General features: G+C 38.0%; 8 protein-coding genes and 4 long non-coding RNA genes across 19 annotated transcripts; 4 read left to right on the forward strand and 8 right to left on the reverse strand.

The window, feature by feature from the left end:
- Nucleotides 1-23,873: 23,873 nt before the first annotated feature.
- On the forward strand, nt 23,874-84,050 carry LOC102693010 (sodium-coupled neutral amino acid transporter 3). Of its 4 annotated transcripts, XR_001478425.2 has the most exons (17): nt 23,874-24,140; nt 47,902-48,079; nt 50,189-50,282; nt 51,130-51,245; nt 58,071-58,144; nt 59,053-59,145; nt 60,128-60,209; nt 68,204-68,286; nt 71,773-71,831; nt 72,238-72,411; nt 73,804-73,883; nt 74,789-74,889; nt 75,599-75,723; nt 76,196-76,340; nt 79,150-79,253; nt 79,555-80,797; nt 80,834-84,050. XR_001478425.2 is itself a non-coding variant. In XM_015347350.2 (16 exons), exons 2-16 carry the CDS (start codon nt 47,985-47,987, stop codon nt 79,657-79,659), a joined length of 1,530 nt encoding a protein of 509 aa, XP_015202836.1. In that variant the 5' UTR covers nt 23,874-24,140; nt 47,902-47,984; the 3' UTR covers nt 79,660-84,050. The 4 variants fall into 4 exon arrangements, 3 of the variants coding, with proteins under 3 accessions (XP_015202836.1, XP_015202838.1, XP_015202840.1); XM_015347350.2 differs by having other exon boundaries at nt 79,555-84,050; XM_015347352.2 differs by having other exon boundaries at nt 23,874-24,073; nt 79,555-84,050.
- On the reverse strand, nt 69,321-87,607 carry LOC138238438 (uncharacterized). The gene is made up of 3 exons (XR_011189479.1): nt 87,495-87,607; nt 69,956-70,063; nt 69,321-69,403 (listed from the first exon to the last, which is right to left on the reverse strand). It is a non-coding gene; the product is annotated as an uncharacterized lncRNA (long non-coding RNA).
- Nucleotides 87,608-93,225: 5,618 nt separating this feature from the next.
- On the forward strand, nt 93,226-193,438 carry LOC102693211 (guanine nucleotide-binding protein G(i) subunit alpha-2). Its single transcript, XM_006630683.3, has 9 exons — nt 93,226-94,174; nt 164,400-164,442; nt 167,637-167,778; nt 172,652-172,812; nt 181,272-181,400; nt 187,499-187,628; nt 188,837-188,990; nt 191,539-191,755; nt 192,531-193,438. Exons 1-8 carry the CDS (start codon nt 94,057-94,059, stop codon nt 191,727-191,729), a joined length of 1,068 nt encoding a protein of 355 aa, XP_006630746.1. The 5' UTR covers nt 93,226-94,056; the 3' UTR covers nt 191,730-191,755; nt 192,531-193,438.
- Nucleotides 155,816-166,004, reverse strand: LOC138238439 (uncharacterized). Of its 2 annotated transcripts, XR_011189481.1 has the most exons (5): nt 165,826-166,004; nt 165,550-165,708; nt 165,109-165,271; nt 157,158-158,726; nt 155,816-156,493 (listed from the first exon to the last, which is right to left on the reverse strand). It is a non-coding gene; the product is annotated as an uncharacterized lncRNA (long non-coding RNA). The 2 variants fall into 2 exon arrangements; XR_011189480.1 differs by lacking the exon at nt 165,109-165,271.
- Nucleotides 193,439-195,366: 1,928 nt separating the features above from the next.
- On the reverse strand, nt 195,367-207,128 carry LOC107077379 (cadherin-related family member 4-like). The gene is made up of 11 exons (XM_069187837.1): nt 207,099-207,128; nt 206,909-207,011; nt 206,187-206,390; nt 205,663-205,802; nt 201,313-201,454; nt 200,912-201,117; nt 200,314-200,453; nt 199,953-200,006; nt 198,945-199,026; nt 197,132-197,159; nt 195,367-195,969 (listed from the first exon to the last, which is right to left on the reverse strand). Exons 1-11 carry the CDS (start codon nt 207,126-207,128, stop codon nt 195,914-195,916), a joined length of 1,185 nt encoding a protein of 394 aa, XP_069043938.1. The 3' UTR covers nt 195,367-195,913.
- A 1,126-nt stretch (nt 207,129-208,254) lies between these two features.
- LOC107077377 (uncharacterized) lies at nt 208,255-210,078 on the reverse strand. Its single transcript, XR_011189320.1, has 3 exons — nt 210,006-210,078; nt 209,090-209,193; nt 208,255-208,380 (listed from the first exon to the last, which is right to left on the reverse strand). It is a non-coding gene; the product is annotated as an uncharacterized lncRNA (long non-coding RNA).
- A 7,352-nt stretch (nt 210,079-217,430) lies between these two features.
- inka1 (inka box actin regulator 1) lies at nt 217,431-223,170 on the forward strand. Its single transcript, XM_015347307.2, has 3 exons — nt 217,431-217,554; nt 217,681-217,727; nt 222,139-223,170. The coding sequence occupies exons 2-3, from the start codon at nt 217,725-217,727 to the stop codon at nt 223,048-223,050; spliced, it is 915 nt and encodes a 304-aa protein (XP_015202793.2). The 5' UTR covers nt 217,431-217,554; nt 217,681-217,724; the 3' UTR covers nt 223,051-223,170.
- A 3,076-nt stretch (nt 223,171-226,246) lies between these two features.
- Nucleotides 226,247-306,939, reverse strand: uba7 (ubiquitin-like modifier activating enzyme 7). The gene is made up of 25 exons (XM_015347304.2): nt 306,364-306,939; nt 305,901-305,949; nt 305,100-305,268; nt 304,241-304,375; nt 303,500-303,606; nt 301,972-302,062; nt 300,135-300,267; nt 299,929-300,026; nt 299,512-299,658; nt 298,665-298,826; nt 297,512-297,622; nt 296,633-296,713; nt 294,663-294,818; nt 292,971-293,136; nt 292,055-292,251; nt 290,201-290,265; nt 286,920-287,115; nt 284,737-284,811; nt 283,838-284,027; nt 283,637-283,725; nt 282,077-282,169; nt 279,514-279,705; nt 235,189-235,290; nt 232,252-232,346; nt 226,247-226,740 (listed from the first exon to the last, which is right to left on the reverse strand). Exons 2-25 carry the CDS (start codon nt 305,945-305,947, stop codon nt 226,608-226,610), a joined length of 3,030 nt encoding a protein of 1,009 aa, XP_015202790.2. The 5' UTR covers nt 305,948-305,949; nt 306,364-306,939; the 3' UTR covers nt 226,247-226,607.
- Nucleotides 306,940-308,573: 1,634 nt separating this feature from the next.
- On the reverse strand, nt 308,574-320,853 carry traip (TRAF-interacting protein). Of its 2 annotated transcripts, none has more exons than XM_015347314.2 (16): nt 320,582-320,853; nt 319,496-319,606; nt 319,130-319,187; nt 318,641-318,727; nt 317,383-317,422; nt 316,779-316,906; nt 316,349-316,443; nt 314,295-314,408; nt 313,643-313,730; nt 311,963-312,052; nt 311,485-311,573; nt 311,046-311,201; nt 310,308-310,353; nt 309,967-310,086; nt 309,682-309,732; nt 308,574-309,255 (listed from the first exon to the last, which is right to left on the reverse strand). In XM_015347314.2, exons 2-16 carry the CDS (start codon nt 319,591-319,593, stop codon nt 309,139-309,141), a joined length of 1,377 nt encoding a protein of 458 aa, XP_015202800.1. In that variant the 5' UTR covers nt 319,594-319,606; nt 320,582-320,853; the 3' UTR covers nt 308,574-309,138. The 2 variants fall into 2 exon arrangements, with proteins under 2 accessions (XP_015202800.1, XP_015202801.1); XM_015347315.2 differs by lacking the exon at nt 320,582-320,853 and adding an exon at nt 320,118-320,136.
- Nucleotides 320,854-323,374: 2,521 nt separating this feature from the next.
- On the reverse strand, nt 323,375-397,334 carry LOC102697681 (caM kinase-like vesicle-associated protein). Of its 2 annotated transcripts, XM_015347389.2 has the most exons (12): nt 396,977-397,334; nt 394,046-394,168; nt 339,353-339,460; nt 338,991-339,122; nt 336,554-336,628; nt 335,102-335,240; nt 334,460-334,580; nt 331,538-331,613; nt 330,023-330,159; nt 329,609-329,687; nt 329,203-329,290; nt 323,375-328,631 (listed from the first exon to the last, which is right to left on the reverse strand). In XM_015347389.2, the coding sequence occupies exons 3-12, from the start codon at nt 339,445-339,447 to the stop codon at nt 328,272-328,274; spliced, it is 1,302 nt and encodes a 433-aa protein (XP_015202875.1). In that variant the 5' UTR covers nt 339,448-339,460; nt 394,046-394,168; nt 396,977-397,334; the 3' UTR covers nt 323,375-328,271. The 2 variants fall into 2 exon arrangements, with proteins under 2 accessions (XP_015202875.1, XP_006630769.1); XM_006630706.3 differs by lacking the exon at nt 394,046-394,168 and having other exon boundaries at nt 396,977-397,330.
- Nucleotides 359,579-362,584, forward strand: LOC107077382 (uncharacterized). 2 transcript variants are annotated; one of them, XR_011189321.1, is made up of 4 exons: nt 359,579-359,650; nt 360,305-360,397; nt 361,809-361,917; nt 362,291-362,584. It is a non-coding gene; the product is annotated as an uncharacterized lncRNA (long non-coding RNA). The 2 variants fall into 2 exon arrangements; XR_001478428.2 differs by lacking the exon at nt 362,291-362,584 and having other exon boundaries at nt 361,691-361,830.
- A 2,640-nt stretch (nt 397,335-399,974) lies between the features above and the next one.
- Nucleotides 399,975-401,388, reverse strand: LOC102697878 (uncharacterized). The gene has a single exon (XM_006630707.3). It carries the CDS (start codon nt 401,273-401,275, stop codon nt 400,079-400,081), a length of 1,197 nt encoding a protein of 398 aa, XP_006630770.3. The 5' UTR covers nt 401,276-401,388; the 3' UTR covers nt 399,975-400,078.
- Between the last annotated feature and the right edge of the window lie 148,471 nt (nt 401,389-549,859).

Below are 549,859 nucleotides of genomic sequence, written 5' to 3' on the forward strand. Positions count from 1 at the left end.
TGATTTTCAGTAATCTTTCATTATTTTTGTTTCTTCTATGACGTCCTGCCTTTTCATTTGTGTGCGTTCAAAATGTACAGTTTGTATTATAGATTTTTTTTTGTACAGACCAAATTAGTGTTGTCTGAATGTTTTTTTTCCATCTAAAATAAACAAACTGAATCCAACCTCAAAGTCTTGTTTTATTCTGAATGGGCTGCCTTGATTGCACTAGCATAATAAACCAGTTGTTCCCAACCCTGGACAGGGCAGATCTGTTTTCTGTTTTTTACTCCAGCCAAAATCTTAATTACAGGCTTATTTTGGTTTATTTAGGCCCGTATTTTAAAATTTGTTTTTAACTTACATTTTTTAACGGTGTTTGTAATCTGTTTTAATGAGGTAAGAATTTTTGAGTTTCAGAACTCCTTGTGTTCCTTCATATGGAGAAGAGTTCTGAAACTCAAAAATTCATACCTCATTAAAACAAATTACAAACACAAGGAAAAAAACTGTGGGAATGTTTGATAAATTTCATTTTACAGTATTGATCTTATATTGCATATCAAGTCAGAAATGAGGGTAAGTAAGTCAAGATAACTGTAGAAGTCCATAATTGTGATCAAATATGCACTGGTGATTTAGATATCAGGTAAATTGAAAACCAGCATAATGGTCCCCTAGTACCAGGTAATAACTTCTTTAAACGCATAGACTCCTGTTCTCATTTTTGAAATATGCTCAGAAGCTCCTTTGGTGCCTCTAGCTTTTTGAGTGGAGGTGTTGGGCTCCATTACCATGAATTCCACTCCTCATGGATGATCTATCGGATGCTGATTTGTTACCTATTAGCTTAAAGCCAAATGGCCTATGACATTTGGGTAGCATGATTTGCTGTTAGGGCAGCATGGTAGTTTACTGGTTGGCATTGCTGCCTCGCAGAGCTGTGGCCCTGGGTTCACTTCCTGGGGTGCTATGTGTGTGGAGCTTTTATGTTCTCCCCGTGATGACTGGGTGCTTTAGCTTACTCCTACAGTCCATAGACATACTGGTAGGTTAATTTGCTTCCCGTGAAACTGGCATTGTGTGGCCTGTGATGGACTGGCTTCCCATCCAAGGGGTATCCTACCTTGCCTGTGACTGTCAATGGCATAAAGCAGTTAGAAAATGGAAGAAAGTCCTGTTTAGATATATGCAAAGAGTATGTATCATTTATCCATGGCCTGGATTCACAGAACTTCCACATTTTGTTAGAAGACACTATGAGCAATGCAGCCAACAAAAGCTGCTCGATATGTAAGAAAAGAGGTTTAGTTTTGAAACTCTGGAAAGATTACGTGATGTAGTGTTAGGAAAACATTGTGAACACTAGATGGCAGTATAACCATAATTTAATCCATTGTGTTTTTCCAAAGATGAAGGTCACAGACTGCAGACAATTTCTTGAAATGCATCCATTATAGAAGACATCTACACTCAAGCACATATGAAAGAGTGTGAAGAAAGTTTGGAGTAAAGCTTAAGGACATTATTATGCACAGTTCATGTTGTGTTTTTAGTGAATTGTTTCTCTTTGGTATTCATCTTAAGATATGAAACTGTAGGACAGATAAAGGGATTTGAATAATTATCAGTAGAAATGTTTTTTTGTGGCACATAAATCAAAAGAAATGCTTATATTCAAAGGAAAATCATAATTTTCTTTTGTTACTGACTGTGCAACACCTTCCTTTGACTTTGCTCTCTTGAACATTAATAAATGAAAGAGCTCAACCAAATTGTACCTCTGTGAGCCTAATAAAGTAGCCATATTTCATGTTTAATGCTATAAACCCTTTCAAACCTGATGTTTTATCTTGAAACTGTGATTGTACTCAAAAAGCATAATACGGTCTTTAAGGAACAGGTTACAAATGCCTCTGACATGGAAGTCACCTGAGTATTCAAAGTATTCATGTCTGCAGCTACCTTGTGATGCTGTGGTGGTTGAGAATTGTGTGCAGTGCTTGCATTGCTTAGAGGATGTGCTCTGTGCTGCAGAAAGACCACCTTTGCCAGCTGCAAATTTGAATTTTGTACTGTCCAGTTCTGGTTTGAAATTACCTCTGTTGGGGGTGCTTCATATTCTTTCTGACTGTGGTTCGGGTGAACTGTGACTTTCTTCTTTTCATTCTAGCTGAGCTAATTGATGCTTGTTTAGACATTTGTTTTCCTGTTTCTGCATTCAGTTCTTATTCTTCAAAATACTTGACTGCATGATTATTGTTCCTCAGCTTCAGCACACAGAATGTTATGCAGATTCTCCTCAGCTTGTCAAGACTTGAAAAGAGGTGAGACTAAATCAAATACTCCCATACTCTGAAATTGGTACGGGGTTGATGACAATTACATTTTAGTCCCATTTTAATCTTTAAGGGACTAAAGCAAATTTAAAGCATTTCTCAAATTTGATTGATGATTTCTTGTCTGCTCTCCAGTAGATACAAGGGTCTCCTTGGACCAGGACTGGAAGCCACTATACAATACAATTTTGGACAACTGGCAACTGTTTTGACATGTACCAAGCCCTTCTTTCTATTACAAGAAACATTTTGGGGTGTCAGGAAATGTTCTGTGCTTGCACAGATTTTCCTTGGCTTAAAATTAAATGTGTCTCCAATAAATCTGTGTAGTATGATCTACCAATAATGCTGACCATGTCGAGAGGCAAAATGGGACTGCAGGGACCTTGATCTGAGTTTCAGTGTTTAACTGAACTGTTCTGCTGTTAAGGAAGGAAGGCTGGTTTCTGCTGTGATGTGGACTCCCAGGTACCAAATAAGTGAGGTCACAGGGACACCGGACTTCTCCAGCTGCTCTCTTGGTTGCCTTCTACTGCGTAATCTGGAGTGAGGGTGACTCACACAGGAATCTGATGGTAATTAATAATAATAATTGCTTACAGTTATATAGCGCTTTACTGGTGATGGGGACTCACCTCCACCACCACCAATGTGTAGCCCCCACCTGGATGATGCGACGGCAGCCATAGTGCGCCAGAACACTCACGACACATCAGCTATCAGTGGGGAGGAGAGCAGAGTAATGAAGCCAATTCATAGATGGGGATTTTTAGGAGGCCATGATTGGTAAGGGCCAATGGGAAATTTGGCCAGGATGCCGGGGTTACAGCCCTACTCTTTTCGAGAAACACCCTGGGATTTTTAATGACCACAGAGAGTCAGGACCTCAGTTTTACGTCTCATCCAAAGGACGGGACCTGTTTACAGTATAGTGTCCCCGTCACTATACTGGGGCATTACGACCCACATGGACTGCAGGGTGAGTGCCCCCTGCTGGCCCCACTAACACCTCTTCCAGCAGCAACCTTAGTTTTTCTCAGGAGTTCTCCCATCAGGGTACTGACTAGGCTCGAGAAGTGATAGTAATAGATGATGAATACATGTTTGATAGCCCACATTTCTATTAAAGTGAGGAAAAAGTTGAAGACCCCAACAAGCCTAAGCTTGTATAGCTATTTGAGAAGGCGTGAGCTCATTTTATCCTGTTCAAGAAGCTGAAAAATCTTCAGATCCTGAAAGGACTACTATAAGATTTCATGGATTAAATTGTTTAGAGGTAGCTGTCTAGAGTAGCTTCTAAAAGGCATGTTCCATCTTTGACACAGTTTTACAACACCAATTGAGGTCTATTAATAACCTTATTTCTTAATGTATTTGAAAAAAAAAGAAAGTCCTTTGTTTTTCAACAAGCCATGGCACAAGATGTGCTCATGTGATTTGATGCCTCAGTCTAGCCCAGTTTGTTCTGATTGATGATGATAAAAGGCTAACTGAAAATATTTTCATGACAGCATCCTTTTTGTTTCAAGTTGATTAATTTTATGAATGCAATTGCAGATACTGTATATCTTAAAGAATGAGCAGTGAATAAAACAAAGGCTGTTATGTCTGGCTACCTTCAAGGCTTCTTGCTGAAACCAGACTCAGATTTTCAAGACATGTGCTTGAATAGTGTTAAAAACCCCATTATTGTTATTGTTGTAATCCGTTGTGGACCGTTTCAATCTAGTTATCAACCACACTGCTGTTACTGTAGTGTTCAGTTAGTCAAATCTGTAAAAGACCTGGTACTGTATATCTTTATCAGCTCCCTTGTCTCCTAAGTAAACAGCGGCTGGTAATTAACATTGACTGAATCCCTGAATCTCCATAAAATAGATTGCTTTTTCAAGATAATCACTACTGAGGCATTGTTATATGTTAAATTAGTTATTTTTCAAAAATCAAAAAGACACCTTCATTAAGGGGCTATGTAAATAAGCTAGATAGTAAAACAAGAATATGAGTCTTATAAGGATGTGAATGTCTGAATGTCAGCAATTCCTGATCTGCAATGTCAGCTGCATTGCTCTGGCCAGTGTTTGAGACATTGGGCAAAAGTGTATCTTCGTTTCTTGCACTACTTTTGTTAAATAAGAGTTTGGCAAAGACACTGAGGTTAGTAAACCCATTCTTCGCAAAGGGTCGTGGAATCATTAAAAACAGCAGGTTGTCAAGTTATCTTGGGTTGCTGCTTACTAAAATGAGTGACATTTATGACAGCATAGTGTTCTCCTTCAACACAGTGGAGAACAAATGAACAAACGTCACCTCCTGGACCACCAAAGCCACTATCACTTCTATCACCCACATGCTTGGACACAGAAGGTGTGAGATTCAAAATGTATATTCAGATGCGGTGTCACATGAGACTGCTCCATGAGAATTACAAAATGATAATTTTTGTTGAATAGGACAGAGAAAAAAAATGTTTCTGTCTGGGATTATGTAGGCATGGACATCTTGTTGGGCCAGCAGCCATATCACCGTGCAGCTCGCAACTGGCTACCCACTGAAGCTAAGCAGGGTTGAGCCTGGTCAGTCCCTGGATGGGAGACTTCCTGGGAAGCTATGGTTGCTGCTGGAAGTGGTCTTAGTGGGACCAGCGTGGGGCGCATACCCTGCGGTCTGTGTAGGTCCTAATGCCCCGATATAGTGGTGGGGACCCTATACTGTAGTGGGTGCCGTCTTTCAGATTAGACATTTAAGCGAGGTCCTGACTCTCAGTGGTCATTAAAGATTCCTGGGCATTACTCGATAAGAGTAGGGAGTTATCTCGGTGTCCGGGCCACGTTTCTCCCCTCAGCCTTTACAATGGGCTCCAAATTGTCCCCATGTATGATTGGCTTGCACTTGCCCTGTGATGGACTGGTGCCCCGTCCAGGGTGTACCCTATGTTGCGCTCATTGCTTGCCAGGTAGGCTCCAGCTTCCCGCGGTATAAAGCGGTTTGGCAAATGACATGACATGACGTCTGTTGAATCACGTTTGCATGTTCTTTCTGTCATGGGCCTTATCTTGACAATCCCTGCCCAGTGCATCAGTTTGCTCAGGCGAATCCCTGTTGAAGCTCCAATCAGAAACTTTGGTCTTCAAGTGGCTAATGGTCAGCATTTTAAAAATGGCACTAGAAAAACCGAGAAAAGGTACAGTAATCTCCTTGTCGATATGTGCCTTTGTGTATTTCAAAATGCATTAAGATACAGCTAGCTTATAACATGGTAAATAGGCAAAAATCACATCCAGATATGAAAGAAGACCACCCCCTACCCTTACAACAAACAGAACACCGGATAAAGTTAATCTGATCACTCTGACAAAAGCCTGAAGGTCATATCATCATATTATTACCTGCATACACATTTATGTGAGATCTGCAAAGCAGATTGTGCAGAAGTGCTTTTGGTTTCATTCCTGGAATACTCATTTCAAGAACAGATCCAGGTTTTGTAGAAATTGGTAGGTGTTTTCTTCCCGTTTGAGTGTAGTGTGAGCTACTTATTGCCTAGTTCTGCTTTAATTATAATTCACACTCTTATGAGTCTTTTGATGATGCCACATATTTCTGGCTTTAAAAAACATGGCCATTTTCACAAGATTGTGTCCTCATGTAAACTAAAATCAAGGTTATGGTGTTGAAATGGCTGTTGTAACACCAGGTTGTTGTCCTAGGGTATTTCATGTTTATGTTCCACAGGTTACCTGTACTCTCTGTACAGGGGATGCTGGGCTGATTTGGGTTAATATTAATCTCAGTAATACGTCTAGAGCACTGGTTGCTTATCCTGGTCCTGGAGTGCCCCTGTCCAGTTAGTCAAATAGCCACATAAAACAAAAAGTTTGGAAAAACTTGGACATTGTTGTTCATTCAAGCAAGTAATTTGTTCAATTAAGGGAGTTCTAGTCTTTATGGATGAAAGATTTTCTGATTTGTGTTCCACATGATCTGAATAATTGATCCAGGTCCTCAGGTCCTTAGATGTTAATGATGTAGCAGTTGTCTACAAAACCTGTCTGACAGGTGCTCTCCGGGACTAGGGCTGAAATCCACAGAGGCTATTGTGTACTTTGGAATATTCAGCTCACGTGTGAAAAGTACTACTTGGCTCAGCATTGAATGACATTTGTAGCCCTTCCTATCTTTATCTTCTCTACAATGTCATCTACAATGACCAAAGGAAAGCAGATTCGCTAAAAAGACAAACTGAATGTCATTGAAAGTGAAGATAGCATACTTTAGCATAGGAGTGTACATGATCTTTAACATCTGACATTAAAACAATCTGCAGTTTGTCTTTTTAATGGGAGTTTGCAATTAGCATGTGCTCCTTTCAGAATCGCAATAGTAGAAGTCTTCAATGATAAAAAGTCGCTCCCTTGATGTCAAAATATCTTCCTATTCTTTGAATCTCAATTAACCTACCAAAAGTTTCCAAAAGCAAAACCACTTCTTTATAGTTTTATCAAAATGGCTATTAAGGTTAACACTTTCTGACCTGTCAGATTTCCCATCCTTTCATTTAATTTAGAGAGGGGTTAGGAAACATTTTTTTTCTTAGAATTGTTTTTAAAACGGTCTAGTTATATTGGTGTAGTTTATGAAACTGCATACTTTTTTTTTAATGGGGACTATTGGTGCTCTGAAAAAAATTGCTTCTGCATCAAATGCATCATTTCTATTTTGTAGGCAAGTGATGATGAGGCTGATAAATGTAATCTGTGCCCATTATTTTTGGTGTTAAATCCTTAACTGACCTTTGAAGGACATCCTCTTATGAATCCTGTTTCCATTGTTTGGGTTAATAGCATTCCTCTAACTCTTTCCAATGAGACATACTGACTTTTAATGTTCTGCTTTGTGGTGAATGGCATTGAGCCACTGTCAATCAATGAGACCTTTCTCTCTCCCTGCTCTAAGGCAATATACTGTGCACTGAGAATCTTTATGTAATTACAAAAATACACTGTAATACATTCACTGATTTTTTTTTCCATTCATCGTATTAAAGGTAGAATTTCGAGAGTAGTCATTTTCTGGTTATGCATTAAAAGTTTTTGGTAGGTTTTTCTCATTCTGCTGGGGGTATTTGTAGCAATCCTGTGTTTTCATAAGAGTAGCTGAAGCCAGGTGTCACAGTGGCGCCACAGTGGATAGATTACCTTCTGTATGGAGTCTGTGTTATGCTCAAAGAAATAGATTCAAAATGTCTTTCAAGGGCCATGCACCATGGTTAAAAGGGATATAAAAAAGTTCAATAAACCTGTATTTTAAATAGCAGACTGTAGTACTGGAGTTTGACAGTTGGATGGAACTTTGACGCAGTTAGAAAGTCAAATACAACCGTGTATCGTCGTGTTCCCTCAGAAGTAAATGAGCCACAGCCGATACTTGATCCAGTTATCCGGTGACTTCATTTCTGCTTTTTTAACAGGTTAGTTATTTAAATAACTAACACTCCCCAGCCTGTTCAATGCACTGATTGCTTTGCCTAGAGTTGGTATGATATTTTGTTGATTTTAGACATTTTTTGAACTCTTGTAATAGCCGATGGTTTTACCGTTAAATTCCGGTGGCGTGAATCGAGGCAAAGCGGCGTTTGCGTTGTATTCTAAAAGTACATTGCGCTGGAGATTGTCACTGATAATAAAAAATCAATGCCTGTGATTTGTGTGAATAGACATTTGCAGTTCTGTGATCCTCTTAATTATGAAGTGTAAAGAGATGCCTTAAATATCACATTTGCTCAGACTGTGAAAGTGTCAAATGTCCTATTCGCATTTGGTATTTTTTGGAATGTTTGAAAACTATTTTACCCTAGACGTAAATGAGGAAGACCACACGCTACAGATAATTGTATCCCGTGCCTTTATTTCTAATATTTTAACAGTAACACTACCTGTTATTTTAATTTCTCCCTACGACTTGTAAGATTTGCGTGTTCTCCACCTGTCCATTTGTGAATTCACCAGGTCCTCTGGCTTCCTCCCAGCTCTCTGACACAGATTGGCTTGGTTAATTGGTCTCTTGCCTGGCACACAGTGCTTTAACGGTAAACTGCAGGTTGCTGCAAACCATACTTGGAATAAGCTGCTTTTCAGTTATAGATGGATGGACTACAGTATATGAAACCTTAAAAGTTTAATACTGTACATCTTAGTGAAATAACATTGAAGCATTTCCATTCATTTAGTTGATGCTTTTATCCAAAGCACCTTACATTTGCACTCATCAAATCATGGTAAAATGGAAAAAAACGATAAAATAAGCCCTGATTACAAACCTAAACACCAGACGTTTTCTTGAAGCAAAGCATAAACTCCCACCGTGTTCTTCTGATAATTATTTCTTCAGTGTTGGTAGATTTCCCACCATTTTCAACAAACCACCAGTCTGCTATTTTTATAAAGCATCATGCACTGTTTTACTGCCAATAAAATATTGTTGTAATATTACAGAATAAAACAACAACTAATTACATTTCTTCAAATCTAAACTGTTTAAAGCAGCTCTTTCAGAATAGCCTGTAGAGGACACAGTAAAACTCTAACCTGTGTAACTACTTTTGATATATGCTGGTATATAAACAGTTATGAGTTTTATAAACAAACTGATTTTTACGGCATATATATTCTGGACACAGTCCCTTCTCTCCAGCCATCAAAGCTTGTTTCCTCACTAGCTGGGCTCTTCTCAGAACAGGATTTCAAGAGATTTTACATTGATTTATTGCTCAAGTTGAAGTAGCTGAAGTAAACTCATGCAGGATTTGATGCAACGTACTATTTAAGGCATTATACTTTCCTTAATTGCAATATGTTTAGTTTTCCTTTTAATACAACATAAGAAGTTCTAGATGTGGTAAAGTGCTCTGTCTCAGGGAGAAAGAGGACAAGTAGTGTCTTGGTGATAATTGTTTTCTTTGTCTTTAATGGCTGTTTTTGGTCTGCATGGGAGGCCTGTATGCAATTATTTTGAATCCATGCAAACAGACTTTTTTTTTAATTTGAAATAAATTTGAGTATTTATTCCAGCATGCTGGAGCTAGTCCTTTCTTCTATGAAATTGATGGTTGTAGCTGTAAAAAAAATAATACCTTCCATTGTCCTTGTTATTTTAGTGAATGCTTCTTAAATGACATTCAATCAAATTTAAGAGGCATCTTCCAACAGATACCAGAATTTAATTTTCCCACATGAAGAACAACTGTGATGTTGATTTTCTGTATTTGATTTATGTGTTTGCCTGACTAAAGCTCAGATAACTAAAAAAAAGTTTTGACTTTAAAAACTGAAAAATGCTTCTACTTTGAAAATTGCTGGTGTACAGCAACATCTTTTTTTTGGTTACTGACACACTTTATCCTAGCTAGAATAGCTGTCCACTCCCTAATTGTCGGATGAAGAGGAATACTTGCAGTGTACTGATGAAGTGTTAATTATTTATGTTTTGGATGCTGTATAAGATTTAAAAAAATGAAAAACACCCTTTCTTCTTTAGTCTCTGGAATCTTTCAGCTTTCTGCCCCTTGAGAAGAATATTATGTTCTGTTCTAGGTTAGTGTGCATTCATACAGCTCCCAATCACTAACAACAATGAGCCTGGTGTAAAACCCAGCCAGCTTATGAAACAAATACATCGCTTAAAGAGGATCTGGCTTCCAGACGTTATTTTGTATCTCTTTCCTGTATTTCAGAAGGAGAAAATGCTGCACATTGTGCAGAACTAATATATAAGAAATCTGCAACAGCATCTCCCTCAATTATGCATTTTTGGTACTGAATTAGTATAACTAAATGTCCGTTTAAGAACACAAGAAAGGATACAAACAAAAGGAATCCAGCCAGTCCATCTGTCCTATTTGGAAAAGGGACATTAAGTGAGAACAATTGTTCATCTACAGTCAAACATCTTTTTATACAGCTGGGTGTTATACTGGAACAGAGATACTGTAGGTACAGCAGTAGTAGGGCCATGCTTTGGACTTAAACCCATGAATCTCTAATTACAAGACAAGAGCCCAGTCCACTACTCCACATACCTGCCTCCTGTTAATCCTATTATTTTATTAAGTCCTAACAAACAATTATAAAGGGCAAATATGCCTTTCACTATTGACCAGATAGTTAACCTGTTAATCAGATACCAACCTGTTGAGGATGCTGATCTTAAACAAAAACCAATGCAGAGACATTCTTCTCCTTCAAAGTTGATGTTAGCCTTCCTTCTTAATTCAGCTATTCAACAGACTCTAAGAGGCCTACTCATCCTTTTAACATTCTGCTGAGTTGGCTTGTAGGTTAACATGTTTGTATTCCCCTCTAGTTTCCATACCAGGAATACAGATATTCTAGAATCTTGTTTTTTGGCCTTATTTGTCTTCACCACAGTGTAAACATTTAGATGAAGAGAGAAAGACATAGGAAGCCAGGAAAATTCTGTCATGTTGGCCTGTGAAAAAATTCTCCTTGATGCATTTTAGCTGAGAGGAATAATAAACAAAAAGCCACATCAGAATGTAAGAAGTCTTGCAATGATAAAATGTTTAGTGCTGACAGTGGCCAGAAAAGCAGAATGGAACAAGTCTTGCTAGGCTTAATAGCATGAAAACAATTTTACAACTTGGTTGTAGTGCGCTGCGTATCTTTTGAAAATGGATTTTGCAATGATTGTATCTCACTGATTTTTGAGACATATATTTGCTGTTTCCTAGTAAAACTCTCTGTCCTTTGCTTGTGAGCTTGTGATGGTAACCACTCAGGAAACACCAGGTTTCGCAGTGGACCAATGTCCTCCTGTTTGCTTAGCTCTCTGCTTATTTTAAACAAGGCCCATAGAGAGAGGATCCTCATTGCGTCTGATTGTCAAGGCCAAGGCCAGGGGTCATGGGCAGGTGCCAGATTGATAGGAACAGTATGAAAGTCCATTGGCACAGAGAAACCAAATAACAGCCAAAGTTGACTGGGAGAGCAGGGATTGTGGATCTCTCTGTTCCTGGAACCTGAATGAAAATCACTATCTGTAGAGCTGCACTTAAACCTCAGTCTTAATATGATCACTGTGCCATTAAATTATTAAAAAAAACGTTCACATCAGTAATGACAACACCTTCATTTTTGCTTGTGGATGATAAACAATTATTCCCTGTTACAGTGCAGTTTATTTAAATGATCTAGATCATGGTTTAGTAAGTAAAACTGGTTAAGTTTGTAAATACTGAATTAGGAGGATCAGGAATCTAAAATAGTGTGGCTGGTTTTTACCAGCTACTCCCTACAAAGTGGTTTGTGTCTTCTGAGGTACTGCCAGTTGAACACATGTAGCAGAAGATGAAAGTACGATTCTCAGGCCCTTCAAAACTACCAGCATCGAATGAGAAAACCAGACGGAGTGAGTCACAAACAGCAGCCACTCTGCAAGGAAAGGTATGGAGATAATGAAAAATGAACAATGAATGAAATCTGGCTAAACACATACAGAATATAAAAGAGAAACATAATTTGACAAATGCAGAGCATGGCAAAATTATCACATTAAACTTAATAAAATCATAAAATGAGGAATCCCATTCCCTAATCCTTAAAATACTTGGCTGCTGTCCACGGGTTCATTGGCAAAAGTCAAAAAGAAAACGCTTTGTGTGACCAACAAATGTGTAATATTTGCTTTGGTTAGATATACAGTCTCTCAAGCACATTACAAATGTGAAAGGTTAGGCTACGTTCATTGTTTCCTCTTACTTTTTGATTAAATAACAAAAGGGGAAAATGTTTCACAGCATAACTGATTTTTCATGAGACTGCAAACTATTCATAGGAAACTTTCACATACCAAAGATCTGTATCTCTATCATTTCAGCCTTATCTGAAGTGTTTGCGAAATTATCACATTCTAGTAGAGATCTTCCTTTTGATTTAGCAAAACGTACTTTATTTAGCTTTAATGTGAAAAACCATCCACCACTATTGAAATGGAACACCAGCCAGCATATGTTCTTATTTCTTTCCCAGAATTGCTTACTCATCAACTATAGTTGAAACTATAGTAAAAACAGCCTTATGTGACCGTAATAACAGTAATTCAGAAGGGTCATAGAGTTTATCCCTAAGGATAATCTGAGTTTAGACTTGAGTAAAACAGTGAGAGGAATTAATTCTGTCAAAGCAGTGTTTTACACAATTTGCCTTGAATCAGTCAGTCTTTATTGATTTATGGTTCCTTTAACAAATATCACTGCAAAGTGCTTTACTTGAATTAATACATTGACAAAAGTAAACAGAGAAAACATAAGAAAGGTTATAAACAAGAGGTAGTAATTCATCCCATCCAGGGCATTTGGTTACAAGTAGCTGATTGATCTGAGAAAGAACCATTGCAGGCTAGCAGCTTTGGCAGCATGGCTCAGTAGCTTTCACACAATGTCTATACTGTAGGTAGAAAATATGTGTCATTATGAACATCTAAGTCTTTTCCACTTATCTTATTCAAGTTTAGTGTAAATATAAAAATATATTTCAAGTAGGCGGTTGTGTCAGCATGCGTAGGCTGCAAAGGAACAAGTAAAGGTTCATTCCATGCAGAAAGGAGAAGGAAAGAAACACAACGTTTCCGCTGTGGAGCCTGACACTCCAAGAAGGTTCTGTAGCCAAAACTCTGTGTTTCTTTTCTCCTCTTTTCTTCATGGAATAAACCTTTACTTGTTCCTAAAAATATATTTACCTATGTAATTATAGCTCAATATAATTTTTTAATATATGGTGTATATAAACATTATAGTTAATAGTTGTGCTACTTTCATACAACACTGTACACTTGCCTACTTTAAATGTCATTTAACACGTGTCCCCTGTCTTGGATTTTGTTTGAGTGTTTCTGAATTTCCTTTGCAGCTTCTACAATGTTGGCTAATCATATTTCGGTATAATCTCAGTGTTCAGTGATCAGTGATCTTATCTGCTAAAAAGACTCTAGATCTCTAGATAGAATCTAAATCATTTACATAATTTAGCAAGAGCAGTGGTGCAAGAACAGTACCCTGAGGTACTCCATCACCCCAATCAGAGCATTAGCCTCTTTTCCTGTACTCTGTTTTTTCATCCATGAACAAATTCTCCTTGCAAGTATACACATCCTATAATGCCCACTGTTAGCAGTCTTATAATTAATATTTTATGTGGACCTTTATCAAAAGCCTTCTGAAAAAAATTAAAATGCTATATCATATACTCTGTATAGAAATACTGTATTATTACTGTTGGGTCTAACAAGTTAAACAAAACGAGTCTTTTCTAAATCCATGCAGACTATCCTGCAGAATCTTATCATCATTCAAATGATCCTCTTGTTTAGTGCTAATTATTGTTTACATATCCTTACACATAATAGAAGAAGTAAAGTAGCACTTAATAGTTAAAAATCATGATGACATAGGTGTAAAAGGAATGAGACAATAGCAAAAAAAAACAGCTGTGAAGAAAATAAAGTTTAGCAAAATAAAGAAATAGAAAAAACAATTACATTGAACTAGCAATAAACAAATTAATCCAAGAGTTAAACACACTTCCATTACAAAGATGGGTATCTCATTCCATAATTGTAGCATAGCATAGAAACAATACAATATATGAACATTTACAGGCTCTAATTAAAAAGTGCTTCTAAACTTGCAGGACCTCAGCACCTGAGGGCCAGAGTTGTCTACCACTGCATTAGAGGGTTAAAAATGTTATGGGATGGATGGGGCATAAAACATTCATAATTGTGATTTATTTGCTGCAGTTGACATGAGTTCAGAACCTCCTGGTTTGTTAGGTAATTTCTTCTAAATCCAAGGAGGATACCACAGAAGTTTGTTTTGTGGCACAAACAAGCATGATTTGGAATGTTTGGGTTGTACAGTCCAGTGTCATTATTGTTAACTGGGCTCGTGTTCTGTGTAATTTAGAATTGTAAAATTATAGGGCTTTGAAGGCATAGAATATATATTTTTTAAAGTTTCCTTTTTTCTTGTAAAAGGCATGGAAAAAGACATACATATATACCAGCCTTTTATCTAAAGAAACCACTGTATGGTAATTTGATTCTCCCATTGTTTCAAATTTTCCCCAAATAATTATATGTCCATGAAAGTGATATTCAAAATGTGTATGCTAGACAATATCTGGGGTAACAAGGAGTATTTAATGTTAAGAATAACTTCGATTATCAGATATGATATATTTTATTTTAAAATGCAGCTTTAAAATTAAGTGGACAAATTCAGAAGATAACAAATGTTTTCAGAAATAGTTTGTAAATTATTGTGTACACTAATCCTTAAACACTTTGACTTATATTTAGGATAGTTCCCACAATTTAAAAACGCTGCAGCTAATTGTGTTAGTAGATATCTAAGCTCAATGTCTTAAGTGCGGAATGCTGTTAGTAGTACGGTAAATTTATTCCCATTTGAGTTTTTAGACAGATATAAAATGACAGGTTATGTTTTCTCATCTGCGTCTGACTCGGGCCTTCCTTCGTATTTCTAAAGACTTTAAAAATACAGCAGTGCCTATGTAGAATACCCCTACTCCAACACTTCTGTGTGTCTCTAGCATTTTTTGGGATTTGTTCAATACACACACATGATTTGTCAGTGATGTCAGTGGCTATGTGCTCTCTAACCTGTTTCTTCCTTTCCCGTCTTAAATTGTGAGTTATATCATATCCTGTACCTTTTCATGTGGTGTTGTGTTGATTAGGATTTTTGCATATTCTGAGCCTTGAGTATCCATATATCAAATCCATATACAGTATATATATATATCCTAGAAGAGGCTGAACTGCAGCATTCCAAATCATTTCAGCCTAGTCAACAACTCAGAATCATCCTTTTACTTGTGTATTTTCCAACCACTTTATCTAATACAGGTTCATTGGGAACCAAAGGCTGCCCTGGCAAGCGACAAGCACAAGGCAGGATACACCCTGAATTAGGCCCCAGCCTCTTGCAAGGTCCACAGATACAGATGTTAACACTAGTTCTATCAGAAGCCAATAAACCTACCAGTATGTCTTTGGATTGTGGGTGAAAACCAGAGCACCCTGAGAAAACCCACACAAAAATGGGGAGAACATACAAACTGCACACAGATAAAACCCCAGTTACAGAATTAAACTCAGCACCCCAGTGTTGCCCATAACTTCCTTTTATATATGGTGAAATGTAACTACCCACCTTACCACCTCTATATTTATAGTCCGTTCTTCTTTTAGGTTACACACTAAGCCAGACTATTTATCTTCCTTCACTTGTAAACATTAAGATCAAAGTTCCCTAAATCATGAAGGTCACCAACACCTTTCTTAATAATATTATAACTACTATGCTGTCAGACTCTATTGATTCCAAAATTGTATTTTTAAATACTCCTTTAAAGATGCAACACAGAAGATAAGTTACTAGTAGTGTTAAGCTATTTAATGCCTTATTACAGTCTCTAAAACTGTGACAATTATTTTTTAAATGTTTTACAGACTTGTCTGAAACCAGTTTAATATTTATAGAAAAATGTTTAAAATACATACTCCTATAACAAAATATGCTCAAGTAGGTTGCTGCATCAGCAGCTAAACCTTTACTTGTTCCTTTGTAACAAAATATGCCTACCAAAAACAATAAGGAAAGATAATTCTTCGATTCTAGAGTTCCTAATTCTGGCATCTCTAGGAATCTGTTATACACACAGACCTCACGAGTTACCAGAAAGTTCAGTCAGTCCTTTAAATATTATGTTTGATGTAGTGAATGTGGGTCTGGTTAGCTGATGTTTCACTTGAAAGAGCATGCGGGCTCCTTTTAACAGTGTTGACTTAAGTGACAAAACAGGAATTTAGATGTTTCTGTGAAGTGTGTGCATTCCAGCAATTGGCTACTAATTAATGACATTGTGGAAGAGCAAACACAGGACAGGATTGCTAAAGCCTTCCCTGATTGCTTTTTGAAGCAATCTGTAGCATTATATTGACTCTGTGTGTACAAAAATGTTTTGATAATATCATCAAAGCACAATGTTGCAGGTTTTGAAACGTAGTTAAGTACCCTCCTAAGGTTAGAAATTAGGAAACTGATGACATCATAATACCTTGGGTAGACTTTTAGGTAAACTGTTTTGCTTTAGTATGGTGTCCATAAAGCTTCCATGTTTGGTGTCAGTCTTGGAAGGCAATTTTGCAGATCAGCTCTGCCTTCAATTTTATTACTTCTGCAAACTAGAATCATGGACTTCAATTCTTATATCGTTCCGTGTGATTTGAGAAGATTGCTAGCAGTTTACTTGTAAGTTAAACACAGAGCAATGTGAAACAGTTTTCTCTCATGATAACCCAAATGCCTATTGTGTAATCAGCGTCATGTGTTGACTGAGATGAGTGACTTGTGTTACTGCCCTGACAGAGCTTGCACAATACAATGCCTTGCTAAAAGCAGTCAGGGACAGAGGAATGTTAACACTTTACTGGACACTCGGAAGGGCCTTTATTAACACCTGGAGTGAATTTTACTGACAAGAACTATTTGAAATGGTAATGCGTGTCATTCCTTTTACTGTTTTTCAAGTTGCAGACGTTGGTCCTGCCAAAACCTCTGGTTGCCATGGTGATAAAACTATGGAACAAAACATTGTGTCAAACGCAAATTATTGTCCCAACTATGATACAGTTTCCTGGTTGTGGCTGTCCTGGAATTGCAGTTTCTGGACTGGACATTCTACATATGCATTTTTTATGTCTTGTCATGTCTCAAAGTGTAAACATAGAGGACCTAAGTTTAAAACAAAACCTAGATTACAAGTACTGAATTACACAACACTGTTTAAAAGCTAATTATACTGCAGGATCAATAGTCAAAACAGTGTCCATAAAGTTTAGCTGCACCAACTAGTGATTATGTTTGAGAAAAATTTGTGACTTTGTATTCATCTCTCACCCATGTCCTCCATATTTGCTTCCTGTCATTTGACTTCTCATATGAAATTATGAGTGATGGAAGAAAATACTCACTTCTTCCTGTTTTGTTGCTGTGGACAGTACAAGGTCTAGGCTATAATTTTCAGAAATAAAAAGATTACAGATCTGAAACCAGCATGATTTGTCTCTATAGAGAAACATCCTGATACATTTTCAAATAATGTCAATGAATCTCAACATAAAGGATCTTTGACTTGGATTGGATAAACAGAACACAGGTCTGAGTTTCTATTGCATTAACCTTTCATGGTTTTTATCCTTCGATGTATAACAGTTTAAAGCAATGAAATGAAATCTGATAGTTTAGTATTTTTGTGGGTTACTTCTGTAATCCATGAATAAGGGAATACTTATTGTGTATTCAAAATGACAGCTGTATTTTTTATCTCTTCATGAAAGGTCAAAAATATAACTCTGTCTCTCTAAATATCAATGGCTGGTGAAAACTAGTCCATGCTTGGCATCATTCTACAGCAGACTCTAAATCACCAAAGTACATTGGATCTGGGCAATGTGCTATAAAAAGCCTCTTCACAGAAATCCACTGCACTGTCTCGTCGTTGACCTTTTCAATAACTATATAAGGACTCACAGCATTCAAACATGGAAAAGGACTGATTTGTTGGCAACTTCCCATCTGAGCACCTCAGAGACATTGAAATTAGATGTCACTCTATTAACAGCAAGGACCTTTCTGCCAACTGCAAATACCACCTCCCCAAGACTGGTGGCATTAACCTGCGTGGCATCCAAGTGACATCCCTGGTCAAGTGTACTGTACCTTTACATTTGCACTGTGTGAAGGTCCTAGAGTCATGAATAAATATTGAAGGTCCCAAAATTCCTAATCAAGCTGAGACACACAAATGCTACAGAGAGACAATCAGTGCACTTCTGAGATGTGACAAAGCTAATCTTAATGTCAATCATAGAGCACATTTCAGGGCATGTCATGTTGTGTACATGGGCTGTCTTGGTGTAGATTTGTGCCAGCCTGTAGAGGTGTTACATCCACTCATAGTGAACCAGACTTTTTGTTTGTGAGCACATTTTTACTTTTTCTTTGTTGTGTGAGTGTTTTTGCGACCACCACAGATTCTGCTCCTTCAAACTGATTAGCCAGGTTCTTCTCTGATCTAGTGTGTGGGATGGGCTGGACCATTGTCTTCGATGCCTGCTAGACCTGCACACAGAACTAGTGAATATTTCTAAAAACATACCACAAGACTTCCACACCAATGTGAGAACCTCTATGGAGGGCACATGCCTTGCAGCTATTGATGCTAACGGTGCTAACGGTAGCCATGCAAGAGCTTGACTCTGTGACGTACAGTATATCACCTATGTAATGTTACAGAGACTAAGACATAGACGTTGAAGACTCGGATGACTGAGATGTATTCAGTTTTTGGGGAAATGCTTCTTCCATTGCCGATTAAATTAATTGAAGATTAATTTTTGATCACAAGATGTTTCCTACCACAGTCCAAAGACGTTGCTTGGTGGGATAGACTCCGGCTCCTCCCGTGTCCCTTAATGAGATGAAGCGGTTAAAAAATGGATGGGTGGAAGTTTTCATACTGAGCTACATTTCCATTCACATTAAAAATGTAAAAGGTAAATAAAAATCACCTTTATTGCTTCTGTGTTACGGGCACTTAAAAAGTATTTATACTGCCAGCTTCTCATGTTTGAGAGACATTTTGTTCCACAGCATTTTGTTCCTTCAGTGCTTATGGCTTTTTTGAGGAACCAACAATTTTGTATTTATTGTTGGGAAAATCAAGCGAATAAACGACTAGCAAACTAAATTGTCATTCTGAAAACCGGTAATAAAAATTCCTGTTTTTTTGTCTCTGTCTGAAAGACTGCACAAGTCATAAGGGAGGAAAATGAGATGTTGCTTCTTCTCATTCCAAAAAATATTGTGTGCCAGTATTGTGCTACTCTGTGAGTAAATCAAATAAATCCAATTTTGCAGTTCAAAGTTATTATTCTAAGTTCTGATTTGTGTTAACTGTACCAGACTATAATAGTTTTTCTTTTTGTGTGTTCCGTTATAATTAATGTAAAACTTACGCATCCTGAAAAAGCAGAAAGATAGATCCTGATCGAGTCTGACCATATAGGCAAATGCTTTCAATGGGGTTAATTATCTGTACCATAATCTTTTGAGCTCCTCATTAGCTGCTATAGTGAGCACATGAATAGGGGGTCTGTGGAGTAGAGTGTGTGGATTTGTGAGGTCTCTTGCTTGTTTTGGCCGTTTGATATTACATTCACCAAGCTTAGCCAGTCCTTGCCTTGAAAATCCATCAACCCTCTGTGGGACTTTCCTGCTCCTCTATTTTCTTTGGCTGGACATTTAGTATCTTGTGGTACTGACAAGTCTCTCTCCTTCCTGATTTGTGATAGACTTGGGCCACATTTCTGTGTTTCTACTCAGCATGGGAACATTTCTCCTGTCATACCCCAGCTGGTGCTTTCAGCTGTGCTTCTGAAAGTCCAGTTATCTCAAACGTAACTGCGGCGGGATGGACATCCAGCTCCTGCATCACAGGAGTTTTAAAGTCCTCCAACGGGCAGGGTCATTTCCTCATTCGGTTTCTCTGAATATTTAGGTGCTTGTTAACAAACGCAAGTCAAAACGTTTCGCCTGTTGGGATGTCTGTTAGCTGTGATTTTTCAGCTCGCCTTCCGCTGTGACTTGAATACCAGCAATGAGCTTATGGCCAGCTGCATCATGTGAGCCTAGCATGGGATCACAGCTGTGTGATGCACTGAACTTGCAAAGTGCAAAGCTGTGGCTAAGCAAAGAGACTGCAGGGCCTCTCAGAACAAACTCTGGCTGGTTGCATTATGTGTTGGATTATTGGCTGACTTAATAACTGTAGCTTTCTTATTACATCCAAGGCTTTACCAGAGGGAAGATGGCAGGCAAGATAACATTTAGGAAAAATACCTTCATACATTTTCAATGTACAGTACAACAGTAATCATCACAGTACAGTTCTATTTTAACGCTGAAAGGGTACATTTCTTGTTTATAGTTGTTATGGCTATTTATTGATTATAAGCAACTTCGAATTAATCCTAAAGTGTGTATATCTGAACACACTGGAATTGTGTTGGATTTTGGACCTTTCTTGTGTCAGGAAAAGCAAATTTAGTGCAAATTGTAAAACTGAAATGACAAGTACCATATCAGCCCTAATCATACCCTGATCACAGATTACTCTATGTTGAAGAAAGTCATTATCAAGTCATTTTCGTTTGTTTATGTGCTCATGCTATTTGTGCTGTTAGCTGTTAGATATTACAGATATCCTTTGTAAGCACACATCTTTTGCAAACATTTGTAGGCATAGTGAGGAAGCAAGGTTTGCTATTAAGTACAGTAATTATGAAAAACAACTTTAGCCTTAGCGAAGCTCTCTTTATGAATTGAATGATGAATTAAATAATTCCGCAGATGAGGAGCTACTTCACTGCACTGGTCGGCTGCTGTGATGGCCTTTAATCCTTTCTTTCACTGTTCCTCTCTTGTTCACCTGGACTTCACTAAGGTGGAACATTCAGTTACTTTTCAAACTATCAATTCCAAACGCAAGCTATCTTCATTACACAAGAAGACATTTTTATTGAATAAACGAGTCTCTCATTATGTTGACTAACCAAATGCAAAGTGAAGTAAAATTATATAATTTTGTTATACTACTATACATCTTAATATTCTTGAAATATCACATTGAATATGTCTCATGGATGTTTTTAATGCTGTTGAAACAGAAATCAATCTAATATCCTCTTGTCATCAATCTGTGTTAATTCTTCTGTGTCACCACAGGGGGTTAAGGATACAAATGTTAATAGTTAATAATGCCTCACATCCACTACACTCTCAATTTGAAAATTTACCATTCAGATGGCATTTTAAAGTCCTAAAGCATACAAAAACATTTTAAGAAGTCATTCCTTTTGAGTGTCATTATTCTTTTAAACTCTGATGTTCACAGCACAGCAATGCATTGAGAGCATATTACATTCTATTGTCCTGTATGGTATTGTTATTTATATTACATTGATTGTATACACCTGTAAAATTAGCTAAATGTTTTGTTTACTTTGTGTATACAAAATTTTATTGTTGCCTCATTGAGGCCAAAGGAAAATTAGCTGTGTATGTGGACAATAAAGTAGATTATGATTAGTGTCAGTAGGCTCTTGTACAGAGCACACCTCTTGGACGATTATGTAACCACCCTTCACGAGACAATAATAACACTTGTTATTTTAAAATAAGATTCCCACAGTGGAGAGTTCAGTCAGCTCTGTGGGAATCTGTGCTCATCTTTCGTGAAGTACAGGTTCATTAAATATATGCTATTTGTGAAAACATAACTCTGTCGCAGAATAATGGCTTTTAACATGCAGCCTATGCAGAAGACCTCCAATTCCTAATTAGGGTAACATGCCTCCTCCTGTAATTAAGTTTATGGACTACCAGTACCGATAGTTACCTTGCTTTATGTCTAGGACAAATGTCTCTTGTAGTCTATCTATATGGGTACCACTATTGATTATGGCACTGGACCTGAAATGTCTAATGGACATGACTGAAATAAGTTTTAAAAATAAATATTGTATATGTATAAAAATGTTTATTTTATTCACATGGTAAAAATGTGATATTAATACCGTAATGTGCTTTCACCGTAGTTCAGCAGCACCCATCCCTAGTACTGGCATCCTGATGTGGGAATTCTAGATTTCATTAAAACACCTGAAATGCAGGGAAAAGTTGTACAGTTCATCGAATGGAAACTAGAAAGAGCTGGTCAGAGTCATTCATGCCTGAGCTGAACTAAAAAGCCACAACAGTGCACCATTCTGTTTGTCTGAGGCAACAATGGAGTGGTGAGCACTCTGGAACATAGTGATTGATAGCTGAGTTTCCCATGTGCTTCATCAATTTCATTTGCATTGCCTTAGGAACTGGACTCCCGAGTTAGTAGGGTCATAGTGGTATTTGTGCAAGGCTGGCAGACAGAGGAGAGCCATTTACCTGGGACTGTGGTGTACAGTAAACAGAGAAATCAGCATTGCTGTATCTGCAACCTTATCTTTCCAATCCTTCCTCACAAGCAAGCTGTGTGACGTTACTGAGCTGTGGATGTGCCGTTTTTCATGAGTCACTCCCCGTGTACCACAGGCTACGAGCGTCCTAGAAAACTTAATGTGTGTTCAACAGCCTTAAGGGCAAGCACGGGAAAATAAATATCCCCTTAGCATCTTTGTGTCAGCTCGACTCAAGCAGTTTCAACTGGCTGTTTATTTCACCTTTAACAGGGAGTTACTGTGAATAATCTGTCAAGCGGATTTGGTAAAAAAAAGAGGGGCCAGCGGTAAAGTGTATTAGTTTTTCATGGCAGACTGTATTCACAAAGATGTACTGTTGCGGATAATATGCCGCTAACACGTGGTTAATATTTTAAGGATCTCGCGAGTGATTTATGATTTGGCTTATGTTGCGTGTCATGGCTGACCTAGGACACACATCTGTTTTATTGTGTATTGTGTGGTATTGTGCCATATGACTTTTTCAATTTTGTTTTAAACTTTTCACGCTTTGTGAAGTATGATTTCATCGGAATGTGTTATATTTAAATATAGTTTCACTATATTGCAGCGCTATGTAGTCCGCTTCTTTACATACATTCATAGTTCTTGCATAATTTCACTGGTGTAGTTTTTAATACAACTTGGCAAGACTGCATTTCTTTCTTTAAAACCGTTGTATATCCTAACATTCCAGTTGACCCCAAGCACAAGAGAAGACTTCGGAAAACATTTATCACAAAAGCGATCTGTAACAATAGCTACAAGTAATATTTGCCGCTTGACTTCTGTGGTTTATCTTTGCTTTGACACGCAGGCTGGATAAAATTAAGAACTTCTACTATAGCGCCTTCAAAAATGTGCTGTTGTTCGTTGCGTGATGACCATCACGGCACTAGAAGCACCACTTTAGAGACAAATGAGAAATCCTAGGAGGATTAATGTACGGTATATGTAGGCGATGCCACCCGTTTTGTGTGACATCATTTTATAGTTTCCTTTAATGAAGGATTTACCGCTACCAATGCTATATCAGTAAGCCATATACATTGAAATATAACTTGAGATATTGACACATAATGAAAGATGTAATCGGTACAATCCCCAATTATATTGCTTGGAATTAACACCAGAGAAAACGCTTCTTCCCAATCCAGCAGAGTACAAAACGCTTTGCACTGGCAATTGTATCCCTGCTGTCCGTCGACGGCAGTCGATGACATTCAGCGATGAAGAGTGTATTCACTTATGATTTAAATATCCCCGTGGACGTCGAGTCTGAATCATGCAATTCATTAGCAGGCAGCATGTGCCTTTAAATACACTTGCGTACTCCATGCTGTACAGTTTTCTTTACTCCCCGCTCCCCCCTACTAGCTCCCCCACACCGCTCGGTCTCTCCGCGGGCTGGGTGGCTCTGTGGAAGAGGGACCGGTGATTGGAGATCCAGTCCGGGAGGCGGATCACGACCCTAGTTTTACTGTTGAAACCCCTTTTCAAACACTATATTGCCTCGGCAAAGAAGTCCTAACGGGGTTGATTGAAGTGCCGCTTGAGAGGAACATATTCATTAAAGGCTCTGATAAGAAGAGGTAAAAAAATAATAACAATCGGGGAATTTATTAAAATCCTGCGTGACGACATATTTCCTTTAGACTGGTAAGGATACTAACTTAATGAAATGGCTTATAGAACTGTGGAAAGAGTTGTGTCATGGCTTGAACAAAAGTCTTTTTAGATGTTTTTTTTATTTTGCGATTTGGATTTTGGTATCCTGAAATCATCTCATTCTGAGCTTTTATAACGCATTTATTCTATAATAACTACAATTACGGAATGTTTATTTTTTTATTATTGTTGCTACAATATTACAACAATAGGCTTCTTTCTTTGCTACTTAACCTATATACTGTAGCTAGCCGTCATAACTTGCATTGCACTCTGAAGATCTGTTATGTATTCTCCGAGACTGGAAGATGTGCTACAAAGTATTTCGTTACATCATGTTGCTGTATACGGTAAATATAAAGACTTTTTTAAACTTTGGTGAAATCGTCGAAATCCTTGATGATCCAGATTAATCCATTAATCCAGTCACATATAAAAATAGATTGGTTACTACTTCTATACCAAGCACAGTTCTTGTGGTTCATGTCCCCGTTGATTAAGGTGGAAAGATTTAATTTCAATGAGTCTTGAACCTACACCCTAGTCTATGTGAGGTGAATAAATGGATTTGCTCATGCCGAGTGCAAGTGACACAGCCATGTGCTCGGTCCCTGATAATGCGCCTGACAGTTCTCCGTGTATAATTGGATAGATAGCTTTCAATTTTGAAATTAACTTTTCATTTGAGCTTGTGACGGAAGGGACGGCACTGTGTTTCTATTTGGAATCGGTTTTTATTGATTTCATAAGTGATATCTGGGTAGTTTTGGTGAACTCCTTTGTGTAAAATCCTCAAGGGTACTACGTGATCATAACTGGGGGGTTCGTAAATCTGGTGTAAAGTGAATGGGCACAGACAAACTTTAGTTTCCGTTTGTGGGTTATTATTTTTCAAAATTACTTTGGAGACGTGAAATTAAACCAGACTGGGTGTGGATCTGAAACGGGTGAAGGTACAGATTGTATTTCTGTACCTCCAGGGACAGTTCAATTTTCCGTGTCTATTTCATATCGGATTATTTCGTTTATGTGGGAATAAAGGGTGAATGCTCGAATGGTTTCTTTACAAGGCTGGCTTTGTGTTATCGATTTGTAATTATTAAGTTTGACTTTCTTTGTTTTAGGATCTTATTTTTTGGTTTATTTGCTCGTTGATGTTTAGGGACACCAAGAGACTAAATCGGTGCTAGATGCTTTAAAACCCCGTTTTCTATATATACATACAGTATGTTATTCTTATTATACTTTAAATGTATAATACTACATGATATTTCCATGAACTCTTCAACAGTCTGTTCTTTTCCATGCGCTGAAGCCATCTGGATTCTATGGTGAAATCTGATCCACGTGGAATTCGCCCCGTGTATCATTTTTCCAAAGAGATTTTTTTGCTCCTGTCTACTCCTACGGCGAACGCTGATTTGATGGGACGGTATTACATCGCCCCTCCCCTTGCGTTTTCGGCCCCTCTGCTTGAGGACAGGAGTGTTTTAGGGCTCCAGCTTTCTTGTACAGAACAGAATGAGCGGTTAGACGTCCGGGGAACGCTGGCAGTAACCGATCCTTTTTAAATACTTTAACTGTATTTTTAGTAAAAAGGCAATATGATATGAGCTCGAAAAATACTGAAAATAATACGCCAAGTGTAACAAGTGGTTTCTCTTACACTGTCTGATCAGTCTCTATTTTCTCCGGTGCTATGAACTTGGTTTGTGGTTTGGTTGGTGGTACCGTTCTTGGCGAATTTACCGTGAAATTAGGTGAGATAATATCACTGAAATTATATGATATATTCTAGTGGTGTTGCCAGGAAATTAAAGCCTAACTTCTAGAGGCTGTAAAATATTACAGTACTTAGAACTGTAGCAGGGTATTAGTACATACACATATAATACAAGATGATTTCATAGTTAATGTAACGATACTAAATTGCTGAATAGTGGTCATTTTGCTTTGTTTAGTGCTGATCAATTAAATTCATATTGGTGCTATGGCAGTATTTGTATAGAATGCTATGCTTTTGGAAACCGCAGTACCTGTGCCATGTCCTCGCAGCTCCTCAGAAATTAACATGAGTGTACGGTTAGATACTTTTTTGTCTATTTGATTTGACATCGCGGGTCATGCATGCGTAATAACGGAGTTTCTTTATTAAAGGAGACATCGCACTGACTGCAAGAGGCAAAAGTTGTCAAGCGCGTTTTTCATATTCGATACATGTCAACTAAAAGCGAGCATCTTATTAGACTGACAGGATTTATATCCTCTTTATTTCTGCATCTTGGCTCAGATTATTTAATTACTGTAACATTAAATGATAAAGGCTTTTTTTTTACAAACAGCCGAAGTACGGAGATTTCATTAGTAAAATATCAGACTGAGAATTTAAATGTAAGATTACATTTATTTTTTACAATGCTATTTGTGTCACAGTTTTTCCAGAGTCTGATAATGACTGGGGACATTTCATTTTTTTGTAATTTTTATATAATCTACATAGAATAAATGCTAACGCTTTCGTTTTCTTTTGTGTTACGTGAATGCAAGCCTCGTGTGTTCTTGGAAGACGTACAGCTGCATTTCTACGAGAACTGTGCTCATCTTTGCATGTACGTGTCTCAATATTGCAGTATATTGCGTTTACTATGTATAACAACAAGGGGGATGTGGGAATAAATGTATGCATGTTCTAGCACTGTACTCTTTATTTTGTGCAGGCTGATGTGTTTTCTTGTTTTACTCTCCTGTAAGCACACTTGCGTCCTACTATTAAGTAAAATTAGCACCGAAAAATTTACCACTTTTATCCCTAATCCCAATTTTTCATCAACCAGCATATTAATTCCTGGAAGGAATATTTGACTGGCCCTGACAGTAGTGAACAAGACTGTGTATTAAGAGTATAATCCCAAAACATCATAGCTTCTGGGCACTCTGAAAGTAAAATGACACAATTGCTTAAATGAATATGAGTAGTGCAGCACTCTAATGTGACTTTAGATTTTTGTGTAGCATTTATTACTATACGGCTGAAAGGCATTTAAAAGCAATTCAAAAATAACTAGCACTTTATTCCTAATCATCTCAGAAGGTATCACTTTGTAATTATTTCAGGAAGGAAGAAAAATTTGACTATAATATAAAGATATACGGAAGAACCAAATAAAAACCTTTTTGTTTGTCAAATGGGATGTTGTCTCTAGAGTTTTTTTCGAGTGTTTTCGCATAACAGGTGACACTGACCTAAACTGGCACACCCACAAGACAGATTACTGAACTCTTTTCAGGTCATAGAACACAATGCAGTTGCAGAGTTTACAGAAAAGTGCTGAAATGCCTCACAAAAATACTACAAGTAAATCAGTGCCATGTTTATGGGAGAACAGTGCCCTTTTTATTTCAGCACTGTTTAATTGGGAAACTTTTTTACGGTACTGTAAGATCTTAATTAGTTTTGACCCTATAGCACAGCAAACCGTCTGGTGTTAATTCACCTCTGGCAGAGTTCAAAATAGTGCTTCAATGTTAATTTTAACTCCATCAGGGCCAGCTTGAACCTTTTTGCTGTGGGTGTCAAGGTTTATTGCTTACCTTAAAAGAGGAGACTTCAACTCTGTCACACAGCCTGGAGATGCTGCTGAAAGCAATATGTTGCCATTATCCCAGGCAGGGTTTAAATTTGTTCCAGCACCCAGAGACATGTCTGACTTATTAAGCACATCAGTCCAAGCTATTTACCTGATAGGAAAACAGCAAGTCAGGATCACATCTTGTGCATTTACCTGGTAGGGTGTGATATGCACAAGCTGTGGATATCACACACATATATATGGTGTTATTAGTCTCCCTGTGTTTGTACAAATGCTTGTTGTACAGTATGTTGTAGTGCTCAACATTTAATTAAGCTTTTATCTTTTCCAAATCATTTGACAGGAGCCCAGTATAGCAATGGATCTATTATCAGTGTTGGCTCAAGAGTCAAGTATAAAAACTCAGCAAAAAGCACCACACAAGGACCATCAGTGCCAATTATTGGAATAATCTCGAGATGCACACGATTGTTCAACAGTTACATGAAATTATCTTCTCTGCTGGTCAGTTTACACTTGGAGTGAAGACCTGAGGTCATTTCTGAATTGGCTTATGGTATGATTTCTGAAAATAGAGGTACTGTATATTGGTCCAGTGAGTGTTGACTTGGACACATGGAAGGTTCTTTTTCTGTGTGACAGTCAACAAGCCATTTTTAAGTCACTCAAGGATTATGTGTAGTAGCCGATTGCTTGATTTAACTATAAAAGCCCTGGCAGCCAGGGGCTTAGACATGTATATATCTGATTAGTGGTATAACTAATTAGGATCAGGCCATTAATGCAAACGTCTTAGGCATGCAGTTCAAATAGAGTTGGTTTTACAATTCCTCCTATATACATACCAGCTGGCAAATGAATATTGTATTAACTGGGTCTTGACTCCAGATAGTCATTGCGTCTCATGTGTCACATGCTGCCCGTATTCTGCTGTTTATGTGTAACATTTAAAAAAATTAATAGCTTTGAGTGACTTTGTGTCTTACAGCTCAAGTTCTGTTTCGCAGTAACACAGAGAGTGCAATATTAATGTAGACCTTGTAGATAACAATCAGATGGAAAACCATGAGCATATTTGTTTGGATTTATTCCTGGCAAGAGTCCAGGAAACCCATGGCCTATCACAGACGTACAGAGCAGAAAGCAGTACAACAGCCTGACTGGAATATCAGTCCAACAGAGGACACCCACACAAAGGAACAATTTAGGAACACTAAGTAAGCTAATGAGAATGTAGTTGAAAAGTGGGAGGAAACCACACCATCAGGCAAAATCAGCCCTCATGTTCGCAGAGAGAACATGCAAGTTCCACACAGAAGGGAATCCCATCAGTCTGGAATTTAACCCAAGACTCAAGAGCTGTGAGTCAGCCACATTAACTGTCTTACCATTGTACTGTACTACCCTTGGAAATCCCTGCAGTATATTCTAAAATTCAGTCATTCTAAAATGAGAAAACTCTTATTCTTTAAAACTTAAAAAGTGACTTAAAAAGAAACTGTGTTTGTTAGAGGTGTGCTTAGTATGAAAGAAGCAATTTTATTATAAAGAGGAACAGAAAACATTGAAATTATTTCATTTCATTTTCATGATTGATTTAGGATTGTTGTCTAAATGTCTATTTTAAGGACAGCTGAACATTATCCTGTATCATAACATCTTAACTACTTATCCAGTGCAGGAGGTGTTAAATATTCAGGGATAAGGCAGAATATAATAATAATAATAATAATAATAATAATAATAATAATAATAATAATAATAATAATAATAATAATCAGTCATATTGTGTAGGAATGATCACCACACATCAGCTATCAGTGTGGAGGAGAAAAGAATGACGAAGCCAGTTCATAGTTGGGGATTAATAGGAGGCCACAATTGGTAAAAGCCAGGGGAAATTTGGTCAGGATGCCAGGGTAACAGCCCTAATCTTTTTTTTAATGTACATCCTTCAACCATTGGATGTTTTTTGTGCTTCTTAATCAATTAAAAATCTGTGGTCCCACAAATGACACAGGATCGTAATGCTCTGGTTGATGATACAGTATATGAATATGGTGTGGCAGGTATTCATACAGTATTTAAAACTTAATGAAATGATGCTCACTTTATAAATCCTGTAAAGGTCTGGACTTTGAATAGGTAGGTTGAATCTGAGAACCTTTACTTGGAGGGACTTTGAATGCTTATTTCACAGTAGCACAGAAAAAGATGTACGAAGAGAAGTGTAAATTCCTTTTCACATCCCTTTGCACAAACAACCAAAAATTATTACTTTCTCAGCGTTCTTTTCTGCTTCCTCACGGCTTGTGGTTCAGTGTTTTTTTGCCCATAACATACTTTCTGGAATTTGCAGTATTTTGATCTTTTTAATCTTTTTACACATTACATGTTCAAACAGACCTTTTATGACTCATATTGAGTTAGAATTTAGGGAAAGTTTCTGTACTGTTTCCACGATTTTGTTAAAGCACAGTCCTTGAATGTGGAAAAAAGAAAACAAGCATGCAGATTTTCTGAAAAAGCAAGATTATATTAAGAAACCTCAATGCTTTACTGAATATGGGGACATCTTTTAGATTCCACAGAGAGATTATAAAGTGTCACATTGGCATTTCACTGCCTAATCACTTACCACTACAGTACTCGAGCATTTCAAGGCATTTAGGACTACAGTAAAAAGTAAAGGACTTTTTTTTTATCCACACTCAGTGTGGTTGCTTCTCAAATACATCTTACTACACTAGATTGAAGTTGTAAAGAATTTCTGTATGAATATAACACACAGGTTGGATAATATAGTGAGTTGGTGTGTACAAATTAAGTTGGTATGCAAAACTGTTAGCAACCCTAGTGCTACTTCAAAATCTAGAGCTACAGTGAAAGTCAGAATGAATTGAGTGCAGAAAAACTGCATTTTATTCTTACAAAAACTGGACCTCACAAGGATCAGACTTCTCTGCTGTGAGTCAGTGTGACAGAGTGGTTTAGTCGGCGTCCATCAGATCCATGATTGTGGACGTAAAAAACATAATTCAGAAAGTTTTTTAAGCTTTTCATACTAAAAAATGTCAGTAATCCTTTTTATCCTCTTGTGGGTGGCCAGATCTCCAGGATTTTCTGCTTACGCTTGGTAAAGGATTAATTAGGGGAATATCTTAACAAGGCCCTGCCTGAGCTGGAGCTAAACATCTTGCTCATGTTTAAAATCTTGTGAAATGTTTCATGGCATTTTATAGTTTACTGTAAACCAAATTGTAAAAGAGAATGGATGGTACTTTTTTTTGCATTTGCCAGCAAAGTGATTTAGTTGAACTAACCAATTTAGAGGCTATCCCAGCAAGAAGTGGGCACAAGGCAGGGTACACTGCCAGTCTATTGCAGGACACACAGGCACAATCATGCACACACACACACTCCCAAAAACCAATGAACCTACCAGTATTTGTTTGGACTGTGGGACGAACCAGAGTACCAGGAGAAAACTTAAGCAAACACAGGGAGAACATGCAAACTCCACACAGATAACACCCTAGGAATTTAACCCAGGGCCCCAGGAGGCAATAAAACTAGCCCCTGTGCCACCATGCTGCCTGGCCTTTTAATAATATGATATGGAATTAATATGATTTGACCTGTAGTCCTTCTCAATTCCTAAAGTTGAATTTAGAAATGTAAAAACTGCCTCTTAATAATTTTTCACCTTTATCAATGAAGAGTTTTCACTCTTCAAGACATTCCAGACAGAACCCATGACAAAAAGAGAGGTGTAGTATGTATGACTTTTAAAATTTAAGAGTTTCTCTTTTGGACATCTGGGAACTCTCTGGTAAGTCATTCCACAGTTGTCAGCTTTCCCTTTCTCTTTTCCACAGTGATGGGATTATTAATGGTAGTTAAAGAGGTGCAGGGCCTGTGCTTGTAAAGGCACCAATGTTTTTCTGACAAAATGCCACCCAAGATGATGGCAATAACAGATGATTAATATTCCAGTTAAAGACTGGCAGTCGTGTGTGCTTATTTGGGATGACTTCAGAGCGCAGATCCTCTCTTCAGTGGATTCGGTGTTTTTAGAGGTCTGCAGAGGCAACGCTCCTGAGCTCGACTGCGTCACCTCGGTTGGGATGTACCAGCAGGGGAGCAGAAGCACAGCTGGGCATGATCTCGTGATGGCTCCTTCTTGCCGCTGAGGTGGAGGGGGAGCAGGAAATGACCACTTCCCCTTTGTTACCAGGGACTGAGAAACTGGCACTGCCTGGCCTGGCCTGAGTGGCGAGTACACTGCTTGCTGGGAGGCTGCCATTCTGTTCTTGCTCCTGATAGAGCGATGTGAGGATGCTCCCTCACCAGCACGTGGCTTCTCAGTAAATGTTCTCCTTCTATGTGCAAAACAGAAGCAGCCAACCTCTGGGGCCAGAATCTGACATTCTCAAAAGTGGGGAAAATGAAGTAGTCTTTTTGAAACAAAAAAGTATATTTTTCAAATTCCGCTGGTACACGGTGAAGTTGTTTTTGTTAGATAAAAACAAAGCTTGTGGTGGAGCTAGAGATGAATCCAGTAGAACACATCATCTCAACAGGTTATGTATTTGAAGTATTGTACATCTAATAACAGTGGAACGTACACATCTGTTTTAGTTAGTTTAAGCCCTAAAGCTTGTTATTGTGTACTGTATTTGTTGAAAACCCAAAGCTTTGGTTTTTGTCCCATGGCTGTACAAGTACCTCTCCTTAGTACTGTACTGGCAACAACACCTTTTCTGGCTCACCAGGCCGCAGTGCAAGGATTGATTTTGACGTTTGGCAGTGTGGAGTTACAGAGATGTTTTGGAATATGTGATTATACAATGACCTTACTTTGGTCCAACAACCAATAAAAGGTGAATTGTTAAAGTAAATGACATCATTTTGGACAAAAATTATCATTCTTCACGAACTAGGTTTCCTTTAAATTAGTGCATGACTTGCTTCATTGAGTAATTACAAGTGTTCTCATTGTTTAGAAACAGATGAATTAGAGTGACCTCTTACTTACGGGATAGGTGCTCTCTCCTGGACCAGGGTTAGAGACCTCTGATCTAGAAGTTGTACCCCTCCTTTGCGAAAACTCAGAACAATAAGGTTTTGTTGGTATAGGATTTTCTTCTTTGGAATACCTTGGTTTTATAATAAACTGACTTAGAATCAGATTTGGAGGAACAAATAGGTTAACAAAGGTAACTGTTATTTCTTATTCAGTTTTATTAGTAGTGTTAAAGTTTGGCGGGAGCTATTAGGTTGTGCAGATGTGAGAAACTTGCCAGTTTCTCAGTGGAAAAAAAAGTTTTTTCAACTTCTGATTCTATTTTTGCTTCCTGCCCCCCTATCTGATCCTCATCAGGCATTCTAGGAACCTGCTTCCAGCGGATTACTGTGTGTAGCTTGCTGGGGGCATTGTCGTTGGTCAGAGCCTGAATTTTTCCATTTGAGGCACTGTTCTGAGAGTGAACAAAACCTGGCCCGTACGCCTACAAACACTTAAAACATCTGTGTCCACAGAGGTGTATCAAGGCACGAAGCCTGAGCTGAGAAAAGTGATAGGACACACAGCTGGCCGATATCAGCTGTAGCTGAAGGGGTGGGGGCATGCACTCTACAAGGTTGTATCTACTCCCAAAGAAAGAAATAAACTTCAGCCCTGCTGTGTTTAAAGAGCTGGTGGACAGTTGTGCACAGCAGAGGTGCAGTGCATGAAAGAGGATAGTGTTCGTTCATGCAGTGGAGGTTGTGTAAAGTGAGGCCAGGGTCAGCAGGGAGAAGTATGTTAAAAAATGAAAGCCAAGCAGACAGAGTGCAATGCTCCGACATGTTTCGTATGAGTGTAAAGGTGTAATTATTTTAAAATACAAAAATTATAGTTTGAGTTGTTACTATAAAAATATTCTTATGACGGTTGACCTGATAGAAACAGTATAGTATATATATAGAAGTATTATATCCAGTATATCTTGCAAAAGGCAGAAGAAAAGAAACACAATGTTTTGGCTGTGAAGGCTCTTTTCTTTTCAGCATGGAATAAACCTTTACTTGTTCCTTTGCTGCCTGCGCATGCTGACCCAGTTAACTACTTGAACTATATTGGAGAAGTATTACAGTACAGTACGTCTACAGCAGAAACAATCTACTTAGAACACAGTGGATTCTGCATGCTCTACACTTCACAAATTCATCATTTTGGACTGGAAGCAGTGGTTCCAGGTGCTGCGTTGCTACTAATAAGCAGATTGTGTTTACTAACCCAAACCAATGGGAACTTTCAAAGTCATACACAGCAGAAACATTTGAGAAGTTCACTTTTAGCTTCATATGTCCACTACAATACATCGATCCGTCTGCCTGCCAGTGTTAGTCATCGGTGCCAGTCCGATACAAAACTGGAAAACTACTGACACTTCCCTGCTATCCCACCTCCTGCATCTGTCGTCATCAGGACAGAGCGGGCACTCATTACTTGGAGATAAAGCTCCCGATGTAGATAGAAACTTGTCAGCCGGGTTTGAATTTCCAAGCCATCAGCAGCAGCTGGTATCGTGATGAACACCTGTTATGTAAGAAGATATAATAAAGCATCTGAAAAAAACTCTGCCCTAGTTACTTGACTACTTTTAGCATGCGGTTTTATTCTGCTGTCTAGCTCCATAATCTGTTTTTAATAAAATACACAACAGAACAGGGCTCTTTGCCTTGGCTTGTCTTAACCCTTTTGCTCTGTTGTGTTGCTGGAGCTTGCTGTTCGACCGTTTCTTTAAGATTCGGTTTCAAAGGCACAGATTCTAAATCACAGCTACTCAACCAGCACTACTTCTAATCTGCTTCATTACAGAATTTTGCCATCAAAAGCTTTCTTTATTAATTGATGATTACCAGGATCAATAGAGCGATTAAGGTGCTGGTTGTATCAAAGTATTTAAAATGAATACATAAGAAGGCCTGTAAGCTGAGTAGTCCTGTTCTATCATAAGGACCTTATAATAACATAAGGACTTCAATAAGGCCTCTGCACTAAAGCAAACTCAAGCACAGAAAATGGCAAAAGAATGAAGGATAAAAGCCCAACAAAGAAAACATGTATTTTTTGTTATATGCACACAGCTTCTTTTTGTTCCTTTTTTATGTTAAGTTTATAATACATTGTTAAGCATTATAGCTGTGATAGTTTGTAAAGAACAATAAAAGAACCATTTGTTGGTCATTATCTAGATGATAGCCACACAATTGTTGGCAGAGGGGCCAGAAAGTTGAAGAAGAGATGGAGGAACTCGTGGATCAGATGAAACAGAATCAGGCAGTAACCAGTCCTCTTCAGTAAAGCTGCTTTTCAACTTAGAAGGGTAACAATGCAAAGTGATCCTGACCACCAGGAGAATGTAGGTGCTGATGACTTTTTAAGAAACAGATGATGAAAGGAGTGTGCAAGAACTCATTACATTCCTTCAGAACAAAGTACACAGAGCACAGAGTGACTCGGCATGGCATCTACAGCTACACAGTGCACAGATTCCTCAAGGCCTAGAGACAGCAGCCATATTTCGGTACATGCTAGTCCACAAGTCAGAGAACTGCTTTGAGCTGGCAGTTGCAATCTGAAAAGCAAAACAGAAAAAGATAGGAAGATGCATCTGTGTGTTTGGGACACAAGGACTTTATCAATCTTCTTTGGACAAAAAAAGAAACTTTGGTAGAATGCACCTATATTATTGATGTTTTCAGATCAATTTATTAGTGAGTGCAAAGTGCCAGAGCCAACCGATAGCTTCTGGTCCACTAGGATGTGCAGTCTAGGATGTGCTGCCAAATTTGCTCCATCCCACAGGAACAAAGAGGGCTTGCACTGATCCCCCATCTATAGAATTTGGCAAGACATGACCAGTCCTAAACTTGTTATGTCCACTTTGATGTAAAGGGGCTGGGAGTGTTGCAGCTACTGTTGTGTCCACCATATTGCAAGTGTAACATGCCACGGGCCACACCTCCACCGTCCTGCCTGTTTTGAACAGAGTGCCAGGGACACAAGATACTCAGCGCACCTGGCTATCATGAGAAGTCATACTGCATCAAATGCTCCAGATTGTTTAAGATCTGCTTAGCTTCTCCTTGGCAAACCGGCATTGTGTCACCTGCATCCGTGTAACCGCCAGTTAGCCTTCCAAGCAGAATGAGTCCTCCCCGCCTCATTCCTGTGTCCCTGTGTGCCTGGACTTTCCCTGTATCTGTCCTGGCAAAACATTCTGGAGTGCGCCAGCCTCTCCCCTGGACTGCGATGCCCTTCCTCTTGAGTCCGTGATGCCCTATAATCCAGAACTAAAAACCAGATCAGAGAGTGGACTGTGCAAGATGATGTGTTCTTCAAGACAACTGATCTGAATCTGTAAGAGCTGTGGACACCAAGGAAGATTATCTGAAAAGGACACACTTGTAGTGTAGCAAGCATTATGGTGGTGTTTTCTGCGAGAGATTTGGCAGACTATAGAGACCTATGAAACATATTGTAAAGGGTATCTCTTCTCTTTTAACACCTTGGCCCAGTTCTGTCTGAAGTAGAGACCATTCTGAATTCTGAGCTGTTTTTTCAGAGTGATGTTGCCAAACCTCATTGACATCAGCACATTTCCTACTTGGATAAAGACTACCTTCATTACCAGCTTAGAAGTTTCTAGGTGTTACCAACTCCTACCTTCCAACCAGGAAGAAGCCCTGGTAGTAGAATTACTGGCAAAGACTTGTAAACAGTTTGTCGACCAGCTGGTGAAAGAAGTAATTGCATGATCTCAAGTCATGGCATAGGAGCAGCAGATCACAGCCCACCTTGTTGCCCGTGGGTGACCCAAGAAACAGATGTGCAAAAGCACGAGTCCTCTTTTCCTGGACATGATGGACCAGTGCCTAACTTTAACTTTTGCTCACTCCAGAAATTTACGAGTGATAAAACAAAAAAAAAATTGTGCCAGAGGATGTTGTAATTTTACTTTTTGGATGTTGTAATTTTACTTTTTGGATGTTGTAATTTTACTTTTAACTTTGTGTGTGAAAGGTTCATGGTCATTTATTTTAGTGAATTAAAGCTTGTAATAGCCAAAAGCATTTTCAAGCACTGCAAAACAGAAAGTAGGAAAAAAAGAAACGATAAAAAAGAGGGGAAACACCTGGTATTTCTGCGTGTAGAGATCTGTTTCGCTTATTTTTTTTCGTAATTTGGCAGGTTATTAATGCATTATCTGTGACAATTTGCAAAGGCCAATAAAGGAAGGTTTTGAGTTTTAAAGAAGACTAGTAGTTTGTTATTTAGACAATAGCTACACTATATTTTAACTGCATGGTTTGTTTTTAATTTCTCATATGTTAGGGGAAGAAATATTAGTAGGCCAAAGAATTTTGTAGAAATGTGTTCCATTTCAATTAAGTGATAAGAAGCATATCTTTAAATGTAAATTAAGTACTATAATTTAATCAGTAATGAAAATAGAGAGCTCCAGAGCTTGCTGATGAATGAAAGATAAAATCAGTGCTGCTAGTGGACAAAAAAGGGAAACACTGGTGTCAAGTCACTTAATAAGACATTTTCCCACCATGTGAGGCCATTATGGTCTGTATGCATAAAGGCATAGAGTCTAAGAGTGGTATATTGTAGGAAGGATGTAACATCATTGTTCCATGAGAAGATCAATCAGCTCCTGCTTGGTTAGCACACTGTCTCAAACGTTGTTCCAGAATATCTAATTAATTCTCAGCTGGATTCAGATCTGGTGAGTGAACCTCAGCATCAAGCTCAGACTAATGGGCAACTTTCTCTGTCAATGGCGGCAATCATCCTGGAAGAGACCCTTTCAGAGAAGAAAGAAGTGCTGCAACATGAGGTGAAGATCACTCGGTACCGTTAATAAGCAAGTAGCATTGACCTTGCCTTCAAGGGGAATGAGTACAAACCATGTCAAGAAGATGAAAATGCCCTCTTCTCTTTGAACCAAACATTCAGGGCTGGAATTCTTTGGATGGGCATCACACATGCACTTGCCTGTTTGTCACGTTCATGGTGAAGGATGATTTATCTGACCATATCACATTTCTCCTTTATTAGACATTTTTTATGTTGTGAGCAGGTTGTACACCAAACTACCAAACCAAACTACTATTTTCTGCTCTGTGGAGCAATTGTGGTTGCTTACCCCTGAAGTGGATATTTGCAGTCAAAATATTTGCTTTGTACCTTGAATTAATGCACTGATCCTGATCCTGGAGAATGCACCTCTGTCCACTGTTGTCCTTTGCAGATGATTTTTTCCCCTGGGAGCTCCCTGCTGACATCATGTTAGACATTGTTACTCGTGACACATCAACCAGATGAGCTGTCTTGGTCAATGAAGCTTCTGCCAAATGCAGCTCAATAATAACCCCTCTTTCAAAGTCCCTGAGATCTCCTCTTGTTGTCATGCTAGCCATAATAATAGGAACCCAGGCCTGTCCAGGTTTTTTATGCATACCGGGACTGTATTTGTTTAATTAATAAATGAGCCACACGTCTGGAATCGCTCTTTCAATAATCTTGGTTTCCCTCATTTACACGGGCGTTTCTATTTTGTGTCTGCTACCTTTATATATTCAGGAATATCTGTATTGTATTTTGAAACTTAGTTTAAGTGACACTGTGTACCTTTAGCCCCATAAATAAACTGTATTTTCAGTGACTCAGAATGAGCTGCCTCACTAGTCTGCTCCAGGGGATTCAAAGCTTGTCAGAATGATAAAAGCTAGACATTTACGAATGCAAGAAAAAAAGCCACAGATTAAAATATCTCAGGTTTTACCTGCAACTTGCAGTTGTGAGAAGATTTTATGTTGATTTATCTGTCACAAAAATGTCTAAGATGTTAACTGTACATACATTTGGAAATAGCATTTAACATTAAATAATGCAATAATTGCAGTAATTTAAGTAGTTAGCTTTGTCAGCATACAGTACATAGGCTGCAAAGAAACAGGTAAAGCTTTATTCCATGATGAAAGGAAAAGAAAAAAATTGTCTCTTTTCTTTTCCTTTCAGCGTGGAATAAACGTTTACCTGTTCACTTGCAAAAATTTGTTTTTTATTGCATGAATGTACAATATTAATAGAGGTCTTTAAATGCCTAAATTATTACCATTTTTTATATGAAGGAACTTCCTTCACCTCAGACACCAGTAAGGCCAACATAGCTAGATAGAGGAGGTACTTTCACAGCTGTAGTGGTATCTACTTAGATAACAGCTCAATCTGAGAAGACACCAGATGCCTAAAACACTTATCAGGCTGAAAATTTCCAGAAGATGACAGTCAAGAAAAGGTATTAAGCACTCAAGGGACTTTTAATTTTACGGAAAGAAGAAGTATTTTCAAGCTGATAAACCTATTTAACTTTCATTTTTAAATCTACAAGGCTAAGTCTGTTAGGCATATTTATTTGGATGCACAACTGTAGTAGTAGTAGAGGAGTTTATTGCCATATGTACATGTACATTGGAATTCTTATTTGCACTGATCTCTAGGGACATATACAGTACATCACCACACAATGTAGACATTACAAACATAATAAATAATAACAACAGGAACAATAAATATGTTGTGGGACAATAAATAAGTTGTGGTGAGTAAAAACAACAACATGGTAGACCATGCAAAAAGTGTATAGTGCAGATGTGTATTGAGTCTGAGGCATTGCAGGTAGCTGTTGAGAATGAGTACTGCAGTGGAATAGACGCTGTTCTTGAGACTAGTGGTCCTTGCTTTAATATTGCAGTAGCACTTCCCAGAGCGCAGGGGGGAGAACAGTATGTGGCCGGGATGGTTGGTGTTATGGGTTCGGTAATAGGGACCGAACCAGTAAGTGAACCCACTTGCAGGAGCGAACAAAACCAAGTCGTAATCCGAAAGCAAACCGTAATCGTAGCCGAGAGTCCAGGGGAAGCCAGATATCCGAAAGGGAACGAGTACCGAAGCCGAAGCGAGATCCGAAATCGTAGTCCGTAGAGCAATCCAAGAATCCAGGGGTAGCCAGTGATCCAAAACAGAGCGAAAGTAACCAATCCAAGCCGAGATCTGAAAAGCCGAAGTCCAAAGGGAAAAACCGCAAACCGAAAGCCAAGACGAACACAGAGTAGAAGTAGCGCAACCAGGAAGCTCGAAAGGGAAAACCAATACTGAGCAACGAGGTAGGGAAGGACAGGTGTTTAAGTAGGATGAGACGGGGGTGTGGTGGTGAATGGGAAAACTGATAGGTGAACTGATGGATAGGGGCTAAGCCTACTTCTGCCTCCTCCGTTGCCGGGAGGCAGGGATCGTAACAGTTGGGATCCTGAATGATGGATTGGCCTTCACTGAGACAGTGGATGGTGTGAATCTCTCCAATTGATGGTAAATTGCATAGTATAATCCTCTGTGCCGCTGCCACACCCCTTTGTAGTGAGTCTTTATCATGTATGGTAGAATTGCTGTACCACACAGTGATACCACTGGTGAAGATACTTTCTGTGCTGCTGTGGTAAAAGTTCATGATGAACTGCTTCCTCATACTGCATTTTGTTTAAGCACTGCAGAACGTGCAGTCGCTGTTGTACCTTTTTCAGACTAGCTTAACTTAACTATTGTTAAAGAAACTTAACTGTTGTTAAGTTTGTTACATTAGTATTGTTAAATTCTCAAAATTATAGTATTGTTAAATACTTAAGTATTGTTAACAATTGTTATTGTTAACTTAACTATTGTTAAGTTATTCTCCTTCAGTGGGTTTATTGGACAGGCATACCTGTGAAAGATATTCAATGTTTGCAAACAGTCCTACTTGCCCTCATATAGATGTCCACTTTTAAATGCATTATGGTGGTCAGTGCTAGGGATCCAGAGGGATAGGATATATAAAATGAAGGGATCTAAGAAATCACTGATTGAAAATAATAATTTGTAAATGTTATTGTGTTGTTTGTATCTTGTGTTTGCATTACTTTAATACCAAAACATTGCAAACAGAAGGGCAGTTTTAAATGATTCATAAAGGTGATCACATGCCTGCCATTTCAGATACTGCAGACACCTGCTATTCCTTGAACAGACCAATTACCAAGTGCATCATAGGAGGTGTCCCTGTGACCTTTAGTGCAGACAGAACCAATCTAATTATACAGCTGTTTAGAAAAATCAAATCTCTTTAAGAAAACAGAGTGACAATCACATGACTAAACAGCAGTTCTGCTTTTGTGTAATGTTTTTTTAAACACTGTATGGGTGGTCCTATGATAACTAAGAAAATGTAATCCTTTCAGGTAGAGTGTCCGTAGCCGAAGATACACATCTCTCAGATCCTGGGTTCAATTCATGTCTTGGCTGTCCAAGACCAGTTTCCTCCCACCTTTCTGTCCTGTCCAGAGAGGTGTAGTACTGCCCTGTGCCCTGTGCTTTCAGGCTAGACTCTGGGTTACTACTGCCTTTACTAGGAACATGAGGCTTTCTGATGGGGTGGATGAATGAAAAAAATATATTTTTTTCTATAATTAATAATGGATTGTAGTCAAAAGATACAGATAATATATCAACCAAATATGTGTTTTAATTACTGAAATATTTATTCGTGTTGTTTAAAGAAGGTACTGTTGCCTCTTTCATATGTATGTGTTCTATTATAGACTGCACGTGTTGATTTTTAGTTTTATAGATCAATTATTTTCACCCATCAATATTTATAGTTATGGAACATATAATAACTCTTACATATAAAGTATTAAATCAGGACCATCTGTTCCTTTTAACTAACTAACCTAACCATTTTCGTGTTGTGAATAAATATGTACAAATGTACGTGACATTCCCCACTGAGAGCAAATTTGCCTGTAACAAAATCTCACATTTGCACAACATGCTGCCTTCTGAGCACATTCGGAAAGATTAATAAAATTTTCAATTCTTGTAGAACACCAAGGTTATTTGAAGGTTAATCTCATATCTGTTGGAATGCTGAAGTTTGGAAAGAACACTTGCCATATCTCAAGTATATATCATTCCTCAGAGCATCCCAGGAAACCAAAATCTGGAGATTTTCTTTTATAAGCAAGGGACAGTATTGCACCTTATCTATCCACTCTAGAATAAACTCTATTCCGCAATAAACCAGTGATCGTTTCAAAATGTGGGCACCACTTGAATATAGCTTGTCTATAATTGTTTTTACAATAGTTTTTATAGAAAACATAGCTTTTTGGAAGCTTTTGTACATTTCTAAAGTTTTTTTATCAGGTCATTTATGAAAACACCCTTTTTTCTAAAATTACAATATGCTAACATTATTTTAATAACATATGGGACCCTGACGAGACACAGTCATTGTTTATCCTAATTTGCTTCTCCACAAAATCTTCCCTGCTTGTTAGTTTTGTAATATAAGCGCATACAGATCCCAGTGTCAGCCATTTTGCTATCTGCAGGAAATGTTTGCATGAGCCTTTCTTGTCTATTATGTGTCTATTGGCAGCTCATCAGTAAATGGAGCAATCTGTAATCTTTTAATCTTTCTATTCCACTTCCTGCATTGAAAATGAATTGAATGAATCAGCACTAAGGATGAGAGAAGGTTCTGTTACTCAGTTTTGCGAGATCTAGACAACCTCCCCTGCGCAGTACTGTTCATTTCCTTCCCTGTATTTCTTTATCCCACCTCCTGAGCTGAGAGGATGAGCACATCATCTTAAGATTCCTTTCCCTCCAATTTCCGTAAGCCTCTGTAGCTGCATCTTCTGTGTTATTTCTCTGTGGAGCACCGGACCAGCAGTTTGATTTTTTCTACTTTTTCCTGCTTACAGTTCCTAGTTCACCTGTGTCTCCCAGCCCTGGGTGACAAAAAGTATTGCCATCAGAGGAATTGTCAGCTCAACATTTCTCTGGCAAACAAAAAATACCACAGCTGAGCTTTCCATGGAAACCTGCAAAAAATAGTCCTTTTTATGATGTGAGAGGCAGTGACGCTTGTTTTGCTGCAGGGCTTAGCTAATCCTTCATCCCTAATGATAAACTAGAGCCCCTTTAACTTATCAAATGCCCAGGATATTGTGGTACACTTAATGAAGCTTAGAGACTAGAAGCCTTGATCACATCCTATGGTGTAATGCAGGCAGATTATTCCTGTAGTCACCGATGTGACAGTGTAATCAGGAACAAAACACTGTGTATCTCTGCTCATTTCAGCTAGAGGTTCTTTAAGGAGCAAGAGGCGATATTGTAGGGGCTGTGAGGCATGAGTGATTATACGTCTGGCTAAATTAATATTCACTGTGCTGAAACCAGCACAATCGCATTAGGCCTGGATTAGACTCACCAAATGAACCTGTCTCCTGTGCTCAGCTCTCTTAATTTCAAAAATCGAAATGTACAAGGGCATCCGGTTTGGGCTGTTTTCATTCACGAAAGAGTCAGGGGTTTGGAGTGGAGCAAACAACCACAGCATAACACTTGTGGGGGGAACTGGGAATTGATTTGCATCCATATAGAAAAGGAACCCGTTCTCTGTTATGTAACCCATTGCTTTTGTGCTGTTGTTAGTGCTGGACCCCTGGGGACATTTGCCTTCTGTTCCAATCACGGTGTAGCAGCTGCCCACAACAGGAGAAAGCCCCTTGACACAGCAGCACACAAGTAAAATAAATGGACACCACTGCCATTTTGGTTTATCTTACATAATGCTAGAAAGGCAGCTGCAAAAATAAGCATAACACTGACCATCTTATTTAGCAGCTTTATGTAATTATAGTTCACACTGAAAAAGAAACACACTTTTGTTCCCTTATTTAATTTCACAGTAGCCAATTGGCTTGTAAAAAAGACTGTAAAAATGGGAAAGTGTTAAAAAGGAAAAGCCTGGTAATCTGTCAATGACATCTGTATTAGGATAATCAGTACCTTGCAAAATGATGAATAGGTGGTAGTACGTATGTTACATTAAATAGCTTTTTAGTAAAATTGCTAAACTTATACCATATTCACGGTGACAAAGCCATAATGTGTTTTCAATTCCAAAATTAACCTGGTTAAATCTTGGTACTTAGTGTAGCATCTTGTTGGAGAATGCGCTGTTGTGTTCTTGATACAATGACATTTCATATACAGAGTCTGTGTCTTTGAGGGAAGTCATCTCATATTGCTAGAGCTACAGAGTTAAATTTTTATTGTGTTTCAATAGCAGAACAGATAAGTAAAAATGAAACATTCCTGCCTGCACATGATTGCTTTTTGTAGACAATGAACCCTAATGAACCCCGTCTACAGTAGATTACAGTGTAGAAGGAGGCTAGACCTTCAATTTCTGTTGCTTATACATTCTAGTTACTGGAGAACAAGGAATCCATTTTGCTCCTTGGTATTGAGATGTAGCCTGAAAGGAAATGTTAACTGCAAAAGCTATAAATCTATTGCATTCTTAATTGATTATTGCAGTATTACTGTAATAAAACTGATGATTATATCATTACTGCACTTTAACAATAGACTTTCAGTTTATTATAATTTAACTAAATGTTTTAGAAAGCTCTGCTGACTCTCAGTTCACCACAATTAAAACTGTTGTTCTTTCTTCAACTCACTTTGCCTGTTAATAGGGCGGTGAACTGAACATATGCTCTGTTTTCACAGAATAGATCTCATGACAAGAACTCACGACATCCTATCGGCTGGAAATCAGAGGGGGAATTAGAAATGTATTGTCCCCAGTTTTACTGGGTTGAAAAGCATGAGGGTTGAAAAGTCCACTGGAACTGGTCTTGCAGAAACTGCCACAACCCTGACCTACCCAGCTCTCACCTAGCTAAGAGCTGGTCCTGTGACCAGTCTGGCTGCCAGGACATTTGTAAAAAAAGGGCCATATAAATAAACAGCTTTATATAAATACCCACCCCTAGACCCTGATCTTTTAATAACACTGTTTTTGTATTTATTTCTGGCAGTCTAAATATACAGTGGTAGTAATAAATCAACACGACAGAGGGCTACACAGAGGCCATATAGGAAGACAGGGACATGGTTCTCTAGGTCCCTCTGTCCTCCTCCACTGTCCTTTTACAGAGATTGAATCTTTTCTTCATGCCAAATCTTTTCTGCTGCACATAGGTTCCTTTTTACGGAGGTATGTTTTCCAGCACAGGTAGCTTTGGTTTATCTTCTTTGCAGGCAGATGGCGGAGCAAGTTTTGGTTTTGGAAAGCAATAGAACTCCCGTACCGTTGATCATAGGTCCCTTTAGAGTGAGCGTGCTGACATACTGTATATTTGTCGCCTTGCTGATGGCTGCACTGTGAGCGTATACACTTACCTCTCACATTGTGTAGGAGGTTGTTGTCTGTGTCCACCAGGCCTGAGGCCTGCTTGATAGAGAGAGCCTCTAGTCCTGCCAAGACCTCACGTTTTTCCAAGCCTGAATTACTCAGCTATCTGTCTTTGCCTGTGAGTGGGGGAGCTCGGGGAGGGCTGGGTGGCCCAGTCCACAAGGGAGGGAGCCCAGCTTTGCTGTCCCAGCGTGTGCTGCGTGAGCTGAGGTCCTGGTGGGAGCTGGATTTAAGGTTGCCGTCTTTTCAATTAGGCAAAAATGAATTACCTTTTCAGCCCTCGAGTGGCTCTGCAAGCACCAGCCAAGGGGGCCCAGCAGTATAATGCTGCTGATATAATAGCTCCACTGTTTCCCTGGCAGTTCCCAGGAAACGACACAACGTGCGCCATTGTGTGTGGTGTTTTTGCTGCCCATCCACGTTGCCCAGTTTTAGCCAGGCGAACAGAAGGCCCTAACTGTGCAGTAAGGCACATAACGGGGCTTGGGGAACCGGTAACAGGGGGGAGTGAAGGAAACGCGGCAGGGTTTTCAGATGTACCATCGCTGCTTCACCTCCCTGGCTGTTTGATGTATAATAATAATTTTAAAAACAGCTACACATTTAAAAGGAGAAGTTGGAGGGAACCTGAGGACTGTGCCAGGAAAAGGTTTAAAGCACTGAGAATGCTGGCTTTATGTTAAGTCCTTCCTAATTAAAAGAGGAAAACAAAACTGAAGCACAAAGAGAGGCCAGCAATGGCCAGAACTAGTTCTGAGCTGGTCAGAGCTGGTTCTGCAGCTTTTCATCTCGCAGGGTCCTGCTGGTTCAGAGTCCGCTTGTTTATGGAGGAACTCAATCAAATGACCCTTTTGCTGCAATTGGAATGGTCAATCAAGACAGTCCTTTTATAAATTAGCTGGGACACCTTCAGGAAACCTGGAAGTGCGTGTCATTAGCCAGCAGATTTTTTGGACTGAGAAGGAAGAATAGAGGTTGGGATGCAATGGTGTGTCCAATTCATGAGAATGGAAACCGTGGAAAGCGATTCCTAAAGCTTTAATATCCAAATGTCGACACCACTTGTGTTTTTTCCAAAAGAAGAAAAAAATCAGTTGTCAGATCGATTAGAAAAGAGCAGCTTGTTGATGCAAGAGACAGACCCTGTGTATTCCTCTGCCGCCTGTTCCTGGGTTTGATCTAGGGTGGACATCTCCGCTGAAGTAAAAGCTGAGGGAACTGGTATTTTTAAGTTATCTAATGTCTCACTTGCTATTGGAGTCTTTGTCTATTTGTGTAAACAGATTTAAATGGTTTGGGGCAGTAGAACACTTTTTTACCTTGCATGTTTTTTTTACCATGATACAGTACTAGTCCTTCTTTTATTGTAATTGTAAAGTGACTTAAAGCTAGAATATTTATCATCTGTGTCACCAGTGTACTGAAGGGTGTCATAACTGAACACAATGAAACAAAACGGGTAAACTCACACATTTACAGTATCCATACTGTATATACAGTAATGGCTATCCCATTTCTTAAATGTACTTGACAGTATTATTCATTCTGATTTTCTTTTCTGAAAGTTTAATCAAATTGGTTTGATTCAGTTCAGTACTTAAAAGAACTACCATGTGCTGTATTGTAAAACTATTTACATATTAACACTGCCACATTTCTTTGGTAGCACTGTTCATTATTTTTATGTGTGCTTTTTTGTGTTTTGGAGTTTGATTTTTAATTATTAAAAAATATAAAGGGTGAACTTTAAACTCATTCATTGCAGGGACTTTATTGCCTTGTCATCGATTGATACTACTAATGTAATTTTGACTCCATCCAAAACATAGCCCTGTCTTATTAGAACTTTGCTGTCTGTTTCTTATACAACGTTTAAGAACAATGAGACTATCTTGTTAGGTTTGCTAAACTTCCACATGTGATAATGGTGCAGCTTACCTGTCTTGCCTTAACTTGGATATTTTTCTCTCAGCTATTTTTCAAACTCACCATGTTACCATAGATTAGGTTGGACTTCTTAAGATTATGTGTTGCATAGATGGTGTGTTTTTCTTTCATGTTCTATTTACCACAATGTATCCAGACCATGGTCAGTCCTGGGATGAGGACTATAGGTGTCTAACCTGTAAACCTGTAGGTGGCACTAATCCTTTAGGACCACAATTTCAAAACCAATTCTTCATTATTGTGACAAGGACACATTGTGCCATATGATAAACCTAGGTCATGAGTGTTAGCTATTAAATATTGCATGGCACTGTACATAAGAGAAAGGGTGCCAACTGTGTTGTGTCCTTGCTAAATTTCCACTTGGGAACAAGACAGCCTTACTAGTTGGTCTTTGTTGTCATAGTAAAGTTCATCCTTCATTCGGTCTTGGAGATGGACTTTCTCTACTTATTTGCTGTATCAATGGAAGTGTGTCCTGTGTGTGAAGTGCTTGGACAGCCTTTGGCACGAATAGCAACAGGAAATGCTTGGCATTATTCATTCTTACAATAAAAGTAACTGTATGAAATGGGAAATGGAAATAACTGAGAACTTACGCAAATACATCAGCATGAGAACAGCTGAGGAACGTAACAATTGCCATTGACAGACTGAAGAAACACCTTCTGTAAATACTGCTGCGCAGCACACATTATATTGCATTGTTCAGGGTGTGGTTGTAGATTAACAGGATGGTCAAAGGAAACCAAACACTCACTGGCAACCAGCTTGTGGTATAGAGTATACCAGTTCGTGAGCAGGGTGGCACTGTTATTAATTATTGTTTCTTTGTTACAGTCCCTAGGAAAAAGTAAGAACACCCACTTCTTGGTGTTGGAAGGAACCTGGGCTTTAGTGGGTTGGAAGTACAAGCAGGAGCCATGGAGACTGCTGAGTCCGAGATGAGCATCATACCCAATGGAAAGCACTGCGAGGACATGACCATGCCAGTCAAAATGCTGCCGGAGGACGACCAGTAAGCAGCGTTCACGATCGTACCATTTGTCAGTCCCTTAAAGAAGCTAGTAGCTTTTTTGGGGTGTGCTTTTTAATTCTGAAAGCAATTTTCTCGTGTTAAGAGTGATAGTAAATGTATCAGGACTGCTTCGCTTCAGAAATCTAGATTCTGGTGTAGTTAATAAATTAGTCAAGACTTCAGATGATACCAAAATAGGGGGGTCAAGTCCACATAACAGAAGCAGTTTAAGACATTTAAAAAGACTGAGGCAAAATTCAAGACTGAGAAAACACACGATAGATTTAATGTAATGTGAACAAATGCGTACTTTTTTACGCAAATAGCAAAAAATGAACAAGGAATGCAAGCCTGAAGAAACTACTATGAAAGGGGTTGATATATCACTCTGCTTCTCATGACAATGTGGAGATTCAATAAATAGCCAAGCAAGAATGTTAGGATATATAATTTAGTGATTAAATTAAATCAAGAGAAATGTTATGTTTTACTGTTGTAAGTTTTACAGCATGCTAATAACAGTTCATTTAGATCATGTTAGAAAAAAGTGCTGCTCTGGAATCAGTCCAGAGAAAAGCCAACAGATACATTTCCTGGCCTAAAAGAATGTCTAGCACTCAGAGGCTAAAATAACTCAACCTTTTTAGTCTTGAACACAGAAGGCTAACAGAGGGAAGCTGATTCAATTATACAAAAATCCTCAAAGGCACTGACAAAGTCAAATGAGTGGGCTTCTACAGATTAAAAAATGCAACACAAACCACAGGAAATAAGTGAAAAACTGAGGAGGAAATGCTTTTAAAACCACTTTGCATGAGGACAGAGGGCACTAAGGACTGTGGGAGTCTGTAAGAAGCTACCAAGTCATGATATTTTAAGAAATACGTAGCTAGATGAGTTCTTTGCATCAATTTATTGGCAAACAAAGACATCAGATTGTTTTTTTTTTGTTATTTATAACCTTTCTTATGTTCCTAAAGTGTTAATGAGTGACTTTCACCCTGACACTAAATGTTTTAAATAAGGCTGCTTTCCTTTCAGTGTAGGGAATTGTAAATCACTTTTTTAAATCTAAATCTAAACTAATCTAAATCTAAAGTTTAAGTGAGGCAGGAATTGAAAGTGAAGGATTTTGAAAGCAGCACTTGGTTCTCAGCATTAAGACTGATTTGAAACAGTTCACTAGCCTTTTAAAACTAAGCTTTTGTTCCTTAGCTTTCAGTACTAATAGATGTTGACTTAAAGATGGTTTCTTATGTATGGAAGCTCTAGCATTCTGTCCCTTCAGTAAAAAAATATTTTCTTCAGCATTAATTTAAACTGCTTAATTCAAGGACCCAGTCTATGTGACTAACTTTTTGTGTAAAAGATGTAAATATTTCTGAGGCAGAAATGTTCTGTTTTAAAAATTGAAAATAAAGTAAATAAAAGATGATTGTCTTTTTGTTTTAGAGCATAGAAGCAAAATACTACTTTATGTTAAATAATGTTTAGGGAGAGCTAGAAACTTGGAATTTCTTTTAGACTGGGATGTGACTGGGCTTTTTCAGTACATTGTCTGTCTCATGATAAGACATATGACTGAAATGTGAAGCTTTGCATGCAAGGAATTAAGGAAAACAATGACAGCCTGGTTTCATGTAAACAGCCCAAGGAGAGGTCAGTTATGTTCTGAAAGGTGAATGATTTGTAATAGCCCATGTGAAAAGATGAAAAGGACATTTGGTAAATGTATTTTTGTAAACTGAGAACAAAGACTTATATAATTTTCATTAAAAGCATTTAAAATGTTTTAAAATCACACTCTAGTAGGTGGAGAGAAATCTAAGAATGTTCTTATTTCCTCCTTTGCATGACAGGATACTTTTTCTCTCAATTTTCTTTGAGAGGAATAACTTTGAGAGCTGTGGTCAAATGTTTAACAATATATGCTGAATACTAAGAGCAAACAATCTAAACAAAACGTTTTTTTATTTTACTGGAGAACAATATAGAAGAATTTGAATACATAATATCCAATCCATAACAATTCTGAAACACCCGGTTAAAAGTAGTGCTGGCTATTTTTCTTGCAGGTCCTTTTTTTTTTACTGTAGTTTGCACTTTCAGTCCCCGCAGGTTTGAAGATGCAGAAGGGAATTTAGCAGAGAGTGAGGAGTTCCTCCCCAGCACCGAGGGCAAAAAGCCAACCCGCTTCACCGATGTGAGTTACTTGAAATGGACAACGTCACTGTATACTGTGTATGCAAACATTTCAGATTAAACACCCAGGAATCGGTATTGTCATCAGGTTATTTAGAAGCGTGCAGTATAAGCCCAATGAATGCAAACAAACAGATGTAATTTAAGTTTTGCAACACCAAACGCTAGATTTATGATAAGTTATAATGGATTACTATGTAACTAGATAATGCTAGGACAATGCCCTACAATGTATATTGCATTGGTACTATCATGTCAACGATGATTGAATCAGTTAGATAAATATTGAATACAAAAGCCTTTATTCGGTTACCCTGTTCATGACATGATTCTTTTTGTGTCTTTGATATGGTTTGTTTCTGTTCACCCTGTGCTCAATTAAATATTAAGAGAATATGTTGCGCTCAGTAGCCAGTATATGAATTTTTTTGTTGCAACTTAACAACCAAACTGGGCTCCCACAGACAAGAAAGAGGTAGGTTCTGAAACTAACCCACCTAAAAGTCTGCAAAGTCATTGCCTTCATTTTTTTAAAGGTCTGCTTTGTGGTTAGAATATTGAAATAATATTGAATTATATTGAAATCCTAATTAGTATACAGAATATTTACCAAGCGCATACTATGAGCTGAACATATTGGAACATTGTACGAAAAGGAAAAATAGAAAACCAAGTTTAATTAAGACAGGAACAATTAGCGTTTCAGTTTATCCAAAAGTTCAGTCTGTTTTTGGTTTAGTTCAGCTCTCTTAACCAGTAAAGGTTTTGCTAAGGTTGTGTAAAGTATCTGTAAGTCCCGGTTTTGAGGTTAAATTCAATCAAATAAAAATGATCCTATTCATTTTCAGTTTGATGGAAAGACCTCCTTTGGCATGTCTGTCTTCAACCTGGGCAATGCCATCATGGGCAGTGGGATCCTGGGGCTGGCATACGCTATGGCCAACACTGGCATTGTCCTGTTCCTGTAAGTAATGTACTGTATGAATAGTGTGGTAAAGTGAATCAAGCCCTGTCAGTTTTGCCTTTTTGACCCAACTCAAACTAGTGGCCCCTCTCTGCCAAGCAACATGGAGTCTGGCTGTTTAGTTCCCTGATCCTCTGAAACTCTTTCGCTACCTGTGCAAAGAATTGCAAAGCTTTTCTTGTATTCTCCTTTCTTTCCCTGTAGTGTAACAGTGGGGTACACAGTACAAAGTCTGCATTCTGTGCCTTTCTGTTTAAATATTCACGGTATATTATACCACATATATTTTACTATAGTCATTCATGATATATTTAATTAGAACAACATAATTATCTATTAATAATGAAAAGCAGCATAATAATAAGAAAAAAGCAATCTTTAAAAGTATTAAGAAGTTCTAATCAATTTCAATAAGACTAATTCCAATGGTTCTCCTAAAAGGCACTCCGTCCAAGTGTGTATGACAAACACTTAAAACTATTATTTATATTACATTTCCAAATCTGCATGAACCCACTTGCACAGACTCCTGAGATGATCCCTGAACTACTATTTGCTATTACTGGGCAGAATCAGTGCGTTCTTTAACGCAGTGCTCAGATTAGTGAAATAATGCTGTTATGTAATGAAAACTCTGGGTTTAGCTTCAACTGCTAAAGATTTGGCACTGTCCCTTCTTTGTTTCTTTTAAACTTCAGGGACAGACAGAGAGAAAATCTTCACTCATTTGTCTGCATATTTTCTTCCCTAGAGTTGTCTATCGACAAGAGTCCAATCTCAGTAGAAACTAGCACATTCTGACATTTCCCTCCCCTGAAGGATCCCCAACCCCACTCCTTGTGTGTGTTCTGCTTTAGTTTGCAAAAGGTTAAATAATGGAAAGGAAATATTTTTGAGAGTTTCAGGGCTTTGGATGCAGGCTTCCTCTCTTTATCACACGAGGGGCGCACAGATGGGGGAGCTGAAATCACTACGACCTTCGGCGTAAGGGCAGAGCTGAGCTCCAAGGAATGTGAGGGCTGAAGCTGTGCTCTTGGTGGGGTATGGGGAATGGAGAGGGGAAGGGGCCAGAGCAGAGTAAGTAGCGCCATCCTCTGTAAACCAGCAAGAAATGTCTTGAGTCAAGGTTATATCAGACTAGCCACAGAAATGTCTCTTGAAGCCACTGTTATTACCGTTACTGGTTTTCACTACAATCTTTTAACGCAAACCTTTGTAAGTGCCCAAAATGCGACAGAAAATAGTTCCCCTTTGCTGCAAGCAGCGGTCTGGCCTTTCCTTTTATGGCCTCGTGAAGTATCTATAGCACTTGTCCATTGCTGAAGGGAAACCTACTACAGTGGATCAAGAACTGCTCCATTGAGAGAGATCACTTTATTTCCCATATATAATTTCTTGCATTAGGAATTTGACTTTTTCACATACCCCAACTTACCCTCCATGAGACACACAGACAGAGAAGCTTGGGGTCAGAGTGCAGGGTCAGCCATTTACTGTATACGGCACACCTGGAGTGGTTGGGGTTAAGGGCCTTGCTCAGGGGTCCAACGGAGTAGGATTCCTGTGCCAGCCGGGTGATACAAACCGGCAACCTTCCAGCCACAGGCGCAGATCCTTAGCCACAGCTCCCAGAATATTGCTTTCTGATTCCTCACAGTTTAGAGGATATCTCATTGCAGTGGTTTCCACCTGACTGGGAATCAAATCTCTCGCTGAATGCCAATTCTTACCAAGGAATACTTTACACTGTATTTACTCTGCTTTTAGATGGAACTTTAAGATCCATTTCGATTTCAAAAAGCAACAAAATATACATAAGAGACACAATTTACTTTGGGGTGGCTTGGTAAGGGGGAGAAAAGCAGTGAACTCCTGGTAGGAAGATAACAAAAAGATTTGTATAAAAAGGATCTTTAATAATATGAGCGTGGATTGGAGATGCAGCAAAAGAACCGATTAAATTTAATGACCTTTTATAATAGGAGACTCACTCATTCTCCTGACTTGAGCCTGTAGAATAGCAGTTGTTTCTGACTATGAGATAAGCCTTACACATGCACCCTTGGAGTCTTATGTAGATGCAATAACTGTAACAATTTAAAGGAAATCTGCAGCCTCAATGGGAGATTCTGATATATTAAAGATTTTTTGCTCTATAGTGTGCTTTAAATTCTCAATTATATTGCAAAAGCCCAGCAGTGAGGAGTCAGTGCTTTAGCAAAAACCTTTGGATTTTCATATTGTAGTGTTATACTGATGGAAAAATGGATTGTATGAAGGCTAAATCCCGTTCTATGAAAAAATGCAGATGTCGTAAGGTTAAGTAATGCTATTTTTATTAGAAAATTTAGATTGTCAAGGGATTTGTTTTCCAAGACCTGGTGATATTGGAATGGCTCTCCAAGGAACAATTATAGCATGAGTGTGTAAAGGCCAGCTTTATTCCCTTAGTTCCAAACACTTGTGGAAATAGACCTTTTCTGGTATAGACAACCTAATGTAATGACATTTCTACAGATAAAAGTTTTTATCTTACTGTATTTCATCCATGACACTGATCTGAGTCATCAGAAGCACAACAGCCTAGGTGGTGACACAGTAATAGCCAAAATGAGAACTTCTACTTGTAAACTTTTGATCCCTGTTTATATCCTGAAAAAATAAAATCCTCTTCAGTTTGTACAAAGTCTCCAACCTTGTTCCTGGAGAGCCCCACTCAAGCAGATTTTATACTTAGTTTTTAAATCACCAGTATATAAAGGCCTAGAACAACTTAATTATGATCAGTTGAATAGGTGGTGTGGTCAATTAAGTAATTTATAAATCATTTATATTGTAAGTATACTGTAAGCATATCTGGACTGGGGCTCCGCAGAACCAGACCTGTAGACCTTCATCATACTGACATACAATATGTCTTGGAGTGCAGAGCCATGCCTTACGAAACAGCTAGATTGTGTGATAGCATTCCTTGTGCTTAACTTTGGTGTGCCTGTGGATTCACAGGCCTCCTGTGCAAAGACACTGTAGGAAATGTACCCATTTGTGAGGGTGCCACTTGTGCTGGTTTGCTAAACAGAGGTTATTTCTCCTTACTTTATAAAAGGTGTGTCTGTAAAGAAAAGACACGTTTCCTAAATTATAGAATGCAAAATGAATATTCATCTTCCCATTATAATTGCAACCTTTGATTTGTGGAGCATGATCATTACAACTTTTATTGTTAAATAACCATATCTATATAGAGCTCATTATGTCAATACTATTTACCCTTTTTTCTGGAGTTATTAATAAGAAAAAAAGTTAAAACTTAATTTCGTTTTTTGTTTACAGTCGTATAATTTTTATTTGGATCAGGTTTGGTACTGTTTGATGTGTTAGGTTTTAAATCATGCACAGATACAGAATCAGTTTCCACAGCTTTGGGTTGTCTCTTTCCTACACTTTTGGACAGTGGTAGAAGCAGAGGTGAGCAGCACTGCTGTTGTCTTTGCTGAGCTGTCTTATGATCTGCTAAAGAGGGATGAGAACAGCAAGCAGGGCATCTGTTTTTTTTTGCTCTGGTGGTGTGTCTTTGTAAATCCCAGATGATGTGTCCTACAGGGGCAGAGGACCTAAATACAGTATGTATGCACCACCTCTCAGCAGTTTTCTAGAAACAAAAAAACTGCAAATTTGGGAGACCAAGCAAACAAACGGGCAAAACAATACACCTCTGGATTTTGTTTTTTATCTGTAGCTTGGAGGCTTGGCAGGAGAACTATACACCCGAGGCCAAGATTTTTTGTAAATTGAGAGGAATTCCAAATATCTACCTCTGGGCCCACGTCTGGGTCTGAAAACAAGATGCTTTAGTTGACAAATCTGAAACAAATGGTGGCCCTTGTCCGACTTGTGAGGCGACATAACTCAGGGCATGGGAACTGGACAGAGTGACCGACTGAACTTCAGGATCACTGGGATCCGTGTGTTCGAGACCTGCTGCTCTCCAAGACACCTCTTGGCGCAGGAAATATGAAAGGCTGCTCCTTGACTTTTAGAGAAACAAAGGACTGGTTGTGGGAAGTTGCTGTGCCTCTCATACCTCAGAGACTGAAGCCTCTGAGTGTAGGAGCCTGACCTTTAGAAAGTGGGGCAGGTTGAGAAGAAAGGTTTGATAGTCAATCCTAGAGATGCAGGCACAGGAGTCCAAACACTGTGAAGGTACAGTAGGGCAACCTCTTTATAACTGAGATAATGGGGTACACATGAGGGTAACTGGTTACAGGTTGCAGGTGGGAAACCAAATGCCCTGGCTAAAGTAACTGTACATTTTTTTGTACAATTTTCAATAGGTTTTTAGCATGTTTTCTGACTTGACCTATAATATGTTTTCTTTTCTACATACTGTACCATATTCATCTATATGTGCTCTAACCTATAGTGATATTATATCAGTTCTATCTAAATTTAAATAGTTGCTATAGCAACTAATAATAATAATAATAATAATAATAATAATAATAATAATTGCTTAAACTTATATAGCCAATTTCTGAACACTCCACTCAAAGTGCAGGTAATGGGGTCTCCTCTCCACCACCACCAATGTGTAGGCCCCACTTGGATGATGCGACGGCAGCCATAGTGCGCCAGAACGCTCACCAAACATCAGCTATCAGTGGGGAGGAGAGTGATGAAGCCAATTCATAGATGCGGATTATTAGGAGGCCGTGATTGGTAAGGGCCAATGGGAAATTCGGCCAGGACGCTGGGGTTACACCCCTACTCTTTTCGAGAAACGCCCTGGGACTTTTAATGACCAAAGAGAGTCAGGACCTCGTTTTTATGCCTCATCCGAGGGATGGCGCCTTTTTACAGTATAGTGTTTCCGTCACTTTACTGTGGCATTAGGACCCACATGGACAGCAGGCTGAGTGGCCCCTGCTGGGCCCACTAACACCTCTTCCAGCAGCAACCATAGCTTCCCAGGAGGTCTCCCATCCAGGGACTGACAAGGCTTAACCCTGCTTAGCTTCAGTGGGGTGCCAGTTGCGAGTTGCGGGGTGAAATATACAGTATGTAAAACACTCACTATGGGTCAAAAGGCTTCCCCTGTTCTGTAACCGTTGTTTTATTTACCCTACAGAATAAAAAGTCTTCATGCTGAAACTTCTGTTTCTCCTGGACCACAGTCAGATCCCTGCATTGTATTGCAGAATAGTGACAGACTGAAATATATATTTTATGTGTTATGATATTTATTTATTTTTTAAATTAAAAATCTCCTCCCTGCGGCTGAACTTTGCCTCCACCAAATGTAAGTTGAATTTGAGGTGAAGTGTCTCCAGAGTCTCCAGGGAGCCTAGTGGTAGTTGCTGGGAGTAACCTAACAAAAATAGCTTGGATAACAGGGGCATTGCTTTAGCTAGCTAAAGCACACATTAGACTGTTCCCTTTAGTCCAGATTGTGGTTTTGGTGCAGATGTTGCAGACTTGAGAGGTAGCCTCTCGATTGAAACTGAAGCAGTAGTTTGAAATATGTATACTGTATCAAGTGCCATTCTATGAGGACATTTTGTTTGTTTTTTTGCTTTAATGTTTATTTTCTGCCTCTAATCACTTTTGTGGCTGCTGTTCTCATTTTAGAGTAGCAGCTGCTCTATTATTATCTTTCTATTAATATCCTTGTATTAATAAACATACCCATGGGGAAATGTAAAACAGTTAACATACACAGAATGTGAGCTGGCCAATGGTTTTGCTGGTTTTGTCACACATTGTTATCCTCATAGAAAACCCTTTGATGGCCTGTATGTGTGTGCTTCTTTCCCCAAAGTTAGTTATGAACAAAAAGGACAGGCTGATTTTTTTTCTTTCAAATATAATTTGTTTGTGGTGAGTCACATTATTCACCTCTGGCTTGTAACATACAGTAGCTCCTGAGTGAAACTATGCTAAAGGAAACTGCCGTTATAGACGGTATAATACACATTCATTGAAAAGCTTAAAATATTTTAAATCTCAGCAATTTAATTTAGCTATATCTCCAGGATTGCAGTTTCAGCGATAGTGAAAAGTGCTTTATAGTGATTTGGAAACATCAGTAGGAGTTGGTATTGTAAAATTGCCTGAATGCTCACCACAGTGGGTAGATATGAACCAGAATGAGGATATATGAGATTAACTCGAATAAGAAAACAGATAACAGATGTTGAACAATATTGATAACTTTTGAGAATGTTGAATTGGACATTTCATGTAAAGATCCCAATCGTTGTACTTCTCCTCGTATACAACAAATGTGACTTAATGTGTGAAAACTCCAAGAAAAGCCAAAGACTGACATAAAAAGTAATCAGCAAAGTCATTCTGTGCCACTGATTAATCCAATATAGTAACATGTTTGTGACTGTTAAATTATATTCAGTGTAAGATGCTGTGACATCACAGTAATTGCTAAAAACAATAAAATAATTAATTAACCCATAATTCTGCATAAAAATTATATCTTACATCTTATATGTTACATTTTACATCTTACCCTACCATTTAAAGTTGCTTCTTTAGTTTATTTTGCCGTGTATTTACTCCATCTTTCATTTTGTTTCTTCTTGTTACACGTAGTTCACTTAAAATGTTATAGCTGACCTCAGATTTGTGAAGAGGGAGAGTTTGTGGTGTTCAGGGATACAGACATTTCTCACTGTCATATTAACTGTAATGCTACCCATTGCAGGAAAAAAAAACATAGAATGATGGTTGCGGCTAGTTTAAAAAATGTCCCTGTAAAGATCCGTCTCCACCAAACAATTAAAGATAAAAAAATGTTTGTTTTTCCTGCAGTTTTCTTCTCACGGGCGTGGCAGCTCTGTCCTCCTATTCCATTCATTTGCTGCTGAAGTCTTCAGGTGTTGTGGGTGAGTGAGCGTTGTAGAAGAATTAGATGTGTCCTACCCCTGGCACAGTAGGCTTGCTCTACTCTGGGCACAGTAGGTGTCCTCTATCACTGCTACAATACGTGTGCCCTACTCCTGGCACATTAAGCATGCTCTACTCCTGACACAGTAGGTGTGCTCTACCACTGCTACAGTAAGCATGCCTTACTCCTGGCGCAGTAGGCTTGCTCCACCCCTGGCACAGTAGACATTCCCAAATCCAGGCACACTAGACATGCCCTCCCTTTGGCACAGACGGTATGCCCTGCTCCTGGCACAGCAGATGTGCCCTGCCACTAGCAGAACATATGTGCCCTACCCCTACCACAAGAGACATTCCCTAACCCTGCCACAGAGGGTCAAAAGTCTGAGGACAGCCTAAATGTTGCTCAGACAGATCCCTGAATAAAAACAACAGTGTGTTGTTCTTTTAGGAATATTAGATCTGTTGGTCTCTCATAACATACAGTACAAAGAGATAAATGCATTATTTATTATCTTTCAGTAAAAAAGTCACAGGACTTGTTTATTTGAACCTAACAGGCAGCTGTCTGAGTTTTGGAAATGGTTTGGAATTCAGACACGTTTGCTCTTCAGATGTTGAAGTGAGAGGACATTAACCGTCATATGTTCTCTTTAATATCCACTCTCAATAGGTACAGAGTAGACAGTCTGTCCCAGGAAACAAATAAGAGGCTTTTATGAAAGTACTTACTTATTAAAAATAGTATGCTTTGTGTGTGTAACTGCTCTGTAAAGATTTCCTTCACACACACTGTCTTTTTGTGACTGCAACTTTCAAGGACACAACCCATGCAGATGTTATCAACCACTCTTGTTGCTGTACATGGTTGATGATTGGGATATGTGTGTTTTTTCTCTTCCCACAGGGATACGGGCCTATGAGCAGCTTGGGTTCAAGGCCTTTGGCACACCAGGCAAGCTGGCAGCTGGGATTGCCATCACCTTACAGAACATTGGAGGTCAGGCCTCATTGAATCCAACTCGTCCGACACATTCATTTTGTTCCAATTCCTTTGATTGCAACACAACACTAGCACCATGGTGCATGTGTTCCTCTTTCATACTGAAGCTGTAAATCTAAGCGGTTGCTTTTTCTATCACATCACATCCTGTTCTTTCCTTTCTTTTAAGATTCTTTTTAAAATATAAAAAGACTGATATGTACAGCTTGGATTTTTGGTGATCCACAAACTTTTTTGTTAATTGTACATGTTGAGCATCTTTTCAAAAGTTGGAGAGATGTTTTTGTCTGTTGTTAGCGTATAACAGAGGCTGAGAATTAAGAGGTGTGGGGAGCAACCTGTTTTCTTTTGTCTTGGGAGTGAGCTGCGACAGCCCATTTGACAAACACCAGTCGAACCGTTTGGTTTGTCAGTGTAACCTTAAATAATGTCACACCCTGATAGTAGGACTGGTGAAAGTTTAAACTGAATTGGAACTGGCACCCTGGCAAAGACCTGATTGTTTGAAAACATTTTAGATGGGCTTTGTGACGTATATTATGGAGGCCAAATCGCAGGTACACATGATTGGATTTTGAAAAGGATTTATAAAACAAATGTTTAACAACAACTTTAAAGGAACACACCCAAACAACAGAAATTAATCCAAGGTGACGTTTAAATCTGAATTGTAAATAAAAATACATAAACATTGTTTGGAGAGCTCTTTTGGTATTTTTGTTGTGTGCACATGAGCAACGCTGATGGTCATGTACCGTTCTTTTCTGAAACCATTCAGAACACCCAACGGGCATCTCCCTTTGATAAACGAATAACAAACTAACTCCCAGAGAGGGGACATTTGTAAACAAAAAAGGATCCGACAGCTGGGGTGTGAATTTTATTTATGTTATATATCTGTGGTATCGCTTGGTTTTAGCTTTTGCACGATGCACCAAGATCACCTGTTATGTTAACCAACCTCTTTTTCCCCACACAGCTATGTCCAGTTACCTGTACATTGTCAAATATGAGTTCCCTCTTGTCATCCAGGCCTTTCTGAAATCCAGCACCTCATCTGAGTAAGTATGTCTGAAGGACTTACTGAGACCAATTCACACAGTATTTCACTGCAACGTGTCATCAGAGGCATCTGATGACCTCTGGCTGTGGAAAGTGCATTCCACAATAAGCATCATAGAACGCCCATGATTTATTTAAGCTGCTTCTTCAGTTTATAATATTAAACTCCTGTTGAATACCTCAAAACATTCTAAACCCAAAAGTATTGATATGCACTGCATAGCTCACAAGACATTGACAGCATTAAGTTTGATTCATGTTGCTTTTCCTGAGCCCATGGATGTTACTATCCCTGCTAATGAACTGTTATGGTGATGGCTGAATTTGCACCCAGTTCACAACAGTATAAATGTCCTTGCACTGGGAGGCTTGGTGATCATACCCAAGAGGCCAGGAGCTAAGGTGCTCATGTGGCACCATATCAGCCATTCTAACTCTGGTAACAGGGTCTGGTCTGGTAGTCTTCACAGCTGCATTCTCAGCTACTGGTTTTTAGAACACAGCTGTGTCCTTGGCTCCCATTAGGAAACAGATAAACTCTGCAGAGAAGGTGGGTGAGCATTCAGGCACCACTATTGGTCAGAGAGGGAGAGGATGTCTGACATTGTTGGCATGGTGGAGCCCCTGGTGTGCTGACAACCGTTCATAACAACAGCGTTGTCATGCGGAGTGTTTCCAAACTGACAGCAGCACTTAAACTGGGAGTTATGAAGTGGATGGTTACACTCGTGACTGCAGGTCAGTGTACAACGCGAGCCACAAGCAATGGGAAACTGTCCATCTTTTGCTTGTCCTAAATGCTTTGTCTGTTCTGTCTCAAATATATGTTTTTGGCTCCTGGCGTAAGAATGTCTTAAAGAACTTGGTTTCCAGTCAGGCGGTGGTGGGATGTGTGTGTATACATACAAGTGCTTTTCACATTGTGATCTCGATTCTAACCATCAAAAACAAAATAAAGCGCTTAGCAGGATTACAGAAATACTATTGAGTCTAGAGATAGTGATAACTGGCTAATGGTCACATATTTAGTTCTGTCTAATTGTCTTGATAATGTGCAAAGGTCTTGGAATGAGGTAGATTTCCTTTTCAGGAATTGGTGTCTGTTAGTAGGAAAAAAGCAGTGTTTAAAATGGATTTCATGACCATTTGTCATTCCACAAAGGATATTTAAAAATGTATTTCTTTCTATGCCATAGAGAGCAAGTGGTATGATGAAGGTAGGCCATTCTGAAAGGCGGGTGGCACCTGAGTTTGGTGTCAGCATAAAGTGGGATCAAGGCATCTGGGAATGTTTCTGAGAGTCTGGGGATGTCCATAGATATTGAGGGAAAGGTAATTCACAGTCAAATCCAGCAACAGATTACTGGTAATGGAACTGCAAAACCATCAGGCTGATGGACTTCGGAATAGCAGTTCTGTTTCAAGTAGAAAATTGGGAACCATTGTCACAGTACAAGATGTTTGTACTCTTTTACAGCAAGACACTCAAGTGGTGTGATGTCTACCTTACTCACATAGTGGAGCTTTTTTGGAGCTTCTCTTGGCTAATGAGCCATGAAGAGTCTACAGGATAGAGGATATGTACTGTACAGAAATGACCTGGTTATTGGCCTCTTCCTGGTTATCCTCCTGAAATGGACAGTTTTGTTGGTTCTAGAGGTGTGGAAACACAATTGCAAATGGCTGCACAGATCTCTTTTTTAGCATATTAATTAATTGTAACATACAGGGGTTTTAGTCATTTTACCTTGTAGTATCTTATGTTGTACATATTGTAAATAATGGTAATGATTCTGAAATTTTGTATTTCAAATCTTGACTGGTACTGACCGTTTACCTAATCAATCCAGTCACGTTGCTTAGAGTGTTTTATGTGACTTCATTTAAAAACAAACAATTTTGCGCATTGTGTTTTGAATCATGTTTGAAGTACAGTAGCTACAACATAGAAGAGTTGCAAAGGAAGCTGGAGTGATGCATTTATGGTCATTTAAATTTCTGTAAATACATATTTTCAGAGCATTTCCTGATTCTTGTTTTCAAAACACATTGCTTTTTCATATGAATTCATATGAAGACACACTACATGTGGAATACAGGCTACTTTGAGGAGTCTCTCGCTACTTTAAAAAAAAGGCTGCTGTGTTGTTCTGGATAAAAAAAACAACCATTGACTGAGACTTTGTGAACTTAGTGGTCACAGAAGGCAGAGGGAGAGTAATTTCATATACAGGCCTCACTTTGACATAGAAGGGCTATGTTTATTGGATACAGTAGGGGCAGTCAGCCACGTGTATCTATATATATAGAGCTCTTTTTGTAGTCATCCCCTAATTTGTCTGTGTTTGGTTTCTTGTGTCAGTCAAAAGGGATTCTGAGGATAGCAAAGAGCATGTCATCAGAGGCAGCATCTTTGCCTTTCTTTACATTAAAGTTGTTTTATACCCTTGTTAACCCTCTTGGGTAACTCTGTTCCTCTGACCAAAATGATTAGACAGTAAGTCACCTATAACTGGATTTTTAGTATTTTGGGGATTTGGGATTTAGTATTAATTTTTAATATGACCCCAGATTACATGACCCTTCACTTTTTTTACAGAATACAATATAATTTCTTCCACAGCATTATTTATTTTCTAAAATAATAATATTAGTTTTCATTTCTTTGACCCTGTGGGTTTGTCAGGAAACTGAAATGAAATCTAGAAATAAAAACTCTGCAGACTCCAGTGTCCTGTCAGTCTCTCCTTGTTTTTAACTACTAATCCTTACAATGTGTTTGTTTTTATTTCAGTCTGTTTTTTATTAGCAATTATAATGTCGTGTAGTTTACAATGTCTGTCAGCCTGCCTGACTGGTATGAGATACAAAGTTTTTTTTTTGCTGTTCCAGAAAATAAAAACGCAGATAGTTATTAAAAATGACAGCAAAAAATACACTTACAGAAAGGGGTTAGCAGCTTGTCTGTCTAGAGTTAGGCTTGACCATGGTGGAGGATATGGCATATTTCAGAAGCAAAAGGAATTTTCTGGGCAATTGCCAGGTGGCAGACAACACATTTGCTTGGTTTTTTTTTCAGGTCATGCGTTTTTTGCTCGAAGGAAAATGAAAATGCATAGAGGCACCCCCTTCCCCCTCCCCCAGAAATCCCAAAAGTTGTGATGTGAGGGAGGTCCCCCCCAGAAAAGGAAAGGGTTGTCAGACAGTCTGAAGTCGCAACACTGGAGCGACGTCCTAGAAAAGGAAAGTATCTTGAAGACTGGAAGCTCTTTGTTAGGAGGTCCATGTTTGAATAGAGAGAGGTTAAACAACCATTTTAAAGCAGCCAGACTGAGTGCTGCCTCCTTGGCTTGTGCTATAGCCCTCACAGAAAACTGGCTGTAAGTCTCTCTATAAATCTTTTCAGTGAGTGTAAGAATTAGATGGTGTAGATCTGCTCCAGACAGCCCTGGAGAGCTGGCCTGACGTGACCTGAGTCCAGAGCCTGTCTGCAGGCATTTTCTGCAAAACTGGATGCCTCTTTAAGATCAGACCACAATTGGGTTAAAAGGTCAACAGCAACAATGTCTTGAGTCGACTTTCAGTGGACTTTGTCTAAGGTGGGCTTAGAAGTGTCCCAAACTAGTGCAACAATGTCTGTTTAAACTGCCAGTGTTTCATCTGAGCCTACTTTAACTGTTGTCAGAGCACATAACACCATTAGTTTATGTTTAAAGTAATCTTTTATGACATTTACTTTTCCTATTAACTATGCTTTAGTAATAGTCGGGCTGATTAGGCTAAACATATGGTTCTCTTTGTCAAAATTTATCAATGGAATTTGTCAGTGGAAGATGTATAAAGACCAGCACCATTTTAAAAACTATAGTCAAAAGTCAAAGACATTTACTAATGAAGAAGACAGACATAGTAAGCATTTTTTTATAATGAAAATATTATTTTGATATTCTGGATTCCCTTTATCCATTTTGGAACTTTGAACTAGGACATGATTTTGTTTTTTAATCGTATTAAGATTGAGCTTTTTTTGCATTCTGTTATGTTTACTCAGTGTGTCTACTCAGTCTGTTCTGCACACTGTACTTAGTTGGAAGAGAAAGAGCTCTGGGAGATGTAGGATTTCTGAGGTCAGTGTTACCTCCCTTTTCCTGAGACACAGCAGTTAATGTGTTTGCTCATACTGAAGGAAAAACTATACTGTAAATACTAAAGTGCCAGATTGTTTGGTGACTCTGAGAACATATGTAAGACAAATGTTTTATGAGTCACACATTTAAAGGCCTATTTTAAGAACAAAATCTGAAGGTGTGGAAATAATTAAATTTCTATAGCGCTTTTCATCACAAAGTGCTTTACATAGGAGGAAACCCATTTCATCTTCAATATGCAACAGCCATTACATAGCAGACAACCCAATGCACTTCAAACTAGGTAGATAAATGAGGCATTGCTTCACCAATTCATGGTGGTCAGAATATTCAAACCCTGACGCTTAACCAGGATGCCAAGGTTAACACCCTTATTTGTGTAATCAGTGGAGTCGTAATGACAAAGTAGTCAGGGTTAACATATAAACTGAAGGATGGCACCTCCTACAGCAGTGTCCCCAGTGAACATACTGGGAAATTGGCTTGGAAATTGTGGTTCAGTGGGAATTGTGCAACCTATTTGTCGACAAGCACCATTTACAGCATTGACCTGGTTTTCCTTAGAGGTCAAACCAGGGCTGACCAAACCATGATTTTCAGTTAATTTCTATCAATTTCCATCTCTCCATCCATTTTCTAACTGCTTTGTCCAAACAGAGTGTCACAGAGAGAGCTGGGGCCTATCCTGGCAAGTGATGGAAGCAAGGCAGGATACACCCTGGATGCAGGCCAAATCGACACTAACAAGGACATATTCAAGCTAGGGCTAATTTTCCCAGAAGCCAGTGATCTATGAGTTACAGTACTATGTCTTTGGATTGTGGGAGTAAACTGGAGCACCTGGAGGAAATTCACATGAACACAAAGAGAACATAGAAACTCCACACAGACAGCAATTCAGAATCTTTAAAAAATAACAAAAGAAACAATTGTGAATGATCTCATTTCATTTGTTATTTTGGAGGACTAACTGTAGCCTTGAGAAGCCTTTGTACTCTGGTTTAATGAGAAAAAACAACACCAAACCTACAGTATCTGTCTGAATGGTCCAGTGATACCCTGGTATTTAGGTAGTGAGAGACCAATGGACATCTAAGTCTACACCAGGCTGGTTCTATGTTTCCTCCATTTCTCAGTTCCTGGAACTGCAATTGATATCAATGATCAATCAATAAGATATCAATATTTATCGTGCTAAATGGACTGGTTAAAGATCTCAGTCAAGAGACACTATTTTCTGCCTTATTAAATTTTGTATCTTGATAGCATCTGGGTCTTTCAGAACATTTTACATTTAGTCTGTGACAGACTTCTGCGCTATATTACAAAGAGCTAGATTAGGCAGCTTTTTTCTTCCTGTTTCTTTTAACAGTAGGAGAATAATACTAAGCAGCAAAATCTTTTCTGCTGCCATGATTTATAGTTTGGGGAATAACGCTGTTGTTCTCTGTTGTGCTCCCATGTCCATTTCTCTCAACTGGAAATACCTTTGAAAGAATGTCGACATTTAAACAAAGAGGTTTCATTAATTCCTCCAAAGGATTGGTAAACTGTCAAAAGGCAAATTTATAGGTCTGACTCGGAAAGTGTAAGTCTGCCAAACACACCATGTTGTGACCAGCGGTCAAGAAAGGCAGACAGAGTACCTTATTATTTGGTAGTGTGTCTGTTTGTCTGTTTGACTGAATTTCTAAGAAATGGGACTTTGATAAGAGTTTGGTGCATGCTATTACCAAATGAGTAATAACTAGGAATAGCAACACCCAAGAATTAAGTGTATTAAAAATATTTTTTGTGTGTTTTAGTTGTAGTAAATTGACACATCCCATGTGCCAGGGCTAATCTCTTGGCCGTAGGTAAATGAACCTGGGACCCTTGTGTGGAGTGAGGAGTGACCAAGGGGTTTGCTGCTAAGGTGGAGATGGGGTGGAGATGGGATGCAAGAGATGAATGCAAGGGTGAAAAGGAATGATTACAAATTAGACCAGCTGAGGCTATTTGATTTCTTGTGAACTGTCATTAAAAACTTCATTTGGTGGCACATTGTACAGGCCACTTATGATCTAGGTGTTTTGAAGATTACTTGAAGATTATTTCATTATTGATTACTTAAAGACTGAAAAGTGCTCTAGGAAGCATATCAAATTTGTCTTTTAAAAGAAGGCTGATGTTAGCACTGTGCACTTCTTAATCTATGATCTGGCAGCAGGTTTGCAGAAGACAGTAGAACAGATGCCATGGCAAGTTAATTAATTTTTTTTTCCCACTGATGCTTAAATTGAGTTTAATGAAAGCGCATTGAACAGATGAGAGTTTTTTGCTCCATGAGTAATTAGAGATTATGATTCACAGTCACTTTGCGGTACTAATTTGCAGTCTGCTAAGTCTTGTAAAATAAAGTGTTTTAAGATTTTACTTGTTCTAACAAAGCAGCACATCTTAGTACACACATCAGTATTATAGATCGCTTTTGCAATTGTCTGGTGGATATTTTGATAGAGTAGCTGAGACTAACAATGGAGCTTCACTATTCTTAGCTGAAGTCTACCCTAAGCTTGATTAGGGGGGTTGATTGGTGGTTTCCAATCACTACTTTTTGTGTCTAGGTTGCTAGAGATCACAGATCACAGATCACAGATTGAAACCAGCTCTTTAACACATTTTCCTTTACCTGCTGAGATGTGGAGCTACAGCTGTTGTGTCTTTAATAGACAGTCTTTTCCATTGTTCTAAACCAGACAGTAGCTGAAAAAAAAGATAAAGGTTTAAATGAAGGAATTCATTGATTTAATCTTTTCATTTTCTGATTTACCTTAGAGCAGATTCTTGGCGGGATTAAAACATTGATAAACAGCGGATTTAGATTTTCCAGAAGATTGTAATAGTGAAATGTGCAGCCTGTAGTTTGTGGTCCTCATAGAAATATTATTATTTGCTGTAAATAAAATCTACATCCAATATTTTCGATAAACATTTAATGATATCTGCCAATCAATGTTTTTATTTTTTATATTTTATGTCTTCTTAACAATTTTGCTTTGTGAGCAGTTTAGCTGGAGATCCTAACGTAGTTATTGTCAGGTGTAACTTGCCCCATGTTGATTTCTTCTTAAAATTTCTCTGTGTAGTTTACCCTGGGTCATCCTCCACCTCACTGGTGCGATAGTGACTTTTTTTAATTTTCCTTTTTCTGAGCAATAGTAGAAAGTAGTCTTACACTAAACTTTGTTTACATGACATTCAGAGCAGTGTACCTGTCACAGGAGTAATTCCTGAAAATGTGTATTTGTATTGTTCTTTTTTTAAGGCACACAACTTTTCATAAATTACAGAAGGGATTATAATGGGCAATACCTTCTAATGTAATGAACACTACTATTCTATAAAGTGTCGTTATTAAATTGTACACCAACAAAAATACAGAATGCATAATGTACATTATATTAAAATAATGTGACAGACATGTCAATTGTTGCTGCGTATAAATTGAGGATAAGTTGTGAAAAGGTAAATGGAAAATTTCAAATTTTCCACATCCTCCCCAAATCTTCCCTCACAATAAAAAGTCAAACTAAAGGAAAGGGAGACAGACATAAAAAGTGGCGTAACAAAATACGAATTGTACAAAAATTGATGTGTTTTTAAAAGATTAGGGAATAAGAATTCCGTGCAGGAAGGTTTGCTTAGGCACGATAAAGGGAATAATTACATGGTTTTGAACACAGAGAAAAGAATGAAAATTGCAGTTCAAGTCTATTGTGGAAAAAGAGCTGGAGACTTTCCTTGTGCTGAAGTCGGGATTGGCTTTATGCTTGCTTGCTGACAACAGTCTTTTGTTCTTCTAGGGAGTGGTACGTGAATGGCAACTACCTGGTCATCCTGGTGTCTGTCTGTGTCATCCTGCCTCTGGCTCTCATGAAGCAGCTAGGTGAGTTTCTGGTTTGAACTACCATGATTCAGGAAGCCTTGCTTGTACAGTATGTTGGAGTACATGTTCAGGCTTAAAAAGGATGTCTCCATATTTCACCTTTAATCTAACCTCACAGCTGCTTTGGAGTCAGTGTGAACTGTGGCATATGACTAAATAAATACATTCCATGCTGAAAAGAGAAGAAAACACACAAATTCCATTGTAGGTCCCTGCAGTGTTTATAGCCATATACAGAATGTAAGGCTCCACGGCCCAAGTGTTGTGTCTCTTCTCTTCTCTTTTCAGCTTGGAATAAACCTTTACTTGTTCCTTTGAAGCCTACGCATGCTGATGTAGCTACCTACTTCAAATAAATACAGTACATGCTGCTTTTCTCATAATGAAAATATATTTTAGGGGACAATTTGTTATGTTTTGTAGTGTTCACACACAGCAAGCAATTAGGTGATTTTCCACAGGACAGACCTAAAAGACATGACAATTTCTGACATTCAGTATTACAGTTGCAGTTACAGTGTAGAGGAGGCCAAAATGATGGCGCAGTGCTCATCTGTGTGGAGCTTGTATGTTCTCCCCGTGTTTGCATGGATTTCCTCTGGGTGTTTCAGTTTCCTTCCACAGTCCAAGCACATACTGGTAGGTTAATTGGCTAATGGGAATATGGGCCCTAGTGTGAGTGTGTGTCTCTATGTGTCTGTTCTGTGATGGACTGGCGTGTCTTCCAGGGTGTGTCTGACCCTGCGACCCTGTATTGGATTAAACAGTAGGAAAAAGGATGGATATGTAGAGGAGCAAAGGAGTAACGAGGCTGCTAGGAATCTGCAGTGTTGTGCTGTGGTACTTGTGTTTGTAGTTGAGGTAGCCAGTTTTGTTGCCTTTCAGATGTACATTCCAGACTTACACACACCACTAAAGGCAATAATGTAAGACGTGCAAGTAAAAATCATCCCTTCCTGAATTATGATATCTAACAACTTTGCGGTCTTCTTAAATGAGTAGTTTAATTGCCTTAACCGCAATCATTCTTGTCATTCCTGCTTTCTGAACTTGTATTGAAGCATACCATTCTTGAAGATCTGCCCACAGATCTCTGTGGTGTCCTGCATCTTAGGTTCTAGTCAAAGAAATTGAAAATAAATCAGTGGGCTTTAATGGACATGTAGCATTGCTTAAAGTAACACACAGTGCTGTGCTTAGAAAACTAGATTTTTGCTCTAGTGTCATTCTTGGGTATTGTTCCTTTCAAGAAGAACCATGGTTTCTGTGTAGAGTGTAATCTCTACTGAAGGATTACTGGCACAGAGACAGAGTAGGAGTTCTCTTGTGCCTCATTTTAAACATGTTTTGCAGTCAGGAATATTGCCATCCTCCTATGTTTGTCTCAACCTAACACAGGCCTCTAATTAATTGAACATACTCCACTTACCCTCCAGTTTGCTCTGAAGGCAAATTCTGTATTGATATATTTTTTTGTCTCCTACTATACTGAACATTTTCATTAATGAAGCACAATACATGCATAAAAAAACAAATGCCTTATACAAAGTGGGATTCTTTGAGTTAATGGCTACACCCCATGAAAGTACAGTATGTACTGTATTGCACACTTTCCTGACAAATGAAGTCTCTCTCAAATATACATCATCACCCTCTGATGCAGATGTACCTCTCATTCTGCTTCTGAAGTATAGTAATGCTGCTTTCTTCAAATACCTGTCTTTCTCTGGACAGTATTGTTCAGGATTCCCAATATACCGAAAGTGTCAAACTAACTCTGAAACGAAAAAAACATTCAGATAAAACCTGTAAACGTGAAGTTAAATTAGACCACTTTACCAAGAAATGTTTTGTAGGAGTCTTCTGGGAATCTTGAGCTCCAGTGCATGCTTGAAACATAAAAAAAATCTGTCTTCTTGAGTGTAATGGAGAAAGGGCTAATCATTCTCAGAGAAGCCATCCAAGTTCAGACTATTAATGGTGCATACCATGTGCTCCATTAATTAATCTTGTGTTTCAGGAAGTATTCGTGCATTACTTAAACATCTGGACTAGTCTGTGTGGTTAGTGAAGAAGTGGCGCTCCCATTGTGGAAACTGTGACGTAATCTCTGTATCTTGATTGGACACAGAGACACTTTGAGCCTCAGACTCATGTTTCAGTTTTACTGGTTACATGGTAAATCCAATGTCTTTCAGTTCAACTGACACAAAAACAGTGTAGTGACTGGAAAGGCTGTGATCCTAAATTTGCCTTTATTATCTAGGACTTTCATAGATTCACTGCCTTTCCACACTTGGAAGGATCCTTGGCAATCCTATTTAAAAATATATTAATAATAATAATAATAATAATAATAATAATAATAAACTTTATTTTATATAGCGCCTTTAAAGGTGGCTTCTCAAAGCGCTTAACAGGATGACAATAACAATAAATAAGAAGAATACACAAGATAAGACACAATTACAATTACAACAATACAACAATGACAATAGATGAGACCGTGGAAGGTGGTGCTAAGAAGAGCAGAGGGGTGAAGAATGGAACCAGTTAAGTAAAGGCTTTTCTGAAGAAGAAGGTTTTGAGTCTGGATTTGAAGGAGTTTAGAGAAGGTGACTCTCTGATATCTTTGGGCAAAGAGTTCCAGAGCTTGGGGGCATAGCAGGAGAAGGCCCTGTCACCCATACAATGTAGACGGGTTTGGGGGACAGTAAGGAGGGCAGAATTTGAAGAGCGGAGGTTGCGAGGTGGGGAGTAGTGCGATAATAGTTCAGACAGATAATAGTTCAGATAATAGTTCAGACATAAATATATGTGATCTATATATACACATATATTTAATATGTATATACTGTACCACAGTAATAAGATACATTCTGGTCACACTTTCAATCTGCTTTATAACTGTCTATAAACAATCTATTTATACAGTAGTTCAGGTGGGTAGCTGCGTCAGCATGCGTAGGCTGCAAAGGAACAAGTAATAGGTTTATTCCATGCTGAAAAAAAGAAGAAAGAGAACACAACGTTTCGGCCGTGGAGCCTTAAGAAGGCTCCACGGCCGAAACGTTGTGTTCTCTTTCTTCTTTTTTTCAGCATGGAATAAACCTATTATTTATACAGTATGTTGTTATTGCTGTTATAAACTGTTATAAAAATGATTATATATCCCTAAGGTTCTGGCTCAAACTGTGGTCAAGATTATGCTTTTGATACTAAAATTCAGTTAATCTATCAGTCTATAAATACTTTAGAAATATATACCTTAGGACCCCAAAAAGTATTGTCCCTAAAGTAATGCAAAAATTGTGTTTAATTTTGTTATTTTGTTTAAAGTACACAACAAGTAAGCATTGTTTCTTTATGTTATGTTGCCAAAAATAGAGCAGTTTGACCTCACCATAAAAATGTTCTGATAGTCCAAGCAGATGAAGCAAATATATTTTTCTTTATATCAAACTGGTGCTGTTTTTTCAACTACAGGCTACCTGGGCTACACCAGTGGGTTCTCACTAAGCTGTATGGTGTTTTTTCTCATTGTGGTAAGTGCTACCTGTCATAGCTTCATGCTGTAAAAACACATTTTAAAGCTACTTATCTATAAAGCAGTCCACTTTGGTCTTAGAATTCACAGGCATATTGAAATTTAAAGCAATAACATGTTCTTTTACAGTACGTATCACACTTGGACACATGATGGATTTTTTAAAAAGCTTGAAAAGGCAGCAAACATTTTGATTCTGTGCCTTTGTTTTAGATCTGTGTTTGCTCTTATTCTTAAATATAATTGCTGAAAGAGCTGTGGTGAGGTTTTTTGACGGAATTATAGTTTTTATCAGTTACCCTTATCTCCTTATGTTTTCTCTGCAAAGCATGTCTGCAATGGTGCTGCTGGTAACATGTAAGTGATGGAAAACAATGTTTTTTAACATTATTGATTGCCTGCAGGTCATCTATAAGAAGTTCCAGATACCATGCCCCTTTTATGACTATAAACATAACGCCACAGAGGTTTTTAACACAAGCACAAGTCTGGATCACTCCAGTGGCTACCTGAATGGCCACAGTCAAGAGACAGTAGAGCATGACTGCAGCCCTCGTATGTTCACCCTCAACTCCCAGGTACAGTGAAGCAGCCAGCACCTCTCTCTACCTTACGGATGGTAATTGTGCCCTTCACATTGAACCTCTGTATTTTCAAAGCTAAGAGTTGTGCTCATTCTTACAGCTGACTATTTTACAGAGGACATCTGTGGAATTACAGACACACGCACAACAGCTGTACCATACTAGGGATTTGAACTTGCAACCCTCCAATTAGGGGAGCAAGAACCCTCACTTCTAGTAAAAGCCGCTTACTAGCAAGCTGCAGTTCTGTGTCTGAGTAGATTAGCCAATGAACACAAAGCCCCATCTATATTTTGTAAAGAAGATCATCAGCATTTCTGCTATCTATTATTTGGGTCCAGTGAGCAATTTTGAAGGTGGGGCTTAATTGTCTGGCATTGGTTCTCCTATTGTTTCAAATTCATTACTAGTTTGTTGGCAAATACCAGAGGAAAAGCAAGTAAGAGGAAAATCCGCAGACATCTAATTTGGGTAATTGATTGCTCAGTATGTCAACCCCTCCACCTCCCGCAGTCATCTCTGACTAATGGTTCCAGACAAGTTTAACTGAGCTGGTATTACCATCATTCTAGTTATCTTAGAATTATGTTTTTAAGACCTCATTATGTGAGCACAGTGAGTATCTATGAAGCAGATTTTTCAGAAAAGGTTTGAAACCTAATTATGCATTTATTTCTTGCCTTTTTGTTATCATATAATTGGACCATTGTTCTCTGCGGAAGTCTATGTCTAACTCACTGAAGACTGAAATTTCTTGTCCAAACACCTGCAATGTGAACATGACACCAAGCCCCGATGTTTTTTATCTGCATTATGCTGATATGTTGATGCTTTATGGTTTCTTTTGGTTACCTTTTACAGTTTGATTTCCTGAAAGTAGTATTTGACAGTTCTCTTTTATGAGAATATGAGAGTATGATTTCCTCAAAAGTCACTATTTCCAAAATATGGAAACAAAACAAGTGAATTTGATAGGAACACACATGCAGAATTTCTAAAATGTGAATCCTGCAATTATCTGAATTCAGTTAACACTTGAGAATGATTACTCATACTAACTGTAATACACACAAAGCAGCAAGAAATAATAAATGCTGTAAATGTCAAGCCTGTGGCTGTACTGTATTGTAATTTTAAAGTGGAGCATTAAACACATGAAAGAGAAAATAGTGTGCGACAGTGACACAATAGCAAAGGACAACATGAGATTTTTTACTTTAAATTTTTAAGCACTGAAGTCTAGGTGTGCATTCTATTCATTACATGCCATTAATGTAATGAACATCCTGGTTTTATGAATGTACATTTTTTTAAAACATGAAAAGGTTTTAAAGGTTGTGCATTGTAATGTCTTTTACCTTATGTTATGCTATGTCTTTGTTCCAGACGGCCTATACCATACCAATCCTGGCGTTTGCCTTTGTGTGCCACCCAGAGGTTCTGCCTATCTACACTGAACTTCGCAAGTATGTGTGGTTGAAACAGTAGACTTATGTAGTGTCTGTCTAGTGCAGCACTTTTTTAATCGTGGTTCTGCAGGACCCCATACTTTCTATTTTTTTGTTCTAACAAAGCTTTTCAATAATTACAATTATTGAACCCTTAATTTACCCAACCATGTACTTTTTAACCCTGTTCCTGTACTCAAGTTTCATTGTCATTATTCTCATTTATGTGTATCTGTGTCCAAGAAATGTTGCAAACAGATCTCTCTTTCAGCTTGGTTTAAAATGTCAGTGATGTATGTACCCACTGTTTAAATTCCATCCTGGAACGGTAGACCTAACTGAGGAAAAATCAGAATCCCAGTTTCTCATACAGGGTTGACGCTAATTGCTTCCACTATCCAAAATCTGAAACTGAATTTCTAAGAGTAGTTTAATTAAAGTCTCACTGATTTACAGTATAGTGTCAAGTCCTCTCCACCTGCAAAGCTTTACTCTTTTGTGTCTGTAGTGTTTTGATCATGCGTTACATTCTTTAGCTTCTCAATTGCAGGGCTCCTTCAGATTGGTAATGCAGTGCCAGGCCATTATCAAAGCTAAAACACACAAAGCAATTCACCGCAATTACTCAACCAACTCTCCATGCCGGAATTGGTTGTATAGAGTGGTTGCCAAGCAACTCTTAGCTCCCTTGGCCTAATATTTGACTAGATAAATTATTTGTGTTATAATTTAAAAAAATAACCCTTTAAATCCAGAAGTAGTGTCTTTCCAAAGAAGCAACAATACCAGATTAAAATGTTGATATTTCAGGGATTTGTGTTGCTTCCTCCTGGGTCACATTCCTTTTCTCCAAGTGTGCGAGTCTGGACGCGCTGTGTTATTTTCTCTCTCGTTGTTTCCATGCCCATCTTTTCTAATTTCAGCCCCAGCAAGAGGAAAATGCAACGCGTCTCTAACATCTCCATTGCTGTCATGTACACCATGTACTTCCTAGCAGCTCTGTTCGGATACCTGACTTTCTATGGTGAGGTTTCTCCTGCATTAGTCAGGCAGTGTGCCAGAGGCCCCAGCCCAGTGCCTTCAGGGATAGCTCTCTTTGCTTCGGCACGCAGAAGTCACACTTACTTTTTCCTTATTCCTGAGGGAGGGTCCCTTCTACTTTTGCCCAACATGGTCGAATTCAAATTGCACCGCTGTTTAGAAATGAGGGACTGTGTTTTTGTGAGGGTAGGCATTGGCCAAATATTTTGTCTTTTACGGAGTGGACAGCGACAGATTCACCTCACTGTAGTTTAAACAGTTAAAATAAAAAGATTTCAGAAAAGTGTCAAGGGACTTTTTGTGAACTTCACTGTTCTCTTACTTTTTATTATTTCCCTCTTGCCTGTGGCCTGAAAGAAAAGGAAATATAATGTTACAGCACCACCTGGTGCTCACTTCCTAATACTACTCTGGTTGTTGTATGTATGAACCTTGTAATTCAGGCTCATGATTAAAAATACCATATATTTTCTGTAACGTTGAATTCACCTGTCTTACAGAGAGAGTTGAGTTTTTATGTATAGTATTCCTCTCATTGTGCTCGAAATTGGGGTACTAGTTCTAGAGGCACTTTTTCACTGTTCATTGTGAAGTCAGCTGGGTTGACTTTGTCAGTGCCTTTGACAAATACCTGAATACTCGTAACAGGAATAGTCATTTCTGTTCAAGACACACTGTCTGTCTCTCTGCAGGTAATGTGGAAGCTGAGCTGCTGCACACCTACAGCCGCATTGACCCCTATGACACGCTGATTCTGTGTGTGAGGCTGGCTGTGCTCACTGCCGTCACTCTAACTGTGCCTATCGTCCTGTTCCCGGTGAGTGGGACACCTGGGCCTTCAGCCAACAAGGGCTTTAACTTAGCTCAGGTCCCATCGTCAAGACTTCTTTCCCACACTTACAGGTGTGGTGTTAATCTGGAAATCAAAGGACAAAAACTACACGCAGTGTACTTTAGTCACCAAAAAGTAAACTAAAAACATCATTGCTGTGCCATGTTAATGGAGATTTATGAAAAGAGGTTTTGGGAAATAAAACAACGTATTTGATCATCAAAACTTTCAGCACTGAGTTTAAAAATGTGCATGCTATTCTTCAGGAATTGCTATAGGAACTGCTTGGCCAGAGTACCGTGTAGAGTTAATAAAAACATCTTTGGATATTATGTGCCATTTATTGGTACATGATTTTTGGGATGGTAGTGTAGGTGCCTCAATGCCTCAGCTGTGCTTGCTGGCCTGCTGTCACTCCTCCCTCTCCAGGCCCAGTGATTTACTCTGTACCCTGCAGGTGCGGCGAGCTATTCAGCAGATGCTGTTTCCCAACAAGACCTTTAACTGGCTGCGCCACGTCATCATTGCCGTGTGCCTGCTCACGCTCATCAACATGCTCGTCATATTTGCACCCAACATCCTCGGCATCTTTGGGATCATTGGTGAGTCTGATTGGTCGCCTTCTGGCTCTTGAACTGGCACAGGGCTCCAGCAGAACTAACCCTGTAAAATGTCGTGCTTACGGGAACTTTAATAATTAATTGCTGGATAAATAGTTGCTGGACCCTGTTTTGTAAGGATGGATCCTTGATTTTGTTTGTCCTGCTTTAATCCATTTTAAACTGAATGAAAGTGAGTGGCATGGTAGTGCAGTAGTTAGCATAGCTGCCACACAGTGTTGGGGCCCTGGATTAAATTCTGGACCTAGGCTGCTATCTGTGTGGAGTTTATATGCTCTGTCTGTGTTTGCGTGGGTTTTCATCAGGTGTTCAGGCTGTTCACTGTCTAAAGATATATTGGTAGGTCAATTGGCTTCTGGGAAAATTGGCCCTGGTGTGAGTGTGTGAGTGTCTGTGTCTGTGTGTCCCCTGTGATGGACTCGTGTCCCGTTTAGGATGTACCCTGCCTTGCTTCCGTTGCTTGCCGGGGATAGGCTCCAGCACCTCCCCAACTCTGAATTGGAAGATATGGTTAGAAAATGAATGGACAGATGAATATACCTAAATGTACAGTATTGGAAATATTCCTGGAACACAAAAAAAACAGATATAACACAAAACGTTAATCTCATTTCATGTGGGAAAATGAAATGCACCATAATAAAGTCATGTGTTGCTATAATACTCAGCAATTTAGAAAAGTGCCACAGCCACATAAGGAATATACAAGTATATGTGGTGATACCACAGTACCGTGAGGAATGTGTGCTGATTTCTATGGCTCCAGGGAAGGACATATGACAAGCACGTAGAAATCGTACATCTTCATGTGACAAATTGTAGCCTGGCTCCATGTTTCAGCAGTATATGCAAGACCCTTTTGAGGGTACTCAGAACTGGAACTGTTGATAATAGAAGTCAGGGTACAAAGCCCAGGCTCTCCTGATATTATGTTAAATACCTCAGAGTATGTACTGTACTGTGCGTGACAGATGGCTATCCACCAGACTTGGAGTGAAGTGTAACTTGCATTCCATGTCATTATCATTCCAGTCCAAGCCTGAGCCATGAGTTGCAAATTCCTTCTTTTGAAGGCCTTATCAGAATCTCAAGTCCTACAAACAAACATAATCAAAATTTCCATTCAATTCGTGCAGATCTTGCTAATGACCTGATTTGGTGCCTGAAAACCAGTACTGAGGAGAAGAAATTAAGCAAAAAGGCAGAAATGGGCTACCAATGTAAAATACATCCATTAGGACTCATTAGCAGTAGTATATGCCTTACCGTTCTGTATTTAAGATGAACACTTGTACTTGAATCTAGTTCATTGCTGGATTGTTGTTTATCACCCAACACCCTGAGGTATTTAATATCACTACTAATATTATATATAAAGATATCTACAGTAAATGTTCTATAACAAAACTTTTTTTAACTATTGATTTTTAAAGAAAGGTTCGGAAGGAGGTCAAGACCTAATCTTGCCCACTGCCGGCTACCTTACTGCCTCTCTTAGAAACTTACTTACTGAGTCTTACCGACTTTCATTTTCATATCACTCTCTCCGCCCCATCTTTGCCCTTCCAGCAGCAACTTCCCTCATTCCTTCATTAAAGGGGGGGTGAAGGGGCTCTGACAGTTCAGTCCTTACAGGCAGGTTGTTGTTCTCCTCAGCCAGGTGAATTACCTTAAGAAGCTTCCCTTTCAAATCAAGCCTCTTGTCCTAATTAGTGTCTAACTGAACGACTGGACTGTAGCTGGATGTATTGCTTTTATTTTGTCATTTATATTACTGATCACATCGTATTATAATGGCCGAGATGACTTCTGTGGCTTGCAGGTATCGAGTCATGACAAAGTTAAAATCTCAGTAAATGTTTTGCGGAGCCCACCAGCTTGATAACCCCACCTGCCTTGCACTTCACGTGGCATGAACTCATCTGCCTGCCCTCTGAAACTGGCAATGACATGTAGGTGTGAGGTGAGGTCAGGAAACTCTCCCAGACTAGATAAACACTCTGTCCTGTTTACTGAGACTTCAAACCTGAAGCAGCGCGCTTGCGTTTGTTTTAACCACACACTAAAATGCCCCTAACCTTTTCCAGCATCTGTTCCAAAGACTACTGCAATTACATAAATGCTTATTTGCCTTTCTGGAAATCAGTGTCATGCCACTAAATGGTCACGTGTAGGAGTATAGCCCTTTTGTGAAACAAAATAAATGTTTCTTGGTAAAAATAACTCAGACTGCTGCTTTCAAAACACAACATGCCAGAAAGAACTCTGTTCTGTCTGCCATTTTAATTTCACTCACATGTGAAGAACTGGTTTTGATCTCTTCAAACTAGTGATATTGTTAAAGTGGAGGTCTCTTACTGAACCTAGGAGGATACAGACTTATCATTCCAGCACAGAGCTCTGCAGAACCTGTGAGAGGCCCTCTATTCTAGCCCGTCAGCCTTGCTGTTTCTCTAAATTTCTCAGTTTAGTTCATAGTTGCCTGGCAACCTGAGTCTCCTTTCGGCCATGCTTAATGATGCTCCGTCCTTCTGTCACAATTTGTTTCAGCTGTGCCCCTCTGATTCCCCCCACATACTAATGGCTTACTGCTTATATTCTGCTTGTGTGCTCTATGATGGATTATCTGTTGGTTTTATCCTAATACCCAGTGTTATTTGTCTTTTGTTTTAGGTGTAGTTTTGCTGTCTGAATTTGTGTTTGGGCAGTGCAATGTTGAATTTTGGAGACAACTTTGCCTTCTCTGTGTCCCCATTACCACTTACTCTCTCTCTTTCTCCCTCCTTGACAGGCGCAACATCTGCTCCCTGCCTCATATTCATCTTCCCTGCTGTCTTCTACATCCGCATCGTTCCAAAGGACGAGGAGCCTATGCGATCCACTCCCAAGATCCTGGTAGGCTGCCCATCCTCACCAAAATGAATTCTGCCATTGTAGCAATTACACTCAAACAACATACTGTATAATCTAAAATAGTGCTTCATGCATTAATGTTATTTGTCTTAACTTAATTTTAACATTTCTACTTAGATATCACACTTTTTTAAGTGTTTCTAAAAATTAGAGTACACATAGATGATATGCAATTTAAAACGACTCCCAGTTTATATATTTACAGAGCTCTTTAATATATGTTACAGCACATTGAGACATCCTTCTAGGCACTACTCATTGATTATTTCTTCTCATTTTTCAGGCTGCCTGTTTTGCCGGGTTGGGAGTCCTCTTTATGATAATGAGCCTGAGTTTCATCATTATTGACTGGACAACAGGGAGCAACAGTGCTGGTGGTGGCCATTAGGCCCCACCCCTATTTGTGGGGAGTTAAGAATTATTGCTGTTTTGTCACTGTTTAGAGGATGCACCATCTCTTCGGATAGGAAATATCAACCAGGGCTGGACTTTTTCAAGCTTTCCTCAGCTGTTGAAAGATCCAGCACACAGTGTACAGTTAATTATTGTCCTGTGCCTGGACAGATGGGTTAAAGTCAACACATGAGAACCACCATACCTCAGTGAAGGGCCTTCGGTTGATTAGCCCGATCCATGACTTGAACTTGTTAGAAATCCTTAATTATATTAATTCTTTATTTACTTCATGAAAACCTCCCTTCTTAGTCCATTGCCTTTAAGTTCACAAGAATTAATTGATGTGATTTGGCAGAGAGGATAGCAGATCTACAGTTTAGTTCCTCTGGGAAATTGATATGTGGAATCCTAAAACATTATTTTTTGCTTGCTTTTCTGTTTTTTCATGTTAAAGTGAGAAACAAAAATTAAAAGAGAGATTCGTTGATTTGGGAAGGTAGTGATTACCATTTAAATTCAGAACCTAGGTAAAGTTGTACAGTATACCAAGGAACAAACAATGGTTATTTCTACACTGTAAAGCAGAAAAAAGAAAGACAACATTTCATCTGTTGAGCCTCTTCAGATAGTAGTTTGAAAATCGTGCGTAGCTCTGTGAATTCTCAAATGAGAAAAACTTCCAGCACAGAAACTAGAACAGAAATTAAAAAAGACACTCACTGGAACATTTCAGTGGTTTTAGTTTTCTATTTTTAATTGCCAACGATTTAATCATTTCTGATACACATGTGACGACATCTAAACTCCTTGCAAATACTTGCTAGGAGCTGAGGTAAACGCAATAAAGCCAACAGTGGTTTTAACATTGGAAGATCTATGGTGCCATTGTAGCAATTCCAAAGGTAACCCTGCCTGAAAATACAGAGTAAAGCTGAGACTGAACAGACATTCAGAAAAGGGATAGTGCATCCTTGCAAACATGACGGAAGTAGACATTCAAGCTGGCTTGCTGAAATTGCAACCTTTCTCCCCGGTAGCCCTTAATTACCCTGAACTAACCTTTTTCCTAACCCCTGAACCTTGTGAACTACAGCTAGTACTGTACAGAGGCAAAGAAAGAGCACAGTTAAGTTTTGTAATACCAGAGCATACACTACAAATGTTAGGAGTGTAGAGTGTTATTTAGTATTTTTATATAAAGGCTATAATGATAAGTTATTTTGTAAGTAGGACTGGGGAAATATAATGTGCAATAGAAAAGAAATGGGCAGTCAATTGTACTGGAGCAATATCTGTGGCATTCCAGGTACTCTATTCATCTGCTTCCTAGACTGCCATTCTATTTTCAGAAAACATGAACAAGGTCATAAATGAATGTTTGGCCCATGTAGCTCATTTAGGTGATAATGGCTTATCCTTCTTCCTGGAGTACATTGTCATTTATTCATTTTGTGTGTTTTCAGCACAAGAAAACAAAGAGTTTTGAGCTTTGCCATAGGTGTAGCAAGCACATTTTGTGGCAGCTCGGTCTCATTTTTGTGCCATATTTGTGGTTTGGACTGTGGCGCAGTGGTTAACATTTCTGCTTCGGCACTGAGGTGGCGGGTGGATGTTCTTCCTGTGTTTCTTCGCATGCTCTGTTTTCCTCCTGCAGCCCAAAGACATACAGTTAATTAGCTTCTGGGAAAACTGGCCCTGGTGTGAGTGTGTGTCTGTCTGATGACTTGACTTGGCAATGAAACTAAAACATTTGATCAAACAAAGTATATACTCTGAACTGTCTCATCATTGTGGGCTTTGGTGTAAGCTACTCCAGTGAGTAAGGTCTGTCAAAACAAAAGAAAAAATAATTTTGAATTAGCTATTAATGGTTAAATAAGAGCAATACTATATAAGGAAAAGATGAATTTTGCAAATGGCTTTTAGACTTACATTTTACTTAGGGGAAATATCTCATTTCAACAGGTGTTGAAATTCAAGGTTGTCTCATGTTTGATGTATCCAGTATAGACTATAATTAAGATGACTTAGTGTTGAGATATTTCAGATATTATATATTATATACGTTTATTATTAAATCCAGGAAAATTACATTAGTGTTACATACAAACAGTGAATCAAACAGTATATATCAGGAAAGAGGTAAAAAATGCTAGAAGCTTCATTTCATAATTACAATCCAGTGAAGTAAAACAAAGCTTCTTTTAAGTGTCCTTTGGATACTTGTATTCAAACTGCCATTTCATATTTTAAATAATTTTTAGTATTGAGTATTAATCGGTTATACATTTAAAATGTGTACTATATTAATTGCAAATCTTTGCAGTGTTGAACAAATATTGCACACATGTAAATCATTTTATACTTTGTATTTAAAGCTATCTGTCAGGTTTGATGGACAATATTTCTCAGATTTTAATGCTTGTAAAAATTGAAATGCTTCTCAAAAAACAAGTTACATTTCTCAGACACTATATGATAGACCATCTCTGTTTTGGCTTAGGAGCTGAGAAGCTAGCTTTCTTCGCCGAGCTAGATATATTTGCTTGAAAACAAAATGAAATCTGAAAAATGTGAAACTTAGTAGTTTTTAGTAGTTTTATTTTTAATCAGCAGAAAAGAAATGGTTAGGAAGGACAGCCTTTGTCTTCTTAGAGCAAAACTGAACTAGTGCCATATTCAGGAAATGAACGCAAACTTCTCAGAAACAAGTTTTTTTTTTCATTTTTGGTGCAGCAACACTGAAGACAGAATGTTGAAACATTTCTTACACACCATTTTCTTATTGCTGTATTATTCAAACCAAGTGGTTATATTATTTAAGGTTTATATTATTATTATACTGTAATAATATATATTATTGGTGTATAACTCTACATTATAAAGTTACATAAAGAAGGGTATCCTGTCCTCAGTCTCCTTCTGTTTTCCATTGTTATTGTTTTATCTGAACTATTGTTTTATCTGAACTCACCTGCCAGAGCTCTGCTTATATTTAACCCCAGTCCTACTTAAGAAAATTGTTGTGTTATTGTTGTTTTTATTGTATTTTATTGATTTCCACATTTGTGGATGTTTTAGTTTATAATGTACAGTAGTTGATTTTCGTAATTTATAGAGGTGGGTGTGTCTGAGAGTTTCACCGCATTTCAAAGTGCGTTCTTGTGAACTGCAAAAGTTGTGGTTCACCTAAACAAGCATGCCCTTTCACCAGCTTGCAAGTCCCATTTTAGGAAGAACACGTTCACAACTGGACATTGGTTTTAATGGTGAAACCCTACAGTATATCCTTTGTTACAGAGCAGTGACTGGCGTACAGTAACTGAATGCTTATACTAGTCTTTTCTGTCAGTCTTTCAGTCTGGTCTCTACAGCACCATCCTTTTTTACTTTAACTGGCACTTATTTCAAATTATGTCACGTCAGTGTTCAAGTATCACGTCGAAATATACCATGATACTTTTTCAAAATCCTAATTTTCAACAAAATATATACAATTTCCTCATCTACATACTAGTTTATTTCATATTCATGTTACAGGAGGATGGTGAATTGATGTTATTCTCCTGTACTGTAACCTAAACTTGTACTGGCTTCCTAACAAGGGGATAAGGAATGTTTATTACTTATGGTTAACAAGTTTAATCCCAGGCTGTTTAATATGCCATCTATTAGAACTATCATTGTCCACAACAGACTGTCAGCTATTTATTAATTGATGCAAGCAATGATTGATGTCATGGTTGAAGAGCTGGTTAAAGCCTAAGTCTGGAAAGGGAATTGATAGAAAGGACTAGCTGACTTGATATCTGAGAATCAATGTGAACAATTTGGCATGTTTTTATGTCATGATATGAGCGGTAGTGTGCAAAAAAAGTCCATGTAAAAATGTAAGATTGTGTTGCCAGACACATACTGTACCATGTTAAAGAACCAGGGCAGACTTTGTTAAAACTGATTGCCAAATGGTGCCTGGGTAACTGGGTACTCTCACAAAAACTCTTGTTTTCTTATTGTATTTTTGGTCTACTACTAAAATAATGAAATGGCAATGAGTGAATAACAATATGTATGAATTTTGGGCTTACATGTCAGCATTTATAAATAATGTATATATTTAATAAAAAAGTAAACCCTTTATATTCTTGATGCATATCTAGTTTGTATAGTGTAAATAGACAGCAGGGACAGTTTTAGTTTGACAATAAAATAAAAGTAGTGATTTTTAAAAGTGTTTAATCTTGTTTTTTCTAGATTTCTTTACTTTTCATTATAAATACATTCACGGCACTTACTATAGCTAATGCAAAGAACAAAAACATTCATACCACATCCATCTTGTACAAGGGTGAATGAATTCTGAATAAAATTTTGTTAAAACAATAGGAAGGTACCTTTTTTTTCCTTTCAGGTTTTTCTTTAAAAAGTGGGCACAAGTTTTTTCCACACCTATTATGAACAGACGGTTTACGTTTCTCCTCCTTACCAAACTAATATGAGCAAGGAAAATAACAAATTGCTGTGTCTTTTACTCTCACAACATGCAAACTTCATCGATGTAACCCAGACCTTTTCTGAACTTGTTTTTGAGCTGTTAAAGTTGACCAAGGCAGACCTCTCTGTAGACTGTTTCTATCACCAGCACATGAAGAAAATCCAAAGGTCAGGTTTATGGTGCTCAAATTCAGTCTTGATCAGATTTCTCACTGATGTGCTAATCAGTGCTTCCAGAGTGGTACTACACTGAGGATTTCACATAGTAAAATGAATTTTGTCTTCACAAGCAGATAGCTATAAGGGTTAAGAGGAAATGGGGTTAAGAGTTCAGCTTTGAAAGCAACAGCTTGGGTTCAGTGGAAATGGCAGATAGTAGGTGAAAGAAAAGGCATATATAAGTTGTCACTTCCAAGATCCCATAATGCTGTGTTTGCTTTTCAGAGAAGCACATGGGCAATGCATGTCACTCATAAGTGCCATCACGCAGTCAGGTGGTTCTCCACTCCACACAATCACACACACACACAACACCTTCCCACACCCCACAGTTCCCCTCTTATTTTCCCATTCTGCAGACATGTTTTTCTCTGTCACACCACCACTGAAGTGTTTATGGTAAAGCATTAACCTGAACAAACTCCTTGGAACTGCCCCAGTTATTAAAACAAACGTCTAGGTCCTTGTTCACTTGTAACTATGATATGTAAAGCACACTGAACCATTAAAAGTTACTTTCTCATTTACAGTAGTCTGTGTTGAGGAGAATACTATCATGTCCATATTCGGTGAAACTACAAAAATCCAAAACTCTGATTTTCATGAATAATATTACTGATAAGTTATTCATCTTACACTCTTCATTTCTTAACATTTTAACTGGCAAACATGGAACAAGAGAAAGCTCTCTTATGCCTAAACTAAACCAAATATCTAAATCTGCAAAATTTGAAACTGGAGAAGTACATTTTTGTTCAAACTAATTCCAAAATGAAAGCGCAGATTTCATGCCAGTTTTAGTGACAGTGAGTTTAAGCGTTATTTACTTAGGAATATTCTCAAGATTAGGAAACATGTGGCTACAGTATGTGATTTGGAGCAAAGCCATTTGTTAATATGAGGTTTAAAATTATGTTTGACCTCGAAATCTGGTGATTATGATGTTTACATGATGTTATGTAACAACTTTGACTATTTTATGTTATAGCCTTTTATATTCCGAAATTTTCAAGAAATTCAATGCACTTTAAAAATGTAGTATTTGGGGTTCCATTACTTTGGTATGATAGACAGTACAATATGTTTATTGAACTAAACCTAATTAATATAGCAGGCCCCACTGCTGCTGATAGCTTATCAAACAAATCAGCACTCTAATACATGAACACTCTTAATGTTGATATTCCTTTATTTGTTGTGCGCTTTCAAACTTTTTAATGCTTTAATGCTTCCTGAAACTGTAAAGATGTTGTACATTTTCTGTTTGGGTAATCCTAATAGTGTTTGTAATCTTACATAATGGTTACATCTTACATCTACAGTATTACCTTATAAACTCAACTGCAACCTGTCAAAACAGATAGATTTTACCTGGCACATTTTAGATCTGTGTTTTGAAGTATAACCTTGGTTCTTCTTTATAAAACATTTTACATTCTAATAATCTCACTGTTATTGCCGTGTTGGCACGAATCCAAGCAAAAAAGAATTCTATTATGATAAAAGTAAAATTACACAAGGTACAAATCTAAGCACTCAGAATTACATTAACAGTTTTTCTGTCCTAGGTTAACAAAATCAACATTTACTAAGGGTTCAAGGTCCAAACATAAAATTGCCAGTCGCTGGCAATTCTTCTTAAATGATATTTTTAGTGAATTCTGAAAAAAAAATTGGGAAAGTGTGATTGAGTAGGTGTCATGGACGTCCAAAGGGACAAACCTTGGGGAGCAGGAGAGCGGAAAAAGACCCATATGCGTAGCAGCGAGACGGGAAAAAGGCCCATGCTCATTAGTGCAAAGAGTTCAGGAATGCCGTATAGAAACCTATGCCCTCAGAGAGCGGACGTGGGGCGCCCTGGTGCTAGGCGGGTCTCAGGACATCCGAACGTCAATGCTGAGCGAGGGCAGAGTGCAAGACCCGGAAATATATAGCCCAAGGGAAAGAGAGGGACCGGAAGGACAGCAGGCAGGAAACTAGGGACAGGACAGAGAAGGAGTGCCCTCTGGCTGCAGAGGGCATGCCAGTAGGGGACAAAAATGGTTACACATCAAACCAGGATTGTTCCTCCTATCATCTGCTATAACACATGGTATTGCAGGGGAATATGTGAAAATCCAGCTTTTGGTGCTCATGACTCTGCTGAAAGTATAGAAAGTGGAATAAACTTTTAAATCAACTTAAATACAGACGCTTGCTGGAAGCTTATTTTTATATTGAATTGTTTATAGCCAAGAGGACTAGCTGTGGCTAATTAATGCTAGAGGTATGTGCCGGCTTTGAAAAAATATTCAGCCTTTTTTGTGATCTGATTTAGAAATACACACATAAAACCAGACAATGGTACTGTAATAATATCAAAGTACTCGAAACGCCCTGCTCTACAGTTGTGTGCACTGGAACCATTGTCTAATATTCTCTTCATCACACCGACTATGCTCATGTGCACAATACAAAATGACATTTATCTGATAAGCTTGAAAGAGATTTATTCACTATAACACTTGACAATTTTGGTCAGCCCTGCATAAGTTCAGCCTCTAGAACGATGTTCAAGATAAGGCCTGGATTTTGAAGACACTCGCATACTGGAGTTAGGATTGTGAGGATGTTTATAGTGAACATGATCGATATTCCAACAAGCTGGTCATGAAAGGGTATGTGTATGCTACTGGAAGACACAGATAGATTGGAAAGTCATTCTTCTTTAAGTGTGAAAGTATTCACGGCTAAGCCTGTTCAGACAAGGTTGAATTCAACACACGGACCTTCAAAACGCCTGTTCAGACCCACAGTGGCTCATCATACAAAGGTCAAAGCTTCTCATTATTTGAATATTCTGAGAATATTCTGAGATTCAAATTCCCTAGCTCATAAAATAACAAACAATAGTGTGCCACTCTAAGGGTGTACAGAGAAGATGCATAAAGCTTCTTTCCAAGTAAACAAGAGCTTAGATTACTGTTATTACTTTTTCACTTGTCTGAAGCTTTTCCCCAAAGCGGCTTTGGATCAGCAATGCAGCAGTATGTATTTTAGCCAAAGGAGTGTGATTCAGAATTACAGTGCAATACATTTGTGATTATAAAGTGCCATGATGGAAAATTCACTTACCAATGTATTTTATCTTGTATTTTCCTTTCTCTGACATTGTGCTCCTTGATCTTATTCACACTATGCGCTAAATTCCCACAGATTTCAGTTGAGTGGACATCACAGTAAAACAAATAAAATGAATGTCCTAGGTTAATTATTGCAAAACACTTGTAATGTTGACACTTTAGGCTCTCCAATCATTACTTTTCTCAGAAGTTAAGGTGTCATGTAAATAAATCTCTTTCCAAAACAGGAAACAATACCATCCCAGTTGTACTTATTTACCTTTTATGAGTGTCCTTGATTTAGCTGTTACTTCTGTTTATGATAGTTTGACAACTCTGACCCTTATTTTCAGGTGTTTAATAAACCCAACATGAAAAAGAACAGGTCAGTCTTGTTAACGTTTCATATATATATAGGTATAGGTTACAGTTTAGGGAAAAAAAACAACAACATTTGGACCCTTTTTGTATGTATGTTTATGTATGTTGTCGTTTGTAAAAAATCGAGTTCAAAGTTTTTTTCCAATTAAACTTTTCAACAAAAGAATATGGTAGTGATGTAAGCAGTATCGATAAATTATAATACTACAAAGATATGAAGCGCATCTAAAAGTCGGAAATTCGTTAAGGACACTAATTTTAATAGAACCTTAATAGGTCTTGTAGAACACATGTCCAATATAAATAACAGAACATTATATACTCATATATAACTGTAAAATAAAGTTGCAAGGATCTCTAGAGCAATACTAAAATGGGGGATCTCTAACAGAATACAGAATGAAACACCGTATTCTGTACATTAGACAGTAAAGAAGCAATATACAGTACAGAAGCAGAATGCGTAATTCAATATGAGTAACCGATAGTAAAACTACAGTACTGCAACTGGCTGTGCGCGGCAGTACAAAATTTCAAAATAAAGCACCTGCAATCTGATCTTCAATGTAGACGTGTAGTGACAGGATAGATTGTAGTAGTTTTTTGTGAAACTGTGAAAGAGGTATATAGACTATAGGCCGTGTATGTGAAACAGCGTGAACAAGGTAAACTGGAGGAGGAATGATTCAATCGCAGAACACGATTAATGGAACGCACTAAACCGGTAGCGGACGCAGAAGAACAGGGAAAGGTACAAGTGAAACCGGCGCAATACTATTATGATGGATTTTTCAGATCTTTATTGTTGGCATGAAACACATTTGAAAACACGGAAGAAAAAGTAACTTTGTTTGGATACATTAAGGATGGCTTTGTCTTTTTTCATTATGATACCCTTCTCTTTCCAGGACTCTGCTGTGCTTCTCTAATTCTCGAAGTTAATGGTCCGTTCTGTGTAATAACCTCTTAAAATCTCATTACTGCTTTCTTTATGCCTTAACTATCTACTAATGAAGAGTAAATAATTATTCAAGAGAGATTCAACAGGTTTTTTAAAGTGAGATGTATTAAAGGAGGAGTTATTTATATTTCTAGATATTGTTTTTGATCTGTAGGAAATCCTCGAGTTTTGAAATTAAGTTTCAACTCTCCATGTAATATAGTCCATCTTTCCATTATCGGAAATGTCGTAGTATGGACACAGCCTAGAGACTAGAGGGCCCAGAAACACAGGACGCAAGGTTACACTGAGACCATGGACTGGACAGCGGTCTATTGCAGCCTAGCGAAACTGGTAGAGAGTTGTCTTTTCAATTAATAATAACACAATATATGTAAATTTGCATGAACCGATGCAGAAAAGAAAACATTAGCAGAAATAGATTGTCCAGGAAATATATACAAGAAAAAAATCTAGTACACCTACGCTATCGATACAAACATCACATCATCATCACTTATCCAATTCAGTGACATGTTGGCCCGGAGCCTATCCTGGGAAGCACCCAGCACAAGGCGGGATGTTCTCTGGACAGGATACCAGTCCAGTGCAGGCCACAGACAAACACGCACACATTCACACCAGGGCCAGTTTTTTTTTTAATAGAAGCCAACCTGTTTTTGAACTGTGGGAGGAAACCGGAGCACCTGGAGAAGAACGATACAAACACCGAGAGAACATGTGAACTCCATGCACAAGGCACTCCAGGGATTGAACCAAGGACCCCAGATCTGCGAGGCAGCAATGATAACCACTGCGTCTCCGTGCCCCCTTTTTAACTAAACAAATACAACTTTAATTGTTCTTGCTGTTAACTTCACGTGATTAATAAAGTATCTTTGGACTCATAGGTGATCTTGCAGTAAGTACTGATGCAGCAACACAAGAGAGCGCTGTGGTACAGGAATGTTTCGTTTATCGTTGCGTGTTAATTTAAATTTATAGAAAGCATAATTTAACAACATAGTGGAGCAAATGAAAAATTCAATTTTTTTCGTTGTATGCCTTATGAGAAAATAATGCTTTATGAGTTACAATTTATATAGCACTTTTTCGATTCACTGTCTTATTTATTGCCCAGAAGATACTTCCACAGTTTTCGTTTTATTGTGACAGAGCTTGACATTTTACGCATAAATGCATATTTTAAAAAACGTAGAATAGTCGCTGGAACTATCAACTATGTATTACTTTGAAGTAAAAGGCAGATATTTTGGCAAACTTTAGTATCTCATTTTTTAAATAAAATGAATGGGATATGTAAAGAAATGTTTAAACCAACATTAATTTATATTATTTATTTTGAATATTTCTGTTTAATCTGTTTTTACCCATCAAGGCAAGAAAATAAGCATTGTGTTTTTAATATAATTGTTATATCATTTCTAAGAACATTGGTGGAGTTTTTAGTAGTTGCTTTTATGCTCCAGAAGACGGTCACATCTTGTAATCTATAGCGATTGAAGACTATAATTTAGTTAAAACAATCCTTTTATCTCAGGTAGAGCTCTGGTTTTATAATGTACCCAGAAAGAAAAAACATCAAGGCGGCCACGGAGTAGGTTATTTGCTTAAGTACTGTTTTCAGCTGAGTTTCTCCCTGATGAGTGCGGTGATTATGATTAATGTTCAGGCCTTCCCTATTCTTGGCAGTACGCTGAGTTTTGCAGTACACAGTTTTTACTGTCCTGATGTTGACATACGCAGGTATATTATAGTATAGTGCATAAGCGGATTAAGCGAGTAAATATGTATAGGGTAGCCTATTGTAAATAGCTGTCAAAAAGGTGCGCGCTAAAACCATGTCACTAAGAATAGCAGATCAAGCAGACATCACATTACTAAAGCTAATTAATGAAGAAAAACATACTGTTAATAATTTTATTTTGAAAATGCTGTGAAGGGAGGAGATGTTTTCTTTTTATCGGTGACTACTTTTCCGTCCAGTATATCACACTAAACTTCAAGGTAGTTATTTTAACTTTTGCATGACAATTTATATAAGGTTCCAATGTTGCTACAGTCCTTTACGATTGTGTTAGTGTTAGTGCAATTTTGTTAGTGAACTGTGTTAAACTTAATTGTATTTTAATTGCAAGTACTTCACAGTCAGGTATAACTCGAAATGCCCCCGGATAAATAAAAGGCTGAACACTTTGACATTGTATCTGACGAAATGAATTAAAATAAACGAGGGTGTTTAAACGTTACAGAAAAGGTGCACTACCATTGGAAAATGAGATCTGCGCTTCCGAATTCTGTTGAGATATTACTGGTTCACAAAACATGCCTAAAACGGCCAGACCCAAATGGATAATGACTGTCACAGAAGACCGAAAACCTTGGACAAAAACATCATGACCCGATCAGATACTCGCTTGTGTTTAATAGGTTTAGATCAGTATGCGAGTTAAATTTACCGCGTGCTAAATATTGAACACAATATGGTTACATGGAAGACCGATCCATTGGTCCATTAAGCCCACTACTTCAGATTAACTCCACAAGTGGGTACATACTTGGACTCTGCTTTCACCAACATCTCCTGTGGCATCACATAGGCTGAACATAAACCACTGAAAAGAAAAGTGTAACACTAAATCACAATACTACAGCTGCCATCTCTCCGTTCACAGTAATGGACGTTGCAAGTTGATTAAATAATAATTGAGTCTTGAATCTCTTGTAACTCCCATGCTTGGAAAAAAATTATAGACTTATAGAAGCAGAAGTAATATAAACATTCTAGACAAGGAACGTTCGCTACTAATTTACTGGATGCCTTCGGCAGTTAGATGTAATGTCATTTTGGTCGCAATGCAGGTTACAAAGTGGTAATGTTGTTAGAAAGTGATAGATACTCTGCGCTTGCCCTGTGATACTTGACTGTGAGCGCTTATCAGAGCTTGGTAATGAAAATGGGAATCGAAATGATTAATACAGTTTAATCTAACGTGACACAAAACGCGCCTTATTTTTTAATACAAGTTAGGAAATACAAAGATAATAAACACATTGTTTTATTTGCCGTTATTTATATTATTTCAGAGTGCAAAGGAGAAGACTGTTAAATTAATAGAATGAAATGATAATGTGTTTCAATTCAATATTGTAATTAGACTTCCAGCAATGAACAAAAGGCTTTTACTCATTAGGAATTCTTGTTTTTTTTTTCACTGAGGTTTTTTCCCAAACCTCTCTGTTAGCCCGAAAGAGTACAGTTGGTCTTTTTATGGAAAGATGCTTAAACAGTAACGAATAAACAGTTACAGTAAATGTCACCTGTTTAATGTGCGAAACAGTGAGAAGGATAATTACCAGAATTCCTCATCCCAACATTTTTTCGACATTGCGCTTATCAAGTTTTGATTTGCAGCCATTTTCTGTTTTGTTGAAATGCCATGACCTATATAATGAGCTACTGTAATTTATAGCTCATTGTCTCTGCTCACGTGTTAAACTTGTTTGCCGCATGGCAGTTGTTCGACGGGGCGAATAATCTTTACAAGAGCCATCACGCTTTAGGGTTTTCAGTACATACTGTAGCTGGTGCTCTGGCCTACATCCTTGCTGATGTTGTGGAGTTAAGGGAAAACCACGCATTGAAACGCGCAGTGTAAGGCAAATCCGAATTTTGCATTTTTGCTTTGCTTAAATGTAAATCAAGTAAACACCAGAAACGGAAAGGGAAACCAAATGGTTGTTCGTAAAAGTGTTTTACATGATATGACGAAAAAAACGGGAAAGCAAAATTCTTAAATAGTAACTATAATTACCAACGTCGAAACCACAGGGAAATCGAGCGTCTACGCTTCTCGGAGTGAATTACCACGCTAAACATATTTGACCAAAGATTACTTTCACAGCATTATGTCGAAGAAAAGTTTCTAAATTAAACATCGGCTTAATTTAGTCAACCAAAGACAGCCTGTCTCCGTCTTTATTCCATCCATTGATGAAGCTGGTTGTTTACTGTGAAGTGCAATTTGGTCAAGTTTTTTTTTTAATGCTCAGTGTCTTAGCCTACGCAAGAACTTCTGTGAAAGTTGCACAAATTGAACGGATCCAAAGGGAACCAAAGTCATTTAAAACTCATTGGTATGTTGTATACCAAGGGAAAAGTAGAGTAAGCAATAGACTTATCTGTTATTAGCTATATAATGCATAGCTGATGTTTATGGACAACTGTTTATATCAGAGTCTGTGCATAAATCTCAAATTGTCCTTACAAATCAATACAATATAATTGTGTAACCTGAAATGCGCAGAACCGAATTTCTGTGGACTTTGTCTCCGCAGAAGACTACACTTCCCACGATGCAGCGCCAGTGGGCGTGCAGACGGAGGTAGGCAGAGTGCGGTGCGGGGAGCTTCAGATTTTTCTCTCTTGCTTTTCAGGCAGAGAGGAACTTCTCAGCGGGTTCGGGTGTGGCGTCAACAGAAATACTGCAAATAAATCAAGACTAGAGGATTATTTCATTTGCATTGCCGAGTCCTGATCGGAGCCGGGAGGCTTTGCAGAAATTTGATAGCAAAGGGAAAAGGAGGATTGGTGTGTATGTGTGTGGTTTTTTTAACTGTTGGTGTACCAATTTGACTTTTTTTTTCTTATTTTATGGTAATTGATTTGACTCTGTATAGCTGTCCAGCTGGTGGAATATAGTTGAACAGTTACTCATTTCCTCCTATCTTGTTCTCTGCGTGCAAGAAGCTGTACGGGGAAATCTTAACTTCTTTGAATCTTAATGTGACTTTTAAAAGAAGTTCTTGCTGGCCCCTTATATTGATTATTGCGAAGACCAGCTTAATAGTGTGGTTTGCTTGCTCTTCTTGCACCTTTCGCTTTTTGGTTATTTCTCAAATCATCGTGTTCCAGCTGAACTGTGATTAATGGAGCGTTACATGCGTACAGGAAATTAAAGATTTCTCCGAAAACACAAGAAAAAAGAAGGGCATTTCTGATTTTTTCATAACTTTTTTTCCCCCACGAAGATTTTTGTGTATGTGTGGATAAACCTTATTTTTTTCTTCGTTTTGTCATCAGAATAGGAATTTGCCAGTTCTTGATTGTGTGAAGGATCCAGAATAACGCGGGACTAGTTCTTAGCACCTGTTTTTTTTTTTGTATTCAAGTGTATACATACATTTTTTTGTGAACCATTATTCGTACCTGCGTGTGTGTGCAGTTGGAGCCATGGGTTGTACAGTAAGTGCTGAAGATAAAGCGGCGGCCGAGAGATCCAAGATGATTGATAAAAACCTCCGGGAAGATGGGGAGAAAGCCGCTAGAGAGGTGAAACTGCTGCTTTTAGGTAAGAAGGAAGGCTTTCACTCTCATTAAAATGTTATTTTCCCTTTTAGTTTGACTGTCTCGCAGGCGCCTGTCCACGACCGTTCAAAGACGACAAAAGCATCATTGTTTGTATTGTGTGATTTAGATGTAGATTTGTGCCGCGACCATTAGAATAAACGGACTTGGTCAGCTAGCGGATGCTGACATGAGGAATTGAAATCTATCTCAGGTGAATGGGTTTTATCCCCCAGTAGGAGAGATGTTTTTGTACCGCGGTCTCTGTGCGGGACTTGGCCAAGCTATTTAGGAATAGGATGAAATGCTCTGGCTTAATTTACTGCACAGAACAGTGATTCCGTGGTTTCGTTTGATGGAAACCAAGTTAATGTAACGTGCTGTGTTATTTTACATGTGTGACCAGTGTTACGTCCCTCGCTTAGGTAAACGTATAGGATTGACATTTTTACCGTGCAGGCTGTGCGCGTATTCATCCTGCGAAGACTCGTTGTCCTTCGCACAATGATGTGCTCGTTATTTTGTAAAGTGTTGGAAACATTTCTGAATGAGTTAAGTTCAGGCTCTTTGTTTCCCTGGACAGATAAGCTGTGCTTGCGGTACACGTCTTATTTAGTGTATTTAGGTACAGGCGGATTTATGAAGCGCACGTATTGACGCTGCAGTGCGCGTAAAACTGCCACAGGCTTGCAGTGCCTGTGCTGTGTATGTCATCTATAAGCTTCGGTCCTGAAATTTTTTGACTGTGGTAATGATTCTGTGCCGTTGCAGTGCACAAGTAAAAATATAGCCTTGATAATAGCTAAGGTTTGCTCTAATTAAAAGCACAAGGGTAGGTCAGCCTTGTTTACATTACCAAAGGTTCCCTAGAAAAAGGAGTAGAAAGTCATTGATTTTATAATTGTTTACCACAACGCCAACAGCTTCATTAATAGGTCTATATTCTTACAGTGTCTGCAGTGAAGTGTGAAGCCTGCTTTTCAGTACACCACAGTTTCCCTGCTCTGCAGGCGAAGGTGTAAGTCTAATTAAGATCCCCATAATCTGTGGTCTTTTTTAACCTTTCTGTCAGTGGCAGCAGACCTGTCATAAGTGTTGATAGTGACTTTTAAAGAGGCTGTACAGCTTCACTTTTTGATTTTGTGGTTTAGTGCCACTGGTATTCTAAATGTTGGAGCTGTGAGCTCAGTCTAGCCCATATTCAGTTGATTAGCAATAGGTTAGGGTAAGGTTTCCAAGAAATGTGCTGACTCTCTAACCCATAAACCCTGGGTCAGCTTTGTTCCTCCATACATATAAAAAATCTTCTAGCCTCATCCTGAAGGGCTCTGGTTTTCCCATGATGCTTCAGTCTGACCTAGTGACTCCACATCTTGAAAATAAGTTATCCTCCTTCTGCCTGATTTATTTACAGTAGGCTGGCTTTGTATGTTCCTTATGTTTAGGAGAACTGAGTGAAATGGTAGTACTGACGTACTGAGATGTAGTTGCTCCAGAATTCAGATTTGGCCTTTTGTCATTCTGGAGAAACGGGTTTCATGCCTGCTTCATATGTGTGTCTCTGAAATGAGTCCTTGGCTTGGTGTACTAACTTAAACTTCATGGTTAATGGTTACCTGACTTCAGTCATTGAAAAAAGGACTTTCGGAATCACTTGAGTATGATTGCTGGTGGAAACAGACAGCCTGTTTACCATAATAAAAACCAGTTCTGCCTGCTGAAAAAGTAGATAATGGTATACTTTCAGGATAAACTGACCTCTCTGTAGCCTGAAAGACGGCTTCTTTTAAGGTAAAATAAGAACAGAATAAAGGCTTTTGCTTAGACGCAAGGAATAATGTGATTATTAATTTAGCTGTCCTAATTATTCATGCTGTGGGATACAGCTGAGGAGAGTAACGCATGTTACAGTGTCCAGTTTGTCCCTGGATGAGCCTGTTCTTTTTACCCTTTTCAAAGAGTTTTGACAGTGTCCTCCACCACACCTAGAGAACATTTCAAACAAACCAGAGACCTGGCAGGTAAGAGGCCTCACCACAGATGAAACAGAACAACCTCACAAAGACAGTTTTGGCAGTCGCCACTGTGTAGTCTGAGTTTAAGAATGGCAGAGTGTCCCTGATCTTAGACAAAACGTGTGGAAGAACGGATGTCATTCTGCTCATCTTTTTCAAACATTTTTTGAATGATCTGAAAGTGCAAGTTTGAAACTGCCTGTGAACGGATGTATCTAGATTTATTTGTGATTTGGAAATGAATGGGCCTTTGCCTGTGCAGCTACTAAGATGGAAGGCACTTAAGCTTCAGAAAATCAACCATCATGCAGATAAGGGATTTAAGTTACTTTTGTTTTGAGCCACATTCTGTCTCAGACGTGTCTCGCTTCCTCAATTTGAAACACAAATGCTTAGTTACAAAAACACTTTTAAAGGCCCAGTCCCCCGCACCCAACGTGCATGCGTGCTCTCATCCTGTTGAAAATCATCAAAGTCTGCAATACAGAGCCTTATTCTGTTAAAACTGACCATTTTAATTCCTAATTTCCTAATTATGAAGAGTCAGACCATCTTATTTCCAGGTCAGTTAATGGCAATACGTTTCTGATTCTGATTTCACATTTGGGTTTTGGTTGTTTTACATTGTCTTGCCCTGCAGAAGTGAGAAGGGATTTGAGAAAGAGCATTGTGTTCTCATGTTGTGCAATTATTTGGAGTATTATGAACAGTTATGATAATCAGAATTCATAAAAGGTCTTGTTGCTCTGGAATCAGTTTAAAAAAAAGCAGCAAGGCTGAATGGACTGTCCTCCATTGATAGGTTACAAGAACTTACTTTTTTGAGTCATGAAAAGAGAAGACTATGAGGAGACCTGATTCAGTCCTTAAAGGCACTGACAAAAGCAACCCAGGATTAGGATAAGATAAGATCACTTTATTGACCATATACAATTTTTCTTGTATAAGGAATTTGTCTTTCGACATACCCCAACTTGCTCTCCATGAGACACGCATACAGGGAGAGAAGCTTGGGATCCTAGCATAGGGTCAACCATTTATACGGCACCCCTGGAGCAGTTGGGGTTAAGGGCCTTGCTCAGGGGCCCAACAGAGTAGGATTTCTCTGCCGGCCATGGGATTCGAATCAGCAACCTTTCAGCCCCAAGCACAGATCCTAAGGAGTGAATCATAAACCATGGGACACAAGTCGAAGTTAAATTGGAAGTCGATTTAAAGTTGGGTACAAAGAGGCACTTTAGTGCTCAAAGGATTGTGGGAGTACACCTAGCCATGTTGTTGACCAATACCTTCCTTCTATAATAGAAAGACTGGAGGAGTTGATTGGATCTGTTAGCTCCTACCAGATAAATAAACTGGGGCCAAATGGCTTCATTAGCAGGCTTTCTAATGCTGGTTTAATATGAATAATATGTCCTTTGATAAATGGACAAATAAGTGGTAGTCATCCAGAAAGTCTTTTAATGGTTTTGAAGGGGATAGTTGTTTTTATTATGTGCTATAAATTGGCCACTATAAATGAAAACAGGATTTAGGTGGATGCATTTAGGAGGATGTGCTTTTTAGTCTGTTAGCATTGCATAGACTCCATGGGTAGGTGTGACAAACTCTGCAAAGTTCTACTTTCATCTCCAAGAAGCCCTTGAGATTTGCAGGTGTGAAAGCCTGGTTATCAGACGGTTAAGTGTGTATCTCCCTCCAGACTGTTAAGAGCCAAGTGGTCTCAGATATTTTAATGAAATCTTTTTTTTTCTTCCTCTGATCCAGAGTATTAGTAGGAGAACAGTGTCACATTTAATTAAATTATGCAGTCAGTCGCTATCTCAGAACAATTTTAATACAAAGGGTGAGGTGCAGTCATATGCAGAGATAAATCTGACTTACTGCTTCAGGAGTAGCAAAAACTAGTCCGACATAGCCTGCTTCTAAATGTTATTTCACCAGGGTATAATTTGTAAGTCCCCAAGAAGCTGTTAAAGAATTGAGAAAGTTGGTGGGAAAAACTTTTAATCCGCTAAAGCTGTCTTTTACAGTTCTTCTCAAATTCTGGACTCTGACCCTAAATTAATCCTATTGGCAACTTGATCCCCAGCAAATTCCACTTCTGCTGCTTTTATTTTTGGGATTAATCTCACCCAGCCTTGGTGGAAGGTCAGCTGAAATGGAAGTTTCCTTGGCAATTCCCTCTCCTCACAGTGTGATTCCATTGTCCGAGTGAGCCCGCATGGCCACCTTCATCTCTCCTCCTGCCTGGATACACACACGCGTACAGAAGTCACTGTGCATCCCCCAGTGTCAAAGAGAGTGTTGTGTGTTGTTCTCCCTTTTAAAGATTAAAACTGCATAATCCGGGTTGAGGGTATGGGGATATTTAATCCTTCAGTTCCTCATTAAGATTAATCTTCTGACCCTCCCCTCCCTTCTCACCACGCTCTCTCCCAAATGTAAATATTTCTCTGTCACGGATGTAAATATTACTTCTGAAAACAGTCCTGCACTCTGGTGACACCAGGAGGGTAACATAAAGAAAACAGCCGTTGGCTGCCTGGAGTGTCTACCTGCACTCCTCTTTGAAAGTGACCAACACACTGGCCAGTGTGTAGAGTTAATGCCTGGAAGTCCATATGCTTATCATTCCCATGCAGACGACTTCCAAAAATGTCAGAGAAGCGTTATTTCCGAATGACCACAGCTCCCCAGAATGAAACAGGGGCTCCGAATTTGGTCTGGAGCAGTTAAAGCTTTGCTTTCCTTCTTGCTGGTACCTCCTGTTCTGAGCAGCCTTCCCTCTCTACTGTTTCAAGAGAAAGAAAGGTTCCAGAACTGTGGTGAGCAGAATTCTGAGGAAGGAACGACAGGGTTCTGAAACTCTGCTTTTGTTCCATCGAAACAAAGGAATGGGAAGCAGTGTGGAGTGTGAGGTAACAAGTTTTTTGTCAGTGTGTTGTCTCCTAGTGCCAGCATTTCCAATTACATCAGCAGTCTTGATTCTCTTTGATGGCCAAAGAATTTAAACTGAACAGTGTGATTTTAATTGAATCTCAGTGGCTATGAGTGCAAGGGCCTAAATGCCAGAGGGAGAGTGGACTTCAGTGAAGAAGATTATAACAAAGTGATTTGGCCTCAAAATATGGATTTGTTTTCATGACTCGGCTTGTGTCGCGAATGCTGCGGGTGGAATTGAAAAATGTTCATCAAGCTTGGTTGCAAAAAAGGGGAATATATATATATTTTTTTACCACAACCATAAATATTAAAAAAACAGATGGTATTTGCTTGCCACTTCATTCTCCTTACGTTCTTGGAACGGAGTGATTATTTTTCCCTTGTAAATGGTCACTTACGCTTCAGAGTTTTATTACAGAACAGTTTCAGGTGACATGGGGTTCCTGATGTTGAGATAGTGGGCAATTTCACACCACTGTTATTTCGCTTCCGACATCAGGAGGAAACGAAGGCCTGTAAACCTACTTTAGGCAATTAATCTGAACTCTCCCTTTTCTAATACTTCTTTACCTTTATGAAGGTTTGCTTTTTCTCCCAGCAACTGTACTTTGATAGCTGTGAGTGTGGAAGCCCCAATTCCCAATGGAAGAAACAGATTTGCCCTTGGGGTCCCAGTTAATCCCAATTCGCCTTAGTTTGACCCTTCAAGAGTTTTCCAGTGCCGAGTGCTAAACAGCAGGGTTTTCTCTTGGCACCACTTCCCTGCAGGTGCCAATTATTTTCAGTTACTTCTAGTCCATTTCATTTCCTAACAAAACATCATGCTAACTTGGTACCGAATCCACATTTTTCCCACTTGCCAGCGACCTCAGGACCAAAATAAGATGTGTATTAGTCTGAACTGCAGAAGCTTGTCTTCTCGTAGTGCTTTGTAGATCCTCTGGGTTTCATGACGGGAAGTTGAGTCATGCACTGTGACTCCATACAGAAGTGGGCATACGTATTGATTCAGTTTCTGATCAGATGGTTCTGGAAGAAGAAAGAAAGTCACATGCCTGCACACTGCCCCTGATTCCTGTGTCCTTTAGAGGTTGTCAAGAAATGGACAAAAGAAAAAGACTTGAAAGTACTTGGGTGTTCTCTAAACCTTTGTAGGTTACGACGTGAAAACAGTAGTGAATAAAAAAGCTTCAACTAAAGCAAATGACTTGTTCCATATTTTTAGTAGTCATTTTTGTTATTATAGTATAATGCATGTAAGATCAGTCGTTCAGTAGGAAATTTCGAGGAATACTCAGTGTTCCGTATTGCTGCTCAGCTAACATTTAATTCCTCTGCCCCTTTGAGCAAGGTTTCTCTGACCTTACAGCCCACCCAGGGAGGCGGGTGGGGGCTTGGGGGCAAACTGAATAGCACCAATGGCCCTTGACATGATTCCTTGACCCCCTCTACAGCTAGGATAAATCACTGTCCTGCAACAAATGGGAAGTCAATTGCTTTCTACTCAAATCTTAACTGTGCAATAAAATTGTACAGCCCTAAACTGTGCAAACATTGCACTTTATGGCCGTGCAGTTTGCCATTGCCTTGTGCAATGGAAAAAGAAACAGGGGGTGGTGGGGGTGGTGGTGGTGGGGGGGTGTATGTGAATTCCTGCAGCAGCAAAGGCTTCAGTTGGGTTAATGAATGACAGAAGAGAGCCTAGAGTTAGTTCTGTGCTTTGATTGTGGTTAAATGCTGGGGATTTTTCTAATGTATCAGATAAAGGATTCAAGTCATTAAGTTGAACTGAAGTCTGCTAGATTGATGATTTGGAATTGCTGTCACACTGTGACTGCGATCTGCCCTGGGCTTTGCGTATCCCAGTAGCACGCTTGCTGTGTTTCAGGTCTGAGCTGCTCACTTGTCCGTTTAGGACTAACAAGACTAAAGACCCCTAATATGAGTTTGCTATGCTAAATGCCTGCCATTTTTGAAGTTTTCCATTGGTTTTACAATGTTGGTACGATGCATTTACTTTGTTTTGCCTCTTTTTCTCACGTTTCTTATCATGGTTTACCATAGAGTACATATATGTTACTGTGATGTCACAGCTATTCTGCTTTTACCATCATATGCAGCAATACACTTTGTAACAACGATAAGAACTGAAGGTACAAAAATCTAATCATTTCATCTAGGTACAAGTACAGATACTTCACCAAGAAGCAGTGGCTTAGCTGCTTCGTAGTTGAACTAGATACAGATATTTAGATTTTTGTTTTGCAAAGAAGAAAAAAGCCCTTTTCAAGATGTTTTATGTAGCGTCTACACATCAGGCATGCGATTATATACCTCCAGAATGATTTCTGTTTTGCATTGAAGGCTTTTCAGCTTGTGGTTTAAACTTGCAGGGCATTTTAGCTCTGCGTTGAGAGGAGCTGAGGGATTTGTAAATCAGGGTCTCTAATCTGACCTGATTACAAATGAGTTCAAAGATGATTGTTTCATGTTGTTTTTTTTCCCAAAGATTGAAGCGAAGAAAGCAGAGAGCTTTAAAGAATATTTACTTCAATTTACATAAGAATATGTTGCCAGCATTTGCCAGAAAGAAATGTGAAGATATATTGTTTATAAAATATTTGTTCCAGTTGTTCAACTGAAAGTTTAGAGTTTTTACTGAGTGAAACAACTTGCTTTTTTTCAGTGAAAGCTGTTTAACATTTTGGAAGTAAAATATATATCCTAAATGACAGACATTTACTTTTGTACAGATTACTAAATTTATGGATCCTGTTGCAGGAAAATTAACAAGATTTATATATTTTGAGGGTTACTTTTTAGACACTAGAGTTTTTATTAAATAAGTAGTAAAGACAAATGGGTAAATGATTAAAAGCTGTATGTTTGATGGGATGAACAGGATAACAGTACATCAGGTTCTAAAGGGCAGAAGAACAAAAGGGGAATTTGCATGGCAGCACTTTATTTAAAAAGGTTAATGAGCACCTTGTGTGTTAATATCAAGGTATGAGACATTAATGGATACTTTTGCGTGCCTTCAGGAAATAAGGTACTTGGATATCTTGAATATCTTTAATGTTTGTGCAGGTGTTTTTTTGCTTGCAGAGAAAACAAAGCACCATCTTTATTTCTCTTAAGAGAGGAAAACAGGCTCATGTTCTCTCAGCTTAAGCCTGGTATTATTGATTGAGTTCCTCTCTCTTTTCAGTTTTTTTTTAATTCATTGACCTGCAGTTGGTGACTGGCAACCTGCAGGTATAAAATACTACATTTAACAGGATAGAGAACAGAGATGATGAAGTGAAGATCCTAGCTTCAGATCAGCAGTTTCTGTTTAAATCTGAACTAGCTTTACAGTAGCAGCCCACTTTAAAATGAAAAAGCAAAAAACAAAAGGAAAATACTTTAGCAAATGTTGTGTTAACATTGTCTGGCATTTTGAATGGAGTAATGGAGTTAATGTAACATGATGGTAAAGGGCAATATTTTTAAACTTGAATTGTTCATTAAATTTGCTTTCATTGAGTGTAATTTTAGAAACATAAATAATTCTACTACTGCAAGCAATTGTCCAGATGGCAGAAGCTTTTCTGCAGCTGGGCTCCTGGCCTGGGCAGTTCTAAACTGAAAAACATTACGTCAGGCATCTCCATCGCTCGCAGTGAATGCCACTCAGTTTGCTCAGTTTGTTAAGGGAGTCTGGTGCGGTAATGAATTTGACTGGCGGTTCTGGAAAAGAAGCACTTAAAATTAAACCTTCTGCACCCAAAATAGAGTGCAGAAGCCATGAGCATTTTAAATAACAAAAGCATTTTTCTTTTATCTGAAATGTGCTTCAACAAGTGAATTTCAGTAGGTGAATCTTTGTTGACTTCATTGTTGGTGGAGGGATGCCTATTTCACTACTTTTGTTACCCGTTTTATCACGAAAGTGGCAGAAATAATAGCAAGGGAGTGTACGCCAAACTGCGCATTCACACTTAATTACAGTACTGCAGGGATTACAGCATCCAAACTGCTTAGACAGGATTTAGAATGGCGTGCCATTACAGACATGAAAACATGTCTCCAATCTACTTAAAAAAAACAGTTTTAGTTTTTTCTTTAATTTGTAAACTATAATGGATTTACATCACAATATTAGCACATTATAATGTAAATTAGCAGTGAATGATGGCACTTTAGACACTCTGTTTAACATGTCGTTTGTTGGAAAGAAACAGACGTTTGAAGTTTAGAAATAAATTGTTATATTACAGTGACAGCTGGTTTCTCTGTTTTCCATGACCAGGTAGAATCTTTTAGGTTTGCTGTTCTTTGTATTTTTCCAGGTAGCTTTGCATTGGCAGTTCGTGTTTGACAACAGGACAAAAGACAGTGCTGTAGTTTTTGTGAACGATAGTAGAATTGCTAGCACCCTGCTTTTGTTGAGAAAATAACTGCAAGGGTTCTGTTGTCTTTCTTGCTTGAAGCACTACCGATGCCCCATTTTTGCAGCTTACACAGCTGGGACAGGAATGGTGAACCCTTAGACAGACAGTTCTTTCTCCTCATATCTTAACTTTCACTCTCTTGACAGTTAGGTTTTAAGTGAAATTTGCAGAGCTGGTTTCCCTGGACTGTAAATTGAGCTCTAATGGGGTTGCGGAAAAAAAAGCAAAGCAGGAAAAATTCAATGAAATGCGGCCTTTGTGTTTTGCACTTTGAAGGCTGGCGTTACTATTGATTGTGCGGTCCAAGTGTTAGCAGCAAAAAGGTGAAGACGTAGTGTCAAGTAGTTGTTCTGAAGGAGCTGAAGGTAAAATAAGAAAAAACAGAGGACAATCAAGCAGTTAGAAACACAGTAAAAGCTGAATTCACAGTGTGGAGAAGCTGCACCAGATGCAGGTTAATTCTCCAGAGACCTGTCTGGGTTAGCAGTTCAAAGCTAAGGCTTCAAGAGATGGCTGGCAGGCTCACATGCTCCTTCCCAATTACAACTGAAGAGCAAACATCTAGATGGATTTTGACTTCTGCAATAGACTTGGCTCCACTGACAGGACAGCCCAGAGACACTCACACCAGTGAGAAGCCACTTGTCGTTCTGGTGGGTTATGTTTTCTAAACCTGTAAAGACTAGATGCTGTGTCAAATGGAGCTTTGGTGCAATAACAGTGTCTATGTAATAAGCAGTCTTTTCAGCACATTGTAGGACTCTTTAGAAATGAAGGCCCAAAATCATATTTGATATAGTTCAGTTTAAGATCCAGGTGAGTGGTTTTAATATTTCTGAGCCTCCAGGTTGGCGTCACAAAATGTTTTGAGCCTCTTTTAAATTTTTCATTCAACTCATGTGAATCATTGGCATTTTTGTGTTTTTTAAGCAATTTTCAATTTCAGTTCCCTTGCTGGCCCTGCTGTGCACATACAGTAATCATGCACAAAAAAAAAATTATGTCTACCAAATTCCATTCTGTGCATAATAGTTTCCTGGGTAATATTTAAACACAATCCCGCATTGTTTAAGTCATAAATACTTAATTGCATAAAACAGCCACTGAGATTATGTTCCTAGTGCCACTAATAACTGATCTCAACCTCTTCAAAAATCTTGTTGATATTTGGCAGGGGATGTACAGTGTTTTAGAGGAGGGGAAAACACACGGCTGAGAAATCGTTGTGTCAGTCAGCTTTTTGTTGCGTTCTTTTTCTGTAGAAATATACCCCCTTTAGTCATGCAGTTTCTCTCCTGACTGTTCAGTATTAAAAATATCTGGCAGAAACTGATGAGGAAGTGGGTTGATTTACAGACTGCAATTGAGAGGCATTTTGTCTGTGCTGTGACTTAGGGCTGTGCAGAGCGGAACAGTTCTGCTTGATGCACGCAGACGCAGATTTTAAAGTTCGGCTAAAAGCTGGGAGAATGATAGAATTTTTGCAGCTCTCTTTGCTTTCCAGTGTAGTTGATCAAAATAGAAAACAAGCAGTGTTTCTCTTCATTATCGTTTGAGTTAAGGGACCCATGAATTCTCTCCCAGGTGCCAATCTAAAAATATTTTGCCCATCCTGGGCAAATATTTTGTTAAGTTTAGAGTCAGTACTTTACCTTTTTTATGCTTCCATATTTGGGATACGCAATCCTTAATCAGCTCAGCTACTGTACCACCTAGTACCGATTTAAAAGAAAAAGACATGTCTAAAGAAAGAAACCTTCATTTTGCTGGCTGTGCAACTTGGTGAAACGTTTATTATCATAATAGTTTGAATTGTCCAAAGAAGAAATCATTTTTTTGCTGATTTAAAAAAAAAGTAATAATTGAATAATAATGGAACAGGCCATCAGTTTATTTTCTTTCTCCTGTCTGCAATAATTTACTGTACCAAGAAGCAGGATTTCATTGTGTCTCTGGCTCCCTGATGGGAAGATAATTGAGTGTTCAACAACTATGTGGGTAAGCTGGAATCAGCTTACTTGTACTGTATGTATTCGGCAATCTGTCAACATGTTCCCTGTGAAGGAAAAAAATACAAAACACACGGTCAGAGTCAGAATATTATGTCTGGTGATCTGAGTTTTCTAGCAGTGGTAAAATTGAATTGTTTCAGGCAGTGTATATGAGACAGGAGCCTATTTTTTGCACGTTTTTGGCTAAGCAGGCTTATAAACGTGGTGATCGGAGCCAAAGCTGCAGTCACAGTTTTCACATTTGAGTTTTCACATCTTTTATTCTATTTCCAGGTAGTTTTGATTAAACAAGCATGTTGGCGATAAGCAAACAAATCGAGACAATTTAGATGTAGGCAATATAGGCAATGAATAGGCAATACAAGCAAACTATATATTGACCTCCCTCCTCCATCACCTAATTTGTTGCTTTTTTCATACTAGGCCTAAAGCTAACACTACATTTTTTTCAAAGGAAGGTAATTGTCAGCCTTTTCATTTCTCCCTCATGAAATTGAACGCCATTGAACGCTCAAGAAATATCAGCTGTCCTGCTTCGGTTTGAAATCTTTTGAGCAGAGGCTCGTCTAGGATCTCAGAGTCGTGATGCTCTGTGAGGTATGTAGGAGTGAGTGTGACGAGCACCGTGGCAGAGGAGTAGATTCAGAGGTGCTAATTACTGTCTGGTGCGGAGCATTGCATGGTGACATTTAATTTGTGCACTTCCCTTACTCCCTCCCTCCTCTGCTAAAACTGTTATCACACTTGACTCCCCGCAGAGCTTTTAAATGCCGTCTCTCCGTTATTTTGCCTGGAACGAGTCATTGGATGCTATATTAATAGAGGTCGTCTTTGCCCTACCCAGGTGTCTGACACCCCACAAAGTGGATCCCTTAAATAGTGTGGTTGGTAATGTCTAAGTCCGTGCGTCTGGGTGTTAATACTTGCCAATTATTTTTATGCAGCTGCAGTGCCCTGGAAACTGTCGAAAATATTTCCATGCCGGTGATTCAGATGTTCAGCAGTCAAAGGTCGCTAACTGACTCCTGATGCCCATGGGAAGGCCGGCCAGGATGACTGCAGTGTTGGAAAGGAGGGCTTGAGTGGGCTATGGCAGCCATGATTGGCTTCCTGTGTATCAGTGACTCCTGTGACTAAACAGGTGCCAGTAAGTTTTACTGGAGAGACCCCTGAGGACGTGGAGCGGGGCTGAACTTAGCTTCTGTCATAGTGGTATTAAATGTCTGGGCTGTCATGGTAGACAGTAAAGCTTCCTTTGCCTCCTCACATCCTGTTCAAGATTCAAGAGTTTTTATTTGCCATATACAACAAGTGTATTGGAATGCTTACTTGTTCAGCTGTACCCAGTAAGAGTATAAAGAAAAAAATGGGTACAAATGGCAAACAGACATGGACAATAAACAGTGCAGTACTTTAAAGTGCATGTGCTAATTTGAGCTGTCAGCTCGATGGAGGGTAGCTCGGATTTTCTGCGTGGACCTAACAACCCTCTGTATGGCTTTCCTGTCCTGTACTGTGGCTCCACCATACCACATCGTAATACCACCGGTCAGGACACTCTCAATGGTATTACGGCACAAATTGGTGAGTGTTGCTCATCCCCCACTTCCTTAACTGTCTCGGGAAGTGAAGGTACTGTACTGTAATATCTACAGTAACAGAGCAGACTGTGTTAATGTGTGAAGGTAAGACAGTGTCATGAACTTTCTCCAGATTAAATGAACCATGGGACATAGTTTATGTGACTCTTGCTGGATTGACACAGATCCCCCTTTTAGTGATACAGTTTGTGCAAGTACTGCATTGTGGCTGTTGTGTTGGACTGCAGATGTGCGTGATCTGGAAATCTCAGCCTTCACTGCTCACACTGAAATCTGGACCACGATGCACTGTTATGCTGGGTTATAATTGCTTCTCAGTGGTTAACAATTCCTTCACTTTGCAAACGGACTCAATCGTGAGACTTTCTGGTGCTGAATGAATTGCTCTAGCACTCCTGGGATGGGCCACATACAGGACAGTGGCTGCAGAAGACGGTGTTTGGGTTCATGGGGAAAAAGGGGTCTCCTACTTAAGCGGAAGGCAGGGCCATCTGTCTTTGTGATCCATTCTTTGCCTCCTGTTTCCACACTGAAACAATCCTAATTGTGTTAAAACACTGTGCAAATGGCCATCTGCATCCTGACCAATGCGTGTGGCTGTAAATGGAAATCACAGTTGTTTTTCTAGGCCTTAAAGTCTATAACTATTTCTTAAGGTACATGTTGCTCACTTCAGTCTCTTTAGTATTAAAATACATTTTACAAAATTCCCAGACATTTCAGAGAAACAGGTTTTTCTTCTTCTGTGAAACCAGGATAAATAAAATATATTTTTTTCTGAGGACAGGCCTTGGTCATGACCCATTATTGTAAAATTATTCGCTGTATGAATGGATGAGTCAGCTAAATTTTTTGTAAAAATCCCTTTTAGTAGTTATTTACCAGAATATTCTTTAGGTTCTACCTAGCTTTCATGTAGGATAATGCTACTTTTTTTACATGTATTTTAAAGTTATAAGGGTATAAAATTCTATATCAACCCAAAATGTCTCACTTTTGGAAAGCAGGTTCAGTTCTTGTGTAATATTAGTGTTTTATTTTTTTCCCCTGAATTGTCCTTTTCGAGAGAGGTCTAGTGAATAAATGCTTTAATTCTCAGCTAATAATTCTTAAATGCTGTGAAACCCTCTGGATGAGGACATTTATCTCAGAAAATTGATCCTTGCGAAACCTGCACCCTTCTCTCACTCCCTAGTCTGCATTGCAGTTTTCTGACATGTTTCAGGGCCTGGGTGTTGACTCTTTTGCTGGTCAGGACACTGCCCTGTGGTCCTTAAACCTCCACCCTCATTTTGTGACAGAAATTGCTTGGCCTTTTTTCAGTTAAAATTTAAGCTGCTATGGAAACTTGCAGAAGTGATGTATTTTCCTGAGACCCAGTCCCCACCTCCTTCACTTCCTCTTTTGGTTATCTGCTGTTACAACTACACAGAAGCCGTGGTTAACCCTTCGTTGTCTGAAACAGGAAGCGTTGACGCCCATCCTGTACAGTTTGGCCTGGCTTTCAGCGGGGCAGGGTTGGAAAGATCTGCCGATTTAATCATTTAATCATACGTCTGCTCTGCTCTGCACTCTAAGTTTGAAAGGGACTCGGATTTCCAGTATTCTTGTTTGTTTGTGCCTCTTGGAAACGGCTTACAATTACAGCATGTGAGCCCCACAGGAAAAAAAAGAAGATTATTTTCCAAGACGTGTTGCGCTATTGAGACTACACTTTTGTAACTTTTTAAGACGGATGTTTTACTTAAATGCATTCACAGATCTCCCAGTTCAGTGTTTGCTTACAGAATGTTTTTATTATGTGTAATAAAATATCCCTGGATTGTTAGTTTGCCAATATCCCATTTTCTGGTTGCAAACTCTAAAACGTGAGACTTTTGCCTTGCATCAATTGTCTGCCAGTATGACTGATAAGCAGCAGTAGCTCTTGATCTTCCTTAGCTAGTTTTCAAGAACATTAGCATTTTTCTTTTGAAGGTGGGCAGGGTTGGGTTTTTCCCCCAACCTGCATGAAAACAAAATCGCAGAAAAGTGTGGGATGTGCGTTGTGAGTTTTAGCAATCCCCTGCACCTGGCGAGATCCGAGGTCTTTCCTTGTGTTTGAGCTGGCTTTGTTATATCTCATTTAAACACAGAGTGTGTGCTAATGAATTCTTGAGATGGTTATTTGCTCCTGGCCTGAGAGTCCTCTTTATTCTGTCTTCCTTCTGCTGAAGTGATAATGCCGATATTGGTGTGTGGTAAGAGCTCTTTTGTTTGCTGCGGTGTGAAGATGGTTTTGATTGTTAAGGAATGAAGAGAATCCAAGTCCTTTCTTCAAACAAATAACCCCATTAATTTGAACACACTAGCCTTTTATTTTCCTATAATGCTCCCAAGTGTAAATCTTGCTGTTAGGCCAGAGTGAGCCCTATGGAGCTATTGCCACTTGGATTGTTCACATGCACCTACTGTACATTCATTGTCCCTTTGTTGCGTGAGCCCAGTGTGAATATTTCTGTTAAGTGTGCTGCCTGCTGTGATAAAGGTATTAAGAGTTCAGCTGCATAGATCTACCCAACCGCAAATGCTTGTTTTTGATCATGTGTAGGATATGCTGTCTTTGAGTGGCACTGTCAAATTAAAAAGAACACCCTTTGCTTGCTCTGGAAGTACAAAAAAGTAAACCTTTGCAGTTGTCAAAAGAGCAGGGATTTAAAATCAGTCCCGCTGACATTTTACCGTGCTCCCATCTTGGGTTACGGAAAGTTTTTGAATAAAGCTTCTCTATTTTAGGGTTAGCTATTGTTGTTTTCTTTCACCTCATTAAAAAAGAGGGGAAAAAAGACAGTTGCCCAGGACAGCCAAAAGTGGGGTGGGGATGTCAACCATTTGCTCCAGCTGTAAAAGATATGTTTTTCCAGGTGTTAGCAGCAGGAGCCCTAGATGTGACTAATTTAGAAAGAAAAAACAGCAGCATCAACTTTTGAACGGTCTTGCACCACGTTATGGCTTTGCGGTTAGCCTGTCACCCCCTCTGCCCTGTTTTGTTTTTCAGGGATTGGCAACAGAGAAACAATCTCTTCCCTGAAATGTTCTTTAAGTGCTTTGTGGTTGATAAAATGGAAGGTTCTTAAGAAGGAAGAGATATTACCTATGTGATTCCTGAATTCCCGGCATTCCCTAAATGTGCTAAACAATTAATAATTTCATTATTCTGACAAATGTGGAGCTTAGTCCTCACGTCTCCATTATGCATGAGGATTATGGCTTCCTGGAAAAGGTTTAAGTGTGTGGTTGGAGTTGCAGGGAACGGCTGAAGTAGTAAAGATCAGTGCCAGTGTTATGTGAAGGCAAAAGCCTCACAGTGCCCAGAATTTTTTTTTTCAAGAGAATGTCTTCTCTGCCATGTATACTGTAACTTCCTGTAGACACAATGTTGCTTTGAAGCACTAGCTTCAACAGAAACAAACTTTTAAATGAGCATAGATTAAAATGAATGGATGTGTCTTACACTATGTCAGTTTTGTTAGAAAATATAAACTACTTTATATTTTGGATTTTGTAGGTTGTCGCATATTGTACTTTGAGGTGTGCTTGTTAACTCCCTCATATTAGAATTATCATTAGGACTTAAAAGCTGAATGTTGAATGTTTATACTAACCCGTTGTTATTATAAATTAGGGGTTCAGAATTCAGGGTCTTCAAGGGCTGGAATCTAGCCCTGTGCTTCTCCTTACGTTATAACAGTCGTTCACCTGGAAAAAATGTGTAATTGATATAAAGAAGGTTCAATCGGACTTATTTTGTTCTTTTCCGTAGCTTGCAGCTGTCACCGATTTAAAGAATGGATTTTAAGAATTGGAATGATGAACCTCTGGTTTGAACTGTTGAAATGGCTGTCCTTTTTATAAATGTGCTGACAAAAACGTTGTTGCTGCATCATATACTGTTTTCTGTCCTCTTGCCTCACAGCTGATAAACAAAAAATAAAATAAAAAAATTTAAGGAGTGCTAGCTTTTATCCATTCAAAGTTTTCTTGAGGATCCATCCAGTGTTTAATGAGTTAAGCGTGGTTCATATGAACTATTTACAGTATAAACCAGTACCATTTGTTTAAATTGTGCAATGTGATCAAATTCCGTTTTTGATTACTAGTTTATGACATTACCGTGACTCACAGCGCTTCCTTGTATACACAACACATTTTATCATGGTAAGAGTAACCTTGGTAAGTCTCATGATGGATAAAGGCATGAGCTGAGTGAATATTAAACAAGAGTGGTTTTAGAAAGTGATAGGTAAATGTTTTTTTGGGGGTATGTACAATAAGTTTGGTGAACACTTTTGGAGATTTACACTCGTGTGAAGGGATTTCATGTGTCAATGCTGAACATTTTTTTTTTCACAATATGGATAGTCCTTTTGTATTTCTTTTGTTCCCTCCGGAAGAAATGTTTTACACTCTTTATGGATGGGAGCTTGACCCTGGCTTCAATACTTCATTTTCTTTTGTAACATGAGCTACTCTACTTTTTGTGCCATTTGGCTTGTAATTGAAGAGTCCTATTTTAATTGTTGTCAATACCTAGATTTCTTCCATATAATCCTATGTATCAATTGTTTTATTCTTTACATTTCTTGCACAATTTATAATTTATATTTCATTGTTCTTGAACTCACACAATGTAAACACAACAGTGATATATGGTGTAGATAGTAGATTCTGATTTGTGTGTTAATGTGGCACTACCTAGGCTGATTAAATTGTTCACCTCTTACTCCTCCATCTGAACTACTTTGGGATCTTTGTGAGGTCCAAGCAGTTAATATTGTTTCATACATTTCTAATGATTCTAGTTGCTGTAAAGCTCACCCTGTGGTCTGTGTGGGTCATAATACTGTTGCAATTCTCTGTGGAAAGCGAAGGGCCTGACAAGGCACAGAAAGGCGTCATGGCCATCCACTGCAACCAAGGAAGTCTCCAGTCAGGGGGACTATCCATACCACTGGACCCAGGCTTCTGAGGTCGAGAGAGTGGGACTGCCCCAGTGCAATGGCTTTTCCACTTCAAAAAGCTCCCCCACACAGGTTTCTTTGTGCAGCTCATCTTCCAAACAGATGAGCTGCACCTACACTGTAGTGCAGCTGTCATCGTCCGACACGACAGACAACCATCATATTAAATTAATGATCACAAATCAATTGTAATGACCGCAGGTTTCAGTACGGAATGGAGCAGGCATGGGACACAGGGAATGGGGTTGATGAACACATTTATTAACTCGAACCGGGGAAAGGTACACACACAGGGACAGGGGTTACAGTGCTACACCTTCACTAACACACACACACAAAGGGAAGAAGCCGTCTCCCAGCCTCCAGCCCACTATATACTGTACAGTTCCGTAGTCCACCCCAAGGCGCTGTTCTCAGCCAGCCTTGAGTGCGCATGGCTAAAGCACATGGCGCTATACTATTTACCAGTATAGCAGTTTTATACTACTCGCAGTGGTGTGTAGCATATGAACCCAATTGCTTTTATTGTATTTGAATATTATACCATTTTATGATCCATTTTAAAGAGATGAAGATATACAGTGAACGGTGGCTATAATCACCATTATAGTGCTAAAATAAAAAGACTAAGCATCCACTCAAGGAGATGCTTCCAAAAAAAAAAGGATGACATTTCAGAAGATCATCTGACTAATTACCTCACCCTGAGCTGTAGTACTGAAATGTACGTTACAAAGGTAAAGCAGCATTCTTTCCAAATTACATGTTTGATTTGGCTTTGTGAGTAATTGGGTTGTTTGCTTTTCATATATTTGATGTGAGGGATTTTAGTATACAATAGAACAGTATTAAAAAAAATAGAATTTGTACTTTAACCAGTAGCAGGGCTCTATTATTTTGTTGAAGGCAACGGGATTGCAGTTGGCTTCTCTCAATGTACTAAATAACATTTCACTGTGGTGTAATGGCATGCAAAGCAGTGCTGAGCGTCATTGTGTAACTGAAACAAAGGCAGAATTACAGATGTGTGGCAGAACCTGTGGCTTACTGCCTCTTTGTGTATTGCCAAATTATGTGCTTAAAAAATAGCTACAGTGTCACTGCAGGATAAGCTGCAGTGGGCTCTTGTTTGTTCTTTTGGATCTCCTGCACTGCCACAGAATAGTAATGAGGCACAAATCAATGAAAATACTGGACTAATCGCTCATTATAATGGTTCAGGGTCCATTCAGAGCTGCACAAATGACGAAGTCTTTGAAAATATGCCATCTTTGAATGGCGTATTCAAAGGTGCCTTGTGAGATTGTGTCCATTTTCAATGCATTTTGATTTGTTGTGAAGCCTATTTCAACTTTGTGGGGTGAGTGGGGAACAAAGAGAGGAGATAGTTTGTCTCGCTGTTGTTTGTTTGCATATGAGATGGATCTATTACACAGGACATTTGTTCTAGTCTTCGTTTAACACAAACCTCCAGAATTATTTTGGCAAAAGTATGCATTTCTAAACACAAGTGTTGAGATGTGTGAAAGTAAGAAGAAATGTGACGGTGTTATGAACCACTAAAGGGGATAATGCAGTGTTGGAATGCCAAGCACAAGCCACTCTTCCTCCTCATCATCGGGGTACTCTTATAAATATGCAATTTAACTCAGTGGTACCATATACGGCAGCATTGTGGTGCAGTGGTTAGCATTGATGTCTCACAGTGCTGGGGTCCTGGGTTAAGTTCCGGACCTGGGGTGCTATCTGTGTGGATTTTCTGTGTTCTCCCCGTGTTTGTGTGGATTTCCTCTGGGTGCTCTGGTTTCCTCCCGCTGGTAGGTTCAGTGGCTTCTGAAGAAGTTGGCTCTGGTGTGAGTGTGTTTGTGTCTGCCCTGAGATGGACTTGCGTTCCTGTGCCTGTGGCTTGCCAGGATAGACCCTGGCTTTCAGGTGATCCGGATGGGAAAAGCGGTTAGAAATGGTAACATGCTTCTTCTTGGGCAGTTTTTTTTATTTTGATTTTATACACTTGCAGTTAAAACATAAGAGAGGTTGCATACGAGAGAGGATTATTTGGTTCATCTAGCCCATTTGTTTGCTAGTATTGGATCCAAGGACTCCATTCAGCCATTTCTTAGAAATAGCCAAGGAAACTGCTTCAAAGACACATCTGGGGGGGTAACTTGTTACATTCTTCCACAACCGTTTGTGTCAAAAAGCATCTCCTTTGCTCACTTGTGAATGCACTTTCTTGTAGTTTCCACTTGTGTGATGTAGTTGGCATCTCACTGTTGGTCTATGGGGTTGACACTGTCAGTGCCTTTGAAGATCACAAATAATTCTTAGTTCAACCCTGTCACTTTTAAAAGTGAGTGGATTATGGTGACTCGGTGGGCTGTGTAGTGGCTCTGTGGCTAAGGCCCGCGCCTATGCCTGGAAGGTTGCCGGTTCGTATCCAGTGGCCAGCAGAGGAATCCTACTTTGTTGGGCCCCTGAGCAAGGCCCTTAACCCCAGCTGCTCCAGGGGTGCCATATAAATGGCTGACCCTGTGTCTGACCCCAAGCTTCTCTCCCTGTCTGTGTGTCTCATGGAGAGCAACATGGGGTATGTGAAAAGACAAATTCCTAATCTAAGAAATTGTATATCGCCAATAAAGTGATCTTAATCTTAGAATCTCAACAAATTTTGATGATTCTTGTCTGTATTGGTTTCTTTTTTCGCTGTAAAGATCCCTAGGAGGTTGAATAGTTTATCTTGCACTGCATTTAGAAAAGCTTAAAATTTAAAAGATGTTATCATAAAAACGTGGTCTTAAAGTATTGGATGGAAAAGAGCTGTGATCTTACTATACATACAAAAAATACAGAGCCCTGCCATTCTGGCACTGGCACCTTGATGCAGAGGTGTTTGGCTTGTGTGACAACACTCTCCACTAATGGGAGGAGTCAGTAACAATGTGTTAGACATTATCTGGTGCATCTTGCAGTGCCAGATGTACAGTAGATAGTTCTGTAGAACAATGACGATATATCATAAAACAATTAAAACAATTAGTGCTTAGCATTGTTCATTTTTTAAATAATGTAGGGGTATTATCTAAATTTCCTTCCGTATGTGTTTAATCTCAATTTGAAAAGGTTAATAATATGAAAACAAAGTAACAAAGAGTCTGGGCATAGTCCTGATCACCTCCCTTTCACCATTATTTACTGCGTTTCTTACCCTCCTTATAGGCCTCTCTGTAATTTCAGGTGTTGGAAGACCCAATCAGGAGAACTCAGGGCTCAGTAATGCGGAATCAGGGATTTTGCTCTGTGTGCTACAGTGGTGTTCACTGTCAGCCTTGTTTGAGACACAGCAGTTCAGCAGGTCGAGTCACCTCGGTTTAGCAGCTTTGAATTTAAATGTTTTTATTCTGCTGGCTCAAGGCCAGGCCCTGACCTGCTGTGATGCAGTCTCAGCCACAGCAGTGTTTAGTCACATGGCTGTGGTAAAGAACAGCAGTGCTTTCAGTAGTTTACAGGTTATTTTCAGCCCGTTCCTTCATGGAACTAGAAAAACATGTCTTTTTTTCCATTTCTTTGCTCCTTCCACTTCTGGGAGGCTGGTAATGAGCCGTTCTGTTTATTGGGAAGGCACTGAAGTGGTCAGGGTTCAACATTGTGTGCTGGGCTGCAATCATTAGAATAAGAATGTAGTGGTCTAGGCAGTGTGTTTACAGTGCATAGAGCCCCTGATAAGGTGTATGCCTCCAGCTTAAATAAAAGTCAGTGTTGCTGTCTCTTTTTATGGCTTTAGATTCAAAGACGGTGTTTGTTGTTTGTTCATAAGCCAAATTATGACTGAAGAAGTCCTGTTCATTATGAACAGTCTGGTGAGTAATAATAAACAACTTAGCAGGAATTGCTGAGCACTGGGAACTCAATGTTATTCATTTTTGAGTAGGGCATTTCAAACATGCAGATAATATGAAATTATGAGGGCTTTTGGAATGCAATATATGCCTGTCAGAAGGACGTTCATCAAGTTCATGCACTGTGTTTTCTCCTTTATAATTCATGGCAATTATTTTGACATTTGTTCATTTAAGTATGTCTTCTCAAGATATTTCTGGGTAGTATAGATGGTTAATGGTGGTGGAATAGCCAAGCAGCCAATAGCCAAGTGATTGTTTCCGTGTTAATTACAAAGAACAAAACAGTCAGTAATACTATAGTCATGTTTAAGCTGAAAGAAAGGAGGTGAAGGAATTGAGTATTGTAATTGAATGTGCTTGCACACAAGAATGTTAACCCCCTTTATCTAGAGAGAAAATGTGGTTATGTAAGCAGTTGTGCTGCTGTGTATAATCACAGGTTTGCCAGTTATGCAGAGATGGAATGATCTTGGTTCATTTCCCTGCGGAACAAAACAACTGCTGTTACAGCTGCAAAGCACCCGTTAATTTGACCCTTTCGATGACGCAGACCTAAATCAGGCTTCTGTCTGCAGGGATCACACTGTTTTTGTGTTTGTATCTTTTCACTTTTCCCTTAACCCTCTTTGAATGCAATCTAGAGCAACCTGCATGTGAGCCAGTGGGAAGACGGATTAGTGGCTGTTGTCCAATTTCTTCTCCGTTTTTCAATTTCTCCATGTCTTGTTCCGTGCCAGGGAATCTTAGACGTCAGTGCTGCCGAATGGACAGGCTTCTTGGCTTCTTTCTGTTGGACTGTAAAGGTTTGCTGCAGTCTGACCTTGCTTCTTTCCTAAGGCCATCCGGTAAAGGAGTAAAAAGGCATCTTTAAGGCATCCGTATTGTGAAAGTTACTCAAGCTTAATGATTCCTGCATGTTATATTCCAATAAAACCACCAGAAATGCTGTTCCCTTTCTCATATCCCATAAGGCACCAGCTTCCTCTGTGAGTCCAGGAAAGTGGCTGTTGAGATACCCCTTATGGAAGCTGGCTGTTTTGCATTTTGAATTGTTTATGCAACTTGATTTTCTTAAGTGTATCAGGCCTTTTTTTTTTATAACATGCCACGTGAATACCTCAAGGGTACTCAAGGATGAAATCTGTGATTGAAAAAAAAAGAACAGATTTGTTGTACTGTAAATGTTACTGCTTCTATAGGTAACGGCTGTTAACTGCTGGAGGGGACTCAATTCAATTATAATTGACTTTCCCTGAAGTATGCTTGCGCTTCTTTTTGGTTTTTGTTATTAATGAGTTTTAATGAAGTGAAGCAAGTCTAGTGTGTTCTTTTGTGTTTTAGCTTAAATTTAATTTTGGGCTTTTCTCAGTTGGAGTTATGGTGGTCTGGTTCTCCACTAGAAATTTCTAAAGCATAATTGTTGTCCAAGTTTGAATAGCTAACAGACATTAAAATGACTTTTAAAAAGTCGTATCTAACTCAGAGAAAAGGTTATTTTATGTGTTCGTTTCAGGTTTATGTGTGGGGCTTGGGTTGCAGTGAGTATTATGTAACTGCCTTTGACACTTTTGAGTTTCGAGTTAACACCCCTTTTACAGTATATCTGGTTTTGGAGAATTTGGAATGGGAAATTCACCACAAGCACTTGGCTTGACCACCTGCTTCTTCTCCGATTGAGTAAACTGCGCAGTGTTAGTGTTGAACACAAGAATGGTGTGCACTGAGACCAGGTGTCATGTGTACTGGCCAAATGTGCAGAGTGTAAATGTGTGCCCGCTGTTTGGACAATCCCAGTTAGCTATCAACATGGCAGCAGGCACTCATTTGAGCCCTGTAGTCCAGAGACATCTGGTTTGAATCTGGGCCATGTTGGTATGTGGGCTCAAGTCTTAAGTTCAGGCCACTACACTCAGGTTTTTTTTCCCCACTTTCCTATAGTTTTGTATTACTAAACCCAGAGCACATGAATGAGAAGTCAGGCAAACTATTTTCTATAGCACATTTTAATAACCTAAAAGACCCAGGAAGAAATGGACATTTCCATTTGTGTAAAATGAAAAGTAACATGGGCAGTATGCAGAGTATTTGCTGTATATCTGAACTGGGCTTGAGTTTTTATGGCTTTCACACTGCCTAGTTAAAAAAAAAGTTAGCCCTGGGCTCGCCTGCTGTAGCTTTCATTACAGCACTCTTTTTCATGTGGTGATAAGGTGCAGGGATTGATTTCCTCTTCTGTCGTGAAGCTCTGCGAATGCCTTGCAGCTGGAAGATGGCAAGGCGATGGCAGCAGCATTCTAATGCCTATAGCGCGATCATCGAGAGAGACTTGCAGCTCCTGATTTGCAGTCCCTTGCTTCCACTGTGATAGCTGGAGTAAAAGAATACCTGAACATGCAGGAACTATTGTTCAGTAAGCAGGAAACCGTTATCTGTGCCGCAGGCTGAGACAATATCGAGCAGACAGGATATGCCACACCTTGCTTGCTACATATACAGTACAGTACCACAAAAGCTCTGAGCATCACCCGAAATGATGCTTGTAATTCTTGAGACTCCAGAATCCAAAATCACAGCCTTTTTTTCTGGTAACACCCTTTCTATACTCAGCTGGCTGGCCCTCTTTTGTTCCTGCGTAATCCAACTGAATTACAAAGCTAGGGAATTCTTTAGTCCAATGAATAAACTTCTTTTTTGTGGGACATTGGCATCATTTAAAGAAATGTTTCTGTCTATAAAGGAACTGCAGTTAACTGTTCATTTTGTGTGTTTTTTTTTCCATACACATCTAAAATCAAACAATTGTGCCACTGCTGAGTGACACTGTGGCCCTGAAGGCCTACCTGGCAGTGCATCTTTGATTTTATCTGCACAGCGTCTATCACTATCACTGTGTCTGCTCTTGGCTGCAGCAGCTTAGGAATCCACAAAGGCACACTGTCAATGAAATTAGGCCCCCAAACTGGTGTTCAGGCAACAACGCCACGTCCTGCTCCCCGCTGTCCTGATGTGCCACAACACGTCAAAATAAGTGGCTGTCAGTGTCTCCCGCAGGAAGATTAAACCTGTCTGAAAGAAGAGCTACAGTGACGTTCTCTCAGGGGGTATAAAAAGACTCCTCTCGCATGCTTCAATCGCGCTTTCCTCCGGTTTTTGTGTGGGCTGTTCCTGAGCTCCCATCTTGGCATATTAATCGGTTCTATGACAACTCTAACATGTATAGGCGTGCTAATGCGCATAATGTACGCTTGCTGATGCTGCTTCTGTTGCCGAATAGAAGGCGAAAGCCGATAAATGCGTTAAAACTAATTTTTCTGTCTGCTGTTCATATACATATCAGTTTGTAGAAAATAATTAGTTAAGGAAGTGGACAGATCTGAAGAAGCAGTGTCTCTATACTGCACTCCTTCAGGCTGTATCTGTGAAGCCTTTCTGGGGAGACGCAATTCAGCCATATATTTAGCAAAACGGCCCTTTAAGTGACAGGCAGGAGGTTTGGGTGTAACAGTGAAAGGAGAAGCCCTTTTTTTTTTTGCTTTACTTAGAAACCAAGCAAAGCACCAGAATATCTACAGGGCACGTTTTTACTAAAGGCTTTATTATGATTTGTAATTATGTGGTGTGCTGCAGGGCATGGAGTTGAGTGGAAAGGCTCTGTTCATTGTAAATGCATAACGTGAGAGGACGGTGAACTGCAGGAGCGGGAATGGGAATATTAACCCTAACAACACACGAGACCCGCAAAGCGTGCTAAAGCCCATGGGAAAAACTGGGCCTTTGCACACCCAGTGAGAACAGCATCAATACACACAAAAAAAGGTGGTACAGCAGCCCATGTGGCAATGATATGATATATGAATTGTTTACAGGCTCTTTATGAGCTCTTGCCTCATAAAGAGCTTTTCTTTCCAGAAAATTCAATTTGGGCATGCGCCTCTTTCAAATGAGAGCAAAGCAGGCATCTTCTAATGCATTTGTCCCGTGAAAAGGGTAATATGTGAGCGAATGAATTATAGATGCCATAAGCAGTGTCCACCCAGTGAGTCAGTAATCCTGGCTGCCTGTCAGATTTCCACAAGAGCTTTAAAATTTCTTAATGCTGAATGTGCAGTTTAATGGGTTTTCACATTCTTTCTATTTCTGCATACATCTTCTGCACTAAATGGGCTAGCTCAAAACTGAACTGTATTTCTGCATGGTACTGCAGTGTATCCTTTGTATGTGTCTTCTTGCTGTTTATTCTTTTTTGCATTACCTGTCTAATTCCTATGCTGTTGGGTTTCTTTAACTAATATGTGCCACCTTTCCTGCAAAAATACTTTTTAATACTAGCAGGACAGAAATAAAAGATATTATTAATTAGAGTTGATCTTATTCCCAAACCCTCTAATTCATGCTCCTTACGACTTTGGTCAAACAACAGCATTGAAAATAATGAATAAGATACCACTTTCCATGTCTGTAATTCAACTTAAAACTAGCAGGAAGGCCAGTGAGGAACTGAAGTGTGAAGAACAGTATATATTTGTAACCTTTGATAAACCCATGTAAGTCCTGACACGCTTATATAACTCCCAACGGTAGCTCAGAGTGCGAGTCTCTGTCATTAATATGACAACAAAGGCTGTTGTCCCAAGAATTGTGATGGGGGTAAGTGATAGCCTACTGTATGTATTCAGACTAAGAGGTTTCTATTCAGAGCTGTTTGTGGTGTGTGCGATTGTGTCTGTGTGTCAGTGAGTGATGAAGTCCTTGCAGTAGGAGTCAGGTTTCCAAGCAGTCGTGTGTACTGAAAGGAGTCTTTCTTATTACAGTATGTCTTCCTCTGTTACTGCTCCCTCTGGAATCCCTCTTAAAAAGATTACTTTACCTCACTCTCAACCAGCAGGAAGTGTTGAAATCTTTAAACTGTAAATGCCATAATGTCAGTTATGGCTGACAATCATTAGAAAATAAACAGGAAGCTGAAGAAAGGTGGAAGGAAAAAAAGCGTTTTTAACCCCTAAAACACTCTAGAGGGAGTAAAAGGAAACACTTTATGCACTGTGAACAGACAGCTTGTTATCCCTCCCACTAACCTTCTGCAGCTCTGCTTACCCCTGATGTTCTCATCATTTGGCATCCATTGTCAGTGTACCAGCTCTCTGAAAAGGAAATGAATAGTTTTGAAAGGTCTTCTGAGATCTGTTGTGCTCCTGCCATGGAATATGGTAAGAGACAGGTAAGAAGCCCTGTCTAGTACCCTACAATGTTAAAATCATGTAACTGAATAAGACGAAATCTCTGTAATCTGTTAAAAGAAATTATTGTGGTCTGAAAAGGAAGACAGCATAAATGCTTGGTGCTGTGCGTGTACTGCACTTATGTTCATCTGTGAAATGACACCACCATAAAACTTGCCAATTTATGTGTCTTAAATGGGTGATAAATGGTATTTTAGCCCACATGTTGTCAGTTTTCATTCCGTTCTTTAAGTCTTTTATCCTGGGATTTGTCCTGCTTCACATATAGCTTTGTTCACATTCTGTTGTCGGGATGGAAATAATTTAATTTTCTTCCTTTTGTTCCGATAAACTCACAGTTGTGACCCCTTTCCCTTTTGAGCCCTTTTTTTGCTTGGCTGCTGTAACTACAGTGGAAAAAAATGGGCAATGACAATAGTTTTAATGGCATTTAAAACTCAAGCAATAGTGAACAGGAAAGGAGGAGATCAGGGAGTGGGTTGATACATCTAGTGCCTGCTGTTGTACAGTACATGTTTTTAACTCTTTTAGTATGGAGTCAAGCCCATACTGAGAGTAAGAGTGACCAAGTGATATGGACATGTAGTGGCTCTGGAATTCAAATATTATCCTGTACTCATGAGAAAAATGTGATTTTTTTAATGTGTATATAGTTAATTGTATTAAATCAAAATAGAGAAATAAAAACTCCTCACATTCTGAGGCCAGAGGTGTGTGATAATACTAGGCTAGTAGGTTTTCATAACTTATATATCGCACATTAAAAAAGATAACTTGTATGGCAGTGCTTTGAACAGTCATCTGATAATTCATTGATTGGCTGACAAGTTTCCTAACAAGGTGCCATTGATTGTGCTGCTAGTGTAAGCTACAAAAAGCTAAAAAGCTAAAAAAGTTTTGAAGGATATGTAACCACTTTGAACTTTATCAAAGCTACCTAAAATAAACCTAACTGAACAGCAGTAAATCTTATATTGCTTATTATTTGAGGTGTGTTTTTGTGTTATTAGTCTTCGGGAATTAGTTCACACAGTGTTCTCCACAACTCTCATCCACTGCTGTCCTCCAGGATGTCCAGGTAGTGTGATCATAATATTATGTTGTGTTGCTGTGTTTTTTTTTTGTACTGTCACAATGGAAAAACAAAGGCAGAAACGTAACCATAGATACTGGCTGTGAGCTTGAAATTCCTATATTAAAAAAAGCAACATTATTAAATATTATTGAAATCTTTTAATTTCTGTTTGTTAATAGCTATCTATGTTGTCATTTTGAAGACTTCTGTTTTCACAGCGTCAGTCATAGTCTTCATTGTTTGTTCATGATTTACCTCCTTTTCAGTTTTGCATTGAATGGAAAACCTACATTATATTTCATTGCTCCCTGACAGCCAAATAGTGTTTGCTTTTCCTTTTGACTTGAATGGTATTACATATTCATACTTTGTATGTTTTTTTTTTAATCATACCCAGTGTGATACTGCATTTATCTCCATTTAGATAGACTAACATCTACTTGGCATAAAACCCTGCATTAAACATGTTTGTGTTTTAGATGCTCCAAGCCTTTGAGGTTTGTGTGGGATTCATTCTTAATTTTTGTGTCATTTTGATGGGAAAAATGTGTTGCTGAATATGATACTAGATGAAGGGTGATGTATCTTAAAGCCAGCAGCCATATCACCCTGCAACTCACAACTTGCAACCAACTGAAGCTAAGCAGGTGTGAGTCTGGTCAGTACCTGGATGGGAGACCTCCTGGGAAGAACTAAGGTTGCTGCTGGAAGAGGTGTTAGCGGGGCCAGCAGGGGGCACTCGCCCTGTGGTCTATGTGGGTCCTAATGCCCTAGTATAGTGAGGGGGCCACTTTACTGCAAAAAGGCGCTGTCCTTCAGATGAGATGTAAAACGCGAGGTCCTGACTCTCTGTGGTCATTAAAAATCTCAGGGTGTTTCTCAAAAACAGTAGGGCTGTAACCTTGGCATCCTGGCCAAATTTCCCATTGCCCCTTACCAATCATGGCCTCCTAACAATCCCCATCTATGAACTGGCTTCATCACTCTGTTCTCCTCCCCACTAATAGCTGATGTGTGGTGAGCGTTCTGGGGCACTACTCATCCAGCTGGGGCTGCACATTGGTGGTGGTGGAGGGGAGACCCCATTACCTGTAAAGCTCTTTGAGTGGACTAAGCATTTATTAATTATTATTATTATTATCTTGACCCTTCTTTGAGAAGAAAAGTCATCTTTACTCGTGTTTTGTTTGATCCCTCATGTTTATCGTTACTGTGGCTGTGTTAATGACACAATACTTTCTTCCTTTTTTGTCCTTTGATTTTCACAGATTGGTGCCTTCAGTCTCAGTCTCTTCCCCATAGAACCCTTTTCAGATAGATGTTTGTTCCTTTGTGCCACCCACGTTAAGAAGCACCTGAAGCAGGAATATGAGAATTTGACAATCAGTAAAAACCCAGGCAACAATCCCTGTCAGTGTCAGGTGCAAGCAGGTTGTCTTGACAGGAAAAGCTGTGGATGTTTACACAGTTACTCCTCGGCTCTGACACCCAAGAACCCTCTGAAGTCAACAAGCCCCTGGAGTGGTGTTTTCCACATTTGTGTGCTTTTGGAGTCAGTGGTGTGATGATTGGTTAGTTTGCATTAGCCTCCCAGAGTTCTTCTAGAAAGCACGGCCAATTTTGCTTTTTGGCAAAGTGGCCCACCATTTTGTTGGTTCTTCACATTTCACTTACACTGCTGTTTTTTTCTTGGTTTGAGTTCTGGAGTAGTGTGCGTGTGGATTTTTTGTGCTGGGAATACAGTCCTTATTGCCCGGTACCTTAAGATGGTGACAGAAATGATGCATACACTGATCGTAATACTCAAATGTTTTGTTTCTTTAAGAGTTTTCTGTGTTCATTTGCTCTATAGCATTTTATTGTGGATAATTTACTTTTCTAGTGAAAAACAAAGGAAACCAAAACTACTATTTGTGAGCTACTGCTTGCGTCAGTTACCATGAATAGTGTGTTGCTGCCCAGCAGTGTTTTTTTTAACTCTGTCACTGTGTAATTATCTTCTGATTTTTCTCCTTTTGAACCTAATTACGGGGGGAGGGATTATAGAGACATATATTTGCAAATTCTATATACTACCAATATAGTTCTTTGTTCTATAATTGCTAGCTGAAGCTTGCCAAAGGCCTCACAGCCGCCAGACGAGAAACTCTCTATTTGTTTTGCCTTTTCCATGGGTGTTGCACTCTAGGAATATGAGTGGTGTCACATTGAAGATCTTGCTTTTAACAATGTGTAGTCATGTAATTTGGTGTGAGAGATGCAATGCAACAGTGAGGTAGGACACCAGGACAGACTTAAAAATCATCTTTTATGGTTTTAAAACCATAGTCAGTGCATCTAGCATCTCCTCTGCAGAAGATTTAACCAGTCCTATCCTTAAATAATATTAATCAAGATAATTTAATTCTATTTAGACAATACCACCTTATTAAGAGTATTACAGAAGGTCTAATTAATAACTAGTCAAAAGCTATGTACACTACCTGTAAATGGGGAAACTCCCCTGTAATGAAAAGGAATAACTTAGGGATACTTGACTTGCAGTGTGAGTAAAGTTTGGAAGAAGCATTTCAGTTCCAAGACTGGTTACGGGGGGAGGGGTTTTCATAACCATCTGGAAACATGTGGGAATAGTTTCCACATCTGTCTTTTTTTTTACAAGTTGAAATAGGAAGCAACATTCGGATTGAAATGTGTTGAAATTGATGGTAAGAATGTTTTTTTTCATTTGCTTGCATTGTGCTCTAATCCCAGTGCATACTAAAGGTCAACGCGTGAATGTTAAGAGGTGCTATGTCAAGTTTGAGGTAGCCTTCTTAATTTCAGCACTGTTTAACCTAAATACCCCCAGAGGGTTTGAACTTGAATTGAGTAAAGCTCTTAAAAAAAGGAGGCTGAAGCTTGTGAAAGTGAGTGTTTCGTCACGGACAGCTGTCTTGCATAAAGCTCTTTTTGAGAACGCCTGAAAACAATTATGGGAAGGAATACTAACTCAGTCTGAGGCAAGAGAGGAGAGCGTGATTTTAAGCAGGACTCACAGAGGAGGTAAAACTGGTTGACAGGCCAGCTGCTAGGGAGGAACAGGACCTGACTTTAATGCTCAGGAGATGGGTTCCCTAATGCCTTTTTTGAACAAGGAAGAAGGGATTTTTGACTGCTCTACGTGGCAGCCCCTGGCTCTTTTCGCTATGTTGCTGAGTGGCGGGGGTGAGATCATGGTGTGTCTGCTACTGAATTTGGCTGGCCAGTGTGCTCCTAGCTACATAATACAGGGAGAGATGCAGAGACCTGTCAGCAACTGTTTGTCCAAGGAACCTTTACCTCTGCATCTGAAAGCTCTCTCCCTCATCTATCCTCCCTTTTTTGTAGGAGTAGCAATATTATGCTTTTGAAGGAAAAACGTCAGCTGCCTTTTCCTTGTTGTCTGTCGAAATGGCGGAATTCAGCCATGGGAAATGGTTCATTCTGACTTGAACCTCTCTAGTTACTGAACAGGCCTGGGCACTGACAGATGTGATTTTCTTTTTCCATAGCATTAATCGGTGATTTCAATCTTTTTATTTCTTTGGAGTTTTTTGCAAGGTTGGCAGGGGGAATGAAAAAACAAAGGAAAAAGACAAATCTTAACCTAGCTGGACAGTGCTGAATTTCAGAGTGCTGGGAGGAGTACTCAGGTAAACATTTGGAAAGAGGTTAGTGTAATGGCTCTCAATCACCAAACATTACCTCTTCTAGAGGACTGACATCTTGTCATTTTCTGTAGAATGCCAGAAGCTTATTTCTTTAAGTTGAAGACATCTTGAATCAGGGACATTGGCTTCCCTTAGCATTGTAGCTACAGTTATTACTTTACCACCAACACCGTCACCAAGGAAACTGAAATCAGACAGCCCTGGGGTGTTCTCTCTTAATTCCCATTTTTTCTCAACCAGCATTGTCAGTTGTCACTCCAAACAGCTAAGATTTACAGCATAAATAAACTTGCCGCCATGAGCTTATCATACAGTAAACAAGAGAACTGTGATGTCACCCTTTTTATTTTCTGCTGGTTTGGAGTTTTTCCATTTTATTACTTCCAGAATTTTATTTCTGTGATAGTTTCACTATCGGTTCCCCTGTCTTGACAAGTTTGCTTGAGTGCTTCTATTATTTATTATTCGTGATAAGAGTGTTGATATTTAATACGTTCTTTGTTTAATTTTTAGAATATGAGGTTAAAAACATTGTCACCCACTTCAGCACCGTGTACTTATATTTTTAGTGTCTCTGTGATGCCACCTGTCTTTTTTCTCTCGGGAAGTAACAGGAAGAAAAAACTGAAGCTCTTTTCACATATTTGAATAAATATATAGTACTCTTGTATAATAAATGTTTTTTTTAAAGCTGAAGACATTTCATATTTATTATACAAGCTTCAGGTATTTTGCAATGAGGAAGACTGCAGTTGACCATAGACAAAAATGAAGCTCAAAAGCTCTGGAAAATACCATCAGGTAGTCAGCAATGTAAAAAGAAATGAATTATGTCAAACCAACGAAGCATAAAGTATTCGAGAGAACTGATCAAAGATTCACCAGAACGTGGTGAGCTGTGTTTTCAAGAACTGTACATTTGCTTTCTTTTTTTGGGGATCCCAAAATCCCAAAATGGGGAGGGAGTTCAAGAAGAAGGCAAGCACCACATTGGTAACAGAAATGGCCGCCGTATGAGAACGAAGTGCAGAGTGGGCAGGTCCTTACAGCATCTACCGCAGGTACAAAACGTGACACCATCAAGGAGCTGTGTTGAAGGCGTAAAGGCGGAGTGTTTTACAAGGTTTGCTGTACCTGAGGAACAGAAATTCTGTGAACTGAAAGAGGAAGAATACCAGAGAGGACAGTAGTTAACAACATGCAAGCTTGGGTGGTTGGAATAGGTGTGGTCATAACAGGGTTGTGCTTTTGATGTGCCCCCGTTACCCCTCAGATCCCTACCTAAGAACTGAGGCTTACCTAACAGAACGCTGTCTGTTAACGACCCTGTCTCTGGGTGTTTGCATCAGTTTCCTGTTGACAAGACAGGAAGACACTGCATCACTCACCTCAGAAGACTGGCAGCTTTTAGAAAGCAATTGAAAAGCCACATTTTTGCACACCCCAGATTTGTGATTTAGTACAATTGCTTTTTATTCCCCCCCCCAATGCCTTTATTGAGCAGGTTTAATCACTTTGTCAAAATATTCAGTATGGAATCTTTTTAATGAATTGGAATTGTAGCGTGTCTAAGCCATGGTTTAACAAAATATGCTGCTATCTTATCTGAAGCACCTGCATGTGGTGATTTATAGGGGAACTGCCGCAATTGAAAACCAGGGCGCTAGTTAATGTTTCCAAAAGTGGTGTAATTTTCCTGTTGTTGCTTTCATAGGCAGGAAACACACCTTAAATCAGACAGGAGTAGTAAATTAAAGAGACCATATGCAGAACTGAAAAGCAATTTATTCAGAGAACAACACTTCAGTACCTGGAGTTTTATAGAACTGGCCTCAGTTGGAATGGATAAGGGTCATGATTTAAAACAGCAGTAATGCTATTGACCATATCAATGTGTAAATTATATTAAGAATAATTCCCTATTTTTTTTTACTAAAAGGTTTGATGTGTGTTTTTGAGGGTTCATTATTCAAAACTTTCTTTGCTGCTTTAAACTCCTTATTCACCACGGAGAAGTGAAGTGCCTTATAGGTTATCGGCCCAGTTATTGGACTTCAGGCACAATCTGCCCATAGTAATGCCTGTAGTAGTGTAGTAGTGCCTGCATCATCTGTAGCAATCTAAATAAGGGAAGAGAAGCTGAAAACATCACTTCTTCTTTTTTTCACCTGTCCTGTTAACCATGATTTATATCTGAATGCACATATCCTTTAGAAATGTTAAATGGCTAATCTGAATGAGCAATGAGTTTTATTTTTTTTAAATGAGTCATTAGACTATTTATCATGAGAAGGTAGTCTCATGCTTCACACTGAATTCTCCCTATACATTTGCAATTTGAGTATGGAACATTGCCAATAGTATAGTCCCTATAGTGTGGCTTTAAGCCATGGAAGCTGTTTAATCGAAGATTTAACCTATTCAGTACTTCAAATTGGTCCTGTTTTGTCAATTTCCTTTTTGTAGTTTATATAATATTCATTTGGAAGGTGTCCATATGAAGATAGCTACCGGGCCTCAAACAGAAAAGAAGGTTGGAGGCAAGTGTTCTGAGTAGCAATTAGGTTTGCGTGTGATAGTTCCTGCGGACTGTGTCATTCATACCCCTGCAGTTCTATTTCCTGTCCTTAGTTTCATCTTCCTCTTTCTCTGCCTTTCCCACAACTTCAGCTGTCCAGCAGCCTTTGTGTTTGAAAAGATCGCCTCCTGTGCTGTGACCTTTTGTCACTGCTCATATTTCTGGATTTGGCCATCTTTTTCAGTGTTAATCCTGCCTTGGTAATATCCTGTCTCCCATTGCCTTTCCTGGGCTACACCGTCACATGACGAGGAACCCCTATACATTGGAAAGATCCTACAGTAAATAGAACATTTAACGCACCATGTTGACGTTCCTTATGCTCAGAATCTAAATAATACCAAGAACAGATCACACCACAATGTTATTCAAATGCTTTCAGAATATTTAAAGCAGTAGGGAGTGATTACCATTTTGAGAAAAGGTTTTTCTTTTTAATGTTTTCTTTCTTTAATGATTTCTTGCTCTCATCTTCTATTTTAACATGAAATGAAGTCTGAAAAGCATTGGTTACAGAAATATGAGGACTTTTGAAAGGCCTTGGTAAAAGAATAGTGAATCACAGAGTGGTATGGTAAAGCAGGATGCAAACTGTGTCTAACTGTTGGCAAATGAATGAAACAAACATTACATAAACAATGTACAGCCATTGGAAAAAGCGGTAATGTACTGGTAATTGTTCATGGGAGAGAAACCAGCTTCATACATAATCAGCACAGTGCAGTGATCAGCTCTTTCACTGCTTCCATTGAGCATTCATTAAGCACAGTTTTGTTTCAGAGCTGTATCTTCTGTTGTACTCTAGTACTGACCCCTTTTTTCATTTACCAAAAGCCATGTTCAAGTCTTTCTGTCCTGCTCTCCCTCAGGTCTGCTGAGTACACAGAGCAGTTGCATGCGTATTCCTCTCTCCAGTTGTAGGCCTTGATTTTCTGGTCACTTTGTACTGTAGGCCAGAAAAGAAAACCCTGGGTGTTCTCTTGTGTGGCAGTGTTGGGACAAAGGCCGCACTGTTGCACTCCAAAAAGCTTTTTACATTTACATGCAGTAGTCATGAAGACTGGGAAAAAAACATCTCTGAATAAATGTTTCTTGTCAGAGCTGTTGACCTGTTGTTGTACCTTCATATCATCCACTGGAAGGTGCAGCAAACTTTCACCCTTTGGCTAGGCGCATTAAATAATTGAATTTCACCATTTTAAAGGCAGTAGCCACTTATAATGAAAGGGGGGATATTGGATTTGTTTGTGACTTTAAGTAATGGGCACTCCAGAATGTCCCAAAGCATATCCAGTTGTAAAAAATCAAACCAGTCGATCCTGTAACGTTTATTGTTGAAGTAATGTTGTAATACGTAATTGAGTTAATCCGAAATTCATGTTTGGCAGGATGGTACAAGAATTTCAGCATTTAGCACAGACCTTTCACCACCATTGTAAATTAGAAGGAAGAAAAAAACTGTGTCCATGTAATAAGAATCTAATGGTGACTTTTGGATCTTTAGGGAGTGCTTGTGTTGACATCTTGAAGTTCTTTATTTTTTCTTTGGAATGGAAAATGCCAAACATGAGGGAACAATGACAGTGGCTTTGTGTGAAGAACATTAAGCTTACTCTCATCAAACCACACACACACACACACAGTCTGATGAACACCCCGGGCTATGTATATCCAAAGACAATTAACTGAAAATCCTGTTGCACAGCCCTGGCCTCCCAGTTGCTCTTTAATTTTAATTTGTGCACGAAGAACAATCTTGTAAGGATCCCAAAAAGAAAGTCAGATGCAGTTTCCTTCTTGCCAACTGGACCTATTTATGTATTCCCTCTGACGTGCAAAATAACAGCATTATGTGTTCTTGCGCAAGAATAATAACATTGTTTTAGCGATTAGCAGTTGACACTCGAGTAGTTTAAACTTTCTAATTGCTATCGTGGCAGATGGCTAATTTATTTCAACAGCAAGGGAGCATGGACAAGAAATAAGGATTTATTGCCTAGGTGCTTGTGGGACTGCCGAATGTGCTGGATTTGAATAATCCAGGACTGGTGGGAAAACTTTCAATACTGATAACTCAGCAAGCACACCTGTACTGTAAACCTGCACTGGTGTTGCAGAACCTTGTAGTGTTAAGGAGCTAGGGAGGGCATGTCCTTAAAAAGAAATGACAGCCTTACAAAGGAGAAATATCTAGCCAAAGCTCTGTTTCACCCTTCATTTTCAAAACCAACTTGCATGTGATATTAAATAAGTAACTCATGGAGTTAATTGTTAAGTAACCTGTGTAGTTTTATTTCAAGCCACTTCCTGGACCTGTGGCAGCTGGTCGTATTTAGGTTAAGAGCAGTCAGAACTCTGGTGACTCCCTTTAGTTTTGTGAAGCCTGCAGCTGGCATGTGACCACAGAGCTTGAGCTCCAGCAGAAGAAACATGTTAGCTTCAGTGCGATCAGCTGTGTGGCTTTGTCGGACAGGCTCAGAGGAACAAGTGCTGTGCTGTTCAGTCAAGGGCCACCCCTGGTGACTATACAAGGCACTGCCCAAACCGTCTGAAGTTCCCGATAATGCTTTCTCCTCCAAACAAGACTTTGTGTGAATGCTGATGCCACTGGAGTGCTAATCTCCAGCTCAATACAGCTCTGAGCAATGCTTGGTGCTTGAGGCTTCTACGTGCCCCAGCCTGCAAAAAACACACCATTGCGGTGTGCTCCTCTTGAGATATAAACTACTTTAAGGTGTCTGGAACCGTCAAAGCACAAAATATTTGCATTCAATACCAACACAATTTAATGAAGTGGCAATCTAATAAGATGATCTGGTCTTAATGGGCAACGATGTTAGTTTAATCATAAAACTTTGTTAAATCCATTCTTTAGCTCCTCTGTAGCTGTAATACAGTTATAAATTGTATGAGGTAGACCTACTCATTTCAGTGCCATTTGTCCTGTTTGATGCCGTGCTTCACTACTTTGGTAAGTTTCTGAAATGTATTGTAACCCTGGTGTTCAGTGCCTGTCTGGGTAAGCTGCCTGTCCTTTTTTTTTTGTTTGAAAAAGTTTCCTTTTTAGAATGGCACCTTCTGCCCCCCTTTTCACTTCCTGTGGTTTCTAACAGCATGTTGAAAGTTGCCATAGTGACGGGGACATGGGATAAACTTCGTGTCTGTGCTTTGTGGTCTGGTGTTCTGCCTCTTATTTTTAGCCGTGTAACACTGATATTATTTATATTTCAACAAAATGTAAATGTTCATACGTGAAATCATTTCTAAAAATGAAGCATGGGTACCCGTTTTAAGTAGCTTATCTTACCTTATTGTTTGTCATTCTTTTTGGTATTGAGTATTATTGTCTAAAAACTATTTCTAATGGTAACTGTTAGTAACGTGATGAACGTAATGCACCTCATGTTCAAGTCAGGTTCTTTCTATTTGTGTCTGTTTTTTTATATTAAAATCTCAGTTCTGCTTTCTGAGAGAAATAATTCCTGTCTAAACTGGCACCTGATAGGGCACGCTTCCTCCTCTTGAATTTTAGAAAAATAGGAAGGCTACTGTAGTATTAACTTTTCATGACAGCAGCAGCCTCTTTGCATTTAATCTCATTAGGTGAGCCGTGACTAGATTAGACCGGTAAAGTGTCTCTCTGCTTCAATTAAGCATCATCTGTTTTTATTAATTTATTTTAATCAGTGTATTAAAAATAAAAAACAAATCTCGCATACAGAAAACACTAGCGAACTGGAAGTGCACGCCGATCAAAGGAACCAGTTTCTCCTACTAAAACGTCCATTTTCTGGTACTGCAAGGTGACCTCAGTATTACTTCTATGTGAGCACCTGTACTTACAGTCATCAACTTTTTTCCACTCTCCTTCACGTTACTGGGTGGGGTGCAAAACAATATGAGTCTTTAATTCTTAAGTCTTTCGAAAATCAACATTACAGGGTTTTGATTTTTCCATCGATGCAAAGAACTTTATAAGTCAACGTTGGAAGATGCCAAAAACATTTTTAAAATTAATTTTGGCTTTCTGAAAACAGTGTGAAAAATATCTTGGTTTTATAAACCTGAGTTGATACATACGTCAAGCACATTTTTATAGATTCAACCAATAATAAGGGCAATACATACAGTTAAAACTGTTGGTCAAATAGCAGTTTCTTCTGGATTCTGTGAGCAAAGGTTTCAAGGTTATGTTAATAATAATGTATCGATTTTTATCATGGTCCTTACATGATTTCTCCTGGACTCTGTTATTGCAAAATATGTTTTGCTATACTGTATTTCTGTTTTTGTCTTATTTCTCTGTTGCTACAGGTGAATGCATTTGTGGTCAGGATAGTTTTGACTTGTCATTGATTCAATTAATTTTGAAATAAGCCTTTCCTGTAACTGCCTTTTCCTTGTAGTGACTCCTGTGTCCTCAGACACCTCACAAAAAGAACACAAGAGCAGGCAAACATCCAGCTCAGTGTTTTATCAATGACTGTTCTTTTCCACTTGTACTTTAAATACAATAATCTGCAAAAACAAAAAAAGGCCCCATGTCAATTTCTGATTAAAGCACCGTGTTCAAGAATTACTTCAAATTATTTACAAACTTTCTGTTTTTGATCTGTGCAAATGTGTAATTGCAAAATTCAAAATTTTAGGAACTTTTATACAAATGCCTTCTTATGTATAAAATACATCCCACCAAGAGAGTCTTATATTTATGATGGCCTAGTTTTTGCTGATGACCCCAGGAGGTCAGTTTTGCTTAATTGATCGATGCAAAATTAGACTCCTAAAATAAAGAAATTGAATGAATGGTAAATTAAAAACAGAAACTGTGCCTATGCAATGATGAACCACAAGCACAAGAAAAATGTTGATCTTGTAACCTGTTAGGCTGCTGACAGCACAGCTCATTGGTCTAGCAGTAGCACAATAAAATGGAAGGGAAAACAGAAAATTATGCCCTTTTGAACCAAAACAAATAAAAAAAAAGATTGTACACATTCCCAATAGTCTGATGACAATACATTTGCATTGCTTTAAAAAAAATCACACAGCAAGGACTTTAAACAAACTCCTGAAAATGACAGGAAGGTCTTTTAAGTTTTGGGACTGGGGACTGCTAGTTGCTACACAAAAGAACTTGAGTGCATTTTGTGAAAAACAAAAAATTAGTTTCTCTGAGAATTGCTTTACCTCTTGGTATATTTTATAAAAAGAGCTCAACAGCCTTGAATTAAACAAAGTGCCTGCCTGAAAACTGTTGGAATAAACTAAACCCAAAGAGCAGAAATTAAGGAAGATGAATGCAATAACAAAACCCATTGAAATCGGCACGGGCTGCACAGAAAGTCAGTTTGTCATTGAAAACATTCCAAGGTGCTGCTGTGCAAATTATGGCAGTTGAAAAGTTCCTTCTGCAATTTTTCTAGGAATAAGTCATGTTAGGAACTGAAATCCATTTTGTGTAATGTAGTGAAGAGTGAATGGTGAAGAAAACTGGTGTTTTTGAGTCAAGTCTGGTAGATGTCTGATTTTCTATAGGCTGGCTGTTGGTCTCTTCTGTTCATTCCTGCTATCTGAGGTCACTGTGGTTTGAATGACTTTTTGTGTGTGTGAGCTCCTTAGAGACGTTGGCTTTATGTTTTTCTGATAAACCCCACAGTTTTAGGCAGCGGCTGGATCTGTGCACCTTTCCTTTAGGGTGGAAGAGGTGCATAGAGCAGCAATTTTGTCCACCAATGCAATGTTAAAGTCTATCAGAGATCCAGTGCCTGTTACAGTTTTACTGATATTCTCATTCTTAGGTATTTATAACAGCACATGTTCACATTGTTTTTTAGGAATGTTTCTGGAAGTAGATGACTTACAGATTAGGCACGGCATCATCAATCTGCTGTTTTTTGCAGTGCAGAAAAGCTGTCTTAACTCACAGCCAAAAGTCATAGATTTAAATCTTGACAATTTTGAACCTAGAACATTTTTCACTGTACAACAGAATTTGATGGAAAAGTGGGTTACATAATACAATACGTAATCAGTTTAAAACCCCCAAACTGGTAACCGTTTCAGTCAATCCTGTTTTTAGTTTTCTCCTGGACGTGTTTCCCTGAGTTCTGTCAGCTATGTTTTTAAAGGGTTAATCAATGTAAAATATCTGCTTGCCTTCTGCTTTTAGGAGAAGAGAAAAGATGGCTGTGGTTGGAGTGAGGCATCTGAGCAGGCAGCTTACTAGCATTCGCATGACACCCTGTCCCCAGGGACAGTTTAGAGGAAGTGAAGATGCTTACACAGCACACTGCTTTTAAAAGGCATTCCAAATACCACTGGCTCTCCTCTGTGTTTTTAAGTGTAATTGGAACTAAGAACCAAAGGTTAAGTTTTTCCTCTCAAATGACGTGACTTCCTACATGTCTCATACAGGAGTGTCCAGCGTGTCCTTCACTCCTGTGTTTGTCCAGCCTGTGGGGAGGTTAGAGGTCTGATCTCTGTAATCTTGCAGGGCAGTGTGCCAGCTCATTTCCTCTGCGGTACAGGTCAGAAACACACACGCGCTTGTCCAGGGGGCCAGGAATCTGTCACTTCAGGAATCAGCCAGGCTGTCTCCATTCTCTTCACGTATTGCAGAGGGGAAATTCAAGATTTAGTTCCCCTTTGGAGTGTCACACTCACCTATATTTAAAATTAATTTTAATTTAATATAAAATAACACATCGAATGGGCTGGATTATATTATTTCTGCATGCTATATTTTCTTTCTATTCTTTCACAAGAATGGACATTTTTTAAGGAAAAATATTCTGCTTAGATCTTATTCTTTCACATACAGTACCAATATATTACAGTTTTAGAGTCACTGATTTCATTATTTTGAGCTGTTATTAGGATCTTCATTGTGAGATACTGTATATTTTAGCTTTATTCCTTATCTGCTTTGCTGTGGAAAAAAAACATGGAAAAATAATCAGATATTTTATAGTCTGGATAATTGGTCCTGAAGGGTTTTAAGTTCTTTAATTTAGGGCATAGTATAAGGCCAATTTTATCAGAATTTTACTGGTGCAGCAACTTCATGCTCATCTACAATTAAAATGTGGTACCATTCTTGATTAATATATAAAAGCATCCGTCTGTCTGTTTGGCAGTAGTGTTGCTATTGTGGGTTGTTGGGTATGTTAATGCAGTTTAAAGGAGCTTTATACCTGTTTTCTAATCCCTTGTTTGTTATTGGGCTGAAAATGTAATCAAAATAAAGTAGAAATAGGGTTGCAAAAGAAACGTAAATCCATTAATAAATAAGAATAAGTAAATGTCCATCAAAGGAGAATACTGGCAATGTAATTACAACTGTTGCCCAGTAGTATATCTGAAAGAAATTAGGTCCAGTTAAACTGAGTCACAAAGATAAATAATACATAACTGAATAGATTTTAGGTGCTAACACTACCTCATGTGTATCCTGGACAGATTTTGAATATCACAGTGATAAAGAAATAAGCTTATTAAAATATTGGAACTTGACTGAAATTGCATATTTATTCTTAGACTTATTCTGTGGCAGACTTATTCTTATAATGCTGGACCTGAGTTTAGTTTGTCTCTCATTTAGATTAACTGCTTTATTGATACAGAGGTAATAACATTTTCTGCTGCAGTTTTAGCAGTATCAGTGTGAGCTTGGAAGCTGCCCAGTTATCTGTGAAAGCAGTGTTTCAACATGCTTTTAAGGTCTGTTCTGTGTGGAAAGAGGGTGTTGCTTACTGGGTTTTGTAAAGAATATTTTGGAGTCTGGAACAAGCTGCCCAACCATACTGTCAAAGTTGATACCATCACTTCTTACAAAAAATGGCTGCTCCAGATCCTTGTTCTTATTTGTTTCACATACTTACAAACCTACAGAAGTGGAAGTTTTCAGACAAGATATAATTCAGAAGTTGCTTCTTTGGCTGCACCCACATGTTTGATTTTAAAACCTTCCTACATGAGACGGTACTAAGAGAATACCACTTTTTTTTCATGGAAAAAAGTACATCCTTCCCCCTCTTAATTGCAGACCACCCCCTTGTACAATGTCAGAGTGGGATTGTTCTGCACACCCTCAAAGTGTTTTTCTGTATTACTTAAAACAGTTCTGTGAGGGTGTTCAAAGCTTTAGATCTCTTCATTGAGTACTTTAAATCTTTCTCAGTCACGTTCAAGTCTGACAGATGCCATTTCTTTTACACGATACAAAAAAAATCTTTCTGTAGTTTTAACTTTGTCGGTCTGCCAAGTCAATTGCATTATGCAATTTTCTCCCATCCACTGGTTTGATTTTCTTGCTTGAAATAGTTTAGCTGTCATTTAGATCCATCCATCATATCCACTTTATCCAATGCAGAGTCGCAGGGGAGCCAGAGCCTCTCCCAGCAAAGAGTAGGCACAAGACCTGGACTATACTGGGGGGGGATGCCAGTCCATCACAGGGCACACAAAGACACAAACATGCACACACTCACACTGGGGCCAGTTTTCCCAGAAGCCACTTCACCTACCAGTCAGTCTAGAAGATGGGAGGAAACCAGAGCACCAGTAGGAAACCCACACAAACACAGGGAGAACACACAAACTCCACATGGATAGCACCCCAGGAATTGAACCCTGGACCACAGGAGTGCAAGACAGCAATGCAAACCACTGCACCACCATGCCATATTGTTCCTTGCCTTTCTGTTTGTTACAATTACTGGGCCTGACTGTCCTGGTCGCGGCAGGTAGCACAATATAACAACCATGAAGAAAATCATTTAGATATATGCAAGTCTGAAAAACCCATTATTCTGGTTAGTTCACAATTTAAAAAAAACCCAACAGCTAGTGCATTTGGACATAAAAAATGACCAGACAGTTCCTAGTTACACTGAGACCATTTGTCATCACTCTTTAAGTAGCTTTTACCTTGACATTAAATATTCCATCAGCTCTGTTACTGTCTGGGGAGAAGAATTTTAGCATTCAGCCCACATATTATATTTGCTCTTTGTGCTGCAGTTCAAATGCTTGTAAGGGCTACTGTGCCGTTTGGAGGCTTCTCATTGTTTGTCTGTGCCTCTGGCTCTTTCCGTAGCCTGGCTTAGCAGGAGCTGCAAAGTGACAGGCCTCAGCAGCTACGATAAGGGACCAACATTTAGCACCATATTACTGACAGCTCCGCTCATCGCTGGGGACAGGAAAACACTCCTGAGTAATGAACTGTAATTAAGTGCTCCTCCTGGGTTTTGCTTTGAATCATTTGATTAGCAGCCCATAGGAGCACAACATTATGCCCAGGCTGTGAGTACAGTTCTCCAGAACCCTGGGAAAAGATGTTTAATCCTTCCACCCACATTTAATTTGAATTTGGGTCCTTTTCCACACTGAGTGACATGAATCAAGCCCTTATTCCTTTCCAACTCAAGCTGCAATGTGCTTGGTATATTTAAGACTTGCGTACAGGAGAAATTAGTACCTCACCCTATATTTGACATACTCTGAGCTAAGAGTGGAAGGATTTTATACTTTTTCTGGCCCATAGTGTTCTAACCATAAGTTAATTTAGCATAGCTTTGATGAACTAATGACAGAGGTTGCAGTGAAGGCCGTTATAAAATGGCTTAAGTCTCACCCTGAAGAAAGTGAATCAGTATGGTTCTCTCACAAGGCCTCTTTATACTCCTAATACAAAGAAAAAAAAACTTTGGCTTTATTCCTTTGGGATTGTACACCAGAGGGAAACCACAAAAGCCCACGTTTATGTGTGTTTGGATGTAAGGTATTCCATGGAAAGCCTGAGAAGCTGCAGATGGATGGTATTCTGTGATATGACATGGCATTAACAAAGGAGAGAGTAAGAAAAACAGATAGATAGCCAGAGTACACAAGCAAAGGTTCCTAAACGTCCACAGCACTAATGAGTGAGCCCACATCACAGGCTTAGCTGTTGCTCCTTGCATTTCAAAAGCAGTTGAATAAAGGGGGCACAGTTCTTGCTTGATATCTTTTTCAATCCAACATAAATATTTTAAACTGGCTGATTTAACAATTTAGTCATCCTCATCCTCGCCATTATGCTCCCCCTCAGTAGCAGTGAACCAGAGGGATCAACCTCATAACTGACATCTGCTGCTGTCTCACCTGGGATGTTACCACTATTGCCCGTTCACAGATAATATCAGAGTTTTCTTCACCTCTTCATTTGATTAGAGTAGTTTACAGGATTCAACATTAGAAGAGAGACTCATTGTTGTACCATTTCATGTACTACGCAAACAATATCTGACTAGCTGGTGTAATGGATGGCTTCGTAATTCTCTGGTTAGAGGTGTATAATGGCCTAATAGTGGATGTTTAACACAGAAACATTTAGGACTAATGAATAAGCACATAAGAAAATTTGCAAATGTGACAATGACATTTGGCCCATCTTGCTCATTCGGTATTTACCTGCTAAGTGAACGTGAATTTTGGCTCGTAGTTTAAACACTTTGGTAGGTGTCTAGATGATTCTAGATAACAGAACATTCTATATAAACAACCAGATTTCCTTCATGTCCGTTTTCCTGTATCTTAGAATCACCCATATTAATATAGTGGTACTATGTTATATGTGGTCCTACTTCCAGCATGGATCAGTTTGCTCTTATCAGTGTTAAGTTTAATTTGCCAAGTGTCAGGGCACTCAATGATTGCCCTTTTTTTTCTGCCTTAGACCTTGGACGCTGTGCTTCCAGGAGAGGCTCTGGGGTGCTGCAATTCTTATCAGAAATAAGTGGCTTTCTGATAATGGACAATGGCCAGCTAATTGTGTGATTTTTAGAATTGTGTTTCGACAGTACTGAAGAATTCCCTGGTTTTAACACTGCCACAATTGACAATGGTGTTTGTTCATAGCAGAATAACAATTCTCTCTTTTTGTATTATGAGTGTCTTATTAATTGTGAGTCTTATTCACTTATGCTATCTGATGTTCAAGCACATGTTCCAGTATTGACTGCACGCTAAACCACATGTAGAAAATGCTAGGTGCTGCTTCAGATCCAGGTATTGCTTGTGTGTTTTCACTCTGAAATTTCAATTTGGTTTGGTTAAGTTCTAAGTACAGCGTCTCACGCATCCTCCTTAGCAACAAAAAAAGTTTACAAAGTAAAAGTTTTTCAAGCAAAGCTTTGAGAATTACAGGTGTTTCCTTATTCAAGCAACAAAGCCTGAAGACACACAAGGACATTTTATGAGTAGAAAACACAGCTCATTTGAAACAGATTTTAAAAGGGTGCTACATAGAAGTTTCTGAAAGGTGACTGATGTTTCATAAGCAGGAATGGAAAAAAAAACACATTCCACTAAAGCTTTCAGTAGCAGGTAGGTTTTGTCTATTAATAGATGTCTCCTCTAATAGAAGACAAGTTTAAAGTGCAGTAAATAAGCACCGTTTGTTTTCCACTAAGTAATATGGGGTCAAGGGTTAGGGAGTGGGCTTGTGGAAAGATTTTCTCAGATGTAATATGGTGTTCTCGAAGGGTTATGGCTGTTGCTGTACACTAGTTTTTTAGTACAGAGCAAACCTGAAATGGGATTGGTTTTGGAAGCTTTTAATTAGAAATGTTAATGTCGGATAGCCTTAAATAGTCGGTAATCATGACTCAAATGCTTAACAAATTAGACATACAGTATATCTTTAAATTACAGGTGTACAGATTATAAATTACCATGCAGGGCAGGTTAAGGTGCACCCTCAGTAGCACTCATGGGTGGCTGCGATAATTTAGGATTCAGAAGGATCTTCATCCCATATTCATTGGTTCTGTTGGAAAAGTGAGTTGAGGAGATTGTTTAAGTGTATGCCCCAAAATCTGTAAGAATGTGTGTCTCTCTAGACTAGTAAGGTCTGTGTAAGAACATATCTTTCTAGAGTAGTCTCCTCTGTCCTTCACGCCTTATTGAATTACATTCCTGCAACTAGGAAAGACGACTCTGTAAATAAAAAGCATTCAGGTATGCCAGCCTGAGACGGGTCAGAATTGTTTATGGTTTGAGGAGGCCACATCCTAAGTTTAATTAAAGCAATGCAGCTGCTTTTGAGAGTATAAAGCTGGAGGCACTGTATTACTTCTGCATTCATATTAGTCTGCTGGATTCCCCAGTCCTTTTCTGTTTTTTTTATTTCACACAGTTTCCAAGGTATTCGTGTTCCCAGCTGCTCAGTGTTGGGGATGTTCCCCCTGCTGAGCGGCAGATGCTGTCCGTGTGCTTTTCCCTGATCGATGGCCTCTCAGGCCCGGATTCATCTTCTTTCCAGGACAGCGTGTGGTGTTGGGGAGATCAGCTCCCGTCTGTTCACTTCTAGGGGCTCTCCTGCGGCTTCAAACGCAAAAAAGCAAAAGCTAAACAAAAAAAACACACAGTCAAGGTGTGAAATTAAAACCACCCCTAGAGCCGCTCAGATTAGGATCTGGGATTTCAGCCCCAGAGGGACAAGGCCAAGATGTGGATTGGTGATGCATGTTTATCCAGCTAAAAGCCCTTTTTTTGGCTAACTTGCTACTGCACTGGGCTCTTCCTGTGTGATCTTACAATGCTGTGCAAGAACAATAACTTTGGCAGAAATCAGAGCAGCCACAGCCCTATACTGAACAGCAGGAATGGGCTTTCTTACTGCTTAAAATTGTCTTCACTGGACTGAAGCTGATCAATTTTATTTTTATTTTTTGTTATGAGCTGCTCAGATTACTCTGGTGTTTTTTTTTATATTGGAACAGTTTTCCTGCACAATGTAACTTCTTCATTGTTGTTCATTGCAGAACCCTCGTTCATTGTTCCTGGTCTTTTTGCTCACAGCATTAGTCTTAACCACTTTTCTTCAGAAAGGTTTGCTTTGACCGAGCCAAGCTAAAAAAACTGGAGTGCAGTTGCATATGCATCGCTTTCATGAGACATGCTGTTCATCTCTTGCTATAACTTTTGTTTGTTTTTCTAATCCCCACGTGAAAAGACGTGTCTTTTTCACAAAATGGAACATTCTGCAAACCATTAAACTATGTCCATTTTTGGAAGTTGTATATCTGTGTTTATTTATGGAACATTTTAATTGCTTGTGCTTCTTTAACACAATCCAAACTCCCTGACCTTGGAGGAGTTCCCTCCTCATGAATATGAGGGAAACAGATGACCAGTCGACGAGGTCAGTAATGTTCAGGATTACACAGCATTGCCAGGCAAGAACATCACATGAGTTCTAGTACAAACTTACAGTCTCCCACATGGAGCTTTTAATCAACATTCCATAATAAATTCTGGAGGACTTAATTCAGATACAGCTTTAGTGACTTAAAATCTCAAGAGAAAGGTCTCTTTGAAGGGAGGATTTTGTGTGCTTCATTACATCCTGAGCCATTACAGATCATTTACTGTGAAACTATCTACAAGAGTGCCATTTTTTTTGTTGATTTCTTTGTACATTTTGAATGTCTCCTTCAGGATATTATTGCATCTTCTACTGTTTGCAAAATGTCACCTCGATCAACAAATTCTGGAACAAAATAGATTGAGCCAAGCTTTAAAGGATACCTTGCGTCCAAGACTCAGTCTTCACCAGGAAATTGAAACGAAAGATTAACGTTAACCCAGCAGTTTGTTGAGGGCAATGAAATTGATTTATCTGCGCCGTTATTGTTCTCCGAATTGCACTCATGTCCAGGCTTTGTGATCATTGACACTTTACAGATCCAGCGTGCATTTTATCAAGCTTGTGTAGATTGTCATAACCTGAGGTGATGTCATAGAAATTTATTAACCAGCAGTCTGAGATAGAAATGGATTGAAACAAAAGAGCTGCTTGTTCTGCTTAAACAGTGGAAGACAAATATTTGAATAGTCTTGCTAAGTTCTGTGTATCGTTTGGTTGTTCTTAAGATTATGTATCGAGTGATAATTGGACTTTATCTTTTGCGAGTTCTTTTTTTCAGGCTGTTCTGACCTAGACTTGCCAGTTCCGTTGTGACTGTATATACTTACTGTAAGACCAGCAAGGAGAGTGAACAACACTTTTAAGCACAAAGCTGCAGTTGTTGAAACATGCTCATACAGAAACTATATAGTGTTCCCATACAGTTTTTACCAGTTATTTAAAAAGTTTACATAAGCATTAATGCTCAGCCTGTTTCTTTGGCCAAAAATTATAGCTGCTTACATTCAATTTGAATGGCCTTTCGGATCATTTTTTCTTTATTCAGCTAGCCATGAATCATAATAGGATGACGTGACAAATGTCTGCTGTATTTCACAGAACCTTGAGATGCTGTGCTGTATTTAAAGTGTGTAATAGAAGTCTTTTGTTTTTATTGCTGTCCCATATGCAGTATGCATTTCCCTGCTCAATGCCACCCTAATGGAAAAATTGATTTTTCCCTTTTCTCCTCACAGATGATTTTTGTGAGGGATCTGGAATGTGTTAATTGGTACACATACCTTTAGGATTATACAGTACACATTAAAAGGCTTGATTTTATTGCTGGTCAGCGTATGTTGATCAGGGTGACACAGCACAGCTGATCCAGAGCACATTGGATTTGCTGAAAGTTGGGTGAGAAGACTGCAGGACTGCTTTCCTTTGATCAAATGGCTGGTAGTGCAAGAATCAATGTGACTCTGCATTGAGCTGTCTAAAATACTTGCCTATTCCTGTAGGTAATCATTCACTTAGCCCTATCTCTTATGTCTCACTACCAAATCAGATGAGAAATAATTCCAAGGCAAAAATCCAATTTGTCCTGCCTTCGATGGTTTTCTGTCAAGGCAGAGGTGTTCTTCTGTGACCCTCTTCCTGAACACAGTTGTTTTAAATAATCCTGACATTTTACAACAGCAGATTATTAAAGCTTTAGAATAACCTATGAATCAATGGAAAGCCTTTTACATCGTCATATTTTTAAGGAAGTGACACTTCCAATCAGAAACATTCAGAAAAATAGGAAAGATAACATCAGCTACTGAACCCTTTCAAGCATGTTTTCGATAACTGATTTAAACTGACATTCTGAGCTCATGATTCCAATGCGTTTTACCTGTAAGTAACTATAATGGAGTTGCTTTTTTTCCAGCTTCTGCTATGCATGAACACATATGCTTATTTGTTACATATTAATTGGTTTATAAAGGACAAGCATTTTAATCCTTATTAAGTTAAGTATTCTTCTACAATACAAAAAAAATGAAAAGGACCTTGAGATTTTACTGACTGTTTTCTTTAGAGGAGTCAAAATTCAGCTGCTCTGCTGTGTAATGAATATGTAAATATAAAGGAAGGGGTAGTTGCTGCACTTAAATATTTTTTAGTTTAAGATTGCCCTGTAGACTGTTTCATGTTAAAGCTGTTTGATAAGCTGTTAAAAAGTTTATCATCAAAACAGGAAGTTTTTAGAAAGAAACCTTGTGCAGTACTTACAAGAAAATAGCACATGTCTGCTCTGCATTTGTAATTTCTTGTCTCAAAGGCCTAAAGCCCATTTTTGGATGTTTTTTTGTTTTCCCAAAAGTCAGACACTGCTATTTGTATACTAAAGCCCTTAACATAATATGGCAAAAATGATCATTTCTCAAAACTGGTCATTATCCACTGGAACCGTATTGTAATTTCAAAACCTCATTTTACCTACAGTAAGTGGTGTTTCTGTTTGTTATGGTTAGTCGTTTGGCTTCAGAAATTGATATTGTAATTGTGTGGTACTCTTTTGCTGACACCTGAAAGTCTGAAAATAAACCAAACCTCTTCATTTTTGGAAGTCATTGACTCTTCTCTTGAATTACCCTGCCAGCAGGGACTGGTTTATTCACTTTAATCTTGTTTATCTCTCAATTGAATACATGATGTTTTTGTATCCTCGCTGTGGAAAACGACTGACAATTAACAATCATTGAGAAGGTGAGCATCCTTCCACGCTTACCATATTGATATGAGACACGCATCTTTAGGGCAGAGGTAGTCTGAGACACATCTTTCACCATACAGACCTGAAAAGGCCTGTTATCTTAAAACGAGAAGAATGACAAACCCTACTTGCTGGAATTGTTTATCCTTTATCTATATATAAAATGTGTGGGTTGTGATTAAAAAATAACATAATGTATGTGCAAGTAACTGTCTCTTTCTGCTTGGGAATTTCGGACCAAAAAGCCCTTTTTTACATGAGAGTGTGCCTTTTGTTTTGCTCGTACATTTTAAAAAAAGTCATTAGGCTACCCTTGGCAGGATCTCCTTTGTACTGCCTTGAAGTGATGGATGCACAGAGCAGGATGTCTGACCACAGAGCAAATCCATATGCTAACTGGTTGCAAACTAAAAATAATATAATACACCAGCGCTTCATCACTCATTTTTATAGTTATCCAACAGTGCTAATAGCTGTTATCAATAATACTTAAGTCTACTTAGTATGTAAGCTGTGCTTAATCAGTCTCACACAGTAAATGGTCATAGTAATATACTGTTAAACTCAAAAGGGTTTTAAGTAATTTGTGTTTAAAACTTTCTCTTTTAAGTTTTTCAGTCATTGTAATATATTGAAAGGATGGGTGGGTGTGCAGACCGACCTGATGATGAAGAGGGTTTTTCCGCAATGATGATTTGAAAGTGAGCATTTTCCCCTTTTGTAGTAGTGATCACGTGTCCAGATTGTCCTTCTGGGCAGCTCCAGTGCTACCTGGTTTGTGAAAATTGGAGTTGTTCATTACTCTACCATGCAATTCCAGAATGAGTGGAAATGAGGCAGGTTAACACCTCCTACCAGGAGTTTGGTGACTTCAATGTTCTGGAGCACTTCCTCTTTTGGTTCCAACCTCCAAACCCTGAGCTGTTTCAATTCAAACCTCTGCAGGCCATGCTCCGCCTTAAATACACTTTTGTTATGAGTGTGCATTGTACTCTGTTTTTTACCATTTAAATGTTGCAACAAGAAAAAGCAGCAGGTAATTTATTTACAAAATGTTTTCAGGATGTTTAAACAAAGGGGTCTCTTAGTTGTTTCCAGTAAGGCCTCTGTGAGTGACAGTATTAAAACATTCCCATTAGCTTGTCTGCTTGAGAATAAATGGATCTATTTTAGTATAATATAGGTTCTTGTACAAATGGATGACCTCATGTGCAAGGTTCATCAATGTACTTAGAACATATTATTGCATTTGACTTAGCAGACATAAGCCAGATACAAAATAGCTTTATTTCTGGTTTGTTATGTTCTGGGTGGGGTTACAACGCCCCCAGATCTGTGATTCTAATTTTGTACCCTGTGGCCAAAAATAGAAAAGGAATTCAAAAGGAATTAATTTCAACCATGCAGGGCACCTGATTTACAAGAAATGCTTATAATCATGGGAAATGTTTGGATTGGCAATATTCCTAATGCAAAACAAAACACTTTTTCAAGTGGCCATCTTTTTATCTTTGGAAATTCCCAGGTCAGGATCAAGTGCTAACGAGATTCCTTTGAGGTTATTTTTGTTAGAACTTTTGACATTGCAACAAATCTTTAAACATTTGGTGAACATCAATTATAAATGCCTTCCATCTGCCCCTCTTAAGGGAAATGTGTGTTGTGGTTTTTTTTTTACATTACAATAAGCAGCACTGTTAGAGTGCCGCACTTTAACAGCAGGACCGTAATACTCACCCAAATTAAAAATGCCTCAATACAGTAAGAGGTAGGTACGTAGGTACAGACTAAAATTTTAACCATTGCTTAGTTTTGAACTCCATGGCTAACAAGGGTGTTTCTCTTTTCTGCTTTGGCGAATGCATTAGACATCCTGCTTTGTTTCTTATCATTGGAATCTCCAGAAGCACACTTCCCCCTGGTGACAAAAGCAGGTGTTTAATAGATAATGCCTTGTTAGCATCCTCTGTTCTCTGTTTCTCTAATTAGAGAAACATATTTTCCCCTAATTACTGTAACAGCAACTTGGGGGCTGCAGGTGAGGGAGGAAAGAGTGGCCCAGTGTGGTTTAACGAGGAGGTGGGAAGGAATCGGTAGCTAACTGGAACAAACTACACTGTGCACTGCTGCTTGACAGCAGAGCAGATCAGATTGTTTCAGGATTGACGTGTCTGTGAGAAAGTCATCCTTCCTGCTGCTATTGCAGCCCTTGTATTGTGATTTCCTGAAGCACTGTCAACACAAATCAAATGTGTGATACTATTGATTTTGCATGCTGCCTGAACAGGCGTAAACACAGTGCTCTTTGCATCTGGGTACTCCCTGAACAGTCTGTGAAGACCCCTGGGGTCTCCAGAACCCTAGTTGAAAACACCTTTACTGCAACCTAAAATGTATGTCTTCTCCCCTAACAAATAAAACAGTACTTGGGTTTTACTGTAGATTAAGGTTTTTTGTTATAGTTTGTCAGTCCACAGTGCCTTGAATGTACTTAGTCTGTAGTGTCAGAAGCAAAGAGTAGATGTTTCTGTTCTTGCTTGTGAAGTTCTAGGTTTTAATGTTAAGCCCCTTTTGTCAAATGTTTTCTTCAAACTGTGCACTGTTTCTTAAAACAAGACATCTGGCTTAACATGGGATTCACATGCTCTCACCTCTTTTGGAAAGCACTCAGGAGCAGGGCTTGGATCCTACTCTTGCAGTGCAGCTCAGTTTGTAGTTCTGCTTTTCTATTTTCCCTCTGTTCTTCCCAAGCTTTATTTCAGAAGGCTGTGAGGTTCTGGACAGGATCAGCAGGGTAATCTATTTAAACGTCAAGTGTTACTCTGTGGCCATAGAAAAGCTGATGTTTTATTTGTCTGGATTTCCTGCTAGGATGCCAAGTTCAGTCCCACCTGTGCCTCAGAACAATCCTCTTCAGTAGCACATCTGCTAGTTCCTGCTTTTTCTTAACTAACTGGCCAGTTATGAGACTGTGCAGCCCAAAATAGCAAAGGCAAGGGACTTTGTCTCCGGCATTGTGGGAAAGAGATGACAAGTAAGGGGATACAGTGTTCATTCCTAACCCGGATAGGGCATGAAGGGCAGTTAGGTACACTCATACAATAAACACTGTTATTTAAAGGAGCTTTAATTTCCTCATCATTTATTAATTATTGATGCTGTTATAGATTAGGAGCTCAATAGAAGTTACCCTAAATAGCCCCAAAGTTTTAAGATCAGTGTCTAAAAGCTGCCAGTCCAAGGTCAGGAGTGAACGATTCTCCGTCACAGTTTTTTCTTTGATTGTTCAGCCAGAACCGTCTCTACAGCACTGTGTTTATATTCTTGACCTTAATGCAAATGCAAATGTAATATGTTCCAGTGAAAAAAGCAGAAACAAATTGTCCTAATACATTATCCCTAACACAAGTCTCCATTTTTAAAGTAAAGGCTAATAACTCTGTAACATCAGTAGTAATGCTTTTTTTTTTCTTTTTAACTTTTATGGCCCACTTTTAGATGACTCTTTGGATTGAAGTACTATGCAGGAGAGTGAGGCATAACTGGGACTTCTCCACTGTCGAAGTACAAAGAGTATGACGTTCTTTTAGGCAGAATCATCTTAAAAAAGACTTCTAAGTGTCCTCCTGAGTCCTGAGAATCCCATTGATATCCCATTTGTTTGAGAGGCTTGTCTTTTGTAAAGGTCCAATTGTCTTGTCTTTCAATGATTTTTGATGATCGAAAATAACAGTCACTCTTGATTTATGAACTACTTTGCCTTTCTTTTCTCTTATTCCTGCACTATATCTCTTTCTTTCAGAGATGCCCCATTTCCAAACATGCCTAAGCTTTGAGGCAATAGTAACTAACCCCTGTGCTATTGTGCCATCCATCAACTTGGGGATGAACACAGTGTTCTGACTTTGTCTTCATTTTCCACTGTTAAAGTTACAAACTCCACCTCCTAGAATGTAATGTATTGTTTTGCACAGGCAGATGGACTGCACACTTTTTATATATTCTGTGTTACTTATCCAGTATAAACATGCCCGAAGAAGATTTTAATCTGCACGGTTTATTTCCCTTAATGTAGTGATTATTTGAATATCAGGCATCTGTTGGAGAGCACAAAATAGCTCCTAACAGTGCTCCTCCACCTGATTACAATTGCTCAGTTGTCAGTATTTTCTTTCCTTGTGACCAAAGACATTTTCCACACACAAGTCCAGTGAAATTGAAAAACATTCCCTTCACTCACTAGATGATGACTGATAGTTGAGGATTTTCTAACATCATCTGCATTATTGCCATCTGTTATGCACTCTCCGGTACTGAGGTAGTCACTCTTTATAATGCATCAATAGACTTTGACATACAGAATTTACTTCTTTTAGCAGATGCACAAAATCACTTGTGGCGCCTGGTTAATATATTTGTATGCGTGTCGCTGTGGGTAACTACAACACACCATTATTGTTTTTGGCTTTCAAATTTGTACGGCAGTCACTGGCGCAACTCTTAACATAAATGGGGGTTTTCCTTCCTGGAAAAAACAAAAATGAATGAGGTGTACCCGATTCAAAAGACTGTGCATTTATTCCTGGAGCCTACAAATGGCAGATTTAGCTCCCTGGGTTTGTCAGACATGGAATACTATGTAAACCTTTCACCCGTCCAGCCATTTTCTACAGCTTCTTACAATTCAGGGTAGCCAGAGCCTATCCCAGCAATAAACTGACACAAGGCTGGACAGCACGCTAGTCCTCTGCTGGGCGAACACAGACACAAGAGCCAGCTTTGCCAAAAGCCAGTTAATCTAGGATGTCTTTGAATGGTGGGAGGGAGCGGGCGCACCCAGAGAAAACCCATGTGAACATGGCGAGAACATACAAACTCTACACATATAGCACCTCCAGGTGGATGCTGCACATTGGTGGTGGTGGAGGGGATACCCCATTACCTGTAAAGCGCTTTGAGTGGAGTGTCCAGAAAAAGCGCTATATAAGTGTAAGCAATTATTATTATTAATTATTACCTCAGGTCAGAACTGAACCCAGAGCCACAATGCTGCAAAACAGCAGTGCTAACCACTGCACCACTGTGCGTCCCGCTGTGTAACTTAAACTTTTTAAGTTTAATACTACATTGTATTAATTTAAAACTGAGCCAGCCCAGGGCTGTGGTTATTAAGGGTCTGGAAGACTACCCTTGTCTATTAGTCCTCGTTACATGCCATACACAGTCTAAACTCTTTGGAAAGAGTAAGAAGGATACTGTGTTGGGGGAAAAAAAGAGAAGAATCAGCACAGCGTCTCTTTAATTTCCCTAAAGATTGTTGTTTTGTTGCACTGCAGTGTTGTACGGATAAGCTGAATAAGAAGTGCTGTGCTTTCTGTCTTGGAGATTTGTCAGAGGAGCTGCCAGAGGCAAGGCCAGCGTTTCACCAACTCAGCCTTTTTTCCACTGAGCTCTCCTCGCTCTGCTCTTAACAAGCTGCATTAATGCATTACGGTGGTACAGCCTTGCTCCACTGTGATTTCCTTCCTCTGCTTCACATCCCTGATTCTCCCATCTCTTCCACACTCAACATGGAAACCCAGTACCACTGCATAAGGAAATCAATCAGTAGAATTAACATATTCTATTCACAAGCAGGCTCTGATCCTGTAGCCTTAATTAGTTGGCTCTTCTGCAGTATTGAGCTTAATATGGTGTGATTTGTCCAAACATATTTAAATACTTATGTTAATTTTCAGTTTTGGAAACTGGTTTTGTAGAATGCCAGTTGTCTAGTGGTGTCAAAACATTTTTTTTAACTCCTTAAAAAGTTATTGAATGAAGATTATACCATCCTTTACCAATACTTTCTTACCTAAATTAAGATATAATTTTGACCTTAAATATTAAATTATTGTGTTTTTAAGGCTGAAGCTGTTACATCTTCATGGCAGAATGGATGTTTTAATTCCTTTTAATTGACTTAACTGTTGAAAAGTCCTTATGTATTTCTCTACACATCTTTTGGATCCTACTAAAAAAATTGTAATACTACAACATCTACAGTACATTTGGACATGGATACAGTTAAAAACACTGTAAGCTCTTGTGCGTATTTCACTAAAGAAGTGGTGATCTCCTCTATGTGCTTTATGTTTCTCTCTCTCTCTCTCCCTCTTTCTTGATAAATAATTAATAGTCTGCCCATTTTTGCCATTCTTTGAGCCCGCACCCAGCTTATTTTCCTAGCTGTGGAAGAAGGTGAGGAAAAGGTTACACTCTCTGCTGCAGCACACCAACTTGACTTAGCTTTGAGACTTCCTGGCCCTGCTCCTCGATCTTTATCCATTCCAGTCACATGGGACACACATACAGAGAACGCTGCTGGAAAGGGCATCGCTTTGTTCACAAAAGATTCATTAAGTCTCTGCTTCCAAGCGGAATTTTGTCGTTCAGCAGTAAAACCTTTTTTTTGGTTTTAATTTTTTTTTCTGTACCTCACTTTTGTGACTAAACTATCTGAATACACATATCAGGACCAAGTTAAATATGTTCCTTAATCTCTTGTAAACAAGAAACTATCAAAGAAGGTTGAGTTTGCAAGCTCACTTCACTTGCATCTTTGAAATCGTGTTGTCAATATCAGTGAAAGGGTTTGAGTGGTATTGAACAACGGTGTATAGGAAATGGACACAATCTGATTACAACCTGAAGCCAGTTTTTGGTTTAGCCTCACGGGTACATTGATGCATGGTCTCTAGAAGTTATTGAGGACTGAACTGGTATAAAAAATAGGTGTGGAGTTATTTTCTCAAAGAAAATGTTTGCAGGTTAGGGTTTAGCGAAGGCAATTTGGCCTCCTAAGTTACAGCATTCTAGAACTCCAGGCTTCTAGAACATTAGGGAACTTCAGTGCTTTTAAAAAGCTTAGCAAAATGTTGTTTCTAGATTTGATCTGAGGTTTTCAAAAGTACTGCATAAGATGAGAAACCACTGTTAGGTAATATTCCTGAACTTAACATTAGTCTGGCAAACAACTGTTTCTGACTTTCACATATCCCTATCATAAGTTTCTGCAATACGTTCTTTCAATATTACAGATACTGTAAATTACTGTATGTGTTTTTGCTGAATAATTGGCTCATTGGATAGAGTCTGAAAATAATGTACCTTACCAACCATCAGCTGTCCAGCTGTCCAGGATTAGCACAAATATAAGAAATCTCTTTTAAACCCTTGCTAAATATAAGGACTGCGGGGCTGTGTTACAAAGCGTCTGTTCTGACTCAGTGCTGCCTCCTTAAAGCACCAAGAAAAGAAAAAAGGGATTAATTTTATACCAGTGCAAACTGGAGGAAATCACTGTACTCTGTCAGAATGCATCCAATTAGAATCATCTGTACAAGGAGGCTTTGTGGAAGGAGTTTGTTGGAAATGAAAGGAGACAGGGGGTTCCCTGTGTTAACGGGGGGAGTTAACATCACTGTGAGCTGTGAATAGGGTGTAGAATGCGCAGCCAATCGCGGGAACACGTGATCTGTTTTTTTCTTTCTCTCTTTCTCTTTCTCTTGGTAAAATGTATGAGCGATACAGAGTGAATAACAGGGGCCCTATTTTGCTAATTGCCAGAAAGCAATTCTGGAGCAAGTTTAGATGTTATTGTTTGAGCCTAAATGACAGTAAACAGAGAGGGCCTTTCTCTGTCTCCAGCTCCATCCACAGAACTGTCTTTGTCACTCTATCATCAATCTCAGCGATGGTTTTGTGTTCAGGGCTGCCTGTGGGTAACGGAGTTAAAGTGAAGCACTGGGTGGCTGTTATGAGATGTAAGATAATCCATTCCTTTAAGGGATAAAAAAAAACATTTGTGCTGTACCAACATAATTAGTTCACCCACCCATCCTTGACAGATCTACAGGGGTCAGTTAGCCTTTTGTATAGGTAGTGTTTTGTGGGTAGATGTTAGGTTTTAGTATCATACATCTTTTCACTGTGTATAAAATACATACCCTGAAGGGATTATACCAAATACACAATGCAGTACAGTACACACAATAAAACACCTTTTCTTTGTCTCATGCAATGATTAATATGAAGAAATTTCGGAGACATTATTAACAATGAGCAGACTCGAATGAGCAGATCTTAAGAAAAGTTATAAACGGAGGGGAGTCTATCATCGCTGCCTCAGTTTACTTCCTCAGCAGAAGAGCTTCATATAAAAAGCCTGGTAAGGTTCTTTGCCAGATTGTATGAAATGACATTCCAGCAAGGAGAGGTGTTCAGTTTTGTAAACAAACATCAACTACGATATCTGATGAATACTAATGACACACATTACTCCATATTAGGCAGAGCTGGCACTCATTTCCAAATGAAATCTTCTGAAGTGTGGGATGTAGAGATATACAGTTGGTGAGAGAAGTTGGCACATCCACTAAAAGATCTTTAATTTCAGTTTTGTTCCCTATGTCTTTGCCTAGTTTGCCATTTTAATATCATTCCAACACACAGATGTGGCTCCAGAGACTTGGGCTTCTATTAATGACATCTCTTCAAAGCTCATGAAAATACTGTAGATGTCAGGTCTCATGTCTTCCTACAGAAGGCCTGCTCTGTCCATCAAGAGTTTTATGAATTGAGATGCTGGGGCTCATCGGGTGATTTTTACCAGGAGGTTACCAATTTAAACCCGAACTCACTTCGTGCCGCCCTGCACAATCTACAGAATCTGCTCATCCTTGGAGTCAGATGAAAAGGATTTGAAAGACTGTGTCCTGCCGAGAGCGATTCTGCAGCATCAGTTTTTGATAACATCCTGTAGTCTACCCCCTATTCTCTGTAACTTTTTTTGAAGGGATGCTTGAGCTAAAGTATTAATTAATTTTGCTAGTAAAGGCGTGTGAAACATTATCAATGTACTGTTCAAGTCTTAATGCATGTAGGGAAAGAAAAGGGAAGAAGTGATGATACCACATATTTAATTTCCAATTTATTGGCTGGTTGTGCAGTATATCTGGTTGCACTGTGTGTGGTTTTTTAACAAAATGCAGGGTCTGAAATTGTTCTGTAGTCATTAACGAGCACACAGTTCGACAGAATAAGCAGCAAAGGCAGCAGAGAATCCCGTACGATAAAGAATATAAGTTTTGTTTGATGTTTTAGCATGATGCTACTGTAGATATCCTTAAATAGCTTCAAAACCAAGAATTGCTTCATATCTTGTTTGAAGCTGCGCATTTGCGGCTAAGAAAATTAAGAAATTCTAGTGATTACCTTTTCTCTCTGCAGCACTATAGTATACTACAGTGAAAGATAAACTCAGTGAGTGAGGGTCATACCAAAAGACACAGGTCTTTAATATAGTACTGCAGTCAACCTTTCCTGGCTTCTACATCCTGTTGCTAATGAAACCTTGTTTTTTAATAAGCAGGGCCTGTTTTAGTACTAGATAAACAACAGGACTGTTATTTCCTGATGTCCCAAAGGGATCAATTAAACCTTCGTAGTTGGCCATTAGTAGTTATTTGTATTGTAATCTCCCCACTGGAATGGCTTAACTGTGCTCCCAGTGCAATTATTTCTTATTGTATTTATATATTAAATACTTTTTTTTATTTTTTACCTCATGAAGCTGTGTTGCCTGCTGTTTCCTACAAAGAGGTCTAATTCTCTGCTCCTCTGCCTTCTCACTGCTGTACAGTAATATTAGAGCTGTGCGGCCTGGTGTTCACTCTACTACTGTTGTCATGGGTCTCAAAGCTGTAGTTGTAGGTCCGTGTTCTCCTCCTTTCTCCTGCCAGTCTCTGACTCTGGCCACTTTGGCGTAACTGGCAAATCTGCCATTATCTGCCCAGCAATCTTCCCAGGTGTCACTCATGCTCTTTTCCTAGACTGTCTTTATCTCTGTAGGGCCACCTAGAAGACTTAAATCCTCTATAATCCTGAGATAATAGTTTCAGAGCAGCAACCATTAGATCAACAAAGTGATGAGCCTTTGTATTAGAGGATCTGTCCATATCATTGCTGGGCACTTTCTGATCCTTATAATTTTTGTGGGCAAGTTACCCATCTCATTAATTTGCTGTGAAGTGGGAAATTTGCTCACAGCAAAAAACAAGGCCCACTGTTCCTTCATCCTCAGGCAGCTGTGGAGAGCTACGCAGAGATTAGGGGTACACAGGTGGACCGGTGTCATGTAAAATATTGTGAGGAGTAAACTGTACGTCTTTTAATGGTGCTGAGAGAAATATTTGTACATGAGCAACGCAGATTTTAAGCCAGGCGTTGGCTTTTTTGTTCATCTTATCTAGAGCAACTTTAATATTGAGATGCTGGAGGGTCCTGATTTAATATTGATTGTATCTTTAGAGAAACCTGTTTATGCACGTGTACATGGAACCCTGCAGACCTATGCCCCATCCTGAAACTCGGTTATTTACAGTTACTCGAGCTGTAGATTGTGCCCCTTTGTAGTCATGTGGGAATGTAGTCAAGGATTTGTTGGGGGAATAAACTGCATTTTGCTTTGCTTTTTTTATCCTTACAATTAAGTCAGAGCATGTCTGTTTATTGTATCAAAATTCAGCTAGCATGCCTTTTTTTCTCTGCCTAAATGACTGTATATCATTTCAAAGGCATCTGTGGCAGTTGTTTTGTGCTCCGTTCAAGTCTCCTTCTTCAATCAAATTAACCGTGCCTTGTTCTTAACTGAACTAGCATATTGAAACTGGTCTTAACAGTCTGACTGCTTCCTTGGTCATGCAAAAGCAGTGGGCCTCTCAAAATTCACAATACCCTTGCAGGCTAATGGCCCTCTTCCTATTTTCTGGAATATTATTTTTGTTTAATCAGTGTGGGGAAAGTGACAAAAGCGTGACAGAAATACAGATCACGTTAATCATATTCAATTGGGCTGGGAAAGGAAACTCATTTAATTCAGTGGCTAAAGCCCCCCACCACTACCTTTTTTGTGAAGAGCCTAGCTCACTGTATAGCACAAGCAAATTGCTGTGACCACCACAAGTATCTCTGAATTGGCAGTTGCTAGGCAGCCAGGAGTGTTTGTTTTCTACATATTCAAGGAATCCAGAGATCTGTGTAAATAGAATACAAGAGCTGTTTTTTTCTTATTAATATTGGTGTTTCTTGCACCAACAAGCAACTTTTGCAACTGATAAATTGGCTTAACATAATCATTCTCTTTCCTGTGTTCTTTTGAATGCACGCTGCGAAAATGAATTCAGTAGCGTTTATTGTAGGCACCGATCCTGTTTTCCTGAAAAAAAGGAGCACTTCCAGTTTGTGGAAATACCCTGTAAGGACACAATTGCTCTGTTTGGACTAGACCATTTACACTTCATGTTAGGATCAAGCTCAGTATAATATTTAACAGTGGGGTTAAGAAGTCTTTATAGCAAGACCTTTAGAAACTTAAACAATGCAAAAGTGTTCATGGGTTTAGTTTAGATTACATGCCCCAAAAAATCAGTTTTCTTGCTCTTTAAAAACAGATTACTGGCAAAAAGAAATATCCTTGATGCAACAGCTATGAACCACATACAGTTGTATACAACACATGAATCTGTGTTAGATTTACTGGTTAATTTGAAGTGGTGATACCTTTCTGGATGTGTTGCCCCAGCTTCAAGTGTATGCCATTAAAGGTTAGGTTTGGGAGAGTAGATTATTTATTAAATCAAAAGGAAAAAGAGTTCTTGGAGACATTTCCTCAGAGCATCCTCGTGTACAGAGTCCATCTGTGAGGCTGTCAGTGTGTGTTGGGGGGGCAGAGCAGTGGGTGTTGAAACTGGGTCTTGGCCATCTGTGAGCAGCAGTGTGGCATCTTGTGTGGAGGCTTGTGGAGGCACATTGCTGGTGGAGAAGTGCACTTCCTTCTGTGTGACTTCTGATTTCTGCAAAGAGAAGAGCAGGCTAAGCCTCACACTGCCTTCCAGCCCTCTAAGGCTCTTTGATTGCTTTAACCTCTTCAGGCTCCTCATCAGCCCTGAAAGTATATTGCAGTACCTCTGCACTAACAGCCTTCTTAATCAGCGCTTAATTTGTAAATCATGTGGTGCTGAAGCTCAATGCAAATGTCAGAGAGAGGATGTACTGTATGAGAGGCAAATGAGGTACCAGAGTGCTTAGCTGCAACATGCGCACAACATCAATGCATAGCACTCTCGAAGCATTTTCAAGGCACTACAGTTAATGACATGCTAAAAAAAGCAACTTTTTAATGAAAACATTTTTAAAGTCCTTCCGTTTTTCAATGAAATTTTTATGACCTGGACCTGGGTCGCCGAATCTTTAGAGTTTCAAATATATGACTGTATGATCTCACACCAGCCCCTCAGCTGTGTAACATGTAGCCTATGATATAAAAAATTATCATTTCAGCTTTAAAATTCTTCTCTTTTCCTTAAAACAACTTTTTTTTTTGTTCAAGTTTAGTAGCATCATCTAGCATTAGCCAGATTTGGGGAGTGAACGGTACCAGAGGCTCTCACAACTCTCACAACCATCACATTTCAGTCCTGTTCAGATCCTGACAATCACTGCGGTTAAGTTATTCACCTTTCAGTGCTTCTGTGGAAACGTCATAGGGGATTCAGTGATAAAAGAGCAACAGTCTTCACCTTGTTTATGAGTTTTCATGACACGACGAGGAGTCCGGTGTGCAGACAGTCTCAAATAAAGAGGTACAGGAGCTGAGCACAGACACAAACTAAGCACAGGCTTCATTGCAGTTCCTCTGCAGCAAAAGCAGGGGCATTTTAGTATCTTTACATTTGAATACCAGTGTGGAATTACAAAGAACCCAGCACAGCGTGGGAAAACCTTGCATTTTTAAATCCATGTTCTGTAAGTGAAAGAAGATACATAAATGAAGGAGTCATGATGCAGGGTGGGGGTGGTGGGTGATAGTAATTTCACCAGAATTTCACGAGAATTACAGTGACCAGCCATGGCTTTCGTTTGAACTGCAGGCACTGTAGCTGCAGTAGAACAGCTACATTCCTGGAAGTCGCAGGCCAAGTCGGATGGGAAGAAATGTGCCTGTACGTGTTTTGGGTGTCAAAGGAATGTGAATACACTCAGATAGATTGAAGCACTTCCGACGAATTTGGCATAGTGGCACTGACTGGCAGGAATCTGATCATGGACTTTATTGAAGTTTTTGTGACAAGAGCATAACTGTATATTGCAAATTAAGAATTCTCTTTGACAAAATATGTGCCGCTTTTGATGTAGTAACTCAAACATAAAAACATGGCCTTTTTAAAAATATCACTGGGAGATTTCTCAGGTTTATGTGGCTCACTACACCATTGAAAGACGCTCCAATGTTATAATACATATGGTAAATTGCCACCATGGTGGGCAATAAAGTATCTGTCTCTGCTTTTTTATGTATCTTCTTTCATAAAAGCACAAAACACACAAGCAAAACATAAAAGTCACATAAAATCACATAAAGTACAAGAAATCACAACAACAGTATGTCATGCATAAATAAATGGATAAATAAATACAGTAGGTAGTGAAGGGGACTACATTTACATCCATTCATTGAGCAGTTTTATTGCACAGAGGACAAAAGACTTCTTATAAAAGTTTTTTATTTGAATTTGGTACCCTATACCATCTCCCCGATGGGAGCATTACGAATTGAGAGTGGAGTGGGTGTATGGAGTCAGCTCTGACGTTCCTTGCCATTCTGAGAACTGTATTGTGATATAAATTGCTGAGCTGGGCCTGCTGTTTCCCAATTATTTTTCCCTGCCATTTTCACAATCCTGGACAGTCTGGCTTTATTTTTCAACCCCAGGTTTCCATACCAAATTGTCATGTTAACTGCCAGGATGCTCTCAACAAGGCATTTATATGCCATCTCTAGGACATTTTGACTAACATTAAGGTTTAGTCTTTAAATTAAAAACAGCTTGTGATTTGCTGTCTTAAAGATATTGACCATATTCTCAGTGTAACTCAGCCTCCGGTCAGGGTGTGTTCCCAGATATTTGAAATTGTATTTAAAAGATATGATTTGAGGTTCACAGTGGCGCAGTTCTGATGGATTTGAGGAAGTTCTCCACATCTCTCTCGTCCCTCTTCATCCGGCTACACTGCTACAGTACATTACTGGAAATGGAGACAGCAAGGATTTGTTGTGTGGGGGGAGAAGAGATGAAATGGTTTCAATTAAGATAGAATCAGCACTCACTGGGAAAGATAAACAGTCCTGCATTATTACATTAGTCTTGTGGGGTTGTTAAAGGGGACTTGCTTGCTGCTCTTTTGCACAAACAGTTGGCTTTGCCTGGTGGTATAATTCGACAGTTTTAAGGTTTTTCTGAATAGGCAGAAGTTATGCATATTCAATTGAGGGAACTAATTAATGTAATTGCATGCTTTTATTATCATAATTACTTTTTACTTTGCCATCTTGCTTTTTTATTTCATTCAATTACCATATGCTGCATAATCAGGTGCATCTCTATATCTAAATCACATTCTTTGCCTTCTCAGTTTTGAGAAGCTGACATTTTCTAAATGAAAGGTCACCTTTCTGCTGAGAATGTCAACTACTGTCCATTGACACTAACAGTGGCCAGAGGCTGCAGCAAACTGCGGGAAGTTTTATTCTGCCTGTTAGATAGGGTTTTCTTCTCCATATTTTTTCATTATGCAGAGGATTTCCAAGAAGACAAATTCTGTTCATGATTCCAGAATTTTGTGCCGCAGGCGAAAGAGTAGCGTGTATTTCATTGTAATTGATTGGTGGTTGTTAAGTCTGTTCTCTGGTAGTCTTTTTTGCAAAGCAGAGTGCTGAGTGACATACTCGCCCCAACTTGACCTCGGCAGCTATTCTTAACAGGACGGAAATGTTCACAGACCTGAACCCACCTTTCACAACCACGTTAATCTGTTGGTTCATTAGGAGCGGGATTAATTGTAAATATTACAGTTTCATGGGTGAATGAAGTCTCTCTGTGTTCATACTGTGGCTGCCCATGCTCTTTGTGGAAGGACTGTATGGTGGCTTTTGGCCAAGTCCCTCTATAAGATGTGTCAAGTTCATTGAGGTAGAGTAGCTGGCCTCTGTTTAGCCTCTGATGCTCTGCATTCCTAGAGCACTGTCTTTTTATGGCTGGTTCTGTAAACCTGCTGTCTCTGGAGATTTTGCCTTATTAAGACGCACAGCAGATCTGAGAATATATGGAGCCTAGAATCTCTTTAGGCCTTGCCAAGGTTAACACCTATTGTATTAAGACATACTGTGGCGTTCTGTAGTAAATTACAAAGATGGGCTCCCAGAGGAGAAGAAAGTTCTTTATTTCTGGCACAGCTTTGCACCACAAAGCTGTCGGGTGTTCTATACGTGAATAATATTGTTCTTTCTCTCGTGGTAAAAAAAACAGATATTGAAGATGTCTTTACGAAGGGCTTAGAAATATGACTCAGCTGCAGGACTCTGTTTTGCTTTTCTTAGATCAGACACATTTCTTCATATCCTTTAAGATCTTGTTTTTGTTTCTGCTTCTTCCTTTAATTTTTCGCCTCTTAAATGACCACTCTGTGTTAGGAAGTACTTCCTCTTCTTCACAATAGTTGGATAAGTTTACTGAAAGCATCCTATTTAGACCTTTGTATGTCATTCCCGTGTTTAATTTTTCTTGGTTTACATGACAGTAAAGTGTCTTCAGTAATAGTATGTCGTCTGTGTTATTCAGGATATTTTAATCTGTTTGTTTTGATTTGTGCAGTGGCTTGTGGAGAGCCAAAACTTTAAATTAAAAGAGTTTTATTATTGTATTTTTTCATTAGGTCTTTTCTCTCTTCTTTCTAATATTGTAGGTTCCTTTCATGCCATTCAGTAAGTCATAAATTAAGAAACTGTAAAATGGTTGGGTTAATCCATTGCACTTTGAAACTAGTATGTTAAAGGTGTTTTCTAGGGTATTGAAATTCACAAGTTATTGTCAACAGTATTTATTAATACTATCCATCCATTTATCCATTTTCTAGCCACTTTATCCAGTACAGTTTGGTGGGAGAGGCAGAGCCTATCCTAGCAAGCAAGGGGCCAACCCATTGCAGGCCATAATTTATATTACTTATATAAATATTAGCTTTGTTTTTTTTTCTCCAGAAGCAATATTGTAAGTAAAATTGTTAAACTTTTAAATTGCAGCTCATTTTTTTGCCCAACTGTCCAAATTCATGAACGTAGAGTGTGACTTGTCATTATTTAGTCTTTGTCCGCTGGATCCAGGTTAGACTGTCATTTCAGAAACCACACTACTACCTTTTTTAATACATAGTGTGGGTACGCTTCCCTGTTGTACAGGATAATCGTGCTTCCCTAAATGTGCTTTATCATTTCATCTTTATTAGAATGGCCAATTAAAGGCGGCTCCAAAGGTTCTTTTTTTATTGCACCTATACTTTTGTCAAAAGACAATAAAAGAAAAGCCATTGAGCAATTATGTTGCCTCATTGAGAGTTTTGTCTGTGCTTTAGAGAAAATTGTTCCAAAGACCACATGTTGTAGAACTTTTTTTTTGTCAGATAAAGACATTTACCCACCTTTAGTTTTTTTTTCTCTCTATTGACTTTACTGCTATGGCAGTAGAAAAACAGGAAAACGTCTTCTTCCAAACAGACAATAAACTCTTTCCGTCCCAAACGGAATGCTTTTTATTTGTGTCAGTTTCCAATTTTCTAGCAGTTGAATATTGCTGAACTATGTTTTGTTATTTGCACACTGTCCTGTTAAATAGCTCTATTAAAGCCTGTTGCATTGCTGAGAAGATGATCAATGTGGAGACAGTTGCTGCCATTGATTTTCTGCTACCTGACAGCCAGATAAAGGAGCCTGGGTGAAATTCTACCCCTCCTTTGTCACACACACATTTATCAGTGTGCCCTGGCACCAGTTTTTCCTGCCAGCTTCTCATTACTTAGATCTGCGACTGCTCTCTCTCCCCCACCCGTCTCCTGAAGCCTTTCAATCTGTCTTCCCAATTGCCCTTCCACATCGTACTCAATAAATATACAATGCAGGTGTAAGCCTGCTTCTACCTCAGAAGTCTGGTAGCATTTACTGCATGTTAAGCAAAAGGGTGCACTGTTTGCTGTTTAAATTGGTTTAAAACCAGCACAAAAAAAGAAGTGTGGGGACACCATTTTGCCACACCTCAGGCCTGACCTGCAGGGATCTAATTTTTCCCTTTTAACTGAAAGCAGATTCCTCCCCATGGAGGCTGCTGGCTTCCTGCATGGCTTCTGTAACTGTCTGCTGTCATCCAAGGATGTAGAGAACTAATTACTTGTGCGGGGCTTTCTCCAGACCAGCTTCTTTTATGGTTTATACAGATTTTATGACTGCCTGTTTGAAGTTATAGATGTCATTTGGAGTTCTTAAAAGTACACCAAAGAGCCACAGGGTTTCTTGATGATTAAACGAGAGCTGCTGCGATTGTCAAAGAACGGCCTTTGTTCCCTCCTTACAACTTATCCGGGCTACAGACTCTTCCTGAAAATGAGTTTCTTTGCGGTGAAATGCTGAACAAACCTTAAAGGTCCGGTCTGCTTCTTCACCTTTATGCTGTTGTTCCATAAGACTCATATCCTATTATATCTTCTCTCTGGGGTCTTATTATTGAGACTGTATTGGCCATGTGGTCCCATCAAGCAGCGGGAGCTCTTGAAAAGACTTTCTTGGGTGCGGACACACATCAGAGTGACACAGAGCTTGAACTCTCAGAGGGATGCTGAGTGCACCGAAGTCAGCGGGTCACAGATATACTTTCCCAACTCCTTTCATCTTCTTTATCCATAAGGGGTCTGTTGAGAGACATTGCTTGTCCTGCTTGGTAGGCAGGGTGGCACATTACAGAGCCCCGTCGTGTGAAAACGAGAAACCTCAAACACTACTCCATTCAACAATTATTGCACATAGTTGTAAATCAGATATATATCTTTTAGCCAACCATTGCTTACAGAGCCCTGAGTAGGTACCCATACATCATCTAATTACTGCTGATGACGGGCTCTAATGAAGCAAGTGTGCACATGTCAGGATTGCAATGTCTTTATCAGTAGCTTATTGTATCTTTAGGATAACTAAATTGGAGCTACACATTGCTCCTGCATCACTGCTCTATCATGCACAGTCTGATTCTGGAGACAGGGATTAGTGTCCTTTTCAGCATGGATACAGTCACTGTAGGAAGAGTGTTCGAGATGGGGCAGATAGCCAGGCAGAGAACGCAGGGCGGTTATTTAATTGATGAGTTAGAAGGCTCAAGGTTGGGAGAGACCTGCTGTGTCTCTCCTGCCAGGTGCAAATTGGAGCTTTTCTCCACATGATTTATTTATTGGAAAGTTAAAGATCAAAGGATTTAAGATCCCCATGTTATCCATATTTTAAATAAACGTCAGTGAAAATGTGATGAGAGAGGGTGTTTGGAAGATTGTCTCTAAAGCAACGTTTGCCATTCACCTTTCTATGTTTTTAGAAAAGGCTTCTGAAAGAGAGGTGATGGGGTGCAGGCTGGCTCGTGATTTTGCTGGCTTTCTTAATTAAACCTCTAGCCAACATTATGCAATAGCTCCGTGTAACAGGTCTTTCTGTGCTGAGCCTGTGAGTGTTCATTTGCACAGGCTTGCATCCAGTGTGTCATGGAGTGCATCATTAACTAGATGTGTGGATTAAACAAGAAATTCTTTTTGTCTCGCAGAAGTCTGGCATCCTTGTCTACTGAGCTTTAAGCATTTAAATAGTTTCTCATGTAGTACTGTCCTGATCCTAGAAGAAATTCAAGTGACAATCTGCACTCAGAAGCTCTCATTAGATGGTGCAGAAATGGTACAGTATGTGTGTTGGTTGTCACTAAATGTTACAAAGAAAAATTAAACTGCATTTTCATGACTGCCCTTTGGCGATGTTTGAGGTTTCACAACAGTTGTTTTTTGCGTTAAGCTCACTATGATTAGTTCACTATAATGTGGGAACATTTTCTGTGGCTTTTAATAATCAGCAATACATGGAAGCTTAACTGCCAAAGGGCCTTTTGGAAATAAACATCAAAGCTAGGGAATGTGACATGTGGCGTGATAGGAAAAGCAAAAAGGTTTATTTGATTTTAAAAAGAGAGAGCTTACTAAGTGGATGGCATGGTTTGCCTTGCTGTGCTGGGGCTCTGAGTTCAATTCCAGACCTCGGGTGCTGTCTGTGTGGAGCTTGTATGTTCTCCCCGTGTTTAAGTGCCTTTGCTCCCACAGTCTAAAGACATGATACCGTAGGTTAATTTGGCTCTGGGAAAATTGCTTCTGGTGTGTGGTGGTGTGCACACTTTGATGAAATGGCATCCCGTCCATGATGTATCCCGCCTTGTGCAGGTCCTTGCTGGGATAGCTGTGGCTTCCAGCTGTATGGATAAATGGAAGCTTTCTATGTGAGAAGGTCCTACTTTGTTGAATCGGTGAAATTGGGACAAAAAGGGTAATGCGTTTTAGTCATTGTAATTGGATTTAAGATTTTCTGCAAACTATTTTCTTTGAACGTTAATTCTAGTATTAACTACAGCATAAAAGGCATAAGAACTCCCCTACTGTGTACAAGGCTGAAGGCCATTGATTGTCGAACATGAAACAGCTATAAATACATCAAACACAAGGCCAAACCTCAGCTGATTCTGTCACATTAAGGAAAGGGCCCAGATGTGGCAAGCCACTGCAGTAATTGTTCAAGTTAGCCACTAAAGTGATCATATACTGTATTTTTAACCTTTGACTGTTTGTTTGCAGGTGCGGGAGAGTCAGGAAAGAGCACCATTGTGAAGCAGATGAAGTGAGTAAATGTCTTTCCTTTGTTTTTCCCACACTCACTTCTTGTTGGGAGCCCCTTCTAATTCTTGTTTGAATTGGAAACATCAGCCTCACGGCAGCAACCAGAGCCATTGATGACCACATCCTGGCAGGAATCATGTGATCGCCACAAGGCTTCTGTAGCTTTGCGAACTGCTGTATTTTATATCAGTGTCGGTTCATCCTGTACTTGTCTCTAATTATACAAAATGTGGTCAAAACAAAAGTTTATAAGCCATATTCACAACATGTGTAAGGTTAGCAATGCTTTTTGGACAGACTGCAGCAGCTGTGGATATTTTGAATTTTTTGCGGTGTTTCTGTTTTGATACTTAATACAGATGTATGGCTAATGTGCAGCTACAGTTTAATAAAAGCTTAAAGAAGCTCTTGTCTACTTCAGAATTTATTAAATATACCAAAAATAATATGGGGCCATGACAAGTCATTAAAGTGTGGCGTGCCATAGTTAAACATAATTTTGTTTTATATATATATATTTTAAGATTTTAAAGGAGCTCATTTAAGAATGAATGCAATTTTAAGATCTACCAGCATTCTAGGGTCTTGACAGAAATGGCACCACTGCCTGTAATGTAAATTTCACTAAAACCCCCGATCAGACTTTTTGAAAATCTACTGTTCTTACTTAGTCTTGAACTCCTGGTCTCTTGTAGCCCAGCTCTGATGTCTGCACTCTTAGCGGTGCTGTCAACACTGTGATTACTGTAATGTACCGAGTGCCTCCTCGTCCGGTACAGCAGCCACTTTCTCGTTGCCCCATGGTTTCAATTGCCTTGTTATCCAAAGTCCTAAGGACAAGGCAGGCTTTCACTCCTCCATTCATCAGCACACACAGAAAGCCCTTAAACCTCCTGCAATTAAAGTCGCTCCCGGAGAGGTACTGTACTGTAGAAAATTGAGTAAAACTGACATTCTGCATTCTCTGATTTTCCACATCAACATAGTTCTTGACACCTTTTCTCTCTATTTCTTCTACTAGAAAAATAGTGGCATACACTACAGTTTAAAAAATCTTATTGGTATTTTTATACTTATATTTAGTACTGTTAATGACTTATTGAGGTACCTGTTAGAGCCCTTAAATTGTCCATTCGTCCACTATCAGAAAGGTGCTCCTTCCTGGGAAGGTTTCGGACAATCCAGAATCTATCCAGGAAGGTGGAATCACATCAAATATTGTTCTCCGCGCTGCTCTGATGTGAAGACCAAATTAATACAACTCTAGCTATATTGTGAAAATAAAAATGAAAAAGAGGTATGTTCTTAAAATTCCTAAACCTCTTTTTTAAGGCAGTGTGGTTCAGAAGTAGTTTTTAAGCTTTTGATAAATATTTATACTTACTCCAGTTGTCCTCTGTGCTTTGTCTCGATCTCAAGGCCAGACTGCGTTCCATCACTATTTGTTTACGTTCCAGACTCGGATTTCTGCCAGTCTTATCCTCTTTAACTGGGCCAGTAACACACACAGTCTACAACTCAAGATCTCCACTCAGGCATAACAAGAGACTGGGACACTGTGTCCCCTGCACTACTTACTTACTGGCTTGTACTGTGGTGACTGATAAATTAAGGGCTTGTCAATCCCATGCTAACAGGTTTTATGTGACCTTGAATCCTATAAAATGCAAAACTGACAGCACTTAACTTTAACTATAACCTCCCCAGTGTAAAGGTAGAAGGCTGCTTTGGAAGCAGTTTGCATGGTTTTCAATGTACAGTACTATAGTGTCGAATGATGTAAAATGTGAATAATGAATAACCTGGGATTTACATTTTAGAGTTAGATGACCTTGGGTTGAGGTATGTTGTCTGTGAACAGATTTCCCATCAGCAGAGACCTGCATCTTTCTCTTTTTTTCTGTAATATTAGCAACTTTTGAATAAAGTTTAACCTCCTCTAAAAAAGATTGTCTACTGTATACAGAGGGTATAGAAATGCTTAATGAAGAAAAGGCATTTGAACTCTATTGTAGAAAAGTAATACAAATAGGAAAAAAACTACAATAAACAATAGGATTTGGCCAGCATGAGGCTTCTTTCAAGGAACAGGTGGATGTGACATTCTGACAAATTAGCTGCAAACAGCCAAGCAAAATACAATGGCTGTATGTCCTTCTCTCGTTTGTTGTTTTTTTTACATAGGTGGTTTGGAGAACTAGGATATTTTGAAGAAGCAATCATTATTCTTGTTTTAGCTGTTATAATCTTATTTAAATTGTATCAAATGTATAATTAGTAGTAGTATTATTCAACCATTTTCAATAGCTTGTAGTTAGGGCAATACAGGCTCTCAGTGAACCGCCAGATTTGAACCCAGGACCTGAGAGCTGTGAGACCGCAATGCTGATCACCCACATTATTGTGTATCCAAAACAAACTTACTTTTGTTATTGGCTAGGACCTTGAACCTGGTTAATGCTGCACCGGTCTTGCAATGGAAATAATCTCTCTTCATAAAGTGGACATTAACTATTTTGTTACCTCGAAACAGATGCTTGAAGTTTAAATGTTCAGATTGCTAGTATGATTGAAAAGAAAAGAAACAGAGATACTTTGCTACAGTCCTGGCTTCACCTGAAACAATATTGGTTTAGAAACCACAATCTTCTTTAAGATGCTTTCTAATACTGTTTAGAATGTTTAAGTGATCAGATGGCTCATATGGTACAAAATGTGATACAAAATAAAAGGAACATTTCTTTAACATGCCTACTAATAATATCTAAAAATGGACATAAATAGATACAATGAGATCAGTAGCTTACCTGACTTAAGAGACTTCACAATATGAGAGACTTTGTGCAAATACATTGCCCTGTGTTTCAGATGAGTTGCTCAGATGTGAGCTACATTTTAATTGAAAATGATGACAAAAGTCACTTGATTAATCAGTACATTGACCATAAATATCAAAAGTATGTTTTTAAAAGTTGCGTCGTTTTTTTTACTTTGTAAAGCAATGACATCAGTGCAAAGCTATTTATACCCCCCCCCCCTTTAGTAATTTCTGGAGCATTGGTTCTGTTTAATTATTTAAGGGATTATGACTTCTCTGTTTAATTGTCAGCAGGGCAGCTATATTCTAAAAGTCTTGGGAGTGCAGATTGTAGTGTTGTTACTCTGTGTAAATGACCAGTTTCCCTTCCCTTTCAGGATCATCCATGAAGATGGCTACTCAGAAGACGAGTGCAAACAGTACAGAGCTGTGGTGTACAGCAACACCATCCAGTCCATCATGGCTATCATCAAAGCCATGTCCAACCTCAAGATCGACTATGGAGAGGCTTCCAGAGCGGTAAGTTCACCCCAGAGGTCACAGCTTGTACTGGCGGTTGGTGGGGCAGGTTGACTGAATGGTCACTCATTTTCTCTGTTATATCCAACAAGTGTAGGAGTAGTCAGCGCTACTGCAAATCTGCTGTACTGCAGGTGGAGAATGAAGGCCTCCACCACACCCTTCTTTCAGAGCTGCACTGTGCCTCAGAGGAGAGTTAACACAGTGTGGAGGAGGGGTGAATCTCTGACTTCATCGACATCAGTTTAAACAAAAAATCAGGGAATTACACAGATCCAGACCCACCAGGTCCTCTTGGATGGTATAAGTGATATGTGAAAGTAAACAGCCATCAAACTTGACCTCAATTTGATCTGGCAAGTACTCAGCAAGCCCTAGGAGTCACTTTTGCACAACATGCCAAGAAAAACCATACCTGATTCTGACCTCTCCAACCCCCCATGGTGTTCAGCCAAATGTGACACCACAGCTTCGGGAAATCCCAGTCACGGTCAGCTGCATAACCCAGGCAATCAATTCAGCCTGCAGTGCCTGGACGTCTGGTTTCAAGCTGTGCATGCCAGCATGTGAAATGTTGATTAGTTTAGTTAGTTCAGCTGTATTCTTCCTTCTATGTTGAAATTCTTCCTCTAAAGTAAGTGAGATGAGATGACGGATTTCATCCTGAGGGGAAAAAAATAAATTTAATATCATTATGTTTCTGAGGCCTGAAATGACTTGAGGAATCAGATAACTTACGCTGAGCTCCAGGAATCCTTTTTATATTCAATATGAGAGGATTCTTGTTTGCATTTATGTGCATATCTCTGTTGTTTAATCCCCTCTGCTCTCTGTTGACTCTGCAGGCTTTGCTAGCTGGTCAATATGTTTACACATCCCTGAGGTGGCTTCAAGCTGCGACAGCAATCACTAAATCTAACTTGTAACTGGGCTTTAAGAGAAAAATGCTCTCACTGAGGCTGTTTCCATCTGTGTGCAAATATCATTCGCGCTCCAGTAGACACTAAGTAGGTCTGTTGGAATGATAATGCCAGAGATTAATTGTCACATGGTGAGATATTTGTGGGGAAATCAACAGCTACTGAAAAGCTGAATCAGCATTTTACTACGTCAGGTCTTTTGTTTCAGTTTGCATTTATCACCTCGGTCTGGCTGTTTGTGGTAAACACTAGGGTGTGTATTTAAATGGTCTTTTCTTTTACCTTAAAAGAGGAATGGTCATGTTTTCGCTAAACTCTGCCAAGAGAACTCATCTTCTGTGCTTCAGGTGTGACAGGGTTCAGTAACAATGACTATAGGTGTCAAGGTGGCAGATGCTATATATACATCAGCAGCTATATGACCCTGCAACTCACAACTGGCAACCCACTGAAGCTCAGCAGGTGTGAGCCTGGTCAGTACCTGAATGGGAGACCTCCTGGGAAAAACTAAGGTTGTTGCTGGAAGAGGTGTTAGTGGGGCCAGCAGGGGGTGCTCACCCTGCAGTCCATGTGGGTCCTAATGCCCCAGTATAGTGACGGGGACACTATACTGTAAATAGGCGCCGTATATATAAAAGCACTATATACTGTAAGTGAAACGAATTATTATTAATTAGATGCTGACCAGAAAATTAATCATTGATAGAAATACAGTACCTGTTGAAACCCAACAGAAAGGGGTCCAAAACCACAAGTGCTTTGGCCAGTTAATCCTTGTGCCTGAAATTAGTTTATTGAAGCATGACGGATCCAGTTCTTTCTACCGATCTAATTTAGTCTTTTGATATGGATGGTGTGCTTTAGGATATTAATGGATGTTTAAAGTTATTAAACATTCCAAGAAATGTTTCTCATTCCTCAAAAATTCCTCTTTTTCTCAAAAAAGATAAATCCAACTCGTCTAAACGCACTGCCGTAAATAATGAATACGAATAGAATAGATCTAGGAAGCTGCAAATTCTTAATCTTAACGATTAAGACAGTATTTTTGTATTTATTCAGCGGCATTAATTTCTTTGGCAGTGTCTTATATTGGATAGAAAATGATGAGATACAATTTAGTTTCTTACCATCTTCGATTGCTTCTCTCCTTTAACTTCATGTTGGCCTCTAGGATCTGAAACTATGAAAATCTAGGAATCACAAACTAGAGGTGAAGTTCAGCCCACTTCTGGTTAGTTTGTGGAGCAGAACTTTTTGTCCCCATCCCCCTTGATCCACAGTCCTTTCCCGAGACGATCTTTTGCAGTCACCTTATTCAGTAACTCGTTGCCCTTCACTTCAGCACCACAGTACCACATGTTGCCTTTTCGTATCCATTAACAAAGTACTGAGATATAATTCGAGAACCTTCATCTTTAAGTGATTGCATTTAGTTTTGCACATCTGATGCAACACTCTCTACGTGCATTGAGTTTTTAGATTGTAATGCCTTTTTTTTCAGTTCCCCTTCTCGTTGGAGTTGATTTCCAGTCACCGGATCTAAATTTTTAATTGGCCTTGGAAATACTGCCTTCCTCACTGCCACTCGTTTAGTGGTCTGCTTTGCACATCTCTGATGGTTTTCTCTCTGCAGCTTGCGTTCCGTTTCATCCATTGAACGCTACCTGCCCAGGCCCTCTTTGGTCAAAACAGTCCTGCATAACTGGCAGTCATCTTCATAGCTGCATACACACGTCAACAGAAGCCCAATTCTCTTTACATCAGCACTCTGTCAGCATTGTAGAAAATTGTAATAGCACCTTGCTGGAAGGGATGTTAAAAGATGAGAAGCTGAAAAGTCAAGCAGATTACAGGGATTTTCAAAAGCTCCTGATTTAAAAATCCCTTTAGTCAAAATGATTTAATTTTACTTGTTACGTTCTGAATTTGTCCCCTAAGATTAAATGCAGTTGTTCTTTTGCCTCCGTTTTTTGTGTGCATTTCACTATCACATCAGCTCTACCAAACGAGAAAAGTCAAGAGCTGCTTTTACAGTGTGCTTTCAAGTTAACCCTCTGAAGGCTCGCCCGAGTTATTTGGCTTCGTTTTTGTCTGTTTTAGAAATTGTTTGTTGAATAAAGCAATCCAAAATGCTGCCTTAACTGTAGAAGTACTGTAGTAAGCAGCCCCTTTCAAGATTGGTTGCTCATTATAGTTGACACTAGGATTTGGGTGAGCTAGACTTTGGGGGTTGCAGAGTTAAAAAGATAATCTTTGCTGACTTGTTCGGTGAGGGATAACAAATTGAATCCTGTGCTTTTTTGTTTCTCTTCACTGAGTTTATGATTTCTGCTATAAGGTGTCAGTCACCTAACATATAAAAGCAAATATAAATCTCCTCCTTGATCCATTTATTTTTTTGCCTGCTGTTTGCCGAGATATTGCTTTGCTTCTTTAGTTCCAAGTTATGTAATAGAAATGCTTTCCTAAAGGCCAAGATTAAGTAAGAACAAGTGATATATAATTGAGGTCTTTGTATATGCAGTAGGTAGTGTTTTACTTTCTGACCTTCATGTACAGAAAGAATATTGTGATTGTTAAATTAGTGTTTTTAGTTATTTAAAGAAAGAAACTGGAGTTCTGAACAGTTCTGCGACCAATGATTAAATTGTTATGAACCCATTATTATCTTCAAAAGATCCAGTCATTTCTTCAACCTTCCCCCATTGGCATTTTTTGCGCTTGCAAGGGCATGATGTGATAATTGGTGCTCGTTTTTATTGTGGGATGAGAATCGTGCTGAGCCATTTCATAAAATGAACCTGGTGATCATTAGGGTGGTCAGTCCCTAATGCAACAATGAGACGTGTCGGAGACTGTGTTGTCGGCCAGCCTCTTTCCGCACTGCAGATACAGAAACCCTGCCCTCCAGAGCCACCAAGTGTCAGTCAGACTCCACTCCTCGCTTCACCTGATGTTCTTCTCTGCTCTCCCAGCGTCTGAATGCATAACGATCTATTACAGCTTTTAATTACAGATTGATATAGTAATAATTTATTTGAAACATCTGTGTTCAGCACCTACCCAGCTTGTGAAGTTGACCTACTTTCAAAGTAAATGGGCTGGACAGTGATATTTTCAAAGGGATTAGTACCTTGTTTGTTTTGTATGATATATCTACGAGTGCTACAGAATTTTCATTAAGTAAATGAAATTCAAGAGCTGGCTAGAAATGGCTGGCTGGTGTTGTATGTGCATTTCTGTAGCTATGTGGTGGTTTGCCCTGCAGGGGACAACTTCTGGACAAGCTGGAATAAAGCTTTAATAGCTTTAATAAAGCCGTTGGGGCAGAAGGTCCCGCTCCACCAAGTGGGCAAACAGCCTGATGCCAAGCCGTGAGCAAGCTCTTCTCAGACAGTCCGACTTGTTTGGCTGGAGACTCAAGTTTGAATTATACTTGTTTCCTCGACTCCATTGATATTTTTTACGACCTCTGTCCATTGTGTTTTCTGTCAAATGATAGGTCTGCAGTGCAAAAGGACAGTTTTCAGAACACTGGTGCCCAAGAACAAACCCTACCACACATGATCTGGGAATAAATTGCAGGTCTTACGTGTGCACATTGAGAAGCTAATTATATCTGTGTTTATCTACCCATCTATTAATTCTGACATTTATCTTCCTTTTTTGTTAGTGTCTGGATAGCCACCCTTTTGTCTATAAGAAGGTTGGATGAGCTCCTCAGATGAATCAGCTACTACCCAACAGGCTAAAAGCCCTGAATGGCCTCATTTCGTTTTGTACCCTTTCTTATATTCTTGAGAAGTATGGAATTTTCAAATCTGTTTTTAAAAGTTTCTTGGCTGTAATTCAATTCTGAGGCCTGTGCTACAGCCTGAGTATGCCTCCCTGTGGCAAGGTGCCACTCCCTCACCATGTGCTGATTTTTTGCTCCATTTTGCCCCCTACAGGATGATGCCCGTCAGCTCTTTGCCCTGGCCAACACAGCAGAGGAGCATGGCAACATGCCCGAGGACCTGTCTAACGTCATCCGCCGGCTGTGGGCCGACAGCGGGGTGCAGGGCTGCTTCACCCGCTCTAGGGAGTACCAGCTCAATGACTCTGCTGCCTAGTGAGTACTCCTGGCTCCTACAGAATTGTCCGGACCATGAATTGTCAGCTCCAGCCTTCAAGGATTAGGCTCCTACAGGTTTCATAGGTTTTCAATCAGCAGTTGGTTCAGACTTGAACACACTAGTAACATGATTTTTAATCCAAAAATGAGTGATGAAGTCATTAAGATCAGAAGGGGAATGACAGCCAGAGCCCCCCCGGGTGCTTGGAGACCAGAGTACCGCTTCCTGACGTGCCGTCTGGTCAGGGGCCTGAGAAGAGGGCAGGGTTCTCGGGTCTTTGGAATTGGCAGTACCTCGATTAAGTGGTACCGAGACCCGGGATTCTGGTAGCCAGACCTCAAGATTTGTCAATCCCTGCTTGGCTGAGACATCAAACTCGACCATGGCCATTTCCAAATGTTTATTATTATCAGGCTCCCTGCTTTAAAAGCACTCAAGGTAACACCCAGCTCATTAATCCTTTTGGATTACAGTGCTGCACATATCTTCCTTGCTCCCCATTATCTCTGGTCAGTCTCTTTGATGTCCATGCAAGCTTAACTTTAAAAGGAGCCTGTTTTACTCATTAGTACTAAGACTTTAATTATGGCTGCTCGTAATCGTTAAGGAAAATTATTGAGTGACTTTGCCTTTTTACCACCTTTCTGCTTGAGTTAAAGGTAGGCTTTCTTGTTCCTAATTGCTGAATTAGATTGAAGAGTTCTGGCTGCTTTACAGTATGGCACAGAGACAGGCCCTAGAATCAGGAGGGCCTGTGAAGGTCCTCCTTAAAGTTCTGTTCTGTATTTCTTACATTTTAGATCACACTAGTATGGTATGTTCTGGACACTTGGTTTTAAATTAACACACAATGTTTTGATGTTTTTCTTGATTTCTTCTTATTTTACTGGACCAGAGTTCTTGGCACTGTAGTTTAGTGACCATAATGCATGGTAAATTGCTCCCATGTGACTAATTTTACCCCATAAATCCTGGTGACTTAATTCTGTGTAAGGCATTAAGCTCCAGTAGCATTAATGTTTAATTGTATTGTACTTAAACCTAAGCTGCACAGTCATTACGGAGATAGTACAGATTTGAAAGAAGTTAGGGCTGAAGAGGCAAAAAATTATATATACATGTATATCAGTGGGTGCTTGTGAAGAGGTGGTCTTTTTCATTTTTCCATTCAACCATGGTTTCATTTCAGATATCACAATAACGAAATTTATTCGCTCGTGTTCATTATTTATTTTATTGTTATTATTTAAAAAGTAAAAAAAAATCAACTTGATGCCATTGCAGTGCTCACAATTATCTAAATAGAATAGGTGGGCATTTATCGAGACAGCTGCATTCTCCAATTTTATTTTATGCCTTTGCAGTTGTTCAAGTTGTAGTAGGTGCTGCAGTTTAAGCAATTTTAAGGTCAGTCACTTTGCTACATAAGTGATTAAAACAGGCTTGTTCCATCGTGAAGTTCAGAGTTTGCATAAAATACTGTATTCTGTATTTTTCTGAATGTATACTGTATTTTGCGTAAAATACTGTATCTGTTAAATCTGTTAACTATCCAAGACATCTCAGCAGCATAAGAATTAACAATCATGCCTTTTCATTTGCTAAATACTCTCATGCTGTGGAGAGGCTTCAATGTAGATGAAAAATATTCAAAACTTCAGGCAGTTAATTTAATAATCGTGCCCATTTTTATTATGATATTGACAGTGTATCAAAGAGCAAAAATTCTAAATATCCTGGAGGATCTGCACTGTAGTTGCCCAACATATGTAGTAATATAGACATGCTTCACAGTCAATATTACTACACTTAATTGGAATTTGATATTAGCGCCAAAAATGTTGGAGATTTGTTTATTCATAAAAACCATGGAATAAAGGGCTTGCCAATATTTAAGGGTTTGCCAGTAATTAAAAGCACATTTTTGGCTTTATTGCCGAGTAGCCTGTCTGTCCCAGTGCTTGGCAATGACAAAAACACAACTTCCAGCACAGAGCAGTTTTGACTTGGCTAAACAGCCTCAGATTAGAACAAGTGGAACTATCTATATACTGTGGTTCTTGTTTATGTGTTAGTCACTACAAAGCCTGTGTGTACCTGGCCCAAACATTAGGAATCCCCAGTTAAATAAATAGGCCAGGAGTAGACAACTCTGGTCTTCAAGTGCAAGGTTCCTGCAGGCTTTAGAGGCCTTAGGTTAGATCCTTAAGATAGGATCTTAGATTAGGACCTGGAAAATCCATCTGATTTGACTTCTTATCCATTTATTTAGTTCCAGTAAGATATTAAGGTCTCTGAGGGAATATGGTCCAGAAAGAAACAAGAATCAGGGCTGCCCAGTCATTGACTGGCCTGAGAAGCATGAGACAGAGCTTCAACACCTCGTAGAGCACAATTTCATTTCCAGATACTATTGCCGGCTTCCAACAGCCAACAATGAAGAAACATAGAATGAGATTGCACTGCAGATATTTCAGAAACTTGTAGCACACAATTTACACCCTATTCAAGTTGTTGCTGGACCTCTGTGACTGCAAACAAATTAGTTGCTACTGTACAGTATGTTTTCATAATATTTTAGCCAGGTAGTATATCTTAAAAAAGGGTTATACATTTTTTTACTGCCATTTTGTTTTACAAAACAACCTCACAGTTCCTTATTAAGGTCACAGATTTAAAAACTTGGAAGAATGCACATGTCCAAAGTCTCTATGCATTCATATAGACCTCAGTTAATTTTGGACGCCAGTGTGAATGGTACATTTACATATTAATTACCTCCTTTAACTGAAGTTTAAGAAATTGCATTTCAAGGTTATATTACCTATGAATCTATTGCCTTTTGAGTGAACCACAGATATTTCTGTTTATTCAGTTTTTTACACAAAACTGCCAGTTTCATATGGAGAAACTATATTCAATGAAACCAGATTAAAATCCATTTGTTCTTCCTATGGGACGAGATGCAAGACTTTTTCAGTGACGTCAAACTGTATAATTCTTTAAGGATCTTAACAGGAAAGGTTGATTTTGTCTTTTTTCTATGAAACCAAGACTGTATTTAAAGTGGCCTTAATGGTTCACCTGTGTTAGACAGAAATATACAAAGAGGTTTAAAAATATGTCTGAAAATCAAGTTTATATTTTTATTACATTTTCAGGCTTTTCTCTTTGGTTGAAGTCAGCTCATGTTTTACCTCTTCATTTTTTAAATATTTGGTTCCAGAACCTAGGAGATAAATTATTGGGCAAAACAAACACACAATAAGCCTCATACCTGCCTATACCTTGATATCTAATTTAGATGGGGTTAGACAGGTAAGTATTTAGATGGGGTTAATATGAGGGCAAATTCTCAGGAAACAGCAATAGCAAGCTATAGAGAACCACAAAGTATTTTAAATTGGAGAAGATTCAATGCATTTAGAGCAGGGTGTCAGATGAAGTCCATTTGATCTGACATCTGTCTGTCTGGGCAAAGAGAAGGGAGGAGCAGAAACCTTAAGATCTATAAAGCTATAGCTTTAATGTGGCTTGCCTTCCACAAACCAGACTCTTCAAAGTCAATCTTCAAGCTTACAGTTTTGATTCTGGCAGTACTTTATAAGACTAAATCTGGAAAAGTAATAAACACTATTGATGGCTGCTTTAAACTCCCTCATGATAGAAATACATAAAAACTCATCTTTGAGGACTGACCTTGAGGAGCCTGACTTTGGAGGATCAGGTCACTTGAAATACGGATGAGGATGATAAGGTTTACAGTTTTTTGGGGGCATTTCCAGAACAAGTATGAAGTTTTTGTCCTACAAATGTGGAGTAAAAAAAAAAGATAATCCAGAAATATTATATGAATGTTCTTATTTAATAAGAATGAAATCTCTGCAAATAAATTTAATATCTGTCTCTTCAAAAAAAACATGGTGTGCAGGAGTTTACAGCCATGGATTTAAGTTAGATTTTGTTTTCCAAGTGCATTCGAGAGTGAGGTGTTTCATAACCAGCCTAATTCTTTGTAGAGGTATCAAATTTCCTACTGAATTAACATTTGCATAGTGCATAAAATAGAACACAATCTTAACTGACATGCGCTGTTGCTTATATAATCTTTCTTGAGCCAGAATGATCCAGAATACAATTGATGAGTCATTTTGCCTAAATCGCACCATTGTTGAGAAAACAGTGGGAAATATAAACACAGCTGTTTCTGTTTTTGTCAAACATAAATCCACGAATTTGTACAGTTATTTCATTCAGGTAACGATATACCTGAACTCTTATGGACAAGGCAATAAGACCAGTTCTGTGTTAAGTCTTGATGTTGCCCACATTAGGTCTGTTTGATATTTCTGTTGTTTGTTCGGTTTTGCACACCTCTGTGAAGTGGCCTGCTTAGTTGACTGACTTCCAGGTATTCACACTAACATTGCAAGTTCATAGCACTCCTTTAACTTTAAAAATGAGGAGGAACATTTTGGCTCGTCACCGACTGCTGGATGCACAGCACATTCCATTCCACATCATGGCGGGATACTTAGTTGTGTGAGATTTGTGTGAAAAGCACACACAGTGAATCTCCTTCTGGCAATTAAAACTTAAATGATTGCTACTTTCTTATTAATTAGGGTTGGAGAACTCTCAGCTGGTACGACTGTTTCTGTTCCCCCACCGTCCCAGAAGTGCCGATCTTCAGCTTCTCCAGGGCGCTCTGTTCTAGGCCCTGGTGCGTGCCAGGGCCTGTGTCTCAAGGAGAGGATGATGTCAGCTCGGGGAACCACTCGACTAATTAAGTCAAAGCACGACAAATTCCCTGCTTATTAATACATCTCAATTCATTAATTGGCCATTGTCTATAATTCCTGCATATCAATCAGATTTGGGCTGAAGCATCGGCCAAGTAAAAATGTCAGTGTTTTAGATGTTATCGGGACCAGTAAATTCACCCCTAGTACTCCTTTTAAATTTCTGCATTTCCCACTGTTACTGTAATATTCAACGATAATTCTGTAACTGGAGATGTGGACAATGCTTCTCATTGTCAGACCATAGTATTTCTCATATATATATGTAACTATAATGAAGGTTAATTTAAAACAGAAAGTGCAATGAAAAATTTGGATTCCAAAGATTTGTTTTCAGTCATTATGAAAGCCTAGGCAAACCGTATACCTGTAGCAACTTCTACCAAGTACTAGCAGCAATAAAACTATATTGCAGTCATTTTTTTATTTTATTGGCTCTAGTAACTTAATTATATACTTGCCTGAGCTCCCGTGAGATGCCTTGCATCACTGTATTTTATATTTTTTATTGATCACAGCTCTACTAGTACACAGCTACTTAATGCATTAAGCAATCTGGCACTTTCTAAAGTTCCATTTTAATCCCCACTAAAGAGTAACAGCTGTAAGAGCTCAACAATATGAGATTTGTTTGTTTCGCTCTTCGTTATACCACAAAATATTGATTTATAACAGCAGGTTTGAAATGTTGATCATGACATTCCTCTGCAAAGCTATTTGAATTGAAAAATTCTTCCTAACACCTCTAATAAGAATTTCGTCCTGTTGTCAACAGTAGCTCTATTTTGATTAAGAAAAAAAGTAACCCAAAGTGCTAATGACAACTATAAGAATTTAGCTGTGGCAGCACACTTACAAGGACCAATAGTTGAAGCACCAATAGTTTCAGTAATCCTTTAGAAAGATTTTCACCTGTCTGTCATTACAGTACTGTTTTGCTAGTCTTTGGATCTCTTGCACAATTTTCTGTCCATCTAAATACTTCAGTTCCTCCCTGTGAACTACAGAGATTTTTTTTTAGGTTTTCCCTCCTTTATTCTGACATTGACTCCCTGCAGGCTGTCTGCTCTGAGTGCATTGTGCAGAGCTGTCCTCATTGGCAGCCAGCTGCTGTTGAAAAGATTTCACTTCTTCCTTGAGCCTGTCACCTCCCCTGTCACTCAGGACACAGCAGTGCCTGTTCTGTATGGGTGATGTGCATTGCCTGGGTGGTGTTATAGAGGAATGGCTAAAACATAGAGTTGTGCAAACCCTTTCTTGTCCTTGCATTACACTGAAGCAAGCCTTATGATGACTAAAACTAGCACCCATTTCAGATATTAAACTAACACCCGGAATACAGATATTTTGGGGATACATATTTTGTACGAGATTAAATACCAAATACAGTAGGTAGGCATGATGGTGCAGAGGTTAACGTTGCTGCCTTGCAGCACTGGTGCCCTAGGTTCAATTTCTGGGGTGCTGTCTGCATGGAGTTTGTATGCTCTTCACATGTTTGCATCCAGTTTCATCCCACAGTCCAAAAACATACTAGTAGGTTAATTAGCTGTAAAAAAAAGGTGTCCCATCCATGGCGTATCCTGCCTAGATATAATGAATGAATGGATGGGTGAAATGCCAAATACACATAAAGCATATCAAATCTTATTAAACACTGTAATGGTAATGCTGTGCTAGCTCAATGTAAGCACAGTAAACTGTACTTACTAGCACTCTTCACAGAGACATAAGAGAACCAACTGTTAAATGTTAAAGTTTGGTGTGATTCCGAATTTGGATTAATGACCCCTTGCTGAGTTCTTGGTTTGACGTGGTCTGTACCCGTCTACTCAGTGCAAAAAAAAACCTCAAGTACCATTTCCTGCATATGGTGTTTTTTGAATGTATTCCTTGATTTCTCTTCAGGAAGGTGTGACAGCTCTGTGATGGATGAATATTTACTGTTGCTTCAGTAAGGTAGACTTTTCTAGTCTTTATCCCTGCAACATACTGTAATGCATGGAATCAGTCAGGAGCAAAATGGAACAAAAAGCTGTCAAAATGTGTATAGGAAACCTTCTAACATCAAAATGTAAGAGCCCTTCAAATCCATCTTTAAATATTCTGTGTGTATTGAGCAGTGAAATATTAAGGTTAAATTGGAGCCTAAAAACAGTCAAGCAGTTAAGTTAAACAGTTAGGCTAATTCAGGGGTTTAATACTATTTTGACATTACTTTCCAAACAGTTGTTCCAGTGTGAAACCACCCCAAAGCGCCCGAGCAATATAAAAGTGGTTTGTTGACCAAAAAGAAGAGACTGTGCTGGAATTAATGTCCTACAGATGGCTATATATTTCAATCCAAACACCAATGTGTCCAGACACGTTGAAGAAAACAAATGACAGTAATTTTATCAAACCTGTTAGAACAACAACATCAGGGCATCATGAAATTTGTTAATGACTGCAGCCCTGTAATATGACATTAAAGGTTAGAAAAGTACAACATCAATGTTGGGGTTGAGTCATATTCTCCCATTTTGGGAAAATAACATTTTTGAGAACTGTTTCCATGTCTAATTGTCTAATTGTCTAAGAAAAGCATGTTTGAAAAAACTGGGCTTGGTGACTATCTTGCTGTTGTGATGATACATTAAGTTTCATCCTTTTGCCTCCTCTCCAAAATAAACAGGAGCTGAAAAGGTCAGGAAGGAGCAATACATAGAGCAGCTGCCCCCAACTCCACCACCACTACACACACACATTTGCTCTTCAATAACAGGCCTCTGATTAAAGACAAGTGCTCCTCTCTCTCAGCCCCGGGAGATTAGCTTCCCTCTTGGAAAGAAGAGAAATTATTGGATATTAATCTAATTACAAATGGAAAAGGTCACTGTTAATTGGCAGTGTTTTAAGAGGTAGGGGAGCATGCACCGAGATTGGAGGATGTGCTTTTTAGACCACACAAGGCCCAAACCTGGAAACAGTAGTGCTGCAGTGACTGTATCATTGGATAATGATCAGAAATGTGGCTTATTTTAGCAGTACGGCTTGTTTCTGTCCCGTGTGGTTTTGCTAGGAAAGGAGATGCTTAGGAAATGTTAGCCTTACAAGCTGTTTCAGTTAAAACAGCAAGTAAACAGCTAGTAAAAAGACCACAGACAAAAAAACAATATATTTGATTGCATTAACATATCAGGACTGTCAAGCCCCTGTCCAAATTAAAAAGAATAATAGATATGATTCCCGACCTCTGAGCGGTGAATTATTTTAAAATTATTTTTCTTTTTAAAGCAAATATCAAAAGAACCACAAATAATGGTTTGCAAATTCATGTTAAACTGCCCAGCATTCTTGTCTCTGAATAATTTAATAATTGCCTTTTGAATGTGCTATAGAAACGAGAATTGAAAATATTTCTGCTTGATCTAAGAGTGTCTAAATGAAGAGCCAACACTTTTGTACAGACAAAACACTAGCCTTTTCAGGAAAGAAAGAGTAAACATTTATGAAAAGTGCTACTTTTTCTTGTGTTTTTCTGTCTGAATAAATGTCTTTGTGTTGGAGGCACTGAAGGTGCCCATCTTTCACAATGGCTTAGTATCCATGGGGTGGTGCAATAAGATGGGCAGAGTTATCTTTGAGCTGTTGATCTGTGTGTTCTTTCGCAGTTACCTGAATGATTTGGAGAGGATAGCCAGACCGGACTACATTCCTACCCAACAGGACGTTCTGCGGACCCGAGTTAAGACCACTGGCATTGTGGAGACGCACTTCACCTTCAAAGATCTGCACTTCAAGTAAGCAGGGAGGGCCTATCTTGTCTTTCAGTCCTTCTGTTCCTTGCCACTAGACTGTTAGAAGATCCTAGGCAGGCCTACATATCGAAAGTTTCAGTCCATCAAACAGAAGAGAACTATAGGAGGCCAGAGGCAATTCATTCAACACCACCAATCTTGTGCTAGCTGGATAACATACTGTATAAAATGATAAAAAGGAAAAATGTCCTTTTTTTCAACCAGTTATTTGAAAAAGAATTGTGCAACATGAGGTTATGGTGAAAAGAGTTTTCATAATTTGTCATATTGGATGTCGAAGTACCAGGGCTCATTATGCAAGTGATGTCTTCAGCCATTTTAAAAGAACAATATCTGAGGGCTCCTGTATTATACTGTATTTCTGTAGGGAAAAAAGTATTTCATCTGTGAAAGAAAAAAAGTCACAGTTTCTTTTTAGCAGTAGTTCATCGCTGTACTCTGTGTCACAGCAGCTGAGAAAAGATGATCTCCAGGTTAGCCGTGTCGGCCAGTCACAAACAGGCGGTCATAGGAAGAATGTTATCTGGCCGCTGGGCTCCGACACACTGAGACGCACGTCTGTTTCTGTGCAACTGCGCTTTCTGAGGTCAAGGATGACGCAATGCCTTGCTCTGTGAGCCAGATTTCAGTATAAACATTTATATACCATAGCGTTCTCTCTAAATAGAGCGCTGTGTCCGTGTGCCTGGAGACGTGACAAGCAAGCTGAGCAGCCTGCTGTCTCGGATCACCAGTCGTCCGCTGGCCAGCGGCTGTGTCCTGGTTTGTTATTTGCTCTTTAGCCGCACTGTTTTTGTTGTGTCGATCCTTGATGCTGCTGACAGTGCCTGTGCTTGCTATCTAAAATTGGGAGACATTAAGAGGCCTTTTTTATCCCTTTTACACTTAATGTGAACCTCGAGCAAGCTGGAATGAGCTTATAAACATAATTCAGTCTCCAGTATCACCTCAGTTCCAACAGCATTAACTCAACAGGACAGCCTCTTCATCATCAAGCTCCGCTGACTGTTGAACAATGTAAATTTACGCAGTAGCTCACAGCCACCTATAGTACTGAATGAATACTCTCATAATTCTGCCAAGAGATAAATGATTACAAATTACTTTGATACTTACATTCCAGGTAATAATTAGAAAAAAATGCTGTAAATGCTTACTTGCTGTAAACCTGTCCAAAATTATTCTTATACCACCTTCCTTAATGGTGATTGATTTGTTTTCTTTGATTTTCTTGATTGGGGCTTGATTTTGAAGATTCTCCATTTATTCACCAGGATGGCCGTTGCCTTGGCTTAATTAAAGAGAAATCGGATGTTAACTGGTAAAGCAATACCCCAGTCACAGATTAAATTACATCCTTTTAAAGATATGAGGACTTACAAACCTTGTAGTAAAGAAGACAATGGCTTTTATCATTGTTTCGGCTTTCAGATCAAATCCAGGTGCATTGCTTTAATGAAAATAATTACAAATGCTAATTCAATATAGCTCTATAGCTTTCACTGGCCTGAGGAATTGCAATTTTACAAAAGCATTAATGTACAGAAAGCATTTACTATATGGGAAAGTGTAACATTGGGATTCAAGTGTGATGATATATGAGCCAGGGGATCCCAGGAGAGATTTTATAATTGGATCAGAACTCGGGTTTCCCTCTCAGTTTAAAATTATAAGACATTCACATTTAAAGTAGTATTCAGGAAGTGATTTTGCAACTTTTTAAGGTGCTCTCTGGCATTCTTTCAGTGTGCTCTAATTTTAATAAAATCCCACAATGTCATTTCCTTCCAGAAGCTGTCTTACATGTAACCTGGATTCCTCTCCCCACAAAGCTGTGTGAACATTGTGTTGATACTAAAGGAGATGCCTTGTGTTCCATTCTTTTTCACCGCTGTAGTGAAGATGACAGGCCAACAAACACTTGAGTGCAACTGGCACAGTCGCAGGTCTTTTGTAACCTGGAAACTTAGATGGAAAGTCATCCATGTGAGGAGGGCTTGAATATGAAGTGCTGTAAGATCTCACTCAGATAGATCAATAAGATGCTTTAGTAAAATGGTTACAATTCAAGTTATTTTGCCCTGACAATCTCTGCTGGGCTATTCCTTTTATTTCTTCATCTTCACTTAAAAGAAATAAAAGATGAAGTATAATGAACCAGATTTAAGAAATAAAAACAAATGTTTTGTCTAGATGGTGAGGAATGGAACTTTGACTGAGGTAACATCGGTATCATAAAGAGGAATTAAAAGTCGATTTCAGTAGATATAATCATTAGGAAAGTAGTCCGCACAAATGCTACTGTTTCTTTAATTAATGATTTCTCACTTTTCTGCTTCACTCACTTGCTTTCATCTTAAACTGTGCTCTGCAGATTTGACAAATGCCTCAAATGCCCATTTGTGGTGGAAAACAACCAGCCGGGCACTGATAGAGCAGTTAGTGTTAGGATTGTAGCGATACGTGCTTCTATCGCATTAAATGCTGCCTCCCAATGAAGAGCAGCAGAATGTTTTCCGCTGCATTAAAAAATAGAACTGTTCGTTTATTAATGTACATGTGCAGATAAAAAGGTTAGTCAGCAAGCTGTTCCGGGAGACTAATAAAATTTAACTTCTGACCCCTCTATAATGTGCACTACTTAGTTATTTTAATATTTATATTCCAGGGAAAATCAGGGGTATAAATTGTATTGACAAACAAAAAACAAAATTGATTTTTGGAAGAAAATATCTCTTTGTCAAAGGTTGAAGTAACTGTGAAGAAGAAACACAACATCCTCGTATAGAAACGTAATACTGACAATAAACTATCACTGAATATTCTAACAAAAACACAGAACAAATTTATGATATGGAGAGTAACTCAGTACTGTGTTGATCTTCACATTTCATACTGAAAACCCGACCAATATTAACTTAATACTCAATAGCATCATAAATGGCAGTGTTAACAGATAGACCTGTTCAGCCTTATGACAGATTTGCTGCACAAGAAAATCAGATGGGAAGATTTGACCAGCCATAGTTGTGTTCTATTGATAGAATTGGTGAGTTGATCCCACAGAAGTGAACTCAGGTCAGACAAGAAGGCTGGACTGCAAAACCTCAACGTTGAAGTCGAGAAGTTGCTGTGCATTGCCCCACTTCAAAATCAGCATTTCCAGATTGGCCTGAAAGAAGATAAAGTTGTTACATCAAACTTTCACTCACAATTCTGGTTGCCCTGAGCACACCAGTCAGAATAAGACTTCCCCCATGTTGTCTTCTGTCAGGTTTGTCAATGGCAAAACATTGTTAGTCAGTGGAAGAAACACTCTGTGTCGCCACCTCAAATTATCGCTTTTAGCTTACAGGAGATGAGGAGTTTGGCTTTCAGCTGTTAATGTTACCAGTGACTGGTCTTTGAGCATGCAGAGCCTTTTCATGCAAGCTAGTCATTTGGCTGATTGGGCATGGGATATTTCTGCTTGGAGTTTCCGGTGTTAATAGTCAGTTGAAGGTGTCTGAAAGTGATTATGTTGATGAATCAGATGGATGTGATAATTCTTGACTGGTGTGTTGACTTTCTGTTTTTCAGGACATTACTTGTCCTTTATGTTTTTTATATAGAGATTATTTTCTTGGTTCAAATTCTCTGGGCAAATGTTCTTTCAGACAGACCGCCTTCAGTCATGGTGATAACTCCCAGTGATCCTCATTACAAACGCATGGTACAGGGCTGTGTCTTCCATTGTTCATTTGAAAGGGTTACTGGTTCTTTTTGAAGTAGTCTTGACAATGTTAACTCAATAAAAAAACATCACACACTCAATTTTTAAAATAACATGACTTGAGTTCAGTATTTGGTTATCCCAAGGAATAATGCAACCCCCCAAAATTTCTGCTCACTATTTAAAATGTTAATAACATTTTTGTGTCAGCCCAATGAACTATTGAGGTAAAAATCAAACTCTTGCATTTTCATTGTACATCAGTATAGTTACAGTGAATAAATGTCAAAACTACTGTAACATTTTTATTCTCTCCACCTAGTTATAACCATGGCAACACAATTGTAGGAAAATGCCAATAGATGCCACAAAAATGACAACATCTGCATTGACAGCATGCATTCACTATTGACAGATAAAAAGACAGTAGACCTCTTATTTAAAAATCTGAAATGCAGGCCAGCTTTTTAGATGAGTGACTTGTACGTGTTTCCCTGACACTTTAGAGTGGGAGCCAGGCTCTTTGTACTCTTTAATTCTTTGGTCAGTATTGTTTTGCAAAGGAAATGCTCCCTAACTCGTGTTCTGCAGTTGTGACAGGCATCTCTGGTTTGTTCGTGAAAGAGGACAATAAATGACTTGAGGGTAAAAATAACTTTTATATGATGCACAGAAGACTTGAAAAGGCTGCTGTAATTAGTCTAGCTCTTTGTTCTCCCTAGTGCAGAGTTTAATAACAGTTTTACCTCTCACAATGTTATTGATGCTCTCAGCTACCACTCCTTTTCTGCTTTGTATAGCTAAATAATTACATTTTCTCTGCATTAAAAAATCTAGAAGCATAATGTAGCTGGTTAGCTTGTCCCTGTCAAACAGCTTCAGGTACTTCGATTATCATTTCTCTTACAGTGAACAATCACTGCTTGAACTTTTGCTTTCTATAAAGTACTTAATTCCTCTCATCTTTTGCTATTACTTTGAAACAACTAACTTGGAATCTTTGAAGATTTGAAGTCTGTAATGGATTTTTAAGCCGCATATTAAGTCTTGATATGAAAGAGCAGATGGATATCAACTTGATTTTCACTTAATGTCTTTATTTTTCTCTCTCACATACTAAAGCAATCCCCACACTTTTTCCAGGCATAGCTTCTGGCAGTGATTAGAACAAAAAGGGATATCTGAAAACCTGCCAGTGTTATTATTCTGATGTCAGAACAGCCCCTTTTAAAAAGTACATTAGGTAATTACGGTCACTGTTGTCCATTAGTCATACTTTAAAACACTGGCCCAAAAGTTATTGAAAGGTAGAACACAGTTTCCTCTGTGAATCTGTTCATCTTACTCTTTCTAAAAAAATAGATTGCATAGATTTGCATAGATTGTACTGTAATTGTGTGTTTTAATTTTTAAATTTATTTTTATTTTTAATGAATTATTTCTTTTCCAGCCAATTGCACATGTACATTTTCTGGGAAGAGCATTCTGTGCCTCAGACTCATTGTTCTTGAAGAGCGTTTTATCATCATATAATTGATGTAATCCCCTTCAGGAAATATGACAAATTGATGATGCACCTCTTGATGTTTACCAAGCCACCACATATGCAAAACCCTAGGGGTATGCCATGGAGTGATACTGAGATGAGGTTGTCATTTGCAGTCTCCTCTGTCTTTACTAGTCTATACTAGCTCAGCTAATGGGGAGCAGTTCTGCCTCAGGAGTGCACTTGTCAGGAGCTCTGCAAAGTTAGGATTCCTTGTTGACCAAAAACATTAGACTTTCAGGACTTCAGCATGCAAGAAAAGGAGCTCTTTTTAAAAACAAATTCATCCACTGCCTGTGCTGTCAATATGTAAAATACTATTGACTTCTGTGCTCTTGCTGATAACCCCTCTGAAACAAAGGCTCTAGATCACAACTGAAAAAGCATGCCAAATGCAACCAAATGGGTTTGATGAATGTGTGAGGCATGTCATTGTTGGTCACTGCAATATCTCTGCTTTTAAAAAGTACGGATGAGTATCCACAGACGATAATGTTTTTTACAGAGCTTGTTTTACAGGCTTGTACATGCACCTTATGGAAAAGAACAAGCCAAGTAAACACAGGTTGTTGTGCAGGCCCCATGGGGTGGCACACAACAAGTTCACAGAAAGAAAACCAAAGAGCTCCACCTTCTTCGGGAGTCTTAAATCCATTTTCCCCACAGGAAAGCCAGGATCCACCTAAACAAACTAAAGGAACAAGAAGATTATTTTCCAGTGATGTTTTCTTCTTCTGCCTGACTAGGCTTTAATGTCACTGTGAGGCCCAATACTGTCGGGTGGTGCCATTCTCACCCCTTTGCTTGCTGTTCTCCCCTCAGGATGTTTGATGTGGGGGGCCAGAGGTCTGAGAGAAAGAAGTGGATTCACTGCTTTGAGGGAGTGACAGCCATCATCTTCTGTGTGGCTCTGAGCGCGTATGACCTTGTCCTAGCGGAGGATGAAGAGATGGTAAGGAAAGACAGTCTTTGGCTAAGTGTCTTACCCTTCTATGTTGACTGTCATACTTCTGCATTTTTGGCACAACATCTGTTTAAACTTATTTTTTCTTGATTCTAATTCCCAGTTAAAAAAAAAACACCAAAAGGGAGAACAAGACCAGAGCTGTTTTTCACTTTGTATTAAAGCCCGGCAATTGTTTTGTTTTATCAGTCCCTCAGAGGTTACAGTTTACCTATCCCTATCTCTAGTGCCCACTGAACTTGCATTTCATTCCTTCAGGCTACCAGCTGATAATTGTGTACTTAGTTCCGAATTTCTTTTCACTAGTTGAACGAGATGCCCCAGCAATATTCTTTTCAACAGAATTTACAATATGCACAACCATAACCTTGAGGACAATTTTTAATTATGATCACATCACGTGTGGCACAGAGATGCAGTGGATAGCATTGCTGCTTTGCAGCGCTGGGGCTCTGGGTTCAATTCCAGCCCAGGAGTGTTGTCTGTATGGGATTTGTATCTTCTCTTCGTGTTTGTGTGGGTTTCCTTCAGGGACTCTGGTTTCCTCCCGTAGTTCACAAACATACTGGTAGGTTAATTAACTTCAGGGAAAATTAGCCCTGGTGTGAATGTGTGCGTGTCTGTGTATCTGCCCTGCGATGCACTAGTGCCCTGTCTAGGGCGTATACCACCTTGGGCTCGTTGCTTGCTGGGATAGGCTCTGGCTGTCCCATGACCCTGAATTTGAAGAAGTGGTTAGAAAATGGATGATAAAATGGACCTTCCTTTACCCAGAGGGCAGTGAAGGAGCTTAGCTAAACTGGTTCTCATAAAGACGCTGACTTTGTGGTTCCTTGTAAAGGAGGTATGGCATTGTAAAGTAAGCACCATAAATGCAGAGCACTAATCATACTTCAAAGTTTTCGTTTATTTTTTGAAAATTATTTATGGTCTTTTTGGTTTCTTACAGACTGTTGATGTTTCTTCTCTGCAGAAACATACAAGAATCTAGAAATGCAGTACTTGTTTGGAAAATAATATATTGGATTGAGTGTCTTACCTTTTAAATTACATAGAATTAGTGAATGTCTAACTACAATTTTTGTTAAAATTTTGGTGATTGCTTTTCACAACAGAAAAGCCCCTCCTCAGCCTTTGGTGGAAAAAGTGCCTTAAATTACTGATGATCACTGAAACCCCCTCTCTTCTGTCTTCAGAACCGCATGCATGAGAGCATGAAGCTCTTTGACAGCATCTGCAACAACAAGTGGTTCACAGAGACCTCCATTATCCTCTTCCTGAACAAGAAGGACCTGTTTGAGGAGAAGATCACCCGAAGCCCCCTGGCCATCTGCTTCCCAGAGTACTCAGGTACTGTAGTGACCTCAGTCGTCAACCTTGAAAGAGGCCATTTTAACACATAGTCCAGAAGCTCTTTCATGATGTTATTTTGCTGTAGGGAAAAGATGTATATTTGTCCTTTGGGACATTTTGATTTTTTAAATATTTTTTTAAATACAGGTGGCATAGTGGTGCAATGGTTTGCATTGTTGTTTTGTGTGGATGTGTGGAGCTTGTATAGGGTTTCTCGGAATTCTTCCAGCAGTCTGAAGACATGCTGGTCGATTCATAGGCTTCTGGGAAAAGTGGGATGGTGTGAGTGTGTGCATGTCTGAGTTTTTCTCTGTGCCCCATGGTGGACTGGCATCTCGTCCAGGTTGTATCCAGCTCCCCTGTGACTCTGAACTGGACAAAGCAGTTGGTGGATGGATGGGAGTATGTACAGTACTAGTGTGGAGCACACTGAGAGTTCAATGTGCTGTAGTTCCGAAACTGAAGAGCTCCATGACTCTACATTCTAAAGGAGATGGAGTCGGTTACATTTAGCTGGCTTTCCTGTCCAAAGACAAAACTTACAGCTTGCATTAGCTACATTTGCCAACAGAAGTATTTTTTTCCTAGCTACTGTGCTATAATAAGCTACACAGCAGTTGAAATCTGCAGGGAGCTCTCAGTGATTGATTTTGCAATAGCTTTTTTTTTTTCTTCAACTTTATTGTTCATTTCAAAGAAACAGGAAGCTTGACACGACTGATACTGTGGTGAGGCCGGAAGCAGGCTGTTTTGGGGTGGGTGCATCGGGCTCTTGCTGATTAGTTGGCAGCTGCTGTTACTGGTATTACGACATTAAATAAAACCACCCTGTTCTGGGTCCTAGGTACAGGAAAGAGAAAAAAAATGCCTTTAGCAAATCTGACTGGGGGAATCGAACGACTGTGGCTCCTGAATCGTGCTTGCCAACTTGAAAACTAAAAGAAATATCTGTCAAAAAAAAACAGTCTCTCTGCGATCTCAGCGATGGTGCTGGCAGCTTGTAGCTTGTGCAGAACAGTCTGGTAGTTTTGGAAAGTCATTGAGATCAGACGCCCTTTGTAGTTTTCCTCACTTGAATATTCATTGGCTTAATTAAGAAGCAAGAAACAGGGCAGTTCTCCCAGATTTGTGGGATACCTTGTTATACTGCCTTACTCCAGTAACACCTTCAAACATTCTCCCTTGGGGGAGATCAAAGCCCTTGGTTGTGGAAACAATCCATTTGTCATGCTGAAGCTCTGATCATGCTACTGAATTACAGTGGATCTGAAAGCTGGGGATTGGATTATAGACGTTTAGCATTTCGTCATTTTCTGCCCCAGCAAGTCTGTTTTGTGGTTCTAGGGAATGCGTTGTTTACCAAGGAACGCAGTTAGTCAGGTGTTCCTTTGACTCGGAAGTGACACAGATAAATCTACAAGAAGTATGTTATGCCAGAAAAAAACATCCCAGTCTTAACCAAACTGATGTGTAGATAATTGAATGTGGATACATTTATGGAAGCAGGCAGCCATAACCGTTTAGTGAAAGTGATGTGTACAATATGTCAGTATGTTATTTGTGCTTCCTAGTAGTTGTGAACTTTGCTTGGCTATTACAGAGCTCCCCCCCCCCCCGTGTTGTAAAACTATAAATGTCCTACTATTGGGAGACAGGCTATGAAATGTTTCTCGTCACGCCTCTTTCAAGGTTTTTATTGCTTTCTTAGAATCTATAAGCTGGGAACTAAAGGAAGCCTGACCTAAACCAGGCATAACTGGTCAATATCATTCCCACATGTATTGTACAACACAGGAGCCTGATAGAAAAGGCCACTTTGATGACAATGGGGTGATGCAGAGGGACAGGGGACCTGTCTGTTCCCACTGCCTGGACTTCATTCCTCCATGGAAATACAGTCCCCCAGAGCATTACATTGTTACCTTTTCCTGCAGTAACATAAAAATCCTTAATCTGCTTTATTTATTTCATGTTCAGGAATGAAAACAATAATCCCAATTTAACATTTTTCTCACTCACATATTTCCACCAAAAGCATAAAAAACATGAGTTCTACAAATGCCACTGACTATTGATGCCCATTATTTTGTAAAGGTCTAATTTCTTCTAATTCTGGTCTCCTATCTGTCCCCCGAGCCCCTCTACACTCTATGGGTGACAAGGCCTTCTCCTGTTATGCCCCAAAGCTTTGGAACTCTATCCCTAAGGATATCAGAGAGTCACCTTCTCTAAACTCCTTTAAATCCAGACTCAAAACCTTCTTCTTTAGAAGAGCGTTTACTTAACAGGTTCTATTCTTTACCCCTCTTCTCCTACTATACTTAGTACCACCACCTACTGTCTCCTGTATTGTCTTCATGCATATCTTGTGTATTTTTTTATTGTTGTTGTCATTCAGTAAAGCTCTTTGAGAAGCCACCTTTAAAAGCGCTATATAAAATAAAGTTTATTATTTGTAGTCGTAATCGAAACATCCTGGTTGCTTTTACTTGGCATAGTTACTGCTCTGGTAATTAAAGACAATCTCTTAAAAACTGCCCTGCAGGAGCCAACAAATATGAAGAGGCATCGAGTTACATCCAGGCCAAGTTTGAGGACCTGAACAAGAGGAAGGACACCAAGGAGATCTACACTCACTTCACCTGCGCCACCGACACCAAGAACGTGCAGTTTGTGTTCGACGCTGTCACTGACGTCATCATCAAGAACAACCTGAAGGACTGCGGACTCTTCTAGAAAGAGGGCCTCTGGGAGGGACAAAGGTGAGGGGTCACAGAGACAGAAAGTAGTTTGAACACACAGAGGTGCCCACACATCCTTAGCTTGCCATTTGCCATATTTAATCCAGACGTTGATGTGGCTATAATGCAGTAGAAAATTATCACAGCAGTTGTCACACTGCCCACAAGCCATAAATCCATTGGTTACTTAATGGCTTAAAGCATTCTTTTACTTTAGGAATCCTGCCCACTCAGCCTTCCTTCAGTCTGCGAGTAGATGTCAGTGGCTAGGTGTTTGACGCTGATTGCCGTTAACTGGCCTGGTGAAGCCTTTTACACCTCAGACAGGGGCTCACCTTCCCTCCTGAGACCTCATCATTGTCAGTGACAGATGCAGTGCCACCTCTTGCTGCCGACAACTCACTCAAGATATCTGCAGACAGCCGTCAGAGCAGATCCGACAAAAGAGAGCCCCACTCTTTGACCGTGTCAGTTGTTTTTGCACAGATAAGTCCTTTGAATCAGGAACTGGTTATTCAATAGCATAGCCCAGAACTGGATCTCAGGCTCAACACCCTGTTTTCAGGTTCTGGAGTGTGGAGGTTTTTTCAGAGGTGAACCTTATGAACGTACTAGGGATCTGTGTTTTTTCAGTATGATATCCAGACTCGAGTTTAACACTAATGCCATGTTTCCATTGGCCCGCTTTGAGCTGCACTTTAGCCTGTCAGCTCTATCTAGAAGTCGCTGATGAAATAAGTCATAACTTTTGGAATGTGACTGTAGGGAAGTGACATTGTTCCTGTGTTCCTTTCAGGATTACTTGAACTGCTCTCATGACCAGAGAGAAGAGTGGACACACCATGACAGACTGCACTGGCTAATGATTCCTGCTTTTATCTGCTTTTATAAAGAAAACAGACTGAGAACTTGGAAAGCCTTGCAGGAGTTTAAGGATTGCAAATTCCCCAATTACCATGTGTGCTTGTTCTTTTTCTTTAATTGTTTGATATTTAATTTGAAGGGGGTTCCATATTCATCTTATTTTAACTCCTTTAGGCCAAGACCACAAATCATTGTTTTTTTTATTTTGTTTCTTCCATTTTTAATTGATAGTTAGCAGATGCAAACAACATGTTTTTATGTAAATGCATTCACGTTACTTCTACAAGATTGGATGTGAAAATTTTATGGAACATTTGAAGTGCAGAAGACTTATTTTTAAAATAAGGGGAGTGAAAAGAAAAAGATAGAAACCGCTTTTTATAATGTTTACATAAAGTCCTCATTCTTAGCAAAATCTGCATATTGTGCTGCATGGTCGCTGATAGTCAAAATTTATTAGTTCTGTACTCTGCACAGACCAGCATAACATTCCTTTTAAAAAAAAGAAATGCTTCAAAACCTGGGGGAAGAATGGTAAAAGTTTTCTTTTAACATGTATTTAAGATGTGTATCTAACATTCTTTTCTTTTTTTGGCGTTTTCCATTCCGTGTCTTTTGCAGTAAGTTTTGTGCCTTGACTTCTCTGTTTACGTCTGAAAACTTGTCGTAAAAATTTGCTTTATCAATAGTGTTGGCCTAATTTTTTTTCTTCCATTTTCTTCACACCACAGTAAAAATGAAATTAAAAATCTAACAAAATAAGGTAGTCTTTTGGTAAAGAATAAAATGCTTTAAAAGTCATAAAATGATTTAATTTAAATAAAAGGTCCGTCACTAGAATGGTGGTCTCTATTATTGCTTCTTTTTAATAAGTTGAAATGCCACTGTGTGATTGAGTTGCATTGATGGTTGCATTGAAGTTTTTTTTTTTCAAGTAATGCCCTATCTGAGGGGAATTTCTAAGAGTTTAATGGTACAGTGTAAGGTGTTATGTACAGTATATGCAACAATGACAGTGAAACAATTTCAAAGAAAAAAATAATGTAGAAAAAGACTTATAACCTCCTCTCTCTGCACTATTAGGCCAACATACTGTATTTGAAGGAACAAAAATCCAAAGGTTTTATTTGTGTTTTGCTTGTACAGTAGATATTCTGTCATCTGGACATTAGTTGAAAGATCCCATGAGTCTACTTCATCAACAGGGCTGGGCAGTTTGTTCCAGAGCACTGCAGTGCTGTGTGTAAAGACCTGTGTGGAATTCACACAGTACTCCAATGGTCCAAGAGAAAGGCTTCTTTCTTGTAGAGCTGGAGATGCTAGAATTAGTGATAGCAATATCATATGTATCAGAGAATGTGTTTCAAAGATTGTAGAAATAAGCTGTAGGGAGATCTTTCATTTTACTTAATAAAGAAGCTTGAATAAATTGCTCTTAATAAAAACAGCATCCTTTTACGAGACATCATGGGTGGTGCTATCTACATTATAAGATTTTATCAGGAGATCAGGGAGGAAAGAATAATATCTTCCTTCTAACACCATTCGGAACCGATTCACAGGACCAGGTCTTAAGGCCTCAAAACTGAGGGTGAACATTTTTCCTCCAATTTGATAGGTGCATGTTTGACAGAGTCTGAATGTACACAGTTTTTGAGCCTTAAATGTCACAATGTTGCTATAGTAACCTGTGCAAACTACCTAAATTAAGATAAACTACATTTTTAATATCCATGAACAGTCTGCAGGGATATAATTTGAATAGTGATTAAATTACAAACAGTCTGAATTTACTTTTGATCTCCTAGACTGACGCTGCTTGTGTATGTCTGAGTCTGAGAGTGAGAGACTATGATACTGGAGACAACTGTAGCTCATGCAAAGTATCATGGTTTAAAAATCGATTCTCAAGAAAGCCAAGTCCGTTGTGTCTGAAATTCTTCAAAACAAGCAGCCCAGCAATGAAAAAATGCAAGAATCATTTTACATTTGCAAGTAATGATCAGGAACTTTTTGTAATAGAGAATCTCAGGCTAAGATAAAGCAAATCAATTAAAAGTGTCTAGACGTGATTGGTATACAGTATATATTCAATTTGTTGGGACCAAAACACATTTTTTAAATGTTTAAGATTAGGGTTGGATCCTTGAATAAAGTTCCAACATTTGAGCAAAAAAATAAATCCATCACTTCTTGATTTATCATGTTGGATGATGTCTATCAAGACATTGAATTGGTCTTTATTCAAATTAGCTGATATGTATGTGTTAGAGAAAAAAAATATTTTAAATTGTGTAATTTAGTGCTTAGGTTCACAAAATATCCAGCATTTACGGTTTGGTTTTCTGATGTATTGTGGGTTATTTGAATTGATGAACACTGACAATGATTGTATTTGTTTGAGGAAACACTATGCCCCTGAGCTATAAGAAGTGAAATTTCTGATCTTCTGTTTTTTTATTTTTAAAGTAACCACAGATATATCTCCCTGTATATGTCAGAAAGATTTTTAACATCAATGTACAGTAGTTTTGCACACAGCGCCATGGCTAAAAGATCAGGTTGCATATATTTTCCTTTGAAAGCTATAGTATTTCTACTGCAGATCATTTGCATTTGACAGATGTTTTCAAATATGACTTTTTAAAACTCTGAGCTCTTGTTTTTTAATAGATAAAATACCTAGAACATTTCATCCTTCCCCCAGTATCTTGAGGTCTGATTTCTTGAAAATATCTGAGAGGGATCAAAAAATTACTGTTTCCATATTGAATGTTTCTTGTGATTTTATTATGATCGATATTTAATTCAGCATCATTAGCAAACATTGCTTGCTCATTTTCCTTAGAAATATGACTTATAACATAGGCCTCAGAATTCAAATACATATGGTACATACATATGTACACATGTATACTGCCATCTGCTGGTTAAAAAAAAGAAAAAAGTGCCACCAGGCCCAAGAGATTGTTACGTTCCTTACTTTACTTAGCTGATATTTTCCTCTAAATATTCTAATCTCATCTATTTATACAACTGGGTATTTTACCGAAGCAACCAAAGTAAAGTTCTGTATTAAAAAGAACAGCAGCTGTTCACCTAGAATTAGAACCCATTTACCTTATTAGAAATTTAGGACAGTCTCTTACTACTAGAAATGCATAATACTGACACATTTAGTAGATACATCATTATAAACCTTTAGTAATGAAGTTATCATCATTAATTAATGAAAAATCACATATATGAAAATGCAGCCATGGAATTCCTTGATGGGCACTCTGAAGCCATTATCTTTATGCATTGTCTCAGCTCCTAGATCCACCTCCTCTGTCCTGTTTGGGAGTTAAACAGATAGTGTCTTCCTGTAACTAAGGAAATAATATTCATATTAGCCACAAGGGACACAAAGGAAGGGTTAACATGATCACTATCTAAAATCTCAAAAGCCTAAAAACCTACCTAGAGGACTTCACCAGACTCAGTAGCGATAACAAAGACAAGCATGATAATGGAGGGGGTATGCATTTAGGACTAAAAGCATGCAGTACGTCTTTACGCTAATGGTTGTGTGGGGGTGGTACAATCTGCAATGCGATGTTGATGAAGTTCTGAAGCTAAGCAGGTGTGAGCCTGGTCAGTACCCGGATGAGAGACCTCCTGGGAAAAACTAAGGTTGCTGCTGGAAGAGGTGTTAGTGGGGCCAGCAGGGGGTGCTCACCCTGCGGTCCATGTGGGTCCTAATGCCCCAGTATAGTGACGGGGACACTTTACTGTAAACAGGTGCCGTCCTTTGGATGAGACATAAAACTGAGGTCGTGACTCTCTGTGGTCATTAAAAATCCCAGGGCGTTTCTCGAAAAGAGTAGGGGTGTAACATCGGCGTCCTGACCAAATGTCCCATTGGCCCTCACCAATCATGGCCTCCTAATAATCCCCATCTATGAATTGGCTTCATTACTCTGCTCTCCTCCCCACTGATAGCTGATGTGTGGTGAGCGTTCTGGCGCACTATGGCTGCCGTCGCATTATCCAGGTGGATGCTGCACATTGGTAGTTGTGGAGGGGAGTCCCCATTACCTGTGAAGTGCTTTGAGTAGAGTGTCCAGAAAAGCGCTATATAAGTGTAAGTAACTATTATTATTATTATTATTATTATTATTATTATTATTGAATGGTCCGAAGAGATCCTTGGATCAATAAGATGCCAGGGGGAACAAGTGGCCCCCTCTTATTTCTAACTTTCTTCCATTATTTGGTTCTGGCAGGAGATATGCAGCTGTGTTTCAAGCGGTTCTTTTGTCATGTGCTGGTACCTACTTAACGATGCTGATATTGTAACTGTCAATAGTTGGAGAGTTCTGACACCTTCTGCATTCTGACTATCACGGCACTCTGGTAACCAAAACCCACATTTTATGTTTCAAACTCACAAAAGTCTATTCATACTGCATATGGCATGTTCACAGTGCCTCATAACCTGCACAACACAAAACCTTCTCCTTCCCTGGCACCAAAAGAAAAGAAGAATACCTGGATCTTGTGCTTTCCCGTCAAATCTCTGCAAGCAGAAATAGCAATGAAAAAAAACTTTCAAAATACATTCTTATCACACTAATTAACAGTGTCTTATCAGGTGCTGAGTTATTTTAGTCCATTTTTTTGCACAGAAAATAACTTCAGTTCTTTGTTGTTCGTCTTCACAAAGGGAGATCTCCATCTAGTGAATATTGGAATATAACATCTCAAAGAGAGATAATCCAGTAAACCCTACTAAAAACACAAACTGTGCATTTTTTAAAATGTAAAACACTTCCAAAGCAGCACTCTCACTAATGAGTTCAGATTCATGTAGGTCACAGCTGTACTGTTCACATACATCCATGTATAGTGACACTTTTTAGAGTTTTTTTTTTAGGAGACCTACACAGAATCAGGTTCTGTTCTGTGTAATTTTTGTTTTCGTGTTCTGGTAGAGGTGGGACTGGTGTCTATAAAGAAAGACAAATTAGCCTTGAAAAAATGATTGGGGGAATTTTTTTTTTAAATGATCAGTCTCCAGGATCATAACATCGGTTCTCATGTTGAATCAGGAAAGACGTGGTCTGCATATTCACAAGAGCTACTGGGGACACAGTACATGGATCAGGAAAGCTGTGCAGCTTGTGTGATAACAGAGAAGCCTAATGAGATGAGATATCTTGACATTTCCACTCTCCCCTTCAACTTCAACTGAATACAGGAAGAACACAGACACATTACTGCTGGAGCAGGATGATGCCAGTAGCACAATCAACTTACATCACTATTAACACATGTGAGTACTTATGAAGTGTGCAAATGTCCTACAGTTGAATGTGTACTCACAGAGGGTGAGATCATCTGTTATGTATAATATATTTTGTAAGTGTACGTATATACATATTGACATATAAGTGTCAGACTCATGTGTGGGGATGTTGCAAACAAAGAAAACACAGTGAAGGATGTGGGTCTTATTCCGCAATGAAGATTTGTTTTTATTCTTTATGCCGAAAGGTCGAATTCATCCCTTTCCCAGTCTTTTCTTGCTGCAGGATCCTTTTCATTTGTAGTTGTGATGAAGGAGATGGTGAGGTGGAATGTTCAAGGCCACAAACAGGGACTGGGAATTCAACACTATTGGCTACTCTGTCATCAGTGGGAGTGGTTTCTCCATCAATCCCGAGAATGGTCAGTTATGCCAGATCATTGATATGTTCCTTTGAAATGCCACCCTTGGTAAATACGAGACCCTGTGCACTGGGCAAAAACATATCTAATTTAAAGGTCAAATATCCTTTTTGTAATCCAGTGCTGCTAACACTTATTTCACTCTTCCACAAGTTCAACTACAAATAAACCTTTTGGTTTTAAGTGTTTTGTGATATAAACAACAAGAGGTCCTCTCATAGAAGAGAGAATGTTTTAAGCTAAATTGTTATTGATCTGGTTTTCTTCACCTGGAATTTGCTGGTGGCTGCATATCGCATTTACAAACCCACACTGAGATGTGAAGCTTTTTGTCCTCAAAGAAGGTGAATGAAATCGGACTCCAACTTCTCAAGCCAACCACCCATTAACTACTCCTGAGAGAGTCTATTTATTCATCTGGGGTTCATAATATTTTGTCTTAGTGAATGTACAAGACCATAGTCGGTTTAACATCAGCATGTTTCTCAGACATCCCTTTACTCTTTTCACTGTATGGTAATGAGGAGGAACTCTGCCCTCATCTTTTACTTCTCAAAGGTTTGTATAATCTCTCAACCTATCTCATTTCTCTTTGCTTGGCCACTGTTATATTTACCATCCTCTGCTGTATTACCTTTATCACTGGATCAACTTGAAGACCGTGGACTGATGCGGCTATTTCCTTAGTCCTAATTTCATCAGCGCTGTTCAGAATCCTGTCATAAAGAAGAAATGGTAACATTCAATATGATGATAAAAATGATAACACACTAAACTCTCTGTAGTCCACACTCTAAACCAACAGATAACGTTTGAAGGGAGACATTTACTGTATACTTACATTTTTATATTTCAATACAAACAAATAGGTTTGACCTGAACCCCTTAGATTATTTCCTTAATTATATTAATAGTGGCCAAGAAGTCGTGTCCTGACATTTGACGAACTGCTTTATACCATACAGTGTCATGGGAAGCCGCAGCCTACCTGGCAAGCAAAGAGCGCAAGACAGGGTACACCCTGGACGGGGCGCCAGTCCTTCGCAGGGCAAGGGCAAGCCAATCATATTCATGGGGACAATTTGGAGGCCACAGTAAAGGCAGAGGGGGGAAATTTGGCCCGGATTCCGAGATAACTCCCTACTCTTATTGAGAAATGCCTGGGAATCTTTAATGACCACTGAGAGACAGAACCTCGATTTAACATCTCATCCAAAAGATGGCGCCCACTGCAGTATAGTGTCCCCGCCACTATATCAGGGCATTAGGACCCACACAGACTGCAGGGTGGGTGCCCCCCACTGGTCCCACTAACACCACTTCCAGCATCCATAGCTTCCCAGGTGGTCTCCCATCCAGGTACTGACCTGGCTCAACCCTCATTAGCTGCAGTGGGTAGCCAGTTGAGAGCTGCAGGGTGACATGGCTGCTGGCATTTGGCCAAGAAGTGCAAAACAAATCTATAAAAATGAGAGAACAAACAAAAAAGACTGTACGAATAAAAATAAGTGCACAAACATGTGTTTAAAGTGGAAAAAGGTTCTCCACAAGGGACATGACATCTTTTGTATGTTTTGCACGTCTGGGCCAACACAGTATTTAGAAGTACTGTAGCATCACTGTCGTTCAGCATCACACTCACTTGTCATTCAGCAGGTGCTCTGACATGACTAGTGGCCTTCCACAAACTGAAGTCCTGGGAATAAAAACAAAGACTAAAATAAGGAAACCCATACTTAAAAAATAGTACATTTTGTGGCCTTCTGAAGCCAAAACGAACAGTTTGTAGCCTTTGTTACTGCTGTGTGTTGTTCCATTTTATGAACAAATTCCAACAGTATTCCTTCATCCTTGGAAAAGGAAAATTCTGTCTGACACATCTGCGTGTCTGATTCATTTTGCCACACTAAAGGATAGCTTTTACGTAGCCAGTGAGGTTATATGAGAACAGATTCCAGGTAACTTTACTTCCTGTTGAACAGAGTGGTGGGGGAGATAGTTACCATGTGAGGAGCTTCCACATAAGAAGACCCAGAGAGATCAGAGCCAGAGCCCCTGTGATAGTCAGGACAAGCACGAACCACAGATCAGGATCCCAGTACTTCTGCAGTGAAGTCACAACCAGGGGAGCCCTGGAATGAGTCTGCTAGAGCAGAAGATAGTGTGAGAATCACATTCAGAAATGAAGAAGACGGAAAACCTATCTATACACCTCTGCATATAAGTATGATGAGACTACTGTTCACAATACTTTTTAGATTATCAAAGAAGCAGAGAATAGAATTATGGGAGTAATGAAGTGGACCAAGAAAGAAGTTGCTTTCCCACTTCACTGACCAAATGTTTCACAGTTTGCACAGAATCCTGTTTCTTAGTAAGGATCCATTGGGTATCATTTGAGCAGAAAGGCATCAAAATAACACCTGAGAGTTTAGGTCAATCTACCCTGAAAGGCAGTCCAAATTTCATGAATCTGTATAGTGCATGTTTCACATGGATACAGAATAATCTGATGGCAGTCAAATATCTGGGTAATTCGCATTTGCTCTGTGTTTGAGTATAGAAAGGACTCTTTGTCACCTGTGTCTGTGTCAGACTCACCTCGGTGGTTGTTGGGTTGGTTGTCGTGGTAGTTGTCCATGGAATCACACGAACCACAGCCAGGACCTTGGTGGAGTGTTTACCATCTGACACCTCAATGGCGACCTCAAACAGTGTGTGGTCAAACAACCCTTCAGGATTGTAGGAGAAGGTGTTTTTGGAAGAGAGACTCATGCCATTCATTGAGAAACGGTCAGTTACTGCACCTTAGTGAGACATATAGCAAAGACAAAAGCAAAGTGATGATTAATCTCAACTAAGAACATTTAAATGCATTCATGCATTAATAAATGAAAAGAGAAAGCTATTTTCTGTTTCCCGTCTAATTATTAACAATCTTTTAAAATGTCTGTACTGTACAGCATTAAAGAGATTAATTTCCTCTTCGTGCACAGCCATACCGTTTGTTATAGTTGCAGTTAATTCATCATCATCAATGTCTGTGCAGCTCAATGTGATTATTGGGATTCCTGCTGCAAGTGTGGAATAAATTGTTGACTCATACACAAATGGATTGCATACAGGTGGATTATCGTTAACATTCTGTAAAGGGGAAAAAATAAAGAGCTATGACATTTCCAAAGGCACCATATTTATCACTTATATAACACTACTACTGTAAGTTTTGCACTGCTCAGATAGTTTCATACAGCAATGTGACTGACATTTATTAAAGCCACTAAACAGCATTATTTTATCATTTCAGACTACTGTTCTATATGTTGCAAAGTCAAATTTTTGTTTCCTGAGTGAACAAAACAGAATCCTAACTTTATACAGTGCCTTGCGAAAGTATTCGGCCCCCTTGAACTTTTCAACCTTTTGCCACATTTCAGGCTTCAAACATAAAGATATAAATTTTTAATTTTATGTGAAGAATCACCAACAAGTGGGACACAATTGTGAAGTGGAACGAAATCTATTGGATTTTTGAAACTTTTTTAACTAATAAAAAAATGAAAAGTGGGGCGTGCAAAATTATTCGGCCCCTTTACTTTCAGTGCAGCAAACTCACTCCAGAAGTTCAGCGAGGATCTCTGAATGATCCAATGTTGTCCTAAATGACTGATGGTGATAAATAGAATCCACCTGTGTGTAATCAAGTCTCTGTATAAATGCACCTGCTCTGTGATAGTCTCAAGGTTCTGTTGAAAGCGCAGAGAGCATCATGAAGACCAAGGAACACACCAGGCAGGTCCGTAATACTGTTGTGGAGAAGTTTAAAGCCGGATTTGGATACAAAAAGATTTCCCAAGCTTCAAACATCCCAAGGAGCACTGTGCAAGCGATCATCTTGAAATGGAAGGAGTATCAGACCACTGCAAATCTACCAAGACCTGGCCGTCCCTCTAAACTTTCAGCTCAGACAAGGAGAAGACTGATCAGAGATGCAGCCAAGAGGCCCATGATCACTCTGGATGAACTGCAGAGAACTACAGCTGAGGTGGGAGAGTCTGTCCATAGGACAACAATCAGTCTTACACTGCACAAATCTGGCCTTTATGGAAGAGTGGCAAGAAGAAAGCCATTTCTCAAAGATATCCATAAAAAGTCTCGTCTAAAGTTTGCCACAAGCCACCTGGGAGACACCCCAAACATGTGGAAGAAGGTGCTCTGGTCAGATGAAACCAAAATCGAACTTTTTGGCCACAATGCAAAACGATATGTTTGGCGTAAAAGCAACACAGCTCATCACCCTCAACACACCATCCCCACTGTCAAACATGGTGGTGGCAGCATCATGGTTTGGGCCTGCTTTTCTTCAGCAGGGACAGGGAAGATGGTTAAAATTGAGGGGAAGATGGATGCAGCCAAATACAGGACCATTCTGGATGAAAACCTGTTGGAGTCTGCAAAAGACCTGAAACTGGGACGGAGATTTATCTTCCAACAAGACAATGATCCCAAACATACAGCAAAATCTACAAAGGAATGGTTCACAAATAAACGTATCCAGGTGTTTGAATGGCCAAGTCAAAGTCCAGACCTGAATCCAATCGAGAATCTGTGGAAAGAGCTGAAAACTGCTGTTCACAAACGCTCTCCATCCAACCTCACTGAGCTCGAGCTGTTTTGCAAGGAAGAATGGGCAAGAATTTCAGTCTCTCGATGTGCAAAACTGATAGAGACATACCCCAAGCGACTTGCAGCTGTAATCGCAGCAAAAGGTGGCTCTACAAAGTATTAACGCAAGGGGGCCGAATAATTTTGCACGCTCCACTTTTCATTTTTTTATTTGTTAAAAAAGTTTCAAAAATCCAATAGATTTCGTTCCACTTCACAATTGTGTCCCACTTGTTGGTGATTCTTCACATAAAATAAAAAATTTATATCTTTATGTTTGAAGCCTGAAATGTGGCAAAAGGTTGAAAAGTTCAAGGGGGCCGAATACTTTCGCAAGGCACTGTACATCTTTCTGAACTGGCTCCCATACTGGATTAAAACAAAAAGATTAATATAATAGTCTTCCAATATTTTTATGTATGTCATTCAATCAATTTGGGGGTTCATTGAGTATTTCTGGTTTTTGGGCTTTTAATTTTTGGAACTTTCCAAAGACTGTATCCATGGAGCTAAAACACAAACAATTAGATCATGGGAGTCAGCAGTTATCTTGTTTAAATCTCTTTAATTTGTCTGTATTTCGCCATGTTTTTATGTATGTATTTAAAATGTAGATAATCATGGGGTATTTGAGTGTGTTATTTTTTATTCTCCTTTTTGGGTGTGGATTGTTGTTGTAGGGATGGATGGCAGGAGGTCTGGGAGGTTGTTTTAATTTTGTTCTCATTTTTATTGCAGTTTTTTTATTGTATAATAGATATAAATAAATATTAAAAATCTAAAAATATTTATACAAAACTGGGGGTATCACAGGGTAGTGGGTAGGTCTCTGGACTCCTAACTCCTATGGCTGATTCACAAATGTATAAATGCATTTGTTTTTGACCACATAATTAAACAGGGTTAAACCTACTGAGAAGACTCTTCTCGTACTTTGAGCAAAGTACGTTATCCCACCTCTCCAGTCCACACAGCTCTATAAATGGAGATCAGCATGTCTGAGAGTAATCCCTGTGAGGGAGTCTTATGCTCTCTTGCCTATTTAATGCCAAGGAAACCAAGTTCTGGCCTGAAGGGCTGGCATAGTGCAGATATTGAAAATTACTTAGTAATCATTAGGCTGAAAAAAATGCCTTTAAAATGTTCTGTTCTTACAGTATTTCATCATATAATTATCTGCTAGAGGATCTCAGTTCTTTCTACTTTCAATAAATGACATGCAGTGAGAAAGCTCACAGTTGCTCTGTACTTTAAACAATGTCTTGTTCACACAGTTTCTGGTGATGAATTTATTTAGGACTTCTTTTTTAGAATCACTTGAAAAGTGTCTTCAGAAAACAACAAAATGGTTTATACAAAGCAGATATTGAAATTTAATGCCGATGAAGTTTCTATAATGTACTAACCATCGTGTAAGGAGGTTTTTAGGGAAAAATGCTTCTTTTAATAAAGAAAACCTGCTTTCATGCTTTTATAAAACCCTTTCTTTTATGACTTGTATTAAATAACCTCTACCCACAGTAAAAAATACCGACTACGCTCATTGACTCTTGTGTCCTGCCACTTTTAAGGGGAACTGCAGTTGCAATTTCGCAGACCAGTTAATAAATCTTGGTAACAAAATGAATTTAAAGTATAGAAAAAATGTACAAATCTCGCATTTAGTACAAAATCATGAGCTTTGTGCAAGTACTGTAAAGTGTCATGTTGTTGCAAACCCCATGTGTTATCGGGGGCAAGAGCAAGAGTTCCCATGACTGTGACGCAATACAGCCCTTCCTGCTCACTAGTCACTGTAACAACTAATGTAATGAGATATGTGTGTGAATTGAGTACATGTTGTGCAGCAGATATTTCACTACAGAAAATTACCAATGTGATCTGCAGAGGTATCAGTAAGTTCCATTTATCAGCAAGTCTTGATGTTGAGGGGAATATTTATATTGAATTAAAAGAGATGTATTCACAAGTAGTTCAAGAAGGTACCTGCGTTAGCCAGTGTACCTGCAAAGGAACAACTAAAATGTTATTCCATGCTGAAAAGAGAAGAAAAGAAACACAATGTTTTGGCTGTAGAGCCTTCTTCTCCCATACCCAAAGAAGGCTCCACAGCCGAAACGTTGTGTTTCTTTTCTTTTCAGCATGGAATGCTGGAATTTTACTTGTTCATGATGTATTCGCAGGCCTGCCTCTTTACAATGTAATAAGACTGCATCACGTCACAGAAAGTTTTGTTGCCTTGTTCTGAATCGCTTAACATGGCGCATACCTGCAAATGTAATCTATTTTGCGCTGTAAATTGAAGGTTTTATAAGTTAATGCATACATTTTGCTTTTATTGTGGTTTGAAAAGCACTCATCAATACTGGTTCTTTGTAACCTCGAAATATAAAAATTGTGATATTTAAATAAGTTCCCCTTTAAATATTTGCCACCTGCCACTGGTCCTCTCTAATAATCACTGTGGACTACAAAAAGCCACAGATTTATCAATTTGTAATTTTCAGGAAGAAGAAAACACTGTCCCTTTTCCACTGAGAAAAATATTGGCCTTTGCTTTAGGTCTCCAGCTCAGAAACTACCTGCATGGCACACCATGAAAAAGCACAGTCAAGCCTCCCTGCTGCACAGTATCAATAAGACAGTCTGCTCGTCTTGGGAAGAAAAAGCAACTGGGTGAGAAGAACCTGAACATGGATGGTGATCTCTTGATTGGCTGTCCTCTGGTTGCTAGGATCTACATCCTGGTTTAGGTCTACAACTTGCACCTTCAAGAGGTGTACCTTCTGGGTTTCAAAATCCAAGCTTCTTCTGAGATAAAGTTCTCCTGCCAATAGAGAGAAAATTAACCACCAAGGAACATAAAAAACAACAAACCTGTTTTTCAGAATTTCATTATCATTCCAGAACGTGGGTTTGTAAATGTGATATGCAGCCACCAAGAAATTCCGGGTCAAGAAAACCAGATCAATAGCAATCTTGCTTAAAACTTGTATGAGACATCTTGTTGTTTATATGATCAAAGACTTAAAATCAAAAGGTTTATTTGTAGTTTAACTTGTGGCAGAGTGAAATAAGTGTTAGGAGAACTGGATTACAAAAAGAATATTTGACTTTTAGATTGGATATGTTTTTGCCCAGTTTACAGGGCCCTTTTATTTACCAACAGTTGTATCTCAAAGGAAAATACCAATGATCTGGCATAACTGACCATTCTTGGGATTGATGGAGAAACCACTCCCACTGATGATGGAGTAGCGCATAGCACTGAACTCCCAGTCCCTGTCTGTGGCCTTCACTGCGCCAATCACAGCAAGCCTGGGTGCATTCTCAGGCACACTGAAAGCCAGCGGGCCCTGGAACTGAGGTGTATACTCATTAACACGGGTCACTGTGACCAGCACAGGCACAGCAGCTGAAATGCAAAACACAGAGGAACCTCAGCCTTTTTTTCTGCATGGACAAGAAAAAAAATCAACATGCAGCCTTTTCATATGGAGTAGCATATGATGCATTAAAATATGTAAACTAAAATAAAAAGCATGAGTCCAAACACATTCTTTTTCCTGCCTAAAGATCTTCCAATGTCCATACCTTGCTGAATTAAATCATTGGCCTACAACATTCCCCAAACTTTCTTTGATGTTTCACAGAGAGCAATATGTCATTGAGCTTGTTTTGCTTTCCTTGATTGAGAGCTCATAACATTTTCTGAATGTCACAATATTTTTGGTCACAAGCCACAAATCTGAAGCTACAGTTTATACCATTGTCACATAATGAGATGCTCAATAAAAGTGCCGTGAGAAATTGTAACAACTGGACTGATTCCAAAATGTATAAATGCATTTGTTCTTGACCACGGGGTCATATATAACAAACAATTGTTATTTAGCAGACCAACAATACTAATAACCAAGGTGCCATACTGACTTGTGAGGGAGGGTATACCACTGTCATTGACCCATACAGTGGCCTGGTACTGGAAGTTATTATTTGCAACCAGAGCATTATCGTAGTCCAGAGTGTTATTCACCTGTAAAAAAAGAAATGATTATATGCAAGGATTGGGTTTTTATAAAGATATAAAGACAGATGTTTATACAATAATTTTTTGACATACACTGTTACAAAGTGATTCTGCCTTTAACATTCAAGATTGAAATCCATAGTGTTAATAAATACTTGTTGTGTTTAAACTCCATTGTCAAGGGTTTTTAACCCTGTGTGGAAAAACAAAGGAATAAGTCTGAAAGCAGAATCAAAATAAGTTTGCTGGTATGCAAATTCCTGTCGTGTCACAGTGAATTAAGCCCAGGTGTATCAGTGTATCTGTCACAGCGTCTCCCCATCATCTGTAAATCTTACCCTAAGACAGCCGTTCTCAAGACGGAAACTGAAGAGAGATAAATTGTTCGGTTGTAGCTGATAAGAGAGAGCAGTGTTGGTGATGTCGACATCATGGCAGGTCAGTGTACCCAGGCTGGTGCCTACTGGAGTTGTCTCTGATACCATTAGCCTACAATGAAACCATTTATAGTGACAATATCAGCCAGACTTTTGCTGCAGAATTTAATTTAGTCTCTACGACTATGAGAAGATCAACTATTTTGCATGGGTATACAGTAGGAGAATGAGGTGATGACAATGATTTTGGAAAGGTTTTGGGCTCATTTAAAAACTATTAAACTCCATCCATTACATCTTGGCTTAACGGACTCCATTACTTTATACACTGTGGCTCTTAGTCCTTTCTCCATTCATCGCTCGCAACAGCTCCCACTACAACTGATCTTACACAAAGACAGAAGGGAAGCAGAGCGGGGGGTATTCATTGACATCCAGCACGGTGACAGTAACAGTGGCAGTGGCACTGCGACGATCTAACCGACTGTAGGCTCGCACTTTCAGGACACTAAACTGCAAGGCCAGGTCTGCTTCAAGGTCAAGATTGTAAGCTGTTCGGATGATCCCACTATCTGCAATAAGTGACAGAGGAATGCTGTTAGTGCAATGTCAGGATTCCTGATAGGCCCAGCTGGTCAGCTCAATACTCCACCTGTGGGCATTTCCTGTGAAGAATGAAGAGAAAAAAATATTGTATCATAAAAGACCAATCAATGTGTTACATTTTCACCTATTTTTAAGCTCCTTATTATATTTTTTGATCAAATCTTGTGAATGCTGTCACTGAAAAATTAAAAATGTGTTATTTGAAACCATGCTTTTCTATCTGAGTGCACGAACCCATCCATGGCTTGATCCCGTACATACCTTTGTCTATCTTATATGGTGGGTAAATTTCCACAAAGGTGTAACTTATATCAGAGGCGTTGGCAGTGACAGTCGCCACAAAATCATCATTGCCTTTATTCTCAACGATGGAGACATTCTGGGAAGGATGTCTAAGATAAAAAGAAGAGGAATCATCACAAATGGCAAATAAATGACAATCTAGATATTAATTCTGCATTATATACTGTATACTGCATATATCCATCCATTTTCTAACCACTTTATCAGTTAAATCACAGGGTTGCAGGAGCGCAGGAGTCTATCCCAAAAGACAACTGGCATAAGACAGAGTGCAAGTCCATCACAGGGCACACACAGATGCAGACACATGCACACTCACACCAGGGCCAATTTTCCCAGAAGCCAATTAACCTTCCAGGACGTCTTTGGACTGTGGGAAAAACCCATGCCAACATGGGGAAAACATACAGACTCCACACACATAGCACCCCAGGTCTGGAATTTAACCCAGGCCCCCTGCGCTGTGAGGAAGCAATGCTATCCACACTACTATACACATTTATGATTTAATTCTAAAACAAGCCACATTAATCTTTGACAATCGTACTATCTTAAATTTAATAGTCGCTGTCTTATTTTCTTTCATGTTTTTGCTCTAATGACGGAGTAATCATCACTAGCTGCATTATTCTACATCTGCCAGCTCTGCAACGATACGCTTTCATGACATATTGCAAAGAAAGCCCTGTTTATTTTAAAGTACCGGGAAGGAAAGACAAGCCAGGGAAAGCTGCTGCTTTGTGGTCTAGAGGTGGCAGGCTTTTAGTAGCACAAATTCACAAAAAGTGCTGTACTTACATGAATGTGAGGGGATGAATAAAGACTTTAAGGACCTTGATGTGGATGGTGCCACTGCAGTTTGCACCATGTTGGTCACTGACAGTCACAGAGACAACAAAATCCTAAATGACAGTGGAGACAGAGCTAGCATTAGTGTCTCTTTCACTCCATTTATTTCTCACAGACATTCGGCCTCCCACTCTTCACCTGTTCACCCCAGAGCAAATGGCAGGAAGACAGGATAACAGGTGGGGTAAAAAAGTACAAGTGTGCAGTATTTTCGCACTTGTGATTACAGTACATGTCTTGTTTTCCTATCTGCGCCTTTCATTTATTTTTCAGTGCAGGGCCTTAAGTTCGTTCTGTATTTTGAGGCACACATTAGTAGCATACTAAATACTGAGTAACAATAATATGCAAGTCCTTTGGGAAACGGGTGCAATTCCGTAATTTATCATGAAGTGTTTTAAAGTGTTACCATGTTTTATTTGTTTCAGTATGGTATGGTGGCTTTACGCAGGAGGACAGAAACTTATTTATTGGAAAGCCTGAGCATATCAGAATTTCAAACTGGGGTTCAGACCGTTTGCTGCCCCTCTGTGGTGGAAATGTGTTTAATGGAATGATTAAAAACATCCTCATCATCTTTTATAACTCTATCAGTTCGTCATACTATCATAAATATATAATAAACTGAATTAACCATTTTTCTGGAGCCGTAGATGAACAAACTGGTACTTCTATTTGAAATAAAAATATCCACTCACTGAGAATATGTGAATTTGAGAGAGGTAACTATTGACTGTTAAGCAGTACTTATTTATTAATTGAAGTTACAATGTTCTGGTGCACTAACATATACTGTATGCTGGTAACTGCCTTCAGGTGTGAAGCTAACACACAAAAAAAACGACGAAATAAAGCTCAAACTTACTTGTGGCCCATTTTGGTAATCAAAACTTTGATTAGAAGTCACAACACCAGTGCCATCAATCTGAAATTGTTTTCTAGATGAAATGGGCTGCACTTTGCTTATAGTGTACTGAATGAAAAGAGAAAGAAAAATAAATGAAAAGAGAAAGAAGAATAGACTTGTGTATCCAGTAACCAGGAGCGTTCATTACAATATATAAACAAGACCGCATTGAGATGTGGATGCTGGGTAGTGGGAACTTGGGCAGGGGGCAGAGAGAGGCTCGCTCACTAGTTAGATTCATCCCATGATCCTTGCCTATTGCGCGGCTAATTTGAAAGTTGCACTTCACAACCTTCGGCTTGGTTTTATCCTGCTCTGCTGTTCTTCCGCTCAAGACCCAGAATCGCAAACAAGCAAATTCCCAAATGTTAAATTTGCAAATATCGAGACCCTGCTGTATAACAAATGTGTCATTTCACAAATAGTTGGGGGACAAAGATAGCAGTAGAGGGTCACCTTCAATTTCTGAGTTCTCCTCTATATTACCACCGTTCTGCCTGGTAAGCCACATCTCAGACGCTTTGCAAGGCTGGTCCTGTCACTACTGGGCTAGTAGCCCACAAAGCAAAACCAGGTTGCTGCTGCAAGTGATGTTGATATCCCAGCAGGTGGCGGTCTTTTTTCTGGATCAAAAGTTCCAAACCAGTGCTCTTGTATGGTGAAAGGGTACACTGTGCACCAGGAAATAGACTGAGATGTTACACCAAAGTCCTGACTACTTGGTCATTAAATTTAGTTATTTATTTATAAGATTACTTTTGCTCTGTGTTTTTTTTTTGCAAGCCCCACATGTCCCTGAAAGGAATAGTCAATTTATGGACAAAGCGATTTTTAGTGATGCACCAGAATGTGTCAGTACAAGTATGTTCTCCTTCTTGTCCAAGCAGAAAGCATTTTTTGGGGCTCAGGAGGCTGTACTGAGAGGACTGATTGACAAAGACATATGGCATTGGAATAATTTCCCAGACTGGGTTTATAGAGAAGTTATTGTCTCCGAACAAGCAATTATCATAAAATGATATACTGTACAGTGATACACTCTGAACTGCAGTATGGTATAGTTTGTGTGTGACTTTTGGTTTGAACCAGTTTTCCCTCTAATTGAACGGAAAAAGCAAATGACACCAATGTCCACTCCAAGTCCTCTGCTTACAGTGAGCATGTCCTTCTCATCAGGGTCGGATGCCAAGACATTGTAAACCCTCACAGGGACAGATAGACTCTCAGGGATCTGGACTTCTGCACCTACAAACAAACACATTTTATCCTCTCTGTTAGAGCATTTCACTACCGTGAGGTGAAGGAACTGCCATCACAAAACTCACATGGGTCTCACAAGAAAGGTCTCCATTCTCCATAACATAGCCTAAAGTGGCACTTCTAAATAATGAAGGAATGACCTACAGAAATTATTAAAATATTAAAATGTAACCACAATTCCATTATTATAAATATTTTTGTTACTTAGAATGCCACTCCCTGCATGTCTTTCTCTCAGTATGTGACAATGAATAAATACTATCGTATATCGCTTAAAATTATATAGTATGTAATAAATAGAATCTTATGGACATATATTCCTGAGGAATGAGGAATATATGTCACAGAAAGCACACAATGGGTGTTGTGTTGGGGTGACATAGAGGTGCAGTGTTTAGCATTGCTGCCTTGAAGCACTAGGGCCCTGGGTTCAAATTCTGGATAGCTATCTGCGTGGGGTTTCATGTTCTTCTTGTGTCCACATGGGTTTCCTCCAGGTGCTCCAGTTTCTACCCACACTCCAAAGACATACCAGTAGGTCAACTGGATTCTGGGAATACTGTGCCTGGTGTAAGTGTGCGTGTATTTGTGTTTGTGCTTCACCTGTAATAGACTGGCATCCTATCTAGAGTGTATCCTCATTTGTGTCTTTGGGATAGGCTCTGGCTCCCCCAAGACCCTTAGAAAATGTATGAACGGCTCGGTATTGTGTTGGGCAGCAAATGCTAAATATACAGTATCTACTGTAGTTATTTTCTTTTCTTCAGCTGCATCCAATAGTGTTTTCACCGCGAGAAGACAAATTAACGTCAGCATGTACAAGATTCAGTACCTGGGAACTGAAAGAAATGGTCACACACTGGTGGCTCATTGACATCTGTAACATGCACATTGAAGCTCTGCTGTACAGTACCATTGGCAGAGTCCACCCTTAGGTACACAGTGTACATGCGGACTCTCTCAAAGTCCAACGAAGCATTGAGTCTGATCTGATTGAGGGGAATAGAAAGAATAGAAAGATTGATTTATTCCTGCCATGACAGTGTCAGATCTCAAAGAAAGCAAGAGTGAAGGACCATACCATGAAATAGTTTACCTCAACACTGAATACTTCAAGGTCAAGTGTTGGATTGACAATGGGCACCTCAAAGACATTCTGCGGTGTCACGGAAATGATCTGCACTGAGAAAGGGGGACTCAGCACTCGAACTCCAAACTGTTGCACAAGAGTCCTGGGACGACTGTCTTCCATAATGTCAACAGAGGGCTGGAGGCCTATGAATTCTAAAGAGAATTCCATTTAGATTTTAGTTCTAACCCCGGGTAACTTGCAATTTCACTGTGCACCACTAATTCACTACAAATTCTGATAAGACTGTTGTCAAGTAATGGATATCTGCATGACTCCTGCATTAATATATAACTTGGTAGCCAAACAACACCTTACGTTTATGTAATATTTTATTGTATACATCTTGAACCACCTTGTGTCATATTTGCTTCAATGGGTAATGACTGTGCTAATAAAAATCTGCAAGCACTCAAGATCACACTAGCAGACACAGCTAAACTATGTGGAAATTAAAATAATTATCTCTATACTGTATGTCTTAAAAGTATAAAAGCCACTCATTCGTTTTTCCTGCACATAGGATTTCATAAAACTTTTTCCTGGGCATAGTCACATCCTGACACACACAATCCAGCACAAATAACAAATGTCAATGGGGGGAACACTGCAAAAAACAGGATAAAACAGGTAAGCGAAAATGATACAGCAATTAAAATGATTTTTTTGGAATTATCTGTTTTCCAATAAATAACTCATCATATTAAATGATGAAGCTAATTTACTTAGACCTAATGTCTGAGAGTATCCCTGACACTGACACTGTCGTTATGTCATGATGTTCCAGAATTTATCATTGCTCGGTGCAGTATAAAACATTTGTATTATTAATATTGTGTTATTATTTAATATATTATTTATTTTTAATTATAATTCCACCACTTTACAGAATTCAAGTCTGTTTTATCTGCTTTGCAGAAAACTTGTAAAAATGAACCCAGGTCAGGTAGGAAGAAGCAACAGCGTTGATGTACAGTATTTTAAAATAAACTGATCATACAACATTTGGTGGTGGCATTTTAATTAGCTAAACATAACAAACAGTATTACTGCTGTCACACTGTTGGTGAAAGAGAAACAACCTAATCTTTATGATGACAAAAGCTTAACAATACAGCTGTTAACATTTACACTCGTTAATGCAATTTAGGACACAAATGTAAAAGAAAGAACAAAGTTAGAGCTAAAAGGAAAAGCTAATCCAACGTTCTCACCTTGAAGCAGACAGACATGAAAGAGAGCTGGGAAAAGCAGCCCATAAGAAGACATCTGACCCATCTTATTAGAGCTTTTCTATTGCTCTCAGTCCAGAATCCAGTCAGCGGTGCAAACACACTTTTACTGATCTTGTCCTGGAGACTGAGAATTTTGTTGTCTTTAGCTGTAAGCCCAGAGGGTTGCCAAGTGCCATGAAGATCAAACATACCTTCTCTATACACATAACTGATCTGTAATTCACTGTTATATAAACTTAGATCTGCCTGGTCTTGCCTGGTTTACAGCTTTCTGATGACGTTGTCCGCTGTATTTTATCATTTTGAGTTGGGATTGCAACCAGATGAGGCAGCTCACACTCTGATGGCATGCATCAGGGAATAAACTCAGATAAGTAATTGGTGGAAGATAGCTCTGTAGCCCAAGGTGCATTCAAAGACATTTTTTTCCACATTCTTTCTGAAAATTATTTAAATCTTTGTGTTTGTATATTTATTGCCATAATTTATTCTGTAACATTTTCTCTTTCAGAAACGGTCCTGGAATATTTACCACACATCAACAATATCTTTGAAGCGTTGTCACAATCTGTTATTGATGTAGAAATGTTAACACATCTTTTATTCACATCATTATTAAGTACAACCTAATATGCAGTAATAAACACTTTGTTTATTTTTAAGTCAGGAGGTCGATGTGGTTCCTTTGAGAAGCATGATGCCAAAATCATATTGATTTTTCTTAGTGACCTTGAAAATCCCTTTATTCCCACCCGTTCCAAGTAAAGCTACTAGAGGGCAGTATTAACACAGTGAAAAGGCAAAGTCCGCAGCTGTTATTGTGGTGGTTAGTTGTTATTCTCAAGAACAATATTATTATCGCTATTATTTAAAATTTAATTATATTATTGTTGTAAGCAAACAATATTATCGACTTATTCTTAACCATAATATTATTGTTATTACTACTTACAGTTACTGTTTTATTATTAATGTTGATACAAACAACACTTATTTTTTAAATATAATAATACAGTATTTTCTTTGCGTCTTTAACAAAATCTAATATTGCAAGCAGTACCATTTCTACTTCATTGTTGCAACAGATATGCTACTAATCGCTAAACGTGGACGCATTATCAGATTCAAACAAGGTCCATTTAAAAACAGATACGTCGTCGATCCGTCATTAGACTATGCAACACGAAAGAACATTATTCGCTTGTATATTAATAAGACTGAAAACTTCTTAACGTTTTTAATGAATGGCGTCTCTTATAATAGCCCAAAATTGTGTATCAAGAGTTAACTTGAAGGAACTATTTAGACACTAAATACAGACTGAAATCAAGAAAGAAGAATGATTTTTCTTAGCAAATGACATCACACAGTACTACGCTCTGAGAAACTGCACGTGGAATACTCTCTTCAAGGATCTACGAGTAGCTGTTATGCTTATCGTATTCTATAAAACAGCTGTTCACAATTTGTGTAACATTCCTAAGGCCAGGCTGACATCTTTGCATAAGGTAACTGCTTGTTAACAGTCTTATTTACATTGTAAAACAGCGATGAACGCGAGAATGTTCGGAATGTTTACGGGAATGTAGCACTGATGAGTTTTCACACCATTTTACATCCGCGTAGCTGCTGATACACAAGAATGAAGCCTGTGGTGTATTTACACTGCCTCTGCGTTTAAAATCAGACGCTAGATGGGGGTAGTCCACTGTGCTTGAGAAAGGCGCAAAGAGCGAAGAAGAGAAATTTGATTTTAAGGAACGGACCTAAATTGGAGAACGCTGCAGTTTCACTTTAGATAAAATGTCTTTCACAGAATGTTGATTAAATACAATATAATATAATATCTACATACGGCTTACGAATGCATAATTTAATATACCCCCTTAAAGTAGATGTCACGTTAGTCTAATATATTCATGCAAAACGTAGACCATTTTGTGATGGGGAAAATTACCTTTAAAAACTTATATGTGCTCTAATCAGCTATTTTACAAATCCCCTAAACAAGTAAAATATGTCTCTACATATTGAAAAAAAATATAATATTTATCCCATCAAGGTTTGCTTTTACAGCGATATAATTTATTATTAGTTATTATCGTGTTAGAATCGCGGTCAACTACCCAATCATTAGTGGCTGTTTTGCTTAGAATATCTATCCGTGCATTATCAATAACCGCTGAATCCAATACGAGAAATATGTTTCAAGAAATACAGTATCTGGGCACTGCTTGACATGAAATGGCTATCACACGACAAAAGGCATACTATAATATTCCAGAAACTCAGAAATCAGCAACTGGCGCACTTTGCAATACAGATCAGTATGGGTGTTCTCTTAATTATACTGTACGTACTGTAGATAATGGTGAAAGTGCTATGAAGATGTTTTCAGTAGCATCTTATCTCATAGGCTACACACTGTATGTCCTTTTCTTCTTGTCAGCGATCAACAAAATGTTCGTTTTTGAGTTGATAGGTTTATTCTCTTATGTACTGTACAACCCCTATAACAAGGCGTAACTGTACATGTAGCTATGATTAAAAAAACGTTCACAGTATATCTAAACACAGCACGGGATAAGCTAATAAAATATTAAATCTAACCCCTAATGTAGGATTAATACATAAAGCATGCGTGCTTTCCATTATAAGAACTGATATTATGTTTACAGACTGTTATGCGAGCTTATATAAATCTAAAACATTGGGATACCCCAGTCACGTCACTTCATTGTCTAGAAACGAAGCACATCGATTTAAGCATGTATTATTTTAAAGTGAAACAAGTTTTCAAAACACGGTTTAATAGGTGATGTTTGTAGAATAAACATGCGCATTTAGTAAAGCAGAAAATGTTTTCGGAAGACAAAAGCAAGTCAGAACTTTCAGGTGTAAATCGTACGTATTATACTTAATTCTTGCAAGAATTTCCTTAGCAGTTTTCATACGTTCTTATCAAAATCAAATTGAATATAGCATATCTGAAAAAATGCCTTCAATTTTACATAGAGTAAATACATTAACAGTGCATCTGTTCACTCAGGAAAGATCTCGAGATGGTTAAAAGATTAATTTAATAATATTAACTTATTTTGATCCTGACATTGGCGCATGGTTCATTAGGAAAGCTGAGCATATATCACACTGCTGCAAAACAAGCTAATATTACTGCAAATAAAAACACGGATGGATTGACCAACTTTAGTTCATATTTGTAGTCTCTGTGGGTTATAAAAACAGTTATTCACTATCCGCTATTCCATGTAAATTATTTGGGCTTTAGTAACAGCATGTTCAAACCATTTTAGAAAGGAATGCCATGCTGAAGGGGTTTGTGTAGCTTATTGAATTGTGTTCTTACTGTACATAGAATTCACCCCAGGTAGTTTTCGGGGAGATGTTGAAACGTGCTAGCCATCTACTTAGAGACCGAGTGACAGCAGGAAAAAAACCAACAATTCATTACGTGTTCCATATCGCCCTATTTATTTTTCTAAACTGCCAGATATCCACTGAACAATACCATCTCGGCACCTGGCTGCTCCTGTGTTGAGCCCCTGTGGGTAACCCCCTCACGAAGGTGTTGCCTGATAATCTGCTAGTTGGGGTACACCTTGGCGAGGTAAAACCGTGCTCCACATTGTCTCGGATTTCAGGAGCGCGGGTATTGGCTGAGAGGGTGATGCACGTTTCCTATTGGTGGAGAGTCCCACGCTGAAATGGGGACAGATTGGACAAAAACGCTGAGGGAGATTTAGACCTGCATTATAATGCTTTAAAGGTTGAAAGGAGTACTGAAACGTCTGCAGATACATGTGTACTTGTAGAGCGCATTAAGGACTACGCGTACGCATCTGGAAACGAATCACATACCAATGTAAGTTTCTATATATATATACATTTCCATTTCTATATACACAATTCCTTATATATAATCGGTAAATATTCTAATTGGGTTCATTTCTGTACGGTCAGCGATTAAACATCCTTTTCTTTCTTTCAGGAAAACTGGTTAGCTGTAACTGGCTGCTGTTAACTAAAAAGGAAATGGTGAGTTTTAAAACTAATTTTAAAATTGGATTATATTTACTGTGAAAAACAACATCGATACATGCAATGCCTTTTGACTTTAATGGGAGTTAGAATAATCATAATAACGTTACGATGCTGGATCACCGAAAGCATGACTAAGAGAAGTTTGAGAACTGTCAGTTTGTGTGGGACATGTATCCGATAACCACCATGCTATAGTTATTTGAGAAACTATATGTTACCATTCTCGGAGACTGCAGAACATGCAGGCAATGCAAGGAAGTATGGGTTATCTTTGAAAAAAGCACCTTAATTAGCACATTAGCAGTAGGGTCTTGCGGTAAATCATATTTGACGAGCTATGGTAAAGTGGTATGGTACTTTGCTTTAAGAGATACAGCTAGGCTTCTAACACCTTTTCCATAACGTTCTTAACGCACAAATAGATAATAGTATTTGTATCTACTGTACTATACTGTGCAATACTGTAAACCCCATTAAAAAGCCACTATACCAAAGACTCACTAAAAGCTTAAAATGATAACTTGAAAAGGTATGAAAACCGAGGTACAATTTTAAAATCTAATCAGTAAATGTGTTTATTGAAGTATGAGTGGCAAAACGTTTTTCTTATAGGAAAGCTATGCTGCAATCCAATGCAGATGTGTAGAAAGCCAATAGACTGTGGATTGGGAAACGTTTAATCTTTTATTGACTTTGCCACAGTAGAACTGATCTAGCCCTTGGTGTGATGTTTTTCTATGCCATGTGCTCGTGAAAACGCAACCAAATGGTGGCTTTTTATTTAAAAGCCGCGAGGTTCTCAAGAGGGCGACGAAAAATAAATAATTGCGAAAGGCCTCTAGACAAATTTACGGAAAAACGTTACCACAATGCAGCGTTATATTTATAAGATGGTTTATTAAGAGATTAAATGTGCACATTGTTTTAAGAGTTATAGCATTTGATAGCACCGCATAAATCAGTGGTATCATTTCTGCGAATACTGTAGTTTATCTTTTCATACTGTTGGTCATTTTCTGCGGTTTGCGGCGGTTTTATAAATGTAGATTCTTGTAAACGTGTACTACAGATTACAGGAAATCTACTATACTAGGCGGATGTTGAGGGACTTGAACCTCTTTGTGAAACAATTCCCTGTATTTTGCCGTTTGGGAACTTGGAATGGAGTGATACTGGACGAGTCATTTGGAGATATTCTTGTTTCTCATAACTGTTGGCTTTGTATTCAGGTTGGTAGACCTGCCAAGGTATTGTTACAGGTCAGAAAGCGTCCTACTACATTTGTTTAACATTTTTTAAAGTTTTTATTGGTTAATTGCTTTACGTCTGCTTTTGAACTGATTTAACTTATGTGTCAGTAAACGAAACCACGATAATTATTCTGGGCAATGCTTTATTCTTAGGCAATAAAGCGATCAGATAATTTGCTGCAATTCGTAAGCAGAAATAGCGTTTACTAGCTCTTTGCTTTCCCTTTGGGATGTAACGTTCCTTTACATTGTTCTTTTAAAACCTAAACAGAAGGGTGAAAAAAGTAGTTCTTCAGTGTGCATAGTTCACGTTCTTCACAAAAGACCTCAGGTGTGTTTAGGTTTCAGCTGTGATGGACTGTTTACTAATAAAGACAATTGGAAGCAGAGGACCAACCAAAAACGTACAAGAGCTGCTCTCTTTAATTTTTTCAAGATGCACTCCAGAACACAGCTTTGTTCAGAGTTGTTATCTTTACACTGTTAGTAAAAATGGCATTGAGCAATCTTGGAATTTTTGCTATGGTAAAATAATTCAGTACATTTTTTAATGAAATCCTAAAAGAAGTGGTATTTAAATAAAGTGCTGAAAGAAGTATTAAAAAGAGCATGTTCTCTTTCCTTCTTTCTCCTTACCCAGCCCCATACATCTCACACTCAAGGATCCTGTTTTGGAGCCAAAGAGCTAACTTTCCACAGCTGTGATAACATAGCTACTCCAAATAAGCACTGTTTAGCCTGTAGGACTATGAACTAGGGATGTGTTATACAGTTGTGAAAGCCACAGAAATAATCTGTTATGCTCAAAAAGTAAAGTTCACTAGTTACAATTATTAGTTCAATTACAATATAATCCTAAATTGATGTGACAAATGTCCATACATCCATTTTCTATCTACTGTTCATTCCCTGGTTAGGGTGAACAATGTGAAATGTAAAAAAGTCTATATTTAATGATTTTAGTGCTCAGAAATATTGGGAAATCCCATGTTTGAACACTGACCAGTGATAATTACACTAAGTATCAGTCTAAGTCTTTGTAAAAAAGATAAGGAAATGTCCTGTGCAATATCCATATTAAGATTTCATTTGACCAAAGGACATATAAGCAATTTAAGTGCATTTATGTAGTGTTCTTAACACTCAATGCTGTTTCATGATATATTTCACTTACTTTAAAAACCTCCTTTTTAACATATGAAGCTTGCCAAGATACAGTATATTTATGTTAGTAACAGGGGTGACATCTCTCACGTTGACAGTATTCCAGGTAGTGAAAATAATCAATTACTTTTGCCTCTTAGGTGGAGGAAAAAGTTAGTAGATTTTACTAAATGTAATTAGCTGTTTAAGTTCAAAACCAGCTGTTGCATGGTATGAATGCTTCTAAGTTGCCACTAGTCTGTTTTGGCCAATCTGAAGTTCCTGTGACTCAGTTTCAAGGAAATGACTTCTCCTACTCCTGTGGGTTTTAGTGCTGTTACTCAGCCATGAGTTTTCTCTTCTTAAAAACACACAGGCCACCTTAGTTCTGTCCCACTAACACGCTTTGGATCACACAAGACAAAGCTGTATCCATGCGCATTTCAAAACCAATCAGGCCAGTGGTGTTATAACAGTTGGTCTTCTTTTCAAATGGAACAAACATCAAAACAAAATTCTGAAAACAACAAAAAGCAGGCAAAAATTGGGTGGAGAGCACATGAAAAAATGGAACATTGATGTACAGTAAAACTATCTGACCACATTATTGCAGTTTTGCACTAACAAAATGTAAATAAGTCTTACTTTCTATAAGAACAATGTCTGCAAATGATTACAACCTAGTGGGATTTAAGAGGTCTTTGTAAACATTTTATTTGGACTGTTTTGGATTGTCTCGCATTTCCACATCACTTCTCCCTTCTGTTTTTGTTATTTAGAAAAGTATATATAATATTAATTTGACTATTTTGATAAACTTATAAATAAATAATAATACCTCTAAAAGTGATATTGCCAAGAGATGTTGTTTTTTTAGTAGCTGAATGTCATTTTATAGATGTTTTTTTTAATCATTCTTTTCCTATTAAAGTGTTTGTTTCCAAACATTTAAAAAAATAGAGCAGAGCTGAGAGAGCAGAGGGAAATGTTTTGCAGTTGACAGTCACACGGGACAGCTAGTGAAAGGGACAGTCAGTAGATGTGTGAAGCAGAGCCTTCAATCAGGTCTCTGGCCCTCAGAGGGCAAGGCTTGTCTTTAAGGCACAGCCTGACGGTTCTCCCAGGATAGGAGTGAGGGTGCTGCTGTGGAAGGCAATCGAAACTCCCAGGCTGCCACAGAATCTCAGTGCAAGTCTGTGCCTGTCCAGGGAGCTGGGGAGAGGCAAGGACTGGGCTTTAAGCTGAACCGGTGAACACGTATGCAAATGACACACTTAAAAACCTTGTTCCACTGGAGAAGAGGGAAATAAAGTGGATTTTAATTGTCACTCAAGCAGTATTTGGCTCTGGTCTGAACCCGACATCAAAGTAGCTACATATTCTTTCTTATTTTCTGGCAATTAATTGTGCAGAAATACATAATTACATGCTTCAAAGATAGTTCCTTTCAAGAACTTCCTGCAGTTAAATTATTAAGACAGTATAACTTTATACGTGAGATGCCTTATGATATTGAGTAGATTATAGTGTTTTGTGAGTTGATATTCGAATTAAAAAAGTCAGGAAATCACAAAGTGAAAGAGGAAAAGGGAAAAAAAAAGGGTGACCCTTGTCAGAGAAAGGAAGTTTTGCCTTCCGCTCTAAGCTCTAGCATCTATCGCCGGGACTGGCTATGCCAAGTGATACATGGTCACAAACAGAGTGGCCAGAGAGGAAAGGAACACTCTGCAGTGATGAGTCAAAGGAAATGAAAGAAAAATAACACTGCTCCCCACCAGAGTTAATACTTTTCAAAATGTAAAGCCATTTGCATCGAATTTAAAACAAAGGGCAGATGGGTGAGGTATAGACAGCAACCACTCTCATTATCTGATGAGATGTTTAGCAGTTATTTGGGGGATTCATCTGAAAGACAATGGTAGGGTTGCTTCCTTGACTCACAGAGTTTCTTGCGCTGAGGCCTGTGTGAGTGACTGAGACTGACCTGCTCTTCCTCTTCTTTTCCTCCTCAGCTGTGCTTGCGCGAGCCGGGGGACTGCCTGCGGGAGCAGATGCAGTGCGTGATGAAGACCCTGCAGGACCTGAAGCAGATGAGAGGAGGGTGCCAGGCCTCCAGCCGGCCCACGCCGGCCGCCACCAGGGGCTGCCAGAAGAGGGTGCTCCAGAGGGAGCGGCTGGCCCGCTTGCGCATCTCCGAGGGGTTGGAATCCAGCACCTACGACTCCGCCTGCTGCCTGGCCAGCTCGGTTGAGGAGGACTCCGGCAGCCGACTGGCGGTAGGGTCTCCCAGCAGCGAGAAGAGCCTGGAGTTTGACTCTGGCTACTCCGAGGCCTCCTGGCAGGATGAGGTGGTGGTTCTCCGGAGGAGCAGGAATGTCAGAGTGTCGTCAGCGGCGTGCGTCCGTACCAACCGGGCTCCGAGTGGACGCGTGAGGCCCAAATCCACTTCCGACGTTTGCCTTGAGCGCTGGACTTCATTTGAGGCCAGCGACCCAGAGGACTGGACCACCTCCCTGTTGACGAGGGGACGCAATCGGCAACCCTTGGTCCTGGGAGACAACAGCTTTGCTGACTTGATTGAGAACTGGATGGACCTACCGGAGTGCCCAGATCCGGCAGAACTGAAGCCAAACCCAGGGCGACGTTTGGCCAAAGACTTCTTGCTCAACATGCGGCGCAAACTGACTGGAATGTCAAAAGGCACAGATGGACGGGGCAAATCTGTGGATGGCACACGGGCCAACAGGACTGGAGCACCAAAGCGTCTATCTTGTCCTGTAGGTTTCCAAGCCAGAGTGCCCTACTTTCACCAGTCACACACAGGTCTTCATGAACTGGGAACAGACTTCTACCAGTTCACTGCATTAATGAAAACTGGCAGCCGACAGCCTATCATCTGCAATGACATTATTGGGTATATCTAACAGACTCAGGAGCTTGGGATTCACCACTTGCTTAGCACATGTTTTCTACAACATTTTTTATGCCTCTTTTGTTATGTCTCACTTGTGCCCATAATAAAGCCCAACATTTTTTTAATGAAATGCCTTTTTTTTTTACTGGAGGAGGTGTACTTGTTCTTGCGCTTCAGTTTAAAATATATTAAGAATTGTTCCATTGAAATGGAAAAGAAGAAAAATGGCTAACAATTTATGACTAGTAGGCTGGCAACTTGAACAAATAAAGAGTAAGCTTTGAGTGTGTAGCTATCATATGCAGAGAGTACTGTTTCCTGGTCCATCTTTTAAATTGATAAGAATAGCAGTTTTTACATGTGTTCCTAACTCATGTACAAAACCCAAAGGTTCTTTAATACAAAGAAACAAATGACAGTCCTCTGCAGTGTTTGTGCAATACATTGAAATGACACTTTGAACATAAAATGGTCAAGTCTAATTTCATATGACAAACTAAACATTATTTTGATAAAAAATGCTAATAGTTTCCTGTGTGTAAACTTGTAGTCTATATTCTGTGTAAAATGTGGAAAAACACCCTCATTTACTTTTTTCATTTGAACACAAATACTTGTAAAACCCTTGGAGAAAAGCTGAAATTCAAAAGGAATAGATAAAACAAATATGAACTTTGGATACATGTCCTGCTGTAGGCACCTGATTCCAATTATAATTTAGAGATATTGAGAACATATTGAGAGTATGAGACTTATTCTCGACAACTTGTCAAAAAAGTGTTAAGGATCAAATTGATGTTTTACTTGGATTTTTGTGGAAAAGGAAAGTCAACAGGTTTTAACCGGACAAATAAACGATATTTCTGTGAAAACATATTTGAATATGAAATTAGGTCACTCGTTAAACCTATTATAAGATGATGAACAGCTGGATAAGAAACATCAATAAATAATTTAACATAAAAACTAATAACAAAAGCAAAGGGACCGATGAATAATTTAAAAGGTTATTTTTATGCCTCAGTCTATGTGGAACAAGACTGTCAACACTGTGCACCAATTTTGAGAACTTTCAGTCTCGGATGACGGGCAGTCACACAAGCTATGTATAATTGCACAGGCTGACATACAACTATAGCACCTAAAGTTACTCTCTGTTGGTACTGGGAAACATCACTGCATATATTCTTACTTCATTCTCTTATCATATCAGTTAGCAATTGTACAATACAACCCGAGTGGTACAAAAGTGACATTATTGTCACAGCATACTCTCATGTTCTACATAAACTTTTTATAGTTATTTTATATTCACCTGGGAAGTTCAAATGAAAGGAGGAGGAGAACAAAGAGAGTGAGTCCTTTCTGACAATTCCCAGCTCTGTCATGGCAACCCAGAGCCAGTTCTGCTCTTATCAATTGGAGAATGCTGGTCACAGTCAATTGGTATTTATTGCACATTGCACGTTATTGCTATAATAATATAGCATCTGTATGAAAAATGATCAATATCCTGCATGTAAAAGTATAAGCCAGTACATTTAAAATTATTTTTTCATAAAGACCAAACCTATTAATTGTATGATGGCAGTCATGGAGTGTTGAAGCAAAAACAGAAAACGCAGATGTTTTTGCGTCATGTTGGAGCATAAGTAAGTTCAAGCAGAAAGAATGTTACTGGACGATTAATTGTAAAAGAGTACAAAGGCAGCTATACACACAGAGCCTGCCATGAGACAAACATGTGTTTGATTAGCACAGCCCTATATTTCTCTTGTGACCACTCCAGCAAATGAACCAGCTGTGTCCAGATGGTGAATTGCAAAACCCCTTCCAGCGTTTACTCAGGCTCTTGGTTTATTAGCCGTGAAGCTCACTAAAAATCATTTCGTTTCATTTAGCTTTGTCAATCCCTACTGGATGGAGTGTGAGAGTCACAATGCGAAAACCACCAAATCTGTCCAAATCGGTTTATTATTTTGGGGTCAAAATTTGTTTTGGAATTTTGGCAAAAATCTCTGAACACGGAAGAAAGCAAGGAGTACTGGTAACTTTCTCCTTTAACATATGCATTATTTCAGCTTCAGGGAATTCAGGTTTATGATTCATCACTTGTAGTAGTGAATCTTGCTTTGTTTGAATCCCAGCCACTATAAACCTGAAGGGTAGCTTGTGTTTATTGAGAAAATTCCACTGTCTCCCTTCATTAAACTTTTAAACTCTTCTCACACTTCACCAGTCCGGCAACCTTATTTGGGAGATTCCAATACAAGGTCTAGGTTTTAAAATAAATTCCCCATATTACTATTAGGAATTTTTACAGGTGAGATAGGCTTGTGTATCACCATGCAAACGGATTTTGCAAACATTTTTATGACAGAACTAGCATTTCAATTTGTAGCCAAAAAATGAAAACATTTTTGACCACACCATCAGTGCTTGAAGACAGCAGACAATCTTAATAACAACAGATCAAATTCAAGTCGGACGTGAACAGCAAAGAATCATACTTACAAGAGTGGAGTTCATTTTGTGCAGTGCATGAAACTACCCTTGCTTTTCGGCATGCGATACAGAATGTCATCCTGTTTATTCTTACAGGTTTAGTCCAGTCATCACTATTAAAGGTTTAGTTTAGTATACATTACCAAAAATAACTTATTGTTAAAGAATTAAACTCGCCATGGACCGCTTATTACATATGTTCTAATCTCGGGAAGACTTTCACAAGCAGATATTAAAATTCTTTTCAAGAAATAACACCCTTCCAGGCTAGTGTGGAAGATAAAGAGCAGTAATTTCAATTAATAACGATTATTTGTGGTCACAATTATAATATGTAAAAAATCTCTGGAGCTCGAAAACATGAACAAAAATCTGTGATACAGTAATTCAGGAGAAAGCATATGAAAGTCTAAAAGAGCTGCTCAGGAGAAGGGAACAGTAATGAATCGGATACTGTATTTTCACTGGGTGATCCTGAAGCTGCTCTTTACTGAACCTGGGCCACTTCCTGTCAGGCTGCAGTTAAACAGGATAAACTGTGAATTACAAAGACACCCCTTTGAGATCCAGGGCATGATTTTCAAAAGTGGCTAAACAGGAATCAGGGCACCCGTGTAATACTCCTTAGTGGGGGGAGGAAAACATGAAGGCATATGAGTGTGCATCTGAAATCAAGCTAGAAATCAATGGAGAAAACTATATTCAATGCTCTGAACATTTAATTAGATTTTACATTGGCAAACTTCAATAACTCATGTTATACAAAAATCACACAGCATTATATCAGAAGCAGTGACATCAAACTACAATTTGTTTTAAGTTCCATGTAATACAGTGATTTAACAAGACATGACTCAGGAAAGTCAAAAAGCTTTGCAAGGTACAGTAGCACAGATTAATAACAACCTCAAAATTAGGCTAAACATTGAAGCTTCAGAAATAAGCTTTAGATGCATTTTCTTGATTCAAACCCTTAATAAGATAAAAAGAATAGATTCTTGGCTGTGTACACCCCCAGTTCTATGTAGCTACTCCTCAGATGCCAGAATGTTTAAATGTGAATCATCTGAATTGGTACCGTATGGGTGGAACTTCTTGACTTGCATTGTCTTCAGCAAAGTCAGCATACAGCACCAGCACATGCTGATGATGAGGAATCCCGTTCTTGAAGACCTTCCTCACAACATCAGACACTCTGCAGACACAGAAATACAATTTATAAAAGCTCTTTTAGATTGGTGGCTTACATAACAAAATTTGATGTAAATGTCAACAGAAAATACAGAAATCTGTATTCTAATTAATTTTCATAATCACTTAATTATATGAAATGTGTGATAATTTAGTGAAATAAGTTTGATTTTTGAAGGGGCAAACTGAAAAAATGTCAAATACATTTTTATTTGACTAAATACGTTTTTTTTGTTTTGAAATTCTTCACTGAGTAACAACACTGAGGCAGAACTCTTAACACCTCTGTCCAAGAATTGTTTTGGCAGGACAATCTCTGGAATTATTTTTTGAATTAATGTGTACAACATTTCTCTTGATTTAGGAGAAGAAATATCTCCAGGTTGAGGCAATAAAGCCCCTGTTTCGATATTGCTCCATAACAAAAACCGTAACGAATCACACACATGCACATGGATCAATAAACAAGGCCTCTTGTTTCACCAATGAAGCAGTTCAGGGTGTAGCTGTTTGAGAAGGCATTTTTCAAATGATTTTTCTTGCCTTCACACCTCTCTTGTGTCAGCTCCAAAAAGGGGTCTGGTCCCTAGAGGATGTTTTGCTCTAAACTCTGAGGAAATGGGCTGTGTGGCTGAAGACGGAGAAACACAGAAAGAAGGGAAACAGTGGGGGGGAGGGGCATGGGCAGGATGTTTTTGTAACAAAAAAGCCGCCTTCCTGATATCCTCCCTGTGCTTTGCTCCTTTCTTTTAAAGTCTTACAGCAGTGTGGTCAGAACGAAGGTTGGGAAAGCAGGAACAGAAACAGTGTGAGAGGCAGGGCCAGACACTAACCCACTAACCCACAACCCACTGTCTCCAGTTGACATTTACTGAAAAAGGGAATGGGGAAATCCCCTGGCTTGTGAAGGGCAGTACCGATAACCCACTTTCAGCCGGGGGTTGGATTCAAGTCTTTCGGTGTTTCCGAACCAAAGGGAATTTCCACTCTTACCATATGGTACACTGCAAAGGATAACGATGCCCCTGGTTATAAAACATGACATAATATCTTGATCCAAAGACAACTGGGTTGCATTAATTCCCTTGGATGATTGGTTTCTCTGTTCAGTTTCACATGAGCTTGTCTCTTTACAAACATATTCTAATGGTTAGATGTTTCCAGAAACAAAAAGTCAAACTTAATATAAATATCTGATATATTTTTGGTAGTCCTGGATATAGCTTTACTATGCATATAATTAATCAAGAATAGAAAAAGCTCCATTTCAGAAACTTAAATACTTGTAAGCCACTGAAAATACTAGTTCACAAGACAACAATTGGATGATGGCAGCCTAGGTGTTTTCTTGGGGGGATTACAACATGATTTTTTAAAAGATTACAGGGCTTTACTGAAAACCCCTCAAATTACATCAATGACTTATAATTCCCCTACAACCAGTCAGATTTGATAAACTGTCACTGAATCTGATAACAGTGATCTTGTGATTAAAAATTCTTGGACACAATAGGCTGACACAACTCTTGCAGTAGAAAGTGATACTACAAGCTTCAATGTCCTAAAGTCATACAGTGTGGTATAAAGGTTTAATAACAGATCAAGATTTTTCAAAAGGTCATGTTTTGAGATCTTATGAAATTTAATATATAATAAGAAATACAAACTAATGAAAAACAAACATTTTATTGAGCTGTATGTTTCATCACTTGTACGTAACAGGAATATGACCAAAGAACCTGACATCAAATAAATAAAGTTTAAGATGTAATCCTGATGTTTTCCTTAATTTAATCAATTCTTGCTGTTACGATAACCGAATGTTTGTGAGGTATTTTACTCTATTTGCAATGATTTACCATAATAAGAAAAAGAATCGCATCAAAACATTTATTGGAATGCTTTGGAATATTTATTCTGGTCTGCAGTCCTTTAGGTGTAATTACAGGGTAGACTTTCCTTAAATGGGCTCAGAATTCTTTAGTTCTGTAAACACAGCAGCCTGTATAACACCAGGTGATGACTTCCAGCTATGTATTTTCTCCATAACTTTGTGCTTGGAATGAAGAATTGTAACTTAAGGGGAAATGTTATGTCCCCATCAATTCCAGTCCTGGAAGTTGGATTTATTATCACATCTGTGCTCTTTGTTCTAACTTGTTACAGTCTGATATTCACATATATACTGTAGCATCAGAGAACTGAACTCTTTATAGTGTGCAATTTTATTGGAAATATATATAACAGTGGCATGAAACTAATGTACAACGAACTAATCAAATACAATGGCAAAAAGTCTGTATTACTTTGGGGAAAACAGACTATATATAGTTTAAATGCTTAATTTCTCAAAATAAAAGAATCTGTTTATTGGGAGGCTACACAAGTACAAAGCAGACGTACTAAAATAGCATATTTTAATAGGTGTTATAAAACAATATTAAAAACTGCATAATGGCTTATGAAAACAATGAAGTATAGTATATCATACAGATCATTCTCAAAACATAAATCATGCATAGCAAAAATATGTGGCATCTATAGAAATTACAGTAAGCACATAAAAACTCTCTGAAATCTGTTGCCTTTGCTAAAACAAACGCACTATATAGTATGCGTTCTCATGTGTATTTGATATTGTTTTAAATCTCATTCAGCTTTTGGAGAGACTGACTTGCTTCTCCTCACTGCTGTAACCTATATGTCAGCAATGTTGAGTTAAAGGCCAGTGAGTCTCTCCTGCTGGCAGCAGTAAGTCTGGCTTTCCTTTCCTAAACTTTCATAAATCAAACTGGTGGACAGTGCCAAACTAGTCTTGCTGGTCTGAATTAAAATAAAATCTAACGGCTATTATGACCTTCCAATGGAAGTTACTGCATATTTTATTACTTTTTAAAATAATTCTGGCATAATCTCTCTGGCTATCCTCAAAATTCTTCCATCGTCAGCTCCACTGCGATGCACATGACCAGGGGAGCTGCTTTAAACAGGATTGGAAGCACAAACCTAGTCTAGTCTTAAGGAGGATCACTTTAATACGGCAGGTCTTCCATAATTAGGAGCCATAGCTCCCTGTCCATAATGTTAATTAAACACTAAGGAGAGAAAACATGAACTTGCTTCCTAAAGCAATGGCATGTAGCCTTATGTACCCAGGAGCTCAATTGACATTTGAAACACATAAACAAAACTGGATGTTAAAACTGGTAGCAGACTCATTTCCCACAGCCTACAGGTCATGTTTGTAAATAGAAATACATATTTTTGTGTTCAATGGATGCCTTTTCTGCCTTACACACCTGGGCAGTATTGCCCAACCTCAGTTCTTTCTGCCCCCTTAAGCCAAATCTAATTGTAGCCATAGTAGGTCTGTTAAATGCTGCTTTCACTCACTGCCTTTGATGTTTAGAGTTGAGTTTGAAATTATTGTAATGACCTTGAAGGTCTTGAATAATACCCCCCTCCCCCCATGTTAAAAGTCTAGTTAGCACCCATTTTCCATCATGGCACCTTCAGTTTAGTGACACTGGCTTATTTGCTGCCACTAAAATAAATCATCAGCCCTGAGGCAGCTATGAACCCAAGCTTTTCAACGTTCCACCACATGCAATTAGAGTCTGGGTCTTTATCTACTAAGTAGATATAACTTATAACTTCGTACTTATAACATCACTTTATTAACCCTATACAATTTCTTGCATTAGGAATTTGTCTTTTTGCATACCCCAGCTTGCTCTCCATGAGACACACAGACAGGGAGAGAAGCTTGGGTTCAGAGCGCAGGGTCTGCCATTGTACAGCGCCCCTGGAGCAGTTGGGGTTAAGGGCCTTGCTCAGGTGCCCAACGGAGTAGGATTCCTCTGCCGGCCGCAGGATTTGAACCGGCAACCTTCCAGCCACAGGGAAAGATCCTTAGCCACAGAGCAACCGCTCCGTCCCAGTTAAGAGTTGTGTTACAATAAATCTGGTTAAATGTGTTTTTATGGATTTTGAATTACAGTGTACTTTACTTTAAATCAGTTACCTTTCACCATTTCATCATGTCTTTCATCAAAATCTATTACAATGTCTTACTCTGTATCCATGTTTTTAACCAGTACATTTCAAATAACATAATAATAAGAACATTGCTGCCACTTCTGTTCCTGCTGCTGATGATTATTATTATGACCTCTAAATTGGCTCAACTAGTAAAGGCATTTTCCCGAGTTTAGGTTGTTTGCTGCAGGTGTTGCAGGTACGAGCCTGGGTTATATCACTATCTGACTGTGCCATAAATTCCCTTGGCACAGGCATATAATTGGTTGAGCGGCTCAAAAAGGTACTGTAGTGTGGGAATACTCTACTAAACTACTCTTGGCTCTTGGCAAATAAAGCACCCTCTGGGGGCTCCTGGACCCTAGAAGGTCTGCAGTGCAGTCAGTGAGGGATGCGCCTCTCCTGTAATCAGCACAGACCTCTGGTGTTGAAATAGGAGTGGCTCAAAGGTGGGCAGGTTGAAGATGTCAGCTTCTACTTCCTCATCGTCTCCTCTGTGAGGCCATGGGGTGTGTGGCCATGAGCAGGGAAAATTGTGAGAAACACACAACTGCATTTCCCCAAAAATTCAAGCTGGTAAAATAAAAAATAACTTGCAATGTTGCATTTCAAAAATCATATTAACCTTGATGCGGTACAGAGAAGGTTTCATAACTCAAACCTCTGACAAGGACGTGTGTGAGTGAGTACAGCACTGAGCAGAGAGATGAACGGTGGGTAATCGAGCAGAAAGCCCCTCTAGACCTTCTTTGTTTGGAGTTGCTGAGCGAGATCCTCCAGGGACCCCCCAAATAAACAAAGAGGCTGTGAGGTCATGGGTAATTGATACCTTTTGTTTTCACAAGGTACTTAAAGGGATGATTTAAGATGGCAAGAATGACTGTTACATGTCACCTCCTGAGATTCTAATGTTTATCTGCCCTGCTCAGCTGAGGTAAGGTTAGGAATTGTTAACCTTAAATCACAACTACAGGGATTTTCATTGACATTTCTGGGTATTGAAGAACTGGTCAGCTGTTAAGCTGTTGCACAGTACTCAGGTGATGTTTCCCTCACAGCATACAAATAAAGGGGTCTGTAAAAGAGTTAGTTAGTGAATGTAACCGCATCTTACAACTTGTGTTCTGTGATTTTATGCTGTCTTAGGAGAAAGTGATTAGGTGTTCTTCACTGATGGCCTAACATTATGAGATGCCTGTGAAATGCTATCTTCTTCACTATGTTAGCCCATCTTTGAAATCATTGATCTGCCAACCATACTGCTCTACAGCACCCAGCACCACCAACACATGCAATATTAACACCTTCTGAATAGTTGATGATTTTGCTTATTTGGGAAACTCATTACTGATGGTTACAAAACTAAATAATAATAATAATAATAATAATAATAATAATAATAATAATAATAATAATAATAGTTTCCATGGAAGCCAGCACAAGTTGTTAAAGACACACTTTGCTATCGGACACTCACCTCTGTTTGAGCTTTTCTTTATGCGACTCATTATCCTTAGAATAGAGAAGTGCATTTTCATAGAATAAGGCAATTATCTCCAGGTTATATTCACACTGGAAAAGAGAAAGAAAAAAAAAAGAATCACAACCACTTATTTAATTTACTTATTACACATGCACTACCAAATGCCAACGGTTGTATATTGTTCCAATAGTTTGTGATGCAGTTAGATTGTAAAAAAGTGCATAATTTAAATGCAATTCATCTCTAAAGCTTTACTGTCAGTCAACTGAGGCCTGTGTGGAGCACAACCCTCATGCATTAAAAGCAATAGGACGTATATTATTTCAACCAAGTTGCAGTGCTGTGACATGCTAGTGACAACTGTCTCCAAACCACTACGATTTGACAATATGCTCATCAGAACTGAATCAATACATCATGATCTGGTGGTTAATTATTAATTCAGGATCAGAGGAAGTCCTTTAATCTATTCTGGAAACCAGATTCCACGTGGACTGCTTTTACCACTGCATGCAGAATGCACTGTGGATTAGCTGCGCAAGTCTAATTACTATCTCAGCCATGTGATTCTGTGTTCAGATGTCCCATGGAAAGAAAGGAATCTCTGGAAAGAGTAGTGGCCCTCAGTGACAGCTAATGAAATCTGCATCCAAATAAAAAGGCTATGCACTTCAATTTCCTCCATGACTTAATGTAGCTTAGGCAAGGGATTAAAAGGCCACAGATTTTGTAAATAGACTGTCATGGCCTTGATTTCAATGAAATAGTCAAGCTCTGGCATAAGAGAATCTTGATAAAAATGGAAGACAGAGTTAATAGAGGGAAACAGTTGTTATTATTACTGGCTTTGCCAATTTTCACTTTGTAGCAGAAAATGTGAAATATCTGAAGATGACTAAAACATTACCTTCTCCTTGCTTCAAATATAAGACAAACCCTTTAAGGGAAATCTAAGAATGTGCTTTAGCACAACAATTATGCAGGAAATCAATAGCATTTGATAAAAATATGATCAAATGCTATGCTATGAAACACAAAGCAGAAGACACAAGACACCCAGCAATGTGTTGAAGCTGACACACTGGCATCATTCAAGCAATGGTTGGATGTGATCCTTGGATCATTTAGTTACAAGCCATTAAAAAGCCTAGAGGGGATGAATGAACTCCTCTTGTTTGGAACCTCTTTATGTTCTTGGGTATTCTTCACTCACCATCAGTGTTAAACTGGACCTTTAGAATAAGATTTAGCATAATGCTTTAAGCACGATCACTCTGGCAAATTAGTTTTACTTTAACAAAGATAGACTGGTCAACATGTACTGAATAGTATAATGTACTCTAGCAACATTGACAATGGAGAATAATGTTTACTTAACTATCGCTTGTAAAATAAGTTAGTGTCCAAGTCATTACATAAATGGAATTTACTCCCTATAACATTCCAAGGAAGCAGTATTTTAAGTATGCAGAACCACAACATATTAAAATTCTATATTTTGTTGTCAGCCTATGCTGATTTCAGACCAACAGCTGTGAAAGGCCTAAAGGAGGCTCCACAGATGAAACAGATGAAATTGTGTTTTTGTTTCTTTCTTTTGATTTAGAAACTGGAAATTACCCTCCTCTTGTTTCTCATACAGTTATTGAAGGTAGATGTTTATGCGCAATTTACTTAATTCACAAACGAAATGAAACAGAAAATGGGGAAGCCTTTCAGCAGCCCTTTATTTACTGTGTTTTGTTATCTCTTCAGATATTTGGCACAAAGATGACATGATACCTCCTTTAAAGCAAGTTTCAATGGAGATCACTCTCAGAGGTAGACCGAGACAATTAAAGAATTACTGGTGTTAATTGCAGATGAAAGCCCTGGCGCGCGTATAAAGTCAGCGCCTCTTGGCGTTCTTGATTGAAGTCACATGAAAGGTGTGCTGCCGCACTTGTCCAAACGCGCCGAGTCTACCTTCTGACAGACGGCTGCCTGCTGTTCTCCCGCCTTCTTACAGGTGGGTGGAGGACATGGAGCAAGTCAAATGCCTATGCCCTGCCTGGCCCTTCCCTATTCTTCACCACTAGCAACCAAAACCAGGTACTACCCTCTTCTCAAAAGAGGTACAGTTTCATCCTTGGAAAAAAAACACATTGGGTGTGCAGTTGTAAGACTTACTAATGACAATTAATAAGTGCTCCTCCTAAAAAAACATGCAGTGCACGTAACGTGTTTTCACACCGTGAATGATGCTCCAGCCTATATAAATAGTAGGATCTCCATATTTGCAAGGGGTCAGAGCAGAGCACTATTGCAAATAGCTAAAGTCTGCCCCTATACTGTCGTGTAATGTACTACAGTATATACCGTAGTATTTATGTAGATCAGGTGGGTAGCTTCGACACCTGAAGAAGGCCCACGGCCGAAACACTGTGTTTTCTTTCTTCTCTTTTCGGCATGGAATAAACCTATTTCTTGTTCCTTTATAGTATTTATGGTTAAAGTACTAATGCATTGGCTTTAAGGTAATTTAAGTAACATTGATCAACTAAAAGAAACAATAGTAATCACAAATTTACAGGAATGAGTTAAAAAAACACATCAACCCCTCCTCTGAGTCCAGCGGAGGCCTGTAAGTTCTCTCTCTGCCTGCACACCCCACTGTAATGAGCAATGGAACTGTCAGTGAGCCTGTAAAGTCATCTCCAGTCTTTCACTCCTCCTGCTTTGGACACAGAACCTGGATTGTTTCTTACTATACAAAAGCAAAACCACATTAAGATGCAGATACATTTCCTTCTGAAGAACTGTACTAATACGGCAGACGCTGGAAATGGAATTTTCCCCACTTTATACTAATGCGATGTCATCTGCTTGTAAGATGAAGATAACTTCTGTGGGTTCCTAAACAGAAAGGCTTGGTGAGGTAGTCAGCTTTACCTTGAAGACTGCAATGAGCTCCTCTAAGGTCATTTCCTCCTGGCCATTCTTCTTGCCCTGAACTGGGAAGTGATCCCAGACAGTGTAGTCCTTCTTTGCAAGCTGGAGAGAGACACACACCAACAGGAGACAAGTCAGAATGTTCAACATTGAGTTTCTCATTTGGATTTTTTTTTTAAAAAGCAATCTGTTGATTTTTGATCCACATCCAGATACAAAAGGTTAGAAAGAAGGGCACCTCCTTCAAGGATTAAGTGACAATGGCCAAATGTGATTTATACTTCTCTCTTTACACAAGTGCTCATTCCTGGAAGTTAACTGGGTAAATAAAATCAATCAAACAACACAACATAGAATCCTTACAGAGAGGTTAAACAGGATTGCTTGACAATATTGAACCAGATCTATCTGGACCATGGGGCTTTCAAACGGAATATATTGATGCACAAAAGAAATGCAATACTGGGATCTAATTGATTTGTATCAAACGTTGTAATCAACTTCAAGGTATAACAGATATAAAAACAAGACAAGACAATGTGATCAAAAACGCAGACCAAAAAAACAAAAAATCATGATAAGGTTTCATCAGGAAATGTGACACTGCCAGAATCAAAACTTGACAGCGCTAGAGTCAGGTACTGTATGTCCTCTCTGAGATTTTACTCAGTCCTGGCAGCCCTGACATACAGAACTGATGAACCTGGATAAGCTGCTGCAGGCGGTTCTGAGATCCATCCTTGTAGGTGCAGCCAACTGGCCACATTACCCCTGACCTCTGACTAGTTTTCATGCCGACAGCGGGAAATTCGTACAGATGCAGATATTCTGCTAATGCGTGGGTTATTTCTTCCTGGTATGTCTTGTGCTGTAGCCTCTGCAGTCCAAAAATGATTATACGAAATGGATCACACAGATGTTAACAGGATGGCAAAGTGAATGAATTGCTTTCCAGGATGTGCCCTGTTCTTTACAGAGTTTCCTGCTTTCTCTGGTTGATTGTTAAAGCAGGGCATCATGCGCTAGACAATTTCTCTTACAAACTCCCCTCAATCTTACTATAAGAATTCTACATTACCCAAGTAGGGCATCACTGATATTGCATTAGTTAAAACAATAGAGATTCTTAATCAGCTCATATTCACATACTGTATCAGCTAAAAAATCCAAACACCTCACATCCTTATTAAACTACATCTTTTGAGGCTGACCACATTAATCTGGTGTCTGTAGCTGAATTCCATAGTAACATGACTTTCCCATATAGTATCTAACTCACACCCAATATCCAAAAAGTTAAAAAACAAAAATCATACCAAGTTGAATATTTTCATATAGTTGTCCAAAATTCACACTTAAATTCTGAAAAAATAACCCAGATCCCCCAAATAACCCATAACTAGTCCACAGTTTATGCACCAAATAATCAGAAAAGCAGACAGTCAAAACAATCCCAATAGCCTTGTTCTCCTAATAACCTTGAAGGTTGTGGAAGCAACCTTGATTAGAGAGAAGCAGAGCCTAGATAGAGTCAAGGACCATACAAGGCAAATAATGAAATCTCCTTGATATGTAAAATAATAAAAATCAAACAGCCTTTTCTGTATAACAAAGAATATGGTGAACAGACAAATAACTAATTTTTCACTGCTTAAAATGTTCCAAACACACTATGACTTTACTCAGGTTTTCTAAGTAGGGAAATTGAAAGCAATCTAATTCTTCAGCTCCTATTAACTACCAAAACAGATGCATTTTTACAGTGATAATGGATTCTTTACTAGGCTCTATAATATGTACTCATGTGAATTCTGCTGAGTTAAAATTAATTTTCATGGAATGAAAAAGGAGTTGCAGACTGTTCACAGGACCAGTCTGAAAACAGAGACATTTTCAGTTTGTCTCTTAAAACAAAGCATTTTAAAATCCAAATTCTTGTGCAAGCTAAAGAAATTATATTTTGCTTTCACATCAATTCTGTGTCTATCTTCATTGCCATCTGCAAAAATATATACTTTACTCTCTATAAATTATGAGCAACTTGTGTTCTGGGATATAAAGTTTTGAAATTCCCCCTGTTATTGCGAGTTCAAGACAACATTGTTTGATTCAGCAAAACTGTACACAATAAGTGTCAAGATCAATGTACACTCATTTGACTGGGAAACCCTACCACAAAGAGAAAATTTGACTTCAACACCTAAAAAAAGGTCTTATGTTCTATTTGTAACTGTTCTTTGAGAGGTGTTTTTTGTTTTAAATCTGTGCCAGGTTCAAGATAAGGGTTTGGTCAGCTATTTATACAACCATATTTGTTTCTCTTCCATTTTCTTTCAAGTGTTTGTTACTGTATTTTTTTCAAGTCAATAAAGAAGTCGATATATTTTTGCTTTTTAATAGAATCATTGAATGTGAAGTCCATGAGCTTGTGTTCAAAGGGAAGCCATTGCTCTTCATAAACCTCTATTGTATAACAAGTGATTTTTATTATCACTCCAACATTTTTTATCATTTCTTCATTATTGTATCGCAATATTATTATTTGCAAGTGTAATTAAACAAAGCAAATAGTTATTGTGATACACACCTTTAACTCAAACCTCTGTTCATGCCTATTTAACATGCCATGTATTAAAGAATTTTTAATTTAAAGAATTAAAAAGTATTTAAAGAATTTTTCACAGAACACAATCATTTTAATTATTTGTGGAAGCAACTTTTATAGTTTCCTGTTTCACAGTAAAAAAATAGATGTGGGAATAAATCAAAAATAAAAAACCCTAAGGAGACCTGGTTGGCACAACTGATTCCTGAATTCCTCTTCAGGCACATTCTTTCTTCTTGATGCATCAAAACAAATTAGGCCCAAATTCTATTGGATATTTTTCTTTCCCTTTCATAGAGTGTGATTCTTTGGAAGAAAGAGGCTATCATATGAATTGTGAAAAAAGAAAGTGAAATTACACAATCGTGAAATTTCAGTTGATATTTCCTAGGCCTGTCACTGTAGAAAGGTACTTTCAAATGCCATGAAATGGTGAAGATAAAGACATCTTTTGCCAAACAAACAACTGGTGTTTCCAGACTGCTGTCAGTCCTGTTTTTGCTTCCTAAACAAAAAAACATTTTATAACAATTTACAGATCTTCTAAATGTGTACATTATAATGACTTCCCTAAACCCAATATTTAGGCCAGACAACCTGGCCTTGTGTATTTGCCTCTTGATCTCATCCAACATGATTTCCTTTCCATAGCGTCAGGTGAGAACAAAAGCAGACATTTAAGAACACAAGCCTTAGCTGACTGAAGCGCCTCATTGCGCACACAGTTCAGAGGTAACCCCTTGTTAAACTAAATTAAGTCCTGCCTAAAGACTCATTATATACAGTGTCTAGCCATAGAACAGGCCCATTTTGACAGCAATCAAATCACATACTGTATGTCCAGTCAGACACCACTGCAAGTTAATGATGTAATAGCAAAGAACAGGGCAGTTTCTGAGAGGCTCTCATCATTATGAGGTGAAAAGATCAATTAGACAAAATATATATAAAGTATTTTGAAAAACCTGGACAGATGGAGAGGTGATGTCACTTTTTTGCCGTTATTTTTTTCTGTTTCCCTGAATTCTCTGTCAAGCTCTTCCCATTAAGTAGCCCTACCCTGCTGCCTGTGAGCTTCATGTACAGACTAGGACACCACTTTCCCTGTAGCAGAAGATTCTGGAACTATTTTTACCCTTTTTCACTGCGCCTCTGTCAGGAAGGGCCTGCCTGGGCTTGTGGGCTGCGCCTGAGTGAACACAATGCCACTGGAACGGAGACAAGGTCACCGCAAGCATTCCAGGGTGCAGAACTGAGGCACGTTCTGGAAATCAAAACCAACTGCAACCGCACACTGCAAAGTGACGCAGCCTCCTTAAAAGCCTGGCTAAAAAAAATAAAATAAAATTGTTTCCTGTGTGCATTCTGGAAACAATTAGCGTTGTTTCTTTTTGTTTGATTTCCACTGAAAAGAAAATGCATCCCACAGTAATGCTTGATCATGGGAGAACAAAAACACAAATAACTGCACATGCTTTAAGGTTAATTTCTTAATTAAAATTGCAGCTTTTGGGAATTGAAAAGTGCTTTTGGTGAGAAACAATTACTCTGATAACAGTTAGGCTTGAGAAGTCCACTCAGTCCGGTGGCCTCAATTGGGCTTAACTGTACTTAACCCCATTTAAAACTGATTGTAAGAACCAATGATCAGGCTTTAAGATCATATTTCTGAACTTATCACTTATGAGCTCATACAGTTGTGCTTCAAGAGTTGACTGGACAGCAAAGCCACTGAGATTTCTCTTAGTACAGAACTTAATCTTTTGTTGATTATCTTCCAGATTCTTAAAATCACTACCAGAATTTACTAAACCACAACATGCTGAAGCAAACTTTGCCTAATCTTTAAAGATTTTAGACCTGAAAACTTATATCTACTGTATGTAAATACCAGTACTGTCCTTATTGTGAGGTAGTGTAAGTGCTCTTCGGTATTCTAAAAAATGTCACTCCCTGTTAGCATGCCATATCCAGTACATGTATACCACTGATGTGCTGTGCAATTATGTCTCATCTTGTCTAGTTCGTTTTTAGATTGGAGATCCAAGTAATTCTTAAGGCACAGTTCCCTAAAATAACACTTTGATATTTTCATGTGTATGCTGGGGTGGAAGGGGGTCTTTATACACATCTATTTTGGCTTCTTATTTAAAATGAGTCATACTTATTTACTTTTTATCTCCACTTTATCAAGCAAGATCTGAAAAACAACAGCCTTTCCTCAATTTTGCCCACATCTGTTGAAATCAGACCAAAAGATAGCTCCAAAACCATGATGGCAAAATAAAGAAATCATATGGATCCACAGTAAGTGAAAACAGAAAGCTGTAAAGAGCAGGCCTGTTATAAATGTCTCCTGCTGCCGTCTGTCTAAATACCAAAGCTTGTTTGGAAATCCCTTCCATCGTGGTTCTGGGTGACTGCTGTCTCAGCTTTTCTTTAGCCATCTAAGGCAGCAAACAGACACACCCTGGAAAGAATGTCCATTTGAGACTCCAGCCAAAATTCTGGAATCTGCATGACATATTAACACAGCCTGAAGAAAAAAGGATTAATATGGTTTTGGGTTTTATGGAAGAAGGCCAAAATGTATCATCTGTCATGTTAATATTTACATCTGCCTTTTAACTAATGCAGGATTGAGTTATTTTACTCTGTACAAGGCAATGTTATAGTCCTTAAACATACAGAAGCAAATTAGGTCTAAAGAGATGTCAAACAAATGTATTAAATTCTTGAAACACAGCTAAACCTTTTTAGCTTTGCAAACTCTTGTATAGGAACATAACAGATACATGCCACAACTATATTCTTCAATGTAATAATGTCCATCTTTAAATCCCACAGTCATTACAATTGACTCTACACAATACTGCACAAAAAAATACATTAAAATTAGAGTCTTCTCTAATTGCCAGCGACTTGGGCACTTGCTCAAGAATAGCACTCATTCGCATTTATGACTCCCAAAAGGAAGACATTTGGTGATGTGGACAAAGATGAACTGGCTGAGCACTCCAGCAGAATGACTGCCAGTTTCTCAATCTGGGGGGTTAAATCATTGACACAGTATAGGATAGGAGTTTAATGGCCCCAAATTTTACACTACAAGAGTTAGAAAAAATGTTTGTGCCACCAGATGAAATTTCAACTTCTAATACTGACATAAAGTCTGAATGATTCTCCAGTTGAGAATGTATCTAGGATAAGTATTAGTGGATTAAGATAATATAAGGCCACTGTAACAGCAACAGCAGTTTGGAAATATTTTTGATCCTGTCTTGGATAAGTGAACAGCACAGCAGAGAATCAGCTTTCTTTGTCAGGATATCCACAACATGTATATTGTGGGTTGGGAGTGCTCAGGCAGGATGCAGGCAGCGAATCTGAAAGAACCAGGGGGGCCTTCCTGTGGAAGCTGGTTTGACACAGCAGGGAGGAGAGCTGGGCTCAGCTAAGAGGAGATCGCCCTCACCAAGAACACCACACCCTTATCAATACGCACAGTCACAATCCAGACATACGGACATAAAGAATTGTGGTTTGACCCATTTCGTTGTTCCTGAACCCTGGGTAAGGGACATATCTAGTAGCCATGTCTCCACTGAACGTCAATGACAGAAAATAAATCTTCCATTTTTTAAGATGCTGCTTGGTAAGGACCAGTGCCGGGGATACCTTTACATTACCTTTAATGACATGGAATTCATAAGAGTCATATAAATAGTTTACAATATGAACAACCTAAGTGTAACTGGAGAGTGAAACGCAGAGATCCTGAAAGGCATTCATTTAAGATACTGTAACAGGAAGGGCTATGAACAAGACAGGGCTTCAGTCTGCAAATGAAATTCATTTTCAGGCATTCAGTTCAATGAACCCTTGGCCTCAATTGATAAGGGAGCTATGGCAGATCAACATTAGACAAAAATTCTGTTGAGCAGCACAATTACATAGCTGAGACACTGGCAGCCTCAAATGCCACATTGAACTGATAGTTAACAGAGTACCAGTTACTGGGGCTTGAGTAGCCACTATGACGTAAGACTATAATCTGCCTTTTTACACAATGCACCATTCTCTCAAGACAGGAAACAGGGTCAGAGTGCTAGTCCAGATAAGTCTCCTTTCCTGTAGAGTACCGCAAAATGGAGATTTCACACAACTGTTCCTCAACAAGCACAGTATAGTCCCTGGCCAACTTTCTACAATAGAATCGTTTGAATTCTCTAATGGATGAAAAGTAACAGCAGCACTTATTCAATTTAAAACCTATTTTTAAACACAGAAGTGGTCTTTAGAGTCATTTTGTCCTTCGCTTTGAACATTTCTTACTTTCTCTTCACTGGGTTTCCTGTACTCTTTTCTTTAAGCAACTTTAATGACCCAGTCATGTAAGCATACTGTAGCTCAATCCAGAGAGCTTGGAATAGCATTCGGTCAGACCTTCTGCTGCAGCCATATCATTCTGCAACTCACAACTGGCAACCCATCGAAGTTAAGCAGGTGTGAGTCTGGTCAGTACCTAGATGGGAGACCTCCTGGGAAAAACTAAGGTTGCTGCTGGAAGAGTTGTTAGTGGGGCCAGCAGGGGGCTCTCACCCTGTGGTCCATGTGGGTCCTAATGCTCCAGTATAGTGACGGGGACACTATACTGTAAATAGGTGCCGTCCTTCGGATGAGACGTAAAACCGAGGTCCTGACTCTCTGTGGTCATTAAAAATCGCCAGGCGTTTCTCGAAAAGAGTTGGGGTGTAACCCTGGTGTCCTGGCCCAAATTACCATTGACCCTTACCAGTCATGGCCTCCTAATAACCCCCATCTATGAACTGGCTTCATTTCTCTGCTCTTCTCCCCACTGAAAGCTGATGCGTGGTGAGCGTTCTGGCACACATCCAGGTGGATGCTGCACATTGGTGGTGGTGGAGGGGAGTCCCCATTACCTGTAAACCGCTTTGAGTGGAGTGTCCAGAAAGGCACTATATAAGTGTATATATTATTATTAATTCTTATTATTATTTTATTACAGCTTTCAGATTTCTGTCCCTGTCATACACCTTTTGCCTCCCCCAGACTTAGTCAGGTCCTGTGGAGATTTCTCCAAAGCCATTACAGCCCAGAAGCAGAAGTGTAATCCTTGTGACTGGAGGTGGATGCAGAATTGGTTTCTTTGTTCACCTCTCTATGGCCACCTCACAGCTGAGGTGCATTAAATCTTCCTTCTGTGTGCACCGATGTCAAACACCAGTCAGCTTCCACTCAGACGCATTAAAACAACATTTATGTAGTAGACAGAACAAAAGGCACCACAAAAAAAAAAACTTGAGAGAATGCAGAAATAACTGGCCAAAGCCTTTGGGCCATGAATAGGATTTTAGAGAGTGGTTTCACAAGCAAGGATGATGTTATAAACCTATTAAGTGCAGGAATGTTTCAAATGAGTCATGTTGCAGGGTTCCAACACTCTGTTTTGCTTTCTGGAACAGAGACAAATGTGACCGAATAATGGGTGTTAGACCAAGTTTAGTTGTTCTTCCTCTTTTTTGAAGTCATCAATATCACTTTATATCTTCCCCATTATGTTGACCTCACATGCTTCCCCATTCAAGTTCCATGACAAAAGCAAGAGAAATAACTGAAAATTATCTGTACAAGTGGGAACGATATGCGAGTTGGGGGGAGAGGCCTACTGAAAAATATGAACAGCATTCATATAGTACCTCTGTGTTCACAAAAATTAATCTGGGATTAACACTCTTGGTACGAAAGCAAGAATCACCAAATCACAAAAAATGAATAAGAAAAACACTTCAAACAAACAATTTGTGACATACTGCCCCATTCCTTTCCTTATTAGTTTAAATGTGTTTCTGGTTAGCCAATTTGTCCTAGAAACAATTAGATGCTATTTTTAACTTTTCTTTCTGTGTTTGGGGATAAAGTGTCTTATGATTTTATCCAGACTCATTCCTTTCTGATTTACATGTTGAAACAAGCAGGCAATCCCTGCCCCTTTCTTTCTACCCTAGCCTTTCACAGATCTCCTAGGTGAAAACAATCTCCAAAAATGAAAGGAATAAGATGCAGGAAATCCCATCTGTACTGAAAAGGACAGAATTACCTTTTACATACATTCCACATAACCTGTTAGTTTACAAAAAATATTAAATTAAATACTTTAAAATATTCTTCATTTAAATATCATTTTACTACACATCTATCAAAATCCGGTTTGTTAAAAGACTGATCAATCATTAACAATAAGAGCATTAAAATGAATATGGAGGATTTTGGATGTTGAATAAGCTACCTATTTCTGTCACCAATCAATATAAGGCTTTCCTACTCAATATGCAAACCCCTTGTTTCCTATAATGATCTGCAGACTCCCCATGAAGTCATTTACAAGTAAAGCAGTTCACCTACAGAGGAGAATAGGGAAAGTTAGCCGTCTTGTATCTATGGATTTCCTATCTGGAAAATAATGTCTCTTCTAGTATATCTATAACATAGTTGCCTGCATTAGTTATATGACATTTCCACTCTTCATTTTTAGCCAGCTAGCAGTGATATTAATTGCCAATTAGAATCCCAGAATAGGAAACAGGAGAAAGTATATGATTAATGCTAAAAGTTAAACCATACAGCCATGTTCTATGAACTAAATCTCCATCCCTGGTTCTCAATAATAAATCACAATAATTATAACTGGTTAAAACAGAAGCATGGATACCAAACTATGACTGCCCTTTCGGTATAAAACTACTCATCTGTGTTCCATGAAACAGAGAGCCTCAGGCTGTTTTCTGTTAACAAGTATGATAAAAAATTGAATAAGTAGGTTCCTCTTTCCTGATCACATCCTAACAAAAACAAAGAGCAGTGGAATTATTTACTACGGCACATGACCATCATATAGTCTTGTTTTTATGTTGCTGCTACAACCATCTTTATTGTAAGGACTGATGTTAAAGAAGCTTTCAACCCAAGATGGGCTAACCAGGTTATAGCCATGGTGCTAAGGGGCATATCATGTGACACTGGAAACTTGGAGTGAAAACAGACCCCAAGGATAATATACATAATAAATCTATTCAATTTCATAGAAATGTACTCCATGTTAAGGCAAAACACAAAAGTCACATGAAACGATGTTCTGCGGTAGAATATGCCTTTAAGCAACTGGGTACTAGGCTGTTTGCTGTCTTGTATAAAGGCATTAGCCAAATGAATCATTTAAAAGAAATAGACAAAACGCCTCCAAATTGACTGTTGCTACAGGCTGTACTTCATCGGTGCCCTGTGCATGATTGCAAAATGATCATACCATCCTACTTTCTGAAGGAGGTTTTGTAACATCAGCTTTCATTTTCTTGGGTCAATAGCTCTGTCTCTCACCAAGGTACCAGCTAATGGGTAAATATCCATTCAATGAAAGTGTCTAGAAAAAACTGATGACACACTCATTGACATGATTAGTTGAGCGGGACAGATGGCTGCTGCTCTTTTGGTGTCTCAAATGGTCTTTCAGTCTTCAGATAGGAAGCTTCACTCTGAGATTGGATACCAATACAAAAAAACTTAGTGGGCAATCACTTATCCCCTTTATCGCCTGTATCTTTGACTGTTCCTACAATTATCCTTGATAATTCTCTCAGCAGCCTTACAATGACTAATTATATCATATCCAGTGTATGCTAACTTGTGTGGGACATAAAATGTGGTGGTGCATTCGTCACTCTACTGAATCTTGTTTAATGATTCAGATCTCAACTGACAGTACTGACAGATTTATTTTTAACAGTACTGTTATGGAATTCTAAGTAACAGTAATCATACTTCATTGTCGCAATCATGGAATACCACGGCTTTTCCTAGCTCATGAGGGGTCTTTGTATTTTTTGTAACTTTTTAGTAAGTTATCCCCTGAATGTGTAGGGGATAGAAAAAGAATCTTACATGATCAACATTAACACCAGTTTAATTGCTTTCCTATTGCTTGTTATTAGTGCTTTACAACACCCTGACTACATGAATAATTATACAAATTATGAGGAAGATACAGATTGATATCAGGTAACATCACCTCTAACGTGTTAAATCCTTACTTTCACCGCTCCTTATTTCCACACGGTGAATCACATATAATATAGGAACAGATGGCAAGAAGTCAGATCCAACTCAACAACTGTGCTAGGAATCCTGTTGACGTTAAACAAACAAGCCCAACTGTAAATAAGCAGTCGTGACAAAATGGTTAACTAAGATTCTAATGGAATTAAATATTAAACCCATATAAAGACTGCTGACTCAATACATTCAAGTAAAACTGACTTTCATTAATAACGTAATATACATATACTGTAGTATAGTTAAGTAATAATATTAAGCAATATTAATATTCCAGCTTCCCTAACCTAAATGCAGCAACATAGGAAAATACACTCTTAATGGGGCATCATATAGAAAGAATATTTTGCTGAACAAAAAGGTGAATGTCAAGAAAAACAACAAAACTATTTAATTACAATATCACACTAAAAACATTTAAAATGGTCTGAGATCATGTCTATACCACAGGTGTAGGGTTAGCAAAACATATTCTAAGTCAAAGAAACCAGGGCTAAAGAAGAACCAACAAGAAACATCAGTGTTTTCTGTTTAATTCAGAGCATGCAAAGTGGTTTATAGTAGACAAAAACACCACCCTTTAAGATGTCACAGTTCAAATGTAAAAGAGATATAGAATACAGCTTATTGTCTTCCAGATTAGCAGTTCTTACCATCAAATCTCGTATGCAAGGAAATATTTGCAGGAATGTAGAACAGGTGAAAGTCTACATATACTGTATCAGACCATTAACCAGATAAAATTTACATTGACAGCATTATTATAAGGAAATCACTGGTTCACCTCAACAACACAGCAGAAAAATAGGTTAAGGCATTTAGAGCCTTTCATTTTGAGTTAGCTAGCATTTATACAATTAATATTTGAGAGCAATTACAATTAGATTTCAAGCTTTATTTACTGTTTTAATTAAATAAACGGGTCAAATAAGGGTTATTTACGCTGTTTTGTGAACTTGCATTTCAAGTTCACAAGTCTAGTTCAAATCAAACAGGAATCGGAGTTCTTGAAAAACCAGTTAATATTGCGACATAACGAATTTATACGACAAAGTGAAACTAGTCTTCCTCACTGCTTGTCAGGTTGGGATCACACACGTGAAATGTCAATGGGTTGTACTTCACTACAGGAGTAAGGAAGCTAAGAGACACTGGGCTGATGCTGCATATACTGTAGGCACCTGTTACCAGAGACCTGAAGGACAAGTAATCTGAGAATCTCACACAAGGACTGCAACAATCACATCAAGGGGAAAAAAACAAGCCAACTGTTAATGTTTATCTGTATGACTGCACACTGCTATGGTTCAGCACTACTGTGTGGTGGCAGGTCTGGTTAACAATACAGTTCTTTTTAACACATCAAGTTGTTTGAAAACAATCTGTTCACAATGTATTCAATTGCATTTTCTATTGAGATATTCTAATTTTTCCTTGCCTGAAATCACTTCTGGACGAACAGGTATAGGGTTAGCAAGGCATATACTAACTAAGGAGAACATAATAGTTGGAGGACAAATAAGGAACACCAGAAAAGTGTTTAATTCAGAGAATGTAAACTGGTTTACAGGAGACAAAACACTGCCCCTTGAAGTCATCACAAATCACATGTAAAAGATGTACAAGAGTACTGTTTACTTTCTTCAGCTATTGTAAGAACTAAACACTGAAATACATGCAAAAGGGGAAATTACTATGTTCCAATGAAGACACAACACCTGACTTTGTACTCTTACTGTACTTTTGAAATTCTGGGATTGTACACCTAGTGGGAAACAGCCTGGCTCTAAAAACAAATTTTGATTGACACCGAGAAGAAGATCTGCTGAATGAACCAAGAAAATAACCTGTCCTGTACCTGCACCTGCATTAATTGCTTACACTTATATTGCGCTTTTCTGGACACTCCACTCAAAGCGCTTTACAGGCAATGGGGACTCCCCTCCAACACCACCACAATGTGCAGCATCCACCTGGATGATGCGACGGCAGCCATTGTGCGCCAAAACACTCGCCACACATCAGCAATCAGTGGGGAGGAGAGCAGAGAGATGAAGCCAGTTCATAGATGGGGATTATTAGGAGGCCATAATTGGTAAAGGCCAATGGGAAATTTGGCCAGGACGCCGGGGTTACACCCCTACTCTTTTTGAGAAATGCCCTGGGATTTTTAATGACCACAGAGAGTCAGGACCTCGATTTGACGTCTCATCTGGAGGACGGTGCCTTTTTACAGTATAGTGTCCCCGTCACTATACTGGGGAATTAGGACCCACACAGACCATGGGGTGAGAGCCCCCTGCTGGCCTCACTAACACCTCCTCCAGAACACAACCTTAGTTTTTCCCAGGAGATCTCCCATCCAGGTACTGACCAGGCTCACCCCTGCTTAGCTTCAGTGGGGTGCCAGTTGTGAGTTGCAGGGTGATATGGTTTAATACTATTCCTGCATATTCAGATTTTCACTTTTTTCAGAATTAATTAATTCTTATAAGGATCAGAGCCTGAACTGACTCCTCAGCTCTGGAATAGGGAAACATTGTTTGCACTAGAAAGACTACAAAAAAATTAATAAATACCTTTATGTATCACATGACTGCACATTAATAAAGAGAGGCACTCAGACCTAAAGCCTCATACACCACTATAAAATTAATCATATTTTATTGTTTAAAAATGATATATCAGATGATTACCACTGACAGCTGGAAGCACAACTGTAATGTCAGGACTGTGAGTCCTCCACAACCTTCACAGTCAAGGTGAACATCTAATTAAAATCAAGTTTCTATTGTTCAGAACATAATTTGCAAGGGCAGCTCTACTCTATGCATGGGAAATCACATGTTCAGTTGAAAATGATAAACAAAGTATGACTAATGCCATTATGGAGCAAGAAATCCAGTGACTGACAGCTCAATGTGTAATAGAGACAGCTGCTGTTGTATTGCACAGTCCAGCAATAAGTGCAAAATCACAGCAGATGTCAAACTGGCACAACTTGCTCAACAGTACTCTGTTTTGGAGGGAAATCATGGACCTAATGCAGCAAACTTGTGAATAATGTAATTCTGAAGACTACCCATCCTGCACTCTTTATTTTTCTCATTAAAAAGTACAGTACTAAGATTCTGTAAGAATATACTTTATTTTGGTTTCCAGTATTCAACATGGTATTGGTATTCATGAGGTTTGATTTGGTCTCATGAAAACGCCTGTTTTCCTGTAAAAGCATCACGTTACCTAGTTATTTAATTATAAGATCATAATTGCTGTGTTAAATTATCACAAGGACAGGTTATTCAGCACTCAACAAAAACTTACTAGTTCACATTCATCTTGGTAAGGACAAAACATGAACACTTGAACTGTTTTTGACAAAAGGCTTCATATGTTTTTAATTTCAGAAAGATATTTGGCTTTGATATTTTCCTACTGCTTCACAATTTTGCATTTCAGCTTCAGGATTAGATGGGAATTTATTCTTTTAAGTGATATGCCGATGTAAAAAAAAAGATGAACCTCTTTTTAAAGTTAAACACACGCGTTATAAAAACCTTCATTGTTAAATTAGTCACTTTAGTTCAGCTATCAGTGATTTCGGATAATTGAAATTATTGCAAATTACATATTGACCATCTAAAGGAGAGAGCAGGTGAGGGTGACAATGTGGGGAGGTGAACCAGCAGATTCACATTTTTCTGTTCTGTTGCGCTTTATTGGATTATGGAAATGAGAACACAATTCCCAATGTTACTAAATTGAGGAAACCCATGCAAGCACAGGGAGAATTTTACAAAGTCCAAAAAGAAAGCATCCCAGGAATTTAACCCAGAGCTCCAGAGATGTGAAGAGCAATGCTAGCCACTGCGCCACCCTATTTGTTGAAATGTTTGTATAAAAAGACTGTTAAGATTTTAATAAGTGCAAACGTTTTACCTTGTTGAAGGATCTTCCTGGTGAAAGAAGAACGGCTTAAGTGTTGTACAACTTTTTTTTTACTTTGCCGCAGTGATAAACAACAATGTGTTAAGGTAAATGTAAAGACTAAAATAAATGGAGGTGTTTATGAAAAAAAACATTCCTTCATGTGCCATTTTGGCATCACAGTGATTTCAATTTCCTCAAATGTGAAGAACCATGTGGGGGAAAAACATTAAAATTGTTTCTGAGGTTGAGTCCCTCGGTGCTGTGGTGTTAAAGACTTTGTTGGAGTCCTGTACAACCTGGCACTAAGGGAATTCTATGACATGGACACAACTTTACAAGTGACATTAACATATGGAGATTTTATTAATTTTACCTACTACAAAAGAGACACAACAAAACTCTTATGGGCAGGCCTTGTACTTCCATTAATAATCTCATTAGCTATACTGAAGGGGCAAAGCAGTCATGCTTTGCAACACATGACCCACAGTTCTACATCAGCCTGTCAGCTGGCTGTTTCTTCAAATCCAGTTCAGCTTCTCCAACAAGGAAGCCTCTCAACTCTGTGCTGGCCACACAGACAGGCCACTGTCACTCGAATTGCTCTAACATCACAGGAATCAAGACCCCTTACCCTCTTTGTGCCTCCAATGTATGAGAAGCCAATGCAGCACTAATCTCCCACCATCCATGAAAAACCCTTGTAAAAGCCAGGCTGGAATTAAACAATCCAGTCAGAGCCAAAGATAGTTTTGGTCTTTGACCACTGTGTACAGAAAGAGCATTTGAGACCTGTTTGGATCATATGGAAATTAAAAACTGTAGGCCTATAGAATCCCAGGAGTTCTCTCAATTTACAATACAGACTGCTATAACAGGATACTGATTTTCTAATATGATGCAATAGTGTGAGAACATACTCAACCATACCATTTGATTATTTTTTTTCTTGAGTTTCCCAGTAAACTAAAATCACATTTCCACGTCCATATTATGTAATGTATTTTAATATTTGTAAAAAAGAATATAGCATTGATTTTGTTTTAACATTCTGATTAATTCCATAATATCCATAATGTATAACAATTAGCCTTGCTGGATGGTTCAATTTCCAAAATTATGTTCTGTAAATAATTGAGTTAGAATCCTAACAAAAAATGCTGAGGTATGACAAGGACAAATTGGTTTGCTTTATTTTTTCAGTCTTTCAGTTTCATACGAAATTAAGAAAATGAATAGCCTGACAGTTTGCAGGAGACATACAGTATGTGTTTTGGAAAGGAAAATCCATCAAGCAGTGTGTGAAAATGCAGTTTCTGGTTAGCTTTTGATTTTGTGTCTTAAAAGTATCCCTTCTCAAGTTCTGTTTTTCACTTTTGTGGAACCCTGAAATGTTTGCATAAGCATGGTTTGCCCCCTATAAAACAAATACTGTTTAAAAAGGCTGTTTGTCATTTACCAAACCAGAATTGCCTTGATGGAAACCTGGGTAAAAACGTCTTTGTATGTAAAAGAAAACAGGAGCATGATATTGTATACTGCTAAAATTGTTTCTAAATAATTATTTATGTAAATTAATGACATCAACACTAACTTAACCCAAAAAAGTGCCCTGTCCTAACATTTTCTGTTAGCGATATTCAGATCTTGTGTGTGGCAGCTTGAAGATTTATACTCATTTGTCATTCAGTCTGTTTCTCTGTTATCTAGAGATGCGCTTGTGCCAGCATTTGTATGTTCTGTTTTGTAGAGGTTGAAGATTTTATTAGCTGTATTGTTAATCAAGATGCCTAAACTGTGACTTCAGATACAATGAAAAATGTGTCTTCAGTGAAACATATAAAATGAATAAATCTTAAAAGCGAAAAGGGAGTGAAATAACGAATAATGAAAGAATGAAGATAATAACAAGCTATTAAATATGATTTCAACATTAGTCATTTTCAGGCTTGGTACAATAGTAGGTGGCGAGCTTTAAGAAAATAAAACCTTCTTCGCCCATTTATCTACTGACTGACTAATTTATCTACTGACACATATTGTATAGCTCATGCAACGTCTTTAATGCTTGAGACATTTCTATAAAAATATTGTATTTTGCTGATTCATCGTATGATATTCAATAACAAAAGGCTTTATTAAGCTTTATGAATTACTTGTGTTATTACTTTTTGAAACTGCAAAAATAAAACAGGGATTTACAAGGATTCCTAGGACTGGAATCAATGGAGATCTATACAGTAGAGATCCAACAACAGAAAACAAAAAAAAATGCAACAACAATCATTTGAGATTCTATTGTTTCAAGGAAAAACAAGCACCTCACTACTGGAAAGTCATTAATGACTTTAAGGATAAGAAATAACTTGAATTTTAGGCTGTCTTCTGGCAGTTCTCAACATGTTTTAACCCACATCATTTGAAATCCACAAATGTTTGAAAGGCTTTATTGGTATATAAACGTTTTTCAACTTAACTTACTTTTGCCTCAGGCTCATTAACTGAAGTCAAAGACCTGTTTAAGCAGCTTGGTGATATCAAACAAACTCACACATCAATGTGCCATACAGGAGCCATGCATGTGTTTACTGTGATGCAAACTAGACCTCAAATGCAGCCCATTATAAATCTCTTCATCAGTGTGGAACAGATGGTTACATAAAACACAATAGGTTCCTCCACATCATGTGTTGTACAGTATTTCATTTACAAGTAATAGGAGTTAAATTTCAGAAATAAATGAGTTACATTTTAGCACAGTATTTTCCACTTTGAACTGTGCTAACCATCTCTAAAGCCAAAGCTAAATTTTCAACTTTAAAAAAGTGCTTTCTTTTAACTGCACAGAAACACAGAAATACTCATTTCTGCCTATTTCATAATCAATCAATAATCAATAATCTTTTTATTGATATTTAACTCCTAGACAGTTTGTGCATATGTATGGAACTTTGGAGCTCTTGAGTGACAAACAATGGAGATCATTCACTAATATTTTTTGTCTTAGAGCACTAATATATTTAATTCAGAATGTTGTAGCTTTTCTTAGAAGTGTATAGGATTCTTTGGTTAAACTGAGCTTAGAACCCTTTGAATGGTACCCAGTGCAATATTGCCAATTTCAGTATCAGAGTAATGGACTATGATGACCCATGTCATGCAATGGGGCTAATTCTGTCAGCAGCTCTTAGCTATAGCTAAGCGTACCACATGCAAAAAATGTAAATTAAATTGGAAGATTGGATCTGTATTTTCTAGCAATCTCAGAAACCTGTAGATGTCGTCTGTGCTTGAGAAGGAGTGATTTAAAGTTTGAGTGCCAGTAACTTGAAAAAACTGAGTTGTGTCCCTGTTCTCCTTAATAAGATTGTGCTTATTAAGCATGAAAATGAATATCAACAGCGGTTGATGCACTTAAAGTATATTGAACAGCTTTACTGGGGTTCCAGACTTTTAACTAGAAGGACTTTGGGTTCAAATCCCAGGTGAGACACTACTGTTGTGCCCATGAGCAAAATACCCAGCTGTATAGATGGGCTCATAGGTCACTCGCTTTGCCAAATAAATGAATAATTAGCAGAAAAAGATGCAAGAGCAGCCACAGAGCTGTACACAAATTAAAACTAATTACAGTTCACAGCGGCTTTTCTCATTTCACAAACTCCAGACCAAATTGTTAATCTGGATTTTGCATTGCATTTTAAATACTTAAAAAATATTTAATATTGTATTTCTAATGCATATCTCTTTAATATGGGTTAGTTATCCTTATTGCAGACCCCATGTGTTGGTATCTAACAGCCCCTGTTCCCTGAAAGGTCCATCTGTGCATTATCAGAAAACAGTTTATCATGTGAGGATGGCAGCAAGCTGGAGCCCATTCTGGAAACATATGGTGTAAGGAGGGACTGACAGGAGACATGGGATACCAGCCCTTCATGGGACCACAGGGAAAAGAACAATTTAGAATAGCTGGTCAAACAGAGCCAGCATGACTTTGGAAGAAGCCAGAAAGAAAACTCACGGGAACATGCAAACTCCACAAAGATGGAAGTCCAACACTGGAAACGAACTCAGGGCCCTGAAGTTACCTGAAAATATGCAGTACAAGTCACCACATAATTGTCCTGGAAAAGCATATGTAAGACACAAACAGCCATTATTTGTCTTAATGAATGCCACTCATTGATAAAACGACTCCCGGTACAGTACTGATTTCACATGACTATTTGTAATAGTTATCTTTAGAAAAAGATATCTGTATATGGTTCATCTGATATAGCCTAAAACACAAAATACACACTGCATTGAGAACAGCACTTGCATAGCAATAATTAAAGGGGGGAAAATTGTGGTGGTGGAGGGGAGTCCCCATTTAATGTAAAGCGCTTTGAGTGGAGTGTCTAGAAAAGCGCTATATAAGTGTAAGCAATTATTAATTATTATTATTAATGTGGATGTTTGTATATCATTCCTTATACAAAAATGGACATAGTGGTGTAGTGTTTGCTAATAAAAGATCAATAATCAGATTACATGAAGAAAGCTATTTAGCAGGCCTGAGCAACAGAGATGTCTTTTGTAGGACTAGTTTCTCACATCTCAACATGTGGGAACCTCTAATAAGTCTGATGTGAGCATATTAACTTTAGGCTCCAGGGCTACTTCCTGTTGAACTTTATAACCCACCAAGCTTTGAGTTATCTGGCTGCCTCTGGTCCTTATTAAAACCAGGAGTCACACAGAGGAAGACAGTTTTATATACCATTAACTAACACCAACTCAGGACATCTGATTCAGAAATGCATTTCCCTATACGGACAACAAGGAATTTTTCTCAGCTGCCTAAATACGATTTTCTTTTTTTAAAATACATACAGCCTACCATGAGTGAAGATTCCACCTCACTCTCTTTTGATTTAGGAGGATGTCCTTTTTGAAAAGCTTTTTTTATTATTAATATTGGACTGAAATGTTCCATAGGGCATAACCTGGAGCTAGAAAACAAAACTAAATCCAAACATCTGTGCTTCTAATAGAGTTGAAAAAAAGCCAAGACAAATGCAGAGCAACTGTTTAAGATACATAATAAAACTTACATTTTACATAATATATTGCTAGGCAATATCTGGAGTATAATACTTCTGAATTAATCACATGCAGAAGTAATTTATAGAGATTCATGGGGATCTGTATAAAAAAAGGTGAAAAAAAGGCTACTGGAGTCAGTTTCTTTCCTATGAAGAGCCAGCTGTTTTATTACTAATTTTTACTGCCTTCACATTTCTGATCTCCCCAGAGTGGAGTAATATCAAAATTTCCCCAGCTTTATCCAGGCTTGATCTGTGCATTTTCACTGCTTATTATTTACTGTGCTGTAACAGAATGCATACAGAATTTCCAATAAACTCTGCGTATCCCATGCAAAATGGCCCTTTTGCCCTGTTCTCCTCCCGGCTGTTACAACTTATCCAGTCAGTGGCAGCAGGGGGACTAATTGGTTTCAATTACAGAACCAAATGATCCTAATTAGCAGGAAATGATTTCTGGGCTGTGGAATGCTGTGCTACTCGAAGTATCTAATACTTTTTTTTTTACCGCGTGTTTACGTTTAAGCGCGTGGCGTGAATGCACAGCAATGGTTAACCATTAAAGAAAACCTGACCGAAAAAAGTGCCGGGCATGAAAGAGCAGGAATGTGGTACAAACAAAAATACAGAAAAGTTGTGTGTGAACAGGAAAGGGAACAAATGTTGGGGGAAAACGCTACAGTGCTGTTGAATGAGCATAACAATATGTTGTGATTACATGTTTAACAGTGGAATCCCTCGCACCGACATACAAAACATGTAGCATTCCACATGTTATTGAATTAATAAGACCTTTGTATGACATCTGACAGGAACTAAGCTCTCTGTTGACTTCAGAGGTAATGTTTTCCCCAGGTCACCCCTCAGGGCACAGTGGATCAGAGCAGGCACTGTGGGAGGCCTGCTCTGTGCCCGCTAGGCTGTGTGCCCTGTTCAATGCTTGCCTTGTACCCCTGTGAGAGAGGCCAGTCAGCCGCGGCAGCCACACATGAAAGAGGCCTTTCACTGTCCAGCCCTGCAGTCGGCTCCACTTCTCCACACACGCGAACGCCTTTCTTTTCGGAACCGTCAGACGCACCAGGCACCCTTACGTCAACTGGAGGAAGCCATGAACAACTCTCTGTGACCTCACACCGCTGATAGACATCTCAGGTAACATTCAGCCAGGCTGCAGCAACAGGGCCACCATTCAAGACCGTGACGCACTAAAGGTGTTCATTGTGGAGCGTCGGCCTTTCTGAATCACCTAGCCGTTACTTGTATACATAAGGTTAATTCGCATAAAGAAGAAAAATATATTTTTTTCCTTTAAATTCACCTTTAAAGGTTTAATAAAGGTTGCATGATATGTTTCAGAAAATGAATAAAGACCGGCATCAACACAACCTGAAAACCTACAAAAGAGAGATCAAGTGCTGGATGTTGACTAATGACTCCGATTTACAAAACCTGAGGCATACTCCTCAGTTCTATTCATGTGCCACAAACACAGAAAATTGACAGTTATGGTGAAAAGCCTGCAACCTATTATTATTCAGCATTGGACACAGAAGGTTAAAGCAGTGTGGCTTTACTTTTGTGAGGAGTAGCAATCTTTATTTAAAGTGAATCGCACAATTTCTTCATTTTGCATGAACTTAATGAAAGTTCACTGCTGTCCATTTAAAACCGAAAACTCAAACTGATTTTTAAATCTAAAAGTGTCAAGTTTTTACATCATGCAGGAGAAAAACGCATTCAACCCTCAGTAATGCCGTTCAAAGTACATTAAATGGCTGTATCATTAGTAGGAATAAATATAAAGAGTATACACCATTTATTATATATTGCAATATACAACTCAACTAGACTTTCAAACTTTCCATAAGAAGCATGGGCTTGCCAGATGGCAACACATGACACTGTAGATCAAAAGAAAAATGGGATTTTAAGAAACTTTCCAAGTACTTGAAACGTATTGTGTACTGAGGTAAAGTCTACCATTTGTCTTTGAATATGCTTGAAATATATTGTGACACATAACTATTACCCACCAAATAAGGAATTTAATAATAATGGAAAATTCAAAACACTTCTGTCTGCATCAGTCATACAGAAAGGACTTATTTCCTCTACTCAATTTCTCTATTTATTAGAAGCAACGGTTGGTTCCTTGTTTCCACCACCCTTCTCTAATCACTCTGACGTTATATGTTTTGTGACTCACTGGACGTCCCAGTGTGTTATCATATGACATTCATAGTGTTTTAAAACAAAGCAGAGCAAGGCCACTGGAATGGCACGCTGTGGAGTGTATGGGGATTTGAACTTCAATTCTACATCAAACCAGTACTGATGGTGTCAGAGATCTGTGTTAATATGATAAAAATAAAACGCACACATGGAAAATACAGGCAATGCTGAAGGCGGCATGGAACTAAAAGAATACTATATATTTTAAGAATTAGGAAGATTATTTTTTAGCCCTCAAGAGTAAAAAAGTCCAGGTTATATGAAGGAACAGAAGGCTGTGCTGCTAAGAAATTGCTGTGCTGTGTGCATTGGATGCTTTTTAAGAAAACAATATTAAGTTAGCTTTGTTAGAGTTAGAGCAAAGCATGCAGCACACAATTCACAGCATAAGGATACTCTTGGACAGATGTCTGCATGCTGAAGAATGACAAAAGGTGCTTCTCAATTACAATGTGCCTCAAATAAACTGACAGTGAAATCTATTACAGTCCTGCTGAGCCAAACTTCTTAGTTACCTTTTTGATGAACACTTGGCAAACCTGTATCTATTAGAAAACCTACGGACACAAAGGAGTTAATATCGCAGTTTATCTCAAAGGTGCCGTCCTTAATAAAACTGTAAACCAGGGGCTGGGTTATCTCCAGGTATAAGAGCTATCTGAGGATTAGGAGTGTGAAGGATGAGGAAGCTTTGAAGTACAGGCAGAAGCCAGGAGCTTCTGATGGGATGGAGCTTTGAGTTGGAGCATGGGGTGCCCTTCGTGTACCTTTATCTCAGATCAATGGGGGGAAAAAATGCAACAAAAGGAGATGATATTTCTGGGATGTGTTAAGGTGCATTCTACAGAAAACAAGACATATGGAAAAGATAGGGAGGAGATGCTGACATTCCCTGGAAAGAACAGATCTTAAAGGCAGCCAATACCCACTGCTGTATCGCAAAGGTTCAATTCAAATCAGGAATTGCCAAATAGAGCTGATAAACAGCAAAATCAGTTCTCTTTTATAAAGCTTGCTTGTTTTCATATTGGTTCTGCACAGTCTCTCTTAACATGGTGAGATGCATAATGAAGAAATGAGAAAATCTCCACCTGAACTTTAACCGAGCTATGGGTTATCCTGGCTGGGTAGATTAATGAGGTATGGGCTCCACTGAGTGAAAGAACAGGATTATGAAGGTGTTTTATTTCTTTGCCTGATTCAATTCTGTAAACGCCTGAATAAAATGACAGGCTGTTTCAAAAGCTGTTCGAAAGCTGCAAAGCGCATTCACATCAGCTCTGTTTCAGCCATCGTGGTATCTAAGCAACAGACAAGATTTTATCAAAATGCATCAAAGAACATGAAAGGCAAAGGAGTATTTCTGCACTGCTATGAAGTTGTACAAGAACAATAAATTTTCCTCCAGATTATAATATAACAGATCTCAAAATTCAGTCACTACTTACACATTTCTATAAAAACAGCTTTATCTACAAGTCTTTCTTTTAACGTCAAGACATTAAGGTATATACCTCAAGCTTGTTGGTGCCTACATTGGTGCTACAACCTAGACTATGAGATTATAATAGTCTGAAACAAGATTTCTCCAAACCCATTTTATTAAAAGAGAAATCAGAATTCAAATGTTAAGTAGAGGTGCTTTTTAATAAAAGGAAAAATCAGGGGAGAAGAACAAAAAACAGGAAAACAATTCCACTGCACCAGTGAATCCATACAGCAGAAAGAGCAAAAGCATTTTATTCATGTAAAAGTACCGTGTGGGGACATAATGTTACAGTAAGGGTGTGAAAGAATCGCCATGCTTTCCAGCCCTCTGAATTGTCTACCCTGATTTCTAAGGACACACAACAGATAATCTCAATGAGTGTTAAAGGCTTTTTGTATTTCTATGCAGCTGACAGAAGTTTCAGACAGCTTCATCCTGTTTCTCTCTGTAGAAGTGATTTCATTATGAGGAATTCAGTGGAAGGTTTATGGAGTCAAAATGCGCAAGTCCCTGCTGAGTTCCAGGGTGGCCAACAAATGGCGTCCTCAGCCTGCTCGTGGCCCCTCTTCTCTCTCCTTTACTTCAGATGCAGAATGTGCTCCTCACACTTAATGGCGGCCGTTTATATTCAGAGACACTTTCATCCGACTCCCTTCATCTGCTCTCAGCTCCAGCAATTGACACTGCAATGTGAATTAAGCCCGTCTGTCCGACCTGATTGTCCTTCTGGTTCGAAAGCTTTCCTCGAGCAGGAGCTGTTGTCATCAGTCATCATTTATTTTCCATTTCATACTTTGCCATTTCCTCACAGGACTTTTGGGAACATACAGTCAATTTGGAACGTTTCAACCACAGCATTCCATCTACAGTCATGCTGACTGCCTGTTTGTTCCGCAGTGAAACCATTTCACAAGTTTCATGTGTTTGTGTTTCACGGTTTGTACTATTTAACAACATTAACTGGTATAGGAGACTACTGGCAGAAGAAGGGGCAAAAATTGATGAATTATATATAGATTTCTAGTGGTCTCCATCTTTCTGACCTAGGCAAGATTAAATGCATTTTTAGGGAGACATTTAAGCATGTTTGGGGGAAATAACTTAAAAATGATTCTGTAAATATAGATAGCTAAAACATAGGTGTGGAAAAGCGAAAGAAAAAAGCTTCTTTTCTACATAATCATATTTTATCATTTTAGATACAACTGACAGACTTATTTAGGGAGACAAAACAAAAGCCAAACCCTGTCTGGGTTGCATGTCAATTGCAGTTCACACATTCAAGTAAACAATGAGAATTTATAGACAATTAACCTAACCAGAATGTTCTTGGGAAATAACCCATATGGCCATGGGGCAAAACATGCATACTCCACATAGAAGGTACCCCAAAACCTGATTGAACCCAAGAATCAAGAGCTGTTACAGCTATAAGCTGTAATGCCCTATTTAAGATTTTTATTTTTCTAGATAGAAATCAGTCTTTACTCTCAAAACACTTCAATACTGCAAAACATACAGTAATGCAGCACAATAAATGTTTTATATTTATTATATTACAGACTAAGTCCTGAAAAACACAGAGCCTAACCCTAAGCCCCAATAATGAAACTATTACTATTTTTTGCATAGTAACGGATTTATGTGACCTTTCCAGTAAAGCAAAATTAACAAAATTAACTAGTAAATCAGAGTTCTGGCAGAAGATGAGACATTAATGTATGGATTTTAGAAAGAGTTTGAGTGCGATCTGTCTTCGAGTCTTCAGCAACATGAAGTGCAATTCGAGGGAGAATTAACACACTAAAGGCTGCATTTGCTCTGCATCTGTGGAACTCATTTCATGTTACTGTGCCTTTTGAATAAGTGGATTAGGCCTGTGGCCACTTGTTGAGTCAACAAGACAACCTTAGGGTGTCAGAAAACAGAGGCAGGGGCTAAGAGTCCATGTCTCCACACTCAGCTGCTAGAGATGGAGTTTCCCTACGGAGACTGGTTCTCACTGCAATTCTCAGCATGTGGCATAAGAGCAGACATCAGAGAACTGAGAATCAGGCAGCAGGAACCCAGGGGAGCACAGAAAGGGAGAGAGAAGAGGAACAGCAGCAGTGATACACCAGTCTGGACCTCAGATGGAAAAGCTATTCATTGGTTTTTTTTTTAACCTCTATGTGAAAATTCCATTGAAATCATTAAATTATATACATTTTAATATGCAAGTAAATATTCCTGTATGTATAGTGGCGACATAGCAATTTTCTTGAAAATACTGTATATTTATCTGTAACTACAACTATTATCATATTCTTAGACAATTACTTGAAGATTTAGTAAGCTTGTTGATGCTTGTATGATACAATAGTAGAATTATATAGTAGAATATAGTAGAATTTTGCATTGACTTCTATTTAAAGATACTCTGCGTTTAAAATTAAAATTTTTGCTCGACTTTGCCACCTAGCACAAAAGCCACCCAAGGAGCATATCTGCTTTAAAGTTGCAGCGCTTAATTATTCCTGGGAATAGTGTAACTGACACCAAAAGATGAAGCCATGTGAAGCAGCATAGATCATAAACCTATTTTTTTTTGTCTGAGTTCCCTTTATTGACTTCAGAAATAAACCAGACCTATCAAAGGAAAAATAAATGTAGATAGACGTATATTAGAAATTGTTACCAGGCCTCACAGAGATTAGGTTCCTGACATCAACCAGAAGCTGCAAGTCTTGCTTTAATTAGAGCCTGATGATCATTTCCAAATGCAATTAACTACCCCAAGCACTGAAATAAGTTCCCTTTCATAACAAATGTCAGAGTGGCGATTCGTGAGCTGTTGTGGTGCCCCCGCTGCCTTGCTAGGAACAGCAGGGGTGGGCTGAGCGTAGTTCAAAGTAGGGTTGCAACAGATAACTTGATTATTCCCCTTAATGAGGGCCCAGGGCTGGGCTCAAAGCCTGATCTTCCCTTCCTAACAATCAGGTGCTAAAAGTTGCAAGAGGGACACTTGGCCTCAATTAAAATCTAAAACAAGGCCTCTGGCCCACATAACTCACATGTGAGAAAAGAATCAGGAAATTATTGATTCACAATTGGAAGTTAATGCCTTACAGTACTGTAAATTTCTTTAGCTAGTTCTCTTTAGTTATATCATTGTTGGATAAAGGAAAACATCACTGTTTTTCTACTGAGATTTCTAAAAATGAAATACTCAGAGTAAAGCTGGAACACAGGAAATGTAAATCTAAGGCAACATGTGCTGAAGTGTAAAGATCTTGGCAGCAACACATTCACCCATAACGGGAAGGTCAAGCAGATACTGTTTGCAGATACGTAGCAGCCAAAAATCAGCTCACTCTGTTGCAAAAGGGAAATTAAACAGGACGACTTGGTGATGTTTTGCCTTTCAAGTTTACATTAGTGAAAATGAATTAAAAACACACATGAACTCCTACAACAATTAACGAAGCACATTTAAATTTCTCAATGTGTAATACTTTTGTGTTTTTCCCCCCATAAAAACACACCTGAGTAGCATAATGTGCCTGATATAATGTGTTTGGTCTTTAGCATCAATTGAACAAACCTAAAACGTGTGTAACAACGTCTGGACCTCAAAATCACAACAAGTCACTTGTGAGTAAAGGCAGCTGCAAACTTCATTTTCTGTCGCTGGAGAGTTGGGTTGTTCAACTTCCAGGGAATTTTTTTCTTTAAACTCCAACATAATATACATGTTTCCCCACAGGACGTGATATGCAATACAGGGTTTAATCACCAAATGACACAGAGCATTTACTCACCAGCGTGCCCAACCCTAATCTACGAATTCCAGCAAATTCTTGTTGCTATTGGCAGTGTGGCACTGGAGAAAACCATACAGCAGCACAAAAATGCTCTCCTACAATTTTTTGCTTCTAGCCTACATGTTAAGTATTTTAGAAGCACTTTAAAATTCTGGGGAGTCAAAGAAAGCATAACCATAAATAGAGCTAACATTCTGGTTAGACAGACTTTAAAAATAGCTGCTTTTGTGGCTTTCTTGATGTTTGCAGGCATGCAGCAAGAAATATCCCTATGTAAATGCAATAATAATAATAAACTTTATTTTAAACCGCCTTTAAAGGTGGTTTCTCAAAGCGCTTTACAGGATGACAATAACAATAAATAAAAAGACTACAACAAAAATAAGAAGATTTTACAAGATAAGACACAATTACAATTACAACAATAACAATAGAGGAGACCGTGGAAGGTGGTACTAAGAAGAGCAGAGGGGTGAAGAATGGAACCAGTTAAGTAAAGGCTTTTCTGAAGAAGAAGGTTTTGAGTCTGGATTTGAAGGAGTTTAGAGGAGGTGACTCTCTGATATCCTTGGGCAGATTTCCAGAGCTTTGGGGCATAGCAGGAGAACTCCCTGTCGCCCATACAATGTAGACGGGCTTGGGGGACAGTAAGGAGGGCAGAATTTGAAGAGCGGAGGTTGCGAGGTGGGGAGTAGGGCGATAAAAGTTCAGACAGGTATTGAGGTGCCAAGCCATGTAAAGCCTTATACTTGTAGGTGAGCATGAGGATTTTAAAGTCTAAACGGAATTTGACCGGAAGCCAGTGCAAGGACTCCAGGATAGGAGTAATGTGAACACTTGCACTAGACCTGGTCAGGATTCTGGCTGCTGAATTTTGGACATACTGCAGTTTGTTCAGAGTAGATTTAGATACCCCAATACAATAGATGCAGATTGTGATTTACTAGCAAACATGAGACAGCTCTCAGATTGTAAGAAAATTACAGCGTGAGGTGCTCTGAATGCCTACCAGAGGACAACAGACAGCTCGCTTACATTCAAGATATTATAGACTTGCTTCAATGTTGATCGATTAACACAAACTCACTGAGCTGGACAGTCATATTAACAGCAAACTCTCTGTGTAGCTGAGTCTGCATCAACATATCATTGCAAACCTGGTTTGGCCAACTAGTGTACATTATCCAATACAATGTTTTGCTTTTAGTTCATATATTTTCGCATACTTTTTGTCAGTGGATTGGCTTTGTGAAAGAGTATGTACCCTTCAGGATGAGCATGTAACAGGGAGAGGAAATGCAAAACTGCAGAATGAGGGGAAAAGACTCATAATTACTCATTCAAGCAAAGGCCTGGCATACTGACAGTTACTGTAGCACTCCTCCCCCTGTATCAGAATTTCAAAAGCAAAACGGTGATCGGGGAACCTGTAGGAGGTGCCATGCATTGGATAATATGTCAAACAGAGGCTGTGGCCACTTAGACATTCCAATTAGAATGATTATGGTAATATTATTATTATTATTAATAATAATAATAATAATAATAATAATAATAATAATAATAATAATAACAATAACAATAACAATAACAATAACAATAACAATACATGCATTGCATTATTACTAACGATATTAATGTTACTGATATTTATTGATAATACATGTGATTCATTATAATTAAGCATAAGGTTATTTTATTATTGTTTTAGTAAATATAAGAAAAACAGCAACGCTTCAAGCATTGTCAATTCATAAGAAATTCTTATTGATATTGCCTTATGTTTACCTAAAAAGGTTTTTAAATTTATAAGTGTACTTTTTGCCCTTTTGCCATATTGCCCTACTCAAAGACCCATATTAGTCATGTCAACTCATTCTCGGGGTTCGGCTTTCAACTTTTCGGAAAGCATTTCATGTGTATTGTTCCTTACTCGGGAGCATGGGGGAGGGGGGCTTACTCATAGCTGTTTTCTTACAGACCATATCACCTGCTCTGTTGCTAGGAAACCATAGGGGAATTTCCCACCTGGTTTGAAACACCTGCACAGGTGACCAGAGCCTTGTTATAGAGGGCTAAAAGGGCTAAATCCTGAAGCTTTGAAGTCAGTCAAGGTGACAACCAATGATGTCGAAGGGCTGAAGAAAAGGCTTCATTGAAAAGAATATAAGCCCTCTAACATTTGCAGTAAATGTGCTAGAGATTACCTACTGGTGAATTTGAAGGAAGAAGAAAGAGAGATACCTGTATCTACTGTGATCCGACGACCACATGTATAATTAACTCTTAGGAGAAATTTTAGCCACAGTGAGAGCTTGCAAATCTTTAATCTTTTCATGGGTGGGGAAAAAACTGAAAAAAAACACACCAAATTCAGATCCTATGACAATAACCACTGATTTTCTTTTGTGCTCAAACACAACAGTTCATGAACTTCAGAACACCTGCCATTGATTTCTGTGAAACATATTGGGGAAGTGGATGACCTTTTGTAGCATTATTATTTACAGGCAAAACTTTATGAAAGCAGTCCACTAGACTTGTTTTCTGTGCATGGGTGTAGCAAGTGATTCTTCTGTGGTTGCCATGGAATTCTCCAAATGAATGTGAATTTTAAATTGATTTCTGAGATCACAGAATAACAAAATCTGTGAGGGCATGCATTATAAAAAAAAACGTTAATATTACATCATAATTAAGGTGAGCCAAAACTAAACTTATCACTTAATCTTTAATCCACACTAATCCAAATTTTCAAAAGCATGATCAGAACTGAAAGGTAAAATACGAGCAACCAGAATGAAGTGTAGTGGTAGTTATTCTATCACAGTTAAGCAGTCAAATCCAATTCACTCATTGTTAGGTATTACTCATCATTAACATTTATTCATTTTTACACGTTCAGAAAGCTAAAAGGTTACTTTTTGTACCATAAAATATTAATCATTATCTTGAAATTGCAATTTTTAAAATGCCACAGAACTGTGTTTCTGCACAACAGAGGAAAAATACTGAGTGAAAAGTATACACCAATATCAAATGCAAGAAAACACATATATACATATTGATGCCATACCTATTAGGTGCCTCTATCAGCGCAGTTTCAGACAGCTCCATGTTCATTAAAGAGTATGCACTAACCTTCTTTTATTACATGTCTATGTTCCAGCTACAGTTTAACAAGCATTTCACTGATGGAAAGGATGAAATTCATTTTAATTCTGTGAGCCTTTCGGTTAGTTGGTACAAACTGCTCCACGTGGCATCACAGAAATTTCATGTTTTGTTGAAGTTTTGTGCCAGATGGCTACCCTGCGATTACAACTCCATAAAAGGCTCTGTCTTACTATACTACAGACAAATATGAGCAAAGCCTAAAACTTTCCCACAGTCAGGCACGATAAAGAAAACTGAACTACACTTCAGGGAATCCCTAGCAAATGCCCTTATTTACAAACCACATTAAGAGCGAAGTGAACGTGGCAATAGTGCTTGATCTAAAATACACAACTTATAACTTAGTACATTATATAGCTTCAAGACAAAGAAAGCAAAACAGCAATAATCTGTGTTGAGGCATGACAAACAAAAATAAAAAATAAAAAGTGATTTGATAGCCCACATGAATTAACATTAAAAGGCAGTAAAAGGAAATTAATACAGCAACCTTTCTAAACTGTGTTATAGTGGCCTTTCCGAAAACATTTTTTTTATGGGATTTCCTTGCATAGAACATTCTTAGCCCAGTGAGCCTTGGTATAAACCTTCCTTTCCTGAATAAAATAACTACTTCAGGAATCACGACAGGAGTGTACAAAGAGAAGGGATGAAGATTAAATGAAAAGTTCTATCAAATGTAATAGAAAAAGACATTATCCCCAATTTGTCAGCGCTTTAAAAAAATATTACCCCAACATGGAGTTGACATTTCTCTAGTGAAGAAATATCTGATGTCACGGAGATCAGAGATCTTGAAATTCAAAGGCCTGAGCTGCTAAAATGGCTATGCCTCCCCTTCACAGTGCTAGTACAGGGCCTAATCCACAGCACACTCCCAGTGACCCCTGGGTTATCACCATGATAATCCATGTTGCAGCTCCCTGGGGGAGTACACGGGGCTACTAGATTATACCTGGACTAGCCAAACTGTCTCCCAGGAACAGTGCTGCTTCTGGAGGCTGAGTCTGTTGTAATCTTCTGAGCGGTAGTTTACACACACCTAATCCTGTCATCCACAGCAAAGGGCTTTGTTTTTCAGTACTCACGACTCGCTCCTCTGTGCTAGACCACATTTTCTATAAGACTCAGAATATTTAACTTGTATATCTGACTGTTAAATCCCCTTAGCTCTTACCTGAAATAATGTATGGACGCAGAAATGTTTGCCAGGAGTACGCTATGATATAAGATAAGAGGTACAGTAGTTGTCACAAGGCTGTTGCATTTTCTCTTAAACCCAGTGTTAACAAGGTTTAAACAGAAAGTAATACAGAATCACATTTTAAAAAAGACAAGTTCCGGGGCACACTGTGCTCCATAAACTGGTGTGTTTATAACTCGGGATTTGATCTTAAATCCTCCATAAGTGTCACAACCAAAAAAACTATAAATGCCGTTCTTCTAATATGCATCTCATTGTCTTTTACTGTCTTTGCAGTTGAGCTTTATTATCATGGGAGGAAAACAAATGTTGAATTAATATACATTTTAACTGACCTCTTACCTTTAAAAACAGTATTACCAAGAAGACCTATGCTATCTGAGGATGTAAATTGCTGACGTGGCTGGAATCAATTTATCAAATGCGTTGACACTTTTAGGCCTAAAATCAACAGTCCATTGAATTCTACCTCCTTCCAAATGGTAAAACACTCCACTCGAATCACAATGTTACACACCATAGACATCCTGCCTTACAATGATAAATAAATCAGTTTGCAAATTTAATTTTGAAAGTCAGGCGGTAAGACCACAAAAATGAATTAACATCTCTGCTTTGGTATAAAATGGACAAAGAGGTTGTGACAGGAGGGTCATTTAGATGACTTCTGCCACCTAAAAGATGGCTAGGTTAGACAATCTGGCCTTCATACAGTTCCCCCTAAATTCAAATGCTCTAAAGTTCTTTTGAGTTTATATATACAGGAATAATAATGTCTGTTCTGTGTTTATACTGGGTGTTCTCTGACTTTGTGCAAAGTCTTTTGTTTATTAAACCGGGTTTCTTCTTCTATTTCTGAAGACTGGGTGTCTCCTTTCACTCAGGGCTGTATGACATTACAAAACCCCTGCTGTAATGCAAAAGTGGAATGGAAAGAGATTGGGGGTAGAAATGAGAAGAAACCAATTTTTTTTCCCTTTGAAGCAAAAAAGAAATGAAAGATCGTTAAAAAAAGAAGAGAGGGGATGAGTTTCAAAGGCGGCTCCTTCCCCTCCTTCTTGGGGTCTGTAAATGATTATACTGAAGTTCTCTCAGGAAAATCTGTTTCCAATATGCCACTTCCTGTGAAAGCAGGAAATAGCCTTCATTTCTGTAAAACCCAACAAAGCACCTCTGTGAGAGATGGCCTTGACCCGCAGTTTAACAGAGCTCAGGAACCAGCCTAGCTCCAGTTAATTCAATTAGGAAATGGGGAGGGAGTGGTGGGGGCTGACAACACATGTACAGTACACTGCCCTCAGTGGAGTCAAGAAAATATGGTTTAAAAAGATTACAGGTCCATCTACACCGCAACAAAGACCAGAGTGCTGCCAAAAGGAAATCACGATGAAAACAATGTTTTCCAATGTGTAGGCATTTTAACTTTGGAAGATACAGATTCTCAGCTTTAGTGATGTCTATTAGTATTCCATCTCAGAGAACAGCACCCCTGTGTATAATGTGGAGTACAGGCTTTTCGTCTACACTCCGGTAATCATTCAGACAAATCTCCTGAAATAAAAGCCAGTTGTAGTTTGGGTAACGTGATATTCCTGCAGATTTCATAATGCATTTCTGTCCATTATTTTGTTAGATGCATGACTAGGAAAAAAAGGATAATGGATATAGTTTCGCCCACTCTGTGGTGAAAAAGAACTTCAAGCTGTGGAATATAAAGAACTGCTGGAACACCCAAAACAATCAAAGAAAGCTGAACATGTGTTCCAACACTCTACTTCCATCTGGGACTACTCTGCCTCTCATTTCTTGGCTTTCATAAGCCTCTCAGTGATTCCACAAATCTAAGATAAACAGTGAAGAACACTTTAAAGAGGCAGACATCAAAACACCTTTAACAAGAATGAACACATTTTCACATGAAACATTCTTCAACTTTAGTAATTTTGTGCCTTCTGTAGTTTTGATTCTGGCTATCAACTGTATTTTCATTGGTTGAAGATATTCATTGTGGAGTTTTCTATGCTTAGTACTCTTGAAATATCTATAACTAGCACGGAAAAGAAAGCCAACACTTTCAGCATGGTCCAAAAAAACACATATAAAGCAATTTGTAAGACTGGTAAATATACAGTACATCCATTTTCTAACAACTTTATTCACAAAAGCAGCAAAGGAGCCGAGGCAAAATACACTTCGGATCTCATATATAAAATATTTTTATAATATTTGTATAATTTATGCTTTTGAGCATAAATTGCTGTCAGTTTGATTTTGGTGGAAGGTAGCTGGGATCTCTAGGAAGAGTTAAATTTGATTAACTATGTACTATACCTTATTGCACTGGTTCAATATGGTACTGTGAAGATTTCATATTGCATTTGCCACTGCCATCTTAATGGCACAATATTTTTTAAGAAAAGATCAACTCCTCCAGGTGGGACTGTTGCCACCTTCAGCTAAATAACATTAACAGAGAAATAAGAAAAGCCTATTGTTGAGACTGCTGTGAAAAACAGTTCTGTGCCTTTTATTGCTAAAAATCTCATAACCACTTAAAGACAGGAGAGATGCTTCCTACAGCGCGATACTAAAGAGCTTTCTGTTATGTTGTCTGGGTTATTTCTTTAACTGAGAGTGTTGACATTTATGAAGGTCTATAGGAAGAAAACACACTGGGAGCTTCATATATTAGGAAACAGCTGTGAAAGAGAAACTGTGCTTGCGCCAACAAATGAGGAAACGTCTCGGAAGGGCCAAGTCACCTTTGTTATGACCAGAAATTCGACAATGGAATTTGCTAAACGCACTTACATTAAAAAATGGAATTCTGTTGGAATCTGTTTTCTGTTTTGTATTCCTATGTTTCATTTGTGAGGCACTTGCATTGATCTTGCAGATTTTGTGAATCTTGTTGCTTATTTTTTGCATTATGTAAAGTTAATCAAAATTGTAAGTCCGGTGTGTCTGCAAAGAAGATAGTAATAATTGAATTATTATAAACATTATTGGAAATCCAGGAGGACAAAAGAGGGAGTCTCACTGATTACTTCTAACAGAATATCCAGCAAATGAAAAGTGCTCAGTGTGGGTGATGTATACATCAGTTATAGTGCTTCCACATGCACTGCACTGGGTCACTGCTATATGGACTGTGTCCAGGTTATCATTCACGAATGGCTTGTTCCCTAGGAGGTTAATAAAATCAAGTTAGTGGCGCCTTGACTGGACACCACATGGACTTAAAAGCTGCCTGGCTGTATCACATTGCAAACATGTAAGGTAATATCCTTATTAGTGTTTTGATGGGCCTGTGTTCTGAGTTTTCTGTCTCATTGGCTTCTTAAACAATTTAGAGAAGTGGACATTGAATGTTTTAGGTCACTAAATCAAAAAAACAAGAAGATTAGTTTTTCTTCTTGAGTTACGCCTTAAAACAACACTGCCTGTCGCAGAAAGAATTGCTAAACCATGACAAAGCACTGTTTTCTGAAGTCTAGTCAGACCACATTACGGAGCCTGTCCCATCTGCCAAAATTGCCTTGAGAAAGCGTTTTTTAACATTAAATTAAAGTGAGATTAAATGGCTGTCACACATGACTTCAAACATTTGCCCATCAAATACACAAAAAATCCAGATTAAGTTCGGTCTACCAAAATAAAAAAAACCTGTGCTGGACAGAAATGATTAAAGGGCACTTTGCAAGTACTTGGGTGTTTCTCAGCAAAGCACAGAATTCTGGAATGGCTCATACCATACTACCGTTTATCTTCATAAAAAAAGCAATGGCAGCAAAATGGTAAATAGGAAATGTAAAATAGGCAAAAACGGTGAGTAGTTAATTCCTTCTAGTTTTTTTTCCTAACCGTATTTAAAACATAAGGAAGGTTATGAATGAGAGCAGGCCATGTGGCCCATCTCATCTGACCCCTATATTCAGGATCCCAGAAAATCTGCTTTAATAACATGACCCCCACGAACCTGACATTCAAAACTTATATTTTGAGTATGCTAACTGATTTTCAATGATCCAAATAAAAATCTCCATATTTCAATTTGAAAGCAGATATTACATACTTACATAATTTATCCTTAAGCACATTTCTTTCATACAACTGTGCTTTGAGATTCGGAGCTTGTTTGCACAAATACGAATTAATATGGTGTGCCAAAAAAAAAGCCCTGTGACAATTTCAGTTCCTAATATTTAAGAACCAGAACTTCTTATCTTAGAGCTTCACAGAGACACATGTTTCCTCTGAGTAACTGGACACCAGCCTGAAGCCCTGTCATGCTGGTGACAGACAGCAGTGAGGACACGCTGGGTACCAGTCTGACCTGAGCTATACTGCAGGTCCACTGCTGCCGAGTTTCCTACGGACCTGCTTTAGATTAATCACCATCTGGTCAAACAACTGTGCTTCTACTTGTACCACAGGTAAACACCAAGCCTTCTGGAAAACACACAAAGACACTGAAAGTAACTAAATACAAGGGCAGGCTTATCGCCAGATGGAGAGTAATTGTGTGATTATAGAAATCCAATTCTGCTTGCTTGTGAAATGCGATGAATGCAGCAGAAATGAGGTTTTTATATGAAGTGCCTCTTTTAATGATTACTTTTCCACATTATGTGCTTGACAAGGTTGGAGGTTTGCTCTTCTGCCACACGGGCTTATTAAGAACATGGGATTGCAATCTCAGAGCCATCTTACACATTTAGAACTCATCGTGAAGAAATACGGGCTAAAACTCACTGAAATGAAACAGTGAAAGCAGGTTTATCCTCAACAGGATGGAGACACGGCAGTTCCACTCTAACACAGAATGCTAATCATCTACTTCATTTGCTAACTTTACAACTTTTCCATTAGTATCTTTACAACACAACACATGCATTGTTGGTGCATCATACTTGGGTAGAATTTTTAACTGGCTAGCCTGCAGACCTACAATCTAGCAAACAAGAACCATACAAAATAGACATTAAGGATTTCACTCTCCTGTAAAATTCTCCTATTCTTACTTCTGACCATCCCTCTTTTTTTAAACTGTGCAGCTCATTATCCTATAGGAATTACATAATATCTGTAGCATTTCCACAAATATACCCATGCAATATGCTGAAACTTCACAATTGCACAGGCTTAGGCAGCTTAACTTGAAATATGGTTTAAAAATACTATATGAACGCTTATAAACACAAATATTAATTGGCTTTCCTACAAATTAGCACTCAAACCTATTTCTTTCATTTGAATTCAACATTCTTGCATGCATTTACCTAAATTAAAACTATATTAGGACAGTGTCCAGAACAAAAAGACCACTAAATTCTAGTAAGGGACATGTTTTCAGAGGATTCGATGATAGCTACAGGAACTCATAAGAGATACACAAATTTCTACAAGGATCCATTCGGGTAAAGTAAATGAAGTCTTGGTGTCCATCCCTCCATCAGTCCTCTCATCTATCAGAAAGCTATGTACTTACTCCTGTTGAGAGCCATGGCGACCTGCAGTTCATCCCAGAAGCACAGGATGAAAAGTATGACCACTGCCTGGACTGGACTTCAGGCCATTACAGAGCCCTCACATACTGTACAATAATTCATCTAACCAGGTTTAACCCAAGGATGTGCAGTAAACCCATGTAAGTATCTGGAGAATATGGATATATATATATACAGTATATGGATTGCAGCCAGACTGGGTGTGAATTTCAGTCCTATTGTGAGGCTATGGGGGTGTCTTTCAGTCCCATGCAATAACATTAACTGCTATTACAATGCCCTGTTCAAGTTATTGTATCGTACACAAAGAACAGATATATTAACAGAAAAAAGTCAAACATCTTGAAGCATAATATCATGGATAAATTCTACTGGATCTTAATGCTATCATAGTATTATACATACTGGCAATAAACCCTGCCAAACATGTCTTATCAGCAGAGCAATTAGTATTTTACTGCTGCATTCATAACATGTCTTCTAGATGTCATTGCTCTTTTTCAAAGTGTTTGAGGAGCTCAGAAATTCTCATGTCTGAAGACTTCAGTTGTTCCATTAACTAGTGTTTGCATATTAATGGTGTGATTTCTTGTTATAAGGAGACTCAGTTCAAACGTCATGCATGTACCAACTAGTGTATCATGCATGTAAGAACAAAAACAATTGAATCCTTCCACAGCCATGGAAAGACAGAAGCAAAACCAAGGTACACAGCAACTGCATGAAGGCATTAACACTGCTTTTCAACACGAACATCAGGCGGAGAAGTGTGTACTGCATAAATATATTGCTTAGGACACAACACAGATTCAGTCTTCAACTGTAAGTACACTATCCTGATAAACCAACTTGTCAAACCTTGCATACCTTGAAACTATAAACTGTATTGATTCTAACTGAAATGGTTGCTTAAATTCTTGCAAAATAAAAATACCTCAAATTATCAATTGAGAATCATCAAGATTAAACTAATCCACGTATACAACCAGTTGTGGATATATAATACACCATTTTAATATTAATATCACAGGGCACACACAAGTGTGTTTTCTGGAGCCACCTCCCCAGGTCCTGGCTGATGAGGTAATGCAAAACAGATGAGACTCAATCACCTGGGGCCTTTAAGTCCTATTGCAGCAGAAACCCCTCCCTCCTGGCCCCAGACACAGCAGGACTATTAGGGGACAGAGAACAGGATAACTTTCACCCAAGGGGCTAATTTGTATAGGGGCTCTGCAACACTAGGAATCAGGTTACTAGTTGATTTTAACTCAATATGTCACAAAAATGCCAGTGCACCTCAATGATGAATCATGCAGTCACACTTAATGTATATGTGTTAGTTTTGTAGACTAACAGCATGGCACTGTAGGTTAGTTTTCAAAAGACTTGTTCTGCACTTTAGAATTTAACTATTTCCCATACAACTACTGCTTTCTTAAATATCTAATTTGATAGAAATTACAAAAAAGAAAATATTTTTTGCTGGAAACGAAATGACCTCCGATATTGAAAAAACTACTGGTTACCTTGCCCCCAAACTGTGAAAAACTGTTTCCAAAGGTAATGTTTTATTTTAATTAGGAGTATTAAATTGGATAGTTCCAAAAGATTTTTCCACTTTCGCTGTTCTGCACCTTAATAAGAAATTTGAGAACTTGATATGTTCTTCTCGCATCACTAACACTGTCAAAGTAAAGCACTGCAGTGGGAAATATAAAAAGTACGGACTGGCACTTATAGTGTATGTATACAAGGCGTCCAAAAAACCAAATAGATGAGGCAGCCTCAAGTTCTTAGATTACTGGGACATAAGGAAACCAGATGGTGAAGAAAGTTCAGGGTTTGCCTGGTGTGATGATGATGATGACATGCAGATTGGTGTGAAATCCACTAGCTTCTTTCCAGTTCTGCTTTAAATTTCAACTTGTCAGCAATTTCAGTGCAATACTTCACTCTTCGTGTGGGAGCTAATCTTGCATTGGAAGAGTCTGCTGGCATCAAAGCTATTCTGGCCTCGTACCATGAAAGCTCCTATCTAGAAGGCTGTCTAAATCTCGGGTGAGCACAGCAGGAGAAGAGTATTTTATCTGTTTTTTTTATAAACTACACAGATATAAAACTTGGGACAGCAGGCACAAAAAAAATGCCTTTGGTTACCTTTCAACAACCTCTTACACGCCCAAAACGTAAAGTTCATGGTCCACTGCTCACAAAGTGGTTCAAATTGTCAATAAAGGACCAGATTTTAACACTCTAAAGCCTAGAAAACACCCATTGCATAGGAAGATGTGTGTCTATGCAGACACAGAAATAAATATTGGGTTAAAAGTACAAGCAATATACTGTATGCCAAATTCAACATTGAGCATCTTCACAGCATTTCTAAACCATCTTGAGTTATACCAAAGTTGTATTCAATAAGCTGATTTAGTGAGAAAAGAAAGTGTTTCATTCCTTTTAGGTACTCTTATTTCAAATAATAAGTTGGCACATTTCTTCGCCGTATTCTCAAAGATAGAAAACAGCTTAGTACAGCAGACAGCATTCAATGTTTCAATGTGACAGCCATTGCCTCTCTGTACTTCTAGGTTGCTGTGCATAAAAAGGTTAAAAAGGCAGCAGATTTAAAAAAAGACAGCCAATTTTTTTTAGAAACTTTTTTTAGATCACTTAATGAATCTAAACCGCTTAAGAAGGTTTAGAATCTCAAACAGGAAACATTTGTAAGTTCTCTTAATGAAGGAATTATTTGAAAGACAAAACAAAGCTTGATTTGCTAATCTTTCTGCCAGGACACAACCTATCCATGTTTCAAGGAGATAAAACATGATTAAAATTAAAGAATGGAAATAAACTATCTAAACATAGCATTCACCAAAAAACAACAGCAGCAAACCTATTGAAATTTTCAAGTGAAGATTTATAAACTAAAAAGTACAAACATTTGAGCTATTTCCTGTTGTTTTCCTGTGAGTATTATCATTCAATCCAAATAAATGACCTCAACATTTTTTTCTATCTCTTGTAGCTGAGAAAGACAGAGGAAAATAGGATAACTTGCTCTTTTGTACTGTAAAACACAAAATTATAATTTTGCTTTGTGGCTAGGCATGTTTTTTTATGCACACTATAAAACTGAAATTTAAATTATTCAAAATGGGTGGCACAGTGGTTAGCACTGCTGCCTTTTAGCTCTGAAGCCCTGGGTTCAGTTCCTGGGGTGCTATCTGAGAGGAATTGGTATGTTCTCTCCAGGTTCATGTGGGTTTCCTCTTGGTGCTCTGGTTTTCTCCCACAGTCAAAATCAATGCTGGCAGGTTAACTGAATTCTGGAAAAACTGACCCTCGTGAGTGTGTGTGTGTGGCTATGTTTGCTCTGCAATGGACTGCCTTTACCCTGTTGCTGGTCTGAATAGGCTCGACTCCCCCACAGTGGTCTTGCCTCTTCCCAGACCTGGGTTCGATTCATGAATGGGAAGCTTTCTATGTGGAGTTTGCATTTTCCCTTGTGTTCACGTTTTCTCCAGGTGCTTTCTCTTACCTTCCAAAGGCCTGCTGGCCAGGTCAACTGGAGTGTCTAAATTCTATGTGGGTCTTGTGATGGTCTGAATTCTCCAGGGTACAGTTCCGCTGTGGGAATCTGAACTGTCCCAACTACACTTTCTGATAACTGAAAAATGCTGGAAACAGCATAAGTTCATCACATGAGGTACCACATTAAACTGCAAATCACAAAATTAGTATTTTTAAATTGTGTATATTTGAAATACACAATTAAAAATACAGTATATTTGTGTATACTTCAGAAACAAAAACAGATCTAAAGATAACAATTGAAACAGGCATGGAAATAGCTAACTTGAATAAAACTACAGTTACAGTTTAGGCATACAAGTCTACACCTCTGGAAAATAATAATTTATCAAACAATCGCCAGAAATAACCATTATCTGCTCTGTGGAGTTTCAAATAATAGTTTGTCTGCCAGACAATGAAAAATAACAACTTCTGTGTGACAGATTTGTACTTATTTGGCAAGCCACTGCATGGCTATGATAATTCTTACAGAATGACCTACGCTTTACAGTACTGCCTGGTGGTGATATGCCCTTACCATTGTATGGGGCTGGTTTTCCCAGCAGTAACATCTGTTAATAAAGTTCTAGACTAAGAGAGCAAGTCAGGATTTGTGCTTCTTATCCCCAAGAAACATCAATCAAGAACATAGCAGAACATAAATGTAACAAGTACAGAAGGAAAACTGCACCACTCAGTACGTAAATCAATAAGCACTTGACAGCTCAGTGGTTGCCTCTATTAAACTTTGCACAAATATCTAGAAAGAATACAAAGTCAACAAAATTAGAAGCACTTAGAACTTTAAGTAGTGATTAGTTATATGCAAACAGTAAGTGGAAAGATAATTGCCTCGAGACAAGGGCGAGAATAGGGACAGAAATGAATAATTATACTGATGGCAATGTCTCACTGTGGATGGCATTTACTCTACAACTGATTAATACATTGTACAGTCTTTGATATGGAGAATCTTTTCTGCTTTAAATCTAGTTTTTTTTTTCTCCAGGAGAGGAATCAAACTATTGCAACTGTTTTATTCCAACAAATTTGAAGATGCCTACCATCTATATACTCTAATTAGCTTAGAAAAGGGCGTTTTCTACTGGATATTTCTAAAAGTATACCACACAGCAAGTGAAATTAATTTATATTTTCCAAGGGGCAAAAATATTAAACATTTGCTTTAAACTTCAAGAAAACATTTTTATTTAAATTTAGAAACTCTGTATTTATCCTGGTACTAAACATATATTGCAAGCTACTAATTTCACTAAAAGTAGCCAAATAGTCAGTTTAATGACCTTCTAACACATTAGAAAAGAACACAGTAATATTAGTCAAATAAACACAAAATGGGTCAGATTCTTGTAATACCTATAAAGCCTAGTCCAAATACTAAGTCATTGTTATCCATCACTGTTTAGAAGGGGCAATAATGTTTTAATTTTGTCTTGTACCATTCTGAAAATTAGGTGTAATTAGTGACAGAGCTGAAAAAGGTACTTGCATTATTGTTTTCCACTGCGTATTTACTGTACAATTACCAATGCCAACTGTCTCTCATCTCTCACTTCTGATTTAATTTGGATCTACTAAGCACCACATGAACTCAAACTCACTGACATTAATAAAGCCAAGCAGATTTGGAGAAAAAAAAAATTATAAAGCATTTACATTTCCAAAACTGGAAGTAAATTTAAATTTAATAAAACAGGAGCAATACATCTGACAACCTGAAATAAGTAACGGGGTCATTTATTACAATGAAACAAGCTACAGTATACAAGATATGTGGGCAGCACATGGTGGTGTTTTTCCCATGCTTCCTTCCTCACTGTTAGTAGTTTTGAGTCTTCTGGAAGAGAGCTGGAGAGGCTCTTGGGAGGGGTTGACACAGTAAAAAGGTAAAACCGTTTGTATCGTATGAAAAGTTGAAGAGGTTGTCAGGATTTTGGAGTATCTAAAGCTGTTTCTCTTTTCCTTGGCGGTCCTCCAAGGAGCTGAGTTTATAAAGTTGATGTGTGTTTAATATAAAGTTCAGGTCCTGTTTCCTGTGGCTGATGGGTCCCAGAGTGAGAGGTCACACAGACAGAACTGGTGTACAGAGGCCTGTCTGCAACACTGGGAAAGTGGCCCTGTGCCAGGCAGATGATAGCTGGAGTTTAAAAGTCTAATGCGCTCCTTGACTTTGTTATGAAGAGTCCGGCTGGACAGGAAGTTATTAACTCACAGACAGACATGCACTCCCTCAATCACACCAGCAGGCATGGCCCCAACTTTAAGCGTAAAGGCTCTCACACAGAAATAGACACAAAAGAAACACAGAAAACCATTAATCCATTTGGCATAAATATCAGAGATAGAGGTCGGACTGACCTCCAAACCCAAAGGATGCAGTTACATTGAGGCTATATTCCTTAGGGATTTAAAATGAAAAAAAAGAGGAAAAAATATAACGGCCTCTTGTAAAAAATTGAAACCTGTCTCTTAAAAATGGTATGTCAGACAGATGATGAAGTGATTTCCAGCTCAAGTCCTTGCTGTGCCAAGTAGTATTTAAATGCTTGTATAGAAATGCATGCTACACACAAAATATAGTAACAAAACGATAAAAAGCAAAAGCAGCTTCCTGAAGATTCCCAGTTAAAAAGTTACAATAACATGGCATCTTTTTTTCAGATACCCACCACCCTTTGGATAAAGAAGTACCCCTTGTTGTCCTAAAAGCACTTTTTCTTGAATTTGAAGTAATCTGTGGAGCTCACCTGATCAATACCTTCCAAAATTTGGAACAATTCTGTCATGTCTACTTGTGATTTTCTCTCTTAAACATAATCTGTTTCTTCAACCTTTCTGCATATGGAATTATTTTTTAAGCCTGATCATTACTGTAGCTTCTTTCAGACATCTTTCTAGGACAGCACTGTCTTTACTGTACAATGCAGCAACAGAATTGTACACAATACTTTCTAGTATTTAAATTCTTCATTTATTATAATATACCTTACACATTTTTTGAATGCTTTGTCTCTTTCACCAATTCTCTCAAAGAGGACAGTCTAGTATAAGGTTCCATGTTTCTCTTCAAAAGGTTGAGGAAAAGTACAGATGGGTCATGATCCTGGACAAGGTCCTCAATGACATTCTACATCACACAGGAATTACAGAGAAATCCTGTCCTGCATTATTCAGGTGTTGACCACTGTTATAATTAGAATTACTGATCAAAATATGGTTGCATCAAGCAGCAGACAGTTTATCCACACCACTCCTCAATTACAAGTTATTTTTAAATAAAATGAAAAGATATGGGCTGTACAACATTTAGAGGATGAAAGGCAAAAAATACTACATGAAAACACTGGGTACAACCAATCTCCTGTATTATCATCACTCTTAGAGCAGATTAAATAATCTATGAGATGTTATATTGGAACATAAAAGAGTGACATTTGAACTTTTCAAGCATTCGATTCCTGAAATCCTGCATTAGCCCTCTATGAGGCAGTGAAAATATAGTGAGCCAGCAAATTGCCAACAGTGACAGCGAGGCCTCAGCCAGCAGATACTCACCGTGAATGCCTGTGATCTCAAAGGCTCGGACAGAACGCAGAACGGGACAGCCAGGTTCACAAAACCATTGCGGTAGGAGCGTATCTTTTTGTGGCCCTGGACAATCTTGTACAGTTCCAGGCACATCAAGCCCACCACAGCAGCCGTGGTCGTAGCAATAGCAGGGATGATCCGTCCAGCAATCAGCTTGCTCTACATAAAGATACTGTACTGTAACGGACTGCACAGTAAAAAGTGCTAAAGCACTATAATACCATACATTGTATTTTAATAAAGTAAGACCCAAGTTCACAGTATTCAACACATTCGCTATAAATTTCACTCAGTTTTATTTTTTCCTGCTCTTTTATTAGATATAAAATTCAAACCTATTGGTGGGATAAACATCAACTATTAAATAGCGAATATGAAAACAGCATTTGAAATTACTGCTTTGTGCATTCCTTTACATTTTCCTTCTTCATTATCTTACATGAAATTCCTCAGAAGGCAAAGCACATTATAGGCTATGGATAAGTAATTTGTGCTATATGTTATTAGAATATTTTGTGCAACCTTAAGCTACCAAAAATAAATACTACAGCTGGACCTTATTTGACCTACCAGTTATCCTTGAATTTGGAAAAATAAATTTTTGCCTGAGGAGAAAAGAAGCTAATCAACTTTCAAAATAAAAAAAAAAGGTTTTCTATCTAGTCAATTGCAGTGAATGAACAATTTGTACAAGATCTAAATCAAATATATACTGAAAATGCTAGACAGAACTGGGTCTGTGAACTTCTATTGCCTTCTTGAACAAAAGTGTTGCCTTTTTTAAAATCCTCAGCTGTAATTGTTCTTAACAGGTTGCCTAAATAAACTAGTTGCGTCAGGTCAGCTTTCCTGGGGAAAAACAATTATGAGAAAACATTCAAACAAAACCATAAGCTGAATAACTTCAGCACCTGGGGAGATGTGCAAACTGTATTGCTGGAAAATAAATAGGTCGTGGCTTTCCATGGACAAGCCTAGACAGACACAACAGCACTGATGCACAATGTGATCTGCCTCTGAACCTCCCATTCAGTTTTCCCAATCCATGTTGGCACGCGAGGAGAATAAACCAGACTCCCCCCACACACACTCCACAGCACACTTCTCAACCCCTCCACACTGCCACTCCACACTAATCCATAGCACACAGTACCCGTCTCAATCTCCCCACACAACCCCACAGTACCCGTCTCAATCTCCCCACACAACCTGTCTCAATCTCCCCACACAACCCTACAGTACCCGTCTCAATCTCACCACAGTACCTGTCTCAATCTCCCCACACAACCCCACAGTACCTGTCTCAATCTCCCCACACAACCCTACAGTACCCGTCTCAATCTCCCCACACAACCCCACGGTACCTGTCTCAATCTCTCCATACCCCCTCCTCATACAACCCCACAGTACCTGTCTCAATCTCCCCCCACCCCCCACAGCACACGGCTCAACTAACCCCCCCCATCCAGGCCTCACTCCACACACCGCAGAGCACACGCCTCAGCCCCCTCCTCCTGCCCTGACCTCTCTCTCCACGTGCTGCGCAGCACACGCCTCAACTCTGCCTACCTGAACCAACCTGCCCCTCCCTGACAACCTGCATGACTGACTGGGAGACGGGGCACGGCTCTACACTCCGAGGACAGGTAAAACATAGTGATTAATTCAGCTTTATAAAGAAGATAAGGGGCCCACAGCTCGGCACCATTAAGCCTCTTATCTTCAGGTCTGCTTGGGCAGGTGTTGCACAGATATACAATTAGGGAAGGGCTTGGAGTCAGTCCTTCTCCATTTACTCAGTCAAGGCACCAGACAGGGAAAGAAAAGGAATTAGCTCACAACTGAGAGACAGCAATGGAGGGTGTAGCCCTGTGCACAGTCTGCAGTTTTCTTCTCCTCTGAAGACAATGAATGACTGCCAAACCAGACAAATGAGGGCCAGATTGAAGGAGGGTATCCTCAATCTCTTTGTCAGAGGAAATCTAAGGTCACATTTATGTCCGTTGAGGATTTAAATTGACTATGTTTAAGAGTTTAATAAAGAGTTAAAGTGCTTAAAGATTATTTTTCGATTTTATACATTTAGTTTAGGTAAAACCCCATGATAGCAATTTTAGACACAGAAGGTAAAGGGAAAGCAAAGCTTAAGATAGTATAGTATGAGTGGCCCACCATAAACCTCTCATATGAATCTGAGAATATAGGAGACTATTTGTACTGGAATTAGACTTTGCGCTCCCTAAAACGTTTTTTTGATCTTACACTGGAAATCTACAGAGACAAGAGGAAAAGGTAAATGGAACTTACAAAATGTTCTTACTGATCAAATATAGTTCATGTACTTACTTATCTTTGATCCAGAATACTATGTTGTCAGACAGCAATTAGAAAGAATAGTAAAATAATAGATATGGAATAACCCCAACTTTTCAGGGTGTTGTATATATTCATAGCTCTTTCATACAACATGCGTGTCCATTTCCGAGGCTGAATTGAACCACTCACTGTGATGCCATGATGGAGTTCTCACCTTGTGGCGGTCCGCTGGGGGGATGTCATAGTTCTCAGCTCTCAAGTTGGATGCAGCAACAATGAAATCCATGTGGAAATTAGTGTCGTCATCCTATAAAAAAAAGGTTTGGCATAGAAATTAGGCTGTTTGCTAAATCTTTAGTTAGCCCTTAAGGTCTTAATTAGCAACCAAAAACCAACTCGTAGCAGGAGATTTCAGTTTGTTTTTGTCCTTTCTTTACAAAAGCATAACATTTATTTCTAATTAGAAAAAAAAACAAAAAACAAATATGAAGTAAACATTTATACTTGGTGCTTTCGGCTTGGTTATTTTAATGCGTTTGATTTCAGAAGTGCCAAATGCAATCCAAAAAACTGAAATAAACAGGGAAAGTTTCTCAATGTATCTTGAGTGCTTATAAAGGGGATTTACTTTCATTTTAATAAGCTCTTTAGCTCTTCTGAATAATTCCAGTTTTGTGTCACAGTTAGTTTGGTGTTTCTAAACAATTTTTAAAACAGATGGAAGTTATATCCCCAAAGAGCGGTGACACTGAGCAGCCCATCCTGTGCACAGTGGGCACTAAAATGGCAAAAGTTTAAATAAAATGTATGCTTAATTCTTATAAATGGGAACTGACACTTTCCACACAATGTAAAAAGACACAAACAGTGAGGGTCAGGATTGATCATTACAACACCGATTCAGAAGCCAATGTGAGCAAGCTGATCATCAGTCAACTAACAGTCAGAGACTGAAGACGGAGCCAGAGGGGCAGAGGATAGTGAGGAAAACGGACCCCAGCTGCTGCGAAATTGGATACAGAGAGCTTCAAGAACGGCTCGTCATTCCGTCATCAGGTTTTTTCTTTTCTCCAAAACAGAGGACTCCTTCTCAATTAAAGGCGAGGGATAAAAATGCTGGCACAATAGTACAGGTATTTGAAGCGCTCGCTGCAGGGTAGATTGGGCACAGGACTTCAAAAAGCTGTTACCGCTGCAGAACCACAAGCTGTATCAATGGTGGTTAAGACAGATATTGGGTTGCCCAAATTATATGCAGCTTAACACTTTCCTGAAAACTAGGTTTTTAATGCTACCTTTTGGGAAAACAAGTTTATTTATGACTGTCTATGCTATTTGCCATTTTCATAATCCTACTTTTATTACAACCAAAATTAATTCAGATCTCCCTCCATGTATGAAAAGATTAACCTCATTGTTGCCTTTCTGTTAGTCAGGGAAGCTCACATCCCACAGGCACTATGTTTCTGCTCTGTGTGTATTTGGGAACATAAGAAATAACCAAAGAAATAAGTACAAACCAGAGAACAGTATTATTAGGGTCGATCTAGATCCAGTACTGTTCAGCTTAGCCCCCCCAAAAAGAAGCTCTGTTATACTCTACCTGACCTCAGCTGTTTTGGTTTAGCAGGGCTTATGAAACTGCGGTATGATGAAGAAATCCCATCCTACTTGCACAAAGATCACTGCAGCACTCTCCAGTTGTCCAGCAACGACAGATGTCTCAATTAGTATGTGCACTGAAATATTAAGTGATCCATGTCCTCAAAGTTACCTTTTCAAATTCCACTGGGAACATCTTGGAAGCACTAAATGTCTCTGGGGATGCCAGCTTCTCGCTCAGCTCATCCAGCTTGATTTTGTCTGGAAAATGCAAGACAAAGCAAAGCATATTCATTCCAACCACTCAGCACGTTAATCTGTCATGTTTAGAAAGACTGCTCATTTGTTCTTATTCTTGCTGTCTTATACTCACCCACTGTCCCCTTGTCCTCTTCCATCTCTTGATCAGTAAGGTGGATTTTCACATTGGATTTGGGAGAAAAGTCTGGCACTCTGACTGTATGGAGGATCTTCAGAATGGCATTTCTATCTCTGGTACCATCAATACGATAGGTATGAGCATAGAGATTTGCTGCAGCTACAATATAGTCCATATGGGTGGTCTGTAGAACAGAATGTATTAGTAAAACTATGTATTCTCATTTCTGTTCTGAAAATAAAAATACTATCTTGAAAGCTCTAATAAACTGGAAGAAAAAAGACATATTACAACAGGATCAAAAGGTTCACATCTCAAAGCACAATTATCCCATATCGAATATCTTGACATAGCATTTCAGTGGCCTCTAATTAAAAAAGATTCAATAATTTGTGAATAATGTAATGTACTCTCATGAGACTGACAGGCTCAGGCCTGAAGCAGAGCAAAACTCAAGACAACTACAGAAGAAACAATTCAGAAGGAGGGAAAATGTGGAAAAATCCAAAACTGTGTTGATGTGTCTATGCCTCTTGAAGAAGCTTTTCTCTACTTGACCAGTTTCAGGTACAGTATGAATATCACACACATTTTAAGACCAGAAATCAATCCTTTTCTCATTAACGTCAAGTTTTAAATCTACAGTAAGATCCCTTAAATTATGAGATATGAGCTAGAATACTGGACAGATCAGAAATCTTCATCATGATGTTTCGGTCACAGACTGATGATAATAAAGTGTACAAAAGTTGTGATGAACATAGTCATGTGTATTCTTAACTTTTTGATAACATTCAAGTTTTTTCCTTGGCTGGATATCTTATATTTCATGTACAATGGGGGTAATTGCTGGATTCTATCCACGTCCAGCCTCTGTATAGAATAACACTCACATTGTTGGGGTCAAAGGTCAAGGAATGAGGACATCTTTTAGGTCCTGACCAGAAGGGCAGACCAGAGCTTGTTTTCTGAGAGAGAAGAGAGAGAATTAGGAAGAGGCAGGGAGAAATAAAAAGAAATATTTCCTTTTCACACAACTGCAAAATATTTTCGCTAGAAAATATGCAAAAGCTGGCCAAAATGCCTGATTCGGAAGTTGATATTTATTATCTCTGTTTGCAAATGTTGATTTAATACAGTTGGATTCAACAGGAAAACAAAAAAACAAAACTTATTTTTCTTTTAATTTATAATATATATTATAAATATATACAGTATGATACATTATGTAGCTGGATCCATAATATATGTGCTCAATTAATTTAGTAGGGACTTTTTTGCATTAAACATTTTGAGGAATGCAACAGATAAGCAATACTATCAATACAACAGACAATTAAGACTATCCAACAATTTGTCTTTGGACAAAGGAACAGAGGTTAAACACTCTACCACAAAAAGAGGCAGTGAAAGCTACAGTATAATCTGCCAGACAAGCAGAAACACAATGGCCTACACAATGGTCACACTCTGTCCTGCTGTGTGCTAGCTACTGTGCACTGAAGGGTTATCTTGGCAGATTCCTGATTAAGAGGACCTTACTGCTTACTGCTGAAGACGACTGACCTGGAGTGATGAGAGACAGTACATTACAAACACTGCTGACTCTAGAGTAGACTGAGATCTACAGTATGCATTTCTCTTTAGATTAAGAGCACCAACACAATACAAAAACTTAGATAATTAACACAAATACAGATCCATTAAGAATTGTACGAGATGAACAAGGAACGCATATGATGATGTGTCATTTCATTGTCATTTGAACCCCAAACAAATTCCATATTTGCTTTCTTTTTTTACTCAAACAGTTCTGCACAGACTGTAAGGCAACATAACTCTGCATCTCCTGTATGACTGTAACTTCATGATTCTCTGCATAGCCACCGTCTATGTTTTGGTGTGCACCTCTGTTTGAGCCTATGTACAATCTTAAAGACTATGTAGAAATACTTGTGTAGAGAATCGATAAAAAGTCAGTTAAAGTTTTTTGTAAGCAATAAACAACCATAGAGATCTTACATTTTGCAATTAAGAAATGCAAATAATGTTAAAAAATTGTATTCTATTAAGAAATTAAATTCCACCAGGAATCATTTATGTTGCAATGTGTATTTTGTTGGATAACTCTATCCAATTTCAACCAACCAACTTTAAAGCAATGACAATACCAACAACAAAAGAACCATTTTCCCCCGTCAGTTCATTTAAACTGATGTTCCTTCTTTATTATTACCTCCTCTCCTGGGATTCTATTAAAGTCAGCATTTTATTGCTTCTTAGAAGCAGACGCCTATTATTTGACATCCAAAATTCAATGATGTGGCTTAAGGGAAATGAACAAGCACATTAATTTGAAATGTTGAAAGGCCAAGCGTAGCTCTTTGGAAAGGGCTTATGTTCCTTGCTAGAGGGGAAAGGCACTTCATGGCAGTAGTAACATGTTATTAAATACTGAGCAAATTAAAAAATTCTGCGTTTTATGTATATTTACAATCTTCCCTAAGAGTGCTTTCAATGCTAAAAAACATGGTTGAGATAAAGAGCTCTGGTACTCTATATGGTATGACCTAAGAATTACAACTAAAAACACTCCCGTGTAAAAAAAAACAGCAAGCAGGTACTCATACCTCTGCAATACCTTAACCCGAAACTTTCTAGTAACTTTGGCACTATTCAAGGCGAGTTCTTTCTTCATTGCTTAGAGCACTTTTTGAGTTTCTTCAATGCCTGGTAACTACTCTACATGTGGCTTTCCAGACTGTTCCACTCCACTGCAGTACATTTCAATAGAACCAGCACCTTATCAATCTTGCTGATCATCAATAAAATAATGAAGGTGGCAAAATTGAATAGGGCACAAAATAAGTAAAATGGCTTAGAATGTTATATGTAATGTAATCTTTCAAAAACCATTTGAGGTCTAATCACTATGACTTCTGATTGTTCTGTAAACAGGAAATGCCCTCTGGTTTTGAAAGCAGGACAACTGCACAGCATGCAGTGCCATCTCCTGTCTAAAAATTGTAAGTGTTTATTCTCTTATGTTTAGTGGATGGTGTGCAGATAGCTTTACCTCATTTGGAGGAAAACAGTGCAGCATCTGGAGAATGGCATTATTATAGAGACTCTCCCAGTGCCGCCGGGCCCAGCTCACACAGTCCTCCCAGCATTGTGGGCGCTGCTCCCCAATGCTGTTGTACACTCCCTCCAAAATCTCCAGAGCCTCTGTGTCCCCCAGCTTCAGAGTTCGTTGCAGAAAGCCAGGGTCACTGGGGGCAACACAGACACACATCAAGCACACAGAACACCACAGGGTACAACTTTGATCTGACTGACTCATAGACATTTGCTCGATTTTGTTTTTCTGCTGCAGAACTCCGAGATTGCAATACATAAATCCTTAGCAGCAGCAGCACCTCTTCTCTTATATAGTTTATATTGATTGAAAAAGCAACTGTAAAATAAATGAGACATTAGGCACAGCAATAACAGCACAGAATGTGAATTTCAGTTGCCAAGAACTGAGGCACTGGCACAGAGAGTAGCAGAGGCAAACATATAGTAGATGTACTGTTGAGTAATGGGGACAAGTGGTGGGAGAGGTGATGCATTTAATTTGTCACCAAATGTCTCCGGGACATTGATGGGGATTTACACTATAATCTGAAGGAGAATGAATGAGAAAAAGGCTAACAGGGTCTGCCAAGGAGCTGGGAACGAGAACCAAGGTCTCCATACATATAAGTTCTCAGCAAACTCAAGCGCCAAACAATCTGGCCAAGATACGACTCCCTCGATGATATCTGCCTCATTCACATGCTTCTCCACGTCCAGTGTGAGCGCAGGGGTTCCTCAACTCACTCTCTATAAACAGTCAGCCTTTACTTTAAACAGCACGGGGGGAAAGTAAAACTAAATTAGTTGCAGATGTTTACACTCGGAGGCCTAAACAGGAAGCAGAGCAGATTTGCCTGTCATCTGGTTAGTAACATATTTCTCATCTTAAACCCCTCTGCTCTTGCTGGGACTAAAGATAGACCTGCTTCATCTGCATCAAATTTAAACAGACTTCAAATTTTATTGCCTCCCCCCCACCCCACCCCCACATCTAATTTCTTTTTATCATTCTGTATAAAGTTTAGAGACTTTGATTTCTGGTGAGAAAGTTCAATTCTCAATGTAAAAAAATCCAAAAGGTGGCTCCAGGACACAGGTAATGTAAGTGGTTCTGAACATGCTGTACAGCTGATTTAAAACCAACAGTGCATTAAATGCTGGACTGTCAATTGAATTAAACTGTGACAGAAGAGCCACTCTAATTATGTTTGAGGTCTGCGCGGGGCAACACACGGAAGAGATTCCCTTCCTCTGTGGGGCAGAAAAGGGTTAAGTGACAGAGACTAGTTATGAAAACAGAACTCTGGTTTATTCATGTATTTCACTGCTTTCCACCGGGAAGTCTGCCCATTAAATTTATCTGGACATGTCTGGAGCTGGACGTGCTGTAATCCCTGGCTCTCCCTGCGACGGCTTCGCTGGCCTAGTGAAGGGTTCTTGCCTTTTAAGGTGGGTCATGTTTTATCTTTTTAAGATTTATCAAGTCTACAAAAACAATTACAGACTATGAATCAAACCAGGCCCTTAATGAGAATAGACTGGGTAGAGTTGGACTGATTTATAAGGCTTATATAGAGATCTTATCGCCTCATCTGGCAACGTTGGGGAAAGGGGTGATGACTTCTTTCTGGCTCAGCTGGGAGCCAACAGGATACAGTACATAAGACAGAGTTTATCAAAGATAGGTGTTATATTAAATTTGAGCACAGATCAGGAGTAGTATAAAACAATCTGCCATTTCTGATAGTCCACATCCATTTACCACAAACCAGCCAAATAATTCTTCACCTATATTATCTGTCTGAACTACCCGGACGATGGATTTAACGCTACATGGGTCAACAGTATTACTGTACGTCATCTCCCATTTTACCTGAAAGACATGCTTTTCAATTCCAGCTTGCTCCAAATTAAATCCATACATAAATTAATTATAGGTCATAATGAGCAGGCTTATTTAATAACAATGTCCTCTGCAACCTGTGGGTTTCAAATGCTCAGCTCGGCACAAATTAAGTGAGGGACATCTGTTTCAAAAAACAATGCTATCAGAAGATTTATTGAATCATGCCCTGCAAAACCTTTTTAAATGTGTTTTTTTGACAAATTAGATTAATATCGTGCTTGTATGCATGGAGGGAACAGTGTAGGCAATGCCAGTACCTCATCCCCTCAGTCCTTCTCTCATTGACTAGTGCTTCCAAGTCCTCTTTATATAGAGTGGCATGCTGCCTTGGTGGACAGCCTCACAGCTTCAGGGTCCTGTGTTTAATTCTAACCTAAGACACCCATCTGTGTGGAATTTGCATGACACTCATAGATTCAAATAGGTCTTTGCCAGTCACTCTGGTCTCATCCCATTTCCCAAAGATATGCAGGTTGGGTTCCATTGGACATTCTAGAATGCTGGCTAGGGTTTACTCCCTGGTCTCTAGTAGCTGACTGAACATGCCATGATATGCCATTTCTTATCCACACATGGCCTGCATATACAACAGACGACTGCAGAATGCTTTGTTTTGAATCGTAGAAGCAGGAAATAAAGAAAAAAGATTTTAGTTCATCCTTAAACACTCTAGGAATATACAGGATTGCATGAGAATGGAGCTGAACAAGTCCTTTCAATTGTCATTTGGGCCCAGTTGGAGAAACACTGACCTACCCTTTCTGTGGTTATGGAAACACATTTAATTGGTATAGCATCACATAAACAACGTTTAATAAAGAACTGCATGTAAACCTGAAACAACATACAGCACAGCAAAGGCAAATAAATTAAATACAATGAAAAATGGTATTTAACTAAAATTAAAGACAAAGCAATTGAAAACCAGCAATGACATTCTGTTCCCCTAATTGGTGCTAAATCTCAAGCAGGGCACTGTGAAACTTGCAGCATGTCAAAAGATGAATGGCTTTGACAGATGGACGTGCTGTAGAAGCAAATCTGTTGGTCCTCCTTCTTCCTGTGGGGCACAGTTGTTTAAGTTGTGAAGCTTAATCTTAAACAGCAGCGATTCCAAACTGGGTGTGTATATAAAGTCTGCAACCAGAGTAAGGTTGCCAAAAAGTCCAAATTCAGAACAAATCCTGATGTAATGTCAAGAATGTATGGCGAAAGCATACAATATCTGCAGTATTTCAACTGTGACACTATCTAGCTTTTTTAATGACTACGGAACACTCAGCCTCTATGAATATAATTAAGAATAACAATATTAAAAAAAACACATTTACCTAAGATACTGGTTAACATTTTCTGCTGGCTGCTTGAAAAGCCCTTCAAACTGGTCTCTGGCCCACTAGGAAGACAGGAAATGTATTAGGAACACAAATGACAAGCCCTGGAGAGACGCAACATACAGTAGCAGGCCTTAAGTCTTTGAAATCAAGAGTTTTATGACATTTATTTTGTTCAATACAATTAAACAACTGTGGCCCTTAAGAGCTGTAGAAAGTTAGGGTCTTCAATTCAAATGCTCTCTAAACCGCTTAAGTGAATAACTCACATGCAACCCATAACCCAATACCTAGCGGGGTTGACTGTCCCTGAATTAGAGATGTCTGAAAATGCCTTGCTCTCTTTGAAATCTCTTTTGCTACCATCCCCAACACTATTTATTTTATGCTATCAAACACAAAAGTTAAGATCAGTTATTGGTGGAACTCTGGGATCCTAAGTGGCTTAGCCTGTAAGGCAGTTGCCTCAGCATACAGTATGTCAAGCACTATGATGCAGGCATTATGGGTTCAAACCTGGGCCAAGTCACCAGCCAACTGTGCTGTGACCATGGTTCCACAAATGTCTCTGTACAATTAGTAGAGCTCTGCTGAGAGAAGAGTTCAGATTTGATGGCTACGGCTCTCTCAGATCCTGGATGTATAGAACCCCCCTTTGACATCCAGCAGGGGGGATGCCTAATCTGTGACATGTCAAAATATGAGTGGGTCAAAGGCAGGCAGATAGGAGCCTACACTGCTTACACGTATTTCCCCTGTATGCAGTTACAGGGTTCATGTCTGTAAGCCAAGACATGACAAACACATAACAGGAGATTCCGAACTCAGTAGGTGTATAATAAAATTCTCAAAAAATTGTTAAAAAAGTCAATGAACTACTGTAACAATGAAAACCAATTAGCTGTCTGGAGTGAAGATAGTGGTGGAATTGCTGCCAGCCTGCATTTACCATGCAAGGTAATAGCTGTCATGCATCGTGATTAGGTGTTTATTGTGTCTGCTTCGCTAGTGCTAGAACCTTTACTGCAGCTGCCAGAGAGCTGTTAATGACACAATTACAACATTTGTTCCACAACTAACAGCACAGTGAAGACAAAATCCTATTTAGAACATAGTTAAGACAAAACCAACTCCTAAGAATCGGCAATAAAAAAGTACCAAAAAAGTTACAGAAACATTCGGCAGCTAAATCCTTTTAAATGGAAAACCTCAATATTTTAGCAACCAGGTGGTCTTTTGGAGACGCACATCTCCCAAAGGATATGTTCCAAGATATTAATAAATCGTAACTGTGCAGCAAAACCACACCAAGAAAGCTGATATAAGATATCAATACAAACAACTAGTTTGAATTTTTAAGAGTTGGCTTAAAACTGTAAAGGTTTTGTGTTATTTGTTCTTTGGAAAGCAGCATTGAAAAACCAATGTTTTCAAAACAAACAGAAAAAGAATAAAAAAGAAAAGCATTCTTAGCATGGCTGACAGTTCTTCACTGGCATGTTTGGAAAGCAACCCCTTGTTGCTCTTTCTCTCTGAGGTAGAAACAATGTGGCCTGCAAAGCCTTAAGGTTGTGAACAGCACCTGCACACCAGCTGGACCACATTTCCTGTTAGGCCCTGACAACCCAGACTCCTGCGCTGGCTTGTTGAGTTATGAAAAAGCTCTGCAGTGAGAGGCTCAGGCGCAGGGCATCGATGCTGGGGTACAGAAGTGCTCTGTAGAACTCAAGAGAGCTGTTGTAGGTCACTGGAAGCTCACTTTTATTTAATTTGAAATTGTCAATCCAGCCAAGGAGAACTGAGCAACATGTTTTTAAACAGATTTAGATGTAAAAAAGGCATATACCTTACCTGAAGGGTGTGTTCAATTCGATATGGGAAGTTCTTGAGTGTGCACAATTGGAATGAGTTCTGGGACCCACTTTTAGCTGGTCCATAAGGTTCTGTCAGAAAGGGCACAATGACCTGGGTGTGCCCCTTGGCACCTAGAGTTCCTCCTTCCAGAAGGGGCTTCTGGTATTGAACACAACGCCCATCAACGTACACTCCTAAAGAACATGCAAGAGTGTGCATTAAGACAGCAGGTTATCCCGTGTATTGCAATGCATTCATGACAGCTAAAAATGTTGAAGAAAAAGGTAGGCAGGTATAATTTTTTTTTTTAATTGTTGCTTAAAGCAAGCGATTTTCTAGGATGTAAGCAAGTAATTTACAGTGACTTGTAAGGGCCGGAGACTGCATTGCTTATGTAAGTCAGTGTGGCTACTGTAGTTAAACACCGTTCTCTCAAGTTTATGAATGCTTATGCAAATACCATCTGAAATTTTGTGAGCTTGGGTGCTGGTACAGACTTCTGATGCACGTGGAGCTTAACGTTATCCATGCGTTAAGAGATTTTATTAATCTATTCTTGTGCATTTTTTTTAAATAAAGCTTTTTTTATATCTGAGGACCAAAAGCTTTTTTAAGGTCACCTGTAAACCTTATTTACTGTGGCTCAGATAAAAGCTAACAATATCAGGTTTAGAGACAGATTAGTGAGGTGACATCAATGTGGTGGGATGTGAGAAAGACCCGTGTAAAGACATAAAAACCTGTTTTTGCAGACTTTTAAGTCAGGTTTTAACTTGAAGCCATGTATTGAGTTGACAACATTGCTTTTGCAGTGGCAGATATGCTTTTTCTGCTGTTCCTGACGTGTTGAAACAGCAGTCAGAAGCGTATTAAACTACACCAGCAGTACTGCCACACCAGGATCAGGACTCACGGGCTTCAATGTTGTCCAGAGCAGCAGCAACACCATCGAGTTGGGAAAAGAACTCATGTCCGTAGACCTGCTCGCTCTCCGGACCTACTCGGTTCTGATGGGCCGTGATGTGGAGAGCAGGATTCATTCTCCTGATCACTTGGATGGCTGTTTCCGATTTGGATTTCTGAGGTGAACAGGAAGATGGTGGAACAGAGCAGGTATATCAGGTGAAGGGAAAGGAAAAAGCATAAGCACCAGGCCATCCTGATGAAAACACTGCAGTGCAGATGAATGTGACTGCAGATATTTTAATACTAGTTACATGATTGAAATCAATAAGCGGGCTTGTTGTTTGAGAGATACCTAGAGAACAATTTATTCGAGAAAACAGAATGTAGCAATGTTACCACATTGATGGAAAAACAAGGCAAGGAGGCTGTTGGTAAAAGAAAGAGACCTTCACAGGGTAACGATGTCTAGAATCTCTCAGCTTTCTACAGCAAACCATGATCTGCATTTTCAATTTGATGTGAGTTGAATGTTTGATATTGATTTAAATATGTAAGCTGGACACAGCTGCTCCTCAGTTGCATGTTACAGAAATGCAAACAAAAGGAAATTCAACATTGTATGTCACTGAGACTGGTGAGAGACAACAGTCTGCATGTCTGAGGAGGAAAGAGAGACAGACCCATAAAACCAACATGGATCAAACATTTCTTACTCAAGAGACATGGCCAGATGGGGTCATAAAAAATAGACTTTTGAGTGAGTTGGGGGGTAGTGTCCAGTAGGAGTGTGATCTCAAAAAGAAGCTAACTGGAATTGCATGCAATGCGATACGCTGGTAAAAACTGAAAGACGACTTCTGACTTCTTCTCCTTATCAGCAACCTTTGACACAAATACTTAACAAACCCTCACTGACAACACAAAGATTAACCAAAGGTTTAGAATTAAGACCCAGAAGAACCAAAAAACAGCTATCAATATTTAATCATAGATCCTCTACTGTGAACTGGTGGTATAAAACAGTTCAAGCTGACAGCAGTCGAGGGCACATGCTTTCTGAAAGACATTTTCCTGGTTCTAATAATAGCAGTTTGTGGGAAAACTGTAGGGGAAAAAGAAATGCAATCTGACCCAAGAACTGCAAGAAATAAACAAGACTGAAATGCATAGTAGTTTCTTTGTTGTACAATTTCAGTTTAGTCAATCTACAGCCATTTTGCTTCATGTATCCTTGCAGTTTGCGGAAAAGGGTGACTTAATTAACAGATTATGAAAAGAAGATCATAATCACCAATGTGAGAATATCTGGCTCTGAGGATTAATGTACAGCTCAATGTTGACAAATGTGTGCTGCACATGGACTAAAACTCCAGGACCTTTAAGTCAGGATAAATCTAGTTCTCCTTTTCGGGATTACTACTTTCCTGTCAAAAATGAGAGCAACATTTCTCTATTAATTCCTAAGGCTATGTTACACTTTAGTTCAAATCATTCATAAATATTACGACTTATAAATAAAACTCTTTTCTCCGTGCAATCTCTAGAAATTAGTAACTTGTTGTCCATACTTGTTGCAGAAGATTTGAAAAGTGATTTTTTTGGTGCACATTTATAGTTTATGAAAAAAAACCCTCTTTAAAGATTAATGCTGTATTCTGCACCTCAGAAGAACGAACACTCATATATATATATTTTTTACCATAATGTCTTCAGTCCTAAACAGGAACTGTCGGTTCAGATTGGACCTCTCAATGGAATCCATATCAGTCACAGTGATGTGCCCGCCCTTTCCAGCTGCCAGGCCAATCAGGGCAAAGCTTTTCAATAGCTCACAACCAATGGCACCCGCTCCCACCTAAACAGGGTTTAATTCGTCAAGACAAGCCAGACGTTTCGCAAAAAGAAAAATTCTTGCAAGTATTTTTAAAATATGCTTTGTGTGTTACACTGCTAATCACATTGTTTTGATAAAGGTTCATACCGCAGTTTATTTAGATGATATAAATGTTAATTATTGAATATTAACTAAACATAAATCAGAAAAGGTAGAAAAAAATTTATATAATTTAAAATGTACTTCATTTGAGACATGGATCCCATTCTAAGGTGTCACATTTTTTGCACAGTGATAACCTACAATTCTAAATACATTTTGTTTTTCACCCTCTGTTTTTCTTTGGGATTCACAATGGCAACACAGTCTAATTTATACTGTATGGGACTGTAAGAATCTACAAGAATTAAATACACCCAAGTCATGAGGAGCAATCTGTGCTGAATGATGGACTGGTATCAGCAGACGTGCATGGAGACCAGAACAATGTCCAAGAATATCCTGTACAATATCCCCATCATGCCCAGATAGAGCGTGCTCCTGTCGATCTCCCATCAGCACTCACCTGCTTTCTACTGCCAAAAGGGGGACACCCAGACAGAAACGGGCTTGTGCTACAGTCAGTAACCTTTTAAAGGTTCATTTATATACTGATGGAAAAAGGAAATGCAACATTTTCTAGAATGAGAATACTATAGTTATAGCTTATGTACTTTCACCAAAAGTTGTCAATTTGTTCTAAGCCCTCTGACCAGCAATACAGCTTGTGCAGTGAGGCATTACAACTTCCAAACACACGAAAGCTCATTAGGTGCACTTCTACCCAACAAAGTCCAGGTGGAACAATGCCTGATCAGGCCACCTTTAAAAAGGCCTTAATTCAAAGCTTAGGTCACTGCAAGAAAAAGGCCAAACTAAGAAAACTTAGTCTGTTTTCTGTGCATTCCATAATACCTCGAATGTCACCAGAAGCAAGGAAGAGGGCCATTGGCATGCTGCAGGCAGGCATGTCATGTGCCAGCATTGCCGGACACTATGGACTGTGGACACTATGGAGCTCCACTGTGTGCAGAGAAGGCTTTAGCAGTCCGGGCAGGACAGATGACTGTCCAACATCCGGTCACCCTCAAGTGATCACACCAGAGCACGAACGACACATCAGACTGGTCCATCTGAGAGATCGTTTCAGATCTGCCACCCGTACTGCTGCTGAAACTGCCGACAAACACAATGCCTGCATCGGTGACACAACAGTGAGGCTCCATGCTGTTGGCCTTAGAGCAAGGCGACCTGTCAGAGACCCTCTGCTCACACCTCCTAGACGTCACACCCGACAGGCTTGAGCCAGACAGAGGCTGTGATGGTCTCGTCAGCAGTGACACCAGGACCTATTCATGGACGAGTCACTCTTCAGCCTGTTCCACGCAGACGGGAGGGCCAGAGTGTGGAGGAAGAGGTGTTGCGTTTCTTTTTTCCATCAGTGTATATAAAAAGACTTATTTGTGACATACATGTGTGCCATTTTGCAGATATCACATTCTCTCTCTCCAATATGAAAAAAAAAAGCTTTTAGCACAAAACAAATCACTTCTATGAATCCAAACAAAGAGACCCTTGGTGCCAAGGTTTCATTGCTCGGCAGAGATAAATGTTCATCACTCAGTCAGAATAAAACGTTAACAGGAAATTCCACCTGAATCAGAGTCACTTCCTGAGTGTATCATTATCAACACAAATGACAGCCCTGATGTAGCAAATCACTACAACTTCTAATTCTAATTTACTTTTTATGCCAGGAGAGCCCTCTGGTGGTTACTCCTCAGAAATGCACTTACCAAAAAGTAGCGCTGCTGGGCAAGCTTTTCCTGGAAAGCAGAACCGAACACAGCGATCTGTCCATCATAACGACAGGCCCGCTGAAAGAGAAGCATTCTACACTCAAACCTGTTACCTAATCGGGAAATAATTCCTGACATTTAAAAAATAATTACAGGAGGAAGAAAGTAGAAAAAAAAACTTGTGCATGCCGGTAAACATAAAATAAGAAATAATTCAAGCGCAGGGTTGGGATTTTAACATCTTCAGCAAAGATGCCAGATAGAACTGTGCTCGTGAGCAGCACTCTCCTAAAATGCCATGGCAAAAAACTTTGAAGTACTAAACAGATCACTTTCATTAATCCCCACTTCTATCAAAAGATTTCAGACCATTACTGCGCAGAGCAAGTAGGAATCTTGGAAATAGCCAGGAATTAACATGCTTGGGATGCATATCATGGTCCTCTCTACAGACGTGCATTATGCTGTAATTATCACTTGATAACGCACTAAGATGATCTTTTTTATCCAATAAATAGTTCTGAAATTACAAAAACGTTTGTAAGATATTCTAAACTTTTAGCTAGATATTTAAATGATAATACTAAATATCTATTATATATGAGATATTCTGAATTATAAATCACATACATTTGGAGACAAGACACAGGTAGCATTAACACGCCTGAGAAGTTATTGGAACATCATGACGGTCACATGACATGCATATCTGATGACTTTATATCCCAGCTATCTCACTTCAGGTGCCTTGCTCTACCATTCCTTTTGCTGGTCATGGTATATTTGGACAAACACCACTATTCAGCATAAAAACAAATTCCGTAAGGATTTTCCCCTGCAACCAGAGACCTGTAATACAGTGAACAGGGAACTCACAGGGGCACAGGTGTCCTCTGTCAGAATCAACTCCTCGTCCTCCTCCGGCAGGCACTCAAAAGCATCGAAGTACAACCATTGATACAGTGGGGTAAATTTTCCACTGCAGGCCTGTGGAATGACATAATAACACTGAAATAAAGCACCACAGTTCAGAATAGAAGGGCACATTTGCAGAGAACGTTATGAACATGTCTGAAGTTCAAGTGCATAAAAAATGTTCACCAACTTTACGCTGGGTCTTGTCCCAGTTTGGAAAATTATTCTATCTCCCATAAGAAAGCATTCATGAAAGGAATAGTAGGCACAGCTGGGGGAGCTAACCAAAACAGGAAATAAACACACAACACTTCCTGCCAAGTCTAACAGTGGGCATTACTTTCCCATTGCAGACTGTGTCTTAGTTATATGCTGAATCAAAGAGGTACAATCACACCATCATATCTTGTAGGGAGGACTGCCTCCAGGCAGTCTAAAATAAAATCCTAAAATTCAAGTAATTAAAAAAGTGATAACATGGAAAAGATCACCAGAAATTGTAATTTGATACGTTGAACTTCTCACTCTTTTCACTGTTTTTGTCATTAAAATTGTGAGTTGCTCACTGTATATTGATCTAAGAGTGTTGTTAAAATGATGTGGCATGTACAGAAAGAGGTTCCAGTTTGCAGTATAAGGATTACTAAGAGTACACTGTGGCCGTGATAATGCTTTCTGTAAAGGCTTAATAGTTTTAACCCACATTAAAATATGAGGGAACAGACTGAACTCAAAATTTCCTTTACAGGAAAGATAATTTCTTACGGGATTGCACATCCTGTACAGACTGTTGCAGTCAGACTTATTTTCCAGAATCACAAGGGTTTTTAGTTTTAATTTTGATAAAGACGTCTGACATACATAAAAGCTGTGTTGTGTTTTATATTTCCTTGACATTTTGCTAACAATATATATGCTTCCCATTACTTGCCAATGATCACTCAAACATCTGGCCATGGCTACAATTTTAAAACTTTTACTTATTACATTTTTCAAACAACCATTTAAGTTCGCAGATTTTTTTTAATGTGAAATGACTGGAACATTATTCATGGTTTGTAATCAAACTGCCCCAGTGTTGCAGAGAGTGGTGTAACAAGGTTAAAACGTTAACCTTCATGACTTCCTGGGCTGCCAAACCTCCAATAAAGGCATTGACAGGACTCAGATCTCCCACTGCTGTGAATGCCAGCTTGCGCACGGCGTGCTCATCTAACTCATTCAGGACATCCGCATTCAACTCCTTTGCCAATGCAAGCAACCGTTCTGCGTCACCCTTAAAAAGCCAAAAAAGAAAGTGTGTATGAAAGCTTATGAATGAAAAAAAGGCATTGGATCTTTTTCTTATCAAGCCATTTTTATTAAAGTGAAGTACTGCAGGCTCGGCAATGCGGAATGTACTTTTCAATTTCAAAAATTACGCTTTAAACCATTTCAGATCATTCATTTTTACCTGAATGCCAGTATCTCAAAGAACTCCCTCCATTGGAGTCAATGGAACAGTTATCAAATTTCGAATATCAAGTTGTGGCACTACAGAAAAACCATCATGCAAGGAGTTAAGATGCAGCAGTGTTCTTATCTGTTACTCGTTTAACAAAACATATTCGGTCTCAAATCGCCTTACTGTATGTTAATAATAATAATAATTAATAATTGCTTACACTTATATAGCGCTTTTCTGGACACTCCACTCAAAGCGCTTTACAGGTAATGGGGACTCCCCTCCACCACCACCAATGTGTAGCATCCACCTGGATGATGCGACGGCAGCCATAGTGCGCCAGAACGCTCACCACACATCAGCTATCAGTGGGGAGGAGAGCAGAGTAATGTAGCCAATTCATAGAGGGGGATTTATTAGGAGGCCATGATTGGTAGGGGCCAATTGGAAATTGTTATAAATGTTGTTATAATTCACTTATGAAATAAATTTTCACAGCTTCAGCTAGAACGCTAACCTGTGCTCTTGGTTTAGGCAGTCTGCCTGAATCTTTAATGAACCGGTGGAGAGCCTGAAAAGCAACGTGCAGTGTCTGGTGACGTTCCAACTTTCCCAAATCAGTCGCAGTGATCTGAGGCTGAGTTAGAGCTTCGTTTATGGGTTTCTATGAGAGAGAGGGAAAAGCAGGACATTGAACAGAATTAGTACACAATGATGGGACAACACAAGCTATAGTAATTCAGTCCAATGGCCCACAGCTTCTGCTTAAAACTGCCTTTTTGCAGTCTCCTGGGGAATTTTTATGTTTTTGAGTGACAGGCAGCATAATCCCTCAATAAGTCACTGTCTCTCTGTCGTAATCCAGAACACTGTGGCAAAATAAGATGAGAAATTGACGCTGAAATCAGAATTTCAACCCCTAATCAGTACTTACAAAGCTCAGTTTCTTTGTCTTTTTAACCTCTGTGGCAGCACCTCCCCTCTCATACTCAGAGAAGCCTGAGGTATCGCAAATGCTGAATGTGTAAGGACCTGGAAAACAACACAGACACACAAACTCCCATATTGTGCCATCTGTAACAGGACTGCAAAGATCTCATGACGCTCCTTAGGATCAAGTGGGGAAATGTATACACTTACCCAAGACTTTGATCTCAACTGGCCCGAGGCCATTGAGCTCCGTCATGCCACAGACATCGGAAAACGTCACGCGATCACCATCTTGGAATCCATGTCTTTGCTCATCCATGCAGGTCACTATTCCTGGGTTGCCCTAAAATACACCCGTATGGTTCCCCAAATGTAAAACAGCCTTTTCTCCCCCACAATAAACCCACCTTACTCCACCTGAAATAAGACACCACTTTATGTTACAGAAACTTCACAACCATGTAATGACTGGGTTAGATTATTGTAGCCATAATGTCAAAGAAGGAATACACTACTGTTAATTTGCCAGCAAACCTGATTTTATCTTAATATCAAGTACAAGAGTAATCAGGAATTGCCCAGTTATTTTATTCTACAGCAATTACAATGAAATAATTCTAATAACATCAGTATAAACCAAGTGAAACATAGTAATTATGGCACTGTTAACTGGGGAGAATGTTTATTGCCTTCACATAATGAGAAACAGCAGACGAATATGCTATAAGAAGACTAATGTGTTTCTGTTGAGGGAATGACACTGCAACTCCCTTCATTTTCTTTATCTAAAAGTTTTCCCTATCTGTTTTGCAAAACATGAAAACAAAGTTCACTATGTCAATGGTACTCATCAATGCCATTCGATGGCTGCTGCAAGACTGATAAAAAGATCAGACATTCAAAGTTCGTTTTTAGTTTTGAAGGAGTCTTATGAACTCAGACAAGGGCAGCTGATAAAATTCTCATTATATAGCATTTTTATCCACTTCAGTTTTTTTTATGAAATGCAGGCTCTAGATTGACATCACAGAAAATGATTTTTTTTCATTTTACTTCATGCCTTTGCTTATGCATATTTACTTAAAATTATGAAAAGTAGACCACTTGCTTTTGACTAACATAATATCCTGAAGCACATAAAACATGAAAAGGATCTACCTTTTTACACAATGGATGTCATATCTGTCACCTTAATAAACTTCCTTACATTCCGTTAACTGTCCCACAGGATTGTGTTCAGCGATTTCTCCCTTTTGTCAAGTATTTCAAAACCTTTGTCCAAATAACTAGTTCTGAAATATGTTTCATGCATCTCTGAACGGGAATTTCCCTTGAAAGTGCTTGGAAAACTGTGAGAAATTACATTATACAATAAACATTTAAAAACATTGTCAAGGTAGTGACATGCAGACAATAAACTGTCAGAAACCATTTACAGCTTGCTTGTATTTGCTTAGAAATAACAGGAAATCATGAAGTCAAACCACTCACCTGCTCATGTAATATTGCAAGTTTTACTACAAGAAAAATACAAATAAGGTACCTGCTGCCTTTATAGTTATAAATGCAATTAATAACGAAAGACATTTTAAATTGTCTTTAAATTGAATTGTTTGTAGGTTTGTATTATAAAAGTTCAGAATTTTGAATTCTGGTACCTCAATATTTCAAATATTTGTTGTTTAAAGCTCACCTGTTTCAGGCTTATGAAATGGGGTTTAGGGTTTGTATAACATGTAATAATAAAAAAAGTACAATACCGGTCTGTATCAAGATTCAGAACCTCTTAATCCCCAATTGTCAGGATTGGATTCTTATAACCTGGTATCCGCATTAGGTTGGGTTTATATGTGAAGAATATTGCTAATAAGATTTAGCAAAACCACATGCATGTAACTGAAAACCATTTTGCTTTAGACACAGCGTGATCTGAGGATGAATTTGTTTTTATGTTGCTATCAAAGCAGTTTTGAAACCCCAGTGTTTCGTATTACTAGGAACTGTGGAGATATGTACCATTTCTTTTTGCTATTTTTATATACAGTACCTTAGAGACATGAACAACCATGGCTGAAACTGGTGGTTCCCCATTAGGATCTGTCACCTCAAACTCCTCCCCAAAGTCACAGAACAACTGTCTACAAAGGAAGGAGAAGACAAACAAATGTCAAAGACGGTTTAATATCTGCTGCACCGGAACACTATCCAGGATGCAGGCAGTGTTACGACTTTCTTCCCAGATACTGTCAGATCTCAGAAGCGAAGCAATGTTGGGGCTGGTCAGTACTGGGATGGGAGACCTTAATGGAAACGTGTCCAATGTGAAAAGCTGTAAGTGGTGAAGATAGACCACTAGGTGACACTGTTTCCCCTGTTATGCAATTGTACCATGAGGAAGAGAGGATTTTTTTTTACTTAGTAAATACAAAGCCCTTGAGCCAAGTGACAGGTCCTGGTCCAGCTGTGTTGAGGGTGTGCAGTCCTCTCTGAGTCTGTGGATTGAGCAGTTCTCTAGAATGTGCTGTATAGTTTGCTCTATCCCACAGGAACAAAGAGGGATTTCCCATCTATAGAGGGTGACAAGATATGGACCATGTACAGTCCTAAAACAGGTAATGGGTTTATTCCATGATGAAAAGAGAAGAAAGGAAACATTTCGGCTGTGGAGCCTTCTTCGAGTGTGAGCTCAAGGAGCCCAAGAAGGCTCCACAACTGAAACGTTGTTTCCTTTCTTCTGTCTCACATTTTTGTACATCACTGTCCTCCTCCCCACTGGTGTGATGAGGTGTGGTGAGCGTACTGGCGCACTGTGGCTGCTGTTACCTCATCAAGGTGGCTGCACATTGGTGGTGGTGGTGGAGGGGAGTCCCCATTACCTGTAAAGAGCTTTGAGTGGAGTGTCCAGAAAAGCACTACATACAGTAAGTGTAAGGAATTATTAATTAATAGGTGGGACAATTTCCTAGCTTTTTTCCTGATACTATCCCTGGTGTGTCCTTGCAGTTCAGTGAGATATGAAGAGTGTGCCTATCTATGACTATAAAGTGCTTTGGGGTCCTTTGGGATGAAAAGCTCTATCCAATTTCTTCAATTTCTTTTAATACCATTCTGAACATATGAAAAATGGATCAGCTCGAAATAAAAAGATTTGTTGAATATTACATAATTTAAATCTTAGTTTCTTCATTTCATAAGTCACTCACTACAACAGTATAATCTTAACAGTTACAATATTTAATTGTAAGGGTATTTAAAAAGCTGTATCAAACAGACAGTCCATTCCGATAATATTAAAGCCATCACTTGTTGAACAAACTATCAAAATTCAAGTTACCTTCAGTCCTCCTTAAGCAGATTTGACTTAGGTGAAGAAAAGTCTCCTTTGTTATGAGGAATCCAGAGACTGAGAAATTACAGTAAATTCAGCATGTTGAATGCATGTGTACCTCCATAATTTTTAGTTAATTTATAGTTAGAATTTGTGTTAAAGCTTACCTGTTTCAGGTTTGTGGAATGAGGTTATGGGTTTGTATTATAAGCAATAATAAAAAGACAATGACTAACATCGTCCTTACCCACACAGGCCTTTGGTATCTGCTACAATGTATTTAATGCCATTTGAGTGACAGAAACTCCCAATGTGAAGCTGTTCCTCCAAACAGGAATTGGTGAGGACCACCACCTGCCAAAGATAAGGGGGCTTTTTAGAATACTACTTCAGCACTGTACTGTTGTACTCGTCACTGAAATACCAGCCATCCCTCACACACTTTTTAAAAAAGGGAACAGATAACCTGACTGAGGATAATTAAACAAGAAAAGTCATGATTCTGAGAATACGTCCTGTGTGACTTTACTGACTCAGGTTTGGAGGCTGAAAGTTTAAACCTTCTCATGGCTTTTTTTATCCTTTTAAACTAATATTATAGAGGCAACTTTCTAGGATTCACTTCTGTGCCCTGTACAATGAACCTGCTTCTCAATTCTTAACTGCCATACCATTTTCAACAGGGGAATTCATTCACAGAAGCACAGTGCTGCTACTGTATGCACTGTGCTCTGATCCTCTAGCCCCACCTGCTGTCCAAAATTGGCACTTCACTTACAGCTCTTCATATACTGTAAATACACTCACAGTCCTAAGGCACCCAGACAGAACAGCTTAAGCTTTACCATTTGTTTAGGTTCAGATACACCTTAAGCAGGGCAATATAGTTTTGAAGCTGATTTTTAAACTTTTGTATGCTTTTTATAGTATTGGGCTAAGAAAAAAAAATCAAAAAGGCCTGTTTCTCCTTCAGTGGTCATGGATATACCTGGAACTGGGCCAGGAGGTCCTCTGAGAGCGGTCCTATATGGGAGGACACTCTGACATAGGAATTGAGCTCTGACAGCTGGTTCTCACAGGACTGGGCCCGGTTCTGACCGACATCACTCTCCCGCAGATAGAACTGAAAGATCAAAGGTTATGTCACAGAACAGCAACTTTGTTGGACAGTGGGGGAAACAACAGTCTTAACATTGTCTTTCATCCATGTATTTTCTAACCACTTCTTCTGGCTCAGGATCGGGGGGGCGAGCTGGAGGTTATCCCACCAAGCAACAGGTGCGAGGCAGGATACACCCTGGACTTGACGCTAGTCCCTCACAGGACAGACACTCACGCACATGAAAAGGCAATTTTCCCAGAAGCCTATTAACCTACTAGAATGTCTTTAGACTGTGGGGGAAAACCAGAGCACCGAGTAGAAACCCACATGAACACAGGAACACAGGAAACCCACATGAACACACAAACTCCACACAGACAGCACCCCAGGTTTAGAATTAAATCCAGGGCCCCAGCATTGGGACACAGCACTTCAAACTACCATACCACATGTTTACAGTCTGTACATTTGTAATTAGATACATTCCAGTGGAATAAAACTGGACTACAAACAACTGTCTTCCCAACAGTATGTGCCACCTTCAGAGACAGTTTCCAACAGCGAACACGTCTCTGCTAGATAAGATATTTGCTGAAGAACTTATTCCAAAAGAAGGACAATAAATGTTTGTTGTAACAGGGCACCTCAATATGCAACTGCAATCACACAGTACACTGTAATTGACCAGAGAAGGCTGAAACGGAGCACACATCAAACTGCAGCACAAAGTACTGCAGCACTCTACCTGCGAGGACAGGTCAGCCCACTCAGTGATGCCCTCATCCTGGATAGTGACAGACTTGACTCCTGCCAGGATGACATTCTTGGCAATCTCCACTCCTAGACCCTTCATCCCCGAGATTAGCACATTAGCCTCCTTCATGCGCAGCATGGCCTCGTGTCCTAACACATACCTGTCAGGGGAAAAAAGTTAATACCCAGAGACACATCTGCACTGAGTACATTTCAGAAAGTACTTCATACTAGATTCGACTAGGTCACAACATATTAAGATAAGCTTAATAAAAGCCTGCTGCAATGAGAGATCAGTTTAAGAAGGGCTAAAATTATGTCATTCTTTTGCCAGTTCCATTCACAATGGAAATGTACACAAGATGAATTCAATAAACTTGTGAAGTCAGTACAGAGATTTGACTGAAACTTAATGAATAGTTGCATGAACGTCCTTTTTCTTGATTGCCTATTCAACACATACACACAAGTCACACCTGAATAAAACTGAAAGTTCTTGGTGAAAATGAAATTGAAAGCTCACTTGTCAGTGACTTGTGAATTGTCAGGTTATTTGAATAATTTCTTGATAAATTGTTTGAATTAAACAAATGTGAATGTACCCTTCTAAAGTTTTTTAAAAACCAAATTACAATTAAAATGCGACGTTTTCGGTGCTCCTTGGCAAAATGTGAACAGACATTCTCAAAGAACAACTTATCTAGAAAACAGACTATATTTAATAAGAAAGGTGTATATATTTATATGTATAAAAGCATAAAAATAATGTAAACAGAATCGTAGTAATACTCACAGCTGCCGAGAATACAGACTTTCGTCTATTTCTGAGATTGATGACATTTCTGTAATATATGAAGTTTTATCTAGTGTTACTTGGCCTATATATATATTTTTTTGTTTTAACGGAGATTTATGTCTTGCACAGAAAGAAAAAATACCTGAGAGACTGAAATACTGAATATTTCTGAATCAAATGGTCTATGCAGTAGAGTAAGGAACGATTACAACAAGTACTAGTAACATAGAAACCCACCGATCCGTGGTTAAACTACATAATAATACCGTATTTGGCACTGACAGTTCAGCACAGAAATTGAAAAAAAAAACCATCATTATCAGTACAGGAACTATGCAAAATTCCGTTTGGTCACCCAAAGGTTAAATATACTGACACTCAGTCTTCAAGGGTTTATCGGCATTTTCCATCTGTCATTCAGTCTCACGAAATACGGTCAAGAGAGATGAATAAGACTCACCCGTTCACCAAATTGCAAGAGTACACTGATAAAAGTAAAAAATGCGATTTTTTTTAATGAAAAGGGACCCTGCACAGTATAGCACTAGCAGTATAGAGAAATAATTTTCACTTTCGCTTTCCTAAGAACCAGCTGATTTCCCCCTCAGAAACCTTTACCGGCAAATGTGCTCAAATCCTTTTCCCGTTTTGCTTATTATCCCTTTCTAACGTTCACTGGTTTTATAAAAGCTTGAATTCTGAGTTTGTTGTAGATCACTGCTTTCGAGTGTTAGGAAATAACTCGGCTATTTTTATGTCAAACTGTTTTTAATGTTGCTGTTTTTTTAAGACACTCAGCATTAACGCGTTCTGCTCAATATCGTGCTATCCAAAAAAAGTTTAAACGTGTTTCGCAAAACGCCTTCAGAAAGAAAGAGATTCATATGTGCAGTTCCGAGTTCCTGTAGCAAGGTTTGATGCCAGCAACGCTCCCATTTTTGGTGAAACCGACTCCGCTGATTTAAGCAATTATGCACGTCCTCTACAGGATAGACACAATACTTCATAGTTGCAAAGGAACAAGTAAGAGGTTTATTCCATGCTGAAAAAAAGAAGAGAACAAAAGAAGAGAACAAAACGTTTCGGCCGTGGAGCCTTCTTCAGTCCTGAAGAAGGCTCCACGGCCGAAACGTTTTGTTCTCTTTTTTCAGCATGGAATAAACCTATTGTTCCTTTGCAGCCTACGCATGCTGACGCAGCTACCCACCTGAAATACTTCACAGTTGGTTGTTTTCAAGGTGAAAGGTTATTTTGTATTGTTTCTGCTGAAAAATATTCAATTACTGAAAACCGCAATATACGAGCAGAAATATGAGGTATTAATATTTATTTGAAAACACGTGCAATCAGACCGCTTACATTACCAATGCCACTTCAGCACCCAGTATTATTTTCAAATAGTTGCTTCTTCGACACAAAAAAGAAAATCTTATAACCTTTACACTTTAAGCTTTACTAAACCCTTGTAAGAGACGAGCAGATCTGCAATACTTAATAATGAGGATTGCACACCATTTTAAATTCAGATTGTTATCCTGTCACACGAGAATACGTGCATTATAAAAATATATATCTAGCACATATAAGGTCCATGTTGAATAAAGAAAAAAAAGTTTAATTGTAAACATACAGTAAAAAATAAAAACAAACAGGAAAATTAAAACGAAAACAAGGGTATGTAGACTATTTTTAGCATTACCTATTAAGAGATTATCTAAAAATACCACTAATTAACAATGCAAATTCTGGGTAACCTGCAAATCCTGTACGCTAGAGCCCTTGCACTCTAGTACTCTTGTTCATCTTTCGGAGCCTTCTTCGAAAGACACCTGAAGGAGACTTCACGGCAGAAACATTGGGTTTCTTTTCAGCATGGAATACATCTTCATCTGTCCCTTTACAGCCTATGCATTCTGACACGGCTACCTATTTGAACTTGATCATCTTTTGGTCTTCATTCCATTGAATATCATGTTCACCGACAGCTGAAGATGACTCCATAGTCATTACTTGCAAAACAACCTGTGGAATTCACCTCTACTTGTTCCATTAGTGGATTAAGTGGATTATTAAAGAGCTCAGAAAGCAACCCAGGAGAGAACTGTCCTCCAGAATTACAGAGGAAACTGGTTTGTCCTCTAGGAGACCCATCACATAGTACTTTCAAATCTCTTCCGAATATAACGGCAATTAATTTAGATCTACATTTTAGCTTAAACATCTTGGTCTAGGTTTTGCTTTATTTCCGGTAGGAACACTGTGCTGATTATTGGCTATAGTCACTCTTAAGTGACAAAAACTTCAAGAGTTATGAGGCTAGGAGCAAGTTTTAAGGAGTAACTTTTGTAACTTATTTTCCACAGTAAATAGCAACAAGTCAACAGCATTAGAACTGATGTGCATCTGTTCATCGGGGTAATGGCACTGATGCACACTGAGCAGCTGATAACCCATGGTATCAGTAGGAAAAAGACTAGTATTCTTCAGTGAACATCATTTAGCAAGACCAAACCTTTAATAAACAATAGCCATATGAAATTCAGAATGGTTAATAGTAGTTAAGAATCAAATATTTTTGTACTATAATATACGATGCACTCCTTGCAACTATCTAACCACAGCCAAAAGATAGATACTGCTTTCGCTAGCATGAAAATATACGAGACAGACTTGAAACTGAATTTGTGTTTATTACTTTTCATAAAAGAAGCATCTAACATAAAGCGAATGTCAGACAGCCACAGGTTAAGAGTGCACTCAGCAATGTAACCAACACAAACTTTTACAGGCCATATATACACAAAACACAGAAAATGCCCATTCAAGTTCCCCCTAGGTTGAAGAGACTGAGGTAAGGATTCACCACACTATTTTGTCTGTCTCAGCATCCCCAGATACACTTGTGGAACTGCTGATCCATTCTTTGCAGGTGCTTATGCAAGAATGTGAGATCGTTGGTCTCACTGATCTGTGGGCTATAGCAAAAAACAGAAAACATAGGTGATACTGGTGAGTACGCCAACCATTTCAAAACCTGCCTTGTTTGTGCTGCGTTGCTCAGTTGGTAGAGAGTATGCTGCATCGGTTTCAAAAACTTCAAGGTGTCTGTTCAAGGAGCTGACAAGGTCCTGTTAAGCACAATAGCAATAGTTTATTTTTCGATAGGCAAAGCAGGCTCATCTACTCCCGTTCTGTACATTCCCGTGACCTCTGACTCCTGGGAACACAGTGTGCTTCATTCCAGAAAGCTGTCCAGTTTCAGCAGGTTGGAAGCAGACCTGCTGCTGCTCGGCCTGCTCACTTTTTTCCGCTTTGCTTTCATCATGAGAGGACGGATTTCTGACAGGGGTGACTGGAAGGAGTGAGGTTAAAGAAAAAAAGAAATCTTCTGCCTGAAAAGCCAGCACACATCAGTTATCTGATCTCTCTGCAGACCTCCTGCACGTAACACAAGTGCCATCACTTATTTTTCAGAAACACAACATTAATATTTGACGGTACTAAAAACAACCATCCTGACATACAGTGTGTGTAAGCTTCCTTAAGAGTCATACAACTTTAATGCCACACACTTAGAAAAAGTACACTTCAAATGAGAAAATCTTTGTTCAAGTATTTCTTCTCTTACAAAATGTGTTTTAAATATTAGTTTTTGAAATTTTCAGCAACTTTATACATTTAAGATCCATTCATACAGACTTCCAATGCCCTAGGAAACGTGTAACATTTATACTGGCCTAATAATACACTACAGGCAAGAGAAAAATTGAAAGGATACAGGTTGAATAAATTTAGTTCTTCCTCCAAGTCCATCAAAACCAGTCCTTACCTAAAAAAGAAGAAAAAATGTGTCTCATCTAACCCTTGAGACATTAAAAATAATACTTCTTTTAAACAGCATAAACATACTCTAGTCCTTAAATAGTAAACTAAAAAGTCTGAAATTTAAAATTACTGATATAGAAAGACTATTAAAACACAAAGAAAAAGAAATGACTTCATGTTCAAAATGGCAAGAGGTTAGAAACTGTACATGAGTAATCAAATCAGGCCAGGATCTTACAGTGCCCACTTTGGTCCTCTGGGGGTCCAGCATGCTTCCAAAGGTTTTCTTCCTGAAAAGCAGCGAATTATAAAGCAAAGGTGCCAAGGAAATTTCCTCTTCATCCCGAGCTCTGGAATTCTGAAATACAAACATACCCACACCTGTTGTGAGGCACAGTGGACCACATGACTAGCTTCATCTAAAACACCTACTGTATAACAATACCGACCCAAAATTAGATCTGAAGAACCAGTAATATGGGCTGCACATGCTAGACTATGTTTGGACTACTTGTTCCTAAAGCAACCTAGCATTTAATTTAAAATAGCTTCCAGAGAAAATACTCTTGTCTTCATTACCTTCTTTTCCGTTGAACAGTTGCCAATATGTCTTAATGTTGGTGACCTACAGGGAAACATTAAAATAACTTAAAATCAAAAACGGTTTATGAATTATTCATGAAGTGTTTCCTGAGCATTAGCAAAGATTGCTAAATATGCTAATTAAACCTGGTGCATCAGAACCATTCCAAAACAAAAAAAATACAAACTAATTTGATAGATCATACATGTATATTCCTTTCCATCAGCATGTGGAATTTGCATGTCTGTAGCCAAGGTCACCTAAATAAACGTCAGTTGAATGACACATTATTGCATCTTGAAAATACAAACAAATTGTGTGGAGAACTTGAGACTGTATAGATAACTAAGGAAGGTTTTGGCAGGTTAACAGTATTCTAGTTTTTCTGTATTTCTAGACTTGTCTAGTAATGCATATACAATAATAAAAGTGTGTTATATTTTATACAATACTCCTACCTAATAGGTAAAGACTACAAATATCTTAACAAGTATTGAAGATTTACGAGATCCAGAGCTACTCTTTAGGATTTTGTTTGGAAGTCTTGAATTTGACATTGGATAAATCAAAAACTAAATGTGCTAATTTAATAATGCACTTTATAAATTTCAGCTCATTTAGTCCTCCTTTTTTTTTTAGATTTTAAGGCAAAAATGTATAATCCAAGATGGCAGCCACACACCTATCCTGAAAATAGCTGTGTAATGACTATTTACAAGACGGGCAGTACTCACTCAGCAGGCTCTAGCCTCATCTTCTTGGATGGGACTGGGATACTCTTCTTTTCCTGCTGTTCAGGAGTTTCAATGTCAAAGGTTATGCTGAGATCCACATCCTGACTGTCCTCTGGCTGATGTAGACGAGGCTGTTTCAGTTCCAAAGGAGCAGGGCTGCCAGAAATGCATAAGAACCCGTTTAGGCTATGAACAATGAAATGCTTAAAATCTAAAACCTACAAGCTGACCTTTCTAAGGCTGCTTATACTGTAATACCATAGGATATTTCCTCAATATATACTGCACTCTTTATAAAAAAGAAGAAAGTTAGCCAATAATGTAGTCTTGAAAAAGAACACTGAAACAGCTGATATGTTTCAATAATACCTACGTCCGTGGTGTAAGTGTTAATAGCATAATGTGTTTCTAATTGTATTGTAGCCAGGTACTCACTGACCTTTCAAAGACCATGCGACTAATTGCTTCATTGGTGCGAGACGGCGTGCTCAGAGCCTTCTGCAGGAATTCCACCTTCTTTTGAAGACTCTGAAATTACAAATAATGGGCCAGTGCATCCCACCAGTAATTCTGTATAGCATTACACTCTTCCAAATATGAAATCAATAGCACAGCACGGGGACAGGATTAGGAGTTTTGTGAGCATGTGGTCGAGCGTAACACAAAAACACTTTAGATATTCAAAGATAACATTTATTCCGCATGAAGCAAGATATGTAGAAGGTGATAGAGTAAAAGGCAAGGTAAAAGTCAGGGCTTCAATTTAGATGTGTTGAGAGAAAGCTTGTGGGAAATAAGTGAAAGCTTTATCACTAAACAAATAGATTTAGGCAGACAGGTGTTCTGCAGGCTAGCATATTTATACAGGTTTGTAATATTAATAAAAATGTGGAAAATCAGAACAGAAAGGTGCATACACTGATTTGCTTGTCAGCATTCTTCAGATCCTCTTGGGCAGCGTTCAATTCTTCCTTTGTGCGGCTCACCTGCAGGGCGGATTTCTGCAACTGGATACAGATCAAGGTCAATTTTTATGCATTGTTTTCTTCAGCCACCTCACCAAGGCATTGAATTCTAACACTATCTGCAAATCTATCATCTGTTTTGAGACCTGTATCGTGGTCCCAAAAGCGGTAATAAGACTTCAGCAATACTCTCACGTTCTCCACTTTGTGTTACAGAGATGTAGAAAAATTTGCTGTGACCACTGAAAATTCCCTCCCAAAGACTGTAAACATTCATTATAATAAAGGACTCATAAACACACATCTGATTATAAAATTTCATTGGCAAAGAACATAGGCTGAAATATGAAATCCTTTTTTCATTTTGCAATTCTGAATTTTTGTTTTTTTAAATAAAAAAAGTGTTTAGATCTAGATTGACAAAAACATTTCACAAAGAAATCAGTATTTTCAACAATGCATTCCACAAATATGAAGTATAGCTTCTGAATTTTGATTTTCAGGGGTTTTTGCTCCTCAAATACAAAGCATCCAATGAACACTATAAAAACACAAAAAGATATTCAGTTTAAATTGACTTTACCGCTTTCCCAATGCAGTTTTAACAGTAGCTGTTCAAGTCCTTACCGATTTTTAGTCAAATTGCAGTTGACAGCAGCATTATCAGGTACTTGTGTGATCTTAGGTTTCAATAAATAAATAAGGCAGGGCCTAGTTAGTAAAGGGATGATGCTCTTCCCTTGGACCACAAAATACACAATAATGTATACAGGGTAGGCAACCCTTAACTGGATAAGTGGTTTCTGAAAGCGATGTAATGATGATGTGATGTACAATAGGTGGTGCCAGCCCTCTGCTGAAATGTTAAAGACTTGCCTTGGTCTTAAAAAAAATCCTGACTGGCAGCAGTGACAAGCGTGTAACCTCAGTGTCTTGTCCTAAATTTCACTCCGAGGTTCCATATTCTGGTCTCCCTAAATTTCCCCTTGTATCAGTTGGTAAAGCAATACTTTAAAGAATACTCTAACTGATCTCTTGTGGGTACTGTGCTTCACTAGGAACTAAGGTGGATCCTCTGCTTTAACAATGACTGGTTTAGGAAAAAATAGCCAGAATCCAATTAACTACGACTTTACCACTTCATAAAGTAGCTTCGGGCAATTTTTCAAAGCCGACATACTTTGATCAAAAATCCAAGGAAGAAAAAGATTTTAAATGTGCTCGGATTTCAATATGAATAATTATAAAGAAAATATCTTATTCAGTAGACTGGTTTTAGACAGTATTAAAACTGATGTTCCAATGACAGGAATGACTAATAGTATATTCAATTTTTTATCAAATGATGAACAACGTACATAATGTACATTAAAAAGTAAATCTTCTCAATTACTGTCAGTGAAGCCCCACTGTATTGCAAAAAAATGTACATGTTTACATCGGATTCATCCGTCTTTCAATGACAAAATTACGGTTTTGCCAAAAGTGTCTCACAGATCTGGATTTTGTCCATATTCTCATTAATATAGATTTCGAAGAGCATCCATCCACATCGTAGTAAGACACAGAGGTCTAAGGACCAAATACTTCAAAAATGTTTTAAGATTTAAAAAAAAATCAATTAGCAGTTACCTTGTTGTTGGATACAAAAACCTCCCTTTTGAGTTTTTCACACATCTCATTTGACGTCTTGTTACTTATCTTCAGGTTTTCATATTCTCTGGAGAAAGCCATACAATTAGAAACAAGATTTCAGAGAAATGCATTTTACATAAAAACGTGTAGCCATGTGTGTTAAAGCAATATCTTAAAATACAATAAATAAATACATTTATGGATCTAACGACATGTTAATAAATCCAGGTACTGAGGGTTTCAGCTTGTGCACAACAATTATTTCCCAAAACATTGCAATGACTGAGAAGCAAATGTTTTAGGCAAACAATCATCTCAATGTAAAAGTATGGAAAAAAAGAGACCAGTACAGTAATAGTTTATCTGAAAACCTTATAGATTTTTTCCATAACATCTTTCAGATGGTGAGTGATTTGGTTCATTGAACTCTTCCAACAGTTTCACCAGCTGCAATGCACAGTACAGTATAAGATTAAAAGTAGGTTTACAATTGAGAAAAAAAAAGAACAGCATTTGGCAAACAGAAAACCATCATGAAATACTTTTGATTAAACACGGGCTGGTTGAAGCTTTGATTTAATTGAAACATTGTGTGATACGATGCCTTTATAAGCTCAAAATGGATCTTTAGGAAGAGGTCAGCCCTTACTTCTTGAGGGAAATGCAGAAGATGGAGAGCTGTTCAACAGCTGCCTGGCCAACTCCCATGTCTCTAATCATGGCCTCCACCTCTGAGCGCTGGCCCTGCAGAAGAAGGTCCAGGCTATGGATAGATAGACAGACACACACACTGGGGTTAGCAGGAGTTTTCAAGGACTTCACTCTTTTGGAGTTCCCTTCTCATGCCTTGGACAATGGATTTACAATATGACTGGAAGTGTTTCACGGACTGCATATGAATAATACATTAGAAAAGTAACAATAAGAAAGCAAAAAGTGGCACAGTGACACAGTGATTAACATTGCTGCCTCTCAGTACGGAGGGCCCTGGGTTCAATTCTGGTTCTGGGGCTCTGCATGTTCTCCCCACATTCATGTGGGTTTCCTCCGGGTGCTCCCAGTCCACAAACATACTGATAGGTTAAAGGGGAACTGCAAAGTTATTTTCTTATTTCAGGGTTAGAAAGAATCAGCACGGATCAGTGTTTTAAACCACAATAAAAGCAAAATATACAAAGTATCTTGTAATCGCAGCGCAATGTTCTGCGATTCAGAACGAGGCAACAAAATGTCCATTGACGTGTGCGGTCGCACGTCATTGGAAACAAGCAGGCTTCTCCTTAAAACCAATAGAATTATTGCTTTTGATTTCAGCATGGTTTTGTAAGTTTCTACTTACTTGGTAACTCTGCATGCAGTTCACGTTGGAACATTTCTGTGGTGAAATCCCTGCTGCACAATTTATTTTTATTTGCTCGCTCATCACATTACGTTGGTCACTACGGAGACTAGTGAGCAGGAGGAGGTGAACCATATCGCAATTCGTAGAAACTCGAATGCGAGTTTGTGACAACATGCCGACTTACAGTACTTTCACGAAGCTCACGATTTTGTGCTGAATTTTTATTTTTTTTTCTTTAAAGTTAATTTTTTTTTTAACCGAGATTTAATAACTGGTCTGAGAAATTGGGACTTTAGTTCCCCTTTAACTGGATTCTGGATGTGTGCGTATATATCGATGTGTGCTATGCGATGGACTGGTGCCTTGTCCAGGGTGTACCCTGCCTTGCTTGTCAGGATAGGCTCCAGATACCTGCGCCTCTAAATTGGAAGAAACAGCTTAAAAATAGATGGATGGAAGAAATCAAATACCTGCTATCTGCATTTTCCCAGCAGGTGACACATGGTAATTATTTTAATCTAATCTCACTCAATTTGCATGCAGCGCACCTAACATCATTCAGAGTCATAACACCATTGTGAACAAAATGCGTTACCTGAGTTCTTTCCACCTTTAGGCCTGTTAGTTCACTGCACTGATGCTTAAGGTATCATCATATTACCTTGCCATTATTTACCAGGCAAGATAACATAAATAGGCCTCCACCAAGATGGGTTTCTAATAATAATTACACTTATAATATATTAATGCTTATACTTATATAGCGCTTTTCTGGACACTCTACTCAAAGCGCTTTACAGGTAATGGGGACTCCCCCCCCCCACCACCAATGTGCAGCATCCACCAGAACGCTCACCACACATCAGCTTTCAGTGGGGAGGAGAACACCGTAATGAAGCCAATTCATAGATGCGGATTATGGAGGTCAAGATTGGTAACGACCAATGGGAAATTTGGCCAGGATGCCAGTGCTAAACTACTTACTCTTTTCGAGAAACGCCCTGGGATTTTTAATGACCACAGAGAGTCAGGACCTCGGTTTTACATCTCATCTGAAGGACGGCACCTGTTTACAGTATAGTGTCCCCGTCACTATCCTGGAGCACTAGGCCCCACATGGACCACAGGGCCCCCTGCTGGCCCCACTAACACCTCTTCCTGCAGCAACCTTAGTTTTCCCGATGAGGTCTCCCATCCAGGTACTGACCAGGCTCACACCTGCTAAGCTTCAGTGGGTTGCCAGTTGTGAGTTGCAGAGTGATATGGCTGCTTTCTGAAAGTGTTACTGCCCTGAGCATTATTGAATATGTCACAGAAGGCCACTGTGTTCTGCAACTGAGGGAGGAGCTTAGTACTCATACCTCTCGTATGTTTTCATCTTAGTCCTCAGACGGCGTGCCTCCTCTTTTGCAGACTGTGTTTCACTTTGTTGGTTCTCCAAAAACTTCATCTGTTTCTGAACGCAGAACAGTGTAAATCAGTCTTCACTTTAATCTGCCGGTAAGTATTTTCAATTGAATCCTAAAGAAAATCTAATCGTTGGGTTTATTACTAAGACTAGCAAGATGTTTACTGATAAAGACAACAGAAGAAGAACAGTCACAACACTTGAAGTCAAGAAGTGTGCACTTGATTCTTTTTTTACAAACTGCATTGTACAACTTTCCTGAGAGATAAATTAATATCTACTGTGATCCTCAAAATAAGAAAAACTAGCATTACAAAGAAAGAAAAAAGCCATATATTTACTTTTTTTGACGTGTAACATAACTGTCAAAAGCTGACACTTACCCTGAGTGCAGCACATAGCATGTCCTTCTCACTAAGCTCCTTCTTGACACATTCCAGATCTATATTCAGTCGTCCCACTGTCTCCCGCAAAGCCTCGATCACTTTCTGAAGTCCTTTCCTGTCCTTCTCTGCAACACAGAACCATAGCTAGAACACCTATCATCTTTAGATAAATGTGTGGACTTTACAGCTCTTTCTCACTAAACTGTTTTTTCCTCATGTGTGATTTCTGATGCAATGTTATTTCTTTAGCTCTTTTCTTTAAGATCATTTAAAACTAACAATGTGGATTATTGTCATTATTGTCCCTGAGGGGGGAAGTTTCTATGTTCTCTCCTTCCCTCCCACAGTCCACGACACTAATTCGGATGAAGCGATTAGAAAATTGTTATATGTTTTATTGACCTATTGTTTTGGATAGTCTAAAAAAAAAGGGGGGGGCTCCAAACTTGGGCTTCCACACATGGAGCAAGCCAAAGGAACAGGGCACATCTGTCCCAAGCAATTAGAAATGACTGGAAAATAAACCTGCATTCTAAGGTTAGACTGTAAAATCTAACTTCTAATAACCCATGTCTAGAGAAGTACACAATCTTCACATTACCTTTTACACTTAGAAGGGCTTTAAATTTGTCCAGTTCATTCTGAAAAATAAAACACAGGACATACACTTAATCACATTATGTTCAGGAACCACACAAAACACCAGCACAAAAAGACGAAAATACATAAACATAAAAAAACATTTAAAATGGTCTACAAATGAAGCACTGTGTGAACAGCATGATAAGGATTGATTTTTGAGATTTTGCCTAAAACATAAGTTTATTATTTAAACCCATCTTCCTCTTTATCTTATACAAATTATATTAACAAGATCTTGAAAGCAAATCCAATGCAGACAATCCTTGAGGTTGTGTGGAACATTCTACACCAATACCTGAGATATAAAACAAACCACTTCAATCACTGACTATAAACTAAAAAACCCAGAGGCTGGGCAATAGGTACGCTGCTTTCTACCGCTGAAAGCTGTCAAAAGCCCCACTCCCCTGGGAGACTGGCAGCTCCTGCAGAGCTGAGCCAAGACACGTAACTCAGGCAAGAAACTTGAACCAGCCTTTATCCAGGCAGACGAACAAAATACCAAAGAAGATCCCAAAAATTGCTTTTGATCACAGGATCTGGACCCCATACATCTCAGCAAACATCCCCTTTGCTTTGGACCTGGAAATGTTTCTACTGTCAGGTGTTACACACTTTATCTAAACTTTAAGAGACACTTCCTAGTCACCTATAGCTGCAACAATATCTCAACTATACCTTAATATAGTGGCAGACAAATACTCTATAGACTCCTTTGTGCAATAAACTACACTTTGCACGAGAATATAAAAAAACCCTCTTGTGCCCATTCATGTAGCCAATATGGAGATGGGCTCATTCAAAATGGGAAGACATCTCTCAGAGCAAAATACAGACCGGTGACAATTCTTTCAGAATCTCTCCTGCTATCAGAGATCTTACTGGAAGGTATGCATAAATGAGACGGCTCCACAAAACATTATAAATGAAAAAGAAGGAGGAATCTTCTACAAACCTACTGCAAAGAAAATGTGCTTTGCAATTTGCAACTTAAAGCCATTTTCTATTCAAAGTACAGTTTATTTTAATCAGTTTATCTGTTTTTATTTTTATCTGAAGTTGAGGCATTTTTGTTTCCTTTTTAAATGCAAGGTAAATAAAAAGTTGAAATTAAAAATGACTCCATTTAACAAGAAGACTGGCTTGGCTTTTGCAAGAGGACTACAGTACATTAGCCTGCAGTCATAAACTGCAGAGCAAACACTGATGAGTCATACCTGTAAACTCTCAGGGTCCACACGGGCACTATCCTCCTCACCTCCCACATCAAAGAACAGCTTGTTAATGATGTGCTTGGTGCTGACCTGAAGCAAAATGGAAGAGCTGCATCAATACACATGGGAACAGGTATGTCACGCACATTTCACCGATGGAAGAGGTCAGTGCAAGTGCAAACATGACTAACCAATACCAGATAATCAAGATGTAACCATAAGGTTTCTAACCTGAAACAAAGACCAAGTTGAGAAAATCTGCTAAAAGACATATTTTAGCACAGAGTCTCATAAGAGGAGGCAGGGATCTAAGTAACACATATCTCAAACAGATACTAAGCTACAGTAGAAAACATGATTTAAATACTACAGAGCACCCTAGTGCAGCTAGAAGTGCACACTGATGCAATACCCAACTAAAAGTAAATCTCTGGAGGCCTCTTTCAAGAAATAAGTTAAAGGAGCCCCACAGCGAGCAAGAGTTACACATACCTGCTTTCTGCACTGTGGGCAGGTCTTCGATGGTGCAGACTGGAACCACTGAAGAAGACTGCAAATGGAGAGATAATGTATTGCTGTGTTTGGACACATTCATCACTAAAAAAGGTGATGATCTCGACTTAGATACAGTATGGTCAAGAATCACACTGGTAGGTACCAGCTAAAACACCGCACCGTAAAGCATTTCCCAAGTGCGCTTCAAAAAAAGTAAAGGTACGGATTTTGTGGTCAAGCTATGACGGTAGCAAAAAAGAAGAAAAAAAAAGTGAACTTTTACAGACCACATATTCTTAACTCCTCATTTCTGATGGCTAAAACGGCTATATCGAAAGCTGGGCATTAGCTGTGCAGACTTACCAATCATAGTGGAACGTGTGCCCACAATGGATGGCTGCCACATCTTTAGAGTGATCAAAAAAGTCCGAGCAGATCGTACAATAAGCTCGAATCGGCATTCTTCACATTGACCTGAAGAGAAGAAAAATAGCTGACATCCTCCTCTTCCTTGTAACATACATATTTTTAATTAACACTATTCTATACAGTATTTATAATAAAAATGGTTATATTTCAACAAATATTTAACACTGTAGAATTCTATACAATGTAACATAAACAGTATAACACAATGAAAAATAATTCTTATCTTCTCAAAAACACTGCTGTCCTGAACTCTTTGCTGGTGATGTATTGCCATAAAACAAACTTCCACAAGGAAATAATCAAGCTTGAACTGAAATCTGATACATACTGAACCACTCAACACTTGAATTCGGTATGATTTCTATATTAAACATCCCATTAAGAAGAGTGTGGTTTTAACCTTGACTGCTTCCTCCCATCACATTTATTTTAGTAAAAGAGACAATATATTTGAATTTGAGTATACAGGAGCAAATGGCTATTAAAAGACAAACGAGCTACAGCAGATGGGTTGAATGGCCCTTCTTGTTAGTGAACATTCTTGTTTAGTACTCACATTCCAATATCACTAGTGCACAATAGTGCACGGACATCTCAACAATCCTACAATTTACAAAAGCAAAGTAGACCGGGTAATGATTAATCCTTTTTTAAATCAACAAAATCAGAGGGAAAAAAGTGTAAAGCGAGATCAGCTGTGTCTTTATTTGTAATCTGGACTGAAACGTGTTTCAACAGTATTTCACCAATTTCCACTGACGCCAGTTGAACCTATATCTGAACCAGTAAATAGAATTGTAACCAATGATTCCATTGAAAAATAAGGAAATTAGCAAGTTAAACATATAATATGCGACAGTGTTACACTTTAACTATTAAAGCAAGGCCTAATTGAACGAAACTGTATTTTTACGAGTGATACGGTTTTACTTATCCCATAAAATTACTGAAATAAATTATATATTTATGTTTTAATTCGCATGCATACATTCTGACAGTTCTCGGTGTTCATATACTTACTAGATTGTAAACCGGAAGACCGTAAGCGTTTTTTTCACAAGCCAACAAATCCACGAATAATAATTGACAAAAAGTCTAAGAAATAAACGGTGAAGTTACAAGTAAACACTACTTAAATGTTTAAAAATAGTATAGCTAACATCTTTACCGCAGCCATTTTCCATTTACTTAAGTACTATTCTCTAAACATTCTACGCATTTAGACGTACAATCTTATTCAACCAACTATTTATGTTTGCGCAGTCAGCGTAGGAGAAACGTTGTTTACGGAAGCTCTCCCAACCATTCTCTTTGCAACCACTCACCCGCGCGTACTTCAAACGTAGTCTCCGCCTTACAATGTACGTAATCCGTGACGACACAGGGTTCTTGAAACCATTTAAAGAGAAAGAGCAACTCAAGAACTGCAAATTTATCTACACTATTTCGCAAAATCCCTTTTAATGAACACTCTGTGTATTTCTTTTTACGATGTGCTTCCTCTGACGATAAACTAGATAATTGCAGCTACTTTTACAAACAACGTTGTTAATGATTGGAAAACAACTCAAAAGCTCATCATTGTTCTCCCAGTTTATCCATTTCAGGAACTAAGGTTTTTAATTTGAAACGCGATAAAAGGATTTTAAGGGCACTGTTAGATCCATGGTTTACCGTCATTAATGAAAGTTAATGAAAATGTTATTCTTTATGAATATTCTTGGTTTTACTTTTGTTAGATTGACCCTCTCCCGACCACTACAGAATGTTAAAGCATTCAATTTTCAGTATAAACAATTTAGAAAGAACGTGTTCTTGTATTTCAGTAGTCTTTAAAAATTGAACACACAACTCTTTGCCTGTTTTGAACATCACTTTATTTATGATATGAGACATACGACATACTGTATGAGTGTACCCAGTGCTACCTATGGCAACAAACAAGATCTTGTTACATGCAACTGACACATCTCCAGTGTAAGATCAACCCTCTCACGTCCAAAAGGCCATATAAAAATAGAATGTGATGAAATAAAAACAGAATTCTCATTAATAATCATCATAGCTATGTGAAATTTAAGTCATGCAATCTGCTCTGTTATTGACCTATTGTACCTTGAATGCCACAAACATTAGGAAGAACTGCACTTGTTTATGCAGAATCATCGTTGGCACCTCATGGTTCTCATTTAGGTCAGGAATCGTAATTGTGTAATTCTTACACATTCTTTCTTTTCTACTGGCATTCACTCCATAACTACCTCCCCGCCATACTGTCTTACCATGGTATATTTTGGCTCTTCTTGTGTCAGGAATGAAGGCTACTTCAATAATTATAATGATTAATTGCATTTATACAGTATAGTACTGTTAATCCAAAAGGATTAACCCCACTGCACAGCAGGTCAGGGAGAGAAATGGGAAAGTGCTTCACCGATTGAATTAAAGGAGAAACTATACAGGTGGCGGTGATTGTGCAAGGTCAAGGAATTTAGGAGTTCAGCTAAGATGTCAGGTAAACATACTTACCCTTAGGAGCAGGGACATTTAATGATCAAGAACTCAGGGTTGCACTGTATTGTCTCATTGGAAGAGCTCTGCCTCTTGCTGCAAACTGTCCCTTGGCCACAATACTGGGTCACTGGCTTTTGGACATTTTGGGCCAGAGGACGGCAAGGGGGGTCAGAGGTTAACATTGCTGCTGTCATGAACCGCACGCGAGCACCTCTCACCGTAAACATCCATGCTCGAATTAATCAATTATCATTCCACACGCTCTTCCCTATTTATACCCTTTCAGTGCACTCGGTCTCCCCTCATGATTGAGGTTCCCTCTTCTGAGCTCAACCCTCGCTTGACCTTTTTGGGAAAGAAACACTTTAAACCTAATCGTCTTTTGGCTCTCGAAACCCTTGCGCAATCCCTGGACTACGGCACCGCTTTACGTTTTGGGGATTTGGTTACTTGTGGAGCTTTACGGAAGCTTTCCGGGATTAATAATAAGAATAAACTTTATTTTATATAGCGCCTTTAAAGGTGGCTTCTCAAAGCGCTTTACAGAATGACAACAACAATAAATAAAAAGAATACACAAGATAAAACCCAATTACAATATGCAGAGGAGACCGTGGATGGTGATACTAAGAAAAGCAGAGGGGTGAAGAATCGAACCAGTTAAGTAAAGGCTTTTCTAAAGAAAAAGGTTTTGAGTCTGGATTTGAAGGAGTTTAGAGACTAACTGATATCCTTGGGCAGAGAGTTCCAGAGCTTGGGGGCATAACAGGCGGAAGTAGGCCAATCTACCACAGGCTCGCTAGGGTCATAACCAGCCACATCACTGCAACCCCTGACAGCTGCGGGGGACTTGGGATCAATTCCAGATGTGAGGTGCTATCTGCATGGCGTTTGCATGTTCTCCCCAGTTTCCTCTGGGTGCACCAGCTTCCTGCCACAGTCCATAAACGTACTAGTCGGCTTATTGGCTAGTGGGAAAAATGGCCCCTGGTGTTCCCTCCAGGGTGTACCCTGCCTTGTGCCTGTTGCTTGCTGGGATACGCTCCGGCTTCCCAGCATCCCGGAATTGGAAGACGTGGTTAGAAAATGGATGAATGGTGCAGAGGGAAGATCACCAACCTACAGGTCAACTGACACCACTTACAGCAGCTACTTTTTTATTCTTTAGAGGTCTTTCATCCAAGTACTGGCCAGGCCTAACCTTGCTTAGCTTCTGAGATATGAAGTAGTAGGTGAATTCCTTTCCATCCCACCCTGGGATTCCACGAGGAAAGATGTGAAAAAGCACAGCAACGCAACTCAAATGAAGAAACCTTTATTACCATCAGACTGAAATAACTTTCCAGTTCAGCTCAGGAATACTGAAGCTTTCTAAGTGAGAGCCACGTCCATGGAGCACAATCTAGAACCCCCTTAACTCCAATGATTCATAAAGACATAAAAAATGAAGAAAACAAAACAAAACTGAAAAGAAATAGAAAGGTTGTGGGCAATTTTTTTTTAACAGAGCATACTTCAAAAAGGGGAAGTATGGCATTACAAAATTGGGGGAAAAGTTTTTATGACTTAGGAATTATACAGAGGGTATAGGAAAAATACCCTCTGTATAATATGATTGATATGTACAGCAAGTGTTTTTTAAAGTATGAAGTGTCTGAATCGAATTGAGAAATTTATTGTGTATATATAATTTTAATAAAACATTGCATCTGCCCCACGTTAGTTTTTTTTTTCATTTTAGGTATTTAGCACTTTTCTAGAAACGTGCTCGTATTTAGGCAGAAGAAAACAACCATTCCAGCAATCCCTCACAAATTCGACTGATAGTACATATTGTTACAAAACAATATAATACTCTGCATACATTTCTAAAGAAAAAAATATAAATATAGATCCCTGTGAAACAGATTTTAAGGACATACAGATTTGCTCAAATTTTCACTTTGAAAGATACGAAACGATACATTTCCTTCTGTAGAAAACTGTAGAAATATACCCATACTACAGATTTCGCAGACATGAGAAACGTAAGCAAAAATACTACTGACAAGTCAATCGGATCGATCAATGAGACGACAAAACAAAAACCCCAAACTAGAGCGAGAATATTTGTTTCGCTTCGTATTTATTGGCCTTGAACAGACAGCTCTCAACCCAGCAGGTCTGGCTAACATTTCAACCCTGTTTGGTGTTGCAGAGGAAGCCGGAGCGGAGACATCGGAGCATAAATAATACGATCTGAACTATTCCCGGGAGATGACGGTTGCGGTGCTAAAATGTGTACCATCTGGAAAAGGAGAAAATGTGCTCTCTCACCTAAAACTAGTACAGGGCAGTTGGACACTTTCCTCCCTGTTTCCTATGCCCAATTACCTTAATTTAATTGGTTTTGGTTAATTTAAAATAAATTCATAAACATTCACATAATTTGTGTGGGATTTTCCTGTTGCATAATCAAACCAATGTCAAATACCCTCCTCCAGCCTCACGTAATTGTGTGTTTTTATGTTAAAACACCTCCTTCGATGAGATCTGTGGTATCTCTATACAAAATGGGGGATAAAAGCTGGGTAAAAAAATAGATTTTACAAGGCCCTGTTTTTTGGCAGACGTAGAATCTGAGTGTCCTTTACTAGATAAGGTGTCTAGTAACTATATTTGAAAAAACACGTCTAACCACCCTTAAGCATAATAGGCGAATCCAAGTGGTTTAAGTAAAAAGAAAAAAACAATAGCCAGATGATGCGTTTTAATCGCACAATAAATCACTTTCAATCTGCCTAAATCCCCACTGAAGTTTCAATTTGCTTTTTTATTTTCTACAGGTGAAAAGTTAAACAAAGGAAACCGAGGAGACAAGGATGGCTTTTAATAATCAATATTCACATAATAGTAAGCTAGTGTTAAAAGAGCAGAAAAGTATACATTGACGTTTTTGTTACAGTTTACATACAGAACCTAAGAAGCAATAAAATAACGGTGTATGAACTAGAGAGCTTCGAGACAAGCAGGGCGCTGGGAATAAAGAGAACGATAATGGAAAGGCAATATCCGCAAAACAGGGGAGTTTAACCCGTTTTTACACAGAACAAAAGACAAAGGCATCTGATTGACAAAGATTTTCATCGTTGTAAAACAAACCAACTCCTACCACAGCGCAGTAAGCTAAATAACCTTGTGCAAAACACGGTATTTAGCCGTTCTATTTTCAGTTCAGAGACATTTCCCCTTGATCCAGCCTGTGTGCATTCATCTGATTCTTTGTCCTTGCTGGTATTTGTCAGGGGTTATGCACAAAAAAAATATTTTAAAAATGAAACACTTCAGAGTAGCACCCACTGACTCAGCCTGCTATTACAGAAGGTCTGCTACCATGGCAATTATAACAATTGTTCTCGGTTATTATTGCACATTATTGACAAAGGTGTGCATTGCCACGAAAATAATTCAAAACCATGTTTTGTGGCGTAGTTTTTAGTTTTATTATTTTAAATTTATATTTTAAAGCTGAAAATATACACCGGTGCATAACAACGATTTTGTGAAAGAACATAATGCTTATATGTTTGGCAATTTATAAACTACTACTCTAGATGTGACAGAATTCGACAATACCGAGAGCTCACCCTAAGCTACTGTAAGTGGAAAATTTATAATACATGCAGTAACAAGCATTAATTGCGTAAGGCATTACATTCAGAGCCATCAGAATGACTAGTTTCCTTCACACAACATATGGAATTAGAGTATGATAAACATACTGCTAACTTTATCCCTGCAATCACTGTTTGAGGTACCCTTAGGTGATGGGGTGCATTTAAAAGTAAAATATCTGAAAGTTATTGAAATTTAATAACTATTACTATATCTGTTTTATTTACTTTCTGTTAAAGTCTAGGGCAGCTAAAGAACAAAAGATAAATACAGTTTCCACAGAGGTTATCAATTGCTCACTAAAGAACATTGAACACCCACAGCAAAAAATGTTCACCTTATTCATGCCTTATTTGTGAGAAGCACTGTTGGGGCTGTTTTAAAAGGAGGTACCATTTTAATAAGTGACTTATTACCATTTTCCAAACAGAGAATAAGGAAGTATACTGTACATTCACATTTCTTCTAAAAAGAAGTATGTGCAATATTGAAACTGCATCACTAAGTCTGTTCACTTTACAGCCTAGAAAAGCATTAGTAAAATCTCTAACAATCTCTAAAAATTCCACTCTTAGAAAGGAATCGTACAGGTAATAGTTATTAAAGAAGCAATAAAAAATAAACAACAAAATAACTTCTCCCTTCGCATCTTTTCCACATGCAAGTAATATATTCCTTGATGGTTGTTATTTAAATTTTATTATTATTCAGCATAAATGAAACAGTTAAAATTAACTGACATCTCCTCAGTAAAGGATGTGTAAAACTAACTTCACAAAGCTATGTGTATGAATGCTATGAATATCTGTTTTGTACAAGCATGTTCTTATAAACATTTGATCTTTAATATAATTCTATATACATTTATCTAAATCCAGACAATATTTTAATAAAGGAACAAAATCAAATGATATTTTAATATACTTCTTTATGCATATTGTACTTCTTCATCGTCTACGTAGTTGTAATGATATGTCTGTCTACAGCAATCTTTAAGAATCTGCTGCCATTTTATGAATTCAGAAAACAATCCAGAAGAATCCAAAGAATATTTTTTACTATAATGGAGTGACCATGTCCCAAATACAAATAAAGTCTAGAAATAAATAGAACATAACTCTCAAAGTTTTGTGTATTTCCATATCAATATAATCTTCCCCCGGAAAATAGAAGTATACATTAAATATACTGTATGTAAGAAATGGACAGAAACAAGTAACCGAGTGTACACTCATTAACATTTCTAAAGTACATATGCATACAATTGGCATCAGTTAAGAGAACAATGTGTTTCTACATGTAAAGGCAGGGAGTCAGATCAAATCTTTATCCATCAGGTGCTAACTAAGAAACAATGTGAATGAATAGGAAACTTCAGAATGCATGCCAGTTTGGCTACTCCTACGGACATTTCTATTTACAGCAGTATAATACTTAAAGAGCAGTGTCTGCTTTCCGAAGGCTGCCTGGGCAGTAATCTGAGAGTGAAGTACAATACATTAAACACCTGCTGATGAGATTCACCCCACAAAAAGCAGGAATGTACTTGATATACTGCATCCATTACGCCAAAAGCAGAAGGGGTGTCCCATGACAAAGAGAACCAGTAAGTACTTATTATAATAACATTAGTGAGGAAACGAAGAGGGGAATAAAAGATATCAAAAGCAGAGCAGAAACATTTTCAAGAGGGAAGTATTATTCAATAAATACTACTGAATTACGTTACAATGATGATCACAGAGTAAGATTTATTATGAAAATCCAATCTTATGTAAGGGGCTTCAAAGGTTTAGTTGTGGGTTTGTTTAAGTTCAGGTTTCCTTCCTCTGTTTACTTTTGGAGAAACACTTTTTAGAAAGTCTCCTGGGATAAGTCTACCTATTTTGGGATGTGTTTTGGGATAATATTTTGTTATACCTTGTTTAAAAATGAGTGGGAGTCAAAACCTGTTTCTTTAGGGGACTACTGCTAAATCCCTTCAAAAGGGTGGATACTAATTGGTAACTAACCAATGATACCAAAACTTATCTGCCATCAGAGGTTTTTCTTCTATAGCTTAATTCCCCGTCTGCAAGCACAGAGACCAAAGAATCTGCTTCAAAACACCTCTTCTTCAAAGAAGACTCTGAGAATGAAATGTTGACAGAAATTTACAGAAAAGACTGCAGTCCCAGCTGTGTCTCTTACAATACTTTGGGTTTTTAACGCAGGGTGGGAGCATTGGGGGAGGAGAAATGAAATCTCAGAAGGACAGCTTAACGCAGTTACAAACCCCATTCACAAAGAAACAAACATTTCAGAAACAGCAGCTTCCTGTATCTTCGGCAAAAAGCTGCTGTAGCGAGGGATAATTTAGGTCCCTAAAAGGATGGATAAAAAATTATTGAAAGGACAAAACAGCAGAACACCTCTCAGGAAAGACAGAACACTGGCTCTTTAAGCTGGATACTAACTATGCTGTGTGAGAGAGCAGATTCAGCGTCACCATGCCAGCGGCTATAATACATAGTGCTTGGGGCCAGGGGAACAGGACCCTAGTTTAGCCATTCTGCTCATCCCAGGCTTCAGTTGCAGAGTTGAGGGGAGCTGGGGTCTCCCCATTACATCGTGACGAAGGATCCTCTTCTTCAGCTGCCACACTCACTTTGGCAGAGTTGTCAGGCTGAGCCGGGCTCTTGCGGTCCTCTGCGCTGGCAGGTTTGTCCTCTGACTCAGCGCCGGGGGCCCCTGCAGGGGCAGGGGTGCTTTCTGGGGCTGCGGCAGGGGGCGCAGGGGTGTCGCTAGCAGGTGGAGCAGACGGAGCCCCCTGAGCTCCGGGGGTGGCTGGGCTGGCTGCTGCCGACTCGCTCTGCTCCGGCGCCCGAAGCCTCTTCATGATGGTTGTGACCCGCACTGCTTTCTGTGGGGCAAAGGACAATAAGGAGAATAATAAGGACGATAAGGAGAACCAGCCAGGTCGGGTATCTAAAGCACCCGGTAGAATGTTTTTAATGAAACAAGTAAGGTATTTCAAACTGTATTCAACAGTGCAGGACATCCGTTTTCAAATATTAAATTACAAAGCCTTCAAATAAAAAAAAACATGGTCTCACCATCCCTACGTATCTGTTTAATTTGGCTGAATTTTAGTTAACTAGTGTCAGACCCCATAAAATGTAAATGCTTTTTTAGAACACTGTCACAAAACCTCCAGAAGAAGAGACAAAGTCCAGTTTTCTGCAATTTCTGCAGTTTTCGTTAAGCGTTTTGTAGCTTGGGGGAAAAGTGTTAATCATTCTCAATTTCAGCCAAATTAGTGCCATCTGCAATGGGATTTTAATATCCAACTGAGACATAACCAGGAATGTAAAACACTCCTTACACACTCTTCCAAGTGAACCTCTATCGGAAAGATTACAATGCTAATTGGCAAATTTCAAGTCAAAAGAGAGTATGCGCACAAAACAGCAGCAAAAAAGCAAGAAGATTACCTTCCACTTTGCTTTGGCAAAATTCTTTTCAATCTGCGCACAGACACCATCCTTTATGTTTTTGTCTGAAGCTGCATTTCCAGAAATCCTGAGGCAAGATGAAAGAAGTCCATGACTTTCCCTTCCCATAATTTGTTTCAATAAAGAAGATTAGCAACTGATATTTGGCTAATGTTGAACAATGAGAAGAAAACACACTAATGCAATCTAATCCTTAAAGTGACAAACCCTTAGTGATTATATCTATGCATGACATACAGCACATAACTGTCTGTAGCAAAAACAACACATATTTCAGTTTTTAGGAAAAAAGAACCACTTCTTATTACATTTAAATGCATTTTCTTTATAAAATGGCATCTTAAAAATACGTTTGACACAATTTACTAAAACACTAAATGTTTACCATTCGTGGTTAATGGCTTCCTGTGCAGTGAGTCTCTGGTCCTGGTCTACCTCCATCAGACGGGCCACCAGCTCCTTGGCTGCAAAGGAATCAACACAGGCAGTTGTCCATTGAGAAACCAACACGTGCAGCATAATCTACTTAGTAACTGTTCATTTGTTAAACATTTCTGAGCTTAGTGAATAAAAATAAGTACACTAGACAGGATAAATCAACTAAATCATTAGATCAAAGAGGAAACAGATGGAAATCTGTTGGCCTTTAGCATGAAAATGAACTAATCTTGCATTATTAATGAATTTATTGGTGCTGGCAAATGTATATACAGTGTTATATGACTATATAATGCATGTGTATTGCTGTGTGTGTCTAAAGAAAAGACGTTTAATTAAATGTCTGTATTAATCTGAGCACCTGAATCAGAAATATCGTCCCAGTATGGAGAATCAAACTCGTAGTTTCCAGCCAGGATCTTTCTAAACAAATTCTTGTCATGATTCTCGTAGTCCTCATCATCAGTTTCATCATAAAATGGAGGATTACCCGAAAGCCTGTGAAAAGAACAGACATGTCTTAAGCTGCACTGAATCCTGCCTGAACACAGTCTCAGTTCTGTGTGGTAGCCATGAAGGCACTCACCAAGTGGAGTGACAAAGGGTTAGATTTTATGTACAGTAGGGTCTCGATATCTGTGAATTCAACATTACATTACATTCATTACAGTGGGGCGTGCTAATCATGGAGCAGGGAAATAGCTGGGAAGTGCAGGCATCTGCTGGTCACAGAGGAGGGATTTTTTGATTAACCTAAATCCAATGCTTTAGTACTTTTATTATCATGTTAGAGAGGGTTACTTATGCCTTTTAACCATACTCTCTCTCTCTTTCCTAGCGTTAATCTCGCATCAGCAGGGTCCGCTTGTCGGCACACCAGTCTCCAAAAATCTTTGAGCTGACGTTACCATTAACTGCGACCGAGAAATACTCCAGCTGGCGCGTCGCTCCGCCTGCCGTCAGAGTGGGAGGAGGGGGGGAGGAGAACAAAGTAATGTAGCCAATTCACAGAGGGGGATTATTAGGAGGAATGGGATATTTGGCCAGGACGCCAGGGTTATACCCCTACTCTTTTCGAGAAACACCCTGGGATTTTTAATGACCACAGAGAGTCAGGACCTCAGTTTTACATCTCAGATGAAGGACAGCGCCTGTTTACAGTATAGTGTCCCCATCACTATACTGGGGCATTAGGACTCACAAGGACTGCAGGGTGAGTGCCCCCTGCTGGCCCCACTAACACCTCTTCCAGCAGCAACCTTAGTTTTTCCCAGGAGGTCTCACATCCAGGTACTGACCAGGCTCAAACCTGCTTAGCTTCAGTGGGTTGCCAGTTGTGAGTTGCAGGGTGATATGACTGCTGGCGCCTTTTAACCATACTGTACATACTATATACTCTAGTACATTACAGTATGGGGTGGACTAGGTTATATAGAATGTGGCTATTTACGAAGATTCAAGGCAGGGAATGTTGACATCCTTCTGTATTGCGGTGGAGTCTGTCGTGTTCCACAGGAGCTCATTTCACCCAGTCAAAAAATCCCAGCCATATTTATTTCTACGGAACAGTCTTATGGTACCTTTATGCCCTTGTCCACAATGGATTTCCCAATAAAATAAATATTATACAAAATTAGGAGGAGGAATTAACATAATTAATTTTCATTTAAAGGATTTAGTGGATGTTATAATAGAACACATATTGTAGAAATAAATATAATATAAATATAAATAATACAATATAAATAATAATAAATAATTATATAATAATAATATAATGTAAATAATAATAAATAATACAATATAAACACAATGCTACAACCATGTGCCAAGGAAATAGACATCCTCCTAATCTCATTAACAATGAAATACTTACAATATATACATAATGACTCCAATGGCCCAGCAATCGACTGGTCTTCCATACCTCTGTCTGCCAACCACCTCTGGAGCTGTGCAGAGAGCCAAATAATTATAAGTAGCAATTTAAAACCATTGATGCCTGCTCTTCTGTTTTGTTTTAATTTATTTAGGGAGTGCACTCTTGAACAGCCTGTGATTATCACAGTACAGGTGAGGAGAAACCTGTTTAAATGAGAAAAGGACTGTTTCAAGATACAACATAAACTTCGGTCTGATATCTCAGCAACACCTTGTGAGATTGATAATACATAAAATTAGATTCTGATTAGTAGTGAGAAAATCCTCTTAATAAATTAGTGTGTGGGTTCATCGATAAGGGTGCCTTATATATATATCCAAGTAAACCTTGGTGGAGCGGTGGCTCTGTGGCTAGAAGGTTGCTGGTTCAAATCCCACAGCTGGTAGGGGAATCCTACTTTGGTGGGATCCTACTTTAAGCAAGGCCCTTAACCCCTACTGCTCCAGGGGTGCTGTACAATAGCTGACCCTGTGCTCTGACCCCAGGCTTCTCTCTCCCTGTCTGTGTGTCTCATGGAGAGCAAGCTGGGGTATGCAAAAAAAACAAATTCCTAATGCAAGAAATTGTATAGGGCCAATAAAATGATTTTATCTCATCTAAACCTCTGTCAAGCTAAACTGGCAAGTTTCTAGTCAAAGAAGACTGTGTGTGCACAAAGCACCAGCAAAAAACAGAAGATTTTCTTCCTGAAATTGATTTGAATAAGTAATGAATTATAACAGAGCTCACAGTACTGTATCAAAGGCACACAGTAATGTCACATAATGACATCTTGTGCAAAACTGGTAAAACACTAAGCAGTGCTGTTGGGTCAGGCCTGGTGATAGAAGGTCATTTGTTAAAAAGTACACCAGCTGCATCTGTGAGTGTTATGGGTGGGACCACACCAGACCACACCACACCACCTCCCAGCCCTGACCTGATGCACACTGATGTCCATCTCTTTTGCCATTAATGAAGCACCTGTCCAGCTGATTATTTGCGGTTTACCGACAAGAAGCTGGTGAGTCTTATCTCCAGAGGATTTCTGCTACAGTTTGTCTGATTTGATACACTGTTGTTATGAAGGGACAAAACAAGAAGGATGATGTACTGTACACCTTGACCTTACTGTTGGCTATGCTTGTAGCTATTCTATTATGCACTAATTATTGTGCTTTGTTAGATTTTGTTTTTTCTGGATAGTATGTCACATACTTATATCATGGAGACACCTTACAATCAGGTGGAGAAAATTCCTGGTATTCATGAAGGTTAAGGAGATCTTTAAGTCTTGCTTCTGCAATGTTATTCATTAGTCTTTGGGTAGAGAATGGACAGGTGAGAGTTTCTGTTTTTAAATGCATGCTATTTTTGAAGAAATGTCTGCTCAGAATATTCTTCAGCACTCAGACACATTGTCAAGAATGCTGATAGTCCTAGTCTTAGACTAAGTAACATGATTTATCTGTATAACTCTGTTTTCTAACTACTAGTACTTATCACTGCTTCATAAATATATACTGATGGAAAAAAGAAATGCAACACCTCCTCCTCAACACTCTGGCCCTCCCGTCTGTGTGAAACAGGCTGAAGGGTGACTCATCCATGAAGAGGACCTCATGCCACTGCTGACGAGTCCATCACAGCCTCTGTCTGGCCCAAGGCAGTCGGGTGTGACGTCTAGGAGGTGTGAGAAGAGGGCCTCTGACAGGTTGCCTTGCTCTAAGGCCAGCAGCATGGAGCCTCACTGTCCTGTCAGTGATGGGGGCATTGTGTCTGCCAGCAGTTTCAGCAGCAGTAAGGGTGGCAGATCTGAAACAATCTCTCAGATGGACCAGTCTGATGTGTTGGTCCTGCTCTGGTGTGGTCACTCGAGGGTGACCAGATCTTGAACGGTCGTCTGCCCTGCCGGTCTGCTGAGACCTTCTCCGCAGTTGGGACACAGTGGAGCGGCTTACTCCATAGTGTCTGGCAACACTGGCACATGACATACCTGCCTTCTGCCAATGGCCCTCTCCCTTGCTTCTGGTGACATTCGAGGCATTACGGAATGCACAGAAATCTGACTGTGTTGCCTTTTTCTTGTTGTGGCCTAAGCTTTGAATTAAGGCCTTTTTAAAGGTGACCTGATCAGGCATTGTTCCACATGGACCAAGTTAGGTAAAAGTGGACCTAACGAGCTTTCGTGTGATTTGCAAGTTGTAATGCCTCACTGCACAAGCTGTATTGCTGGTCAGAGGGCTTAAAACAAATTGACAACTTTTTGTGAAAGTGCCTAAGCTGCAACTATAGTATTCTCATTCCAGAAAATGTTGCATTTCTTTTTTCCATCAGTATATGTTTTAGTTTACTCAACATCATCATATTGTGAAAGATTCTCTATACTCTCATGTTTCAGCTGAGTCTTCCTTCCTGCTCATTCTGTTTAGCTTCTTATCAGTGATGGTTTTCCTGCTTTGTAATGTTGATGAGCATACAGAGACAAACAGTTCTCTCTGGAGTACATTTTCATTTGTGGATTATTATTTTTGATGCCTATTAAAATACTCAGCATCATAACACAGTGCGCTAAAGTGCATGTGTTGTCACATGGCAGTGTATATGTCATATTGTACCACACTGTGCAGTCTGTAAATATCTGTAAAGTATTGAAGACATTTATTCTGCAATACAGCAGATGTGATGAGTTTTTCTCTGTGATCAGGCTCACTATCAACATAAAAGTTTAAAGAGGACCCTGAGAAGGCTACATACTGTACTTCAGTGCAGGTTCATCACAAGAATGCTGTTTCCTTGAGAACTTGAAGAACCTGATAGCTAAAAAACACCAGAACTCTCTGTAGCTCACCAGCCCTTTTCTCCCACCAGACTCACCCAAGTACTCCGGAGTCCCACAGGGATCCTTAATGAGCCCGTTCTCCAACTTGGCCAGGTGGAAATCACTAATGACAATTTTGGAATTTTTCAGGCGGTTGTAGTAAACCAGGTTCTCAAGCTGAAATGACATTTCCAGTAATTATCACCCTTTTTTAAAAAAGAAAAGGCTAGGAAAGGGTATTTTGACACTTTGAACATCCTTTTCAAGATGACTGCTCAAAAATACAAGGCAATACAGATATTTTAGTGATCTACAGATTTTATAATTGCATTTTTTCCCTCAGGGTTTTTAAGATTCATTATAAAAAAAAGCTTACCTTGTTTTTCTCTCCTGTGGTGCTAACTTGTACCATTAATAATAGTTTGCATTTACTGTATATTGTGCTTTTAATTCCAAAGGATCCAATTTAACATTACATGTATTAGGAGGGAGACCATTCACCATGATACAGTTTGTTTTAGTCTAATTGATTTGCTCCAGTTTCTCTATCCCAGTGTCAAGCAGAGCTTCAATGCTGTGAAGTGCATATTTATAACTTGGCAGGAACGGATAAAGCCTCTGTGCAAGCAGTGATGATGGATGTCAGCCCGATTTTTGCTTGGTGCAGTACCTAATCTCCCCAGCAGAGGGAACCATACCTTGAGGTTCCTGTGCACTATGCGCAGGGAGTGCAGATAAGCCACTGCTTCCATCACTTGACGGATGACATTGCTGGTGTCACGCTCTGAGTAGTAGCCCTGGTCAAGGATCCAGTCAAATACCTCCCGGCCTGTGGCACTGTATAGGAAGAAAAGTGCTATTGTCAAAGTCACTTTTTGGTGACTATAATACCTTTATTTCCAGAGTGCTCAGATTAGGAGCTTTGACTGTATTTTACACATGTAGAACATCAGAGTGACTGATCAGCCAAATATCCACTCATGTATATGAGTGGACCCTATCTCCTGTTGAATTCTGCACTCAGAGAATTTGCTTTCTGCTGACTAATTTATAGTAGTTTTATGATAATTCACGGTCAGACTGTCAAAATGTATCTGGCTTGGTTTCACTGACCAGACAACATTAAAGGTAATTGTGGGTGAAAACAAGAGTTGTTCCCGCAGATATGGTAAAACTTAAATATATGAAATTCACACCTCCTTATTATTTTCAGATGGTGAGTATCTCTACATGACTGTATTCATAATATAACACATCATTTCATCAAAACTAATCAAGAGGTGCATTATCAGACTCGTTTTTAAAATAATTTAAAAGATGGGTACCCTTCCCTTAATCATTGTTTTTTTTTTACAACTGGGTCTCCCTGAGGGCTTTCTTCGCAAGAATCCAGGTGTCTGGCTTCAAGGCAGACACTATAGATCTATCCCGAAAGTTGTCTAGAGACTGAAGGTAGTCAGTTACACTGCTGGGGGAAAATGGCTCTGATTCAAGAGTGTGGTTCCTGGTCCATATGGTCTTTCAGTATTAAAAGATGTGCAGTGATTTGAAGAAGGAGTCACTGTGACTCCTTTACAGCAATAAATAAATATCCATTTCCGTGAGATCTCATAGGTGTTGTTTTTAACTGAGATGTGGCAGATCTGGGGGAGGGAAGGTCTGTGATGTTAAAAAAAAGAGTAACTATGGTAAAGATACAGGGATGGCATCACAAGTCTGTAAATTAATCACGGTAATATTTCCATCCTAGCCTAAAAAACAAAGTCATGGACCTATAATTTGACAGATACAGATACAAGTACAGTCATCAGAGGTATTATGTGAATTTTGTGAATAAAACAGAACTGAAGAGAAAATGGTTCATCTTGATGAATAAAATAACAAGTCAAGAATGCTGAGATGTACAGCAACTCTCAGACAGAGCATCAGGATATCAGTGCAGAACAACTCCCTGTACTGTATATATCATTTCAGACCACAAAAGGCTTAGAAAGCGTCTGCCAAAACAAAGAGAGTGAGAGTATGTTTGTCAGGCAGCCTTCAGACACAGTTGCTCATTCACCATGAATTCTGATTTTATAATGCAGGTACTGTACCACCTCCTTCTAGTTTAATCTGGTCTACAATACCAGACTGAGATGTTGACTCACAGTTCAAGAAACAGGAAATACTCCTTTTTGGTCTCAAAAACATCTACCAGCTGGAGAATGTTTGGGTGCTTCACCCTGAGAAGTGGGAAAGGAGAAAGGAAGTTAGAGTAGCAGAGAGACGTAGTACATCTACAGATTTCTTCCAGGCAGGAGAAACTGTTTTATAATGTGTAGAACCAAAACAAATTTAAGTATATAAATATATATAGTGGGACAAATCAAAACCGAGAAACTGAAAATAATGTTTTTCAGTTTACAAACATTTCCAAATATTTATTTACATTGCTTAAAAATATTGACTTAGCCACCTGTGTGCTCTGGTAGAAAGACAAAATCAAAGACAACACACATTGTGAAACATTGTGGGTTTTTTTTTAGTTTTACAAAACATCCTCTTTTAAGACATAAAGCAAACAACATGAGAAATAACTGCACTGAAATAATTATGAAACACAATAGGAGGAAAAAAAACATTATTTGAAAACACATTGTAAGTAATAAGTACTGTATAGTGTGGTGTCATATGCATTTTATTTATTCAGGAAAGGAGGTAAATCACATTTTGTTCCCAGTACAGAGAGAAAAAGCCATGCAAATGAACAGCGGCAGTCTTCAGATATTTTAGTTTTCTGTGTTTGTGTGGTCTCCTGCCAGTAACGAATTCTGTTGTAAATTTCAACCTGCTAATGCAATATAACCAAAAGGGAAGACAAGCTCTGAAACAGTGATATATCAGTTAACTTGTATACTAGTACAAATACAAGTAGAAAATTTGTCAGAAAAACAAAGACAATTTTTCAGAAAAAAATACCCACATTGCTCTTGCATTCTAGCCTTCTTAAGGGCGATATCAGAAATTATATTTTTAAAATATTTTTTAGTTTAATTGTGATCATTTTGTATTTGGTGTCAAAAACACTTCAGAGAGCTTCTTTTTGTTTCAGACTGAAACATATTTTGTAACTAGTTTGAGTTCAATCATGCTATTAGAAAATGTAAAAGTTTGATTTAGTATTATTATGGCTTGTTAAAAAATATTTAATATAATTAATTATATAATATCATAATTGAGCAATTGCATGTTTTTAAAAACCACAACCTACAGTATACTGTATATTTAAAACTATCAACCACAGAGCAAAATTTTATAAAAGTATGCAAGTAAAAGTCCATGAAACCTACAGTACATGAGTATTTACCTTCCTTATGAATACTTATATACAGTACTTAGGAATGCAAGCTCCTTCATATTACATCATGCTATGTGTAATACATCAATTGTGTTTTTTTTGTAATGATGTCACCATTAATTGGAAAAGATAACTGTCAAAATTTCCTATTGAAAAAGTCAAGGTGTTAGTATTCTCGTGTTCTGCAGTTCCTGGTCACATGCAAGTCCAACTTTAAACTAGCAATAGTTGAAAGATTATACAGTACAGTAGATGCTTAGAAGTTTCTTTTTATTGCACCTCAGTGAGTACAAAAGATAACTGCAGTTTTATTCTAAACGTTTTAGCATAATTGACTCTACTTTCTTACTTCTAGGGTCTTTTGGACCCTGTAAATGTGAAAAATCTCGAATTGGTACTCTTAATCTTATTGCAGCTGCCATTGTTGTATTATGACATATGCTGAAGGATTTCGGTTGATAAGTGGTTAGTCTAAATTTTACTGTGAATGCTGAACGCTGCTGTCTCAAGGCAACACAATATAAATTTGTCACAATCAGCTTCCTCTATTAAATTACAGACTACATACAGTATTTACCAATCAAATAAGAACCAGGCATCCCTGTGATGTAATCCGGGTAGATCGGACAACAAGACTCACAAATCACTGGGCAGTTTGGTCCACACACCCACAACATTTTGGGAAAACTTGGTGTTTGATTTAGGTGATCGATTTAGGGTGTTAGACACATTGTATTTGGGGACAGATTTCATTTCTTGAATGCAGTCTTTCAGGCTTTGAATGATTTTGCTTGATTTTGCAAGAAACTAAGAAAAGTGTTATACGTTTTGAAAATGCTTTCACTTTAATTCATTGAGAAGAACACCCAAGATGTTGACAGTAAAAATAATTAAGGAGAAGCAGCCAATAAATACCGTACCTAATAAAAGCCGAACTCTTGTAATTGAACCTCCTTTCCAATGAATAAATAGTTCAAGAGACAAAAAGCAAAACATGAGATTGTGAATGTGAATTGTGAAAGTAACACTTTTTAAATGATCTTAAAAGAGTGCACAGCAACAAAGTTAGCAAAACAAGTGAACTGTGTGCTTGAGAACCAAGGGTACAGAGATGGTAGACAATATTATCTGGATGATTAATCTTCAAATGGTTATCCAGGATTACACTGGACATACTGTATGGACTAATATGTTTATGGTTTGTTACCACTTACAAAAACCTCTCTTTAAAGGAAAAAGACACTCACATCTTTAAAATTTGGATCTCATTTTTGGCAGCTTTCCGAACTTTCCTCCCATCTTTTTTCAGGAATTTCTTACAGGTGTACATTTTCAGCGTGGCCTTGTCCTTGGCCCGAAAAATTTCACAGAACTCCTCCCTTCAAACAGAGAGCAAACACACATGTGATATTAGAAGAACAAGTAAAGCAACAGCAATCACTGTAGAGTTCTTATAAAAGACGTACTATCCTTCTTTTTATTATATTATTTTACGAAAGTAAAATTACATAATGGTGAAGAGGCTTTCACATAGTGGAGAAGTATGTATGCTTTTTACTTCTCTGTAAAGTTCCAACAAATCACAAAAATTGGCACCCCGGGTACTCACGTTTTAACAATCTGACCCAAGTCATATTTGTCAGTCACCTCTGAGGGATTGTTATAATCCTTCTTCTCCCCTAGTGTCAGACAGCCAAACGGCATGACCTCCCCTGCCCTGAAAAACAAGATATGACAAGAGTTTACTGTACAGTGTCAATTAGGCATAACAGGGCATAATGTAAGAAAAAGCAGTAATGCAGACGAGAAAACTATACTTTCGTGCCCAGGATACACAACCACAACCACAACCGGGCTCGAGCTGTACTTTGGGACCCAATTCACCCTGGCCACGATCTGTTTTCACCCCTGAGTTCTGGTAGGAGGTATCACAGTATCAGAACACTGACCAATAGATTCAAAAACAGTTTCTTCCCCCAAGCAGTCCGCATCTTAAACAGCTCAAATTAGCACCTGCACTTTAAGGTACTGCACTATTTGCACTATGTCCTGTCTTGGCTGTATTATAACCTCTATTGTCTAAATTTATTGTCCATGTCTGTTTGTCATTTGTGCCTATTTTTTTTCTCTACTGTTACTGGGTACAGCTGAACGAGTAAGTATTCCAATATACTTATTGAATATGGCAAATAAAGAAATCTTGAATCTTGAATCTTGATGTTTATATAGTATGTACTGTAGGTAGGCGGAGGTGGGTGAGATTAGGGATTGACCTCCTCCAGAAGTTTTATTTGAAGCTCCATTAATTATTAAGGCCACAGGGCAAAGCGTAGGATCACACACAGCTGTGTTCATGAGTCGGTGGCAAGGTGAGACTGCAATACACCTACCAGAATTTCAACTCTCCTCATCCACCAATGGGCTGCAATCGTAAAGCAATGTGAATTACGGCATTAAAAAAATGATTATGGATATAGCTTTGAGAAAATCATGCTACTTTATGAGGCTGATAATATTTGCACTTTCCTTTCTTCTTCAATGTCGAACAAAATCAGAAAAATAAATTCAAAGCTGAGGTTATATTTTTGTGACCATTTTTATTAGCCTTCACACTGCCTCCAAGTTAATCTAGTCAGGACGAATACAGAGTCAAATGGACTGCCACTCTTTGTTTGGTTTTCAGTTCCCGACACAGGATGAATCACTTGTGTTTTTATGGGCATATTGATGTAATCACAGTTTCCTAGAGGTACTGTATGTTTAGCCGTGATTCACGCACAGCAATGTCAAAATTTGGGTTAGAGAGCAAACAAAATCCTCCCAAAATCAGTATCAGAAGGAAGAAAGGCAATTGGACCTAATGCAATCACTCACCCACATCATCACAACTGAAAGATCAAAGGGACATAAATATGACACACTAAAACATAAGAAAGGCCTCAAGACACCCAGAAGAAAGCGACCAGATTACTATGCCAATGTGAAAAGAAAAGATGTGGATTGTATTACACCTCACTCACGAAAAACAAAGCATTCATACTCCAGGTTCTGAAATAGGGCTTTTAATAAAATGTGTGACCACATTTTATCAGTTTTTGGTCCTCTTACATTCCTTCACCTTTATATTTGACCTTTATGGCTACCATAAGTTATTTCTCACTGTTATATATTACAAATGTTTTAGAGCCCTTTTAAACTTATTGAATTAGCAGATATTCGCTGCTTTCTGCTTGCTTTCTGGGATGTGCATAACACTAATTGGTCCAGTGCCATCCTTATTTGATTAATTCTGAAATAAATAGCATTCATTATTTCAATAATTATAAATCACTGGAACATAATATTAATTAATACAGCATATACAGTACACCAACAGGCACATATGGCTAAACAAAATTAATGTCCAACTCATTCGCTCTGGTCCCAGACCAAATTATGTAAAAAAATTTGAGCAATTTTGAACCAGCCAGAAACGGGCACAGAATCTGAAGACAAAAACAAAATAACATCACAAAATTCCACTGTATCATTATTTAAAATCGTTTTGTATCATGCATATTCTTTAACGGTATCAACTTTTCTTGTTGTTTGTTCTAGGACATCACAATTAATGTAGCAAGACCTTCCCTTTTAAACTCCATGATGGTTATCGCTTCAAATGCCATTATTTAGGAAATAGTATTCTAGTTTAGCCCTTATAAAAAATAATAAAAAAATCCACAGCTCTCCAAAATTCCCCTGTCTGTGGGCACAACTCCCATCCCTAATGACTATTTAAACACTCTAAAACCCCTCCTTTGGTTAAGGCTTAAGTATGATTGGGGAAATACCGTGAGACTTACTCAGTTTAAGTCATTCTGGTCCCTAAAGTAACTCAGAGCTGTGTAATAGAAGGTACTATAGGTTGTGTTGTGTTTGTTGTACACATCTAGATCTCCTGGAGCTCAGTTTTAGAAAATGATTAATAAATGCACTCTTGAATCTGTCCAGGGGGATTTTTAGTCAGCAGAAGTCAGTGCTACTGCCTCACAGCTCTTAGGTGCCGGTATCCATCCTGACCCCAGTCCTGTGTGGAGTTTTCATGCTATCCACACCTTCTGCAGGTTTTCTGTTTCCCTATCTCCTCCTCTGTCTGATTCAGGTTGTTTATTTATTGTCAATTGTCTCTAAATTGTGCACATATGCATACCCTGCTATGGATTGGCATCCTCTCCTGTGTATAGTTCTCCTACCCGTTGTTCCATTTTGCGTTGATCCTTAACAGGCATACACAGCTTTTAGATAACGAATGGGTGAATGATGAATGAATCTGTCTGAAGGCATACAGTATATCTGAAGTAGCTAAGTACTGAGAGTCATCAAGACAGCTATAAAGACAAGAACATACAGTATCTTTTTCATATCTCCAGTCTGTCATGACACAATTTGACTAGTAACAGCTTCTGAACAGGTTCATTTTTCTTCATTTCTTTTTCCGCATTAGTTTGTCTATTTACTGCAAGATTATTATGGCACAGTGGGCTTTTTAATATTAAATGACATGGCCTTTTTCAGTTTATCTGAATCAACAGGAGCTCATTTTACATAAATGATCATTTCACAGCTGGACCCTATGGAGCAGATAATTCCAAAGCACTGCACAAGGAAAGCCTCATGATGGTATCTTTCAAATATTAATGAGCAAATTAGAATCTTGTTCCCTTTGTTTATTAAATTGATTTGCAGCTACTGTATCAGCATTTGTCTAAAGATATATGATGAATCATACAAAGATTTAAACAGAAAACTTCAGCATGAGAAAGGATTTGATTCCGGATACATCCTGGAAGCACACAGTTATACTGTAAATCAGGCATCACAGGCATGTTCAGTCCATACAAAACCTGCAGTAGCCCAGTGCTAGCAAGCCAGCACACAGCCTCCAGAAACATGTTCACATGAGCCTTATTTGTCCATAAATTGGAGGTCTGTTGAGTTCTGTCCAAACACAAATCACACTGACTGTAGTCAAAGGTGAATTTTTTAAATCACATGTGAAAAAAAGAATCCTAATAGTTTTAAGATCTAGACAAACACCTGACACTTTTTTTCCAAAGTAATTCAAGATCAATATGGGCTTTGTAATGTTGTCAGTACATTTGAATATTTTGTTTGTAAGTTACAAATAATGATTCCAGACATGTGTAAAGAAATGTCCATGGCAATGCTGTTGCTGTGAATTAGTGTCAGTGGTGATGCTGTGGTTTTGATATAGTTTCCATGGTAATGCTGTTCTTGTGAATTACTGTCTATGGTAATACTGTGTCTGTGAAATCATGTCTAAGGTGATGCTGTGGCTGTGAAACTCTGTCCATGGCAATGCTGCCGCTGTGAAATAGTGTCTGTGGTGATGGTGTGGATTTAAAATAATGGTCATGCCAATACTGTCACTGTAAATTAGTGTCTGTGGTGATACTGTGGCTGTAAAAAAGTGTCATGGCAATGCTGTCACTGTGAATTAGTGTCTGTGGTGATGCTGTGGCTGTGAAATAGTGTCTGTGGTGATGCTGTGGTTATAAAATAGTGCCATGGCAATGCTGCCACTGTGAATTAGTGTGTGTGGTGATCCTGTGCCTGTGAAATAGTGCCTGTGGTGCTGCTATTGCTGTGACGTATCACCTCATTTAATATCACATGTATTTTATATGTTAGTGTTTTCACATAACCACCACTGTTAGCTGACAGTTCTTGATTTTTCAAATAATTACACTTAATTATTTGATTAATATTGCTGCTGTATACCTTCTCAGCAAATATTTTTTATACTTACAAAATGTACATTAGTAAAGTTAAGCTTTAAATCTCTGTTAAAAAAGCTTTCTTTTTGTTAACTTAATGACAGAAAAAGAATAATATTCTGTTATTTACTGTAACTACCTGCACTCACACACCACAGTGGCTGTTTTCTGGCAATTAAGTGCCTTTATGCTTGATAAATTCTATCTCTTCTCCAACTTTAGACAAATTTCATTGCATGTTGTGCCGATTTCCACAGAGAAGGCTCCAAATAGCTTTCGGACTACATTTTAAATGTCCATTTACCAAAAAACATCAATCAATTTTTGGACAAACTGCTGTAAACCCCATAAATTGCCTTGAATTATTCAATATGTTAAACTAATTTCCAGAGCTCCTCTGTTTTACTCTTTTCTTGATTGTGCCAATTGAACTATGGATGCTGTCATTAAACCCATCACAATTTAGAACATGGCAGCTGTCTGGCATTTGAGCATACAATGAAATTATCCATGGCACAACCAAGAGCACTGATATCACCTTGAAAACTATTTTGGAATAAAATACTTTTTCATTTGGGCTGCTCAATTGATCTGTTTCACAGCAGTTACTGTTGGGCTGCGGTATTACACCTTGTTATAGTACTACAAGAATGGGATATAGGGAACTGATGGTGCACGAAGAAGGGTATATGAGACACAGGGAGAATAATAAAGACATTATTGTTAAAAGAATAGCCATTTCAATAGAGTACTCTCTGGGTCTTTACTGTTCAGAGCTTTGCTGTATCATTCATTGTTTAACAAAGTAAATAGTAGAGCAAACTACTGTACTTGTTTCTCTTCCAGAGTTCAATTTACTATCCGCTTGGGCAAAACATTTGTTTTTAATTAAAGTATGCAGTGCTTACTGTACTGTACATATGTTTGTAATACCCCAATGGCATCATATGTGTATTCCTATGTAACATATCATTTACAAATGAAAACTTTAAAAATATTTATAGCAACTATTATTCAGCCATTGTATGATTTCCTAGGTCAGTGGTTTTCAATCCTGGTCCAGAAGCACGAGCCTGCTGGTTTTTGTTCCAGCTGGGATCGTCACTGGTGATAATTTGTGTCTGTAACTGATGCTGGTTTAGACCTTTATGTGAATTCAGTCCCTGGTTTCACAAATACCCCAGTTTACATGTATTATTTCTAACAACAGCAACACAGAACTTTATGCAGTCTCTCCTCAACATGCTAATTGTTAGCTAATTACTGACTTACCAGATCTTAATAAGCGATTGATTGATGATGAACAGACACAGGAGGGAATGACACTGTATTTAGACAACTCTCAAAGGGAAGCAGTGGCTTTTCTTCTACCTAAAGTTCCATTTGTTACTGTAATGGTCTAATTACCAAGACATTCAGCTTTTTCAGAGCTGAATGCAATTTTTTTTTTAAAAGACTCAAATATAAAATTGACATAAATGAGCCTGTGATTTAGAACAAGGCTGGGGCAAAAAAACAACTGAAGAAATAGAAGAAATGGAATTACCTACAACAATGACTGAGCATCACTCTTCAAAGGGCAGGGGTGTCTAATCCTGCGTAATTACTTAATTGCTCAATATTTAATTGAAACATTAACTGAACGATGAAAGACTGCGTACAGTAAATTGACAGGTTCATTTGCGAGGACTTTTTCTGCTAAAAAACTTTGAATTGCATGTTGCTTCTGAAATGTAAGAGTTAAAAGGCAAATCTCCAACATATTTAAGAGTCAGACAGCTCAATATAATCCTGGTATTAAGTCATTTAAGGGTTCAATTATGGAACTGAGAGGTTTGGAGGACCAAAGACCTGCAGGTGTGTGGTTCTCCAGAACCTGGATTAGGACCTGTCTAATTATATAATCATAATTTTAAAAGGACACATTTGATGCCCCTGTCTTTTTATTAATTTGGTAGATGATGTATTGTAGAGTTTCGTAGCGTCTTACACAGTCTTTTAGATTACATGTTTATGTATTGAACGAACACTGACTCTGCAAAAAATATGGTGTTTGTTCAAAACAAATTCAGGAAGGTTAAAGCTAATTTTCAAAGTATGTACTAATTCATTTTAAGTTTTATTTGTTACAGCTTTCCCCCTGCTTTTTGTAGCCTTTTCTTTTGCACTCTAAGGCGGTATTAATATTTAAGCAGATCGCTATGAAGTCAATCCAAGTTCTACCCACTTCACAGCATCTGTGCTTGGCCCCAAACAACGATGGGTGTCTGCACTTTGTTTTGCGCCGTTCTGGCTGTTGTGGGTCCAAGAGTGTTCTTTGTAAAGCAGATTTGAAGACCATAATTGTCACGGACGTCCAAAGGGACTAACCGTGGGGAGCAGGAGAGCAGAAAAAGACCCATATGCGTAGCGGCGAGACGGGAAAAAGGCCCGGGCTCATTAGTGCAAAGAGTTCAGGAATGCCGTACAGAAACCTATGCCCTCAGGGAGCGGACGTGGGGCGCCCTGGTGCTAGGCGGGTCTCAGGACATCCGAACATCAATGCTGAGCCAGGACAGAGTGCAAGACCCGGAAATATATAGCCCAAGGGAAAGAGACGGACAGGAAGGACAGCAGACCGGAAACTAGGGACAGGACAGAGAAGGAGCGCCCTCTGGCTGCAGAGGGCGTGACAATAATGAAGACAGGGCTCCCTGTGCAGAGTGTGAGTGCCTGAGAGGGAACTATGTTCTCCACAATTATGTTACCACTGCCACAAGTTATCAAGGGCTCTGTTGCAAAGGTTAAAAAAGTGCACATGTACAGTATAGTGCATCTCTTCCCATTTGCCGCAATCTGCTTTTTTACAAACCTTGATTAATTTGGCATTTTGCTTTAATAGGCACAGCAGATTTGATTAAACTGAAATACAACACTACTTAGCTTTGTTATGATTTATTTATTATGACTTTCATTACAAAGTCCCCTATGTTTTTGGATCTGAAGGGTGACTTCCTGCTAATGTTTTGCTAAAGATCTCTTCTTACAGATTTCCTAATAGGCTAAGTGATTTTCTGTATCAGCCCAGATGCCTGTAAAACCGTCTTTAAAGTACAAGAAACAGAATACATGTTACAAGCCAGAGCAAACCAAAAGAAAAAGACTGTGTGCAATTGGCTGAAAAACAATATTATATTACTAATGACAAAGTTCCTGCATTTTTAAAGATTATTTGTGGAGTCATTCGGCTGTGGAAAACCACCATTCTGCAGGTAGAACAATCTGCAATGCAATGAAGAGACAAGGGTAGGTGCAGGTATTAAAACCATCTGTGTGCCTCTTGAATTTTAGTATTATTAACTTATTAGGCTGATGCTTTTATTCAAACCTCTCACAGAGGTTAACCTCTTTACAGATATAACAGTCGCTTATATTTTTAACATACAAAGTTGGTCACTCATATTTCCAGCGGGGTTTACAGGTACGGCATCTGCCCCAGAGCTACACTTGCAGCATCCACAACAGGGATTTGAATCCACAACTCAACTCCATTGAGGAATCCAGAGTGTCTAACACTATATCTCACTGCTGCCATCGTGTGCACATAGCTGCATCAGAAACGCAGCTCGTTCCAACTGTATAATGATTTCATCTATTTCAGGTACTGCAAACTGCAGGATCTTGCATAATCCAACACCAGGTATTTAAATCTTTAAAAAGTTATTTTGAAATTTGATAACATTGCAGCAGGAGGTGTGTTGCAAGAGCTGACAGAAAATTAAACAGACAGCTTTTCTGTTTCATCGGAAAGATCTAAAAGGGAGCGTGCAGACTGTGAAACCTGAAATGGATGAATATGTTATGTAGTGGGCGTCTTATTCGAAATTGACAGTGCAAAGAGACGCTGGCCAAAATTGGGGAAAGTTAGTTATTAGTTCTGCATATTATTCATCAGTGAGACCTGTTTTTTAACATTTGTGTGATATTATTCTAGGATGGCATGGTGGTGCCGTGGTTAGCATTGCTGCCTTGTAGTGCTGGGTTCAGTTCCATACTTAGGGTGCTACAGTATCTGGCTGAAGTTTGTCTGTTCTCCCTACTGTATGTGCACTTTGCTTTCCTCCAGGTGCTCCGGTTTCCTTCCCAAGTCCAAAGATCTACTGGTAGGTTAATTGACTCTTGGGAAAACTGCTCCTGGTGTGCATGTGTCTGTGTGTGCCCTGTGATGGCCTGGCGTCCCACCCAGGGTGTATCCTGCTTTGTGTCTGTTACTTACTGGGATAGGCTCCAGCCCTAATGAGACCCTGTATTGGAGAAAGTGGTTAGAAAATGGACAGAAGGATATTGTTCATCTTTCTATTTCTGTGGAGAAGCAGCATAAACTGAAAGGTAAATATTTGTCCTGGCTAGAACAGTAGCAGCCTTTCTGGGCCACACTGGCCTCCCACTGTCAGAGGGAGCCTGAAGTCTCTGAACTTATCAAGCTCATGTGCTTCATAAGAGCAGTCGGACTGATAATAAAACAAAGAGCACTAGAAGTCTGGAAGTTTCATTACGTTTCGGCTATTACTTCGACTCCAGGACCCAGGGTTTTATTCTGAACTGCCAGTCTCCAAGAATCTCTTTTGTTACCTTGCTGTTAAGACTTGTTATCTTGTTGTGGTGCTGTTAGCTGAAGAATTAATACAGCTGATGAAAAACACTGAGCACATGTAAGAATAAAACATAATTTCTCTAGCCATCTCTGAATCACCCCACACACTCCTCCGACACTGGGCCCTTTCCTTGTTTCTAGAAAATATGTCACTCTTTTGGGCTCTTTCTCTGTCTAAAAATTGTAGTCATGTTCAGAATGCTGTCACAAGTTCATTATACAGCAAAGTGTTCTGTATATAATATTTATCAAAATAATAAAGTGCAAGCAAGCTAATACAAATCTGGGCATGCTAGGTTTACATATGTAGCATCCATCTATCTTCAAAGTAACTATTTTGACCTTAGAGGGCCAGTGTGCTGGAAAATACTAAATACTTGGAACTGCATTTAGTGTTAATCCGGTTTTCCAAAAAAAAACTACAAAAGTACAAAGATTTTAGCTTGACAATTAAAAAATCAATTTAAAAATGTTAGACTGTAAACATTCCATTAGCATTTAAGAATTCTAAATTTTTATATTAACTGCAACTACATTGTACCTTATATCCCAATACTTAAGAAATAAAAATGTGGTGCAGTCATTCCAAACACAAATTACATTATAGTTATACAGTACATTAAGAAACATAGCTTTAATTGCTTTTAAATCTATCACAAACGACATACATGTAAACCTTTACATTTCATTAAGATGTGTAAAAAAAAAAAGATTATTTTCGACTGTTGGTAAAGATGCCAATCTCTCAATTTATTAAAGTCCACATAAATGAATCCTAAAATGCTACATTTCCCCAGTCGCATCACATACAGTAGCTGGGATAAAAGTGCAAACTGCTGTCTGTAATAAGCAGAAAAATAACCAAACTATCAAAAATAATGGGCACAGAGAAAATCTATCTGCTCTTCAGCAATGCTTCCATAAACTGGATCAGCTAACCCACATCGGCCTTACTCAACCTTAATGATCTGAATCCGACTTACAAAGATTTAGGCACTTTCATTATTGTCCAAATCTTGTACCAAATAATTCTGTCCTGTTCTTTGCGTTAGACTTACAATCACTAGCACGTCAGCGTGTGCAGGATCTCTGCCCTTCGATAATGTTCATGAGCATGAAGCTGTCAACCTTGCTTCCATGGTTCCTCAGCGATACATCTCTGTTATTCTTTCTTTTGAAAGGCACAGCTGTGCTTATATAGAAATCCTGATTAAAAAAAAACCAAATAGCCCTATTTTAAATAAATGTTTTCTGTGAGTAGATATTTCTTAATTATAGCTCCAAATTTTAATGATCATGCATCTCCTGCTGCATCTCTAACCACTTTTCTTATCTGCCTATGTTGTAATGTGCTATCCTTATAACTGTTTTTTTTTTTGTTATAACTGTTTTTAAACACACTGTACTGTAAAGCTTTTTTGAGATGTGACTTATTCTTCTATTTCATCTTCTTATTAACAAGGCTAATCTTTGATTTACCTACCCTTCCTGTCTCCTGTGTGCTTCTGCGCTGCATTGTTTTTTCATTTTAATTAAAAGCAATGAATGAATGAATTAAATTCTAATGAATTTAAATGTAATTTGTATTTTTTTCCCCAGTAGATTCTTGTGTTACATGTTTTACGTGTTAACAGCAGCATTTACAAAGCTGTGAATGTAAAGACATTTCGTACAGGAAGAGGAAATCGAAGGCTAAAGAGAGATGTGTTGAAATGAGAAAGCAATTTACTGTAATTAAGCCATAGAAAGCCACTGGGAGGCTTTTCACAAAATCAAACCTAATACAAAAAATAAAGTTTTAAAATAATTTTAGTCATTAACATTTATGTAATCATTATGAAAGGAGCAGCTGGAAAATGCCAACAGACTGATGCTTACCATATTATGGAGCTAGAGGCTCAGGTGAGGACAATTTTAAAATAAAAGGTTCATAAAAGCCCTGTTGCATTTGTATCTGACTCACCAACCAGTGAACATTAGTTTTGTTGTATGCCCCTCCTCATAATTCTTTTCTTATGTGGTGAAAATGAAAAGGAATTTAGAAAGGAATGAAGACCCGATGATATGAACATTCTAGGCACATAAATAGAGGCAAGCATTTCAAAAGTTAAAAAAGGAACAGAGGGATAAAACATGGATGCTTTACATGACCACAATCAGAGAAATAATAGCAGAAATGTGATTATTTAAAAAAAAAAGCCTGATACCGTCTATTACCGGTACCACCCTGAGCATCTTCCATTTTCATCAATCTCACTCACCCGCTGTACTCTTGAGCTCAGTGAAATGCGGGGTTGGCTTCAAAATCAGCAATTTCAATCACTAGCTCATTGTTTTCAGAATGACTGCTGATGCACATACACTTTTCTATGCCTTCCTCTTGGCCTTGTCATTTCTGGAGCTGTGGGGTAATCAAAGTGGGCACAGTGCCTCCAGAGCGACATCCCAGATTCCAACAAGTACTCAATTCCATCTGGAGCCTTTAACCTGGAGCACAAAAGGTTCCAATCATCTCTGTCTTCAAACACTCTCCTGCTCACAGCCTGCACTGTGTCGGGGGATACTGAAGCAGAATGAAATAATGAGGGGAAAAAAAAGGAAACAGATATAGCATCCTCCTCTGAACTCCAGCTTTTTGAGCCATTGAGCCCTTGGAATTTTTTCCAAAACAGCTCTCTTTCAAAATTTTGTCAACTCTTTACAAGCATCCAACATCAGCCCTTCTCTACTGTAGCTACCCACATCTGCGTTTGTCTGCTCTCTCAGCCTGTTGCCAATCCATCAGTGTAACCATCCCACCATGGGGTACATTTGCATGCCTCCGACTGATTCCGCTTTCAAAGAGGCATGGCTATATTCAGAACTTAATTTCATGAGGAATGACAAAACTCCCAAGATGGAAGCATCATAGAGTGAAATTGTGGCTTAACCCGCTTGGCTGAGGGCAGATCTCCCGGCCATAGGACAAGGAGGCCAGGACCTCCATGCAGGGTGACCAAGGGGCAGCTACAGAGGTGGAAATGGGGTGGAGGTGGGATGGAAGAGACATATGAGAGAGAGAGAGGGATCTCGTAGGTATTTATAGCATTTGGGAAAAGAATGGATTGTCAGGAGCGATTGCTAATTACTGACAGCTGAATCGGATTGAACTTGGTTGTTGTCATCCCTCCTGAACCTTTGTTATAAACTCTATTTCTAGTATTGGCTATTATTTAATTGTTGCTCCACATGAAGTGACAGTTCTTTTGTTACATATTCTGCATTCTGTGCTCAGGCCAAAAAAAAACCCTTCGTACAAACCCCACTATCAGATTGTGAACGCTTTCTTATGAGGAGGAGCGAAATCCCAGAAATTGAGATGAAAAAAGTACAGCATCAAATAATACAAGGAGCATTTGGGGTTTGCTTAAAAATAATAAACAAATCCACACATTTCTTACCATTTTTGGATCAGTCTTTTTCTCACACCTCCTTCTGTTCGGTTTTTAAAAAAATTAATAATGATTGTTCTCCGAAATATCAAGGGAAAGATAAAGGACTGTCACACTGTCACACAATGTCACACATCAAAATGTGTTTGATTATTTACTTGTGTTTCTTTTATCCTTCAAACTCAAAGTGAAAAAGAACAAAGTAAATTGTTTTCTATCTTTAAAAACTTTCAAAAACGTTTTATATCCACTTTTCAATACCTTGCCATTCCCTACATTTACCTTCTATAATCTTTTATCAGCTGAAAGGCATTAATCTTGCCTTACATATTTCTTATTCAGAGTGGTTGTGTAACAGAGATAACCACAGAGCAATGCCAGCAGGTTTAAACTGCATTTGCTAAGCTGCCCGTGTGGAAATATTTCCATGATGTGCCGGCATTTCTTCTCAATTTATTCTGTCTGCAATGAAGTTAAGCCTCAGTAGCATATTATGCAGTCCACAGAATTATGTTTATTTGAAACTACATCATTTGCAAAAGAAAAAAAGACACAATGAAAATGAGATATCAACAGGCAGTAGTAATTTTGTGACATACACACACACCACCTTTCTGAACACTGCAGGAAAATTGTGATGTGATAAAACATCATAGAAATTCATAGAAAATTCACAGGTCACAGGTCAGCCCAGAGCTAATGATATTATTGTATAGTATATCTCAAAGATGCACAGAAATCCACTGCAGTAACATGACCAGTTAGGTCAGACCCTACTGTTGTTCTGATTAAAATATCCCTTTAACCAGCAGTAACCAATCTTGAAAGATATCGTAAGTTCAGCAATAAACCTTCTTCTTTAAAGATAAATTAATGAACTGTTAATTGTTAATTCAGCCAGCAGAAACTTTACAATTTGTCCAATTCTGAAAAGGCTAGATTGAAGCACACTTTCTCATGTAAGCACTTCTAAGGGAAACAAAACAGTGACGACATTATGAATTAAGTCATACAAAAAAATCAATTTGAATAATAGATTAGCATAATCTTGTCAAAGTGTGCTCCAGTAAATTAACTGTAGAATATTTGCATGGTTGTACAATGAAGCAGGCCTTGCAGATTATTGTCCTATTAGAATGCAGACCACTCCAGTGTTTTTCCCTGGCCAAGACACATGTTTTTATTGTTACACTCTTGGCCCCTGAGCTTTATTTAAAAACTGGCAGCAGAAGCAAGTGGCCAGTCAGCTTCCTGCTCAATCCCACAGGCAGAAAAGGGGCAGATACAGCAACTGCAACCGGCATAAATCTGATGGCTAACAAATCACATGCACTTAGACACACCACACCTACGCACCAAACTGTTTCGAATATACTGGGAATATACTGATATACTGTATATTCAGGGAAATATACTGATACCTCATCAGTTTCTGAACTGTTTCGGAAACTTTAATCTGCTACATGATCAACAAATAGAAAGCAGCATTAACCATGAAGACTCCTGGTTATAGAAGGGTAGACCTGTATTGTATTGTGCTGTAATCAATGATTCCTTACCTTCTCTTTGTTTACCACTTCATGGACACTGAATTCATTGTGCTCTGCTCTATAATGGCAGAGCACAATGCTCTATAAAGTGCACTTCTAACTTGTGCATGCCTCAATGTTTTACTATTAATGTCTTTCTTTTTTCTGTTTTTACTGTATTGAGAGATCTTTTTTGCATTATTGTATATTTTGTAAGTTGCACTGGAGGAGTTGCACCTGCTAGGCAAGTAAATAATGATGATGAAAAACTTGGAAATAAAGCTGATGTGAACTGGGGCAAAATAATTGAATTTTCAGGCATCATGTTTGTCTCAATGGACAAATGTCTTCATGAGGGTGAAAGTGGAGAACATCAACGGAGAAGACAGTACTAGCCTGCTTCTGTCATGTCTTAAACAAGCTCCCTCAGTCAGCTGCTTCGGCGTGAAGTGAATATCTTTATATCCAGGGATTCAAGCTGTCAATTCATTATTGCTGCACTGGGATAGCTTATGGAGGTAGATGGTTTCAATTAAGTTGCTTATTTTATGCGTAACATTTCAATAGTGTTGGACCCATCCTAAAACCGAGCAGCTTGAGACACAGATTTGACTCTAACCTACTTGGCTTTGGAAATGACAACCTGGAAAAGAGCATGAGGCCAATGGAGTCCAACCACCCCCCCCCCCTCTCCCCACCACACACAGGAAGTAGAATGAGCCAAGGAGCTGCTACAAGGGCAATTTATGTGGTGGAGAGAGGAAAGCAAAATGATGAATGTTGGAGAAGTAGAATTTGTTACCTAAATTTCTAATTAGTTAGGTGTGCCTGAGGGGTTAGCACTTAATTGCTCGAACTTTAGTTAGAAACTCCAATTAAGCCTTGTCTACTTTAATGTAATTCCGAGCATTATTGCTATTATCAAAAGCTAGGGTTATAAATCCTTTAGGCAACTGTAATCATTTGTAGTCTTCTGTTCCACATCGAATTTTGGATGCCACTAGAAGAACTTGGCAAAAGTTCCAAGAAGCTGGAAACTGTGTAACAAACATTCTGTCCTAGGATCGATATATCACAGTATGGAAGATTTATTGTATCTTGGTGTATATATTAAAAATTCAAGAATGGCTCACAGCAGTTTTGCACACCTTTGTTGCAGGTTTTCTGACTTTACCATCTGCATACCTTGCTCAAGCACTGACCTGTCCTTTCATTATTTTTTTTAAATATGTTCAATATATTTGTGTGCCTCACTAGGAGGATTAGCATGAAAACTTTCACAGAACTAATCTTCAGGGTGTTTATAAACGTCTGAAAATTTGTATCATCAGTCTCATTCTAGAGGAGACGTGATTCTGAGCACCGATTTAGCTTGATTTGCTGGAAAGCATGGAAGAGATAATTTAATCAAATCACAGGGGTACACAGTAAAAGGTACATTAGCTGGCAACTATTCATTAGCCTTTTAAAAATGTCTCTGTTATGATGAGAATGCTGCAGAAATACTCCCACCATTGGCAATGTTAAGCTCACAACAGATTTGTATTAGGCATCTTTTTGCATGCTCTTTTAAGAGGAAGCAACCACTTCACCAGATTCGCTCATGTACAGCATGAGAATATGTCTTCAAAGTATACAATAAGGAAGGACAGTAGAATAAAAAGGGAACAGCAATGCAGGATTGTGTAAACCACAAACACATTTTATGGACATTTATGGCACAGACAGAAATGCAAAAGTACTCTTGTCGCCTCTGTTGATACTGTATATAATCCCACCCTGAAAAGGCTAGATTACAAGAAATCCAGCAAAGAGTAGCACTACAAAAATGAAAAAAAGATCACATCCACCAGGCTTTTCACCAGCGATCTGACCCCTGTTAATGAGCTCTATGGTGACAATTTTGAAAGGCACAAAAGGTTTAGCAAGCCCCACTGTTCAGAAAAGAGCAACTGCTTGTTTTAGTGTTTTGAGGAGAGGAAGGAAAGTCATAAAAGACATCTGATACCATCTGAAGATTGAAGCACACTTCCTCGTGTAAGGACTTTTAAGGAAACATTGTCGAAATGATAAATTCACCATAGAATTCTTGTAGTTGTACCATGGTTTTGCTGACGTTTCATTGTGATTTCCTAACTTCTTAACATGTCTTCACTATGCTTTATTACACTTTGCCACCATACTGCATCATGTCATGATATAACATGATAACATTTTGAATTAATTTTACTATAATACACCATAGGATCCTGTGGAGAAATGCACAGTGGAGACATGTTTACACCATAAAAACAAAACAAAAAAGAGCGCAGTCATACAGTACCATGGTAATAAAAGGTAAACTTCATGCGATAATGTCCTGTATGCAAACATATGACAGGTGGCACATTAATTAACATTGATGTTCACAGCACTGGAACCCTGAGTTAATACCAGACCTGGGGTGGAGTTTGCATGTTCCCCCTGTGTTTGTGTGGGTTTCCTCCGGATGGTCCAGTTTTCTTCCACAGGCCAAAGACATACAGGTACAGTAGGTTAATTGGCGTCTGGGAAAACGTACACCAATGGAGCCCTGTAATGGACGGGCATTCAATGGAGGGTGTATTCTGGCTTGTGCCCATTGCTTACTGGGATAGGCTCCAGCTCCCTCACCACCCTGAATTGGATGAAGCAGTTAGAAAATGGATGGATAAACATGAGAAAACATGGAGAGCCCAACAGAGATATAAGGACCTGGTAACACTATTTGAAATTACACTGGAGACAGCAGCATTACTCCTTGTGCATAACTCCACATAACGTGTGCGCAAACTGATGTAAAGAACTGATAATAACACATCAGCTACCCAAAAAGGTTGCCATTTATTAAAAGACTGTACACTGTATTAGTAATTTAAATAGATTTTCCTACACTAAGCCCATGAAATGCACTTTGTACAGTATATAGCACTTGAGAAGCAACACAGGCGTTATGGGTAAAATAAATACACAAGGATACTGGCAGATGATGTCCATATGAGGTATCAGGAGCAGCACTGAATGCTGAGTGCACTTACCAGGATGGCTCCCTGGTGGATCAACACTCACATTTACTAAATTCCCAGTAAAAACACCAGAGAAGGAACAGGACACCCAGTGCTTCTATTTTTTTATCTTAAAAATTTAACAAAATGAAAGCACTCTTTATGATGGATACTAGAAATATTTCTCTAGTGTTATTATTCAACTTTCTTAATGCTTGTTTATTAATGTTTGTTTCCATATTATTTTATAATGAAAAGAAATGCTAAACTAAAAATGAAACTTTAACAATTAAAAAGATTCAGGTATTACACAGGTTATGGTCATAAAGTTAGGTGCAGAAAATGACAATCTTGCTACAGAATATTAAAATGAAGGAAAGACAGTGATTTGAAGACATGAAATAAATCACTGTGAACACATATGAATATTGACTATTTTCAAAAAAACCCACTAAAAACATTATTTAAAAGAAGGTTCAGTTAACTATTTGAGTGTGCAGACTGTAAAGGAGACATACTGTAGATCCTATGCTGAGAAGTAGAAAGAAAAAACAGAACATTTTGGCTGTTGAGCCTCTTCGCCATTATTGTAGGCAAACATTCTCCATGACTTGGAGGTCCTTTCATACTCTTTTACTATTCATAGTTAGCAGTTAAATATAATATTTTTATAGGGAAGGATATACTGTTGACTTTCTCTCCAGTACACAATTTTATGTTAGTGTCCCTCAAAATAAAGAAGTGTTAGCTAGTGCCCTTCAAAAATACAAGAGCTCAATTCACTGTAGCAAGCAATAAACACTGGTTGAAGGCAGAAGAGTCATCAGTCTTCACAGCGTTAGCTTCGACCCGAAGAAATCACATAGCGCCAGCCCTACTTACAGTAACTGACACTGACAGGGCCAAAGTGGATTAGACTCTCTGTGTGTACATGCTATCACTTAGAGATATCACCAAAAAGAACAAACCTGGCTTTCAACTCTGTGGATGAACATTTCTATGGGTCATTACCAGCTCAAACTGTCATGACAGTGTCCATCCTCACAGAGCATCTAACATTTACTCACGGATTAAATTTTATTTGAAGTTTCATCTACTGTAAGTGCATTTAAGTCAGTTGGTGCACAGGATTGCTTTTAACCATTTGAGAAACACTGCTAATGTCAAATCCTGCCTGAACAGGACAGATGCAGAGATACTATTTCAGTTTTTACACATTTCTCCTTGATTTTTGTAATCCTTTATTGGAACCAAACCCATGAAGACCACCTTGGGGTCTAGAACAAGGAGTATCTTTCATGTGGCAGGATGCATCCCAACACTGGTAAGGGACAACTCAAGATCCAGTGGTGTCCCAAAAAAGAAAAGCTCTTTTTTTCAACTGCTAATAAACCTCTTTGTTTTTCCCATGAATAGCTGAGTTTGCCACCCTGGCAGGTAATTTCAACTTAATTTTAAAAGTAATATATATAATATCGTCTAAAAATTTCAAAAATATATTTGGTTACATTTTATAAACGGAATACATACTAATTTTTAAGATATAATTTGGGTAAATTAACTGAATATATCTTACATTCTCTTGAATGATGTACCAATATACAGTATATTGCATTTGTCCTGTATAAAGGCTATATGTTATAGAATTTTATATATGAATCCATCATAGTGTATTAATGCATTAATGCTTCTCCTTAACATCATTCCTTGCTATCTGCTGCTCTTTATTGATCTGGCACAGATACAAATATACCATAAAGCACTTCACACAAACAGGCAAACTGAAGGAAATTAAATCCCAACACAGAAAGACAGCTAGTGCATTTTGCTTTATGTGGTGGCCTTCAGTACCCAGAAGAGACAATGACATTCTGAAACACCAGTGCATTTAGTTTTCCATGCACTGGGACAGGCGATGATATGAGCTCCACTTTCGTGAACTCTGTTTGCATGTTATACTGTACATAACATCGGAGGTGTCTGGTGATGTCAGGCTAGCGGTGATGCTGCTTGGGACTGCTGCAGCTGCACTTGACATACAGTAAAGGTGCCTGACATTCTCAAAACGCAGTACTGCTGGTTAGTGAATGAGGCCCAAAGTCACTGAACGTCTCTGCAGTTGAATCCCTATTTATATCTCTACCAAAGAGCTGAACGGAGAAGAATGTGCTGCATTTCATTTCGCCTGCTGTTAAAGTACGCTGAGATTGTAACACAATGTTGAATATCCTGGCTTCTTTACAGGTGGTGACTTTTATGTTCAAGAAAAACAAACAATGTTCCATCTTCATAGGCTTGCACCACGGCAGTGAGTGTGAAGAATCTACACAGCTCACTGTGGAGCTAGCCTTTTCCTCTACCCTTTGATGAATCTAGCCTAATTATGATCAAAACATGCTACTGAACAGTCAGGATGCGGTAAGGGAGTTTTTATTATAATGATTCCAGGGGCCTTCACAATAGAACCCAACAAACATGCTCGACTTTCATAGTTAGGAATGTAAAATGATACAAGCATTTTGTGAGGGTAGAGAATTAATAAGCTTGTTGAATTGTTTCATTGTTTATCGGTGTCTTCATTTTCTACAATGTGCTTGGATGTAAAAACGATAGTACATAGTACTACAGGCTGCCTGGGAGCTGAAGGATGTTGACACAATTAAATCTCTTAAAATGTAGCTCAATTTCCTTATTAATATGCAGATTTTTCTTAAATTTTTCTTAATTTGTCTTTTGTCCCCGAGTTTGTTAACAACAGTAATTAAAAAGTCAGTCTTACTTAAAGTGTCAAGACCGAGACTGATTCATTCAAAGGCCTGAGAGGTAACCACAGGCAAAAACTGACATTATTAATCCTTTTGATATACAGTAAAATGGAACCCAGTACATAAAAGACAGCAATCTGTATTCAGTAATGCAACGGCACAAAACTATTGAAGATAAACGGTAGTCTCTCCAGCATAAGATCTGTGACCCTGTCAGAATAAATTACATTTCATAATACACAAAAGGCCAGGGTCCTGAGCCAGTAGTCGGAATGTTGTCATTTGACTCTCACAACTCCAACTCTTCTCACATCTGTTTCTTTATAAAGGCAATTAGAGTTAGAAGATGAGAGACACAGGGTAGCAATAAAAATATGAGACAATCACTCTTTGACATTAAATACAGTCTGAAAATTAAACTGTTCGCAATTTTGTGAATACTAAGTGCAGAAACCTATTACTCTATACTGTATACCTTTGTGTGTTTTGAGAATAAAGCATACACCTTACATATTGATTAGATTTTTAAAGCTATTTGGTAGTAATTAACATCTTATTAATTAATACAATTATCCGATCATGCTTAACTGATATTGATGTACTCCAGATGCACCTAATCAGTGAGTTGGATGGGAAAATAAATTTCCTGAGATTTCCCTGAGACAATTTCTTTGTGATTTTGTTGCAGTTGCCAGTGCTCAGTTAATAGTATGGACCAAATGCATTTTCTAAGCAGAAACCTTCAGACGGTAAGGTAAAGCAGATATTCATTAAAAAAGAGGACTGGCTCCAAATGAGCTTTTCATGATGGCTGAAAAAAAGTAGCCTCTGTGTTGTCTGTGGTATTATAGGGAAGTGAGACTGAAGTTAATTACAGACGGTGTTCATAGATTTTACTATATTTAGCATCCCTATTATGACCATGACATTCCTATTTTTAACAAGATAAATAAAACTATTTACATTCCCAGTCTACTTTCACATTAACTAAGAATCTACAGGTTGACTACCTTAGTGTCACACTAAATTTATTTGGTAAATCTGCATCTGTTCTTAATTGTTCTGATGTCTTTAGCATGCTCATACAATGCATTTATCCTTGCCACCGTCCTGCGTGGTTTGTATAATAATTTACCATACATCTCCTTCTGCCTTGGTTTTTACTATGATTTCATTGCTCTTTGCTAAACCTTAAAATGGCTTACCATAGAAAACATTTATAAGAATGCAAAATAAAACACACACAACTGAGCCATCTGAGAATAATCACTGTGAAACTTCTAGCAACAGGTGAAATGGAATCTACAGTTTACAGTGTACCCCCTCACAGATATCACTCCTTATAACATGCAAGAATGAAACCATTCTCTTTGTTAAAACCTTTTCAATGTTATTTAAAACAGGGCAAGGATTATCTTCTTCAGGAAGGCTACAGTCAGTGCAATTTGGGAATTTGTCTTCATTTTGCCATGTTTGACAATGTTACCACAACTGGTGTAAGTTTTTTTTTATATCTATATACATTTACTTTTCACTGGAGAAACTGGTTGACATTTTACAGCGGTCTCTGTATAATGCTGTTGCCAAAGTAAATGTGTAATGCTAAGCCAATTTAAAGTTCGGGCCAGATGGACACGGGCAATGTACAGCAAAACACAAGAGACAGGTTTTCTAATGAAGCAAAAGAAGACGGATACTGTACACACAATTTGATGGTCTGTGAAAAATACATTCCAGAAACACAACAAAAGGTTGGTATCTATAATACATTTGTGTTTAAGCTATATTTTGAAGGTAATAGACATGATAAGGCATAGTTCATCCCATACACGTATCTATAATAATGACAAAGCTTTAATTAAATGGGAGATCAATATCTCAGCAGTTGTTAAAAATCGTGAGCTGTCTTGACTGCATTGGTGATTTTGTTTTTGCACTGTGTTGCTTAACAAATTTAAATTTAAAATAAAAACAAAATGCATATTAGCAGCTCCAAGTTTAAAAATCAAACTGAATTATTTTTGATTGGCCTTGGACATTTGAGCTACAAAATGTAACCATTTAATTTTTCAGACATAATTTTTAATTCACACACGTCTTTCCAATAGGAACATTGTCCTTCAAGACTGAAAGCAATGAAAATATTAAAATAATTTAAATGTTTACAATGACAACATGGAATGTGCACCCCCTTCCTTTGTGCTGAGCTATGTGCACATTCAATTTAATTAGATTGGAGCTCCACAATGCTGCTTCAGCTGCTTCTCCTAGGCTTTAATTGCCTCGCATAAAATTGACATAACATGAATTATTTTAGCTTTCACTACAGATAATAAGATATTCAATTTTAATGTTAGCCTTCTGTTAATTGAAGATTAGATTGGAAAACTGATGACTGAATCTTAAATCACCTTTGAGAAATTGTGTCCATTTTAGACTGTAAAAGATTAAAAAAAAATAATGATAACTCAGCTAATGATTCATGGTGCAAACACAGCACATCACAGTTGCACAGTGTTTCCAAAGGAAAGGTCACCAACAAAGAGGAAAGACATTCGGCTTATCTCACTTATTTGCTTGCTAGTAGCTTAATGGTCCATGAATCCTATCAAGCCATTTCTTGAAACTGCTGCAAACTGTCAGCTGGAAAAGCACAACAGGTATAGTTTGATCCAGACTCTCACATCTCTCTGTGTAAAGTACTATTCACCTGTTTTTTTATCCTGAATGCTTCTTAACATCAGTTTAACTTTTGTTCTTGTATAAGATCCCTTTCTTCCTCTTTCAAGGGGCCACAGAAAGGGACTGAAAAACCACCATTCTACAGAAACAGAAGGACAGGAGATGAGAAAGCAGATGACCCTCATTATCCTGAAGAACCTCATTCCCTGTTCTTTTGTCTTTCAGCAATCCTATGCTAAAATCGAACAGACAGACTACATTACTCCATGTTCATTCTTGCACCCTGGCTCTCCTTTTGACACACAGGAACACTTGCTATTGCATTAACTGTGATGTATGTGCAACAACAAGCCATTTCTAAATGAAAACTGCAGATAGATGAGATGCTGTGAAAGCATTTTTATTTCATTTCTCAAAAATCAGTTATATCTGGGCATATCAGTATATAATTTTGCAATTATTGCTTCTTCTTTAAAGCTCTAAATAATGTAATCAACAGGAATCGAGCAACTGAAGCACTGCTTTGTGTTGAATATCATATTAAGATAGTTTAAGAAATGAAATCAGCTTATGATATGACTGCTTACTGGGACAGATTTAATTGTTGACAATATCCTTGTAGAGTACAGTACCTTCCAATCTGGAAGTATATATGTAAATGTCTCAGATCTGTTTCTCATTTGCTCTGTTTGTGATTTTTTATTAAGGCTGGATGCAACATTTACAGCTGTCTCCTGCTTGATGTGACAGAGGGGTTTTGAAGTCTTTGGGGCTGCCTGCCTGTTTCCAGCTCTGTGTTTCTTAGCTGGTCTTTTGAGTGTTTGTCCCAGGATGCAGTGTTGCCTCTCTCTTTTGTTACCACCTGTACTTCATCTTTTCTATGATACAGATCTGCTAAGAATGCAAAGCTTCTCAATAAAGCAGAGAATCAAAATTAAAGGCCAATGTTTGGCTACCATATATATCTTCAGTCACTATACACTCTTTATGAGCTTTTCATCCACAGCAGTGTATACTGTATGTTGTATAGCCCACCAAGGTGAGCTTCTCACTCACCATGATTCTCTAAGCATTAAATGGTTCCTGAACATGGATGGACAGATACCTTATATACCAGAAGATATATTTCAAAAATTGCCTTTTTAAATAAAATGCATCTTTCTCGCAGTAGCCATGCTGTTGAATACCCTGTCCTTCGAAATCTTACAACACTGAAGGTTGTGATTAACAGTCAGTTAGCAAGTGTCACGATCGCAACCCCTCCTCTCAAGGGCACTCCAGCCCTTCCTTGTTTTGCCTCATTCCCCGCACCTGTTCCTTATTCCAGCCCCTGTTCAGTTCCCCTTTAAAAGCCAGATGCTGACACTAATCAGGGCTCTGCATTGGTTTCCGCATCATGCGAGCCTGGGTCCTGGATGCATCTGGCTCTGTTAGGTTTTTACCTTTCTGTTTCTGTTCCCCCTGCCGGTCCCGACCCAGTTCCCATTTTTAATCTCCAGGATGGATTGCATAGCCATGGACTTTTGCTTGTTTTTGGATATCTCTTTGGACTCGTCCCTGGATTTGTTTGCCTCGCTACACCTTCCCGGACCACCAGCACTCCTTGGACACGACCCCCTGTTTTTTATTCACGAATCCTGCATGCTTTTTCTCCAGTGTTTCCTCACTACCCCAGATTGTGTCATCTGCATAGGGCCCGGAAATAACTGTTCCGTGACAGCAAGTTGTCAATTCTTATTTTTTGAGAGTCTTTTATTGTTTTTACACTGTCCATCCTTTTCGAAGACTCTGTGCTTTTATACCCCTTTTTATCTGGGCTGTTGTGAAATGGTGTTTCCCATCTACTTCTTTCGATATTGCACTTTACGTCAATGCAATCCTCTGTGGAAAGGGCTGGGTGAGAATGGGGAGATGCCACGGTGGGGGAGGATTAGATTGTAATTAGTTAAGTTTTGTCTTTGTTCTAATTACAAAATGAGAAAAAAAAAACAACTAACAGAAAACAATTTCAGCCGGAAATTCTCAGTGTTGTTGTGCTGCTGTCTGTATTTGATTTCCTCCCCATCAAAGAAACCTGCAAACCTGGTTACTTGCAGAGCTCATGTACTGTATAAATATAAGTGGTGTTGTCATAGCAACAGTTTATTATAGACTCTCTATGGGTACTTGCTGCCCCACCAACAGACATCTGGTATTGGGTTTATAAGTGGGACATTTTAAGTTACCTGATAATAAATGTTAAATACAGCACATTAAAGCAAAGTCTAACTGGCAACAATTAACACTGTTACTTGGATATTCTGCAGGTTTCTATTGCATAAAAACTCTTCGGATGTAAGAATTGAAATTGACACACATAGTCTTTTCAAAATAATTCATATATACTATAATTTAGAAGCTAATTTCCATCAGTACAAAATTAGCAATCAAGCTGCGACAAATTTTCAAAGGTTTTTGTTCAGGAAAATGACAAAATGTTGTGCAGTGTCTTTTTACCCAACAGTTATGACAGGTAAACCCATCATGCTGATGAACATTTCACATTAACAGGATTGATCAACAGGGAGTCTACAGTGAAAGACACGGGCTAGTAGGGTGTGTAATTACCACTGGAAACAATGCACATTTTACAACTGTAGATGTACCAGGTTGCAGATACTGTCTTTTGGGATTCTGTATCATTCCTGTAGCACAGCCTGGACAAGCTTGCTCATGTTCACTGGAGTCTATGAGCCACACGTCACTCACACTTTAACTCATAAGTATTCCATTTTTCTCAAATCTGATGAGAAGGTTTGACTGTCATTTATCATCTTCCAAGCTAACCACTGATACATGATACAGCAGCATTAAGGATGTTTACTGTTCTGTGACGTCAGGATGAGACCACATGAATGACAGCAAGTGACATCACAGAATATGATTAATGTACTGTAGCACTATAAAGTCACTTACAATCACTAAAAGCTGAGAGTTCTGTAGTAACTAGACATTCCTGCCTCAAATCAATTCACTTTGTCTTTTGTACACAACAATTATTGCAATGTTCTACACTCATTGTTGTTGCAATGAAATTGCAAAAGTTACACACTAATGCTGTGTAACTGGCATCATGAAAACAATCATGAAGATGGGAGTGTGATGTTCTGCTGATGAGGTGGTGTCATAACTCTGAATCTCCGAGGTCATGGTCTATAACTGAGAGACAGTGTTTGGTTATATAACGTCTTGCCAGGTCAGAACTTGCTGGCACATGAACACCCCAGACAATGAGGGATTTATATTTTCATCAGTCTTGAAATTCTACAGGTCAAATCACCTCCACACATGCGCCCTTTCAACTCTTTCATGACAGAGGTGATTTTGTGCTCATGCCACAGTCAAAGGCACTTAAATGTACAATTGTATGGTCAGTCAAGAATAATCAATTGATCAAAATGAGGCCAAAAACATACAATATAATCAGTATCCAAAAGGCATAAACTTTAGTTTTTATTTTAAAAAAACATACATGAAAAAATATAGTACAATGTTTATTTTGATGCTCAGTATACATTCTACTTTATCAGATGCAAATTAAACATTAGTCTATAGTACTATCCTAATGCAGATTTTATGAAAACTGATCTTATTTGCTGAAATCCTTCAGAAGCATGAATACACTATATACTTTTATTTTCAACGCTATAGTGATGAATTAATGTCTTAGTCTTGACTCATGGGCTCCAGGCCTGAAATGAACTTTCCTGGTACTGTAGATACATCTCAGACACTTTTAAAAAATCTTCATAATGGGCTCTATATTCAAAATACAGACAACATCAGAAATCAACTCGTGTTGTTGTTTTTCACCCACTATTACCATTATCAATACACGTAATGACTGTGTACTCATTCCACACACATAGAACATGATAACTAACCTAAAATACAATAAAAGACTACAGGTATGAGCAAGAAAGCACCAACTGTAGAAAACATAATCTAATATTGTTCTAGCTATCGCCATTTACAACTTATAATCAGTTTCTTGTTAGGTGATTCATACAGCCTTCAATACTGAGCCCTGAGTGATCTTGAGTCATGGGCAATCCAGTTTTATCTTGTAATCTGCACTGTTAAAGGGTGTGTCAGGATTTTTAAAGCTGATTAATGTGAAGATCAGTTTCTTTACATCAAATAATTGTGTGTTACATAATTATTAGTGGGAACATGTGCGAACCATCACCCCAAACATCTTTTCCACCAGATGGCATGTGTATGACAGTCACACCTGGCCAAACAGGATCATTAAAAGATTTGTTTAACCATCAGCAAAAGAAGTGATTTACTGACATTCCATTGTTACTTACGTCTTTATAGCTTTTAACAATGTAACCTCAGAAAAAAAAACAGCATAATGAAAACAATATTCAGAGGTAGTGTCATTAGAGAAAAAGTGTATCACTGTACTGTTCTCTAAATGGTATTAATTAAAACTAAGCACTTCCAAAATGTTTAAGTATATATACACAGAATATCAGATATTTATGGAATAATACGTAAAGTCCCATCTTTGTAGCCATAGAGCTATATGTCTTGCTGTCAATGTGATTGTTCTCCATGTTCTGATTTATATACAGTTATCTCTAATGTAGGTTAGGTCCCCTTTCCAGGCCATAAAGGCCCATGGGGGGAATGGGCTACCATTTTTCTCATCCGACACTGGAAGTGGAGGTGATGTGGTCAGCATCACGCTCCGGCTGGCCTATTACCCCCAGAAGGATTAACCCCCGGTACTCATTTGGAAAGCAGGCTGAGTGGACTGGGAGCCATCTGGAATGAATTAGAGCAAGCTACAGTACATCACTTGCCCCTACCTGGGGTTTAATCCGGAACTTTCTGGTCAGGAGCTAGACGCCCTTGTTGTCTGAGCTACCACAGCTCCTATCTCGAATGTAAATGATATTATTTCATTTTATGCTTTTTTCTTATATTCCCTTAATTTTCTGCATCCTATTTCTGACATGTTACTTCGCAACATCTAAGACATCTGCACTCATGAAAGGTAAGACTTCAAAGTGGGATGTGTTAGACTCACCTCCCCTTATTCTGCAGACTCCCCACTCTCCAGTCTCTCTTCTTCCTTCCTTTCTGTTCTTTTTTGCTTCACCTTTTATGATTATTTCCTCACTTAAAATAAATGGCTTCTTTGCAACGGTTCAGAAACCTGTTATATAATGGCAAGCTAAGATTGTACAGAAAAGTACAGAATGTAGCACACAAAGCAAAAAAAAATAATGGCAGCAATTTAAGGTAAATATATTACAGCTAAAGAAGGCATTATTCTGGTGTTAATAGAGAGTGAACATACACTACAAATAAATGTAATGTTATGGATATACTGTATACTTAAATTATTTGTACAATTCAGATCATTTGTTTAATGAGAATAGAGAATAGAACTTTGCTTTCAAAAAAGGACAGAACTGGGGTGATGAGATTAAGATTACTTCCTCACTTTATAATATATACAGTGTAGCTTCTCTGAGAGGGTTCAGTAGCCTGTTATACAATAGTTAGTTAAACTTTTACAGAAAAGCGTGACATTTTTAGATAATTCAAAAAAGGATAAACAGAGGTGATGAGCTCATGAATGTAATTATAACACATCCGCCCTGTGCTGACATCTACAAGCATTTTATGGAAACCTGTACAGCACAGACACATACTGAAGGGAGACTTGTCATTATTAGAGAGGCTGATAACTTGAACTATTGGGATTGATAGCAAACATTACATTTTGACACATACTGTCCTGCTGCATAAAAGCCTATGCATATGAAGATAAGAGAATGTGGTCTCCTAGCATGGAGTGTCTTAAATACATCTTTAAGCAGAGATTGTTCAAAATTGTTTATATGCAATTGAAATTGTTCAAACAACATAAGGAAAATTAAAAGTGTTTGATAATGTCCCAGATGCCTGAAAGACAAAGAAATACTCACAACATGGTCTATGTTGTCAATGATTCTCAAACTTTCTTTTTTGTTAAGCACAGACAAGCATTTGCACATTGTGTATTTCTTATACAAGTTCCACCTGTATTGACCTTTCAGGAAGGTTTTTTCCATTTTAGATTATAGTAAGTCCCATGCAACTCCATGTTAACTTGTAGTCAGATAGTTCACAGTTCTACTCATTATGAAGACACCATGATCAATGGGAAGTCAACATGCTTGCAGTCAGCTGCTAGAATCCATGGCACCCCCTGCTGAGAATACAGGGTGCAGTGCGGATGTGGAGTTTGCTAGTAAACAGGGGTCCTTTCATCCCTCTGGCTGATCTTAATTAAAGGCTTGTTAGCCTTTCCCCTTCAAAGAACTCAAAGCCATCTAGTCCATTTCTCTTGAAAGCCTACCTCACAACTTTCATTTGGATTTCTCTTTCAAAATTCAAGATCAGTGCTCTTACACCTTTGACATAGAGTGTTATACTGTAGTCCTCATTAGAGACCAGGTTGGCAGCATTGGACTGCTACTGTATGAATGGAACTAATCTAAATTCCAGAGCTGAGGATGAACCAGTTACAGATTAACAAAAAAAACCTTTTGTTATTTTGCAGATTGTAAATACAAAACCTCACACCTTTTACATTGACTTGTAGCACTGTTTCACAGCTCTGATTCTGGAGCATTCCTATATATTCTGGTTTTCATTCCACTGATCTCTTAATCGACATTGACATTTCTTAGAGAAACTACACCTTTCTTTCAGGAGCACCCACATTGTTACCAGTTACCCTTCTCAGTCTACCCTCAGCCTTCTAATAAAATGCTGCCCCCATGCGGTCTCTAAAAGGCAACCAAAAATTGGTATCCAGACAGTAAGAAAACTATTTTGATGCTTATACAATAAGAGGTCTTTTGCAGAATGGGTCTAATTTCTTGAATTCTATACATCATATCATTGAGAAAATGTACCTAAATAAGAGCAGTTAACTTGGTTACATGGATAGTGCTAACAGCTAATGCCATCAAATGCTTTAAATACATTAGGCACACTTTTCATATTCTATAGAACTAATGGGGAACTGTGTCTCTTTGGGCACATGTGCTCATCTTTCATCTTTGTATTAATGGTGGATTTTAGACCTGTGTTATCAATCGTCACCACTCACAGCCGTGAATTCATACACCCATCTGTACTGTATGTTGATGTCTAAGACCTCAATATTCAGGCCCGTTAACACAAGCACTGCCTTAAAGTTGCAGTCAGTCTGAATGAGAACATTTGGACTTCAAAGAGTTAAGGATGATTGCTTTTTTTTCTTTCTTTAGTCTTAAGTCTGCAGCATCTAAACCCACAAACTGCTCGCTCTCACCCCCGCGCTTCGCTGTGTAACAAAAGCTGGATAAGGAAAGCGTGTTCCAGAACCTGCTTGGTTTGTTACGATAGGAATGTAAATCGCATTTTTGCTTGGCAACAAAAAGCTGTCGAAACAAAGAGGCTTAGGGAGCCAGCTTGGTAAGAGAGATGTTGAAAGAATTGTCTCCCCCTGCAGAGACTGACGTTTCTTTTGCTTAGTGCATCTTATCCTCGTCCCCAAGACTTCTGTGGCTCTACACTCTTTGAACAGAGTGAACAATGGAGGGAATCATGAGGGGCCAGTGAGCCGAGTGCGAGAGCTGTTCAGGGCTGAAGTTGCTGTCAAGACGTAGTTGTGCTCACAAGGCAAACACATCTGTGAAAAAATGAACCAGAAAGCAGAATCTCACTCAAGCCAGTGTGTTGGAACCTAAATGAATAACCCTAACATGTTAACACACTGCCTGCTATAAACAGCGTGACACTTGGCCAACAACATCAAGACATACTGTACAAAACCTCTAGATAACTTTACTTGAGTTCAGGTCTACCTCTTAGCAAATGAGTCCACCTCAAGTAATAATAATGATAATAATAATAATAATAATAATAATAATAATAATAATAATAATAATAATTGCTTACACTTATATAGCGCTTTTTCTGGACACTCCACTCAAAGGGCTTTACAGGTAATGGGGACTCCCCTCCACCACCACCAATGTGCAGCATCAACCTGGATGATATAAGTACCCTATTTCTAGCAATTCGCATTTGCTTTTCAGATCGATCCTTATTATTGTCACCTTCACCTTCTAAGTAAGTGCATGTAGTTTTCATTGCTGTATTCAGGTGCTGTGTGTAGGTTAACCACTGTGCCACTTTGGTCTCATTGATTTTGATACAAGAAAAAATTTAAAATGCTTACAGAAATGTAAAAAAAGAAAAAAACATTTTTTTTTCTATAAGAAGCAAGTGACTTTACAAGTATTACTTTATGTAGTATTTTTTATATTTTTAAATTTGATCTCTGAAGATGGAGGTAAAGAAATGATGTATCAAGGTAAGAAGAAATAAAAAGTTAAATAGTGTAAATTTGCCATAAACAGCAAAATGTATGCCACTACTGATAAATTTTATTGAGCACACACACAAAAACAGACTCACACCAGGGGTGATTTTCCCAGAAGCCAATTAACCTACCAGTATGTTTTTGGACTGTGGGAGGAAACCAGAGCACCTGGCACAAACACATGGAAACACGAGGAGAACATACAAACTCCAGACAGACAGCATCCCAGGAATTGAACCCAAATTGAACCCAAGGCCCCAGAGCTGTAAGGCAGCAATGCTCACCACTCTGCCCCCATGCTACCCATGTCCTCTAAATCTTCTAATTAAATACATTTTTTGCTCGTAGAACCACAAAATCTTTTTTTTTTAATATACAAAGGGCACATGGGTTTCTGAGTGGCTCAATCATTAAAGACACTAGCTCAAGACTAATCAACATCATTAACCAGCTAACCAGAATCTCTCAAACTGGAGCACAGAAATGGCCAAGTGGGACTCAGTTTGAATAAGAAACAGGTGGCTTAGAGTGCATTTACATTCTGAGAAAATTGAGCAAAGTCTTCTTCCCATCCCGAGCAAGTATGAAGGTCATAGCAATAAAGTAGAGTTGATTAACTACTGGCAGCTCCAAATTAGGGAAATGAAATAAAAAAATGAACAAATAATTGATATATAAATGTTTTGCAACTTGCTGGATTCAAAGAAAAAAGTCTCCTCCTATTTAACTGTCACCTCAAAATGTCTGACTGTTCCTTGATGGCATTCAAACAGAAAATACCACTATTCAAATGAAGGAGATTAAATTGGTCAGATAAAACATCCTTTTATTTCAAGTGCTGTTCGGACTACCTAAGTGGTTTATTATCAGTCTCTTTTCCTCCCTCTGCACATAAGATGAAATCTTTTGAAGATCAGCATATGAAAAGCACACAACTGACAGCATTTTGTTAATTTGTTTTTACTGAAGTGGAAAATTTTACCCTCCTCTTATTTTCCAAGGGAATCATTTCAAAATGATATTTGAAGGACAGACTTCACAAAAGAACAGCAATTTCTCTTTCTAATTTGAAAAAAATATTTTTTAAGACACAAATGACATTTTATCAAATATTAAATACAATTCCCACAGAAAGCAAGCTTGACAAAAGCACAAAGATGTTGTGGATAATATCAGCAAAAAATAATTGTGCATGCTAAACTGGTCCATAATGCATAAAACTAGCATTTCTTCCTTCACATAACTAGATTAATTTAGCCTTTGTAGCTGTCTTAAAGCTAGTCCGTATGTTTAAAACACTACTAATTAGTCAACTACCACAAAATGCAAAATACAAACTTTAAAATTCCAGCTCCACTTTTACTCTATTAACAGGAAAGAAATATCTTCAGATGTACTGCTTTGCTAAATTATTGAAACAAACCACTTTGCTGTGAGAATAATGTATTACAAACATGAATATTCTTTTTAGATCCAGTGCTTTACTGTATGGTGCTAACACACATGATGAACTGGGCTGCTGTTCTGGAAAGGCCAAAAATGGAGGGTGGGGAGAATTAAGATGGGCTGAGAGGGACAAGGGAGAAAGGTGAAGATCTTCATTTAGGGTTTGGCTTAGGAAGGTATTGGAGCAGACACTGGAAGTCAGAACATACCTGTAATAAGGGACTAAAAATTCAATGTACAGTATGAAGAATGCTCATCTGGTCTACTGTCTTCTTATTAATCTACTATGCCTGCTGTGCTCTAATAATAATACCTGTAACCACAATGCTGTAGCAATAGGAAGATTTTCCCCTTCTATTTTGCACAGACTTGCTTTATCAGTTTGCCACAGTGTTGCAGGTTATTGATTCAAGGGGAGGCTCCTTATCTGTTTCTTCATTAAACACCACAACTCATCTCAATTGGACTGAGATGGTATGAGACTGAACGTTTTTGAAACCACTGCAAAGAGAAAAAAAATTAACTTTTCATCACATCTTTAAAACATGTGAACTGATTTGCCTTTTTTGAATCACATATATGAATCATGCTGTGAATAAAACACATATTTACATACTTTTTCAAATACATATTAGACCAAACTATATGGTGCTCGTGACAAATGCAATAATAGAGTGTAACACCTGAGAAGTGTCCAGTAATGATGATTTTTTTATGCTTTATCCAAAGCAGCTGACATTTGTACCCATTTATACAGCTGGACATTTAATATAGTAATCTGTGTTTATTCTGATGAGTGAAGCATCTCTTGGAAATGTCAATAGCAGTACCTTATACAGAGATGAATGCAGAACCTTCAACTGAGAAGGCCAGAGCTCTAACCACTACGCCTCCCTAACATAGCTAAAGAACTACAAAACCACAATTGTAACTGTAAAATGATTTTAAACACCCAAGAAAAAGAAATAAGAATCAAATGAACACCAATGTTGTAGCATCATGTAAAAAGGTGATTCAATTCCATTCGGCACCTCATGTCCGGTAGGACCTTGAACTCAAGACCTTTTACAAAAAAATTAAATATAAATTCAAATGAATTAGATGGAATTATTGATTTTTTAGCGGGGAAACTGACATAGAATATCATGAAAATTGATATGCCATTAAATTCCTGAAATAACAACTTATTGATGCTTCCCAGGAAGCATAGTGTACTGTTAGTGAACTACATTCATCCTTAGTTGCAGCTGAAACAACTACAGTGGTGTTGTGCCATCTTATTCTTGCAAGAAAAAACAGATATATAAAGAATATATATTTGATCAAAATATTAGTTCAAAACTGTTTTCCTGTGAGCTACATGTACAGTAACATGGTCCTACTGTTACAAAACACAGTTTAAAGAGGTAAAGTGCTGCCAATCAAATAAACATTTAAAACAAAAGTGGAACATTTTTTAAAGTCCATATTTACCCAAGCACCGATTTTTCCCCCTTAATGTTAGCACATCCACATTGAGAGACTAATTCAATTAGCATTCCTGCTTCACAGCCTAGAGCTTTGGCTCAGTTCCTGGGGTGCTATCTGTGTGGAGTTTGTACGATCTCCCAGTGTTTGCTTGGGTTTCCTCCAGGTTATGTCCAAAAGTATAATGGGAGGTCAACTGGCTTCTGGAAAAATTGGCTAGAAAATTGATAAACATAAGAAACAATTAAAAAAAAATGTAAGTAAGAATATAATAAAAAAATAGGAAATATTTAATATGGTATCTACTGTACAGTATATATAGAAATACAGCTAAAGATCTATACAGTATATATGTATGGACAAGTGGCTAGTTCAGTTACTGTATTTACTATTTTAAAGTTTTTCAACTTCTATAAACAGTGCTGAGACGGGACAACATAACCAATTCCTTTCGTATGCTGACTGAATTTTGAGCATCAATTGAAAGGTGGTCCCTCCTGCAGCACACAGTGCCCTCGGTTATCATACTGGATAAGAAATTGTGTTCCAGAGAGAAAATCTCCAACTAGTGGTTCACAAACACCAATTGCAATGGCAACCTGTTTTCCTTAGAGGTTTCCTATCCCAGTACTGAGCAGGCTTAATTAACTTCAAGTCAGTGTTTTTTAAACAAACATATTAAAACATGACACAAGATCACATTTTGGTGTATGTCAGCAACCCCTACAATAGTAAGCGTTTAATGCATTGTCTAATTTAGCTATGACCAACTTATTAATTAATATCTTATTTATTGTAATACACATTCTTCTTTACTGCCTGGTTAAAGATAGCTATACAATATTAAAGAATCAAGGTCTGGAGGGTTATTGCTGTATTTTGATTTATGAGACTGCTTCTGCCCTGTTGTGTTTCTATGTGGACATTAGTGTGTGTCCAGGGACACTGCAGTGGGCATGAAGTGTCATAATGTGTTAGTAAAAGTACCTTTTCCTCCTTATCCTAGTGGAAGTCACTAACTGAGGAGGCAGCACTAACAGCACTGATTTTTAAGATAGGCAGTGTGGTATAAGGTACATGTTTTGGATCACACAATAAACACACATTGACATAATATGTTCTGGTTGCAGTAAGATGTTTGAAAGTCTATGTTTTGGATTTTTGTTTCAAACCAGATTTTTCATTTATCATTTGAGAAATATTTTTGAAAAAATCTTGTGCACTGATAAAATATTGGATATAATTCAGGAAAATGGCAAAGAAAAAATGTTAAGATGTAATGACTTGACACAATGCCATCTCATGCATAAAAACTGAAATACACCACAGCTCCCTCTGTGATTACTGGATAAGATTTTATCAAAGCCCGCCAGATAACGTGTTGCACTTCTGCAAGAAGATAGAACAGGTTAAAGGAATATTATTACTGTGCATGCTGCAATGTTTTGAAATATCTGCAGAGCAACTCATTTTTTTTTATTGCAGGGCAGCGTTCAGCTGAGTTTGTGATAATGGTAATGGTATGGGATTAGTATGCACATTCCACTGGTTTTAACATGAGTGGAATCTGGCAAATGCGATGGTCAGAAAAGACAGTCTTTCCTGTCTGAAGTAGTCTGAAGTCAACTACTGTATGCACCTGTCTACCTGTGAGGAAGTAAATGCTTCACAGCATGATTCACTGTGATGCAGAAAAACTGAAATACCACACATTGCATAATCCATGTGAAAGTGGTGATAACATCGAAGTGTGAGTAATGCATAAAGGTTAGTGTGACTCCGGGTAAAATAAAGATCACAGGAGTGCGACACTCGGGGTCTTTGCTGTAGAATGGAGTGCTTGCTTTTCCATGTGACCAGTAGGTGCCAAACAATATATTTTAGCAGAAGCTGTATACAAGATCCTGAGGAGAATACACATACTGTATGCTGATCTTTCTTCCAGAACAGTACAATTGTCAGTAGCACAATAAGTCTTAATGGATGTGCTTCATGTCTGCTGACTACAGCTGCCTTTTTCTTTGGGTACCTGTCGAAGTTTTTCGGGTCCCTGCATTTCTATTTCTGTGATACATTTTCTCTAGGTGTTATTTTTTTCTCATAATCATTTCTCTTACTGGTCATAAACACGTAAGATGTATGGAGAAAAAAAAAGGGTGAAAAGACACCAGGTCTTACGCAGTTAGCTTTTTTAATTGAGCTTTTTTTAAATTATACTTTTAGTCATCCATGTTCTTGCCACTATTTGTCTAGCGTCCATTAGCAGAATTGAAATTGGTGGCTTTAATGTCCTTGTGCACTTAATTTGGCATTAGTAATTTCCTCAAACTCCCAATGTCTCCAAATAGGCTGTCTGAAAGTAATTCATCATTAAGCTAGTAACTCTGAGTGCAGATAAACTATAATTAGACAGCCAATAGCTTTTAAATGTATGTTCTCTAAGTGTTATTAACTGAGGTGAAGCTGTGTTTGCTGAAAAGTGGATCTATGACATCTTAGATAATGCATCAGTGGGTACAAACATAGAGCTTCCAACCTCCCGGACTTTGCTTCTGATGAAAATTACACACAAGTCCATCATTTTCCATGGACAAAATGAACAGCATTTGTGACAACACAAATGACAAACTCAAACCATAAGAATAACAAATGTAGACATAATTATAAAACAAAACACATCAAAATGTATCACTGCCCCATAATAGTTATCACATACTGTACCGTACATGATCTGAAGCTGTTCACCATCTCTTGTTTATGTGAGGACTTCTAATACATTTTTCTATTAGCTGGAAACTACAGGCAGAAAAAGACATAATCTGGAGAACCTAATTTAGTACAATTGTTCATTTGAAATCTGATATCGTGATAGGCTAAATACAATTTACACACAGCACACAGCATGTTGATTAATGCACACTAACATACAGTATTTTCAATGAGTGGTGTGTGTTGACCATTTATTGGGAACGCTGTACTGTATGTCTGTAAGTATCAGCACCAACAGAACCAAAACGCAGACCACACTCTCACAAATAAATTTTGCCTCAATGTCTAAAAGTAAATTCAATGAGGACTGAGATCTGCAAATGTCTGTAGCTGCCACAGATACTCAGTTACAGTCAAACACAAAAAGCCTCGGTGACCTTCTACAGAAACGGCTATGAGCCGCCTAAGGGGAAGAGCGAGCTCAAGTGAAATTTCTGACCACTTGGGAAAACTCCAGTCAGCAGAGGGTAATGTCATTCAGCGGGACAACTCTGCCTGAAGGCCAGAGCTACAGTATCAGACCAGTGTCCCTCGCTGAGCTCACACTAGGTCTGGCAGAAGATTCCACATCCCAGAAATGTCATCTCACAAAATCCAGTTTGCAGTGCAATTGAGTTCAGGCAGTATTTGCAAAAATTGAATTAGTATACCGTATCTTAGGAGCTCATCATCTCATTTCAGGGTTGTCACAGATATATGTCTAAAACATCAAAAATCAATAGAAGGTTTATTGTGACAGTTGTCTCTTTAAAGCTTGTTTCTCTTTCTCTTTATTGTTCATAAAATGTATTCCTAAGAACATGATTTTAACCTTTTTAAACCACATATTATTCATTTTTATTAGACAACAGATAGCTATGGATTATGGGAAAGTGATTATGAGTTAGCTTTGGTCAATTCTCAACACTTGAAAGCAGAATTGTCTAATGAAACTTTAAAGTCAAAGATACAGCACATACTGTGTGCAGACACTTTCCAAGTGCAAATCTGTCAATGTCATGTTCTAATCTGGCTGAACAAACAGTTTGTGGCTGCTCAGTTTGGCTTTAGCTTAAGATGGTAACAGTTTGGATTTGCATTCCAGTGTTTTGGATCAGCAGTAGATAATTAATTTTTATATTCCCATACTTAATTGCCCTTCATTCACCATAAGGCTCAAAGGTCTCCCTTGTTAGATACATACATATATATGTGTATTTGTGTGGGAGCATGATTTGAAGGGCTGCTTGTATTCTGCCTAGCACATTTAAATGAGTTTGAATTATTAAATATTGATAATGGTAAATCAACTGAAATATGGAATAAGAAATTATAATATTGTATTGTATATATTGTATTGTATAATATTGTATATGTTAATAGGAATTATTATGTTATTCCTATTAAACCTTTTGCAATATCATACAATTAAAAGGGCATTCAATGAAAAAATTAAGACTTTATAATTCAAATCATTACCCATGCTTATAAAAGAAAGAATACACAATAAAATACAATAATGAATAAAAAATAAGAAACAAATATTAAAAAACAAAAAAAAATCATTTATCAAGTCATTCACCTTCAAGTCAAATATTTTTTAAAATACCTTGTATTAACCACAGCATGCCATGCAAAAGTGCAGTCATTTGAAATCTTTACTATTAAGTCTGCGTTACATGAATACCTACTAACAATGAAAAAAACAGCACCTATGGCTAACCAGTTCATTTGTACAATAAATACAAAAGGCAAATGCCATAATAAGAGACTGGCATATGACAAATGAATGACTGACACACAATGCCAGGCTACCAGTTCCAGGTGATTAGAGAAACTGGAGTCTCGCCCTCAAGCAAGGCAGAGATTAGACCTTCTAACCCGAAGCAGCAGTGGGCTCAGCTCTGTTCTGTGCCAGCTGGACTTTTTATCCCATGTTTGTCTTTCGACAAATAAAAAAAAAGCAAACAAGACTTTGGCACTAAAAGTGAGCCTAAGTGGAGAGCTAAAGAGCGCAGATTACAGCTCAGACCACATGACGCTGGAGGAGCAGGCTGGGAAAGGAGGTGCAGATGGCTCACAATCTTACAGCAGCAGTCTGCCTACTACCGCATCCCACCTGCCACCAGCCGGTGCCAACTCACTACATCTCAAAGATGATCTCACTTCCTGACTAACACAGTTGGCAGACTCACTACATCTCTTGTTCTCCTTCCCCAGGTCACGCTGGTGCAGAAAATCACCATTTTCTGTGTCCAATCCCTTTCAGCATCAAGCTTATCATTAATTTGCTTAGCAGAGGTGCTTATGTCAAAGAATTTACATTATATCCAAAGTTTACATTTATATATAAGCACGAGGAGGAAGAATCATGCAGGTGCGATCAGGTAAAAGCAAATTTAAATGACAGAACCTGTAAGAGGAATGCAAACAAAATGAACCTATCAGAGTTTAAATAGAATACAGTGTTGGAGCAGAAGTGTACAGTATAGCCATGTTTGTTTGTAGTTGATGTTTACAGTAAGGACAATTAAGAAATTACAACACCTGTCTGAAGATTAGAAACACGAGTGCAGCAAAATGGAAGAGTTACGGATTTAGTTGAGAGCTGAGAGATTACAGGTGCTGTCTAAAAAGGTGTCTTGAGATGAGTCTTGAGTAAGCGCCAAGAGGTGATCAGGGATGCAGCAGCTGTGATTTCTAAACATTCCAAAAAAGGACTAACAAGGGTCTGGCACTGACTGCTGCTCTTCTGAAAAACCTGACATTACCCTTCTTTCCTGATCACTTAGCCTGGCTTGGGAAAAGGGCAGATGGTGGTATTTTCATCCAAGCAGCAAGAACTCTGTCTTTTATGTTTTAGTTGAAAGTTTCTCATGCATTTCGTGACCCTGAAATATGCCAGATTGAAGCCTGGGAGACCAAATGCTTCCTTTTCATCCACATAGGGGGGTATGGTGCATGCTCAACTGCTGTATAATGATTTTAATATCCGTGCTAAGGCATAGAAATATATGTGATATTGACAGGAGCATGAAAACCTAAACACGTCTCAAAATAAAAAAAAAATCTTTCTTAGCCATTATACTGTAGGTACCTCTTTTGTGGTACATATACACGGGTCCTAATTCCTGGCACTGAGGATTCACAGATCTACTGTTTTTATTCTGTCTGACCAGAGTTATAAAATTGAATGCCCAATTGACCTAATAATTGGATTGATTTGAATTCTCAACTGGTCTATATTACCACTCTTTCCAGGTCATTGGTACCCTCACTGAGAATTAAAAATTAAAAACAAAATCCAGTGGACTGCTGCCCTCCAGGACCAGGAATATAAATCCGTTGTCTACATTGCCAGGCATGGCTTCCATTAATGTGGAGAGCATAATTACTTCATCTGAATTATTAACCATCCAAAGCTGCTGAAATCAATAACTTAGAAATTCCCCGTAGGAGTCAGCATTTTGATATAACCCGTTCACTATCTCTGAAAGATATTCTCTGTGCGTATTTGCTTGTGGTTAAACTTTTTTATACAATTGATCTTTTTTTTTATTTCAGAAAATGAAATGTCTCTGAGGGAGACATTAAAGACCTCACACCAGTTTACCTCAATAATACACACAATATACTATAGCCTTTGTATAAAGCACTCTTTTTTATATAACCTTGCTCAGTTCTACTTACTGCTCTATAGAAATTATATTTGCACCACAATATTCTTAGGACTGAAAGGCACACAAGAGCAAGGATGGGTTGATGAACATACAGTGATATTGTTAATTTATATTATTTAATCTATTACAGGGAGATTTGAGTTTTTCAAAATAGTGAAATCCAAGCTATTATTAAGTATCAATAAGAAATTAAATCAGATTTAAGGACTGAGGAAAAGACTTCCTTTACAAGTAAGTCAGAGGCACAGACAAAAAGCTTCAGACTACTGTCTGATTTCCTATGATCTTTTGGAAAATGGCTATATCATGTTCTTGGATAAAAAAAAAACAAACATTACCTACAAACCATCATGGAAATAAATGGATACATTTCTTATCTTCGTCTGATTATACTATTTGATGACTAGCTTAGTGGCATAATAGCACAAAGGTTAACATTGTGTCTCGCAGTGCAGTAGCATTGAGTTCAGTCCCTGGGGTGCTATCTGTGTGGAGTTTGTATTATCTCCCCATGTTCACATGGGCGTACTCTGGATGTTCTGGTTTCCTCCCATAGTCGCAAGACTTTCTGGTAGGTTAACTGGCTTCTGGAAATATTGGCCCTTTTTTTAGTGTGTGCGTGTCTGTGTCTGAGTGCACCGTGCAATGGACTGGTGCTCCATCCATGGTGTATCCTGCCTTACTAGTAGTATATTATTTTGGCTCTGATAACCCCAGGTTCTCACTGTGTACTTAAAGGCTTATCCTGGAATGCATTACAAACCCTTGCTTCTCCATACCTAGGAAGTCAGTGTGCGGAGTTCCACCTTCAGAACTCTATGAAGCTTTCATGTATGTGAATTGTAGCATACCAACATCAGGTGAATTCGGACAAATTCAGACAAACCTCTTTACTCCAGCATGAGTAAAAGAGACTCAGTTATGAAAACACTCCATAGTAACATACGTATATATGTATTTAGGCTGATATGTTAAGTCTTAAGTCAATGTTCCATGATATAAAAGACAAAAAAAGATTTGCTGCACACGTGACAGAGGGTCAGATGAGATGTTAACAACCATGGATGAAGCAGAAAAAGAGGCCACCAAGGCCTAAACCCATATTTTATCTGCCCCTCTCTTTTTGATGAAAGTACTATATAGTCTATATAGTGAAGTAGGATTCCATTTTATTGAGAAATAAAGCTCTATGCACACGAATCAACATGCAGTGCATTACTATTTGAAGGTGATTATCTGGAGAATAATCAGTATTTAGCATGCAGCATGCAAATGTCGCACTTACAGATGTCTTTTAGACGGAAATATATCCTATGCATATCTTAGAACATGAGGAAGTTGTTCATTATGTTCACTGGAGCATTCTCAAGCCTAGGCAGAAGGTAGGATACTGAGGACCTTCTTCCAGCACAATATAAATCATAATGAATAGCCTACCTTATGGCTTCCTACAGTAATAGGGACCTACTGTAACACTTCTTCTAGACTCCAGTCTTGATTTGGCCTCACTTCCAGAAATTCTGTACTGCTTCCTCTTCATGCTCCAGTAGATAATCTGGTGATTGTGCTCTGATGTTGTTTGTTGCCGTGGTTACCAAATCCTTCATCTCGTTCCTCATACTGTAAAGTTACTTCAGAAAGCAGCTAGGAGTCTCACATGGACATCAAGGGAAGATATATACTTTGTAGAATTCTACAGCAGTGGAATATTTGTGAAAATATTAGGCGGCTTGTAGACCTTATGCACAGCACTCAACATTTGAACCTCCGATGATGTTTTTCTAACATAATCAATGATCAGTTCGCATAAGGATTTAATACATACTTTCCTAATAAAAACTGTTACTGTTGGCAATGTTGGATGAAGGCAGGAGTGCAAACAAGAAAACTGGTAAATGTACATTACCAAGCACAGCAGCAATGAGTTTTAATTGGACTGTGATCAAACCTGTCTCCAAAAGAGCTTTTGTTACAAACAAGTATCATGCTCTTTACAGTGGTCTGCCAAGTGTATAAAATTGGTTGTACTTTGATGACTTGTGGCAAGCCTCTCATTTATGAGAAAATGAACTGTTTAAAATACACATGAATGTGCACTCCAGAGATGTATAGGCTCATTGCTTTTCTGTTATGTAATCTATTGTCTTTCATTGATTTTCGTAGTGGTTCAATCCAGTACTTAGTAATGTTTGGTAGCTGACAACTGAGCTCAAAATCAAAAACTGGCAAGACTGTAGTATAAAACTGTCATGCATTTGTCTCGCCTAGTTAACACTGCTAAAAAGCAAAATAGATTTTTGTAGAAGAGCGGAACAATAGTAGATAGAATTGTAAAGGCTAATGTTACTATTTACTAAACACACTTGTTTTTTTTTTAATCCTGCGTAATTTTAATGGATTTAAAATGAAACGGTGAATTAATACTTGCAAATTTGTCACAGTAATTTGGCAGTCTGAATAATTATGATTTAAAAAAACTGAGTTACTTGAAGGGTAATTATCCATTTTATTTGTGAGGTTTAAGACTAATCTTAAACTGTCAAGTCTTTGTGAATTAAAATGAATGGAGAATGACTACATTCTATCAAAATGTGATCAAAAACATTTGTAAAAAAGCATCTCTGTTTTTCATTTCATGTGCTTTAACACTGTCTTACTGTATGATTACTGAAACAGAAAGTGTTACACTACCTTTATTTCATTTCTTGAAGGTATTTAATCAGACAAACATATAAATCTGCGCTTTGTCATTATACACTTAAGATAGAACTTTGCACTTTCCTCTGTATTTACACAAACACATTAACAAATTACTTATTTATCCTCTTTCATCACTCCTGTAAAACTCTTTCAATTGTTCAGACTGGCAAATAATGTGGCATCTCTTAACCTTCACCGCCCACTATCCACTAACTCACATTCCCCTTTTTTCCTAACAAAATTAAATAATTCAGTTAGGTAAATAATCCTTTTACCTTCACAGTGCAAACCTCATTCAAATATATGAAAATCCTTAAAGGCATTGACAAAGGTCAACCCAGAGGAATTTTTCATGTTCTACAGGGAATCATGAACCAGAGAACATAAGTGGAAACTGAAGTCAGGAGGCACTTTTACATAAAGAGTTTTTAACATACAGTCTGAAAACAAGCTAACCAGATTTAGTTCTTTTAAGGAATGACTAGATCAGATCCTCAGATCAATTCAGACCAGCTACAAGTAAACAAACTGTTTCTACCATATAGACTCTACCATTCTATTCTCAGATCCATTTTCTTCAGGTTCATTCCCCAGGATAAATAAGTTCCATAAGTCTCTGCTACATTTCGGATAAACACAAATCTTGCAGACACCTACACTGCTGCAAAAAAGTCACCAGTGTTACAATAGTGCACTTAAGAGCAGAATCACTTGTTTGATAAAATACTGCAATAAAGATGTTAACCCATTTCGAAATGGCCCATGTTTCTCAGCAAAGTTATAATGCTGGAACGGCAGTTCGTTCTGTCTATCCATGAGATTATGCGTACATCGAAACATTAAATGTGCCTACATCTTTACAGCTTAGCATGCAATTTTAATGAAAAACAATTTTCTCTCATCCTACTGCCTGTGCTAGTTATGGAGAAAAGGATAACTTTCACCCTGCTGTGAAGTGAAGTGAAAAGACACCACTATAATGTGCTCAGTAGATGGTGACCACTTTTTGACAGATATTACATAAAACACAGTAATGTCATGATTTATAGAGACATGAATTTAAGTAGGTAGACCACAATCAACCACTGCCTCTTCCTACAGAATTATATGCATATGCTTGGGTGAACTCTAATCATTGATCCTTTTCACCACATTCCACAGCTGAGTGACAGAATACCAAAAGAAATTTTCAGAACAGTAATACATTATTAAAGGTCATACACTCACTTCTCATGGATACTTTTAGATTAGAGTTATATATATATGGAAATATGCATTTCCATTTGAAAACACGTCCTTACAGCAGTATTTGCTGATTGATCGCTGGCTGCAATCTTTGTAGGCAACTCAAGTAGGCAACTGGTTGGTACTACAAACTCTCCTACTCCATGACTGATTAATACCGTATGTACAGTACACTTTTGAAGGCATTGGATGTATGATATTTGTGCAGTAGTATTTCAGTAACAGTAACACTGTTTTGTAGAACAGTTCAACAGAGTTAAAAAGTTTAGTACAATAATGAATGCATTGATCGTTCCTGTCAATGTTTTTGCTGCCTGTGGAAGTGGAAGTGATCTGGACCAGAGGCAATCACTTGCACTGTTCAACTGCATCTTCAACTCAGCTCATGAGGTATTCAGTAAACTGAGAGGTTTCACAAGAACTCATAGTAAAAAGATATAATATAGCTGATTAAACTGTCATGATCGTAAACCCCTCCTCTAAAGGACGCTCCAGCCTTTTATCAATCTGGGCTCAGTTTTGGAAGATGGACGCCCAGAAGCCCGCCTACTCGGGAGTCCAGGAGCGACTTCACATCTGGCCCCGTAATCCCCTTTTATTCCCCTGACCCTTTGCCGGATCCTGCTGCGGCTTTTAACTTAATTCATCTGTGTCAGGATGGATCACCCGGCTTTGGACATTGGCTTACTCCGGTTATTCTCACGGACTCCCTTTGGACTTGTTTGCCCTGGACACCATAACACCCTCCCCCCCCGATCACCAGCGCACCTTGGACACACCCCCCATTCTTCTTCCAGCCCCTATCCTAGTTTTTGTTCCGTGTTTTTCTCACTCCTCTCCGGATTGTGCTGTCTGCATAGGGTCCTGAAAGACGCATCGTGACAGACACAATATATAACATTTTCTGAGAGGTGACCACATGTACTTCAAGGTATCAAAGGAATCATGGCTCTGTAGAAATGGAAGATGATAAAAATCTAAGTGTGTATAGGACCAAAATCCTTAGACATATACACTGAATGCTCCATTGTCTCTTGGAAAATCAGTAGAATGAAGCACTGGAAGGTTAATGGAGACATGCCGTCAGCTTTAGTAATAGAAACGTATTTGAACAATTTGGTCCCAGGAAGCTACAATTCTCCATGGGCATTCTCTGAAAACTATTGTTCCACGACTGAACTAATTCCATTGACTATTCAAGCAAAAGCTTTTTTTTTCCATGTTTCAATTTCTCGTCTAATATATGAACTAATTAAAACCACCAAAAACAGTATTTCTAAGGTTGGGATTATTTTTGCTGTGGGCTACACACTGAGAAGCTTGTGTTCTCTCTTACTCAGCCGTATTCCCACTGCAGCACCCATCTGAAACATAAAAAAAGAAAATATTCAGAACAGCCTATTAAATATTCAATTAACTTTCTCCTAGTAGAGTGGATTTCTCGCATGCTGCAGCTATTCAGAACTGGAGCCTAACTCCCCAAGTGTAAGGGCAATGACAGCCGAACACACGGTGACATCTGCTTGCACTTCAAACACGTCAAGAGAAGCTCTTCTGGACACTTAAAGGATATTAACCTATGTGAACATCATTCTGGTCTCGATGTTCTTTTAATAATAACAGAATGGCTTAGGGGTGTGAAGAATGTATCTGTTAAAATATAATTTTTACTCCACAAATGATGCGTTTGGATATGAAGAAGTCTTGATGCCCAATGTCCGATTATGAAAAGAATCTAAAGGTTTTTATAAATACGCCCTGAGGTCCTGAGGCCATTTTCTCCATAACTGTCATGATAGTGGTTAAGGTTTAAGCAGAAACCTTCCAACTTTAGTATACATTCTGGCTCGCTCAAGGATAAATTAACACACAAGATCCCTTGGAGCCTTCCCTTACAGTACTTCACATTACTGATTATCACCAAGATGAAAATATCCAGGGTGGCAGCATGAATCAACCAGAGGTGAAATATTAATCAATTTTCATTTAAAATTCTCCTTTAAATTGCTATTTGTAGATGCTATCTAGGCAGAGACTGTCCTTTGATGCCTGCTTGTGTCACATGTAACCCTTTAATTGAAAACGAGTGTCGTGAAATTCCATACTCGCTTCGGATCAGTGGACACGCAAGGTGTTCACTCCCCAGTAGCAATCTTGTCATGCAATCAATTCCTTTCACACAGCACAGAGCCCTCCCAAAAATGTCTGAGAAGTCTCTCTTCATGAACCTTAAAGCATGCAGACACCAAAAATCTTAACTTCATTTAAAATCCTCGTTTTTCTCTTTCCTTCCCATCTTTTAACCAAAATCTCTTTGAGGATCTCTAACTTTCTGTTAGATACACATGTTGGATACACTCATATCCCAATTAAATCTTACCAAAATATGGATAATATCCATTTCTTCTTCATCACCATATACAGTAGATCTCTATTTCATTTTATATATCATCTTTTCTCAATTATCTAATGCCAAGAACAGCAGTGCTACTCTTGATCCCTCTCTTTCCTAACCATACTGTATTTATTCCTTGACAGAATTACTGTATGTTTTCTATTACTGAATAAACTCTCCATTTAATGGACTAATACACATTTTTTTCAACCCCAAAACACACTGTGAGAAATATATACAGTCTATATACACAGTCAGTTTAAGTTCTGAGCCTTTTTATTAAAAATATACAAGCTCTTTATTTCATGTATTGTAAATACACATTATTGCATAAAATTCACTAAAGCACACGATTAACAAAAAAACACCCATCGTATGCAATTGACCTACCCCTATAGGACACAATTGATATTCCTGAATTTTAAACCTACAGTATTTATTTTTACCTTGTTTAATTAGTTGTACATTTCCCTCTTTTTGTGGGGAAGTCCAATATTTCTGATTCTACAGACAAAAGTCCCACTAACAGATTTTGTCTGTTAAATCCGAAGTCCAGTAAAGGGAAATCGGTTAAACTGAGGGCTTACTGTACCATCTACAGGATCTGTCCGATTTAAAACCCTACACCACTCAGCTCCTGGGTAAAAAAATAAATAAACTAGCTGCAGTGTAAACATCCAAGAGGAGAAGAAGTGCCATTTTGAATACTTTGTTCTATTTTCCTTTAAAATAACAATTTGAAAACAAAAAATCTAAGGCCCTACAGCTTCATGTAACACAATTTGACATGATCAAAAAGAACTAGTCTACATATCTCTACCTGCACCTAACCACTAATGTTTTTCTTCTATTTCAGCTCATTTGCTATTTTTCATGTTTATCAACTTTAACGAATATTATTTTTGTGAGAGCATGCCCCCAAGAAAACACATAGCAATGAGATGTGTCTAAAGTACAAACTCTATTTCTCCTAATGAAACAAATATTATATCATATAAAAATAACAGAGTATTATGTAGCCCTAGAGCCTTTTGAATTCAACTGTTTTCAGTCCAGTAGACAATGCTTTGATGCAATATAGTATTTTTCCCCTCATAGAAACTGCATAAACTACATTTGTAAGACATTCCAGGAATGCATCTGTTTAAAAAAACAATACAGTGAAATATTCAAAGTCTAGGCCCAAGGGGATGAATGGGACCTAAGAATGCTGGAATTTAGTTTAGAGGGTAAAATTAGCATTTTTACTGCAGTTTGCACCCAGTAAATAAACAGCTCATTTTTTCCCTTTCTGGCTTATGTCTGCAATTTATTTCAGTATCTAAGCACACAGGATATTATTACATGTTACCAAAAAGAACTGAGTATCTGCTTCTTTCATCTTCCATACAGTGTTTCATGCTGAGTTTGTCTGAAGTGAGTCTTCATGAAAATATAATATAGACCTTGTCAGTATTCTCTTTTTGGCTGGGCATGATAAATAAAAACTTTCAAAACATGATGTAAATCTAATTCCCTTGAAGATTGCACTTCATTTTCTTAACCTCATAGAATTCAGTCTGTTATTTAATTAACTACACTAAAAGACAACTGTGCATACCACTGACAGCAGCTATAATCCCTCAGAATGAGTGATGATATGGAATTATAGTACTGGTAACTGTTCCCGATTATCTTTGGCCAAATCAATAATTCCCCAAAGAGGCATAAATGGAAATACTGAGAATCATTCACTCCACCGGCTGTCTCCCAGAAAAGGTTAAAACCCCAAAAGAAGGAATATTCATAAAAACCAATGCCATCCACAATTCCCAGGTGACTCAGCCCCCATCAAGTGACAATAGAAAATCTTGAAGGCACATGTCTGTTCGAATGTGCATTTTTGCACCTCTGTCCACCTCGTCTCACACTCACAAACTGCAAATTATGAAAGAAAAGCAAAAAATCTGAGATAAAAGATTCCGAAATAAACCCCAGTAAATTATAAATAGATAGAAGTGAAAAATGTCAGCATTTTGTTTTTTATTCCTGGTTTTAATGGCCCTAAAATGCAAATAATGAAAATGTGTATTTATGCAATCAATCTAGCCAGTTGTGTGCTATAGTGGACCTTACAACAGTTAATTTTTGAACCAACCTCAAAATACTTTTGGCTTTCCATGAATGGTCCGTTTTGAAACTGACAAACAAGCCAATTGCTTTTATACTGGCTTACTGTATATTGAGACTAATATATTTAAGAACAAAGAATTTTACAAGGTGAATTAAAAAAAAGATATGTGAATTAAAAAGCATATCTTAAAGATACAAATTAAATGACTTTACTGTGTGAAACAATTGCTTATTTTCATAGTCACACACATATAATATACTGTATATGTAAAATTTTCTATTAATATTTGGCTGGGGCGAGTAGAATATTGTGTTGCTGAACTATTGCATATTATACCAATGTTTATGTTACAAGACTGAAAGGAGAACCCTATGCAGGTTGGTCTCATTAGGAAAATGGAGAAGGTGAATGATTCCAAAAGGGCTAGGCAGAGTCGGTATCCAAAGTAGTCACTAAGAGATTTACTGTAGCTTCTAGACTAGCAGCAGGCTAGCTCAGGAGACAGAGACTGTACAATACCGAGCCCAGAGGTGTGGACTGAGATGGGTTTAAATAGCAGGTCAGGCATGGAATGTTAATTGTTAATTAACGATGTCCCGGTGTGCCTGTAACAGTGTAAAGTTTCCATTCTGCATCTCAAGTCATTCTGAAAGCCATGATTCATTTTGTGGGTTGGTTTGGTTTGAACTGTACTCCTGATAACCCTCTCTAAAATGCACAAGCTGAATTCATTTAAAGCGGGAATGGTCTCGGCACTTCTCTCTTTCACAGTTCTGTAATTCAGAAGGTTTAGATCCAAACACAACATTATACAGTAATTCACCCATCACAGAACTGAAATATAGATGGCAATAAATTGAACACAGATCTAGGGCTATCATTTTGTTGTCTTAATGGTGTCATAAATCAGGGAATCTGCTAACTGGAATAAAGCCTTCTGCTCAGCTCTATACCACCCAGCAGGAACATGACGTCCTGCAGCCTCCATTATTCTAAGAAGTTTACTACAAGCCAAGTTTAAAAGAATACATTTGTTAATTTTGATTAGTTTTCACTGCAGGATTTGCAATTGTTGTTCCCTGTTTTCAGAGTCAGTCGACAGAAGAGAAAACACTGCAATGGGAGTGAAAAGTGGAGTGAAAATGGAAATGTCAGGATTGAATTTGATTGTTCACATTTAATTACTATACACTGTAAAATCTATCAGAATGCCTTTAAGAATGTATTTTTTCTTCTGTCTTCTTGCAATTAAATATAAGATATGATAAATATCCCTGTTTATTTGTAGCGAACAGTACCAATTCTATGAGGACAGCTATCCAAGAGGTCTTGGATTGTGCATTATCTGTGTGGTACCGTAATGGCGCTACTTTGGACAGAAATGTGGATGTATTTCTCCACAAAAACATGTCTTTTGTAGGTAAAGCCAAGGAATATCCTCAGGTCTGGGGTGAAATCTTAACAGCAAGCATGATTTACATGTAGTGCACATATCCAGGGTGTGCAGATTAAAAATCATGCAGGCACAGCCAACCAACAAAGAGGTGACAACTGCATTACAGACTCAAATTCATTAACATGGCACTATCATAATCTAAAGCCCAAGACCATACTCTTTCATACGTGAAGGGCCGACGGTGCCAGTGGGGGTCAGGTGAGAGACTAAACTATTGTACATGTACAGAGGATACACAGTAATTTCCATCATTAGAGGTTAAACCTTTTCCTTTGTAATGAACCCTTGTTCTGAGATTCACTCAACATATCCCAGACTGTAAGATTAGGGTCACACCCCATGATTCTAAACACTAAAATCCCCGGGCACTACAAACCAGAAAAAATAAATCTTTTAAAGTATACTAACAAGATGTAGATATTTTCTTAACATACTGTAAGAGAAATAGCTAAGGGTTCTTTTGCAGAGCAGGCTTTGAAACAGGCACTCACCACACAGCAATTCATACTAAATTATCAAATTTCTCAAACTAAAATTCCTATTACTGCCCTCTTATATCTCTCACTCTGTATTTGATCCCTTTATCATTTTCAACTGCACAATACATTTGCACCGACCCCTTACTTTTGCTTGAATAATCTATCACTTGTAACTCATTATGCTGGTGACACAGAGTTGGTTAGACCAATTTGTAAAGAATGTGATTTTAATGTAAATTATTTTCCTAAGTATTTTAAATACTTATTAAAGTACTTAAAGTAGTTAAGTAAATTAAAAATGAAATTGCAAATTTGCAAGATAAAGAGGAAGAATATGAATGCAAATTAAATATTTGGGGATCACCTTCATGTTATTTAACAGGGCGTATCTTTAAAATGTACAGTAGTTAACACTTGGTTAATTCAGTAGTGAATCTTGGGAAGCACACTCACATTTGTCTTTATTCAACTGTTGTGACTAACAAAGTTTTGTGAAAAACCTGAAAAGAAAACCACCTTTGTAAAGAAGCCTTTTGTATTAAACATTCTGACTGCAGTATGTTTTTTTGGGATCGAGTGTGGTCCATACATGAAACTCCGACATAATGTTCTCCATTTACAAGAAATCCTTTTTAGGCTTGGTTAAGCAGACCCCTTTCTCAATGCAAGAAAAAGTCCTGTTTGAAAAGCGTTTTGGCTAACATCAATCATGTACCATCATTACATTCCATAGCTTTATATCATCTTAGGTATATATTATATATACAATAATTAAGAGCTGATTTGCCTTCCTGCAATACAAAATCTAGCAACCAGCTAGATCTAGCAACCTAGGAGACAAAATCTAGTAACCAGGAAAAAGAGTTTATAATGGAGTTTATAACAAAAGTTCGGGAGGGATGACAACAACCAAACTTAATCAGACTCAGCTGTCAGTAATTAGCAATCGCTCCTGACAATCCAATCCATTCCTCTCCCAAACGCTATAAATACCGACAAGATCCCTCTCTCTCTTGCATATCTCTTGCATTTCACCTCCACCCCATCTCCACCTCTGCAGCTACCCCTTGGTCACCCTGCATGTAGGTCCTGGCCTCCTTGTCTTATGGCCGAGGGGATCAGGCCTGGGAGGCCAAGCGGGTTAAGCCACAATTCGCTCCATGACGCTATCATCTTGGGTGTTATCATTCCTAGTGAATTATGATTCTAAGTCTCAGTTGCACAAACTCAAACACTATGTTCTCAACTCTCTAATGCTTCTCCGTCTCCATCTGCTGACTCTCTTTACTGATTCTGGTAACAATATGCAACGTTTTCTTAGCACGTAATTAGCCTGCATCTTAACCTCACTGAGCAGACAATAAAGACCTTTCAACACTTCTCTGGACTTTCTCCACTTCTCATTTGATTAACATGATTGGTTGTATGGTTTCATTGATGATAAGGGATTCTAAAAGGTTCTGGCAGCTTTTCAGCTTTTCAGTTTTGTTTGGTTTATGCTCAAAGGTTTATTTGTGTTGACAAAAATAGGTTTCATTATCATTATTGGTGACACATTTTACACTGTAACACTGTATCACACTTTTACTAATCCAACCTCTTAGATTTCCAGTTTAATACAGTACACAGATTGTGAGATGGTTCAAAACTAAAATAGAAAGCATCAGTAGTATTCTTTCATCAGTCAGACAATGACAGTTGCAAACACGTATAAGAATTAATTTATGTAAAGTGCAATGGAATTTCCTTACAAACCTTTCCAAAGTATCAATTAAGATACTTTTTTTTTACTATTGTGTGGCATGCTGTACTCCTCTTTAGGCTTGGTTAAGCAGACCCCTTTCTCAATGCAAGAAAAAGTCCTGTCTGAAAAGCCTTTTGCCTAACATCCATCATACACTGTACATTCCATAGCTTTATATCATCTTAGGTATATATTATATATACAGTACTTAAGAGCTGATTTGCCTCCCTGCAATACAAAATCTAGCAACCAGCTAAATCTAGCAACCTAGGAGACAAAATATAGTTACCAAGAAAAAGAAAAAATATACTGAAAGACTCCTGAATTCCATGTGGAGAAAGAAATTAGTTTATATTCATATGACAGCATCATGCCAAATTGCATATACTGTAGCTACAGATTTTCCATATTTGTTTCTGTCATTTTAAAGTTTTTTTTAGAATGCAGAAAATGTGTACATTTTGATTTACTTTTGGAAGACTAGGATAAAGGTTGGCAAATAGACTATTAGTAGCTATCAGTTAATTTATCATGGCAAACTGGAAAACTGACTTTTACCAAAATATTGTAAGTATGACAGTTCAGGTCTGAGATAACTACTCACTTTATGTTAATTATTACAACTGTCTGTGAACTTTGAAATAGGGAAGTTACTGTTTTTGGATTCTAAGTCTGAATCAGATGGAAGGCTTCGGTAAGTGAAGTATCATAGTTGTCAGCCCCACTTCTTGACAAATTCTATGCACAGGATGAGGGCTGGCAGAATACAGTAAATTGAAAAGATTTCATGTTTCGATGTTGGAGTTCACTACCTTGTTTTCATTATACAGACATACAATATATAAAGCCTGAAATAACCATTCAAACAGTAACTTGTAGCTCAACTTTGCATTGAATACAATGCTATCAGACTTCTGCAATGAGCAGCAAATGAATGTGATATTTCAATGTGAGTTTACATTTTTATGATACAGTACTGTATATTAATAATCTCTGGCTTTAGCACTTTACAGTATATAAAAATATACTGGTTCCATTATTTATTTTTAAATTAGGAACCTCTAAATCAAGCACCTGTATGTGAATGAATCAGAATTCAAAATCAAAGTTCAATTGTTGGAAATTTCTATTTATGGTTTAATTGCCTTGACACTTGTTTCAATTTTTTCCATATAAAGGCACTGCAGGATCTGAGCAGTTTCCAAATGAATTCAAAAGCATGAACAGAAAATACTAAACAAAAAGAAGGATTTCAAAAATGCACATCAAGCAAATTTCTGTAGTTTAATAATCAGCACAGATAGGATAATATATTCACTACTTACAATCTAAGACTAAGAAATATAGTACAGTAAACATGACCCCAGCATTAGCTATGAGACACATTTAATGCAGAGAAAACTGCTAGGAACAGCAAGACATGAAACATGCCTGAAAACAAATTCATGGCTAATTCCAAGGCTTGTGTAGAATCAAATTTATAGATTACTCATTAGGAAGCTGTCTGAATGAGCATATCTGATGCATAAAATTCATTAGCACCAATCTGTGCAGAAGAAAATAAAGTTATAACTAGGAAAGAAGATGTTGAGACAGAATACAACCCCAAATAAGTTGTCTGTTATGTCAATACATGTCATAACTAAGTTAATTTCATAGAGAAGCAAGGGACCTCCAGGTTTTATCAATTCTTGCAGCTGTCTGCAGAACCTCTTATTTGCATATTCGCCTTTTGACTTTAAAAGCCTTTTTCCCTGCTGCAATTTAACCTATTAAAAATAAATGTACTTATTTCAATGGTTTGCTTGTAGGTCGAATTAAATCCATTTGTGATCTTAAAAATTCCAATTTAAAACATAACAAACATTTTTAAACAGTTCATATCTGAATGAAACTAATTTATTCGGTCATATTGTTGCAAAATATTGAGTGCTCGTTTTAACTTTTGTAGTTACGCTTTATCAAACAGGTTCAACCACAACTTAAAGAAAATTCTTTCTCTGTTATCTAAGGTACAGTATACACTCTACCTGTAATCTCTTTGTGACTGCCTCTCCATGCCACTGCCAATCAGTGCTGTTCCTGAATTCATATGGATGCTACTTTTTGTCAGTTTCATTAAGACCAAGGCTTTTGTGTCTGAATGCTTCATGAAGTTTGTTGAGAAGTCAAGCCAAATCAAGTTAGCCAAGTCAAGAACATGTCAGCTTGCAGAACAGGAAAAGACTGTCAATGTCAATACAAAATAAATCAATATGTATTTTTTCCCCTTAGTTTTAACTTTGGCCAAAAAGGTCTTCAATCCACCCCAAGACCAAAAGGGTCTTCACCCCATCCTACATCCACAATGAAATGATTGAGCTCTTTTGGGTCAAATCTTCCACCTTTTTTCAATGACACTACTTGAACGCTGCGGCAAGGTGCTGTAGTTTTATTCCGAGTTTAATGTATGAAATGGACAAGTATTTAAGCAGTGTCTCTGCCAGTTCTTTCCTATAAATGCATGGGGTAAAGCAGCACGAATGCAATGGCAATATTCCAACCTTTGGACAATTCAAAACACAACTCACTCAGGTACTGTCAACTGAAAACCTCAAATGCCAAAGAACCCGAGACAGCCGCTGTTGGTTTACTTTCAGTTTTGCCACATGGGGGCGACTCAGATGTTGAGTGGCAGTGAGATGGATAAGCAACTGCAAGGAATAATATAGACGTTCAGCAGCAAATATACACATGTCTAGCAATGACAACAATAAGACAACAATAGCAGTTCTGAAGAGATATCATAGAGAAAGGTACAAGACGTGACAAGAGTGTTCAGGAAAATGTCTAACAAAAAGTGTTTTATGGTATGTTTATGCTAGAGTTCATGGTGTTCGAATTAAATATAGATATCGGTTAGTTTGAGACATGCACATGTCTGTGTTTAAGTGTCTGCTGCAAATTTCACTTTATCCAAGCGACGGCAGAATCATGAGTCATTGTGCTAATAGTACTGTATTAATCATACTGTAACCCAGCCAGCCTGCTTTAATGCAATTTTGAACTTTAAAGAACAAAGTGATCTTGATTATTACACTAAAACATGGAAATCTGACATTTTAATATGAGGTGTTGACCAAAATAATTAACATGAGCGACACAATGATTTGTCTGAGAATAAGAAATATATCTCATGGATGTCTATATAGATCAGAAATCATTCCCAGGCTCAATAAATCAGAAAGTAATGCCATTTAAAGGCTTTCAGAAAGATTTATTTTTTAAAAATAAAGTCCCCTTTTCTTTCACAACCTACTTCAAATTTGAATAAAACAGTTTACAAAGGTATTTTTATAAAACACTCACATTATATATATATTAATTTAACTTATAAATTATTACTTACTGTCTATATTATATGTAAGCTTACTTACAGTACTGTATACAGTATACAGTATATAACTTTATATGTTTTCGTTATATAATGAAGTGGAAACACTTCTGGTAAAAATCAATGTGTGAAAGCTATGAACACTAATAACACTGGAGTAACTTGAATATTTTCAAACCACTCCTAAGGAATTTCTGCCTAACTATTATATGAATATGCCAAATACATTAATTATATAAGGTAATACAATCACAAAAGGTTAGATTTACAGTATAACATTATACACAAGTACATTCTATACAAATTTATACAACATTCTATACAAGGTGAAACTGAGCTTAAAATAAAATTCACACACAAATCTAGGTGAAATACAGGGGAATATAAAAAACTAGATGAAATCCATTTTTATTTGTAAACTCAAATACAATTATTATGGTCAAGTTTCTAAATGGTACACACTTGCTGCTGAAAAAATGATTTGCATTAAAAAACTAAATATTATTTTTTCAAACTAAAACTATAGAAAAAACAATAGCATAAAACAAAAAGTAGATTTCGATTTTTAAATACTGAGTTAATATAATTTCATAACATCTTTTGCAATGACTTATGAGTCTGAGTAAAAGTATACTAGTTACAGTATTTTAGAAAAACAAGCAAATAAATAGTTAACTGCTGTACACTGCAGGCATCGGAGAGTTGCGTATCTCAGCCGACTGCATTACAGTACACCAAAATTAAACGCTATTTATTCGCTGTTGTATGACACAGTTCCAAGCCTTAATTTGACAAAAAAACTACTTAAATCTTTCTGATTTAAGATTACGGTTGGGGTTATTTGTGTCATTGTACATTTCATTTGTTTACAACCAATTTGTTGCACGTTGCCCACTTTCTTAATTATGGTCACTGTAAAAACTATTACTGTATTGTATACATTTCCCGTTTTCAGTTTACCAGGATCTAACGTTTTTTTTTCCTTTGCGCAATTCAGCGTAACTCAATGCAAGTACAAATTTAAACGATTTGAATTTAAGTAATCGTAATACGGTGCTCCGCGCAGCTAAGACAGGTTCAGGTCATTTATTTCTTTCCTTTGACTTGGTACTGTATCTTAGCGATGCACTGAAACTCAATTCAAGAAGAGCTATCAGTTTTAGTAGTACTCTGACTTTTGACAGTAAACTGACTTGGTGAACTAGCGTGCTCCTTTATTCAGAGCGTATTAACAAGAGTCGACAAGTTGGGGTTAGAGTATTTTATTTAAGACCCCTAACAACTATATACAATAAATATGCATAGTAGGTTTTTAATGCAGTGGGTGGACCACACCACAGCTTCACTGTCTGTACAATTCATTACTTTGAATTAAGAGCGTAAAGAAAGCAGTTTTTACAGCGCTTTTCTCTCTGTAGGCTACAGTACATCCTGAGAAAGAATTCAAAATCTAAATTAACATTTCAAAAAGCAGGTCAACTATCTGGTAATGTTGCAATCATCAACTGACTAACATCAAAATAAGGAGCACAATTAAAGTTTTATGGGTGATGAGACTATTTTTGTGACTTAATTGTACCTTTTTCCATTATTGCGAACATGTTAAGTATCTAAAGACCCCCCCAGAAAAGAAAGCACATGCATAAATGGCTGCTATATGCACTCGTTTTACGTTATGTAAGTTGATGCCATCATCCTTTTTATCCTCTTCTTCACACATTACATACAGTACAGCAGTACTTCAAAGCACGAAGTGTATGCTTCGCATTGAAGTCGAACACAGAGCAAATGCAACATAACAAGTGGGCTAACTTGTGAGGAAAAAAAAGATAACTTCTAAAATAACGCTTCTTAAATTGGCTTACTAACTCAAGATCATTACAGATTTTGTTTTAAAAATAGCAAAGCGTATTTATTTACACTTAAGTTACAGACCATAAACAGGACTGCAAACAATAAATAATGCATTTGATTTTTTTTAAAGAATCCGCTCAATCAACCCTGTGCATAAAAGAAAGTCTTTGTCTTAGGCAATTACCAACCTTTTCCGTTTCACATTCTACTCACATATAAAGTGACAACTGTACAAAACAAACCCCACAACACGTAAGAGCTCCACTGCGCCTACCTAAAATGCCAAGTCCTCGGTAAATTTAGGGTCCACTGTAGTTCCCTGCCTAGTCTTCTTCACAAAAATAAAGATGCTCTGTGCTTTCAGATCAGTCGACTCTTTTCTTGTTTAACGTGTTGAGCTGCTTGCAGGTGTTTCTTTTGCTATAACGAGAGGGGTAAATTCCAGGTCTCCTGTTCCATCCACCGTGCGCTTTCTGGCTAACCGGAGTTGGAGAGGGACTGAATCTCTCAATCGCTACTACGCGTAACAGAAACCGAGCGAGCGAGAGAGAGAGGGAGTTACAGCGAGATAAACTGACAAGCAAACGAGGGGTGTGGCTATTAAATGAACCTCTCTACAAATGATACAGCCTTGAATGAATAATTCTTTCTAGGCCTTCTGTGGTGGAAAAGTTATAGTTATGTGATAGCTGCTGGGTGCACTGTGGCACAAATTAACTTACAGTAGTGGTGACGGGGGTAAGTGCATCCAAGTTTGGGAGTGTGATCACGGAAAAAAATCTTATCAGAGAGCGGAAGAGAAGCAAGCGCAGCGCCTTTTGCCTTCACTGCACTTTCACAATTATACAAATTAACTTCGCAAAAGGTTCCAATTTCCGTCGCAGTTCGCGGTTTTACACCGTTTACGCAGTGCGGATGCTTGAACCCAATATTATCAAGAATCAAGAAGCTGTGCTTTCTTGTATCGCATTGTACAGTATTGTGAATATAGGTACTGTGTGGATGCGTTATACTGTGACTCAGAACAACGGTAGTTTCTTTATCCATCCATTATATACAGTACATCCTCCTCATCCTCCAGCAGCAAGCTGGTGCCCAAACTAGCAGGCTAGCAGACACCACACTAGCAGACTGCACAAGCCTTGACTTTGGATTGGCTGAGACAGGGGGATGACAGAGCACACCCATGGAAAATTTGGGGACACCAACTAACTGACATGGAGAAAAACTGTGAACTGTGAGGCAGCACAAAATAATTTTAAGACAACTGTATATTGAGCACATGAGGGCAGCCCCACTACACAGTAGCTTTGGTGCTCAGTCTCCTTTACTAGCACTAAACGAATTCCTCTGATTGCCCCGGTTCTGGATTTTAAAATCATATTAACATTTCACAGATACTCTGTTCTCCTTGTGCAATTGGTTACAGCTTCAGTACAACAGGTAAAAAAAACAACAACATGAGGGAAGCACGGTGCAATGGTTAGTATTGCTGCCTAAGAGCACTGGGGCCCTGGGTTTAATTCCAGACCTGGGGTGCTATCTGTGTGGGTTTCCTCCAGGTGCTCTGGTTCCCTCCCACAGTCTGAAAACATACTGGTAGGTTAATTGGCTTCTGGGAAAATTGTTCTTAGTTTGTGCGCCGTACTATGGGCGTCCTGTCCAGGATGTACACTGCCCTGTGCCTGTTGCTTGCTGGGGTAGTCTTTAGCTTCCCTGTGACCCTAAATTGGGTGAAGTTGTTAGAAAATGGATGGACGACCTCCTCAGACATGTAAGCAGGGTGTAATACCCAAGTATTGCACATAAAAATAAAACAGGAAAACATGAGCTTAACCTTTTGTCACTCATTTTTTTTACTGGTGTGTTAAACAAGGCCCACCCTTGATTTTCCCTCTGATAACATGGGATAAACCGTGTTTGACCCAGATATACAGAATTAAAATACTATATATCTGTATATATTTCAGTCTTTACTTCTAGAAGGTTCCAGAGGGGGTTAATATTACATGTCCCTGGCAAGATAAATGTTCTGCATTTCCCTTGGAACTCTGTTCATTCCTTGCGGATCTGAAGGATTTTCTTTGTGGCAAAGACCATTGACGAAATGATGACAATCAGGCTACAGTGCAGTGTTGAGCAGAACAGCAATCAGGAAAGCAAACCATTCAAACAAAAAAATACACATCTTGATTAGAGAACATTGAGAGCTAGATACCATGGTGCTCCAAAGGGTTTTTGAATAAAAGAATAAATGGTGGTTATAAATGAACCTTTTCTGTATCTGTGTGGTGTTCGTTTGGAACAACATCAAAGTTTCAGTTTCTAAATCTATGCTGGTCAAGGAGAGGGGAGTAAATCTGGGCCTGTTTATCACTGCCATTTAAAAATTACCAATAAGAAGTACATAGAAAATTCAGGTATTTTCAGAGGGTTAACATATTATGGTCACTTATGTACTGGAAATGTGTTCCTAATACATTTCATTTCTAATACATGTTGTTTTATCTCTCTTCTTGCCATTAGCGTAACTTAATGGAGATGCTTGATGTTCTGGAGCACTTGCCAGTGTACTGCTGTGACTTGATGAAATCCCCTTGGATCCATATGTCCATGTGCATTAGTTTATATGTGTCACAAAAAGTAGCTTGCCAGGGATGTGTGAAGGGTTATTGTGGTAGTCAATAAGCATGCACTGATTTTATTCAAATTCACTGTCTTTTCCTTTTTAGTCCTTAACATAAATATTCTGAAATCATATTAACCTGAGGCATCTACTGTAAATGCATGGATAATGTTTTACCATACGCAATGTTATTCACTGCTATGATGTCACATTGACCTCTTTTTTCATAGTACTGAAACCTGGTATACTGAGCTGCTGAGGACTATTTCGTACCGCTCTGTGTTTCTTTAGAACAGTCATGGTGACCTACTTTTTCGTAGTGTCGGCAGTGGTTATTTATGTTCCTTTTGGGGAGACTTGTGTGTTGCTTCCGTTCTTGTGTTCTTGCACTCTGACTGATTCCTGTTTGTGTGATTTGTCACCCAACCAATATAGCTGAATTCCTTCAGAACTCTCATTTAATGTACATTATGAAGATATCTGAACAACAGAGAAAGAGGTGTCTAAAGCACGGGGAATGAAAATCACACTTTAGATTTCAGCCTTTACAATGAATTTTAGTTAGTCACTGAGTAAGAAATGTTTCTGTGACCCATTTTAAATCTGTATGTTTTTTGTTCAGTACTTGCACAGAAAGGGCAATGTGGAATTTTCTGCACTTTTATTTTATTGCTTACATTTTTTTTTACATTCCCCTTCTGTATTGTTTTGTTTTTTAGGTAGTATCAGCTCCCCCCACCCACTCTCTTTCTAATAACACTTGCTGTGCATTATTGTAGGCCCCCTCTCCATGTACTCTTGTTTCTTCACCCACATGGACTGGAAACTGCTGAGGCAGGTGATAATGGAACCTCCTACCCAGGATGAGAACTGGCGGTGGGGCCCAGACAGCACAGCCACGGGGGAGCCCTGGGGAACGAGCTTCAGCATCTCCATCTTGAGTCTCTCAGAGAAACCAGGGAGCAGCGAAGAACCACCACATGTTGCCACATTCTTCATCATCACTGCCTGGTGCTCGGTAGCACACTTTTTAAGACTGTTCATGGCCATGATGTGCATGCCAGGTTGTGACACACCTACAGTGGATGGGCAGAACAGTATTTCAGGGCAGAGGAACCGCTGGCTGCCCAGAGTAATGGTGTTTCCATCTGGAAGCAGGTAATCCATCAGGTAACCTTGCTCTTCTGACCTCAACTCTTCGCCTAAGTCCTCTGACACATAGCAGCATTTCTCCTTCATATCCTGCACTATGGATATTTCCTTTGAGCTGAAACAATGTCCTGCCTCTGCCGCCAGCTTGCTTAGGTGTTCATTTAAGGCCTGACCAGCCAGATCGAGACGGGAGGTGGCATGGGGCAGACAGTACCCATTATAGACAGGGGAGACATAAGTGCAACCAGATCCAGAATCCACAACCAAACCTGTGAGTCGTCCATAGGAGTAGATGGACAGCACAGACTGGGGAGCTAAGTAAATGGCTGGTACCTCAAATCCTTCGAACAGAACTTCTGCAGTCTTCTCCCGGTTGGTGGAAGGAGTGTAAGGAGGGTCTGTCACTAAGATTCCATGTTCCTCAGGGCAGACTTGCAGCTCATGGTAGAACACATGGTGCCACAACTTTTCTAAGGCATCCCAGTCGGTCACAATACCATGGGTGATAGGCTTTTTCATCACTAAATCCTTTCTGGGTATGTTGTGTCCAATGTAGTAATCCAGTTCTTCGCTCTTTTTTGTATTCCATCTGCTTCCTATAAACATACCAGTAGAGGACTTGATCATGGTTTGGGGTCTCTCATCCCCAGAGAATCCAGCTTTAGTGTAGCCAGATCCAGAGTCAAGTACAATAGCTACGGTCTGTTTGAAATCATCACCTCTGTCTTCAGAAACTACAGCTGACTCAGAAGAAGCTGTTGTATGTTGATTGGTGGCTGGAGTTCTCGCAGACATTAGGCCTCTTGTTCAGGCTACTTTCACCTTTTTGTCCTTTATGTATTTATTTTAATGAATTTCTTCTGCTGTGCAAAGACAACAGTGGGGTTTTGAAGGATACTACAGTATCTCTTGGTAGCTGTGACAACCAACCACATCATAATGGCCCACTAGCTAATACAAAGGGTACCGGCAAAGGTGGGGTATCCTTTGTTGCCTGTGATGTCACAAGTAAAACTAATGATGCAATTCTTTTCAAAAACATTCCAAAGTACGAAGGCAAAAAAAGAGCATGCTCTAAAATAAACAGGAATTTTGATTTAAATATTAGTGAGTGAGTGTAGTTACATCACAGCTCAAACGGGAAATGTATACAATACAGTAATAGTTTTTACAGTGACTATAATCCCCAAAGTCATAAAATGCTGAATCAAATGTATAATTATTTCAGAGTATGTAATTATAGCTTTGTTTAATATTACTTTGAAACATGATACTTCAGTGGTCAAATATCACCCAAAATAATTGGTTATATCTTAACATTTATATAACACTACAATGAAGCTACAATTAAAATTGTGTATTAGCATTTTATTTGGAATTTCCTTTTTGAAATAATGAGAAGATCTCATTTTCCGTGAATATAAAAAATACAAATCAACAGCTATAGAAGTAATAGAAAAAAAAACTAGAACTGTATACTGGGTAATAAGGATTTAAATAGTTGACAGAGATGTGGGGAACTACCAACACCTTGTGTGATCACCTGCTGAAGTGCTAAGTAATGAAACTCTCAAAGAGACAAGGATGTTCTCACACGCTTGTTATTCTGGGTTTCACTGTTATTAACACTTTACTTTTAGCCTGCTCTGCAAAAAGAGTCCAGTGATTTTCCAAAGAAATCCTGAGAGAAAGTTCCTAGGATAGAAAATTCTAACCACAGCTTCAATTGGCTGAATATCCTGTGATGAGGACTAAATGTAACTTTATTTGTATGAACAAATACTGATCCCAGCATTGACTATTACCAGGGTGCATGTGCACAACACTTTTGCCTTTTTAAGATGATATTCCTGACTGATTCTTGTGCCACGCTTTTAATTGAACTGGCAATGGTTTACTTTACTCGGGCGGACCTGTGATGATGTGGTCAGCATTGTTCCCTTGTTCCCTGGGGCTCTGAGATCAGTTCCTGGGGTGCCATCCACTCAGTGTTTACTGTATATGTTCTTCCTGTGCTCGCTTGGGTTTCCTCTGGTTACTCTGGTTTCCTTCCACAGTCCAAACATACTGGTAGGTAACTTAGCGTCTGTGAAATTGGCCCTGGTGTAAGTGTGTGTTTGTGTCTGTGTGTGCCCTGTGACAGACCAGTGACTTGTCCAGGGTGTACAAGACTGTCTTGTGCCTGTCACTTGCCAGGATAGACTCTGGCTCCCCAGTCACCCTGCACTGGATAAAGAGGCTTTGAAAATGGATGGATCGTTCACTATTGTCTATATTTTGTTTCACCATGGTATTATTGTCATATAATCCATCCATCCAGGGTATCAGCACCACTGCATTTCTGCACAGCTCTGGCCATATAATTCATTCTGTAACCAGGTGATTAACAAAATGTAAATAACTTAGTAGTCAATTATCCATCTTCATGCTTAATAACACATTTATTAACAGTTCTCTGATTGTTTGAACAGACTCGACAAATATTTTGTTAATTTCAAAATGCCTATTGTGCTTTTACTAGGGCACAATGCAACATATCTTTCTCATTACAAAAAAAAAACCTTAATCGTGTACCCTTACTCAAAAAAAATAATTATTTTTTTTTAGAAAAAACAACGCCTGGACTAGTTTTAGCAATGCATGTTCATGCAATCAAGGAATCCAGCCGTACGTTCCTAACCATCCTCCCTATTCACCAACATGCAGCCTCTCTCTGAGTGCTTCTTTTCCCCTAAAATGGTCAATTAAACAATCAGTTAACTGACTCACACCCACCTCCTGCCCTCCCGCTGGCTCCAGAGACTCATTATTTCAATACGTTTCCATCATTAAAATGCCCTTTCACTTAGCAGAAGCACAGAATTGTGTTGTTTTGTTTACAGAAACAGCATTAGTACCGAAAGACATGTCATGTGCTAAACAAGCACTCTCATTTGTAAGAACCCCAGTCACTTTGTTCTACATTCTAAAACGAGATAAGTAATACAGATTCCATATTAATGCTGCAGGTGTACAACATAAATCGGCTCACTTTCAGTCTTGTAGTATTAAATTAAAATGTAGTTTCAGCTAAGGTATTGAATTTTTAGATGGAGTTGTTAGAAACAAGACCATCACTGCAGTATGCCACTTTATATTTGAATGAATTAAGGCAAAGTTGAATGCAGGAGTATTTCGGTACGATTTTTGATCCTTCATGCCTGGATACAAATCAGGATTAAATATTGCGGCTGCAAATTCATGCCTTTACGTGGTCAATAAATCCACAGTCTTTCTGTACTTACAGTATGTATTCACAGTCTGTATGAGTGGAAGTGTGGCATAACAATCTTATATGTTCGTGGGATTAGATATATCAAAAAGAAGTGGTAGGTTAACTGCAGTATTAATGCTGTATTTTACCAGCCCAAACCGCTAAATCATACTGGATAAACTGTAACACATGGGAAAATACATAGTAAAGAAGGGGATCATAGGAGTCTCTGACATCAATGACTACATTTGTGCTGTTATTAAGCTGGCTGTGGTGAGCTGAAGAAGAAAACTGCCCACAGACCTTGTTGCTGAAACTTAAAAATGTGTGAAAAGCAGCCACTGAAACAAATTTTAGTTTTATGAATTAGAAACCTAGTGAAAAAAAAATCTGAACTACCTTTTCATGACATGCAGAATTTGGCTTGTTTGAATGAATTTCCGTACAATAAACATTGGAAATGAGTATTTGATTCACCTGGAATACCAGTGGCTTGGCATTGATGTCAATTGAGTTTATTGCTGTATTCAAGCTTTGTTTCAAAATAAGACTGTTAGTGTTAATGTAGGGAAAACAGGAAAGTAGAACGTGAAAAATGTTCAATACCTTTGTATTTACTGAACAAGATTATTGGGCAGTGACGGGCTTTGAACCACATATGGTTTGTGTGCAACATATTTTAAAATTGCAAACTAATTTGCTCTTTGTGTCAAGAACTTATGCTGCATTTGTGAAATACTTGGCTGAGCTTTGTGAATTTCTTTTTTAGATGCTAGGTCCTATTTCCATTGGCTCTGCTGAGAATCAATACACCCAGAGTCAATCTACATGCTCAGAAAGTGTTACAGTGTGGAAAAAAAGGCACATCCTTTTATCTTTTTAGTGTACTTATCCAGGAATGAAAATCTTCTTGAGCTGATACCATGACTCCCTAGAAATTCACCTTCTACTAGAAGTCTCTGCAATGCGAAAAACAGAAATAGAGAGAGATTAAATGTATAAAATGTATAAGAAAAATAATTCAAAATCTCAAGGCAGACAGAAAAATCAATCATTATGATATTATCTACAGTGAAACACAACAACAGAAGCCAGACAATTGTAAGCACAATAAAGTGTGCTGTGCATCAGCGTTCTCTGATATTCAGGGCAGCAACTCTTACAGACCTTGAGTTCATTCACTGTGATTAACTGTGTTTTCAGTTGTTTAGAAAGAACATCCTTAAATAATAAATCTCTCACCTGGTCTCCACAAGATTGTCTGGTCCTTGCTGTGGTTGAGATTATTTACATCAGTATGTCATAGACTTCATTTACATAGCATTATCAATAGGCTTTAGGGAATGATGCTATGCTCAGAAACTACTTTAAAGTTGTTTTAAAATACAAGATCCGATTTGGTTTCCAATCCATCAGCATTCTTCCTTTCTTTACAACTCACATCTTCCAGCAGCAGCCCGATTTGATTTAGACACAGTATATAATTTCTTGTGTGTACTATAATGGTGCATTGGTTGGCATTACTACTGTACCTCACAACGTTGGTGCCCTGGGTTGAACTCTGGGGTGCTATCTGCTTGGAGTTTGTTTGTTCTCCCCTTGTTTATGTGGGTTTCTTCTGGGTGCTCTGGTTTGTTCCCATGGTCCAAAGACATACTGGTAGGTTAACTGGCTTTTGAGAAAATTGGCCCTAGTGTAAGTGTGTCTGTGTGTGCCCTGTGACAGACTGGTGTCTTCTCTAGGGTGTATCCTGCCTTGAGCCTGTTGCTTGCTGGGATAGGCTCCGTCTCCCCCATGAACCTGTATTGGATAAAGTGGTTAGAGAATGGAAATTAACTGGAACATAAATAATGCTTGCCAAAAGTCGTGCACCCTCAATATTCCAACACTTTCCTTTTTTGTTCGTTTTAGTAAACCCGTCTGTAGAATAGATAATTATTTCAAAGTCACACCCTAAAGAATAATCGAAACTGAATTTAAATATATTTAGCTTCATTGAGGGTGAACCTGAAAGCTGGGTGTTTAACATGTAGGGAGTATCATAAGAAAGAAAGATGACAGTGTTAAACAGAACCAGTTAATTATATTGAAAAGCCATGGCGCAGTCCACTCTTCAATTAACTGAAAGACATGTGGCTAGAATTTTGATAGAATATAATCTGACATTTTTATGTCAGTTTGACAGACTTAATTAGACAGCAACTGGGTTATCAGTATAATTAAGGCATTTTCTATTTCATAGAATTCTTTCTTTAATAAAATAACATATATTCTTGGGTCAATTATATACATACTGTATATGATACACTCAATTATATTTTGGAACCAGATTAATATGACATATTTCTTCTTTGCCAGCCTTCTTCTATTACATCTCAGTTCAGGATTGAAAAAATTTTACCTACAAGTCTAGCCACTCTCCTTTCTAATTACAATTCAAAACTGGAACAAAGGAGTCCATCAGGACACTTGCAATCCTAAATTGTAGTGAGAAAGTAAATAAAAAATTTGGACCCCATGACACAAGTGGAAGCTAAGAAGGAATGCATTTAAGACTGAGATCCGGAAGCAACGTCTATAGAAAATATTATGGAAAACTGGAAAAAAATGGCCAAATACAGTACAGTATGTTATGGAATGAGCCGACGTAAACCAACTGCCCTCCTCTCGTTTGAAACCTTTTTATATTGTACATATGAATGAATTTGCCTTGAGACTATTTAAGCTACCTTGTTTATTAAGTTACTAGAATATAATTGGTCCATGGGTCTTATCCAGTTGAGTCTTGGCTGAACAGTTTGTTTCCGACACCCATCACTCTCTGTAGTAAAGAACTACGTCCTATTCTTGGTCCAAAAATTATTATCTCCTGATTTCCATATACTGTAGGTCTCTGTGTTTTTTGTTTCACGGCTTTCTGGTACATTTTAGAAGGCTAAATAAAGTGAAGTGGAGCCATGCAGTACATTTCATTTTCCAACTCATTCCTAACTGAGGAAACACATTGTGCTCTAATTTTACATTAGCATGTTTCATGCCAAAAGGATTTGAACCTTTGGGCAAATTTCCCCAAACTCCATTTAAACTCAAGCTGCCTTTTTGAAATGGTCTGAGGAAAATAAATATTTCATTTTTGTTTTCTATGCCTATGCCTCTTGTTTGATTTATGCTTTAAGTACTCATTTCAGTACAAGTAGAGTGTGCCCTTTTTTGCACAGAACCAATACAAATTTGAAAATAAAATGCCCACAGTCAGATTGGGCAATATGGAATAACAGTTGATTATAATAATGCATGAGATCACAAGAAAAGAACCCCACAAGAGAAACAACAGTTAATGTTCTGATTTTATAACTAGAAGGTTGAGGGTTCAAGACACTGATGTTGTTGTTGTGCCCTTAAGTGAAATACTTTACCTGGATTGTTCCTATAAAATGCCAAGCTATAAAAATGGTGCAAATGTATGTCAAACATCAACCTAGTTAAGTAAGACAGTTTTGGAGCAGGCAGTGCATATATCAAATATGTTTGTACTGTACATGAAAAAACTCAAAATCATGTACATTTTAAGGATTTATAAGTTATTGCTAATTGAATCTTTATATTCCCATCTGGTTTATAAATTGCTACAAACAGTATCTTCTGTTTTGAAGTGTCCTGACCCTGCAGAAAGAACTGTAATCTTTTACTATGTACTGCAAAAAGCAAACAAGCAAAAATACTTTCAAAAGAGGCTACTGTATGCAATGGGACGACATTATTGTTAAATACAAACAAATTATAACTACAGTAACTGCCTTAATGGGTTATTCACCTGTGAAAAACCGAGTTTTATTGTTCAGATGCTCAGTGTACTGTTAATAAGTCTACCTCACAGTATATTCACATAACCTGTCACAAGTGGGTACTTCTGGAGATAACTGTGAGATAGGAGATGACCTCCATCTGCCAGTGAGATAATTCTTTATACTGTACACGATGTTATTGCCATTGGAATGATGGTACCACACATCCAAATTATTGGGCAACAGTCACTAAATCACTTTGAAAAACTACAGTATGGTTAGAAATATAAAATTCTGTCATGGCTAATTAACAATATGCTGCTTGCCAACATTTTACACAGTTCAAAGCCTTTTTTTCCATATCACACCTGCCTCTCTGTAAATAAAAAAAAATCCTTTCTGTACATAAAAAATATTGATCTACAGAATTTGTACTGCATCATTTCCAGTCTGTTGTGGCTGATTTAGAGATATTTATTTCAGAAAGTACTGCAAAATACAGTAGCATGGTCATGTTTCTCTGTACAAGGTAATCCAGTGCTCTTCTTTATACAGTATGTTCACAGAGCTATGAACTCTGTTTTAGTGGGATACAGCAAAAAAGGCTTGAGTGAGTAACAGAGCTATAACCAAAAGTCTACAGCTCATTTCTTTACAGCAGAATAAAAGTCAATTGCAGCGATAATAAAACGTTCATGTTCATGTTCGGATGTGAAGGAACACGGAAAAATTCATGTTATTTAAAAGCTGTCTCAGTCATGACAAAATTCATAACTTTAGCACTTTGAATGAACAGCAGATTTTTTTTAAACGTGTGGTAACTGGCAGGAAAAGACGAGGTATCCTCATCTGAATCTAATTTAGATTAGTAAAAAACAGCTAATGAAACATTACAAATAATTGGACATGCAGCACACATAACTGTAATTCGACTTCCACTATTTATTTGCATCAGCTAAGCTTCAACTCAACAGTAGGTGAAATGGATACCAGGCTGATCGTCTAATAAAATCTGCTCTAGCTGGGATCACTCTGACATACAAAAAAATCTGGTATATCTGTAGATTAGCAAACAAAAACAGAAAATATATCAAAAGAAATGCATAAAAATGCAGGTGCACTTTCCTTCTTCTTACATCAGTTATCCACAGAAGCTAAAGGTCAAGTGATGGATTCAGAGAGAAATCTTCTTTAGGTCAAATGCTATTTCCCTGAATTGCAGTTTATTAGCATTGAAACACATAACATTTATTTTGGTGTATACTTCTGAGTAAATAGTCTGCAAACGTGGAGATCCTGAAAAGGCTTTTAAAACGTAACTCATATATCAAATCACTAAAATCTGATGAGCAATTTGAAGGTGTAATAAATCATGACACATTAGGGGTACCCGAATTCAAGACATGAAAGTACTGATGTTTACTTTCTGTGTAATTCAGTGTGCAAGTTAATGGACCCTTTGCTATAGCTAATTTTTAGCCAAAATATTCTGTGAAAAATGTGAAGATACCCTGGTTTCTTTCAAATAATACTTGAATGAGATCCTTGTTTCAATTAATTATTAACTTTCAAATATCAGGACTTTCATGGTCAGCATATACCTCGTAACGTTCGTATGTATGTGCTATTGGAATCACTTGGAGAAACATGAAACATCCCCCTTTGGACAAGTAAAGATTTTGTACAATTCGATAAACTCTTTGAAGAATGAAAACAGAAAGAAATTTAAATCCAATTGTTTATGATTTAAAGCACGAGAAGAAATATTCACCAAATTACCATTTGTGATGATGATGTTCAGTCAGGTATGTCCAGTATCGTGTTCAAAAGGCATAACTTTATAGAAATGTTCTGTTGTGCAAATTGAAAAAAAAGACAACAGGCCCCTCATACATTTTTTCAGTAAAATAATTTCAGGAAACTTTACTGATAGTAAAGTCCTACAGTATAAGAACTTATTAACAGCCTGACTTTGTGACTCACTGTGGATCACTGAGGCTGTTACAGTTGACTGAATTTTAAGATCTTACCCCATCACTGCTTGATAACAATTGGTTTTTGCAGCACTTCAGTAAATTACAGAATATTTCACTACATTTGCACAACATTTTCTAGGAATCATGGTAGTAAGGTGTTTAGTGCTGTTGACTATTCGCATCACAGCTGTTCGCTCCAAGTCTGATCTAGGGAGACACCTTCATGGAGTTTACATGTTCGGTTTGTGTGTGGCGTTCCTAATGGTAATTGGGTTTTATCAGAGAATCAGCTGGTTAGCATTGCTTTTTCTACAGCCCTGGGGCCCTGAGTTCAATTCCCAGGGTGCTATCTGTGCAGAGTTTGTATGTTCTCCCTTTGTTTTTATGGGTGCTCTGGTTTCTTCATACAGTTCAAATATATAACGCTAGAGTAATTGGGTTTTGAGAAAATCAGTCCCGGTGCGTGCTTGGGTCTGTGGCATCCTGCCAAGGTTGTATCCTGCCTCGTTCCCCTTTATAGGTTCTGACTTCCCCATGACCCTGTATTGGTAAAAGTCGTTAGATGAATGGATGAGGAGCAGAAGATCCCTTTTTCATTAATTTGCCTGTTTGAAGAAGTTCTGCTGCAATGCCAACCCTGAAATTGGTGCAACAAAGTGCCAAAGAACCCTAAACCTGATGAAAATAGATTTTTTGGCCAAAGGGAAGCTTCTTTTAATATTCAATTGTTCTTTCTTACATCCTGCAAGGAAATATGTAAAGTCACCCTGCTTAACTATGGGATTTTGGGTCTCAGCACTTTAACATATAGGGATTTAAAAGGACTCATGACAGTTGGCACCAGGGGAACTGCTGTGAGAAAAAAAAAATCACAGAAAACTGCAGCAGTGATAAACAGATGGCTTCATCATCCACTCATGGCTGTAACAGGAACCACACAAGTTCTGTACTTTCATTTGTCGACTGAGAAAGACACAATAAAATCTTATTTAAAAAGTCCAACATAAATGCGAGCCTACAGAGGCCTACAGGGTATGATATCCGTTTTAAGTAGCTTGATCTAGAAGAACAATTGTAGAATTTGATTGCAGCCTCTTTAAGCCAGTGAACTTTAATTAGTTTCCATAATTGAAGTGATAAAATGAGGAGCTGGGTGATGTTACTGAGGAAGATATGAGTATCAAAAACCACTGATGGGGATGCACTATAAGCCATATTGATGAGGGTGGAGGTCATTTTTATGCTTTTCTCATTAACCTTTATTATAGCACTGATAAAAAAAGGCAGCTGCTTTCTTTTGGCTAAGAGAAAGAGGTCATGTTGTGTACACTTGTGTTTTTAGCTGAATTCCTCTGAAGTTTGGCATGAAACAGGACATCACTGTTATTAAGTGGGTAGCCTAAAGGCACAGCTGGCTGTCAGTTGCTTAATTGTGCGCTTAAGGTTTCACTCTAGTTTAAGTAAAGAGACAAAAAAAAGAGAGAAGATAAATGTGCATAACATTCCCAAACAGGAAAAATCCAAAAGGTAAATTTGCTGAAGACAAACATTAATTCTAAAATTACAACATGCTCAGTTGTGCACATCACAGCAAAACTGAGGAAAATATTGTATTTCCCTTGCACCTTGTAGCTCCCTGTAGTATTGCTGATCTATGTACAGTACCTGTATGCATTAAAGATTTATAACTCAAATAAACAGGAAAGCAAACAAATTAATAACATTTACCGTGGCATTTTCCAGAGTAGTTTAGCCGAGTGAGGGCAATTGGTTGGTCTAGCTCTGGTTACTATGGCAATAAGAGCTAGTGTAGAGAGTACCAAATGTACTGTAGGAGGTGTAATCCTGCTACCAGGTGTGCAGCTCCCTCCCCTTCACGCCTATAGCTTCACAGTGGCTATGAATGCCACAGCATGTGGTCGAAGACATCAAGAGATGAGGGGCTGTTTTCAAGCGTAAGCGTTTCAAGTAAGCGTTGGATTCTTAACAATAGGGTGACAAGCGGCTGCAGTGAATGTGATCCTCTTTGTAAAATATACAAAGCATTGTGGGTCAAAGATTATCTCGACAGCAAAGAATGGTATCAGCTGGCAGTGGTCATTATTTTGTAAACAGAAGTAAACAACTGCAGTGCATCTGTTCATATCAGAGGTCTTCCCAGATGCAAATGCAAAAGAGAGGAACTAGACCAGGAAGTGAAATTAAGAGTTTGCGACACCCCTTAGGTTCAAATTTGCAAAAGCTGTGTGTCGTAGTCAAAAATAGCTGCGCAACAGATCTTCTGTATGAAATGGTTTAAGGGAGTTACCATCTGTACAACCAAAGGAAGATGACAACCCGTGTATATGACAGAATGTGCCAGTAGTGTTACTGCCAGGCCAGAAAATTACATTAAAATCACAGTAATAATACACTGTAGTAAAAGACAAATTCATAATTTGTACAAGGTTAGACATCAGCTTTAGAGAAAGCATGTTGTTTTACTAATATTTATTAAGTAAATACAGAGTAAATAAGTATATAAAAATATTAATATTCATATATATGAAATATTATTTGATTAATTTTTACAAAATATATATGATATATTTTAAGATATGATTGTCAGAAATATCTGCAAAAATATTTTGCAGATTGAACAGAAATATCAAAGATTTGGACATTGACATCCCTAACCTTACAACAGGATGACATTTGAAATTCAGTTCACCAAACAGGGTGATATTGGAAAAAAAGTAATGCCTTTGCAGTTTCACACAATTTCACAATTTATTGTAAAATGTGCAGCTGCTACAGGGTTTGACTGAAAAGCTCCAAAGTAATTGCCAGGTTATTCTTTTCAAAATATGCATTTTCGGATATTTTGATTTGCCTTTTAAGTGCTGATTAGTTCCTGTCACCTTAATGAAACTCTCCTTTCCTCTCTCATACATTACACAACTTATCCATGTGTCATTCTTGCAACCTACAGTACAAGAACTCTTCAGCCAGCTAAAATCATTACAGCAATAATAAAAGAGCTTAATAATCTTTGTACTATATCTTAATCCATACAGTATATTGCTTAAAGGCGCACTCATAAATCAAACTGTCTTAATCATAAAAAATAAACTCACACTTTTGAAAATCTTCCTCAATAAAATTAAATGAAAGGAGCGTGAATTGACAAGAAACCACCATTTACTCAAGCCTACTGAAAGCCTACATCGGTGAATTAAAGTTTCATTTTTATAGACACTGTTCAAGGACGTTGGTTCCCTTGACAACAGTGTTGATATGTCTTTTGAAAGCATCACAACAGACTGAAAAAAAATCCTTTTAATAACGCACAAGCCTCAGCCTGGTGAATAGAGCCCTTCATTTCAGTTAGTATTTTGTAAAATCAGTTTAATTTAGTGACAGAAGAGGATTTAGTCATACCAAGGGTAGTTACATAATTATTTACTAAATTCAGTTGTGCTCTTCTCAAAATTGTTCCACTGATGTATCTTTTTTTAGGAATTACTGTGAATAATTTATAAAGCAAATGTTTTCCCAGGCTTAGCAGCACTTCATCACGTCCAACAACATGCCATCAACAATTCTGACAATAACAGTTCATATTAATATATTTCTTTCCATCAGGCACTCTGTCACTCACCGTAATCTCTGAACCTTGTGTTCCACATCTCCACATGATTCAGGGGCGGTTTTTAATTGTCTATGAATAATAAAAGCATTGAAACATTTAGACAATTTTGTCCAGCTACTGTACAGTAGTTAATATATCAAAACAATTGTTTGCTTATGCGCTCAGATGGAACAGAGACTAAAGGAAACTGTCAGCCCAGAGGACTGTGCAATGTGTCAACAGTCAAACAAGATCCATGAATATGTTAATCTGTAATACACAAATTGTTTTTTTGTTTTAGAAACTTATTAATATGTAAAATCTCAGTGTTAACACATCCATCTTAAAACACAGATTAAAAAGGAATAAAATCTAAATATTGTTAATTGAAAATTATATTCTAAATGGGTAATTTTTTTATATATTAAAAAAAAGATTACAATAGCCAATGTGGGTTGATGGGTTCATATACTCATTTGATTTGGAAATGTCCAGCTGTGTGCTTTCTTCATGACATAGCTCACACTTTCTAATCCTGTCCTTGCACACAGTGGAGAATGTGTTAGACTCCTAGAGCTTCTAAACCGTAGAACAATTTGTGTTTTCAAACATCACAGGCAACACATCCCCTTACTGGATACAGGAAAACACGTCCCTCACTGGCAGCACTGAGTGTCTGCAGTAAACTTGGGAGACCAAAGGAGGAGCAGTGTCACTGAGAGCCAAGAGAGCCCAAGCCTTCAGAAACTCTGACAGCTGCAACTTTGTCACAGTCAGCTAGTGCCATGCTCCAAGCTCGAACATGTGATCACTGTTAATACATTTCAGTGAGAGTGTTTATCAGTTGAGCCAATCAGGAGGCCCCTCAGCAGGTACAATTTTAAGATTTAAAGGCAAACAAGCAGTCAGAGTTCCGAATTCTTTTCAAGAGGGTGTTGCACAGGCTCTGAAGCTACAGTCACAGTAAGCCCGATCACCCACAGTGCTTTGTCTGGTCTTGGGCATAGAGAATCAAGCATCATTTGACAAACAGTAGCTATTAGGCGAATATTTAGATGAAAGATAAGAGTAATTTGAGGAAATGGTCATGGAATAGACTATTCAAGACCTTGGATTCCAGAAATAGGATTCTAATACTGTGCAGTGCAGAGATCCCAGAACAGGAGTAAAATGCACATCAGAACAAAACATCCATGTATTGAAAACTAATTTAAGTTTTTGAATGTATTGCAATTTATTCATAGAAATGTACAGAGCACCAAAAAGTGTACAAAAGACAAAGTTATGTTACAGCTGTGTTGCTTGTTTTTGTCATCAAATTGGCATCAAAACAAGACACAGGCGCGAAAGTATCCTGTGCTGGAAAATGATGTGTCCATGGGATGCAGCACTAAAATAATCTCAAGATTTTTTAAATTTATTTTAGAGCAAAATATGTGACTGACTCCAATGCCTAGTGTTGGGGGTTTTACCTCTGGTTGAGGCCATTGAGACAGTGATCATGTGCCCTGTAATGTACTGTACAGGCATTAGAAGAGGCACTGTCTGAATTGTGCAGCCCTGAGCCATATAAGATTGAATTCCATTTCTGAGTTTTGATCTAAACCTTTTAGCACCATTAGCTTGGTAATGACAAATAGGTGTTGGGATGTTTAATTCCCATGTTGCTCAGGAAAAGCAGTGAACTCAGCCAAAATAAATTGCAGGCATTGTCTGGTTTGATGACCCGTGGTAACTATGAGTGGACAAACTGGTCTTTCGGCATATTCCTTTTGAGAACGACAGCTCACCTTTAACACTGGTGTAGTTCACCAGGCACCTGCAAAGGCCAGATATGACATAAAAGCAAAAAGGAGTGATGACAGAGAAGGCAATAAGCCTACCCGTACTGTATGTTTTTGGACTGTTTCAAGAAACAGGTGTACAACATACAAACTCCATGTACTATAGATAATACCCCAGGAATTGTACTGAGGCCCCAATGCTGCAAGGCAACAATGCTAACCACTGCACCACCTTGCTGCCCTAGAGAAAAATGCATGCAGAACGTATTATATTTCAGTGTGATTACCAATTTTGGAGCTGGAAGTTGTCAATAGTTACAGGTACGACCATATTTAGAGCAAACACACACAATCGAATGAACTTTCATATGTGCAACATCATTTGCAATGAACAAAACTAAACAATGCATTTCCAAAACATTAATTGCTGTGCTGCAAAATCACACTTTAACACTTTTTCTAAAGATTCATTTTGCATATCAAATATTTCCCTTTTGTAATGGTAAACCCATCAGCGTAGCTTACGTCTAGTACATTGTTTCATACCACTTAATGTTTAGTTAATGGTTTTAAATGGACATTAACTGACAGTGTTTCGTGTACCTTAGAATGGGAAATAGTTCAGTTTGTCAGACAGTGTCAAGGACGGAGAGCAATTCTGATGTAAGGCAACATTTCCAAATAACAGCATTATTGATTATTTGCAAAAATGCTTTGACTTTGATCAAATGAAACCAAATATTGGATTCAATAAAGAATATCTGACATGTCTGATCATATACAGTAAATGATAACGCAGGTCGCAGCGTGTAAATACAGACTCTAGCAAAAATAAGTATTCAGTCAATTTGACTTAGGTAACTCAGTAATTTTAATTACTTGAAATTATGTCCAATTTATGACAGTTAAATAAGCAATATTTAATAGACAATAAATTGGTGAGTATTTTTTGTGCTTTTAAGTAATGGTATATACTATATAGTGTTTATGCTCTGGGTTACCAAGTGAAATAAAAAAGCTCTCCCATACTCAAAATTCTCCTCTCATTAGGCACTTGTAGTTATGCTTCTACAGCAATGCAGTTTTTAGATTCAATTCACACTGGGCCATGACAATGTGGTGGCAGATTTGCCTTCCAGGTCCATCACACAGTCCCTGGCCCTGAGCACCAGCTGGTCAGCAGAGAGCAGGATCTGATTCAGATGCTACACAAGCTACCACAGAACATGGAGTTGCATCCTGAGCTCCAGCAGGACTCCGGTCTATGTGTGCCCTGTGACGAACTGGTTTCATGCCCAGGGGGTATCTTGTCTTGCACCCATTACTTTCTGTGATAAGCTCCAGGTCCCCCACAGCCCTGTATTGGTAAGAAAATGAATGATTGGTATGTATTCTACGTTTAATGTAGAAAACCCACCCATAAATTGTGGGTAGGTTGTTCTTTAGTTAATCAATTATGTCATCTCTATAGACATACAGGACAGTATATGGCATGGCATACTGTAAATATAATATTAGTTTGCTAACTACTGCTTACTAGGGTGCAGAATGGTCAGTAAACAAGGAAGAAATATGCTTAATTAGTGAATAAATTAGTTGGAAATAGGAAGTGCTTGTGTCTGTGAATTTTTCCAGCAGAAAATCACTCTTTAATTTCAATCAAACACTTATTGAACAAGAAAACCACATTAGTATAAGCACTACTGATGCTACTACTGCTATTACTGCTTCTACTACACCATTTTCTTCCTGGCAAATCATCTCTGGCACTTTGAAGCATTGAAGCTGTCCTCTGCATGCCCATACACTCATTATTAGTGCTTCCTTGTACAAATTAGAGAATTCAATGCATTAAATATCCTTACACAGTCAAATTAGTATTTGTATTACTAATTTTATATATTTTTAATATTTCTGTGAAAAGTGTTTCCTTATTACAGCATTTACAGTCCATTAAATTATGAGTGTTTTCATACTGATCTATTTTGAAAAACATGAGTTTGCATGTTCAAGATGATATCAGCAGCTAATCATGAACGATTGTCACCCTACAGTCAATTCACACAAATGTATAAGTTCTGAATGTCAATACAAATCGTGTCTAAACTTGAAAAGGCAATGATCTCAGCTTTTGATTGAAAATGACTTTTTTTTACACATTCAAGCTCTAATACTCCAGGTTTATTGTTGGGGAAAAAAATTACCAACACAGCTCAGCAAAACAAACCGATCAATTCTACAAGCTAAATCAAATTCCAATTTCATACTTGCCAGAGGATGAAAAATACTCTTCATTATATTTTTCTTTTTACCTACATGCTTTATTCTACCAGTAGTACAAAACTGCAAGATAAATGGTAGGATTACAGAAATATTGTCAAATTAAATACAATTATGGGCATAGCATCCTAAACTCCCCACTCAGTTTATTTTAGGAGGTCAACCCCTTGTATGGTGAGTGGGCACCATTCTCAGTTCTAAATATTCTTTTTCTGTATTGAGTTCCTGGATTCATTTTCATTCAGGGCTGAAGTGTACTATTTCTTTTCATGTGACTTGATTGACTTTCTGGTGATTGTTCAGGTCAAAGCCAATAATTTAATATCCAAGATTTGTTGAGCATACCTACAATACCACTTAAATATTATTACAGTTAATATTGATGCGCTGTATAACAGCTTGTAATTACAGCTCTAAAAAGACAAGGTAGAATTCAGAATAAGCTATAATCTCCAAAAAACAAGTACATTTTAGATGTAAAAATAAATAGCTTACGACAGTTACGGGTTATGAGAACCCATGTTTTAAAATAGTTGTATTACTTTTTAGCAATGAAAGTGACCAGAAAGGGTTCATTCCTACTGTACATTACAAAGACTGCAAAACTGATGTATTAATGTAAATGAACAAAAAAAATATTAAAGCAGAATAAACCCAGACTGACTTTTAAAGGGGAAATGAATCCCTTTTTGTAGTGGAACTCAAATGGATAATCAACTTTTACATGTGGTATTTGTGAAGTAAATCGTCTAAAAACAACTTGATACTTGCTTTCATTTTTTTAATTCACTCTTGAAACTCAAGTGGTCCAATGTCGTCTTGTTCAGATGACATTGCTGGTTTGGTTCCACAATAACATAATGTCATTGTAATTCCTGCATGACATGCAAATGGACACGGCATGCCAAGTGACACATCAGTAAACTCCACCATTTGTGCTATTGCCACTTGCCTGGGATTTTAGAATAGAATCCATTCATTTTGTAGCCACTTCATCCAATTTGAGGGTCAAGGGGGAACCGGAGCCTAACCCCGCAAGCAACAGGCACAAGGCAAAATACAAACTCTGGACAGGACGTCACTCAATAAAGATTTGAAATCTCAACACTGGATTTCTACTGTCTTAACAAAGGGTGTGATATCCCTGCTGCCCAAAATTCCCAAAATGCCTTTAGGAGGTTAATGATGCTGTTAAGTTCTAAGGTATAATTTTTCTGACCTTTGAATCTTGTTCTTATAGCTGCTCTGTGGCCGAACAGAATGATGGGCAAATTGAAGAGACTATTCAATGATGATGAATACTGCAGAATTACCTTATATGTCACAGGGGGATATGATGCACCAAGCAATTAATTTTTAAATTGTTGATTTTATATGCAGTAAACAGGTACTGTACCCCTTACCTGAAAACCAGTATGACCACACAGGAAATGTAAATGCACAGTTTGTTGCATCTTAGTAGGAGTTACTGGGTGAAGAATTACATCTGATTTCATTGGGGTTTCAAAAATCAGAAATAATTGAAAATGTTTTGCTTCATGCAGCAACATTACTCACCAAAAAGTGTCAGGATGAAGTATTGGGATCTAATACTACAAACATTTTTGTACACACTGGTTACTCAAAATATCATGCTGTGGTTACTATTAATCTTTATTTTGTGCTTGGGTGGCAGAAAAGTGAGGTAGTTGCTTTTATTTTTATTCATGCCTCGGTCTTTATTACAGTATAAGAAAGTGGGTGGGTGGTGGTGGAGGGGAGTCCCCATTATCTGTAAAGCGCTTTGAATGGTGTGTCCAGAAAAGCACTATATAAGTGTGAGGAATTTTATTATTACACACTTTTACACATTAACACACTGTCCCCTTTCATAACTTTGATCTTTATTCATACAATAATATCCTTGCATTATTTTATTATTATTAATTCTGATTTCCCACCTTCAACAGTGTACAGCTAATTTGGTGCAGAGATTTCTATCAACCATGAATTGTGAAATTTAGTACAGTACAGTATATACAGTATATACAGGTATATAGTCATGCATCAGATGTGTAAAAGAAAGCTCCAGCAAATATATTTCAAACATGATCTGAGGTAATTACCAGAATTTTTGGAGAGTATGGACTCAGACTCTGATTCAGGCATTAGAGGTCTCTGCATTCAGTCCTTGAGTCAATTGCTGTAACATGTCCAGCATGTCCAGCTGTAACATTTTTCATTCAAAATTGTTGAGTACTAACACAGAATTGGAATTACTATTTTATGGTCATCATTTCCAGCAGACGGTCAAACATAACAAATTTCTAGGAACTCTTTTAAAAATGAAAAGGCTCTTAGAATGCAATTTTTTTAAAATAAGATCAGGAATGCCAAAAAACAATCTCAACCATCTGAAGGAAATGGTTCGCTTGCATGCCAAAATCATAAAAAAAAAAGAAAACAAGAAATATTTTGGCATTCCCAGTTTTCAAAAGTTCTCATCAAGTGCTGCAACTGCATTTCATAATTTTTCAGTTGTTTATTTGTAATTCTCTCCACAAGCGTTATCATTTATTGGATATGCTGAACCGATAGAAAAACATACAGTACAAAACTCTACTTCATTTTTTTTCTAATTTTGATATTCTCCACTGTACGGTAAAAATACAAAAGGCTGCCGTAGCTGCTGTTTTGATGTGAATTATAATATAAATATTCTTTATGGGAGATATTTGAGCATGTCACTCTGCATTGAGAGATAAATTATGGTCTTTCACTACTCCCTTCAGGTACAGCAATATGCATAACAGAAACACCAAAGCAATGCATAAATAGCATGACAGATGATTTTAATAACTCCACCATAATTACTGTGCAGATGGGATTTTAGCCCAAGCATTATGACTTAAAAACTTAACAGGCAGTCAATGTAAAAATAACAGCAATTCTTCTTATTATGAAATTTGTCGTAAGGCATGTGACCCTAAAGAGCAAAAAAAGCGCTCATTCCAAAGTGCTTTGAAATGCTTTGAAAAGAGAACAGTGCTTTTTTCATGTTATTTATTTGCTAATAGAAGTCTGAGGCTGATAAGCAAAGGCAAACTACAGTACTTTGTAGAGTACCATCTTCAAAAAAGTGTGTTAATTTGTTTTTCTGGGTGTCATGGTGACATGGTGGTTAGCATTGTTTGTGTTGCCATGCTGGAGCCCTGGGTTCAATTCCAGACCTGGGGTGCTATCTGTGTGAAGTTTGTGTGTTCTCCCTGTGTTTGCATGAGGTTCCCCTGGAAGCTCTAGGTTCTAGAGTCCAATGACACCCTGGTAGGTTAACTGGCTTTTGGGGAAAATTGCCATAGTGTTTGTGTCTAAGTCTTTGCATACCCTGCAACGAACTGGCGTCCTGTCCAGGGTGTATCTTGCTTAGCCTGCTGTTTGCCTCCAGCTCCCCCACGACCCTGAATTGGATGAAGTAATGAGAACATGGATGGATTTATTTTTCTGGCAGTTCATACTTGCTCAATGTATTCTGACCTCCTGTGGGTCATTAGTTTGCTTTCAGCATTGACTTATAAAGCTCTGCTAATCCTAAAAATTCTCAGAAATTAATTTTCTGCGCCTCACTCCATTACTTGTAAAACATGTGATTGATTCTTATGATTTCATACCCCTTATAAAATTTCAGAAGCTGTATTAATTCATGAAATTGTACTAAAGTTTTATGGAAACTTATGGAAATGCAAATGAATCTATTTATATGTTTGAATGTCAGTGTATCAATTTGAGACAGACAGCTGAGGCTTTCCGAAAGTTTCATTGTTGTCATGCATTAAGCTCTAACTCACAGCTGGCATATTGTAGATTGATGAAACGCTTTTTCATTGCTTGAACAGAACTATTAACATTTTTTCAACATCCTGAGTAAGTGTTTTGCCATATGTCAGACAAACCACTTGTTATCACTGTTGGATGGAGAGAGAAGTGCCCAATCTTGCCAAACTTCTAGTTAATTCTTTTTTTTTTAATCAGTCAAATTGAATGATCATTTCATGATCACGCTGAGAAACAATTGGCCATCGGATGTTTTTGGTTTGCAACTTTTATTTGTGCTGAACTTTAATTTAGATGATTGCACTTAAAATTAAATTCAATTAAATTCAAAATGCTTTATTCATCCCCAGGGAGACAATTTTAGAAGCAAGCGGCACAACATACAACACATAAAAAAAACATTACTTAGAACAAAAAAGATACTTAAAAAACAGCAAATGGACCATAAAAAATGATTGAAAGTACGTGGTATTTAAGAAGGTATTAAATTACACATACATTTGTAGAGAAGGCTCTATCCAACAGACATTATATTAAAGCTTATCATATAAGTTTTATCAATATTAAACATTTAACATTTATTAAAATTAAAATATTTAATCCAAATTAGAAATTAAATTTAAAATGACATTACAGTGATGAAGCAGAGCTTAAGTAAAATCACACCTCTCATGATCAGAGCATTGAGACATGATTGTTAACTTCTCTATTTCAGGCACCTTCATTCTATACAGAAGAACTTGGTGGATGGTAGTGGTACTAGCTCTTACCAGAAGGACAGTTCCCTATACAACACAGTGTCCCAAGTTCAATTCCAGACCTGGGGTGCTATCTGTGTGAAGTTTGTGTGTTCTCCCTGTGTTTACTAGGGCATTGGTTTGGAAATGGCCAGAGGAAAGATCACTGGTCTATCAGTTTTACTTATAGCAGCAACCTGATTTACCTTCTCTACTTTTCACTAATAGTGTTGTCAAAACTCAGGCTAAATTACTACCTTTATGAAGACATAAGTAATTTATTTTTATTTACTTTAAGCTTACCGTAGTTTTTTTTATTTCAAGTTTCTGTTTCCCAACCACATCATTTGGTTGGCACAGGCCTGTTCTGTGATCAACAGAGGTAGGAGATACAAAACCAAGAAAGACAAAGCTCTTCAGTTTAACTCTAATTGTTACTGTATGTAAAAAAAATAGAATCCATCTTAATGTTTATAATGTACATAAAAATAAAGAAAACTAGGCTCTTCTCTTTTATGTAAGAAAACCATAAAATAATAATAATAATGATAACTTACACTTACAGTATATAGTATTTTTCTGGACACTTCACTCTAAGCGCTTTATACAGTAGGTAATGGGAACTCCCCTCCACCACCAATGTGCAGCCCCACCTGGATGATCCAACAGCAACCATACTGCGTCAGAACACTCATCACATACCAATTTATAGATGTGGATTAAGTAATTCCAATGGGAAATTTGCACAGGACGCTGTGGAAACAGCCCTTCTCTTACTGAGAAATGCCCTGGGATTTTTAATGACCACAGAGAGTCAGAGCCTCAGTTTTACGTCTTATCCTAAGGACAGTATCATTTTTTGGTACAGTATAGTGTCCCCATCACTATACTGGGGCATTAGGACCCACACAGACCACGGGGTGAGCACCCCCTGCTGGCCCCACTAACACCTCTTCCAGCAGCAACCTTAGTTTTTTCCAGGAGGTCTCCCATCCAGGTACTGACCAGGCTCACCCCTGCTTAAATTCAGTGGGTTGCCAGTTGTGACTTGCAGGATGATATGCAATGAGAAAATATAAAACTCAGAATAATTCTACAAGAAAAAATGGCCAATCCAGATATTATGCCATTAATGCAGTATATCTACATATTCTCCAAAAGTTTAGGCTATAATTTTTAGAGGAACATGTTCCCATCAGATAAGCTGGAGAGTCATATTTTCATATTCTCTGAGGACAACTGATACAGAATAAAAGAAAGAAAAAGGAGTGAATTTCTGATGCCTGGGCATGTAGAGGCTTTTGACACTGGTTTTGTTTTTTTCAGATGCCATAACACATTTATAAAGCAGTGCAAAATCATCAACAAAGTCAAACAAATAAACCTTTTGGCAATCAATTGTTACCACCCAATTACATGATAATTGGAGTAAAGATGGTAAACAGATTTCACAGCAGAGACACTAACAGCCAAAAGCGAGTTTTCTTTCATCTGTCTCTTTCTTTTCTCAATGCTCGGCCAGTGGTCCCTATTGTTTTGAAATAAAATGACAGGCATTCTAATCAAATTAATGTTGTTCACTAATTAAAAGGCCTGAAAATACCATTAAAACAAAATGCAGACTGACTGAAGAGGTCAACACCCTGAACAACTATTTTGCTACTACATGTATTTTAGGCAAGATTAACATGGGCACCTATCCATGAAATGTTTTTACTCTGCCCTTGGTTACATCATTTCTAACAAGTAATGGAATTGTGACTTAGACACAAAGAGAGACAAATTCAATGGTTCAGAAACATATTATTTGTTACTCGTTAAATTGATTGTTTTAGCTCTTAAACTGTCACTCACGATCAGAGAAATAAATAGCTGCAAACTCAAATGCAGGATGCCTTACTGAGAAAGAGATGTCAAAATAATAGCCTACAGTGACAGTATTTCAGCTGCCCAGCTGAAAACATGGATAGCGCTTTATGAAAGTGTAACTTTTCACCTATGTTTGCCACCACTTCAAAAAAGCTAGACTAAACAGAATTGAGATCACACCACTAAAAGGTGTTTTTTTCAGTAATATTTTAACACCCCAAATAACACCCTGGTTAGCAGTGATGTCCACTGTTGCCATGTGCCATGTAGTCATTAGAACCGTAAGGCTCTTTGGACATATTTGTACAGATCATTGCCAAGAGTAAGAACATAAAGAGAATGTCATTTGCATGTGCTAATAATGTTTGTTTGTTCTTTCGATGCAGTCTATCAGACACTGCCTTCAGGGCTATGGGGAGATCCTGCTGGAACCTGCCCACTCACCGCTTTGTTGAACTGTGACATGTGAGTGGTTACAGGCCTTTGCTACTGAGGGTATAGTGGGCTGCAGGCTAGAAGCCATGTGAAGACTTTACATCCAAGATCACATGCAGTGTACCAAGATGGAAAACATAAATGGGCAAAAAAGGACTTTACAAACATGAAGGATGGACGGCACACAGAAAAGGGCTATAAAAAGACTGAGAGACTAAAATTCCTGTCAGTTTAACACAGTATAGCACAGTACTAAGCATAATAAAAATGAGAACTTTCCCCTGCCTGTCCTTTTCCCAGGCAAAATAATTCCTTACCTAATAGTGTGGAGAACACATTATAACAGTTTTATCACCCCTATATGCTACTGTATATGTGTGGTACAGTACATCATGAGAGCTGATGTATATTTACAGTAGAATATTTGTGAGACAGACAAAATATGAGGTTTTAATTCCTTTGATGGAATCTGCGTGATCAAACTCTGTGCTCGATGCGGATAGATTTGCTGTCCTAGCAGGATGAAAGTTACCTTCGAATCTAGTTACTATACGTCATAGAATCTGACAATTGTATCAGAGATTATTTTGTGCAATAATGTGCTCCATGAAGACATTTCCTTTTGAGAAACATCTTAACATTTCCACTTCTTAGCAACATGACTTCTTCATCTCCACTTAAAGGATCAAGTGTACTTCATCATAGAACCTAATGTTTTAATAAAATATCATTTCAATATTTCAGGGAACACAGTGAGGCTCATTATGTCAGAGAGGGAGAAATGTACTGTCCAAATATTTTGGTTTTCTTGCAGTGTTGTTGGTTTAATCAGAGGCAACAGCACTGTGAAACAACAGAAAGCAACAGAGACATACTGTAAGATGCATGAAGCTAGGTGCACTGAATCACCAGCTAACAGCCTGAGTTTGATCCTTGTGGAAGTACTGACAGGTGCACAGCATAAAAATAATGTGATTGAAACATACTGTATCTCAGGAAAAAACAAGAATATTATATTTACTTTTTTAAGCCAAAACCTTTGAATTAGTAATTGTGCTGCTTATATTCTTCACTTTAACATGTTTTTTTTTAATTTAATGCGTTTTTAAAAACTAACTATGGGTAAAACCCCAAAACCCCAATGAGGTACAGTTTATACTGTGCTATAAAGGTCTACAAGTATCACAGCAAATTCTGATTTTTGCAACACTTGAATTCCACTATACTCATGATTTACCTCTTTTTACAGTTCCTTTTCTTCAGGGTTAATAATTAAGCCTTACATGAATATCAAACTGTCACCCTCTTGTATTTAAGTAACGAGAGCTCTTTTTATTTTAAATAGCCCTACTCTGTTATTTGGGAAATAATGAGAGTGTAAAAACAATGTGCCACTGTGCTGGGTGCTGTGCAGCACATAATTAGAGGTTGGTGTCCCCATTGCTTTTGTTTTAATGACTCTCAGTGCTCGCAGCCACCAGGCAAAGAGGATTAGGTGCTGGAGAAAGTAGGAAGATGGCTGACCTTTTTCAATTCAAAACAGCCATTTTCCTTGTTTAATAATGGAATTTCCTTAGGAGAGCTCCACCATAGGCTACAATGAAAGCACTGCACACATCTATCCTCATCTGACAATGCCTTATCCTTTTGACTACTTAAGAACATTTCTGCAGTAAAAGGTTTTAGTCAGTTCTTAGCTCAAAGACACCACATGAATATTTCAATTGCAGTGGATATTAATAGGGCAGCACGGTGGCACAGTGGTTAGCACTGCTGCCTCAAAGCCCTGGGTTCAGTTGTTGGGGTGCTATCTGCTTTGAGCTCCCCACAAGGAAGACATACAACCTTTGTAAGGGGGTTTTCCTCTGGGTGCTCCTGTTTCCTCCCACAGTCTAAAAACTTACTGCTAGATTAACTGGCTTCTGGGAAAATTAGCCCTGCTGTGAGTGTGTGTGTGTCTGTGTTTGTATCTGTCTGCCCTGTGACGGACTGGTGTTCCATCCAGAGTGTTCCCCACTTTGTACTCATTGCTTGCTGGGATATGCTCCAACTCCCCTGCAACCCTTTCATGGATGAGGGGGTCAGAAAATGGATGAATGGATAGTTATTTATACCACAATTACTACCTAGAAACTACTACAGTATCTCCTCCTCACAGTAGTGATGCTTCCCTTCAACAACAAGCCTAAAGTTGGAACAGAATCTGTTACGGATGACAATTTCACATATTCTTAGAATCAGTTAGCAAGGAAAACAAGAGCATTCTGAAGCACAGTACAGCTCAAATGTCCCAAATGAAAAATATTGTGCTATATTCTACAGTATCCAGATACACCCGTTTACATAAAAGAAAAGTGAACAGTGGCATCATACTGACATCAATTTTTCAGTGAATGTATTGGCCAACTTAAATGTCTTTTATGTAAAGTGTCAAGCAGCATTTGTGCTTGCAAATCGAGGCAAAAAGATAAAAAAACAACACCTAACAATGGTTTCCCTTTTCAACTAGTAACATAGTGAACTATGTTGTTTTGCCATCACTTAATATCACAGTTTATTTTTATTTAACTCAGTTTTATAGTTATACTGCAGAGTTCTTGAGGACTGGTCTTTTGTTAAAGTTTTCCACTCATGATGGGGCCTCAGGTACAGTAAGACTCTTCAGGTCACTGTGACACAAGAAACACTTTTGTTGGCTACAAGGGGATAGAAAAACAGTTTTCAAAGCTGTCATTTTTACCTTCAACCACCACAGAAGAAACAAGTGCCTTCTGTATGGAGAGGGCGGTGATTTCTTACTATGAAATGAATAAGAAGTGATACAATACCATAAAATGATACAATAAAATGTGAAGGGCCCTGAGAGCTGTGTTTTTCACGCAGAGATGCATTTCTTCTGGACCTTCCACAACACAGCCCCTAAGGGAAGTAAGTGGCAGCACTGTGGGAGCATTTCAAACTATGGTAAAGGCCTTTGGTAATATGTCAGGAACGATTTCCACCTGCCATATTAAAATGAGCACCCCCCCCCCCCCGTCTCTCTCTCTCACGCGCACAGACACATTGACCACCATTTTAGACAACTCTAAGATTTCTGCAGTATAAATTAAATCCTTCTCCACAAGAGTCTGTGTGAAAGTTTTACCAGCAGGGCAAAGCTAGTGGATAGTGTTCTGTTTTGGTGTTTTGTTTGGAATCCTGAATCTCCCCAAATAACCTTAACCAGGAATTAGAATTCCAGAACCTTCCTGTCCAGTGGCGATCTTTCATGCCTGCAGCCAACTTCAGCAGACAAATCTACCTGTTTCCCAGTCAGCCATCACTCTCTTCACTGTGCCCTCTGCTGTCTTTGGTAGCCTCAAGCCTCTCTGCCTTCAGGCAGAAACCAACAAAACTCCCCTAGCCCTTGCACTTGGGTTTCAGCCTGCAATTCCACACCACAGGTGTGTCATAACAGTCTGCTCTTGTGTCACAAAATCTCTAGGTCAAGACTAGTTGTTTTCATGGGGGAGGGCATGCTTCGTTTGCTTTAAGTACAGCTTTTGTGTTAAACATACAGCATAAGAAATCCTAGCAGTGCAAGAGACAAAGAATAAAAATACCTTCTGTTCCACCTGTCATCAGTCAACCAGCCATTAAGTCATTAATTCAAGAGAGAGAGACCTCTTTTAGAAACACTTAATGACCTTTAATAATCCATTATAGAGAATTATAGAAAGAATGTTTAATTTAAAAACAAGCATTTAAACAGATAGAACAAAGAATTACAGTATTTGGTAAAAACCACAGTACACAGTATTGAGATAAATGGCATCTTCTTCTCTTCTCATAAGACCAGTGTTGCATATCTCTCAGGTTTAGAGAGGAACCTTGTCTATACTGTACCTTTACTGTGAGTGGAACGTGTGGATTGCTCCTAAATAGTTTACAATGAGTTATGATCAGGATCAGACAGAATCCAATTTTGTGTACATTCAGATAAAGATTTGTGGAGAGTTAAATGGGTAGGAAAGATCATCTTAACTTCAGTAGAATCAGTCTCTCCTTATAATTTAACCTCCTTATAATTTATAATTTAACCTGACCCAAAGGCCTAACCTACAGCAAAATGAGAATTTACTGCAGTTTTAGATGTGTGTTCTCTGAAAGGCAGGCAGACGTGATTCTCTTTGAGATGGAAAAGTGCAGATTTTTTTTTTGTTTTATGAGTTCTCCAGAGGTGCTGAGCCAGACTCAGAGTGCAGTTAATGTTTAATTATGACTGCCCACACAGTGCTGGCATCTCATCTAGCACCTCATAAATTCCCTCTCTGTCCTAGACAGTCCATGCATCTCTGCCGGGACTGGGGAGTGCTTTTACCATTCTGATCAGTCTGTTCTGGACCATAGAGGCAACAATTTCACAGTTTAGTGTTAGGCTGATGTATGGGGCTTTTTGTAACACAATGCTGAATGGGTTACAGCTAATACTTTTATGCTAATACTTCTTGCTGCACTCATAGACAACCTTCTCTAATTGTCACAACACATTCTGCTTTGCATTTATAGCTTGCCATCAATTATGTGTTCATCTTGTGACTTTACTGCATTTTCTTTCTTACCTCTCTGGGACTGAAACACCATGTGTAGATAATATCTACCCTGTTTTGTGCTTTAAATTCCAATCCCAGAGATCCACACTCAAGCTGCATTAAGCCTTCATTTGTGGGTTACAAAGACCATTGAAGAATGCTTTTTCTTAGAAATTCAAGTGCATTGTTTTTAATTGAAAGGTATTGCTTTGTTGTGCAGCGCTGAAAAATACATGATGCCTTTTGTAATATTCTGAAGCATAATAAAAGTGTTAAAGCTGAAAAACTAAAGTTCAAGTTTATTTTTTTTGTTTAAACTCCCTGATTTTTTTTAAATAAAATATTTCCAGATTAATTGACTTTAATCACAAGTACTAATAACTTTAAAAGCCTTTCTGTTGTCACCTTTTTAATGGAGAATTAAAAAAAAAGAAAGCTGTATGACCGATCTACTCAAATGCAGCATACTAAATATTCTTTTGGAAAACAGTGAGCTACAGTAAATTACTCTAATTATATAATACTTTTATACAGACTTCTATTCTAGCACCTTGGTTTTGTCTGTGAACTCAAGAGGATTTCTGACGTTCATTTTGAGGTATATTTAGCATCTTTGTACGTTAGTAGTGCAAGTACTTTAGTAATGGGCTTGTTATTTTACAATTCTCAAAATCCTAGAGGATATGGCATTCCCAGTGTCACATAATCCATAATTATAAACTCCTTACAGGTAATCTTTTTTCTACATTGGAGACAAACTCTTGCAGATATTTCAAATGAACACTGTCAATGCAATGTCTTTCCATTTTTAATTCTATCTCTGTCTATCGGAACGTCTTGGGGGACAAGGTTGTCCAAACACCCAGTACATAACCTGACTGATTTCAAAGACAAAACAACATGACTTGATGATGTTTTTGTTCTAGAGACATCATAGCAGCTCTTATGATTTGGAATGGGGATTTGAATATGATAGAATTATTTCCTGGGAAAATATAGATTTGGCTTCCAAACCACCAAATCAACACATAATTCACTTAATGTTGTTTTAGGGAAGGTACACGAATCTCATAGACATAAGAGAAAACCTATGTCTACAGTATGTTGCACGTGATCTGTCCACAAGACATTTTTTTTACTGTACACATTTGGAAGTACTTGGATGTGGTTAGTTTCTGTAGATCGGTAAATATATATTTTAATTTTGTAGTATGATAGGAAGCCTTTTGTCTTTATGAAAGTTTGGAGGCACGTAGCACAGTACTGCAGTGGTTAGCATTGTTGCCTTGCAGCCCTGGGGCTCTGGGTTCAATTCCTGGAGTGCTATCTGTATGGTGTTTGCATGTTCTCTCAAAACAGTATCCAAAACATGCTTCCTACAGTTAAGAAATATTGCAAAACTAAGGCAGTTTCTCTCTACTCAAGATACAGAGAAATTAATACATGCTCTTATATACAGCAGGTTATATACAGCTCTTATAGTACTGCAATGCCCTACTATTGTGGAGCACCCATCACTCTTTACTCAAAAAATTGGCCCTTGTATGAGTTTGTGTGTCTGTATTTGTGTCTGTGTGTGCCTTGCAATGGACTGGAGTCCCATCCAAAATGTATTGTTGAATTAGGCTCTGGTGTGCCCTGAAACCCTGTACTAGCTAAAACAGTTGAGAAAATGGATGGATGGACAATTGGGGGCTTAAACACAGTAAACTGTGAATTGTCTTAAAATACATATATTGTAACTCCTGATTGACTCTAACACTTACACAGCAACATGCGTTCACTGTTTTAAACAGTGAAATATTCCTTATTCTCACCTGCTGCTCTTGTTAAATGGAGTGAGGCCAACCAATCAGGCTGAAACAAGCTTGATAAGTTGGCATTACATGTGCCAAGAACACACTGGTGCTTTGTTAGGACCCTCTAATTCCTTCCTCTAATTGGATCCGACATTTCTTGATGATGATTAAGTGGATCTTTGTACGGAGGCGATTAAGCCAGGCTTAGGTGCAGCTTGCGACAGTTGAACTTTATTAGTTTGGCTGCCTACCAAATTTCGTTAGAACTCCATTTCTTTCTGCAATTTCTAGGGCTGCAACCACTGCAGTCTAAAAATGATTACAGCACATGCTGTAGGTGTTCTGTGAGGATTTGATGGTCCTGGGCTGCTGAGAGAACCTTCTGCCTTATCAACCCGATATTCTTCATTAGTGGGGATGTGGTTGGATTGTTCTCTGCTTTTTCAAATGTTACAATCATGCCTTTTGATTGGCTATTTATACACATTCTTAATAAACTAATTTTGCAAAAGCTTTAACTGGACTCAAGTGTGAAACACTGAGGACCTGGAGTTTTAATGAAATAACATGAATTTATCTTAGCGTTTTGTCATCACAATTGACTAAGTTGCTCATACTATTAACAAAGCTACTTGAAACTGTTCACTAGTTTAAAATGTAAATACTATTGTGTATGTGCCAAATGAGCATTTGATGCAAAATGTAAATATCTGTGTTTTCAATGTACCTTAGTGGCTTTATTACACACAGATTAAATTCGTTTTTTTTATGTACAGGTTAAGGCCCAAAAATGAAATCAGGACTTTTCAGTATGCACTGAATGAAATTTAAAAAATCATTCGAAAAAATATTTCAAAGACAGTTACAGTACATACCACAACAATCGTTCAGGCAGCGGGAGAGAGAGGACCTTGCATTGTGCTGCTTCTCATGTTCCTTGGTTGCTTCTGTCCTTCAGTGAGTTATACTGGCAATTTCTAACTCTCTTGTGAACTTAAACCTAAGGAAATATGGAAAAGGTTACAAACAGACCATTCAGTCCATCTGCCTCATTTGGTCTAGGCCTCATGGCCTAGTAGCCATGTGATCTGAGGACTTTATTCAGCCTTTTCATAAAAAAGCCAGGGTATCTGCTTCAATAATATGACTATGCAATTTAGTCCCTACACCCACAACCCTTTGTGTAATACCCTATGTGTGGTGTCCAGTTTTAAATGCATCTTACCATAGTTTCCATTGTCTTCTGGTGCCTTCTTCACAGTGAAGTCCAATCATTTGAAAATACTTAAAACTGGTTTCCTTATGGTATTCTCTAAATAAAAGAATTAAAAAAATTCTATTATATTAAAACTCAGTGCTGGATAAAGGTTTCCCCAAAATTTCCAATGAAGGTCCAATAGGTTGTCTTTGTTTGAGTATTGGAAGAGTTTTTATTTAATTTTGTCATAAAATAGAATAAGAAGGTGTATGATGCTGACAAGACAAAACAGTATTTCAGAACTGTTACAAGACTGAATTTTTATTTCCTACTTCTGTACTAAAGTGCAAACTACACAATTTCTGTGCAGTGAAAAAGACAGTTTTCACAGGAAACAAGAGGAGATTTCAGTGTAAACTCCAAGGGTGCTCAGATACTTTATATATATCGTATTAAAATTGAAAAAGAAAGTCTGGAACAGATACTTACTTCATGTATTCTGTTCAGTTCAGTTACATTTCTTATGACAAATGTCTATTTTGTGTTTAGAAAAAGAAAAAAAACAATTTGCACATACCACAAATACCGTGACACAACTGCCTTCAGTTGAATGTAAGAAACAATGTTCCTTGTTTTCTCTGCATGATCACAGAGTAACTGTCTGTGTGTATCACGTCATCATCACCCAGATTACTCTCACTTAATCGTCTGCCCACTTTGTTTATAGTCCACACAGGTGGCTTTCACCAGAAAACATCAAACTGCCTCCTACTACCCGCAATCTGCTCACCAGTAACAGGCTCTGTAATTTACTTGAATGCTCAGCAGGCTATTATGAATTACTCAAAAAGTCAAATTACAAATGTAGATAAAACTGTTTATAATAATATGAACTTTTAGAAACCGTGGGTACAAGTGTCTTAATGATCTAGACAAGAATACAATTCCCAAGTAGGAATCACACGTCATGTGTAAGAAACTGAGTTGACCAAAATAAAGCAGTAGAAACAATCTGTTAAAATGAAACATCCTTCTACAGTACATATACAGTATATAGAACAGAGGAACAGAAGTAAAATTTATTCTAGAGAACAGGTCATTCAGCTCATCAGTGTCCATCAGTTTTCAGTATGTTAAGAGAATCTATTACAGCATCAGCCACCTGACATGAAAGCTCCCAGTGCCCCTGCCTCCAAAATTAGATAACTGGAAATGTATTAAAAGCCATTTTCGCACCAGTGCTAAAAAACAATTTCTTACACAGAGTTATGTCCATTCTTCTCACTGAAATTAACTTGAAATAACTGTTGGGGTCATTCTTTCAACATTTTGATGACCACAATTAAGTCCCCCTGTCAGACATCTTTTACTTAGACTGGGAAGATTCTGTTTCATCACGTCCCCGAAATTCCTTGAATTAATATCAGTGCTCTTCTCTGGTCTTTTGCAAATCCTTCCTGAGTCATTTGAAAACTGGGGCACTATTATACAGTTCCCCATATGCATTTGAGCCTAGAGCCTAGAATCTAGCTATTGCATTGTACAGTTCTTAGATCGACTCCCTAGAGCTCTCTATACTATTTGCTATGCAACAAAAAAAGTTATTTGCCCTTTTCATAGTTTTTGTGCACTAATCATGAAGAGGCACAATCCAATTGTTTGGATTTGGATTCAACATATTGTATATGTAGCCCTGGAATTTAGAGGTTATGTGAACTAAAAATACAAACATCCTTGGCCATACCTGATGTTGTTGAATTAATTAACTTGCTAAATTGGTCAGAACTGCACATGTGCCAATTACAAACTGATTATTGAAGGGTGATCAGAATGTATTTGACACCTTGATCTGTAGCTTCTATATAGAGTCGCAGTACCAGTCCTTGTAGACTCCACTTAATGCCCTGCCCAAAGCAGACCATTCTTCTCTTATTATTTCTCTGTGCATCCTGTGCTGAGGATAGAAAGTCTCAAGGCAACATTTCAAATATGAAACTCACAGTAAAAGCGTGTCCTTTTTTAAAAGTCGTAAGCTTTTTGTAGGCTACCAACTAGCAGTAAAATACTTAGCTCCATTCCAAAATACAGGTGGTTGCAGGAATCTAAACAATGTGACAAACAAGGGAGATACGACTTTACAGTATATTGATGATAACTATATGTTATTTTCATTACTACGGAACATAAGGAAGGTCATAAATGAAAGGAGGCAAATCGACTCATATTTCCAATATTTTGCCAGAAGCTTCTCATCCAAACAGTTCCTTGAAGGATCCTAATTTATTTTGTAACATGTTTGCTGCTTCAAAGTGTTTCCTGCTTCCTGTTTTTGTGACATCTGCAAGTCTGACAAGATTGTTCAATGTACTGTACCAGAGTCTGGGTCATTTATATAAATCAGAAACAACAGGCTTAATATGGATCCCTGCACCACTCCACTAATTACCACAATCCAGTTTTTTTCCGTTACTATAAATCTTTTTTTTATCCATTTACCTGTTCACAATCAATTTATTTACTTATAATGATTGTTTCCATGGCTAGTTCAATGAAATCTAGTACTGTACCCTTGCTATACAAGACTTGCTATATAATACATTTTCTATAAAGGTCACCTTGTAATTTTACTAATTTTAATTTTATTGTTTCTCTATATGTATGCCTGACACTCCTTTAGCTCAAGCCCAAATAACCTCTGGGTGAGAACAATATTTGAAATTTTCAGACAGTTCTCACACTACCTGGTTTCTGGAAAACCTCTTCATCTAAGATTTCTCAAAACCAATGAGAGCCCTTCATCATGCAGGCGGTCAGTGTTCTCTTTAGTGAACACCTGCAAGAAATATTCGTTGGATATGTATTTGCAATTCCCTTTTCATCGTGTACTGTACATTGGGATCTTTTACATGGATCTCCCTTTACTAATATTTTACATTCATAGTTTGCTTTGTGCTATTTTCAGCTTCCAATGCAATGCAAACCCTTCCTGATCTTGTGTTTGGAACTCAATGTATTCATTTACTTTCCATGTGTCCCTTTTAAATGGCACCTCAAAGTTACTTCTGGATGGCAATATTTTTGATTGAACCTATTAAAACCATTTGGTCCACTCACTCCTGGGACTTACTTTTGTAACTATATTACTATGGGATAAATGTGCCTTGTACCCCTTGCCTTACTTTTTAGGTATAACCATAGATTCTTTGTCCACTAGTCCCAGATCTTTTGAATGTAAACTGGACTTCAATTCTTCAAAGTCATCCTGCATAAAATTGCAGACTTATGGCTGAGAATTGACCTCTAGAGCTTAAAACAATTCACAGAAGATTGTATATGGTTGTGGTCACAATGCCCAAGTGGGTCTCTCAGCTCTGTTGCCCTTACTAAGCCTGCATTGTTTAGGAAGACAAGATCAATACAAGTGCAGTCATTAACCATTTGGATCATTATGAGTTCAGCCCCAGATCTTTCAATTTGATTATCTTCTACTATATAGGAGAATCCAAAGAAAATCAATCAACTAATCATTCAACCACCTTCCAAAAAATAGAAGACAGAAAGCCAAGAAAGAAAGATCACATTTCAACTCCTGTTGTTCTTGTAGCACTTATATACAAATGTGTGAAATTTTCTAATGAATCAACAATGAGAATCAAGGATGGCATACAATACAACATATATTTCTAATTCATTACTAATAAGAATAAGAATTTTACAAAGCTCCTTTCATGTCAAGCAATCTCAAATACCCATGTTTTTTGTACAGTAAGGGCAAGCTGAACGTATAAAGGGGAAAAAAAGAGATGAAAATATTAATTAAACCTCGTAACTAGCCTAACAAGTTAGCTTAATAGTGACATTGAAAAGTACCCAATGAGCCAGATTCACTAATCTCTCTGAGAAAAACATTCCATGGTCTGGGAGCACAAGAACAGAAAGTCCCACCAGTCTTGGGTCTAGATTAAAGCCTACATCTAGCCGGTTAATTACACAACAGGTAAGTAATGTATACTATGAATGAGATAACACATTCAATGAGTTCAATACATACTGTATACAAAACTCATATGGAAGTCAATGCACAAATTCCCCAACAGGAATAATACAACCAGGAACTTTTAAGTGGTATAATTCGACATAAAAATTCTTTAGTGAATCATAACCAGATGCAAAGTAATACAATTAGAAAATTTTAAATATCAAGGAAAAGATCATATAGACTATTGGTCTCGTTTATGACACTAAGTGACTATCTGTTAACATGCCTGTAAATGAAATCATTTTTCAAGCCTTCAAATCAGAGATCAGGTGTCACTTAGTGGTAAAACCACTGTGGCGCTTCGGTGTACTCAGTCGTATGGATTATGGAAAAACTAAACCTAAAGGTAAACTTTTCAAATTCATTTCCCCCATACACTAGCAGAAATGTAGAAGATAGTGAATAGATCAGTGAATCATAGTGATGCAATCTGAAACTAGTGTACAGATATGAAAAGGTTTCTGTTTACTACAGTGCTGTAATGTGCATTTACTGTCAAAGAGAACAGTGTCTCTGAATACTCAGGTATTTAACACTGATTTCCCTGTAGGACAACAGAAGCATTTTATTTCATTTGAAAAACAATTTGATTGGCTTTAATTTAATTGGTGTCTATTTTTATTTGAATTAACATGAGAGAATCATTGCTGACATTACAGATTGTGAGAAAGAAATGTACTCTCAATTTGTTATTTTATCCTGCTTTTCTTAGTCTGACACAAATAATACCTGTGAACAATGCTTTTTGCAATCCCACAATCCATATAAATCTCTTCCCCAGAATTTAAAATCCAGTTCCTCCATGTTACCTCATTACAGTTTCCCTGCTCCATTATAGTTCCTAATTCTTAATTTAAAAAATATGATTGCAATAATAATAATTATTTAAATTAATCTACAATATAATTTGAATTGAAAATGTTACTGTAGTGCTTGTTATTGTAAGCGCTGTTCCCAGCTCTGGCAACACCACGGCCAGTGGTCAATTATGTCTCATCTGTCTATTCCCATGGCAACATGGTTGGTCAGGTTGTTGCTACCAGCAAAGTATTTATTCCCACTCGACCGACATTATAGTGCTTGGTCTTAGCCTCTGTGACCCGTGTTTCATTGTCCCTTGAATGTGTGAGACGTATTTAATTTGTGTTAACATATTCGGGATTTTGTATCACCTATAGACATTTATGTATGTTAACATAAATTAAATATGTCTCACGCTTGACCTTCTCCCCCCCCATGTTTGTGTACTCTATTTTGGCTTGACGTTCTGCTTGTTCCCCCCGACCCCGATTCCTTAATCTCCCCCTGGCTTTGTTTACATCTTCCCGTGCTTGATCTGGACTACTGTACTCCATGGAGTTGCCTACCCAACCATTTGCCTTGGATTTTCAGAAGTTTACACTTCTGACGTCCTTCGCTGCAGTGTGGCCACAACTCTGCAGCCACTGTGTTGCTGTGAAGTTGACTCCTGCCTGCATCCCCACCCGCTTGCCTGCTTACTCCTGCAGTCCTGTTGTCTGCCATCGCCCTACCTGAGCTCTGCACCTGTCTTCTCCTGCACTATTATCCTTCTTCCAACACAGACCACCTCCCCCTTCAGGTTCGTTCAAAGGTCTTAATAGTTCACACTTAATACTTAATACTTTCACACTTACTGTACATGAAACCAACTCATGTTTTGCAATGAGAAATGTATTCAGTTTCTCAGTTCTGCACTGGAAAGGAGAGGAACGGCAACCTTGCTGCAAAACAAGTGAGCAAATGTTGGTATTGAATAGTTTCTTTCCAATCCAAAATAAACAAAAAAGAATAAAATAGGTTTAAGGATTCCTCAAGACCACTCTAGACAGGGTGAAGATCTGGGGAGGGGCCACCATGAGCAAGAAGACCTACATGTATGCAAGAGCAGTATTGCTTATATCCACTATCAAGACAGCATTACTGAGCCACTGAGCTGCCTTCTGTCTGTTGTCATGATTGTGGCTGTTACGAAGCGTCTTTCAGGACCCTATGCAGACAGCACAATCAGGAAGGGGGTGAACAGACATGGGGAGGAGACGAGGAACTGGGCTGGTAGACGAACAGGGGTCGTGATGAAGTTGCTCGGGGGGGCGTGGTCCAGGCGAACAGTCCAAAGGGAATCCAGGGGAAAACCAGGGCGAAGTCCAAAAGTCCAAAAGCCAGGAAATGCAGGAGGAGATTAAACAAAACACAGTTAAAAGCTGGAAAATGGATCAGGTGCAGGGAGGGGGAATACAAGTGAATAACGGGACCAGGAGCTCCAAGTTCCAGACTCAGCTGGTCGGGACGCCGATAGGAGACAAATGCCCCCCGAGCCGTGGACGTAGGGCGACTTGGCGGTAGGCGGGCCTCCGGGCGTCCATATTCCATTGCAGAGCCTGGAACAGAGTGAGCGTCTGGCTTTTAAAGGTGGGCTGGAACAGGGAGCAGGTGCAGAAAATCAACTAAAATGTAAAAGAGCCGGAACGCCCTTAAGGGAGGGATTAAAATCTTGACAGTGGCTTTGTTTTCCAAGATGACAGTGCTCCCTCTTCTCTTATTGTGACAAGGCACCTCCAGGGCTGTCCAGTCCAAAAGCTGCCTTGACCACCAATGACTCCTGGATGCCTTTGTCCAAGCATCCCCAGGGATGGATGGGCTTGAGTCAGCTTCACCATATGGCACAACAGCCATGTCTGAATATTCGAGTTTGTCAATGAGAGAGTTGGCCAAGTGGGTGAACCGTATTTTAAGTTTTAAATAAAAATGTTTGGCAGGGAAAAATGCACAATATGAATTCATTTTCTAATGGATTTACTATTCTTATTTCTTTGTTTTGCAATGATTGCTTGAGGCTTGTGGTATGTATATCCACATTGCTTTATCATGCTTCATTACACTTCACTCTGCCTTTACCCTGATATGCCACAGTAAATCTATATAACGGGCTTCTGTCTAATGAGCACTCTCCACAGATCCTAAATGGTCACTAAATATTCCAAGCATCAGTTCCTTATCTTACAAGAGGCACCTTGTACCTATTGAGAATGCAAAAAAAGGATTTAATTATATACTGTAGAACAGACGTGATGGAAAACAGACTTTTATGTACAGTATCCACAAAAACTCCAAAGAGAATATACAAAGAAATATTATCTACTGATGTAAAACCCTATATGAAATATTTCAATCAGCTAAGACATTTAAAAATCAGAACTGAATTGAATAAAATTCAAATTAAAAAATCAGAGTACAAAACATCTAAAGTACAGAAGAGGGATATTTGTATCTATACAGTATATAGCAGTAAGCTAGTGTCAAACAGCTACGTGTTAAGAGATTATCCCTAACAAAAAAAAATATTTCCCATTTCTGGTAATGCATTCTGGATGACCACAGTCATATCCAAATTTTAATTATTCTACAACATATTGTGATCTGTTAGGTTTACACAATTAAATAAAGTATAAGATGTAAAGACTACAGTACATTTACACAAAGGGACAGCCATGCCTGTATGGATAAGCTTAAGTGAGATCTAGAAAATATTTTATCTGGTTTACTCATATTTAGAAAAAATGTGAACTGTGCAATATAGGAGAAATTGCTACACAGATATTTTTTTCAAATGTGGGACTCGAAGGAAATTTTAGCAGGTGAGTTAATATTGCCGAATCACAGGGCCATTTATGAAGCAATGAGATAGTGCCCTGGAGTGAATATTGTACTGTATTGTGTACAGAATTCACAGCAGCCAAACTGGGAAGAGCTAATCAATTTTCCTTCAATGAAGTGAAAAACATAAGAGTGATGTCAAATAATATCTGCCTTAAACCATTTCTGTTTTCAAAATGATGACTACACTGTATGTCCACAATACTAAATCATCTACAAATGCTGTTTATAATTTAGAACATTAATCACAGTTTATCGTTCACATACGTTTTGGAACACTATTGCACATTTGTGGGTTACAGAGTCATTAAGTAAGAAGACTAAGCTTGTGCATTTTTCTTTTTCTTTTTTTAACATTTTTCTCCCATTGCCCAAAATACTAGTACATACATTTTCAAGCAACAGTTTTTGCAATATTATTATTCCTAACCATTTCAGCTAAAAGGCTTTCAAAACTGATGAATTTAATTCTACAGCAACACAGTGTGGTCTATGAGGTTTACACAATTAAATAAAGTCTATGGTAAAAAATAAACATATACTGTAAACTGGACAGTATACCTGTATACCTGTATGCATATCGTTAAAATATGCATACATAAACTGTATGACCTGGTTTACTGATACCTGTATAGAAAGTTGTTGAAATGTCTTACATGGAATTAATTTGCTAAACAGACTGCACAAAGTCTAGCCTAAAGTAGTTCATGTTTTTTTTCACATATTTTTTAATGATTGATGCATTTCAATACATCCAAACCTTCTCAGAGAAATAAGATGAGCCATTTGGATATCTTATCTTACTTAAGACGATATGCTAATGATATACGGCTACAGTTACAGTATAAGGCCAGATGAGATACCTGATGTTTCTTAAACGATGACTGCTTTAAACACTTTTATTCCTTTTTCCCATGATAAAAAAATTATATGCCATGTTACCGGAGATGACAACAAAATTACAACAAAACAAGGCAGAGCTTTTACTCTCAACGCAGTTCTGCTATCATCACTTTATCACATCTAATCACATCAAGTAATAAATCAGGCTGTGGCATCACTGCCTTGCTTTCTACAGCTACTACATAACCATTGGCACAGACAGGGCATTAATTCCAAACACCTGAATTACCACCAACAAACTCAAACCAACAGAGAAATCCATCCCCACACAATTAAACAGTTAAACGTGTAACAGGAAAGTGAATAATGGGCTTTAAACTGAGCCTAAAGTGCCTCTGTTTTTCCTAATATTCACTATAAAATCCAGAAAGCTGACGACCCCTAGAAGCAGCCTGTTGAGGACAAGGAACCAGCTGACAATGTTCCCCATCCTAGAATGATAGTTCTCCACTTTTTGAGGTATGTTAAGGCTTTAAGAAAGGTGTTTGCAAAGTCTCTGTTCATCACTCTTCCTCCCCTCCGTACCCCTTCTGCAAATGTCGGCCAATCCTGGAGGGCTTGTTTCCTCTCTGTAGTCTCCTGCTGCTCGTGAGCCACCGATGTACGTCAGCAGCTAAATGCTATGGAGTCTTATTGGTCTTTGTCTCCGTCAACAGACAGTGGAACAGAGAGGAGCACAGGCAGATGTAAGTCAGTAGGGTAATTAGGAAGATGAGTCCTCGCAGAGGAATAAGGACCTGCAGGCTATCTAACAGATGTCGGTAAACTACACAAGTATGGCAGCATTTGCTTGGGTTAGACATCTCATGTCTCACATCATTTCTCCACTCTGCTCATTTCACATTCATCTCTATCTGATCTTTCTCTCTCTCCTGTTACAATGTATAAACAAGTTAGTAAAGATTCCATAACATACTGAGGGCTGAGGTCTCTCTTTTGTGTTCTGTATGATGCACAGAAATTAAATTATAAAGAAAACGTATGCACTACATTCCTAGAAGGTATCCTGTTTTCTTCATCCTGAAAAAGTTTCCGCAATGCAAAATGAGTTTCTGCAATGCTTTCTCCTCACAGCTGATGGTTCATTTCTTACTTGTGCTGGGCAAGATTGGACTAGTTAGGTGGTACTGTACAGAATCTGGCTTGTCATTCAATACAGTGCCCTCTACTGAGTGGGTACCTACAACAATGGCGTGTTATCAGTATTAGCTGTGTTTGTCCTCTACTTGCCACAGACACATTGCCTGTGGAATTCCAGGAGCACAATGCATATCACTCAGATGTCTGTGCTGTCTTTGTCTCTCTCAGGGTGGTTTGTGGATTGAGGAGGTATGGAGCAGAATTATAATATTGTAATTCTGAAAATTCTGGTAAAAGGACAGGTAGATGCAGGGGTAGGAGAAGGGCACAACATGGAAATCAAAAAGTATAGAGTAGATACTGTATATATGTAAGAAGTTAAATTCAGAATCATAAGGAATAATTATAAGAGGAATGGCAGATGTTGAAAAGAAAATATGAAACTGCTATTTATCTTCAGATTCCCAAGCCATCTTTGAACCAGTTGCCTCCTGTCAGTCCAGCCAAAAAGTCCTTTGTGAACATCCTCTGTCAGTAAACTCTGATGCAGTCTCAGATTTAATACATTTTCAAAAAGACCCAGTTTTTTTTGCAAGTACATTAGGTTGCCATAGTTATAGTACAGCAGTGGAAAAATACAACTAAAGCAAAAACACTGAAAAACACTGTACCAGAATACTGCCACACAGTAATGCAAGACATTATTTTTGACATACTAAGAAGGCATCCTGTCCCTAAATAATCAGTCTGAAACAACGAATAAGTACAAAATTGAATAATTTAGTACATCAACTTGTAACCCAGTAGTACGGATGTAGTTTAAGTTTGATTTATTAAGAGAATGTTTCACATTCTGGCTAGACAGATTTCACAAAGGATTGCGAATGGAAACCGACATTGTGTTTACATTTTCTTTACAAGTCAAGCTTACGGCATGAAGCCTTAGTCATTATCTTTCAGTTTATTCCCAGTTTAGTAATAGGCACATTATGACCAACAAAAGAAAGAAAAGAAAAGAAAAACAACCTTTCTGGCTGAAACACATCATTGCCACATTCTTTTTTCATAACAAATGTATGAATCAGAAGAAGGCTAATATATAATCCCAAAATTTTGAAAAATGTATGAAATGACACACAAACGCGATAGGTTTTTGTCAGTAAATAATACTGGGATGTGTTATTTATGTCAGAGAAGGTTTATATGGTTTTTTAGTGGAAGAAGCAGACGTTTTTAAAGAGGTTGCCAATATGAGGGAAATGTGGCTGGTATTTATGTTACCAATACTGACTGATCAGGCACCTCAGAGACTCAGCATTTTTGATGTTCCTTGGTGTGGTGAGCAACCACTGCTACTTTTTTACCTACAACTGTGTGCTTCTTACAGAATTCATTATAAGTCTTTCTAAAGAACACCATGAATAAATCTCTTTTCTCAAGTTGTTTATTGGTTTTCCCAAGCAAGACGCATTTCTCTTACAGCAGCTGAAATACACTTACATTGGATCTTTCAGGACGCCAGAGCTAAGCTGATGCCAAGGACTGAAAAGTTGTCCAGGTTTGAGTGGACTTGGCAATTTTTTTGTACCATAACAGGTAACTATTTTGAAATTTTGTCTGAAAAAAATTAGTCAGTAGAAAATTCAGTTGATGATGAGTTTTTGTTGAAATTCCAGGATTCAAAATAAAACAATTGACTTAATCTAGTATTAAATAAACTGAAAGTTAATGAAGAAAATCTGAAACTGCAGGCTGAACCATAAAAACTGATTTAACTGTTTCACCAACATCTGGTACTACTGTAGTTTCTGTTAGCATTTGTGGGCATGAAGAGGTTAATTCATCATGTAGAGTACTTACCTTCAAATAAAGGGTTGATCAAAGCTTTGCCCACCCCTGGGAACAGTAGGTGGAGTCTATTTTAGTTTTATCAAACACCAAAATTCTACACAGCATTGGCTTGAGGCTCAAAAGACAAACTCAGATGAGAAAAAAAAACAGTCTAGTTGCTGAGCAAAAACAAGGTCTCTGCTGGGCACAATTTGTATTTTGCTACGCTGCCTAGAAATTCGAAATATTCCCGTGTTCTGCCGCAAAGTGACCAGCCAGTGCTAGTTGGTAGGTGTTTTAGGGGGGAGTTGTTCATCAGCATCCCACGAGAGCTCTCATCTCGCTCCAGATTTAATGAAGTGGCTACTCTAGCGGGAACAGAAAGGGGCACTTGTGAAACATTAGCTGCGGATGGCGCCAGCCTTCTCAGCAAAGGCAAGGAGGGATCCACCACCGAATCTGCCATTGCATCAACCAGAGACTGTTGCGAGCCAGATCTCCATGGAAACAGCTGATGTATACAGGTCGGTGAGGCCCCAGCCTCACTCTCCGTTAGGCACAATGCTGGTAGACAAGGGCGGGCTGTGGGCGGCTCCAGGGTGGTCTGAGTGAGTGGGGGGTGTCAAGGGTACTCTGTCATTCTCTTCTGTCATCTCAACGACCCTCCAACTAGATTACTCAGTTTGGAAAATTACACGCTGTTATATAAACCGTCTTACTTATGCACCCTGAGTTGTCGCATTGCAAACCTGGAACTCATAATCAGAGCTGTTATCTGTTGGCTCCTTTGTTTCTACTAGTATGTCATAGTGACCTAAAGTCAACTTTCTGCTGAGTCCCATTCAATAATCAGTCCGTTTTCATTTTCCTTTTAGATTTACAGTATAAAAGCAAAACTACAATTAATAGCAACACTCACAATAAAGCTGATCTATCCAAATTACACAGCAGACGTTTTTGTAAATTTGGAAGAAAATAACTGCAAGAATACAACTTTTATTTTTCTAACACAATCAAAATTTGCATGGTACTGGTCTGTCATGATAACTTTTGGATCGGTATTGTGAGGCTGATGAGAAAAACATAGACATAGTCATATAGACAAATCCTTATATCTACTTTTCTTGTGGCACTCAATTCTGTAGCATTTATGAGCAAGGCAACAGTGCAAACCGTTGGAATCCAAAGTGACCCTTATTACTGGTAATTTATAACAAACCTATTTTCCTGACAGTGATTTTAATGCAATCTTTGCAATATTTGGTACAGTATAAATGAACTGTGGACTATTCAGCATTTTTGTTATTTTAAAAGATTGGATCTCACGTAAGGAAATGAAAAACTTAAATGTACACTGACTGTGCCCACATGACTTTCAACTGGATCTGTAAGGTCAGCTTGATGGTTGGCTACTGGGGAATTTTATTTCAGGCTCAAGAGAAGCAGCTGTAGCTACAGAACCAATGTCATGTATTATGGTCACTCCTACTGTATTTATTATGGGCGTGCACATCAGTTCTTTATGCAATCACAGTGCTACAGAAGGGCAAATGATTTTACAACTGTCTAAAGAATTCCCATTCTGCCTTTCTGCACATACTGTATAAAGTTAAAACTACAGTTCTCACCTTTAGAAAGATAAACATAAGGGAGCTGAAATGAGCTTTGCTAAAGGGCAAAAAATGACCTTAATCCAAGAAAGACACATTTCATTAAAGTTTCGCTGTTCTCAAAAGCAGGACTTACATGGAAACCTCATTTGATTGGTTTAAATAAACCCTCAGTTGCTACTTTTCTTGCTTCCTCCCAGTGGAGTATCAGTAAAATTTAGGCCTCTTAAATTAGATGCTTGCTATTGAGTAGAAAGCCATACATTAGAATTGTTGCTGGAAGGGCACTTTTCAGTTAATTGCCTTGACTTCATCTGAACATTTCATCAGCTACTTTATTTATTTAGTCATATGACACTGAATACTCTTACACAACACTCTTTTGCCACTTAGCCCTTTAAGGACTGTTATCTCCCCACCCAGAACAATATGTACAGAATTTGTCCATCAGCACACTTCACAAAATATCAGAAAGATATTTTGATTATTTTATTTCTGTATTATCTATCCCGCTGTCAAGTTATCGGTGCGTTCATCTTATGCAGATGTAATTAATGACACTGCGTTGCAACTAATTTATTTATTTTCTTTAAGAAGATGCAATCCATCCCTGCTATTGATTTTACAGATGCTGATTGATATTTAGATAACAATATATTGAGCAAGCAACCCTTAATGAGCAGGGACTGTGAGACTAGTAAAATGAACAGCATTATGTTTTAACTTAATAAGTACACTTAGGTGCCTGAAACCAATATTTCTCTTACTCTTAAGATGACATCAGTATTAGTCACCAACAGTCCTAATAATCGTGCTGGATTTCAAAGCACCAATATTGAACATCTACAGTATGCTTTACGTCTGAGTATGGTATATCAGCAAACCCAATAAATAATCTGGTAAACTGCACAAAACTGGGTTTCCTTGACAAAAAAGTTTGAATTTAAAGAAAGAGAAAGAGTAATCAGCAGATTAAACCTTTGTTAAAGTTTTCTCACAATGTAATGAATTGGGGGAACAACAAAGACACACGAAGCACTGACATATTATTCACTGGTTATTACAAAATGGACGCAAGTGGGTAGTTATTCAAAAAGCCACAAAAGAGAAGAGTCTCCCCATTCTGTAATGAATGAGTAGCATTACAGCAATGCTAATCAAATATTCTCCAGGGCATGTAATGTACAACACTTTTTTTAAAAACAAATTAGGAAAAACTAATCATTTTCTTTGAGGCTATTCATAGTTTTCATGCTTTTATTGCTAGTATTCAAATATTCTAGCATTTGTTCATACTAAGTACTAAGTATTTTTTACACTTTGCACATGAATGTCATTTAGAAGGGTAACTTTATTTTCCTACCCTTTCCTAACCCACCCATCAATTCCACGTAAACGTGGCACACTTCTAAATCAGATGTTCACACAAAGGCTTTATACATCTATGGTATACTTCTATGATTACAGCATTAATCGTGAATTTCATGCATCTCTTCTGGGGAGACACCCAAGAGACTCCCTGATATAACCTCAAACACCTAGTCATGTTCTCTTTTTTGAAAGTTAGCTTTATCTTCATATATTCCCATGAAAGCAAACCCCTGTTAAGATAGTATTGAGAACAGAATTTTAAATACAGTGTTCTTGCATACCTGTGACTTGGCTGGCTTAACCTCTTTATCATTCTTAAATCTGACGCAATTATGAGTGACAATGTATCTTCATCAATCAATTTGACAGCTCCAATAATAAAGTACTGTACAGTATGTTACTGTCCATTTAAAACAATTCAAGGCAATTCTGCATTTAAATTGCAAAGTAGTAGTAGGAGTGGAAGAACACAAGTAATACTACAAAAATAATCTCTGTTGATGAGTTTTTCTCTTTTTCTATACCTCAGCAAAATAATGCCAGATTTCTAAAGATAAAATCAAAAATACAAATATGGTGACAGATGATTACTTTAAAAGTTGAATGTTATATCAGTACTGATGCTACTGTTTTATAACAGAAAAACTAACAACAGTACCTAAAAACTGTGTTCCTTGCCTTGTTTATGCTGAAGTATAATGCAGACTGCTATTTTGAACAATGATCGACAATGTTGCTGGTATATTCTTCATACAACACAGGAAGGTCCTGAATAAGAAAATTATTTGTGAATTCACACACAAGAGATACGGTGAGGGGATGTTTGATCTTCCTTAAATTATATAGCTTTTCACAGTGAAATCACTGTAATTTGTTCATCATGTTTCTTTCTGAACAGATTCTTAATCACAATTCCAGAGACCAGCAGTTGTACTATACACTGTTACTGTTACAATTGCCAGTGAACTCAGAAATGTAACTGGAAAACAAATATTATTGCTACAAAAAGCAGCTGTTGATGTAAATTATACAACCAGGTTAATTTCAGTAACTGTAACTTTTATACTTTTTATATGTTTTGTTTTGGTGTGGAGAATCTGACATATCTCTGTAAACAATACCAAAAAGGTAGGAAACGTTGACATATATTTTTCAAGAGATGAGCACGTCAATCAAACAGGCTTTCTGTAAGTCCACAGCAATCAGACAGCCAGTCTGATCATCAGTCAACATAATAAATGCATAATAGTGTGATAATCTATGGCCTACACTTGTGATGGTGGTTTCTTAAATAGAACTCAATGAAATGAGACCTTTAAATTTAGTTCACTCTAATGCTGCTCAATGGGAATGCTGTAAATAAAGGATTTTGATCATCCAGTAGTGATTCATTAAATCTTACACATATAAAGGATCATAACAGCTCAGAACATCTTTCTCGAACACCTCAAGTAGTGTACAGTAATTGTAAATACTAATGCAAATCACTGATGTTTCACCAGAATTAAATGGGCTGTAGGCTTACAGTATATACAAATAATCAAGAGAAACTTCAATACTTATGTACTCATTGAAACCAACAGTTATTCAAATATTAATGATTCTGGCTTTACCTGAGAGTACCCTACTGATGGCTGATATGATATTTCAAGATGGCATTTTTTACATTTTTATGTTGGTACCATAATTAAATATTGCTTTGCCAGGGTTTCTTGCTTTACCATGACTACAGGTATGTGCTTTATCATGCACATACTGTACTGTACGTTGCCTCTCCCTGCTTTATAGTACGCTGCAAACAACATTGTGACTGCCTGTTAAACTGTTTCAAGATCAAATCCATGTGCTAATTTAGACAACTAAATTAATTAACTCTCCAAGCATGTTTTTGACTGTTAGCGATGTCTGCTAATTTTTTAGTAACTCTCATTAAAAGGCTTAGCTTTCACTCTCAAAATTGGACCTCTTTGATTAGTGTTGGATGAACTGTTTGATATACAGTATGTTTTGACTAGTCATTAGAGAAGTAACAGATCACACTTTAAATTTCCTACACATAAAGTTAATACAGGATTAAAACGATACTCAAAATATTTTCAGTCCCTTCTGTTTTGTGAAATTCAGAGTAGTTACTATGCTTGCCTATTCAGGCATATAACCTTATACTTAATGATGTGATATGGACATGAATTAAATAATTCTGTTTACCAAATACTCTACCTGTGCACACTCAGGAATTAAGTAATTTTATGATTTATAAAACATTTGGCCAATTATTTTTATTTACTCACTCAGCTCAATTGGCTCTACTGGGAATTGCCAGCTTATAGTTTACAAGATAATATGATAACATGTTTGCAAGATAATCGCTCCAGTAATCCATCCATCCATTTTCTAACTGCTTCATCCAATTCAGGGTCGAGGTGAAGCTTGAGCAAGCAAAGGGCACAAGGCAGGATACTCGCTGGACTGTACTGCAATCTATCACCAGACACTCACAGACACAAATGCATACATTCACACCGGGGCCAGTTTTCCAAGAAGCCAGAACCTGCACAAACACAGGGAAAAGATACAAACCCCCTACAGATAGTAATTGAATACAGGGCCCTTGCTTCAGTAAATGAAAAAGAAAGAATTCTAAATGAAAAATGAAATGAAAAAAATGCTAAATGAAATTTTTTACAAATGATTTAACATAACAAGATGTCAATAACATGCCCAAGGTAATAGCTCCATTAGTACTGAATAATTTTCAATAGCTTAATTGACATTGAGGTACTACAAGTACCAGGTCATGTAACATTTAATAAATCACAGGGGCCTGGCTTTTTTTCCAAATTGTACTTAAGAAAATGAGAGGAGTTGTTCAAAGGACTTTAATGAGGCTGTATTAACTACTACTAAGGATGAGAAACATAACCACAGATGGGAGAATTGAAAATGTCCAATGTGTAGCAATGTTTAAACACTTTATAAAGTTTTATTTACACTACATGATCTCACAGTGCGCACATTCCTCATTTACACATATTAAGTAGCTTGACAAAAAATTTAAATCTAATATTAGATTACATCTTAGCCAGGGAATCGTTTTTTAATCAGCTCCATGTTGATTTTGGATTTTGGGTTCATAGAAGCAACTATATTGGGAACATAATTAGGGGATTATACATGTGAGATGACAGAAATGCACAAAAAAATCACATCATTGCATGTTGGAAGGTGTGTTAGACTTGACACAGATAGAGTCTCAGGAGACATAAGACATTTCACAGCACTTTGCTTTTTTTGGGTTAAAAACGCCTCTTGCCAGCAAAAACAAACTACAGTGCCCACTTCACATAATGCATGGTAAAATTGCTATGGACATTTAATTAAAAGAGAAATTTTCAAATAAAGCGATACTTTGTAATCGTATTTCGACAGTTCAGTTCCAGCTGACATTCTCAGTGTACCAATGATTTGACAAATTACTACAGTATGTCCCAGGTAAATGCTGCACAATAATCATGATGGGAAAGCATTGAAAGAGATTTCTATCCCTTATTCTGCATTAATATACCAATTCATCTGAGGCAATTCTTGCTGAAATAAAAAAAAATTAAACATGCTGTTGCACAGTACAGCACGATTATGCCTTTAAGAACCCCCTGGGTTTCTTGTGATTGATAACTGAAATGTAACTTTTGAGTTCAAACCAATCACACAAAAGATTAAAAGATTAAATGGAAATTCAAGAATCCAGTCTCATGCACAATTTAGTTGCTTTATTAAAAGGTTTTAATAGTTAGCACTTAGAGACTCCACATCTCTGTTGTTGTTATAAATTATTTTTAAGATTACCTTTGATAAGTTGTAATGTACAGTAACTGACCTAACCTAAAAGTGATCAGATATGCAGGTAGCAATATGAGGCAGTATAAAGTACTGAATGAACTACAGTCCACAGCAATACCTTTCACTGTTTCTATGAAATTATAGGTTTTTTTTTGTCGATGCACACAGGCTGACTTCATAAAAGCAGAAGCAGAAGCAGAAACAAAAGGATTGACTTCAGTGGATGAGTATGAAATTATATAAAACAGTCTTAAAAAAATCTGATTTTCAGATTAAATATCCTTAAAAATATCCTTAAAGATTACAGATTACATCTGTGAAAACCCAATTCTCTGTTGAAGGAACTAAGTGACCACCATGAGATTGAGGTATTGGAAATGTACTGTATATACTGTACATAGCCCTATTTATTTGTCAGAAAACCAACATGGAGACGATCACTGGAAGGTTCTTTTTGCAGATTAAAAAGGAATGAGATTTTATGAAAAAGGAGAATATGAATATGAGAATAGGAGAATATGATTGATATTAAATCAATAAAAAATGGAAATGAAAAGATATTCTGAAGCACAAAACAGATTCGTCTCAAGGGTAAGTAAATCAAAGTCCACAGAATATTGACCAAAATGTTTTAATACATCAATTAGGAAACATTTGTTGAAAAGTGCACTTTCTAGAATATAATATAAGATAGAAAATAATACTGCAAAGAATGCTAAATTAAGAACTCCCTTTTCAGTATAGCAATAGCAAAAGAGCAGTAAAGAATGAATTAAGAAATCTCAGAGATAAATTGGGAGAATTTTAGATTCTGAAAGGGAAATGAAATGTATTAAATGAATGTTTCACTTAGGTGTTTGCAAAGGAAGAAATCAATAACATGCCTCAGGCTGAGCAAAGACACAATTCTATATTAAGCAGCACAGAAAAGGCAGAGACGTGTTATAGGTATTAGAAACACACAAGATTTCCAGGGCCTGGTCTTCTATCAATTGTACTTAAGGAAACAAGTGATATTTTTAATTAGCCATTAGCCAAACATTTCCAATGGGCAAGTGGATTCCATTGATCGGAAAATTGTAGCACACAAACATAAAAAAAGGTAACAAAATTTATCAAAGTGATTATAAACCAAATTCAAGGTCTCCTTTAATCAACAACTTATTAAGGGTGGCAAAGTCTGGAGGCTGCAAAAGAACAAGTAAAGGTTTATTCCAGGTTTATTCCATCATCTGAAGAAGGCTCCATAGTTGAAACATTGTGTCTCTTCTTTTCAGCATGGAATACAACTTTACTTGTTCCTTTGCAGTCAATACATGCTGATGCAGCTACCTACTTGAACCTGTATGGAAATATAATTCTACAGTAGGTAACAGTAAACATAGATTCAGAATACTCCTTGGTTAAGTAACTTTTTAGAGTTCAGATTAAATGTAAACACTCAAATTGAAATAATGTACTGTATTTAGTGGTAGAGGAGAGGGGCCTGTTTTTGGACCCACTGCTCTTTAATTTACAGTTTATAAATCATTAAGATTCATATATAGTTAGCAAAATTAGCAAAGTTCACAGATACAGTACCAATAAAGAGAATTAGCAAACACTGCAGATGAAGCAAAGCGAATTAAAAAAGATGTAGGCACAATTCAAGACTGGAGAAACTTGGCATTATGGCATTTTATGTAGAAAAATGTAGTATTACATGATTAGCAAGTACTGTAGCAGGAAAAAAAATGATGCATAATGTCACAATTGTACACCCTCCCCCTTAAGGGCACTCCAGGTCTTTCACATTTGAATTGATTTTGTGCACCTGCTTCCAGTTCCTGCCTCCCTACTTAAGCCAGATGCTCACTCTGTTCCGGGCTCTACATTGGTTTCCAGTACCAGCCGAGTCCGGGACCTGGAGTGTCTGGTCCTGTTCCCCCCTTTTCCCCCCCAACCTTCTGCCGGATCCCGCTCTGGTTTTTAACTCCGTTTGTCTTCGTCTTGAATTAACCACCCGGCTCTGGACATTTGCATCATCAAGGATTTCCCTATGGACACTCTTTGGACTGTTTGCCTTAGACTCACCCCCCAGAACACCAGTGCACCATGGACACGCCCCCTATTTTCCTTCCAGCCCCCTTGCATGCTTTTACCTCCGTGTTTTCCTCACTCTTCCCTGGATTGTGTTGTCTTCATAGGGTCCTGAAAGAACGCTTCATTACACATAAAGGAAAAACTGGTCTTGAAGAAGCATAAAGCAAAGTGATGGTTCACCTTATAAAGTCACTTGTTCCTGTGACTTAGCACGTGCATGAAAGATAACCCACCTTTACCAAATACAGTACATTATGACACCAGCAAAACTAAATGGAGTTTTTAATGAAAGTTCGGGAGGAATGAAGGCAGCCGCGCTCATTCGACACAGCTGCTGCAATTCTCACTAATCCCTACGTAAGCAACCGGTCTCCATAAATATCAAACGTCACCCTCTCCTCTTCCTCGTTCGTTTTCTGCATCCCTCCTCCACCCCCTCTCCACCTTTGCAGCTACCCCATTGGTCGCATGGGGGTCCTATCCTCCCCGTCCAACGGCCGGGAGGTTGGCCCTCAGCCAAGCGGGTTACGCCAAATCTCCACATCACAATAAATGATTCTAATTTCTCCCAAGCTTTCAGCTGCTGTCATTCCTCGTGAATTAGAATTAATAAACACATATATCCAGTGATTGGCAAGGAAGGTTAGTTACTCCTAAGTGTATTCCTTTAATGAAAGCCTTAGAGTGAAAGGATAGACTAGCTCTTGTCAGTCAAAAAGATTTAAGAACAGGCTTTTCAATTCTCGCTGCTCCTCACCATTGTTGTTATAGCAGCTTTTTGGCTTGTTCCACCTGGGAGAACTGTTGTTCTGATGGATAAGAATTTCGTCCCCTAGCCAAGCTAGTCAATGCCAAAATCTGTACCAAACTGCTTACTAATCAAATCATGCAATGTTATAGGATTTGCTTGAAGCTACTGAATAATCGTGTTATATGTTTGAAGTAGCCCTTATCTCTCTAGCTTTCACCTGTTTTCTTGTTCTACCCAATGAGTTGGATTGGCAGCCTACTGCCCAGATACTAGCAGAAAAGCTAATCTTTGAAGGGAAACATTGAGGGCAGCAGTGTACTGAAGGAAGGAGATAAAGGCAAATGCAGTAGCATAAGAAATACAGTGCATCTTAAATTACAGATCTAAGTTTGCTTTCTGAAGAACAGTTGTAAGAAACAGAGTTTGTCTTACATAAAAGAATCTGCTAGAATTTAGGAAAGAACAGTACACAGAAAAAAAGCATAGGACTCCACAGAAACACAAAGCAAAGAACTACTAGGAACATAAATATAGTTTCAAATAAACTGAAGTGCTTATCAATTCTTATGAATTATCCATTTTATTACAATCAAACTGCAATAGATGCAATTGATACAGTACTGGAAAGAGATAAATATACTTTCATCATTGAACTCTTGATGTTGTTGATGGCAACAGTGAGCAATGCATTGATTATTGTACAATTACTAGGATTTATTCACTACTCTTAATACATACACATACACATAGTGTTATTATTAGTGCATAATATGAACTATTCATTTAAATTGTCAATATGGCCCAGAAGATCATCGGCTGCAGTCTCACTGAGATTAAACAGCTCTATGAGGACCACTGCCGTGGTAGAATTCTGGCCATCACAGAAGACAGTCACCACCCCGGGCATGAGCTCTTCACCCCATTGCCCTCAGACAAGAGATATAAGAGCATACGGACACTTACCACTAGATTCTTCAATAGCTTCTTTCCACAAGCAGTGAGATTGGCGAACACATTTGGCCATCCCCCTCGGACCACACCTACACCATCACCATCTACCTCTTTATGATTTCTTATCTATTGCACATCTCCAGTCATTGTTTACACGTCTGTATTGTTTACATTTAAACTGTCTACATGTTTACTTGCACATTGTCTATTGTTTGTTTGTACATTGTCTTGATGCACTGTTTGCACTTTGCTTTGTTTTTTACACTTGTTTTACAATCGAGAGACTTTCTGTAAGTAAGAATTCCATTGTACCAGTACCGGTTACATATGGCAATAAAGTTCAAGTTCAAATATTCTCAAAAATATCATTTTGTAACCTTGTGAGCTTTGTAAACAATTAGCACAGTTGTTACAAGTTATAATGCTTTGTTCATTCAATTTCAAATAGCATTTGAATAAGTGATTATAAAATATTCCCATAATTTATCACATTTCGGCTGTAGAGCCTTCTTCAGGTGTGGAGCCTCCCTCTTCAGCCTTCTTCACATACACGAAGAAGGCTCCACAGCCGAAACGTTGTGTTTCTCTTCTTCTCTTTTTAGCATGGAATAAACCTTTACTTCTTTTGTTAAACACTCAATTTAAGAACTAAGGAATGTTCTGTCACAACCATACTTAATATCAATGCAAAGTGTTAAAAAAGTTAACCTTTTCAAAGATTTTGTTTGGGGTGATATGGTAGAATATTGGCTATTGCACGTTTTGACAGAAACAGCTAGAGATAATTTAGATATGGGCCTATACTATACCTCTCAGTTTCACTGTTTATTTCACTATTCAGTTGCAGATACTGTACTTGAAAATCCTGTTACCAGAGGAAGGCTTTTTCATGTAATGTATGCATGCATAATACCATCCAGAAAAGAAAAAAACAGCCCTGTATTATGAGAAAACTATGCTAATTCAGATACATTTATTTTGTCTTTTTTGTAACCTGATATTTTTTGTGGTGGAACTGTGTTGTACATTATCAGAAACTAATAAAAATCCAGACAACCTAAGAAAGTAGAAGTATTGAAGGGAATGATACATACAGTAAGACAGCCATTAATAAAGTTGTTTACAAAAAAAAACAAATAAAGATTCAAAAATTGTTTAAAACCATTGGTTGAAAGAAACAAAAATAAATAAAAAAATGATAAATGAATATAAACGCAAGACTGAGCAAACACCTGGCATATTATATTCCACATTAGATGAGTGTAGCATTATGTCTAAAAAAAATAGATATCTGACATGGACAACATTGAGTATGAAGAAACCATCTACAATGTGAATAGGTTACTTACAGTAGGTGTTTATATTGACAGATACGGTGTGGTGTAAAAGTACCCATGGCCCATCTACATTAATGTACATTTTGTTATATTTTGATGTTTTAAAGATTGCAGTCATGACACCTTGACCTTGAAGTAGCAATTAATATATGTGTTATACATACAAAATTCACAAAACAATCAGACAAAAATTAAAACAAAGAAGCAAATACTGTACATATGAAAGAAAAAAGGAAAATCCATAATTCCATGAGTATTCAAAACCCTTGCTGTGGCAAATTAATTCTGCCACAATTCTGACAATGATTACATTAAGAAGCTAAGAGGATAAGTTGAGTGGCCTTTATCTGTTAGGAATAATAGCAGTCCACATGATTTCAGAATAAATACATCTCCGTAAGGTCCCTCAGTCAGGTGGTGAATTTCATGCAAACTATCAACCATGAAGATGAAGGAGCTTTCAAAACAATTCAGGGATAAAGTTCTATAAAGGAACAGAGGAGGAGAAAGGTATAAAAACATTTCAAAGCTTCTTAATATCTCTTTGAGAATAGTGAAGTTGATCATTTAGAAGTTTAGAAGTGGAAAGCTCTCAAAAAAAAAAAAGGATGGAGCGATGGCTCTGTGGCTAAGGATCTGCACCTGTGGCTGGAAGGTTGCCGGTTTGAATCCTGCAGCTGGCAGAGGAATCCTACTCTGTTGGGCCCCTGAGCAAGGCCCTTAACCCCCACTGCTCCAGGGGTGTTGTACACTGGCTGACTGTGCTCTGACCCCAAGCTTCTCTCTCCCTGTCTGTGTCTCATGGAGAGCAAGCTGGAGTATGCGAAAAGATGAATTCCTAATGCAAGAAATGGTATAGGGCTAATAAAGCGATGTTAAACACTGCCTAGAGAAGGTTATTTTTCTAAACTGCTGGGCAAGCAGGAAACATGGGAACATACATGGAGTAAAGTTCTGGCAAGATGGAGCTATGTTCTGCTTTAGATCTAAAACTGGGGCAAAATTTCACCTTTCAGCAGGACAGTGACCTAATACGCACGGCAAAAAACTACACTGGAGTGGGTTAAGAATGAGAAAGAAAATGTCGTTGAATGGTGCAGTTAAAGTTCTGACTTGAATACTATTGAAAATTTGTGGAAAGACTTGAACACTGCTGCTTATAAGCGACCCTCAATCAACTTTAAAAAGGTGACCAAATCTTTCAAGAAGAATAGGAAACAATTATACCGCACCTGTGTGCAAATGAGGTAGAGACTTGCTGGTAATTGCTGCCAAAGGTGTGTTCACAAAATTTTGAGTTCAGATGATGGACTACTTACATAATTAACCTATTTAATTTTCTTCTCTTTATTATTTGCTGAAATATATTGCACCTAATTTACCTTTTGAGGACATCAATTTGAGCATTGAGGCTCTTAATAAAATATTAAGTTCATAAATGTTCTTGCATCATTATTAATTTCTCACAATGAGACATGGTAGGGAGGATTAGAATATTTTTGTAAGGCACTCAATTATGACACATTCATCTTCCATAAAATGTGGGGAAGCAGTAGAAACATGTTTATGCAACACAGAGTAAACAAGGTATTTGTCCGTACAAAGGTTTTTCTGACTTCTATACAAAATTCCTATTGTACTTTATTTCTCTGAAACATTTAATATCTAGTACAATTAAACAAAGCCCGGACCTGCTAAATTTAATTCCAACCACAAATTGTTTTCAGCCAGTAAAATTCAATGTCTGACTTGGACTCAGACTGGGAAAGGAAAATGGCATTGTGACTTGAATATAATCTGAAGTAATTTTATTTCAATTACACATATTTTGACGTGTTTTCTGAAACAAAATGTAAATATCCTTTCTTTCGGCCATTAACTGCTTGCTGCTTGGCAACAAAAAATAACTGAATATGTTGCATAACAGATGTCTTACATCTGCTTTTTTCCTGCCCTGCTTGTGTGACAAGAAATGTGGTGAAACAGCAGCACAGGTGCATATATACTCTAAGAGATAGGCAGAGATAGTCTTTGGAAAAATCACAGTTAGAACTTTTGCATTAAAGTTGCATCAGCAACATTACATGTTGAATGTAATTTTTTAGAGAAAAAGGTGGAAGAAAATTATGGATGACATCTAACTTTAAAAGGCAGCTTTTAACTGCCCATCAAGACAAGTGACATAAGATGAGAACCATTATATTAGGATTATTAACAATACATTAAGGGTATTCTAACACTTACTGATTGCATGTTTCTCTTGGCAAAGACAAAGTAGTTCAACATAGTAATTATAAACTTCTACTCAATTAATTTAATGCAGCAAGTCATACTAATGTAAAAAGGGAGAAAGGGGCATTTAGACAAAATAAAAGTTATGTAAATTGACACCTGAGAATAGTATGATTTGCTCCACTGAACTTATTGTATACTGCTTCTTTTGTTCCTTTATTTCAATTATAGTTCTGAAGTAATCCAGAAGGATTAAGAGTTGATCAGTGTTAAAAACAAATAGTTGAGAAATTCTAGTTAATTTCTGAATCTCGCACTGTGAGAATACAACAAAATATATATATATAATCAACCTATGCTGTAGCAGAAAGAGTATTTATAAATGCAGACATGGCACCTATTTTCTGATTTATTTTATTTTACATGTATGCCAGATTATGTTTTTTTTCTTTGGCTAACTACATATTTCCAATGTCAAACAACAGTAGTTACCGTGGCAACGGGAACAACACAACAGGGGTCTTTTAGATAGGAGAAGGGCAAATCATCATTGTAGCGAGCAGAGTGGAATAATGCAATGGTATTAAATGATGCCAGACTTTATGTTTTTATTTTTATTTTTTTTTACAAATCCTCAGAAGATCACTTTATTTTTAAAGTCACTTTCAAATCAAATAATAAACGTTTACATTTTGAGTTATATTATAAAATATTATGTAGCGCTGCCAGTAGTTACCGATAATGTAAATTGCTTAGGATAAATGCGCATGCAGCTAATTTAATGTTGTCTCTGTACAGGAGCACCATAATACTGCCACTGTCAGGGTCTCTCACAGGACCTTAGTTCCTTGCATCACACATCTCTTAACCTTCAGGAGGAAAAAAAACGACAGAATTCTCAGGTCAGTGTTTAGAAAGAAAACCAATAAAGAAAGATGCACAAGAAGCATGTGGACAGTTTCTGCTTGAAAAACTGCTCATTGGCTTAGTACACCAGGGTAATCTTAATACAGGAGATAAAGCAAACCTTGCCAGTACTGGATAATGTAAATGAAAAATTAAACACATACAGTATAGCTTAGTTCCTGTGGTTCCCAACTTTGCAACTGCACTTCACAACAGACTAATGTGATGAATTTATCCGTATCCTTTATGAAACCAGACTGGACTAATTTAGAGATCATTTCATTTACACAATTGACATGCAAAATAGCATATGGGAAATGCAGAATTATAACATGGGAAAATTACCCTAATCAGAGTCTGGCTCAATTAGAATGAGAATACAAGCAGGTTTAAAACAGTTTTTTCCATGGAAGGAAAACATTTCCTTTTCAGTAATTGACAGCTCCAGATGCCAACAGATTTTTTCTTAGTTCTATAACAGACATTAGCTATATTTCAAAACCTTATTTCTATTGTCTGTGATTGAGATTTGTACACCATATTGGGAATTTCATTAATTGATTAAACACTGGTATAACTCTTATTATCCTGAACTTTTATTTACTTTCATTTTTAGGCAATATTACAGTATACATTCTAATATTATACATACAAACACTGATATAACTATTATTATCCTGAACATTTATTTAGTTTCATTTTTAGGCAATATCATATTTTTTTAATCAATTTATATTATAGGGTATCCATGATTTATGGTTTTGTAAAACTTGAGTCTCTCTATCTAGGTATCCTTCACAGTGAAGTAGAGTATGAATGACTTCCATGTCTTTTGTGTTTGTGCAGAGATGAACAATAGTCACCCAAGATCTTTTAGTGTCATTGTTGGCTTTAAGGGACAATTTTTGAAAAACTCTTGAATGCCAAGACTAAATGGCAGAATAAGACTTCTTTATTCTGGAGTCTGGAGTTCAACATCTAGACAACAGTGTGGATCCAGTGAAGTTGATGTTGAAAGATTATCATCATATTCCTTTTTAAATTAGACAGTCTGTTAGACAAGTTTCAGATCTGATATTTTGGGATTTCTTTCACTAGTTGTCTTATCTGAATACTGCACTTGCACATTTGTCATGATGTTGGATCTCTTTGTTGATGTCAGCCATCTGTGTGAGGCTGCTTTCAATTCAATAATTAGCAACATTAACAGATGTAATGCTCCTTTTGATGTTCCTTACTGCAATGTATGGGCAATGACAAATGTTTGGTTGTCTCCTGTCTTAACTTATAAAGGCTTTGTGACAGTTACTCAGTTACTGAGAAACAGGGTTCACACATCATAATTTATTAATTTCATGGTTCATCCACACTTCAGAAATATCATACACAGTGCTTCCCAGCTGATATAGCCAAATGCTCTTGTGAGCCTAAATAATGGATTACGAATTGTAATACTGTGCAGTATATTGCACCAGTTTTTACCTTCCTGTATCAAACTAGAAACAATTCTTCAAGTCCCAAAATGGGCAACTACATATACATTAACTTAAATAATACCAATGACTGAAAATGTAAACAGAGACGTGAAGGCTGCAAAGGAACCAGCAGAGGTTGATACCAGGATGAAAAGCAGGAAGAAGAATAGTCCAATGTTCTCACTGTGAAGCTCTCTTCAGGTGAAGGCTCCATAGTCAAAATGTATATTTTCACTTCTCTACATTTCTGAGTAGAAGGAAACTAAAAAATGCCAGTTTTCAAAATGGACCATATCCAACATGGAGTTCGGATTCTTCAAGCTGCCTTTATGTAAAAATTATTTAAACGGTTATTAATGAATCAATGGCATTTCAAATTGGAAATCTGTATTCAATATAGAGTACTTAAACATTTAATTTTAGGGAAAATATTTTTGGTTGTAGTATATTGACTGTCATGATTAAAGTAAATTGTTCTAAATACTAAGAAACCATTTTGAGAAAATCTGCAACAACCACAAACATACATACTGTACCACTCTCTACTTGGTATGTCTATAAATACTTTTTGTATTTGTTTATAGTTTAATCTGAAATGTAGACAAACATTTAAATGGTGGGAGGATTAAAAAAAATTGTTCCTGATATTTTCCCTGTAGCATGTGCACAATTAAGAAATACATTATATCAGTTGTGTATTTTGATAGTCAAAACCATTAATATATCTCCATCATCCTCAGGAATATGGTGTGAAGATGTGATTTTATCTCCACTCCAACTTGCTTGAAGATCTCGGTAAGCAGTTAGTTGGATAGCAATGCCTTCTTGTTTTTTATCTGTTTTATCACCAGGACGGTGTTCTATTCAAGTGCTCAGACCATATTCATATACTATATGGTGGCACAGAAAAAACAGCTTACAGTAGGTTGTGAATGTTGGCGAGATTCTGGCTTACCGTATTTTGCCTTGTCATTCCACAATCTGCTCTTTGTGTGCTGAATCATTCTTTGAACCTCTATCATGGTTTGCTGCTGATTCAATATCTTCAGTTATGATTTCTTGAAGCTGCTGCCATTCTTCCAAGCACAAAATGTATTTGAATTAACTCCTGTATCTTTTCATCAAGGACCCAAAAGTAACTTTACATGTGCTGATGATGGTAGACATGAAAATACATCAAATATTGCTCAACCTTTCCCAAAATGTTTTAGAGTTAATATCAGAAGCACTGATATAAAAGACCTCACTTGGGTCTTTCAAATTTGATGTTCCAGTGGCATTGCTTCTGCTGCACCCATCTCCTATATGGTTCTACTTTAATGGTTGGATTTAGAGGATATTGCAGATCACCTGCAGGTACAATATTTTGTGAAACTGGGAGCCAGTTTCTGCAGATTAGTTGGTCATTGGTCCAGCAGTTGTTAATTTTTGGCACTGCATGAGAACATCTTTGTGATCCGATTCAAATCAATATCTGATCAAAGAATAATTCATAAAGGGGCAGTGGGTATTGTCAAACTGTCTTGTTTTTCTGGCAGATTGCTTTTTTTAACAGCAGATGCATGTTTGCACATTTGTGCGTACACATATTCTGCATCAGGAGCAGGACACCATTGTTGTTTTACACTCCTTCCATGCCAATAGTCCTGTTCCAAAGGTTTGATTCCCTTCCAACTGTGGCATTGGATGTGCCAAAAAGATTAGGATTATCTGGAATAATGCCATAATGGACCCAGTCAAGGTTAGAACAGAATTTATCCTTGATTTCATCAGCGGTCTAATGACAATAGTGTATCAGTCCCCCACCAGTTTGAGATGGAGAGTCATATGGCACTTGTTCATTTAAATAGGAAATTCATTGAGCTGATGCAATTAATTTATTTTTGAAGTCTACTTACTTGTTCCCCGATCTGTTCTCCTTCTGTTTGCTGAGTCTCACTCAGGGTCACCACAGTAATGTCAGTTCATAGGTCATGACTGCAGGGTGGTGCTCTAAGTATTCACTGGCAGGTTTCTACATTATGAATCTACTGTTCCAGGACCCCAAGGTAAGTAAGTACTAATGTACCTTGTGAAACTGTAGAAAGATGACGTTTCTGTGGAGAACGCCAGTATATGATTTATCATGGAGATGTTGTTGCACTCCAGATGTCATACAGCTCTTGACAGAATGGAACCTTGATCCAACAGCAGGGATACCAAGGGGAGGCCTTATTCTGCTGCATCCATGATCATTTGCTACTGATGAGATTGTGAATTGAGGTAAATGAGCTCTAGTGCTTGGCGGTGGCACTGGAGTGACTTCACAGCTACAACACCCTTAAAGTCAAACTCATATTGTCATAAACAACACATTTTTTAATCCTTTCACAAGGTATTGTACATGCAAGTGATCTTCAACATCCACTAAATCCAATGATTAATTTTCTATTAACAGCTGTGAAACTATGGCACTTTGATTACTTCAGAAATAACAACATGTACAGTACCACCCTATCAGCTGTTTTCATCAACATTTAGCAGCAAAATCAAAGCACAGGACCACAAACTATATATCATAAGAAACAAGGCAAGAAACTGTCCTTCAAGATAATGCAGTTCAAATCCCAATTAGGAAACACAATTGTTTTTTACAAGACCATTTTTCTAATGGCCTAGAATTAAACAATGCACTATATTCAAAGACCACAACCTGTTAATTTGCCATTTGACAGTAAAATAACATAATCGCAAAAAACGAAAACTTACCAGATCACAATATATCAGAAACGCAATCTAACTTTGATGCTGTAAAGACATTTTCTAAATCCCTGGAGATAAATCCAAATTGGATCACAGTAAAGAAAGATAAGGGATTGGTTCCTGATGCAGAATTTAAATGAATTCAGTTATTTGCAGTGAATGTTGCTCTGTTTGGAGAAAGTAGCTAACACTCAGTTAATTTTAACCATTTAGAGATTTAGGGTCAGTTTACAGGTGTCCAGAGGAAACACCAGAGATTTTTTTCCTCTTTTTGGTTATTTTTACAGCCTAACCACCATGAATAGTCTCTCTAGCATTGCCCAACAACAACAACAACAACAACAACAACAACAACAACAACAACAATAATAATAATAATTTAATTTTAATTATTTAAATTTTTTTCTAATTATGTTTTATTTTGCAAGGCTTAGTAACAATCATCTCAAAACCTTTTTTTATGACTCCTCACACAGAATGTCTTTGTCCTTGTTCTATCAGTCTCAGATTTGGATCCAAAGCAGTAGACATTCAAGAAGCCCTGAGAAAATTCGGTTCCTAAATGTGCTAAAACTTGAATAAATGACTTTTGAAGGAATACAATGAAATGTGCTTCGTGTTTTGTCTGTGTGTACTAAGACATATACAAATCTGATGATTTAGACTTGATGCCCAAGGGGTTACATTGAATTCAAGCCCTCAGCCAGGCCTGTACTGTCTATACTGTACTTTCTAATGGAGGAGGTTTAAGGGCACATCCTTCCTGACAGAAATGGCCTCTAGAAGGCTGTAGGTGCTAATAGTTACTTATAGTGTTGTGCACTCTGCATTTATACAGTAAGTCAAGTATAGATTACTGTCATTTGTATTTCTAGTAATGCTTTTAGCAATCGTCAATGAAAGTTGCAGTAAAAACTAAGGGTAACAGTCATGTGTAAAGGATTTCCATTTTTTTGTATTGAGGAGGAATGCCAACCACTCCCCATGTTACTCTGTAAAGAAATTTCTTACATTTTACCAAAACTTTATATTTGCTTGAACTTAAAGAAGACTGCAAGGTGAACAAAGCAATAGCTGGTCCAAACCGCAAAAAAAATAAGAAGAAATATATCAGCTCAATTTTACTTTCACAGACAGCAGTTACTTTTCTCTTGTAAGACTTTAGGGAGTTGTGAGTCACTGAATCATAGAAGAGACTTCCTTTGGTATAAACACTTCCCATGAATTTGACAAGCCTGCTGTTAGCTTTACACCTTCAAAGACAAAAATTATTAGAAATCGAAATTAAGAAAGAAAAATCTGCATAAAGACCAATTTCAAATGTAAGGAATTCTAATGTAAGTTCAAGGCTTGTGCTCTTCCTGTAGATACCCACGTTCTTTGAGATCCCCTCTTTTTTTCCTGTCTTCCTGTCCATCCACTAACCATGAGGGAATTTTTTTATAACCTATATAATGTGATTAATCTCACTGAGTATAGGAACCCAGACAGTGCTGCTAACAAGTGGGCCATGACAGTAAATCTGGTTACAAAAACATAGCTCAGAAGCAAGGCCCGTTTTTTTGATTACACCCACCTAGAAGACTTACTCTTTTGTTGGTGACCTATATTCACAATGCCTGAAGGAATTGTGCCCATCAGAAATCCTATTACCATAAACTGCTGCTGCTCTTGCAGTAAAAACATAGCAAACATGATTTGCTTAACACTCATTTCCCCATGGTTAAACTATTTGTGAAAACCATTATCAGTGATCAGCCCCTGGCTAAAAAGAATTTTGTTTTGTTGGAAGTGTTCAGTGTATATTTTGTTGTTTTTTTATTTAAAATGTCTTATTTTCTGTTCTTTTCATGGGCAGGGCAAAATAATCATTCAGGAATTCAGATCTCGATCATAGAGGTTTCAATTGTTCTTACCGCTTATTACCAAAAAAAGAGGAGTGTACGTTTTGACTGATCTCCAAAGCAGACTGTAAATAGAAGAAATCAATTCCCTCTGAAGTCCTCACTCTAACAATGGTTAACAGGCAGAAACCTAAACAAGGGCGTCCTCTTGAGAACTTCAGGAGAGAACAAGGACAACAAAATAACTTCAAAGCCAAAAACCGAAAAAAAAAAACTTTTTTTTTTCATTTCCATTTATGAAATAAACAAACAAACCAAAAATAGGCAACCGGGCATATTACAGTACACTGCACCAATTCCGACCTTTCTGTAACAATTTTTTTAAAATCCTAAAGTCCCAGAATGGACAACTACATTAACTTATTATACACCCATGCCTGACAAAAATGTAAACAGAGGTGTGAAGGCTGTAAAGGATCCAGCAGAGGTCAACTCCATGATGAAATGCAGAAAGAAGAAACAGCACAATGCGCTGGTTGTTCTGCCCTCTTCAGTTGAAGACTACACAGCCAAATTGTGTGTTATTCCAAACACACAGAGTAATCACAAACATTTATTGAGATCACCTACTAAAGTCAATTTTCAAATCAGATTATACCCGGCACTGAGATTTGATTATTCAAGTCTCCTTCATGTAAATATACTTCAACAGTTAATAATGAATCAATGGTATTTCCATTTGGAAATTAATAGTCCAATTCTCCGTTCAATATACTGTACATAGATGTTCAATTTAAACGAAAATATTTTTGGGTTCTGGTATCATATCTTGGCTATTATCCATATGCATCAAAATTTTTGTACTAAGTAAAAATGTCAAAATACTAAGTAAACATTTTGAGAACGTTTGCAACAACCACAAACATACTGTACCTACCACTCTCTACTTGGTCCATCTATAAATACCTTTTGTACTGTATTCGTTTGCAGTTTATTCCAAAACGTACACAGATATTCAAATGATCAGAAGATTAAAAATAAAGCAAACGTAATGAAAATGTACTCACTGTGCTAACTGTCTCTGGATTTGAACATTTAGAAACTTTTTCTAATTGCACAGAACATTTCTCTCGTTTGTAACAACTATATTTTGATGCTGCGTTCCTGGTGGCGATGATGCCTCCAATATGCTTTAATTCTACAAGTAATAGATCTCCTGGTGAGGTGAGAAGTATAAGCAATAGCTTGGGACCAAGGTGCAGGGGAGCAGGGCTTCTGTAGTTCTGAGATTCAGACCTGCAGCTGGAGCAATTACCCACAACACTGCCAGCAGCACTAGACACCAATCCTAATTACACACAGCTTGTTCCATATTGATCGCCAAGATGTAGCGGCAGTTCAATTGTATTAATGATGTAAATGGTTCGCTCGTTTACCTAAATGGCTGCTTGGTCCCTAGATCACTGCAAATACAATCCAGCTGTAATTTAATTCCTAGATGTTAGGGAAGAATAAAAAAAAAAACTCTCTCCCATTACTGTTGTAATAATCCCCTCCAGTACCAATAAGATTAAACTTTAATGATCAAAGTTTTTCTTTCCTTTCACTTAGTTCTCCTGAGTTTCGTAATGCAGCTTGGAAAAAAAATACATATATATTTTGAGGTTTTTGGTTTCACATGGAAACCATGTCAAGGATGAAGAGAAGTGCTGGTCAAAAAAGATACTCCCTGTTATCTGCCACCACTGGAGACACAAAGGTAATATAATAATAATAAAGGAAATCAAACTTCACTGCTGTCAGTCCCTTTAGTTTTGCTGGAACCAAATCCATCACTCTGGTCTAATTCAGAAAAGACAGATATACAAAGAGACAGGTGTATTTTTTTCTACTAACCACAATTCCTCCTTGCGCTCTACATCCCTGATGCATTGGCAAACACACACCGCTTTTGAGTCTTCGCTGTTTTCAGTTTGAATAAGCTTTGAACCCAGATTTCTCTTCTGAGCATTTCAATCTAGCCTCTGGTTACCAAAGGAATGGAAAAAAGACATTTTGTATGAAACAACAAAGGCAAATAAAACAATGCCATTCAGAGCACATGGCTAATTAGACGTCCGAGCTGAATACCTTGTTTTTGGAGCTACTGTATTGGGAGCTTCTGTAGTGTACAGAAGACAGTTTTGAGGTGTGAAATTTGTACCCTTCATGGATGTTTAATCTCACATTGCAACATCCAATATATAAATGATATTGCCTTATCTTTAACATGGCTTGTGTAAGATGCTGCTTAATTCTCAGTACAGGCTGGGCATTTTAGAGAAAGCTCAGTATATGTTAAATTGGCTTAAAATAAACAGAGTTTAGGAGATTAAACAGAGCACTGCAAAGGCAGTGATCAGAAGATTAAGTTCTACAAATGCACTGGACATGGAACTCACTGAAGAGAAAATAGTTCAATTACCATACACTTCATTATGACAGTCTTTTGGTTATGATATACTGTATACTGATGGAAAAAAAAGAAACACAACACCTCCTCCTCCACACTCTGGCCTTCCCGTCTGCATGGAACAGGCTGTAGAGTGACTCATCAGTGAAGAGGACCTGATGTCACTGCTGACGAGTCCATCATAGCCTCTGTCTGGCCCAAGTCAGTTGGGTGTGACGTCTAGGAGGTCTGGGCCTCTGACAGGTCACTGTCCTGTCACTCATGTGGGCATTGTGTCCGCTGGCAGTTTCAGCAGCAGTATGGGTGGCAGATCTGAAACGATCTCTTAGATGGACCAGGCTCTGGTACGGTCACTCGAGGGTGACAGGATCATCTGTCCTGCTGGTCTGCTGAAACCTTCTCTGTAGTCAGGACACAGTGGAGCGGCTTACTCAATATTATCTGGTCATGCTGGCACATGACATGCCTGCCTTTAGCTTCTGGTGACATTTGAGGCATTATGGAATGCACAGAAATCTAACTGTGTGGCCTTTTTCTTGCAGTTACCTAAGTTTTGAATTAAGTCCTTTTTAAAGGTGACCTGATCAGGCATTGTTCCACCTGAATCTTGTTGGGTAACAGTGCACTTTATGAGCTTTCGTGTGATTGGGAAGTTGCAGTTCCTCACCGCACAAGCTGTATTGCTGGTCAGAGGACTTAAAGCAAATTTACAACTTTTTGTGAAAGTACCTCAGCTATAACTATTGTATTCTCATTCCAGAAAATGTTGCGTTTCTGACTTATTCTTTGTGATATGGAACATCTCTTTGCACTGTTTTGTAACATTTTTTGTAACCTATTACCTAGATAAAGTGGAAAACTACAGCTCCAAAGGTTTTTGCAAAGAGAAGCAATTAACTGTGCTATTATTTGCTTAAGAGGGAAACATTTGATCCAGCCATAGAAACTTCTTGAAAAAGTGCGTGTATTTTTGTCTGAGAGCCACAAGAGGGCTTGCAGTGATGAAGTTGCTTCCTGTAACTCAGTTAAAGTCAATCCATTATTTAAGGGCTTCTTTAGTCCTTTGACATCTACAGTACATTCTAAAAATAGATCACTTTAATTTTATGTCTACAAATGCAAAAAAAAAGTTTGTAATCTCTGCTGGAAACCATAAACAGCACACTGTGCAAAATCATTTCAAGCAAAATAACCTGACTTGCAGTGCAGCTCAGGAAGAAAACTTTTTACTTGATTAAAAAGACTGAGAATAATAATATTAAACTTCAATGAGTCTGTATCAAAATACACGTTTTAGAAAAACAATAATGAGAAAGAAACACCATTTATGAGTTTATTCACGTTCAAGCATATTTTGTGTTCTAGAGTCAGAATCGTATTTATATTATAGTTGCTTCCCCTAACAATACAAATAAATGTTATATAAATAAACCGTATATAGCACAACATTCTAGTGTAAAATTAGCACAATAATGAAAAATTTTTTTTGAAATAATATTCACACTGTATTTGGCTTAAACCTTATATGCAACAGAAGAAAGGTGAATTTGTGTATACGTACTTGGTGCTGCTTCTAAAGGATGAGCACTACATGGATGTTAATGGGCATTTCTAATTAATGGGCACAACATTAGCAATTTTGCAGTCACAAAACACTGCACAACACAAACACAAAGGCAAAGTGAGACAAGTTGATGCACTCATACAAAAGTGGCGCACATCTTAATTACCCCACTACTAACACAAAGACTCCGGTCAGCCAATTTTCCCAATACTTTAACCTCCTTCAAAGTAAAGAGGTTTAACACTATTTAGTTGACCCAAATGTGTAGAACTGAATTAACTTTCTTAATAACACAATACTTAGGAGTTGTAATTATTAATAATGTTCTTGCCAGATTTGTTCACAGGATATAATATTTCTACTTTAAATTGGAGGTCATAGTGAAAATTCTAGTTTAGACTTAATCGTCCAAATCCATTTGATACAGTTGAGAGTCATACTTATAATACCCATAATTCTCTGCAACTGTCCTTCACTTAACCAGAAAGGGTGCTTTGTCTATCAACAGGTTAGGATTTGGTTCTCTACTGATATCTGTATCCACCCATCCATTTTCTAAATGCCTCATTCAATTCAAGGATGCGGGGGCAAGAACTTTTGGCAAGCAAAGGGCGCAAAGCAGGGTACACCCTGAAACGAACACCAGTCCATTGCACAGCACACACAGACACAAACACGCACACACTCACACCAGGGTCGGTTTTCCCAGAAGCCCTTTAACCTACCAGTAATTCTTTGGACTCTAGACTTCAACATTAGTGACAATCACTGCTAAGTGGTTTGGGAGGAAACTGGAGCACCCATCTGAACACACAGAACACAGGGAGAACATATTACACAAATTCCAAACAGATAGTACCCCAGGTCCAGAATTTAACCAACAGCAGAGCTGTAATAATGTGAAGCAGTAATAATGACCATTGTGCCACTGTGCTATCTGTTATTGATAACCATCCATTTTCTGTGATCATTTTATTCTTATAGTGTCATGGTGAGTCAGAAGATTGAAAAAATTCAAATAGCCAGAAGCAAATATGAACAGATATATGAACACATATGAAGGGTGGGACAATCACACTTGTTACAGTCCTAAAAAATCAGCATACAATATAAACTATAGTGAGGTACAATAGTGGGAGCTTGTCACACCTTCATTATGCAGAGCTGGGTTGGAGTATGAGACTCCCGGTGATGCTTATTGACCATACTGTATGAGGATGAGGATGCAGGTTTCCCTGCCCCAGCCGAGATATGATCCCAGTTTCCCATGGGATCAGTGCACAAAAAGTGTTGATCCCTAGACAGCTTATAGCTCTACCACTCTGAAAAACCCTTTGGTAGCCTGTTCAGTGCATGAGCCCTGTTACACAGACATTCCTGTCTTCTCCACACTTGAACAGTCATCCAATCAACTGCCTGGGACCCAAATGCAGCTGCAAAACCTGCTCGGTTGGTACAGTATGTTCTTAGATACCTTTAGGGAAACTCAATAAGACATTATGCTTGAATATTCTGCTTTTATTTGTTTTTTTTTCTGGTGCTGTAATTGTCCCAATTCTATTAAGGCTGCTTTCTCTGAGCCAGTTTGTCCATTTTTGTGTGAAGTTCTGTAATGAAATCCCTATTTAGACCTCCTCAAAAACGTCACCCCTGCATGTCTGACACCACCCAAGTCCGACCTTGTTACATATTGCCAAGTTGTCTTGGCAACAACCTAGTCTAAAAGAAAACTGCACATGCACAGCAACAATGATTTGCAGTTATATAGTTTTTACTAATATTTTAAGGATTTTGTTATTTTGAATTTTGCCCAAGGAGAGCAATATGAAAACACTTGTTGGTGTACTGTAAAATATATGACCCATGAAAAAGATCCCCCTTTTTGAGGACAGATCAAAAAAGCAACAAAAAAAATTCAAATTGTAATCTGATCGTATGTAAGAGGACTAAATACTGTACACTGGGTTTACCAATCTGAATAATGAAAAAGACATTAAACTAAGATTTTCTTTATACTGCAGGCATACTTCAGCTAGAGTGCATTAAAATGCCAGAGAGGATGTTTAGTCTCAGTCCATTCCTGGTTTAATCTCTTCTATATCATTGTATGGCCAAAATAAATCATTATTCTCCATCGGCTGCAGACTACTACAGTGGTAATTACTCACTGCTCGGTGATTTTACTAATTGATTCCAACCAATAAAAGACTGTTGTCCACAACATTTATCTTCCTGCTTTTCTATCTTATAAAAGTTCTATACCTTCTGCATTATTATTTTGTACCCACATGAAGATATAGGAACATGCCTTTTCTTCCCCCCAGCAATCCATATGCTTTATTTTGTTGACATGATCCTTCCTGACATGCAACAAAACATGACATTTTTGCCGTAGGAACATGGAGAATTTGATGAGGTTCGATCATCTGAGCACCCCCTAGTAAGTAAAGGCTTTTATGTTGCAAGGGAAAGGGGTGGAGGTTCAGATGAAACTCCATAGCAGAGCAGAGATGTCACCTATAATTAAAACCTGTCAAATTGCCTGGCAGTAAACACTGCAGCCTCGAACCTTTCATTTTTCTTTACAAAGCAAATCTTAGAAAGAAAATGAATGGACCCTATAACACTAATTTATACAGTACGGATTACAAAGGGGACAAATAAAGTGAATGATGGTTTTACCTCTTGCAAGTAGAAAAGAGTTCCTTGGAGGTTTCTGAGTTTAAAAACTGGGTCCACACAGGAAATGTCATTGTCTATCACCTTGTAACGCTTCAGCACATGAGATGGAACCTGAATTCCACTACTATCACAAGAAACTCTCTTCCTCGATCCAACAATCTCTAACCATTTCTGTTTCTGTCTCAGGACTGGCACCGTACAGTCCTCATTAAAAACCCCTTTTATTATCAATCCTTCCATCCATTCAATTTCTAGCCACATCATCCAATTTAGAGTCATGGGGGTGGCCAGATCTTATCTCTGCAATAAAAATGCACAAGGCAAGGTACTGTTCACCCTGGATGGGATGCCAGTCCTTCACAGGGCAGGCACAGACTGAACAAGAACAAATTCATACCAGGGCCAGTTTTCCAAATTAACCAACTAGCATGACTGTGGGAGGAAAATGGAGCAACTGGAGGAAACCCATGTGAACACAAGGTGACCATACAGAACAAACTTTATGCAGATAGCACCTGTTGTAACAGACAAATAAGTTCTGGACCCCGAGACAAAGTTTAAACAACTGAGTTTATTGCATGCAAAGAACAATAAGATCAAAGAATTGTTCAGAGATACAAAGCTCCAGTTTATATAGCAAACTTCAGTCGTTTCTGACGTAAATTGTTACTGTGGTAATGGGGGGAGGTCACCTGTGTTCGGACATTCTCCAGACCTTGAACGCTATGAATGGCTGGTCTCTTCTTCCCATGGTTAGGGAGTCTCTAGTTCGCACAGGAATCTCTTATCAGTTAATCCCCGTCCCTGCCATAACTCAAAAGTGCTTAAGCATGGTCTTGTACCAAAAGAAGTTATTGTGCAGAGAGAAATCAGTTAACCCTTTTTCGCATCTTATATCTTTCTTCACACTCCAATGCCGGAATTGAGCACAGGGCCCCAGTGCTGTGAGGCAGCTATACACTACTGCATCACCAGGTCACCCTGCAGTATCTTTATTAATTAATCATTTACTAAATAATCAAATATTTTTAAATATGGGATTGAAGTCAGTTCAAATAAGCTTGTTGTAAAAAATAGGCACGTCACTCCACTTTTGTAACCAATACAAATCAGCTCTGGACAAGGCAGTGTACTTCAATTTTTGTCTCTTTTCAACGGTTTAGTATGCTAGTCTAGGACAAATTGAGAAACGTACTTTGCACAATAATTAGATGTTGCACACAGATGATAAATGCTCAGGAAAGACAGAGATTCAATAATGCGCTCAGTGCTTACACACCTTTGGGAATTAAAAGTCTGGGAATGTTTGCAAGACATCTACAGCCCTACAGCTTTGAGAGGATAATCATATTATCCTCACAAATAAATGCTGCAAACAGATTATTTTTGTATATATTCTCTTTAGTTCATCTGAATCATGTTTAAGACTCACTGATAAATACATTGAATTTCCGATATAGCTTATACAGTTATATTTTATCTATGGTCCCTATTGTACATAACTGAACCAGGATTCCTTTTCAAAATAAGCATACAGGTATGTTGAAAGCATACAGAAGATACGGAAAAGCAAGCTGTAAATCAAGTTGAAGCACAGTTCTGTTTGCAACACTACTTAGAAATTACATACTGTACAATATGTAAAGGAGTTTTATTTCTGAATCCAAGACATTGGTGTGTGAAAAGGTTGAAAATGAAACCTATTTAATTAAGAGTCTATCTCCAATAATGAAGAGGTTTGTTGGAACATGAACCAGAAGCCACAGGGCTTCTCTAGGACTGGAAGACTCCTCTCTTACAGAATAAAGATGTTCGAATGATCACTAAACAGTGTTCCTATTAATGTTGACAGACTGGATAATAGACTTTTTGATGCAAGTAAGAATTACGGAGAGAAACTGAGAGGAGAAACTGAGAGACCCGGTGGTACAGAGTGTGCTAGTTAAATAACAGGACTGCTGATTGCAGCTTTGGATGCTGCTGAGCGCATATATACTTACACTTGGCTGAGAAACAGAAGCGTTTTACATTTTAATGAAAACTGGAATTCTGCATCTGTCAAAATCAGAACTCTGTGGGTTAAACCAACTCTTGCTGCCCAGTCTCAGAATTTAATCCACAATTGCTTTCATATGAAGTGTGCAATACGAGTTTGTAGTTTTCATGTCTAGGTTTTTAAAAAGCCTCATTTTGCAGGTACTTTATATTTTAAAACAGAGCTCAAACATGGTGGAATGTGAACTCTTGTGTCTGCTCAGCTGTGAAGAACTGCCTGACAAGGTCTGGGCTAAAGTATTATTTTGATAGTAAAGGCACTTTGAAATGAAGACCTATTTTATTTGCTGCCTTAAAACACAAAGTTAATGAGATTAAAGATCAGTAATCCCACTGTAATTTCAGAGACTGACAACAGAAACTTTGCTTCAAAATCCCAATCCGATGTTGTGTGCAGAGGTTTCATTACCTCAGGAACTCTTTTATAGAACCTGATTTGGCAGATACACTTGATTAAGATTCTGTTAAATTCCATAAATGTCCCCTCTTGCTTCCTTACTCATACTAAAGTATAAATACTAAAGTATAACTGCACCAAAACACAGTGTTTCATCCTTATTGTGCACCATCAAATATTACTTTAGCTACTCAAAGTTTTTAAATGTGCTTGCCCTGGACTCTATAAGTGAAACTCAAGTGCTTTAAAATGAGACTGTCGTTCACTTCTACTGTATAAGGGGGGAAAATCAATATAACATCAGGAGTTTGTAAACATTTAATTATTTGGAACTATGGTTTTCACAGAGGTGAAAGAGAAGAAACCAGAACATTATTACTAGATTAGTACAAATGCATTGCTTACAGAAATCTATGAATCTGAAAGGTAATATTGTTAAGCTTAGGTATTTGATACTTCACAAGAAAGAAAACACTTGGTACATTCCTGGGCACAGACAAATGCCTTAGTTACACTACCAGGATAAAAGAACAAGTGAGGGGACTTGATTCCAGGATTCAAAATCAAATTCAGAGTCAAGTGAAACATGAACCAAAGCGCACAAGCGGACGTAATGGCCAAGTAGATTGAAAATTGGAGGCACTTTTGTACTTCAAGAGTTGTAGGAGTCTTTAATATATTGACTTCTTGTTGAGGCATATGATCTGACATCTTTCAAGAAATGGTTGAATGAGATTATGTAGATCACATGCAGTAGCTACTAAGACCCAAATTAACTGGTTGGCCCAAAAGGTCTCTTTATTTGTAACTGTTCCTATAAATGCTTGTTAATGCAATTATAATGACAAAAAACTGCCTTACAGAGCAATCCATATAGCAACAACTGTATCAGAGAGACTAAATAGATTACAAGAAAAAAAAATAGTCAGTTTAACCAAATGATATGTTTTAATTTGCAGAACAGTGGAACATGATTTGCAAATTAAAACAAGAACTAACAATTCTGTCTTTCCCAAATCCATACCTGACTTTTCTCAGATATCTATTTCTTGTAGAAACAGTGAGATATTTTTTTTTACTTGGAAATCTTTTTCAGAGTTCTGTATCTTTGGTAGTTTTCAGCCTTAATTCAAAGTAATTGTCCATAGCACACTCTGTGGTCTCAACTGGCCTTTTTCCTAGTAAAAAAATAATGAGCTAAACCTAACGTGCACAGCAAAAAGAGCTTGTGCATTTGATGTTTATTTCAAAGTCCAATTGTCCAGAGTCCAGCTCTTGACAGCCATAGTGAAGTCAGTTACGTATGAATGTTCAGTCTGGAGACTGCAAAACATTTCTCATTTTCTGACAAATAAAATCAGAACTCAATATGAAATGATTATGCCTACTGTCATACCATTACAATGAAAATTGCATACTAAATATAATATGTACTGTTGCATACAGTATGTTACTGTATATAGTACTGTATATACTGTATACAGTATATCACTACCGTGTTTATACAATGGATTTTATATTTGAAATATTCTATATTACAGAGCAACATGATGGTGCAGTGGCTAGTATTGCTGCCTTGCAACACTAGGGTCCTGGATTCAGTTCCTGGGATGCTATCAATTTGACGTTTATCCAAAGACATGCTTGTAGGCTTCTGGGCATAGCTTTAGTGTATGTGCCCTGTGATGGACTAGTGTCCCTTCTGAGATGTATCCAGGGCTTGTGCACATTTCTTTCTGGGATAAACTCCAGCTCCATGACCATGTATTGGATAAAGTGGTTAGAAAATGGGTGGTTGGATGTTCTTATACTGCACAAACATTGTTATGGTTGTAGTACAGTACTTACAATTCCGAATCCATCTCTATGGTAATACAATTTCAATGACCAAAAGATATTGTATACAAAGATGAATGTTTCATTTTAGAAGAGTGTTTCAGCACACAAACACATATTATTACGTTGAATGGTGTAAAGGTCACTAAACAGCAAGGTGTTTTAAAGCTTCAGTTTGGATCATTTGAAAAAACAGTAACAGGACTGGAATGTTGATGTCAGATTTGAAAGAACAGCTACAGAAATTACAACACCTTCGAACAAGAACGTGGAAAAAGTGTTGTGCCAGCAGAGAATTATATAAAAAGGCCGACTGAGCATTACAAACAGAAAGACAGCACTACAGAAGGTTTTGGCACTAGTTAAAATACATCTCATGATCATGTGCACATCACCCAAAATGAAACGTGTCATAATACAAATAGTTATCTTGCAGTGCACTGATATGCACAATTGGCTGTGGCAGCATTGCAAAGCCCAGAATTTAAGACTGATGTGACTAGTGTAACACCTATGATTTTAGATTAATGACTAAGGTGCATATTAAAATGGCAAGACGTGTTTCATCAAAATATTGTGCAGATTAAGGTACATTTTGCAAATCTCCTTTCTGAAAGGACTGTTTTGACTTTCTGAGATAAATAGGGATGAAATTCCATGAATATCCAACCTGCAGTTTTTTATTACAGTCTCACCTTATGGCCAAAATGAAAATGGCTGATCTCAGCTACCTACAAGAGAAGGAGGGGATTAATCAGATTCACAGCGATCACATTAATCTCTGCTGCAGAGCTCCTTCTATTTCAGCTGGCAGCTACTGAGATGGGGGCATGCCTGCATATATAAATCTTCTGTATATTCCAGCTCAATCAAGATTAAAAGAGTCATCTCAATCTGAGCGCATTTAATTCTATTTGATTCCCTGCTCCTCCTCTACACTCAGAGTAAGAGTAAAGCAAATTGTACAGTATAATACCAAATTGTACAATTTAGCAGATTCCTGTTGTCTTTAGCTTGTGACCTTATTTAAATGCCATCCACAGCAAAAGTTCATCTTTAGTTAAAAAATTAAGCATTAAACAGATTTGGAATGACAAAAATGACAATAATCTGAGTAGACACCTGGTCTGCTGATTTCTATCTGCTGGTAAAGGCCAGACAAAGGTTATGTGGTTGTTTAAATACACATTATGCAATATGTTTATTAAAAAGTGTATTTTATACAGCATCCATAATTAGGTTATATTATTTGAATTTGTTGATATCTGCATATACTTAGAGTGGTACAATGGCACAGTGGTTAGCATTGCTGCCTCACAGCACTGGGGCCATGGGGCCATTTCCTGGGCCCCAATCTCCAATTGTGGAGATTGTACGGCACGTTCTCCCTGTGTTTTTGTGGGTTTCCACCCATAGTCCCACAGTAGGTTCCTGGCTTCTGGGAAAATTAGTCCTAGCATGAGTGTGTATCTGTGTGCCCTGTGATGGACTGGCATCCCATTCAGGATGTACTGTATCCCACCTTGTGCCCATTACTTGCTAGGTTAGGCTCCGGCATCCCCCCAAGACCCTGTATTAGATAAAGCAGTTAGAGAATGGCTTGAAATAACTACAAAATTCAAGTCACCCATACAAATTAAATGTGTAAATTCAGTTTCAATCGATACTATGTGAGCTGTATCAGCAATTATTTATAAGGTCACAGTTCTCATTTCTAGGAAAGAAAACCCAGGTACTTAATTATATTCAAGCTACTCCCCTGTTTTACTAATACTATTTCTTTTGCTTCTTTTCTGACTTTGTTTCAAATTAAATGTCTTTAGAGATCACTTCAGACTAAAACTCTGACATTTTAAGATGTCAGTGGTCTACATAAATATTCCTGTTGTTGGTAATTGATAATAAGCATCCAATAATCCTTAAAAGAAAATGGTGGATAACAGCAATTCTTGTTTTCACAGAGTTCCAAATAAGCCAGTAAATACCGAATGAAATAAAGAAGAAAGCACTGTGGAAGCTTCATGACACATGTTCCCACGTCACTACAATCACTTTGACATTTTTCTTTGACATAAGCACTGTCACAATGCAGCTACATAATGCGGGTCCCATCTATTTTTTCAGCAGTCTTAAAAAAGCAGTCATTCCTTTCAACTGTGCACTGAGGCCCAGTCCTCCTTTTCATCACATTCTTTTTCCCCAAGATTTGTCTTCCTTTCCCCCATAACCTGTCATGTAAGGATCATGAAGGTACCCTGCTCTACCTGAAAGTACAGTATAGGGATTAAATATGTGTAAGACATTTTTATGCGGACCACAAACACACAAACCATGGAATTTGTTACCTAAATGTAATAAAACAGAGACAATATCAGTAAATACCCTAGATACCCTTATAGCTGCAATAAACTGAAATGTAAAATTCTAAGCATAATGTAAGACATACTACAAGTATGATACACCAAAAATTGAATTTTAGTGTTCTCAGGAGAGCCACGCTTAAAATACACCAGCCAGAGACCCTATTTTCAATTAGAAGAGAAAATAGTTCAGTGTTTCTCAATGGTAAGGAAAAAAATGCATCAAATTAAGCAATGAGGAAAAAAAGGCAATTCAGTTATATTCCTGTAGGAAAGTATAATCATTCACAACAATGAAGCAAATCAAATTAGTATGAGCAATGCAAGCAGTTGTGCTTGAGTTGATGAATAGATGCACAGCAATTTTAAGCCAATTGCCATAGTTATTATGTTGTAGTGATTATTGTCGCTCTGTGATATCTGCATCAAGGCAAATTCTAAATAGTTAATATAAATGTATACTTTTGTGATATTTAATTTAAATTTCAATATATATATACTGTTTTTCATTGCAGCAACAAGATGAGGTTTCGACCTCTACAGATCTATGCTAAAGCAGCTACCTACTCTAACTTGTGTGCATTGATCCATTTATCCAATTATTCTTAAATTGCAAGATGTACAATTTGCTTTTCTTCTTTGAAATAATTTTTCTGAAGTTTATATGGTCAGATTTCTGTTTAAAATTCAGTGAGGTGCTCTCTTTCTTTAACACAAGACCACAAACACAAGTTACTCTTAATAATATACATGCGGCATGAAAATGCTGATCAGGTATCATTCTGCATCTCTTAACTAAGATGTGGAATCATTGTTCTGTGAAATGCATACTATGAAACTCTCCATGTGTAAGGAAGACTAAAGTCATCTTCATTCATTTAATTTAAGATTTAATTTAATAATCTAAAGCATAGTTTTACTCTACAAAGCTTTATAATGAGTTTCACTATTTTTCTGTCATTGCAAAACTAATGGAAAAACAATTTTAGCCATTTTGAAACTTGCAGTAGAATGATCTGAATGTCTATGTACAATAGGAGGGAATTTTGTTCATTCTTGCTCTTTTGGTTGCAGGTAGTTTCATGACTCAAGACTAGTGAGTGGGTTTAAACTCCCACAATCCTCAGAGTGCAAAAATGCCTTGTTTTCAGTCCTGAATTCTGCACATAATTTTTACTTGTGCCCTCGTATTGCCTCTATTCTTCAAGAAATGCCCTAAACTGACTTTGTCAAAGCCATTCTGAATTTTCAATACATGTATTAAGTCCCCACAGAATCTTCTGTGTTCAATTTTAAAAAGATTGTTTTCTCTTATTTTGTCCAATTATGACATTCCTATCAGACTGGGACTAAGTTGGGTTGCTCTCCTTTGTACAGCCCCTCCTTTGTACATCCTTCCTGTAGCATGGGAATGAAAACGGAACACTATTTCAAGTGACATCTAACCAATCCATTGTATGTTTTTTTCAATGTCCCTTGATTAGAATTCTGACCTCTTACCAACACATCTAAGCATTTAATTATAGATAGGATTCAAACACCTTGATATCCCTTACATACGAAAAGGTAATTATAAAGTAATGACATACTCTTTAGGGAAATTATGCAACAAAATCTGAGGTAATTTTGTCACAATCTGAATTAAAAATAAATGTTAAGGAAATGATTTGTGTTTGGAATACTTTGCCAGCTTTACTTCTGAATCTGTGACAGGCAAGCAAGAGAGTAACTGATATTAAGCAAATGACACTTGTTCCTGGACTCAAAATGTACCTGGATTGCACACATACCATGCCCATAAACAACACATTATTGTCTCATTTCTAGCTCAGCAACACTTTTGCCCCTTTGATGTTAATAGTTTGTCCTTCCTCTGCCTGAGACATGTTATTGATTTATTTCTTGATGAGAACCTATGTAAAATATTCATTTAATAAAGCAAAGTTTTTAATTTTACACATATGATAGTAAATGATAAGTTATTATATTATACTATTTTTAAAAATAACTTGTATTTATAAAGCACCTTTTTCACTTGCACAGTTTATACAGTAGAGATAAACAAAAGGCTAAAAACAAAAGTAAAAATTTAAAAGAAAAGAAAAAAATAAACAAGAACATACGGTACAAGTTCGTACAGATAGAATCAAAGTGGAGAGTTTGAAGAATTTGTTTCTTGTGTCTGAGGAAGGGCATTCTGTAACAAAGAAGCAGTGACAGAAAAAAGATTTAGTCCTAGGTACAGTGAGAAAAGGACCAGCCTCAGCTGAACAGGGCCTACAGGAGAGAAAGTAAACATGAAGGAGTTCAGCGATTTATGATGGAGCCAGATTTATTAAAGCCCTTATATTGAATATATGACTTTATAGGAGTATAAATGCTGAGACTTAAGTGTAATAATGATGTACTGCCAAGGTCTGGTGTGAGTTAGAAGTCTAGCTGCAGAGTTTTGGACATGTTGTAACTTAGCGAGAAGAGTGTTAGGAAGCCCATCGAGTAAAGAGTTACACAAACCAAGCCTTGACGTTTTACTGCAAGTGCATAAATCAGGTACTCAGCACAACGATAGAAAGTGTCAAACGTGGGCTTTTTTGTGAAAAAAATATCTTAATTTATTACATTTATCCCATGGGGCTCAAAGGACAGGAGAGGATCAAGTGTGACTCTCAAATTCCTGATACAGGTGAGGATGAGGCCACTTCTGGTCGGCATCCGCTGGGAGTAGGTTTTCAAGCATTATACGTGTTTTTTTGTTAATGTACTGTATATGTAAATAAAGGGGTGGCACAGCATAGTGTAAAAGACAGTTATAATACGTTCACATCCCAGGTTCAGACACTGCTCCTGTACTCTGGAGTGAGGTCCCTTATCCCAGCTGCCCCCCAGCTGTATAGAATGGAAACCAGCATTGCTACTGTAGGTAAATATACTGTAACAACAATCATAACCTCATAAAATCATAAAAAGGTAACAAAGCAGACTCTCACCCAGAATTTATTTCAAATCACAACCTTCCTATTCCATTTAACTTACCAATGCTGCCTACCTACCGAGTACCTGTATACCCCTCCCTCATGTTCATTCACTATGTGAACCATTTCAGTTTCGGCACTTGTGCTGCCAATTGGCCCATTCCAGTCTACTGTACACGAGGAAACTGCATTTCCTTTCTCAGATTTGTTGCAGACCTTAGGCGACTTGTAGTAATAACGGCCAGTGTATTTCAGATCCACCACTGCTCACAGAATGCAAACTTTCTCTTTCAGTTGGAATAAAATCTTCAATCTTTTCTATAAAGGGCCATCGATTTAAATTACAATGTCCTTTACCCTACAAAATGGCTAAAACGGGCTCCTCTTTTCTTATGGTACATATGTTTCTCATTTCCATGTGAAGCTCTTCTTTGATCTGAATTTTTATTACAAAACTATAGTGAGATGGGTAAAAAAAAAACAATCAAGTCAATCATTAGGCTGAAATTCCAAACTGAACAAATGATTTACTATAAATATTAAAACAGCTGTGATACAAGAGGATTTCATACATCTGAACTGTGCTTTGAAAAGAGTCACATTGACAAATATTCACACCCCATCCTGCCATTTTTATACATCTGAACATCACTACTGTCAGATCCAGGATTTTTATATTGTGCTGTTTTCTAGATTACTTTGACTAACATTTTATTTTTGTCTTGATAGTACTGTCTTCAGTGTGCTATCGTAGAAGATTCAGCTGATATTGTCTATGAAAAAAGAAAATAGATCAGTGCATACAGTTATTCACATAGAACTGAACATAACACTAAAATATACTAAGATGATTAAACAAGAAGAAATGCAACGAACTTGCAATGAGCACCAACTGTATTATCTGGATTCAGAATTGTCTCCATACTCTAGTATAAAAGGGTGAACAGTTTGTGTCATTTTACAGCAAAATTACCAAAGAAGTAGCATTTAAGAGACTGTTGGCATTAACATCACATACACAGAAGCAAAATGAGCTCATTTTAATTGCAAATTTCTACTCCCGTTTCCAGCTTGTTTGAAACTTGCACCTTTTGTCATTTTTCTCCCTAATTGGTTGCTATTACCCAGACAGGAAGAATTCCATTTTAGAAAACCTGCTGGCAGGCCATTCTAACCTACTGTAGTGATAAAACATCTCAAAATAGTATTTATTTCAGTGTTAAATCAATATTTATTTGAATAGTATTTGCATGGTGGCACAATGGCATGCAATATACCAAGTGAATAGTAGTTATTTCGGACTTTAGAAGAACGAACAAGGTTAGATGCAATTACATTTTTAACTGACTCCAAATCGCAAGTGAATAACTCCTGTTTTAAAAGATGATCCTGAACTTCTCACTATCTCTAATGTAATCTTAAACAGGTGTAACATCCACTTTGATTCCCTTATTTCATGTAGGGATCCTGCAAGATGTTTTAAATCCAGCTGCAAAGTGGAACAGATGCAATGCTTGAAGTTACAGTACCTTGAAGCTTGAAGTTGGTTTTAGTCCTAATTTAAATGGTAAACATTTTAATAAATCAGGATTAAAAGCGATAATTGGCAATAGCATACACTTTATTACTTAATTGACTGGAGCTCATAAGTAAATGACCACAAAATATATTAAAAACACCTTTTTGTTCATTATTCATATTAGTGATGTTCTATAGCCACCAGCTACTACAACCTATGTGGAATGAACAAATAAGTGCCTAACAGTACATTTACATTAAAGGGGAACTGTTTAATGTAAGTGAAATAAAGTGAAAAAAGGCACATGCACAAAGCATTTTGGGGCAATTGTGTGCAATCTTTAGCTGTACCATTTAAAGAATATTGGTTTGACTAGCTTATTATTGCTCATTTGTTATTGATTTAGAGCAAAGTTCATATTATCTATGCTGAATCTAATATAATACAGTAGATAATTTACTGTAGGTTACTATTTTACTGGAATTATCTTAAACATTACCATTTTTTTTATCAGTGCCACAATTCAATTTGATATATGCCAAAATTCTCTAGTATCATCTATGATGTCAAGTCTGCTTCTAAAAATACATACAAAATATTCATTATTTTAAAGTAAAACAAGTAATGTCCCTAACAAGAAAAAAATATGCAAGATTTTTAAAGGATCTCCATCTAGAATGCTTGCCAAGCCAAAGCATCATCAGAATTAAATGTGACACACTGTACATTTGAATGAGAATCACAAATAAACAATTATGTCTCAGTGGTACAATATCTTTGCATGCTATTCTAAACTCTGAAGAGAAGAAAAGTGAATCCTGTTGTTCTGCTCTTTCCAGCCAACTGGGAATTGATGTACAACCTCTTCCCCCAACATTTATTTCTAATGCTGCTTAAACAAAACTGTGTAGCCTCAGGCTTTCCTGAAGTCTTTTACTTGGGCATAATGACCTTTCAGAAAGGGCCAGGGCTCATCTATGCTGTACAGCTTCTGGTGATAAATACAGTCTCTTATTGTTGAATATTTTTGCTTGTTCTACTAATGGATTATCTGTGTACCTGAACTACACACATCACACTACCTTTTCCAGTTACTATATGTACAGTATTGATTGGCAGATCGCATTAAGGGGAAGGACGGTACGGACAAACTTTTATCCTCTCCATGTTAAGACAAGCTGCATCAATCCCAAGCAGCAAATTTATACAATACAAAAGTTCCTTAAGTTACTCTTTAAAAACAATGCAGGTGAGGCTCACGAGTGCAGATTAAACTCCAAGATCTGCAGACTGGATCACATCACTAGCCCACTGACCAGTTGTGCGTATAGATCTCTCTGGCACTAGGAGAAAGGCAAGAATTAGTCAGCCAGGTATTTTTCAGCTCCCTGGGTTAGCAGTGACCCATCAGGCCTCCTGACTTCTGGTTAAAGGTTCATCATTCTGTTTAATGTGATACTGTACTCATCTTTTTTCCAGGCAGTATTTTCTATAGAGCCTGTGAAGTGTGCAAAGATAAATGACTCAACAGGTGAATCAGAGGAGCCTGCCTGCACTTTCTCATCCTTCCCATGTGGGTACAGGGATCATTGCAGTGTGTCCACTAAAGAGTGAGACAGGTTGGATATATACAGTAATGAAAAAAAATGGTGATTCTATATTAGGGAAAAAGCAGGAATAAAAGCATAGGATAAGCATTATCAACAATATGAGTAGCATGATGAAAGAAAAAAAATCAAACTGTGCTTTCAAGTTCTGTCATGAATGGCAGCAGATTTCCTTAAGTGAGCTTGTTAAACACAATACCAATCAGACTACAATTTCTATTTTAAAACAGTTAGGTATTACTTCAGAGGTAAAGGACTCAGCTTTTGCTTCTAATTCAGTTTGTTCTGTTTTGGGTAAAGCAGTTATTTGTGCTGAGCTGTTATGCCATGAAAGGAGTTGCATGGACTGGCAGATAAAGAAATCTAAAAAAAAAAAAACAGTTAAAAAATAAAATACACAAAGCATTGTCAGATATTCAAGGCAAAACAATACAAGTATCCACTTTTTCTTAACATATAGTAAACCCCATAGGCTGTAAAGTCACTTAACTAACCAACACACGGAACTCAAAATAGTATTTGTAAAGAACAAGTGCAATAGTAAACATAACAAGACAAACAAATTAATTAGGGCTAGGATCGATCTATAATAAAGGGAAATCCAAAATGTGCAGAACTGGGAAGAATATCATCCTTCTCATTATCACCCCTTTTTTTTCTTCTTTTTATACGGTATTTTCTTTTCCCACTAATCGTTTCCAGGAGGCAGTGTAATCCCCCTTCCCAGGACAGCAGCCGCTAGGTCTTGCCTGAAATCTCAAGAACACAAGGGTGCCTGACAGCCTAAAATTAGAGGTGAAAATTAGATGCACGATAAAGCAATACTGGAGCAAGGATCTCTGTGAAGACAGAGGAAATACACACTATTAGGATGGCATTTGCAAAGGCAATTTGTTATTTAAATTCAAAGGAAAGTGCAGGAGTTTAAACCTTAAGAGTCATTTACTCTTGTATGACAACTGTTCTGTCATATTAGATGGTGGCGGTGGAGGTAAGCCTACCAGGCCCCTCACCTTGAGACCTGTATTAGCTAAATAGCTGAATTGAGATAGTGGAGTGACATTTCTCTCCCAGTAATGCCACAAAATAAACAGGCAGATATCCAAAGATAGACTATCAATGTGGTAGCTTACCTGATACACACAAATGTGCCTGTGTTTTCAGAGGTAACAATACCTCCTTCAGAGGTTTATCTGTTTTTTTATTTAGTGCTTGTCAGCTCAGAATGCACTCTTCCCTACCCTACCCTGTTTCATAATGTTTCGAAACTTAATTTTGATGAAAGCATTTCACATAGATTTTATTCAGTAAAAGTGACAGGGATTCTCACAGGACACGTACAGTATAAGGAATACCAGAGCCACTCTGTTTTCTGGAATAAAACAGCTGAAGGTTAAAACCTTATAACATGAAGGAAACATGTCCAGGAAATTTAGTTTATTGTGCCATAGCAGGATTAAATCACAAATGTTTTTTTTTAAAAAGCAGTGAACATGGAATTATTTTTGCTTTGAGGTGAGTGAGTGATAGATGGTTACATTTTCCAAGCATGAAGTTAAAAGTTAAAAGGTCTCATACTGTATATGATATTATAGATACAGTATGTTTGATAATCTTCTAGTTGATTTTCACTTTACCTCGAAGTATGTTTGACATGTTTAAAATACTCGACTATATTTATTAAAATTGAGTGCAGTGTGTATGTGTTTCAATATCTTTTTTCTTCCGTTTTTAGCTTTAACTGGCTGATATTTCTTGATCTTTTAGTAACTTTCTACGAAGAGCTTCAAAACTTCTGGGATAAGAGTACTTTGTACAGTAAATAGACTTTTTACTGCTAATATAAAACTAAAGCATGGACAGCAAAGAATCTGCAAAGCGCTCTTTAGAAACCACTGACAAAAGCATTTCTGTCTTTCATACATCATGCTGACCTAAGAGACTGCATATCTCAAAATATTTCAGACCAAGAGATTTCACACAGCAGCTCTAGGACCAGTGTCTGTCTTGTTCTCTCTAATGCAGATTTATTCCAAGACCTTGACTGCTGTGTTTATTCACAGCTTCAGCTGTCGGCAGTCTCTGCCTCTGAATATGCCCTTTTATAGACCCAATCTGATATTTAATAAACACCTGGTATCATCTGGAATTATTCTGTTTCTTGCAAGCCCAGTGTTAAGCTTAATGTTTCATCCCTGATTACCTTTGTTTCGAAATTGGTGCTAAAGGTAAGACCATGTGATTTATTTATAGTCTGCTCATTTACAGACAAATTACAAATTTAATCTTATACGATGTAAATGCAGCCTCCAAATGAAAACTTTTAATATCGGAGATCTTGGAGGTATTTTGAAGTCTTTTGATATTCCATTTGAGTGCTTGTTGACTAAATCTGAAAACGTTAAAGCTCTGCTCACCATTTACAGTATTAAAGAATGAGTGCGTCAAAGTAATTAAACCTTAAGGAAAACCTAACAAAATGAAACCAAATAAAAAAGGCATTTAATGTTCCTGATTTAGTAATCTTTGAAGTTTTTTCAGTATAATATTCAAATCATAAATCAGCTACCAAAAGGGACTTTATCAGAGCTATAAATGAAGCTCAGTTACTGCCAATTGCATGACAGAATGAATATGTAATTGTTAATGAAGGCTGAACTAGAAGATTTTATCTACAGAAAAATTGCAGCAATTTAGATATATACTATCCTTCAACAAAGAGATGACTAATTTGCTAGAACATAAAATAAGCTATAAAACAGTACTGTATGTGCTGGGTGATAAATGTTACTTGTGATAAAAAGACAAAGCTCCAATTGCATGCTGAAATGTACCAAAATGGACATTTACAGAAAGCCCATTGTCATGTTTTTCTTTTTGATTTGTATGTTTTTATATAAGAATTAAGCTGCATAAATTTCAATCCATCCCAAAGCTGCAACTTACAGTAGGAGCACCTTGTATATGTGAATAAACGTCTGCATTTTGTCTCATCTTTAAATTGTGATTGTTTGAAGGAAGTTAAGAATGTTGGACAACTCAGAGTGCTCAATCAGGTCTTCAGGGGATCATACAGTTCTAGGCTCTTTGGATTGAAGCGATTTTACCGTCTCTGCTTGTCTGATATCAGACACCTGCCCTCACTATACTATTAAGCCATGGGAAATGAGACATGATTAAACCATTTGCAGTGCAATTGGTAACTCTGTTAGTGCCTTCTCTGTAAACTGGTCCATAAAATGGTACGTTTCCCCTCAAGGGCCTCATTGATTGCTGTCTTTATAAATCTTTTTCTCCTGAGAGTAGATTGTGTAGGTGTCAGGGATATAGCGACAGATTATGTTATGTAATGGAGTCCCCAAGTACTTCACAGGCTCCTGTACCTGCTCTGCAGCTGGCTATAGCTCTACATCACATGCTAACAGAATTAAAAATACAAGATCAAGAAGGGCTTAATGCCACCTGTGTGGAGCAGTGGTTAAGATTCTGGGCTCCTATAAATCACAACATATTTGTTGACAGAAACACTCCCTCAATACAGTTTTGTTTTAAATTTGTAATTAAAATATTAGAAAAGCAGCGTAACAGTACATACTAACATAAAATGATAATTATTTAAAATTCAATAATAAAACTATAATAAATTATGATTTTAATTATGAAGTATAAAATTCTAAAGTACACGAATGGTATGCTCTTGCTTATTATCACTGTATATTTATTTCTTTACAAAGGGATTTGTTTTTTTTAAATTACTGTATGCATCCACTGCCCAGTTTCGAAATGTCTGTTGTCTTAGGACTTAGCTGTCCAGCAATGACTCCTAAACTGCCCTGGACAGGATGAGAAACATGAGCTCAGTCTGCTCTCCTGGCAGAGGCTCTCAGAGCCCCCAAGCTAATTCTAACTAGATGCAAGAGTAGTTTTGCACAGTATGTTAGGACATCACTATGAGGAAACAAAGAGCTGTCCAAGGTGCTGACCCTTTTCCTAACAGAAAGCATGGCACTGCTCAGGATAGAAGTAATGCTCTGGGAAAAAAATGAAAATGTAAATTGCATTTTACTAAGTACAGTAAATTAAAACTATTGTTCCTATGCCCAGCCTTCAAGCTTATCTTCTCGGTATACAGTAACTGGAATAACTCCTATTTAGCAAAAAAAAGCAATTGCTTCTCTGTGTTTAGTGAACATTCCTTAAAAAGAAAAAAAATTCTGGACATACAGTAAGTAGAAGAATAGCCAAGGTAAAAATGATTTAACTATTATAAACTGACATGTTTTCGAAACTTTTCAGCACCTAGTCATTTGAAACTCTGTCCTTCATTCTATTCGTATACTGTACTCTTCAGACTCCAGGTACCAAATTCACATAAACATGTCGAATACCTTTTGTCTTTAAAGGTATTAAATTGCAATAAATGTATTGTGGATTCGTAATGTTAACTGAAGTGACATTTGATACTCCATGCCCAAAGGTCACTTTGGATTCTCCATCTAGTAACGGAGAAGATTAATTTCTTATCCTGGCCACACATCGGTCGGAAACCGTATTACAGTCAGATATCACACGACCGCTTTCAGTCCATTGTGCTCATGTTGTTCTATTTGCAGAGGTCACACATATGAAATTGTAGCGGAGCTTGTTCAGACACGGTGATGTCATCGCCCTCCCTGGGTGTAGCAGGGACCTCAGCTGCCTGGGCTGAGGGAGGTCTCCTTTAGCTCATGCGACTGGCTCCCTGTTGCCTTACGCCGGAGACCCAGGTTCGGGCCCCAGGTGTTGCGGGACGAAATGGGTGAGATAGAGCGGCGAAGGGTACAAGCCCGCATGGAACTGCAACAGTCACAAAATCCCCTCCAGCCTCCCATAGTTTAGTGGAAGATGGTTGGAAACCAGAGCACATGACAAAAGCACAGGGGGACCATGCAATTTCTACACAGACCTATTCTAACAGCTGGGATCAAACCCAAGATCCCTGAAGCTCAGTGTTAACCACACTGTCACCAATGTGCATGTCATAGCAGAATAGAAAATATATACCTTTATGTAAAAGCAAAATTATCTACTTTAAAGTCCATAATAAAAAAGAGAAATTGAAACTAAAATGTTTATATCTGTATAGAAGAAGCTGAATCATTCTAACTGTTCCTTAGGGGCCACACTACAGCATTATCCTCCAATCTGTAAATAGTACATTGCATGCTAAATGCTAATTGCTGCAGCTGGTTTGTAAAGTTGGGGGTATTTGGTAAGCAATATCTGAATAAGTTTATCTTTTTTTATGTGCTGATACATAGTGCAGCTTTCCTGTGTAGAACGAAACCAAGGCTCCTGAGTATTTTGCTCAAAATAGTTTTGGTTAAAATAAGGAAGTTTAGTTCACAGACTCCAATGCAGGGTCACTGACTTTCTACTGCCTGTGATGGGCACTAAAAAATAATGAATACTCTACTGTATATTAATTTTGGACTCCCTAAGTGAAACCTCTACAGTCTCAGTAGTTATCTACACCTTGTCTTTCTATAAAATGTTTTCATAAATACACTTTTCACAGCTGATTGGCACTACAGCTGATTGTGCATGAGCTAAGTAGGCCTTCCAATAACTTAAAGTCCTATAATAACATATTTATTTTGCAAATTTCATCTTTAGGTATTCCTAGCTACCCTGTAAAAACTTTGAAAAGCCAGAGGGCACAAGGCCCTTCCAAAGTAAAGTTTAAAACTATACAAAACTGCACCATAGAATATTCTCATAATTAAACACCAAAAAAAGAAATGTCACAGACCAAGGTTCTCGTAGGAGACAATGGGTCATGCTCACTCCCACAGGTTCTATAAACTAATAAGCATAAACCGGCTGAGCTGCTAATACAGTATGTTGATTTACTTGAATTTAAATTCCTTACTTGCCCTCTGGTGCTTGATTCATTGTAGAGAACACAGTTCACTGCAATACACCTTAGTGAACATTAAACCCGCAATTCTGACAGTAACAATATGTCACCACAGGTTTGCACATTTATGACATTTTTGACACATGTGCTGGAAGACTGCCAAGGTAAGGCCTTTATTGCTGAAGCCTAAACTTGCAGAAGATGGTGTCAAGGTACAAATAACTGTACAGTACAATACAGCTTAGGTTTATACTGAACTATTTATTAAAAAGAACATTTTATTAAGTTAAAGTTTCGACCTGTCTTCATCAATCATCATCGATTAGGCCACAGCTATCCTTGGGTGAAAAGTGGAAGCATTCTATAAGAGCATGTTCTATTGCATCATGATATTACAATGGGAACAATACCATTTTAACAGTAAAACCAAATTATTAATAGTTAATCTTTGGTGTTACTGTATGTGTAAGAATGATGGGTGGCACAACAGCATGGTGGTGCAGTTAACCCTGGGCCCTGGATTCAGTTTTGGACCTGGGGCTCTGTCTCAATGGAGTCTGTATGATTTATCCATGTTGGTGTAGAATTTTTGGGGGTGTTCTTGTTTCACATACAGTACTTATAGGTTAATTGGCTTCTGGGAAACCTGGTCCTGGTTTCTGTGTCTATGTGTCTGCCCTGCAATGGACTGGTGTCCTGCCCAGAGTGTGCCTGTTGCTTGCCAGGATAGGGTGGCCATGATAGGATGAAGTGGTTAGAAAATGGATGGATTAAGAATGCATATTCTATTTTTTTTATTTAAAATTATCCAGGTTTTTTATAGATTCTAATTTTAAAAGTCCTTTTGCAAATTGCGTTACATTCAGGTGACTTTATGAATAACAGCTTCAGTGCACTAAGAATAGATATACAATAACATTTGGAAGCGAAGTTCTACAGGATGAGGTCAAATAGCTACAAAGTCTAATCCAGTTTTGGGTACTGAATCAGGGAGGATGGTTTTAAATCCTACTGTTTTGGAGACAATGTGATCTGTAAACATCACAATCCCTGCAATGAGTACCTTCTTCTTTGAAGCATACTAGAGCAACATGGTGACTTCAGTGTGCAATGTATTCTACCGAAATCAGAAAAAAACAAAAATTTCTCTCTTCCACACAAAGATAACACAACAGGAACTTCACCTTGGTGTCACAATAAACAGAATCCTTGATGAGGCCCTGTCTGTCAAGGCACAAAAATAGTAACCCCTTAACAGAAGTTGGACTGAAATGCATCTGATCAGCCTTCCCCTCCTCTAGTCTAAGATCTTGGTGTAAAAGCTTTGTTAACTTTCAGATTTACATAATGAACCATAGAGCATTATGCCTATAAAAAAACTGGAGGATAAAAACTGTACTGTAAATCCCAATGCTCAGCTCATTGCATTAAATGAACCAGAGCCAGATGCTTTTGTTTAATGACCTCTGTTGCTTTAGTTACAGTACATTCCTCTTCAAACAGCCCAGACAGTTAGACCTTCCAGCTGTATTGTCTCTCTTGCTGATGAGGCACTTTGATATGTGGTGGTCCACAAATTAGGCTATTAACCAGGAACCTGTGCACACTCTTGCCACATGACCTCTGTTATCTTTTGGGTCACTTGCTCACTTATTCTTGGTTTGTAGGAAAAGTCACTTTCTTTGTGCTTTTAGTTTGGTAGAAATATTGTCATTGAGTTATTGTAATGGTTGTTGTGTATTTGTCCTGCCTGTTGTGAATCCTGTTGACAATCAGCTCAGTTTTGTCATTTCTGTTTGTTCCACCATGTTCAGTCAGGATGACAGAAGATGTCTCACCTCTAATTAAAACAGAGGTTTCGTATCTAATGAAAGGAGTCAGGGTTGGGGCTTAGAGTATTTAACCTGGCACTCATGGTGAAGCATGTTAGTCTTTTTTACAAGAGATTATAGTGCACCTTGTCCATGTGATTTCGCAGCCTGATGTGTACTAACTCTTTCAAACCTGCAAGTAAGAACATTCCTGATGTTTCTTCCATTTGTTAGGTATCCTGTTTTTTTTTCTTTTTTTTAAAATTGTTTACCTTCAGTAAGTACTCTGTGTTGAAAACAAATACCTTTCTAGACAATGTTTATTCTATGATTTATGTGACCACCATTTACCATTGACCATTTACCTTTCTGTACAATTTCCATGTTAGTGCATACCAATTATATTTATACTGAAAGACAGCACTCTTCTACAGTGGGGTTACTCAGACTGCAGTATGTTTAAAATGATCTGTTGATTTGCAGTTGGCATCAATACACTGTCCTATCCTATGCAAAGCAGTGACAAGTGTCCAGAACATGGTACAGTATGTGCCAAGGCTACCGAGAACTAACTGGGCCCTTTCCTCAGTGTGTTATCTAATGAGACGTAACCTGATTGTAAGGAGTCCTACTGTATATAATGCATGGTTATTATCTGGTGCATCACTGAAGGTAACAGAAGCTGTAACTAATGTGTCCATTTAGATGGCTGAGGAGAGTGACTGGATGAAGAAACAAAAATCAGGAGATCGCTCATGCCTCATAAAGTTACTGAATAAAGACTGATGGTGGATTTGGGGTCTTCTGATGAGAGGTAGTAAGTAATCCCATATCTTCATAGGTCCTATAAAAACCTGTAACATAGTGCAGCTATAATTGCCTCCAGATGTTGAAAGTTTATTCTCATTTTTTGATAGACCAGCAATATTTAATAATTAATGGTAGAATTATATTTTACTATTAAGTACTTCAGTAGGATTTTCTATTTAAATTTAGAGTCTCTATGTGGAATAGCATCTTGAATGCCATGGTTTTTCAATTATATCATTGAAAAAATATATTATTTTTAGCAGCCGAAATGTAAATATTAAACTAATCATTTGTTCAATGTTTCACTTAAGTAACTAAGTACAGTAAGTAAACACCTGGAATGCAAATCTGCAGGTACTGCTGTCAGGAAGATCAGAACTAGGAAACCCTACCAAAGAGGTCTCCTAACAACAAAAACTAATTCTGCAGTTTGTCAGGAGACCGTAATCTGTTGTTTTAAAAGCCGATTTCAAAGTATTGTGATTTTTTAAGACTGTATATTCATAGAAGGAACAGAAGACAAACTGCAGGCCCATTTTCACAGAAAAGACCTGACTTTATCTTTTTTAACTCATTTGTTAAAGAACACTAATTGTCAGCTACAGGACAGTTAGCCAACTGAGAATTAAAATAGCAATGTGAGGTAGCTTATTAAACCTCTAAAATCCTTCACTATTTTGGGAATGTGGGTTTACTTCAGACTTAATTTAAAGGAAGAGGGAACAATGATGCCAGCAGCTGAAGCACAAATATTTTTTTTTTCGCAGAACTATCTTTTCTCTTTTACTTCAAAGAATGTTTTCCCCAGGGCACAGTTTTTCAGATCTCTGGATATTTCACTCCAATATTATATTCAGAACCTGTTGTGTTCTTTGTATGGCAGGAGGAGCATTTTTTGCAAATAAGTACACAAGCTGACCAAAAGATTTACTAGACTAGAAAATTCAATGTACTGTATTACAGTACATAGAACTAAGCATATTAATACTAGCTGTTGCTAAGTAACAGTATCAGAAAGTAAATACCCATGATTTTACAATCGCTGCATACTGTCAGCTTGTTTATGCCTATAGTTTTGAGGTTTTTATTAAAACTACAGCCTCATAAGAACCATACACTTCTAGTAGTTCAGTTCAGAGATAGAAGCCAAATTATAGTATATACTAAACACTTTCAGAAAATGTAATTTGAATAAAAAAATAGGTCAAGTGAAGAAGATTTTCTCAATATTCCTGCATATAAGATTTATGGGTATGAGTGATATCTATTTCAGCATCTTTTTTTCCATATTAAAGTAATATATCAAGTCCAATTTTCAATTCACAATTATATATCTTATCCACTCTCACTAAGATAATGGTATTATTAGCATTAATTTACCTTTCATTTACACAAGGCTCTCTACTTCAGGTTATCCAGAGCACATACAAGCTTCTCTATGAATTGTGAGCAAACATATGCTGACAGGACACAAGTGTATAAATACTAAATTAATGATTAATGAAAAGCTTTTTTCTGGCATTCTCTTAACTTACTGCCAAAAAGCACTTTAAAAAAAAACATTTAGTTTGCTGTCTAAAATGGCATTAATTTTTACTAATACAAAGAATTAATCCACAGAGGGACAAAGTAATTTTAGATTAATCCTGTTTGAATCTACAGTTAAATGTTGAAATACAATTTCTATGTTGTAATGTATATTTTAAAGTAGATTAACATTCTCTAATCCAACATGTCCCCTGCCTTATGCTAAACTGCAGCATCATCTGCTTATATTCTAAGGTGACGTCAAACATACTGTATCAAAAGGAAGCATCAGTGTTACACAGGCAGACCTCCATGTCTTATTAAATAAAGCTATTTTTTTTATTTCTGAACAAGGACTTTGTTTTTAAATAATAAAGGATGCTTTCAGTGCCACTCTTCAATATTTCACAAAGCGAAGCTTCTTACTACAACACAAGTAACAAAATAGCTTTTGAGCTGATGTACAACATCTGAATTCATTTAGGGTTTTAAAATCTGTACTTTAAGTGTGCAGGATTGAATTAATTGTTAAGTGATGTGTCGTAATGTTTTTGCTTTTAATCACTGATTCACTTTCCCTGCTTCATTCATGTAAAATGAATTGATAAAGGAACAGAAAATCCTGTAAGAACCCCCAGCCAAAAAAAAAAATGTTTTATTCTAATAAGAAATCACAAAATGTTTAACATATTGGATTTAAAATCTGTTTGTGATGTTTGAAGACAAAACCAAAGTAAAGATTTCTACATTTTCATTTCTATGATACAGGATTTTACAGACTTTCAGCACACATTTTAAGGCATGCAAGGTTCTTATTAGATTTTAGATTTTTTTTTTAATATGAAAGGTTATACTCAGTTCCTTTATACGACTAGTAGCAAAATAAATCAGTTAAGCATGAAAGGTCAGTTCATTTCAAAATGTGCTGAGTTATCTTATAAAACCACTTTTCCCCACCAATCATGGAGAACTCGTTTCTTAAGTGTCTCCGTATATTATCTCAAAGTGCGAGTTATGTCTCAGTACAAGCACTTCATTTGTATTTGTATTGCCTTCTGAGGCAATATCTTGTAATTAACTTTGCGTTACCTCACTTCCCTGTGAATAGCATTATATATTCACAAGATGTTTCTAAGAGGAAAAATTTAAAAAATAAAAAATTGCAAACCACGTAATCTATAAAAAACATAAAAAAATTATGCTTGCTAACTGTGCTAACATTGTACATACAATATATAACTAGGAATTATAGTTGAACTCTTAGAACACTATAATACTTTATACTATTAACTATTTATACATAGCGCATTAGCAGTCTAGGAAATTAGGAAAGCTAATTTCTATTGCGTGGTAACTGCTCAATGAAATCTGAAAAATGAAAGTCACAATTTTAGTTTCAGTTCCATTTTTTAAATTATATTCAATTAGTTGTCACTTGAGCAGACATTCTTTCAAAGATTCCTAAACAACAGCTTCAGAAGCTTCACAGTTCTATGCTGTGCTGAAATTTCACTTCCACCCTGCGACATTTATTTTTTATTCACTTTTTTTCCTCTTTTGTCATTTGTGCTGGTGTCTCGGCTTCCATTTCTTAAAGTCAAGCTGTTGTAAACCATTTTTTAAACTATCAGGGTACGATACAAGGGGAATCTTTTTCTTACAAAAATCTGTTAAAAATGTGGTGATGTCACCATATTATATCATTTTCAGTATGGAAACAGACATATCATGATGTAGTACAATGTGCTGATAATGGGCAGAACAGGCAGTGAAGATAAGAAGAGGCCTGTGTCCCCAAGTACCGTACCTTTTCCTAGAATGAGGGGCATTAGTGCCACTGATGATCTGAATAGAGAAGGAAGGAATGACCTTACAATGTAATTGGGTGCTTGGCATGTGCCTGTTGGGAACTAAAGCAACTCACAGATCTGTATTTGACACACTGCCAGGTTGCTTCACAACAACATCAGGACACGCATTGCCACCTGCACCCATGAGTGCTGGCAGCATTGTGGGTAGCAGGTGGTGACCTGCCTAACTCAAAATCCAGACCTGCTCCCCCTTCCCCCCTGATTTCCAGCTCTACATTCCTAACAGAGTCAACTGCCCTGCGGACAACTTCCAGACAGACAAGTAAGCTAGCAATATAAACCACGATTCCATGTGCTAAATGGGAATTTGTTCACCTAATTTGATGCACTGGTATCACAGTGGGAAATGATGTAAAAGAAAGTGACATTAAATACCATCTTATTATCAGTTATGCTGTACATGTCTCTATGAAAGTCTAAATGCATTGAAAAATCCATTACTTTCACACATTTAATAACACTTATATTCAAGGATAAAATAACTTAATTCTTGAGGATTAGGTAGCACTGACTATTTAGAATGACTTATATATCTGTAGCTTTGGAACACACTGATTTTAAATTTGTTTAATAAGCTAAAATGGCTTAATAAACAGGGATACTTAATACAAGCAGAAGAAAAAATTGGACAGTTTGTCATCAGAAATAAAAAGGACAACCACTTGAAAAAAATTAAAACTGTCAGTTGTACAGCCTTACTGTAGGTACTCAAAGGCTCATTTTACTTTTGTCTACAGTGCTACAATGACGTTGAAAACTGTTAAGTTATGAAAATATTTCTTAAAGCAAAGGGGGCTGAGAGAGAGATGAAATCTCACTACCACAGTGTAACCTATTCCTGGTCCCTGATTACACCTATACCATCTGGTTTGTGTTCCTGCAGAAGCCTGATGGAAGAATGATGGAACAGACCATTAAGTACTTGAGAACTGGCTTTCTGCTGATGTGCCTCAAATGTGGGAAATAGTAGTTTGGGTATATTAACAATACAGTATGTGAAATTGAATTTTGCTACATGTTTATGCATGTTGCTTTATAGTGTTGTGTAATGATTATGAAGGATATAAGTGTCTTCTAGGTTCATTCAACTTAAACATTACCATTGAATCAACAATTTTTTATCAATCTTTTATCATTCAGCTCTCGGCTTCAGCAATAATCACTTACAGTACAGTACATGTACAGTATTACCTCTGAAAAATCTGCTTTCACACAACTTTTTAAACATCTAATTACTTACCAATTAATGATGTGTTCTGTATACCCAAGTGGAAAACTGTTAAATACTCACATAATAACTTAATGCTGTATAGACCCATTGTTTGAATGCCAGCTTGTTTCTAACACAGGGTTAATATGCTTCTCTAATTTTCTCTTACAACTCAAAAGTTGAAATTTGTAAAATGCAATTAGTTCAATAAGCAATAAAGCTCAATAAGCTTAATTACTCAGAGATACTCAAGTGGATAAAATCAGAAGGCACAGGGGAGCTTCAGGGTCAGTATTGGGAAAGATTGTGCTTCTGCAGGATTAGAGCTTTAACCTGATTGGCTTGTCCTCTGACAAACTGGGAAATTATGGGTAGGGTGAATGAGTGATTGAAAAGATATTCAATTCCTTGCTAAAAAGGTTTTTAAAAATATCTTGTAGCCACACCCTAAATAAAATTACAGGATCTGAATGCTTTCAGTCTTTAATTTCAGCTTTCCATTCTTACTTTGTCTGACAACTGCTCAGGCACATCTATCCAAATGCAAAATTCAACTAATTTATGCCTAGATTACAGCTGGCCTGGTCAGCTAGGTCAACCTGCAAAATGCAAAGGAATAGAGGTTAATTTACTTTAATTTGCATGACCTCCATAATCTTCCAGTTTTCATGACCTTGAATAAAGTGTAAAGAGACCACATTTTCTCAATCTAAAAGACACATCACAATGAAAAATTAAACCACTGTGCCTTTAACTATTTCATGAAAGGAATGTGTGTATTTTGATTTACCATTAAGCTTTGAGTTGACTTTGCTTTATAATTCATAACAACACCTACTGATTGGGAACAAGGTCAATAGTAGTTGCATGCTTCTCTTTGTTCTTCAAGCTGAAAGGTAATGGTAATTGTTCAGGTTTCACTGGGATTTTATTCAGGTCTTTTTCCAAATTCAGATTTTTTCTTCTTTTTTACTTTTTATTTTCACAGGTACGTGTGCAAGATGCTGTATGTCCTGAAATATTTATTTGCAACTTAAATGAGGATTAGTATAGTGCACACTAATCACAGTCAGTGCTTTTGAGCTTCATGAGCTGCAGAATAAAATTCGCATTTATAAGGCGCTCAGTGATTGATTTCCTCTCCATATGGTTCCAGAAACAACTTAAAGATTGAAGTCTGGTAAATACAGCAAATAAATTAAAGTTTCAAGCCCTACAGTAAGTATCTATAGTCTCTCCATTTTGATAATTTCCCATGATTGCCACCCACCCTGCACACGCTCACATATCTTTGTTGAAGTTATTTTGCATAAAATGGCTAATTAATCATTTCCAAAGACATAAAACACTAGTAGATCTGTAAACCTTCTTTTACATTTGCTGATATTTTGCTATGAGAGCCGTTGCTATGGAGATGAAAACAATTACCTCAGTTATGGCCTTGACTAACAGGTTTTAGCCTTCACTGTGTAATAGTACACTGACAATGAGAGGTAACAAAAGCTGAGCCTGATATTTGAAGTTCTGAGACCTCATCTCAATCTATCCTGGGGCTAGTGAAACATACCTGCCTTCCATCCATTACATGTTTTTTGAAACAGACTTTTGAGTCAGCAAGAAAGCCGGTTAATCAGGCACATAACATGGCACAAAATATTTAATTAAAAATTAATTGTGTGATACATGAGCTGAGTTAGATTAATAATTAATCCCCACCCCAAAGGGTTTGACTTCAGGCAAAGAAACATGTTGCTTTTGTGCAGATGGAGCTGTGTGTCAATGGCACAGACAGTCCTGATTCTGATCTTCTGGATCAGTCACTTTCAAAGCCAGAGGGCACTAAAGAAAAAGATGATTACCCAGTAAGATGCACCAGCGCAGTTCAGCTCAGGTTTCAAAAAATATTTTCAATGTGTGGCCTTCTTTGTTTCATTGATGGTCTGACCTAATTACAACTGAAAAATAATTGTGGGTGTCAACTAAGTCCATTTTGGGAAACTGAAAGATCCAGTGCGATAGTGAGATACATTTGCCATATTACTGTTAGATTGTGTTGGATTCAAGCCAATTCCTCTTCACCATGTTGTAACTAGTTTCACATAAGGCTCAAAAGCATTAAGGGACTTAGTGGGTTATTTTACTTTACCTTAAAAATGCAATGTATAAACTAAAAATGAGGACTAATAGATTCTATTTGTATCTGTGATATAAAAGAAATTGAAATGGTTAATAAATGTAATCTACCTATGATACTGTATCTACTAAGTTGAACACCAGTTCAACAGGAAGTTAATTTTTAACACAGGTTTAGTGCAGAATAGTGAGTAGACGAGGAATTTCACAAGATTTACAAAGAGCTTGTGAGAAGTTGGGGCTGACATACGACTACTTCCACCTGGATAAAGAAACAACTGTTTATAACATTCAATAACATGCACATCAGATACCAGAGGCCTAACATCAACCCACTAGAACAAAGCTACACAACTTAATATTGTATGTCTGTACATTATAAAGGTTACAAACCAGAGAAGGCCATTGGGATCATCTCAATCATTTGCTAGCTAGTAGTTAATTGACCCAAAGCCATTTCTTGAAGAAGAAGACAGGGTATCAGGTTCAAGCACATGGTTACAAAGTTTCTTCCAGACACTCACAACCCTGTGTGTAAGAAAGCATCTCCTGTTCTCAGTTTTAAATGCACTCCCATCTACAGTACTGTAGTTCCCAATTGTGGTCTCTGGTTTGAGTTTCACTGTTCATTCTGTAGGCTGTGTTGACTGTCAGTGTCTTTGAGGATTATGAATATTTGAATCAGGTTCTCGCAATCTTCTTTGTTCAAAACTAAAAAAGCATAATTTTGGAGGCATCCTGTTGCTTGACTAAAATATTCCAATTCTTTTTCTTTTACATGAAAGCCCACCTTTGTTGTCACAAAATTTCAAATTGCACAGCTAGTTTGATTCCATATGTCACCTAAAATTGTGTGCCATTCCTTCATCAAATAATTTTAACAAGTTAGAAATGCTTCACATGTGTAATATGCTTGAGCTATCACAGTACATTAATGCGATTTGCAAATACATATTACTCAGAATTGCTGTTTTATCTGTTTTGCCATTGGGTCTTATAAAGACCTTTACATTGAAATGATCTTGCTGTTAATTGAGTTAGTTCCATGCAATTATTTCATTTGACCTTAGCTAAAAAAAAAAATACCCAAGAACAGTTTATCAAAAGCTGACAAAAGAAAGGAATGTACAGTGTATTACACTATATTGGAATTATTTTGAATTTTGCATTTGCTCTGAATGTTTTGTGTTCCATAAACATTCAGTAAATGTTTTCATGAAGACTACAGACTATAGACAAGAGATGATCTTTTCAATTAATGTCAGCTGAGCTATAAGGTACTATAGGACTCCCAGCTTGAAAAATATCAAATGACCCTGATTAGTGCATAATTCAGACCACACACACTTGTGGACATTATGAGAGTCATGGCAGTGAACCAAGTGGATTAACAGTTTACAATGCCAAATTGAAGATAAGTGCCTGCTGACTCCATGCTGTACATTACTGTACATCTATATTTTTCTGTAAGCTTAAGTAGTTAACAGAAATATAGCTGCCAAAAGTAATCTAAGAAAGTGTGAGCTGGGCCTCTCTTTCACTAAAGAAATGTTAAAACAGCTAAACGCATAGGAGATTACTTAAGTTGCCAAATATGTGTAGTGGAACTGCCAACAAAATCACTACAAACCAAAGGGTATAAAAAAAACACATATCCCTCAATTTTCAAACTTAATGTGTTGCTGAAAAAGCCCCATATAAAGAAAATTTGTAAATTGAAGACTAAATTACCAATAATTGGTAAACATCATAATGCCCGAGACCAAAAACATACACCTATTTTAACCCTTAAATGCTCAGAATACACCCAAAAATATTTAGTATTTTTAGTGCTACTTATCCAAGAAATATAATAACTTTTAACTGTATTTATATAATTATAATAATAATAATAATAATAATAATAATAATAATAATAATAATTGCTTACACTTATATAGCGCTTTACAGATAATAGGGACTCCCCTCCACCACCATCAATGTGCAGCATCCACCTGGATGATGCAACGGCAGCCATAGTGTGCCAGAACACTCACCACACATCAGCTATCAGTGGGGAGGAGAGCAGAGTAATGAAGCCAATTCATAGATGGGGATTATTAGGAGGCCATGATTGGTAAGGGCCAATGGGAAATTTGACCAGGACACCGGGGTTACACCCTAATTCTTTCCGAGAAATGCCTTGGGATTTCTAATGACCACAGAGAGTCAGGACCTCGGTTTTACATCTCATCCAAAGGACGGCACCTGTTTACAGTATAGTGCCCCCGTCACTATACTGGGGTATTAGGACCCACATGGACTGCAGGGTGAGCGCCCCCTGCTGGCCCCACTAACACCTCTTCCAGCAGCAACCTTAGTTTTTCCCAGGAGGTCTCCCATCCAGGTACTGACCAGGCTCACACCTGTTTAGCTTCAGTGGGTTGCCAGTTGTGAGTTGCAGAGTGATATGGTTGCTGGCATATGGTAAGAGAGCTATGTCAACTTTCTTTGGCAAAATCAATTGGTAATACTGTAATTTTATATTTTGCATTGTTTTATTAAGCCATTAATAATTAAAAAGCCATCAAAAAGTCATTTTTACTAGGAAACAAAATTAGCGTGAAGAGTAGAGATGCTGTTAATAATAACACGTAAACAGGGGCAAACTGCTAATTATCATAAATACCAGTTATTGTAAACAATAACACAAATCAATGTTAAACTGTAATACGCTATGTACAGTATTGTTTTATCAAATAATTTATAAAATAACATATTAGCCTAGATAATGTACATAGACTATGTAGTAATAAAAAATAAATGCTCATTCAAAAACACCCAAAAGTTGACATTGAGTAAGGAAGAGGAAAGAGGTGGTGATCGAGAGAGCAGTCATTGTTGTTTTGGACATTGCAGTGGCGATGGCTGAGATGGTGAACAAGGTGGTGGTGGCAAGCCAGCAAGTAACGAAGGAGAAGAGCAACTTTCTGAAACCAGGAATTCTTTCTCTTCTTCCTCACATGACTTTGCTTTTGGCCCCGTGACAGAGTGCTTGTTATTTTTTTCTTTCTGCATGTGAAATACTCCAATACTTCCCCCTACCCTTCTGGTATGTTTGAGAGAGTGTATGTGATACGAATGAAGTGTGAATGATACTTACCCTTTTTGTTGTTTCCCTAAAAGCACTGCAGTGTTTTCCCCATTTGGAGTATTGTATTGTATTGTTTTGTGTTGATCAAGATGGCCACCAGTCACCTTTCCTGTTTGTAGTATCACACAAATGATCTTAAACGGAAAGGTTACTGGTGAGCCATCTATAAATAACCGATGTTTTGTAAGGTGTTTTGTTTAAGCGAATATATCACGGTTGCATGACTCTGTTAAACTTTATAAGGTTCTTTTAGATTGTTGAATACTTATTTTCAGCAAACTGCCCATCTCTGTTAAGAAAATGTGAGTGAGTCCCTTTAAGAGGATGGTCCTTAGAAGAGAAGGAGCTATAAAAGGGACTGGGAGAGCTCAGTATGGAGGAGGGTGCCTTGGAGGAAAGGTGTGGAGAGTACACCTGTGAAGGGGTCCCCCCCCTTTATCCCTATTTTGATGGCAATAAATCCAGTTTTGTTTGCATTTGAAGACTGCTTTGTGGGAATTAATTTTCTTTGAGCCAAACCTCAAACCGGTGACAGGCCCCCAACCTGATGTTGAATCCTGAGTATCCCAAGGAGTGACGGACAAAAAAAAATATAACACTGATCTTTTATTTCTCACATCTTTTTATCATAAAGGCCTTGGTAACAATGAATTGCAATGAATTGCGATCCATCTTTTTTGGCAGCTTCATTGCTTCATTACATCCAACCCTTCGGCATCAAATTGTGAAGAATCAAGCTCTTCATTCTTCTGCATGGGAGTCCAGCACCTCTTGAACATCTTTGGCATTGATCTCCTTAAATCTAGCTTTGTTAGCAAGCTTTATGTCTTGTTTAATGTTTTTTTTTATAATGGGTATGAAGCCTTCAAAGTCATGGATGAATTGAGGTGGAAGATTTTTCCACACCACATTCATTGTTTTTGCACTTCTCCCATGCAGTTTCTATATTCTCCACAGCCATTTTTATGTTGTTGTTTTTCTGTAAGTTCTTAACTGAGATTTTTTTGCTGCTCTCCAGTCCCTCAACTAGATTTTTTTTTATCACCAACTACAGTACATACAGTATAACACCCTTAAATGTTGATATACTGTAAGTCCTTGGTCCATAGGTCTGATTAAATATGTTGTGTTTGGAGTAAAAACACAACTTACACATTTTCACCATACTCTACAACAGTAAAAGGATGTCCAGGAGCATTGTCTATTATCAAGAGTGCCATGTTGGAAAGGTTGTTTTGCAAACTGTATTTTTCAACAAAAGGAAAAAATATTTGTGGAGTAACCCATATTTTTTTGGTTTGAAGTGCAAATGACTGGAAGATGATTCTTTTTTCTCCCTTCAAAGCCATAGGATTTTTCAAAAGGTGAACAAGTAAACGTCTCAGCTTGACGTTAATGTAAAGATTACCACTGAGCAGAGCAACAGTCTTAGACACTTTATGACCTTAAGTGTCACGATCGTAAGCCCCTCCTCTTAAGGACGCTCTGGCTTTTCCTTGTTTCGCTTGATTTTTTGCACCTGCCTCCTGTTCCAGCCCCTCCCTACAAAAACCAGACGCCCCCACCATTCCAGGCTCAGCTTTGGAAGATGAACGCCCGGAAGCCCGCCTACCGGCGGGTCCAGGAGACACCTGACGGCATAGGCTTCACAATGGCGTTCTGATGCCCGGGCTTGGAGCGCCTGGCCCTGTTACCCCTTTTTATTTCCCCGACCTTTCACCAGATCCCGCTCCAGCTTTTAACATTCACCATGTCTGTCAATGATGGATTACCCGGCTTTGGACTTTAGCTAACCCTGGATTACCCTACGGATTCCCTTTGGACTTGTTTGCTTTGGCCATGCCTCCCCCCCCCCGGGCAACAGCGCACCGTCGACGCGCCCCCCTGTTCATCTACGGTACTAGGCCCATTCCTAGTCTTCTCTCCCCCCTGTTTGATTCACTCCCTTCCGGATTCTGCTGTCTGAAAAGGATCCTGAAAAATGCTTCGTGACATTAGGCGCTTTTCTCCTCCTGCGAGATAATGGTGTGAGACATCATTTGTTTCCAAAACTATCTCGTCAACATTGAAAACTTGTTGAAAGTGATATTCTCCTGAGTAGTAGAGGGAATAGCTAGAGTGAAAGTCTGAATAGTAGAGTGAAGTAGAGGCGTTTATTGCCATAAGTACAAGTACATTGGAAATCTTGGAAAGGAATTCATTGGAATTTCAGTGGATGCAGCATCGCCCTCACTCTTGCGCTATGCAGAAATCCGGTTAGTTTGAAATGTTCAAACCAATCATGCCTAGCCTTAAACTCTAAATCGTTTGCCGTGTTGCCACCGTTGTCAATGGCTTTTTTCTTCAAACCTACAAACAATAAGGTAAACTTAGCTAAAGGTGAAGAAAGCCTAACATCATAGCATGCTTGGACTTATCTTCAATTCACTGCAAAAACATTTTTTCTATTTTTTACAAAATTGGATGCCCGGCTTTAGAAACTGTTTTCAAAGTAGCTTCACCAACTACAGATTTAGCAGTTTCGTATGTTAATTTTCACCCTATTTATATATGTACTGTATATAGTATGAACAGTCAACAAAGATAAATGTAAACTCTGTGGTGCCCAACAGATGTCATTGCTACACTGGCTTTCATCGATGCATCATATCACATCTAAGTTTATGTATGGATTTTTTTCACTTTTTGGCTTATATATTTCTTTCAACACTTTCCTTAAGATTTTCTTTTCTTTGGGTGCGATGTTCATAAAAATAGTACTGATAGAACAACACTAACACACCAGTGTTTGGTTGCATTCCCTTACAAACGTAGCTACTTGGGAACTGAGGTGTGTAAGGTAGCAAAGTTTGATCTTGCTCATAGCCTTGCTCATATATAGTTGTGTGCTAGTTACTTGAAATTTGGCAATGAATTATAATTAATGGATAGGTGTATACGACTGAATTACTCAAAAAGATTTAATTTGGTAACTAAATAAAAATAAATATTTTTAACTAAATTGCAAGATATCACATCTCATTGTTCCTTAGTGTCTAGTGGATACAATGTTGGCTTGTAAATTATGATGTGACCAAGTAATATAGAGTGTAAATAAAAGTATTCAAAATTAAGTACTATACAAATAACATTTTAATGAAAAAAATTAAGGAAATAATTTTAGGTTTGAGTTGGAGAGTGTTGAATGTTTTCTGATCTTGAAAGTAGAAAAATAAGGAAAGTATCTTCCACAATTTGAGTTAAATTGTGATAACTGAATTGCTGAATTGAATTGGCTACATGTTGGACTCCAAAGAAACGAGTCATTGCTTCAGTGATTTTTATTAATTAGCTGTCTTAGAAAATTCCATGTTTTAATGGTGTCCAGCTCAGCTCAAAGGTGAGCCAGAAGAGGATGTATGGGACAGTTCACCACGATAAGGCCTGGCCACTGCATGAGAACTTGCCACAAAAATAATTAAAGCTGTTCGCTCAAAGGCCTTTAGTCTCAATTCCTCTTGAAGCAATTTTTTAGGTGTTGTTTTTCTGTGTATTTGAGTCTTAGGTTTTTTGCTGATTTCTTTTCAAAAGCCACAGAAAGAAAGCTGAATGCTGCAGACTCGAGTCAGCAGTGCTCAAGGTTCTTTCCTGAATCAAAAGTCCTCTCATTGGAGAAAGAATATAAAAGCATTTTTATATATATTTCTATATTTACCTTGAAATAGGGTGTTTTCAGCAGTCTCAAAGTAAAACTTTTATACCAGCAGCAGCTAAACCACCATGTAGTTAAAATGTTATAGGTAGTGCCTTGTTTGACCTGCTCACATTTCTCCAGAAGAGACATCCAAAACCTCTCCAGAGCAGGAGCTGAGTCCTTAATTGTTGACACAGCATTGCATTCACAGACGGAGTTCTGCTTCAGTGCTGGATGAAGTGAATCTACTGTATTCTGTGAAGCTCTCCAATCAAACCCCTTAGGTTCACTGGTAAACAACCACTTAACACAAGATGTGAAAAAACCTTTTGTGTTGTCTTGCTCTAACTTTCGTAAAGCCTAGGGTTTTTTTAGGCTCTAAAATTGTTCACCTTCTGATAACATTGCTTTAATCATCAAAGGCCTGATAAAATATTAGTGGACTACAGTCGGCAAATCATAATATATATTTTTTTCTAAACCCACCTCCACCCCCAAACGTTGGAGGACTTCTTTATTTTATTTTTCTTCTCTCTCTTTTTCTCACTCTCTCTACTATTTTTTTCTTTTATATTTTTCTCACATTTACAAAAAAAATTAAAACCCATCAAGAAAAAAAAGATCAATACAAAAACTTTCCTTTGATATATATGATATCACGGATCTTTAAAATTGTAGGCAGCCTCTCCATATTAGCACTGTACATGAACCTCACTTCCCGTCAGAGTTCAGACTTGCAAGAATATGTAAGAGTTCTAATTCCCTTTAGATAGGCTGTGTCTGGGGTTGAGCCTGTCGCATGATACCACACCACTGCACAACCCTTGTAGTTGGCATATTAGAAATTCATTTTTATGTTGCATATTTAATTTTTCTAAACATCTGCTTTAATGTACTCCTTCTGGAACCAGAGAGCCTGTTTAAAATGCATAAGAACAACTTAATGGAGCATATTTCATTCAGGAAAGGTAATTTTAAGGTTCTTCGATTTATTGTAAAAGACTGCAAATGAATCTAGGTCTCTGTTTGCATTTGCAGTTCAATAAACATCACTGCCTCTCCATCCTCATACATATTTTAAATGCATTTTAAAAATCCCAGTTTATATGGCAATTCAACACTTAGTACATTATTACTTGACATCTTTACATGATAGGAGGATGAAGCTGACCTTCAAAAGAAGGATTGTTTGAATGCTAAGACCATGCAATGTACCATTAACGTTGTTGAAAAGACCATACTGTATAAATTGAGAACTTCTTTTTGTAGATTCAACAGAATAAAATGATAAAATGATATGTGGCATTGATGCATGTAAATATCTTCACTAGCTGGGATAAGGGCAGCTGTTTTCCTGACTGCTTCTAAAACTGGTTTCAGGTTTATTTTCTTGAGTAGTGTTCAGATTAAGATTAAAATCAATTTCAGAAATGTTACAGTTGTTGCTGGCTAAATACATTCCTATGGACTTCTGACTTTTTATTCTTTCCTCCTAATGAGGACTAATTTCATGTCATGTAACACATTTAACAGTCATATTTTTCACACCCAGTGAAGGCAAGCAGAGTTGTTTTGGTAACCTCATGGCTCTTTACACATTAAACTAAATTATCTGTATCTGTTTGCTTTTGCAAATAAAACATATGTTCTCCAGTACCTTCCCTCAATAGTTTTTCATGCTACAGATGCTGAAGCTGTTAAGCGCTTACTTTAATTAATCCATCTACCTTTTAACTGCTTTCGCCTTGCATCTTCAAGGTAGCAGGGCAGCCAGTCCTGGCAAACAATGGTGCACACGGTGGACGGCACTCTGGATGGGATACTGTATCTCCATCACAGGGGGCACACATATGAAAACACAGACCAGTACACCAGGGCCAGTTTTCCCAGAAGGTATTTAGCCTTTGGTCTGTGGGAGCAAACCTACACACCTGACAAAAACCTCAAAAACACAGGGAGAACATACAAACTCTACATGGATAGCACCCCAGGTCCAAATTTGAATCCAAGGCCCTTGCACTGCAAGACTGCAATGCTAACTACTGCACCACCATGCATGCCTCATGAAAATGGAAACTTTGTCTCCATCATCTACTGGCTTCAGCCAGACTAAAAAAGGACAGATTTAGATTTTTCTTAAGGTTTGGATTTTAGTAATTGCCTAACAATAAGAAATATTGTTCATATGGTTCTGTAAATTATACTCAGACAATTTCATTAATGCTAGAAATGTATTCAAATATATTGAATTCACGTCTTAAGTTCAAAGCAGAACCATACAAGAGCACCATCTGTATCGATGATCCACACATATCTGTAGATCCCAAAAAGATTTTTAATACTCTAAAATCATTTAAAAATAATTATCAGGCAGTTAAGCTAGCAAAGCTGAAAAGAAGCAAAGCTGCTTTTGCACTTTTTGTGGTAACCTACAACTGATCTGCCAGACTCTATGCATCATGTAATCATTTATGTTGGTCTGATAGGTCCATCTTTAGTTCTTGGGGTTTTTGTGTTTGCTTTTTAATAGGTATGCTCTGGAAAGTCACGATTTTTCTTTCCCATTGTCACTGTGCTTTCCTGCTTATGCTTTCTTCATTGTTTTTTTTTTTTTAAAACATCTTGCTTTTCGTCCTTGAGACTGGTCTATGATCTGGCAGATCTGTAGTGCTGAACTGTAGGATGATTTGAGATAATTTTATTCCTCTTTAGTCAGTAGACATTTAGGAACTGATGGAAGAATCTTAAAGGTCAAAGCAAACTTGGAAACTCATTGAGTTTATCTGGCTCTTGCTTTGAATGTGTCCTGAACTTGGAATAATAGAGAATATTTTCTGCATAAATACAGGCTAAAAGGGTGAGCTGAATATTAGTGGCATGTACAGAAGTGCAAATAAAGTTAATCAGATTCTGAGCTCTGTAAAACAAAAACTATTCTACCTAAAAGCAATCTCTTACAGTTCCTATTTAAAAATGAAGCTGATATTAAAGAAAACTGATATTTTTATGTTAATAGATTTTGCCAATGACTTTTGCACCAAAATAAGATATTATGCTATGTGAACACCATTTTTATTATTATAAATACACTTTAAAGGTGAATTTAAACACTTTCGGATGACATCTTAATGTAGAATTGAAACACAAATAAGCCAGTTAAACATCACTCACATTAAATAATGGAAAGAAAACTCGACTTTAACAAAAACCTATCCATTCCCATAGAGTGTGAAAACTATACTATTTGTCTGATGACTTGATTCAAAACCATTCCAAAACTGTAAAGATACATTGTGCAAAGTGTAAACATAATGGAATGGTAGAGTACAAAAGTTTGGAATACTGCAGATATTACACATAGATGAAGGGTCCAATCTGTGTCATGGCATAAGGTGAAAGACAACAATACACACAAAACTTAATTACAGTATGTTTACAATTAAAAATCAAATTGGACATACCTAAGATCTTTCAAAATGTGTGAAGGAGTGCTACGGTGTTTTGTTGCACTTTAGCATGCAGTCTGCTTGCCTTGCCTTGCTTGGTCTATTACTACTGTACATGTATTAATTGTATGTTTTTCCTTATTACACCCACTTTCATTTCTAGTTTCCTGATAGGAAGTACGAATGAACATAAACATCCATCCATCAATCCATTTTCTAACCATTTCTTCCAATTCATGGTCTGGGGGAGGCAGAGTCTGTGCTAGCAAGCATGAACGTACCCAGTATCTATTAAATCAGTTAAGTTTCTAAGGTATACTTGGTTAATCTTCAGATGTACTACACCTTTACTAAAAAAATGAAGTTATCTTACAGCAATTGTGATATACAGGTAGTACATATGGTGTTTTGAGAATAGAAGACAGAGTGATAAATATGCTGACAATCCGTTACTCTAAATACTACATCAGTCTACATACGGTGTAGTAAAATAAACATTGCTTTGATGCAGAAAAAAACTAAGGTAAAATCCTAATGAAGTGAGACAGGTATGATGTGTTGTAGAATGCAGGGCCCTCTGAGTTGTTTTTTTTTTCAATTAAATTCATCATGACACTTCTATTTATGTATTTTACAGCATGACCCAAATAAACCGAATGTGTGGAGGAAAAAAATATACTTGAACAAAAAAATATACAGGTATGTCCGGCAAAAATAGTTCTACTTATGGTGTCTTTCTTTTTGTTCTTCCAAGACTGAGCCTCTGGGAGCTGGGTAGGAACATGAAATCAAACCCTTTAGGCCAGGTTCTCCAATCAAGGATGCAAGCCTGTGGGGTTTTGTCTCCTATGGAAAGGAAAAGCAAATAAGGCAGAAAAACATAAAAGGGAGGGGGGGTACTGTGTAGGTGATGTGTATCAAGAGATGGGTGCAGAAATAATGAGAGAGTGAGATACTGTAGCTGTTGCTAATCTCTAAAAAAAATTAACATTCGTATCCCTGGCGCGTTGGTCGTTAGCACTAGTGCTGCAGGCTCTTTGAGTCATGCTGTATCACTGCTTGCTGAACATGATACGCAGGCTATTCAGAGCCTGAATACCTATGCCAACAGACAAGCAGCAGAAAAAAAATCAAGGGTTCTTAGTTTTTCTTTTTTGACATCCTCCATGCATAATTCATTGATTATCCTAAGCCTACTCCTCCCAGGAAGCAGCAAATGTCGTTCAGAAGCGAACCATTTTTTCCTTGTCTTTCAGACATGGCAGTAATGAACTGGTTTTAGAGTGGAATACTGACAAGACGTTTTGCTGGATGCTTAAGTCATAGCTTTTAGTGGCGGAGACATTACTCCAAAGTGGGTTTTAGGGATGAAAAATTCATTTAAGAGAAAAAAGTTAAATGTTGTCATTGTGTGCCTTTGTGCAAAGCCTTTTGCCATCGGCACTCTAGAACAGATGCAACAACCCTTTAATGGAAGTAAAATGATCCACATATTTTGCTGTTTTTGCATCTTGACCTAGAGCTGAAAACTGTTTAATTTCATTGCTACAGTATTTAATATGTGACTGTACAGTATCCTCTCAATCAGGGGTCTGAAGGGTTATTACTGAATAGTTTTCCTTTGTTTGTATTCAAACCCTTTGTGTCACGATTATAGTCCCCCCTCCTTAAGGGTGCTCCAGCCCTTTCACTTTAGACCTAATTCTGTGCACCTGACCCCTTTTCCCAGCCCACCTTAAAAGCCAGGCGCTGACGTTCATCCTGGCTCTGCATCTGGTTTCCGCACCATGCGAGTCAGGGACCTGGAAGCGCCTGGTCCCGTTAAGGTTTTAATCTCTGTTCCCGTTCCCTGTCTGCCGGTTCCGACCCGGTTCATGGTTTTAATTCCTTGTTTGGATGGATCATCTGGCTATGGACTTATTCTTGTGTTTTTGGATTCCCTCTATGGATTACTTTTGGATTGTTTGCCTCGGCCACACCTTCCCCGTGCACCAGCGCACTTTGGACACGCCCCCCTGTTTTCAGCCCCGTATTCCTGCATGACGTTTTCCTAGTGTTTCCCCACTTCTTCGGATTGTGTCGTCCACATAGGGTCCGGAGAGAACTGTTCGTTACACTTTGCTGTGGCGAGCATAGATTTAGACGCAAGAACTTACCATTTAATTGAGTGGCCTCTGTAAAGGGTATTCATAGTAGTTCTCATGATTTCAGAATTCAGACATCTGCCTCTGTTAGTTTCCTCGGCCAAGTAGTAAACTGCAATCAAGTTAGACTCAACCATGAATGCTAAGGAGCTTCCAAAGCAAGTCAGGAATAAAGCCACTGAAAATCACAGATCTGGAGAATGGGGCAAAAAATATCATGTCACTGAATCCTTTAAGGAGCGAGTGTGAGCACAGTCTACTGAAATGGAAATAGAAAGTGTTTTGTATTACCCCGACACTTCTTAGGTCTGGTCATATCTCTAAAATGAGCAGGTGGGCAAGGAAGAAACTGGTGAGGCCAATGACAATTTTGAAAGAGCAACAGAGTTCATGGATTTAGATGGGGGAAGTTGTTCATCGATTATATCCCACTTGCTCCACAAAGTTGGCTTGGATGGCAAACTCATCTCATATCACTCATGGGGTTTACAACAAAGCACCTGAGTGATCCTGCAAAATGTGTTGCTGTCAAATGAGACCAAATTGGTCATTTTGATCTAAAGGCCATGCATTATGTTTAGCCTAGACCCATGTCACATCTTCCAGTCAACAGCATCATCTACTGTACAGTCAAGCATAGTTGTGGTAGCATCATGCTCTGGCGATGCTTCTCCTTAACAGGGACAAGAAGGTGTGTTGGGACTGAAGGAAAAATGAATGGTGCAGCATGTGTGCAAGACCTACACCTGGAAATTTACCTTTCAGCAGGACAGTGATCCAAATCTATAAGTGTTTTTTTTTTTTTTAGAATAAGACATAGAATGGTCTTCAGTGGGCTGAAGTCCTGACTTAAATCCTATTGAGAATTTTTATACAGTAATCAATCTCCAAGCAACATGAGAGCACTTGAGCAAATCTGCCAAGAAGCTGATAGAGACTGCCCCATAAAGAATTGTGGCTATGATTGCTGTAAATGGTGCTTCCACTAAATATTCATTTCATGGGTCAGACTACTTATGTAGTCAACATTTCAGTTTCTTCTCTACAATTTTTGCTGACATGTGTTGTAACTTACAGTATCTTGCACTTAAAAGACATTTGAGCTTTCAGGTTTTGAATAAAATACTAAGTACAAAAAAGTGTATGCATCATTATGTAATTTCACAGAATGGGATAGCATATGATGGGCCTCAATGTTTTAAGGCACTGTTTGTAGTATTAACTGGAGCTAACCAAATCTTAAAACAAGTTACAGTATTTATACAAATTTCTCTTATAACTTGGTTGAATGGATAAGGTGATGTACAGTAGAAACCAAGATACAGATGGCAAAACATTATTATTAACACATTTAAATTACAAAGCTGTTTCATGTCAGAGATCTGAGGTGCTGAATGGAAAAGAATTAAATTACAGACCCAGCTTCCTGGCCTGATGCCTTATTAGAAAGTCAGACTTTTGGCTCAGCCCTTCATTCTCTACACAAAGACCAATTTTCACACAACTGAATGTTTATTCATTGAAATGCCAAGTCATTTTCCTCAAACTGAAATAGTAGACATCCTTCTCTGACCCCAGCCCACACTGATAAGATAGAGTTGGCGCAGCTTTCAATGTTATTGTGTGCATGTTCTGTTTTGTAATTTCCCTTCAATTAAAATAGTAACAAAGTGTACATTAAAGCATGATTGTTAAACTTTGCACCTGGAGCCAGCACTGCACCTTTTTTTTTTAGCAAATTTAAGCTTGTCTGTGATGCAGTACAAAGGGCTAAATAACTTAGATACTGTATGTTACACTAACATATCTTAGTTATTTAACACTTTACTTGAAGTTGTATGGTTGTTTTCAATTCAACTTAATTTAACCTTTATTTTTTAAAAATAAAACAGCCAGATGTTTTCCATTTCATCATAAACGACTTGCATATTCACTGTTTTTAGCTTTTCGTTATTGTAATTAAAAAAACAGCTCAGTTTTAACAATGCTTATTTGTAACACCTCTTGGTTTCAAATTCTCCCTTTATGTTACAATATAAAGCAAAGCTTCAAGTATGTCCGTTTTGTTTTATCATGTTACTCTGTGACTTTCATATCAACTGCAGCTGAAATTTCCATTTTTTGTCATTTGCTGAATGCCTACAGAGCCTTGTCAGATTGGCTGTAAGCTCGGGCTAGAGCTATACCGTTCATGTTCCCCAGACAATAACACAACTTGCTACAGTCCAGCATTCTCGTTTGCTGTATTGAAAAATAAATTTTGGAATTCAATTTTACCCACTGGTGTTATACTGGTCTACGTCTGGGACTGTATTCCGTACATACAGGTAGTTACAATATTTAGTACCTGGTTGCAGATAGAGAAGGAATGTATTAAATGGGGAATAGATTTCTGCATCTATAGGGCCCAGAGATTTCCTGTTTTGATCCGCATCTTAAGTGTAAAACGGGCTTTGGCTGAGAACTCATTTTTTGAAGCTACTTTGTAATTGTCAAAAGCTCTCACGAAGCATGTTATAAACTCAATCCATAGAGTGGAAATTAGAAGCACAGAGCCAAGGCAAAGTATAAGAGAATTCTGCTGTGGTTTTCAGCTTTCAAACTGTAAAAATATATTCCCCCCATGTGGACTTTTGTCCGACCTTATAACCCTTTTCCTTGACTCACTTTGACTGTTTTCTTCCCCTGCAAACATCCTGCTGCTTCACATTGTCTTTTGTTTGCTTTACTCCATCACTGGGATCTCTAGTGTACAGTGGGAGTGTTGTGCTTACCATTTGTTTTCTGAGTTTGTTAGCTAGTTCCTTTAATGTACGTTTTTATGGCTCCTGTGCCCTTTATCACAGACTAATATTTCAATCTTAAGAATTTTAAAATGCCACAGTCCTCTCCTTCATAATTCCTCACATTTCCTTAATTCTTTATTATGATGTCAAGTTCATGTTCGCAGAGGGAGTTTCGCACGCACTTGATACGATTGAGAACATTTTAAATGTGAGCAACATAGTCTGCTTCACAGCTTGGTAAGTTCACTGTACTGAGTGCACCTCAAAATTTGCACTCTAAATTTGTTTTATCTTAGCTTTTAATTTGTTCTCAATAATGCTAATTCTAGTGATGAACTATTGCATACAAGCATAAATACAGCATAGTGTATACATATAATCAGTTAACAAAAGGTTTAATTCCATCTGGTAAGTTCTAGAATCATTTTGTAAGGGTGAAGCATATTATTTCACTTAGAACTAAGTGTTATTATAAATTATTATTATAAGTTATTATAGATTTCTAATACTCTTTGTGCTGCCTTAACGAAGCAGCCTGGTGGCTCTCTGTGTGATGTTACAGGAATGGTCCTTATTAGAGTGGCTAACAGGCCCCATTGTAAAGCTGTACAGTACCAAGGCTGAACAGTGTAATGATATACAGTATAAATATACTGGACTCCATCCAGCTTGTTGTCTGTTTTTTCCCAAGACCACAGTTCTAAGATCACTATCCATCGCCCTTGGGGAAATCCACCAACAGGGGGTCTGCAAGGTGGGTCCCAGAACTATACGATAGCATCACAGCTAATCACCAACTTGTGATGTTGTACCATAAGAATGAGAACCCATTTATTTTTTAGTTTTGGGGTTAACTCTCTGGCTCCTTATCACTCCACCTTAACTGGCAGTTCAAATTTTCCAACTGCGTGACTGCAAGCAATCCAAGTCAGGACTTTTCTTCAAAACACCAGGCTGAGAGAGAGAAAGAGAGAGAGTAAGGGAAATGCAAAATTCTGTCCAAGATTCTTTCAGAAAAGAAGAAATTGTGAGTTTGCGTACCCACTTATTTTCACCTGATCAATTAAATAAGACAGTTGGACTGTTTCTTCATGTCAACATCCTGAATATCCATGTACAGTATATTCAGAACCAAGCTATAGCTGGGATAAACAAAGGTCTCCCCACCTGTCAACCTTGCAGTTGAAAAGAAGCCAGTGTAGCAGCTAAAGCAAAATGACGATAAAGGTTGTTGTGGAAATCCACAACACTTTGTATAAAAAATACCTCCTGCTCTCAGTTTTAAATTGACTGTTTTAAATTGTTTCCATTTGTGGCTTCTGGTTGTTGACTCTAAAGGAATCTGCTGAGGACTTTGCCAAAGCCTTTAAAGACTTTGAATACCTGAATGAGGTGTCTTTATAGTCTTCTCTGTTCAAGCTTAACAAAAGTTCAACTCTTTTGGTCTTTCTGTGCAGGACATTCCTCTCACCCTGGGAACATCTGGACATCTCTGGACTAATTCCAGAACGGCTTAATTTATAGCAATAGAGTGATCATAATTGTATACAATATGGTAAACAAGGTCTTACTAAAGCATTACCATAAGTATATTTTTATATAAATTAGTTAAAATAGAAATCAAGAGGAGCACTTGCTCTCATACAGATCTTTCTGGTACTTTACCTGTTACGCCACTAATTTCATCACTCCAATTTGATCATTCACCCTTTATCTGTATCCACTAAACTGTTCTTAATCCAAATATATGCATTACATTGAATATTTACAGCCTACAATTTGGGAATTAATGTTTTATGAGTAATTTTATTAAAAATCCTTCTAAAAGGCTAAATGTACCAAATCATATCTGTTTATATGTATTACTTCTATTGCCTGTTGAAAGAGCCCTAAAATATTAGTTAAGCAAGACCTACAGTAACGTTTTTAAATCCCTGTTGATTATCCCCTAGGATCTTATTGCTATGCAGAACTATTGTACTAACCATGCATGCAATAGGGCCAGAACCTATTGAACATCTGTAATTAGTTGGATTGGTTTGGATAACATTTTATGGATTTGTGCTATATTAGGAAATTAGAGTCAAATGATGTTACTCCTGTCTTGAGTGACTATTAAATGAAAAATGTACAATTTTCCTGTGTATGACCTAATAAAGTGTGCTTCCTAATCCTAGTCTTAGAGGCCCACACCTACCCTATGCTGTTTTTTGTTCCAGCTGGGCTTGATTACCTAATTGAACCCTTAATTGAACTAGTCAGTTGACAAACAAGTAAATGCTTGTGAAATGAGTTCACTAGCAGCATTGTATAAGGACAACCACAGTCGCTGTCTTTACGGGATTACTGACTGCACACCTAAGAAAGTACAATATACCTAGGGCTTCCTTTGTAATTTAACTGGTCAGCAAAATCGGTCAAAAATGGATGAAAGGATTCTGTCATTTAATAAAAAATTGACACCTTCTTACAAAACTCAACCGATACACAAAACTTAAAAAAAAATTAAAAGGTGCCTCAAAACATTCCAATTCAGAAGCAGTGACTGGTTCACATTTAGATTGTATCGTTCATAAAATATATCCCAGGTGAACTTTCAAAGTTTCTGAGAGCCTCTGAGACTGGTTAGGATGGAATCACCAAAGAGATTCTTGGCACTTCATTAGACAGAGACTACTATAGCTGGCTGATGCCTGCTGGAGTTCACTCTGCCAGCAGGTTCTGTACTGTCCTGCTGAGAGGATCCTTTCCCTATTTCCTGGTTAAGTAAGATAAGAGGCATCAGGCCTGACATCTGTAAGGATGCCATGTGTACCTCTTTAGTTTGAGATTGAAAATGTGCATCTCATGCTGAAGTTCAGGTTCTCATTAAAGCCACACCTGGTGCATCAAGTTGGAAATCAAAAGGCTGTTTTTGAAGCCTGTACCCTTTGTTCACCCACATTAGAAGGTTGATTTGTGGTGACTCAGGATGAGATGCATGTTCTGATTTCAAGCTGTGACTCGAAAAGGAAAAATGATTGGTAAACATAAAAAATTGATGCACAGAACAGTATGCAAATATTAACAACAGAATAGATTGTTTTAGCTATGGGTTAAAAAGCAAAAGGTCCTTCTACTTTAAACATACAAACTTAGGCAACAATGAACAATTTTGAAATACAATTATTCCCTGTTTCACAAGTTGAATCATGACAAATGTGCACAGAATTATTGGATTTAGATTTAGATTTACCATTCTGATTCTGTAATTTAATGTCACATGATCAATTATGACTACAGACAGTGACAAATTCTATAATACAGTATGTACAGTATTTCAAATCTAGATATGTTTTTAACATTAGCCAGGACTAAGAATTATTCTCAAATGGTTTCTTTTAACCTTTGTTAATTACTCCATTTCACCTGCTGTTGTTTACAGGACAGGTAAACTAAAGGGATGTTTTAGAAGGGATGATGAATTTTGTATTATTCATATAAAGTAAATCACTAATACAATTTAAAATATGTATTTTACAAGCATCTGTAATTTCTCTGTAATGTTGTTCTTTTTATTGTTTTTTAAACAAGAAAATGCTTTAGATTAATACAAACACACGTTTTATTGTGAAGGTGATTTTTGCCATGGTAGTTCATGCCTAATTCTTGAACCCCCAATTTATATCATGGAATGCTTGACTTTTAGATAACATTTTTAATATCTGAACATTTAGTAACACTAATTTCCATTCCAAATTTAATATGCAGCACCACACTGACTTCTCACCAGTTAATGCATGCTATAGCTTACAGTGGTAGCTGCATACATGCTATCTAACCATCTGAGTACACCCAAGAGTGCATTACCCCATTATTGTTAATACTGTATATACCATATAATTATTATCATTTATTACCTTAAATTATCTTTATAAGATAAAAATGTAAATTAGATAAAAACTTGATTTTATACTTCTGCTAGGCCAATGAAAAATGAGGAATATTTTAACATATGATATGAAAATCATGCACAGAAGCTGAACATGGCTAATTTGTGAGGCTATGTGAGGCGAGAGAGAGGAAGATGTACAGTAGTGCAGTAAACCAGTCTTTTCTGCTTTTTTGTCATGTGGTAAACAGTAACTTAAAACCAGCATATACAATATAACAACCTAACAACCAGTAACTAAACAAAGTTTGCATTACCTGCTTATTTTCAGTATGGCTGAAATAGCTAAAACAACACTACAAGAAAGCCATTAAATACATTGTAAAGCCTTGCTATTCCAGGTCTTTTCCCTCTAAACCTTTGAACACAGACACATTTCTGCACTTCATGTACAGCCATACACAGGAAACAGTCAAGAGTTGCTCAATAGCTGCTTCACAATACCACACCTGAGCCTCCTGCCTTATTTGCAAGCAGAAAACAAGAGCCGTGCCATCAACAACAGCCATAAACAAGTAATCAGCATGTGAAAGAATAAAAATACTCATTAACCTTGAAATGTTCTCTCAGTGAGAAAAGTACACTGCAGTTGACAGTGAATGGCATCTTGAGAATTATGGTACTAATGCAAGATCTTGATCTCTTACAGGGTTTATAGCCTAACTTTAGCTAATATAAAGGTGACATGAGGCTCTCAAGCACATAAAACCAGTGGTGTCAGAAGAGAACTTATTAAACCCATTCTTCCAGTATTAGTACGACCAACTAGGGATGAGCTTTTCTGTAAGTAATATAGCTATAGCCTTCTATTAGGATCTAGTACTCTGTTTCAGAAACATAAAAGAAGCTTTAGTGTGGTAGGTAATTGTATTGGACTGGCATGCCATTTACAGTGCCTTGCAACACTGCCATTTACACTTTCCCCCTGTCCAATGATATCCAACTTTTTTAATTATAGCTGATACTGTATGTACATATGCATCTGTTAATATTTTATTCACTACTTGTATGCTTAAATTTCAGCAAAAATTATATATACTGTACAGTAGATATCCATATTCTAACTAGTTTTTCCAATTCAGGATTGCATTGGAGCCATAGCCCACTCCTGCAAGTAAAGGGCTTGAGGCAGGTTACATCCTGGACAGAACACCGGTCCATTGCAGGGTAGACAGACACAAACACAGACACACACCCACACAAACACCAGAGCCAAATTTCAATTAACCTACCTGTATTTTTAACCTACCACAGATTTTGGACTGTGGAAGAAAACTAGAGCGCCTGAAGGAAACCCATGCAAACATAAAGAGAATATATGACCTCCACACACATAGCACACATAGCATCCCAGGTCCGGAATTGAACCCGGGGGCCCCATACAGCAATACTAACCACTACACCATGCATATTGTATATACTGTATATGTAATTTGTCATGTCATATCATTTGGCAAACCTTTATACCATATGGTGCCACGAGAAGCTGGAGCTTATCCGACAGAGTGCCAGTCTATTGCAGGGCAAGTGCAAGCGCAAGCTAATCGTACTGTACATGGGGACAATTTGGAGGCCATTGTAAAGGACGAGGGGGGAAATTTGGCCCGGACACTGGGATAACTCCTTACTCTTATCGAGAAATGTCTGGGGATCTTTCATGACCACTGAGAGTCAGGACCTCGGTTTAATGTCTCATCCACTACAGTACAGTGTCCCTGTCACGATACCGGGGCATTAGGACTCAACACAGACAAGCAGGTTATGCACCCCCTGCTGGTCCCACTAACACCACTTCCAGCAGCAGCCATAGCTTCCTCAGGTGGTCTCCCAACCAGGTACTGACCAGCCTCAACTCTGCTTAGCTTCAGTGGGTATCCAGCTGAGAGTTGCAGGGTGATATAGCTGCTGGCTATATGAAATTTGTAATTCAACTAAATAAAAGTATATTAATTTTAAATATTCATCATCAGTGAGATTGAATTTATACTGTCGTTTTTCTTACTGTTTTTAATCTTGTGCACTGATAAGTGAGTTCAAGGGGAGAAGCAGGGGTTAACAGAAAAGTAGCACCCAGACCCCAGTCCAACAGTTTCTCTCCCAATACCGGGGAGGACAAACACAGTGTGTGCCAATGTGTAATTAAAAAGAATAGGAAAAGAAGGTGTAGAGGCCATGTGTGAGCCTGACCTCACAGTTGTCACGACCACCAACCTGCCCAGACCAGCCCCCAAGAGAACTAATCAGTGCCAGCAGCAGAGCGATAATTACAAGCGCCACTGCACGTGTTGACTCAACATCAGATGCCCTACCGTGCGGCAGGCTGCAGTATTTAAGCCTCTCCAACCCGTTTCTTGCTGTTCGGTATTGAGTTAACTCCCTGAGAGCTCTACATGGTGATTCTAAACCTTCTGTCACTCTGGATTTTCGACTACTCCTTTGCCTTTTTACTTCGGACCTCGACTCTCGACTCGGATTGTTTGCCACCTGTCTCAGTCCTGGATTTTGACCTCCCTTTCTCCCTTCGACCACGATCTTGCCTTTCTACTAGGATTGATTGCCACCTGTGTCTGTCCCGGATTTCTACCTACCTTACTCCCTTTGGCCTTGATCTCGCCTCTCGACTTGGATTGTTTGTTGCCGTGTCAACTGGCTACTCCTGCGGCTGCACAGGATCCATATCTCCTCATTAGGGTTTCCTTACAACAGTGGAGTGGAAAAAAACCCTTTATGCCAATTCAGGGGAAAACCTCCAGTGGAACAGGCCCCCACTCCGAGCGGACTAGCAATAGATGACTGAAATGTCTGAGAGAGGGGTGTCAATGTTTAGATTGACTGTAGAGGAGGACCAACAGCCCAGTGTTTTAATAAATTGAATATCCAAGTTAGCAGCTGTGGCGGCTCCAATTCTGAAGGAGGTTGAGACCCACCTTGGAGATTAAAACTGACAGTCGTTGAGAAAATCAGTGCTTGGTTACAGCTGATAGAGAGGATGAGAGAAACAAAGAAGCACAGGCTTAAAGAGTCAAGTACTGTACTTGGAACGGGCAAAATAAGGGTACAATGGAGAGGGAATCTTGGTTAGCTGGATGAAATGCCCTTGGTGAAGGGGATCAGTTTTAGAAAAGCGTAGAAAAACAGTGAAGTGGGAGTCTGGGAAAGGAAATGTCACAGAGTTGAATACCCAAATCTGGAAAACAAGATACAGAGCAAATGGTGAATTCTGCTGCTCATAAGAAACCGAAAAAAAGCAGTCAGACACATTGCATCCATAAGTGCTTCTTCATAAAACAACCTTGTCTAAGGACAGAAAATAAAATGAGAAAGATGTCAGAGGAGATTGGCTTATTGGAAGGGAAGATTGGAGGTGCTGTCTTTTGAATTCCACAAATCATGAGACGTATTGCTGGAATAGAAAGCACAGTAAGACAGTGAATAGACTGGAGCCTGAGATGAAACTGAATCCCAAAGAGGTAAGACCTTACAGCACTTCGAGAGAGATGAAGAGTGTCTAGCATAAGCAAAACAGGCAATTAGAATAGTGAGGTTGAATGGGGTTGAACGCAGCCTGTAGAATATGCAGAAAGTGGTACAGTATATGATGACCAGGCAGGAAAGTAGGTTGCATGGATAGATGGGGCTAAAGCAGCAGGCATGTAGAAATGTGCTTATTGAATCTGTAAGGAAAGAGTTGAAGCTAGTCAAATGGGAGATTCCAGAGTAGAATTCTGGAACTTTAAGTGGTGAAGGAGCTGTGGTGGAAGTTCCAGAGTTCCACTGCAGTGGAAGAACGAGGAAGTTATGGGTAACAGAAATCTGGGTCAGACAGTGAAGGAGGCTTGAAAAAAGAGTAGAAGAGGATTGTTCTTTACTAAAATTGAAAACAGCGGATTTGTTATAGCAATGAAATAGAATTTATTTTCCCATCCAGTGATATCCCCATATGTGGGCAGCAGAAACAATATGGTAGAGTTCCAAAAAGGAGGAGGATCGTATATGGGGAGAGAGTTCTTGTACTCTCTCCCCATATTGTTTCCAGCAAAACCAACAGCAGAAGCATCAGTAAAGAGAGACAGACCATGCTGAGCAGACAAATCGTTGTAAAACATAGAGAGGCCATTCCAGTGGCAGAATAAAAGACTCCACATCTTAATATCCTTCCGAACATAAGCTGATATACAGTAGCAAAGTGGCCATTGCAAGACCTGACGTAGAAAGGGCGAGAAGTTGCAAGATGAAATGTTTGCCTCGAGGTATAATGCTGATAGTGTAATTGAAATGGCCCAGCAAGAAAAGCAAGTTGCATTTACTGATAGAATTTGAAATCTGAAAGTGAGAGATGAGGGAACAAATATGAAAACAAATATTATTTTTGTAACAACCAAGTTCCTTAAAGTGTACAGTATTAGTAGAACAGCTCAAGCTAAAAAAACACAGGTTTGTACTAACCACAGTTTTGTCATTACTGGGCTAAAATCCAGTCATTGCTTTGCATCAGCACAACAGCTGTAGTACAGGACTAAAGCAAAAGAAGGGCTTGGCAGTTTTGCTTTGACTGGACTTGTCAGATCACCAAGGTGCAATGAAGTTACAGATCAGTTCCAGTGAGCATGGTCATGTGGGAAGCTCTTTGCCGATTTCAACCTTGTTTGCTCTCAATATCAAGAACTTGTATTGGATTGATGCCATCTGATCTTCAATTAAACAGTTAAATATTAACATTTAAAATGAATACATTCGGTCTGTATTTGCTTCTTTGTTTCCTCCCTGGTGAGGCTGGGATTAAAATAAATAAAACTAAAAGAATTGATTAAAAAATACAAAAAATGTTGTGCCAAAACCAGTACATTCAGTGATACTCTTTTATTCCATCCTGCCCCCACAAAAAAACAACCACAAAAGAATGTCCCGCTGATCCCTGAGACTGAAATTCAAAGTCACAGACACCTAATTATTATGTGTGGTCCAATATAAAAAGGTTCTGCTGTGGTGTGTGGGGGTTTTGTGACGTGAACAGAAATCGACTGGGAACTAAGCTGTAGGAGCCAAGTTTCTTTTCTTTCTGAAAGTTTTATTTTTACTGACAGTCTTCAGCACTGCAAATGCAGTACTGGGTAGTGGATTAAAATGACATTTTCCTGACAGTGTTCTACAATTTCACATCCTTATTAGTGTCAATAAACACAAAGCAACAACCATGGACTGATGCACACTTCCAGGACAAAGGGCTGTGCCAGCCTTCCTGTCATTTATATATCTTATCAATTACATTTTAGGAAGAAATGACAAATAATTTAATCTATAGCAGTTATGCATTTAAAGTATATTTTAAAAGCACTAAAGACAAGGAAACAATAGAGAAGGGAAGATTTCTTTTAAAGTAGGTTTGAAAAATGTGCTTTGGAATTTATTGAGTTTTACTGGAATTTTTTACCTTTGAATAGAGTACAGATGACACATTTAGAGCAAACTTTGAGCAAGTTACAAAAAATGACAAAAATGTAGAGATACGCCTTTCAATAATTGATATAGACGGGACTTAAGGTCAGCTACATTCAATCATCCCTATCTAATAGAACCTACTGGAAACCAAGAGTGACAGAGTTGAAATGGTCTCTTTTATTATTCACTCAAATTGATATAGATTTCAATGATCACTAGTTATAACAACAATGGTGAGTAAACAAGATAAATGTTAATGTAGCTTTGTAAGTTAATAGACATTCATTGGAGATAAATATGTAATATCTATTTATAATAGTATTTATTTTATTTGTAAATTCTTAAAGATGGTACATAGGCCAAAGCCACACCAGCTCATCAGGCTAGAGCTCATTCAGGATTCAGTGGCAACAAGTGGATAAGAGGGCACATGACTTCAGCCCTGGACAGGGATGCTAGTCGATCACAGGAATTACTCCCCAGCTGTTACCCACCCATACAGTTGGGCGGACTGGAGCTACTGGGATAAAGTACCTTTCTCAAGGTACAAATCAGTGTCTGTACTGGGTACTTGAATACACAACCCACCAGTTGCAGTATAAGAAAGACTTAATGTATGCGATAAAAGCCACTTATTGTTTTATATGACATGTGCATAAAGAAACTATAAGAAAACTACAGTAAATGGAAAATGCTACAGTACAGTGTATCCCTTGGCATGCTAATAGAAGCATATTCTTAATTTCTCTAAAGTAATAAGATTAAACTTGTGCAGCATTTGTACAACATCACTTAAGTTTACAAATTGACTTAAAATGGAATGCAAATAAAATAATCACTCGTTTGAAACATGAAAATTATGGGAAATATAAAATTTCTCACGTTATGAGGAAAGGAGAGAATTATTAATTAATTTTATTGGAAAATATATTGTAAAGTGCCACATGCTGAATGATAATATCACTAATTAATATAAGATGTTCAAGTTAAAATAATGTGAAACTTTTTAAGGTACAGTATACAGTACCATTCATGATAAGGACAGCTAAAAGTGTTTTATAGTACAACAAAAAAAAACATACTTCCAAAATACAGAGAAAATAATCTGTGAAACTATCAGAAAAAAAAAGTGAAAACGTACTAGATAGAAGTGACACTTGTTACAACCATTAAAAAGAACAAAACTAATTAAAAGTACATTCAAATTTATATAACATATTTTTGGTAAAAAAATATCTCATTCTTTATAAAAAACTACCCATGAGGGTACATCTCTGACAAAACACATCAATGAGGTCCATATTTTTGATGCAGAATAACAAAAGAAAACAGCTTATTTATCAGTTATCTATATCAATATATACTTTATACTACTGTATGTTAGCAATGCCATACTGGATGCCAGTGCAGAGAGGTCAATGCAGTAATGAAGTAATGTGCCCTTATCTTATCTACCATAGCAGCTACATTCTGACCAAGGGTGGTTGTGACCACATTTGATACCACAAAACAGAGTAATCCAATAGCCCAATCACTATGTAATGAAGACTTGTTTATTAACATCAGAGAAATAGAGAAATTATTTAATTGTAGTTCTTTTTCTTAGATGATGAAGGGACGTTAACATTTTTTAAAAAATATTACAAGGAAAGCTTAACATAAGCATATACAGTAATCTGCAAATTCCAGATGTATAAACACTTTGAATTTAAAATGTAATGTTAAATTTCCCTAATCTTCTTGATTCAACACATCAGTTTCTGAGAATCAGATTATTTTCATTTAAATGCTGAACATTTAGACCACTAACGTTGGTTTTAGCAAATTCAAATTCAAATAAAACTGAAGTAACACTGATAACCCCGAGGACACATACTGGATAATGTAAAAAAAAAGCCCATTTTTATACAGACTCCCCTACAGAAACAAATGACTGTCAGTTGATTAGGTATGATCTCTACTAGTTCAGAACCACTCCAAACAAGCCCACCCTTTTGAATATGATTAATTCAAATTTCATGGTGCACAGTATTAAATATAGTACTCTGGTCTAAAAGGACAAAAATAGATACATCATTTAAATCTGGGAAAAGAAGCAGATCGTTTACCACTCTGACCAGAACTCCTGACTGAAACTTCACCAGAACAATATAACTACCGAGGAAACTATCAATTGTTATAAATACTAAACTTGCAAGAATCTTGGATTTCTGAAACATGTCTGAAATTGTTCAGAATTAAATTAAATCAAATTTCATATTTTAAGTGGGAACTTCACTAAGGCAGTTTAAATGGCACCTGTCAGATAAGTATTCAATTTAATAAAATGTACTAAATCTAATAAATAAAAATATAGTGGGTCCTGAAGCCAAAGAATAGATATCAAGATTCATCTGCACTACTATTCTACTTAGCTTTTTTACACTGAGCACAGAAAATAACCCCCTGACCACACCTGGCCAAGCTGTATGATTGATCCATAAACATCAGTATTTTAATCTGAAAATGTTTTAGAAATTCTTCAATTAACAAAGAACTAAGGAGCTGGATTCTGGAAAAAGGAGATTAGAGTTATGTTTATGTACATTGATTAAAATAGCCATTATAAAGCAATTCAATTAAAAATGTAACTGTCCTCTGTTATTTTCATGGGAGCAAAGAAATATGGTTTATTTTGGGTTCTCTCATTTATGGTGAGAAATGTTTCATTGTGTTCTACAGCCATATCTGCAAGTTCAAACCCAGAACTAATTTTGAGCTGTAATTAAAGGACTGTAGGGTGAAGTCTGAAATGGCAGATGTTCATAAAGTTGTGCGGTCAAACATTTGTTAAAAGGTTAAATGAAAAGGCTCTAAAATCTCTCTTTTTCAAACTTGGTCTTGGGAACTCAGCTGTAAAGAAAACAAGAAGACAGTGTGACTCTCACAATATCAGAGTTGCAGATCCCTGGTTTAGAGTGTTCTGCTTTCTAGATTTGTGAAATGCAGCCAAGTGATGTTCACATTTCCCAAATTTATAGGGCTTTCTATTAAAGATACCCTGAGAGGTACACTCATTTCATGCCCTGCTGATGAGCCCCAGACAAAACAGCTGTCTCTGGCTGCTGTCTATTAACTTTATATATAGAAAGCTGAGTTAGAAATGTATTGAGATAGCTCTACTTTACAGAGTTGTAAAACAGTAAGAGATAATAAATATTCACATTCCATCCATTTTTAATAGATGGAGAAAACTTTTTCAGAGGTTGAATGTTATGTTATGTTTTTTTTTTCTCTCAGGAGAATTAATTGAAAACAATGAATAATACGTTTTTTAAAATACTTTTCCTCTATAAAAAAGTAAAGAATTCAAAATGAGCTTTTTTTTGGCATTAGCTTGTGGATGTAAAGAAAGGAACACATGTATAGAAACTGAGGTAAAGTAATTTAATATCTTTTCATAATATAATGTTGCAGTATATATTCACAAAGAGCTTTCTTTAACAAGGAAGAAAAGCATTCCATAGTTTGAATGGATGAGTGCATATTTAAAGATTACCTTTAAAAATACAAAGGGGCCTGGCTAAAAATGTTGCTTTTCAGAAAAAAAAGCGACTTTTCCTCACACAGCTTTGAAATCACAGCTTTTCAAAAACCTTCAGTGAATTGTTTTGGTGTGTGTGGGTGTCCCATTGTGAATGCCAGAAATACAGCCTTTTATTTTAATTAATACTGAATAATATACAGCTAGGTTACTGAACTGTCCGCCCTGCTTTGCAAATGTTCACCCAGCTTTAACCCTCTCCCAGGATCTGCTGTCTTTATAAACTATGTCAATCTCTCCTATATTAGAGGGCTAATGTAACTTTTAAGTTATCTGTTCCATTCTTTCCAAAAATTCTATCCTACAGTATATTTGATATAATTACACATCAGACAACAATAATAATAATGATGATAAAATATAGTGATATATAAAGCAAATAGAAATTCTATTAGAAATTGAATTAATTAATAAAATTATAATGAGATACATTAATTGACATTTAATGGTTGATTAAATGCTTAGTGCGCTTTACAAAGTATGTGTACATTGTCATGGACAATGGAACACCAGACTATCAGTACACCGAAGCTGGAAGGATCCACTACAATTCCATTACACTTCCACTACAATGCTGCTGCTATACTGTATTACATTGTCAACAGCCTGAAAACTATAGCTTAAATAGCAGGGGTACCTAGTTCTGGTCCTGGGGACATCTACTCACTTGCTGTGGTTACTTCTTGCCCCAGCCAACCTCTTTCATGTAATTGAACTCTTAATTGAACGAACAACATTTTTTTCTGCTTGAAAGCTGGAGGTTTTGAAGCTATTATGAAATACAGCAGTTAAAAGGTAACCTCCAAATTGTGTAAGAGCTCAGATAATTGAATAATTCAAAGGAAATTTTATTAGGTTAGCTAGGAGTTCAACTATGTAACTGAGAGTTTTAGCTAGGACAACTCCAGCAGGTGTGTGGGTCTCAAGGACCAGGATTGGGAACTCATGGACAGTGGGGATAGGGGTAATCTGATCACCGTTATGCGTCACCTCGTGATGTTTTTCGGAGAAGTAATGTTTTTGGAAGCACTAGTTTTTTAAAAAATAATTCTGTGGTTGATAAATGTTAAAATATTACAGTCAATTTTCAAGACTGCACTAGGAATAAATAACATCATAACTGTTCTTTTACATCAACACAACACCTTCTAAAATCTTTGTGAAAAGCTTGAATGGTGCCCTAAATAGTTATAATGTACATATACTCTTCTAGAATCTACTGGATATTCTCATTAAAGCACTGTCACAGATGCCTTAAGCCACGGGTTGGATGAAGCTGTGAGTTTCTCACACATTTTTTTAAAACTGTTGTGATCCCTATTAAAGATGTCAGTTTATCAACATTTGGCCTTTAATTAATTCGCCAAATGGTGCCAATCAGCTAAAAGCAATAAAATGTACGACACATAAATAAAGCTTAAGAACCGTGTAAAGCTATCTTCTGGGGCATTTGTGACATTGTTCGGTTACCTACTGTATACTTTCGAAGACACAATGCGTTTATTTATCTAAAGAGAATACTGTATAAACTAAGGAAATAAAAATGCAATGCAATGTGCTTTGGAAAGGCAGGCTAGATAAAAAACAGTGCTCAAGTGGGACTCTCTATTAAGCATAACTTGCAAGCTAGTAGACACAAATTTAGATTCTATTTAGGAAAACCATAATTTTAAAGGTTTACCTACTGTATAAATATATACTCTATTTCAGACATGGTGTAGACATTAATGAAGCCCTTGTAGAAATGAACTGGGATAATTACTAAGAAAGAAATGTACATGGCTGAAACAGTTTGTGATTGCTTCTTAACTCTATTTGGTTAGTAAAGACAACTACCAGGGAAGCTGCTCTCTTTGACCTAGTCTTTAATAATCTCAAAGACTCTGAATCATGAATTAGATGTGATAGAACAAATAGTGATGTTTTTGACTTATGCATTCTTACTTTAAATTAAGGCTTGCAATTTTAGAAAGTAAGGTTGTGAACAACGATGCAGAGATTTCAAACACATAACTGCGAACAGGTAGATACATATGAGAAAGAAAGTCTCACTTCAAAAAACAATCTTAAAGAGTCAATATGAATTCATCCTTAAAACTAACATATCAAAATCTAGGAAAATATTGCATGGCCTAAAAGGTTTAATGGAGAAATTATTGGAAAAATTGGAAGAAATAGAGTACGCTACAGTTATTATAAGTCTGAGATAGAAAAAATAGAAAAACAGTATTCTCAGCTGCAGGCACAGCAGCAAACAGACATTAGAATTTCAAAGAGGAGGTGAAAAAGAATATTGCAGCAGAGGCTAAAAATAAAACAAACCGATTTTTTCAATACTTTAACAGTATAAGAACCTCAAAAGTTGACGTAAACAGTTTGCAAGACAATAGCTAGAAGATGAAAAGGGAATAGCAAATGTGCTAAATAAGTATTTTACGCAGATTTCTGGAAAAGAAGATGCCAACAATATGCCTTTAGGTTATAGAATGAGCTCACTCTGTATTAAGAAATTTTAGCATAACTGTCATTGACATGCTACAGGGCGAGACCGGCCAAAAGTAATACATTTCTGGGTTTGGATGGTACAGCATGTTCACTGTTGCACTTATGGAAATTAGGGATTTTAGTCACTAAGGGTGGAATCTGTGCAAGACATTACCAAATCAGGTAATTATGGACACATTTGTCTTATTAGTCTAGTCTGTTATGGTAATTATGGAACTGATAATCAGAGTTATCTAGAACATTTACAAAATAATGGCAATTTGACACAATTTAAGAAGGTTTGTTTTAGGTTAAGAGGTTTTGTTTAACTGGCCTATTATCACTTTTTTTTTCTGAACAAGTGACAAAAATATTTTATACCTCTAAAGCACAGGACGTTATATTTACAGAAAGCCTTTGATAAGGTCCCTCACGAGAAGCTAATCCTCAACTAAAAGCTGTAGGAATCCAAGTTAATGTATGCACATGAATTGAAATTTAAATGGATAGGAAACATCAAGGAATCTTAAGGAGCATAACCTCTAATGTAACCAATGTAAGCAATGCTTTACAACTGGGATCAGTTTAAAGCATCTTGCTCTTGTTGATCTGCAGTATATATATGTAAATCACGTAGATTCTTGTATAGTTAGCAAGCTAGTTCAATTTGCAGACAAAATTACAAAAATGTAGGGAGTGCGAACTGCAGAAGTAATGAACTTAAATAAATAGCAAAGTGATCTGCACAGCTAGTGGGGAACATAAACTACAGAGTACATAAAGTATGGATGATTTTTACCTGCAAAATTTAGTTTTCTTTACCACTAATCCTTTTCCAGCAGCGGAGAATACATTTTAAATGTATTTGACATATACCATCACTTATAATACCCAATATTAAGTGATAGGGGTACAATTGTAAGTATTGCAATAACACATATTACATATTGCCAGTTGTAGTATTCTATATGCAGACATTTCTCCCTTAAGAGCTTCAGATTTGAAAAAAGCAATGTGTTAACTAAGAAAGTCCTTAGCGAAGCTACTCAATCACTGTGTGGGTGTGCTTTGTCATGTTGCTGAGGAGTGGAGCATGGTGCTTCTGCTGAAGAACCCTGATCCATGTTTTAGTGGCTGACAAACCCCTCCCTTTGTTCCACCAGTATTGCCATCATCACTTTTCTGACACTTACACCGACATGGTATTGATGATTATAGGCTCTTCTGTTACACGGATGGCAGTTTATATTGGGGTTCATATTGGCATTGGTTCATTGCAGAGACTTGTCCATCCTTTCACATTTTTCCTCAACTTACAATTTCTCAATTTACAATTTTTACACAAAACCTTAATGATTCCTCAGTGTCTGTCTACATTTATTGTTGGACAGGCACCTTTACAGCATGAATTTCAGTAAGCAGGTAGGGAAGCTGGGTTTTAGCCTACCGGACCTTATTATACATAAATATGCCCTATAAGGGACAGTTATATGGTTGTATCTTCTACTAGAAATACAGTAATAATTAAACTATTATATTATGAATACAGTACATAGCAAAGAGAGGGAAACCAGAACCTACAGTATCCCAGCAAGCAACAGGAGCAAGGCGGGCTACACTCTCAATGGAACAACAGTCCATCTCAGTACAGACACACAGACCAACACAGACACTCCACAGTGCCAATTCAGAATCCAGTTCACCTGCCGGTATGTTTTTGGACTGTGGGAGGAAACTGGTGCACTCGGAGGAAATCCACATGAACATACACACTCCACACAGATACAACCCCAGATCCGAAATTGAACCCAGGGCCATAATGCTTCAAGGCAGTAATCCGTACCACAGTGCCTCCCTAAATGAATTCATGTTAATGAATCATTTTGTTGCAAAGCTATATTTAAACAAATCCATGAAAAAGAAAACCAAGCATATGGAAATACTTAATATTGTATATTCTATAGCAGAACATGCAGGGAATTGAAGGAACAGAATGAAATGGTAAAAGATAAAGATATAGAGCCCCATTGCTCACTGACACACCATTTGGCTTTGGGAATTATCTCATCATTATTGAATCTGCCCAGCACACAGTGGGTAAAGAGAAATACACACTGTGTTCATATGAAATGGAAGGATAGAGAGGGATTACAGGAGTAACTGCTTCACACAATGTCTCAAAAGCAACAGCCTGGAAAGAAGAAGCCAGCCAGTTGACACCTACCACTGTGAAAGCTTTGTGGGTCCAGAGGATATCACTCAGATGACATTTCTTGTTCTCTCAGGATGCCTCCCATGAACACATCTGGGAGCTGGTGGGATTCAAAAGCTTACAGTATGTCTCCTTAAGCCTCTGAATATATTTTACTGAACTAAATCAACATGATCAAACCTTGGGCAACTGATTGCAATACTTAAAATTACAATTACTTTTGTGCCAATAGGATGCCAACACCCACCCAGCCACTTTCTTCTCGAGAAAAGCTTTCTGCAGCACAGCAGTTTAAATGTTTCAACCTTTCAAAAAGCCATGGGAAGGCCACTTATTTATGACTTCTGAACAGATATTTAAAAATCAGATTTTCTCAAAGTGGGAGATAGCCCCCAAAACTTTTGAAATAAGCCTGGAGCTTTTTATTGCCACATTTCTGTTTTGATGTGTTATTTTTTTCAGAATGGATACAAAGTCATTTACAGTTGTTGGACACAAAGGATCATACAAAAAGGAAAAAACGTGCAAGAATGGGACTGGCCGAGGCTTCCATTAAGACTTTTAAGTAAACCATAGCAAAAAAGATTTAGAATTTCCAGATGCTAACACTCCAGTCATTAAAAGAAGAGCATCTCTTCAGCACGTTTGTGATAAGTAAAAGGCAAGCTGTCATCTCTGTTAGCCCTAAAAACCTGACTTGTATTACCCTGATCACATGCCAGTGCACCAACTGGTGCAGAGAGAGGTTTGAGAAATTCAAGCAATTTATGACGGTTGTTTGGATGATTTCTTTCATTTAATCATCTTGTAGTTATTTTTCTGATGCTTGACATGTATAGAAATAGTGAAGCTGAGAGCTACTGCATAGAACTTAATTCAAATCTATCATTTTTATAACAATTACTGTACCTGGAGGGTATATTGTCATGAAATAATTGAAAAAATACAGCCAATTTATAATTTATTTCATATTTAGTTTAATTTATTTCAACAAACATATCCAGTCCCCTTTATAATATTTCTAAATGGTATTCCTGAATTTGTGCAGAATGACAGTTATAGTAGCCTTATACTGCATTTTGTTATTAATAGAAATATAATGCAGTAATTCATTAATCCACCTCCATAAACATCCTAAATAAATTTGAATACAATGGCAAATAAAAAAAGAAGGGTTTTTGAACTTAGTCATCTAAATACAAGTAACAAATTTCAAATAATTTATTTACACTCCGTTTAAGGAGAGTAATGAATAAATATTAATGGAGTAAAGAATCATGAGCTTAAAAAACCATGATTATGAACAACTATGAAAACTTGAAGGGTGTCATCACTTATTTTTAGTAGAGACATTTCTTAATTGGGTGCAGTATCTTTACAAGGGAACACGAGGTGTTAAATTTTTTACAACACATGCAGAGAACATGAAGGAGAGTTTGAACAAAGCTTTAGGTGTTGTGTTAGTCATAACCAGGAAGAGGCACTGAGAGATCTCCAGCTCTCCAGCTCTGCACTGTGGAGGCTACAGTCTCTCTTGTGCAGGTGAATCATTCCAAGTGCTGAAGCAAGCTGCGCTCAGAAGGCCAAAAGCTCAGGGACTTACTGATACCCACCTGCATAGAGGGGGATGTCAGTGTTTAGCTGACAGGAAATGTACAGCGTGCCTAGAAACAAGTTATCATTTCAGTATTTTTCCACGACTGTCCAATAAGTATTTGGCTCCCCTCAAAAGCACATAACCTGTTCATTATGCACACCTCTGCACTTCATACACACCCTGCAACTTTCATTCTAACCTCAAGAAAAAATGTCTGTTACATTTTAATTGTAATTTTATGCTGGTCATTTCCCATGCAGGTCATAACGGGGTACAGTAAATGTTAAATGGATGATGACTGCATGGAAAACACAACGAAATGCTTACAAAAGAAAATCAAAATGTAATTTGAAGCACTTACAGTATGTTAAATGTGTAAACCAAAGCACAGTAAAGCACATTCATCTGAAAAGTGTTGTGTGTGTCTTTATGCTTAAGTTCTTAATCCATGAATTTTAATGATTAAAGGAGCAGTGGAAGCAATAATAACAGCAAGTATTAGTGTTTAATCTCTCCAGCATGGAATTACCCCTTCTTTCACTTGAACCTTGAAGTGATCTATGTGTTTATATACATTTGCTGAGCTCACTTTTGCAAAATGTGGTTTATTTTTTCATTTTTTACTTTTAATATTTATGAGCTCCCCTATCGAATGTCCTGGACATAAAATTCTTCCTAACAATCCTCTTATTTAGTCCGTAGATAGGTGACTCATTCCAAATTTTGTATCATCTTTTGGCACATTACTAAAATTATAAGAAGCTCCAAGTATGTTTTCTAAAATATCACCAGATATCTGAATTTTATTTTGGAAAGTGGAAATAAATTATTTTTGTTATTTTCCCTGTTTCTTGACATTGGCATCAGTCTTAAATGCTTTTAATATTATACATACAATCCTGTTGTAGAATCTGAACTGCATTGCATTATCAAGACCACTGCAATAGGCAGGGAAAATCTGTTACTGTGATGATTTTCTATTCTTCCCCTGTCCTGAAAACCAATTACAGCAATGCGGGTTTCAAACTGAGACAGGAAGTTAGAAAATGAGAGTGTACGTAGGGTCCAGGTCTCCTACCATGCTTTCTCAGTAGGCAGACTCTTGGCACAGGGTCTTCAGATAAGGTCAACAAATGCATGTTTTAGTATTTCAATGTCTTCTGAATCAGTGCGTGTTATGTCCAAACTTCAAATAGAAGTTATAATGAGAGATGAGAAACTGAAGTCAAGACACTATGCTCCATGTGAAGTAGCAAAGCCTTTTACCTTCAAGGACACGATTAGACTCCATCTAGATGAAGAGCACCACGTTGTGTAACCTTTTAGCCCTACCTGTATCTCGACTCAAACAGACAAGGACAAGTGCACGATGAGACACAAAAATCAGGAATATCAACAGTAATTTCAACAATATTTTCTTAATCTCAACAATCTTCTCGTTAAAAACACCCAAATCATAATTTATGTTGTTAAAATGACATCAACAATTTGTGGTAAACATGAAAGAATCTAAATTTCAAACCAAAAAGCATGAAAATCAATAGAAATCATTTTATTGAAATGTGTACATTGTTTCTCTGAAATCAAAGAAAGGACACTTGTACTGGTCTTTTCCATATTGCTTTCAACTGTAAAATGCATACAGTGGATAGTGATTGTAATTCTGCAAATTGTTAAGCAAAAACAAAATAGTTTATTTTATAGATCACTGAGAATTTGTAATGCAATACAGTGCATATGATGTATTCTTCAGAGAGCACTATATGCTTAGATACTCTTAGAAAAGGGCTTAGAATTGGTAATGATATGAACTGAAAATATGTAATTTACCTTCTATTGTAAACATACTGTATAAACCATTATACTGTAGTAACTGCAGGTAAAATGATTTATTTTTCTTTTAGTTTTGTTTCACTGTAACTCAGTAAATACTTTCTTAGTGCTGGCTTAAAATTACATCTGATCTTTTAGTCATGAAAACAGCTGAACATGTTTATAAGCTACTTATCTTGAAATGAGGTTAATTTGTACACCTGTTTTACTGTTATTATTCTAGAATGTCTCAGACCCAAGTCTCAACCAGCCATTGTGTTCCTCTTTTCTTAATTTTTTTCCTCTTATTTAAAGTCCATTACAATTTAATGGAGCAGCAATGAATTGTGATTCACCACAGTCTTTTAAATTGATTTTCTTCTTCTTTGTTGTTGTACTAGAACTTAACGAATAATGTTAAAACAGGCACTGTGAAGGGCTGCATTAATAATGGCCATGATCTGCAAAGTATAAGATCATTTAAAAAGTAAAATCAACTGATGGTTTGTATTTTAAAAGCCAATCCAGCCAGTCTACTGTTAAAATGCTAAGAGGCACATGTCAGTGTCTTGCAGTAATTAAATACCAAAGCAAGAATGAACAAAACCAACACCTACCTACTGTACCTGTTTTCTGACCCAGAAAATCACTTTTTAGAGCTACTGCCCTTGGCCAGAATGGAAGTTAGTGGATGCAGGTTCAGTCATTCACTGCTTTTCTTGTCATTGCCTATCTTCATTAAACTTGGGTTTGTTCTCTGTGATGCTTGTAAATTCAGCCAGAACCTTTATCAGAATGCATAAAATTCTCACTTCATATCAAGTTTGTTGGCCTCAGTGTATGAAGTACAGGCATCTCCAGCATGACTGGTTTGGAAGCACTAATTTAGAATCCATTGCAGCCAATTTTTTAATGATTCATTTAAATACTATGCATACTATATAATGTATTGAAGTTTTAATTATGAGGGCAAAGAGGAATGAATTTCTTGGAATACAGTATGTCTATTACAAGGGAAGGCACAGCAGAAAGCCTTCAGATCAATGATTATTAAACCACCATCTGGAAAAAGGAAAGGCTGTTTACTTCTGTTGCTTCTTTAGTATAGGCAATGTCAAAACCTGAAAGTTAGTGGCAGTTACTTGCCACTTCTCTTTAAAATAAGAATGGGTATTTCAAATGATTAGAAGCCGTGGTAGCTCAGACAGCAAGGCGTCTAGCTCTTGACTGGGAAGGCTGGGGTTCAATCCCAAGTAGGGGGCAAGTGATGTATCTAATTCCTTCCAGATGGCTCCCAGGTCCACTCAGCCTGCTCTCCAAATGAGTACTGGGGGTTTATCCTTCTGGTGGTAATAGGCTGGCCAGAGTGTGATGCTGACCACATCACCTCCACTTCCAGTGTGAGATGGTCAAGAAAAATTGTGGCCCTTGCCCCCCATTCCCCCCATGGGCCTTTATGGCCTGAAAAGGGGACCTACAGTACCTGCCTACCATTTAAAATAATTAAGTATTTGAATATTGTGCTACTACAATTTCAATTCTTTGAACATTCAACATTAAACAGATTCTGAACAAAGCAGCAAATTGAACTTGCATCAGAGCAATACACATACAGTAATACACATAACGCACAAGTAAAAAAAACAACATAAAAAGCAGGAAATCAACATTTGCAATTCATTGAAAGCAATTAAAACTCTGAACTGCATTTTAAACTTGACATCTAGGCCTTATGACACCAAATAGGCATCTTTGTTAAGTAGTTGAAGTACGGAGCTGTGTCAGCATGCGTACAGTAGGCTGCAAAGGAACAAGTAAAGGTTTATTCCATGCTGAAAAGAGAAGAAGAGAAACACAACGTTTTGGCTGTGGAGCCTTCTTCAGGTGTCACTATTTTAAGTTAACTATTTCAGTCCATGTAACTGCCATCATTACTCTTTCCCTTAAATACCCAATCAACTATCAATGACGTTGCCTTGCAGCACTGGGAATATGGATTCCTGTCAAGGGGTGCTACCTGCATAAAGTTCTTATGTTCTCCCTGTGTTTACATGGGTTTTCGCCAGGTGCTCTGGTTTCCTCCCAGAGTTCAAAGACATGCTAAGAGGTTAATTGACTTGTGGGAAATTTTGCGCAGGAATGAATATGTTTGTGTGTGCCCTGAGATGGACTGGTGTCCTGATCAGCACTGATCCCTGTACCCTGCCTTGTACCATTTCCTTACCAGGATAAACTCAGGTTGCCCTGTAACTGGCTGCTGAATTGCTCAGCTAGGGTGGAATAAGCAAATCTGTTTCAGTACATAAATAGTGCTGGTGATATTTAACAGTAGTGTTTAAACATCAACGTGTAAAGATTAAATCCACATTGATTGTAGAGTTGTAGAGGGATTTACCCTGATTTTGGATATCAGATTTGAAAAGTATTCTTTAGGATACACTAGACCCATTTAAAACAAAACCTATCTGTCTTCCAGTTATCTAGACTGGGATTCATCAGACCGTTCAATCACAACGTAATGGCTAAGTGGTGATAATTTGAGCAGGGGTATTTGGATTTCACCAAAAAAGTAATGATAAAAGTAAAATTTAAAAGAATTCTAGGCTCTTCGGAAGGCATTTTCTGTGTAGAATGTTTGACCATAAAGATTTAACGCCCTTTTTATTTTTATGCTTTATGAGTTCAAAATACTTATTTTGATTTACAGTATTTAACTGGATAAAATCTTTGCTACAAATAATTTGATGTAATATTAAATGCAGCACAAAAGATTTGCTTTTAAAAACTTTTTAAAATGAGTTTACTAAGGGTAAATTCACCCAAATATTTATACATTTAAAATCATTTCTCACAATGTGGTGATTTTGTTATTTCTGGTATTACATAAGCATAATGCATATGCAAGATTCAGCTTCCACAAATGAATAAATGCAGATCATTGCTAAATATGGAATAGGGCATAAATCAAAGTTGTCTCTCCACAGTGACTAAAGTAAAATGGAAAATAGCAGACAATACACATGAGAAGTCGTCTCCCACTGATTCCTCACTAATAGTAGACCATATCACAAAACATTTGGGTCAACTCATGAAGTGAGAAAATTTTGTGTAAAAAGTAATGACAAAGCTGCACCAATTATCCTATGACCTTAAAGAAATTAGTTTAAATAAAAGATGTCTTCAAGGAAGTGACAAAACATCAAATGAGGGTTTGTGCGAAAAATAACAATCCTATCAGGGAGAGGTGCCTGTTGTGGGGAAACATTTAGTTCCTCTCACTTTTTTGCTCCCACAGCCCAATAAAAATGATAAGCTCATTAAAATCACAATGTAAGTATAGACACAGAACAGAACACCACAAAATGTTCAGGCTAACATTTTCTGAGAGCTGTACTCCTGCTTCAGGGCAAACAATCGCTGCAGAGTGCTTAATAGTCCTTGACAGAAGCCAGCATGATAAGAGCTGACCACACAGGCAGTGTCCCACTGAATCTAATCATCCTGTTACAAAGTGTTTCTAAACCCACTGCTGTATTCCAAACACATATGCCACCAATATTACTTTTTGAACTCTAAAAATGCATACAAGACTAAGATACCAATTAAAAAAGAACATGGCTGACAACAAAACTTTGCTTTTGGTTTAATAAAATGTAATGTGTTATCAAAAACATTATCAATTATCTTTAATTATTGCTACAGCATCTTATCTTTATTAGGATTAATATTGCATTAACTGTTCTTAGTCACGTACTTGATGGTTAAGGAACTCCAGTACTGTCTTATTATCCATGACATCAAAACCTCAACTTAAAAATCTAAGAATTACTGAATAATTAATACATAATATGCAAGAAAGGTACTGCCTATTTTATGCAGCTTTTTCACTGTCAGAATTTATACAACTGTACAAAAGCATAATAAAAAATAAGCACATCTTTAAGCATTTTACATAACCAGTCATTCATCATATTTTTTTTAGCTTTCTCTACTTGGAAATCTTAATCTTCCGTACTAAGGCATTCATTTATTAATTAGGAGGATGAGATTCTTAAATGAAATAGAGTACTTGGATTGGGGGATATCCATGATCTTCAGAAATTGACGGTAAACTGTCATCATTAGAAAAATAAAGGAATTGTAGGTGCTCATTCACTTAAAGGTTAGACTGTTTTATTGAACTCATTTAGCTTGACAAACTGACATTCATCAGAAACAACACTAGTTATTTAGATATCTAGCCCTATCAGAAAATCAGAAAATAACTAGAATATATATATATACAGTATAACAACACATTAGCAGTACTGTAAAAGTAACCATCATCATTATAATAATCATGAACAATGATATTTACGACTTTGACAATTCAGGGGCGGTTGTCATATTACAAAACGTAGTACTATTTTGAAAAACCTGATATGCCATCACAATCTGCTCCGTAAAATCAAATGAATACAGCTTTTAAAGAGCATGAACCAGCTTGTTGAGCAAATATTGCAATTTGAGTGACCTCGACTTTAAGATCACTCTTTATGCATTAAAGATATGTATATGATGTTCTTCTATACAAGCTAGTGTTTATTTTCTTCTTTCAGTAATATGACAGTAAGAAAACTGAACCCACTGAGTGTCAGCAAGATGAAAGTCATGTGCAACACCTTAGTAGAGGCTACTGTGAAAAAGGCAAATCAAACTAAACTTGAGGTCAACAAGAAAATCACATCTATCTTGGCTAACACAAATAGAAAGGGGGGTACATAAGTAAATTAAAAATTAAATCTGTATGCAAGTATTGTACAATTGAAGCTCATTGGTTGACAAATGGTCCCAATGCAAACAGAGCCTACCACTGCTGGAGACCAGCTGGACAGAGACTGGTAGGAAGAGCTGAGGGATCACAACAGCAATGGATTTCATTGACTGCTGGTACAAGATTGACAATCTTGAGGTGAATAGCTTGATTGCTGTAAAACACTGACCACTGACCAGTCAACAAAAAATCTAACAAGAAAGCTAACAAAACTATGCACTTTAATAAACTCCTTGTTGTACACTCACTCCTGAAATATTTTCCATTACCATGTCTTCATAACTTAAATTAATTGGAATAAAATAAAAGGGAGAGGCACAGTGGCACAATGGTTAGCATTGCTGCCTCTCAGCGCTGGGGCCCTGTCTGCATGGAGTGTGTACAGTGTGGGGGTTTCCTCCAGGTCCTCCAGTTTCCTCCCAGTCCGAAGACATACTGGTTGGCTTCTGGGAAAACTGGCATTGGCTTGAGAGTGTCCGTGTTTGTACCTGAGCACTGTGATGGACTGTCATCCTATCCCCACTATATCCTGCCATGCACCTGTTGCTTGCCAGGATAGGCTCCAGCTCTCCCATGACCCTGTATTCGGTGAAGCAGTTAGAAGATGGACAGCTGGATGGCTGGAGAGAATGCAAGGAGCTAGGATCGTAAAGAGACCCAACACTGAAGAACCAGCGAATTCATCTATTCATCACTAGAAAGATAAGGTAGGTAACATCGCCATCTGTGGAGTAACTCAGTACCATGAGAACACTTGCATCATGCAAACAAAAGGTACAGATTTCTTCTTTTCAGACTTCTTTTTTTTCTTTTCAGATTACTTTGGAAGTTCTTGAAATGAACATTCTGTACTGACACATCACGCACACAAGCTTACTGCTATGTTATGCTTTTCTTTCAACGCAGCTAAAGAAGGACTTCTTTCAGAAAAGTCTGGAAACAAATTATTTTAAAGATTTAAACCTTGTGTACGACACAGATACTTTCCTTTTTTTTTTAGTCTAGATAGCTACTATTCAGAGCATAATACTAATTCCTCAAAACAAGAGGCACTGAAATGAATTATGCATGAATTGTTTGTCAGAACAAGAAGTCTTGAGGTTCTGTATGAACTCCAGAAAGCTGTTTACATCTCAAAGGGATAAACCTCCCCTGACTTGGTTGTTTCTGGAAAACAGAAACATAAAAGGACAGACACTAATAGAGTTTAGAGTTAGGCGAGCAGACTGACTTGCAGACTTAGAACAAATAAAGTATTTTTGAGCTCTGAACAAAGTTGTATTTTTTTTTATAAATCAAACATAAATAAATACAAAGTTATTAAAAAATGAAATAGCACTGTGGTAGCACTATAGAAAGGAGCTGATGGAGTAAATTGTGTAGAGAGAGGAACACATTTGTCCATTTTATGAAAGACTGCGCACCATCACAGTGTACTTTTTCCTCTACTTTTCTGTACTTTTTTCCACAAAGCAATGTTTATAAAGTAATCCAAACAAGTGTGTTTCAGAGGTATTGCAGGTTCCACTTTGGCTCACATGATAAATGCTTTGGTAGAAAAGTACATTATAACTGGTAACTAATAGTAAACAAGGAATCGTCAATGAGCTGAAGCAGACACAGATTCACCAGTTACTGTATATATACCCAGAAGTGCTCTATGACAGGGCAAATATCCCCAAATAACTATCTGGATATTCCCTAAATTTCTACAGGTAAATTCATATCCTGAGTGAATGGGAGAAAGGCACAGGAGTAGTTTCTAACCAAAACAGTTTTGGTGTTGCATACAATTAATGTAACTAAGAAATTAATTATAGAAATTATTAAGAAAATAAATAAATTCTGAAGAAGAAAAGGTATTGTTTAAGACTGCATCTCAATTGGGACTGCCATTAAATTGACTACCTCTCTATCCTATATAACATTTACTGGAAGACAACTACATTTTAAAGAGAAGAAAAAATAATTTACAAATAAGAAATGAGACCTATCATAATGTTATCTGAAGCAATCAGAATGAGAAGGCTAACAAGTATCCCATGGCAACCCAAGTGTGCCGAGGACCAAGAGGATCCTGGGGTACATGAATTGCAAGTCCAGTCAGAAAATAAGGCTTTGAATATGTGTAGGCCATTGCCATGAAAAATACTGCCTAGAAAATGACCATTTCTTTGGCAACAGAGGATGGCAAAGAAAGGTGAGTGAAAGCTGAGTGTCAGTCAATAAAGTGATTTTTTTCTCAAATTTACGGTAACTTGTGAAATTTTAAAGGAGTACCAACAGGTTAATTTCCCTCTAAATATCCAGAGATTTATAAATTTTGTGCATCTTTTCAAAGGGAGATGGTCTTTCCTTTAGGGGCAGCAAGTGCTTTACATTTCTGGTTATTTTCTCCTCTAAATAAAACTAGCTACAATAGAATTAATGTGTTCTGAATATTGTTGTTGGAATGAAAGAAAAAAAACAGAAAACAGGAATTATGCTAATTTTAACAAACATGATTCTATGTAATTCAACCTGTAAAGTTAACTATTAAAACAAATCAGTCTTAATTTTTGTTCGTGACCTCAAACAAGTTCTAATTTTGAATTGCCGGAGACCTTGAAGTGTAACTTCAGGATTGTGACTGAGTAGGAAAATGAGATGGAAGAGAAAATATTCTGGTAAGGTGATTCGGAGACGGAAGAACTGATTAAGTTTACCTTGGTTTATCTTTTAGTTAATTAAATTATTGGTTGATGATTACAAGTGTCATCAACAGTCTCAGAACACACCATAAAACAGGCAGGTACAGAGAAAAAGCGGGAGGGACAGGAAGACACAACAAGAGACAGAAACACTGAAAGGCAAGAAGTCCTTATCCAGATCATCAAGAAAGACCAGATTGGAGTTAAATATGTGAACCTTGTCATGAGAGCTTGTCATTCTGCTGTTGATAGGAACTTTGATTTCCTGTCTCATTGTCTGCGTGTCTCATGGAGAGCAAGTCGGGGTATGCAAAAAGACAAATTCCTAATAAAAGAAATTGTATATGGCCAATAAATTGATCTTATCTTAAAGAATTTCTCAGTTAAAAATGGCCTCTCCTGCTTAGTTAAGAATAGGGAAATAGGTTCTCAGTGATTTTGTAGAATCCAGGTTTACTGAGAAGAGAGATTTAACTGTAGGGTGTGTTCTGCTTACATTAGAAGGCAGCTTTCTCTTCTTTTGACCTTTGTAAGCGTTATATAAGAGTTGAATACTTGGTATTAGTCCATGTTTTTTCTGGATGCTGAAGACGAAAGCCCATATAATTGTTAGTAAGTTTGCTCATAGTGTAACTTATGTGTTGTATGTTAATGTTGTGTGTTGTTTAATGTGTATTGTCATTATTAATAAAAATGTGTTTATCCCAGTGTGTCTGAGTTATTACTCTTTTATCCAAAGCTTTGCCAGAGAAAAACAAGCTCATGTGCCTCCACTAACTGTGTACCAACCACTCAAGTATATTTTTGGTATATTTTTAATTTATTGGGGAAATTGGAGATTATAATAATTTTATTTAATTATTCATTAATCTGATCTGCCTGTTTTCTGATAGTGTTTGTAACACCCCATTTGTAACAATATTAATAAAAAATCCAATGTTTTTTAATGTTTTGTTCTAGGAAAGTCCAATGGTTGTACCATCCTAATTGATCAGAAACAGAGTGATTAGGTGCTTGATCTACATTGTGGTAGAGGCACTATACATTATTAGTAGAAAACAGATCTTTCATAATGCCTTTCCGGACATACTGCAAAGCCTTAGGTGGCAAAAAGAAATATTTTCTTACCAAAACCCTTTGTAAATTATTTTATTTGCAAACTCAATAACAAGAAACATCAACAGTATAATGCCTTTTGTTAAGACGTGCAAAAAACTGAAAATGGTATCCAATAGCTGTTATTTAGATTTACGGTACAGTTCAGAGTCTACATCCTAATCACTTCTGTTAACTGAAATTACATACAGTAGATGCAAATAGTGAGCATAAGATATAGGTATGGCCTGAGGAGAACCTGCATAATGTATTAGTATAATCACTTCTGGTGCTGTGGAGGGAACAGCAAAATAAACTGACCCTCTGACAGGGCTAGTCCAGCTCATTGAGCTAACTGCCAAAATACTGCCCAAAGAGGGTAATTAACCGGTCCAATAACATAACATCTCTTGCTGTCTTTCCATAGCTGTCAATTATATGCTTTAATTGTACTCCTCCACAGGTTATTTTTGGTTGTAAAGTCTAAGGTTTTACATTTCATTAACTAAGACTTACAGTATTCAGTCTAGGAGGGAGCAATCTTTGGATCCAAAGTCGTACCATGTAAGGAAAGTGAGAGAGCACGCATTTGAAGAAGACTGGCACATTGGTGTGGTAAGGCTGTGAAAAAAATATGTACAGTACGTCGTAAAGGCTGTTCGGATGGTTCAGGACAGAGCACTTTGCACCAGAATAATCAGTGATTTGTTTTGTTATGACTCAGCATGTGTGTACTTGATCCTAGCCCATTAGTCCGCAGCTTTGACCACTCTGACAGGGGCTGATGCAACAGGAAGCACTTCTTAATCCGAAACGTGTTGGGAATAAGACACAAGCTACCCAGACAGGTTGTTGAAGCTGAGACTCCATGCTTCTTCAAGAAACAACTGGATGACATGACGGATGGATGAATGGATCAATTAGCTACAAATCATTCACTATGCTAAATGCCCCAAATGGGTTTATAACCATTCTATTCTTAGTACACACTTTTCCTTAAATTGAAAGCAGGAGCTACATGTACCATTTACTTACAGTAAATTCTAAAAGGCAATATAAGCAGGCAGGCATGGCTTAGTTCATGCAAGGTCTGCAATCTCAGAATCAGCATGAAAATATATAATGTCAGACCACTGGAAAGCAGTCAGGTATATGTTATGGAAATTTATGTTATAAACAGGAGCTCATAGATTCTGCGATGGAAATATATAGTATTGGTATTGGTATGTATGGCTGTAAAAAGGCAAATGTTTCATAAGGAACAAGAAAATATTCAGGTATGCAGGAGCACCTCAGTTACGTTAGTCATTTGAAAATGCGAACACAATACATTTTAGTGAGGGGCTTAAAAGGCAACAGTTTCTACTTTACATTGGTGGAGAAATCTAATAAACATTCCTGTAATGTTTTGACTGTTTCGATACAGCAGCACTTCAAACTTGGATTCAATTTGCCCAGAACTACAGAAGCACTGCATTATTTGATACCAGATTAAGTGCTTGAGATAAACTGTATTGGTTTTATCTCTTCTCTTTGACAGAGTAACACATTGAGTTCATATTGGCACCTCATCTTGAGCTTTGCTTTATCAAACTTGTAGGCGCACTCTCCTTCTCTTCCAATACCAAGAACATAAAAAGAACCCATTGTCCTATTTTTCCTTTGTTTTACAGATTTGGTTGCAAAAAGGCACACTTATTTTATTCTGCTTATTGTATTTCCAGAATTGCCAAGCAGCAATATGCACAGATGTTTTGATCAATATGCACAGATGTCAGATCACAATCCTGAAAGGAAAAGATCTCATAAGACATTGCAAGTCTGGCACCTAGGAGCAACAATATGAGGTGAAAGGTTAGGAAATGTATGCTAATATTTCAGATAAAACTATTGACTAAAAGAAAAGCCCATCAATCATAACCTGCTGACGTTCATTAAACTCAGTTTGAGAGATATCCTGTCTACTTACATTCAGTTCAATAGCATCCTGGTTTCTCAGCTCTTTTTAGATTTTTTGTTTTAGACAGTGATGCAAAACCACTTTTTTGCCCTCTTATCACACAGAAAACTCAGCTAAAATAAGTGTATAAAGTAATTTATGTAAGTTGCTATTTAATCAATACTGTAACTCTTAAGTATCACTAAATTTTATTTTTTACCACATAAATTCAGTAACTCAAAATTTAACTATTCAATTTTGATTCCTGCTCCTTGAAATAAAGTATTTATATTGCTTATTAAAGATGTAAGATAGTTTATTTTGGCCTAAGCTTTATTTCTTGCAAAAAGCTGACAGTGCAATCAGTTTGATAGGGTGCATTCCTTTTAAATTTATGGGCCTCAACCACCCTTGAGTTCAATAATCTTAAAATATAGAACAACTGAGTTAAATCATAAATGATTTATTAATAAACCAGTCTTGAGAAGAACCATTCACATTTTTATTTTTATTCACATTTATTTTTTTCTCTGCAGAAGACCATCTATCCATCGAAGACAGGGTGGGAGGAAAATAGAGTCTAGATTTCATCTAGTAAGGATGATAGATGCTACATGACAGAGTAGTAGGAGAGTTGGAGAGACTATCTGCCCAGACTGAACTATCACCTTGCCCTCATTACATTACCTTTAAAAAAGCCCTCTGCTGCTAGGATGGGGGTTATATTACCTTGTAACAGGTGTGAGAATGTGCACTATTGCACTGTTTTAGGCCCAAAGTTTAGCTGCTTATCATTGATGCTGGTCACACATAACAAAGATGTTTGAGTTACACAATGGTAACCCAGCTAGGATTTGGACTGAAGTTTTGACTCACAGCCAGTAGCTTGTTGAAGCACTGCCTACTGAGAAATACCTGTAGTTCAGCAGCAAGTTTGGTACAGCTGAAGAAAACATCTTAAGTCTTAAGTGCGGAAAAAAATATTTTTTAAGTAGAGCATTGACTTAAATGTGTTCAGCTTTTCTGAAATATGTTAGAATCAAGAAAATGAAGGCAAATTTTAGCTTGAGATGTTTTAAACCATTTGCTTGACGACATCACTAATAAAATTCTCTGCTTCTACAGTTTTCCCCATGTAAGGAGCATTAATGTATTTGAAGATGTAGAGTGGCTCTTATGATGGATTCTTCAGATTTGAGAGTGAAATCATAAGCTAAACTTAATTAATTCCTGGGTGCGCAAAAGTTACCAGAGTGCCTGCTCTTAATTACCAGGAAATGCAGGATTATGATAATTAATAATACATAAGAAAGCTGAGTTGAGGCAAGGCCCTCAGCCATGATATTTTTTTAATGAGGTAGAAATAAATTTCTTCTGGGATTCATTGGCTATTTTAGAACAATTTTCTAAGGAGACAGAGGCACTCATCCTATACTACTGTACATCTTGCAGTAAAGACAATATAGATTTTAAACTCTGGGACACAGTGATCTCTGGTGGAGAGAAGCTGCTATTGATCTTTAAAAACTCAAGTCATGCCCAGTGGAGAAGACAAAGAGAAACATGGCAGAAATGTATCAAATAAAAAATCACACATTTAATTGCTGTCATACTCGTCACATACTTAGAAAGTACATAAATATATCATGTAGTGCCCATTGACAGAACATGTTAAAATAATAAGGAATAACCTGAACACTTTTTTGGGAACTGTGGAACACAACTGTGTAATTGTATAAGACAATTTTAAATATGTTTATTCCAAAACAAATGACACTGCACCAATGTATTGATATTACTTTGGTCGAGCACAAGACACAAAAGTAGCTGAACTGTTGATGTTATAGTCCCGACACTGTGTGGCCTAATTAACGACAAACTACTAAGGAGTCTTGACTGGCTAGGGCTGCAAAATTACTGTAATTTTAAAGAAAGTTTTGGGGGCTGTATAGCGCAGCGAGTGAAAACTAAAACTTTGAATAAATCCAATTTATGTTTTTAAGCTCTGAGGTGTTCGAACAGATTTTGAGATACATGTAGATATGGTACCACCTGCTGTTAGCAATCGTAAAGCACAGACCATCAAAGAAGAAAAACTGCACCGATATCTTTAAGAAATGTTTACACACTGAAAAATTAACATCACTGTTCTGTTTTTTAACATATTATTTGTACATAAAAATATTTTTGTGAAGATTTCACAATTTCTTTTTACCTGCAAAAGCATTTGATTTGTGAAATACTTAAGTTTAGTCAGACATACAGTACGTTCCCTGGTTCCTTAAGAGGCAAAAGCAGGTACTGTAGATTTATTAAACAAGAGTACTCACACAAGGCAATCATTTTCAAAAATAGATATATCCAACAGAAAATATTAGGTACCACAATTTTTACAGTTGCGAATGCACTAGTGGCATTTGTTTTGTGAAAATTACTACAGTGTTTTCTCATTTACTGTATGTTCATCAACTAGGTTTGTTGCTTACTATTATGGATAGTTTCCTTCTTTTCCTGGGTGTTAGACAACATTAGTTTAATTAAAATAGAATCACAGACTTCACAGACTAGTAACTCAACTCCTTAAGCCCTGGAATGAGTCTTGTTGCTGTTCTTTGGACTTACTTAAATACTTACAGTATTGATCTATAGTATAGCTTATTTTGGAGAAGTGTTTTGTTAGGAAAAACCTAAACTTACCTAAACCTTGAATTGACATCTGGGTCTGGAGTGTTTCATGTGTGATGTTACCCAAAGCCATGTTTTCTCATACAGAAATCTTTCTCAACTCTTTAGTTCTAAAAAAACATATTATTTGCATTTACACTTCTCTTGGCATCCAATGTTTTTTCAAGCTTGTTAAGTCAAAGAGTGAAGATTGAAATTTCCAATTATTTAGGCATCCTCTTCATTACAAATATTTGTGATGTTTTCATGGAAGTGGTTATCAAAACAAGATTCTGGTGGGCTGTTTCCAAATCCAGTGATAGACTTCTAGATGATTCTTTAATTCACAGTGCAACACCTCCTCGTCTGTCAGCCTTAAATGGTGTCTATCTAAGCTTGTTATACTCGCCTCCATCTGGCATAGCAGAAATCCATATAAACCCTTGGAATCATGACCTAAACCAGGTGTACTTCAGCGATGTATTGAGCAGGTGTTTCTTGAAGAGACTGAAGAGATGGGTTCCATACTGGGGCACACAGCAGCAGGAGTCCTGTCTGGATGGTTTGGTGACTCAGAATTTGCTTATTACACAATTTGTGGTACCCCAGATCACTGCAGATATTGTTATTCATAGTACTCGGAGAAATGTGGAGCTTGCCTTACTACTAATACAGAATGTATTTAAGTGTCTGTACCAGGTCTTACCTCAAGATGATGTTCATTTTTGATCATTTACAGTGTGTGCATTTTGGTCAGTGCTATCTTGCATTTTATGAAATACTCACAAAGCCTATAACGGGGACCCACGCACAGCTTGCAAGGAAATTCTTTAAGCAGGCAATTTCAAACAATATGTAAACTTGTGTGGTTTAAACAAGAAAGGAATCTGCACTACAAATTTACAATACTTTTATACAATAACACACTTCTGTACTGGAGAGGAGCTCTCTTATCCATTTACACTGTACCTTCACATGGGCATGCAAACAATTATTCTGATATTTAATAATAACTGTAATAATGAAAATATAATAGGCACAGGGGAAAATGTATACTGCACATACTTTATGTGTTATATGGGAAAACGATTTGACTATTCATAACATGTTGTTTGAACATTATTTTCTGTTTTACGTATTTAGGCAGATGAGCAGTATGCCTTTTGATGGCAAATAGAAGTTAACAAGAGGAAGGAAAATTGTACTTATTTGAAGCATTACTCTTGCAGACCTCTGAAAAGATAGATGTTTGGCTACTCTGCTTTGTATTTTGCTTTTTTAGATCTCTGCTAAGCTTGGCTGCTTTGGTCCTTCCATTCTCATCCTTTAATGAAGATTTGTTTGGGTTTTGACTGGGAAAATAAAGAGACTGTTAAATTGCCACAGGCATTACTTGTAACTTTGATCTTTTTTACAATATATACAGTATCAGGCCCAAAAAAGACAGCTTGGAAAAGT

The sequence above is a fragment of the Lepisosteus oculatus genome, chromosome 4 (assembly GCF_040954835.1).
Source record: "Lepisosteus oculatus isolate fLepOcu1 chromosome 4, fLepOcu1.hap2, whole genome shotgun sequence".
Lineage (NCBI taxonomy): Eukaryota > Metazoa > Chordata > Actinopteri > Semionotiformes > Lepisosteidae > Lepisosteus > Lepisosteus oculatus.

Bases quoted from the DNA above. Each gene is read 5' to 3' on its own strand.
- LOC102693010 (XM_015347350.2), top strand. From the start codon at position 47,985: ATGGAGACTGCTGAGTCCGAGATGAGCATCATACCCAATGGAAAGCAC. The intron at 51,246-58,070 runs GTAAGTAATGTA...TTTTTCCTGCAG, and splicing joins ACTGGCATTGTCCTGTTCCT to TTTTCTTCTCACGGGCGTGG. The intron at 79,254-79,554 runs GTAGGCTGCCCA...CTCATTTTTCAG, and splicing joins GATCCACTCCCAAGATCCTG to GCTGCCTGTTTTGCCGGGTT.
- LOC102693211 (XM_006630683.3), top strand. From the start codon at position 94,057: ATGGGTTGTACAGTAAGTGCTGAAGATAAAGCGGCGGCCGAGAGATCC. The intron at 94,175-164,399 runs GTAAGAAGGAAG...GTTTGTTTGCAG, and splicing joins GGTGAAACTGCTGCTTTTAG to GTGCGGGAGAGTCAGGAAAG. The intron at 167,779-172,651 runs GTAAGTTCACCC...TGCCCCCTACAG, and splicing joins ATGGAGAGGCTTCCAGAGCG to GATGATGCCCGTCAGCTCTT.
- LOC107077379 (XM_069187837.1), bottom strand. From the start codon at position 207,128: ATGTTAAAGGCAGAATCACTTTGTAACAGT. The intron at 207,012-207,098 runs GTATGTCAAAAA...CTTTTTTTACAG, and splicing joins CAGAATCACTTTGTAACAGT to GTGAATAACACTCTGGACTA. The intron at 201,118-201,312 runs GTATGGCTGTGC...TGTCTCACTAAG, and splicing joins AACTGCAACTATAACAAACG to GTGCAGTAACTGACCGTTTC.
- uba7 (XM_015347304.2), bottom strand. From the start codon at position 305,947: ATGTCATCAATCTCAGAAATAGACGAAAGTCTGTATTCTCGGCAGCT. The intron at 294,819-296,632 runs GTAAGTGCATTT...AACCCTGTTTAG, and splicing joins CCCAGCAGCGCTACTTTTTG to GTGGGAGCGGGTGCCATTGG. The intron at 232,347-235,188 runs GTAAAGCTGACT...TCTCTTTTCCAG, and splicing joins AGCTCATTGCAGTCTTCAAG to TGTGAATATAACCTGGAGAT.
- traip (XM_015347314.2), bottom strand. From the start codon at position 319,593: ATGCCGATTCGAGCTTATTGTACGATCTGCTCGGACTTTTTTGATCAC. The intron at 317,423-318,640 runs GTATGACTCATC...TTTATTTTTCAG, and splicing joins TGGACCCTGAGAGTTTACAG to AATGAACTGGACAAATTTAA. The intron at 316,907-317,382 runs GTAATGTGAAGA...TCTGTGTTGCAG, and splicing joins AGCCCTTCTAAGTGTAAAAG to AGAAGGACAGGAAAGGACTT.
- LOC102697681 (XM_015347389.2), bottom strand. From the start codon at position 339,447: ATGCCGTTTGGCTGTCTGACACTAGGGGAGAAGAAGGATTATAACAAT. The intron at 336,629-338,990 runs GTGAGTGTCTTT...CCCACTTCTCAG, and splicing joins GAGATCCAAATTTTAAAGAT to GGTGAAGCACCCAAACATTC. The intron at 335,241-336,553 runs GTGAGTCAACAT...CTTCCTATACAG, and splicing joins TATTTCCTGTTTCTTGAACT to TGCCACAGGCCGGGAGGTAT.
- LOC102697878 (XM_006630707.3), bottom strand. From the start codon at position 401,275: ATGTCTGCGAGAACTCCAGCCACCAATCAACATACAACAGCTTCTTCT.